Below are 464,805 nucleotides of genomic sequence, written 5' to 3'. Positions count from 1 at the left end.
TCGCGTGCTGCTCGGATTCGGGAGCTCCGCTACTTCCCGCGGGACCTCGGCTGCCGGCGCGCGCACGTGCCCGCCAACCCCACACGCCCAAGCACCCGCCCTCCGCTGTCACTAATTCCCTGGCCCTGGACGCGGCGGTAGGACCGCGGACTCCGCGCGCGCAGCCCCGCCCTCCCTGCAGCTATCTGTCCAACGCCACCCTGGAGCCAATCGTGGGACTCAGGGGGCGGGACCGGCCGCCAGAACTTAAATGCTACGTACTCGAGCTCCGCCCCGGCGCGTGGGCCGCTGTCAAGACTCCGGGCTCGGGCTCGGTGTCGGCTCTGTGCTGACAGTCGGCACGCTGGGGAGCAGTGCGGCTGTTTGCGCGGGTATTGTGGGATGCGCGGCCCTGGAGAGACCCGAGCTGATTATGGACCCTTACCTGGAGTCCAGCTTTATGGCTGGCATCTCTAGCTTTAAACGACCTATCACTGTCCTGGAAGCAGACTCCCAAATTCTGTGGCATCCGTAGCTATGGCTCCAGAAAGGCAGCGGCGCCGGGTGTTGCACCCGACCGCAAGCTTGACTCCCAGGAAGAGAGTGGGGTTCTTTTGTCCTAATGCTCTCCCATGGACGGATAAACAGCGACAAATAGCCCAAAGGAGGGGAATTGCTAGTAAAATATTCCTCTTGGGGCTTCTGGTGGTGAGATTCTTGACCCTCCAAGCCACGTCGCTCCTACCCTATTCTCCAAGCACTGCCTGAAGCCGGAGACTCACTGCCAGACCACGTGAGAACGTGCGCAGTGCGAGTGTGTAGTCTTCTCCCTGCGCCCTTCTGCCGCCCTAGGCAGTGACCCTGGAGTGGAGTGTTGAGCCAAGGGACACTTTGGCCTTCCCTGGGGTGCTATCTGAGAGAGGCTGGGAGTGCTGCACTCCTCACTTGTGTTCGGAGTCTAGTGCCCACTTTTCCAGAGTGTCTCCACCATCCCAGTCTTACCAGCGGGGAGATCCTAGCTTCGGCCCTGAGTTCTCTGGCACCCACCTAAATCGGCTCGTTCACCTCCCTTTGAATATCACTGTGGGCCTACCTAGTAGGGCACCGAGTATAGAACAGGTTCTCAATAAATATTTATCAAGTTTAACTTGAAGACACAGTTGGCCTTATTTTACTGAAATTTTGGTTTTGGTGGCTCCAAAATCCATATATCTTCCGCCTCTGGTTTTGCAGTTTCTGTCAAAGAATGTTATAGGATATATAGTTTATTATAGATATCTCCGTATTTCGTGTATATTATACAAAATACTTCAAGAGGTAGAGACTCTATGTTAAATGCTTTTAAAATACATGATTTTGTATAATGACACTGTAGACGACTAATTTCTGAGATTGTAAAAATTTTTTAATCTCTATTTAAAAATCATCAGGACAAAGACTGAGCCCTTTCAGCTACTAAATCTAATCACAATAGAATAAAACTTTGTACAGGGAAAGATATTTGTCTTAAGTAATTTAGTACAATAAATATTTACACATTAATTATAAGAAAATAATTTAGACAGACTTTAAATTTTATCTTTCACCAACAAAAGCTATAGAGTTTTCTAGGTTAGTGCACTTGTTTCCAAATATTTCTTGTCTGCTCTATAGTGACATAGAAACTTGTAAGGAAGATTATCCTCCTAGGTGCTCTAACTTAGCTTGTCTCTTCTTGCTACCCCAAAAAGTTTGAATTCAGTACCCATCAGGAAATAGATGCATTGGCTATGTGGGCAATCTCAGCAAAATATTTACACTGGCAATGACAAATACTATTTAAACTGAAATTGTTTAAACAGATTAAAACTACATAAGGAGAATAGTGGAAAGCCATCAGTTATCAAAAAAATTCCTAGACGCCCAGGGTTTGTCCTGGGGGAGGCAGAGAACACACATCTAAAACACCAAGAAGGCAAAACCAAATGATCATGTCAAATAGAGAAAAGTGAGGCCCTGGCCCGTGTGTCTCAGTTGGTTGGGCATAGTGCTGTGCACTGAAAGGTTGCTGGTTTGATTTCTAGTCAGGGCACATTCCCTGGAGCAGATCAATGTTGCTCTCACATCTAGGTTTCCATCTTCTTCTCCCTCCCTTTCTCTCTCTCTCTAAAAATCAATTAAAAACAAAAAAACTTTTAAAAAGTAGAGAAAAGTGAGGTGTCATTATTCTAGCCTTAAGTACATATTAATGTTATTGGTAATACGAATTTATGACTGAAGACTTGGTAAAACAACATCTTAGGTGATTAGGCAATAATGTTATTTTTCAAATCTACTTTTAGGGGGAGTCAGTTGACATTGGTACTTGCTGAACAAGATTTCTCCTTAAAACGAGCTTTTTTTTTTTTTTTTTTTTTTTGTATATATAATGTGTCATTAAACTGCCACATGGGGGCCTTATTTGATAAAGCTTATTTCTTAATTATCCTGAGCAATATGTCCTGGGTCATATTCTCTTTCTAGATTACTATTCTGGAGATACTTAATCAATTATATTCAGTACAAAGTATACTACTACTATAGAACCACATGAGTTTTCATACTACTTTTTGAACTTCTTTTGGAATCTGTTGCAAGTCTTCATTTTATTTATCTAAGCACGGCACATGTACATAGCTTATTCAGAGATGTAAAAAGAATCATTCAGAGATGTAATGAAAACTGTAGATGCCAAATTTAACCTATAAGAATTCTGTAGAACTGAATGGGGCAGACCATATTCATTTACCGTTTTCCCAACCTCCCCTTTCTCCTTATCAGAAAAGACAAAATTACAACTATAACATAAAATGTCCTCAAAACTAAAATGCTATAAACCATAGATATTATCAAACCATTGTTTACTGTTAAAGAAATGAACTTTCTAAGTATGCCCAAACCCAGCAGTCATACAGAAAAATTGATAAAACTAAAGACGCAAATTTTTTTTTAATTCACAAAATAAATTTCTCCATAAACAAAAGCTAAAGTAAAATGACAAGCTGAGAAAACTTACTTGAAACTCAATATCATGGACAAAAAGTTAATTGCCTTTATATACATGGATCAATAAGCGCTGTTTCAGTACAACAATGAAGGTGGAAGCTAAATAGGAGCCAGTAAAACATCAGTGGCAAGTAAGAATCACATAGCTCTTAAAAAGATGTGAATGAGGAGAAAAAAGAGGGAATGGCATTGGGGAAAGTTGAGTAGAGGGATTTTAGTATTTTATCCCTATTGTATTGTTATTTTTCATGGAAGTGACTTGATCACATTTTATAACTGGTGGAATGAATCCATTGGGAGGGAAAGGTTTAAAAAGCAAGAGAGAAAGAGAAATGATCAGAAGTGAGAATTCAGAAAAGCAAAGGCACAGATGGATGGTGTGAGCTTTGGTTCAAAGTACCAATTCTGAATTGCAATCAGAGAGAATGCTGGGAGTATAGGTGCAGATGTAAGTAGTTTTGATTTTTTATTATTGGAAAATTGTGATGTTCCCATCTGATAGCTTCTTCTTTAGCTAGAAAATAAAAGACAATGTCACAAGCTGAAAGTTTTAAATAGTCCTTCTTTAAAGTTTTAAATAGTCACTTTAAATAGTGAGCAGTAGAATAAGTTGACCAATAAAATTTAGGACTCCTGGTCAATATTTGAGAAACTATTTAAGATTGATAATGATTAATTTAAGAGACACATCCACTCTACTGTGTGACTTTTTTTGACATTGTCAGTGTCTTAGCTCAGGGTACCATTTTAAAAAATCATATTCTGGGTAGCTTAAACAATAGAGATTTATTTTTTCACAGTTCTACAGGGTGGGACGTCCAAGACCAAGGTGCCAGCTGATTTGGTTTCTGGTGAGGACTCTCTTTTGGCTTGTAGGTGGCCACCATCTCCCTGTGTACTTGCATGATCTCTTCTTTGTGTGCAGAGGATAAGGTAGGGAGGAGGTGAAGAGAGAGAACAAACTTTCTGGTACCTCTTAGAAGGTCACTAATCCCATTATTAGGGACTACTCTCATGATGTCATCTAATCCTAATCATCTCCCAAAGGTTCCATTTCCAAATAACATCACAGTGAGGGTTAAAGCCTCAATATATGAATGGAACACAAGCATTTGGTCCAGAACAATTAGACTACTAGCATGCAGATATTCAGGAAGATGTTGACTTCATACAGGACTGAAATGTTATAGAGGGTAAAAGGAAAAGTTATAAAAACAAGGAAGTTTGGGATATTAACAAGAGTGTGATTCCAATGCAATTTAAGTTGGATATAGAGAAAAAGAAGAGAGAGTGATAGGTTGGAGTAGAGAAGAGGGGTCAAAGGACTGGATGATCTGTTGAGTTCAAACAATAATCAAAATGGATATAGTTAAACAAACTGGAAGATGAGATTAGAGATCGTGGTTAAGGGGTGGTATACTTGAAGGAGCAATTTTGAAACTAGAGCAGTTATGGGTGATGACAAAATGCAAGGTTTGTAATCATGATAATGTGTGGCAGTGGAGGGGTATGTCTGGTGATGAAACGAGGTAAAAAAATTTTCAGAAGTCAGAGCATTGAATGGACATTTATGTTGTTATTACACCACCCAGAATTATGGCAGAATTTGGAATACACAATAGCAGCTGTGTTATCTTCAATAATTTAGGGGGAATAAGTGGGAGAGTAGTAAATAACAATACTGGCAAATAATATAAACCTCAAGGACTGAGAGCAAATTTTGTTGATTTGCTTGCTTTTAAAAAGAGGGTGGATGAAAAGCAATGACCAAAAACCAAGCTATCATTTAGAATCTATGGACGTATCAAGAGTTTCCCAGACAAGAAAAAGCTAAAGGATTTCACCACCACCAAACAAGTATTATATGAAATGTTGAAGGGTCTTCTTGAAGGAGGAAAAGAACAAAAATATGAACAGTAAAATGACAGTTAATACATATCTATCAACAATTAAAGCTACAAACAAAATGAGCAAGCAGAACAGAAAAAGACTCATAGATAACAGAATTTTTTGTTGTTTGCCAGATGGGTGGGGGCTGGGGTGGGTGGGTGAAAAAGATGGAGGAATTAAGGAGTAAAAATTGGTTGTTAGACTGATGAACCTCAAAGGGAAGGGGGGAGGGAGGGCAGGATGAGATAAACCAAAGAACTTCTGTGTATATATGCATAACCAATGGACACCTACAATAGTGTGGGGAAGGAAGGAGTGGGGTGAGATTGGGGAGGAAGGGGTCAATGGGGGAAAAAAGGAGGGACATCTGTAATACATTCAACAATAAAGATAAGTTTAAAAAATAAATAAATCAATAAAAGGAGGGTGGAGAAATAATGGTTTAGAATTGATGATAGAAACCAGGAAGAACACGAATTCTCTGGCCCTGAGGGATGAAAGGGATGAAAATATTTAAAAACAAAACAAAAACATCCATTTGAAAGTACAGGGGAAGTGGAGCCATCAGGGAGAACTGAGAAAGAGAGTGAAGGGACCACTCGGAAGAAGTGGAAACCATACATAGTATTGGTCACAAAGCAAAAGTTCCAGAGGGCATCATGAAAGGGGGTGGCCGAAAAGGTCAAAATCAAGGAAGCACAAAACATGTTGGTATAATAGGATATGGCTTGTGAGGCTGGCATTACAGGCTATTTGTGAGACAGGTTCACAAACCGTTCTTTGCAAAAAAAAAGCTTACTCTTTGAGTAAAGACTGATCAAAGCAAGGAGGATTTGATCTTACAATTTCTTTTTTTATTTTTAATGTTTTCGGGGGGGGGGTTGGGGTTTTTTGTTTTTTTTATATTTTGTTCAGATAGAGTGGGAGAGAGAGAGAGAGAAACATCGACGTGAAAGAGACACGTCGAGTGGTTGCCACCCTCACAACCCAACCAGGACCGAGGACAAACTGCAACCGAGGTACATGCCCTTAGCGGGAACCGAACCCGGGTCTCTCTGGACCCCAGGCTGATGCTCTAACCGCTGAGCCAAACCGGCCAGGGATGATCTTACAATTTCTTTTTTCTTTTTTTTTTTTTTATCCTCACCCGAAGACATTTTTCCATTTTTTGTTCAGGTAGAGTGGGAGGGAGAGAGAGGAACAGAGAGAGAGAGAGAAACATCGATGTGAAAGGAACACATCGAGTGGCTGCCACCCGCACAACCGACCAGGGCCGGGGACAAACTGCAACCGAGGTACGCGCCCTTAGCGGGAACCGAACCCGGGTCTCTCAGGACCGCAGGCCGACGCTCTAACCGACCAGGGCCGGGGACAAACTGCAACCGAGGTACGCGCCCTTAGCGGGAACCGAACCCGGGTCTCTCAGGACCGCAGGCCGACGCTCTAACCGCTGAACCAAACCGGCCAGGGCTGATCTTACAATTTCTTTAAGGAGAGCAATATAGGCCCTTATTTCAGAGGGCTTTTTCTCTCTCTCTCTTTTATTTTTTTTTTCTTTTTTTTTTTTTATCTTAGAGATGGGTGTTAACAAGCCAAAAATTACAGACTCCAGACCTTGCATGGAATATCACCAGATAATCTTCAGAGCCATTCTCTGAAGTAGGATCTATTATATTCTGTCATTTACAAACAAGAAAACAGACTTAGGTTGGGTAACTTGCAGAAAGTCACACAGTAAGTGACAAAGCCAAGAGTAAAATCTTGATCTATCATATGCAAAATGGATAAAATCTTTTTCTCAACATATTTTACTGCTTTATTGAGAAAGTAACTAAAGATAAGTTTTAAACATAATACCTCTGCTTTGCATACATAGTGCTTAAGAATAAAAAAGGTTGTATACAGTGACCAATAACATCACTTCTGAAATGTAGAGTCTCTAAGAGAGTTTAAAAGGCTTTCATAATGCTTCAATTTTTTAATCAAATTTATTGGGGTGACATTGGTTGATAGGATCATATAGTTTTCAAGTGTACATTTTTATGATACAAGATCTGTATATTGTACCGTGTGCCCGCCATTCAAAGTCAAATCATCTTCTTTCACCATATATTAGTCCCCTCTCACTTTCCCCCCACCCTTCCCTCTGGCAACCACTACACTGCTGTCTGTGTCCACCAGTTTCAGTTTCATATACCACATATGAATGAAATCATATAGTTCTTAGCTTTTTCTGACTGACCTATTTCACTTAGCATAATATTCTCAAGGTCCATCCATGTTGTCACAAATGGTAGTATTTCATTCTTTCTTATGGCTGAGTAGTATTCCACTGTGTATATGTACCACATCTTTATCCAGTTCTCTATTGCAGGATACTTTGGTTGTCTCCATGTCTTGGCCACCATGAATAATGCTACGATGAACATAGGGGTGCATATATCTTTGAGAATACATATTTTTTTTAGTTTATTGGGGTAGATACCCAGGAGAGGGATTGCTTGGTCATATGGTAACTCTATTCTTAATTTTTTTTTGAGGAATTGCCAGACTGTTTTTCCATAGTGATTGTACAGTCTACATTCCCACTGGCAGAAGAAACCTACAACAAAAGAAAGAGGCTGCTGACTGAATGGGAGATGATATAACAATAGCTCCAAAAAAGTTTAATATCCAAACTATATTAAGAACCCTTAAAAGTCAACACTAAACAATCCAATTAAAAAATTGGGCAGAGGACCGGTACAGACACCTCTCCCAAGAAGACATAAAAACAGCCAACAGATATATAAAAAGATGTTCAACCTCACTACAAATTACGGAAATTCAAATTAAAAATACAAAGAGCACGGCCAGTGTGGCTCAGTGGTTGAGTGTCGAGCCATGCATCCACAGGTTGCCAGTTTGATTTCTGGTCAGGGCACATACCCAGGTTGTGGGCCAAATCCCCAATAGGGGGAATGCAGGAGGCAGCCCATCGATGTTCTCTCTCATCGAAGTTTCTATCTCTCCCTCTCTCTCCCTTTCTCTCTCTCTAAAATCAATAAAGAAAAACAAACTTTTTTAAATACAAAGAGATAGCACATCACACCTATTAGAATGGCTATTATCAACAACACAAGCAATAATAAGTATTGGAGAGGTTGTGAAGAAAGGGATCCCCCATTATGCTTTATAAAAAATGTGAAAAGAGTTTCACCTTTGGAGCTAGTAAGACAATCACCTGATCAACTTAGAGAGTGTAGCAGTTCTTTCATTTTTTGCCTCCCTCTTACTCTTCTCTTTAGATTAGGATCTTAGTGTAGTATTGTACCAGATTGAATTATTTTACATCAAAGGTTTTATCAGCATTCTCCAGCACATGGGTTTTGTTTTCTACCAACTCCCCTCCTCTTCTGTGTTTCTATCACATGTCATTAGCATTTTTTTTGTCACCTTAACAATAAATACTATTCTACAACACAATAACAAAGTAATACTCCATAATGTAATTGTATTATTATTTACTTGATCAATCCTGCAATGTTGAACTTTTAGCATGTTTCCAATTATGTTGTTATAAAAAGCATTAGCACTGCATTATCTGCATATCCATGATTATCACTTTAAGATAAATTATTGTATATACTTTTGAATCAGAGAATATGCGTTGAGTCAAAAGTATGAGACATTTCAATGGATACAAATTAAATTTTTCTCTAGAGATATTTTATCAATTTACATTTCTATTAACAGTACATAAGTATATTTTTCTACACCCTTGCTCACTTACAGCTACCATTGTTTTTGCTATTTCTCCATATAAAAAGCAATATCTTTCTTTCTTTTTTTTTTACTTACAATTTTTTCAAATATATTTTAATTGATTTTTTTTTAGATAGAGAGAAAGGGAGAGGGGAAGAGAGATAGAAAAATCAGTGAGAGATCGATTGACTCCCTCCTGCATGCCCCACACTGGGGATCGAGCCTGCAACCCAGGCACGTGCCCTGACCAGAAATCAAACCAGTGACCTCTTGGTGCTTGGGACAGTCAATCCACTGAGCCACACTAGCCAAGTTTATTTATATTTTTTATAATCTTTTTTCAAATACAGTTGACATACAATATTATATTAATTTTAGTTGTACACTCCAGTGATTGGACATTATAGAACTTACTAAATGATCATCCTGAAAAATCTCATACCCATCTGACACCATACATAGTTGTTAGAATATTATTGACTCTATTCATCTGCTATACTTTACACCCCATGACTAGACTATAACCACTAATTTCTCTTTCTAAATCTCTTCACCTTTTTTTATCCATCCCCCCAACCCTCCTCCCATCTGGCTACCATCAAAATATGTTCTATATCCATGAGTTTCTGTTCTGCTTGCTCATTTATTTTTATATTTATTTTATTTTATTTTTATTTTATTTTATTTTTTATCATAGTGACTTTATTCAAGCTGCTTTCCCCCAACAATTTAAAAAGTTATCTTTTCCATTTTTCTCGTTAAAAAAAATATTTTTATTAATTAATTTTTGTCACAGGTGTCCCCCCCCCCCTTGCATGCACCCTCCTCCCTATCCAGCTCCCCCTCCCAAGCATTTATTTTTATTTTTAGATTCAACTGTTGATAGATATGTATTTGTTGCCATTTTAGTGTTCATATTTTTTATCTTTTTTCTTCTTCTTCTTCTTAAAGAAGTCCCTTTAACATTTCATGTACTACTGGCTTAGTAATGATAAACTCCTTTAGCTTTTCCTTGTCTGGGAAGCTCTTTACTTACCTTCAATCCCAAATAATAGCTTTGCTGGGCAGAATAATCTTGGTTGTTGGTCCTTGTTTTACATCACCTTGAATATTTCTTGCCACTCCCTTCTGGTGTACAAAGTTTCTGTTGAGAAATCAGCTGACAGTCTTATGGAAGCTCCCTCGTAGGTAACTAACTGCTTTTCTCTTGATGCTTTTAAGATTATTTCTTTGTCTTTAACCTTTGACATTTTAATTATGATGTGTCTTGGTGTGGGCCTCTTTGGGTTCATATTGTTTGGGACTCTCTGCACTTTCTGGTTTGTATGTCTGTTTCTTTCATCAGGTAAGGGAAGTTTTCTATCATAATTTTTTCAAATAACTTTTCAATTTCTTGCTCCCTCTCTTCTCCTTCCGGCACCCCCATAATGTAAATATTGGTATGCTTGAAGTTGTCCCAGAGACTCCTTATACTATCTTCATATTTTTAGATTCTTTTTTATTTTTGCTGTTCTGATGGGGTGTTTTTTGATTTCTCATATTTCAAATTGCAGATTTGATTCTCAGAGTTCTCTACTTTATTGTTGATTCCCTATAAATTATTCTTCACTTCAGTTAGTATATCCTTCTTTCCTGACTGATTCTTTTTTATGGTCCCTATGTCTTTTTTCATACTGTTGAAGTTCTCACTAAGTTCCTTGAAGTTCTCACTAAGATGCTTGAGCATCCTTATAACCATTGTTTTGAATTCTGTATCTGGTAGTTTGCTTGCTTCAATTTTATTTAGTTATTTTCATGAAGAGTTCTCCTCTTCTTTAACTTGCAACATATTTCTTTGTCTCTTTATTTTGGCTGCTTCCCTGTGTTTGTTTCTATGTATTAGGTAGAGCTGCTATGTCTCCGGGACTTGGCAGAGTACCTTGTGTATTAGGTGTCCTGTACAGCCCACTGGCACAGCCTCCCCAGCCAGCTGAGCTGGGTACTCCAGGGGCACCCCTGTGTGGGCTGTAGGCACTGTCCTGTTGTAGTTGAGTCTTGATTGCTATTGATGTCACTGGGTGGGATTGACCCTCAGGCCAATCAACTGTGAGGATCAGCTGCAACTACAGTGGAAGAGCTTCTCTGCAGGAGTTGACCCTATAAAGGAGGACTTGCTTCAGTGGGCTTGTGGTGCCCACCGAGTCCACGCCTTGAGTGTGTCCCTCACGGAGGTGGTAGGGTTGTAATCCAGCATGGTCTGAAGCTGTCCACCAGGGCCTCCCAGGAGGTGCAAGGTCAGCCACCACCTGTGCCTTGCCTGGAACCACCCAGCAGGAGCTATAGAGTGATTTGCAGATGGCTGCTTCTCGTGTTGGGCTTGGGGGTGTCCCAAGGGCTTGGAGGTGAGCCCTTGGTTCATGAGACCAAGCTGTGAACCAAGGAGGGTTTGTGAACCAAGGAGGGTTTTTAGGAGTGCTGGGTCTGGTGCCACTTAGCAAAAGGTATGGGGCATACTGAGGCCAGCTGCTACCTGTTTGAGAGATTTTAGGGAAGTCCAAAGCATGAGGCAAGAGAGGCCAGTTGTGCCATGACTGGTGTAACTCAGTGGATAGAGCATCGGCCCGTGCACTGAAGGGTTGTGGGTTCAATTTCCAGTCAAGGGTGTATAACTGGGTTGCAGGTTCAGTCCCCAATCCCAGTCAGGGTGTGTGCAGGAAGTAATCAACGTGTCTCTTTCACATTGATGTCTCTCTCTGTCTCTCTCTCTCTCTCTCCTCTTCCTCCTCCTCCTCCCTCCCTCCCTTCCACTCTCTTTAAATATCAATGGAAAAAATATCCTTGGTCAAAGATTAACAAAACAAAACCAAAATAAAAGGAGAGAAAAAGTCACTGAAAAGGCTTGGATAAGTCCTCAAGTTGAGGCCTCAAGGAATCACCAGGGCAGGGCTAACAACCTTAGCCAGGTTGATGGAGACTCAGGTATGGCACACATCTGCCAGCTCTGGTTGGGGGCAGGGCTCACTAAAGGAACAATGTTTCTGCCAGTACCTCTATCTAGCAGAAAGCTACCCCGCACCCCAGCTTTTGCCCTGATTCCAGACAATTAAGTTCCTCCTCATATGTCCCTGGTTCCTTTCAAGCTACTGTTCCAGTGCTGGAGCTCAGAGGGAGTGAGTCTGAGTAAGTCTGTGTGTAGCCCTTTAAGAGGAACTGACTTGTCTTGTCTCTCATCTTCCTCAGCCTCAATGCCCACTCGTTTTTACAGCCAGAACTTATGGGGACTTCTCTTCCCAGTACTGCCCTGGGCTGAGGGGTCTGGTGTGGGGCTGGGACCTCTTACTCTTCAAGGGGCCCTCTGCAGTGGAGATCTTCCTCCTGATTATAAACTGTGACGCATGGGTGTGGGCCCAGCACATTCCTTGCTTCCACCCCTCCTACCAGTCTCGATGTGGCTTCTTCTTTAATTTCCTAGTTGTAGGACTTCCACTCAGCTGGATTCCAGGTGGTTCTGAATGATGGTTGTTCTGAAGATTAGTTGTATTTCTGATGTGGTTGTGAGAATTAGTCTTTTTTATAGTGACTTATTTTCATATTGGTCTATTTTATGCTAGGTAAATACTTTTTCTAGTTTGTTTTTGCCATGTTGGTGGTGCCTGTAGAGCAGTGGTTCTCAACCTGTGGGTAGCGACCCCTTTAGGGTTTGAATGACCCTTTCATAGGGGTCACCCAAGACCATCGGAAAACACATATTTCCTATGGTCTTAGGAACCGAGACACCGCTCCTCTATCCATTTCCAGGCAGGTCCGCCCACATGCAGATATGCCCACATACAACATGAGGACCTGTATTAAAGGGTCACAGCATTAGGAAGGTTGAGAACCACTGCAATATAGTAATTGTACATAGAGATACTAAAAATGATTTCTATAATTTAAATTAATCAATCTTTTTTTTTTGTTTTGTTTTTTCCTTAGGTCATTTTAGAAAGGCCTTTGCCACCCCCAACATTATGCAAATGGTTTCTTTTTACATCAAAAACAGTTCCTCTATTCTTCTCATTTAAAAACATGTTTCTGTAAAAATTTATATGCACTATGGTTCCAGACAGACAAATATCATGTTCATTATGTTTAGCATCTGTCACATCATTGTTAGTATTCAATAAATATTTTTTGAACGAAAAAAATGTTCACCTACATTGAATACATGAAGGTGTAAAATTAGGAAATAAAGTAATTTTTTACAAATGATTAGCCACTTGTCCAATTCTGCTTTTTTTTTTTTTTTTATCCTCACCGGAGGACATTTTTTGATATTTTATTCAGATAGAGTGGGAGGGAGAGAGAGGAAGAGAGAGAGAGAAACATCAACGTGAAAGGAACACATCGAGTGGCCGCCACCCGCACAACCCGACCAGGGCCGGGGACAAACTGCAGCCGAAGTACATGCCCTTAGCGGGAACCGAACCCGGGTCTCTGTAGACCGCAGGCCAACCCTCTAACTGCTGAGCCAAACCGGCCAGGGCCAATTCTGCTTATTAAATGATCCATCTTTTCTACACTGATTTGAAATAGTAATGTATTATGTAATATTTTTTAAAAAGTAATTTTGTGTTTATAGTACAGATTTGTGCTCATAATAAATCCACAGAGACAACTAACATGTTTCACAACAACTTCTTTCCTGATATTTTTTCCAGACATATGATAGAGCTATATGTACTTAATTTACCCAGATGGACTCGTGCTACATACAGTTGATATATATTTTCATCATCTGTCACTGTTTGTGTTTATACTTTCTGCCTTACAAAAGTTTTGTATTTTTATGCTGTCAAATTATGTATTTTTATGGTTTCTGAGTTTTCATGCTTAGAAAAGCTTTTTGTATGCTTAGATTATAAAAGTGTTCACCTACATTTATGTGGTATATTTCCTTTTTTTTGCATTTGTATTTTTTGGTATGTTTTATTAATTTATTTTTGTTATAGATGGTATGCATTTGTATTTTTGATACTTATAGAACTTAATGTAAGAGTCAATTGGTGAAAAGCCTAATTTTTTCCAATGGCCAATAATTTTTCAATATTGGTATTAAATAATGCATCCTTTCTCACTGATATGAAATGCCACCTTTGTTAGGTACTACATATTTGTATATATTTGAGTCTAATGATGGATGGTCTATTCTGATCCACTGATTTATCATTTGTGAGCTAGTGGTAACAAAATCTACTAAGTGCTGGAGCCTTATAATACTTCTAAATATCTAGTGGGGATAAGTATCTCCCAAGTATTCTCTTTCAGAATATTCTTAGATAATTTTTGAATGTCTATTCTTCTTTATAAACATTAGGATCATTTTGACATAGTGTCCTCCAAAATGTCTATAGAGATTCTGATTAGAATTATATTGCATTTATAGATTAAGAAAAAAAATTAACATTTTTGCAATATTTGCGATGTTCTAAGATTATGGTATGTCTTTTTATTTCCTCACATATTCTGTTTGTGTGTGTGTGTGTGTGTGTGTGTGTGTGTGTGTGTGTGATTAAGTCTCTACTGGGGATCAGATATGGCTGAGCAGAAACCATGCTTGGGAAGTAGGCAACACTGGTCTTCAGGGCAGTGGTGGTAGTTCAGGGCTGGGCTCTCCAGACCAGGGGTCTGTGTCTGGCTCCTCAAACCAGAGCAATCACTGAAAGGAAGGTCAATCAGATTGTCTGGCTCCAATTTAGTGCAGTAAGGGAAACATTATGGGGAAGACTTCACTCAGAAAAGGGGTTGCTGGGCCCTGGCCAGTTTGGCTCAGCAGTTAGAGTGTTGGCCTTTAGAGTGAAGGGTTGCGGGTTCAATTCCCAGTCAAGGGCACATGCCTGAGTTGAAGGTTCAGTTCCTAGGCCCCTGAGCAGTCTCACATAAATGTATCTTTCTCTCTCTCTCTCCCACCTCCCCTCTCTTCCACTCTATTTAAAAAATCAATGGGGAAAAATTTCCTTGGGTGAGGGTTAACAAGAAAGAAAGAAAGAAAGAAAGAAAGAAAGAAAGAAAGAAAGAAAGAAAGAAAGAAAGAAAGAAAGAAAGAAAGAGAGAGAGAGAGAGAGAGAGAGAGAGAGAGAGAGAGAGAAAGAAAGAAAAGAAGAATAGGAGGTGCTAGAGAGCTAAACCTGGGTGAACTGGGATTGGCAAAGGGACAGGGGCCAAATAGGACCTGAATAGAGGTGAAGGAGAGGGAAGAAGAAAAGAACAAGATGGCTAGTACTGGGGGTTTAGGGAGATCCAGCTGCTTTCCAAGGCCCCTGTGTACTCCTCACTCCCAGTTCCTGCATTCACAGGCCCTATTTGTTGCCCCGCATGGCAATCTTTGAGTACTTGGGTATTGGGAGGAAGGGACTGGACTTCATGTAGGCGGAGATCTTCTTTAGGCCCTCAAAGCAGACCATGAAATCTCAGGTTCAAGAATACATCCAAACACTTGGCTCAAATATACGCAGCACATCTAGGAAGTCCTTATCCAGGAAATCCACATAGGTGAGCTTGTCTCCTGCACACCAAGATATCTTCCCCGGAAACTGTGAGAAGAGCTTCATCATTTCAGGAATCGAAAAACTTGGCTTCAGTTTCTCAAAGTCAAGGCTAAAGCAGACCCTGGTCATGTACATTCTGATGTCCATAATCTCGTTCTTCAAAATGTCCGTGCGAGTCATCTCTTCCTTCTTACCACAGAGGTTGTGCTTGCCAGCAATGTAGTGAAGGATGGAGTTGCTCTGGATGAGCCTGTGAGCTCCGTCAATTAAGTAGCCAGTTTGGGGAGTGCAGGCCCAGCTTGAATTTTCACTCATCTACTGGCTTCATAATCAGGAGCGACTCCCATGAGGTACTTATCATCATTTGAATCTATGTACTTCAGGAGCAGGCAATGAAGCCCCATGGATGCCCCAGTAACCCAAGGTCACAGTCAAGGTGTTGGGTTTTGCATTCTGAGTGGTGTGGGGCTTTTGTGGGGCTGGACTTGAAAATCATGTTCTCTCCTCATGTATTTTTATTTCATTTGGTGGAGTTTTATAGTTTTTGTCATCGAGTTAGACACTAATATTATCAATAGGGTTTTTTCTTTCATCATATTTCTAACTAGTTATCATTTTGACATAGGAAAGCCGTTCATTTTTGCACAGTTACCTTCTTAAATGTATTTATTGTTTTTAATAGGTTTTCAGTTGATTTTCTTAGTTTTACAAGTAAACAGTTATATCATCTGAGTTTATATAGCACTAACAATATTGAGAGGCACTTGGTAAGTACTGAATAAGCATTAGTTATAATTATTATGTTCTTATTTTTATTTATATTAGTAGATTATCAGAAAGACTAAACTTTCCATGATGAAGTATAAACATGCAAATATGACTAAGACTATTTGGTAAGACTAATAAAGAGAGATTTACTTTATCAGGTATTAAGATATATTGTAAAGTATATAAAAGCATATTATAAAACAGCAAGGCACCAGCTTAAAAACAGAAAGATTAATAGTGAGGTTATTAACAGTCAGGACTTACACACAAATCTTTTTAACATCAATAATTAATTTTTATGGCTAAAAATATGTGCATACTAATTCTACAAAGTAATATTTTATTGGTTATCTTGGGAGACTCATAAAAAATATTCATCTTAGGGGTATTTGGGTAAAGGCTAAACATTAGAAATGGGTTACTCACAAACTTTTTTTAAATGTATTTTTCAGTTACAGTTGACATATATATTAGTTTCAGGTGTACAACATAGTGATTAGACATTTATATACCTTATAAAGTGATTCCCTTGATGAGTCTAGTACCCATCTGACATCATTCATAGTTATTACAATATTACTGACCATATTGCCTATGCTGTACTTTACATCCCTGTGACTATTATTATAACTGACAACTTGTATTTATAATCCCTTTCACCTTTTCACCCACACAAATTTCTAAATAGGATTTAAGTCACAGTGTCAAGAATGTCAAAAATACTGCTTTAATTCTTCCTGCAAATATACTAAATGAGACTTGTTTATCTTAAAATAATTTTCAAGAAAATTCCTCTTGACTGATTCATAAAGTCAAGAGAATTAAAACACATTTTAGTGCCAACTTATGTCCACAGTGAATTTTGTTTATGCAAGCTTAAATTATATCAAAGTGACAATGATAGTAATGATAGCTCCCTTTATATTCAGGGTCAATTTAATCATATAGTGACATAGTTATTCAAAGGCCTGTTACTGTCCTTTGGAATCATAATGATATTTAATATCCTCTACTTGCTTGATCCTCATTTAAACCAAACTATTCTAAATGTTGTAGTAATTTTTTACTATTTGAAGTTAGCTCTCTACCAAAAAACAATTAAAAATAAGTTATAATGTGATGAGAGGATTAAAACCTGATTGATATTTATATACTGAAGCTTACAACTTTTCCCAGTTTAGACATTTCAAAGTTCATGCGTGACCTTGCGTTACAAAGCATCAGATCAAATAAAGATATGCTTCAAGGTGAAATATGTATTGAGTAAGAAGAGGGTTGCAATCTAAAATAAATTGAACTAAAATATGTTCAAAGGCAACCAGTTGAGGCATTTATAATAATTATTTTTAGTTTTGCCTTTTATTTGTATTACCTGTTTGGTCTTTTCTGCTACACTGTAAATTCACTAAGGAAGGAGCTCTATCTTGTCCACTTCTAATCCCCCAAAGCCTCTGCCCAGAGAGGAATTTAGTATATATTGGTTAAATCAATAAATTAATAAAGTTGAACTATGTGTTTATTTCACTGAGGGTTAACGAGGGGCTTAGAAATGAAGAAGGCAAAGTGGAGAATTACTCTAAAATAATCCACCTGCTCCTTGCCACTGATCTCAATCCCCTCCTATTCCAATTTGATATTGCCAGTAGAATGACCTTTCTAAAGTTGCTAGAAAAACAAATGTAACCATGATACTTTCCTGACTAAAACCTTTCAGTGTCTCTCAACTACCTAAGTGGTACAGTCCAAAGTCTTCTGAATTCTGGCTTCTATCACCCTTGTCAGCCTTCTTGCTCTCTTGCCACCTGTCCTACCTGACCAGTGCTGTATATCTTGATATTGCTATCTTAGCATTTTAAAGGCATCATTTTCTTCATATTTTTATACTTTTACAATAAAAATGAACTCATTAGTTGCTCATTATGTGCTAGGCTATTTTCATATATTATTTCATTTTACTCTTATAAATACTCTATAAGAGACTGCTTTATCTCTAGTTTACAGATGTGGAAATTGAGACCTAGTAGAGGAAAACATAAATTCTTTACATTAGTATGCTCACTGGTCAGTAAATATATTAACTTTTTGTCTTTTATGTCTGCTTCAAACATTTCCCTAGCCTGGTCTGCCTTTTAATTATTTTTACCAACAGATATTTTAGGTCTTTATGTGTAAAATCTGTCAAACCTTCCTTTAGTGATTTTCTTCCTCTATTCTAAATTTAGAAAGTCCTCTCTTTGGCAGCTTGATATATATCTAATATTCTTTTCTTGTTTGCCTTTGTTTTGTTTTTCTGTTTATTTTAGTGAAAATGTCCAGAATTATCTTGGTAGGTGGTATAAGGTAAAAAGAAAATCTAACTAGCTTTATTTTCACATAAATAGCCAATTGCTTAAATATAATTTATTGAAAAATCCCTTTCTTCATCATTACTTGTGATGCTTCTTTTACTACATATTTTCTAACATATAACAGAATTTATTTCTGAGTTCCCTGTTCTATTCCCTTGACCTGATTATCCAGTTTTGTGCTGCTACTACATTGCTTTAATTATACTAGAAAATGCTAATACTCCCTTAATATTTTGTCATTAGATTTAGATGTCTTCTATCTTTAAATTTTAGTATGTAAGTTTTGTGGGTAGAAACTAAGGGACATGTATGCATCTTTTAAACTAAATTATATTCTATAAATAAACACATTTCAAAGACCTATTGTATGGTGACTGAGAATTATTTCTTAGGTCAATGTTTAAAACAGATTGCTTTAGTATGTCCATAAACTGTAAGGTATCTAGAAGGCAAGATATTCATTGACAATCTGATTGTGTAAATTCAGTTATAAAGATAGTGTTATCATTTAATTAAATGTATGGTAGCTTATCATTAACTTTTTTCTTTTTTTAACTTTTACTTGTTAAATTTATTGGGGTGACATTGGTTAATAGAATCATATAGTTTTCAAGTGTACATTTCTATGATACATGATATGTATATTGCATTGTGTGCCCACCACCCAAAGTCAAATCATCTCTCACCATATATTTGGCTCCCTTTTTCCTTTACTACCACTCCACCCCCTTCCCTCTGGTAACCACCACACTGTTGTCTGTGTCTATGAGTTTCAGTTTTTTTCTTTTGATTGAATTTATTGGGGTGACACAGGTTAAGAAAATTATACAGGTTTCAGGTGCACAATTTTACAACACATCATCTGTACACTGTATTGTGTATTCACCACCCCAAGTCAAATCTCCATCTATCACCATTTATCCCCCTGCACTCTCCTCCAGCACACTGTTGTCCATGTTCATGAGTTTTTTCTCTTTCTTTAAAATGTTTTGTTCAATCCCTTCACCCCACCCCCCAGCACCCCTGAGCCCCCAACAGCTGTCAGCCCGATTTCTATTTTTTTTTAATTGATAGATTTTTTTTAGAGAGAGAGGAAGGGAAAGAGAGATAGAAACATCTATGTGAGAGATAAACACTGATCGACTGCCTCCTGCATGCCCCACACGGGGAATCAAGCCCTCAACCTGGCATGTGCCCTGACCGGGAATCGAACCAGGACATCTCAGTTGATGGGACAATGCTAAATCCACTGAGCCTCACTGGCTGGGAAGACTGCTCTCTATTTATGAGACTGTCACTATTTTGTTTGTTAGTTCATTTTGTTCATTAGATTCCCACATATGAGAGAAATCATATGGTATCTGTCTTTTTCTGACTAGCTTTTTTCACTTAGCATAATGTTCTCCAGATCCATCTATGCTGTCTCAAAGGGTAAGATTCCCTTCTTTTTTTTTACAACCTGGAAGGATTCCATTGTGTAAATGTGAATGAATTTTAGTTTTATATTCCACATATGAGTGAAATCATATGATTCTTAGCTTTTTCTGACTGACCTATAGCAAGGTCCGTCCATTTTGTCACAAATGGCAGTATTTCATCTTTTCTTATGACTAAGTAGTATTTTATAGCATATATGTAGCACATCTTCTTCATCCAGTCCTCCATCAAAAAACACTTGGGTTGGCTCCATGTCTTGGCCATCATAAATAATGCTGCAATAAACATAAGGATGCATATATCTTTTCAAGTACATGTTTTTGAGTTTTTCGGGTAGATACCCAGAAGAGGGATTATGAGGTCATATGGAAACTCTATTCTTAATATTTTGAGGAACCACCAAACTGTTTTCCATAGTGGCTGTACCAATTTACATTCCCACCAGCAGTGAATAAAATTTCCTTTTTCTCCACAACCTACTCAACAGTTGTTATTACCTGTCTGGTCAGTAATAGCCTTTCTATCAGGTGTGAGGTGATATCTAATTGTAGTTTTGATTTGCATTTCCCTAATAGCTAGTGAAATTGAACATCTTTTTATATATCTGTTGGCTGTATGTATGTCTTCTTGGGAGAGGTGTCTGTTCAAGTCCTCTGCCCATTTTTTAATTAGATTGTTTATTTGTTTGGTGTTGAGTTGCATGAACTCTAAATATTTTGGATATTAACCTCTTGTCAGAGCTGTTGCTTGCAAATCTATTCTCTCATTTGACTCATTGTCTTTTGTTGTTAGTGGTTTCTTTTGCTGTGCAGAAGCTTTATAGTTTAATATAGAACAAAGCCAGAGGTATTATACTACCTGATTTCAAGTTATACTACAGAGCTGTGATAATCAACGCAGCATGGTATTGGCAGAAAAACAGATATACAGACCAATGGGACAGAATTGAGGGCCCAGAAATAAAACCACATGTATATAGACAAATAATTTTTGACAAAGAAGTGAAAAACATACAATAGAGAAAAGAAAACCTTTTCAATAAATGGTGCTGGGAAAATTGGAAAACCACATGAAAAAGAATGAAACTAGATTACATTTTGCCCCCATGTAAAAAATTACTTCAAAATGGATCAAAGACCTAAATATAAGATCTGAAACATAAATTACATTGAAAAAAATATATAGGTACTAAACTATGGACCTTGGACATAGAGAACATCTTATGAATTTTACCCCAAAGGCAAGGGAGGTAAAGGCAAAAATAAATGAATAGGACTATCATTAACTTTTCTTTTAAAAATTGTAGTTCCTATTATCTTCCTTGTGAAAAGATCTACTCTTGGCTGAAGATTTTCTTCATACTATACACAATGTTTAGGACAGTGATAATATTCACTGAATATTTTAGTTGTAAAAACATTGTCTTCCATCAAGTCATTAGTAAAAATGATGGGCTTAAGTAATGTCAGAATGTTAGGGAAACAAAAAGAAGAGACCTTAATGTATAGTCATGCCTTCTCATTTAATGTCTTTTCACATTCTCTCCATTGCCCCTATTTTCCCAGACACTTCCTTCGCTTACTTTAAAGGAAATAGTCACGTAAATCCTATAACCTTATTGATGTAAAAGACTTATTTAGAAAGAATATGTATTATTTTCCTTTTAAAATGTCTACATTTATATCCTGGCTTGGATTGCCTCATCAGAACAGATAAAGCAACTTTGAATAAAGTTTAATTGTAAGATTGAATTCTTAGACTAGAATTTTCTCACTGCCACATTGGTTAACTTTTTCTTTCTTACAAATCCTGCCAAGAACCTCCAATTATAGATGAAGGACCCTAAGAAAGATACTCTAAGAAAACTGACACCTAGATCTACTAAGGTTTAACTCTCCAGAATTTCGTATCTGGTTTTTCTAAACTGTAGAACTTTACCATGAAGCCACTAAAGTAGGATACTGGTGTTCCTTCATGATCCTAGATTATAGAATAGGCATACAAGATACTCTCCTAGTTTAAATTAAAGAAAACATTAAGGAATTCTACAAGCCAGACATCTAGACTAAGTTTCTATGCCGTCACTCCCAGGATAATAGCAGTTCCTAAAAATTCTTCCCACACACTCTACCCATAGAGATCATGACAGTACTTTTCTGGATTTAATTGCCAATCTTCCCATGTCCCAAGGCTACCTTGAATGCCATGTCATCCAGCAATTAGCTCTGAAAACTGTTCATCAAATCATTCAAATATACTCCAGCTCATTTTTTTAAATCCTTACCCAAGGATATGTTTTTATTGATTTTGAGAGAGAGAGAGAGAGAGATCAATGTGAAAGAGAAACATCAATCAGTTGCCTCTTGCACATGCCCCAACTAGGGGTCAAACCCGAAACCTGGATACGTGTCCTGGTCAGGAATTGAACCTGTCTTCTTTTGGTATATGGGCTCCAGCTCATTATTTTCAACAAACTTAATTTAATGTTTAAGAAACTTTCAAAAATATATAACAATTGCTGATCTGGGTTGGTTTGAAGTCTTCATGAACTTGAATTGCTTTCCTTAACATATTGATGAAGACCATTTTAAGTTCCCTCTCAACAACAAAACAATGCACCTCAAACTCATATACAGCTGTATTTTGCATTAACTTATGTGATTTATTTAAGGGAAAAATTAAGTGTGGAAATATAGGCTCTCAAAAACAAAAAGATGCCCTTAAGTAGTATACTGGCTGTCTGAAAAATCTTAATTACACTTTGTGAACATATAATGTTGTTCTGAACCTGAGGGAGCATAAAGAAGTAGTTAAAGATATGGGTTCTAGAGTTAACATTTCTGTACAGGATCCTGGACTCAACTTTCTGTTCTGCCACTCACTGTCTGGTATTATACAGCCTTTTGACATCACTGAATCTTAGTTTCCTCTTCTTTAAAATGAATATAATCTCCCTTGTGTCAGGATTAAGTGAGAAAATATCTGTTTTAGAGCTCAATAAATATTAGTCATTATTTATATTTTCTTTCCTCAAATGCGTTAAGAGCTCCATTAAGGGCAAGGACTAAGTCATTTATATCTTGAGTGTTTGATGCAATTGCTCAATAAATGTTTGTTAAATATTGTCATGGAATCATTAGATCTGAGGGAACCGCCTGCAGCATGCTATAAAATTTTTTTTAAATGTGTTTCCTGTGGAGCAGGAGCAAGGAACTCCTTCCAATACTGGTCTCAAATCTTGATTATAACAGAGTCTCCAAAAAATTTCCAAATTATGTAGTATCTTTCTCTTTAGTAAAGGTGATTTGCATATCAAAATTAAATGTGATTAACTTACACCTTTGTAACATTTTTATATACAGAATATAAAAAATCAAAAATGATTTATTTGTGAAACCCCATGTCCTGATTCTTTCATTTACAACATATACCCAAAACCAAAAATCAAATCTGCATAGTTCAAAGCATTTCAGACATATTCTAAGCATTCAAAAAAAGATGAAAGCATTATTTTCTTCATAGTCTCAAAAGATGGGAATCTTTATGAGAATGTCAAATGAAGGTAGTAAACTTGTTTGCCAGATAAGACCTTGTAACATTATTCTACAGATGTGAAATAAGGGTTGAAAAAGAGGAGTGGATATAATGAGGGAAAAAGCAAGAGGATGAGAAATGATATTAATTTAGCCATTCCTTCATTCGGTAAATATTTACTGAATGCCTACTATGCTTCTTTTGCTGGACAACAGAACAAAGCAAAGATGGGCTGCCATTATAGAGCTCATATTTCAATGGGAAAGACACCATTTGTAATGAACAAAAATTATAATTATTATGTATAATAAGAGGGAAAAGTACAAGCTATTTTGTGAACTACTAACAAGGTGACCAAATCAGGAAGCATAGAGAACATTACCCTGAGAATAAATCCATGTCAACCAGGTGATGGTGTGTATGTGTCTATGAAAATGCATGCCGGAAAATTGGGATGAGTGAGGAAGGGTAGAGAAAGACTGCATTAGGAGGGCATACAGCAGGGACACAGTGCATACCAAAGCTGATAGAGATCAGTGTGGCTGGATCACAAAGGAGCAGGGAGAGAAATAGCCTAAAGCAAGAGAGGTCAGCCAAAGCAAGATCATGAAGGCATTTGGAACTGAACCTGAGAGTGATGTTAAGCCATTGCAAGTCTTACCTGGGGTATGACATGGTCATATGTGCATTTTTACAACTTTGGCTGCTGTGTGGGGAGTGAATTAGAAGGGGCATAGAATGGAGGTGGAGAAAGCAGTTAGGAAGCTCTGATAGTAGCCCAAATAGTGTTTTGGACAAGGTTTTTGTCACTGTTGAGAAGATAGATTTGGTTGGACATGGAGGTTCCAGGATGACTCCTTGCAACCCCAGGTTCCTGACACAAAGTAAATGGTGGTTCTGTGTAGTTATATGTGCACACTGAAAGGGAAGCCGATTTGGGAACAAAATCGAAAGTTCAGTGCTCAATGTAAGATGTGTTGAGCCACCCAGGTGGCAATTTCCACAGCATGATCTTTAGAATTTACTGTCTGTAACAGTAACAAAGATGACGAGGAATGAGGAAGACTTGACTATAGAATACTAAGACGGTTTGCCTTTGCTATATGATGAAATGGTAGGTACCATGGATAATAGACTTGGCTTACATAAGCACTATTTGATTGTAATGAATAATAATCAGTAAAATAAAAGGAATAATGCTAGTAATAATAGAAGAATATTTACTGCAAATTAAATGCCAGTTTCTACAAAAAAAAAAAAAACCGTGCAGTATGACTTGACAATTAGAAGGAACACAACAAAAGGTCATGGCATGCTATGTCAAGCAATAGAAACAATACAGGCAAATATTTGTCAGAGTCACAGATTACCTCACTGAGAAGGACTAATGCAAGAGAAACCAACGAAAGATAAGAAAAGGCATTTTTCAGTGTCTCATGAAAAGGTCACATAATAAAAGTTTTGCAATTTTTTTTAACATTATGTGGTTAGCATTATCCCCCCATTTTCAATGTGGTAATATCATTTAAGGCATTTTAATAGATAATTTTATTACTAGTCACAAAAAAATGCAATTTGTAATGAGCAGTATTTATTTCATCCCCCTTCAAGCATTGTGCAATAAAATAAACATCCGGCCTCAGTTGGCGAGCTTTAGAGTCCTACATAATTGGACCGCAGATACTACTAGGGCAAATAGAATGCACTGTAGAACCTATAACCGTTCTCCTGGGTGCTGAAGAGTGGTAGTTAAAACAGGTTAGTCTGCCCTGGCCAGTTTGGCTCAGCAGTTAGTGTCAGCCTGAGGACCAGAGTCGTGAGTTCAATTCTGGTCAAGGGCATGTACCTGGGTTGCAGGTTTGATCCCTTGCCCTGGTTGGGGTCATTCTCTCTCTCTCTCTCTCTCTCTCTCTCTCTCTCTCTCTCTCCCTTCCCCCCTTCCTCTCTTCCTTCCACTCTATCTGAAAATCAATGGGAAAATGTCCTCAGGTGAGGGTTAAAACAAAAACAGGATCGTCTGACTGATCAAGGGCAAAAATAAAATCAAGATGAGAGAAACTTCACAAAAAGGTAAAGTAAAACAGCTAGAGAATATGATTGCACTTGTTCCCCTAATGAGTATCCCACACTAGCCAATCTGAAATCCCCAGCATTAGAATCCCCTCTTAATATGATAGAAAGAACAGCAAACTCACTGAGAGAAAACCTACATTGTTAACTTTCTTACCGATTGTGTGGCTTTGGTCAAATTCCTTTGCATTTCAGAGACTTGGTGTAATGAAGGAACAATATAAAACATCCTCTAGATACTCTTTCAAGACTAAGCATCCACAAATCTAGAGAGAAACACTGGATCATGAGAGTTATCCTACAGAAAAATCATTTTACAGAAATAATTTGAAAGTATTAATATTCAAGAATTTTAAGGTCTTAACTGCACCATTCAAAACTTTCCGCTGCTCTATTCTATCTTGGCACAAATGAGGACATTCTACTTGAAATTGTAATCTTTCCCTGACTGGCACACCCAGTCTCCTTTCTCTACTGTTTTCCCCCATAGCACTTTCCATCTTTTACATAAGAAATCTCTTATTTTTTGTGCATTTTTCAATCTGCCTATCCTGACAGCCAAATGTAAGTTCTACCTGGACAGGGAGTTTTGGTTGTTTTGTTCACGGATGTATACCAAGCAGCTGGAATAGCACATAACATACAGTAGGTACTCAATTAATATTGTTGAATGGATGAATGAGTGACTTTCTAACACAAATTTAAAATGAAGCATTGCCAACTTAAGTAATAATTGTGAAAGCGTATCTAACAAACTATGCCTTGATCTATTAGCACAGTGTTTCTTTCATATGGAAGCACATTTTAAGTAGATTTGTCTTTTGAAATAACACAAACCTTTTTTTAAACAAAAACGTGTGAACATTGGTTCATTGAACTGATTTGACCTTGTTGCCAGGAGAGAGTTCATTTAAGATCACGAAAGTTCAAAGTCAATGAATCATAAAGCAACTAAAACACTAAAAAGGAAATGACAATTTTTTTTATGAACTCTGAAAATTCAAAACCATTTAGGGTAATATTATTATGTTAGAAATTCCTCAGAGCTGATGTCTTAGGGTGAAAGCTTTGGCTCTAAAGAGAATGATAAATAGATATATACTAGGATTGATCCAATCAAACATGTATTGAACTTCAAAGGAATTTTCCTTTAGGAATAATATTCAAACAAATTTACTAAGCACACAAGACAACTGGGCTCACTACTTTATAACCATATTTCACTTTTAACTGAAACTTCTCTCAAATAAGTCACTCACTAGCCTATTAGTAATAAAAAGAACGGCAGAAGTAAAAGCTCAGAACTTACACATGCAGGTAGTGAAAGATATATGCTCTACATTTACTCTCTCATTTTACAAATTAAAATTTTCAGGTGTGAGAATAAATAAATTCTTCAATGTCAAATGACCAGAAATTAAATTCAATCTGTTTAATTCTGAAGCTCATGTTCTTCACTGAAATGCTAGCTTGTCTAATTTCTAAAATTTAAATTTATCAGTAAAAGGCAAAATTTGATGCTATTGAGAACATTCAAAACATATTTCTGTATATTCTGAAGACAAATACAAAAAAGTTCGAACCACTCTATTTCTTAGCAGGCCTCCTTGAAATTGATTCATAGCTTCCTTCGGTATTTACTTTGAAGAGAATAGTGCTCATCTAAAAAAAATTATTTTAGAGAGAGGAAGAGAGAGAAACATAAATGTGAGAGAGAAACCTTGATCAGTTGCCTCCTGCACGAACCCTGAGCAGGGATCAAATCCGAAACCTGGGCACATGCCCTGACCAGGAATCAAATCCACCACCTCTCATATACAGGACGGGGCTCCAACCAACTGAGCCATAGAAGCCTTTAAATTTGAATTTATTCAAGATAATTTTTAGCTTTATTTAACATAATTATTTATAATCCTTTCCATATCATTATTTCTTTTCAACACTCATCATTTGCCCTTTCTAGGATTAAAAATCAAAATTCAAATGAATAAATTTGAAGATTTAATTGGCTTTATTGAGCGATTTATGAATCAGGCAGCATCCCATCTAGCAACTAGAAGGGCCCTCTGAGGAGTTGTTCAAATGGAAGGATTTTATAGGAAGAAGGGTGGGGCAAGTGATTTATAGGGATAGGGATGTAGGGAGAAAGAGTTATTTTGAGGCCTGGACATCTTTTCTTTTGCGGGAATAGAAGGAAAAGGAGTTTTATTATGTAGAGTGCCTCTTCTTTCTATGGGGGGTGGTGAGGGCCTATGCAACAGATTACTGGTGCTTGACAAGATTAAAATTATGGTTAAGATTATGATGAAATTACATAATTAGATCAGGTATTGAGTCTAGGTTTGGTATCATGGGCTTTTTTTTACAAACAATACCATTTTGGGCCCATGGTTTGTTTTATTTTTCTTTAACATTAGTCATTATGCTTTTATTTTTAAATTCTTAATTTTTATTCCTGTTGTAATATTCTACTGGTTATCTTTATTAGGATATCTGGGTAAAAATACTATTTACTCAATACCAAACACTTCTCAAGTCTTACCTGATTTACTTCTTACAAAAATCCTAGGTGGATTCTGTTATCATGTTCATTTTAATGATGCAGAAATGAAGTTATGAAAGGCTGAGTCACCTGTCCAAAACCACTCAACTAAGGGACAACGTTGGAATTCACACCCTCCTGAGCCCCACTTTATTCTCATTGTTTTCTTGATCATACTCCTTTGTCCTCTCTCCCATTAATTCTGTACCTCATTAAAAAATCTTCTTGTGCTACTAAGGTAGATTTATTTTAATAGAGGACAGTGATTTATTCAGAGGGGTGATTCTGTAATGAAGTTTTAAGGCCGAGATTATAGAACTTTCAAAGAGCCTTAATGATAACTTAGGCAGCTACCCTACTAGTCTAACTTCTATAAAGTTGTCTCTGATACCAGACTCTTGGCACTTAATATTTTCAACAAGTATTTATGGCATCTTTATTTTTTGTAAGTTGCTATACTGTTAAAATATAAAAAATAAATGCCTAATCATAAGAACATTAATAATAAATATCAAGTGAGAAGAACAGGTAATGAGCAGTAGGACTGGGGAGGTTAGAAATCACTTCTGATTAGTGTAGACAAAAGGGTTCACAGAGGAGTAAAATATAAGCTTTTATTTGCCATTGACTTGACATGGCAAAATTGCTTAATTTCAAATTAAGTCAATTTATTATCATCTGATTACTGTTTCAATGTTGCAGTTTGGGCTAAATAATATTAAGAGAAATAACTTCTTTGGAGTTGAGTAGTGTATTAGTTACATTGAGAGTGAGAGCCAGGTTTTTTGCTTTTGTTTTTTTTTCCTTAAGTGCACGTGTACATACGATCAATGTGATATAATCCAACGTGAGTTTAGATGCAATCATTGTCATCAAGACAGTCACACATCCTTTATACATAAAAACCAATTACACCTAAATGGGTGGAGAGTGTTTGGATCCTTTATTGGTGTTGCCACAAGTGAGTCATTTGTCTTGCTCTTTGGACTGAAAATCTCAGGCATGTTCTTTCTCTAACTCAGGTCAATTAAGTTCATCAAGGCCAACTTCTTTCAGAGTTTTGAATTTTTAATTCAGACTCAGATTGGCTAAACAGAGGAGATAGGAGAAGTAAGGGAAATTAATTACTGGAGTAACTAAGGAAAGAAACACATAGGATTTATAATAAAAGAAGCATGGGAAGACCCCCCTGAAGAATTAAAAATTCCCTTTTTAGGAGAAGTAGGAAAAGTAGGTGAAACACAATACGTAAGTTGTATATTTATGAACAACACATTTACAGAAATTAAAAAGGAAGAAATTGGAATTAAGGTTCATTTGTGCAATGTTTAATATGCCATAAGATAAAGAGAACTAATGAGTATAGCTAAAAACTGGTGGACCTTCCACATCTACTATCTAATATTTCAATGCACTGGGAGAAACTCACTGTTTATGAAGCTTATATGGCAAATACCATTTTACATTTAAGATTAAGTTGTTTGATAGATCTTTGCATACTAGATTTGCTTGAGGAAGGGTAAAAAGGTATGTTTCAGAAAAGGTTAATGTTATTTGAGTGGCAAACAGGTTCAAAGAAAATAAGGCAACTAGCCTTATTTAGAATTCCTATCATTGGAAAAACACTGTATTAACTGTCATACAAACAACTAAAAAAACACAATTTCAGTCTATCTTGGACAATAAATTACTACAAATAAAATAACGTACAATCTCCTGGAAGGCTTAATACAATGTTTAAATCATCTACCACTAAAATCAACACATTGTTTAGCATCTGGCAAGCACTTAGTAAATGTTTGTGGAATAAATATTGACTGGCAATGGAGGCATAAAATGGCATTGTATTTCTTTAGTTTCTTTACTATTTAGGTACTTGTTTCTCCCCTTCTATTTTCTATTAAATGTAATAGAGAATATATGTAATTACATCCATGAGAGCTGAAGAATGTGAAGGAAGACCAGAAATATATTAAGATGGGGGCATTATTACTGATATATAGAAATTGTTGATTGTTTAGAATGTTTCAGGCACTGTACAAGTCTTTTAAATACACAAATCACTTGATCTTGCAATAACACTATAAGGTACAGTAAGTCCTCACTTAACATTGTTGATAGGTTCTGTGACTTTATGCAAAATGACATATAAAGAAACCAGTTTTACCATAGGCTAATTGATATAAATAAGAGTTAAGTTTCTAGGGCATCTCATAAATGTTTTAACTAAACAATATTGAATGAAATGGTGTTGAACAAAACAATGTTATTTGAGAACCTGCTGTACCATTATTACCACCTCTTTACCAAAGAGATAACTTAGGGACAGAAAAGTTAAGTAACCTGGTGAAACTTACACAGTAAAAAAGCAGAAATGGTGCTGGAATCTAAGTTTGTCTGACTCTAAGTCCAAATTGTGTAGTACAGTCAGGTACTAAAGAAGACAATTGTAAATTAATTTAAAGATTTACACATGGAAAGGTAGAGTGGGGTAAAAAAAGAGTGAGTCATCTGAGATTCTGAAATGACTGAAATGGAATGAACATGTATGTATGTTTTGGAAGCAGGAAGAGAGTATAAAGAAGGGAGATGGATGAAGATGGTCAGTGGAAGTAATGTCTTGTCCTTAAAAGCTAAGTGGACACTCTTAGATCTCATATAGCTGGTGGTAGGGAGCCATTGCAGGCTTTCTAAGATGGAGTCATAAGATGAAAACATTTCATGGGGCTTGAAAAGACAGTGTAGTAGAGTGTACTATAATATATACATAGTGTAGGCTAATAGTTAAGAAGAGCTTTAAAGTTCTGGGTCAAGCTGCTTACCCACTATGTGACTTTAGGCAAATAAGGTAGACCTCAGCATATTCCACTGTAAAATGGGCATAAGAATAATAGCACCTACTTCATGGGGCTCTTGTGAGGATTAAATAAATTAATCTGTTTCAAGTGCCTGGGACAATTTCTGGTACATGGCCAGTGCTTAGTAAATGTTTATTATTATTATTCCCACAGATATGTATAGAATAGACTGCAGCAGGGATGAAAATCTCGAGTATTGGGAGAGTACATTCAAGTTCCTGAAAGGACTACATGCTGGTGGAGGACAGGAGGATGCAGAATTATGGAGCAAAAAGGAAAAATAGCTGCTTGAATGAAAATGAGTGTGAAGACTTGGAAAGGGGCTGCTTGGGTTTCTCTGAGGAACTACCAAGTGCAGCTGTAACGTATTACCAGCAGTGGTGGGCAGTAATGTGAGACAGGAGTCAGTCTTTAAATGTCAAGGACTGGCTTGGAAGTAGATAGAACTGTTCATTATTTTAGGTCCGTCATATTTTATATCCATATTTTCATGACAGTGGAGCAAAGAAAGAAAAAAATTTATAATAGAAAAATAGAGCTTTATTGAAAACTCTGGGCTATTTCAATCCTTAAACTATGTGTCCTTGATAGAGAATTTCACTTGAACCACAAGCCTGTTGACATAGTATAATCAGCAGAATATTATACTTTTTTAAATATCCTGCATTGTTTTAGGGAGTAATTAAGGCAGTTTACAAGTACACACAAAATATAACAAGATCACAAACTAAAAGCTGGACAAAGTAAAACAGAAGTGGAAATAGAGCAGAGGAATAAATCATTAAAAATCCACGTGCTGAAGAGGAAAGCTTTACACATTTGCTTCAGATGGACCACAGGGTTGGTGTTTAGTATTTAAGCTGTGAACTGATGCTGTACACATGTGTATCCAATTAGAACATAGCAAAAATTGGTGGCCTGTTAGGAAGTCAATTAACAGTTTGTAAAGAAAAAAATCTAATTGTATAGCTAAAAAAAAAAAATCAAGGCAAGGAAAATTTGAAGGAAAGGATGGAAAGAAAATTATGGCTTTGAAGTTCGACTTAAAGAAGCAGGAAACTACACTATGCAGTAAAAATAAAAGGGTTTTCTTTTAAACTTTTGCAGTGAGTTGAGAGACAACAGGTGTAAGACAGAATGTAGATTAAAGGTTACTAAAACATCTATTTCCCCTAGGTTTATAAGAAGTATGAAAAACTCTGATGTGAGTTAACATTGCTTTATGAATTTGAATTGTGAAGATTACATGTACTTTTATCAACTTGAGGAAGATAGTGGACAAGAAAAAATAGTAAAATGGTAACAGTAAATATGAAGTTAAATTACAACTGAAGTAATATGCTAAAATATACAGTACTTCAATAATCTGAATTAAAATGTAGGAGTTTTAAAACGCCTTGGGAAAAACAAAGGACATTGATTTGATGGCTAAAATTAGAAAATATTACATGCTGGAAGTACTATTTCTATCCTAAAATATTAGCTTTAATTTACATATTTAAAGGTGTTCCTATTTATTTCCTTCCCTTTATCTTCAAATAAAAGATGGATGAACAGATAACGTCAGAAACTGTCAAACATACTGAAGAAAGAATCTTGCAGAAAAATTTCGCCTGGCCCTTTCAAAGGTGCTGCTAGGAAGGAAAGTTTAACTCCTTTAAACTACAAAATGGGCGAGGTCAGAGATTGTTTTATTAACTGTAATAGATGCGATGCCAAAGAAAATTTCCCTTATCTACTCGAGACCCGGGGAGGCAAGTGTAACTATGGATATGGGGACTTTTCTGGACACGTAGAGACATAACTCTATAAACGTAAGCGCCCCAGTTGATTCACCTGGTAGGAGGTTCCCTAGTAGCCCTTTTGCGGAGGAGCAGTGGTAGCCAGGACATTCCTCCTGGGAATCCAACCCGTTTCATAACGAGTCGTGCAATCAGCATTCAATCGACCGGGGCGGGGAGCATTCCTAAATGGTCTGGTTGGTTGGCTGGACAGAAGAGCCCCAGGATACGGGCTGCGCGCTCCTAGTTCACTCCCTTGGCTGCAGGAAGCCGGGACGCAGTTGAGCTTAGGCTCCTCCTAGCTCGCAGAGGCTGGGGCTTCTGTTCGCATCCGCCCGGGCTCCTGGCTAAAGTCGGTCTCTTTTCTAAGAAAATTCACGTCGGTGTGGACGACCCGAGTAAAGCCCGAGGTAGGAGCGTGAGAAGTTGGGGACTGGATGGGGACAGTTCGCAGGAAAGGTAGGGCTCTCTAATTTCTTGAGTTCGGTCCCTGTGGAAGCAGGGCTTCCCAGGGGACGAAGGGAGTGATTCTAATTGGGAAGTCCATGCGCGCCATGTGGGGGTGAGACCTAGGATCACTCAGGGAGCTCCTGGAGCACTCCCCAACCCCAGGTTTTCGGTGCTAGCCACGCGTACTGGATTACGTTGTCCTGAGTGCGTAGAGCCAGCGCGGTACACAAGGCAGGTCTCTGAGCCCGAGCCGGGAGGATGGAAGAGGCATTGTCCGCGGCGACGAGGGGAACCAATTAGGACATCCTGCTAGGCGTCGGGCGAAGTCCAGGTCGCGCCCCTGTCCTCCAGCTCTGCTCGCGTGCAGAGGCTGGAAGCCCCGTGCGCAGGCAATTACCCTGCGGCCACCGTCAGGGCGGGAGCTGCTGGGGAGCACCGGCGCGAGCGCACTGCCCTACCGCGCGCCGGCCCCGCGCGCGTCCCGGCCTCACCTCCTTTGGCTCATCCGCTGTGGATTTCTCCCCAGGTCGCGATGGATCTTGAAGAGGGTCGCAATGGAGGAGCAGGGAAGAAATTCTGGAAAATGGACAATAAAAGGTAGCCAGTTTGTTTCACTTTCATACCTTCCATAGTCTGAGAGATTTGGGCGATTTGTTTCTAGTCTCCAGTACTGAAATAAATGCAGAGATGATGGTGATAGTGATTTTAATCTTAACCTGCAGAGCTAGCGATTGCTCTGTAGAAGTTCACTAGCAGAGTTGAGCACCGCGTTTGTCTTTTCCCCTCGGCCGGCCGGGGTGAGCTTCTTCCTCGCCTTTGGGGCATTAGGACAATACTCACATCCTTTTCTGTGTTTTTTAACTTCTGCTTTACAAACCTTGCTGATCAGCCATGTTGCTCATCCCAGTGCCTGAATCATGCGCTGCTTCTGCTCCGTGGTCCAGTCTCTTGCTTCTGGTAAAAGAGCCGCAAACTTTGCGTTGTTGGTGGTGGCACGGCAGGTGGGACAGAAGGCCAAAACCACGGTTAGGTGTTAATGTTTTTAAAAAGGCAATGAATATTGGACCCTCGTAAAAGAAATTGTGAAAAGAGAAGACCGCAGCACCAAAGAAGCTACTAACACGATGTGAAATTATCCTGATGTATATAGAATTAGTTATGTAACTACTCAGGGAAAATAATTAATTTAAGTAAATTTTGGTCAAAGTGCAGTGTCTACACAGGAAATGTTAAACCTCACACAATAGGTTCACTGTTAATAGTACATTGTAAAAGAAAACAAATTAGTAAACATATTATTAGAAACTGAGCTTTTTGGTGTAAGAGAAAAGAAATACAAATGTGGACATCAAATAAGTTTTTTTTAAAAGAATGTTAAATTTGAATTGGAGACTTCAATATGAACACATCGTTTTTTAATAGTTCAATTTCTGTCCAGTGAAAGGGACAATAGTAATGAGTACACTGAGTGTCAGATCTTGGTTTCTAAATATTATTCTTCACTGAAAGGACTGTGAACCCACAAACAAATGGCTAATTCCAACCAGGTCTGAGTAGGGAAAAAGGGGATCTGAGTACCTTGTACTATGCCAAAACAAGGAAGTGGAGTTTAAGTTGTCAAAAGACACAGGAGAGAACCTGAAGGGGCTTCCACTGGCCAAATATGAGAAACAAGAATAATGACTGAACTTGACTGTGAAATACTGAATAAAATTTATGAATCCTTAATAAAATTCTGAGAGGAGGAGGAAACCTAAAGGGTGAGAGAGGTAGGGAGAATAAAGGAACATTCTCTACAGAAAAATGCCAGCAATCATTTTTAAACTGCATTGTTATAATTGATTTCAGTTAGTACTTTAACCAAGTGATCAGACCTGGCATTACTCATGGTGGAATACACTGTGTTTAGTGACAAGACACCACCTAGGAAGCATATTAGCAAAAACATTTAGTCTGAGTCCAATAAAGCTTCTAGAGTGATGTTGTCCAATAGAAATGTAATGTGAGCCACATTTGTGACTATTAATTTTTAGTAGCCACATTAAGAAAAGTAAAAAGAAACAGGTAAAATTAATTTTGAAAATATATTTTAAGGAATCCAGTATATCCAAAATATTGTTTCTACCTATAATCAGAATTATTAATCAGATAGTTTACATTCTCTTTTTTATACACTAGTCCCCTCTGAACTATGGGGGATATGTTCCAAGACCCCTAGTGGATGCCTGAAACCAAAAATTGTACCTAACCATATATAGTTTGAGCTCCACAGGTCTACTTATACTCACTATTTTTTCTGTTGACCTACAATTGACCCATGCATTTAAAACCTGTGTTGTTCAAGGGTCAACTGGTGATTATATTCCAAATATGCAGAGGGCTGACTAAAGTTATATGCAGATTCTGCACAGGCGGTCAATGTCTTTAACCCTCCTGAGTTGTTTAATGGTCAACTGTATTCTGTTTTTTCCTATACATACCTATGATAAAGTCTAATTTATAAATTAGGCAAGTAAAATATTAATAACAATAACTAATACTAAAATAGAACAATTATAATAATATACTCTAATAAGAGTTATGTAAATGGCTTTGGAATCGTTATTAAATAAAATAAGGGTTACTTGAACATAAGCACTCTGCTACCATGACAGTAGATATGATAGACAGCTGCTAAGTATCTAACAGGCAGGTAACAATACAGCATGGGGACTCTGGACAAAGGAATGATTCATTTCTCCAGCATGTGGGCACTAAATTTCACCCCTCTTTTCAAAGTGGTGCACAATTTAGAACTTAAAATTGTTTATTTCTGAAATTTTCCATGTAATACTTTTGAACCACAGTTGACAGCAGGGGACTGAAACCATGGAATGCAAACAACTGATGGGGGGACTACTAAATCTTCAAATTTGCTGTGTATTTTATACTTACTGCTACTGCCCATCAATTTGAATTCAGTTTGAACAGACATATCCAAGATGTGGGACATTCTATAAGACAACTGTTCTTGTTCCTACAAAATGTCAATGGGGGTTGGGGTGAGGAGCAGAAAGACTTCCAGATTTAAAAAAAAAAAAGACTAAAGAGACAAAACCACCAAATATAATGCGTGGTCCTTGATTACTTTGGTTTCAAAATAGGAAAAATCAATAGAAAACCTGCTCTTAATTTTTTAGATATGACAATGATAGGAATGCATGTGAAGTGCCATGGTATTTTCAACTTACTTTAAAATGGTTTAAGCAGCCCTGGTCAGTGTTCACAGTGGTTAGAGCATTGGCACTCGCACAGAAGAGTCATGGGTTTGATTCCCGATCAGGGCATATACCTAGGTTTCAGGTTCCATCCCTGGTCCGGGAGTATGGGATGCAACCAATCAATGTTTCTCTCTCCCTTCCTCTCTCTCTAAAACATATCTTTTGGTGGGGATTAAAGAAAATTAACAATGATAATATATAATTTCTTATTTAGATCAAGAAAATATGGTCAAATGTTAACAATCATTGAATCTAGGTTAACGTATGGGTAATCATTATTACTACTGCAGTTTTTCTGCTTATTTAAAAATTTTTTAAATAAACAATAGTCATGGAAACAAAAGGAAGAAAGGTTCATAGAATGGAAAGTAGATAGTTTTCTTCTGTTTTTAACTTTAAAAAAAACTTGGTACTTTAAAGAACTTATGACACAAATAGGGGAGGGTATGTAGAAGGAAATGGCAAAGAAATTGGGTCAAGCCTGTACATACCTTTATTTTATTATTAACTCTTTTTATGGCCTACAGACTTTTTTCAAACTAGATATATTTTTTTGGTTAAATTGTGCTCATCATTTTTTATATTAATCTGTTCTTAATAAAACTATATTATTTTTTCCCAGTTTTATTGAAATATAATTGACAGTCCGCACTGTATAAATTTAAGGTATACAGCATAATGGTTTGACTTCCATAGAATATGAAATGATTACCATAATAAGTTTAGTTAACATCCATCATCTTATACAGATACAATAAAAAGAAAGAGAAAAACATTTTTTTTTTCTTTTCACAAGAACTATTAGGATCTACTTAACAACTTTTCTATATATCATTATGTTCACTATAGTCATCATGTTGTACATTATATATCCCTGGTACTTTATCTTATAACTGGAAGTTTGTATCTTTGGACCACCTTCCTAATCTCTGCCCCCACCCCCCACCCCCACCTCCCGCTCACCATAACCACAAATCTGATCTCTTTTTCTGTGAGTTTGGGTTGTTATCCTTTTTTTTAAATTAATTTATTTTTGTTACAGATGTTTCTCCCACGCCCCCAGACACCTTCCTCCCTATATTAAAACTATATATTCTAATTTATAATTAGAAAGAAACATGTGGCTCTGTTAATAGGTATAATGTTTGGATGATTGTAACATTTGGAATATCTGTATTTATGAAGATTCTTCATTAAAATGAGGTTTGATGAATGACTTGCCTTTCTTTCGTCAGCCCTGTGTTTCAAGCTGATAGGGTAGATGAGTTATCTGGTAGGGGTGAGAGTCATTGTGGAAGTGCACGTCCTTGCAGTGCAGTAACTCAGAAGACTGAGATTGCCCTGCGTATCTGGTGTTGAGGGGCTAGACTTTTCAGTTTAAATCTTGGCTTTGTTCTAGTGACCTAGGTAACTCCTCTCACCTGCAGTTTTCTTATCTCTAAAATAACAAAAATTTGCATGCCCCACAGAAATTGAAATTAAATGATGTTGGATGGTGAACACACAGTGTAGTATACAGATGATGTGTTATAAAATTGTATACTTGAAACTTATGTAATTTTATTAACCAGTTGTCACCCCAATAAATGTAATACAATTAAAAAATATTAAATGAGATTGTGTATGGGAAGAGTTTACTTAGCCAGCACCTCAGGAACATTATAACTTCTTCAAAATAGCAGCAGTTTTAGAGATGGAAAAAATAAATAAAAAGCTTAGAGCTAAAATCCAATTATGTATGACTATTCTCCCATCTCACCCTGGTTCCAGGGTTAGTGAAACCATGCCTTTACTGGGAATAGGGTGGGGCCACATTTGAAGAGTTATGTTTGTGTATTTTGTGTGTTTTTGTCCGACTAACATCACTCCAAAGCCAAATTAGGGGTGAACTCTGGATTTTTTTCTTTAGAAGTCTCTTCAACTCTTTGACCTCACTTAGTGTAAAGAACAAAGACAAAGATGAATTTACTCCTTGAACTTGGAAATCTGTGTAAAAAGAATGTGGTTCTTCTCTGAAATAGTCTTTCTTTTGTACATTTGAAAATATAGATGCAGAGGCTGGTAATGTGGGTTTACCTTCATGTCCTCAGCAGCAGCTATGTAGAGTGGAAAATGGTTTGCAGTTAGATTAATTTGAATCTAGGCTCAAAATAATTACTTTCTTCTTATGCCTGAGGACCACTTGTTTTTCAGTTTACAGACTATTTTCCTTGACCTTGACTATAGCTTTTCTAGGTTGCATTTATTGCCATAACAGTCCATTTAGGGCTCCAGACATCCTTTCAGAATTAGATTTGCTCATAGTGATTTAATTACTTTTCTTTTTAGGTTTATGCCCAGCATCTGATTGCCACTATGTATCTACTTCTAGAATTACTTAGATGATAATTAAGGGGATTAGTTTGGGAGAGAATGATTTTCTAATTAGAGTAGAAAACAGGAAGCTCTCTTTTTTTTAGTAATTTTTTTTTCTAGTTGTAAATGTTGTGGGTCTGTGTATGTGTTTATCATAGTAAATTAGGAAATACCAAAGGCACAAGGAAGAAAATGTATTGAGAAAAACCTCAACACCAGTGAAAATTACACATAGATTTCTAAGATACATGTAAACATGTTTAAACTTCATAAATGGGATCATACTATTAACCTGGTTTTTATTTTAACTGAATAATATATTGTAAACATGTTATAAGCTCTATGTTAATTTGGTAACTTTAAAATTTATATAATTTTAAAAGTTTTGTGTAATTCTATTGCTGTTTTTCAGTAAAAAAAAGGAGAAAAAAGAAAAGAAGCCAACTGTCAGCATATTTACAATGGTGAGTTTTGAATTTATTCACTATTCAGAATACTTAGGAAGTTGACTTCACCTTACCTGGAGAAGAGATATTTTACCTCATATAGTTATTTCTTGAAGAGTATTTTAATGGAGAGGTAAAATGTATTGGTTTAATTTAGCTTATTTTCAGGGTACTGCCGAACATAACTTGCCGTGTGAATTGAGCCTTCTTGTCCTAGATTTCAGTATTCTCCCTATTAGTTTTGTCACCAGTGATCTGATATCTATGACAAGCACAGGGAGAGGTGCTTGCCATAGAAAACAGATCTCTCAGCCACCTGGAGGAGACCAGCCACATGGAGTGTGGTTCAAACAGGACAAGGTTCTGAAATCCTGAAAGTTTGAGGTCAAAGTCCCAGGTACTCATATAATAAAAATTTACAATGGATTTTTTATTACTGTGACTTAGTACCTGTGATCATTCTTCTGTGCCGAATAGCTGACAATTCTAGAATTTGAAAATCTTAATATAATTCTTTACGTTCATTTTTGTTTCCACAGTGTTTGCTTAGAATTTCTTTAATCAATTGGGATAAGATGAATTTTATAGATGTTGCTGGTTGATGGTCTCTCTCTACCTGAACTGAAATTAAATTCATTTTGAGACCAAAACATTTATGTCTTTTGTAGTTTAGTTTTTATTATTTATAGCTTAAATTTTAGAACAAATCTTATATTTTAGAAAATTTAACAGACCTAATACACAGAGGTAACACTATCAATACAGTTCAAGCCACAAAAGAATAAAACTCTGGAATTTCAGTGTGAGGTAATAATAATAATACACATGTAGCTCTGTATGTTATGTATTGTTTGAAATACTTTATATGTAACTTCATTGTTTCCTTACGGAGATAGCTACCATTCCTTTGAGATAGTTGTTGTTATTCTAATGTTACAGATAAAGAAACTGAGACCAGAAATATTAACTTTCCCAAGGATACACAGTGGGGCCAGGATTCAGACCTGGGAAGTTCATATTCTAAAATGACAGTGCTCAGGATGGCACAGAAAGAATGTATTCTAAGCCTTTTGACAAAGTGCTATATTACTAATGTGACTTTTCCTTGTGTCTTTTTCCTAAAGAGTTGACATAAAAAACGTTGAACTTAACTTGTATGTAAAATCTGTAAACACAAAGGACACATTAAAAAAGTTTCACAGTAAAATGCTGATGTTATTGGCATTGCCTCTTAATAACAGTATTCAGCTAAGACAAAAACTCGTGTGTCAGGGGTTTCTAAGCACCCCAGGTTTGACGATTCACTAGAATAATTCAGGGGACTCAGTATATAATTACACGGATGGTTAAGGTTTACTACAGCAGGATACAAAGCAAAATCAGCCATGGGAAAAGGCACATAGACATCTAGGAGAAGCCAGGCACAAGCTCCCAGAGTCCTTTCCCAGGGGAGTCACACTTCATTCCCCCAGCAATGAGATGTGACAACACATGTGAAAGGCTGTCTATCAGAGAAACTCAGAGACAGCATGCAGGGTTTTTATTGGGGGCTGATCATGGAGGCACAGCACATAGCAAAATTCCAAGCTCACAGAAGGAAGGCAGGTTTTCAGGATACACCATCTTGTACAAATAGTTCTGGCCTCTTTATCAGTTAGGTTGATCATAACCATCCCAAATTCAAGTTCTAGATGCTAGCCAAGGGCTAGCCTTGTATGCAGGCCTTTCTAAAAGCTAATAGCTAGCAATATTAAATGCTTCCTGTCTGCCAAGCATTCGTTAAGAACTCCATATGTGTAATATAACTTAATCCTCACAGTAACTCATGATGTAGGCACTTGTGTTATCCTTATGCTCCAGATGATGAAACAGACTCAGAAGAGCTAAGCAATACATACAAAGTCACAAAGCTAGCAAGGGGAAGCCTACAATTTTGCCCAGATCTGCGTAGACTAGAGTCAGAGCTTTTAACAACTTTAATTATTTACGATAGTTTATACTGCGAAAACTTTCATCTGCCTGGCATTGATGAGTCCTTTGTTGATACTGTTATCTTCTGATCACTTAGTCATTTCTCAGTCATGGAAAACCATCTGGCACAGTATCTCCCTTTTTACCTCTGGTGCCCCTACTGTCTTGGGTGACCTCTATGGTGTTGTGGATAACCACTCCTTGACCTTCACAGCTGCAGTAATCTTTTCCTTCCCTTCACCCTAGCCATCCACTCATACTCACATCCTGGATTTTATCATTTGAAACTATTCTAACTACAAAGTCACCAGTGAAAGCAGCCAGCTGGAATTAGCCAGCCATCTCCTCTCTTTTCAATGTACTCACTATTCTCTCTGGATCTTGAGCCCACCGATCTATCAGTTTCTCTCAGTTCCTTCCTGTCTTCTTTCTCTTTCTTATTCAGCTTAAAGTAATGACTATCTCTTTAGTTATTCTCTTGCCCAAACTATAAACTTCCTTTTACCTGTTATTTGTCATGTATAGCCCAGGCGAACACAGCCATACACTTTCTTGGTGCTTGGACATCCTATTGGTGCTGGAGAAAATCTCACAACAAGGTGTACACTGCACAGACTGGGTACTGTTCTTCTGTTCTTTTCCCTCTGTCAGACCTCTACTCTTCAAATTTTCCATTTCTTCCTCCCTCGCCCTCAATCACTCCTCTTACTCTTGGTGGATAACCTCTTCTCTTTTTTTGTTTTTTTAATCCTCACCTGAGGACATTTTTTTCATTTTTTTGTTCAGATAGAGTGAGAGGGAGAAAGAGTGAGAGAGAGAAACATTGACATGAAAGGGACACATCGAGTGGCTGCCGCCCGCACAACCCAACCAGGGCCTGGGACAAACTGCAACCGAGGTACGTGCCCTCAGCGGGAACCAAACCCCGGTCTCTCCAGATGCTCTAACCGTTGAGCCAAACCAGCCAGGGCGATAACCTCTTCTTTTATTTCACAAACAGAATGGAAGGCACCTGACAGAAGTTTCTGAGCTCTTCCAATCCACAGACATACCTGCCTGTACTGGGATCAGTTCCTCTTCCTATCCCCCTGTTACAACAGAGGAAGCATCTGGTTCCTACAACTCACTTACATTTTGGCTCCTGTATCCTCTGCATTATCAAGAACTTTATATTTATTACTCTTTATTTCTTGGATCTTAAGTCTTTCCCTCTCAACTGGGTCTTTTCCATTGGAATTTACACATCAGGTGTCATTAATTTTATTAGTGCCCTTCTTGATTGATTTTTATTCTTTATTTTTATTGTTGACACTATTGCAGATGTTCCCATTCTCCCCACCTTTGGCTGCCTCCACCCAGCCCCCACCCCCTCCTTCCCTCTGGCTATCACTGAACTGTTGTCTGTGTCTATGGGTTATTCATATATGTTCTTTGGCTAATCTATTTACCTTCTTTCATTCAGTCCTTTCTCCGGCATCCCTGCTGACAGCTTGACATCGTCTGCCTCTATTTCTGTTTTGTTCATCAGGTTTATTTTTTTCATTTGACTCCATATAAGTGAGGTCATATGGTATTTATCTTTCCCTGAGTGGCTATTTCACTTGGCATAACAATCTCCAGTCCATTCATACTGTCACAAAGGTAAGATTTTTTTTTTTAACAGTCACGTAGTATTCTACTGTGTAAATGTACCACAGCTTTTTTATCCACTAATCTACTAATGGGTTTTTGGGCTGTTTCCAGATCTTATCTATAGCACTACTATGAACATAGGGATGCATATATTCTTTCTGATTGGTGTTTCGGGATTCTTAGAATATATTCTCAGAAGTGGGGTTGCTGGGTCAAATGGAAGTTCCATTTTTAATTTTTTTGAAGAAACTTCATGGTTTTCACAGTGGCTGCACCAATCTTCATTCCTACCAACGTGCACATTTTTGCCAGCACCTGTTTTCTGATTTATTGATGGCGGCCATTCTGGCAGGTGTGAGGTGATACCTCATTGTAGTTTTAATTTGCATCTCTCTGATGATTAGTAATGTTGAGCATTTTTTCATATGTCTATTTGCTATCTGTATATCCTCTTTGGAGAAATATCTATTCAGGTCATTTGCCCATTTTTAATTGGATTGTTTGTCTTCCTGGTGTTCAGTTGAATAAGTTCTTCGGAAATTAACTCTTTATCAGATGTATCATTGGCAATTATGTTCTCCCATACAGTGGGTTCCCTTTTCATTATGGGGAAGGGTTCCTTTGCTGTGAAGATGCTTTTTAGTTTGATGTAGTTCCATTTGTTTTTTTGTGGTTTTTTTTTCTTTGTTTCCCTTGCCCTAGGAGACATCAACAAAAAATTACTACAAGAGATGTCTGATATTTTGCTATCTGTGTTTTCTTCTAGGAGTTTTATGGTTTTCATGACTTACATTTAAGCCTATATTCATTTTGAATTTATTCTTATGTATGGTGTAAGTTGGTGGTCTAGTTTCTTTTTTTTTTTTTTTGCATTTAGCTGTCCAATTTTCCCAGCACCATTTATTGAAGAGACTGTCTTTACTCCATTGTATGGTCTTGCCTCCTTTGTCAAATATTAATTTACCATATAAGTTTGGGTTGATTTCTGGGCTCTCTGCTGTTTCATTGATCTGTATGCCTGTTCTTATGCCAGTACTAGGCTGTTTTGATTACAGTGGCCTTGTAGTATAATTTGATATTTAGTACTGTGATTCTTCCAACTTCATTCTTCTTTTTCAAGATTGCTGAGGCTATTCAGGGTCTTTTTTGGTTCCATATTAATTTTTGGAATATTTGTTCTACATCCATGAAATATGTCACTGGTATTTTTTAAAATATATTTTTATTGATTTTTATTTTTTTTTAGAGAAAGAGGAAGGGAGAGGAAGAGAGAGATAGAAACATCACTGAGAGAGAAACATTGATTGGCTGCCTCCTGCACATCTCCCACTGGGGATGGAGCCTGCAACCTGGGCATGTGCCCTGACTAGGAATTGAACTGGTGACCTCTATGTGCATGGGTCAATGCTCAACCACTGAGCCACACCAGCTGGGCTATGTCGTTGGTATTTTAATAGGAATTGTGTTAAATCTATAGATTGCTTTGGGTAGTATGGACGTCTTAATGTTAATTATTTTGATTCATGAACACGGTATATGCTTTCACTTATTTGTATCTCCCTCAGTTTCTTTCTTCAGTTCCCTGTAGTTTTCTGAGTACAGATCTTTTACCTCTTTGTTTAAATGTATTCCTAGGTACCTTATTATTAGTAGTAGCAGTATTTGCATTAGTACATGGGATTTTTAAAAAATTTATCTGTCTTTCAGCCCTGGCCAGTTTGGCTCAGCGGTTAGAGCGTCGGCCTGCGGTCCTGAGAGACCCGGGTTCGGTTCCTGCTAGGGGCGCGTACCTCGGTTGCAGTTTGTCCCTGGCCCTGGTCGGTCGTGCGGGTGGCAGCCACTCGATGTGTTCCTTTCACATCGATGTTTCTCTCTCTCTCGGTTCCTCTCTCTCCCTCCCACTCTGTCTGAACAAAAAATGGAAAAATGTCCTCGGGTGAGGATAAAAAAAAAAAATTTCTCTTTCTGATAGTTCATTATTGACATTTAGAAATGCCACTAATTTCTGAGTATTAATTTTGTATCCTGCTACTTTGCCAAATTCATTTATTAGATCTAATAGTTTTTTGGTGGAGTCTTTAGGGGTTTCTAGGTATAATATGTCATCTGTGAATAACGACAGTTTCACTTCTTCCTTTGCAATTTGGATGCCTTTTATTTTTTCTTGTCTAATTGCTGTGGCTGAGACTTCTAGTACTGTGTTGAATAAGAGTGGTGAAAGTGGACATCCCTTTCTTGTTCCTGATCTTAAGGAAAATTCTTTTAGTTTTTGCCTATTAAGTATGATGTTGGCTGTGGGTTTGTCATATGGCCTTTATTACGTTGAGGTATGTTCCCTCTATTCCCACTTTGCTGAGATATTTTATCATAAATGGATGATGGATTTTATCAAATTTTTTTATGCATTTATTGATGTGATCATGTGGTTTTTATCCTTCATTCTATTTATGTGATGTATGATATTTATTGATTTGCAGGTACTGTACCAACCTTGCATCCCTAGAATAAATCCCACTTGATCATGGTGTGTGATCTTTTTAATGTATCTCAATGGATTTTAATCATCTTTCCACTTCAGCTTGTTTTTCATACAACAGTTAGTTGCCTTTGCTTTCTGTTCAGTTTTACCTTGCAGTCACTTCTTAACATATAGTAATAATTTGGCTTCATCTCCACCATTCACCAGATTCCATTGACACATTTTGATTCTATGCTGACCTGTGAGCACTTGGCACTGTCCAACATGTTCTTTCATTGGTTTGCATCTGTAATGTTGCAGTCTGCTCATTTTCCTCTCAGATCCTCAGTTTTTTCTTGTGTAACCTTTGCCTGTCAAGTTAAGGTTTCTCAACCCCTTACACCAGGGGTCAGTGATGGTGCTGGTAGTTCACTATTTTCACACAGCTGTTTCCTAATTGTTTTTATGCAAAACTCCTGCATAATTATAGTATCTTCTATCTGTTTTCAGTGGAGTCCTACAGATCTCTAGTTATTTTTGCTCCTCCATGGAGGACATTGACAATTGATTGCCTCTACTTCTTCATTTACTTGTGCTATCATTAGTCTTCTGTTTTGGTAACCTTATTCATAACTCATAGACTTAATATTCTTTGACGTCTTCAGTTCCAACAACCTTCACCCCTACTCTTCTTTAGTAAGTTAGACTTGTAGACAAGACCATGCACTTATCATCTGGGCAGATTCCATTCTCTGAAGCTGTAAACTCAAATGGATGTCTTCACCCTCAACTTCTGATTCCTTCTAGCTTGGCCATTCCTCTTTATTATCCCTCTTCTCTTTGACATTGTGCATTTACTTCCTAGTGCTGCTGTAACAAAATACCACCAATTCAGTGACTTAAAACAACACAAATTTATTACCTTAGAGTTCTGGGGCCAGATGTCTCACTGGACAAAAGTCAAGGTGCCAGCAGAGCAGCATTCCTTCTGCAGGCTCTAAGAGATCATCAGTTTCCTTCACTTTTTCAGCTTCTAGAGGCTGTCTGCATTCCTAAACTCATGCTTCTTCCTTGGATCACTCCAACCTCTTACTTCAGTCATCATTCATTTCTCTTGACTTTGATCCCCGTGGCTCCCCCTTATAAGGACCCTTGTGATTGCATTAGTCCTACTTGGATATTCCAAGGTAATCTCCCCATTTCATGATCCTTAACGTCTGCAAAGTCCCTTTCACCATGTAAGGAAACTTATTCACAGGTTCCTAGGTTGAGGATGTGGACATGTTTGGGGGAAGGAGGGCATTATTCCACCCTCCACACCTGGTCAAGACTTTGCTCTCTTAACCACTGTCTTTTTTCTTTCTTTCTTTCTTGATTTGTTAGAGAGAGAATAAGGGAGAGAGAGAGAGAGATAGAAACATCTATGAGAGAGAACACTGATTGGCCGCTTCCTGCATGGTCCCCACTGGGGATTCGGCCCACAACCTGGGCATGTGCCCTGACCAGGAATCAAACCGGGGACCTCTTGGTGCATGGGTCGACGCTTACCCACTGAGCTATAATGGCCGGGCTTAACTGCTGTCTTTATTGCTAGCCTCCTCTCCTCCATTTGTGCTCTTCTAAAAACTATTTCCTCCATAGTAGCCACATCAAATCACCTCAGTTCCATCCTTGAAACGCTCTAATGCCTTTCCTTTACATTTAGATGGGAAGTTTAGAATAGAACTCAAACTCTCTCCTCTGGCTATAAAAGGCCCTTCATCTGACCTCTGTCTCATCTCTGACTTCACTATGGACTCTTCTCCTTCACTCTGCTCTTGCCACAGTGGTAATTCTGTTTGGTCCTTAAGACACACCAAACTTATATTCATTCCAGGACAAAGCTTTGCACTGCTCTTCCTGCCTGAAATGCTGTCTCCAGATTGTCACACGACAAACCATATCCTTCCTGTCACTGAGGTCTCAGCTCAGATGTTACCTTCTCAGAGAGGTGTTCCTGATCATCCGCTCTGACCTTGCCTGTCACTGTGGGCCAAGCTCCATGAGGGCAGGGATTTTGTCTGTGTTCTTCATTGATACACTCCAAGTGCCTAGAACAGTGCCTAGAACTTTAAATAGGTACTTGGACATTTTACTATTTGCACTAGAATGCAAGGTTTATGAGAGTAGGTATCTTGTCTTATTCACTGTGGTTGCTGGTACCTAGAACCAAACATGACTCTTATTAGGTGCTTAATAAATACATTTTCAATGTTAAATGAGTGAGTGAATGAATGAATGGATTCACACTCTCCAACCTAAGCACATGGTAAGGTCATATTCACCATTTAGGCTGCTGAATATTACCTAAACTACTCTCCTCCCAGTACTTCCTTTTTTTTGGTTTTGCCTTGGAAAGCCCAACTCTTGTCTTTCAGTACTAATCAACCTTCCTTCCCAATGGTTCTGGTTCAGTCCCTCTCTCTTTCTGATCATCATCTAACAACATTTTTCATTTCCTTGTATTTAAAGGGCTCTGATTATAATTAGATTATACATCTGTCTTAATTTTTACCTGATGTGTTAAATCTTTTTTGTCTACTGCTCCTTCACTGTAAGCTCCTGAAAAGTCTTATTAATTTTACATTTCTAAAACCAATAATAATACTTGCTTATATTGCATGTTATTATGTTATATGCCTAATTAAAGTTCCTTTTATTAAGTCCTATTTTTATCCTTATAACAACTATGTGAGGCTTACTGTGCATATAAATATTGTCCTCAAATGTAGAAACTGAGGCTGAAGGTTATTAAGAGTTTCTGGTTTTTTTCTTCAAAGTCTCCTTCACTGTAAGTGATAGAGCTAGTACATTCCACTGAGGCTTTTGTCCTACTTAGCATTATGTTACCACTTTCCTTAAATGTCACCACTTTCTCTCCAGAAACCAGTTTTGCCTCAAGTAACAAATAAATATGAGGTTTTGAAATCTTTTATCTTAGTTCAAAATTTCTAAAATTCTTGGAAACTTGTTTGTATCTGTGCTCCTTCTTAGCTTGTCCCTTCTGGCTTGAGATGAAGAGATACACCTTTGCCTGTTTGAGAACCATCCTCCCTTTACCAAGTCTTATTCTGAAAATTTCCAAACATATGGAAACTAGAGGAATAAATTACCGCTCATATGCCAATTGTGTACATCTAAAAATTGTTAACATTTCACCGGAATTTATAGATTTCATGATATTTCATATGTAACTACCTCAGTTTATAGCTCTAAAAAAATGTCATACAAGACATTTTCCTATAAAACATAATACAGTGATTATATTTAACAAAATAAATGTCTCTAGGACATTACTTCATCTCAGCTTCCTTTCTATATTTTCACCATCTCTTAGGTGATTTTTTACCTATAAATATAGTAATACTTAAATTAAACAGTTATCCTTGGACATTGCAGCTCCCTCTCGTAACTGTCCTCTTTCTTCTTTCTTTTTTCTCAAGATCATCAAAAGAACATTCATCATGCTCTCTCTCTTATTTCATCTACAAGTTACTCTTAATCCTGTTAACTCTTTTCTCTTCCTGGCTGATTTTGTCTACTCCCTTGCCGTCTGTTCCATACATGTGGTAGTGTCACAAAACTGCACCTCAAACTCTGAATTCTCCCCATCATCCTTGCAGGACAGAACTTCCAGGATAGACCATCAAACACAGCTAACTGAGATTTCTCTGCCTTCTTTCCCCCTAAACCCTGCCTCTTCTGATTTGTCCTAATTCTTGGTCAGCTTTTTCTTGCTGCTTCTACACCTTACACCCCAGGTTTGGGAGACCACAATCCTCTCTAAGCATGTTGTCATTGTTACTGCTCTGCTTGCTGTTCTTTCTGGCTGGAATGCCTTCCTTCTTGCTTTTACACACTTGCTAAACTTTCAGAGCTGGGAGGGAGTAACTTTTCCACAAAGGAGGAATGACCATTTGCTCAATTTTGTGTCTGCTCTGCTCGGTACACCATGCTGTCTGACCATGTGCAATATATATTGTGTTTACTTTTTTCTTTGCTTTCCTCCTTCTGTTTAAACTCCGAAGGCAAGAGTTCTATCTTTTCTATATTTATCTCTGGCTTTTGCTTAGTCATTGAGTAGGCATTTAGTAAATGTTTATATTCATAGCCTGCTTGTTTTTATTATAGATAGTGATTAGTTTTGGAGGTAAAATATCTTTTGGGGGTATTGATGAGAGAAATTCTTGCATGTCAACTATCTTCTGTTCCTCTACTGAAGTAATTTAGTATTTGTCCACTTTAATAAAGTCTTTGAGAGAAGATGAGTGATTTCTACCCATTTCTTCCCCCTTGTTTGTGTGTGTGTGTATGTATATTTTTTTTAGGAGGTGGATGAATGCTTAGTTAAGACAAAGTAAATAATGGTAAAATGTAGCCCATGTTTCAATGAAATATGGAAGACAAATGCCCAAAATAATCTCCCTTAAAAGGTTTAATTTGTAAATCAGATGATGTTTTTAGGTTATGTAGAGTATATGTTATTAACCCAAACTTAATCTCACTCAATTACATTTTTAAGAGCTAGAAGAATTTTAAATGTGAATACCTAAGTATATATTAGATATTCTTAGACTGGACTTCAATTTTCACTGATTTTATGTCTCAGTTTTGCTTTTTTTTTCTGCTTTGTGGACTGTCATTCACTACCTCCAAGAACTGTTCTGCTCTTTATTTCTCCACTTGTCACTTCAATACTTATTCCTATTTCTTGCTACTGTAAGTTCCTTGTTAGCTAACTTTAGGGTTGGTTTCTAGTTCTTTGTTTTTCTGTTCTAAAATTTTACTTTCTGCTGCTGTGTCTTTTATCTTGATCTTGATCTTTCTTTTGGTTTCTATGACCTGGTTAGACCTATGACCTCTTACCCAGTTTCCTCCCTACAAACTGCTGACTGTATCTACATCTTGCATGCATACAACAACCACCTACCACAAACACCCACAGCTGGCTTCATCTTGTTTCTGTTTTTGTTTTCTTTAGGTCCTTAACTAGTTTCTTAAATTATATGGGCAAAATATTGATTGTTTTGCAAGTGGGCCTTTCAAAGAGCCCCAAGCCCATTCCCTCTTTTTGTCACTCTTTTAGATCCAGAGCAGTCTGTCTGTCTGTCTGTCTTTCTTTCTTTCTTTCTTTCTTTCTTTCTTTCTTTCTTTCTTTCTTTCTTTCTTTCTTTCTTTCTTTTTTTGTGTCTGACCTACAATTAAAGAAATTGTGCAGTTCTACACTTGTCAGTCATTATGGCCATATTCTGTCTTCTCAGGAAATCTGTTTTTGACAAGCATGCATCTTAATTCATTAGTTTCCTCTTCCTTCTCAGTATTGAGGCCTAATTTATGTTACATATATGCTAATGCTATTATGCAGCAGATCTGTGACCCAACCCACTTTCTTAGAGCAACAAAACACGTTTGCTAAATGGGGTCCTCAGAGTGACCTTAGGCAATCAAGGTTTTTCTTGACTAAAAAATTTGGAGTTAAAACTGGCTTCTATTCTTGGAAATCAGAGCAACAAATACTATATTTCTATTACTGTACCATTGAATACTTTTACAACTCCCTAGAAGAATGTCTCATCCCTCTCATCAAACCTCATGCATAAGAAAAGAAGACATACTGCCCTGGCCGGTTTGGCTCAGCGGTTAGAGCGTCGGCCTGCGGTCCTGAGAGACCCGGGTTCGGTTCCCGCTAAGGGCATGTACCTCGGTTGCAGTTTGTCCCCGGCTCTGGTCAGTCGTGCGGGTGGTAGCCACTCGATGTGTCCCTTTCACGTCGATGTTTCTCTCTCTCTCTGTTCCTCTCTCACCCTCCCACTCTACCTGAACAAAAAAAAATGGAAAAAAAAAAAAAGAAAAGAAGACATACTGAATTCAATATGAAGAAGTAGGTCAGAACTCAATAGAAGAATCAAATGCCTATTTCTAATTAGGCTACTGCAATAGTTTGACTTGGACCAGGGTGGTAGCAGTCGTAGTATGAAAAAACATTTGGATTTGGGGTATTATGGAAAGTAAAGCAAACCATCATGAAACTGCTAATTGTCCCTATTCTTCAATTTTCTCTCTTTTTTAGTTTCGCTATTCAAATTGGCTTGATAGATTATATATGTTGCTGGGGACTGTGGCTGCTGTCATCCACGGAGCTGCACTCCCCCTCATGATGCTGATTTTTGGAAACATGACCGATAGCTTTGCAAATGCAGGAAATGTTGGAAATGTAACTATTGAAAACACAACTTTTGCAAACATAACTAATCAAAGTAAGTATTGTTTGTGGTACTGGTTTTATTGGAAGCTTGGAGAAAAATCTATCACTTGGAGTGATATTGCTAAATGTGCACTAGTGTGTTCAGTGTGTTTGGAGGTGATGGGGTCTGAGCTATACTTCATATTTATAATGATTTTGATAGATAATATTCACGAGCATTAGAATGCACATTGGAAGTGCTGGCAGAACTATGTAGAAAAAGAGAGAGTTCTATGAAGTCAGAAATATGCCAGGAAGTTTCAGAAAGAGGTATAGGAATCTATTCTGGACCTTGAATGATAATTAGAAAATCAGTCAAACTCGCTGACATATTGGATATGGATGTAAGAGACAGGAGTCCAGGATGATTATAAAGTTTAGAGCCTGAGAAACTGAATGTAGTTACCATCAACTAAGATGAAGAAGGTGGAGGGGAGAGTAGGTTTGGGCAGTAAATATCAGAACTTTAATTTTGAACATTGTCACAGGTTGGGGTCCTTGGAAACAGATGCTAAAATGAAGAAATGGGGCTAAAAGAAGGTGTGTGTGTGTGTGTGTGTGTGTGTGTGTGTGTGTGTGTGAGAGAGAGAGATGGGAGAGATAATAGCTTGTTTGTGTGCTAATGGAAATGATCCAAAAGAGAAGGTGATGCTTTGAGAGAGAAGGAAGAGGTTTGCTTGCTTTAGTTATATCCATAAAAAAGAATAGGATCTAATGCTCAAGAAGAAATATTTGCTTTAAATAGGAGCACAGATAGTTCATCTACAATAACAGGTAGGAAGAGAGAATATTTGAGTGCCAATGCCCAAAGCTGGGTAGGTGAGGAGGTGAGAATTTGCAAACATTTGCTTTTGATTACTTTACTTTGCTCATTGAAGTAGGAAGTAAGACATTTAGCTGATAAAGAAAGGAGATCTAAGACAATCCTCTAGGATAGTGATTTTCAGTCAGTGTCCCACAAGAATTTTTAAAACATGAAATACCTGATCTTTTAATCAGGGGAACTGACCTCTTTTTCCTTAGATTGTTAAATTAAAAAATGACAGCCTAGCAGTGTGGCTCAGTGGATTGGGTATTGGCCCTTGGACTGAGAGGTCCAGGTTTGATTCCTGGTCAGGGCACATGCTAGGGTTGTAGGCTCGATCCCCAGTAGGAGGAGGCAGCCGATCAATGTTTCTCTCTCATATCAATGTTTCTATCTCTCCTTTCCTGTCTCTCTTAAAAAAAAAAATCAATTAAAAAAAAATTACACCAGCCCTGGCCAGTTGGCTCAGTGGTTAGAGCATCAGCCTGCGGTCCAGAGAGACCCGGGTTCGGTTCCCGCTAAGGGCACGTACCTCTGTTGCAGTTTGACCCCGGCCCTGGTTGGGTCGTGCGGGTGGCAACCACTCGATGTGTTCCTTTCACGTCGATGTTTCTCTTTCTCCCTCCCTCCCTCCCACTCTATTTGAACAAAAACTGGAAAAGTGTCCTTGGGTGAGGATTAAAAAAAGAAAAATGACACTAGCCAACACAATAGCCATCTAGTGTGAATACCCTGAACTGTAAATATATAGGTCATATAACAGAGTTGCTTCTTATTGGTCACATCACATAATAAGGTTTCATCTGAGTGATTAATTCTTGGTACCAAAAATTCTTATATACAAGTATAGGCACCTGATTTTTTAAGATGTCACTTTTGAACAAAAGGGTAGGTAATTATTATTTCTTTTTTTGTAAATCAATCAAAATTATACCTTTTCTTGGGTCAGATTGGCAAAAGTATATTTTTTGATGTGCTTCAGAATTTTAATAGTTTGTGAGCAATTAGATGAAAAAGGTTGAAAATCGCTGCTCTCAGAGAATGGGAAAGTGAAAGGACTTCGAATACTTTGGGTGTCAACAGATACACTCTCTCACACTCACACTTGATTGAGGAGGGGCTGATAGATAGCTCTGGGCTTCTACATCAACTTTGGTCAAGTGTAGACTGATTTAGACTAAGCTACCCAAAGACTTAAAACCTGGTGTGCACTCAAGTGGTAGAAATGTTGAAAATGCCTGTTTGAAAATACACTTGAGAATACAGTGATACCATGTAGCTTTTACAATGACCCTTCAACTTTTCAGTCTCTAAGTCTCTGATGAATGCCATGAATCCTTTCCCCGGAAACAAGCACATAAATATTTTAAATAATTTGGGGTATTTATGGATCCTTTGATACCTGTCTGTGGATCCAAGAACCCCTTCTTTGTGATCCTGGAGAGCGCACTGTTTACCCTAAGGCAGGACTACTTCAATTCTGTGAATGAAGGTAATGAGTTAGGCCCCCACATTTTATTGTATGTTTGAGCTACGTAAAATCCTTATGCATTTATTACATCCCTTCATAGAAGTCAAAGGGACCTGCCAAAAGAGTTGTGCCACCTTTGAATTGGCACTTTTCTTTTATACCATTCACCAAAAGTGGGGTAGCATCAGAGATTTTGATACTGGTCCTAGGGATGAAGGCAAATGAATTCTCTGATGCTTCTGGAGGGAGAACCAGGCTACTGGGGTCCCAGACACTCTCAGACTCTTTTTCTTCTTGACCTTCCCCAGGTGGAATCTCATAACTTTTCCATGGGGGTAGACTAAGTACCAGAGCCTCCCTATTGGACAATAACTATTCCTTCCTTAAGGAGTTTTGCATTTGCTAAGGCTCGTGAAAGTCTGGGAGTTTTAAGTTAAACATAGGATTTAACTAGACAGCTCTAAAATCTTTTTGAGAATAGATCCTTTTCTGCTGTTCAGTGGACCCCTCCTTAGCTTTCTCTGATGTCTCACTCTGAATATTATATACCGGCCTTTTTGCTGCTCCTTTTGTTGTCGACCTGATTTTCTGATACTTGACTCCCAACTATCTCCATCTTGTTGCTACCATTTTCCTTGACCTTAAAATCTCTGATGACTTGGGTGAACAAAGATTGACTACTGCTGAATTTCTGTAGCATTCTCATTTTCTTCTTGAGACCATCCACTATCTGGAAATCAGCCAAGATAAAGGTGATTGTGATTTTAGGCATTTTGTGTTGAAGGTGACAGATTGGATATAAGTGTAAGTGGCATTCAGGCAGATGAAGAAATGAGACTGAATCTTGGTATAAAGAGCAGGACTAGAGCCCGGCCTGTGTGGCTCAGTGGACCGAGAGGTCCTGGTTCGATTCCCAGTTGGGGCACATGCCCAGGTGTAGGGGGCGTATAGGAGGTAGCCAATCGATGTTTCTCTATCACATCAGATGTTTCTGTCTCTCTCTAAAAAATCAATAAAAACATTTAAAAAAAAAAAGAGTAGGGTTAGAGATTTGGCAATATTTGAGTTGAAGGGATATTAAATCTCCTGGGATAGACTGTAGAGAAAAGTAGAAGGAATGGGAGCCCTAAGCCTTGAGGGAAAACTCAATTGTTAATGAGTCTTAAAGCTAACATTTTTTTTTTTTTTTTTTATCCTCACCTGAGGACATTTTTCCATTTTTTGTTCAGATAGAGCGGGAGGGAGAGAGAGGAAGAGAGAGAGAGAGAAACATCGACATGAAGGGACACATCGAGTGGCTGCCACCCGCACGACCAACCAGGGCCGGGGACAAACTGCAACCGAGGTACGTGCCCTTAGTAGGAACCGAACCCGGGTCTCTCTGGACCGCAGGCCGACGCTCCAACCGCTGAGCCAAACCGGCCAGGGCTTAAAGCTAACATTTACTGAGCATTAAATATGGGCTGAGCACTGTTCTTAGTGTTTTACATCTATTAATTCCTTTATTCTTTTCATGCACCTGAGTTTGATACTATTATCTATGCTGTATAGAGGAGGAAACCAGGCCCAGAGGGTTGAGTAAATTTAAATTGCCTGAGGTCACAAAGTTAGCAGTCAGTCAGTATTTGAACCCATGTAGACTGGCCCCAAGTCTGTACACTAAAGGAAACAGAGGGACATCCAGAAAGGAAGACACTGAAGATAACATGCTAACCCAGAAATAGATGTGGGGGAGATTTGCCAAGTCTCATTTTGGTTAGGTATCAGATACTCTTTATGTAAGTTCTTGATTATTTATTGTCTCTAATGATTCAATTTATGGTACATCCACATCAATGGCCTTTCTCTTTCTCCATAACTGTATTATAGTTGTTTCTGTTCAGTCTTCTATCAAACTGTGGGCTGAGGAAAGGAGAAAATGAGACACTCAAATTTTAATATGAGTTAATCATTCGGATAAAAAGGGAAAAAGTGGAAATAATTTAGTTTTATATTTATTATTATTCTTACATTTCCTACTCTTACTGGTCAACAACTTATATGAGGAACATGAATACTATTTGTAAAATGCCATTTCTTAAGATAGCATCAATATTTTGCTGCTTACACTATGAGTGCTTAGATCAAGTGTAGATCGCCAATGTGTATTTTAAGACTTTGTGTTGTAAACAAAGAAGACATCGGCATCTGTGCCCTCAAGGCCAGCATTACGAGTAGGCTCCAAACTAGAGTGCTAATATTTCAGTTCTAAGTACATCTTAAAATTTCCATGATGAATCTGTTTTCTTTTTCCTTGGTCAAGGCTTTCCTCTGCTGCTGGCCACTTCATTGGAAAAATTCTTAGAGATGGATCCCTGCAAGATTGAGTACCTGACAATAGCAGTAGACTTACAAGTATATTGTTTAGCATGGCAGTTTATTGTTGAAGTTTCAGTTACAACTTAAAATATGGCTAATTTTTCTAGAATTAGTGTAACATAGTAAGCTTTTTTTTTCCTGTTGCTTTTTCAGCCCAGAAGTAAATCAGTTACAATGTAATCTCTACAATATCTTACAAAAACATAAAATTAAAAATTTAAAAAAAGATAGGCAGCCAGTACCTGACCCATTCTAGGTGTTTAAAAGTGGGATGAATAATAAAAGTCTGAATTATAGAATTTTGTAGGTAAAAAAGAGCCTACAAATTATCTGGCCCAAATTCATAATTTTATAGATGTAGAAACCATTGCTTGGGGACATGAAACAATGTGGCCAGAATGGAATCGCTTGCTAGGTGACTGACCTGAGTTCCTGGGCCAGGAATCCTGCTCTACCAATGGTTTCAAACTCTGCCTAAAATTGTAGCAAACATCAGCATTTTCACTTGGTCTTTCCTCTCCCTGAGATGCCATCCTGGCTTAGGTAGATTTGCTTGTTAGTAGGTCAGGTAAGTGAGCCTTGGGGCACAGTTCTCTAGGCCAGAGTTGTGAAGCCACAGATGAGGAGATCGAGGCTGCTGCAGTCATCTTTGTCACCTGCAATAGGCCCAGCCCCATTGAGTGGCAGGCATTTTCCTGAGCAAAAGCCACAGTGATTGGTCATCTAGGCAGAAGGGCTAAATTCCCGCACAAGAACATGGAAAAATTGAAATCATGGTGTTACTGAGTTAGAACGGACCTTGTGGATCAAAAAGTCAGGGGTTTACTAACTCTTCCTTTTTTTTTTTTTTTTTTTTTTTTATCCTCACCCGAGGACATTTTTCCATTTTTTGTTCAGGTAGAGTAGGAGGAGGAGAGAGGAACAGAGAGAGAGAAACATCGACGTGAAGGGACACATCGAGTGGCTGCCACCCGCACGACTGACCAGAGCCGGGGACAAACTGCAGCCGAGTTACGCGCCCTTAGCGGGAACCGAACCCGGGTCTCTCGGGACCGCAGGCCGACGCTCTAACCGCTGAGCCAAACCGGCCAGGGTCTAACTCTTCCTTAATCAGAGAACCACTTTATGTAAATAACATCTGTCATGGAAGCTCACCAGGTAAAATAACTGAAAAGGAGGCTTCCTTGGTTGAAAGTGGTAGAGGGGAGCCCTGATAGTGTTCTCTCCTGCCACCTGGCAATGCCAAGGTTACTCCGCATCTAGGGACCACATGTATCCCCGCTACACCTGTGCCTAGGGCCATCTTCACATCTTGCCTACACAGCTCTAATTTCCTAACTCTCCTCTCTGCTTCCACTTTTGCAAACCTGTATCCAATTTTCCACACACTGTCCCACTGAGCATTTACAAACATAAGCCAGGTCATACTTCATAGTATGTAATCAGTACAAATTCCTTACTTTGGCCTGTGTGGCCCACATGATCTGGCCCCCTTCCTGTCCTGTCAATCTTATGGTTTAATACATACTCAGTACAGCCCACCCACACTGGCCTCCTTTCTATTCCATGAACACTCCCTTCTCCTTCCTATCTTGGGTCCATGCAGAACCTGCCCTGTCTCACAGTAATTAATGGCTTCTTATCATTCACTTCTTCCTCTGAAAGACCTTTTGCCCCCAAACTATCCCAGAGTCACTATAGCATTGATGCTTGATTTACTTATTAAGAGTTATTACTCTAAAATTGACTTGTTAATTAATTGGTTTACATGTTTATTAGTTTCTCACATGGGCAGAAAAGCATAAGGGGGTGGGGCAGAAGTTCCTGAGAAAAACTATTTTAGACATTTCAGCAATGGTACCTTGAGGTTTGGGGTCTGAAACCAATAATATTAGAAAAAATATTAAAAATATGTATCCCCACCATCCAGAACAGTTCTTAGTACAAAGGCTCCGTGGAAGATGATTTGAAAACCATCTTAATAATATAATCTTGTTTTACTAATTAGGAAATCAGTAAAATGATTGATTTAGTAGTTAAAACCACTATGCTGTACATGTGAAACCAACACAGAATAATATTGGATGTAAACTGCAAATGTAAAATAAGTAAATAAGTGGTGGTGAGAAAACTGGAGAGATACAGTTGGCCCTCATTTATCGCAGTTAATTAGTTCCAGACTCTACCGCAATAAATGAATTTCCACAAAGCAGGATTCTTTCTTTATATACAGTCATCCCTCACCACTTCATGCTTCAACTTTCACAGGTTCACTCTATCGTGGTTTTTTCAAATATTAGACTATACTACGCTACACTACGCTACACTATACTTGAAAAAAACCGCGATAGAGCAAAGTCGTGAAAGTCAAAGCGCGAAGTGGTGAGGGACGACTATACGTGTAAACAAAAAAAAGGAATTTGTATTGCTTTCTTACACCCTATACAAAAACAAATGCAAAATGGATTAAAGACTTAAATCTAAGACCTGAAACCATAAAACTCCTAGAAGAAAACATAGCAATAAACTCTTAGACATCACTCTTAGCAGTATCTTTTTAGATACGTCTCCTTGGGTAAGGGAAACAAAAAATAAACAAATGTGACTACATCAAACTAAATAGTTTTTTCACAGCAAAGGAAACCATCGACAATTAAAAAGACAACCTGCTGATTGGCAGAAAATATTCGCCAATGATACATTCAATGAAGGGTTGCTATCCAAAATATATTAGAAATTTATACAACTTAACACCAAAAAACCCCTAAACAATCCAATTAAATAAATGGGCAGAGAACCTTAACAAGCATTTCTCCAAGGAGAAAATATACAAAACCAACAGACATACGAAAAGATGCTCAACGTCACTAATCATCAGGGCAATGCAAATTAAAACCATAATGAGATATCACCTCAGACTTGTCAGAATAGTTGCCATCAATAAATCAACAAATAACAAGTGCTGACTTGGTAGTGATACACACTAGTGACAATTAATACCATTTAGAAACATTTCCTGGCTAGCTAGATAAGATAGAATATTTCTGCCCTGGCCAGTTTGGCTCAGCGGTTAGAGCATCGGCCTGCGGTCTGGAGAGACCCGGGTTCGGTTCCCGCTAAGGGCATGTACCTCGGTTGCAGTTTGTCCCCGGCCCTGGTTGGTCGTGCGGGTGGCAGCCACTCGATGTGTCCCTTTCACGTCGATGTTTCTCTCTCTCTCTCTTCCTCTCCCTCCCACTCTATCTGTACAAAAAATGGAAAAGTGTCCTCGGGTGAGGATAAAAAAAAGATAGAATATTTCTTTTCTTTTTTCTTTTTTTTTCAGATAGAGTGGGAGGGAGAGAGAGAGAGAGAAACAACAATGTGAGAGGGACACATCGAGTGGCTGCCTCCCGCACGACCCAACCAGGGCCGGCCAGGGACAAACTGCAACCGAGGTACATGTCCTTAGCAGGAACTGAACCCGAGTCTCTCTGGGCCACAGGGTGATGCTCTAACCACTGAGCAAAACCGGTCAGGGCAAGATAGAACATTTCTAATGAAAGATCTTTCAGGGCTGATTAAAAGAAAAATCCTTACCCAGCTACTTAACATCTTGTTTTATTTTTGGAGCAGAAGCAATCTTATAACTGATAAAGAAAAAAAAAAAATCAATCTGGACAGTTATTGCATTGACATAACATGAAGCAGTCAAGTTTCTTTGCCACGTTTGCTGTGTCTCTGCATCTCTATTACTTCCTTACTTTCTCTATTACCCCTAAGTGTAGTCTTCCCGAGGTTCTGTGCTTGGTTGCCCTTTTCTCCTAACCTGCCATTCTGTCCTCACAGGTAAGGAGAGATGTTTGTTTGTTTTTTTGTTTTGTTTTGTTTTTCTTTCCTGAATTTAGCTATGTGGCCACTAACACATGACTCCTAAGTCTTCAGACCTGAACTCTCTCCAGAGCTACAGTCTGAGTACTTATTGGCCATCTTCAATTGAATGTCCCAGGTACCACAGAATAAAAGTCTTCAAAACTGAACTAACATCTGACCAGACCTGCTCTTTGGACTGACTTCTTTCCCCCCAAGACACTACCACTCTCCAGATGCTCACACTTGAAGTCTTGACTGTTTTTCTTTTTACTCTCAACTTCTGTTCTATCAGGTGCTAGGACCTGTAACTTCTCCCTCTCTAAATCTTATGGATACTGTCTGTCTTTTCTAGTCTCACTTAAATTCTTTTTCCTTACATAATTGCAGTAGCTCAAGTCTCTCAGTCACTCCTTGTTTTAGTTCATCTTATACTTAGCTGGCAGCTCAGTCATCCTAAACCACACCTCTGGTTATGTGTTTTTTGTTTTTTTCTGCTCAACTGCTAAATGACTACTACTTTTTATACACCATATCTGTGGGGCCCAGATTATCTTTCTAGCTACCTATCCACCTCTTCCCATCCTCACAATACAAACACACCCAGCTGAACTGGCTTACTCATTCTTTAAACTTGCTGTGGATTAAGTTTTTCTTCCCTTTCCCACACCTGTCAAAATCAGGCTCATCGGAACTAGGCCTCTCATATTATACTATAACTTTTTAAATGGTTACAAGATTAAAGATGAGCCTTCCCAATGATCCAGAAATGTACATGTATTTGTTTACAGAAAAAACATGAAAAGATATACAACAAAATATAGTAATTATTGTGTGTATTGGTGGAGGAGGAGTATTAAAATTTTAATGTACTTTGTCCAATATTAACTTGCTAATATTATGTGATAGACTCACTGGTATTTATTACACTATTCTTTGAATTTATTTATTTTAAATAAAAAGAAAAACTGGAAAAATACAGTGTTAGATTTTAAATACTAAGTGCTTTAGGTCAGAGACCCTAGAAAAGATTTTTCTCTGTCATCTTTGAGTAATATTTCACAAAATATTTTAATTCAAGGATACTGATGCTCCTGCTGACAGACTGCTTCATAGTAAATGTGGGTTTCTTCTTACAAATAAGTTTCATTGAACTTCATGTGTGTGTAGTTGGCCGCCTAGGGCCAGCAGTGAAGGATTTGAAGGGGGAATGTTTATGTACAATTAAAACTGAATCAATTGGAGGTATTTTTGTGTAAATTGTTAAGTGAGACAAATGTGATTTATTTTTGTATACTTGTCTATAATGGAGAACAAAGAGACATAATGGTGTCTGTTTTTTGTGTGTGGTGATCTAGGTGCAATCATCGACATAAATCCCTACAAACTGCTGGAGGAGGAGATGACCACGTAATTTGACATTTTTCTTACTATTGTTAATCTTTTCTGTATCTAGATTGATTGTAACGATGTTTAAAATTTTGCACATAATAAAGATTTAAAGTTTTGAGGAGAACAATACCATCGTTAGTTTTCTAGGAGGATATTGTAAAGAAATTGTAGAAGAAAATTATAAAGAAAATAATTTGCCACATATGATGTACTTAAATTGGGTTAAGTCTAGATCAGATTTATGCATGTATTAGTAAATATCATATACAGGGAAACTGGATTTAAAAGTGGCCCTTTAAAAAATGTAGAATTAATTAAGAATCACATTATGTTCAATGGCTTTGTAATTATTAGTTTGCTTCCTGATGTTTTCAGTAATGATACGATAATGAGATTAGCCCTACAGAATTTTTTAAACACAGCATGTAGTTCTAAACAATGAAACAAAACATGCCAGAATAAATAGAATCACTCTAACCTTAACTCACCTCAGGGAAGCTTTCGTTAATGACTGACATATCTTGAAGTTTGTACCCAAGAACAGGTTATAAAAGATGTCCAAAGGTATGAATTGATGAATCACAAGATAATAATTCAGCATTATCCTATAAATGATCTGGTAGATTTAAAGATAATAGAGACACTTGATCATTTTTTGAAAGATGAGAAGCAAGTACTTCCAATATTCATTTAGAAATTCTTCTTTTAAATTTTAATATTGGGGAAAATAAGACTTCTATAATCATCTTGTAAATGCTTAAATAATATATTTTGTTTGAGTAATCATAGACTGAGGGTTAAAAATATGTTAATTGATTTTCAAAGCATGAATTCTACTTGTTAAACAGGATTTCTTTTTAGCTATGCCTTGCTAGATTGTTAACACTTGGATAATAATTAATTACTGAGTTATCTAGTAATTAAAATTTAATATTTGAATTACATCTTTCCCGATAAACATTGTAAATGACAAGGTGTAGCTCTAGGAAGATGTTTACTAGGATTTCTGCTGAGTCATGAATAGTAAGCTCAGAGACTATCTGGTTATTATCTAACCATTTTTATAGCTTTTGTATGGTTCATACAAACATATTTATTTGAAGATAGCAAGTAATGAACTTATAAAAAATGGGAATATTAATGTATTTAATTTTAGAATCTTTGTCTTTAACTTAAAAATTGTTTAATAATACCCAAGAGTTGTTTGCATTCTTAAAAAGGAACACTCAGAGTGAGGAAACATAAATTCAACATTTCTAGATGATCAAGGGTCTGGCTTTAGAATATAGATGCTCATGTTTTTTATTGTTAGAGTTTAAACTGGAAAGACTACCGTTTGATTCATTAAGCATGTTAGGATAACTCATGTTGGCCAGTTGGGCAAATGATATAAAAATGCTTCTTATGTTCAGTTGTCTCTTGGCATCCCAGCTCTGCAAGGTTAATAGTGAAAAGGTCAGGGGACCATTTACATGCCTTGGTTTCACTTTCTGGCAAGTTCTGTCACTTCTTTCTATTTTCCAGTGTGCAAAAAACACCACCTCAACATGCTCATCAAGTGACACTGAGGTAATACAAGCACACAGGACAACCACGGTAGAACTCATCCGATGTGGGATGCTCCAAGGCACCACAAGTTTTTCACAATAACTGGCATTCTCTTTATGCTTACTGTGTGCCTGGCTCTGGCCCAGGGGTATTACATGCATTACTGTGTTACTATTCTTATTTCCATTTTACCAGTTAGGATACTGAGGCTTAGAAAGGCTAAGCAGCTTGCCTAAGATGACATATTAGGTAAGTTGAAGAGCTGGAAATGGAGACAAAGCAGAAAGCACTCTCAACCAACCCACATTGTATTGGCACAGACATAGTTGGATGTCAGCCATCAACACTACTCATTATAGCCCCTTCTTATTTGTTAAGAACAGCAAGATAGCCAGATAGCTGAAAAAGTAAAAATGAGTGGTGTGTTTGGGGAAGATGCATGACTTAGAAAACAGTATATGCAGTATTGTTGTTGTTTTTCAGGTATGCCTATTATTACAGTGGAATCGGTGCTGGTGTGCTGGTTGCTGCATACATTCAAGTTTCATTCTGGTGCCTGGCAGCTGGAAGACAAATATTTAAAATTAGAAAACAATTTTTTCATGCTATAATGAGACAGGAGATAGGCTGGTTTGATATGCATGACGTTGGGGAGCTTAACACTCGGCTCACAGAGTAAGTACCTGGTTTTATGTTGAAATCGATGTGGTTCTTATTCAAGTTGAAAGTGATGCCATGAGATCTGTTAGGAGATATTAGTACATCACTTAGAAGTAATTAGGAGACTAAATTCCTTCTGAGCAGTGACCATGTCTTGTGTATCTTTTTTGTTCCCCGTATGTGAGGCAGAACGTGAGGGGACCTGCATGACTAGCACTGAATGAGGAACTGCACTTCCTGGACAAAAGTCCTCTGAGAGCGTGCAGTAGGGCAAAACATGATAGTTCCTGGGGATAGAGCTGAGCAAGATCCTAGATGTAAACTAGTGTACCCCACGTTCAAACAAACAAAAAAACCACTGGATTTGGGAGAAAAAATGTGTTCACAACTCTGATGTCTCTCTCTAACACTATCTGTTGTTTTAGTGATGTCTCCAAAATTAATGAAGGAATTGGTGACAAAATTGGAATATTCTTTCAGTCAATAGCAACGTTTTTCACTGGCTTTATAGTAGGATTTACACGTGGTTGGGAGCTAACCCTGGTGATTTTGGCCATCAGTCCTGTTCTTGGACTATCAGCTGCCATCTGGGCAAAGGTAGGTGAAACCTGTGAATCCAGAGTCTCTGCTGTTCCTCCCCCATCCCTGTGGAAGGCTGTTTTTTACCAAATGATGGCCCTGACTCTGTACCTGAGGCTTGGTTTTAAATCTTCTGTTCAAAGTCAGTGGGAATTAGCAGATGCCACCTCACTGAATTCTCCCCCTGCCAAGACACGCTGTCCTGGGCCATGGGGTTATTTGGGGAAGAGATGAGAGAAAGGAGTGGCTGTCATATCTCATCCTCTGCTTTCTTATAAAAGGCATGCTCAACTCCTGAAGAGCTGTGTTTCCTAGTTGACAATGCCATATTCACACAGCAAGCAGAGACTCAAGTTCAGTGAGCCTTTCATTTAGCCTGATTGGTTTTAATGTTTTTGGTGTAGATTTTGCTTAATTTGTAAATCAGCTCTACAGTTTTATCAACATTGTAAATAGTTCTATGTTGTTTGTGTATATAATTAAGTCCATTGGTATGAAAATAATTCAAAACAATACTTCCTAGTCCCAATTGTATGTATATCCTAAGTCTGTGGTTCTCTCTCACAATCACAGAGGCAGAGTAAAACTTATTTTCCCTTTTAAGGCAGAGAACAGATTCATGGTTTCTTGGAGTTGGGGATGATGGGGAAGGGAAGGGAAAGTAAGGGGTAGGGTAAGAGTGGCTATGGCTATAAAAACTAGCATAGGGGATCCTTGTAATGATGTTCTGTCATGACTGGATCTACACAGTCACATGAATCTACACAGGTGATAACATTGCTTAGATCTAAATATGCACACACATACACAAATGCATCTAAAACTGGTAAATCTGCATAATATATCAATGTTAAATTCCTAATTGGGACATTGTAGTTTTCCAGATGTTACTACTGGGGACACTAGATGAAGGGATCTTACTTTCTTGTTTCTTACTGCATGAGGTCTCAAAAGAAAAAAAAGTAAAAAAAAGTGTATAATTATCTCAAAACAAAAACCTTCATTGAGAAATGGAAAAATGGAACAAAGCTGAAGATCAAACTATCCCTAGTGGTAAAAAAAAATAGCCTGGCTGGTGTGGCTGACTAGTTGAGCGTTGACCCATGCACCAAGAGGTCGCTGGTTTGATTCCTGGTCAGGGCACATGTCCAGGTTGTGGGCCCGGTCCCCACTGGGGACAGCCAATCAATGTTTCCTCTCATCTATATCTCTATCCCTTTCCCTTTCCCTTCCTCTCTCTCTAAAATCAATAAAAAAATTATTTTAAAAAAATAATGCTTCCGAATATATTAGTTTGAATAACACAAAGTTGCATGTATTACAGTTTTTAACTTATAGAAATAACAATTTCATGTTTCAAACCAATACCAATCAAGCTTTGTTAAGAAATTGTCAGCCTTGGAAGAAGGGAAGAAGTGATTCTTCATACATTTCATGTGGGCAGTTGTAATAATGGAATTATCACTATTCTATTGCATTAGACTAACAGTGTAAGTTGCTTTTTCATATTCCTAAAAATATTTTGAGAGGTTTTTCTTTTAACAGACATGATCTCTTAAAAAATAAAAAATAAAAAAAAGACCCTGGCCAGTTTGGCTCCGCGGTTAGAGCGTCGGCCCACGGTCCAGAGAGACCTGGGATCGGTTCCCGCTAAGGGCACGTACCTCGGGTGCAGTTTGTCCCTGGCCCCGGTTGGGGTTGTGCGGAAAATGGCCACTCGATGTGTCCCTTTCACATCGATGTTTCTCTCTATCTCTCTCTCCCCCTCCCACTCTATCTGAACAAAAATGGAAAAATGTCTTCAGGTGAGGATTAAAAAAAAAAAAGGCAAAACAAAACACTTAAGATTCTACCACAGTTTTGCTTATGCATATGCTTATAATTATGGAAGGTCATAAAGGGGGAAAAGAGCCAGGTTTATTGAATTTGGTATGGTACTTGATATTTAATAGTAACTTAAAATAGCAAGTTTTGAAACTCCTAATTCAGAAATATTTCTGGTAATCTTCCTGTTGTTGGCTACCTCGGTGTGGGTGATTGTTGTGGGGTGATGTTTTAAGAGAAGCAGAGAAGAATAGCTGAAGCACATTGCATGTGCCTCATAATTGTGCAGACATGTTTGTTCAGGGACAGCAGTAAGCACCCTGGCTGAGACCCAGTGCTGTGAATGCTTCAGGCCGGGCTAGGAAGATTGCTGTGAGAAGTCAGGAATGTCTAATATCTTGGCAGGATGTTAGAGAGGTACATGCAACACAATATCTGCCCGTAGAACATAGTTAATACATGTTCATTTGCCTTCACTCACCCATTCCTACATCTACCATGGCTCTTTTTTACTTTGACACACAGCAAAGGAAGAAATGCATTGTTAAATGAAAACAACTTTGAGCTTTTTATGATAGGAAGGAATAGACTAGTAGTACTTATGCAAATGAGTCCATAAATGCCTGTAAATTATTTATGAAACTATGCAGTATGGTTAATCAGTATTGTATTATGAACAGCTTTTGTAATCTTTAGTTAGATGATTGACTACTTACGCATTCCAGTTATAAATAGTAACATGCCAGGTGATTCGGTTTTCATAATAGGGCTCTCTGGGACCGTGTCAGCGGCGGATTTCAGAGACAGAATTCCTCCAGTGGCTGTTAATTCAGGCTTTGAAGCCATATGGAGTCAGGCTTGAATCCTGGATATTTTATTTATTTGTAAAATTATGTAACCTCTTCATCCCTCTGTTTCCTCACATGTAAAGTGGGGGAAATAGTACCTGCTTCACTGTGCGATTGAGAAGAATAAATGAGATCCTGTGTGTATAAAGTACCCAGTACTGTTTCTTCTACAGAATAAATGCTCAGGAACCAAACTGAATGATCAAAGAATATCCATGAAACAAAGTTCTCCCTGGTGGCTGCATGTATTGTTTTGCTCAGAAGTGCCAGCTTCCTCTGGCTTGGGAAAGAGAAACATTGCACGCCCCCTACTGGGGATCAAGCCCAGAATCCTGGCATGACCTTTTGGTGCATAGGAAGGACTACGCTCAACCAACTGAGCCACAGTGGCCAGGAAGAGAAAATATAAGTTTTAACTGAATCTGTTATATAGCAGCTCAGTCCATAAGTAATATAAGTAGTTTACAGAGTGAATATATGTACTAAAAATTAGAATGTCATGACCAAAACCAAGTAAAAGACAGATTTTGTTCTATGCATATACACACAAACAGCATTTGTGTATATATTTATTTTTACTTTACAAATGATAAAATTAACTTGTTAAAAATTTACCTTGTCTGAAATTGCATTTTTAAACAGATACTATCTTCATTTACTGATAAAGAACTCTTTGCATATGCAAAAGCTGGAGCAGTAGCTGAGGAGGTCTTAGCAGCTATTCGAACTGTGATTGCTTTTGGAGGACAAAAGAAAGAACTTGAAAGGTTTGAATCTCTTTTTTTTTAAGTTGATAGAAATGTTAAATTCTATGCCATCTTCTATGTTCTTCAGATTGACAATGTTGATTATAAGGCTTTTCTCCAATAAATATATGTTTCTTAAAATAGCTTCATCCAGTCCAGCCTGTGTAGCTCAATGGTTGAGCATCGACTCATGCACCAAGATGTCGCTGGTTTGATTCCTGGTCAGGGCCCATGCCCAGGTTGTGGGCCTGATCCCCAGTGGGGGACATGCGGGAGGTGGCTAGTCGATGTTCTCTCTCATCCATGTTTCTATCTCTCTCTCCTTCTCACTTCCTTTCTCTAAAAATCAATAAATGAAAAAAAAAAAAATTAAAAAATAAATAAATTTAAAAAATAAATAGTTTCATCCATATTACAGAATGTCTAATATTCTGGAGAAGTTGTAATTCTAGTTGTACTCTTCTTTTTTAGTTAATGTTATGTACTTGGTTTTGTTTTCTGACCATTTAAAAAATTTTAGTTACAGTTTATATTCAGTATTATTCTGTATTAGTTTCAGGTATACATCATAGGGCTTAGACAATTATATACTTTACAAGATGTTCCCTGGGTATTTCAAGTACCCACCTAGCCCCATACATAGTTATTACAATATTATTTACTGTATTCTCTATGCTGTATTGTACATCCCTGGGACTACTCTGTAACTACCAATCTGTACTTCTTAATCCCTCCAGCTTTTTCACCCAGTCCTCAAAACCCCTTCCCTTCTGGCAACCATCAGTCTGTTCTCTGTATCTGTGAATCTCTTCTTATGTCTGCTAATTCAGAGCGTTTCCTAGAGTTTCCTAGGTAAGTAGTGACATAAAAATAGTTTCTTAGCACTGAAACAAATATTATATTCCTGATAATAATTGTTTCTATCAAGTAAATTCTTATTTATTTATTTATCTATTTATTTATTTATTTGATATAATTGATATATACCATCCTTGATCTATGGGGCATGTTAATCTGTGTTTCGTGTTCCCTCTTGCCCGGCCCCTAATCAGTAGTTATGCTCCATGATTTGGAAGATTAAAATGTAACTAAAAAGCACATATGTACAAAAGCTAAAAATCTTTTTTACAGTGTGTTGTCTAATATTTTCTGAGTATAGATGGTAATTTATTGAAATTTATAATATCAGACCTATTGATTACTGAGCAGCAACAGAATTTACTTAAAATAACATCTGAAATTATAGTATTTTAGTTATGAATATTTTTTTGAAAATAGGAAAAACTAAACTATATTGTTTGGGAGAGTATACATTGTTTGGTAGAGCCATAAAGAAAAACAGGGGAATTTTTATAAATCAGAGTAACGATCACCTCTTGAGGAGATGAGGAATTGTAGATTACCAGTGGGGGTTTTCTTTTTTAACCTCAGTTGTGGTCAAATGGGTGTTTGCTATATAATTATTCTTTAAACTATACATATGTCTTTGGAGTATTCTTTTTTTCTTTATTGATTTTAAAGAGAGACGAAGGAAGAGGGAGAGAGAGATAGAAACTTCGATGAGAGAAAACATCAATTGGCCACCTTCTGCATACCCCCGACTGGGGATTTGGCCCACAACCTGGGCATGTGTCCTGACTGAGAATTGAACCAGCGACCTCCTGGTGCATGGGTTGATGCTCAACCACTGAGCTGCACCAGCGGGGCTTGAGTACTTTTGTTCATATGATATATTTTACCCCACAAAGATGAGAATCATTTGTAAGGATGTAGTACCATAGTCCCAAGGAAAGACCTATCTTGACTTTTTGCTAAGGTTTTTACTCTTCCCTTAAAATATGTGTGACTACTAAACTGTGAAGCCTTTCTTAAAAACAAAGCAAACATCCAGTTAGATAGAGCCCCTCCTCTCCTGGAGCTTAAATTCTAACAGGCAGAGGACAAAAAAAAAAAAAAAAAAAACCACCAAAAACAAAATACTTAATATACTAGGTAGAGTATATATTATTGGGAAATAAAATACTTTTTTAGAGTCATAGGGGGTTCTATGTAGAGATATTATCCAGAAAGTCCTTTCTGATTAGTTCATGTGTCAGCAGGCACAGAATGAAGTTTTGAATTTGAGATTCTTTCTAGTTTTCCTCAATGGAAAGGTGGATCAGAAAAACATGTCCACCAGCATAGAAGCAAAGCTTATCTGCTTCTGCCTGGTTTCGGAGCTGGGAAAAGCATTGCCCCATAGAAATAACAATCTCAGGCCTATACCTCATGTGCAGTAAGGGTCTGAATTTCTAGTATTCTGCAGGCCAAGGAAACAGAGAGTAAGGATAATAAACAAAAATAAAAGAAATTAAAGCTATAATGGTTGGAAAATAAAAAGCAAAATTTTCATTATCCACAGATGATATGATTGTATGCATAGAAATTCCTGTAGAGTCTGCAGACTAATGGCATCAAGTAATATCTGAGTACCTGATCACGATTCAGAAAAAAAAAAAAAAAAAAATTGGCATTCCTGTGAGATAGCAGTGAACAATTACAAAATATATAGTATTGCATTAGTTCTAAGATGCACATTTTTCTGTCATAACTTATCATCTCTGGCATTGAGATAAATCCTACAGTCAGTGTCTTCTTACAGTTTCTATGGATCTGGATGGAGGCCCATTCTTCCTTGAGGGATTTGGGTCTGCACCATTCCCTGGGGGTACTATTAACCTGAGGCCACCTTACATTCTTTGTCTCCACCGGTAGTTTAATTCATACTTCAGACCTGCATGAGTACTGTCCTATGGTTCAAAGCCCCAGGGAAAGTTGTTTTTCCCTCCCTGCCTTTACCTGTTGCCAAGGTTGAAACACAGGTTCTCCTATTATCACTTTCTTTGTGGCATGTGCTTATTATACTGAGGCTCTAGCCCTTTGGGTCCCACCTGTATATGAAGTGTCCTATTAAACTCCTTTTTTGATGCTACGTAAAATAACAGAATATCAACACTTCTTACAATAAATGACATCCTATGTTTGAGAAATATGATACTTTAGAAAGATATTATTATTAGCAACAAAATTATAATGAGATATGGGATGTAAGTAACCTGGGTAGAAGGAAAAGTGCATTATGGGAGTCAAGTTCAATATCCAGAACTTAGATGAATCTGAACATTTTAGTTCACTAAAACTGTAAAGGAATTAAGATAACATGCCTCCTGCATGCCCCCTAATAAGGATGGAGCCTGAAATTTGGGCATGTGCCCTTACAGGAAATCAACCAGGGACTCTTAGTCCATGGCACGACACTCAATCCACTGAGCCACACTGGTCAGGTGGAATTAAGATATTTTTCAAATGGAGTGCTTTAATGAGTAGGTACAGAAAGATTTTTTTTCCTAGAGAAGATGGTGATCAACTTTTTATTATAAGAAAAAGCAAATGGGCCTACAAAGCTATATTCAAAGATTCATTTATATGTGGAATCATTTCTACAGAAAATAATAGCTACTGGGATGTGTCTTTGAAAAGACACCCTCCCTTGGAAAATTGGAAATTAGTTTTGCCTGGTGATTAAAGTTGATTTAGGACTATAGCCTGGAGGCCTAAGGTTCTTTCCAGCTTGGCCATTTCTTGAAAATTCATTTATTCAACAGATTTAGCCAGCATCTGCCACACGCAAGCACTGTGGTAGGGTCTGGGTTTTCAGTGAATCAGAAATAGAGGATATTTGTTTGCCCTTGTGTGATCCTTAGTCAAAATAATAAGGTAGAAACAAATGGAGGAAGGAAGGAAAGGAAGAAGGAATAGAAGAAAGAAATCAAAGAAATGAATTAAATTAAAGATTTTTAAAACATGCTATGAAAGAATCAAAGAGTGTGCTGATGAAGGGGAGGAGGACAAGTTTACTTTTTTTACCCTCACCCGAGAACATTTTTCCATTTTTTTGTTCAGGTAGAGTGGGAAGGAGAGAGAGAGAGAAACATTGATGTGAAAGGGACACATCGAGTGGCTGCCACCTGCATGACCAACCAGGGCCAGGGACAAACTGCAGATATATGCCCCTTAGCAGGAACCAAACCCGGGTCTCTGAACTGCAGTCCGACGCTCTGACTGCTGAGCCAAACCTGCCAGGACCAAGTTTACTTTAAATATGGTGGTCAGGAGGCATCTGTGAGGAGGTTTCATTAAGGCTGACACTTGAGGGATGAGAAATGGCCTTCCAGGGTGTGTTGGGGGTGGGGGTGGGGAACAGAAGAGTCTTCCAGATTTCCTGAGGTGGAATGACTTTGATCTGTTCTAGGAAATACAAGGTTTGTGTGACTGGAACTCAGCTGAGTAAGGGGAGATTGAGTGAAGAGAGGCTGTCGTAGGTGGGTCGGGCCATAACGGGAATTGCAGACTATGGTGAGGAGTTAGGATTTTATTCCAAGGGCATGGGGAAGGGATTGAGGATCTTAAATAAGGGAACAAGTGTCCATATTATGTTTAAGATTATTTCTCTGTCTGTAATTGGTCTGGTGAATAGATGAGAGCATTTAATTAGTAGAGACGGGTAGACCAGTGGGAAGGATACAGTAGTGGTCCAGGTGAGGGCTTATTTTGGCCTGGTCTAGACTGCTGGCAGGAGTTAGGTGACCAGTACATAGATTTGGGATATAATTTGGAAGTATAATTGATAAAACTATTCTGAGACCAAATATAACCCTTCAGTTTTCTTTCCAGTTCCTTTTCCCTTCTCTGCTTCTAAACAGATAAGTAACTACGGTCTACTTCAGTCTTTCTCTTCAGATTAGCAGGTGCAGGAGGAAACTAGCTCTCTTAAAATGAAAATTAACCAGAATTTTAAATGAATTTAATTAGTAGAAAATTGTTTTGTTCTCCTTAACTAAAAACTTTTTTTCTCTCTGTGTCTTGCAAATGTTTACCTATTGGTATTGATTTTTATTTCCTTAGTTAAAATTTTTCCTTGCTCTTAGAAGTGGCTATTGCATCACTGATAAATATTTTTATAATATTTAAGATTTTTTAAAAAAAAATCAATGTGTTTGCTATGTGACGTTAGTCCATTTTAGCTCCTATTTTAATTGTCATTTCATATTCATGCTTTTAGTGAATTTAAAGCTGATTTTGTATTGTGACATTTTTTATGGAAATGCTAATCAAAAAGTGAAAGAAGTATTATGTCTCCCTCCTCCTTCCCCCTTTCTTTTCTTCATTTATCTTTTCTGGTATCTAAATGATTTTCATCCTTGCTGTTGTTTCTTCCCGTGCAAACGTTTCCTCTGGCTGCACGCGACAACTTGTCAGTGAAATGATTTCTGCGTTAGTCCCGGTAAGCAAGAACTGAAGTGAAGGAGATAACAGGGCATGTCATGACTGTTGAGGTTCCTTAAATGTAATCATGGTAATTTATGCCTTGTAGCACTTTCCACCTCAGGTTAATTCATGAAGTGGGAGTTACTCAATATATATCACACGTTTCTCAAAACTCATTTTTTGTTCAAAGATTATAACTGGCAAGTTGGGGATTGACATTTTTTGGAGAAAGAAGCTGTAATAATATGTTATTATTTTATCACTGTTTAAATGTGATCTTCAATGAATGGGGGGGGGGGGTCATGTAAATTTTATTTGCCATACTTTTCTAACTGGTAAAGTTGCTAGTTAAAAAGTCATGCAGGCGAGACAGAAGGCATGTTCATATCTGAGGAGGGCTTGAACTCTGGTACATGCTAGTGGAACAAACTTCCAAAGAAAATAAATATAATATTTATATAGTCATGTTTTTGTGGATTAAAGAACTCAAAATATGAATTTTATGTGGAAATAAGTTCTTTTATCTCAACAGTTATGAACTCCTTTCAATAAGTCAGTGTTCTAAATTCTGCAGGGAGCTGTGATTACTAGAATAAAGAGAGATTTAATGTTTAATTATAATCTGTCCTGTTTCCCTAGTAATATTACCTTGATTCTGTATTTCCAAAGATCCTTCCTTTTCTTTAAATTTGGGCCCCATTATCTTATCTTCACATCTGTCTTTTTGAACAAAATAGTCTGCTGTGTTCCTTTCAAATGAAGATCAAGTTACAGACCCATCTCCTTTAATTCTAACATCAGAAATGAACTGTTCCCCAAAGGTTTAAAAAGTACCAGAATTAGCATTTGGGAGTGCACTTTAAGTCCTTAGAACTGGCAGGAGAAATTTGTCAGCAGACTCCATCGCTGTTTTTGTTTTTTGTTTGCTTCCTTGCTTTTGCCTATTTTGTGTATTTTGAAGTACTATGTAACACTTTCTACATTTAAATAACCTGTATAGTTTATCTTATTTTCATAGACGTTTGTTTTAAAGATCACTGAATTGAAATTGACTGAATTTGCTGTATGTTCTGTGAGGAGTATTAATGGGTATTCTCCAAGTTTGACTAATAAGAGTAGAGATTTTTGTGCTGTGGACAAGTTACAGGGTTCTAGATGTGCTGAGATGTTTATTTTCTCAGTTCTTGAGGCAGCCAGAAGGACTTGGGTGGCCCAAGCCCCTTCCTTCAGCAGTGGGCAGCCAGGACATGACCCAGTTGGAGGCACTGGCAGAGGAACAGGATGTCAGCAAGGTGTGGAGAGACTGAGGAAGGGGATGCTGATACATAATGAGGGATTATTATATATCTTTAAGCCTGATCATTTTTTCAGATCACTGATTTTTAAAATAAATGTCTGTGGTCCTGGCCGGTGTGGCTCAGTTGGTTGGAATGTCATCCCTTACACCAAAAGGTTGTGAGTTCAATTCCCAGTCAGGACATATACCCACGTTGTAGGTTCCATCCCCGATCGGGGTGTGTACAAGAGGCAACTCATCGATGTTTTTCTCTCACATTGATGTCCCTCTCCCCCCCCCCTTCCTCTCTCTCTAAAATCAATTTAAAAATTTTTAATTAAAATAACATAAATGACTATGGAAATAAGATAAACTATACAGTTTATTTAAATGTAAAATGTATTATATAGCAATTCACAACTCAGTGCTCTTGCACATGTGTTGAACAAACTCAAAAGAGTCTGGGAGACTTTGCTAGGAATAAATGACAAAAGATTTACTCAAGGGTCTTAGAGTATGCAAACTAGAAACACAGCTAGGCAAAAACCCAGAAGTCTTCCAAAGAGGAAAGAAAAGAGTTCTAAAGCTGGGGACAGGGTGGGGAGGGCGGAGGAGGGGGGAATCAGTGGGAGAAAAACGAGAAATATCTGTAACAAAAATAAATTAATTCATTAAAAAAAAAAAGAAAAAGAAAAGTTAAGAGTTTTTATGATAACTAAGTCACATCCTTGAGAATGATCAGTCCTGCATTGTTAGCCCTAGGATTGGTCCAGAACAGTTACCAGTCAGATGTCAGGTAGTCTGGATGACGGATGCTAGGTGGTATGGAGGATAGGCACCAGGGTGTCTGGTCATGTTCTTAGTTATTTAGAGGATGGTCAGAGGGTTGTGTACAGGTAAGTAAATGTCTGGGCATTGATGCAAGACTGAAAAGTTCAAAAGTTTAAGTTTCCTGGATGGTTAAAGCAAGAATAGAGATATTTCCTCATGCCTCAGCCAACTTGATTTGAAGAATTTAGCAACTTAACCATAGTGACACCATTTTATTTCTTCACCCTTTTCCTCACTTGTATTCTTTTAGTTGGTTTTTCTAGTAGTCCCAGAAGGATGGATGCAGGATGGGGCACCCTGTCTCCAAAGCTTCTGTGACATTCAGAGGTTTAAAGGACTTCCTTATGTCGAACACTTTTTAGCATCATATCTTCATTTTACTAATACATTTAACAAGCAGGCAGATTTTAAAGGGAAAGCACAGTGTTCACAGCATCTGTGTTGTCTTATGTATGAAACATTGCCAATTTCAGAAGTTTGCTAAATATTATTTCACTTATTTCACTATTGCTAAGGCCAGAGAAGAGGCTTTTAGAAGACTCCCCTACAAATTACTTAATCTTTGTAAGTGTCAGTTTACTCTTCTACAAGAAGAGATTAAATAACACTAATGTGATAGTGTCAATGTATGGACAAAAGGAGAAAATACATGTAAAACACCTACCTCAGGGCTGGGTACATTCTAAGTCCTCAGTAAGCATCATGCTGTACTGACCTATTTCATAAGCTTATGAGTATATGTGATCATTTTTGTTATTCCTCCCAGGTACAACAAAAATTTAGAAGAAGCTAAAAGAATTGGGATAAGGAAAGCTATTACGGCCAACATTTCTATAGGGGCTGCTTTCCTGCTGATCTATGCATCATATGCGCTGGCATTCTGGTATGGGACCACGTTGGTCCTCTCAGGACAGTATTCTATTGGAAAAGTACTCACTGTAAGTGATCTTATATTAAGAACAAAATCACTATTAAAAATGCCAATGAAATTGCAGTGTGGTATTGGCTTGACTGTTGGAGAATATATTTTGAAGGATGATTGAATAACTCAAAGAGACATGCACTACTAGGTTAAGAAGTGGTAAAGAAATTAGATGTATTCAACAAACAGTTTTGTCTTTTTTTAAAATCCTTTTGCATAGTTTATCCTGTGGCCTAAATAATGTTAACATCTCCAGTCTCTATAGCATGAACTTTTCTTTTTTACTTATTTTTTATTTTTATTTTTATCCTCACCCAAGGACATTTCTGCACCCATCTACAGATAGTACAGGAGCGAGAGAGGGAGGAAGAGAGAGAGAGAAACATAGATGTGAGAGAGAAACATCAACTGGTTGCCACCTGCACAACACCAACTAGAGCAGGGGACAAACTGCAACCGAGGTAGGTGCCCTTAGCGGGAACAGAACCCAGGACTCTCTGGTCCACGGGCCGACGCTCTAACCGCTGAGCCAAACTGGCCAGGTTAGCATGCACTTTTCATTAGTTGAGATTATTTCTTTGTGCCAGACACTGTGCTAAGCATTTTACTTTTATTTTCTGATTTACTATTTATAACAACAAATGGAAAAATACACTTTAATTTTCTTTCAAAAATCTTTTGAGTGACAGTTAGTACACCTCAGCAATATATGGAAGTATACATTGTTACTCTTCCTAAAAGAATGTGCTGTTTGGAGGTTCTCTAGAGACCTTATAGATCTTTGGACAAATTTAGAAGGCTTGCCATTTGGTGCCATCCTTTCGTATTTAAAGACAATGAAATAAATCGCTAACCAAGCTCAATCAGCATCTTGTGTAATAAAGTACATATTATTAGAAGTGTCACTTGGTTCATTTTTCATACCTCCTTTGCCAAATAGAAATAGCGCTACTGTTATAAGGACTAATTGATAAATTGAATGTAGAATCACTTAGCACAATTCCTTCTATGTAAATTATTGGGTACTGTAATTACTGTGTGATTTAGAAAGTAATGAATAGGGACATTAATTCTCTTTATCAATAAGAAACTGATTTGAGCAAAATGAAAAAAAACAAAAACCTGTTTATCAGTCTTCAAAGAGAACACAGTTTGGTAGAGGGAAGAAAAAAGAGACAACCTAATAATGCCTTAGGTATGTGTGCTTTATAATTTATAAAACATTTTTATAAATACTGTTTCATTTGATACACCAGCTCTAGGTTGCTGGGTAGGGAAAACAGCATCTTGCTTGTTTTTGCAAATAAAGAAATCAAAGCCCAGAAACTTGAGAATTGCGTGAAGACATATAGCCAGTTAGTGCTTAATCCAAGATTCAGACCTAGACTTCTCTGTCTCCTACTAGGGGTTAGTTCTACTATCCTTTGCTGATGATCTAAACTAAAATTCTTGGCTATTCAAGAAATATTAAAATATTCTATTATAATGTTCTGAACTGAAAAAAATTGTATCACACAAAACCTAAATAACTCAATGGTTTTTCTTCATATTCCTCAGGTCTTCTTCTCTGTATTAATTGGGGCTTTTAGTATTGGGCAGGCATCTCCAAGCATTGAGGCATTTGCAAATGCAAGAGGAGCAGCATATGAAATCTTCAAGATAATTGATAATGTAAGTCTAGGCTGGCTATTATTCTAGTTAAAAGTACATTTCTTTATCATTTGTTCCAGTTCTCTACAAATGCCACTAAAAGTAGTTGTAACCTAGTAATCTTCTGAAATTTTATTCTGTTTAGAAGCCAAGCATTGACAGCTATTCGAAGAATGGGCACAAACCAGATAATATTAAGGGAAATTTGGAATTCACAAATGTTCACTTCAGTTACCCATCTCGAAAAGAAGTTAAGGTACAATGATAAATGATTAATCAATGATTCAATGATGTATTGGACAAACAGTTTCTGATACTTTTCTTTAGCAATTGTAAAAGAATATGAATATCTAAACCTCGTTTTGAATTCAACTGTTAATTCATAGGCCCAGTATCTGTGTATTGCTTTTAAATTTGTTTCTTAATTGTCCTGGTAGATCTTGAAGGGCCTCAACCTGCAGGTGCAGAGTGGGCAGACGGTGGCCCTGGTTGGGAACAGTGGCTGTGGGAAAAGCACAACCGTCCAGCTGATGCAGCGGCTCTACGACCCCACAGAGGGCATGGTGAGGTGTCGTTTGCTGAACTAGGTGCTGCAGTGATCAGCAGTACCATTGCAGATCACACGCTACAATTCTGCTGTGTGTGAAAGTCACACTTATTTTTTATTTCAGGTCAGTATTGATGGACAGGACATTAGAACCATAAATGTAAGGTATCTGCGGGAAATAACCGGCGTGGTGAGTCAGGAACCCGTGTTGTTTGCCACCACAATAGCTGAAAACATTCGCTATGGCCGTGAAAATGTCACCATGGAGGAGATTGAGAAAGCTGTCAAGGAAGCCAATGCCTATGACTTTATCATGAAACTGCCTAATGTAAGTCCTTTTTGATCTTTGTCATGTTAGAGGTTCAAACAATAGAATGCTGACCTAATGCATAACAAGTTAGGAAACTATAAACTGAGGAACCTCCTAAGAGAGGAAATTCAGATTACTTCAGATTTTAAAGCTCTGGCAGCAGTCATATTTTTATTTATTTTCATTTTAATTTAATTTAATTTTATTGTTGACAGTATTACAGATGTCCCCCAATTTTCCCCCCCTTTACCTTCCACCTCCCAGCCCCTGCCCCACCCCAGGCCTTCACTACACTGTTATGTCCATTGGTTATGCATATATGTATATAAGTTCTTTGGTTAACCAAAGCAGTCATATTTTTTTTTAAATTAAGGTTGATTATTAAACCCTAAGTTTCAAGTAACTGGATCATATTACCTGTGAGGCTGGCATTGTTTAGGAGATTCCTTCCCATCTTAAAATGGGAGCTGAGGTACCTTGTTCTTTTGCTAAGTCCTCCATGTTTTCTGTTGTAGAAATTTGACACCCTGGTTGGGGAGAGAGGCGCACAGCTGAGTGGCGGACAGAAGCAGCGAATCGCCATCGCCCGAGCCCTGGTTCGCAACCCCAAGATCCTGCTGCTGGATGAGGCCACATCAGCCTTGGACACGGAAAGCGAAGCAGTGGTTCAGGTGGCCCTGGATAAGGTCTGTGAGCCTCAGCTCAAACCAACCTGATTTATAAGCATAAGAACATCTCACCATAAATTATTCTTAGTATTATTTTCATTTATTGATTTTTTTTTGAGAGAGAGCAATGGGGAGAGAGAGGTGGGGAATCAATTTGTTGTTCCACTTATTTATGCATTCATTGGTTGCTTCTTCTGTGTGCCTTGAACGGGGTTTGAACCCACAACCTTGGGTTCAAGACGATGCTCTAACCAACTAAGCTACCCAGCCAGGGCCTTAGTTTTATTTTTAAAAAAGGAAATTTTCAATCGCTTCTAAAGTGATTTCTTCCACTATCAAAATAAAATAACCAGACTTCTGGATCTGTTTGTTTAATTTCTGTTTATTTATTTATTTATTTTTTTTGAGTAGAGATAAATACATTTTCATTGAAAGGTACTTGAAAATTTTTTAAATTAAACAATGATAAATACAGACTCAGAGAAAAATTGGCCTTCATCGTAATCCTGAAAACATAGCTTTAGAGGTAACCTCGTAATTGAGGTTTGGTGAGTTTTAACTTTTGTCAAGAAGGCGAAAATATAATCTGAAGGGTCACATTTAATTTCCAAGATGTTAAATGTCCGATGAAGACTCTGTGAGAAATTAGAAACCTCTTATCCCCAGGAGAGGGGCACGGAATGCCCTTGACTATCAACTGGGTTTGACCTTCCTGTAATTCTTGAGTCCATGTGACTCATTCACCAAATTGGATATGAGTGGTGTTCTGTGCCAGGCACTGGGGGCGCGTCTCTGGCATATAGTGGCAACCAGGCCAGCTCTGTGAGGACGGGGAATGTGGAGACCTTTTAACCCGAAAGCGCTCTGAGTCGCAGTGTCACAGTAGAATTCAAAGATGAACTTGTATTTGTTCCAACTCTTCCTCTCTCTAATAATAAAACAACACTGTGTGTTCCTTTAAACATCCTGTCATTGTGCTTAATAGATTGTTGAGGGGGGAAAAAGGTTATAAAAATTGTGTGATCCAAAATTGTGGCGTTTTCCTCCTTCATTGTGCTTATCTGTAATTGCACATCTGTGTTTTCTTATTATTCTACAATAGAACTATGTATTAAATTATTTTTTTAAAAAAACTGTTTTAAAAGGTTGCATTTAAAAATAAGGTTTTATTATCCTTTTCTTGAAAACAACCAAAGATTTTTGAGCCATTGTCTTATCTACTTTCTAGTTGCCACTACCTACATGTTTGTTTGTTTTTTCCTTGGAGTTTTCTGCTTTGTTTCATATCGATCTGGATACCTTTCATTTTTTTTTTAGTTTGTTTTGAGAATTTTATTACTAGTTCCTGGAGAAAAATAGAGTGACAGAAATCATAAGCATTGAGAAAGTTACAAAGCCTAAAGAAATCTCAGACAAGTTCTGGTTATCTGGCTGCGTTTCATATTAAAATAGAAATGACATTGACAATTTAAAACATTTACATAGCTCTTCAGAGCTTCCGGTCAAGATGGTGGCATAGGAAAACGTAGTATCGCGTCCTCCCACAACCACATCAAAGTTACAACTAAACTACAGAACAGCCATCATTCAGAACTGCCTGAAATCGAACTGAATGAAGTCCTACAATGACAAAATTAAAGAAGCAGCCTCATTGGGACTGGTGGGAGGGGCTGAGGCAGACGGGCTGGTCCCACACCCACGTGTGGCAGATAAAAATCAGGAGGATACCTCGGCTGGGAAGGTCTTCCCTGAGGACTGAGGGGGGTCCCCATCCCATACCAGGTGTCCCACTCAGGGTTCCAGAAGAGAAGTCCCCATAACTTCTGGTTGGAAAACCAGCATGAACTGAGGCTCAGGGAACCTGAGGCGGCTGGAGCCCCAGGCAGCTGCTCTTAAAGGGCCTGTGCACAGACTTATCGGACTTACTCTCTCTCAGCTTGGAGGGGAGGCAGCTCGAGGGGCGCCAGAGACATACAGGGAAGAACTGAGCTGTTTGGCACTGGAGCGAGGGCTGGAGAGGGGGCTTTCTCCGGGACAGACGTGCTGTCAGAGGCCTTCGTTCTTTTGGTGAGCCCTTCCGTGGGGCGGCAGACAGCCGCCATATCTGGGAATCCAGCAACGTGACTCACACTGGTAGCCCCGCCCTGATGACTCCCTGAGACCCCGCCCCACACAACTTTGAGGCCCATTGAAGCTGTTGCCAGTTGCTTTACCATAGGATTGGCCTGTCTTGGATTCTGCTTCAGGTTTTCCTAAATTATTTCAAACAAGCAGCATCTGGTGTCAGATAGCACCATACCTCTCATGAAGCAACACAGGGAGGTAACCAAAATGAGGAGACAAAGAAACAGGTCCCAAATGAAAGAATAGAACAAAACCCCAGGAAAAGAACTAAGCAAAATGGAGATAAGCAACCTAACAGATGCTGAGTTTAAAACACTGCTTATAAGGATGCTCAGTGAACTTAGTGAGAACCTCAGTGAACTTAGTGAGGGCCTCAAGAGCATAAAATTAGACCAGTCAAAAATGAAGGAGGCACTAACTGAAATAAAGAATAATTTACACAGATTCAATAGTAGAGTAGGTAAAGCCAAGAAGCAAACCATCGATTTGGAATATAAGGAAGCAAAAAATACCCAATCAGAACAACAAAAAGAAAAAATAATCCAAATAAATGAGGATAGTATAAGGAGCCTCTGGGACAACTTCAAGCGTGCCAACACTCACATCTTGAGGGTGCCAGAAGGAGAAGAGAGAGAACAAGAAATCGAAAACCTATTTGAAACAATAATGGCAGAAAACTTCCCTAACTTGGTGAAGGCAACAAGCATACAAGTCCAGGAAGCACAGAGAGTCCCAAACAAGATGAACCCCAAGAGGCCCATACCAAGACACATCATCATCAAAATACAAAAGGTTCAAGACAAAGAGAGAATCTTAAAGGCAGCAAGAGAAAAGCAGTTAATTACCTACAAGGGAGGTCCCATAAGACTGTCAGCTGATTTCTCAAAAGAAACTTTGAAGGCCAGAAGGGAATAGCAAGAAATATTCAGAGTGATGAAACACAAGAACCTACAACCAAGATTACTCTATCCTGCAAAGCTGTCATTTAGAATTGATGGCCATATAAAGAGTTTCCAAGACAAGGAAAAACCAAAGGCGTTCATCACCACCAAGCCATTATTATATGAAATGTCAAAGGTTCTTTTTGAAGAAAAAGATAAAAAATTTGAACAAACAAAATGGCAATGAATATATATCTATCGACAATTGAATCTACAAACAAAATGAACAAGCAGAACAGAAACATTCTCATAGATACAGAGAACATTTTGTTGGTTGCCAGATGGGAGGGGGTTTGGGGGAATGGGTGAAGAAGGTGAAGGGATTAAGAAGTATAAATTGGTTGCTAGAGTGACAAACTTCAAAGGGATGGGGGATTGGGGGGTGGGAAGAAATAAACCAAAGAACTTATATGCATATATGCATAATCAATGGACACCGACAACAGTGTGGGGAAAGGCAGGATTGGGACAGGAGTGGGGAGGAGAAGGTCAATGGGGGAAAAATGAGGAATATCTGTAATACATTCAACAATAAAGATAAAAAAATGTAAAAAGGAAAAAAAATAAATAAAACATTTACATAGCTCTCCAGCGTTTCTACACTGCTTCACCTAGGCAGTGTATCCTTTATTTAGTACTTCTATATGTATGTCCTAATGCTTCATGTACATTATTTTATTTAGTCATCACAATTGAGTCTAAAAAATGAGTAGTATTATTATCCCCACTTTATATTTGAATAAATTGAGCCTCATGCCAGTTAAAGGAATTGGATAAAACCCTGGAATTCATAAATGGCAGAACTAAGATACGAGCTCAGATTAATGTGCTGTTGAAGTCCATCTCACTGACTTCTACTTATTGTTTGTATTGATCATCCAAATATCCTGTGAAATAGCTAGTGTGGCACACTGGCCTGTGCCTGCTCTGATTGGCCAATGCCTGGCTGTAGGGTTTTTTACTTTGTATAAACCCCTGATTATTACTGTAAACTTAGGCTGATAGAGGTTGAGTAAAATACTTAGAGGTGTAAATACTATTAATATGTGACTATCATATTTGTACTTATCTTTATTATAATAAAACACAATTTAAACCATTATCAATTGGTTGTACGTTTATTTATTTATTTATTTATTTATTTTTTTATCCTCATCCGAGGACATTTTTCCATTTTTTGTACAGACAGAGTGGGAGGGAGAGAGAGGAAGAAAGAGAGAAGGAAACATCGATGTGAAAGGGACACATCGAGTGGCTGCCACCCGCACGACCAACCAGGGCCGGGGACAAACTGCAACCGAGGTACATGCCCTTAGCGGGAACCGAACCCGGATCTCTCCGGACCGCAGGCCGACACTCTAACCGCTGAGCCAAACCGGCCAGGGCTGGTTGTATGTTTATTGAAGCCAGAGACTATATAGCATGGATGGTTTTACAATGTCTAAGGCATTGATAGTCAGTACAAATTGAATGAATAAATTTTTACATAAAATTGTCCTTGTGTTCAAAAGTCAAATTTTTCTGTCTTTAGGCCAGAAAAGGCCGGACCACCATTGTGATCGCCCACCGGTTGTCTACAGTTCGTAACGCCGATGTCATCGCTGGTTTTGATAATGGAGTCATCGTGGAGAAAGGAAATCACGATGAACTCATGAAAGAGAAGGGCATTTACTTCAGACTTGTCACAATGCAGGTATAGTATAACTCTAGATTTTCCTAAAGTATCAGGTATACGCTAATTTTGCTGTGTTTAGTGCTATAAGTAAATGAAAGTTGACTATCTTGAGAAGTGGAAAAAAAATACTTGAGGGCTTCAGGATTAAACCACTGTTTTAGACATTTTATTTTCTCTTTAAAGGAGGGAAAATAAAGAAGGATAATTAGAGAAAGTTAAAAGTCTGAAAAGGTTTAAAGGTGAGCTACACACTGTGGTAGCCACATGTGGCTCTTGTCCAGAACAGTGGTTATCTGAATCGAAGTGTTTGTAAGTAGAAAATGCATACCAGCTTCTGAAGACTTAGTGCAAGGAACGAATGCAAATATCTCGAATATTTGTATTTGTTACGTGTTAAAATGCTCCTGTCTTGGATACATTAGATTAAATACAATCTATAATTAAATTTGATTTTACTTCTCTCACACTTTTTATTTTTTAAATTAATTTATTTAAAAATTTTTTTTCTGTATTGATTTTTAGAGAGAGAGGAAGAAAGAGGGAGAGAGAGAAGCATCGATGAGAGAGAACATTGATTGGCTGCCTCTTGCATGCCCCCTACTTGGGTTTTGGTCCACAACCTGGGCATGTGCCCTGACCAGGAATCTAACTGGCGACCTCTTGGTGTATGGGTCTATGCTCAACCACTGAGTCACACTGGCCAGGCTCACACTTATTAATGTGGCTACTGAGAAAATGTTAAATGACAACTGTGGCTCACAGTATGGCTTGTACTGTGTTTCTGTTGACAGCACTGAACTAAATCAAACATGATTGAACCAAAAACACCCACAAAACAGAAATGACTAGCTCAGCTACGTGGAGTGGGTACAATCTTATTTTGGCATATTTAGTGGGAATCCTTATTTAGTGGTTTTAATTTTCAAATGTATTACAAAAAGAGAAATAGCAGTTTAACATTATACTTTCCTGTATCTTTACTCAGATTACCATTTTCCTTGATATCTGATATTCATTGATTAATTTTCATTGGTTAACTGAGCCTAACCAGTTTATGCATATATCTTGTTCATTTTAGACAACAGGAAATGAAATTGAAGTAGAAAATGAAATTAGTGAATCAAAAAGTGAAATGGATGCCCTGGAAATGTCTCCAAAAGATTCAGGATCCAGTCTAATAAGAAGAAGATCAACTCGCAAGAGTATTCATGCACCACAAAGCCAAGATGGAAAGCTTAGTGGAAAGGAGGCCTTGGTATGAGAAGGATTTCGAGCTAGGGCTAGGGTGGGACAAGAAAAGGTTACCCAGAACCCTCCTATTCTGTCCCCCAGAGCATTCCACAACTCAAAACCTCAACATTTTAGACTCGGGTTAGAATTGATGAATGATAATTTATGGGTCAAGAATTATAGAATTAAAATTTGTAATGTGAAGAGACAGATTATAGTGGGCCTTCAAATATAAACATTTCTGGTCTTTTATCCGTACTTGCAAATATTTTTGTTATGTTTCTGGAACTATCACTTATTTCTTTAAAAATAGAGGAGTAATATAATAGAATCTTTCAGTGCCTTTTTTTTTAATTCTCACCTGAGGATATTTTTTTTGGTTTATTTATCTTCAGATAGAGTGGAAGGGAGGGAGAAAGAGAGGGAATCATCGATTCAAGAGAAATATATCAAATGGTTGCCTTCTGCACAGCCCCGACCAGGGCTGGGGACCAAACCTCAACTGAGGTATGTGGGTATGTGCCCTTAACTGGAATCGAACCCGAGACTCCTTTTTTTTTTTTTTTTAAAAAAGAAGCTAAAGAGCCATCAATTGATAAGGAAATAATTAGATATATTCATTAAATTTTTTTTTTACATATGGAAGAACTGTTCATCATTTTATCAATTAAGTATCAATTCTTTTTCTAACCAGCCTGTTGTAATATTTTGTGTTTTTCAGGATGAAAATGTACCTCCAGTTAGCTTTTGGAGGATTCTGAAGCTGAATATCACCGAATGGCCTTATTTTGTGGTGGGTATATTTTGTGCCATCATAAACGGAGGCCTGCAACCAGCATTTTCTGTAATATTTTCAAAGATCATAGGGGTGAGTGTTTACATTTACTTTCTGGGTTTACTTGTGAGTCCTGACTAAAGAATGAACTGTTTGTATTTGTAACTGTATACAAATGTCATAAAAAACATGTACCTTTGCCCTGGCCGATTTGGCTTAGCGGTTAGAGCGTTGGCCTGTGGTCCAGAGAGACCCGGGCTCAGTTCCCGCTAAGGACATATACTTTGGTTGCAGTTTGTCCCTGGCCCTGGTTGGGTTGTGTGGGTGGCAGCCACTTGATGTGTTCCTTTCATGTCGATGTCTGTCTGTCTCTCTCTCTCTCTCTCTCTCTCCCCCTCCCACTCTATCTGAACAAAAAAATGAAAAGGTGTCCTTGGGTGAGGATTAAAAAAAAACATGTACCTTCATATGAAACTGAGCAGTGTGAAGATGTAAGAATAGAAGTCTGGTTAGTGATAGAAAGCTCATTTTTTGAAATTCCCTTTGTCCTGGCAGTCAGTTTCTACTAGGGTCCAGGAGACCAGATCCCCAAAGTAGTAGTCCATGAAACTGACGAGGTGACTGTCCCTTACTGCCATCACTAGGCTCTGAGTAAACCTCATGAAAGGTCATATCACCACTGTGCAGAGAGAGTGCCTCATATACTTGTCAGATGGGCTTGGAGGGAGCTCCGCTCCGGACCACATGCCGACGCTTTAACCGCTGAGCCAAACTGGCCAGGGCGGGAGCTCCTCTCTAACATACGCACTTGTCAAGACGTGAGCAGGCACCCCTGCTGCCTCCGGAAGATGTCCATCTCACGCGTGAAGGTGCAAACAGATGGACCGGCTTCCAAAAGATTGAGATTGACATACATTGGTTGCACCTGCTTTGAATGATGGCATTTTCAACAATACAGTTACAATCCAGGCAGGAGTGTTTTCTGCTTAGTGCAAATATTCAAGCCCCACGCTGAGGAAACCCCTGCCCTAACTTCTGGAAACACTGGGAAAGGAGATTGATTCCTACATAAAACACAGGCAAAGCACAAATGTTTGATTATATCAACAACGCCATAAATATTCATGTTTACTTGTGCCTGGATAACTTATTTCGGGTTGACATTCATATGTTTAATGTATTCATTCAAAAAATATTTTTTCAGTGTCTTTCTTGTGCCAGCTATAGTTCTAGGGACTGAAAGGGTAGAAAGAGGCAAGTGTCCAATTGCTTGGAGTGATGTTCTATACAGGACATTCTTTTTCTACACAGGATAAGATGGTAAATATTTTAGGCCTTGTAGGCTATGTCATCTCTATGGCAAATACTCACCCTTGCCATTGTAACGCTAAAGTCATGTTAAAACTTGACATAAGCATTTGGCTAGTGGAACATATTTTGCCAATTCCCCTACTAACATTTGTGTGGCAGGCAGAGAGACAGTGGTATCATTAGGAAAAAAATGAAATTGAAGTAGGAATGGGTTTAGCTGTGCGTAACAAAAGCTCAGCTTACAGATTTTTTGTTTCTATCATTTCCTTATGTAACAATAGGTCTGAAAGCAGGTGGTCCAGGATTGACTCATTAGCTGCTAAATATTAGGTAGGCAACCAGCCATCTGCCTCATTGAAGGTTTGTAACACAGAGTTTAAGGTTGTAGGCTCTGAGTTAGATTGCTTGGCTTTATATCCTTGGATCATCACTTACTTGGCTGTGTTACCTTGAACAAGTTAATTAACCTCTCTGTGATTCAGTTTTCCTCTGTATAAAATAGTGATGATAATAAAATAAACCTCAAGGGGTGCTGGGGAGGATAAAAGGAATAGTATACATGAATTTGCTTAGAATAGTGCCTGGCACAGAGTAAGAACTCACTGATTGGTAACTATTATTTTTGTTGTAATGACTAATCCAGAAAATATAATTTTTTTTTTCTAAAAAGCTTTTTTTCTTTACAAAGGATAAAGTCTGGGTTAAGAATGTGGCTCTGTTACAACACTGATTTGGGCTCACTACAGAGTGATGTTTGCTTTCTTTCCCTGTGGAGTGGGTAGCTCCTCTGACCATCCCTGGAAATGTCTCGACCTGTGGTGTTGGGCCAGCTGGCTGTAGTTCCCCACTGGCTTTCTAACTGTCCATCCTGCAAAGGCTGGGTCAAGGAAACACCTTATTTTGTGCTGAGTGAATGACCACCTCTCTCTGGTTCACCAAAATCACATCAGTGGACTTGTCATACCTTGGGACAATTGTCCAAACTGTAAAACAATGAATTGCCCTACAATGTAGTTTCCCACCAAAGGAGGAAGAGAGTGTGCATTCTCAGTTCCACTTTACATAGTAGGTGTGGCAGTCTACTCAGAGAGGGACTATGAGCAGAAAAAGTGTTGGGTCAATTTGGGAATGAAAGACCTGTTGTCAGCCTCTAAGGAAAGGAATATTCGGTACCTTTAAGTTTGGGATTGGGGAAGCCAGTACATTATACAAAGACTCTCTTGACACCTGAATACTGTGCTAGATGGAAAATGGGTCTGACCCTGAATGACTTCTTCAGTGATTGACTTGAAAACCATTTTTTTTCTTAACAGATTTTTACCAGAGATGATGATCCTGAAATACAACGACAGAACAGCAACTTGTTCTCACTCTTGTTTCTAGTCCTTGGAATTATTTCTTTTATTACATTTTTCCTTCAGGTAAATGTCTACATTTTCACTTTATTGATTTTGAGAAATGCATCACTATTCCATTGTAGGAATTTATAAGCATCTATGTAATTTGCTTTTTAGTAAAATTGTTCCTATATCAACTAGGCTATTAGAGCCAAGTTTCTTTAGGATATTAAAAAAAAAAAAAAAAGATGTTTTGCTTCCTCTGGCTCCCTTGCTTACTTGCTTACCTCCTCTCTTCACACTTGCCTGCCCCAGCTGAAATATTAATGAAGTCAGAGAGAACGGGGCAAAGGAATTGATGCCCTCAGAGATTAGTATGGTGAGGCAGCGTGGGTTTTGGTGTTAGACCTAGGTGGAGTACAAGTTGAACTAGTTTTTAATTTTGTATCCTTGGGCAAATGAGTAATTTAAACTAAGGATCCTTATCTGTAAAATAGGGATCAAGAACTACCTCTAGATGATTAAAGGAAATAATGTGACTAAGTGCCCAGACCTGTGTGAGGCAATTGCGATCACTTATTGAATGAAGAATTATTAGCCACATGTGATTTTTTAAGACAGACTTCTGAATAGGTCTCTTTATTTAACATAGTGTATGCATGTATTAATATTTTTTTAAGATTTCTTTATTGTGTTTGAGAGAGAGAGAGGGCAAGTGAGAGAGAGAAACATTGATGTGAAAGCAAAACATAGATCACTGCCTCCTGCAAGCCCCCTACCAAGGGTTGAGCCTGAAACCCAAGCATGTGCTCTGAATGGGAATAGAACTGTCAACCTTTCAGTGCACGGGACGACGCCCAACACACGGAGTCACACCAGCCAGAGCCATGTAGTAATATTTTTAATAGAACATCGTTCAACATTGTATAGGAGATACAAAAGGAAAAGACGGAACTCTTTCATTACGAAGTACTTCCTGTCTCATTGGGGAATTTGACCATACTATATAAATAGATGTGACATTCTAGCTATGTCAGGATTGCCATACTAAGTCTTAATGCCATAAGAGTTGGGAGAAGGTCAAGATTGCTGAGGGCGAAGTTGGTTAAGGAATTTGGAGGGAGGGAGGCTTTGAGCTGGTCTCTTCAACTTGAGAGATTGGGATTGGTGAAGCCAAGGCAGCTAAAGCAGTCCCATGATGATGCGTGGGGAGACTAGAGCCTGGCTTGCCTGGCAAACAAGGTAAGACTGAAAGCTGTGAATTATGGGGCCTCAGAAGTGTAGATATGGTCCCCAGCCTGATGCTAGAGCGCCCAGCCCCTCATTTAGAAACATGAGGGAGCTCAGTGGGTGACATCTCAGGCTCTGGTGAGGATTCTCAGAGCCCCCCATTCAGATTTCAGCTGTATGCCACCTGAGAACCATGGCCTCTGGCAACTTAGCAGCCTCTCTGAATCTCAGCTTCTATAAGGGGCTGATTATAGGGTTGTCATGAGGACTTAATGAGATGACATGTGTCTGGTGTCAGAGGAAGCACCTAACAACAGTTAGCTCTCATCGCGATACTGTCTCCAACATAAGAATAGTAACATTTCTGTTGTGGATGAGGTAGTTCACATTTCATTCAGCCTAATAGCAGAAACCTCCATCTGGTCATTTCTGAGTAAATGTAACCACTTTAGTAACTTCAGGCTTAAACTCAAAATATCTAATTCTCCCTGTGCTTCTTCTCCCTGGGTTGGCATCTGTTAGCAGAGGTGTTATGAAACATTACAGCCCAGAGTGGAGGGTGATGGTCTGCTTTATGCTGTGAACCAGAAGGGTGTGTGGCCCCATTGTGTGGCCCCATTCACCTTCAGTTACATGGTCCAGCCTGGCTGTCCCCTTTACCAGGACCACTTAGAAGAATTTATTTTTCTTCACTTGTGCTCTTTGCACCTATTTCTTCCCTCTCTCAGTAGTGTCCAACACGCTACTTGGGAGCACAGTGGAGATATGGTCGCCTTCCTCCACTTCTCTGATTCTACAGATGTGGGGCTGTTGGTAGGGCCTCTCCTCTCCTGATGCACCATCCAGCCATTTCTACTCTGCTTTTGCCATGCCATTGTGTGGCAGGTGTCATCTGTAACCTGCCACCTCCCAGCGCTCCAGAAAGAGAGCGGAGCACTGCTTCCTTTTAGTCCCGCACCCCCAAACTCATTGGGGCGAGAGTTCTGTTGTCCTCCCCCGACCCAGATGTGGCCCGACATGGCTGCACAATCACAGCTTCCTGGATTCCTTCCCAGGAACTTTCTTCCTTCCAGATACAGCAGGTTCCACCCTTGGGGAATGGAGAAGGGTAGTGTAGAAAATTCTCAGTAAGGCTTCTTTCCCGGCCTACTTTTCTCTAAGGCTTTGGCTTTTTCAAACTTAGAAACTAAGAATTTGAATTTAATACCTTTGTCTTCTGCATCCTTTCTGGCTGGAGTGACCGTATATTCCCAGTTCACACCTCAGGTCCTGGTGTAATTATTAATAGTACCCCTTTACGCTCCCAAAAGTATTCTGGTTTGGATGATACACTGTACAGCCGCCCTGTTTAGAGTGCCCCTGCCTTGGGAACAACTCCAGCTTCCTGAGTGATGGACCCTGGCTCATTGGGAGAGAGAAGCAGAGGTGGCCTGCCAGCTAGCTGGGGAGTGGCAGTGTCAATTTCAAAACTGGGCTTCCCTGGCTGTGCCACCGTAGTAAACAGTCACCAGAACACAACCACCTCTTAAAATCTGGCTCTCTGACTTTGTCTTATGTCCTCTTTAGCAATGACATTAAGTCCCCTCCTTTTGTGAACTTAGTGCCTGAGTCTTCGAATAGTCCCCTTATGGTGTGTTCTCATTCTTCACAGGGCTACACATTTGGCAAAGCCGGAGAGATCCTCACCAAGCGGCTTCGGTACATGGTTTTTAGATCCATGCTGAGACAGGTATTTCTATTGGGGATTGTGCCCTGGGATGTGCAGAACTGCTGGGTCCCATGGACTCAGGCAGTGGGAGCACCGCAGGTGACTCAGAGAAGCTCCTGCATTGCTCTACCCTGGGTCTCGTCTGGAAGATGAAACTGAATGCCACCGGGTGCAGGCTCAGAGGCCCTGCCGTCTGTCTGCTGTGGGCGGGCACAGGGTGGCTGCGAGACAGTCTCCAGAGCACATTCACCTCCAGCCTTTGTCTCAGCAGCCATACGCAGAGCAGGCGGAAGTGACCTTCAGTACCGTACATCCCTTTCCTCTCTTTCTTTCCTTCTTTCTCCTAGGAAACCCAGAGTACTTGTGTTTCTCCCCACCAGAGATGCCCTGTAACCCTTTCCACAAATGAAAATTCATCCTCAGCCCATTTCTTCATTGCCCAGTTTCTTTGCTGGGGCTAGACTGATAGACTAATTTAAGCTGCAGTGTTACGAGTTGATAATGACTTAATATAATGCCTGTCCCATTTTACACCTTCAAAACCCTAACAGACAGATGTGATGTTTTCCTGGGGAAAAGTGGACCAGAGATTCAGGGCATGTTGCCCAAGCCCAGTTCAAACAGCAAAGTTTCTTTAACAATCATGAAATTTTTGTATGTGACTTTGTAACATAGTTTTCTACTAATCTTTCACCAGTGAATAAAATGGTGCTCCAAAGGATGCCCCAGACACGCCAGGGCTCTTGAACCCTGACTGAGAAACATCAGTTTGCTGTGTTAGAATTTGTGGATGACATTCACATTTTCCCAGCTGTCTTGTTTCCTAGTCTTTTCCCACTCCTACCTCAGTGCCACTTAAAAAGAAGACAGTTATCAGAATTGCTAGCTAGTGACCGACAAAGCCAGGGCTGAATCTAATGAGTCACAGAGCACTATTTGACCAAGGGCCCTGACCTAGGACACTCAGTCAGATTTTTATTGCTGAGCTTCCTCTTAGGCTCGAGGCTGACCTTGGATTAGGGCCAAATGCCACCACCAGTCCCCAGTCCAACCCCCAAGTCCATTACACTTTGGAAGCTGAGCTGATGGTTTGTGCAATGCCCTCTCTGTAAATTATTAAGTCCAGTCATCATACATTTAAGTGCCATCTGCTTACAAGGCATAATACCTAGTATTATAAGTCATTCAAACGTGAATGAACCCTGTCTTCAAGGAAGTTATATTCCAGTTGAGGAGGCACTTAGGGGTCTTAAAAAGCAAATTGATACATGCTATAAGTTATAATGCTGTTTTTTTCTTAAATATGTTTGGGGAAGTAATAGATGCTGCTTTAATGCAAATCACTAGTTCAGATAACTTATTAGGACCATAGTTATTTTTGTAACAGACTTAAATTTATACCTCAAACAAACAGTCTTTTTAATATTTGTGTACTTAAAAACAAAAGTGATTTTACAAAGAAAATGTCATTTTATATTGAATGTGAAATTTTGATTGAGATTTCTTTGGTTGATTTTTTTAAAACCCAATTTATTTATTCTGCCCTGAACTACAATTACGTAGCTGAATAGCAATTCTGTATTTGTACAGGCAATAAACATTTCATATTTATTTGCAGAATTGAGCTCCAGACTCTCCCCTCCGCACAGGATCCATTCCTTACCTAGTCTTCCCTCATATTAGTGAATGGCAACTCTATTCCACAGTTGTCAGGCGAAGAAACTTAGAGACATCCTTGACTCCTTTCTTTCTGTTTAATGTTACAGAAGCCTCCTAACTGGTCTCACCACCTCCATTCTTATCTCAATCCAGTAGGTTCACCTCCTAAGTGCCGGAGTCAATCTTCTAAAATGAAAGTCAGATCACAGTCCTCTGCCCAAAACCTAATGAAAGCTACCCATATATCTCAGGGTAAAAATCTGGAATCTTTACAGTTGCCTCTAAGGTTGCACATGACGCCCCCCCCCCCCCCACTACGTCTCAGACCTCATCACCTGTTTTTCAATACATAGTCAATATATGCACTGACTCTCTGAATAAAGATATGAGAGTAGAGGAGTTTAGGGGTACTACAGTTTAGAAGGGAGGGAAGAAATGAGAAAGGAAATCTGTCTAGAGGAAGAATAAACTTTCACAAATTCACACAAAGGTGATTTTAAGACTAGTGGCAGCCCTTAAGACATTCTTGCTATTGCATGAACAGTTCAAGTATGCCTTTGCCACGGGGCCTTTGCATGTGCTATTTCTGTCTTTGCTGAGATATTCTCATTCTCCTCTTTATTCAGATCTCTTCTCAGTGTCACCTTAGAGAGGCCTTCTCTGTCACCTCCCTAGTCTATAAAATAGCACCTTTCCTCACTTTTTTTCTTCTTGTCCTGCTCTATTTTTCTTCATAGCATCATTACCACTTGGCATGGTAATAATATTTACCATAAATATTTATGTATTTATTTTCGGCTTTCTTCTCTAGAATCCAGGCTTCATGAAAGCAGCAACTTTGTCTTTTTTGTTCACTATTGTATAGGCTTAGCACTTAGAAATCATGTTTGGAACAAACTGGACATTCAAAAAAATTTGACCAATATATGTGTTTGTCTGTTAAGTCCCTTTTTGCCTCTATTGAGTGTCAAATCCTGATTGCTAAATGCAGGAGATATAAATGATAAGCAAAACTGACCCTCTCATGGTCTTTGGAGCTAAGAGTCTTATAAATAGGGCTTAAAGATAATAAAATCATTTTCTATGCACAGGATGTGAGCTGGTTTGACGACCCTAAAAATACCACTGGAGCATTGACGACCAGGCTTGCCAATGATGCTGCTCAAGTTAAAGGGGTGCGTGCCTCCTTTCTGTTGGTGTTTGTCTTAATTGGCCATTTTGAATCTCATTGTGAAACTAATTTTCTCATAACAGGTGTTAATTCCCATCATATTGAAGAAAATGTTAGATAAACATATAACCTACACATTATATCATGTGCCTCAGAAAAAATGTTAACTAAGTATCATAAACTGTTTAGTGTATAAATAACTTACAAGCTTTCTTTTGTTATCTGCTATCTTGTTTATGCTATTAACAATATACATGTGGAAAGATGATTATTTAGCAAAGGAAGTATTTATCAGCATATCACATAGGATCAGTCTATTTTAATGTTCAGTTAATCAACAATATTTTAATTGCCTCCAAAAAAGAAGAATATGTATAGTTGCTGTAAGAAAGTTTAGGGGTACTACAGTTTAGAAGGGAGGGAAGAAAACTTTAAAAAGTTTGAAAGAAATGAATGAGAAGCACATTAAAAAAATTAAAGCAAAGGTAGAAGAAACAACATTGTCAGACTGTAAAGCTTACATTTTGCTATGGTATGGATATCTTTCATTGATAAAACTAGAAACTTGAACCAGGATGAAGTGACAATTTCTTCTACCACTACAATTTTTCATAGCAGAAATCCAGAAGATGATATCGAATTTGAAAAAAAAGCAAGCATGTGGTCTCTGCCACCTTTTTCTCCCTTGAACCTTATCAGTCTTGAGCTTTCTGTAAAGTTTATTATAATAACATTTCTTCTATCTAATACATAGGGCTTCTGCAAGAATAAATTAGGTTATGAATATATGGAGCTTCTCTGTAAGAACAAATTAGCATACAGAGAGTTGTAAAATTGTAATATAAATCTTAGGAAATGTTTTAATACAGATTTCTTTGCTTAAAGGAAACAAATCAATAAAAAGTGAGGCTTAGCCCTGGCCAGTTTGGCTCAGAGGTTAGAGCGTCGGCCTGCGGTCCGGAGAGACCCGGGTTCGGTTCCCGCTAAGGGCGCGTACTTCGGTTGCAAGTTTGTCCCCGGCCCTGGTTGGTCATGCGGGTGGCAGCCACTCGATGTGTCCCTTCACGTCGATGTTTCTCTCTCTCTCTCCCTTTCTCTCCCTCCCTCCCACTCTATCTGTACAAAAAATGGAAAAATATCCTCGGGTGAGGATAAAAAAAATAAATAAAGTGAGGCTTAGATCACGTTGTATAGAACCTAGCAGCACAGAATGTACACTGCTTGAAATAACATTGAACTTATAAAATAGACAACAGCCCTGACCCTATGGAGTCTACTTGGCATGTCAGATCGTCATTGAGTGCTGTGGGAAAAATGGCAGCAGGGCATGGGGGTAGGAGATTACTAGTTGTCAGGGAAGGAAGGCCTGATATGTTGACATATGCAAGAGGTCTGAAGGAAGGAAAGGTGCCAACCCTGTAGGTGTTTAGAGGGGGGTGTTCTAAACAAAAGGACCAGCAAGTGCAAAGGCCCTGAGGCTGGAGCATTTCCATTACTGTTCCTAAAGCAGGAGGATAGTGTGGCTGGAGTACATCTGGATATATTTTGAAGGTACAGCCAACAGAATTTGTTGGTTGATTGGGATATGAGAGAAAGGGGATGTAAGAAAGACTCCAAAATTTTTGACCTGCACAATGGGAAAAATGTAGTTGCCCCTTTTTTTTTTGGTCAATCTTTATCCGAGGATATTTTGCCATTGATTTTTTCTTTTTAAGATAAAGAGGGAGGGAGGGAGGGAGGGCGGAGGGAGGGAGGGAGGGAGGGAGGGAGGGAGGAAGGGAGGAACATCAATGTAAATCAATGTGAGAGAGACACATCTATTGGCTGCCTCCCAAATGACCCTGCTTGGGGCAAGGGATCAAACCTATAACCCCGGTTTTCAGTCTAGGCTGATGCTCTAACCTCTGAAATTGGGAAGCCTGTTGGTAGAGCAGGCTTGGGGAGAGCATCAAGGGTTCTGTTTGGAACATGGTGAGTTTGAGATGCCAACATTAGATGTCCAAGTGGAGATATCAAGAAGGCAGGTGGATTTGTAAATATTGAGTTAAGCAGAGAAGTCTGGTCTAGAAATATACATTTGGGGATTTTTCATGCATTGTTCGTTTTTAAAGCCATAAGACTAGAGATAGCCAAGGAAATGTGTAGCTAGAGAAGATGACAAGGCCTGGGCCCTGAGCTCGGGCTGTGAGGATGAACTAGAGAGAAGAGCAAGGCGTGGCCAGGGAGGGAGAAGAACAGTATCCTAGAAACAGAAAGAAGAACGCATTTCCTGGAGGGAGCAGGCTAGGATATCAAATACTGTTGATGAGTTTGCAAGATGATCCGGACATTTCAGTGCTGTAGCCATGTGGGGGTGTTTATGGTTCTAGCAAGAACTGTTTCAGAGGTGTGGGAAAGTCTGATCGGAGTGGGTTCAGGAGAAAGGGGAAAACGAATAGGACACAGATGGACAGATTATTACAGGACTTTCTAGTAAATGGGATGTTAAGAGAAGAAAGAGGATGGAAAGTACTCATCTCTATTTTACTTTTTACTTGAATTGACACAAGAATCAATTAATCAGGTTGGGGTAAATCTATTTTGCTAGCTTCCTGGAAGAGCTATAGTTGAGGAATAGCAATCACTGTAAACATTGCTATCTTTGCATTTTCTAAATCCTGTATTCCTTAGCTCACTTAGGTGCCTTGACTGTAGTACACCTTTCACAGGGACTCTGTCACATGTGTTCATGCTTTCACAGACACATCCCATATCCCACTGTGTGCTGAGGACTCCATTCTCGGTACTGAACCTGAGCAGACGCAGTCTGGGCAGTCGGCTTCGGCATCCTTCCTTCCTCCTCGTAAATTCCTCTGGGTGATGGCCTGCTTTAGGCCACAGTGCTTTCCTGATAAAATTGGCTGTCGGTTCTTTCCCTTTCCAGTGTTGTTTGTGAGGCCTTCGGCTGTATCCAGGAACCCGCTGGTCCCTAATGGCCTGCTGGTGTTAGTGGTCTGCTGCTCACTGGTTTCCTCAAAGGCATCTCACACTTGCACGCTCACAGCCCCCCTAGCGGGACGCCTGCGGGCCCTGTGTCAACCACTGTGAGTCAGGACTGTTCTCCAGAACTTAAAATAGTTCTGGAAGAGAAAGACCAGGAAAGAGGAAGCAAGCAGATTGGTGAGTGTCATCTGAACCAGGAAAGCCCAGGACAGCTATTATCACAAGTTGGCTGAGAGAGGAGAGTTGTATCCACTTTATGCCCCTAGCTGACCTGTTTGGGATGGAGGATGTGAGTGTGTGTGTATACATCTATGCACATACAAATACATATATACCTACCACATGCACATGTACATATGTGTATCTGTCTATTCCACAGTGGGAGGTAATGTAAGTAATTTTTGATATGTAAAATTATCTGAGACGGGCAGAGCTATCAGAAATCATTGCCACCCGAGGCAGGGCTGACTCAGTTTGTGTATATATAATTAGTGATAGTGTTTATTTACGTTAAATTTTTTTCATATTTTACTTTGCCATCAGCGAAGCATTTTCTCAAATATATTTTTGAGTGAGTAGCTTAATTCCGCTAAATATAAATCAGAAGAAAATATAGCTCAGTATTTTTGCCTATGAAACAGTGGGCTTTTACATTTTATTTGTTTTTCTATTAATAAGTAAAATTCTTTTGCTAAGACTAGAATTCTGCAGAGAGAACAAGCAAAGGAGACCCATATAGAAATAAAAAACAGCCATGTATTTTTAAAATTTGGGGCAGGGGTTCGGTTCCCGCTAAGGACACATACCTCAGTTGCAGTTTGTCCCTGGGTCGTGCGGGTGGCAGCCACTCGATGTGTCCCTTTCACGTCCATGTTTCTCTCTCTCTCCCTCCTACTCTATCTGAACAAAATATTGAAAAATGTCCTTGGGTGAGGATAAAATAAATAAATAAATAAAATAAAATAAAATTTGGGGCAGGGGGAGAAGGTGGGTGAGGGAAAGATAATGTTAAATGTTTCTAATTTCAGAAGGAGGTCCAGGAAATACGCTTTTATTCAGTAAGCACAGATATTTAAAAACTGGATTTCAAGCAATATGGTGTTTTGAGGAGGAAATAAATAGTAGGAGAGGGACAAACAGGGAAGGGTGAGGAGAAAAATGAGTAGTAGAGGAAGTAAGATGCAAATACGTACAGTGGAGAGATTGGGAGGGGTCTTTGTGGATTCAAGTGGTAAAGCATTTCTGTCTTCCCATGTTTCATGCTTGGGGTGTGGTGTTCAGAGTGTTACCTCCTCTCAGCTCTACATTTTTCCCCCCATCTTTATTGTTTAAATTATTACAGATATCCCCCTTCCCCCCTGCATTGACCCCTCCTTCCCACTTCCACTCCCCTCCTGCTTCCCCAAACTATTGTCTGTGTCCATTGGTTATACATATATGCATTCAAACTCTCTGGTTTATCTCTTCCCACCTCCCAACCCCGCAACCCCCTTCCCTCTGAGGATTGTCAGTCTGTTCCTTACTTCCATGTCTCTGGATCTATTTTGGTCGACAGCTTATTTTGTTCATAATATTCCATAAATAAGTGAGATCATGTGGTACTTGTCTTTCTCTGTTTGGCTTATTTGACTTAGCATAATACTCTCCAGGTTCCTTCATGTCGTCTCAAAGAGTAAGAGATCTTTCTTACAGCTGCATAGTATCCATTGTGTAAATATACCACAGCTTTTTTATCCACTCATTTACTGATGAATACTTGGGCTGTTTTCAGATCTTAGCAATTGTAAATAGTGCTGCTATGAACATAGGGGTACATATATTCTTTCTGATTGGTGTTTCAGGCTTCTGAGGGTATATTCCTAGAAGCAAGATCACTGGGTCAAATGGCAGTTCCATTTTTAATTTTCTGAGGAAACACCATATTGTTTTCCATAGTGGCCGCACCAGTCTGCATTCCCACCAGCAGTGTACTAGAGTCCCCTTTTCTCCACACCCTCACCAGCACTTGCTGTTCGTCACCCCTACTTTTTGAAATTAAATTAAGCCAGGGGCTTAATTCCCACCCCCAGCTGAAGGTTCTAGACTTTTCATGTACACAAAAGAAGAATTTGTTGTCATCTTTGATTCATTTTACTTATTTCTGTGGCCTTGACTAACATCCAAAGCTAAATATTTATGTGTGGGAAAGGTTATGTGCCTGGGTAACTCATCAGCCCTGAACGTGGGGGAGTTCTGAGTGCTCCTCTCAGCCCGCTGCCGTGGGGAAGTTTTCTGAGGAGGACTTGTAGATGCTGAGAACAGGAGCAAGCTACATCCTCCCTGTGCTGCGGGTTCTCTCCAGGTTGTAACTTTGGACTTTCAAATTGAAAATGTGTAAATACAGAGAGCTGGCTTTGAAGGCCGCTCCACTTTTTGACGTATGTCTAATTTAGCTAAGCACCCCTTTGGCCGAAGCTCAATGACTACATCAAATAAAAATAAATGCTCTATTATTTATGCTGTCTCCTTTGGCCCTGGTGCAGTTCTCTGGTACAGAATCTAATTTATAGAGGCTCCTAGTCATTGTAGCTTCCTTTCCTTCTAATTACTGATCTATTGTTTAAATCACCTAAGTGGAATGAGTTTAGAGGGTCAATATTGGGGAAGGGGATGTTGTGGAGGATTCTGTCCTAGAACTCACAGCTGAGAGAAGCTTTATCTATTAATCAATGTACCGAAGTCACAGAGGTGGCAGTGACCACCCTGGACTGTACTCTACCATAACCTTTACTGGAGACCAGCCCCACTCAAGCAGGAAATTCTGGGACTGAAAAGAACATGGGCCATTTCCAGACAAAGCAGATCTGGGGGCCAGAGGAGGCATTTGGGATGGCTTGAGGGCATGGGGTGTTTCCAGGGTAGAGGAAGGAAGTATGGAGTGGTGGACTGAATTGCCTTTCTCGTTCGACCTCTGGTTTTAGAGTTGGAAATCACTGCTCACTCCTGAACATCATGCTTCAGGCGCCCTCTGGTCTGATGCCTGCTTAATGTTCTGAATTAAATCCCCTAAGTGTCAGCTCTCTGCATTCTTTTTAAAATCAAATGCAGATTAAATTGAACACAATACGTATCTCAGATATGCCAACATACATTTAAATATTCTTAATGACAAATATTAGACTTAAATTATAAGTATTTCTACATCTAACATTGGAAATTTCCCACATTCTCAGTTTAACATAATTGTCAAAACTCTTTTATCTTGTTAACTTGCAGAGATCACTTTAGTGATCGTGGATCGATTAATGGAAATTTTCTTGGTATTAAAAAATCAGAGATAGAAATATACAATTGAATTCTGCAATATTGACCTTGTACTTTCAGTATGTATTCTAAAGTCATGAACATCTTCATTTTATAAGCCAATAAACTTTTATTTTTTATGTTATTATTGAGAAGATAATAGGTTTCCATGAGGCTGAATTGTCACAATCCTAAAGAAAATGTAAGCATGGATTTTAAAGATAATGGAAAACTGTCCTCTAATCTGTTTTGTTTGTTTGTTTTGCAGGCAACAGGTTCCAGACTTGCTATAATTACCCAGAATGTAGCAAACCTTGGGACAGGCATTATTATATCCTTAATCTATGGCTGGCAGTTAACTCTGCTACTCTTAGCAATTGTACCCATCATTGCAATAGCAGGAGTTGTTGAAATGAAAATGCTGTCTGGACATGCATTAAAAGATAAGAAAGAGCTTGAAGGTTCTGGGAAGGTGAGTCAAACTAAGTCAATTGCTTACCTAAGTAGAGTAAAATATTCTAATCAGTGTTGTTCTGTTACTGTAACTTACTACTACTTATAAGCTCGAAGAATCTTTTTGTAACCATTCCTCATAGCAATCTTATAACTCTCAATAACAAAAAAGTAAACAATCCAATTTAAGAAATGGGCAGAGAGCCCTGATCTGGTGGCTCTGTTGATTGGAGTGTTGTCCCATATACCGTAAGCTTGCTGGTTCGATTTCCGGTCAGGGCACATACCTAGGTTGCAAGTTTGATCCCCAATTGGGGTTTGTCCAGGAGGCAATGGATCAATGTTTCTCTCTCTCTCTCTGTCTTTCTCTCTCTCTCTCCCTCTTCCCCCTTTCCCTATCTCTTCCTCCTGCTCTTCTCTCTCAAAATAAAAAATCAATAAAAGCATATCTTGGGTGAGGATTAAAAATTTTTTTTTTAAATATGGGCAGAGGACATGAAAAGAGAGTTCTCCAAAGAGGACATACAAATGGCAAATAGACAAATGAAAAGATGCTTAACATCACTAATCATCAGAGAGATGCAAATTAAAACCACCAGGAGCCCTGGCCAATTTGGCTCAGCGGTTAGAGCATCATCCTGTGGTCCAGAGAGACCTGGGTTCAGTTCCCGCTAAGGGCATGTACCTCAGTTGCAGTTTGTCCCCAGCCCTGGTTGGGACGTTCAGGTGGCAACCACTCGATGTGTCCCTTTCACATTGATGGTTATCTCTCTCTCTTCCTCCCACTCTACCTGAACAAAAAATGGACAAATGTCCTCGGGTGAGGATAAAAAAAAAAAACACCAGGAGATATCCCCTCACACCTGTGAGCCTCATGCACTGTTGGTGGGAATGTAAAGTGGTGCAGCCATTATGGAAAACAGTATGGCGGGTTCTCAACAAATAAAAAATAGAAATACTATATATGACCCAGTCATTCCACTTCTGGTATTTCTCCAAAGAAACTGAAAACACTAATTCAAAAAGATATATGCACCTCTATGTTCATTGCAGCATTATTTACAATAGCCAGGATATGGAAACACTTGTGTGTTCATCGATAGATGATTGAATAAAGAAGAGGTAGTACACAATGGAATATTACTCAGCCATAAAAAAGAATGAAATCTTGCCATTTGTGACAACATAGATGGACCTAGAGGGTATTATGCTAAGTGAAATAAGTCAGAAAATACATATGATTTCACTTATATGTGGAATCAAAGAAACAATAAATGAACAAACAAAAAAAGAAACAAAATCATAGATACAGAGAACAAACTGATGATTGCAGATGGGAGGGAGGTGGAGGAATGTGTGATAAAGGTGAAGGGATATGAAGTACAGATTGCCAGTTTTAAAAACAGTCATGGGGCCCTGGCCAGTTTGGCTCAGCGGTTAGAGCGTCGGCCTGCGGTCTGGAGAGACCCGGGTTCGGTTCCCGCTAAGGGCATGTACTTCAGTTGCAGTTTGTCCCCGGCCCTGGTTGGTCGTGCGGGTGGCAGCCACTCGATGTGTCCCTTCACGTCGATGTTTCTCTCTCTCCCTTCCTCTCTCTCCCTCCCACTCTATCTGTACAAAAAATGGAAAAATATCCTCGGGTGAGGATAAAAAAAAAAACAGTCATGGGGATGTAAAGTACAGCATAGGGAATATAGTCAATAATATTGTAATAACTATGAATGGTGCTAGGTGGATATTTAGTAAGTTATATAAATGTATAGTCACTTTGTTATATGCCTGAAACTAATACAATGTTGTATGTCAACTATAATTAAAAATTTAAAAAAAAAATTTTTTTTATTAAATGATAGCCCTGGCCAGTGTACTCAGTGGTGAGAGCATTGGCCCAAGCCCCAAAGGGTCGAAGGTTGGATTCCCAGTCAAGGGCATGTACCTGGGTTGCAGATTTGATCCCTGGCCCCAGTTGGAGTGTGTACAGGAGACAGCCAGTCAGTGTGTCTCTCTCACATCAGTGTTTCTCTCTCTGTTTCTCCCTTCTACTCTCTCTGGAAATCAATGAATGAAAAGTATCCTTGGGTGAGGATTAACCAAATAAGTAATTACAGAAATAATAGAAACTCTCTGGAAAGCAAATTGGTAATATGTGCCATGTTTCTTAAAAATTAGTTTATTCTCTTTGACCTAGGAATTTCACTTTGAAGAACTTCTCCTAAAAAAAATAATTCAACATGGACAAATGTTTATGCACAAAATGATTATCACAGCATTCTTTTTAATTAAAAGAAAAGAATGGAAAACCTTGTTTAATAATAAATGTTCAATAAGGAATGCTTGGGTGGCTGGGATACTAAGTGGCCCATTACAATTACATTATTAATGTATATTTAATGACCTGAGAAAGTGTTCTTGATATTTGGTAAGATAAATAAAGCCAAGTATGGAATTATATCCCAATTTTGTTAAATGTATGTGCTTAGGAAGAAAACATATAAGCTAATATGTAAAATACATCAATATGTAATTTTGTGTTACTTTCTGTACCTTTTTAATATTTTCCAAACAGTATTCAGTTGTCATGAATGATAGTTGTAAAGAGAAAAATATAAACATCACATTTAAAAATACATGAAATTACTATAAACTTCAAAGGTGACCATGATAGAAGAAATCGCACTGCAATAGATGGAAGTTGCTGAGTTCTCAGGTTAATTTTGCCACCATAAGGCTGTCAGTTTAAGCCTTAGCTTCTCTCTCCGTCGAGAGGAGATAGAATTAGCCAATCTTTTTTTCAGATCTAAAACTCAACTTGATAAATTACTCAGTATCCTTTCCCATAGCGAAGAAGCTCCTAGGTCAAAATCAGTGAATAATGTTAATTTTATTATTACATATTATTTATCTCTTGTATGGAATTCAAACGAATTGTCGTTTGTCTTTGTGCCTCTTGGTGACCGGGTGCTCTGTTACAGATTGCTACCGAGGCCATTGAAAACTTCCGAACTGTTGTTTCTTTGACTCGGGAGATGAAATTTGAATATATGTATGCACAGAGTTTGCAGGGACCATACAGGTAATAACCACTGAAGAGTTGGAGGGGAGTGGGAGGTTTTCAGTAATCAGATTTCAGGAGGATTACTTTGGTCAGAAGGTAGAGAACAAATGGAGAAGCTACTAGAAGGAACCATTTGGGAAGTACCTGTAACTACCAAGGAGAGAAATAACAAGACCCTGACCTTAGGCAGGGGCATCTCTGAGGCAGAACCTGTAAGAACCGTGACTGATGGGAAGGGGTGGGAGAGCATGATTCTCTGATGCCAAGTTTGATAATGACCTTAGCATTTACTGCGTTGGAAATTAGTTCTTTGTGGAACCTGAAATTTGAGGTATCTGTGGGACCTGAGCTGTGGTGCTTCATGTAGGATGCCTTTCTTCCTCTTTACCCTTTTCCAGGGGAAGGTCTTCCTGTAATGAACTTATTAGAGCTCTAAAAAGTGGTCTAATTATGAGTAAGCCCAACCTCTGAGTTTCAGTTTCTTCTGTGGTGAAAGGAAAGAGCTTGACCTTATCGATGGGGTTTCAGACTTTACTTTTACAATAGCAGAGCCCTTTGTTCTGGGAAAACATTTCATTGGAAATCCCAGTAAATGAAGTAGATAAAAGCAGAGTCGATCTGGTTGAAGCAGGAGTAGAAGCCCCAGAGGGCTGCCCAGTTGGCAGCCTGCTCTTAACCTTCCCATTGCTCAGTTCTAGATGCTTCAGAAAATGCATGAATGTTAACTCCTTTGTGAAACCTAAGTCCCCATAACATGTCACTCATCAGGTACATCCATTGCATAAACTCTAATTCAACTCCTGGGTCCCCAAGGGCAAGAACGTACCTGGTTCCTGTGTGCTGCACAGTGTGGTCCCTGCAGCTCGAGGTGTTGGATAAATGTGTGTTCATGAATGTTTACGATAGCATACATATGCTGTATGTCCAAGAGGGGGCAGGGGAATGGTCTTCCATTTATGAATCCCTAACAGGCTCTTCATGTTTTCCTTCCTTATTTTAACCTTACCTCAACACTTGCAAGTGTGGTTAATCCTTCATTAAAGATAAAGACACTGAGGCTCAGAGATTGGGTAGTTTTCTAAATTTTCACCAGTGGTAAAGTGAAGACCACAGTTAGTTTTTTTGGAAACAACTCATTTTTGCTTGCCATGGCTCCACGCCCCCTGCTAACCTATCAAGGTTAAGGACTGAGAAATGAAAGTCAAATAAGTTTCAAATGTCTTCTTTTCAGAAACTCTCTGAGGAAAGCACACATCTTTGGAATCACATTTTCCCTCACCCAGGCAATAATGTATTTTTCCTATGCTGCCTGTTTCCGGTTTGGTGCCTACTTGGTGGCAAATCAGTTGATGGAGTTTGAGGATGTTCTGTTGTAAGTATTGGATTCATATTTATACTTAAGCTCTGGAAATAAAACTAAGGTGAATATTCTTTATACCTGCATGAAAAACCTTTACTGTGAAGCTTCAGGAAGAGATTTCAGTGATTCAGAAGGTGACACTTTGCCTCCGAGTCTTCGTGTGTTGTCACCAAAACACCCTGTTTCATTTGGGAAATTAGTGACTTCCCCTCACCGCAGCTGACTCACACATTTGACCTTTCGGGTCTGTGGCTAGTTGGGGTGGTGATTCAGTAAAGGGTTTTCAGAAGGCCTTGGCAGTTGGGAAGAAACCTAACCCTGAACCAAGTATGTATCTGGCTCCTTTTAAAGGACTCTGAACAGGGCAGCTAAGGAACAGCTGCGGAGCACTGAGTTCTGCAAGCCCTGGCGGATTCCAGGGTAATCTTTCTGTCTTTGATAAAAGAATAGAAGTTAGAAGGTATGAGCTGGAGAATTTCAGGAATGACAAGGGAAAACTAGATTGGGATTTGTGATCTATCTCTCCGAAAGCAGAAAACTCTGCCTCAGCCAGGGGGACACAGCACTGAACTTCACCATACTTCTGAATTACTCAGCTATGCAATTGGTTTTGGAAAATGTGTTTCATTCTGAGTGTCTAGATTTGGTGATGGGTGAGATTCTGCCCTGTAATAACACTATCATTAGTAATGATAGAGTTTTACATTTAAACCGGAATCACCTAAGCCTGGCAACATAATGTGTTAGTATAATATTTTCATCCTACTTAGACATGGACATGCATTCATTTTCTCAGGATGGCCCCAACAGAAGATTTAAAACTTCCACTTAATATCTCTGACAAATGATATACAGGTGCTATTTATGAACACAACCAGGAGAGGTATATTTGGCATTGGGGCTTTGATTAGATAATCATTCGATATATCACTTTACTCCACAGTAAGGCATTGAACTGATGAAAGTTGCTGATACTTGGGCGTTTAGATTCAGAAAATCTGTCTCCCAAGTGAAACAAAGAGGTGAACTGTCTAATCAGAGGGCAGGCCATTTTGAAGAGATCCCCCAGGTCTAAATGAGAGCAAGCCCAAGATTAACCCTCTGTGTGATTTATTTAGAGCTATTTAAAATAAGATCCTTTGTGCTACATTAACACAGGTGGTGACTCTGGAGTCTGGAGGAGAGGAAGTGATGGACTCAGTATTAATCTGGGAGGGTTCCCAAGTTTTAGGTCAGTTTCAGGTACACGGTTGAAAAAGGCATGTTGGTAAAAGTGTCCAGAGGAAGGAGCTGGAATGTTGAGAGTGATCAGAGAAGCAAATTTTCTGCACTGTACCTGTGATGTAGCAGAAATCCCAGTCTAGCTTTCCCTTGTCATTTCTGAAATTCTCCAGCTCTTACCTTCTACTGCTCTTCTCTTCCACAACATTCCAGTACTTGAAGGACTGTCTTAAGCAAAAGGATATAGATTTTTCTTCAATTTGAAGAACTTTTTAACAGACTTCTTCCAACTTGCTACTTCCTGAAACACAGGATAGAAGTCAATGTAGAGGCAGTGCCTAGACACAAACATTGAACACTGGACTTGATATCCTGTACGGTCCTTCCAAACTTGAAGCTGTTATCATAGATGAATCTTGATGATTCTTGGGATACATCTTGGGAACAGCATAATATCTGGGTCTGTAAAGAACTCTTTCTTTTTTTTCTTCAGATAGAATGGGAGGGAGAGAGGGGGAAGAGAGAGAGAAACATCGATATGAGAGAGACACATTAAGTAGTTGCCACCCACACGACCCCAACCAGGGCCAGGGACAAATTGCAACTGAGGTACATGCTCTTAGCGGGAACCAAACCCCAGACTCTTAGGTCCATGGGCCAACACTCTAACACCTGAGCCAAACTGGCCAGGGCAGGAATTCTTTCTTTACTCTACAGCTCATAGGTGTTCTAAGACTCTGATGTAATTCCAGCATCACTGCCTATATCCATTATTGACTGCCATATGATGCTGTATAACGAGCAACCATTACAGTGGCAGACGATGATAATCATTTATTTTCTCCGAGTCTGTGGGTCAGCTGGGCAGTTCTGCTGATCTAGGTTGGGCATCACGGATCTCAGCCAGGCTCACTCATGCCTGCAGTGAGCTGTGAGCTAGTTGGCCAGGACCCACATGCTTCCCTCCATCTGTGTCTGTTCACCAGCCGGCAGCTGGGCTGGTGGTAGTGGCAGCATTTAGAGGGAAGGAGGGCGGGGGGGGAGAAGCATACAAGGCCCCCTGCGTCATAGGCTTGGAACTGGCAACAGTCACTTCCACCACATCCTGTTGACCAAAGCAAGTCACAAGCCCAACCCAGATTCAAAGGGTAGGAAAACAGATTCTACTGTTTAAATGGAGAAGTTGCAGAGTCACATTGCAAGAAGGTGAGGATACAGGGAGAGATGGAAAATGGGACCATTTAGTCGACCTGTTATACTTACATGAATTTACAAAGAAAAGTGGTCTTTTTAACTTCTGTTTTGTAATTGTTTGATGCAGTGCCAGCTTTCAAGCTTTGGGTTATAATTCTTTGCACACATTTTGTCTTTGTTTTTCGTAGGGTGTTTTCAGCTATTGTCTTTGGTGCCATGGCCGTGGGGCAGGTCAGTTCATTTGCTCCTGATTATGCCAAAGCCAAAGTGTCAGCAGCCCACATCATCATGATCATTGAAAAGACCCCTCTGATCGACATTGAGAGCACAGAAGGGCTAAAGCTTGTGAGTTTGATGTTTTGATTATATGATCTCCTCTTAACTGATGAATGAAAGTATTCTAAGAGGAACCCTGGCCAGTGTGGCTCAGTTGGTTGGCGTGTCATTCCCTACACCAAAAGGTTGTGGGTTTGATTCCCAGTCAGGACACACACCTAGGTTTGGGGTTCGATCCCCAGTCGGGGTGCATGACAGACAACCAGTCCACATTTCTGTCTCACATTGATTTTCTCTCTCTCTCTCTCTCTCTCTCTCTCTCTCTCTCTCTCTCTCTGCCTCCCTCCCTCTCTTTCTAAAATCAGTAAGTATGTCTTCGAGCAAGGATTAAAAAATAAGTACAGTCCTCCCTCGCCACTTTGCACTTCAACTTTCGAGGCTTCACTCTATCGCAGTTTTTTCAAATATAATCATTAAAAAGTTGATTAAGACAGTGAAAATGATACAGTGCGTGCTCAGTTGTCTGAGTCAATTATACACTTCTGTACTACAATTAAAATTAAAATTACTGTACGTATGGACTGTAGGCCTATGTATTCAAGCACCCCAGGACTTTTTCAACGCCAGGTGCAACCGCTAGAGCCTGGAACAGATTAACCGCGATAAACAAGGGATGACTGTATTCTAAGAGGAAATTTAATAAAGTTTGTGCCTTTTAAAATTTGCTGATGATAAAATTAAACTTTTTAGATCATGGGTTCATTTTAATAAATGTTAATAATATGTGTTAACAGCCATTACTTTTGTAACTTTTGACAAAGTTACAGGGAAATAAGAATACTGTCCATTTTATAAACAAATCCTGATAATCAAGTTTTATTATATGTAGACTATTCCTGGGGAACAGATTGAGTTACCACATTTGTATTGTATTAACAATACAGGATATAAAAACACTGACTCTTTGAAATTTTTTTTATTAAATTCTAGCAGTTACAAATTAAACCCAACTATAATGCAAGTTCACTTCCGTTGACACCTGTCACTAGAAGGTGTTGGCTATGTAATGGATTTCCAGGATTACAGCTGTCAGATTTATTGGTATTGTTCTGATTTTAGAATACGTTGGAAGGAAATGTGACATTTAATGAAGTCGTGTTCAACTACCCGACCCGGCCGGACGTGCCCGTGCTGCAGGGGCTGAGCCTGGAGGTGAAGAAGGGCCAGACGCTGGCCCTGGTGGGCAGCAGCGGCTGTGGGAAGAGCACGGTGGTCCAGCTCCTGGAGCGGTTCTACGACCCCTTGGCCGGAAGAGTGGTGAGCACACTTTCATATCCAGCTCACTTGAAGTTCTTCATCATCTGAAAGCCTGGATGTATTTAATTCTTCACTATAAGTCGTGGTTTTTCAAACCTTTAAGCAACAGTCCCACTTAAATTCTGACATTCCAGATATGGTCTCCAAGTTGGCATCTGCCCCAGCCAGTATCTCCAGCCTCTCTCTCAACACTGCCCCTCTCCCTTTCCTCAGTTAGGTTTCAGCTTACATGAGAAGATCCAGCAAAAATTTAACTAGCCTTAACGATAGAGGGAGGGCTGCTAGGAGAGAAAAGGTGGGAGCCAAGGAAGGGGAGTGTCTCAAGGAAGGGGACATTGTCAACAATGACAGTGTCTGTGGAGAGGTAGGGTAAGATGAAGACTGAAAAAGCATGATAGGATTTGGCGATTAATGAGCTACTTCCGGCAGTCTGTGGTATTCTCAGTGAAGGGGTGGTGCTAGAAAGCAGTTGAGCATAGCTGAGGCATGGTTGGGAGGGGGAACAGAGACTGGGTGTAGACTATCAAGAAGATCAAAGATGAAGGAAGGGCATAGGGACAGCAGCTTGAGTGGGGTGTTGGAATCCAGGGAAAATGGTGAGGGGGGGAATCGAGCCTTTTTATGGCTGAAGCTGAGATAAAGCTGTTGATGGAGAAAGGACATTGAAAATGTTTATAAGGAAAAAAAAAGATCAACAAATTTTGTAAGTGGATAAAGAATATGGAGGGATTACTTTTTGTTTTCTAAACTATAAGAATAAGTGAATAGTCACATTTATTTATTCAACATTTAACAAACCTTACTGAGTACCTGTCAGGAACTGTCTTAGGTACTGGGGATAAGATGGGAGTCTTGAAGGGAGTAGTAAAATTTTAAATTGTTATAACACAGAAAAGGAAAAGGATCAGATTAGGAAGCAATGGAATTTACAGGAAGAAATTTTTATTATGTAGGTATTTCATTACTGGATGCATTCAGAGATAATATTTAAAATATTTAACATCTGGCACGGCACAGGCACTGACCGACCAGAACAGACACCTGTTCCATGCAGTCAGATTGATGCCTGTCGGCTGAATAGGGGCCCTGCTTGCATGAATGACTGACGTGAAAATAGCATTTTCAACCTGTAGTCCAGGCTCTTCTCACTTCCCTGCAGTGTTCACGTTGACTCCATTGTGTGTTTTATTGTATTCAAAGATAGTTACACCTTTACTCAGTGTGTTCACAGCTACATAAGCTTCGTTTCTCATTTTTACTACCTTGTTTTATATTTTTGTGAATTCTGATTTCATGCTTCAACTTTGCAGCTAAAGGTTGAACAAAGGACTCTAAATGAAGACCTCACTGACAAATGGGGCGATCAGAGGAGGAAATGTTAGTTCTCGGACACTGATTATGGCCCGTAATTGATGTGTTATTAAGCAGTGTGTTCATTGTTGAGCTCTAATGAGTTGTAGGGTATGGTATCTGCCCACAACTGAAGAGATGGGGCATATACTTTCATGAGGTAGATTAAAGAAGGAGATAGGTTTGAACTGGTTGTTAAGTGGTAAGTGGAGCTGGTTGCATAAGGGTGTGAGGGTGACCAGTCAAGACACCATTTGATGCAAGAGATCATGTGAGCTGTGGTTGATAAGTGATTTGTTCCCAATAGCCATATAGGCCAGTTTGACTAAAACAGTGGATTTAACTAGAGTTGTGGTTTTCATACTTTTTTTTTTATTATAACCCATTTAGTAAGGAAAAGAAAAATTCTCATAGCCTCACTGCTGCACTTATAGTCACTTTAGTGGAAAAAGCACTCAATAACAGAGTTGAGTTGAAAACAACAATAATGGTAAACAGTATAATAATTAAACAAGAAGAAATGAATATTCTATACATACAGAAACAAAACGGAGGCATAATTAAAAACATGGACCATATCAATGATGATTCAGTGTAGGAAACAAAAACTAGATATTTCAAGTAAATCAGTATTTAATAAAGGGAATCAGATGCTTACAAAATCATTGGAAGGGCTGGAAGAGTGGAAGTAAAAAGTGAAAGAAAATAAATGCTCTAGGACAGTTAAATCACAGCACTGCATCTGGGATCCTGTGGCCAGGAAGTTACACAAATTAAGCCAATGTCACAACTACTCCAAACTTGAAGACATGAGATCAGAGTGTGGCTTTTGTAAAAACTTATGTCTGCTGGAACCCGTGTGTTAGCTTACCGCTGCTGCTAACGAGAATTGGTCTCTGCCTTCCAGATTTTACACAGGGCGCCTCACTGGTAGAACCTGTTACTTACAGAATGAGAAGAGAGTCTGGGAAACCATTTTAAGCCTTTCAGCCCCTTGATTTATGGAAAGGCAGACACAGAATAATATGGCAATGAATGCTCAGTGCATAGGAAAATAACCATCTCAAGACAACACTGATAATGCACCGGAAGCAGGGTGTCCTCATCTATTGTCTATTATCTGCTCCTGTGTATTTGCATAGAACTTTGAAATACTGCCAAGTAGTGCATAGGAGCCAGACCTAGTGGAAGTGTCACCAATAAACACTAGTAAATGTGCCAAGGTTTGTTTATGCATATCAATTAGTAACCCTTAATAACTCTGTAGGTTACTAGTGATTAGATCCCATTACCATGTAAAAATGAGTATGTGGATTTGAACATCATTTCATTGTAAGAACTGAAGAAAGGACTTGACCTTGAGCTCAGGAAATTCTCATGACCATCCGTGGGCATTGAATCATATTTTGAGAAATGACCTGAGCAGTGGTTCTCAAACTGGTGTACTGTATAGCAGAATGGTTTAGAGAGCTCATGAAGAACACCGCCTCCCTGGCTCATTCAAGTAGGTTAGGGCCTGGCTTGTTACTTTTTACAATTTTCCCAGGTGATTCTGGTGCCAATTATAGTTTGAGAACCACTAAACTGACACATTTAAAAGGTTTAGGTTAAATTGTCGAGAGGGTTGAAAAATGAACCTATGGAATTGTGCAGAGGGGAGGTTCCAAGTTTTGTGGAACCTGAAGGTTATATGATTTTATGGACTCTACTTAAAAGAATACAAAATTAGGTACAAAAGGGAATATTTGCTTTTGCAGAAACTTCCGTCTGCTGGAACCTGTGTTAGCTTACCGCTGCTGCTAACAAGAATTGGCCTCTGCCTTCCAGATTTTGAAAACAAGGATTCTAGTTCTTTCTTTAGCAAGTTATCATAAATACAAGTGCTTCCCTGGAAAAGCTTCCTGACTACAGCCTGGCCTTCCTCCCACCCAGAACTCTGCTCAAGACCCAGCATTTACCTGCAGTTGAGGCCTTTGAAGCTTAAGTTCATTAGCTTCACTGTGTAAATTGACTCTAGTTTGAGTCTTCCCCTGACCTTTTCTTTCTCCCCTCTCTGGTCCATCTCACACACCACCGTCTGCATCCTCTGTCCCTCGTAGGATACAGTTAGAAGCCTGTTGTCATTGTGTGGGTATTATCCAGTGAGTGGCTGGGCTAAGATAGGGGCATTCCTCTGTGTGTGTGTGTGTATGCATATATGTAGGTAGGTAGGTAGGTAGGTAGGTAGATAGATAGATAGATAGATAGATAGACAGACAGACAGACAGACTACCTCCTGCACGCCCCCACCAGGGATTTCGCCTGAAACCCAGGCATGTGCCCTGACTGGGAATCGAACCAGGACCTCTCAGTCCATAGGACAATTCTCAGTCCACTGAGCCACACTGGCCAGGCAGGGGCATTCCTCTTTTGAGGCTGGACAGAAAATATCTTTCAATTATTAGACACTTGTGTTACAAAACCCAACCTGTAGTAGTATGTACATCCAATCCTAGCTCCCCCAATTACTAACTGTGTGACCTTGCACAGGTCATGTAACTTTGCTCATTTCCTGGCCTATGAAATGGGGATTAAAATTACCCTTGCTTCACAAAGATTGGTGTGACGATCAAACAAGAATTCATAAGACTGCTCATCACAGGACCTATAATATAGTCAGTATTTTATCTGTAATTATTATTTCAGAGTAAATACAGATAGCAGAATAATACATATTTAAGATTTAATTATTTGTGCTAATGAAAGAAAGCTGTAGATTTTACAATCTAGAATAGAGATAGCTTGTCATTTTAATTTGGCCTTACATCATTATTACCACTGTGTTTAATTTCCTAGTTAACTTTTCACTGAGGCCCTTATCTTTTGAACAGTGCTTGCTGATTTCCCAGAGTTCCTTGGTCTTCCCTCAGGCCACCAGCAGAGACCCCAGGCAAAGAAGTTCTGCATTTGTTCATTTTACATTTGGGCTTCTAAACACGATTTCTCTAAAAAAGGATTCTTCAGCTAACACACATTTTAAATAGTTTGCAACTCTGCTGTATCGTGTGGGGATGAGGAGGCCCAAGAGTGTTATTGTATTCAGTGTGTTGGAGAAACTAATTTAAACTTGCTGGGATCATTCACATTTGTCTGATTGTAATAGGCAGTGTCTGTTTTCCTAACATGCAACTGAGAAAAAAAATTAAAAAACACATAACCACTCCTTCTTTCCTCAGATTTCCATTTCTCAAGCACAGTGTTCCATTTAACAAGGTCTGCTATTTCACCACACATTTGTATGGTTTTTCCTGCCTCTCTCCACCCTCTCCACCTTCACTTCACACTGGAAGGAAGCCTGGGGCATAGATGCTTGGAATAGTCTCCATGGCAACTGGGCTTGGTACCAATAAGGTCACAGCTGTTTTCCATTCTGCATCTGCAAGCTTTGCAAACAGAAGCTGTCTTCCTGCAGCAGAGCTTGTACCCTAGCCCTGGCCAGCTGTCTCCCAGAGGCGCCCAGCCAGGCACATAGGATACAGGGAGTATGTACGGCTCTCGGTATATACTCATCACTGCTATTAGAAAAGCTTGAAGCCGAATCGCTCATGTCTTCTTCTGAGAGGATGAATAGCTCTCCCTTGAATGCCAGAATTCTCCTGCAAAGTAGATCTTTTGAGCAGATATACTCACATCAGAGTGGAAGGATTTTTATCAGCAAGGCTCTAAGGGACACCACTCTGGGCTTCTGCGGCATAATTCAAGGAGCCAAGTGACTAGAGAAAGGCCAACCTCCCTTTCCTACTCCTTTGGCTCAACATTGTAGATGTCCATCCATTCTTTCCTCCATCAACCATCTACCCATCCTCTGTAGTTCCAGGTACAGCACACACACAGAGATACAAATTGCTGGCAGTCCTTCGGGTGCCTGCTCTGTCCAGCAACTACGCTAACTGAGGTGCATACATGATCTTGTTTAGTCCTTAATTCCATGAGTTTAGGAATGATTACAATTTCCATTTTACCCACAAGGAAACTCTCAAGAAATTAAATCACTTTTCCAGCATCAACAACTACTGAGTATAGCAGTCACCCTCCTCCCACACTCACTTCTGTTCCATCCAACTGCTGCAGCCCATTCCTCAAACACCTGCTCCTAACCAACTCAGGCAGAGCAGAGCCTGACCTGCAAACCTATTATGTAGTCATAGTAGTTATTTATTTCCAATCTGATCTCAGCTATATTTCCTATGAAAAATTGTTACAAAAGAACAAGGATGCCAGGAAACATTCCAGAAACATAATGTGTTGTGTTAGTTTCCTGTGGCTGCTGTATCAATTCAGCAAATTTGGTGGTGTAAAAGCAACATACATTCATCATCTTACAAATTCTGGAGGTCAGATGTCCAAAATGGGTCTCATGGGGCTAAGATCGAGTTGGTCAGCAGGGCTGGGTTCCTTCTGGAGGCTCTAAGTGAGAATCTGTTGCTGACCTTCTCTAGCTCCTGGCTCCTTTCTCCTTCAAAGCCAGCAGTGACTGATTGAGTCTGTCCTATTGGACCCCTCTGACACTCACTCTCCTGCCTCGTCTTCATATGTAAGGACCCTATGGTTGCATTGGGCCCACCTGGATAATACAGGGTAATCTCTTCATATTGAGATCAGCTGATGAGCAGCCTTCTACAATCCCCCTTTGACATGTAACATGACATTCACAGGTTTCATGGGTTAGAACATAAGTGTCTAGGGAGTGTGTGGGGAGCATTATTTTACTACCACATGCATATATCAAATTCTAGGGTTAAACGGAAGACACATGACAGTTCCTCAAAGTATATAATTATGACCTTATTATCCTTGATAATCCAAAACAACAAAAATGTAGTCTCATGGTAATTAGGCAATTTTAATGTGAAGTAATGATATTAATTTTGCTAAATTCAGAGTGTGCTGGTCATGAAGTTGATCTGTGAACTATGGTTTTCAGCTCATTGACAGCAAAGAAATAAAGCAGCTGAATGTCCAGTGGCTCCGAGCACAGCTGGGCATTGTGTCCCAGGAGCCCATCCTGTTTGACTGCAGCATCGGTGAGAACATTGCCTACGGAGACAACAGCCGGGTCGTGTCACAGGAAGAGATTGTGCGGGCCGCCCAGGAGGCCAACATACACAACTTCATTGAGACGTTGCCTGACGTAAGTCTCCCTGCAAAGTAGGAGTCCAGGAGCCTGTGGCAGCCTCCCAGACCTATAGTTTGATTTCCAGAGGGCTGGCTTCCCCAAGGTGAAGAAAAATATGCAACCATAACACACACACACGTGCACGCACACACACAGACACCTGTATACAAGCATCTGGCCATACTTGTTATCCTCATTTGATGTTACATTTACCAAATCACCCAACTGACTTTCCCTGTGAACAAGCCTGACAGTGCCTATGTCTGGGAGACCTTTCCCTTCAAGTCGTTAAGTGTGGGGCCTGCAGAACCAGGCATGACCCTCCCTCCCCATGCCTCTCCCAGCCTTCCCTCTCCCTCTTTGCAGCACTTCCCCAAGCCTCAAACCTCCCTGTTGAGTCAGGCCAGGGAATAGGACTCATGCCAGAAAGAAGACTCTCTGAATGGGCTGAACCATTGGGGCGACAGTGATGTTGTGTCATCCCTGCACATTTCACGAGCCCCAAGCTCTACTTATAGGGTTGCTTATTGCAACTTCCCCTGGGCTGTTGTTCCATGGCTGTCTTCTGAATTCCTCCTGGGAACTTAGATAAACAGAACTTCTCACCCTCTTTAAGCCCCATAAGTCCTGCATTTTAAAAGCGTATTTTGACGTAATTCATCTAACCCTCCTCTCTCAGTTATCACCAGTTACGTTCTTATTTTATTTATTTTTTTAAATCCTCACCCGAGGACATTTTTCCATTTTTTTGTTCAGATAGAGTAGGAGGGAGAGAGAGGAAGAAAGAAAGAGAGAAACACATCGAGTGGCTGCCACCCGCACAACCCAACCAGGGCCGGAGACAAACTGCAGCCGAGATATGTGCCCTTAGGGGGAATTGAACGCAGGTCTCTCTGGACCACAGGCTGATGCTCTAACCACTGAGCCAAAACAGCCAGGGCACCAGTTACATTCTTTATCATAAGGAAGTACCCCCTAAGAAGGAAAACTCAGTAGCCTCAAACTAGCAGGGAAGGCAGTCTCCTCATGGGGAAGGATGGCAATACCAGGTGGCCCTCTTTCCCGAGTTTTTCTTCTCCTGAGGCTCTTCTTTGGATACTTGCTGCCACATCATCGGCCCCAGGAGGGGACATTGTCCCCCTCCCAGCCTTTCACCTTCCAGCCCAACTGTGAATAATTGGCCCTTTCCAAGGCTAGTATATTTTATCCTCACCTAAGGACATTTTTGCATTTATTTTCAGATAGAGCTGGAAGGAGAGAGGGAGGAAGAGAGAGAGAGTAACATCGATGTGAGAGAGACACATCGAGTGGTTGCCACCTACACAACCCCAACCGGGGCTGGAGATAAACTGCACCCGAGGTACATGCCCTTAGTGGGAACCGAACCTGGGACTCTCTGGTCTGCAGGCCAACACCCGACACTCTAACCGCTGAGCCAAACCGGCCAGGGCAAGGCTAGCATATTTTAAAATATAGTTTCAGTCCCCCTTACTAATGACAAGAACAGTGTTCTCAACGTATGGGCATGGACCAACACCTCAGCATCCCTTGGGAACTTGTAAGAAACGCGGATTTTCAGACCCTACCCCAGACCTGCTGAATCAGAAACTTTGGAGGTGTAGTTCGGCATCCATGTTTTAGTAGTCCACATGATACTGACGCAGCTCAAGTTTGGGAACCACTGGGCAAGGGGTTGAAAAAGACAAACACAGAGAGTAACTATTACCTTGTTTATTAATATCCCTTGCCCCTCTGTCATTTGTCTGTCACCGGCACCCCATCTTTGTGGTCTAGTTACCTTCTTCCCGGTATCCATCTGTCACACAGAGCACGCCTGTAGACCTTTGACTCTTTTTCTCAGACAAGGAAGGAGAAGGCAGATCCTTAAGTCCTGTTTTCTGTCTAAGGAGCCACTTCTTCTCCTGAGTGATTTGTACTAGGATTTACCTCACCCTGCAGAAGGCTGGTCCTTCCTTCAGGGTGACAGCACTGCCTTTACCTGCCTCAGTGGGCTCATTACTTTATCAGTGCAGCCTGGTCACCCCACACTCACATGGGGCACCATGCTCCTGCCTCCCAGGCAGATCTAGCCCTGGGGTAGAGCCAGCCCCCAGCATCTGCTGGACCTCACCTGAAGTCTTCTTCTTCCAGCTGCAAGTGGAGTCCTTGGGGTCTCAGCGCCACAGAACTAGGGTTGCCAGTTACTGCAAATAAAAATTGGGAACGCTCTGTGGAACATGAACTTTATAAATTCTGGGTGTCAGAATCAGAGCCTACAGTCTGACTGAAATTTTAGCCTGGCAAGGGCCTGTCAATAATAAGATGGTATGTTTTCTAGGTTACACATGCTGTCACATCCCATTTGGGCTCTCCCTCCATCCCCTCCTAACTCCTGTCCTTATCATCATACTGAATAGTGACAGTTATCTAATGTGGACAACAAGTATGTGAAAATTTTGGGGAGAACTCTAGAAACAAAAATAAAAGGAGACTTCAGCTTTCAAAATTAGATATCAAAATAGAATTCCTAAGCATCCATTAGAATTGTTGAAACATTGGAGATAGTTTTATAAAAACAGATACCAAAAGGCTAACGTCCCATGAATGTCTTCCCTTCCTTACTTTTAAATAATGTGGAGAGTGTCACCTGCTGGTTATAAATAAAATGAGCTTCAATTATTTTATGCATAGCCTGTTCCAATCAAATTTCCCTCCTCCTACCAATCTGTGTCCCAAATATAATGAAATCAGGAGACTGGAAGAGAATAACATTGTGACAGTATTCTTCCTCCTAAACATGCTGGCTTGTTTATACTACAACGTAACTTTTAAGACACAATTTGTCTATTTTCAGGAAGAGAGATCAAACCTGCTCTTTAGAACTATGTCTGTGTTGAATTCTCTATGAACCCGTTCCTATTCTGAATCTAAATGTTATTTGTATATAGGGAAGTGGTTATCCTATTTTTTGTAAGCAAACTCTTTTCTAGAATCTTAGTTCTACTTTTCACAATAACTCAACCCTGTTTACAGAAATACAACACCAGAGTAGGAGACAAAGGAACTCAGCTCTCTGGTGGCCAGAAACAGCGCATCGCCATAGCACGTGCCCTCGTTAGACAGCCTCGTATTTTGCTTCTGGATGAAGCTACATCAGCTCTGGATACAGAAAGTGAAAAGGTAAGAATTAAATTGGATTTCTTCACACTTGAATCAGTTGTACTTAAGATATAATTTATGCTTCTAACTTCCACAGTAGAGAACAAAATTCAGCCACCTATGCTGCTGTTACTGATACCACCTTTCTGTACCTGTTATTAAAGAGAACTAAGATAAGACCTGGCAGATGAGTCTCATAGCACCCTGCTCTGCAAAACAGCCCTGCATCGCTTTGTATTGCCCTCAGAAGCTGCATTCAGGAGGCATGCTTCCATTTCTATGGCAGCATTTCCTCAGTAACTATGCAAAACAGTGGGGGGGGGCACTACAGTGTTGGAAACTGATGGTACCTTAAGATAAATATCTGATCATTTTCAGTTCTAGAAAAAGTTGAGCATTCAGGCATCTGAAAGACGAATTAATTCTGAGGTGTTTCCTACCTATCTTAAAACCACCAAAATTCAAGGAAGCTGTCTTTGTGCTCAGTCTTCCCAAATTTCCCGTAGAGCTGGACCAGGGCTGCTCTGAAGGACGGTGCGGGGCTAGGCACACCAGGAAATGTTTCTAAATGATTGGCAGGGGGGTATTTCTTGTCATAACTTGGATAATAGATAACTCATGCCTCAGCACTAATCCAAACTGAGATTCAGTTATCTTCCAATATGCCAAATTGTTTGCTTTGTGAAATCTGTTATACCATTGTTGAAGAAGGACCTGTTGTTGGACAAATTAATTTTGAGGATTATTATGGAAGAGCAATTAAAGGGAGAGGACTGTTTTCATCAGAATTAATTTATGTGATTATTGAATAGGTCGTCCAAGAAGCCCTGGACAAAGCCAGGGAAGGCCGCACCTGCATTGTGATTGCTCACCGCCTGTCCACCATCCAGAACGCAGACTTGATAGTGGTGGTTCAGAACGGCAAGGTCAGGGAGCACGGCACCCATCAACAGCTGCTTGCACAGAAAGGCGTCTACTTTTCCATGGTCAGCGTCCAGGCTGGGGCCAAGCGTTAGTGAACTGGGACCAGATATGCTGATAAATATTTTCTAATGTTTGTGTTAAAATATGGCATTTAATCAAAGTTAAAAAGTGAGCGCTTACTGGAAAAACTATGTAGAGTTACCTGTTTAATATTTTCTGACACAAGATCATTCCACCAAGTTAAGAGTCTTTGAGACTTATGATTAAAGGAGTTGGAAGAAACATCATCACATGGAATAAAATAATGTTTTTAATTGCATTAGAGATTTATGTAATAATTCAAAGTAGATTTTGTTAAAAAAAAATGTGTAACTTTTGTTTATATTTTCTTATTTGAACTGTAACTGACTGCCTTGCTAAAAGTATTATAACAAGCAAAAAGTACTGAATGTTTGCATAAAGTGCCTATAATAAAACTAAACTTTTATATGACTGGAGTCATCTTGTCTAAAATACCTGTAAACATATTCCTTCCAGTTGGAATATTGAAGACCCTATTTGCATTTTTAAAAAGGACTCCTTTAAGAACTCCCATTAATTTTTGTGAGAATGGTTAAATAGTGTAAATAATTTCTATTCTACATGTCTTTTCACATTGGGTCCTAAAGAACCATCTACCTCCACTCTTCTTGTAATTGGCCCTGCTGTTTCTTGCATTTCCACATAATGATGGCTCTCAAGCTAACCACACTGATCAGTACAAAAGATCTTGAGGCTTGGGGTGGAGCAGAGGATGCACAGTAGTGATGCATATACTCCGATGTACATTAAATAGTGTACATTACTCTTATGAAGGACTCTTACAGGATGTTAATATTTTTGTACTTTAAACAAATACAATTACTCTCTTTCTGTTTCAAGAATGAATCACTCTTCTTAGTAATTGGTCTCTCCTAAAGTTGGTCTTTTTAGTGGCAGATGTTTAAAATGTTGCATGAGCCCTGGCCAGTGTGGTTCAGTTAGTTGGAGTGTCGTCCTATGCACCAAAAGGTTGCTGGTTCAATTCCCAGTCTGGGCACATATCTAAGTTGCAAGTTTGATCTCTGTTGAGGGCACATACAGGAGGCAATCCAATCGATGTTTCTCTCCCCCCTCCCCCCCCGGAAAAAAAAATGAAAATGAAATAAAATAAAATGTCACATAAGTTTGAATACATTGTCACGCAAACATGATGAAAAAAAGAAAATATCACAAAGAATGATACTCTGACTACAAAAATATATATAGCCAAAAAGCATTATAAACAAGATTGAAGAGCAGAATCTGAGAGCAGTATTTGCCATATTTTATAAATAGTTGATATCCTTAATATATGAAGAATTTTTTTGTTAATCTTCACCCAAAGATATTTTTTCCATTGATTTTTAGAGAGAGTGAGGGAGGGGGGAAACATCGATGTGAGAGAGAGAGACTTCAATTGTTTGCCTTCTGCAAGCACCCTGCCTGGATTGGGAATCAAACCTGCAACCCAGGTATGTGCCCTTGACCAGGAATCGAACCTATTATCCTTTGGTGCTCTAACCACTAAGCAAAACCAGCCAGGGCTATATACACGAAGAATTCTAAAAGGAAAAAATGCTATCACTTCCAAGGAAAAATGGACAAAGAACATGGTCAAGTAATATCCAAAAAAGAAATACATGACAAAAAAATATGCACAATCTCAAAAAAATGCAGATTATAACAACATACCCTTTAGAAATAACATCAAACTAGTGATGGAATAAGACATCCCTTGTTTTTCCCTCAACAATAATTGGGCATCCTCCACAGACAAAAGTGCCTTCAGGGGAATTGTGGGATCCAGCATCATACGCAGAAGAACCTGAGAGGAGTCTTGCCCAATGTGTGTTAGGTATTTGGCATACAGACCTCGGTCCTGGCTGTGGACCCTGTAGTATCTTATGAACTCTCTTCAGCCCCTCTTGGCCCAGCTCTAGGAGCCTCTGGAATTCAGTCTTACAGAAACACCCATGGATGAAAGTGTTTGTAGAAGTCCAAATTTCAGAATAAGTTTCAGGATATCACTGGAGGGGAAAAAAAGAGAGAGAGAGCATTGATGCTCTGGAGAAGGTAAGAGGAACAGCTCGACGTCACTTGCACCACTCCTCCCCTAAGATGACACAGCTTAGAGCCAAGAGAATTCAGCCTGTGATTTCTTTCATGGGGGAAAGTGCTAGGGTATAAGTGAGCACTGGCCTCTCCGGCTATGGGAGACATTGCTAAAGAAGCTCATTTCTCTCTCACCCCATCTAGAGTACTGAATTGTGAGCTGTATGACTGGGAGGGGCAGGAAAAACCTGGGCGAGTGGCAGATAGGACTCTTAGGGCATTAAAGGTACGTGGCGCCTACTAACTCATTGTGGACTTTATCAGGAAGCCCACCCACAAGCTGCTGAGAACACCTCACCTGCAGATCTCCCCAATTGACCCATGGGGGTACCCCTACTGCTCAGTGTGCCTCACCCATACACATCTCTGACCCTGCGGCTGGATCTCTGTGTATGCTCCCAATGACAGTAGCAAGAGCAAGATCTGACAGATCTTGAGCAGTCACAGGAGGCTGTCCCAAGTCTGCAGGCCAAGGAGAGACCAAAAACTTCAGATTTAGTGCCACATTTGGCAAAATAAAAGGGAAACAGTCAGTATATGGCCTGGTGCATAGTGGGTCAAGAGAAGGCATACAAGCTTGAGGATTCTGCCACAAGAAGGAGCAAGAAGTGTAGACCAGGTGTATCCATAGGTCTGAGAAACCCTCATAATCATTAGTAGGATGATGGAAAATATTTCTCTCCTGAAGCCTGTTAATAATAACTGGAGGTGCCCTGGCTGGTTTGGCTTAGTGGTTAGAGCATTGGCTTGTGGTCTGGAGAGACCCGGGTTTGGTTCCCACTAAGGGCACGTACCTTGGTTGTGGTTTTTCCCCGGCCCTGATTGGGTCATGCAGGTAGTGATCACTCGATGTGCCCCTTTCACTTTAATATTTCTCTCTCTCTCCCTCCCACTCTGTCTGAACAAAATATCAAAAAATGTCCTTAGGTGAGGATAAAAATAATAAATAAATAAAATAAAATAACTGGAGGAGATGACTGTTACTTCAAATGGATCAACAAAAATGTAAAACTTTAAGGAATATAATAAATCAAGGACACATGATACCACCTAAGGATCACAGTAATCTTTCAGTATCCAACCTCAAGACATGGAGACATGTGATTTGTTTGATAAATAATTAAAAATAGCTATTTTAAGGAAACTCCATGAGGTACAACAAAAGGAAGATGATTCAGCAAAATCGGGAAAAAATGAGTTTAACAAAGAGAAAATATATATATTTTTAAAAACAGATATTGTAGAGCTGAGGAGCACAATGAATGAAATGAAAAATGTAATAGCATCAATAGCAGAAAAGATCAGTCAGAAGACAGAAACTTGAGAACAAAAGAAAAAGAATGGAAAATAGTCAAGAAAGCCTATGTGATTTATGGAATACCATCAAAAGAACCAATTTGTGAATTATTGGAGTTCCAGAAGGAGAAGAGCAGAAGAAGAGAGGGCAGAAAGGTGATTGTTTTTTATGTTTTGCTTTTTTTAATGGCTGACAATTTCCAAAACATGGCGGGAGATTTGGATATCCAAGTTCATGAAGCTCATAAGTCACCAAACAAAATCAACTTACAGAGCTCCTTTCCAGCACACATTATAATAAAACTGTTGAAAATTAAAGACAAGGAACCATAAAAGTGGCAAATGGGGGAAATGTGTATAACTTAACAAGACAACTCCCATAAAACTGTCAGTGGATTTCTCAGCAGAAAACTTAAAGGCCAGGAGATGGTGGGATGATATATTTAAAGTGCTGAGAGAAAGAAAAAAAAAAAAAAACACTGCCAACCAAGAAATTTCAGTTTGGCAAAGTTGTCCTTCAGAAATGAAAAGAGAAATAAAGAACAAAAGCTGAGGGTGTTCATCACCACTAGACCTGCCTTACAAGAAATAATGAAAGGAGTTCTGCAAGCTAAACTGGAAGGATGCTAATTAGTAACATTAGAACTTATGGAAATAGACAACTGGTAAAGCTAAGTATAAGGTCAGATTCAGAATACTCTAATACTGTAATAGAATGATGTGTTAATCATCTAACTCTAAAATTAAAGGACAAGAGTATTAAACATAAGTATAACAATAATAATATTTTAAAAACTACACAATATAAAAGGTAAATCATGACATCAAAATAAAAAAGGGGATATAAAAGGTTTTTGTATGAAACTGAAGTCGTTATCAGTGTAAAATACACTGTTATATCTGTAAAATGTTTTATGTAAGCCTCTTGGTAACCACAAAGCAAAAACCCACAGTAGCATCACAAAATGAAAAGAAGAGAATCAAAGTGTACCACTACAGAGTATCATCAGCTCACTAAGGAAGACAGCAAGAGAGAAAGAAAGGAACAAGGGAACTACAAAACAGCCAGAGAACAATGAGTAAGATGGCATTAGTAAGTTCTTACCTATCAATATTTACTCGAAATGTAAATTGATTCAATTCTTTAATCTAAAGATACAGGATGGATAACAAAGCAAGGGCCAACTATATGCTGCCTACAAGAGACTCACTTTATATTTAAGGACACACATAGGTTCAAAGTCAAGGAATGGAAAAAAGATATTCCATGCAAGGGGAAACCAAAACGGGGCAATACTTATATCAGACAAAATAGACTTTAAGTCAAATGTTTAAGAAGAGCCCTGGCCAGGTGGTTCAGTTGGTTGTAGCATCACCCTCTACATCAAAAGAATCCCAGTTTGATTCTCTGTCAGGACAAATACCTAGGTTGCAGTTTCAAACCTCATACAGGAGGCAACTGATCAATGTTTCTCTCTCACATTGATGTTTCTCTATCTCCTTTCCTCTCTCTCTAAAATCAATAGAAACATATCCTCAGGTGAAGGATTAAAAAAATGGTTAAGGAGTTAAAAAAAAGGTCATTATATAATTACAAATAAGATTACACATACACCATATCAAGACTGAATCATAAAGAAATATAAAATATCAATAGACCAAAGAATGACATAGTAGAAATAAAGAACACATTGGAAGGAATAACCAACAGAGTAGAGGAAGCTGAAGACCGGATCAGTGAATTAGAAGACGGGGTAGAAAAAAATCACCCAGCCCTGGCCAGTTTGGCTCAGCAGTTAGAGCGACGGCCTGCGGTCCGGAGAGACCCAGGTTCGGTTCCCGCTAAGGGCACGTACTTCGGTTGCAGTTTGTCCCCGGCCCTGGTTGGTCATGCGGGTGGCAGCCACTCGATGTGTCCCTTCACGTCGATGTCTCTCTCTCTCTCTCCCTTCCTCTCTCTCTCCCACTCTATCTGTACAAAAAATGGAAAAATATCCTCGGGTGAGGATAAAAAAAGAAAAAAAGAAAAAAAATCACCCTATCAGAAAACCAAAAAGAAAAAAACAATTAAAAAACAGGAAGACAGCTTAAAAGAACTGTAGGACAATATGAAACATAACAACATCCACATAATAGGATTTCCAGAAGTAGAAGAAAATTAGCAAGGGTTAGAGAATATATTTGAAAAAATAGCGACAGAAAACTTCCCTAACTTGCTGAAGGAAAAAGGCACTCAAGTTCAAGAAGCACAGAGAGCCCCAAGTAAGAAGAACCCAAACAAGCCCACACCAAGACACATAGTTATTAAAATGCCAAAAATTAAAGACAAAGAGAATCCTAAAGGCAGCAAGAGATAAGCACCAGGTGACCTCCAAAGGAACCGCCATAAGGCTCTCAGCTAACTTCTCAACAGAAACACTACGGGCCAGAAGGGAATGGCATGAAGTAATCAAGGTAATAAAAAACAAGAATCTGCTCGGGCCAGTTTGGCTCAGCGGTTAGAGCATCAACCTGTGAGCCAGAGAGACCCGGGTTCGGTTCCCACTAAGGGCATGTATCTCGGTTACAGTTTGTCCCCGGCCCTGGTTGGGTCATATGATGGCAACCACTTGATATATCCCTTTCATGGCGATGTCTCTCTCTCTCTCTCTCTCTCTCTCTCTCTCTCTCTCTCTCTCTCTCTCTCTCTCTCTCCTTCTCTCTCACCCCCACTCTATCTGAACAAAAAATGACAGAATGTCCTCAGGTGAGGATTAAAAAAAAAAACAACAAGAATCTGAATCCAAGACTACTCTACCCAGCAAGGCTATCATTCAAAATAGAAGGTTTCCAGACAAAAAAAAACAAAACAAAAGGCTAAGCGACTATATTAGCACCAAACCAGCACTGCAAGAAATGTTAAAAGGACTACTGTAATTAGTAGAAGAAATAGAAAAATAGAAAAACATTAAACAAAAATGGCAATAAATAAGTACATATCAATAATAACCTTAAAAGTAAATCGATTGAACACTCCAATCAAAATACACACATTGGATAAGAAAGCATGACTCTTATATATGTTGTTTACAAGAGACCCACCTCAAAACAAAAGACTCACATAGGTTGAAAATGAAGAGATGGAAAAAAATCTTCCAAGCAAAGAGAAAAGGAAAAAGAAAGCTGGGGTGGTAATACTCATATCCGATAAGATAGACTTTAAAATGAAGGCCACATCACATAAGGCAATAGAAACAAAGGAGAAAATGAACACATGGGATTACATCAAACTCAAAAGCTTCTGCACAGCGAAAGATACAATCATCAAAACGGAAAGGCTACCCACTGTATGGGAGAGCATAATTGCCAATGATATATCAGATAAGGGGTTAATTTCCAATATATATAGAGTGCTCATACAACTCCACAAAAGGAAGACAAAGAACCCAATTAAAAAATGGGCAGAGGAACTAAATAGACACCTCTCCAAACAGGACATACAAATGGCTAAGAGACATATGAAGAAATGCTCAACATCACTAATCATCAGAGAGATGCAAATTAAAACAACAATGAGCTATCAACTCACACCTGTCAGAATGGCCGCCATCAACAAATCATCAAACAACAAGTGTTGGCGAGGGTGTGGAGAAAAGGGGACTCTAGTACACTGCTGGTAGGAATGAAGACTGGTGCAGCCACTATGGAAAACAATATGGTGTTACCTGAGAAAATTAAAAATTGAACTTCCATTTGACCCAGTGATCCCACTTCTAGGAATATACCCTAAGAATCCTGAAACACCAATCAGAAAGAATATATGTACCCCCATGTTTGTAGCAGCACTATTTACAATAGCTAAGATCTGGAAACAGCCCAAGTGTCCATCAGTAGATGAATGGATAAAAAAGCAGTGGTACATATACACAATGGAGTACTATGCAGCTGTAAGAAAGAAAGACCTCTTATCCTTTGAGACTACATGGAGGGACCTGGAAAGTATCATCCTAAGTGAAACAAGCCAAACAGAGAAAGACAAGTATCATATGATCTCACTTATTTGTGGAGTATAATGAACATAACAGTCTGAAGAATGGGGTAGTTCCAAAGACGTGGAAGTGGGGTACAGACTGACAATCCCCAGAAGAGGGGGTGGTGGAGAAGAGATAAACCACAGAACTTATATACATGAACAATGGACATGGACAACAAAGCTGGGGACAGGGCAGGGAGGGAGAGGGAGGGAGGAATCAGTGGAGGAAAAAGGAGAAACATCTGTAACAAAAATTAATTAATAAAAATAAATAAATAAATAAAATGAAGGCCATAACTAGAGACAAAGAAGGTCACTACATAATATTAAAAGGATCTATGCAACAGGAAGATGTAATCTTGGTAAACATATATGCATCCAATATAGGATAACCAAAATATATTTTAAAGTTTCTGGAGGACTTCAAAGAAGAAATCAACAGCAATAAAATCATAGCAGAAGATTTCAACACTCTGCTGACATCATTGGGTTGATCCTGTAAACAAAAAAATTAACGAGGAAACATAAATTATGCACTAAACCCAATGGATTTAATAAATATCTTCAGAGAATTACACCCCAAAACTTCAGAATTCACATTCTTCTCAAGTGCATGTGGGACATTCTCAAACACAGACCACATGTTAGGACACAAACTAAGTCTCTACAAGTTCAAGAAGATTGAAATCATATCAAGCATCCTTCTCAGATCACAATGGCATGAAACTAGAAATCAATTACAACAAAAACAACCAAAGACATATAAACACATGGAGGCTAAATAGCATATTCTTAAAAAATGAATGGGTTACCAAAGATATCAAGACCAATGAAAATGAACACACAACAACACAAAATTTATGGGACACAGCAAAAGCAGTCCTGAGAGGGAAGTTCAAAGCACTACAGGCCTACTTCAAGAAACAAGAAACATTTCTAATGGACTATCTAACCTCACAACTTAAAGAACTGGAAAGTAAACAAACAAACAAAAAACCAGAGCAAGTAGCAGGAAAGAAATAGTAAAGATCAGAGCAGAAATAAACGACATAGAGACTAAAAAAGCAATTCTAAAGATCAAAGAAACAAAGAGCTGGTTTTTTTAAAAGGTAAACAAGATTGATGGACCCTTAGCTAGAGATTCACTAAGAAACAAAGAGAGAAGACTCAAATACACAAAATCAGAAATGAAAGAGGAAAAGTAACAACTGACACGACAGAAATACAAAGGATCATTAACAAATACTATGAACAAGTATAAGGCAACAAATTGGACAATCTAAGCAAAATGGACAAATTTTTAGAAACACATAGTCTCCTAAAACTGAACCAGGAAGAGATAGAAAACTTGAATGAACCATAACAACTAAGGACATTGAAGATGTCATCAAGAATCTCCCAGCAAAGAAAAGCCCAGGCCCGGATGGCTTCCAGGCGGAGTTTTACCAAACATTCAAAGAACTAAAACCTATTCTCCTCAAACTATTCCAAAAAATTCAAGAAGAAGGAAGATTTCTAAATGCGTTTTATGAAGTCAGCATAATTCTTTTTTTATTTCTTTATTCCTCACCTGAGCATATTTTTCCACTTATTATCAGATAGAGTGGGAGGAAGGGAAGGAGAGAGACAGAGAGAAACATCAATGTGATAGAGCCACATCGATTTGTTGCCTCCCACACAACCCAACCAGAGCCGGCGAAGAACCACAACCAAGGTACGTGCCCTTGACCAGAATCTAACCTGCGACTCATTGGTCTATGGGCCAACGTTCTAACCACTGAGCCTAACTGGCCAGGGCAAGGCCAGATAATTCTAATTCCAAAACCAGATAAAGACACTACAAAGAAAGAAAACTATAGGCCAATATCCCTGATGAACATAGATGCCAAAATCCTTAACAAAATATTACCAAATCGGATCCAGCAATACATTAAAAATTCACCATGACCAAGTGGGATTCATTCCAAGGTTGCAAAGCTGGTACAATATTTGCAAATCAATAATTATTATACACCAGATAAATAAAATAAAAGATAAAAACCATATGATCATATGAATGGATGCTGAAAAAGCATTTTACAAAATCCAACACCCATTGCTGATAAAAGCACTCAGCAATAGAGGGATCAGATCTCAACATAATAAAGGCCATATATGAAAAACCTACAGCCAACATCATACTCAATTGACAAAAACTAAAAGCATTTCCCTTAAGAACATGAACAAGACAGGGATGCCCACTTTTGCCACTCTTATTTAACATAGTTCTGGAAGTCTTAGCCACTGCAATTAGACATGAAGAAAAATAAAAGGGATCCAAATTGGAAAGGAGGAAGTGAAACTCATTATTTGCAGATGACATAATATTGTGCATAGAAAACCCTAAAAATTCCATAAAAAAATGTATAAGATTTAATAAATGAATTTGGCAAGTAGCAGGATACAAAATTAACATCAAGAAATCGACAGTATTCTCATACACCAACAATGAGCTCACAGAAAGAGAAACTAAGAAAAAAATCCCATTTACCATTGTGGCAAAAGAAATTAAGATGCCTAGGAAAAAACTTAACCAAAGAAGTAAAAGACCTATTTCCAGAAAACTACAGGATATTGAAAAAAGAAATAGAGGAAGATATAAAAAAAAGTGGAAGCACATACCTTGTTTATGGACTGGAAGAATTAACATCGTTAAAATGTTTATACTACCCAAAGCAATCCATAGATTCAATTCAATCCAATCCCCATTAAAATACCAATGACATGTTACACAGAACTAGAACAAATACTTCAAAAGTTTATATAGAGCCAAAAAAGACCCTTAATAGCCACAGCAATCTTGAAAAAGAAGAACAAAGTAGGAAGAATCACAATACTGGATATCAGGTTATATTACTAAGCCATTATAATCAAAACAGTCTGGTACTGGCACAAGAACAGGCATATAGATCAATGAAACAGAACAGAGAACCCGGAAATTGACCCAAAACATTATGCTCAATTAATATTTGACAAAGGTGTCAAGTGCATACAATTGATTAAGGACAGCCTCTTTAATAAATGGTGTTGGGAAAATTGGACAGCTACACAGCTACATGCAAAAAAGAAACTAGACCACCAACTTACACCATACACAAGAATAAACTCAAAATGGATAAAAGACTTAAATGTGACTCATAAAAATCCTAGAAGAAAATGCAGGCAACAAAATTTGAGACATCAGACGCAGCAGAATTTCTACTGATACAACGCCTAAGGCAAGAGAAACAAAGGGAAAAAAATTAATACATGGCACTACATCTAACTAAAAAGTTTCTGCACAGCAAAAGAAACAAGCGTCAAAATGGAAAGGGAACCCATTGTATGGGAAAGAATAATTGCCAATGATACATCCCTTAAGAGGTTAATTTCCAATATATATAGAGTGCTCATAAAACTCAACACAAGGAAGATAAAGAACCCAATTAAAAACTGGGCAGAGGACCTAAATAGACACCTCTGCAAAAAGGACAAATGGCCAAGAGACATGTGAAAAAATGCTGTGTCACTAATCATCAGAGAGATGCAAATTAAAACAACTATGAGGTATCACTTCACACCTGTCAGAATGTCTGCCATCAACAAATCATCAAACAACAAGTGCTGGTGAGGGTGTGGAGAAAAGGGGACTCTAGTACACTGGTGGTGGGAATGCAGACTGGTGCAGCCACTGTGAAAAACAATATGGTGTTTCCTCAAAAAATTAAAAATTGAATTGCCATTTGACCCAGTGATCCTACTTTTAGGAATATATCCCAAGAAGCCTGAAACACCAATCGGAAAGAATATATGTACCCCTATGTTCATAGCAGCACTATTTACAATAGCTAAGATCTGGAAACAGCCTAAGTGTCCATCAGTAGATGAGTGTATAAAAATGCTGTGGGACATATACACAATGGAGTACTATGCAGCTGTAAGAAAGTAAGACCTTTTATCCTTTGAGACAACATGGAGGGACCTGGAGAGCATTATGCTAAGTGAAATTAGCCAATCAGAGAAAGACAAATACCAAATGCTCTCACATGTTTGTGGAATATAATGAAAAAAATAAGCTGATGAACAAAATAGACCCAGAGAAATAGAATGGAATACAGTTCAGACTGCCAAACCTCAGAGGAGGGGGCCGGGGGAGAAGGGGGATGGATGAGATAAACCAAAGAACTTATATGCATGTATGCATAACCAATGGACATAGACAACAATGCTAGGGGTGGGGGGAGGCGGGATGGGGAAGTGGGTGTCTAGGGGGGAAAAGGAGAAACATCTGTAACAAAAATAAATTAATAAAAATTGCAAAAAAATGTAATAAAATATGAATAGACCAATAATGAGTAAGGAGATTGAATCAGTAATAAAAACCTCCTAATAAAGAAAAGCCCAGGACCAGATTGATTCACTGGTAAATTCTACCAAACATTTAAAGAAGGATTAATGCCAATCCTTCTCACACTCTTCCAAGAAACTGAAGAGGAGAGAACATTTCTGAACTCATTTGAAGAGGTCAGCATTGGCCCAGGCCTTTGTCACTCAGTGGATAGAGCGTCAGATGGCACATCCAAGGATCACTGGTTTAATTCCTGGTGAAGGGTATGTATCTGGATTGCAGGTTTGATCCCAGCCCCAATCTGGGCCCTGCAGGAAGCAGTCAATCAATGTGTCTCTCTCACATCGATGTTTCTCTCTCTTTCTCCCCCTTTCTCCCTCCCTTCCATTCTCTCTAAAAATCAATGAAAAAATACCCTAGAGTAAGGATTAACAAACAAAACAAACCAAATAAAAGAGGCCAGCATTGTCCTAATTCCCAAGCCAGATAAAGACACAACAAGAGCGCTGGCCAGTTTTGCTCAGCGGTTAGAGCATCGGCCTGTGGTCCAGGGAGACCCGCGTTCAGTTTCCGCTAAGGGCACTACCTTGGTTGCAGCTTGTCCCCAGCCCTGGTTGGGTCATGCAGGAGGCAGCCACTTGATGTGTTTCTTTCACATTGATGTTTCTCTCTCTCTCTTTTTCTCTCTCTCCCTCCCACTCTATCTGAACAAAAAAAAGTGGAAAAATGTACTCGTGTGAGGATAAAAAAAAAAAGACACAACAAGACTAATATCTCTGATGAATGTAAGTATAAAAATTCTCAACAAAATGCTAGGAAACTAAATGTAATAACACACTGTAAGTACCATACACTATAATCAAGGGGGATTTATCCCTGGAATATAAGAGTGGTTCAACATAGGCAGATCAACAAATGTGATATGCCATATTAATAGATTGAAAGATAAAAATCATATCAATAGATACAGAAAAAACAGTTGACAAAAATACGTCCTTTCATGATGAAAACTCTCAACGAGTTGGTTATAGAGGGAACATACTTCAACACAATACAGGCCATATAGACAAGCCCACAGCTAACATCACACTCAATGGAGACAGGCTGAAAGCTTTCCTTCTAAGTTCAGGAACAAAACAAGGGTCACTGCTCTCACCAGTCCTATTCAACCTAGTACTGGAAGTCCTAGCTGGAGCAATCAGACAAGAAAACAAAACAAAAGGCATTTCAATCAGAAAGGAAGAAGTAAAACTGTCTTTACAGATGCTATGAATGTGTGTTTGTATGTCACATTTTCTTTATGCATTCATAGGTCAATTCATAGGTTGTCTGCATATTTTGGCTATTGTGAGTAATGCTGCAATGAACATGGTGTTGCTAATTTAGTTTCCTTTGGATATATACCCAGAAATGGGATTGCTGTGTGGTATGGTAGTTCTATTTTTAAATGTTTTAGTAACTTCTATTCTGTTTTCCATAACGTTAAACCACCTGAGTTATGGTAATTTGTTACAGTAGCCTTGGAAAACTGACACAAGCCTCGATCAGGGAAGCTAACAAGATGCTTTTATTTTTTGTTAAGTTTAAGGGTAATGAGGCTCTGAGTTGGGCTGGTTAGAACAGAGAACAGGTGGCTGTGAGAAGCGTCTATAGCTTAGACATAAAAGGTGGAGGGATGATAAAAGTTGGCTAGGAAAAGGCTGATATTGGTGAAAATGAACTGTTTTAGGAGGAAGATGATTTGTTCATGTGGCTTGAAGGTGACATTGTAGCAAAAGGCATTTGAAAGTGTGGCCTCAGGTTCTAACTATACACAGATGGGTCCCAGTGTATAAGCAGCATACTGTACACAGTATGTTGTTTGCTTGAGCTTAACTCTCTTATTTTCCTAGTTCTACCCTAGGATTATCCGACTATATCCACCTCTAAACAATGATGGCCCTTCTCTTTGGTTCACCAGAATCAACTTCTGAATTTAGGCCAAAATGTATTTCAATCTGTTTCTTGACACATAAAACCGCCATTTGTTTCCAGGTTTCACTAATGTCCTTTTTTAATTCATTTTTCTTACTCTCATCTCCGTTTCAGATGGCTGCTCCCATCTGTGAACCATCTGAGGAGAGGACTGTGTCTTTGCATCACTTTGTTCTGGTGTTTGGCAAAGTCCTTAATATAGCAAAGGTTCATAAGTATTTACTTTTTTGCCACATTTTTTTATCTAGTATGTACCTTCCTCTGGCTCAGTTTTATTTGATCATAAGTCAACATCTGAAAAATCCTTTGTTAACATGATTCCATTAAAATGATTCCTATGGAAAGCCATATAATTTTATGTACCCATCATTACCAAAAGACCTGCGACCCAGCCTTACTGACTCAACAGAATAAAAGAGAAGGCCTTATGGGAATTGCATCCATAATTTCTTTTTATCCTCACTCGAGGACATGAGTTGATTCAACTGAGCCCCCATCTCACAACCAGCATCGAGTGCCAGCCATGTGGGTGGGTATCTCAGACATCCAGCCCAATCAAGCCTTCAGATTACTGCAGTTCCAGTCAGCATCTCACTGTACCCTCATCCCCCACCTGAGTCCATTGAATCCCTAGAACTGTACAGGATCCCAAAATCCACTGCTTTAAGGCTGTTGATAACTAAAACAAGCAGTGACCCTTCTTAGTTCTAAAGCCCATTAAGGACTTTCACTTCCCTTAACTCTCTTGATCTTTAAAAGTATTCCTTCAGGCGGCAGTATCTTGGTGGGCACCTGGTTCCCCATTGTACTCCAACACCTCCATCAATTCCTGGCACATTGAAAGTCCTCAGTAAAATATGTTATATGGAAAAAAAGAGAATTGTTGCTCTTGAAAAGAAAGAATAAATAAAAGATTTCAGGGAACGCCTTATGCAAATGTCTTCCTTTGTTTACTTGGAACTTCTAACACCAAAGTGAAAGATCTCTGCCCTTGGATTCTGGAGAAGTCAGAATATCAGAGAGAAAAGCAGGAATGCTTACGGGTATGTTCAAAAGGCAATGATATATGATAAAATATTTTCACCTGGATTCTTTCAGAAGAATCAGTGTGAGTCATAAGGAAAGTGACTTTACATTGGAAAGCGAATGTTTTCACTTTCTCCACTGGGTGGTTACATTTAAATGTAAAAAGCACCTAGGCTCTCCAGTCCCTAAGGCCTGGATTTCTCTTTTGGCTTTGGGTTTGTTAACATGTTGAATGCCTTCACTTCATGTTTTTCTTGCTCTTCTAGGCTACCAATTCTCTTGCACAAAGAGGAAGTTTTATTTTTGTATTTATTCATTTAACAATGATCTGAGGTGCCTACTGCCCTAGATACTGGGAGCATGATGATAAGACAAGCTCACAGTTTAGGAGACAAAAGATACCTTCAGTAATGTGCATTGGTGCCATGATGTGACACTTCTTGGGGAACCAAGAAGATGACCATCACTTCTGAGAGTAGTTTGAGGATTAAAAAAGATCCCTGGAGATCTGAGTGTCTACTTGTCAGATGGCCAACAGAGAAAGGGTATGGATGTGGGGAATAGTACAGAAAAGCCCAGAACGCTATAATTGTAAGTGACTCAGTGGTCAGAGTTTCAGGTAATGGTGTGGGGAGGATTGGGTAGTGGCCACCACAGGAATAAGCCTCAGGAGGTCAAGTAGGACCTGAACCTGAAAGGCCTGGTGTACCAGAATAGATTTATTTTTATTCTTGCAGTGGTTTATTTGAAATAGTGAGAGTGTTGAGATATACCTTACTTCAGAATGTTCACATTCCTAAAAATGTATATGTGCAGTGAGGTTTTATAAAATAACCACATTTAAATATTTTGACATTGATTAGAAAGGTAAAAATGCAACCGTTTTACAAACTCCGTAAGTAAAGGGAAAAAAGAACAGTTTGGAAACCTACCTTGCAACTCCCAAGGACGTGGGCAACTGCAGGAGTTTCAGTGGCTATAGCATCTCACCACAAGAGAGAGGCACGCTATCCTGCATCTTGGGCAGGAAATCACACTGTTTTATCTGGGGATGAGGGGGAAAGGCAAGGTGAGGAAAAGAGGATATATTTTTTTAGTCGAGAGATAGAAAGAGAAAACTAAACAATATTATCAAGGGCATAATTCTCATATTTTGTTTCTATAATCAAACCAATGTGCAGTTGAGGCTTTCTTACTCTATCAGAATTTGAGTATGACAACTTTTTCAGTTCCAAAAGAGTTCATTGTCCCTCTTTAATTCTCTCTTATGAAAGACATGTCTATCAGAGTGGGCTATGCGCTCAATCCTCCCGCTCTTTACTATTTAAATAGATGACTCAGACAGGATTTATCCATCAATTTTCTACATTGGAAAGTGCCAGTTCCAACCAAGCTATGGCTGAGACTACCTAACTTATTTGAAAAATCCTATGGCCACAATTGTCTACCTCCCCAGACAAAAATTAATATAAAATTCTTTGGGGTCAGGGAGCCCAGTCTGTCTGAAACATGTGCTTACAGACAAAACCTAAAGACAAATATGCCAAAATGGCAATGGTTGTGTTAAAGTGAAAAAAAAAATTATGGATTTCCTTTATGAGAACAAATACTTAAAAGAGTCTGTAAGAGTGTTGAAGGTAAATAGACATATGGAAAAATGCTCAAAGTCACATCATCAGAGAAATGCAAATTAAGACCACTGAAATATCACCTCACAACTGTCAGAATGGTTGTCATCAGTAAATCAGCAAACAAGTGTTGATGAGGATGTGGAGAAAAGGGAACCCTTGTCTACTGTTGGTGGGATTGCAAATTGGTGCAGCCACTGTGAAAAACAGTATGGAGGTTCCTAAAACAATTAAAGATAGAACTATCTTATGACCCAGCAATTCCACTTCTGGGTATTTTTACAAAGAAATCCAAAACACTAATGCAAAAAGGTATATGTATCTCTGTGTTCATTGCAGCATTATTTACAACCAAGATATGGAAGCAATCTAAGTGTCCATCAATGGATATGTATGTATATGTATATATTTATGTGTATATATGTATGTATATGTATATACACGCACACAATGGAATATTACTCAGTCATAAAAAAGAATAAAATCTTACCATTTGCAACAATATGGATGGACCTAGAAAGTATTATTCTAAGTGAAATAAATCAGACAGAAGAAGACAAATATTATATGATTTCACTCATAAGTGGAATATAAAAAAACAAAATAAAAAGAACAAAACAGAAACAGATTCATAGATACAGTGAACAAACTGATAGTTGCCATATGGGAAGGGGGCTGGGAGACTGGGGGACTGGGTGAAAAGGGTAAAAGGATTAAGAAGACAAATTGGCAGTTACAAAATAGTCACAAGTATATCAAGTACAGCATAGGGAATAGAGACAATAATATTGTAATAAATATATATGGTGTCAGATGGGTACTACATTTATGGGAGTGATTACTTTGTAAATTATATAAATGTTTAACCACAATGCCATACCCCTGAAACTAATATAATATTGAATTTCAACTGTAATTGAAAGAAAAAAAGTATAGCAAAGGGAATGTAGGCAATAATATTGTAATTTAATAAAAAGGAGTGTTGAAGGCTAAGTACGAAATACTGGATGTTTCGCAAAACTTAGTTCATAAGTTAGTCTTTTGCATATACTTCCATTCTGAAAGCAATATTTTTGGGCAGCTAAATTTTTTATTATGGCTTATTATTAGTTATTAATAAATGAAATTAAATTGCAAAGGCATTTTAAATTATCAACATATGCATTTATACCAGAAAGGCTACTTTAACTAACCACTTTACATATTAGCATTGCATATCAAGGCTAAGGTCATAAATTAGCTACTCAAATTCTTGCACCAAACTCCCATATGCTCTCTACACCTCTTCATGTTTATGGCTCACACTATATTTTACTTATCTGCTTATTTTTCTCTCTGTTTATAGCTATTTTGCATACCTGAAGGTTGAGTCACTATCATACTGTCTTTATGCAATATCTTGACATAGTAGGTGTTCTCTTCAAAAAGACCTAAATAGTTATACTACAAAGCGACTGTAACCAAAACAGCCTGGTACTGGCACAAGAACAGGCTTATAGACCAGTGGAACAGAACTGAAAACCCAGAAATGGACCCAAGGCAATACGCTCAATTAATATTTGACAAAGGTGGCCAGAGCATACAGTGGAGTAAAGACAGCCTCTTTAATAAATGGTGTTGGGAAAATTGGACAGCTACATGCAAAAAAATGAAACTAGACCATCAACTTACACCATACACAAAAATAAACTCAAAATGGATAAAAGACTTAAATGTGACCCGTGAATCCATAAAAATTCTAGAAGAAAATGTAGGCAACAAAATTTCGGACATCATACGGAGCAGAATTTTCATTGATACATCACCTAAGGCAACAGAAATAAAGGAGAAAATGAACACATGGGACTACATCAAACTAAAAAGCTTCTGCACAGCAAAAGAAACAATCATCAAAATGGAAAGGCAACCCACTGTATGGGAGAACATCATTGCCAATGATGTATCAGATAAGGGGTTAATTTCCAATATATATAGAGTGCTCATACAACTCCACAAAAGGAAGACAAAGAACCCAATTAAAAAATGGGCAGAGAAGCTGAATAGACACCTCTCCAAACAGGACATACAAATGGCCAAGAGACATATGAAGAAATGCTCAACATCACTAATCATCAGAGAGATGCAAATTAAAACAACAATGAGGTATCACCTCACACCTGCCAGAATGGCCGCCATCAACAAATCATCAAACAACAAGTGTTGGCGAGGGTGTGGAGAAAAGGGGACTCTAATACACTGCTGGTGGGAATGCAGACTGGTGCAGCTGCTATGGAAAACAATATGGTGCTACCTCAAAAAATTAAAAATTGAACTTCCATTTGACCCAGTGATCCCACTGCTGGGAATATACCCTAAGAAGCCTGAAACACCAATCAGGAAGAATATATGTACCCCCATGTTCATAGCAGCACTATTTACAATAGCTAAGATCTGGAAACAGCCCAAGTGTCCACCAGTAGACGAATGGATAAAAAAGCTGTGGTACATATACACAATGGAGTACTATGCAGCGGTAAGAAAGAAAGATCTCTTATCCTTTGAGACGACATGGAGGGACCTGGAAAGTATTATCCTAAGTGAAAGAAGCCAAGCAGAAAAAGACAAATACCACATGATCTCACTTATATACGGAATATAATGAACATAACAGTCTGAGGAATACAGTAGACCCAGACACATGGAAGTAGGGCACAGACTGACATCCCTCAGAAGAGGGGATGGGGGGTGGGGGGGTGGGAAGAGATAAACTACAGAACTTATATGCATGTATGCATGACCAATGGACATGGACAACTAAGCCTGGGACAGGGTGGAGGGGGGGTGGGGTGGGGGGTGCCAATGGGGTAAAAAGGTAAAATATCTGTAACAAAAAATAAAAAATTCATAAAAAAAAAAGACCTAAATAGACACCTCTCCAAAAAGGACATACAAATGGCCATGAAAAAATGCTCAGCATCACTAGTCATCGAAGAGATGCAAATTAAAACAACTATGAGGTATCACCTCACACCTGCCAGAATGGCTGCCATCAACAAATCATCAAACAACAAGTGCTGGTGAGGGTGTGGAGAAAAGGGGACTCTAGTACACTGGTGGTGGGAATGCAGACTGGTGCAGCCACTGTGGAAAACAATATGGTGTTACCTCAAAAAATTAAAAATTGAACTGCCATTTGACCCAGTGATCCCACTTCTAGGAATATATCCCAAGAAGCCTGAAACACCAATCGGAAAGAATATATGCACCCCTATGTTCATAGCAGCACTATTTACAACTGCTAAGATCTGGAAATAGCCCAAGCACCCATCAATAAATGAGTGGATAAAGCCCTGGCCGGTTTGGCTCAGCGGTTAGAGCATTGGCCTGTGGTCCAGAGAGACCCAGGTTCGGTTCCCGCTGAGGGCAAGTACCTTGGTCGCAGTTTGTCCCCGGCCCTGGTTGGGTTGTGCGGGTGGTGACCACTTGATGTGTCCCTTTCATGTCAATCTTTCTCTCTCTCTGTCTCCCTCTCTCTCCCTCCTGCTCTATCTGAACAAAAAAGAAAAAATGTTCTCGGGTGAGGATAAATAAATAAATGAGTGGATTAAAAAGCTGTGGCACATTTACACAATGGAACACTATGCAGCTGTAAGAAAGAGAGATCTCTCTCATCCTTTGAGGTGACATGGAGGGACCTGGAGAGTATTTTGCTAAGCAAAATAAGCCAATCAGAGAAAGACAAATACCACATGATCTCACTTATTTGTAGAATATAATGAACAAAATAAGCTGATGAATAAAATAGACTCACAGACATAGAAATGAATACGGTTCAGACTGACAAACCTCAGAGGAGGAGGGCGGGGGAGATGGATGAGATAAACCAAAGAACTGATATGCATGTACGCATAACCAATGGACATAGACAACAATGCTTGGTGGGGGTGGGGGCAGGTTCGGGAGGAGGGTGTCTCGGGGAAAAAGGAGAAACATCTGTAACAAAAATAAATTAATTTAAAAAATATAAAAATTAATAAATAAAAGCTAAAAAAAGTGTTACAGGAATCAGGAAAAGACACAGCGAGGCAGGAAATGGCAGCGTTAAAATATCTTTTGCCAGTTTCCAGATTTTTCCATCTTAAGTCAGGTGCCAGATATCTTCCCTCTGTCCTCCCATGTTTACTCATTCCCTTTCTCTCCATGCTACTGTGTGCTCTGGGAGGTTGATTTGTGTGGGTTCAGCTGAGGGGAGACTGCGAGATAGTTGGAGGGGATCACTACCCTTCTCAAAGCAATTTTCTCCACATGACACTCAGTGTGAGTTCTGCTAACTGCTCTCCCTGTTCACCATATGGGCCTAGGAAAGGCAAGGGCCCCACATTTTTGTGGCCCCAACACATTTCACTGTGTATTCCTATGCCCTATGTTCTGCCCATACTTTTGTATAAATCCTCTAGAATATCCTAAATTGAGTGTGCCATTTCTCTCCTCCTGGGACTTTGACTAACAAAAGACAGTTCAAATTATTTAAAAAAGAATCCACTGTTCTTGACAAGAGTAATGATTGCTTTCTAAAAACCTTCTCAATAACCTCTATAAGTCTAAATTCCTACTTAATGTTTATAACCTCTTATGTAACCCACCACATTCTTATCTGCCCTTTGCCTCAGTCAAATTAAGATCATACCTTTTGCTCTGGCCGGTTTTGCTCAGTGATTAGAGCGTCGGCCTGCGGTCCAGAGAGACCAGGGTTTGGTTCCCACTAAGGGCATGTACCTCGGTTGCAGTTTGTCCCGGCCCTGGTTGGGTCACGAGTGCGGGAGGCAACCACTTGATGTGTCCCTTTCACGTGGATGTTTCTCTCTCTGTGTCTTCCTCTCTCTCCCTCCCACTCTATCTGAACAAAAAATGGAAAAATGTCCTCAGGTGAAGATAAAAAATAAAAAAATAAAGAAAAAGATTATATCTTTCTTCTAGGGCTCCAGTCTTCACCCCCATCTGTTTTTGCATTATTTCCCTGCTCTTGGAAGTTTTAGAATTACTTCTCCTTTATGTGTAAGATTTATGTATAAGGTTAAAGAGAATACGAATATTGTGTTTTCAATGGGTATTGTGGGGCAGGAAGGGAACACAGGTAAGCACAGTTAAATGACTTTTTACTACAGAACTCTCAAAATGTGTGTTGCGCACTGTGACCCTCTGAGAAAACTGTGTGGTAACCAGCATTTCAAAAACTTGACCATGGAACCCTCGTTATCTTCCAGGCACCTGCTGGCATTCCTGACCTCACAGTTTGGAAAACTTTGCTCTGGGGTATACTTTTAACTCCATCCTTCTCTTCTCTCTCAAATAATTATTGAAAATGAACAAATATTGAAAACTTGGTCAGAACTCTAAGAGAAGGGAAGTAGAAGACAGGTTTCTACCACACCTTCCTTTTAATCCCTTGGTGACTGCTGTCTCAGCATCTTTAAAGATGTGTGGGGTGGCCTGGGGGCAGCCAGCACTTCCTGAAAGATCTAGTCTGAGGTACTGATTGATGGCACCTGGCTACTGATTCCAAGGTTTTCTCCAAGCCTTTAAACCTGGATTAATTGTAGGTGCAATTTCTCCTCTGGGCTTTCTGCCTGGATTCCTGAATTCGCTGCGGTGGAAAAGGAGTGGACTAGAAGGAGAGACTCATGTTTATCAGGTGCTTGCAAAGTGGCAGGTACTATATTCGGGTCATCCCCATTCCTGAAGGAGCTCACAGTCTAGTGGGTAGGAAAAGATGTAAAAATAAATATAATTAATGTAGTATAATATAATGTAACATAACAAAAAACATAAGGCTATATGAATAACTCACTTGTACCCTGGTTTCTTGAATGTTGTCTCATTCTCTTTTGTGGTCAGGTCTAAAATTAGTGGCATTCGACTTTGTATTTTATTATGGAGTAAGCTTAAGGCCAGATTGAGACAATGTCCACCTACCCTTGTGTTTTATGTAGAAAACTATAGAGATTTTTGTAAGTAGTCATAGTGGACTGGATGTTACTAAGAAGGTGAGAGAGTGTGGAGGAGGGAAATGAGCAAATAAGTCAGAGAAATATTTTTATCTTCTACTGATGAACAAAGATGGCTAATTTGATTTTAGAATCTTCTTCCTTTGCCTCTGCACCCTATTAGAGAAAATGGATATTAAACATCAAGCAGCAACTTCCAAGAAGATGGAATATATATATTTTTCCATTCCTCCTGCTACATACAACTAGAAACACTAAACATTGTATATATAACAAACATAAGAAGACTCTGAACAGTGGAGAGAGACAAACCAGTGAAGGACCTTGGAATCCAGAGAATGACTTGGTAGTGAGTCCCCCATTTCTGCTTTTGTTTTCTTTTTCTTTGCTTTATTCTTGCCTTGGACATCTCAGACTTGGAGTTATAGAAGGCAAAACCCCAGAAATGTCAACGTACACCGACCGAAAGGAGACCCAACCAAAGAAACAGGAAGGGACAGCCTAGCAAGATAGGGAATGTTTAGAAGATAGCTGCTCTATTCTAGCCAAACGTTACAGAAAAAAAACTGTGGCACCGCCCAGACCCATGTGCAAAAGGCTGAGGGACAAGTCTCGACTTCCACCATCGCTAGGCTGTAACAAGGCGCCCGCCTCATTGCCTGACTCCCACCACAGTGTGTCAGACGGGGCTCAGTAGGGGGCTGTCTTTTCATCCTCATCTGAGAGGAACGAGGCAGCTCTCCTCTCCCCTCTAGAATGGTGCAAGAGGGGGCCTAGTGGAGAATCAGGACTTTCAGCCCACATGGCAGCAGCAGGGCCACCTCCCCACCCTACGGTGTCAGTGGAGACTATGTGGAGAGCTGTAAGGACACACTCCTACTCCTCCCAGCCAGGTATCAGTGAGGGCTTGGTAGGGAGCCAGAACCCACCTCTGCTCAGCAGTAATAAGGACCTCCTCCTACCTCAGGTGTCACTAGAGACCAACTGGGGAACCTGGACTTCTACCCCCACTTGCAGAGATGAGTCAATAATGACACCCCTTTTCCTGCTAGAGCAATGTCCAAAAATCAAGGAAAACAAAGGTTTAAATAAGATCCAGAATCTCATGAAGTAATACTTCAAATGTTCAATTTTCCACTGAATATCACTCCACACACAAGAACTGGGAAGATCTCAAATTGAATGAAAAAAAAAAAAAAGCAATTAATAAATGCAGCACCAAAATGATAGGGATGTTAGAATTATCTGACAAAAATTCAAAAGCTACCATTGTAAAAACACTTCAAAAAGCAAATACAGCCTTGGCCAGTTTGGCTCAGCGATTAGAGCATTGGCCTGCGGTCCAGAGAGACCCGGGTTCGATTCCTGCTAAGGGCACGTGCCTCGGTTGCAGTTTGTCTCTGAACCCGGGTCTCTCTGGACCTCGGTTGCAGTTGGTCTCCGGCCCTGGTTGGTCATACGGGTGGCAGCCACTCGATATGTCCCTTCTGCATCAATGTTTCTCTCTCTCTCTCTCTCTCTCTCTCCCTCTCTCTCCCTCCCATACTATCTGAACAACAACAACAAGAAACAGAAAAAATGTCCTCGGGTGAGGATAAAAAAAAAAAAAAAAAAAGCATGCTTGAAAAAAAATGAAAGACAGAAAATATTAGCCAATAAATAGTACTTATGAAGATTAATCAAATGGAAAATTTTGAACTACAAAATACAATTACTGAAATGAACTCAATGAATCGGCTCAACAGCAGACACACAATCTGCGTAACAGTGAGGATAACAGACTAAAAAAAATATTAATAGAGCCTCAGGGATCTGTGGAACTACCACAAAGATTTAACACTAGCATCAGTAGAGTCCCATAACGAGAGAAGAGAGTGGATCTGAAAAAGTATTTGAAGAAATAATGGCTGAAAACATCCTAAATTTGGCAAAACACACAAAGCCACAGATTTAAGAAGATAAGCAAACCCCAAACAGAATAAACCTAAAATCCATGCCAAGACACATTAGAATCAGATTTCTAAAAACTAAATACAAAGAAATCAAATCAATAATTAATAACCTTCTACAACAGAAAGCACCAGGTCCAGTTGGGTTCACTGGTAAATTCTGTCAAAAAAGACAAAAAAACTATGTTAATTCTCTCCAATCTCTTTCAGAGAATAGAAGCACAGGGAATTCTTCCTAACTGATTCTGTAAGGGAAGCACTACCCTAAGACGCAAACCAGAGATATTGCAAGAAAAGAAGACTGCAGACAAATATGTCTCATGAAATGAATGCAAAAATCCTCAGTAAAATATTAGTAAATCAAAAACAACAATGTGGTAAAGAATTATACACCATGACCAAGTGAAATTTATCCCAGGTCTGTAAGGCCAGCTCAGCATTCAAAAATCAATGTGATCCATTACATCAACAGGATAAAAACAAAACAAAACAAAACAAATTGCATGATCAGATCAATGGATGCAGAAAGAGCATTTGACAAAATTCAACACCCATTCATGATAAAAACTCTCAGTAAACTGGCAATAGAAGGGACTATCCTCAGTTTGATAAAGAATAGCTACAACAAATAAAAACCCCTACAGCTAACATTATACTTAATAGTGAAGAACTCGTAGCCTTTAAATTTCAGGAACAAGGCAAAGACATCCCCTCTTACCACCCATTTTAACATTGTGCTGGAAGTCCTAGCAAATGAAATAAGTTAAGAAAAGGAAATAAAAGTTAGATAAATTTCAAAAAAATACACTGTTTTTATTCACAAATGATATAATGGTCTATGTAAAAACTCCTAAAGAAACAGCACGCACACACACACACACACACACACACACAGTCCACAAACTCCTGGAACTAATAAGCGATTATAACAAGGTTGCAGGATACAAGGTTAATATAGCAGAATGAAATGTGAAATTAAAAATACAATAACATATACATTAGCACTCCACAAAATGAAATATTAAGATATATGTCTAACAAAAAACATACAAGATCTATATGAGAAAAACTACAAAATTCTGATGAATGAAATCAAAGAAATAAATAAATGAAGAGAGATATTCCATGTCCATAATAGGAAGATTCAATATTGTCAAGATGTCAGTTCTTCCTAGCCTGACCTATAGATTCGAAGCAATCCCAATTAAAATCCCGGCAGTAACTACATGGCAGTAACAAATTATTTTGTAGATGTAGACAAACTGATTCTAAAGCTCATATGGAGAAGCAAAAGACCCAGAATTTAGACACAAATACAATATATTACCGTTGGAGAAACTAAGTCAAGGGTATAGGCAATCTCTCTGTATTACTCTTGCAACTGTATGTAAATTATAAGTGTCTCAAAATAAAACATTTAATTAGAAAAGAATAGACAGCAAAGAAGGGGGATAAAGCAAATAATGGGTTTTACCTGTATTAGTCGAGTTCCAAAACTGATGCACAGATGCTTGCAAGCCCAAGTTAATTTTGCTTCAATAGATTCCCCAACATTTCATAACACCCATTAAAGTGGTTGAAGAACCCTTAGGATGTCACAGCTTTAGAGCTAAAAAATAGTGTTGTGAGTAACTGAGAATTAACATCAAATGCAAACCTGATGTTACTGTTCTTTTTTGTTTATAGATACTTGGTTAGCAAATATTTAAATCTGTAGCAAAGTACAATATTTTGAAAAGTTACAATTTTAGAATATCCTTAAGGTGAAAAGATTAAGAAATACAAATTGGGGGGGGGGGCACAGATTGGTAGTTACAAAGTACAGGGACATAAGTAAAGCATAGAAAATATAGTCAATAATATTGCAGTAACTCTGTATGTTGCCAGTTAGGTACTGGGAATATTGAGGGGAACATTATATAAAGTATATGATTGCCTAACCACTAAGCTGTACACCCGAAACCAATACAAAATAAAACCGACAAAAAAAATATATATTCTTTGCATCATCCAAAGTTGAAAATTGAATAAAACTAATATTTAATTTGAAAAAAAAAAAAATAGGATAACCTTAAGAGTAAGTCAACATAAATGACCTAAAGCATAGTGACCCTAGCTCATGCTTATTCATTGAATCTCTGACCTTGGCACCCTACAGCCCTCCCTGTCCACCCAACAGTTACCATAACCCTCACAGAACACAGAAATTCCATTAGGCAATGTGACCTTTGAACTCTCAATGTGAACTCTATGCTGGTGGAAATGATATGAAACTGTGACTGGTAACAAACTCTTCCCGACTGGTTCTTTATATGTGGTCATGGCACCTTTGCCAGTCCACCCTGGTTTAAGAGATCGTAAGGAAGAGATGATGGGAAAAGATAGCAGTGAATCAGCACCACCCTCATCTTCAGTGTTTTATGAGTGCCTTCCAGTGCTGGTGCCAAATTAGTTACGTGAATTTCATAACGTGTGAAAGAGGGAGACCAAAAGGAAATGATTTGTTGTTGTTGTTGTTAACCCTCACCTGAGGACATTTTTCCATTTATTTTATTTTTTTTTTAAGCTAGAGTGGAAGGGAGGGAGGGGGAGAGAGAGACAGAGAGAGAGAGAGACATCAATGTGAGGGAGACACATTGATTGGTTGCCTCCCACATGGCCCAGTTGGTTGGGATGGACCTGCAACCCAGGTATGTACCCTTGACTGGAATCGAACCCATGACCCTTTGGTCCATAAGCCGATGCTCTTACCACTGAGCAAAACTGATCAAAGCCAAAAGGAAATTATATTTTAGGACAAAAGAGGTCAAAGGTAGAGAAAGATTTTTGTTTTGTTTTTCAAGCAGTGAGAAGCATTTTACAAAGAATACTAGGAGAGAAGTGTAAGAGATAACCTGATTTGAAGGAAGTAAAGACAGAAGAAATCAAGATTTATAAACTCTGAGAAGAATATGGGAGATTTAGGCAGAAGATGAAAAATATTGGTAGCAGAAAACTTGGAAACAGAATGTAGGTATGGCCATGCACAAATATAATTAAAAAGATAGCATCTAACCGCTTTTCTTCAGAAATAAAAAGTTGGAGAATTGTTAGCCACAAATACGATATAATTGGACAAGACCACAAAGCATATTATTTTCAAGCTAAAGATCAACTGGAGAGAGTTGAGTCCATTAAACTCTCTTCAGGGAAAACTGCTACAAATTAATTTATATTTAAATATAATATGATACATTAAATACATTACATATAATGTTAATAATTATATAATATATTAATGATAACTATTTTATTATATATAAAATATAATATAATATTTTATTATATACTATATTTTTAAATATGTTGGTAAATGGAGTTTGTTCTTCCCTTTGGCCCTTACTTACAGGAAACATTTTACAATATAAATTTTTTATGTTATAGATTGCAAATATCGATCTATTCAATATACATTTAATGAATCCTCTAGTGCTGTGGGACTAGAAATATAGACAGGCATGGCCTCTGCCTGGCAGGAGTCTTCCCCGGGGATATTGAAGGAGCATCCAGGAGTCACATAGCCAGGGTTAGATCACGATTTCCGTTATGTCTAGTTTTGTGGAAATTCACTGACTCTTCAGGAATCCCAGTTTCCATACTTTTCAACTGAGAATAATAGCTCTTTGCTTATTTACCTTAAACATGTTTCTTGTTTTGAAGATGGAATGGAATAGTAATTATGTGTGGTGGCCTCTGTAACTTTATAAAGCACTATATATTTCTGAATGATTTTTGTACTGGTTTATTCTTAGTCCACTGTGAGGCAGGAACTATACCCTGTTTTCTTTATATCCTCAAACCCTAACACAGGGTCTGGCACATAGGAAGTATAACAGCAAATGTTGAATATCTCAGTGAATAAAACAAAAAAATATCTTTGCTCTCATAGGTCTTACATGCCATAAATGCCTTTTATTGGGCTGGATCCAAATTAATTAAATTTTATGATGACCAAAGAAAAGACCAAAAGGAAATGGGTTTTTAGGAGAAATAAGGCAAAGGTGGAGGTGACAATAAACAAACATAACAAATTCACACATTATATAGTATACTAGAAGTTGATAAATGCTGTGGAAGTCAGGATTGGTCTTATTGAACAGATGGTAATTGCAAAGAGACTTTCAGGAGATAAGGGTTTTAGCCATGTGAATAATTGAGGGAAGAGAATTTAGGGCAGAAGGACAACTAGCTCTGCTTCTCTTGTTCGAGGAACACCCAAGGAGCTAGTGGCTGGTATGCAGCAAAGCAGGGAGAGAGTAGAAAATTAGGTCAGATTACCGAGAGGGCAAACCCTTGCAGGCCATGGCTCAGAATTCATTGGGGGGGAGGGGGTCACTGGGGAATGGTAAGGAGAGGAGTGAAATGGTCTGACTCACATTTCAAAAGAATCACTTTAGCTGCTGCTTTGAGAATGAACAATAACAGAAAAGGGGGCAAAGTCAGAACAGATAGACTGTTAAGAAGCTATTGTAGGAATTCAGGTGAGAGATGAAAATGACTTGTACTACAGTGGTAGGAGTGGAGAAAGAGAAGTGGTCAGATTCTGGATATATTTTGAAGGTAGAGTCAATGGGATTTCCTGACAGAGTAAGCACAGGGTGTGGAGGAAAAAGAAGAAGGATGATGACTGAACAACTGGAAGGCAGGAGCTGTCACCTGAGAAGGGACAACCTATTGAAGGGGCCATTTTGGGGAAAAGGTCAGGAGTCAATGTTGGGCATATTAAACATCCAAACAGATGTCAAAGATGCAATTGTACATATCTATCAGGAATTCAGGAAGAAGGTCTAGACTAGAAATAAAGATTTACAAATTGTTACATAGAGGTGGTATTTAAAGTCATGAGATTGGCTGAGGCTACAGAGCCAGTGAGAATAGACAAAAGAGTCCAAGTGAGCCTGGAGCATTCAAACATTAAGTTGAAAGAAGAGAAGGAACATCAAAAGAAACTGAGAAATAGTGACCAAGTATAAGAAAACCCAAGAAATGTGGTGTCCTGGCATCCAAGTAGAAAGTATATGAAAGGAAATAAACTTGTCAACCCCTTGAATTTGTCACAAATAATAAGGACAAAGAATAGACCTTTGGATTTAGCAATGTAGAGGTTATCGTGACCCTTACAAGAGCAGTTTTGGTGGTACAAAAGAGTCAAACTCCTGATTAGTGTGTGTGTGTGTGTGTGTGTGTGTGTGTGTGTTTTTATTGCTATTTAGAGACAGAGGAAGGGAGAGGGAGAGAGAAATAGAAATATCCATCAGCTGCCTCCTGCACGCCCCCTACAGGGGATCGAGCCCGAAACCCGGACATGTGCACTGTTAGGGAAACAAACCAGTGGCCTCTTGGTGCATGGGTCAACGTTCAACCACTGAGCCACACCAGCCTGGCTGATTAGAGTGTATTTAAAGGAGAACTGGAGGACAAGAAATGGAGATAACTTTTTAATGACATTTAGCTGCAAAGAGGAGGGAAATGGGATGGTAGCTGGAGGAAGAAGTGGGTCAAGAGAGGTGTTTTTTTGGTTAAGATGGAAGAAATAACAGCATGCATGTACACCAACAGGAGTGAACCAGCAGGTATAGAATTGATGAAGCAAAAGAGAGAAAGAATAACGGCTCCTTGAGAAGTATTCTTGAGGGGATGGGACCTGTAGTATAAAAGTACAAACAGAAGGACTGGCTGCAAATAGGGGCATGGATAGTTGATTTAGAGAAACAGGTGGGAAGGCAGAGTGCCGGTCACAGATGCTGCTAAAGTGGACAAATATCATGGTGGGAGACTATGGCAGTTCCCTTCTGCACACTTTTATTCTCTCAGTGAAATAAAAAGCACAATACGTTAACAGAATGTGAAGATAGGGAAAGAATGATCAAAGTTTGAGGAAAGAGAAGGTATACAGTAATTATCCAGGAAAGTGGAAGAGTGAATGAACTAAGGAAACATTTATGACTGCTGGGCAGCAAATATTGAGATGCACCAGAAAAAAAAAAATATTTATCCCCTTATGAATCTTGCATCTCACAGAATAGACAATAAATAATAAGCATACTTACTACATTAAGTATGTAGTCAAGGGCCATTTAAATTCATGGTAAGACCAGTTAGATTGTTCTGTGCTTTTCTTTAGCCATGTTCTGCTACATGGTGGAGGCTTTTGATAATTGGATAATTTAAATTAGGCAGGGTTATGGTTTTACCAAGTAAGCCTGATAGAGAGAGAGGGCAAGGGGGTTGCAGATGTTGCAAGATGGGTTGTGAAGGAAGAGAGCACAACAAGGAAGTGAAGAACAGTTAAAAGGTGGTAAGATCAATGGATTGGGGATGACTATATTTAGCCATCCAATATACTTGACCCACCTCCTCTCTCTCTACTTCCTGCCCTATTTAAGGTGGTGGCTGAGAATATTGCTTGCCATAGAATTCCAGGTCTGTCCATTTCAAGATCTCTATTATGTCCCACTTCAATTTTGTTTATCCCTGTCCAAAACACATTGCCTTAATTACTGTAGTTTCATAATAAAAGTCTTGATATCCACTAAAGCAAATTCCCAAATAATTTTTCAAAATAAAGTTTCAGGGGGGGAAAGCTGAGAAAATTAATCACCAACTAAAGGAAACACAGAAGAGTATTCCTCCTGTAAAAGGAAAATGATCCAAGATAGTGGCCCCAATATGTAGGAAAAAATAAAGGACAAGAAAAGGATAAACATAGAGATAAATCTAAATAAATATCGACTCTATAAAGTAATAATATTATTATAAGGGTCATAAATAGAGAAAATTAAAGCACTGTACATGACAACAATAGTATATAAGTCAGGTAGATAAATGAGGTTTGAGAGTTTTTAAATCCTTGCATTGTCCTGGAAGAGAAAAAAGTACCAATGATTAGTCAAAGATAAATGTCATAATCTCTAGAAAGGAGTTAACTATTAAATAGATAGTAAAAGAATGTATACTTAATAAATTAAGAGAAAGGAAACCTAAATAATAAAAAGATTTGATTGAGTCCCCAAAAAGGAAAAAGTTAAGATTAAAAAGGAAAGATAGAACTAATAGAAGAAATGGAAAAAGTAATATAACACAGCAGTAGAAGGGCATATCAATGAGAACAAAGAAGTATGTCAGTATCCCACCACAAAGAAAAAGTTAAGATTTCTTACAGTCTCAATGTTATCAAGAAATCCAGTGTGGCTTAAATATTGTTTTTGATGAAGGAATAACTGGCCAGATGCACCACATAGAGTTGTTTTATTGTTGTCAAACAGATCTAAAAGGAGCCCTTGATATGTCTCTAACACTGGGAAATGCACAGTTGTGTAGGCATGGCTCCTCTCTCTCCACAAACACCTACTGGTTGAACTCGCTTACTTCTGCCCTCAGACCAGAGAAAACAAGCACCTGTTAGACTCTAACAGTTAATGGGACAACTCTGTGAACTGACTTAGACAGATAGGCAAACATGTTCTATTTCTGGATGCTTTTTGTTTGTATTTAGTTCAGGAGCTCCCTACTTCCTCAAGTATCTGCCTTTTTACTCCCCCAAGATTTATTTAAAAAAAAAATTTTTTTTAACCCTCACTAAAGGATATTTTTCCATTTATCATCAGATAGAGTGGGAGGGGGAGAGAGAGAGGGAGCGAAAGAAACATCAACGTGAGAGGGACACATCAACTGGTTGCCTCCCGCATGACCCAGACCAGGGCCGGGGAGGTACTACAGCCAAAGTACCTGCCCTTGACTGGAATCAAACCCGCGACTCATTGGTCCACGTGCTGTAGCTCTAACTGTTGAGCCAAACCAGTCAGGGCCCCCCAAGATTTCTTTTATAGAAACTGTAGAGGTTGTCATCTCCTTATAGACTACCAAGGTTTATAATGTCCTCCACTCATCACCAAGCCTTCTTTCAAACTAAACAATTCCAATTGCTTTAGTTCCAGAGTAGCTTTAGTCCCTAGTGATCTGACCACCTGTTAAACTGGTGGAGAGAAGGAATTCCCATTGATCAAAGGAGAGAATCCTCATGGTTATAGTAGACTGAATAAGGAGAAAAACATTTTGAGGAAAAATACCTAGGTAAATTGATTTCTATCACATAGTTCCAGATCATGCCATAGATTCAGTAAACTCCCAGGATATTTTTCGAGTTAAGTTCTACCTAGCTCAAGGTAACAGGCAGAGCAGATGGAGATAAGTGACACATTTAAGAGTGAGTGGCAGGCCGTGGCCCATTTGGCTCAGTGGTAGAGCGTTGTCCCACAGATCAACGAGTCCCGGGTTTGATTTCAGCCAAGACCACATACCTCGGTTGTGGTGGGCCCTGGGCTGGAGGTAACCAGTGGATATGTCCCTCTCATGTCGATATTTCTCTCTCCCTTTCTCTACCTGAAGATAAATAGAAAAATATCCTCTGGTAAGGATTTTTAAAAAAAGATGTAAGTGGCAGAGCTGCTGGTTCCAATTCCAGTCTTTCTTCATCAGCCTCTTCTGATCTTTTAACTATAATTCTAGTTATCATTTATTAGGTACCTCCTATGTGCTGGGCACTTAACACATTATATGTAATCCTAATAACAATAACACCCCTGTTTTTCAAAGACTCAACCAAGAATGAAATAAATTGCCCAAATCCAGACAGCTAGTGAATGGCAGAGGTGAGATTCATACCAGGGTCTGCCTAACACCTGCTCTCATATCATGCTCTGCTTTAAGGTTCTCTGGAAACCTGAGGAAGCCTTGGGGTGACTTTTGTGTTAGTAAGGCATAGCAGGAGCAAGGACCAGCAAATAATCCTGCTACCCGATTAGGAAGGAAGCCATATTTGCTGAGTATCTACTATGTTTTAGGCACAGTACTAGGTCCTTTTACCTTAATTCATTTATTCCTCACAGTAACCTAATAAGGAAGATGTTTTTTATTCTGTTTACATATGAGGAAACTGAGGCCTTCAGTGGTGAGCTAATTGTCCAAGGTCACAAAACTAGTAAGATGTGAAAGTCTGAGTTTGAATCCCACTGGCTTCACAGCCTCCATAACTTACTGCAGGATGTTTCAGACCCTTCATTTTCACATAAGTCCAGATAAATTAACCAGCAGGGACAAGGAAGCCATACAGGGGACTCAAGTGGGCATTAGTTGTAAAGACAATGTAGTACAGGGAGAAGTCCAAGATCAGAGCAGGGGACCAGGGGAGGGCACTGGAGACTAGACCTTGGTCCCGCTGTTGCGGCATCAGGCAGGATTTAACTTCACTGGACATCAGTTTCTTCTTGTAAAAAAAAAAAAAAAAAAATTTGGGTTTTGAATTAGACAATATCTAAAGTCCCTTCCAACCCTAAAGTTCTGTCTCTCTAGGTATTAAGAGGGCACCCCCGCAAAGTCCTCTTCTCCAAGGAACATGACGTGATGCTTCGAGGCCCTGGTTAGCCCCACCTGGAGATGGTTGGGTTCAGTGCCAGCGGGACCAGACCTGGAGATGCAGAAATGAGAGGCCAGTCTAGTGCTCTGTCTTGGTCCTCGGCCCCTCACGATTGTCGAACCTCCTGGAAGTGTCCTCGCATGGGTTTCACAGGAAAACTGAGCTCCAGAGAGTGTGACAGTCACTTTTGGGGGCTCCGGTGGCCCGCAGGCGCGGCTCTCCGAGCATCCGGCGGCACAAGGCGGATCGCGGGCTTATCGCCCACAGCTGGCGCGGCCGGGCTCTGGCTGGCGGCTGGCCCAGGTGGGCGGCGGCCACGCCGGGCTCCCCTCGCAGCGAGAGCAGCACGCTGGGCCCCCTCACCCGCGCCTGGCAGGCAGAGCAAGCGCGGCGGGCGGCGAGAGCTGCTCCTGCGAGCCGGGGCCTTAGCCCCGGCGGCAGCTGGAGGCGTCGCTGGGCCCAGACGCGCGCGGGGGGCGGGGGCGAAGTCACGCGAACAAAGTCCAGGCCCCTGGGTTGCAGCGCCCCGCGCGCCCAGCGACTAGGCCAGAGACGCGTGAGGTCCGAGGTGAGGGAGACCTCGGCGCGCCGGGAACCGGGACAGTGGGCGCGAGGCGAAGACAGCCGGACCTCCACCCGGCGCCCCCGGGCCCCGCGACCCGTGCGCTCGGCTCGGATTCCTCCCGTGGGGGGCTGCGAGGAGGCTGGCTGTCCTCCCCGAGCTGGGGCGAGTGCACTTGGACCTGAAGCTGTGTTTCTCTCCAGGCTGCGATGGATCTTGAGGCGGGAAGGAATGGAACAGTCCGGCGCCCCAGGAGAGCAGAAGGCGACTTTGAACTGAGCAGCCGCAGGTACTCCACCGCGGACGCCGCTTTTCTGTTACGCGCGAATCAGCGGGGCCAAATTCGGCCCTGGAAAGAAGTTGAGCAAATCCGTTTGATGCCCCTGGCCTTTATTTTGGAGCTACTTTAGAGGGTCTTGTCTGAGGTTCTGACCTTTCTCAAGGAATGTCACTGAGGCTCCCTTTGCAACAGGCTCGGGAAGAAGAGGCTGTCTTTAAATGTGCCCGCTTCCCTTTGTGGAGGGTGATTCGATGACTATATGTGTTGTATAACATGCCTTGGGTTATACAATTAAAAACTTTTACAAACAACTTTCATAAACAATATCTGATTTTTCATGCTTATAGAGCATCAGACATTTGCTGTTGATGACTGTGCTTTTAGAACGAGGGCAGGGAAGCACAAATCTCCCTCCTCCCCCTCCTGATTCTTCTTCCTCCTAGTCTTACCTCCTCCCCCTCCCAACGCCAGGCGGTTCCGTATTTCTGTGCTCTGGGCCATGAGGTAGGGAGGGGAGCCTTCTTCTGTAACCTGCGCTTCCAAATCAGTTTTTGTTCCAATGCAAGGGAACGAAATACAAGTGCTTCCTTTGCTTGAGCGTCCTTCTCCCTAGCTGGCTCTTTAGCTCCTGGGGGTCCTTGTTAAGTGCACTTCACCGGCCTGGCCTTCGTAGGAGCAGAAGCGACCAGTCAATAAGGTACTGTCTTTGGGTCCTCTTTCACTGTGGGAATAGTGAATCATTTTCGCCTTACTCTAAAATGGCTTATAAGGCTGTTGTGGTCTCTGAGTTCACACCAGGCCATCCAGAACTAATTGACCAGTGTCTTAGAGTAATCATCCAGAGAGGCAAGTTTATCAGGTTCTGTAGTGTGTCCTCAAGCTGTAAGGGACTTGATTAGCCAACTGAAATATGTCTATCTGATGTTTAAACCGAAGCATTATTATAGTCTGTTAACTTCTTCTTACAGTGATGTTGCTCTGTTCCTTCTGAGTACCATGACACTCATCCAGAGAAAGTTGAGTTTGCCACATAGAATTGGAAAACCGATGTATGGTGGAATTGCTACCAGAAAGCTTTGGTACTCATTAGCTGGCAATTTAGTCTGAGATTGACTGTGAATCTATAAATAGATGGCATGTCACCGGAAGGCTATTTATGTATTTCCCTGGCTGAACATCTGATGTGTGTACAAAGGAGCTATCCCTTAAAAAAAAAAAAAAAAAAAAGCAGTAACATTCCAGAACCTAAGGAGGTTCCCAGAAGTGGAGCTCACAGCCTTGTGTTGGAAAGAAAACAGTTCAGAAGAAAAATACAGAAAGTCCAAGTACAGTAAGACTGTAAGATTATGAAATTAAATGTAAAGAGACTAATTTTTATACAAGGCAGACCAGAGCTTATACACTGAAAGTTAAGCTCACCTCGGTTATCTAGGGAAAATGGAAACTTAGTTATATGCTTATTCCAATCATGCTGCTATTGCTGTGGCACATTCTTTCAAACATATTTAGTGGCAAGTGTCTGTCCTTTAATTTTAGCAAATGTTCAAAATAATTTGGGATCCGGTGCTTTGAGTTGACTTCATCACCTACCTGGAAATTTAAGCTAAATTGAATTTGAGGTTACATGAATTTTGGGTTAAAAATATCTCTGCCCTCATAGAATGTACATTATTGTCTGGTGGATAGGCAGAAAATAATTACACATTCTAAATAAGTAAAATAAGTAAACAAATATTAGAAGGTAATAGGAAATATTAGAAGGTAATGGGAAGGCTGTGGGAAAACCTTAATCAAAGCTAAGGAAATCAGGAGTGCAAGAAGGAAGTAGTTTGGTATTTTAAGTAGGGTAGTTAAGGTAGGTCTTATTGAGAAGGCAATATCTGAGCTCAGATATGAAAGAACTGAGAGGAGAGAGCAGTGTGGGTGTCTGAAGAGAGCATTCCTGGCAGAGGGATCTGACAATGTAAAGACACTGCAATGGGAGGATGTTTGCTGTGTTCACAGAACAGCAGAGAGGCCAAGGTGCCTGGAGCAGAGAAAGCAAATGTAGAAGTGGAAAATGTGGTCAGAGAGGTAACAAGGAAACAGATCATGTAGAGGACAATATAAGGTTTTGAATTTTACACTTGAGAAAAATGGGAGCCATTGTAGGCTTTGAGCAGAGGAGCAGCATGGTAGAACTTGAGTTTTTATTTTTATTTTATTTTTATTTATTTATTTTTAATTAATTAATTTATTTTTGTTACAGATGTTTCTCCTTTTCCCCCCACTGATTCCCCTCTCCCTCTCCCTCCCCATCCTGTCCCCACCTTTGTTCTCCATATCCATTGCTTATACATACATGCATATAACTTCTGTGGTTTATCTCTCCCCAAACCCCCTCCTCAGGGGATTGTCAGTCTGTACCCCACTTCCACCCCTCTGGGACTACCCCATTCTTCAGACTGTTTTGTTCACTATATTCCACAAATAAGTGAGATCATGAGATATTTGTCTTTATCTGCTTGGCTTGTTTCGCTTAGGATAATACTTTCCAAGTCCCTCCATGTAATCTCAAAGGATAAGAGATCTTTCTTTCTTCCAGCTGCATAGTACTCCATTGTGTATATGTACCACTGCTTTTTTATCCATTCATCTACTGATGGCCACTTGGGCTGTTTCCAGATCTTAGCTATTGTAAATAGTGCTGCTACAAACATGGGGGTACATATATTCTTTCTGATTGGTGTTTCAGGATTCTTAGGGTATATTCCTAGAAGTGGGATCACTGGGTCAAATGGCAGTTCAATTTTTAATTCTTTGAGGTAACACCATATTGTTTTCCATACTGGCTGCACCAGTCTGCCTTCCCACCAGCAGTGTACTAGAGTTCCCTTTTCTCCACACCCTCGCCAACACTTGTTGTTTAATGATTTGTTGATGGCTGCCATTCTGACAGGTGTGAAGTGATACCTCATTGTTGTTTTAATTTGCATCTCTCTGATGATTAGTGATGTTGAGCATTTCTTCATATGTCTCTTGGCCATTTGTATGTCCTGTTTGGAGAGGTGTCTATTTAGTTCCTCTGCCCATTTTTTAATTGGGTACTTTGTCTTCCTTTTGTTGAGTTGTATGAGCAGTCTCTATATATTGAAGATTAATCCCTTAAAAGACCTCGAATAGCCACAGCAATCTTGAAAAAGAACAAAGTTGGAGGGATCACATTACCAGATTTCAGGTTATACTACAAAGCCACTGTAATAAAAATAGCCTGGTACTGGCACAAGAACAGACATATAGATCAGTGGAACAGAACAGAGAACCCGGAAATGGACCCAAGGCAATATGCTCAATTAATATTTGACAAAGGTGGCAAGAGCATACAGTGGAGTAATGACAGCCTCTTTAATAAATGGTGTTGGGAAAATTGGACAGCTACATGCAAAAAAAAAGAAAGAAAGAAACTAAACCATAAACTTACACCATACATAAGAATAAACTCAAAATAGAAAATACTTAAATGTGACTCATGAATTCATAAAAATCCTAGAAGAAACTGTAGGCAACACAATTTCAGACATCATACTCAGCAGAATTTTCACTGATACATCACCTAAGGCAATAGAAACAAAGGAGAAAATGAACACATGGGACTACATCAAACTCAAAAGCTTCTGCACAGCAAAAGATACAATCATCAAAATGGAAAGGCAACCCACTGTATGGGAGAGCATAATTGCCAAGGACTTGAGTTTTTAAGTGGTAACTCTGGCTGCTGTGCTGAGAATACACTAAAGTGTGCATAAATGAAAATAGAGAGAGCAGTCAGGCCTTCTCCTGGGCTAATGGGATAGCAGTGAAAGTGGAGAGCAGTGGTGGAATTCTAGATGTGTTTTGAATGCAGAGCAAACAAGATTTCCCGACACCACTTCTCACAACTCTGCAGAAGAGTGGCCTTTACTATTTTTAGATCAATATGTTTTTTAGCCAAAGAATTTACAGTAGCCCCCCTTTATCCACAAGGAATACGTTCTAAGACCCTTCAGTGAATTCCTGAAACCTCAGATAGTACTAAACCCTATATATATTATGTTTTTTTTCCTATACATACATACCTATGATAAAGCTTAATTTATAAATTAGGTACAGTAAGAGATTAACAATAATAATTTGTAATAAAATAGAACAATTATAACAATATACTATAATAAAAGTCATACAAGGTAAGGCAAAAGTAGGTTATTCATATGGAAAATAATGCAATAATTAATAAACAATACAAGAATAAACTCCATGTTTTGAGTACTCACAATTGTAAGCCTACTTTTGCCCCATACTGTATGAATGATCTCTGTCTCTCTGTCTCTCTGTCTTATTTTACTGTACTCACCTTTCCTCTTCTTATGATGATGTAAGATGCTAAAATGCCTAATTAAGTCAAGAACTTTCTCCTTTTTATTGAAAGGAAGCACTTTACAGCTTCTCTCAGGCATATCCAAATTTCCAGCATCACTACTCTTGCACTTGGGGCCATTTTTAAGTAAAATAAGGTTACTTGGACACAAGTAATATCACGACAGTCAATTTGATAACTGAGGTGGCTACTAAGTGACTCACAGGTGGGTGGCATCTACATCGTAGATGCACTGGACAGAGTGATGATTTACACCCTGGGCAGGATACAGCTCCACAGTGTGAGATTTCATCACATTACTTAGAACAGCATACAACTGAAAACTTATGAATTCTTTATTTCTGGAATTTTCCATTTAAGAGTTTTCAGTCCACAATCGGCTGTGAGTAACTGAAACTGTGGAAAGCAAAACTGTGGGTAGGGAAAGGTGGCTAATGTAATTGATTTGGCAGACATTGGTAGCATATTCATCTTCCCTCTGTGTGTGAGCTCTGTAAGGCAAGTGACCATTTCTTGCTTATCCAGAGATTCCTGTAGTACCTTGGACAGTTACCTTAGTTAAAAGGGGATTACCTTGAAGTATTTGTTAAACTGGATAATTTTGACAATTTGTGGACATCACTTTTATATTTGAAATATTATAATAGTTGAATTTGATAAATACTCAAATTTACATTCAATTGACTGTGAAACATTTTGTAACATTTTAAATTCAAACAATTTTTTTTTTCAGCAACCAAGACAGAAAAAAAATGAAGAAAGTGAATTTAATAGGACCACTAACACTGGTAAGCTGTGAAACAGTAAATATGATCATTCTTTCCTTTGTTCAGATTTGGTGTCTTGAATCGACTGCTACCCAGCCAGAACTTGAAGTCGTCTGCAGGTGGTGACCAATCTCCCCTGCTGCTTCTGCTTCTGCTCTGTCTTGGGTGGCTCATTGTGGTCAGGGCCCACATTCTCAAGGTGGAAGATGAAAGAAGCAGGGATAGGCTGACTAGGAAACAGAGCAGTTACCTGGTTCACAGGGAAATAGAAAAAAAAAGCCTTGTGTTTGTAGCACCAAACTAACCAATTTCAGAAAGGAAAAAAAAAATCTCTGCATTTGTTTCACAACTACCCACAAATGTAGCTTAAAATAAGCTTGCACATAGAGTGATGGTAAACCATAGAAAAGTAAAAATAATTAAGAAATCTGTGTTCACATTTGGTGTCCAAGAAAAACTGATTAAATTTAGAGTAACTATTAGGGATTTAGATTATATGTAACACAATTGTCAGTGGTTTTCTGTGGGCACAGGTCAAGCCAACATGTTTTTGGGAGAAGTCTAATATAGTTCTCATTTCCAGTATGTCTCAGAGAGGCGAGCCAAGAAAATGTTCGCCCACTTTTAGTAAATATGTGTTTCAAACTATGACAGCCATTATTCAGTAGCAATGAAGTTGGTATTAAGTGTCATCAGCTGAAATTTCCACCTTAATAAGTAAATGGGCAAAAAGACACCAAAACATCCTAGGTCTTGAGCCTCACTGCAGATTTCTCATATCACAAAGCCCCTATTCATTCTCCCCCTTATTCTCATGAGTTTGTTTTACAGTCTCAGTAAGAGTTTTTAAATTTTTTAATTTAGTGCTTTAGAGAATAAATTGTAAAACTAGATTTGGTTTTAATGTACAAGTTTTAGGTCTGCTCCCTACAGAAAATAAAGTACCCCAAACCTTAAAGTAGAAACATGGAAAATTTCATCTGAATTTAAAAGTTAAAATTTAAATTAAATTTAAATCTAATCTTTTTCAAACTCTGAATAGATATTTTTTAATCCTGAAAAAGGTTCAGGAAAGAATGGTACTTTGTTAATTTTCTATTGTTTTCCCTCTCTCTCTTTTATTTTTCAATTTACAGTTGACATACAATATTATATTAGTTTCAGGTGTCCAACATAGCGATTAGACATTTACAAAACTACTCTAACGGTGTTTGAAATGCATTGTTTTGTTAAAAATCACTGAAAAATATCTAGGTTTACTTAGGATATTGCTACAAAATTCATGTAATTTTAAATTTAAGCTTAAAGACAAAAAAATTTTATTTAGTAAATGTCCAGTAAAGAGAACATCACACCACCACCAGATCCTGTGTAACTGTAGCCCACAGACCCAAGTGCTCTATGTCCCTCCCCAGGAGTCACTAATTTGAACCTGGGGGACAGGGGTCCCTTTTGTAGCAATTTTAGGGACCCTTCTCCGTTTACTCTTGAATTGACCTCCTCCCCTTTTTTTCGGTCCAAGCTCCACCTGGCTCTGACCCTTTGCCTCTGTTGGCACTCTTGCTGGCCCCGTGTGTTTGATGATGGAATTTGGCCTGAGAACAGTTTGCACATATCCCCACTCCCCGCCATGTGTGTCTGACCTCAGCTTGCCTGTCGTAGTGACCCTGTCTGACTCATCTTTAGCTCTCAAGGACCCCATTCTGCCAAGTCTGACTCATTATCCATTCTCTCAATGACTGTTCCTTGTCCCCAGAAGGGGGGTGGGTGGGGTGAGGAAAATGGGTGGAAGGAAAAGATTTAAAATTGGGGGAGGGATACAAGGGACAGAAGGGAAGGTATAGAAATGCAAAAATAAGACAATGAAGTCTGGAAGGCAGAAGAGAAAAGAAGAATAAAGAAAGAGCCATAGAACTGTTGATCAAAAATGGGGAGATAAAGTGAGAAACTGGAGAGGACCAAAAGACAGTGAGGGAAAAGGCTCTGGATTTTATGACACTGACCAGCTGCTTAGTTCTTGGCTGTTGTGCACTTCACTGTGACAACTGGTTTCACCCCTCTAAGTGATAGTACTAAGTACATTGTACAAGGATAGTACTGAGACCAAGGTCCTTGCTGTGGCCTTTCTCCCTCTCTCTAATATCATCTGCCACACTTTGTACAGCTACCTGAGAACTTCATGCAGTTTCTAGTCACCTTGCTGTTCAAAACCTAAACATCCCCTATTTTCTTTATCTACCCACCCCCTTATCCTTCACAATCTTGGCAACGAGCATCATCTCCATGAGCAAGACTTTCCTAAAGTACACAAAAAGGCATTCCACAATGTTTGATGCACTTCACTACCGAGCTGCCTTTAAAAGCTAACTCAGGGACTTCCGGTCAAGATGGCGGCGTAGGTAAACACGGCATCGCATCCTCCCACAACCACATCAAAGTTACAACTAAACTACAGAACAACCATCATTCAAAACTGCCTGAAATCAAGCTGAATGGAAGTTCTACAACTATGAAATTAAAGAAGCAGCCACATCGAGACTGGTAGGAGGGGCAGAGGTAGACGGGCTGGTCCCACACCCACATGTGGCGGATAAAAATCAGGAGGACACCTCAGCTCGGAAGATCCTCCCTGAGGACGGAAGGGTCCCCATCCCACACCAGGCACCCCGCTCAGGGTTCCAGTGCCAGGAAGTCCCTATAACTTCTGGCTGGAAAACCAGCAGAAACTGAGGCTCAGGGAAGCTGAGGCGGCTGGAGCCCCAGGCAGCTCCTCTTAAAGGGCCTGTGCACGGACTTATTGGACTCTCTCCCTCTAAGCTTGGAGGGGAGGCAGCTCAAGGGGCGCCAAAGACATACAGGGAAGAACTGAGCTGTTTGGCATTGGAGCGAGGGCTGGAGAGGGGGCTTTCTCTGGGACAAATGTGCTGTCAGAGGCCTTTGTTCCTTTAGTGAGCCCTTCCATGGGGCAGCAGACAGCTGCCATATCTGGGACTCCAGTAACCTGGCTCACACTGGTAGCCCCGCCCTGGTGATTCCCTGAGGCCCCGCTCCATCCAACTTCCAGGCCCACCCAAGCTGTTGCCAGTTGCTTAACCATAGGATTGGCCTGTCTCGGATCCTGCCTCAGGTTTTCCTAAATTCTTTCAAACAAACAGCATCTGGTCTCAGAGAGCACCATACCTCTCGTGAAGCACCACAGGGAGGCAGCCAAAATGAGGAGACAAATAAACAGGTCCCAAATGAAAAAACAAAACAAAGCCCCAGGAAAAGAACTAAGCAAAATGGAGATAAGCAACCTAACAGATACTGAGTTTAAAGTACTGCTTTTAAGGATGTTCAATGAACTTAGTGAGAACCTCAGCGAACTTAGTAAGGGCCTCAGGAGCACAAAAAGGGACCAGTCAGAAATGAAGGAGGCACTAACTGAAATAAAGAATTTACACAGATTTAATAGTACAGTAGGTAAAGCCGAGAAGCAAACCATTGATTTGACATATAAGGAAGCAAAAAAACACCCAATCAGAACAGCAAAAAGAAAAAAGAATTTAAAAAAATGAGGATAGTATAAGGAGCCTCTGGGATAACTTCAAGTGTGCCAACATTTGCATCTTGAGGGTGCCAGAAGCAGAAGAGAGAGAACAAGAAATCGAAAACCTATTTGAAACAATAATGGCAGAAAACTTCCCTAACTTGGTGAAGGAAACAGACATACAAGTCCAGGAAGCACAGAGAGTCCCAAACAAGATGAACCCCAAGAGACCCACATCAAGACACATCGTCATCAAAATGCAAAAGGTTCAAGACAAAGAGAGAATCTTTTTGACATTTTTCTTCTTTTTTTGTTTAGACAGAGTGGGATGGAGAGAGAGGAAGAGAGAGAGAGAGAGAGAAACATCTATGTGAAAGGGACACATCGAATGGCTGCCACCCGCATGACCAACCAGGGCCGGGGACAAACTGCAACTAAGGTACATGCCCTTAGCAGGAACCGAACCCGGGTCTCTTTGGACCGCAGGCCAATGCTCTAACCGCTGAGCAAAACTGTCCAGGGCAAGAGAGAATCTTAAAAGCAGCAAAAGAAAAGCAGTTAGTTACCTACAAGGGAGTTCCCATAAGACTGTCAGTTGATTTCTCTAAAGAAACTTTGCAGGCCAGAAGGAAGTGGCCAGAAATATTCAGAGTGATGAAACACAAGAACCTACAACCAAGATTACTCTATCCTGCAAAGTTGTCATTTAGAATCCATGGCCGTATTAAGAGTTTCCCGACAAGGGAAAGCTAAAGGAGTTCATCACCACCATGCCATTATTATATGAAATGTTGAAGGGTCTTTTTGAAGAAAAAAAAAAAATGAACAAACAAAATGGCAATGAATACATATCTATCAACAATTGAATCTACAAACAAAATGAACAAGCAGAACAGAAACATTCTCATAGATATAGAGAACATTTTGTTGGTTGCCAGATGGGAAGGCGGTTGGGGAAATGAGTGAAAAAGGTAAAGGGATTAAGAAGTACAAATTAGTTGCTAGACTGACAAACCTCAAAGGGAAGGGGTGTTGGGGGGTGGGAAGAAATAAGCCAAAGAACTTATATGCATAACCAACGGACACAGACAACAGTATGGGAAAAGGCAGGAGGGGGGCAGGAGTGGGGAGGAGGAGGGCAATGGGGGAAAAATAAGGAACATCTGTAATACATTCTACAATAAAGATAAAAAAATAAAAAATTTTTTTTAAAAAAGCTAACTCAAACCTCGTAAAGGGATCTTATTTCCAAAATACAGAGGGTCTGTTTTCCCCGTTTGTAATTCTCCTTCTGAAATATTCTGAATGACTTTTTAAAGGATGTGATGTGTGTGTGTGTGTGTGTGTGTGCACTTAATGTCTACTCCTAAACTGTTCTTAATTCACTACCTCAAGAGCCCTAGAAGTAGAACCAAACCTTTATCTCTTCTAATTATATTGCAGTCATTTGACCAAATAAGATATTAATGAAATAGAGTCAGATTGATTTCTTCACATACTACAAAATAATCATGAAATTAATCTGTTAATGATTTGAATTGAAATTCTTCTTCTTCCCTATTACATTTATTTGCAACTATTACAAATATACTGACCTTAAATAAAAATTCGAAGAACATATGATTGTGGAAAAGAGAAATTCTATCCCACAAGGTAAGATAAGCATTATCTTTTTTTTTTTTTTTTCAGTTTCGATACTCAGATTGGCAGGATAAATTATTTATGTCCCTGGGTACAATAATGGCCATAGCTCATGGATCAGGTCTCCCCCTCATGATGATAGTGTTTGGAGAAATGACCGACAGATTTGTTAATACTGCAGGAAACTTCTCCTTTCCAGGTAAGCATTTCTCTACTTAAAAAAAAAAAATACATAGTACTCCTTTAGGTAGCTGAAGGATTAGAAATGGTTTTTGCTTATTCATTGTATACTTGTTTAATAATTTAGTCATCTGGGTGGCTTTAGATATCATGGAAGTTGTAAAGTTCTCAGAAAATTTCTCAAATACTCATTTGAAAGGATAAGGAATTATGCAGAAAGCTTTGCCTCTAAATAAAGTAGAGAAGTCACCTTATTTAAGGACAGTTGAGCTGTAGCAGAATATGTTTATGGGCACCCATCCCATTAGTGATCACAGATGAATTTCAGAATAACCCAGTAAGCATGGCAGTACTTCTTAGCTGTGCTCAGTTTGTAGACCTGTTTCTGCTTTTCTTTTTTTCTCTTCCCCACTCTTTTTGTTAAAATTATAGCCATGTTCTGGGTCTAATTTTTGGATCAAGCAGGCTGGCCGGAACTTGATCTAACACTTCACTAAAGAGTCAATGGATTCAACAGAAGAATGATGCAGACACACCCAAAACACTCTAATTACTGATGAGCTAGAGGAATCCCTAAGTAAATGTCATCTAAAGAGGGGCTGTGGCAACAGCACTGGAGGGTCCAATGGACATAGTTATTTTCATATTAGCCAAATTCCACATAGAAAGGAAGAGTTCCATGCTTTGTACCAAGCCTGGGAGTTATTTTCTCCCAAGAGACCTTGTGGGCAGTGGACTGGAGAAGACTGAATGAAGCTTTATTGGTACACAGATGGTAGACTACAAGGACAAAATACTGATAAAGTAAAGGTAGCATTCACAGCAAAGATACCTGAGAAAAAGTGGGCCCTATCACTTCGATAATGTAGAGTTTTCAGTGTTCACTGACTGAGCTCTACATATCTAGTTAGCACTGTGGGATGTAAGTATAATTACCTAAGAGAACATGATTGCTTGATTTGTATAATGGGATCTATTTACATAAATATTGATAAACATTAATGTCTTTTAGAAAGTAAAAGCATCCTTTAGATTAAAACAAAAACAAAAAAAAACAACCTCCCACAAAACCAGTGTATTTATTTATTTATTTTTATCCTCACCTGAGGACATTTTTCGTACAGATAGAGTGGGAGGGAGAGAGAGGAAGAGAGAGAGATGGAAACATCAATGTGAAAGGGACACATCGAGTGGCTGCCACCGCACAACCAACCAGGGCTGGGGACAAACTGCAACCGAGGTACGTGCCCTTAGCGGGAACTGAACCCGGGTCTCTCCGGACCGCAGGCGGATGCTCCAACTGCTGAGCCAAACCAGCCAGGGCAAAAACCAGTGTATTTATTCTCAAGTACTGTTGTCTTTGAGAAGAACCTCTTTATAATAAAAATAACAATAATAGCAATCTTTTATTGTATTTCTTATCTGCTAGGTCCTATTTCACTTAACCCTCACAACATTATCCTTCTGTGACATATGAGGAATCTGAGGCTTGGAGAGGATAATAAACTTGTCCAAAGTTACATAGCTCATGAACATTAGGACAAAATTCAAATCCAGGTCTTTCTGCCATCCAAACCATGCTCATGACCATGTAAATACATTTTACTGCCCATGTAAATAAGTTTGCTTTCTCTTTTAAAAAGAAATGTGTTTATGAAAGTTAAATGGATTACTTATGTGTAACCAGTGACCAGAATTTTAACATAAATACCAGAAAGATAAAATTGGAGTGATATAGGATAGTCTTAAAAGTCTGTAAGGAAATAAGAGGGTAGGAGTTGTCTATTTGTTTTCTTTTGACTTTTTAGAAATTTTATAGATATATTTTGCATATATATATATATATATATATATAGAGAGAGAGAGAGAGAGAGAGAGCACAGGATGATGCCCATATTTAGGCACATCAATCAAAAATTAGTTCAGGGTTTAAAAAAAATCAGACTAACAGATAAATGGATAAACAAAATGTAGTATACCATAATATTCAGCCTTTAACAGGAAGGAAATCCCGACACAGACTGCAACATGAATGACCCTTGAGGACACTATGCTGAGTGAAATAAGCCAGACACAAAAAGACAAATACTGTATAATTTCACTTTTTTAAAGTATGCAGAGTAATCAAATTCATTGAAACAAAAAGTAAAATAGTGGTAACCAGGCACTAGGCGGAGGAGCAAATGGAGAGTTGTTGTTTAACTCATGGAGTTTCAGTTTTGGAACACAAAAAGTTCTGGAGATTGGTTGTACAACACTCAATATACGTAACACTATTGCACTGTACACTTATAGATGGCTAAGATGGTTAATTTTATATTATATGTATTTTATCACAATTAAAGTTGTTAAAATCAGATTAAAACAATACAACACACTCATCACAGATAAATGAGCATTTGTGCCATTTTTTGGGGGGGGGGTTGTCTCATTTTTAGAATACCAGTATAATTCTACAACTCTCTTATTTGGAGCAGTTTGCTTGTTTTTCTCTTGCTTCTAATTGTGCAACTGAATTGCTTTGAAGTTGGACATGGCAGACTGGTGGCATGTGCTGTGCCTAGAGCCAAATTCAAGGTCTTTCTGGGCAATGTCACACGCAAGCCACTTACAGACATGTGATTGCTGGAGTGCTAAATGCACCAGAATTGCCTACTTATTTTCAGTAGCCTTCAAATGATATGATCCTCAGTCTCCTACAGCCATGTTTGTCATTAGGTCTAGTGGCCATCTTAGAGGATTTGAATGGGGAAGTCCCTCCATTTTTTTTATTTTCAAATAGCCACTCTTTTGTAGTTTAAAAGTCATATTCTCATACCTCTTTGGAGAAAATGCAATCTTTAAATTTCATATTCATTCTAAATCCAGAGAGATCACTGATATGTTTAAAGTTGTAAAGTTTAAGAGCAACCATGGAAGTTGAGACAAGATCAAGTCCTTAGCTGTACTTAGCTGAGCTCCCTAGCTCATCTCAGAGACCAAGTTTATTTAGGGTCCATTGTTTAGAACTGTTGGGTTCTTTGACAGCTAAATGAGAAGGGACTGTCAGAAGAAAAAAATAGTTTAAATTGCAAGAGGGTCTGACAATGATTTACTGTGAACAGAACCTGTCCTTGTCAACAGAATGAAACCACAAAGTCATTCCCTCACAATGACTCAGTTGTGCAGAAACTATGCATAAAACATTCTGCCTCCAAAACCTTAAGGAAAGAGTCAGAAGAAACGGTTTTTCTGCTGAGTATCAAGAACTTGATATATTTTATGCCAAGTCTCTGTGACTATAATAATCTAAGATATTCTGTGGGGAAATGGATATACCCTGCATGTCCTTGCATTGCCTTGGGATTGAGAGGAAACACATTTTTGAATTCCCTTTTTACCTTGATAAACTGCCCACATTGTCTAAGCTACCAGAACAAACACCACCTCTTTGTTGTGTGTTGAGTATTTCTATAAGACGAAAGAAATTTTAGCCAGAATTGAGGAAAACAGACATTGATTTACTCTGAGACTCAAAAGTGACAGTCAGGACTTCCCTATATAATGTCTCCTTAAGTAATCCTTCAAGTATACAGTTATTATTTAAGCCCTTCACTCACCAGTCAAATGACCTTGGGAAAGTTACTTAACTTCTATTATTCATACTGTTCTCATCTTGGAAGGTAACCATAGATTTACTGATAGAATTAAGTGATATGTTTTATGTCAAGTGTAAATGAGATGATTTATGTAAAGTGTCTGGAACATAGTAAATGATCAGTAAATACTGGGGAAAACTAGCTGTGAGAACTTGGAAATGAAACAACTACTCTAAAATTTTGTTTATTCGTCTTCAAAATGGATTAATTCTCCGGGAGCTCTCTAAAATAAATAGGCAGCTTCAAGAATTCCCCATTTCCACCCAGCTGGTGTGGCTCAGTGGTTGAGCACTGACTCATGCACCAAGAGGTCGCTGGTTCGATTCCTGGTCAGAGCACATGCCCAAGTTGTAGACCAAATCCACATTGGGGGCCATGCAGGAGGCAGCCAGTTGATGTTCTCTCTCATGGATGTTTCTCTCTCTTACTCTCTCTTCCTTTCTCTCTAAAATCAATTAATAAAAAAGGAAAGAAAAGAATTCCCTGTTTCCTTGTTGTGGGGGCATTCAGGAGGAGGAGTGAGAGTTCTCCATCTTGGTGCATTAGAATCAAGCAGAAGTATTTTTAGAAATATAATCTGTAGACTCAGTCAAAGGTTAATTCATGGTGTTGGGTGGAGCCTAGACATCTTTAATTTATTTCAAGCTCCCCCCTGTGATTGTAACAGGCAGATAGTTTTAAGAACTCTCCCAAACCATATAACTATTTGGAGATTGTTTATGAGATGAAAGCATAATAGGTAGCATCCGAGAAGACCAGATCCATGCCTTTTCAGATCTAGAATCCCACAAGATTTCTAGATCTAGAACACCAGATCTAAACCCTCTATTTCCAGATTCAAAATCCCACATTTCTTGATCTGGCACCCTATATTTCCAAATCTAGAACTCCAGATCTAGAATCCCATGACTTTTCTAGGAACACAGCAACACACATTTGTCTCACCTTTGTCCCCAGGCAGCAGAGACTCTTGGTTTCTTGAGGGTTCTGGAGCTCCTAGGGTACTAACCCAGAACTAGATTGCCATTCTTGGCCTGGGGCTCTGAGGAAGGAGCAGGTCAAATTTGGGAAGGCCATAAATTGTTATTTCCTAGGAGGGAGGATCAATCTGAATTATAAAATTCTCATTGAGAGAATTTGAAAATTTGAGGTAGGTGTTGGAGGAAAGTAAAACTCATTTAAGATTTCTAAGTTGAAGGAAAATACTAGCCCTGTACACATATACCTGGAGGTTTCCCAAGGTTTAGAACAATGATTTCTACAAATACCACAGCTTTAGCATGGCTTTTCTGCCTCCAATTCCAAGCATAGCTCTAATTTGGCATATCAAACGTACATATTTAAGAACTCAGAAGGAAATGAACACACAGAACAAAACTGATAAGAACAGAAGTAAAATAGGCTATGATTCCTCAAGGTTCTGATAGCTGATAAAGAGTTAGATTAAGCCCTGGCCGGTTTGGCTCAGCGGTTAGAGTGTCGACCTGCGGTCCGGAGAGACCCGGGTTCGGTTCCCGCTAAGGGCACATACCTCGGTTGCAGTTTGTCCCCGGCCCTGGTTGGGTCGTGTGGGTGGCAACCACTCGATGTGTCACTTTCACGTCGATGTTTCTCTCTCTCTCTCTCTTCCTCCCACTCTATCTGAACAAAATATCGAAAAAAATGTCCTCGGGTGAGGATTTAAAAAAAAAAAAGAGTTAGATTAATAAGTACTTCAGTGTGAACATCAGCAGAAATTATAATCCTGAGGAAAAAATTATACCTGGTAAATGATCCTTCTAGTAGTTTAAGTTTTAAATAAATTTCAACCTTATCTTCCTTTGGAAGAAGATAAGGAGATACAAAGCACCTAGAAAACATGACCTCTGGGTTATTTACACATGATAAAGGAACAAAGATTAACTAGTTTCTCTCCTAGCATCATGGTAAATGGGAAATACCTAACCTGGCCTGTTTTGTCACCAATACTGTGTTGATGATACTTTATCCTATTATTTCATGAATATAGTAGATCTGAGCTGTTTCATTTTATTTTTTCTTTGTGTTTTTAAAAAAGTGAAAATAAGCGATTACCACATGAATCAATCAGTATAGTATAGTGTTAGGAGCTATACAGTACAGTGTTGAGATTCTCAGCCTGTTGCTAGCTGTGTGACTTTGGGTAAGTTACTTTATCTCTCTGTGCCTCAGTTTCCTCGTCTGTGAAATGGGATTTCTAAAACTGTCCTACCTCATAGGGTTATTGTAAAAATTAAATAAATTAATATATGTGAAATGTTCTCAGCAATACTAACTATAATGAAAACCAGGGAAGGCACACTGACATTTTAATCAAATTAATAGATAATATATTCTCTTCCAATTAATACTGCTTTAAAAATACCAGAATACAGTTTTTCTAGTAAACGAGTCATGAAACACTGGACAATGACTCATTGCCAGTGATCCACTGACTTGCCTCTGAGCAGCTCAGTTATCTTCCTTTACAATGAATGAAATGCAGCCTTTCTGTTACTTAGGTCATAAGGAAGGAAGCATGTGAAGGAAAACATACATATATTAAAATAAAATTTATGGAAGCAAGTATCTGTCAAATGCTTCGAGCCATGAAGAAAAAAAGTGCTCCTTAAATCCTGTATTTTCTATTTGGACCATTTCTTTTTTCCTCCTCTGCCTTCTGTAGCTCTTTCTACTGCCTTAGGAAGCTGCTTTGCTGCAGGCCCCAGATCGATAGGATGGGGGAAGAACCTAGGAGGGCTTTTCTTCCCCCATCTGGACCCTAGATGTCCTACGCCTAGGGTCTTTACTCAAGTAAAGTGAAAAGAAAAAAGAATTTTAAACCTCGCATTATCTATTAATAGGTCAACCTTTCAAAAATGTCTTATTTTTGTTTTGTTTTGTTTTTATTTAGTGAATTTTTCATTGTCAATGTTAAATCCAGGCAGAATTCTGGAAGAAGAAATGACTAGGTAATTGGCTAATATATGTACTCTTTTCCTTTTGTTATACTCTTTAACCTATTATCATTTATACCACCCCCAACCCTGCCATTTGAAGTTGCATACATCTGGCCCTTCACAATAAATACTTCAGTGTGGTTCTTAAGAATAGGATATCAACTTAAGTAAATTTAATATTGATACACTACTTTGATCTAATCTACCACATGTATTCCAATTTTATCAGCCAATCCAATAATGTCATTGATGGCATTTGCCTCCTACTTTAGACATCTTAATGGAAATCTTAAAAGCTTGTCACATAATGTTTGTGTATTTACATATCAATTAATGTTCCTGATATAAATGACTACTATCTGTATGCTATAGCAGGCCTGAAAGAAGTTTGTAAAATTATATGAAAAGTATATTTGAAAGTATTGAAACTGAATTTTTTATTATTAGTATTAGTATTAGTATTAGCATCCTCACCGGATGACATTTTGCATTTATGTTCAGATAGTGTGGGAGGGAGGAAGAGAGAGAGAAACACGACCCCAACCAGGGCAGGGGACAAACTGCAACCGAGATACGGGCCCTTTAGCAGAAATTGAACCCGGGACTCTTGTCCACAGGCTGACGCACTAACTGCTGAGCCAAAACAGCCAGGGCTGAACTTATTATTTTTAAAGATACTAACTTTCCTGTACTTTAGTTAAGCCCTCACTTCAACTTAGTTTGAATTCATAAAATTTTAGCATACTATTAAAACATTTTTTTAATTCTGCCAAATTGGAACAGGGATTTTTAGGTTCCCTGTATAAACAATATGAAAACTTAATAAGAAACATTTAACATACTCAATTTGTTTATTCCTATATTTGCAATATGTCGAATAGTAGTAAACTTTTTCAGTACAAGATATGCAAGTCTAGAATATTAATTATAAAAGATGAATCAACTTGTATCTACAAATTGTCAATGTCAGTTTTCAAATGATTAATTATTAACAACACTATTTTTTTGCAGTTAGCCACAAAAGTTTATCTGTTTTCTTTGGCTGATAATTCAAATAATTTAATTTGCCATCATCTTCTAATTTAAGAAAAGAGAAAAAACTTTTTATTTTATTTTTTAATGTTTATTTATTTTTGTTACAGATGTTTCTCCTTTTTACCCCATTGACAGCCTCCTCCTAACCCCGCCTACCCCCCCCCCAGCATTATTGTCTATGTCCTTGTTTACACATACGTCCATATAAATTCTGTGGTTTATCTCTTCCCTTCCCCCATCCACCTATCTGAGGTTTGTCAGTCTACACCCCACTTCCATGTCTCTGGATCTGTTTTGTTCCTCAGCTTGTTTGGTTCGTCATATTCCAGAAATAAGTGAGATCATGTGATACTTGTCATTAAGAGAAAAACAACAACAACTTTTAATGTATATTTGTTATAATGCCCTACACAATCTTTGTGATCAGTTCAGTAAATGTATTTATTCCCAGTTCTGAAGATTACTCCTGAAAGAGATGAATAAAGAACACTATATAAAGAAACTTTCTAACTATTTTCCAGATATGCATATTATTACTCAGGATTAGGTGCCGGAGTCCTTGTTGCTGCCTATATACAAGTTTCATTTTGGACTTTGGCAGCCGGCCGACAGATTAGGAAAATTAGGAAAGAGTTTTTTCATGCTGTTCTCCGACAAGAAATAGGCTGGTTTGACATCAATGACACCACTGAACTCAACACACGGCTGACAGAGTAAGTGTATTGTTCATGTTACACTTGCGTAAAGAAGTTAACCACTAACTGAAAATTTGTCATGGGAAGATTTTAACTGAAAAAAGTTACTAGACCCAAGCATTTGATATGTATTGAGAATAGATGATCTGACAGCCATTTCTAGCACTTACAGCCTAGGCTACAGAATATTTTACTTATCTGTTAGTTTTTCTCCTCGGTTATATAGTAGGTTTATTTGGGGACTGAGCTCACATCTTATATACTTGTTTATCTCTCACAGAGCTTATTGCAGGGCCTGACAGATGTTATATACTCATTAAGATGGTTGAATGAATGAATCCCAAGATTGAATGAATTCACAAAGAGACTTGCCTTAGTTATTGCTGACTCTTCTCTTATTTATCAATTTGAGGATCTGTTACGTGCCAAGCACTGTGATATAGCAGTGACCCAGGCAAAGATCTCTAGCATCTTGTGGCTTATGTTCCAGCAGGAGGAGATAGACAAATGTTTTCTTACTGGCAGTCTTGGCAAGAGTGTAGTGAGAAAATGAGGTCCAAAAGGAGGGAAGGTCAAGGCATTTAGGACTTGGTTGCCCTCAGTAAGGACTTCATTGTTCACTCTGAGTGAAATGGGCAGTGACTGCACATTTTTTATCTGAGGAGTGGCCTGTTCAGACTTCCATTTTCAAAGGATCACACTGGCTGCTGTATTGAGGATAGAGTGGATTGAAGACAGTGCCAATGGTAGAAGGAAGGAGCACTTCCCTATTATCATTGTCATACCCTAGCTTCTGCTTTTAGACAAATTGACTCATCTTCACAATGTTAATGCTTCTCTTATAGGATTATCAGCTTGAATAGTAACAACTTTAATTATATTAAGTTCTTAGAAGCATGAACTAATCCTGAATTTCTTCCTTTGTACAGTATTTAGGTGGGGAAAATATCATTCAAGAGGCTAAGACTCTGAAAGAGGCTTGCAGTGTGTGAACAAGTCTTACCTGCCTACGTGTTTGTTAGATGTCTGCTTCACTTTTCTAACTGAAGACCTCCTGCCTGTAACCACTTAGGTGTGATCTTTTTTAGTGACATCTCCAAAATCAGTGAAGGAATTGGTGACAAGGTTGGAATGTTCTTTCAAGCAGTAGCCACGTTTTTTGCAGGATTCATAGTGGGGTTCATGAGAGGATGGAAGCTCACCCTTGTGATAATGGCCATCAGCCCTATCCTGGGACTCTCTGCAGCTGTTTGGGCAAAGGTATGTGAAACGTGGGCATTTTCATGTATGTTAACCCACATATACAGAGTTATTTTAAAGATGCAGGATTCTAGAACTTGTACTTGTGCAGATCAGTGTTAAATGTTAGTTGAAACCACATTCAGACGCATATATATATTAATATGGTGCTTTAATAAGGAAATTTATTTTAGATCTGATTCAAAATGTCACAGTTGTCCTGGCCAGGTGGCTCAGTTGGTTACAGAATCATCCCATACACCAAAGGTTGTGAGTTCAATTCCTGGTCAGAGCACGTACCTGGGTTTCGGGTTCCATCCCCAGTCAGGACACGTATAGAGGCAACCAATCAATGTTTCTCTCTTCATTGTTTCTCTCTCTCTCTACCTCCCTCCCTTCCTCTCTCTAAAAATCAGTAGTGCCATGTCCTCAGAGAGGATTAAAAAAAAGTCACAGTTATTACCTCAATTTCAGATTTTTTACACTGCTGTTATTTCTTTGGGTAAATCTTCTGGTATAATAGTTTAAATTATACATATGGTTATGTCCTTACTTAAGGAAACCCAATTTTAAAACACAACATTCCTCCAAACTATTGTGTGAATATAAAAAATTTTTTTTTGTTTGGTTTAATTCTATTTGTTTTTAATTATTACCTTGACGGTTGAGTGGCACTCTTTCAATTTTGCCTTACAGTAAAATACACACAACCTGTTCTACTTCGGCCAACACTGCAGAGTTGAGAAATTTTACTGGCAATTTTGCTCACTCCAGGGTTGATGACTTAGTTAATAAACTGCTTGTATCTTGTTTTGATTCTTCTTTACCTTTCTCCAGAAACATCTTGTTTAGCTGTCTTATTAATCAGTAGAATGCACAGGCGTAGATCTGGAACTATTCTTTCATAGTAATTAAAAATCACTACACTAAGGAAGGATGGGCCATCCTTTCAAAGCAGTAAGGTTTTATTTTGTTTTTGTTTTTTGGCAATCAACAGAGAACAAAACATACTAGATGTGGAACTTGAACTGTTCCCCAAAATGCTATTTAGAGAATTATGTGTGGATTTCCTTTTCCTGACTTCTCTTGAGGAACGTATCACAAAGGGGATCAGAGCCAGCTGTTGTAGAGGTGGAGGAAGCCACTGGAGCTGTTACATGGAGTGTCATCTGCTTCATGACTTCCATTGTTCAGTAAAGGATAGGGTTGGGGGAGAAAAAGTAACTTTGAGGGCTGACCCGACTGCCTTTTAACTTGTCTCCCTATACAAAAGTCATGAATGTTTCTCTTCTGTCCAGATACTCTCGGCTTTTAGTGACAAAGAACTAGCTGCATATGCGAAAGCAGGCGCTGTGGCAGAAGAGGCACTGGGGGCCATCCGGACTGTGATAGCTTTTGGGGGCCAGAAAAAAGAGCTGGAAAGGTCAGGAAGGTTCTTTGTCTACTGGTTCAAAGAACCCACTTTTATATTTTGTTGCTCGTTCTTTTGTGGTATGTGTTCACTACTTTTCTTTTCTTAATATTAAAATTCCCCCACAAGTTATAGGCACCCTTCACTGATGGCTAGAGTTTAACACCAGACTCTAAAACAGGCTTTTACCCTTTTATGTCCCATGGACTGCTTTGGCAGTCTGATGAAGCCCATGGATTCCCTCTTTAGAATAATGATTTCAAATGCATAAAACAAAATGCAGAGGATTACAAAGGAAACCAATTATATTGAAGTCCAATTATCAAAATGTGATATAGTAAATATGTGTCTATTTTGCTAACATATTAAATAATAAGAGCTAACTATGAGTCTCATAGCTACTGTAGTTCCAAAGTAGGGATGTGGGGAAAAGATACTTAAAGATCTTTGTAGCAATTGAAAATGATATGAAAATGATCTGGGATTTCTATTGGCAACAAAGTCACAGTTACTGCTAATACTACGTGGTTTGTTGCCTGCATTGATAATGAAAGGAAATGCTAAATTTCAGTTAGAGGTTAGTGAAAATAAATATGTAATTTTCCTCCCATTCAAGTTCCTTGACCTTGGATCCCAGGTCAAGTATCCCTGCTCTAAAGGAACTTAATATATAAAAATTCTAAAGGGCAGAACAAAGCCCACTGATGAAGGGTGCTCTCTCTACTTTACTTAAATGTGCCCAGCCAGTTTTCTCTAAATAATAACATCCCCTCATATAGCCAAAATGTAATTCTGTGTAAAGTATTTTCTTTTGCTGTTCTGTTCTGGGACTCCTGATACCCACAACTCTGAAGTAGAAATTCTTGGAAATTCTCTAGCATTAAAGGCCAAGTTTCCCTAATTTCCTCCATTTCGTTTTCTATTTTTCTATTCCTTAAGCCCTCTTCAAACCCACCATGTTTCTGGTTCTCTAACCTCTCCCTTTTTCTCTCTTACTGCTGCTTCCTGTACACAATAGCCCACACAGACCACACTAACCCTCAGGTGGACCTCAGGATGTGAGTGTAATCAGTGCCGCTCCATTAGCTGCAGTAAGCAAGCCGCCTAAGCGAAGGTAACTACAGCATGTCCACCACTGTCACCGGAGCTTTGCGTCACATTGCAGCGGATGTAAATCTCTGCACACGCCTCGAGGCCCACCCCAGGACTAATCTCCATTCTGGACCTGACCTGCTGGCTGTCTCCCCAGAGACAGCTCTGCTAAATGCGGTGCCCAGCACTGTGGAAAGAACACTGAAGAACTGGGCACTTCAAGGAATTAAAAAGACAAACACTTTTTGGTGGCAGCATACATTCTTTACATACTAATAAATTCTTAACATCTCATTTGGTTAAACTAAAAAAAAAATATGGTGTTTGTTTTTTGTTAGAAACAGAAACATCCTGTTTTATGTGATATTTCCCCAAAAGTCTCATTGTATATCCATTGGATTTTTTTCTGAATTTATGGAACCAAAATTTAAATTTATATACTCTCTGTGTCTAGCATGGAAAGGTAGATTTAATTTAAATTTTGATGTAAAAAAACAAAACAAAAACACTGCAATTTAACAGAGCCATTCTAGATATTTGTACCTTTGTATCAAATCTTAGATGCCAGTAATACTAATTTTAATTACTATCAAAAATATGATAATTGTAGAATAAGCAATATTCAGAAAGAGATGACCTTTGAGAGCAATGGTAGTAATAGTGGAAATAGGAATTGTTAGGTTTTGCCAACTTCATGCCAGCACTGTACTAACTACTTTCTATAAGTGTCTGTCAGCCTCACAATTATTTTGCAAGGTAGGCATTATTAACTTCATTTTATAGACAATGAAACTAAAATTCTGAACAATTGAGTAAGAACCCAAATCCCACACGTGGTGACCACTTAATAACCTTCTACCCTGGCTTGACAGTTGAAGATCAAGTGTTCAAAAAACAAAACAACAACAAAAAGGCAAAGGCCTACGTTTAAGTATAAGAACCTGTAAAATTCCTGTTTCTCACCCAATGGGGCAACAGAGGAAGGATTTTCTTTTCTCTAGAGAAGAGAAATTAAGCTGTGTTAAGAATCTATTTTAAGAGTCCTGAATATTATTTACATTTTGTGTCATTCTTGGTTGGCTTGGTTTCTCTCCCTCCACCTTTACCTTGACTTGTGATGCTGGTCATGAAGGTGATGATGAAGCTCTTCCATATCCCAGGGATGATAGTTCAGTTCTGGAACAGCTGCAGGAACATGGGTTGGACTGGTGAGGACCAAGGGAAAGGGTCCAGGCCAGTGAAAAGAAGGATCAGATGGGTTCCAGCCTTATGTGGCTGACCCTGAGTTGGTTCGGTTTTCAGGAAGCTGGGTCTCCCCAGCAATTTCTTACTTTGGTGGCTTTGGTACTTAAACCTCCAACTATATGGGAGGTGAGTATGGCTCAGATTATGGATTGTTTACTTATTATAATGTTTTCCCTCATTTTTCTGGTAGGTATCAGAAACATCTAGAAAATGCCAAAAAGATTGGAATTAAAAAAGCAATTTCAGCAAACATTTCCATGGGCATTGCCTTTCTGTTAATATATGCCTCGTATGCACTGGCCTTCTGGTATGGATCCACTCTAGTGATATCAAAGGAATATACTCTGGGAAATGCAATGACAGTAAGTAGTTTTCCTAATATTAATAAAGAATCTAAAAATATTGCTTATCCATCTACCTTTTCTTTATTTTCATAGTCCTCCTTTTTGAGAGATGAGCCATGATTATAGGTTTTTTTCTTTTGGTGAATCTTTGTTCTAACCTGTGGGCAGAGTTAACCTTCTAGAATACACAAGGCATAATTTTTTTTCTTAATTAATGTATTTATTTTTGTTACAGATGTTTCCCCTTTTTCACCCACTGATTCCCCCCTCACTCTCCCTCCCCACCCTGTCCCCACCTTTGTTGTCCATGTCCATTGTTCATGCATACATGCATATAAGTTCTGTGGTTTTTCTCCCCCCCACCACCCCCTCTTCAGGGGATTGTCAGTCTGTACCCCACTTCCACCTCTCTGGGACTACCCTGTTCCTCAGACTGTTATGTTCGTTATATTCCACAAATAAGTGAGATCATGTGATATTTGTCTTTCTCTGTTTGGCTTGTTTTGCTTAGGATAATACTTTCCAGGTCCCTCCATGTCGTCTCAAAGGATAAGAGATCTTTCTTTCTTCCAGCTGCATAGTACTCCATTGTGTATATGTACCACTGCTTTTTTATCCATTCGTCTACTGATGGACACTTGGGCTGTTTCCAGATCTTAGCTATTGTAAATAGTGCTGCTAGGAACATGGGGGTACACATATTCTTTCTGATTGGTGTTTCAGGATTCTTAGGGTATATTCCTAGAAGTGGGATCACTGGGTCAAATGGCAGTTCAATTTTTAATTTTTTGAGGTAACACCATAGTGTTTTCCATAGTGGCTGCACCAGTCTGCACTCCCACCAGCAGTGTACTAGAGTCCCCTTTTCTCTACACCCTCTCCAACACTTGTTGTTTGATGATTTGTTGATGGTGGGCATTCTGACAGGTGTGAGGTGATACCTCATTGTTGTTTTAATTTGCATCTCTCTGATGATTAGTGACGTTGAGTATTTCTTCATATGTCTCTTGGCCATTTGTATGTCCTGTTTGGAGAGGTGTCTATTTAGTTCCTCTGCCCATTTTTTAATTGGGTTATTTGTCTTCCTTTTGTTTGTCTTCCTTTTGTTGAGTTGTATGAGCACTCTCTATATATTGGAAATTAACCCGTTATGATATATCATTGGCAATTATGCTCTCCCATACAGTGGGTTGCCTTTCCATTTTGATGATTGTGTCTTTTGCTGGGCAGAAGCTTTTGAGTTTGATGTAGGCCCCTGTGTTTATTTTCTCCTTTGTTTCTGTTGTCTTAGGTGATGTATCAGTGAAAATTCTGTTGCGTATGATGTCTGAAATTTTGTTGCCTACATTTTCTTCCAGGATTTTTATGGATTCATGAGTCACATTTAAGTTTTACCCATTTTGAGATTATTCTTGTGTATGGTGTAAGTTGATGGTCTAGTTTCTTTTTTTTTTTTTATCCTCACCCGAGGATACTTTTCCATTTTTTTTGTACTGATAGAATGGGAGGGAGAGAGAAGAAGGGAGAGAGAGTGAGAAACATCGACGTGAAGGGACACATCGAGTGGCTGCCACCCACACGACCAACCAGGGCCGGGGATAAACTGCAACCTAAGTACATGCCCTTAGCGGGAACTGAACCCGGGTCTCTCCGGACCACAGGCCGACGCTCTAACCGCTGAGCCAAACTGGCCAGGGCTAGTTTCATTTTTTTTTTGCATGTAGCTGTCCAATTTTCCCAACACCAATTATTAAAGAGGCTGTCATTACTCCACTGTATGCTCTTGCCACCTTTGTCAAATATTAATTGAGCATATTGCCTTGGGTCTGTTTCCGAGTTCTCTGTTCTGTTCCGCTGTTCTATATGTCTGTTCTTGTGCCAGTACCAGGCTGTTTTGATTACAGTGGCTTTGTAGTATAACCTGAAATCTGGTAATGTGATCCTTCCAACTTCATTCTTCTTTTTCAAGATTGCTGTGGCTATTCAAGGTCTTTTTTGGTTTCATATGAACTTTTGAAGTATTTGTTCTAGTTCTGTGAACTATGTCTTTGGTATTTTGATGGGAATTGCATTGAATCTATAGATTGCTTTGGTGGTATGGACATTTTAGTGATGTTGATTCTTTCAATCTATGAACAAGGTATGTGCTTCCACTTTTTTTTTTTATATCTTTCTCTATTTCTTTTTTCAATGACCTGTGGTTTTCTGCAAATAGGTCTTTTATTTCTTTGGTTAAGTTTATTCCTAGGTATCTTAATTTTTTTGCTGCAATGGTAAATGGGATTGTTTTCTTAGTTTCTCTTTCTGTGAGTTCATTATTGTTGTATAAGAATGCCATCAATTTCTTGACGTTAATTTTGTATCCTGCTACCTTGCCAAATTCATTTATGAAGTGTAGTAAATTTTTTATGGAGTCTTTGGGGTTTTCTACATATTGTATCAAGTCATCTGCAAATAATGACAGTTTTACTTCCTCCTTTCCTATTTGGATTCCTTTTATTTTTTCCTCCTGTCTGATTGCTGTGGCTAAGACTTCCAGTACTAAGTTAAATAAGAGTGGCGAAAGTGGGCATCCTCACAAGGCATAATTTTGAGTGGGGACAAGAAAATAGCATGTATCAAGACCAACTGAGATACATACAACATGTAAAAAGAAATAAAAATTGAATAAATTTATGAGTGAACAAATATGGATTGGAGCCATCTTCAATATGCTCTTGATTTTTATTATATAATAAAGTAAACATTACTATAGATAGGTCATATAGTGAGGGAATGTTAAATTTATATAATATAGCCCTGACCGGTTTGGCTTAGCAGTTAGAGCATCAGCCCTTGGACCAAGGGGTCTTGAGTTTGATTCTTGGTCAAGGGCATGTACCTGGGTTGCGGTTGTGATCCCCAGCCCTGGTCAGGGTCATGCAGGAGGCAACCAATCAATGCATCTCTCTCACATTAATGTTTCTCTCTCCCTCCCTCCCTTCTACTCTGTCTAAAAATCGATAGACAGATATCCTTGGGTGAGGATTAACAACAACAAATTAATTTATATAATATAAAACATCAGCCATCTGAAATACGAGATGCAAAGTTACTTTAGTTTCTTTTTCTTTTTCAAAATGAAAATAGCCTTATTTTAGGATTATAAAAATAATATATGCTAGTTATTAAAAAGATTAGAATACATAACTTTGAAAAGTAGGAATTACTTAGAATTACTCATAATCTAATAATCCATGTACATTTAATGATAACTTTTGTTATATATCTTTCAGATCATTTTCTATATATACACATATTTTTTGTTATTTCAAAACTGGGATTTTATTATGGGTATCATTCTGTAACCTTTTTTTATGAACTAGAAATAATTTTGTGACCATCCTTTCATGTCAGTGACAACCAGAACAATGTGCAACCATTCAGTGATCTTCTGAAACCTGAACTTCCCTGTCTCTCTAGACAAAACATATTCAACACAGTTTGTCCCTTTGCTGATGACTCAGGGCCATCATGAAAATTAAGCACTTCAAAATGTTTTCAGTGTGGTATCTTCAGACTCTGCTGAGGTGCTGAGGGCTGTATGGCTGGGTGCGCTTTCATAATTGCTGTGTCCCCTGCCCCCCCCCCCCATTTGGTGTCGTCTCTGATTGATAGCGTAGAAGCTCTCTACCTTTCTCAGTTCCTTGCTTGCTAAATGTTATGAAGAAGGGAGACTGAATCCTGACTTTGCTATTCCCTTCTGTGATGAGTGTGTCCTCTGTGGCCTTGTCTCCTCTTTTGTAGTATGGGGATGGTGACAACTCCCCAATGGGGCTGGAGAGTTGTATCTGTCCATGGTGCAGAGAGCCCAGAAACATCCTCTGGGTAAAGGGCTCTAGTGCATTGACTTTGTAACATTTAGTTTGGTAGAAATGTTTTGCTTTCTTCCTGGTTCTGGACAGTGAGGAGTGAGGCATACTTTAGTTCTGGTTATGTGAAGTGTTATTGTTACTGTCATCTGAGAAAAGCCGAACTGTGATGAAGTTTTGCTCTGCCCAGAGAGAAAGAGCAATTCTCTTCATTTATGTTTTCTTCAGTTGAATTATGCTAATAATCTGGATTCCTGAAGCTACATTCCTCGCTTTTCTACATCAATTTATTTTCCTAGTAAAACAAATATAAAGGGAAATATGTTTTGTGTGGTATAGTGCAGAATGATTGTGTAAAGGAATTACTAATCAGTGCACACAGGTGTGATTTAGTGTTTTATAATGTGTGAACTAGTTCTTATATTAAAAATATTATTAAAATATGTATGTAAATTTATAAGGAAAATTCCATGGGGTCAAAATCTACCATGTTTCTTTTTGAACATTCGGTATATTATATATATAGTTAGAGAAAATCAGAATAATAATACTGATGGAATATGCTTCCCTCTGATGGTATAAGCTTCAGAATCAAGGAAATAGGTTTGAAAATTGTTTTGACTCTTTATAAGCTTAGAAGAACAATAGATAGTTTGACAAGCTAGACAACTATTTTGAGGTTGAAGAAACTCATTCATGCAATGAAATGCTATAGTTACCTTGTAAATTTTGCTCTTTTGCTAAAAAAAATTTTAGAGGATAAATCTAAACTCAACCCTTTGTAGAGTGTGTTTTCACACACATTATGTTTGAGATAATGGACCCCAGTCCATTATAACTGTTTCTCATGTTCTTTTGCTCAGGTCTTCTTTTCTATTCTGATTGGAGCTTTCAACATTGGACAGGCTGCTCCATGTATTGATTCTTTTGCCAATGCGAGAGGAGCCGCATCTGTGATCTTTGATATTATAGATAATGTGAGTCATTTATTATTTTGATGTTCAAAAATTCCTTGAGGCTTGGGTAATTAAATCTGGCTTTAGGTTAAATATCATGTGGAATATTAATTATGTGACATTAACAACCTCTTCTAGTAATGAATGAAGCAAAATGCCTCTTATTAGTATTTCTAAAAGTTTATCTTTAATTAATATAATAACCCTGATCTAATTTTGGAAAGGTACATCTGCAGTTGTGTTATTACTAGAGTTTAGAGCAAAGATGTTTGTCTTCTTAGTTTTTTTTTTCTTTTCTTTTCTTTTTCATTTTGTAGCCAGACTGAGAATATTATGATTTATATATAGGATGACTGGGTGGAAAAATTATTGGTAGGACCAAAATTGACAATATGTTTTGCTGGGTTGCCCCTCTTCAAAAAAGAAAAAAGATTATTGTATGTTAGATATAATTTTGTTGATATAACTATGTTGAATTAGTTGTATTGATTGCAGTGGAAAAAAGAAAATGGTTTTGACATATTAAACTGTGTCACTGTTTACGCACAGATAAAACGCAAAGATGATAACTGAAATTCGATCATTTGATCCAAGCAATTCCTCCTGTTTCACTAATCGAAGTCATGAGAAAATTGCTCAGCTTCCAAATGTATTGAAAGTTTACATTGTCCCTAAATAACTTGGCTCTAATCAATTGTTCAGTCAGTCTTCTCAACCCAACCCCTTACATTTATTATTTAGGAATAAGCTAATTTTCACTAAATGAAGAAATACCTGGCTATATCAATTATAGCAGGTTTTTGTTAATGCATTTGTATAAATTTGCATATGTGACCATTTAGAAAATTTATAAGGATATGCCAAAATCTTAAAGTTAAATATTGTACAAAATAAAATGAGTATATCCCTATATTCTTTTAAAGAAGTGCCTGTTTTCTGAGAATGAATATTTTCTTACACACACACACACACACACACACACACACACACACACAATTTTGGGTTCTGTCTCATGTGAGAAAGAGTGTGTCCTTCCAGGCCTTATTTTTGGAATTTGCTGAATTATATTTCTTTAAAATGCAATTGTTTATTGTATGATAGAATAGTCATTGAATTTTGTTTTATTTAGAATCCTAAAATTGACAGTTTTTCAGAGAGAGGACACAAACCAGACAACATCAAAGGGAATTTGGAGTTCAATGATGTTCATTTTTCTTATCCAGCTCGAGCTAATGTCAAGGTACTGTAAATAGTATCTACAGGAATTTCTAACACAGATTGATTATTTCATAATCTTAAAGAGTCTAAAGTCTCTAATATTTTGATATTTATGTGCTTTTTCTTTTGGGGGTTATATTCCTTTATTTGGTAGGTTTTTTTTTTTTAATGAAGTTGAAACTTTTATTAAACTCTTTCTTGTTTTCCTGCAAAGCTGTTGCTTCACTGTATAAAAATAGCACCAGCAAACCCAATATATTGCAAAATTAAGATAGTGTTGTTCATCATTTGACAATGTAGCAACTAATAAAAACTTTTCTCTGGTGCCAGTTATTTCCATGGAAAGATCATTAAGTATTTTGACCCAAATCCAGAGACAGATATACGCAAATTATAATACAGAGTGGGGCAAAAGTAAGTTTACAAATGTGAGTATACAAAACAGAGTTTATTCTTGTATTATTATTTATTAATTATTGTATGTTTCCATATGAACAACTGTAAACCTACTTTTGCCCCACCCTGTATTATATAAGGCTTAACATAACAATGTTATCTTTGAATTATGTAATTTTTATAGCTAGATTTCACCACAGATAATTTCAGGAATTCTGAATATTATAACTGGAGAGTAGCCTTATAGGTTATTGGAAAAAGGTGCATATTGTGTTTATCTGTACTTGTTAGAAAATGAAGAGGTATTTTCTTACAGTAACATTGTTGCAGTTGCTTTTTCCATTGATACTGCTAAAATTTGCTATTTTAAATCTTCTATACACCACCAATTTAAGCTAGATTAAGTTGTTTCATCATACTTTATTCAGGGGGGAGGGGATTCCATTTTCACTCCTCCATAGATTTTATGTATTTCTCACATGCTTCATAACTTATTAGTTCATCTAGCTCTGCAGGGTTACTCAGTGTCATCTTGGTCAGCCAGTCATCTTCGTGACAAGATTTGCTGACAAGTCTTGGATTTTCTGCAAGAGTTTCATTAATTTCAGTTACTTCTCCTGATAGAGGAGAAGAGTTCACGTTCACAATTTCTGAAGCACCAAACTCATCTTGTTTGTTCAATTTTGTCCCAATTTCAGGCAGACTACAGTAAACAACGTTCCCCCAAAGCTTCCTGTGCAAAACTGCTGATCTCCAGTGTTCCAATATCAGTTTCTATTGTTACCCATTCATGTTTCTCACCTGGAGCAGATTGGGGTGTGTGTGCAGCCTCCTGAGGGTGCCCACCCTCAGGCCCCCAGGCTGCAGTCTGCAGTGTCTGTGCTGCTCAGAGCACCACATTGGCAGGAGTGTGGGTACCTGGGTAGTGGCAGCCCAGCTCCCCAGCTACACTGGATCAGCAAGGGGTGGGGATGAGGCTATTTGATAACTTAAAAAAATTTAAATTGAATCAAATTACTCCCCTTTTAGGATTTTGTTGTGAAGTGCATTCTTTTTCTCTCTTTTCCTCAAAGATCTTGAAGGGCCTCAACCTGAAGGTCCAGAGTGGGCAGACGGTGGCCCTGGTTGGGAACAGTGGCTGTGGGAAAAGCACAACCGTCCAGCTGATACAGAGGCTCTATGACCCTGATGAGGGTATGGTAAGTGGGAAGAACCAAGTTCTCCAAAGTGGGAAGTTGGTTATCAAGTAGACCTCTGAAATTGATTTTTAGTAATAAATTTGCATGTAAATGCAATTTTGGTAAAAGGGCTATGGAACTGCAATGTATCTGGATAATGCATTCAAACCGCCGGGCTGGTTTAACACAAGTATTCAAGATGATAAAAGCCAAAGAAGCTAGACAGCATTCTTTTCTGTTCCAACTAAGCTCTTCATAATCTACTACATCACCAGAAACAGTCATCCAAGCCACTGAGAGAATTCTTTTCAATGAGTTATTGGGTTTGGTCAAAATTATTTCATATCTCAATTGTTAACAATTTGGTAATCAGGGTCACAAGAAATCTTTGGACAACGATTAAATTCATCAAAGACAGTTCAGTTTTTTTAAAGTTTGGAATATCTAAAGGGGAAAGTGGGATAATCTCTTACTTCTGGGGACATGAGGGACAGTAATAGCCTAGGGTATATATTTTTTTGCCTCTTAAAAATTGTGTTAATTTCAGCCCAGCCGGTATGACTCAGTGGACTGAGAGGTCCCATGGTTTGATTCCCGGTCAGGGCACATGCCCGGGTTTCAAACTTGATCCCCAGTAGGGAGCGTGTAGGAGGTAGCTGATTAATGTTTCTTTCTCACATCGATGTTTCTATCTCTCCCTTCCTTTCTCTAAAAAAATCAATAAGCATATACTTTTTAAAAACAAACTTTAAAAAAAATGTGTGTTAAATTCAGGCCCTGGCCAGGTGGCTCAGTTAATTGGAACATGGTCCTGTACACCGAAAGGTTGTGGGTTCGATTCCCAGTCAGAGCACACACCTAAGTTGTGGGTTTGATTCCCAGTTGGGGCACATATAGGAGGCAATCAATTGATGTTTCTCTCTCACACTGATGTTTCTTCTCTCTCTTTTTCTCTCTCTCAAATTAATAAACATGTCCTTGAGTGAGAATTTTAAAAATTATGTTAAATTCAAACTTACAAAACATTGTAAGCAGGGAACTCACTATACTCTTCACCCAGATTTACTAATTGTTTATATTTTGACCACTTGCTTGTGCATGTATGTAAAACACACACACACACAAACACATATGTACACATACACATGTGTATTTTTTCTGAATCATTGAAAGTAAGATAAGTACATCATGTTCCTTGACCCCTACATACTTCAGAATATGTTATATAAAAAGAAGGACATTATGTTACATAACCACAAAACAATTATCAAAATCAGCAATTTAACACTGATATAATACTAGCCCACAGTATATATTAAGATTTCCTCAATTGTACCTAGTTTTAGTACATTGGGTTTACCTAATTTTAAAGTATATTATTTTGAAAATGGAAGATTGCAAGTCACAAAGAAAAGTTTTAAAAAAATTAAAGTAGAACAGAGATTATAGGAATTAATACAGTTTCCTAGGATACACAAATTATTTATTTATTTAATAAAATTAATAAACATTCCTGGAAATATCTGATATTACTAAGGAGGAAAAAATATAGACTCATCCTCATTTACTAAAACAAAATAAGTTGGTTCAAGTGTAAACATTTTTCTTTATTTAAAAAAAAAAAGAAGCTAGCAGAATGTTAACCTTTGAGGGTAAGCATTTGAAAATATATTATTTTTAAAAATTATTCCTGGAGTATTACATATCTTTTTTGGAAAATATACATGTCAGTGGGAAAAAGCAGTCTTCAGAAATTCAATAACTCAGAAATATTCATAGTTCACATCATGATTTAACAATTTTCCATTAAAACAGTAGAAGAAATGCTCAGTGGTATAGTCCATTAATTCAATTTTTTCTTAATCCTCTTTCCAATAAAAATCTATTAAACAGCCCGGCTGGTGTGCCTCAGTGGATTGAGCATCATCCCATGGACTGAAAGGTCCCGGTTCAATTCCTAGTCAGGGCACATGCCTGGGTTGCAGCTTGATCCCCATTATGGGAGTGCAGGAGGCAGCCGATCCATGTTTCTCCCATTGATGTTTCTCTCTCTCTCACCCTTCCTCTCTCCAAAAAAAAAAAAAAAAAAAAAAATCAATAAAAACATTTTTAAAAATCCATAAAACTATAAAAAAAGAAAGCGATGAATCGGAACAATTGACTTATGATATATACCGGAACACTATTTTATTTACTATTTGACAAATTGCAACTGACCTTTGAACAACACAGGTATAAACTGTGCAGTTCCATTCATATACAGATAACTTTCAATAAATACTATAAATATATTTTCTCTTTCTTATGATTTTCCTAATAATGTATTTTCTCTAGCATACTTCATTGTAAGAATACAGTATGTAATGCAAATAACATACAAAATTGTGTTAACTGACTATGTTATAGGTAAGGCTTCTGGCAATGGTAGGCTCTTAGTAATTAAGGTTTTGGGAAGTCAAAAGTTATGGGTGAGTTTTTGACTTCCTGGGGGATCGGTTCCCCTAAGCCCCACATTATTCAAGGGTCAACTGTAATAAGAATCTAGAATATGTGAACATACAAGTCTTTCAAGAGTAAATTCAGATTTGTAAAAAGTTTCAAGAAATGGTCAGCCTTGCGTATAAATATATACAAATTTAAACAAATATAAGCTACCACTTCATTAATTAGAAAAAAACAGATTAAAGTTCTAAAACCTAGAGCTAGTAAATTATAATGAAACAGATATATTTGTATATTCCTGCTGATATTATAAATTATTAAAATATTTTTTCATATATTGTCAGCTTTATTGACGTACAAATGACAAATAAGAATTGCGTATATTTAGCCCTGGCCAGTTTGGCTCAGCGGTTAGAGCATTGGCCTGCGGTCCAGAGAGACCCGGGTTCAGTTCCCGCTAAGGGCACGTGCCTCGGTTGCAGTTTGTCCCCGGCCCTGGTTGGTCGTGCGGGTGGCAACCACTCGATGTGTCCCTTTCACTTCGATGTTTCTCTCTCTCTCTTCCTCTCTCTCCCTCACACTCTATCTGAACAAAAAAAAAAAAAAAAAAGAATTATGTATATTTAAACTCTACGGCATGATGATTTGATATTATAGATGTTGTGAAATGATTACCACAATAAAGTTCATTAACATATCTGCCACCTCACAATTTTTGTATGTGGTGAGAACACACGATCTACTCTCTTAGAAAATTTTAAATATGCAATACATATTAACTATAGTCAAAATGCTGAACATTACATCTTAAAAATTTATTCATCTTATAACCAGAAGTTTGTACCCTTTGACCAATGTATACCCACTTCCCCCTACACCAAAGCCCAGGCAAACACCATTCTACTCTCTGCTTCTGTGAGTTCGATGTCTTTAAATTCGAAATTAGGCCATACTTATTTCATTTGGCATAATGTCCTCCAGATTCATTCATGTTGTCCCAAATGGCAGCATTTTCCTTTTTAATCACTGAACAATATTTTTTTCTACATATATACCACATTATTAGTTCTTCCATTCATGGACACTTAGTTCATTTCAATATTTTGGCTACTATGACTAATACTGCAATAAACCTGAACGAAGGGAGTCGATGCAGATACCTCTTTGAGCTCCTGATTTCATTTACTTTAGATATTATTCAGAACGAGAATTGCTGGATCATATGGTCATTCTAATTTTTTGAGGAAACTTCATACTGCTTTTTATAATGGTTGTACCAATTTACATTCCAATCAACAGTGCACAAGAGTACCCATTTCTCCACTCCCTCACCAATACTTGCTATCTTGTCTTTTTCATAATAGCCATCCTAACAGATGGGAGGTGCTATCTCATTGTGATTTTGATTTGCATTTCCCTGATGATTAGCATGATATTGAGCACTTTTCTTTCTTTTTTTTTTAATCCTCACCCGAGGACATTTTTCCATTTTTTTGCACAGATAGAGTGGGAGGGAGAGAGCGGAAGAGAGAGAGAGAGGGAAACATTGATGTGAAAGGGACACATGGAGTGGCTGCCACCCGCACGACCAACCAGGGCCGGGGACAAACTGCAACCGAGGTACATGCCCTTAGCGGGAACCGAACCCGGGTCTCTCCGGACCGCAGGCGGATGCTCTAACTGCTGAGCCAAACCAGCCAGGGCTTGAGCACTTTTCATGTACCTTAAATCATTTGGATGTCTTCTTTGGGGGAAAAAAAAAAAGGATATTTAGTTCCTCAGTTGATTTTTCAATCAGATTGTGTGTTATTTTGCTATTGAATTGTATGAGTTCCATAAACATTTTAGATTTTAACTCCTTATCAATATATGAATTGCAGATATTTTCTTCTATTCCATAGGTTGTCTTTTTTTTTTATATTTTGATAGTTTCCTTTGCTGTGCAGAAACTTCATGGTTTGATATAGCCCTAGTTGTTTATTTTCCTTTTGTTGCCTGTTTTATTGGTGTCATATCCAAAAAAAAATTATTGCGAGGATCAGTATCAAGGAGATTTCTCCCAATGTTTTATTCTAGGAGTTGTATAGTTTCAGGAACTACATGTAAGTTTTCAATTCATTTCAAGTTAATTTTTTGTGTGTGGTGTCAGATAAGGATCCAACTTAATTCTTTTACACATGAATATGTAGTTTTTTTCCCCTCAAAACCATTTAATGAAAAGAATATCCTTTCCCCATTGTATGTTCTTGGCACCCTTATCAAATACTGGTTGAGCATGTATGTATGTGTTTATTTCTGGGATCTCTATCTGTTCCATTGGTCTTTGTGTCTGTTTTGGGGGTTGTTGTTTTCCAGTCTTATTGCTATGTGTGTATTTTTATACCAGTACTATATTGCTTTGATTACTACAGCTTTTTAATATACTTTCAGATCAGGAAATGTAATGCCTTCAGTTTTGCTTGTCCTTCTCAAGATTGCTTTGGCTACTCAGGGTCATTTACAATTCCATATAAATTTTAGGTTTTTTTTACTATTTTTGTGGAAAATGCCATTGGAATTTTGACAGGGGTTGCATTAAATCTGTAGATCATGTTGAATAGTATAAATATTTTAACAATATTAATTCCTCTAGGCCATGGACAAGAATATCTTTTCATTTATCTGTCTTCTTTAATTTCCTTCATTAAAGTGTTATATTGGGAAAGATATTTGTATTTATTTACCCCTTTTATACCAACAAATTAACAATTTGAACAAGGCAAGTTTTAGCAAACATTATTCCAGTATTTGAAAATATCTTTAACTGTAGCAACGTTGTCTAGCAAATGATATCTAGATAACAATAGAGATGGTAGTTCAGTTAATATTTGCTTTAGAATTTATTAGGCACTATAATCTTTATCCTACATTCACTAAACTTTCCTCTTTTTTAATTAAAAAGTTAGAGAATTATCAAGTTTAAATCAGGCTCATTGTTCCTGATTTCAAAAGCTATTCACAACTACCACATACCTGTTCTGTACTCAACTTCATTAGACGTTTTAGTAGATGGTCTTGTTTGCAAGTCTAGAGAATGAAGGTTCTGATTAGATTAGAAAAGTTCCCGTTGCTCTCAGCATGAACTGTTGCTCTGCTTGTTCATGTGGAGGCGGAGGGGCTGGTTCTGTTATCAGTTGCACGTGTGGTTTCAAATGCGGTCCCAGGGAAACTGCAAAAGCACCTGAGAAAGATTGACCTTCAGCTGCTAATACGCTGGGTTCCAGCGGAGGGAGGATGGAGCAGACCAGAGTCCTGTGAGGGGACACTGGGCCCCCAGCTCTGGGGAGACAGCCCAGGGACAGCGCTGGGACCCGTGTGCTGAGTCTCTCTCCCACACTGCAGACGCCATTCTTCTTCTAACATCTTTTATAGAGGCTTGCTTTTCTTTATTCAGCAAATAGTAAATGCCCAGCATACACTGCTAATTGTACAGGTAAGCAGTTGTTATTAGAGAAGAAAAAAATAAGTCACACTCTTCAGCCTGGTAGTTCTCTACTTCTACAATGATTATTCAGTGTTTCTTGAAGAAAATCAAATGTCCAGCAGGTGGGAAATGCGAAAGAAAAGTATAATGTATCACATATAGTAAAACACAATAATGCCATCTAAATGATATATAAACGGGGTAGGAAAGTGAACATTTTAATTCAAATTTAATCATGGTAGCCCTGGCCGGTTTGGCTCAGCGGTTAGAGCGTCGGCCTGCGGTCCACAGAGACCCGGGTTCGGTTCCCGCTAAGGGCATGTACCTTGGCTGCAGTTTGTCTCCGGCCCTGGTTGGGTCGTGTGGGTGGTGGCCACTCGATGTGTTCCTTTCACATCGATGTTTCTCTCTCTTCCTCTCTCTCCTTCCCGCTCTATCTGAGTAAAAAATGGAAAAATGTCCTCGGGTGAGGATAAAAAGAAAAAAAAAAAATTTAATCATGATAAGCAAAAATAATAGTATGCCAAAAATATATAACCCAAATAATTTATGGAGAATTATCCATGCATGAATAAACTGTATATGTAAGATGATAAATATCAAAAGAGATCATATACTTTATTTTTCTTCTTGTATATTACACTTTGTTTCTATTCTCATTTCTAACCACTAAAATAAGTTTGATATTAGCTAAGACTTTTTTCATAACAAATGAAAGAGACTTCATGCTTTAAATATCAGATGGTTCAAAATATTTAATGAAAATGTTCCTTTTTTTCCCCCCCAGATTAACATCGATGGGCAGGATATTAGGACCTTTAATGTAAGGTATCTAAGGGAAATAATTGGAGTGGTGAGTCAGGAGCCAGTGCTATTTTCTACCACAATTGCTGAAAATATTCGTTATGGCCGTGGAAATGTCACCATGGATGAGATAAAGAGAGCTGTCAAAGAAGCCAACGCCTATGAGTTTATCATGAAATTACCACAGGTAAAGGCTTTCTTCATGTGGTTGCCCTCAAAATTAGATTATTACCTCATGTGACTGAGTTCTTTCTTCAAAGGTTAAGCTAATAATGTTTGAGTACAGGATTATCCAACTTTGGTAGGTAAATCCCAGAAATTATTCAGTTGAAGGTTCAAGGAGGATAGCCTGGTACACAAATCATAAAATTTTTTTTATCCTCACCCGAGGACATTTTTGCATTTATCTTCAAACAGAGTGGAAGGGAGAGAAGGAGGAAGAGAGAAACATTGATGTGAGAGAGACACAGCGAGTGGTCGCCACCCACAGGACCCCAACCGGGGCCAGGGACAAACCATAACCGAAGTACCTGCCCTTAGCAGGAACCAAACTCGGGACTCTCTGGTCCACGGCCTGACACTCTAACCACTGAGCCAAACTGGCCAGGGCTATACAGAGTATTTATTAGTAGTTTTTAGGATTCAGTGTTCACTTATTTTATTATAATTTATGACTCATTGCAATAGTCAAAATGAAACTCCATGTTGTCTTTGTGAATTTCTAGACTCCATAGCCTTTTCTATTTAAAGTGCTTTGGGAAACATTTGAGATCTTGCTCCCCAGCACATGTCAGTTTGGTTCAAATAAACTCTTATAAAAATTATCTAAGCCCTGGCCGGTTTGGCTCAGCGGTTGGAGCGTCGGCCTGCGGTCCAGAGAGACCCAGGTTCGGTTCCCGCTAAGGGCATGTGCCTCGGTTGCACTTAGTCCCCGGCCCTGGTTGGTCGTGCGGGTGGCAGCCACTCTATGTGTCCCTTTCACATCGATGTTTCTCTCTCTCTCTCTTCCTCTCTCTCCCTCCCACTCTATCTGAACAAAAAATGGAAAAATGTCCTCGAGTGAGGATAAAAAAAAAAAAAAAAATTGTCTAAAAAAAAACCCAAAACTTCCACAGTTTCTCTTGTTTTCTGTTGTAGAAATTTGACACCCTTGTTGGAGACAGAGGCGCACAGCTGAGTGGTGGACAGAAGCAGCGAATCGCCATCGCCCGAGCCCTGGTTCGCAACCCCAAGATCCTGCTGCTGGATGAGGCCACATCAGCCTTGGACACAGAAAGTGAAGCTGAAGTACAGGCGGCCCTGGATAAGGTGGGTAGATACTAAACTCCTGAAGGACCAGCAAACTGAAACTTTTTGAAAATTCTTGCTAATGCTTTGCAAGTCCAGATTGAAAAACATGAGAGCAAATGAAGCTCTCTCACAGGGCTTGATTGATTTCTCCTTTCTGTCAGGTCACATAGCAGAGAAGTGGATGGCCCATTAACTGGCTTGCTTTGACCAAGGTAAAGTGAGCTGAATGAAATCCAGGCCTATGCAATGAGCTATTCATCTTGTTTTTTCCTTGCACATAGGTCATTGCTTTGATCCAAAGTAGTTGTATAAAAATCTACCAGAAAATCTGGTTAACTAATCACTGGTTCAGCTGAAAAGCAAAATCTTGCCTTATTTTGTAAGTAGTAACATCATCTTTATTCATGAAGGCAAGTGGATGATTTTCTGGAAATATAGTCCAACTTGTATTTGTCTAAGCAAAGAAATAAGCAACACATTTTAAGGATGCTGAGCTCATGTTCCTGGCTCAGCTATTGTAAATCTTTCACTATCAAATTTAAGCTGATGCTTCACAAGAACTTTATCTTAGGACACTTCTGACATCAGAGCTAGGTCACCTGTAATAACAATGCAGCATAAAAACCAGAGTCAGATTCATGTGACACCAACTTACTGCAGTTAGTTAGCTATTTATTTATATGCCTTCCCTCTTCCAGAAAGAACGAACCCCTTAAAAGGCAACATTGATAAATGGTTCATATTCTAATCTCTATAACAATCCAGTACCTTGCACATAGTACAGCCTAAATAAATATTACCATGGTCCAGCTCATTGAAATAATACATGTTTACAGTAAAAAAAAAAAATTAATAGCTATATCAACTTTTGATTCAATAGATAGCAACTGTCAAAACAAATAATAGGTTTTTCAATATAAGATCTTAAAGAATACAAAAGCAGATTTGACATTTTGATTATTTAAGGTAAGTCATTAACCACAAAGTTTTATACCTAATGCATTCTCCTAATCATAGTGTTGCCATACAGGAGGGGTAAGAAAAGAACTAAAAATTAATCTCCACGGTGATATTATGAAATTATTCCACAAGGTCTTATTTTATACTATTTTTATTTTCAGAAGTTCCAGAAAAGGCCAATGAATAATCCTCCCTTTGTGTGGGCCTGCCTTTCATGCCCACACATCCCAAACCAGTACAAATTCCAAATTTCTTAATAGTTGGTATCTTTGATCTAGGATGTTTATTTGCCAGTGTCTTGTCATTGTTGGTGTGTCTGAGAGGTCTGAAAAAAAAATCTCTTTTGTCAAATCTCTATTCTGGCCAAAATTTCTTGGTCAAGTGTTACAGTTGCTAACTTTTAAATTCACAAATATACACTTTGTTTCTCCTGCACACTAGTCAGTCACTTACAATTCTGATTCCAATTTCTCTGTTTTTTGGGTTTTTTTTTGTATTGACATTGCATCAACCTATTATTATCATAATGATAACATAGCCACTGTTAGAAGTTTATTCATCGCTATTAGTATCATGCATATCATTAGAATGGTCAAATTATTTCCTATACGCCTATCATGATGGAACAGGCCCCGCAACTTCCACATCAGTAAATCTTTATGAGTGCTTCTTTGGGACCTATGTAGTAAAAATCAAAGAATCATCTTAAAAACATTGTCCAATAGAGCTGTGCTCTAGTCTCTCTTTTTACGGTTTAACTCTTTTATATTTATTTAAACACAGTTGATCCATCTAGTTATTTTAGAGTAAGGATTGAAGGAGAAAGATCACACTGTTTTTCCAGGTGGCCGCACAATTAACTCAACACCGTTAATTATATAATCCATCTTTTCCCATTGATAGATAATGCCATATTAATCATATACTAATTCTTAAATGTTTTATATCTATTTCTGGACCCTATTATGTTCTATTGATCAAATTGCCTATTCAGCCCTTGCCGGTGTGGCTCAGTTGGTTGAGCGCCATCCCATGCACCAAGAGGTCGCTGGTTCAGTTCCCAGTCAGGGCCCTGGGTTGTGGGCTCGATCCCCAGTAGGAGGCTTGCAGGAGGCAGCTGATCAGTGTTTCGCTCTCACAGCAATGTTTCTCTCTTTCTCTCCCTCTCCCTTCCTCTAGGTCTAAAAATCAATCATAAAAAAAAAAAATTTTTTAAATTGCCTATTCATGTGATAGATTCCCCTGGATTTTACTATTTTAATTGCCGTAGCTTTTTATGTTTTACTATCTTGTAGAGATATTCCTTTCTCATGAATTTTCATGACTGTTCTTTTTGTTGTTGTCAATCCTTACCTGAGGATATTTTTCCATTGATTTTTTAGATAGGGTGGAAGGGAGGAAGAGAGAGAGAGAGAGGTAGAAACATCAATGTACGAGACACATCGGTTGGCTGCCCCTTGCACGCCCCCTACCAGGGACCGAGCTTGAAACCCAGGCATGTGTCCTGACCAGGAATCGAACCAGCAACCTTTCAGTGCACAGGACAACACCCAACCAACTGAGTCACACTGGCCAGGGCTCATGGCTGCTCATTTAAAAAAAATTGATATATAATTTGTACGCCATAAAGTTCACCCTCTTAATATCTACAATACATATTAAGTTTAAGTATAATCACTAAACTTATAAGACTTTGCAACCATCACCACTATCTAATTACAGATCATTTTCATCATCCCAAAAGGAAACCTTGTACCCATCAGCACTCACTCACCATTCCACACTCACCCTAGTCCTCGGCAACCACTAATCTATTTTCTGTCTCTATGGATTTGCTGACTCTGCACATTTCATATAAATGGAATCATATAATGTATGGTCTTTTTGACTGGCATTTTTCACTTATCATGTTTTCAAGGTCATCCATGTTGAAACATGCATCAGAGTATCATTCCTCCTTATGGTGCAATCATATTTTATTGTATGAATATACATATTTTATTTATCCTTTGATCAACTGATGAACATTTAGATTGTTCCCACTTTGGAGCTGTTATGAATCTAGCCTCTTGTTTTTAACTACTGAACTGAATTAGGCTATACTCTAATAACCATCGTAAGGAGGTTTTAGTCTCTTTGAGCAGAAGGGGTCACGGGTCACACCTGTCAGAATGGCCATCATCGATAAATCAACAAACAAGTGATAGTGAGGATGTGCAGGAAAGGGAATCCTTGTGCACTGTTGGTGAGAATACAGACTGGTGCAGCCACTGCGGGAAGCAGTATGGAGTTAACTCAGAAAATTAAAAATGCAACTGCCTTATGACCCAAGATTCCACTTTTGGGAATATATCCAAAGAAATCCGAAACACTAATTTGAAAGAATTTATGTACCCCCACATTCATTGCAGCGTTGTTTACAATAGCCAAGATTTGAAAGCAGCCCAAGTGCCTGTTGTACATTTACACAATGGAATACTACTCAGCTGTAAAAAAAAAAAAAAAGGATATCTTACCTTTTATAACAGCATGGATGGACCTGGAGAGTATTAGGCTAAATGAAATAAGCCAGTCAGAGAAAGACAAGTATCATATAATTTCACTTATATATGGAACTTAATAAACAGAATAAACTAACAAAATAGAAACAGACTCATAAATACAGAAAACAGACTGACAGCTGTCAGAGGGGTGGGGGTTTGGGGAGCTGGGTGAAAAAGCTGAAGGGACTAACCAAAAAAAAAAAAAAAACTATTAAAAATAAAATAAAATAAAATAAATTCCATAGGAAAAAGAGAAACTCTTAGCCTAATACTTGATATCCATTAGAGTATCAAGAAGAGTAAGCATTATTAATGACACAGCATGAATAATTTGATGAACATTTTTCGGGGTTTAAATGCCCGTGGATAAACCTACCAAGCCAACATGCTAATTCACTGAACTACTTAGAAGAATAATTAGTAGATTTCAGCATGTATTAAAAAATCACCTGAGGTACTTGTTAAAAATTGAAGTTACTAGCCACATTCTATAGATTGTGATTCAGATGGACTTTGAACCAGATTTTGAACCATCCAGACCCCAAGGCACCTTTTCACCTAAACTGCCTACATGTAGTCCGTCAGAACTACAGGTAAAATCAGGCACATTAAAAGTAGCCCTGAAAAGTGCTCTGGGGGAGGGTGTGTGGCAGCAACTCCCCTACCGCGTTTCCGCCAAAGTCTCTGCTCAGCCATATAACTCAGAACAAGGGCTCCTCGGGCAAGTGCGACTGCCCTTGAGAAGGCTCAAACCTTTTCTCGTGTTTCTTGGCTAAAGACTGACACTACTTAGGCTTCCAGAGTTACCCATCCTCATTCTGAAGGGATTGGCCTGTTGTCTAGTCCAGAACTCAAGTTTTACTTGAACCTTTCTTTCCTAAAGGAATGATGCCTGTGTGCTCTAATCACAGGGGAAGGAGGAGCTCCTGTCTCTTCAACCGCAGACATGTCCTTCCCAGGGCTTAACTGTGCATGTTCATTGACAGTGCGCACACATCACAAACTTGCTGCCCATGCATTTGTCCTTTCCCCCTTCAGGCCAGAGAAGGCCGGACCACGATTGTGATTGCACACCGGTTGTCTACAATCCGAAATGCAGATGTCATCGCTGGCTTTGAGGATGGAGTCATCGTGGAGCAAGGAAGCCACAGAGAACTAATGAAGAAGGAAGGATTATACTTCAAGCTTGTTACCATGCAGGTATCTGCTTCCTGGGAAGTGTTTCTGCTGTGTGCTCCCCAATGTAGTATTCTTTACATGATTAAAATATCACACAGCTAATGCCATACTGAGGAGTAAGAAGTATTCAGGAAGATACCTGAAAGAATACATTTGAGACTTTAATTCAGAATTAGTGAAATAGTCCTGAAATAGAGAAAGGGCCCCCCCCCCCAAAAAAAGGAAGATACTCAAAACATTTTGAACTTATTCCTTAGGATAGAGATTCTTAATTGCCTGGGGAATATGTTCAAACTAACAACAGGTCTTCTCTGCCATATGATTAGGGATGCTCAGAGTAGCGGTAGGGGTACAAGGGCAATGCCAGGATCTCTAGTGACTGGGGGGAGATTATTATGTGATTTTAAAATGCTTCCCAGATGATCCTAATAAAACCAATAGCAAGATTCATATCTCTAGGAAGTGAATACAGGCATACCTCAGAGATTTGAAGGTTTAGTTCTGAACCAATGAGATAAAGTATCACAAAGAAGCCATCATAATCTTTTTGCTGGTGGAGGGTCTTACCTTCAATTTGTGAACAGTTCAACATCTGTGAAGCACAATAAAGTTTGATGAAATGAGGTATGCCTATAGTTTGTTTTTGTTTAAAAAAATTGTTCTAATCAACAAAATAAGCTGATGATCAAAATAGATCCAGACATATGGAAGTAGGGAACAGACTGACAAACCTCAGAGGGAAAGGGTTGGGGGAGGGGGGGAAGGAGAAATAAACCAAGGAATTTAAGGCATATATGCATAAACAATGGGCACAGACAATAGTTTGGGGAAGGCAGGAGGAGGGTGGGAGTGGGGAGGAGGGGGTCACTGGGCGGAAAAGAGGAGCATCTGTAATACTTTCAACAATAAAAATAAATTTAAAATAAAGAGTAACTAACACTTGCATTTTGAGCTAAGAAAACTTTGTTCAAATGTCATAGCTAGTCAGTGTTAAACATCTTTTCCTGAAGATATTTATAAACCAGACTTTGGGGATAACTTATGATGGTTTATCCAAGAATAAAATTAACTATTTTATTTTATACACTCTCATATCCTGCCTCTATAAAAGGGTAATTCACTTGACCAACACATTGATAAAGATATCTTTTTCTAACTCATTTAAAGCTCTGAGCTTGTTATATGTCCCCTCCTCAAAAAAAAAGTATTCACTTTAATTCCTAAAACAGGAATATTGGTAATTATTGGTTTGTCTTATTGAACAAGACACTTTATTGTGCTTAATCACTTGAGTAACTTTGCAAAATACTCTATAAAATATTTTATCTTATAAACATGGTTCTTATATTTGTAGAAGTATAGGCATTTGCTTTGCTATAATTATGACTAGTATGTACATACATATTTTTGTCTCTTTTCCTTAACATTTCATATCTACATCATCTAAATACTATAATTTTAATGTATACTTAGCAGTCCATTATATTAATGTGTAATTAATTGCATAGTTGCTTCTCTAAAGCTGGATTCTTGACTCGTTTCCAGTATTTCTCTACTCTAAATATTGTCCTTGAAGCATGTGGGTCAAAAAAGTTAAGTCAAAAATTTGCTTCATTTTCTGACAAATTACTTAATTCCTCTGAGCCTCAGTTTTCACATTTGAAACATTAAGCCACCATGCAACATTGTTATAAAGTTAAGAAATAAGCATGTGAATATATTAAATAATAAAATAGAAACACTTTATTTATTTATTTATTTATTTATTTATTTATTCATTTATTTATTTTTGTTATAGATGTTTTTCCCTTTTCCCCATTGACACCCTCCTTTCCCTCCCTCCCTGCCCTGTCCCCAGCTTTGTTGTCCATGTCCATTGGTTATACGTACATGTATATGAGTTCTGTGGTTTATCACTCCCCCCCCACTCCACCCCCTTTTCTGGGGATTGTCAGTCTGTACCCTACTTCCACAAACTAACCCTGTTCTTCAGACTGTTATGTTGATTATATTCCACAAATAAGTGAGATCATTTTAAAAGGATACTTTCTCTGTTTGGCTTAGTTCACTTAGGATAATACTTTCCAGGTCCCTTCATGTCGTCTCAAAGGATAAGAGATCTTTCTTTCTTCCAGCTGCATAGTACTCCATTGTGTATATGTACCACAGCTTTTTTATTCATTCATCTACTGATGGACATTTGAGCTGTTTCCAGATCTTAGCAATTATAAATAGTGCTGCTACGAATATGGGAGTACAAATATTATTTCTGATTGGCGTTTCAGGCTTCTTAGGGTATATTCCTAGAAGTGGGATCACTGGGTCAAATGGCAATTCAATTTTTAATTTTTTGAAGTAACACCATAGTGTTTTCCGTAGTGGTTGCACCAGTCTACATTCCCACCAGCAATGTATTAGAGTCCCCTTTTCTCCACACCCTCGCCAACACTTGTTGTTTGATGATTTGTTGATGGTGGGCATTCTGACAGGTGTGAGGTGATACCTCATTATTGTTTTAATTTGCATCTCTCTAATGATTAGTGATGTTAAGCATTTCTTCATATGTCTCTTGGCCATTTGTATGTACTGTTTGGAGAGGTGTCTATTCAGCTCCTCTGCCCATTTTTCAATTGGGTTCTTTGTCTTCCTTTTGTTGAGTTGTATGAGCACTCTATGTATTTTGGAAATTAACCCCTTATCTGATGTATCATTGGCAATAATGCTCTCCGATAAAGGGGGTTGCTTTTCCATTTTGGTGGTTGTTTCTTTTGCTGTGCAGAAGCTTTTGAGTTTGATGTAGTCCCATGTGTTCATTTCTCCTTTATTTCTGTTGTCTTAGGTGATGTATCAGTGAAAATTCTGTTGCGTATGATGTCTGAAATTTTGTTGCCTACATTTTCTTCTAGGATTTTTATGGATTCATGAATCACATTTAAGTCTTTACCCATTTTGAGTTTATTCTTGTGTATGGTGTAAGTTGATGGTCTAGTTTCCTTTTTTTGCATGTAGCTGTCCAATTTTCCCAACACCATTTATTAGAGGCCATCTTTACTCCATTGTATGCCCTTGCCACCTTTGTCAAATATTAATTAAGCATAATGTTTTGGGTCCATTTCTGTATTCTCTGTTCTGTTCCATTGATCTATGTGCCTGTTCTTGTGCCAGTACCAGGCTGTTTTGACTACAATAGCTTTGTAGTACAACCTGATATCCAGTATTGTGATCCCGCCTACTTTGTTTTTCTTTTTCAAGACTGCTGTGGCTATTTGGGGTCTTTTTTGGTTCCATATGAATTTTTGAAGTATTTGTTCGAATTCTGTGAAGTATGTCGTTGGTATTTTGATGGGCATAAAATAAAAACACTTTAAAAGGATAATTTTATGGTATGTGAGTTATGTCTCAATAAGGCTGTTATTTAATTTTTAAAAGGATACTTGAGAAATGATAGTTATTGAAATTTACAAAATCCCCAAAGTGAAAATATCAAATGAAATGAAAGTTTTATAAATCTTGCTTCATTTTTCCAGAGAATGTTCTCCAGATGGAGGGGATTAATCATAGTGCCTTTCCTAATTACTGATGGGTCCTCAAATGAGGTAACCACTTTCTCCCTTGGCTGGCCTATTTCTGTGTCTCTGAAAGAATGACCTTCCACTCCCACCAGGATGTAGGTTGGGAGACTGCCAAGGGGATCGGATAGCTCTGGCCTTTCTATGTCACATTCCCTAAGCTTTCTTTCCTAGGAAAAGTTAAAGACTGAATAGTAACCTGGTGTGATTGCAAAGGCCTGCCACCAATTAAGCAATGGCTTGGGCAAGTCCTTGGGTTTTGGTGCCTACACCTTTCTCACTTCTGATTTGGGTTTGCTTTGCCTTCTAAGTGTTGATGCTTTTGGAGAAATGGAAGAAAGAGCCACAGGGAGTCTGAGGGTTTACTAAATGCTCCCTAATGCTGCTTTCTTTTCCTCAGACTTCAAAGACCAACCTAGTGTTAATAATCCATCCTTGTCTTGGTTTTGTTTCTAAGCAGAATGATCACTGTTTTTCCATTAGGCAGATTGTTGGTTCCTGGTTGTTTCTTTTAACAGTGCCTTAAGTTTTTTCACATCATAAATGTAATACATTCTTTTTTAAAAATATAAAAATATTCAGACATGAACTCTGGCCAGTTTGGCTCATCGGTTAGAGCATCAGCCCATGGACCAGGGAGTCCCAGATTCAGTTCCCGCTAAGGGCACGGACCTTGGTTGCAATTTGTCCCTGGCCTTGGTTGGGATCATGTGGGTGGCAGCCACTCGATGTGTCTCTCTCACATCAATGTTTCTCTCTCTCTCTCTTCCTCCCTCTCTCCCTCTCTATGTGAAGATGAACATAAAAATGTCCTCAGGTGAGGATAAAAAAAAAAAAGATATTCAGACATGAGTATCTTAGAAATTTGAAACTGCCCCCTAACCCAAACTTCTGCTGACTGCTATTTGTTATTTATTTTTCATCCTGGTAGCCTAAAAAAGATACATAGTAACTCTGCATTTCCTCAGTTATTCACAAGATTGAGCATGTTTTCACATGTTCATTGGCCATTTGTATTTTTTCCTCTGTGAAAGAATCTTTTCCTGAATTAGGCTGTTTTTTGGTTGGTTGTTTATAACATTCTTATTAATTTATAAGAGCACCTTGCATAAAAAGGAAATATACTTTTCTCTTGCATGTATTGAAAATATTTTTTACAACTTTGTGCTTCCTATTTTACTTTATTGTTTGTTTGGCTGCCAAGGTAAGTTTTTAATTGTATGTAATTTGATTTTTTTTCATCCATATCTTCAGGATTTGGAGTTATTCTTAGAAAGGATATTTATCCATATTTTATTTCAACATTTATTGTTTTACTTTTTTAAAATCCTCACCTGAGGAGATGTTTTTATTGATTTTTGAGAGAGGGGGAGAGGGAGAGGGAGAGGGAGAGAGAGAGAGAGAGAGAGAGAGAGAGAGAGAGAGAGAAACATTGATAGGTTGCCTCCCATATGTGCCCTGACCAGGGATTGAACCTGCAACCTAATTATGTGCCCTGACTAGGAATCGAACTGGCAACCTTTTGTTGTACAGGGCAATAGTCTAACTAACTGAGCCACCTGGCCAGGGCTATTGTTTTACTTTTTATAATTAAATGTTTAAGCCAGCTGAAGTATATTCAAGTGTAAGAAATGAGGGCTGCTGGTTTTAAATATACTTTTTATCACCTAGTAAAAGGACCATCTTGGCTTTGTAGCCAATGACCTCAGCACCCACTAAGTGAGAACTTTAGGTAAGGAACAGAAAAAATATTATAGGGTGGGTAATGTTCATTTGATCATAGGAGGAGGCTAAAATCAGAATGGGCTTAACGGAAGAACTATCCTTGATAGCATGGGCGAGATTGCAAAAGGAGGCCAAGATAAGGGGAGGCCTTCATGAGAGATGGCCCATTGTGAACGACCATGAACTGAATTTGGGAGGAGCCAGGTTGAGTATGTGGTGGAGAGCTGAGGATGATTTCTGAGCTGGGGTGCGATTCGAGCAGAGCTACCCTTTAGGATAATGAATCTGGTAGTAGTGTGAGTGGGTGGACGTGAGGATGCAGGGATCAGTTACAAGACTGCATCTTGAATGTAGGTTGGGTTTGGTTGGGAGATGGTATAGAACAGTTCCAGTTATAAGCAAGCAAGGAATCTACCAAGCAGAAATACTTTTGTTCAAGGCACACAGGCAATATTCTGTTAGGTGTTGAAAACACTAGTGGAAAACTAGGATCAGATAATAGGCAGAGATCAAGAAAGACAGGGTATTGTAGGTGCTGTAAGGCATTAGCCATAGGATTGGGTTGGGAACAAGCAAGAATAAGTTGGTACTACAGGGACTGAAGTCCCAGACAAACCAGTAAAATGTGCACTCAGACATGGAGGAAGCAAACAGGGAACCAGACCAGAGTTAGACTCTAGCAAGGTTGGCTTGATGTTCTCTCACCTGGCATTAAGCTAGCTAGAGATCCTTAAATTACCCCCTTCCCACCCCTTTAAGAAAAGAATTAATCCCAAAGCCTGCAGTGAGGCTGTGCCTGCAGGTTGGGTCACTGGAGCGAGGTGTGGTGCTTAGCAGGACTGTGAGGAAGGAAGCTGACTGCATTCAGCCGGTCAAGGAAAGTAGTTTAATTGCTTATGTGAGGGAGTGACCAGCTTTTCCTTGTCTGTAGCTTTAAAAGTGAGTCCTTGGTAATAGTTCTGTTTATTTTCTTCCCTTTTGTGGTGGTCATACCTTGTTCTCTGGATTCTTACATATTGAGGAAATTCCTACATACTTTCTGGGGGATAAAAAATTTGCCTTTTAGTTCTTAAAAAAATATTTCATACTCAAATGTTCATACTGGTCAAGTTGAATTTAACCTTTCTGTCCTTTTTAACCATTTTGCCTTCCGTGTGTTGGTACACTTCTTTATAGTTTTACAGATGACTATGATGTGGTTATGGAATCTGTCTTGACACATGTAATATGGAAAATGCATTTGTGGTTGTAAACGTGGAGGTAAGATAGGTCTGGACGCACACACGTACGCGCGCACACACAGTTTAACATTCTGTTCTTCTTTCAGACATCAGGAAACCAGATCCAGTCAGAAGAAGTTGAAGTTGAACATGCCACCGGTATGGCCCCAAATGGCTGGAAATCTGGCATATTTAGGAATTCTACTCATAAAAGCCTTAGGAATTCACGAAGGTATCAGAATGGCCTTGATGTGGAAACCAATGAACTTGTAAGTTGTTTTCTCCTAAATTAAATCTTTTGTTGTGCAGTTTTGCTGTTGAAATTCTTAGCCTTGCAAATATTACAGGTGATTCCTCCTATGTCATGCTCTTCTTGAAAAAAGGAAATCCCTGATGTTAAATGTATTTGACAATAAATTGAAATCAATTCCAATTAAAAATAAATTTCCAATGGAAAAAACTTAGAGTTTGTGCTTAGATGCTTAAAATTAAAATTGGATATCCCATTCATCTCAGAGATACAGAGATAAATACAGACGTACCTCAGAGATATTGCAGGTTTGGTTCAGATCATCACAATAAAACTAGTAGTAATCTTTTGGGGGTGGAGGATCTTGCTTTCACTTTGTACAAAAAAAACAACAACACAGCATTAGTGAAATGCAATAAAGCAAAGTACAATAAAATGAAGTATGACTGTAAGGCTAGTCTATAGTAAGAGGCCCTGGTAGTTGCAGGAAGCAGCTGATCAATGTTTCTCTCTCTCCCTCTCCCTTCCTTTCTCTGAAAGCAATAAATATATATTAAAAAAAAAAAAAAAGATTTTCCAGAAGTTCCATGTAATACTTTTGCTTACATGCCATTGGCAATAACTTAATTACATAGCCATACCTAACTACAAGGGAGGATAGAAAAATTGAGCCCTTTTGCTGTATGTATTGCCACTCTGAACTAGATTGGGTTTCTCTTAGTAAGAAAAAGGGGAGAATGGCCAGAAAAGCAAAATTGTGCATTCTTTAACATTTCTCACCTGAATACTCGGGATATTGTTAATTCAAGTTAACAGAAACTTTTATAATAGCAAGGGAATCTATTCCTACGAAGATAATTTCTTATTTCAGTCATTGGTTTGAGAATACATTCTGATGTTGCTTATTGATAAAGGATGAGTTTATTTTTACTCTTGTGTTGTCCTGAAGAAATTAAGCCTACTGGGAGCTCATTGCCTCTGATTTTCTTTGCCCATAATATTATTTACTGCAGAAATTATGAGGGTTCTCTAGAGGTCTTAATCTTGGTGTATTTATAAAAAGAAGAATAACAATTGTGCTATTGTAGAGCTGAATTATCACAAGTAAGATAAACAATTTCCCCCTTTTTGGCTATGGAAGTATTGACTTTCACTTCCTCATTTATCTTGAGAGTTATGCTAAGTCTCTAGAGACTGGTATTTTGTTTTTTTTACAATATTTTTTATTAATTTATTTTTGTTACAGGTTTTTCTCCTTTTCCCCCCCAGACACCCTCCTCCCGATCCACCCCCACCCAAGCATTGTTGTCTATGTCCATGGTTACACATACATTCATATAAGTTCTGTGATTTCTCTCTTCCCTTCCCCCATCCCCTTCCTCTGTGGTTTGTCAGTCTGTACCCTACTTCTCTGTCTCTGGGTCTATTTTGTTCATCAGCTTGTTTTGTTCATTATATTTCACAAATAAGTGAGATCATGTGATATTTGTCTTTCTCTGCTTGGCTTGTTTCACTTAGGATAATACTCTCCAGGTCCCTCCATGTCATCTCAAAGGATAAGAGATCTTTCTTTCTTACAGCTGGTATTTTAGACGAGTACTTCTCTTGGAGAAATGCACAAAGACAAAATGCCACCATCAACAAGATTTTCACAAGCACCATCATAGTGGCATAAACAGTGTGTCCAAGGGGAGGGAGAGATGAAGTCTGATTGGAGGGACCTCAGAAGACCTGTTTGTTTTGAATGGCAGCCTGTGAACATGGCTCCTTCATCAGGCTGGAGACAGACTTGAGGATAATGTTAACTAGAGAGAAAAACCAAACATTGAAGATGTGAAAATGGGTGGTTTGAAAAGGCAGGCTGAGTAGAACCTACTCCTACATTCTGTTTCATAGAGACAAACATTACCTATTTAAATGGTTGTTAAGGCTAAGCTGTGGTACATATACACAATGGAACACTGTGCAGCTATAAGAAAGAAAGATCTTTTATCCTTTGAGATGACATAGAGGGACCTGGAAAATATTATGCTAAGTGAAATAAACCAATCATAGAAAGACAAATACCACATGATCTCATTTATTTGTGGAATATATGAACAAAATAAGCTGATGAACAAAATAGACCTAGAGACATAGAAAGGAGCATGGTTCAGACTGACAAACCTCAGAGGTGGGAGGTGGAGGGAGGGATGAGATAAACCAAAGAATTTATATGTATGTATGTGTAACATATTGACATAGACAACAATACTTGGGGGGGGGGCAGGGGGACGAGCAGGATCAGGAGGAGGGTGTCTGGGAGGGGTAAGGAGAAACATCTGTAACAAAAATAAATTTTAAAAAATAAAATAAAATAAATGACTGTAAGGCTATGGAATTCCATAGGCAGCTTTAGTATCTAGTTTATTGGTAAACTACCTCTACAGTCAGAATATTCTCCTTTCTGTGACTTAAATCCTTCATGCTTGACCAGACAGTATCAATATTTACTGAGACTCCGAGAGGTGCCAGGCACAGGGCTAGTTTCTGGGGGATATGAAGACATAGTCTTCACCTTTAAAAGTTCACATAGAAAAGGAGGCATAAAACAAACAAAAGAAAAACAACCACAACAACAAAAAACAAGCTAATTTATGAGAAGAGCAGTCTGCACAGGGAACAGTGGTAAGATAAGAAGGGCACAATGAATTTGGTTTTGTGAATTGGAAACGTGTCCCAGAAAAGGCAGCCCTGGGCTTGGTTCTGGGGATGAGGAGACCAGGCCTGTATTCTCAAGTTCATCATGTATCCTGCATTTGTGTTGATGTTAATCCTTCTGTTCATGGATATTGTCTCATTTGGCCCCACATCACCTGAGTTGAGTTAGGACTTGAATTCCAGGACATTTTGTACACAGACCAATGGACTGATCCCGCCATAGAGATTGCTTCATATTCAGCTTATGCTGTGTAACCAGTGAACATTGTCAACATTTACGACACGCTGTCCTACTCTCTAGCACAGATTTGCTGTGGGTGTTCCTCCCCTGCACCTAGTTTGCAAGGTCCTTGAGGGCGATGCTGTGTCTTTTCTATGTCTACAAACTCTGGTAGCTGTTGTGTGATCACCAGGCTATCCTGATATATTCTAGGATGAAAATGTGCCACCAGTGTCTTTCCTGAAGGTCCTGAGACTGAATAAAACAGAATGGCCCTACTTTGTGGTGGGAACGGTATGCGCCATTGCTAATGGGGCACTTCAGCCGGCATTTTCAGTCATATTCTCGGAGATGATAGCAGTAAGTTTGAAAACGTCGCTGAATCACTTGAATTAAATCACTTCATCATTAAATCAGTTCTCATGCCAACCTTGCCACTGGGTCCATTTTGGAATAAAGGATCCTCAAGTTAAAGTAAGCCAAAGTTTTTGATTCCCTTTTGAGGAAAAATGGAAAGCCAAAGAAAAAGTATGAGCCTTTCCAAGTTAGGATATTAATGAAATTATAAGCTGTGAAATCAGGGAAGGAGGCACTGTAATGAGCTGTCTTCATTTGGGTCCAACTGGTGTCAGGCAGTGATCTCCGTCCGTCTGTGGAGAAGAGGTGCCAGCTCACAGGAAGGCTGGGATGAGGTGGAGGAGGGAAGGGTTCAAGTCCTAGCATTTAAGGGGCAGGCTCTGGGCACAGACTAGCCTCACCACATGATCGCTGTGCAAACTTGGGCAAGATGCTTTCCCTCTCTGTACTTCAGTTTCTTCATCCATAAAATAAATTCACTACATAGGATAGCTGAGGATGAAAGAAGATTGTATAGGTAACTATATGGAAAGCATTTAAGAGTGTCCACCTCATAGGGAGTTTTCAAAGTGATAGCCACCAGCCCTGGCCAGGTAGCTCAGTTGGTTAGAACATTATCCCATTATGCCAAAGTAGTGAGTTTGATCCTTGGTCAGGGCACATACAAGAATCAACCAATAAGTGCATGAATAAGTGAGACAACAAATTGAACTCTCTCTCTCTCTCAAATCAATTAAAAAGAAAAGGGATAGCCCCCATGTCATTATTTTAGCAATCCTTCCAAGGCTTGAGGGGTCTGAGACTAAGAAAGAAAACTCACATTACCCAATTGTTAATGTGACTGCGGGGATATTGAAAGGAAGTTGTCAGAAATATCTAAGGCACTGGCCCAGTGTTTATATTGTATAACCTTAGTCAACCAGTAACATTTTTGGAGAGTGTTTCTTGTTAAAGATGAATTATTCTCCATCATGTTTAATTCATTATGTTTGTGACATTAGACATTGGTCTATAATTAAGACCTCAAGCCAAAAAATAAATAAGTTAGAAAAGACCCTATAAATGTCTTTAAATTAAAAATAAAGCAATCCCCAACTCTCTTGCAATTCAAGAGCTCTGTGGACTGTATCTATATTTTTGGGTGTCTCCTATGTGCCAACCACCACCCTAGGCACTGGAGATATAGCAGGAAACAAAGTAAACCAAGCCCTGCTCTCAACAGTTTACCAAACACGCAAAACAAAACAAAGTACATGATGTGTCCAGGGAGGACGAGTGTCTTAAAAGCAGGATGGGGCAGTGGAGGGGCTGGAGACGGGGTTGCTGTTCCCCATAGGTTGGTCAGGAGAGGTCAGTCTTGCAGAGGCCCTGTGGAGAGAGGGGCGGAGGGTTGGGGTGGGGGCAGGGAGGAGTTTGGGTGGAAGAAGAACAAACGCCAAAACATGCAACCATACACAATCCATGTGCATTGTTTCAGCCCAGGTTAATAGCCACGTATTCCTCAAATTCATAGAGGCAGAAAGTAGAATAGTGGTTCATAGAGGGCTAGGGAGGGGACACTGTGGAGTTACTGTTTAATGGGTACAGTTTCCATTTGGGATGATGAAAAAGTTCTGGAGATGGATAGTGGAGGAGGTTGCCCAACACTGTGAATGTACTTAATGCCACAGAACTGTGCACTTAGAAATGGTTAGAATGGTAAAGTGTGCGATGCAGATTTTACCACAATAAAAAAAAAAAAAACATATTTTAAAGCCTAGTTTTAAAATGTGATGCTCCAGCCACTATTTATGGGAGGAATGGACAAGCTCTTATAATCCAGGTGGGTATTTTGAATGTTATTTTGTAGATTTTTGGACCAGGGGACGATGATGAGAAGCAGCGAAAATGCAACATGATCTCGTTGCTGTTCTTAGGTCTGGGAATTACTTCATTTTTTACTTTCTTCCTCCAGGTAGGCACCTATGATTTGGTCTTCTCATCGCGTCTAGATTCAATTAAAGGATATAGCTTAATAATTGGATTTTAGTTATTTATTAGTACAGATTGGTTAATTATCAATTAATCAAGACCTAATGGAGTTTCCAAACCTTAGACTGAAATGAATTGCAATTACAGTCGGTACAGGGTGTTTTCAGAGGACAGACTGTAGCAAAAGGAACTGTGACTTCCCTGTGTGCTAAATGATGTCATGTTCTAGGTTTGCTTCAGTGAACATTCATTGCCAAGGGAAAAAGAGACCGGAGTTCACAGGAGGACATAAGAACCTGTTCAACTCAACTAGTTAAAAACTGGGGGGAGCCCTGTTGGGGACATACTATAGCATTCTCTTTTTCGTTGTTACTCTTTACACAGTATCAAGTAACTTCTCTGAGTGTTTCCTCCTTAATGGATGACCTCTTTGGAAGAATATACATTATATTGCATTACACTACATTACACTGTAGATCTGGCCAGAATGAACTAGCAAACCTTACTCTGACTATACTTTTCTACCTAGATTTGTACCAAATATCTTTGTCTCTTTAACTCCACACAGGCCTTTCCAATTCAATCCATTAAGTCTGCAAAATGTTTCCTAGTCAGGCCCAGCATGCTTCTCTCTTTTCATTATTGAACCAATGGCAAAAGTAAGCCACGCTTTTTATCTAGAAATTGTTTATTTAGAAATCAACGATCCCACCCAGCCACTAGCCCTGGTGCGTTAGGGAGTGGAGCTAGTTACAGAAGTGTGTTTTGGGGGCTGCAGAACTGTGGGCTGATGGATAGAACTGTGGTGCCCATGCTGGTTTTGAGCAGTCTGCCAGCAAAGAAAGGAGGAGAGCAGTCTAGTCCTGGACACCACCCTCCTGGCTTCGTGTCCTTCAGGAGTGCCCTGCACACGCCTGCACCAATGCCTGGTGTGTCTGGAGGCTCCCGCCCACCCCGGGTGCCCAGGAAACAAGCCCAGCTGTGGGCATTTGGTCATGATATGCGTAGAAAGAGGGAGATTGTCTGGCAAGCATGCTTGGGGAGTAAGAACGGCCTGTTCCCCAATATGAGCAGGTGGGGCTGTGGTAGAGAACCAGCAAACTCTTCTGGAGATTCTCACCAAAGGCCTCCTCCCTCCCTCCACACTACACGAGCCAGAAGTGTTGCTGCATAGAATTGTATAACTTCTATGACTGTTTTGGATAAAGTATTAGGAACAAACTGAGAGTTGTTACTCGACACAGTATCATTCTCACTGAGATGCTGTTCTTGAAATTTTGGAAAGGAAACCTATTTAGAGTGGTTCAGAAGCTGGAACTAGACACTTTTAAGGTTTTTCATCTCAATTATATACTAATGGTTTAGCAGTACATGAATTTTAAGTTGGGATTTTGAATTAGTATTTGGTCATAGGCTTTTGTTAATTGAATCATTGACTAATATATAAGTAATGTAAAAATCAGTGGGCATTTACCCACTTGTGTCGGAATACTAGGGATGATCAAAAGGGACAGGAGCTTTTTTTTTTTTTCTTTCTCAACCAGGGCTTCACGTTTGGAAAAGCTGGCGAGATCCTCACAACCAGGCTGCGGTCAATGGCTTTCAAAGCAATGCTGAGACAGGTGGGCGCGCCCTGGAGAAGGGCTTCTGTGCAGGTTTCTTACGTTAAGCCTTTCTGTCCTTATTTCATGTTGTCCCTCTGCTCTCTCCGGGTGTTCATGCAAGGACTGGTCAGGCCCCGCTCATTGTCCTGGTCCTTCAATAGCCAAAGACCTCTCAGGGCTTTTGTTGGAGTAGGCTTAATTTAGGGAGCTTTTTTGGCTTATTTCGCAACTGTCTCTATTCTTATGGATCCTGTCATTTCAAGGACCTGTAGCTCTTCTCTGGGTTCTGCTCAAGCCCTGGTGAGACTCCAGGACACCTTTAAACAAAGGAAAAGGAAGTTGGTAGAATTCATGTACCCCAGTCCAACATACTAACCATATGTTTCCCCAAATGTTGGTAATTGATTTTGTTTCTGTCTTACTTGAGCTCTGTTTTCACATTAGTTCACTTGTTAATTCACTAAACTGTTACCTACTATGTCCCAGACAGGGACCAGATGCACTATCTGCCCTCTTGGGAAGGTCACAGGCTGGTGCAGGACCTGTGGGAAAATGTGAACACAAATTCTCTATTTTTATAAAGAAGTCTTAAGAGAGGGCCAGAATATTATTCATCCAATTGACAGGAATTGATTACCTTCCTGTTCGTAAGAGGGTACATAGCATGAATCGTATTTAAGCAAATCTCAGTTTACAAACCTTTTTTCAGTATCTTTTAAACTTTTGCTATGTAGGGAAAATTATATGAAACTAAAAGATGCTGCGGATGAGTAGCTTATAATTAAAATCATATCCAAGATACACTCTTTTGTGTTTAAAAACAAACATGGTGAGAAACCAGGGCTGATTTTCTCATGCCTAGAATTTATAAGAAAGCCGTGCCCAGCACAGCTCAGCATCACCGCCTTGGTGACAGACACCACCACCTCAGGAGGAAGTGGTGCTCGCTGTGAGCTTTGGGAGGTGGAACACCCTCATGCACCGTAACCTCAAGTGAAGCTGGCAGGGAGCGCAGCTGCCATCTGGATAGGTCCACACTCATGTGCCCCATCTGGGGTGCCGTCCCTGTCACAGCAGAGGAGCCTCGGGGCTTGGACCCTGATGGACTCTGAGGGTGTGTGCCAGGGCAGGAACCAGGGCTCTGCAAAATGTGAGGCTCTCCTGAACTCCAGTACCCAACTTAAGTGTGGATCTTCACTCAGCATTGAAGGGTTGCAAGATTTCATCTGATTTTCTGCCCTTGTTTTGATCTTGAACTGATTTAAAGGTGTATTTTTTGCCGTAGGACATGAGCTGGTTTGATGATCATAAAAACAGTACTGGAGCACTTTCAACAAGACTCGCAACTGATGCCTCCCAAGTGCAAGGAGTATGTAGACCGTCCTCTAAGACTACTTTTCTTTAACGTGGTTTTGAATAAGCATATGGCATAGCTGCATTTGTTAAGTTGCTTTCAGCTGAAAATAACAGGAAACTCGACTCACACAGGCCTAAACAATAAAGACGAAGGTTAGACTTCAGGGTTCATTGATCCACTGGCTCAAAAATGTCACGAAGAACCCAGGTTCCCTTTGTCTGAGTGGCTCTGAGTGGCTTTCAGTCCTCAGCATCGGCTTCATCTCAAGGCTCCGTCCCTCCGTGGCCGAGGATGGCTGCCAGTGGTAACCAGGCCGCCAAGCCTCCTTGTTTCCCGCCAGCATAAGAGTGCACACCTGCACCTCAACCACCCAATGAACACTCTTCCTTTAAACCTGATATGCCGGCCCCTGGACCTATAACTCTCTCTGGGAAGTGCCACGCCGTCCCTGGTTGGGGTCCCCACCCCTGGCGCTGAGGTCGGGTCCCTGTGAAGCTGTGTCCACTCGCATGGGAGAGCGGGAAGAGTCAACTGCAGTGTCCACTGCAACAGCCCTGTTTCTGAGCGGCACAAACAGTAATTTGTGGTAGTGTGTGCTCTACAGTGTGTGCACACTTTGTAACAGGTCATGGTCTCTTGTATGTAAATGTCCCTCTTACACATTTAAAGCAAATAGCCTTTAAAATGACCTGAGTACACCGGGGTGAGTTTCCGCTTTGAACGCTGCCTTCATGAAAAAGTGTGGGTGCCCCACAGACTAACCCAAAAGCAGAGCCGCTAATTACTCATTACTATAATGCTGAACTCATGTGGGCATGAGAGTTGAAAAGCATGAACAAGGACAGTCCTGCAGAGCCTCGTGAGTTAAGCACAGGTGTATTGGATTTATCGTAACGAGAGGGAGCACATATTAGCACAGGCACAGAACCCCATCATCATTCTGACCAAGAAGCCACAGGCTGCAGCTCATGGATTTACAACTTACAGCACAACCATCTCTCTTTCGCTCTTCCAGGCCACTGGGACCAGGCTGGCTTTAATTGCACAGAATATAGCCAACCTTGGAACTGGCATTATCATATCATTTATCTACGGTTGGCAATTAACTCTTTTGCTCTTATTGGTTGTTCCAATTATTGCTGTGTCAGGAATTGTTGAAATGAAAATGTTGGCTGGCAATGCCAAAAGAGATAAAAAGGAACTGGAAATTGCTGGAAAGGTAGGTCAAAGAAGGCTTCAGTTAGTATAAGTATTGTTTTTTGACATGTTTTATTTGAATTCTTTATTACAACAAGAATTTTTTTTTTAATCCTCGCCCTAGGATATTTTCCCCTTTATCTTCAGATAGAGTGGGAGGGAGAGAGAAACATCGATATGAGAAAGACACATCAACTGGTTGCCTCCCACATGACCCTGACCAGGGCCAAGGACCAAACCTCAACCAAGGTATGTGCCCTTGATTGGAGTTGAACCCAAGACTCTTTGGTCCTCAGGCTGACATTCTAACTGCTGAGCCAAGCTGGCCAGGGCTACAACATGAATGTTTTAATAATTAAACATTTGTTCTCACTACAACGAATAATTGTCTACACTTTGCATAAAATATTTTGCTGTATTAAAAATGCCTAGAACTTGAACACGGAATAATGGAAAACATTTAGCCTATAGAAAACACTTAACATGTGGGCATTATAAAGAATTTCTGAATTTTCAAAGTTCATTTTACCCTTTACTTCATATTCTGATGCTATTGTTAGGACAAATGTCACTCCTATTTTACAGATGAGGAGTCCTTAAAACAGAACGTAAGTGAATTGTTGAAGGTAGGGCACTTGCTGGTACTTAGACACTTCTTTTCTTCTTGGTTGTGATTTCTGTAATTGAGATGAGCCGCCACCAGATGGCAGTAATGCTTCGATTTGTGGTCCTAACTGTGATGGCAATTGGGCAAACACTGGGTCTTGACTATGTGCCAGTTATTGTTCTAACTGTTCTATTTATGTGCACCAACTCATTATATCCTCACAATAATCCTATAAGTAGGTACTAGTGTTATATATAGCCTATAGAAAACACTTAACGTGTGGTCAGTTTTACAGATGTGGAATCTGAGAATCAAACAAGTTAAAGGCATGGCTGGTATTCAAATCTGGCTCTAATTTTGAAGCTCCTTATTCCACAGCCCCTTTATATGAGTTTAAATGTGTCTAAATCTACATATAAACATTTTACTTACATGTACATGCATTTAAATATTTAAGTCTAGTTTACATCCAGGATATCTTTTAATCATATTATTTAAATCTTATCCTTCACTGAAACATTAGGAGGTGAAGCCGTTCATGAAAATAAGTTGTGATAGTTTCTATAGCATGACACTGTACAAAGCCCTTTCACTGACATGACTGCAACTGGCCTTTGCTCTGGTTATGTGAGGTGGGACAGATGGTGTCTCCACCTCACAGGGAAGAAAGCATTCAGAGGTCCAGTGACTTGCTCCAGATGTGTGGCATGTAAGGGGTGACAGTAGAATTCCAATTGCACATGCTTCCAATAAGCCAGTTAGAGCCAATGAAATTGTTGCTCCTTCTCTCTTAACCGGCATCAGCTGTGTTCAAAGCAGTGTTAGTCTCACCCCCAGGTTTCCATCAAAATGCTTCCTTCTCATGTTCATCCTGCATCCTCACCCAGAGTTAGATCTCTAGCACTGTGCATGTTTCCCAAACTTAGGAAGCCCTGTGTGTCTAAAGTTCTTGAAGATCCTCTTGGGTGCTGGCTGAGGTTAGAGCATCATTTCCTTGACTTCTGTTTGTCACAATGAACTACCAAAAAAACGCCCTGTATGTGGTTTCGTTTCCTTTCTCCTTCACCCTGCTTCCTTTCACATTTCAGAAGGGAAAATTGTCAGTATGTAGAATGAAGACACATTTTTCTTAGACGAGTTACGTGAAAGAAGACATCTTGAATCTAGTTAAGATAATAGAGTCTTGACTGTGTTATATATGGCCAGTAACACACTTGAAAACTGCCAGAATTTGGGCAGTAGGGCAGTTAGAATTGAGCATTATGGCAAATGAAACACACCACCTTGGGTTTGTAGTCTTGGCCTTACTCACAGAGTGTGATACTGGAAAAGGTCCCCAACTTGTCTGGTCCTCACTTTCCACTTTTATGAAATGAGAAATTATACCAGATAATGTCCCAAGTTCCTTTTGACTAGTAAATACTCTATCATTCTAGGGACCAGAGAATGAATAACTCAGACTGACCAGTCTGAAATTATTTTTAGCAGCTACTTTAACCTAATAAGGTTTTTTTTTTTTTAAAAAAAAAAGACAATATGAGAAATTAGACATTTTAAATGTTTATTATCAGAAATGTAATCATAGTTAATGTTGTTTACATAGTCAACTCTCAATTGACAGAGAATGAGGGTTAGAAAGAAGTCTCAGAAAACTTCCCACAGCACTGCTTTTACCAAATGAAAAGTTCTCACTTATCTGGGTGCGGATTATTCATGGTTAAAGTGCATTGGGATTTGGGATATCTTCCCATTTTCATTTTGTAAAAAGGGCTTGGTAATGAGGGTGTTGACTGCTGGTCTGGGAAGGGGAGCAGTGGGGCGGAATAGGAACCCTCTTGTCTCAGGTCCTGCCTAATTACTGAGTTTAAGGTCCTGCTGAATCAGAATTAACCCTCCAAGCAGTTGATCCATGATCAGGATATCAAGAGTTGAGTGTACCTGGTCATTAACAACTGGCTCCTCCTTGTGTGAGTAACACAGGGAGAGCAGAAGGGCACAATGGGTTCAGAACCTGGAACTGGCCCAGGTAGACTGATGAGGACCTTCGCTTGCCTGCTCCTCAACTGGAGAGCTTCAGGCAGGTCATTGAACTTCTCCGTGACTCAGTTCCCCGTCTGCGAAAACAGGAATAATAATATTTCCCTCACAGGGTTATCGTGAGACTAAACGAGGGCATTTTAGTTAAATGACGTAATAACCTGGCACATAGTAAAAGCTCAGTAAGGACTCTACTCTGGCTATTATTACTGTTAGTTTTTTTCATTTATAATAAAGATATAAGGTTGTTCAGCCTGAAGTATCAAATATCTTGCTTTCATCTGGTAACAGAAGCTGAGAACTGAGGTAAAAGTTGTAAAGCTGATAAAACCAAAACCTAAAATTAAAATCTTAAGTCCCTTGTGCTAATGGTTTAGATGGTAACTGTGGGTCTCTGATTTAGACTGGCAAGTTGTCAGACAGTGAACACTGCTCAAGGGCAGTTTGGCTGTCAGAATCTGAAAACTGCAGTGGCTGACTTGGGTAAAAGGGGTACAATGTAAGGACACACAGAAGTGCTGGACACACCCGTGGTTTATGTCACTGGAAAGTCACCAGGAGCTCCTCTTCTAGAGCCATAGGCTCTGTTGTCTTGGAGGCTCACATTTGTTCTGTCCTTTGTCAATTGCTCACATTTGTTCTGTCCTTCTGTCAATTGCTGTATATTCAGACCAGCTTCCTATGCATACCATGGAGACCTTAGTTCCCAAAGCCACAGGACTTAGTTCCAGCAGTTGCCTCTAAGCCCAGGAAACAGAACCTGATTGGCCTGTATCAGTCAGGAGTCTGTCCCTGGTTTAATCAGGGATTTACAACAGAGTCATGTTATTTACAGTTTGGATCCTCTTTCCAATTATGGGTGACAGGTCCTCTGTGAAGGGATGTGCTCCTGGAGGGAATGATGAACACCTCTAGTGAGCCCATAGAAATCACTTGCCTAACTCTCTAGGACTCCACCCTATGGAGAAAGCAAAGCCACAGAGGGGTGTGACTAAAGCCAGTCAAGTAACTTCCTGGTGGCAGGGCTGGGAATAGAATCAGGCTTCTGAATAGAATCAGGTCACCATTCTTGCCCTAAACCTGTCAGTTGTCCTGGGAATACAAACACTGGCCCACCATACTTGACACAACCAGAGGTGCTTTTGAAATTGCCAATCGTGCCAGCGAGGTTGTTTTAAAGAACACGTTGTTATACCTTTGCTTTCCAAATTGAAGGAATTTGCAACCTTTCAGGCTTCTTTTGAGAGTGTCGTAAGGGTTATTTTTTTCATTATTGCAGAAGGAAAAGCCACATTTCTAATCAAGATCTCTTCTCCATTACAGATTGCAGCAGAGGCAATAGAAAACATTAGGGCAGTTGTGTCCTTGACCCAGGAAAAAAAATTTGAATCAATGTATGTGGAAAAATTATATGGAGCTTACAGGTAATGAGCCTATGATTGCTACTGTGAACCTAGTGTTTTCTTGAGGCTGAGTTATTATCCCCAAAATATAATAAAGACTGCGGCTCCAAACAGTAATGTGACTAGAAGGATGACTTTTTTTTGGCTAATTATCTCATTGGAAATAAGTAGCTTTTTGATGCAACTGGGCCACAGGATTGAATTTTTATATCTCTTATAAAAACAATAGAGTGGGCCTCCAAGAACTGGAGGGTTCAGAGGACTGTGCAAGTGTTTTCCACCAGGTCCGGCAATGTAAACAACCCACGTGGGTGAGTTAGCATAAACTTTCTTTTAGGGCATTGCTCAAACCTTTATTTTCTTTGGATTGCGTAGACTGAACCAAAGTAGAGACTTGTTATTTAGTTCATTAAAGTACAGTAGTCCCCCCTTATGCACAGTTTCACCTTCCATAGTTTCAGTAATCCAGTCAACCATAGTTGAAATTTTATGTGGAAAATTCCAGAAATAAACAATTCATAAGTTTTATTTTATTTTTTTATTGAAGTATAATTGACCTAAAATATATGAATTTCAGGGATAAAACAGTAATTTGATATGTGTATATATTATGAAATGATCACCATAAAGTCATTACTTTCTCTCACCATCCAAAATTATTACAGTATTATTGATTCTATTTTACATGCTATTAGTTACATTCCCATAACCTATTTTATAACTGCAAATGTGTTCCCTTTGTCCCCTTCACTTGTCTCACCCAGCTCCCTACCCTTCTCCATTTCCCTCTGGCAACCACCACTTTGTTCTCCATATCGGAGTCTGTTCCTGGTCTGTTTGTTTGTTTTTTATATTCTACATGGGAGTGAAATAATATGGTATTTGTCTTTCTCTGACTTATTTCACTTAGCATAAATCCTCAAGTTTTATCCATGTTATTGTAAATAACAAGACTTCATTTTTTATAGCAAAGTAATATTCCAGTGTGTGTGTGTGTCACATCTTCTTTATCCATTCATCTATTGATAGACACTTAAGTTGCTTCCCCATCTTGGCTGTTGTAAATAATGCTTTAATAAATATAAGGACAATTATGCTTTTTGAACTAGTGTTGTTGTTTTCTTCAGATAAATACCCAGAAGTGGAATTGCTGGGTCACACGGTGGTTCTATTTTTAATTTTTTGAGGAACTTCATACTGCTTTCCATGGAGGCTGCACCAGTTTACAACCCTACTAGCAGTGCATGAGGGTTTCTTTTTCCTTACATCACCAACACTTCCTATTTTTTGTCTTTTTGATAAGTCATTCTGACAGGTGTGAGGTGATACCTCACTGTGATTTTGATTTGCATTTCACTGATGATTAGTAATGTTGAGCATCTTTTCATGTGCCTGTTGCCCATTGTATGTTTCTTGGAAAAAATGTCTATTTGGGTTCTCTACCCATTTTTTAACAGACTTTTTTTGTTATTCTGATAGTTAGTTGTATAAGTTATTTATATATTTGGATGTTAACCACTTACTGGATGAATCATTTGCAAATATCATCTACCATTTGGTAAGTTGCCTTTTCATTTTGTTGGTTTTCTTTGCTGTGCCAAAGCTTTTTAGTGTGATATAGTCCCAATTGTTTATTTTTGCTTTTGTTGCCCTTGCCTGAGGAGACATAGCCAAAAAGATATTGCTAAGAGTGATGTCAAAAGCGTATTCCAAATGTTTTCATCTAGGATTTTTATAAATTCAGATCTTATGTTTGTCTTTAATTCATTTTGAGTTTATTTTTGTATATGGTGTAAGATAGTGGTCCGGTTTCACTCTTTCACATATCCACTTTGACCAACATTATTTGTGAAGAGGCTGTCTTTTTCTCTTTGTGTACTCTTGCCTCCTTAGTTGTAAATTGACTATATATGTGTGGGTTTATTTCTGGATTCTCTACTTCATTCCATTGATCTATGTGTCTCTTTTTGTGCCAGTATCATACTGTTTTGATCATTGTGGTTTTGTAGTATAGTTTGAAATCAGAGAGCATGATACCTACAACTTTGTTCTTTTTCAGTATTGCTATGGCTATGCAGGGTTGTTGTTTTTTTTTGTTCTTTTTTTGGGGGGGGGGGTCAATACAGATTTTAGGATTATTTGTCCTAGTTTATTTGTTTAAAAAAATGCCATTGGTGTATTGATAAAGATTTCATTAAATTTTTTTATAGCTTTACGTGGAATAGTCATTTTGACAATATTCTTTCAATTCATGAGCATGGAATATCCTTTCATTTCTTCAGTGTCTTACAGTTTTCAGAGTATAGGACTTTTACTTCCTTGATTACATTTATTCTGAGGTATTTAGGTTTTGTTTTTTAATTTTTTTTTCTTTATTGATTTTAGAGAGAGAGAAAGGTAGAGGGAGAGAGAGATAGAAGAATTGATGAGAGAGGACATCAATGGGCTGCCTCCTGCATGCCCCCCACTGGGGATTGGGCCCACAACCTGGGCATGTGCCTTGATCAGGAATCAAACCAGCAACCTCTTGGTGCATGGGTCAACACTCAACCTCCAAGCCACACTGGCCAAGCAGGTTTTTTTTATTCAATTGTAAATGGGATTGTTTTCTTAATTTCTCTTTTTTAATTTGTAATTAATGTATAGAAATACAACATATTTATGTACATTAATTTTTATCCTGCAGTTTTACTTAATTCATTTATTAGTTCTAGGGATATTTTGATGGGGTCTTTAGGGTTGTCTATATACAGTATCATGTCATCTGCAAATAATGACAGTTTCACTTCTTTCTTTCCAATTTGGATGGCTTTTATTTCCTCTTCTTGCCTAATTTCTGTGGCTAGGACTTTCATATGCTGAATAAAAGTAGCAAGAGTGGGATACATGTCTTGTTCCTGATTTTATGGGAAAAGCTTTCAGCTTTTCACCTTTGAGTATGATTTTAGCTGTGGGTTGTCATATATAGCCTTTATTTTTTTATTTCATTTTTTGTCATATGTAGCCTTTAAAACGTTGAGGTATGGTCCCTCTAAACATACTTCGTTGAGTTTTTATCATTAATTGATGTTGAATTTTTGTCATAATTTTCCTTCAACTATTGAGATAATCACATAATTTTCATCCCTCATTTTGTTAATGTGGTATATCATGGTGATTGATTTATGGATGTTAAGCCATCCCTGAAATAAATCCCACTCGATCATGGTGAATAATTCTTTCATGTACATTTTAATTAGATTTGTAGTATTTTATTGAGGATTTTTATATCTATGTTCATCAGGAATATTGAACTGTAAACTTTTTTGCAGTGTCTTCATCTTGTTTTGGTATCAGGGTAATGCTGACTTTGTAAAATGAGTTTGAAAGTGTTTCTTCCTCCTTGATTTTTTGGGAATAATTTGAGAAGGGTAGATATTAACTCTTCTTTAAATGTTTGGTAGCATTCCTCTCTGAAGCCATATAGACCTGGACTTTTGTTTGTTGGGATTTTTATTTATTTATTACTGGTAATTGGTCTACTTATATATTCTATTTCTTCATAATTAAGTCTTGGAAGATTATATGTTTTTATAAATTAATTCACTTGTAGATTATTCCATATTTATTGCCATATAAATATTTATAGTATTTTCTTATGATCCTTTGCATTTCTGTATATTCGTTGTAATCTCTTCTTTTTCATTTGTGATTTAATTTAGTTAGGCCCTGTCTTATTTTTTATTATTATTTTTTTTAATGAGCCCTTCTAAGAGTTGATCAATTTTGTTTCTTTTTGAAGAATCGGCTCCTAGTTTTATTGATCTTTTCTTACGTGTTTTTTAGCCTCTAATTAATTTCTGCTCTGATCTTTATAATTCCCTTTCTTCTACTAATTTGGGACTTTGTTATTTTTCCTTTTTTCTAGGTCCTTTAGTTGTAACATTGGATTGTTTGTTTAATCTTTCTGGTTTCTTTAAGTAGACCTGTGTTGCTATGAAATTCTCTCTTACAGCTGCTTTTGCTGCATCCAAAAGATTTTGGAAAGTTGTTTCCACTTTCATTTGTCTCAAGCTATTTTAAAATTTTTTTCTTTGATTTCTTCATTATCCAATTGATTATTTAATAGCATGTTGTTTAGCCTCCATGGTTTGTATGTTTTCCAGTTTTCCTCTTATACATTAATTGATTTCTAATTTTACAACCATTTATTGTTATTGAAAAGGATGCTTGACATCATTTCATCTTCTTAAATTTATTGAGGCTTATTTTGTGGCCTAACATGATGTATCCTGGACAGTAGTCCATATGCACTTGAAAAGAGTATATCAGATGCTTTTGGATGGAATGGTCTGAATATATCAATTAAATACATGTGATCTACTGTGTTGTTTAAGGCCAGTGTTTTCTTACTTTATACACAGGGTGGGGCAAAAGTAGGTTTACAGTTGTTCTGTATGGAAAATAATACATTAATTGGTTATTGTTTGTATGGAAAATAATACATTAATTGGTTAATAACACAAGAATAAACTCTGTTTCACATACTCACAAACTGTAAATCTACATTTGCCACATCATGTATTTAGGTGTTTCTATGTGGGGTGAATAAATATTTACAGATGTTATATCATATTGTTGGATTCTATTTCCATTGTGTAACACTATTCTTTGTTTTATTGTCATTCTTTGTTTTAAAGTTTCTTTTTTCTGATAGTATTGCTACCCCAGCTTTCTCTTCACTTGTATTTTCATGAAATATCTTTTTCTTTTTTTTTGCCTTTGTATTTTTATTTTATTTTATTTTTGTTATAGATGTTTCTCCTTTTTTACCCCATTGACTCCCTCCTCCCAATCACCCTCACCCTGACCCCACCTTTGTTGTCCATGTCCATTGGTTAAGCGTACATGCATATAAGTTCTGTGGTTTATCTCTTCCCTCCTCCCAACACCCCCTCTTCTGGGGGTTGTCAGTCTGTACCCTACTTCCATGTTTCTGGATCTACCTTATTCCTCGGACTGTTATGTTTGTTATATTCCACAAATAAGTGATATCATGTGGTATTTGTCTTTCTCTGCTTGGCTTGTTTCACTTAGGATAATACATTCTAGGTCCCTGCATGTCGTCTCAAAGGATAAGAGCTCTTTCTTTCTTACAGCTGCATAGTACTCCATTGTGTATATGTACCACTGCTTTTTTATCCATTCTTCTACTGATGGACACTTGGGCTGTTTCCAGATCTTAGCAATTGTAAATAGTGCTGCTACGAATATGGGGGTACATATATTCTTTCTGATTGGTGTTTCAGGCTTCTTAGGGTATATTCCTAGAAGTGGGATCACTGGGTCAAATGGCAATTCAATTTTTAATTTTTTGAGGTAACACCATAGTGTTTTCCATAGTGGCTGCACCAATCTGCAGTCACACCAGCAGTGTACTAGAGTCCCTTTTCTCCAAACATCACCAATACTTCTTTGATGATTTGTTGATGGCGGCCATTCTGACAGATGTGAGGTGATACCTCATTATTGTTTTAATTTGCATCTCTCTAATGATTAGTGACGTTGAGCATTTCTTCATATGTCTCTTGGCCATTTGTATGTCCTGTTTGGAGAGGTGTCTATACAGCTCATCTACACATTTTTTAATTGGGTTCTTTGTCTTCCTTTTGTTGAGCTGTATGAGCACTCTATATATATTGGAAATTAACCCCTTATCTGATGTATCATTGGCAATTATGCTCTCCCATACAGTGGATTGCCTTTCCATTTTGATGGTTGTTTCTTTTGCTGTGCAGAAGCTTTTGAGTTTGATGTAGTCCCATGTGTTCATTTTCTCCTTTGTTTCTGTTGCCTTAGGTGATATATCAGTGAAACTTCTACTGCGTATAATGTCCAAAATTTTGTTGCCTACATTCTCTTCTAGAATTTTTATTTATTCACGGGTCATATTTAAGTCTTTTATCCCTTTTTACTTTATTTTTGTGTATGGTGTAAGTTGATGGTCTAGTTTCATTTTTTTTTTTTTTGCATGTAGCTGTCCAATTTTCCCAACACCATTTATTAAAGAGGCTGTCTCTACTCCATTGTATGCTCTTGCCACCTTGTCAAATATTAATTGAGCATAATGTCTTGGGTCCATCTCTGGGTTCTCTGTTCTGTTCCACTGGTCTATATGTCTGTTCTTGTGCCAGTACCAGGCTGTTTTGATTAGAGTAGCTTTGTACTATAACCTGATATCTGGTATTGTGATTCCCCCTACCTTGTCCTTCTATTTCAAGATTGCTGTGGCTATTCGGGGTTTTTTTTGTTCCATATGAACTTTTGAAGTATTTGTTCTAGTTCTGTGAAATATGTCATTGGTATTTTGATGGGGATTGCATTGAATCTATAGATTGCTTTGGGTAATAGGGACATTTTAATGATGTTAATTCTTCCAATCCATGAACAAGGTATGTGCTTCCACTTTTTTATATCTTCCTCTATTTCTTTTTTCAATGCCCTGTAGTTTTCTGCAAATAGGTCCTTTACTTCTTTGGTTAAGTTTTTTCCTAGGTACCTTAATTTGTTTGCCACAATGGTAAATGGGATTGTTTTTTCAGTTTCTCTTTCTGTGAGTTCATCATTGGTGTATAAGAATGCCATCAATTTCTTGATATTAATTTTGTATCCTGCTACTTTGCCAGATTCATTAAGTCTAGTAGATTTTTGATGGAGTCTTTAGGGTTTTCTATGTATAATATCATGTCATCTGCAAATAATGACAGTTTCACTCCCTCCTTTCCAATTTGGATCCCTTTTATTTTTTCTTCCTGTCTGATTGCTGTGGCTAAGACTTCCAGTACTATGTTAAATAAGAGTGGCGAAAGTGGGCATCCCTGTCTTCTTCCTGTTCTTAAGGGAAATGCTTTTAGCTTATGCCATCATAATGTTGGCTGTAGGTCTTTCATATATGGCCTTTATTATTTCGAGATATGATCCCTCTATTCCCACATTGCTGAGCGTTTTTATCAGAAGTGGATGCTGGATTTTGTCAAATGCTTTTTCAGCATCTATTGATATGATCATGTGGTTTTTATTCTTCATTTTATTTATGTGGTGTATCACATTTATTGATTTGCAAATATTGTACCAGCCTTGCATCCCAGGATGAATCCCACTTGGTCATGGTGAATAATTTTTTTGATGTATTGCTGGATCTGATTTGCTAGTATTTTGTTCAGGATTTTGGCGTCTATGTCCATCAGGGATATTGGCCTACAGTTTTCTTTCTTTGTAGCATCTTTCTCTGGTTTTGGAATTAGAGTTATGCTGGCTTCATAAGACAAGTTTGGAAGTCTTCCTTCTTCTTGAATTTTTTGAAACAGTTTGAGGAGAATGGGTGTCTGTTCTTTTTGAATGTTCGTAAAACACCCCCCACCCCACCCCACCCCACCCCCCACCCCCCATGAAGCCATTCAGCTGGGCTTTTGTTTGCTGGGAGAGTCTTGATTACCTCTTCCATTTCCTTAGTTGTTATTGATCTGTTCAAGTTTTCTATCTCTTCCTGGTCCAGTTTTGGGAGATTGTGTGTTTCTAGAAATTTGTCCATTTTGCTTAGTGACCCATCAGGCAGGTCGAGCAAGGAGGACTCTAGAGGGGGAATGAGGATGAGGAGGGACAAGAGACATGAGAAATGGAGACAAGACAGGGCTCTGATCAAGTCTGTTTATTCTGGGGAGATCCACACTATATATAGGGCAAGAAGCAGAAAAACAAGAACATTTGAGACAAGACAGGGCTCTGATCAAGTCTGTTTATTCTGGGGAGATCCACACTATATATAGGGCAAGAAGCAGAAAAACAAGAACATTTGTTGCCAAGCATGTTTGTGGTAACCACCCCAAGCAATTTCAGGTAAACTATATATAGGGCAAGAAGCAGAAAAACAAGAACATTTGTTGCCAAGCATGTTTGTGGTAACCACCCCAAGCAATTTCAGGTAAATATCACGTAAATATCCCCGGGTGGAACAAAAGATAAACAGAGCATAACTGGCTGAATAAATGGTTACTTAAAGGAATGCAGAAACATTGTATACAGAGATATCCTGCCTTGGGGCAGGAGATGGCAGAGCAGATTTTAACAAAATGGATGCCATGCAAATGGTCTCCCACAGCTTAGATTGTTGAATTTGTTGCCATATAATTGTTCATAGTAGTTGTTAATGATCTTTTGTATTTCTGTGGTGTCAGTTGTTACTTCTCTTTCATTTCTGATTTTGTGTATTTGTGTTTTCTCTCTTTGTTTCTTGGTGAGTCTAGCTAAGGGTCCATCAATCTTGTTTATCTTTTCAAAAAATCAGCTCTTTGTTTCATCCTTTGAATTGTGTTTTTTTCTTGTTTGTTTGTTTTTTGCTTTTGTTTTTTTTTTTTTTGGTCTCTATGTCGTTTATTTCTGCTCTGATCTTTACTATTTCCTTCCATCTACTTGCTCTGGGGTTTTCTTTTTGTTTGCTTTCTAGTTCTTTAAGTTGTGACGTTAGATAGTCTATTAGAAATATTTCTTGTTTCTTGAGGTAGGCCTGTGGTGCTATGAACTTCCCTCTCAGAATTGCTTTTGCTGCATCTCATAGATTTTGTGTTGTTGTGTGTTCATTTTTATTGGATTCCAGGAAGCTTTTAATTCCTTCCTTGATCTCCTTGGTAACCCATTCATTGTTTAATAACATGCTATTCAGCCTCCATGTGTTGAAATGTCTTTGCATGTTCTTGTTGCAATTAATTTTCTGGTTTCATGCTATTGTGATCTGAGAGGATGCTTGATATGATTTCAAACTTCTTGAACTTATAGAGATTTAGTTTGTGTCCTATCATGTGTTCTATCTTTGAGAATGTCCCATGTGCACTTGAGAAGAATGTGAATTCTCTAGTTTTGGGGTATAATTCTCTGTAGATATCTATTAAATCCATTTGGTCTAGTGTTTCATTTAGAGTCTCTGTTTCCTTGCTAATTTTTTGTCTAGAGGATCTATCCAGTGATGTCAGCGGGGTGTTGAAGTCCCCTGCTATGATTGTATTGCTGTTGATTTTTCCTTTGAAGTCCTCCAGAAGATTTTTAATATATTTTGGTGCTCCTATATTGGGTGCATATATGTTTCTCAAGGTTATATCTTCCTGTTGGATAGATCCTTTCAATATCATGTAATCTCCTTTATTATCTCTGGTTATGGCCTTCATTTTGAAATCTATTTTATCAGATATGAGTATTGCTACCCCAGCTTTTTTTTCCTTTCCGTTTGCTTGGAAGATTTTCCCCCCCTCCTTCACTTTCAACCTATGTGAGTTTTGTTGTGAGGTGAGTCTCTTGTTAACAACATATAGCTGAGTTATGCTTTCTTATCTAATCAGCTATTCTGTGTCTTTTTATCAGAGCATTCAATCCATTTACATTTAAGGTGATTATTGATATGTACTTATTTATTGCTATTTTTGTTAGTGTGGTTATATTTTTCTTCCTATTTCTTCTACTAATTACAGCAGTCTTTTTCACATTTCTTGCAGTGCTGGTTTGGTGCTAACTATTCCCTTAGCCTTTTATTTTTCTTGTCTGGGAAGCTCTTTATTTGACCTTCTATTTTGAATGATAGCCTTGCTGGGTTGGTGCTAAGTATTCCTTGATTATCTCATGCCACACCCTTCTGGCCTGTAGTGTTTCTGTTGAGAAGTAAGCTGAGAGCCTAATGGGATTTCCTTTGTAGGTAACCTGTTGCTTATCTCTTGCTGCTTTTAGGATTCTCTCTTTGTCTTTAATTTTTAGCATTTTAATTACTATGTGTCTTGGTGTGGGCCTGTTTGGGTTCTTCTTACTTGGGGCTCTCTGTGCTTCTTGAACTTGAATGCCTTCTTCCTTCACCAAATTAGGAAAGTTTTCTGTCACTATTTCTTCAAATATATTCTCTAACCTTTGCTCATTTTCTTCTTCTTTGGGAACTCCTATGATGTGAATATTGTTACATTTCCAGTTGTCCCACAGTTTTCTCAAGCTGTCATCCTGTTTCTTAATTGTTTTTTCCTTTTGGTCTTCTGATTGGTTGATTTTTTTTTTCTACACTGTCTTCTAATTCACTGATCCGGTCCTCCGCTTACTTTAGTCTCCTGTTTAGACCTTCCAGTGTGTTCTTTATTTCTGATATGTCATTCTTCATTTTTTCTTGGTGATTTTTAATTTGCAATTGGTTGATTTTCAATATTTCTATGTTTTTACTCATGGTGTTTATGTCCTTGAGCTTCCTCAAGATAATGGCTCTGAATTCTAGCTCTGTTAACTTGCTTAACTGCCCCTCATTTATCTCATCTTCAGTAGAGGTCTTTTGTTCCTTCATTTGGCATTCGTGTCTTTGTTTCACCATTTTGGCTGTCACAGTGGGCTTTGAAGCCTGCCAAATTATCCCTGTGGGTATTGGAATTCTGCTATTTGTGGCTCCCTCTCCTGGGTTTGGATGAGCATGGGAGGACCCATGTTAAATACCAATGTCAAGTCTTACTTTCTTAGGTAGATTTGCAAGCCCAGAAGTGGTTCAGTTATCCTCTAGCTTTTTGCCTGGAGGCTATTAGTCTGGGTTACTTGAAGAGCCTTGGGTTCTCATTTGAATGAAAAACTCCCTCAGGTGCTCAGAGTAATGGTTTTAGCAAGATAGTGAGATAGTACTCTGATCTCTCACCTACTAAATTAGCAGATTAGGTAAAGAGTACAATAATGGCATCTACCTGCTCCTCTGCTTCTGGGGAACTTTTCAACTGGCTGGAGAGTGAATGCTTTTAGGTTAGTAAATGAATCTCTTTCCCATGTAATCTGGGTGCTTTTTTTAACAGCTATGTTTTTGTTGTTGTTTTGTTTCTGCTGTGTCATGAATTCTTTAAGTGGGGAGTCTCAGTTTCCCATAGCACTTTGGGTCCCTTAGATGTCAACATCAGCCCCATTGGTTTACTAAGTCAGATGTTGTGGGAACTTGTGTCTTCAGTGCAGCTCCCAGGGGTTAGGGTACCACACGTGAGACATCAAGCCCTTGCTCCTCTAAGAGAAGCACCTGTGTGGTGAATTGCTTCCTGTTGTGTGTCATCACATCAGGGATGGTTTTTATGAGAACACACCTTTGCTTCTTATACTGACTTGATGTATAGTCCTTTTATCCTTTGTTGTGAAAAGCCCTAGTTTTATCATTGGCAAACATCTTCTCCCATTCAGTAGGTTGTCTTTTGGTTTTGTTGATGATTTCCTTTGCTCTGCAAAAACTTTTTAGTTTAATGTAGTCCCATTTGTTTATTTGTTTTTCTTTTGTTTTTATTTCATAGGGGGACATATCCATAGTGCAGTGTCAAAGAGTTTACTGCCAATGTTTTCTTCTAGGAGTTTTATGGTTTCACGTCTCACATTTAAGTATTTAATACATTTTTAGTTTATTCTTGTATATTCTGTAAGAAAGTGGCCATACATTTTTTTTCATGTGCCTCCAAGATTTGTGCCCTTGACCGGAATCAAACCTGAGACTCTGGACCATGGGCTGACACTCTAACTGCTGAGCCAAACTGGCCAGGACTGCGATAAATTTTAAATTGAATTCTGTTCTCAGCAGAGTGATAAAATCCCATGTCATCATTCTCTGTCCCAACTGGGATGTGAATCATGCCTGTGTCCAGTATATTTACACTGTGTACACTTCCTGCCCTTTAGTCATTTAATAGCCGTCTTGATTTTCAGATAGACTGTCATGGTATTGCAGTGCTGTACTCAAATAACCCTTAGTTTACTTATGATAACTCCATTGTGCAAGGGTATGCGATGCTGACAATTTGGACATGCCAAAGAGAAGCTGTGAGTGCTTCCTTTAAGTGAAAAGGTGAAATTTCTTGACTTAATAAGGCATTTTATCATCTTACATCATGATAAGAAGAAGGGAGAGACAACATTCACATAACTTTTATTACAGTGTAGTGTTATAATTGTTCTACTTTATTATTAGCTACTGTCAATCTCTTACTGTGCCTATTTTATAAGTTAAACTGTATCATAGGTATGTATCTGTAGGAGAAAACATAGTGTATATATAGGGTTTGGTACTGTCTGTGGTTTCAGGCATCCACTGGGAGTCTTGGAATGTATCCTCTGAGGATAAGGAAGGACTACTGTATTGCATTTGTTCTCTGGGTGAGGACCAGACCCAGCCTGCCCTGAACACAAAGACACACAGCCTGTTTCACCCATTTATACTTGTACAATTCAAGAAACTCCCTGTGACACTATTTGCCACTTGTTTTCAACCAGGGCCTGTTTCTATAAATGAATATATTTTAATGCTAACAAAATCAAATAGAACTTAGATTACAACTCTGTAGACTAGAATAGTTTGAATGCTTACAGATTTGAGAAGCGATCTTTGAAATTTTCAATGTATTTGATTTCCTCAGTTGTGTATCCTTCATGCAGCTACATTTTTCTGTTCATTTGATATTTATATATACATGTGCCATTATTTATGACCTTATGGTTTATTTTAAACTTCAAGAGAATTAAGAAATAATAGAAAGCTGGAGCTAATTTTGATTATAATTTAAAGATTCAATAGCATTGTAAAATGTTCAGTAATATTAAGTATTATAAGGCCATGCTCATAGCACATAAATAAGTCACCGAATCAGTAATACTTTGAATTTTCCCTCTTGGAAAATGCCTTTCTTCTAATCTAAAAGTTAATTGGTTTTTTGGAGGATTTAGAATAATAAAGTAGCTATATCAAGGATGGGATCTAATTAGAAATGGTACTAAAAAACTGTGTTGGGGCTAGTGGGATCTAGCTGAGGAAAGAATGTCTGATGTGTTTCTATATAAACCCCTGTGACCCTACTTTTCTGAATCTTAAATATGAATTTTGACATAAGAGATGCTAATTAGTCACAGAAGAGAAGATAATAATATTAAAGAAATCACATTCAGACAATTCAAACTTTAGTCCTAACTTTGACATCCTCAATATTTTTAACACAATAGTCATGTTTACATCACAGGAGTTATATATCTGAGTTATCAGATATTAACATGTAATAACAGTAACTGTCACTGGAGCAACCATTAAGAGCTCGGTTCTATGCTAGACATTTTATTGTTTATTTAGTTCTCAAAACAAGTCTGCATCCTATTGCTTATCTCCATTGTACAAATCCATAAACTGATACATAGAAAGGTTAAGTCACTTACTTAAACTAATGTAACTGGAGGCAGAATTTAAAACCCAAGTCAACTAGACTTAGAAGCTGTGCTCTTTCCACAACACAGTGCTAAGAGTGGTTGAAGAGATGGTTATGAATACACCAATTTGCTTTTCAGAAATTCTGTACGGAAGGCACACATCTATGGAATTACTTTTAGTATTTCACAAGCATTTATGTATTTTTCCTATGCTGGTTGTTTTCGATTTGGTGCCTATCTCATCGTGAATGGACATATGCTCTTCAGAGATGTTATTCTGTAAGTAACTCTTAAAATATTAAGATTATTCTATAATAAGGTTTTAATAGGTCTATGCAAAAGTTGAGAATAGGAAAAAAACTTTCTAAGATGAGATTGGAGAGTTGAATCAACTACAGAAATCTGATCTTATCAATACTACAAGGACAGTTTAATCATCGGAATGGTCAAAACCTAACCAAGCTCATGAAAATGATCATAAGCCAGAATTTTAGGAATACATAGAACTCCAGACAGGAGGATAGTACATTTTCTTATTGTATAATGTAGGCAGATAGAAATTATAATTAGGAACTTGCTGGTGACCATAGACTGAAAACAGAGGGTTAAATAACTTGCTCTTTGTCGACGACCAAAGAGGGCCTTGTCAAGGAGATAGGAGTGCTTGCCTGAAGTCTGGCAAAGGCCCTGTCCCCTAACCCACTTGGGATGACCCTGCCACATTTGTCTCTTGGCCTCTCTTCTATTTTCTTTGTTTCTAAGACTAACCAATGGTCTTTCTAATTGATGCATTCCTCTTTTCAAACTATTCTAAATACATTCAATTAGGCTGCAGTCTAGTCTTGCCAAAGGGAAGCCATTCTTTTTATTATCACTTGGCAGATTTCTGCTCTGCTGGGATGATTTTAAAGTACTAGTGAACAACATTTTTTTTTGAAAAAGGTTGAAACAAGGAAAGTAAAATTGTTTTAAAGCTGTTCTTTTATTTTCATCCAAAATTAAAATAATCATGAAAGAAAGTATATAATTTTCTATCAATCAGGATTCCAGCAGAAAACAAATGGCACTGCAAATGGGGTAATTAAGGACAGTTTGCTAAAGGGTCTATTTACAAGGTGTGAGAAGTGTTAAGGAAAGCAGAACCCAGGGGAGCTATTAACACCTCATTAGTTCCCAGCTTAAGACTGCTCCAACCCTAAACTTAAGGGGCAAGATGAGGGAAAGATCATCAGAACCCAGTGTAGGGGCCTTCTGTCATCTTTGGCAGAGGGTCACCACCAACACAACAATCCAGCAAGAAAGAAACAAACCAAATACCCTGACCTCACCCTCCTCCAGCCCTCCCATCCTCACTAGTCCCCTTCATTGCTCAACCCCATCCGAGTCCAAGACTAGAACACCTATGGGTGCAGTCCACGAAGCGTCAGCCTCTGACAAATGGGGATGGTACACAACAGAGATGAGTAGAAGGTAGAAGGTGGTTTTGGAAGGCCAAATGGAAATACTCTGGAATTTACAGCTTGGGCTATTTTTATAATCTAGAAAAATATCACTGAGAAAATTGGTCCTGCTTTTTTGTTGTTTTGTTTTTACCATCAAAATGTTAAATTTTGGGAGACCTCCGGTCAAGATGGCGTCAGAGGTAAACACGGTATCGCCTCCTCCCACAACCACATCAAAGTTACAACTAAACTACAGAAAAACCATCTAGAACCACCTGAAATTGAGCTGAATGGAAGTCCTACAACTATGAAATTAAAGAAGCAGCCACATCGAGACTGGTAGGAGGGGCGAAGGCTTGACCAGCTGGTCCCACACCCACATGTGGTGGATAAAAATAAGGAGGATACCTCAGCTGGGAAGTCCTCGCTGAGGACTGAGGGGTCCCCATCCCACACCAGGCACCCAGATCAGAGTTCCAGTCCCAGGAAGAGAAGGCCCATCACTTCTGGATGGGAAAACCAGCAAGAACTGAGGCTGAGGGAGTCTGAGGTGGCTGGAGCCCCAGGCAGCTCCTCTTTAAGGGCCCAGGCATGAGCTTACTCAGACTCACACCCTCCAGGCTCCAACGTGGGAGAGGCAGCGTAAAAGGCACCAGAGACATATGGAGAAAAACTGAGTTCAGCACTGGAGCGAGGGCTGGAGAGCTGGCTTTCTCCTGGACAGACTTGCTAGAAGAGGCCTTTATTCCTTTGGTGATCCCTTCCCTGGAGTGGCAGACAGCTGCCATATCTGGGACTCCAGCAACTTGGCTCACACTGTTTACCCTGCCCTGTGATTCCCTGAGGCCCTGCAGCAGGCAACTTTCAGGCCCACTCAAGCTGTTGCCAGTTGCATTACCATAGGATTGGCCTGTCTTAAAACCTGCTTCAGGTTTTCCTAAATTATTTCAAACAAGAAGCATCTGGTCTCAGCTTGCCCCATACCTCTCGTTAAGTAATACATAGAAACAAACACAGGGAGGCAACCAAAATGAGACAAAGAAACAGGTTCCAAATGAAAGAACAGCACAAAACTCCAGGAAAAGAACTAAGTGATATTAAAATAAGCAACCTAACAGATGCAGAGTTCAAAACACTGTTTATAAGGATGCTCAGTGAACTTAGTAAGAACTTCAAGAGCATAAAAAAGGAGCAGTCAGAAATGAAGGATGCACAGTCAAAAATGCAGGAGGCACTAGCTGAAATAAAGAATAATTTACACAGATTCAATAGTACAGTAGGTAAAGCCAAGAAGCAAACCATTGATTTGGGATATAAGGAAGCAAAAAACACCCAATCAGAACAGCAAAAAGAAAAAAATCCAAAAAAATGAGGATAGTGTAAGGAGCCTCTGGGACAACTTCAAACGTGCCAACATTTGCATCTTGGGGGTGCCAGAAGGAGAAGAGAGAGAACAAGACATCGAAAACCTATTTGAAACAATAATGGCAGAAAACTTCCCTAACTTGGTGAAGGAAACAGACATACAAGTCCAGGAAGCACAGAGAGTCCCAAATAAGATGAACCCCGAGAGGCCCACACCAAGACACATCATCATCAAAATGCAAAAGGTTCAAGACAGAATCTTAAAAGCAGCAAGAGAAAAGCAGTTACCTACAAGGAGTTCTCATAAGGCTGTCAGCTGTTTTCTCAAAATAAACTTTGCAGGCCAGAAAGGAGTGGCAAGAAATATTCAGAGTAATGAAAAGCAAGAACCTACAACCAAGATTACTCTATCCTGCAAAGCTGTCATTTAGAATCGGTGGTCATATAAAGAGTTTCCCAGACAAGAAAAAGCTAACAGAGTTCATCACCACCAAATCATTATTATATGAAACAGGGGTTTTTTTGTTTTTTATCCTCACTCGAGGACATTTTTTCATTTTTTGTTCAGATAGAGCAAAAGGGAGAGAGAGAGAAACATTAACATGAAAGGAACACATCGAGTGGCCGCCACCTGCACGACCCAACCAGGGCCAGGGACAAACTGCAACCAAGATACAATCCCTTAGCAGGAACTGATCGAGGTTTCTCTGGACCGCAGACCAATGCTCTAACCACTGAGCCAAATGGACCAGGGCTATGAAATGTTGAAGGGTTTTCTTGAAGAAAAAGATAAAAAATATGAACAAACAAAATGGCAATGAATACATATCTATCAACAATTAAATCTACAAACAAAATGAACAGGCAGAACAGAAGCATTCTCATAGATACAGAGAACATTTTGTTGGTTGCCAGATGGGAGGGGTGTTGGGGGAATGGGTGAAAAAGGTGAAGGGATTAAGAAGTACAAATTGGTTGCTAGACTGACAAACATCAAAGGGAAGGGGGGTGGAGGGTGGAAAGAGATAAACCAAAGAACTTATATGTATATATGCATAACCAATGGACACAGACAACAGTGTGGGGAAAGGCAGGAGGGGGAATGAGGACGTGGGGGTCAATAGGAGAAAAATGAGGAACATCTGTAATACATTCAACAATAAAGATAAATTTTTTTTAAAATGTTCAATTCTGGATAACTAGAAGACAGTGTTTTAATCTTTCATGCTAAAGCCAGATTACAGGTGTATAAGAAAGCTAGGCAACTACATGTGAGTTCATTACTATTTTAATATTTAATTTTTGGTAACCAAATTTACCAAGTATTTAAGGGAGAGTCTTCCTGTACCCACCATTCCTGTCCCCAATGATTTAATATCTTAGATTTAGAAGCTTGGTAGAAGAACAAAAATTTAAGTTCTCCGTTATTACTAGATAGAGAGCTCCCTGGAGGAGAGCTTCGTCAGAGTAAGTGGCTTTGTGGAGATGAAATCCTCAGAGTCTTGAGGCCTTCATAAATGTTGTTGTAATCCACATCCGCTCCTTAAAGACTGTTTAAGTAGAAAATAGACCTTTAGCTTAGGACAATTTTTTTCAAGGTAATGTCAATAATTATTTTAATCATAAGAGAAAAGCTATTTCTAGTAAAGGCTTATTTCCCCTAATACAAATTCCTTAACTCTAGTGATTATTGCAGTTCGTGTGGGTGTAGAGAAGAAACCACACTGGAAGTCGGGGCTGTAGATTCAATAGGAAGCATCACGTCTTGTCCAGAGCTGGTCGAGCCCCTTAAGGAGCACTCTGCTTCAGTTCCCTCAACTCTGAAAAGGGTATGACTAGTTATTAAAATTACTTGAGATCACAGATCAGATTCAGGTATAAGCCACTTCCAAAAAGAGAAGAACTTTGGAAAGGTACATTATCTCTTAGAAATTAGGGGCCCGTAAGGGGGAAAGAAACTAGGGGTCCTATAACTAGAATGTCAAGGGGATATATAGGGCGAGGTGGGGTGGGGTGGGGCATGCCTAAGGGAGTAGAAAATATCAGTACTGGTGTGCAGTATGCCTTTGGACTTTTGAACATCATGGAGCTAATTATACAGACTAATTTTTAAATTTCTCATCTTCTGGTCTAGGGTGTTTTCAGCAATTGTGTTCGGTGCAGTGGCTCTAGGACATGCTAGTTCCTTTGCTCCGGACTATGCCAAAGCCAAGCTGTCTGCTGCCCACTTGTTCATGCTGTTTGAAAGACAACCTTTGATTGACAGCTACAGTGAGGAAGGCTTGAGGCCTGTGAGTTCTCAGCTGCCCTAGGAATGCTCGGTTATTTTTTCCTAAAGGTTGCTGTCTGCTAGATTCTAAGTACAGGATCAACGTGTAGTGATTACACTGACGTTTAGTTATCTTGATGATATTTACAGAGCTAATATTTGGCCAGCTTTCTTGAAATTTTTAAATTTCACGGGGGCGGGGGTTGTTCAAGGATTGTAAAGTTTAGCACATCAAAAATAAAAAACAAAAAATCCAGATATACTGAAACTGGATACTTTTTATGAAAACCCTTAGTCATGTTAGTCATTTCTGCATGAGGGTATATGCCTCTAATTCTGTATGAAAATGAATTAGCAATTTGGCTTTAATCACATCTTGTAACAACTGCATTACAGTTGGTAAAAAGGTCCCTTTATCACAGTGAATAATCCTATACTATTTCCAAAGTTCGCTTACACTTAGATTGGAATCTTCTTTGCACAACACTCGCTGCTATAGTTGTAATGCTCAAGAAGCAGTGTGGGTGAACAGATACGGACTTGATCTTTCCAGGACTTTACCAGGTATTTCATGTTCTTAGAAAATTGTGTGTGGGGTGAGGGAGATAGAGTGAGAGAACGAGACTGCCGGGGCTTGAGGCAGGGCTGTGCACCGACACTGCAGGGAGAGACCGCCCTCGGTTCCCTCGCCTTTGAACCTTTAGCCGCTGCCTTGGCTCCAGCCTCCAAACCGCCCTTTAAGAATCTAAATGAACCTTAAATGAACTAGAAATCGAGTTTGTAATATGACTATTTAATGTATCCCGTACCCCCATCTCCCATCTTCATTTTATATAATAAGGTTCTATCAATATTAACGAGTGCTAACACTTGTACTAAATATGACTTTTATGTTTTTCTACTAAAGTCTTTGGTAAAGTTTCCCTGAAAGAATACTTTTCATTACAATAATCATCAGACCGATTATAATAGCAACATTAAAAACTTTCTTTTAGGATCAGTTTCAAGGAAATGTGACATTTAATGAAGTCGTGTTCAACTACCCAACCCGGCCGGACGTGCCCGTGCTGCAGGGGCTGAGCCTGGAGGTGAAGAAGGGCCAGACGCTGGCCCTGGTGGGCAGCAGCGGCTGTGGGAAGAGCACGGTGGTCCAGCTCCTGGAGCGGTTCTACGACCCAATGACTGGAAGAGTGGTGAGCACACTTTCTTAAATTGGTAACCTGATTTAAGGCAATAAACTAATATTCCCATAATAGAAAAAAAATTGGACAAAATCAAACTACCACCAACAAAACCATTCTCCCAAAGACACTGCCCTTTGAGCTTGTTCACTTTCCCTTAAACTTCTGTCTTTAGTGCCGTCAGAGAGAAAAGTTTAAGGCTGGTAGTTCTCAGGGGAAGGAGAAGTAGTAATAGTACAGGAGAGTCTGCTTTCTGTCTGGTATGCCTGCAGGGGGTCGTCAAGTTGAAAGGCTGGAGTCCTTCAGGGGACAGCAGATAGGAGTAGAACACTTAATTTCAGGCTTCCTACAGGCAGGGGAAGGTACACTTGCCTGGAGGAGGGCAGAAAAAGACAAAGAGAGGAATAAGAAAAGACAGGACCAAAAGTGCCACCATTTTGCCAGTTAGAGCAAAATGTTTTTATCATTATAAAAATCATTTTGTTGGCCATGTTGGCTCCCAACAGTGTGAGTACATAGGGCTGTGAGGCTTGGTATTCCACAAACTGCTCATGCCATGCTCCCAAGTCCTCCAAATGTTTTATCTAGTAACTTACTGCTTAGTCCTATTTTTTTCTTTTCAAGCCCTTCTTATGGTTTGTGGACTTTGGTTTTTAGCTCTTAGATGGTCAAGAAGCAAAGAAACTCAACCTCCAATGGCTCAGAGCCCAACTCGGAATTGTGTCCCAGGAGCCCACACTCTTTGACTATAGCATAGCTGAGAATATTGCTTATGGAGACAACAGCCGGGTTGTATCACAGGAGGAAATTGTGAGTGCAGCCAAAGCAGCCAACATACATCCTTTCATCGAGACCTTACCCCACGTAAGTAAACTGCTAACTTCTTAGGATGAAATCAGGATCAACTACAACACTGTTTTCCTCCTCAACAATTCCCAAAGTCATACTCCAACAGTCTTGTCATAAAATGTGTCTATTTACTAGCTCACTGAACTTGGACAAGACACTGAACTTAATGGTACCAAGTCTCCTTATGTCACGTCTACCTCATGCAAATGGAATGAGAAGCAAATACAGTGACATGAAGTTAATGAACTGTATCGCAGGTTACAAACTGGTAGGCTGCTTTCAGACTGCAGCCAAGTATCCCTTATGATGCTTTCTTTTTAATTAAACACTTTATTTTGATATAATTATAGATTCACATGCAGTTGTAAGAAATAGATCTTATGTACCTTTACCTAGTTTCCTCCGATGAGAACATGGCAAAATAGCCATATTGACATTGAGACAATCCACAGATCTTATTCAGACTTCCCTTTTACTTGTACACATTTATATATGTGTGTATTTAGTTCTGTGCAAATTTGTTGAATGTGTACGTTCATGTGTACACCACCATAGCCACGATACAGAACAATTCTATCACCACAAAGATCCCTCATGTTGTCCTGATAGCCCCACGTCCCTGCTTCCTGCCCTCACTCCCCACCAACTCTGGCAGCCGCTCACTGTTCTCCATTTCTGTAACTTTCTACTTTCAGAACATTATATAAACATACAGTATATAACCTTTTGAGATGAGCTTTTCTCACTCTGTCTAATTCCCTGAAGTTGTGTGTATCTATAGTTCATTTCTTTTTATTGCTGAGTAGTGTTCCATGGCATGGATGTGCCTTGTTTATCTATTCACTTGTTTTCAGTTTGGGGCTATTAAGAATACAGCTGCTACCCTGGCTGGTTTGGCTCAGTAGTTGGAGCATCAGCCCTTGGACCAATGAGTCGCAGGTTCCATTTCACTCAAGGGCATGTACCTCAGTTGTGGTTTGTCCCCAGCCCTGGTCGAGGTCATGCAGGAGGCAGCCAGTCGATGTGAGACACAACCATGTTTCTCTCTCTCCCCGCCCTCCCTCCCACTCTACCTGAAGATAAATGGAAAAATATCCTTGGGTGAGGATTAAAAAAAAGAATAAAGCTGCTATAAATATTTGTGTGCCAGTTTTAGTGTGAACCTAAGTTTTCATTTCTCTGGGAGCAATGCTTAGGAGTGCAGTTGTTAGGCCATATGGTAATGGCATGTTTAATTTTACAAGACACTGCCCAACTGTTTTCCAGAATGACTGTGCCATTTTACATTCCTACCAGCAAGTATGGGTAACAGTTTCTCTGTATTTTTGCCAGCATTTGCTACTGTTACTTTTTTTTTTTTTTTTTTTTTTTTTTTTTACCATTCTGATACTTGACTAGTGATACCTACCTCATTGTGGTTTTAATTTGCGTTTCCTAATGTCCAAGGATGTTGAACATCATTTTATGCACTTATTTGTCATCTGTATTTCCTTGTTGGTGAGATGTCTCATGTTCTTTGTCCATTTCTTAGTGGGTTTGTTTTTCTACTGTTGAGTTTTGACAGAGTTTTATATATTCTAGTTATTAGATAAGTAGTTTGAAAACATTTCCCCACAGTCTACTGCTTTTTTCCCCATCCTTTTAACACAGTCTTTTGTGGAGCCAACGTTTTACATTTTGATGAGGTGCAATTCATCAGTTCTTCCTTTTACAGACTGTGCTTTTGTTGTCAAGTCTAAGAATTCTTTGTCTACCTCCAGGTCCTAAAGATTTTCTCTGCCCTTCCCCCAAATGTTATGGCTTTACATTTTACATTTGAGTCCATGCTCCATTTTGAGTGTATTTTTGTATAAGGTAGTTTTTCTTCAGGGATTCATTTCATTCCTTGAGGGGACATATACTCTCCAGTTTCCATGGTCCCCCATGCTCTCTATGACCTATTATAGCTGCTGTGACTATAGCCAAAGTGCAGTGATGTCAGTATGGATTTGAAAAATATTGAAGGTAAGAATTCAGTGAAACAATTTTCAGAAACTAGTAAACACGAGTAGTCCTGGAACAATAACTTAAGATCCCTAAAACTGAGGGTCCAGTGGATAAAACTGAAATTCAGCTTATTTGTACTGTTCTACTTGGCTATGATTAGAAATCACATTCACAAACAAAATCCAAACCTCCATGTTGCTTAGCCTTACCAACTCTTAACACGTAGGCATTGACTTCAAGTACTGGATATGACTGAATAGAAAAATGTTAAGGCTTCAGTTTTTATTTAATTGACATGGGGCTTTAGGACATTAATTCACATGATGTATATTGAACTCAGTTCACCACAAACAGAACTGACTCGATCTGTAGTTTTATTCATTCTATGTTTTTGTTTTTTTGTTTTTGGCTTAGAATGTTCTCCCAATATCCAGCTTCCCAACTTCTCTACAGAGGCATCTTTAGTTTATCCCTCCTTTCTCGTCCCACCTTATATCCACAATTTCTGCTTCCCTCTGTGATGTTGCATATACTACTCATTTGGTACTCACTTGACCTTATATTGATGTTGAATATGTATTTTATTCTTTTTTTTTTTTCATTTAATTTATTTAATTAATTTTTGTTACAGATGTTTCTCCTTTCCTCCCCAGTGATTCCCCCCTCTCCCTCCCTCCCCGCCCTGTCCACAGCTTTGTTGTCCATGTCCATTGTTCATGCATACATGCATATAAGTTCTGTGGTTTATCTCTCCCCCACCACCCCCTCTTCTGGGGATTGTCGGTCTGTACCCCACTTCCACGTCTCTGGGACTACCCCATTCCTCAGACTGTTATGTTCATTATATTTCACAAATAAGTGAGATCATATGATACTTGTCTTTCTCTGTTTGGCTTGTTTCACTTAGGATAATACTTTCCAGGTCCCTCCATATCATCTCAAAGGATAAGAGATCTTTCTTTCTAACAGCTGCATAGTACTCCATTGTGTATATGTACCACAGCTTTTTTATCCACTCATCTACTGATGGATATTTGGGCTATTTCCAGATCTTAGCTATTGTAAATAGTGCTGCTACAAACATGGGGGTACATATATTCTGTATTTTTTTCTTTAGATTTTAATTCCTTCAGGGTAGGAATAAAGCTGAATTCATTTTACACTTCCCACAGCTCTGGGCATAACAGGTACTTTGTAAATGTTTAAGTGAATGAATGAACTTAAAAGTGAATAAACTGGGCTCCTTGTGAGTCATATGACTATCAAATTTTTAAAAAATTTTAATCTTAAATATTAACATTTAACCCTTTTTGGACTCCAGTGACATCAGCTGACATTAATAATGGTAGGAATTCGAGAATTTGTTGCAGAATACCACTGAGAACTAAAGTCACTAGCTTTCTATTTCGATTTTAAAAACATTGATAAGTGGAAGAAAAACGCTGAATAAACTATGTAGTTGTTACAAAAACTTTTTCTTGATTCCAAATATTTTTTCCTTATAAGTAGCACTGTCATAAGTTAAGAAGCAAAAGTTTATTCAATATAGCATTAATTTTTCTGGATTACAGACTTATTAATTTTATTAATGACTGCCTTACAGAAATATGACACGAGAGTGGGAGACAAGGGGACTCAGCTGTCGGGAGGTCAGAAACAGAGGATTGCTATCGCCCGTGCCCTTATCAGACAACCTCGAATCCTCCTGTTGGATGAAGCTACATCAGCTCTGGATACTGAAAGTGAAAAAGTATGAATCCCACCTCATGTCCCATTTAATTTGTAAAGCAAACGTTTTTGTGATATTAACCATGAAAAAATATGTAAGCACAGAAAAAGTAAATTTAGAAAGTGGTTATTTTGAGAAATTTAGACAGTGGCTATTTTGAGGGAGAATATTTTCTTATTCCTTTCAGCAATTTCCAATTTTTCTAAAATTATATATTACTTTTAGAAACACACTAAAAGAAAAGCATTCAAAAGAGAAGGCTGCATAAATAATTTTTAGCACATTAACTTTAATGGAAAATCTGAAAAATAGAATACTTAATAAAAGGGACCAGTTAGTTAAAATTTCTAACTAGTCAAAGTATATTTTACTTATTTGTGAAGACTATTTAGTGGGAGAATACATTTTTAAATTTAAAAGAAAACTATATATAATGTCAAATTATTAAATACCCACGCATAAGCCAAAGACTGAGATAAGAAAATTTCTTGTTTGGATGGTAAAATTCTTAAATTTCCTTTAATGCTAAAACCTATTTATACAGTTTTTAAGGTAAGGCTTCTGGTCTGATTCATCAATAGGTCGTCCAAGAAGCCCTGGACAAAGCCAGGGAAGGCCGCACCTGCATTGTGATTGCTCACCGCCTGTCCACCATCCAGAACGCAGACTTGATAGTGGTGGTTCAGAACGGCAAGGTCAGGGAGCACGGCACCCATCAACAGCTGCTTGCACAGAAAGGCGTCTACTTTTCCATGGTCAGCGTCCAGGCTGGGGCACACAACTTATGAACTCTTGTTATAGTATATCTTAAAAATAAACTCAAATCATTCTACAACTTTTGCTGACATGTAAAAGAAGTTTCTGAGTCATCGTAAAATATAGGTACATCTGACTGGCCAGTGTGGCTCAGTGGTTGAGCACCGACCATGCACCAAGAGGTCACCAGTTCGATTCCTGGTCAGGGCTCATGCCCAGGTTGTGGGCCAGATCCCCCTGTGTGGGGCGCAGGAGGCAGCCAGTCGATGTTCTTGCTCACCGATGTTTCTCTCTCCCCCTCTCTCTTCCTCTCTCTAAAATCAATAAAGAAAAAAAAAATTTTTTTTTTAATATAGGTACATCCAGTTTGGGAGTTGATATTACATTTGAAATTTCAGAGTTATAAATCAAGACATGTTCTTGATGAAATATGGAAACAGTTTAGTTCTTCCTGAGTTATCAGAAACATACAGAAAAACAGAGCAAAGTTCAGGTATATAAAGCTGTAGAATTAGTAGAAGCCACATAGGGACAATTCTTATGGTCCTGAATAGTTGAGTGTTTTGGAAAAAATTTTCCCAAGTACAAAGAAAATATAAATTGTTCAAAAGCCTATTCTCTCCCTTGGTGGATTTCCAAATCATTCTATTGGGGCATTAAGATTTAAAATAAATATATCCCCAGCTTTATGATACTCCAGGAGAAAATGAAATTTCCTTTAGACAAGGCAGTTACCAGTGGGCACACATTCGATCCACAAAGCAAAAAGATACCAAATATTTCTTTTAAAGAAATGTTTAAAACTCGTGAATAATTACTGTATATATTCTCAGTGCAATTTGGAACATTGGAAATATCAATAATAAAATGCTGTTTCTATAGCAAATGCATTACATTTTACAAATAATCCTAGTATTCCCAGAATGTGAATCCACTTCTAACAAGAAGAAAATATATTTAGAAGAAGAGCAAAAAGAGTATTCCAGGAAACCCTTGGAAGCTAACCACACTGAATTTTTTTCCCATAATTTACTGCAGCAATATCAATTTTCATTGCTGTGCCAAGTTGTTTGGGTCAGTGAAGTATTCAAACGAAGTTCTTCTACCTGTAATAAACCACATGCTGTATTACCAAAGATGTTTCAAATGTGACCATGTGTATAAGCAAACAATTTCAGATTAACCAAGAGAAGAATGGGGCAAGGGTAATGTTAACAGTGACTCAGTATGAGAATTCAATTTTCTTGTGTAATTCCCAAAGCTGCCTAATGAGGATCATAGGGCATGTGCCCCTGGAAATTCTGACTTAGTACATCTGGGTAGAAGCCAAAGTATCTCTGTAAAGTATGCCAGATGATTTTTAACCTAGGCAATGTAGGGAAACGTGTTCAAGCATGAGTAAAAAGAGGCTTCTCTCCAGGACGTGATAAGTTTCTGAAGTGCTCAACTCCTCAGATATTACATAAAAACAATCAACCAGCCCTGGCTGGTTTTCTCAGTGGTTAGTGTCAGCCTGCAGACTACAGGGTTGCAGGTTCGATTCCAGTGAAGGGCATGTACCTCCGTTGTGGGTTGGGGTTGTGTGGGAGGTAACCAGCTGATGTGTCTCTCACATGGATGTTTCTCTCGCTCTCTCCCTCCTACTCTACCTGAAGATAAATGGAAAAATATCCTTGGGTGAGGATTTAAAAAAAAAAACCAAGTAATTCTAAAATGCCTGGAAATTTAGTCCATAAAACTGTACTAGTGAGGAAAAGATTCATAGTTCAGGTATCAAATGCTATAGAAGCCCACTCTGAAATGTTTTCACAAGGAAATACACCAGCTTTAGCAAATTCAGAACATATGAAAATGTAAGAACAGGCCGGCCGGTGTGGCTCAGTGGTTGAGCATCGACCCAGGTATCAAGAGGTCGCCAGTTCAATTCCCAGTCAGGGCACATGCCCAGGTTGTGGGCCAAATCCCCAGTGGGGGGGCATGGAGCAGGTGGCCAGTTGACGTTCTCTCTCATCGTTTCTCTTTCCGTCTCCCTTCCTCTCTAAAATGAATAAAGAAAAAATATTTTTTTTAAAGAAAAAGGAGATCCAACCAATATACTAAATCTATCATCTTTATGTGATATTGCTGTGAAAAGGCCCCCAATCATGTCCCCTCTTGTGCTCACTCATTTAACCAAAAATGTGCTTGTCTTAAATTTGGACTGTCCTTGTAACTTGTTTTAACCAACAGAATGTAAAAGGTGTGACATCATGTGACTTCGATGTGACTTCAGGGCCTAGGCCTCAACAGGCCCTGCAGCATTTATCTCCCCTCTTAGAACCCCCACTGCCAAGTACAGAAATCCAAGTTAAATACTGAATGATCAGACTCCACGTGGAGAGAGAATGTCAGCCACTATGTCCCCAGACAGTGGGTGAAGCCATCTCAGACTTACGAGCCACAGTCCAAGAGTCTGGTGACTGCAGCTGCTTAAATGACTGAGGCAAGAGAGCAGCAGAATCTCCACATGGGCTCAGTCGACTGCCACAATCATGAGGAACGTTACATTGTGGGTAGGCTAAGTTTGGGGCAGTTTATTACACAATATATAACAGATCAGAAAGTATAAGGTCAAAAACCAATGAATCACTTATTCAAACAAAACAAGAAGCTGTATGACTTTGAGAGTTTTATTTATTTTTCTGAGGGTAGAAACTACATGATTGAACAGGAGGAAAAAACAAAAATCCTGAGAATGCGATTCAATATTTAATCCTTTTAAAGTCATTAATTCTGACAACTAATTTTAAATATAAGTACTTTAATTTTTTATTCACAAAACTAATGACAATATACTAAAATAAATTTTGTTAGTTGTTTTTTTTTTAAAATATATGTCAGAGGGTGTAAACCTCCCTACTACAATTTACTTCTTCTGTCCAATAAAACTTTGTTAGATCACCATTAAACTGTAGTGGTCTTTCCCAAACACAGTAAGCTTACATCCCTATGGTTAATGTGAAAAAGTGATTTAAGGGAAATTAGCATCCAATCATGGATATCATACCCTTTGGCAACTAGAAAATGTTAAAGTGCTTGAAAGACTCTATAACAGCAATTTTCAACCTGTGTGCAGCAAGAATTTTTAAAATATGGGATACCCGAACGTAGTCAGGGGCACTGACCTCTTTTCCCTTAGACTGTCAAATAAAAATATGACAACAGCCAACACAACAGTAGCTTTCCGGTGTGAATGAATAAAAATTATGCCTATTTTTTTTGTCAGATTAGCAAAAAATACATTTTTTGGTGTGCCACAGAATTTTAGTAATTCATTTGTGTTTGCCATGAAGTGAAAAAGGTTAAAAACTGCTGCTCTACAATGATGTTCAGGAAGAGAATTTATAACCTAAACAGTTACTAATAAAGATATTTTTAAAAAGACCTGCATTGTTAAAATGTGTACATTTGCATTTTTGAGGCTTATCTTAAACTTTGCATAGTTCTATTTATATTCACTATATCAAACTTTGTATAAATTTAGAGAGCATGATTCTAAGTTCTATGATTCCTTCCAGTCAACACTGCTTCCTATCTCACCTTGCTAACCCACTCGCAGCACCCAGTTTAAATGATTATTTTGGAATGTGCTTGATGAACCCTTAGTCTCTAGAGCTGAGCAAGTTTCATCAACTTCATCATATCACAGAAAGCTTGGAAAACCATCTGGACTAGCTTTTCTGCATCAGTCTCTGGACAGGAATTCCAGGCTGAACAGACCACAACAAACCTGTGAAGCACAAGAAGGAAATGATCAAGTTCTGTGCAAAAATCACAACACGAAAAAGCTCCAGCTGATGACGACCTTGCTGTATCCGGCTGTTCCTGTATGAAGTGTGATTCTGGCTGACACCAGATAACTGTCACCCGACGTATGTAAAGTAAAGGCACATTTATACATGATGCTGGGAACACCCAATTCACGATGTAACTGGAGACTGACTAAGGACAAAAGGGAACAAAACACAGGCCAGAGCTCAGAGTGCTCGGAGCAAGGTCTTACTGGATTAAAGAAACAAACCCACCTCTCCCTACAAATCTTTCTGAACGGTCTTTGAATGGAATGAAGTGGGATACAAATTCATGCCATTGTTTGCTATTAAACTTGAACTATTTTTAAAGAAGAATATATCACTTGAAGAGAGTAAAAAAAACAGTAACAGAAGAAAAAAGCTATTTTAGGAAAGCCAAGGAGAAACTCTCTTGGGACCATCTCCTACTACCTCCTGCTAGGTCCTCCTGATGAAGAAATGCCTGGTCTGGCAGGTGCTAAAAGTGGCCCTGGATATGGAAAGAAGCTGGGCTTCCTGTGGGCTCAGAGCAGAAACTGGGCTATTAACTCTCTTGGAACCAGCCTTCTCCTTTCCAGACACTCAAATTGTTTCATAGCAAAACATGCATTAAGCTCAAGTAAAAACCAAAATGTTGTGTAACGTAAAGCTGTGAACAATGCAATTTTCACATCATTAAAAAGACAGTATATTATATATCTTTGATTTTACATGAGCAGGACGAAGTAAAAACATGCTCTGGCACAGGATATAATGATGAAACTAATGTCTGAGTGGCTAATATATGCTGAAAGATACAGAGGAACCTACAAGAAATCCTGCCTTGTTTTCACCTAGTGATTTCATATACCTTGTCATTTTCTAGCTACATAACATATAATTCTCAAATACTTAGCAACATCTAAATATATTCCTTTGCAAAAATCAAAAATTCCTATTTAAGTGTCAAATTTTTAAAAAATTCAGTTATCCATGCCCTGGCTGGTTTGGGTCAGTGGTTAGAGTGTCAGCCTGTGGATCAAAGAGTTGAGGGTTCGATTCCGGCCAAGGGCACGTACCTTGGTTGCAGTTAGTCCCTGGCCCTGGTTGGGGTCATGCGGAAGGTAGTCAATTGATATGTCTCTCTCACATCGATGTTTTTTTCTCTCTCTCTCTCTTCCCCTCCCCTTCCGACTCTATCTGAAGATATCTGAGAAAATATCCTCAGGTGAGGATTAAAAAATAAAAAAATAAAAATTGTTATCTTTCTAAATTATAGAAAGAAATAACTATCTTCACAAAAGATGGTACAAAGATACCAGTAACAAAGAAAAAATATTTTGTTCATAGTAAAGAATTCAAGTTATATTATTTTCCCCTATAAATTGGTAAAGAATGTTTTATAATGCTTAGAGTTAGCAATGATGAGATGAAAAAAGAAAGGCCCTGGCTGGTTTGGCTCAGTGGCTAGAGCATCAGCCTACAGTCCAGAGAGACTCGGGTTCAGTTCCCACTAAGGGCATGTACCTTGGTTGCAGCTTGTCTCCGGTCCTGGGTGGGTTGTGCGGGTGGCAGCCACTTGATGTGTCCCTTTCATGTCGATGTTTCTCTCTCTTCCTCTCTCTCCCTCCCACTCTATCTGAACAACAACAACAACAACAAAAATGGAAAAATGTCCTTGGGTGAGGATTAAAAAAAAAAAAAAAGAAAGGATATGTTATCATTATTTGGGGACAAACTGCAACCAAGGCACACGTCCTCAGCGGGAACTGAACCTGGGACTCTCTGGTCCGTGGGCCGTCGCGCTAACCACTGAACAAAACAGGCCAGGGCCCCTACCAGGTCTTAATATTTTCTTTCTTACCCTTCCCACAAACTTAACTGAAACCCTATACAACCCAAATGAAATACATCTGAATTGATAAAGCTTGCTTTTTTTATTTATCTAGTCTCCGGTCTTGGTCTCATTGGTACTGTCTATGTCTACATGAACCACACCTGTTTGAAGGCTGTCACATTTTATCTGAACTTACTGTAACACGCCTTGGGTAGGACAACTAGGTTTATAAGTGTGCTAACTTTTGAGGATGATGATGATGATACGATCACTGAATCAAACTTAAACCGTATTCTGCACAAAACACCCAAAGGGCTGATTTGACAAGTGCCTCCAAAGCAGGACAGAGAAACAAATACACATGTAACACCTCAGTGGTAAAAATAATTACCCATTAGCAAGTGACAGATGACAACACAATCAGAATCAAAGTGTGGGAAAGATATCAAACAGCACAAGTGAGAGCTTTCTTACTCTACAGCACAGAGAATGAAAAGAGCGGCCTCACCTGTTGTTTCTGATATGGTAAAAAAACCCATAGCCATTGTGTACCATGGGAACCACCGCTCCCTGGACTCTTAAATAACCAGTCAGACTTGTTGAGAGAATAAAGTTTCCACCTCCTCCACTGCATGGCACAAAGAAAAGATATTACACTAAGCTTACATCGTTTCTGAAGAGCTTTTAACATTCAAGAAAAAATAAACTAATTGGTAAACTTACAAAATACTACATATTACCTTCTGGAGAAAAGTGGATCTGTAAAGATTTCTGGAACAGGGAGACCTTCCTCTTTTGCTATGAGTAAAAGACCTAAAAGATGACGGTCAAATCCTGCAATGAAACCCCAAATCCGAAGTTAGAAAAATGTTCAGCATTAGAGAATTTTTTAAAGTCAGAATAATTACAATGTAAGTACCTTTTCCAGATGAACAGTCTTTCATCATTTTATTATGTTTTGCAAAAGCTTGTAACATATTTTGCTGCTGCGTAAGGAGCTGTGTTAAAAATCAAGAGATACTTCAATAACAAACTGTACAGAACCCAAACAAACAAACAAACAAAAACCTGAGCTCGAAGTAATTAGAATGTGAGTAATTTGGGAGAGAAAAGGTTTTCTAGGAGGACCTCGAGACACATCTTTCCTCACTCCTTGCACTGCTTTTTCTTTCCTGTATGCCCTGCATCTTGATTATTTCCGTCCAGGACCAGGAAACAGGAACGTGGGCAGCACTGAAGACATTATCAGGTGTAAAGAAAGCAGCAACTGTGATTTCAAACTAAAGATTAGTTGTGCAAAAATGATAATGATGTAGTTCTATGAAGTTAAAATAAATTAATATATACTATGTCTATCAAAAGTAAAGAAATACAATACCAAAATAGCAGTGGGAAATAATTACCCTGTTCTCTAAATGCTTCCAAAAGAAAAGTATAAAACAAAACATAAAACTGTCCTGGTTCTAATATATGAAAACAAGAATCTGTGATTTCAAAAACGTTCAACCACATTAAGAAAAAAACTTCCTTGCCCTGGCCAGTTTGGCTCAGCGGTTAGAGCGTCGGCCTGCGGTCCCGAGAGACCCGGGTTCGGTTCCCGCTAAGGGCATGTGCCTCAGTTGCAGTTTGTCCCCGGCCCTGGTTGGTCGTGCGGGTGGCAGCCACTCGATGTGTCCCTTTCACATCGATGTTTCTCTCTCTCTTCCTCTCTCCCCCTCCCACTCTACCTGAACAAAAAATAGAAAAATGTCCTCAGGTGAGGATTAAAAAAAAAAGAAAAAAACTTCCTTTGGGAATGTCTGCATTTTGCTGGTGTCATTCTAAAGGTAGAGCAATAGTAGTAAAACACTCAAGGTAGTGAAGATACTTTGCCTAGAAAATGAAACCAATGGGCTTCTTTTCAGGGGTTCCCTATTTCCTATTCTTTCCAAGTACATACTTCACCAGAAAATGAACAAACAGATGTTTTGAAAACTTCAGGGAAAAGTCTGAAAGTATTTTACTTATCCAGGGGAATTGAGATAAAGAGGCTAGTTATTTAAGGGCTATGGTTCCCTTAGAACAAACAAATTCTGTTAATTTCTTTTGAAATACTCACACTGGCAGAAGGATCCTGCATGGATTGGCACCACCTGACTGCTTCTACTGTACAAGATCGCACGGTCTCTGTACGGCCATGATAGAAAAGTCTTGTGCTAGCCGTTTCATAGCAGCAAGCAGGGCTACAAGAAGAAAAAAATTAAAATAAGAAAATGTATCATGCCCTAGCTGGTTTGGCTCAGCGGTTAGAGCGTCGGCCTCCGGACCAGAGAGTCCCGGGTTCAGTTCTCACTAAGGGAACGTACCTCAGTTGCAGTTTGTCCCCTGGCCCTGGTTGGGATTGTGTGGGTGGCAACCAGTTGATGTGTCTCTCTCACATCAATGTTTCTCTCTCTTCCTCCCTCTCTCCCTCTTGCTCTTTCTGAAGATAAATGCAAAAATGTCCTTGGATAAGGATAAAAAAAGAATGTACCATAATAAAAAAAAATGCTCTAATGTTATTACAAAAAGAGATTACCTAATAAAGCTGGCTTTGGTCAGAGACTAAGTTCTATTGCAACAGACTACAGTTGAGACTTTCAACACCAAAGATAATATTTCCAATATCAAAGAACAAAAAATACTCTGGTACACAGGGCCTGGTATAACATGGAATGTTTCAAAGGTTGGTTGCTGTCAGGTCATACACACTGGAGTCTGTGGTGGATGCCTCTATGACGCCTGCCTCCCAGTGATCCTTACCTCTTGTTATTTATGTTCCTCACTTTGAATGTGAGATGGATTTAGTGACTTACTTCTAATGAAAAGTATTATGATAAGTAGTGGGATGTCACTTCTGAAATTAGGTTACAAAGAGAGCTCTCTTTTGCTCTCACTACCCTCCTCTGAGGAAAGCCACCTGCCATGCTGGGAGCTGCCCTATAGAGAGGCCCAAGTGGCAAGAAACCGAGGGAGGTCTCTGGACAACAGCTTGGGAGGAACAAAACCCCACTCATACCCATGTGAGTGAGCATGGAAGCAGATGCTGTCTGAAGAGTACCTTCAGATGAGATCACAGCCCTGGCTGACACCTTGACTACCACCTCGCAACAGACCTGAAGTAAGAGGCACCTAGCTAAGCTGCAACTGGATTCCTGACCAACAGAAATGTGAGATGATATGCCCTGGCCAATGGAACTCAATTGGAACATGGTCCCCTGCACTGAAAGGTCACTGGTTCAATTCTTGGTCAGGGCACACACCCAGGTTGAGGGCTTGATCCCTGGTTGGGGTACATGTGGAAGGCAGCCAATCAATGTTTCTCCCCCTCTCTCTCCCTTTCTCTCTCTGAAATCAATAAAAAAAAATTATTAAAAAAAGAACAAAGTAAATGTGAGATGATTAATCTATGTTGTTTTAAGCCACAAAATTGACAAACCTTTATCTCTATGACTAAGGAAAAAAAGGGAGAAGACCTCAATTACTAAAATTAGCTGTGAAAGAGAACATTACTACTGACTTTACAGAAATACAAAAGATTATAAGTTAACAGTATAAACAACTGTATACTAAAAAGTTGGATAACCTAGATGAAACAGATATATTCTGAAAAACCTGCAAACTTTCAAATATGACTCAAGAAAAACAGAAATCTGACTGGACCTATAAAAATTAAGGAGATGAATAAGTAATCAAAAACCTCCCAATAAAGAAATGTCCTGGACCAGATGATTTCACTGATAAATTCTAACACTTAAAGAATTAAAATCAGTTCTTCTTAAACTCTTCAGAAAAAAAAAAAAGCTGAAGAGGAGGGAATCCTTTCTAACTCATAATGAGGCCAATATTACTCTAATTCCAAAACCAGTCAAAGATACTACAAGAAAAGACACTATAAACCAAAATTCTTTATGAATACAGACTCAAAAATCCTCCACAAATTATTAGCAAACTGAATTCAGCAGCATATTTAAAAGGCTAATACAGCCTCACCAAGTGGGATTTATCCCAGAACTGCAACAGTGGTTCTACAAATGAAATCAATCAATGTAATATACCTCATTAACAGAATGAAGGAAAAGATCATGTGATAATCTCATCAGATGACCAAAAAACAAAAAACACTGTTCCATAATAAAAACACTTAATAAACTACAAAGAGAAGGGAACTTCCTCAACACATCAGAGGACATTTATGAAAAACCTACAGCTAATACCATAGTGAATGGTGAAAGATTAAAACTTTCCACCTAAGATGAATAAGAAGAGAGGATGCCTCTTTTTGTCACTTCTATTCAACATGGAACTGGTTGTTGTAGACAGACAAAGCCTACTGTGACAGCCAAAGTAGTGAAACAAAGACACAAATGCCAAATGAAGGAACAAGAGACCTCTACTGAAGATGAGATAAATGAGGGGCAATTAAGCAAGTTAACAGAGCTACAATTCAGAGCCATTATCTTGAGGAAGCTCAACAGCATGGGTAGGGACATCAATACCATGAGTAAAGACATAGAAATGTTGAAAATCAACCAATTGGAAATTAAAAACCACCAAGAAGAAATGAAGAAAGACATATCAGAAATGAAGAACACATTGGAAGGTCTAAACAGCAGACTAGAGGAAGCTGAGGACCGGATCAGTGAACTAGAAGACAGGGTAGAAAAAAAAAAATCAACCAATCAAAAAACCAAAAGAAAAAAACAATTTAAAAAAAGGAAGACAGCTTAAGAGAACTGTGAGATAACTGGAAACGTAATAATATTTGCATCATAGGAGTCACCGAAGAAGAAAATGAGCAAGGATTAGGGAATATATTTGAAGAAATAGTGACAGAAAACTTTCCTAATTTGGTGAAGGAAGAAGGCATTCATGTTCAAGAAGCACAGAAAGCCCCAAGTAAGAAGAACCCAAACAGGCCCACACCAAGACACATAGTAATTAAAATGCCAAAAATTAAAGACAAAGAGAAAATCCTAAAAGCAGCAAGAGATAAGCAACAGGTTACCTACAAAGGTATCCCCATAAGGCTCTCAGCTGACTTCTCAACAGAAACACTACAGGCCAGAAGGGAATGGCATGAAGTAATCAAGGTCATGAAAAACAAGGATCTGAATCCAAGACTACCCTACCCAACAAGGCTATAATTCAAAATAGAAGGTCAAATAAAGAGCTTCCCAGACAAAAAAAAAGGCTAAGAGAATACATTAGCACCAAACCAGCACTGCAAGAAACGTGAAAAAGACTGCTGTGATTAGTAGAAGAAATAGGAAGAAAAATATAACCACACTAACAAAAATAGCAATAAATAAGTACATATCAATAATCACCTTAAATGTAAATGGACTGAAAGCTCTGATAAAGACACAGAACAGCTGATTGGATAAGAAAGCATAACTCAGCTATATGTTGTTAACAAGAGACTCACCTCACAACAAAAGACTCACATAGGTTGAAAGTGAAGGGATGGAAAAAATCTTCCAAGCAAACGGAAAGGAAAAAAAAGCTGGGGTAGCAATACTCATATCTGATAAAACAGATTTCAAAATGAAGGCCATAACCAGAGACAATAAAGGTGATTACATAATATTGAAAGGATCTATCCAACAGAAAGATATAACCTTGAGAAACATATATGCACCCAATATAGGAGCACCAAAATATATTAAAAATCTTCTGGAGGCCCTGGCCGGTTTGGCTCAGCGGTTAGAGCGTCGGCCTGTGGTCCTGAGAGACCCGGGTTCGGTTCCCGCTAAGGGCACATACCTCGACTGCGGTCTGTCCCCGGCCCTGGTCGGTTGTGCGGGTGGCAGCCACTCGATGTGTTCCTTTCACATCGATGTTTCTCTCTCTCTCTCTCTCTGTTCCTCTCTCTCCCTCCCACTCTACCTGAACAAAAAATGGAAAAATGTCCTCGGGTGAGGATAAAAAATAAATAAATAAATAAATAAATAATCTTCTGGAGGACTTCAAAGGAGAAATCGACAGCAATACAATCATAGCAGGGGACTTCAACACCCCACTGACATCTCTGGATAGATCCTCTAGACAAAAAATTAGCAAGGAAACAGAGACTCTAAATGAAACACCAGACCAAATGGATTTAATAGATATCTACAGAGAATTGTACCCCAAAACTAGAGAATTCACATTCTTCTCAAGTGCACATGGGACATTCTCAAAGACAGACCACGTGTTAGGACACAAACTAAATCTCTATAAGTTCAAGAACACTGAAATCAGATCAAGCATCTTCTCAGATCACAATGGCATGAAACTAGAAATCAATTGCAACAAGAACATGCAAAGACATTTCAACACATGGAGGCTAAATAGCATATTATTGAACAATAAATGGGTTACCATGGAGATCAAGAAATTAAAAACTGGCCGCCATCAACAAATCATCAAACAAGTGTTGGCGAGGGTGTGGAGAAAAGGGGACTCTGGTACACTGCTGGTGGGAATGCAGACTGTTGCAGCCACTATGGAAAACACTATGGTGTTACCTCAAAAAATTAAAAATTAAACTTCCATTTGACCCAGTGATCCCACTTCTAGGAATATACCCTAAGAAGCCTGAAACACCAATCAGAAAGAATATATGTACCCCCATGTTCATAGCAGCACTATTTACAATAGCCAAGATCTGGAAACAGCCCAAGCATTCATCAGTAGATGAATAAATTTAAAAAGCTGTGGTACATATACACAATGGAGTACTATGCAGTTGTAAGAAAGAAAGAGCTCTTATCCTTTGAGACGACATGGAGGGACCTGGAAAGTATTATCCTAAATGAAACAAGCCAAACAGAGAAAGACAAATATCACATGATCTCACTTATTTGTGGAATATAATGAACACAGTCTGAGGAACAGGGTAGACCCAGAGACATAGAAGTAGGGTACTGACTGACAACCCTCAGAACAGGAGGTGGGGGGAGGGAAGAGATAAACCACAGAACTTATATGCATGTATGCATAACCAATGGACATGGACAACAAAGCCGAGGATGGGGTGGGGGGTTAGGGAGGAGGGTGTCAATGGGGTAAAAAAGGAGAAACATTTGTAACAAAAATAAAATAAAATAAATAAATAAAATAAAATATTTGGGATTAAATTTAACCAAGGAGCCCTGGCTGGTTTGGGTCATCAGTTAGAGCACTGGCCCTTGGACCAAAGGGTCTTGGGTTTTATTCTGGTCAAGGACACGTACCTGGGTTGCAGATTTGATCCTGGCCCCTGTTGGGGTGGTTGGGGTCATGTGGAAGGCAACCAATCAATGTGTGTCTCTCACATTGATGTTTCTTTCTCTCTCTCCCTCCCTCCCTCCGACTCTGTCTAAAAATCAATGGAAAAATATCCTCGGGTGAGGATAAAAAAATAAAAAATAAATAAAAATAAATTTAACCAAGGAGTTGAAAAGGCCTGTACACTGAAAACTGTAAACACTGCTAAAATAAATTTAAAACACATAAATAAATGGAAAGGGACACCCACCTTCATAGACTGAAATACTTAACATTGCCCAAAACAATCCCAGATTCAACTTAATTGCTATCAAAATCCTAATGACATTTTTGCAAAAATGGAAAAACCCATCCTAATATTCTTATGAAATTTCAAGGGACCCAGAATAGTTAAAACTATCTTGAAAAGAACAAAGGTGAAGGACTCACACTTCCAGTTTTCAAAACTTACCTAACTGAAATAAGCCACACAAAAGGACAAATACTATATAATTCCACTTATAGAAAACATCTAGAACAGGTAAATTCATAGAGCCAAAAAGTAGATTAGAGGTTAGCAGGGCCTGGGGCAGAAGGGGAAAGGGAAGCTACTGCTTAATGGGGTGATGAAAAATTTTAGAAACAGTGATGGTGGCACAACACTGTGAGTGTAGTTAATGCCATTGCATTATACACTTAAGAATGGTTAAAATGTTAAGTTTTATTTTATACACATTTTACCAAAATAAAAAAAATAATTACTTAAGGCAAAAATAGTAAAGTACATTGTGAGGTGTATAACATATGTAGAAGTATAATGCATGACAACCACACAGAGAATGGGAAAGGTGGCCCTGGCTGGGTAGCTCAGTTCAAGTGTGGCCCTGGTCAGGGCTCATACAAGAATCAGCAAATGAATGCATAAATGAGTGAAACAACATCTCTCTCTCTCCCCCTTCCTCTCTGTTTTCTAAAATCAATGGAGAAAAATAAAATAAATAAATAAGTAAATAAATAAAAGAATAGGAGTAGTGAAATAGTAAAAGCATTTTGTTTTAAGGTTCTTACATTGTACTTGAAGTGGAAAATTTTATGAAGGTAGAGTGCAATAAATTAAAGATGTGTTTTGTAAATCTTAGTGTAACTACTAATAAAAACCAGCACAGCTGACTATGGAGATAAAATTAGTAAAAAACCACTCTGGTCCTAGCCAGTGTGGCTCAGTTGGTTGGAGCATTGTCGTATGCACTGAAGGGTCACAGGTTCAATTCCCAGTCAGGGCACTTACCCAGGCGGCAGGTTTGATCCCTGGTTAGGATGCATATAGGGGGCAATTGATCAATTTTTCTCTCTCTCTCCCTCTCCCTTCCTCTCTCTCTAAAATCAATAAAATAAAAATTAAAAAAACACTCTATGAATTCAAAAGAAGATAAAAATAAATAAAAACAGATGAGATAAAGACAAAATATACAACGAGATGGTGAATATAAACCCAACCTTACTGATAATTAAATGCAAATGATTTAAACATCCCATTTAAAAACAATGGGAGTTAGCCCTGGCCGGTTTGGCTTAGTGGTTAGAGCCTTGGCCTGTGGTTCCCACTAAGGGCACGTACCTCGGTTGCAGTTTGTCCCCAGTCCTGGCTGGGTCGTGTGGGTGGCAACCACTCTGTCCCTTTCACGTCGATGTTTCTCTCTCTCTTTCCCTCCCATTCTATCTGAACAAAATATCAAAAAATGTCCTCGGGTGAGGATTAAAAATAAAAAAATAAATAAAAATAAAAACACTAGGAGTTAGAATGAAATAGCTATATTAAAGATATGCCCTTGGAGTTCAAGAGTCTGAAGATGGAAAATGAATAGTCCTCACCGTCCATAAAGTCTATAATAGGCCAGCTGAAGTGCAAGCTGAATAAATGTATCAGGGTGAAGCTTCTTCTCCTTGGTTAGCTTTTTGCCAAAAAGTGTAAAGGGACGTGCCACAATTTGCAGATCAGAGGCCTAATAAAAAAAATTAAATGAGAACAGTGAAAAGCACCTGAGGAGAATATCCCAAAGATAACCAGATTATCATTTGCATTGAAGTGATTATTATACATAATGAAAGGTATTAAAATTATGATTTAAGTGTTTCATGCTGTTCTGCTTTAGATGCTAGCAAAGTTTTTATACACAGTAGTTAAAAGAGAAGGCCAGGTGGTTCAGTTGGTTGGAGACATCATCCTGTACACCAAAAGGTTGCCGGTTCAATCCCTGGTCGGAGTGCATACAGGAGGCAACCAATAGAGGTTTCTCTCACATGAATGTTTCTTTCTCTCTCTCGCTCTAAAAAAGTTAATTAAAAAAATATCCTTGGCTCTCCCTCCTGGGAGCATGCCCGCTCCTTCTCCTTCCTCCTCCCTCTCACCATCCCCTGCAGGCATGTCACCTTTACCGCCCTCACTTCTAGGCTCCAAGGGCCCTTCCTTTACCTCTAGCCCATTTCTTCTACAAATTACTTCTACCTCTGTGATTTTCCAAATAAATGTTCTTTTAGAAAAAAAAATATATATATAGCCCGGCCAGTGTGGCTCCCTGGTTGAGTGTTAACCCATGCTCCAAGAGGTTGCCCGTTTGATTCCCAGTAAAGGCACATGCCCAGGTTGTGGGCCTGATCCCCAGTGGGGGGCATGCAGGAGGCAGCCAATCGATGTTCTCTCTCATCAATGTTTCTATCTCTCTCTCTCTCTCTCCCTTCCTCTCTCTAAAATCAATAAAGAAAAAATGTTTAAAAAATTTTATACACACACACACACACACACACACACACACACACACACATCCTCAGGTGAAGATAAGAGAGAGAGATGCCTGGCCAGGGTGGCTCAGTGGACTGAACATCATCCCATGGTCAGGGGTCCAAGTTTGATGTCAGAGCATAGGTTCAGGCTCGATCCCCAGTGGGGAGTGTGCAGGAGGCAGGCAATCGATGTTTCTCTCACCCATGTTTCTGTCTTTCTCTCCCGTCCTCTCTAGAAAATCAATAAAAACATATTTTAAGCCCTGGCCGGTTTTGCTCGGTGGTTAGAGCGTCGGCCTGAGGACCAACGAGTTACAGGTTTGATTCCAGTCAAGGGCAGGTACCTCGGTTGCAGTTAGTCCCTGGCCCTGGTCAGAGTCATTCGGGAGGCAACCAGTCAATGTGTCCCTCTCATGTTAATGTTTCTGTCTCTCTCTTCACCTTCCTCCCACTCTATCTGAAGATAAACAGAAAATATCCTCCGGTGAGGATTAAAAAATGAATGAATGAATGAATAAAAGAGAGAGAAAGCATTACTATCTAGGAGAAAGTAAAAAATCTACCTGCTTGAGATATTTGGCTTTAGCTTGGTTGACGTCATTTAATATTTTCTCATCCACAGTGAAAACAAGCTCCTCTGGAAGTGGTATATCCCGTACTTTTTCTGAACCCTGAAAATTAAGAATTAAGAATATTATGTTCATTAAAAAGTGAGGAGAAAAAGGATAAAAGGATAAAGTATTTGTTTTAACATACCTTCCATCTTCCTTCATTCTCAAAAATCTTCTCATCAACATAAGCGTTGAGGTTTACCATAACCATTGCATCATAAGGAGCATGCTAAAACAAAAATACACAATATTTTAAATACTTTATACCAAGTTGAAATTTGACCCAATATTTTTATTTTATTTTCACTTTTCTTCCATTCATATGACCAAGTGCAGAATTCTCAAATGCCCCTACCTCCTAATGATCAAGGTATGGATATTGTACAATATAGTAACTACTATATTTTATTTTCTGAGAAAGAACAAATATTTAAAGTTGGAAGCACCTAATTAGGGTTCTTGAAGTAATGGGGAGGGTATGAGGTGAACATGAACCATCTAGAGAAAATAGTTGCTATTTGTACTGGAAGTCAAGGCAGGTGTATCAATGCAATGCTAAGATGTTCTGGAATGTAAGAGCACTGTGCAAAAGCAAACGGGGAAGGCAGACTCTCTGAAGGCTAAACAGAGGATGGGTATGAACTTTAGGTAAGGACATAAGCCCACTAGATGAGCATTAAAAAGCGTAACAATTTTGTACACATATCTACAAGAGTGTTCAGAAGTGGCAGAAATAATTCTCAATATTTATGGAATGTAGGAAAGATGGGCAGGTTTGAAAGCTATATTTAGAGAAAGGAACTGCAGCTAGTGAATTTTTGCACCATTTATTTTGAAAAACAAACCTTTTGCCTTATTCATGTTCCTCTGATGACAATGACATCAGATGGCTTTTTTTTCTGTGTTACTGCTACCACTTTACATTTAACAGTTACCAGTCACGAACTGAATGTGTCACTGCTAGCCTTGGGGAGAAAGAAGGTAGGCTTGAAATATAAACCCAGCCCACTTGGGCCCAGGTTCAGAAGGAGGAAGTAGGTGTCTAAAATACCACCTCAACACTACACAGCCCTGCTGCCCGGTATCACAGTGTCCTGTTGTCACATAGGTAGCAGCCACAATATCAGAAAAGGCTCATGAAAGAGGTATTACAAGATGCCCGAGCAGCTGATCCCACCTGTCAGCAACAGCACATGTAAAAAGACTCACAGGTAACTAACAAACCCCTTTCCTAACCGCATCTCACAACTGTGTAGTGCTTTATAGCTTCACAAAGAATTTTCACAGGTATCACATACATTGTTTCATTTAAGCAATAGTATTAATCTCTAACTCTTACTAGAACCAGTTAGAAAGAGCAAGGTTGATGTATATAAATCTGTTCATCTTATAATTCTACCCATCCATCTCCTGATGGAAAGCTAGAAATCAACTTCAATAATTTAGAAAAATATGAAATATTCTAATGCTTTCCTGATGCTTTATTTGTTCACGTAAGTTAGACTATTTTTATTTCATTTATATGAAGGCAATATGTGTAACATACTGTTTAATAATGTGAACTTTGGGCCCTGGCTGGTTTTCTCAGTGGTTAGAGCATCAGCCTGCAGACCAGAGAGTCCCAGGTTCAGTTCCAGCTAAGGGCACATACCTCAGTTGCGGTTCATCCCCAGTCCCGGTTGGAGTCATGCGGGTGGCAATCAGTAGATGTGTCTCTCTCAGGTCTATGTTTCTCTCTCTTCCTCCCTCTCTCCCTCCCACTCTGTCTAAAGATAAATGCAAAAAAAAAGTGTGGACTTTGGTTCTGAGTCCAAACCCCACTATCTGCTAGCTGTGCAATTGTGAGAAAGTTACTTAATTCTTTAAGTAAACAGTCTCATCTATTAGTGAGGATAATACTACCTATTCTCATACAGCTGCTGTGTAAAATGATTTTAATAATGCTTATACAGTGCTTACTACAGAACCTGGCTCACAGCAATAATTAGTAACTACTATTATTATTTTAAAAATATTTCTCCTTTATTGATTTTTTAAAGAGGAAGGGGGAGAGAGAGAGAGAGAAACATTGATGAGAGAGAACATCAACTGGCTACCTCCTACATGTCCCCCACTGGGGATCGGGCCCACAACCTGGGCATGTGTCCTGACCGGGAATCGAACCAGCGACCTCTTGATGCATGGGTTGATGCTCAACAAGTGAGCCACACTGGCCGGGCACTATTATTAACAACTAATTTTTTATTACGTGCTTCTTATGTGCCCTTCACAAAGCCCCATAACAAAGCCTATGTAGAGAAAACAAACTCACTGACCCCAGGATTTTAAATCCCAAGAGGGAAATATGATAAATTAGCATAATCACAAAAGTACATATTCAAGCACCAATGGAAGAGAACAGCAACAGGGTTTTGAATTAAGAACAGCTTTACTTTAAGGATATATACTTTACTAATGATGTTTACGTAGTTTACTTGTATTTTCTGTAACATCTTAGGTTATAAGGGAAACTACGTGGAATTTTAAAAGCAGATTATCATGTAGAGATAATGAGATTGATTTTATAAATATATGGGTGTTAATGCATATATGTAAAACATGTCCATATACAGGAAATTATCTCAGTTGTGTTGAGATGTACACTCATAATGGGACCAATATTCTTTATTCAGAGATAGAAAAAATCATTAAAGTTATTTTCATTCTGAATTTGAGCAAACAGCAGGATATTGGTGCTATTAGTAAAATCAAAGTAGTGCAAGGTTTTTGGGGGGATTTCAGAATGAAGGAAAGCAAGATGATGAGTTCTTGATGACAGCAACTCAGCCCCATGTAACAATGTAACATCCAGTTTGAACAATTTAATATACAATGAAACAAAACTCTCAAAATGAGAATAGGTAAAAACTGGAAAAGTCTAACTATAAGTCATCTATATAAAAAATGGCCAATAAAAGTATTAGACCAAGGAAGACAACAGGCACAGGGGGAAAAGTATGACTAATATTAAGGTCAGTTTTAGAACAGACAGATAGGGGATAACTAATAAGAGCCATATGAGGAAGAGGTTGATTGACTGCAGCAGACAGATCAAAGAGAAATGGAGGGCAAAAGCCAGGCGGCAGTTAGCTACTTTACAAAGGATAGTTTCCAGGGACTAGTCAGGATATAAAACCAGACTGAGGTGAAGTAGAATCAAACGAGGAGCTAAAGAGAAGAAAACTGAAGCAATTAACAAGAAATATTTTGTCAACACTGGACTCCAAGAAGAGCAAAGACAGCAAAACTTCAAAATGACTCATGGCAACCCTTTACTCTGATGAACTACTATAACAGACATCTAGTTTCATGACCTGCTCATCAACCATTCCACCTTTTTATATGGTAACAATGTTATTTTTCTTTAGGCAACCACCACATATCTTTGAGGTGGTCTCAATAAGAGTGACTCTGCCCCTAGGTTCCAAGATTTGGCATATAACCCAGACCAGGTGAATCAGAGTACCTGATTCCCTGGAATAGGCATATGATTCACACTCACCAATGACAACCAATGATCATTATTCTTAGGACCTTTGCTGGAACCACTGGGGGGAAAAGCTGGCTATTTCCATAGGGAACATTAATCTATGAAGAGAGCTGTGAAGACATGCTATTGTGGATGTAACAATCACATGGGGTAGTCTACCTAAAATAAAGCCAAACATACAAAAGTAGTACCAAAAAATGTAAAGAGTAATTTTTAATGAAAGCATCTGGACACTGGAAGTCACCCTTACTCAAATTTAGCTGCCCCCCTACGTCAACAGATATGGTCTTAAGCAAATGCCAGTTTGATTTAGGTTTCTATCACCTAAAACTGAATAAATACTGATTAATACAACCATTGAACCCATATCAATGTAGTATATTACAGTTACTAAATGTTTTTAGAGGAAGGCCACCAAAAAGAAAATGGCAAAGTAGAGCTAATGAGGAAGACCATGGGAGAATAGAAGAGTAACAAGAAAAACATTTTTTGCTGTTGTTTTTTATAAAGAAGGTAAAAATAGTATTAAATACTAAACATTTTAATATCCATAGTGTAAATAATGTTCCATAAAGCATACGTCATTTTAGGAAAATTACTAAGTAAATCTAGAAATATATCCATATATATTTGTCTGTGCAAAGAATATATTTATATAATGTTCTATAAATATCTTTTAAAATAGGTTGTACTTCTCAACAGTGAATTTTTAAAAGCTTATACTACATGAAATTCCACTTTGCAAATACCCACCAAACTATTAGCTTTACTACAGATGAAAATAAATTGTCCTATACTCTACTTTCACTGAGAATTCATAACTAAACTTTTTATAATGCCATAAAACCAAAGAAGTATTTATTCATACTACCACATCACAGTATAAGTACTATAGCTTATTGTCATCAAATCAACCTAAAAGATTAAAAGGAAAAAATGACTTCAGTAATTTACTTACATCACAATTAGAGCCAAATACTCCATTAGAAAATGAAATCAAGTTAAAAGATTTATCACCCCAGCGTACTGTTGGATCTCCAGTGAGGCACATTTTCATCGCCTAAAATACATTTAATATTTCAAAATTAAAAGGATTTTAATATTGATGTATAAGTATTGTCATATGTGTGTGTATGTATACATATACATATACATATACATATACATATACATATACATATACGTATTTTTTTCCCCCCTCACTTTTCCCTTTCAGGTAAACCAAATTTAATAAATGGTAACAGTTATAACAAGAGATAGTAATTCTGGTCCTGACTTTAGATGTTTCTTAAAAATCTCAAGAAAATCTTCCATAAAAAAGAATGCTGGTACAATATTCATAAATGTTTAGAGAGCATATAATTGAAAGGACAAGGTTTTTGCAACTTGAATTGTGTTAAGAAGCCTTGATCAGTTCAGTCATTAGAATTTAGTTACAAGAAAAATATTTTCAGAATTCAGATTCCACTATACCTGTTCCTCAAATGGTAGGTTTTGGCTCATGAGTGAGTCATGAAATCAATTTAGTGCATCACAGTAAACATTCTTTACAAAAAGAAAGAATAAAATAAAACAAATATTCTAGTGCATCACCGACAGTAAAAGTAATTACTGTTCTGTGAAACTTCTCATATACATGTGATATATGTGTGTACACAAGTGTGTGTAGTGGGCTGCAATCTAAATGCATGTCTAACTGTAGATCGCAGTAAAAAATTTTGAACAATACTGCATTAAAACATATTCTTCCTCAAGAAGTTTGGAGATTCTTTTGCTAAAAAAATAAAATAAAAATAAAGAAGAGGAAAAGTTGATTTCTAGCTATAAAATTTTCAATTCCATATTATTTTATTGCTATGATTTAATATTGATGAATGCATTATGAAATAATTTAAGTGTTTTTAAAAGACTATGAGACTTTTAAAAATATGACTATTACCTTTTATTATTTTCCAGGAAATAATACTATTATCCCAGGGGGCGGAGGGAGAAGTAAGGCCATATTTACCCTTAAACTAACTATATTCAGTTTGTTCAATAAAACCAAATGATAAAATTAATTACTTATAGTTACTATGTGATATGAAAACAATAGTCATACTTCTTTAAATAACATACAAGTTTTATCTAAATGGACCCAAACAAAGTGGCAAGAATTAACAAAACATTCTTTATTATAAATTTCAAATTGGTATATGTATATATCATAGCTAAGAAAACATTTTAACAGCCTGCCTATAACAAAAAAAATCTTCTCATGCTCAATAGATACAAGAGTCCTCCAGAAAAATTTGTGGGAAGAAATAACAGAACAAGATAGTTAAGTACCTGTGAAAAATCTTCTGATGTTGCATATGGACTGCTATCCTCTAAGGAATATACCAGTAAACTGCTCTGAATTTTTTCCAACATAGTCAAGTTCTCTGGATTAAGACTAATCAAATATTCTCGTGCCTAAAGGGCAAGGAGACAATGATTAAATGTCACAAATTAGATATACTATATCTAGGAAGGAAAAGGTTCATTAAGAAAGTATATAATTAATAACAATGTATTGGATATTTGAAACTTGCTGGGGATAGATCTTAAAGTTTCTCATCACAAGAAAAGAAAACTGTAACTATGTGGAAACGTTAACTAGATATTGTGGTGATTATTCCACAATATATACAAATATCCAATCATTATGTTATACACCTGAAAACCATATGATATATGTCAATTGCAGCACAATAAAAAAAAAAAAGTGTAAATTATAACCTTTGCCCATTGAGTTCGCTCCTCGCTAGTTAATGCTGCTATCCCAGGTCCATCAGGTTCACTATGGCACTTCTTGTGGATGTATGTCAATTGCCTTATGGAAGATGAAAGAAAGAGGATTCAAAAAGAGCATAGGAAGGATCACCGGCTACTTTGGTCTTTAATAGGTCATAGTGTTTAAATGTTTTGATATGTTATCCAAAGAAAGGGATTATAATCTCAACAGCAATGAATTTCTTTCCAATACCACATCATTTTTTAAAAATGATTACAAGACAAATTAACACCAAAGTGTTATTTGACAATAACTTAAGTAAATAAATTAAGTTTGACTGACATAATTTATACTTTCAAAATGGACACGCACTTCCGGGATCTAAGTACCCCTTCCACAACGGAGAACTTGAGTAATAGTCTGGTAAATAATCTCACAAATATCATACACATTTATCTAACTGAAAACTGTGTATTTATATATATTTAAAAGAGGGCTGACTCTATACCCAATATTTGTGTTTAACCCAATAAACATTAAGTACCATGTAGTCACGTGTTGTTACTTAAAACCATTATATTTTAAAGACTCTATTAGCTAAGAATAAATTTTCTTCCCTCATAGCTTTCTATACTCCCAGTCTGGTGAGTTTCATATATTTTTAAACATATGGCAGGGAAATAACAGGGTTCCTCCATAAAGAAATAAATTTTTATCAGTCAAAAATCCACAGAGGTTTAGTTTCAGCCTTACTTCCTCACAGCACATGCTAAGAAGTTACTTCAATTAAAAGCTTCCAAGTGTTTCTCAGAAAGTGAGCTAATGTAGCTTAATAAATGGTCAAAAGGCACCATTAGTAGCTATCATTTATTTGTGGCTTTTTCATTCAAAACTAGAAATGAAATTTAATTTGCACATTTTCCTCTGTTCCTTAATTATTTCCATAATACTGAAGAAGAAATAAATTCCTCCCTCTTTATTTGAACACTAATGGAGGCCTGGGGAGCACAGGAGGGCTTCTTCTAACAATCTACATCTGAGTGGGAGCCACTGGCTTTGCCGCTCCCTGCTTACCTGTCTGCTAACTCTGATTTTGCTTTAATTACAAATGAAGTTTCTATATTTGGTAGTTATGTGGTGAGCACAGTAACTAGTATGACTTCTGAATGCTAAAGTAATAAAATCTACCTCAGTCTTTTTTTCCATGTGGTATAGGTTGCTGCTCTTCCTTTATCACCTCATATCACCAGTTTTGACTATGAAACTTTCTCCTGCTCCCTGATATGACCATTTTCATATTCAGTGGAAAATGACCACCTCATAAAAGGTAGTCATTATCACAGAGAAATCACCAGGGAAAATGTGTTAAACCCAAAATGACTTGTTAAGTTTGATCATAATAGATCAGATAACAACCGCCTAAATCTTCACCATTAAGAAGCCCAGCTCTGGCTTGTTTGGTTCAGTGGTTATAGCGTCAGTCCTCAGACGAAAGAGTCTTGGGTTCAATTCTCAGCCCTGATCAGAGTCATATAAGAAGCAACCAATCAATGTCTCTCTCTCTCTGTCTCTCTGTATTTCTCTCTCCCCTTCCTTCCCACTCTATAAAAAAAAAAAAAAATCAATGAAAAAATATTCTTGGGTAAAGATTTAAAAAAAAAAGAAGCCCAAAGCAATCTACTGATTCAATGCAATCCCTATAAAAATCCCAATGCCATTTTTCACAGAAATAGAAGGGAAAAAAATCCTAGAAATCACAAGAAACCACACACACACAAAAAAAAACAAAACCCAAAAACAAAAACAAAAAAACTATGACTAGCCAAAGCAATTCTGAACAAGAACAACAATGCTGGAGGTATCACACTTCCTGATTTCAAAATAAGTTTATTACAAAACTATAATAATCAAAACAGTATGGTATTGGCATAAAACTGGACACACCAGTGGAACAGAATAGCGAGCACCCAAATAAATCTACGTAGATATGGTCAACTGAGGTTGCCAACAGTGCCAAGAATACACAATAGAAAAAGGATAGTCTCTTAAATAAACGGTGTTGGGAAAGTTGGATTGCACATTCAAAAGAATGAAACTGGACCTCTATCTTATACCATACACAAAAATCAATTCAAAATGGGTTAAAGGGCCCTGGCCAGTTTGGTTCAGCGCTTAGAGAGTCAGCCCACAGACCGAGGTGTCTCAAGTTTGATTCCCAGTCAAGGGCATGTCTCTGGGCTGCAGGTTTGATCTCTGGCCTGGTCAGGGTCATGCAAGAGGTAGCCAACTGATGTGTCTCTCTCACGTTGATGACCGTCTGTCTCTCTGTCTCTCTCCTCCTCCTCCTCCTCCCTTCCATTCTATCTAAAAATCAATGAGAAAATATCCTCAGGTAAGGATTAACCCAAAACAAACAAACAAAATGGATTGAAGGTTTAAATGTAAGACCTCCAACAATAAAACTCCTAGAATGGAGGAAAAAGCTTCTGACATCAACCTTGGCAAGCATTTCTCGGATATGACAACAGAAGCACACACAACAAAAGTAAAAATAAATGAGATTAATATCAAACTAATAGCTTCTGTACAGTTAAACAACAAAAGGCAACCTACAGACTGAGATAATATTTGCAAACCATATATCTGATAAGAGGTTAATATCCAAATCATATAAGGAACTCCTACAATTCAACAGCAAAAAAACAAATACATAATCTGATTTTTAAAATGGGCAACTGAATAGACATTTTCCAAAAAAGATATATTCAGACACCTAGAAGCAGAGTAGAAGGGACTGGGGTAAGTAGGAGACTGGGGAGGTATTAGTCAAAGGATAAAAGTTTTAGTTATACAAGATGAGTGAGTCCTGAAATGCACTATACAGCACAGTGCCTAGAGTTAACAATACTGTATTGGATATCTAAAATCTGTTAATAGGGTAGCTTTTATGTTAAGTGGTCTTATCACAAAAAATTTTTTTTAATACTAAAGAGGGTGGAAAACTATTGGAAATGATGGATATGTTTATGGTTAAACAAAAAACTATAGTATGTCCATTTGATGGAATTTTATGCAACAGCTAGAAAAAAATAATTCTATTCAACAGTTAAAAAGAATATGACACTATTACTGTCATATAATGGACAAAAAAACAAACTGCAGGAAATGTCTAAAATAAAACTATTTTTTTAAATGTGTAAAACTACCCATTCCTCATGCCACAAACAAAAATCAATTCTAGGCAGACTGTTAATGTAAATGTGCAAGGCAAAACAATAAAACTCTAGAACACAATATAAGAAAATATCTTGACACTGGGTAAGGGAAATTTTTTTAAAACCAAGACACGAAAAGTATAATCCATATGGTAAGAGATTAATAAATTGGACTACCTTCAAATTAAGAACACTTGTTGGTTAGACATACCTTTAATAGAAAAGGGCAGTGATAAACATGTACTCTGTGATTTTCAACACATAAAGCCAACAAAAATGAATCAAGAACTCCTATAACACTCATATACTAGTGGAAGTGCTTATTAGTATAATTATTTTTGGAAAACTGGTATTGGCTACTTAAGAAAATGTACACATACCCTAATACTCAGCAAGTTCTCTCCTGGGTGTGCTGAGACAGAAATGCAGGCATCAAAATACTTATACAATAATTTCCACAGGCAGCAATTTTTTGTATAATAAAAACTGTAAGGCCCTAGCCGGTTCGGTTGAGTGGTTAGACCGCTGGCCTGCAGACCAAAGAATCACGGGTACGATTCCAGTCAAGGGCACATACCTCGGTTGCAGTTTGTCCCTGGCCCTGGTTGGGGTCATGCAGAAGGCAACCAGTCGATGTGTCCCCTCTCATGTTGATGTTTCTCTCTCCCCCCAACCTACCTCTACCACTCTATCTGAATATAAATGGAAAAATATCCTCAGATGAGGATTAAAAAAAAACACATTGTAAGAAACCTAAACAAGTACCCTTGGGAAGGAAGAAAAGCATAGTAACTGGGAAGTGTAACCAGGGGGATTTCTGGAATACTGGAAATGTTCTGTCTTGACCTGTATTTAGCTGTATACTTGTGTGTGCTTTTGTATACTTTTGAAATAACTTAATAAAAATAATTTTAAATATATGCAGATACAGCCTGTCTGGAGTGGCTCAGTAGATTGAGTGTCATCCCATGCACCAAGAGGTCCCAGTTTGATTCCCAGTCAGAGCACACGCCCGGGTTGTGGGCTCGATCCCCAGTAGGGGACATGCAGGAGGCAGCTGATCGGTGTTCTCTTACATCGATGTTTGATGTTTCCATCTCTCTCTCCCTCTTCCTTCCTCTCTCTCTAAAAATCAATAAAGAAAAAAAATATATATATATATACACAGATAGATATAGCTCAACATTTATAAGACAATCTATGACATTTGAACAACTGATTACACATTAATGATGTTAAAGAATTAAGTTCTTAGAAGCAGCAACTCATTCAGTGTGTTAATAGTAGTTTATGTGTAGATTTTTAAGAGTCTCTATATTTTAGAGATACATACTAAAATATTTATAGTGAAAGGATATTATGTTTGAGATTTTCTTTAAAATAATCCATGGGAGAATGGGGAGAGGGTCACAAGAAGGTAGAGCTGAAACAAGAAATGAATTTATCATTGTTGAAGCTAGAAGCTGGTTACTGTTGGAGCAGGGGAAGAGTACATGAAAGGGCTTCATTATATAATTCCCTCTACATTTTTAAATTTTCCATAACACACTTTAAAAATACAAACATACAAAATAATACTATAGTACATACTATATACTACTATATGTACAATCTATTAGAATGTATGTAATACATACTATACATGAAATACACATATATTTTTAAATCTGTATGTACATATAAGTAGATATGGAAGGCTAGAATACACCCGACTAGTAACGATGATTAATTCTAGGGCAGCAAATGAGATTGATAGTATCTGTAATGTTTTCCTTTTCTCCAAGTAGAATATGTTCATATATGCCTAGTAAAGTTAAAAATAAATTAATATAAAAAATGTTTTAATTCAGCATATATAAAATTATTTTTCTGTCACCTTATAAATAGGCAATTCTAAATATTTACTTTTTAATTCATGCAAAAGCTTAAGACCTAACAAGATTCAAGAAAGTCGTCTAAAAACCTGAGAATCTCTGGTGGAGTGATCAAACATCCTTCATGCATTGCATCAAAGACAAAAACTCGGCCTCGACACAGCACTGCAATGTGACTTGGGGAACACCCTTCACTCTCTGAAAAAAATACAGAAAACACAAAACCAAATCTCTCAAAGTTAACCAAGAGTAAAGTTGCATATTTAAATTCAATAGAAAAAAAACATTCCTCCAATATTTTACTTATCATGTATTCAATAGATCACATGAACAAAACATTTTAATGAGGTGATGGAATTCCAGTTATTATGATATAAATACATACTATCGAAACTTGTCCATGTGAAACATCTAGAAATCCATGGGAGTTTCAAATATTTATAGTAACTTGAGATTCATATAAATCCCAAACTACTGCAGGACTTTATAGTTTTATGTATGGATAGGAATGGGTGCAGAAAAGGGTAGTGGAGGGATCCTGGAAGAGAATTATTTAAATTAACAAGCTTCCTTTTGGATTAATGTTGAATGCTCATTTGATCATTTAATTGCAACAATATCTAGCTATGATTTCTCAATGAAATAGTTTTCAGTATAACAAGAGAAAGAGTTTTGCCCAGTGTGTAGTTTTATTGAAGGCTCTGATAATACCAATAAGCCACTGATTACACTGGTAACTGACTGTGTTTCCTTTGGCACACCTTAACACCCCAAGAACTGTTTGCTGTACACCTCAGACTATTCTGATTCAGCCCTATTTTTCAAGTACTAGTCCCTTTAGCAAGGGTCCTCCTGTATGACCCCTGCTCCTTCCCTCTAAGAAAGGGGGGGAAAGTGAAAGAAAAGTTAAAAAAGACAGGTACTGCCACTGGAAGGAAATGCAGTGGTTGATACTATGTACAAGAACTGTGCCAAAAATATTACACACGTCATTTCATGAAATCCATTCATTAAATATGAGGAAGGGCCATCTTCTGATAGGACTACTTATTTCCCTACATCCTGTTTCCTCAAGTTATAGGCGATGAGGAATGTGTTTTCCTGGTCCCTCATGACTACTCGCAAACCCATTTCAGACGGCAAGATCAGTTAGGAAGTAACTATAGTGGTCCAGGTGAAAATGATTTAAGGGGAAGGTGATGGTGGCTTTGACTGGGGTGTGACACTTGAAGGAGACAAGAGGTCAATTTTTTCTCTTTTGAGAAGATATTATAGATTGGAACAATCCAGTAAGACATGAAAACTGATAAGGCAGCACAGAGAGAAAGGATAATCCAGAGCAAGGTCCTTGATTAGGCAAGGGGGGGGGGGGGGGGCAGTATACCACACAAAAGGGTTGTCCTAAGGAGTCAGAATAGCTTGTCCATTTGTAAAAAGGGAAGGAAACATATATATGACTGCGCAATAGTGTATTGCAAAGGGTTGTAGGATGGGAAAATACTTAAATAAGGAAATTTTCTATGACTGCTGTAATAAATTCCCACTAACAACACAACTTATTATCATACAGGTCTGGAGACTAGATGTCAGAAATGTGTCTTATTGAGCTAAAATGAAGATGTCAGCAGGTCTGTGTTCTTTCCGGAGACTCTAAGGGAGAATGTTTCCCTCACTTTTCTAGCTTCTAGAGACTGCCCACATTCCTGGGTTCATGGCTCCCTTCCTCCATCTTCAAAGTCATCAAGGGGAAATCATGACTTTCTCCTGCTGCTATCTCTTCTGCCTTTTTCTTACACGTATAAGGCCTCTTGTGATTACTTTGGGCCCAACTGAATAATCCAGGATAATCTCTCCATTTCAAGGTCAATTTATTAGCAACCTTAATTCTTCTTTACCATGTAAGCTAACACATTCAACAGGTTCCAAGGACTAGAAGTGGACATCCTGTGTGTGTGTGGGGAGTGTAACTCTGCCTACCAGATAGGCTGGTAAATTTGGGAATGGAAAGATTGCTTTACATTTGTTGAGAACAAAAAAAGAGTTCAGAAGCTGAGAATAAGGAAGGAGAAAGGCATAAGTCTGGGAGTGAGAAGAACCTGGCAAAAGAATAAGGCAGAAAGGTAATTAATGTGGGTCCAGCTGACGTTTAACTGAGAAAATTAAGCAAAAAAGGAGAGAGAGAGAGAGAGAGAGGGAAGTAAGTGAGGTTTTGTGGTTTTCTCTGGCTAAGTACATTGCTACGGTAGGTATCTAGCATATGTAGAGGTAAAACAAAAGATTGAAATTTAAACAGTGTTATGGAGGGGGTGTGGTAGGGAGGAAGTAGGTGGGCAAAAATTTCAATGTGTATGCAAGGGAGTGATTACAGTGAGGAACCATAGAAAGAAGTGAAGTCTTGGGATGGAGGAGGATGGGATGAAACTGTGAAGAACTGCAGGACAACTGAATTGTAAGTCACAAAGTGGTCAAAGAAATAGCTGAGGTGGACTACTAAAGGAAGTAAGTTTTGAAGAGAAGGTGGGTATCTCACTGAGATGCTTATAATTACGATATCAGAGGTGATAGAGTTCTTGATAATAGCAAGGTTTAAAGCATGACTATGGGAGTGGGTAGCTGCTTGAGATAGAGTGAAGACACAGATTCTTAGAGGAAGAAAGTCAAGAAAAGGAGAAGGCACGAGTCATCTACAACTGGAAGCTCGAGTCATGAAGAATGTGACTTAAGTAATAAAGGAAAGACAATGAGACTGGTGCTAAAACAACCAAAGGAGGGGAATGAGCAAAAGGAAAGCCACTAAAACAATGACAAACAGTAGTGATATAACCTGAGAGCATTTTTTAAGAGCTTAAATGATAAGAAGGGGGAAAAAAAAAAAGTGCAATGGGAAATAGAGAGGACATGAAGATCTCCTACATACCCTCTAGTACCAAAGTATAAGAGAAAACAAAAAAAAATCCTCACTTGAGATGGTTATATGGAAAGCAGTAAGCTCAAAGGATAACCAGGTTTCAGTACCAGTACCTTTCAGAAGGAAACAGACTTTCTGAGAAAAGGTTGAGGATGTGATGAATTTTGCTCCCCGTGAGCTCCAGAAAGTACAGCGAAGGGCTTGGGGGTGGGTCACAGTAGTGGGGAATTTGGATCAAATTAGGCTATGCACAAACCCATGAATCCCTATGGCAAGACATGACATAGAAAGTCTGAACTTTTGGGGCAAAATGAGGTGAATAGGAAGACAGGTAAGACTGAATTAGTCTTAATGGTCTCTCAGGTAATAACTAAAAAAAAATCTAGTTCTAACTACTACCTCCTTACTGAGACTAGCCTCGTAGCCACAGCAGCTTGCTGCCCCCTCCCCCCCACTGACACACAATTTCTTCAACTTTCCCTTATTCAGGATAGATTCCAGCATCCAGCATTATAATTCTCCCCTTGTAAAAACCCTTAAATCCTTCACATCCTCTCTCCTCTGTACCTACCCTTGATTGTTGCTGAAGAAAAGAACCACAATAAATCATCTAGTCTAACTTTAAATTCATAAACACACATTTCAAATGGGCTCAGCTACTTTGCATTTTTATAGCATGTTTGCTTTTCCCAGTTTCCAAAGTGACTATTTCAAACCTCCTTTTCCCTTAAATCTTCCCCCAACCCCCAGGTGATGACCTCAGTTCTTATTTCACCAGGGAAAACACAAAAAATGCACAGGACCTCCTTATCTTCCTATGACAAAACTGTCCAATCCGCCTGCATATAGATGCACACTTTCAGCATTCCCGCTCAACCTGCTCTTGAAGACCGAAGACCAGCCCCTTCACCTTCTGCTCTTGACCTCCACAGCTCTTATATTCTCAAACTCTGGCTTCTTATCCCTTCCCCTGCAAGATTATCTTTCCTTCTCTCCTTGTGTCATTTCTATGATATAATATCATGCATCTTTTAAAAAATATTAAAAAAAAAATCTTCCACTGTACATCACAACTTTCTTCACAAGCATCATTTCTAGGTGTTGTCACCACTTGTTTGTTTTCATCTCCATGTGAGCTCCTTTCTCCAACTTCCACTAAGGCTGCTCTTGTCAAGGGCAGACTTTGTCCACATCACATTGACAAACTCGATGATTACTTTTCATTTTTCCCTTATTTGACCTCTCAAAGTGTTATATAAAATACTTCCTTCTCTTGGCTTCTGGGAAACCACTGCCCTTGTTTTCTTCCTACCTTCGTCTCTTTTGCTGGCTTCTACATCTTATAACCAAATATTAGATTTGACTGTGATAAGAATCAGTAGTGTATTCCAAAAGTAATCTCAGCTACTGTTATGGCTTTAAAACAATTTCTATGCCTGCTAATGATGACCCCTAAATCTTTATCTGCAGTCCTGAATTCTTCCCAGAACTCCAAACTTTGTATCCAATTGCCTACTTAACCTTTCTACTTAGAAGTTTAAAAGGCATCTTTTTTTTTTTTTTCCTTTTCTTTTTTTTTTAATCCTCTCCTGAGAACATTTTTCCATTTTTTGGATGGATAGAGTGGGAGGGGGAGAGAGGAAGAGAAACATCGAAGTGAAAGGGACACATCGAGTGGCTGCCACCCGCATGACCAACCAGGGCCGGGGACAAACTGCAACCGAGGTACGTGCCCTCAGCGGGAATCGAACCCGGGTCTCTCGAGACCGCAGGCCGACACTCTAACCGCTGAGCCAAACCGGCCAGGGCTAAAAGGCATCTTAAACATAACATAGTCTAAGGAAACTCTTGATTTCCCTCCCCTAATTATCTCCTCCCAGTTTTTCCCACCTCATGAACCAGCACACCTATCTACCCCATTAGTTGTACAAGCCAAACATCTTGAAGTAATCTTTAATTCCTGTCTTTTTCTTACATCCCATAAACAATCTATAAAGAATTTTGCTAAGCTTAAATTCAAGATATATCCAGAATCTAGTAACTTTTCACCACTCCATGCTACCACCCTAGTATAAATCATTATTATGGCCCATTTGAACTAGTAAAGCAGCTTTCGAACTGACCCTGCTTCTACACTTGTCTGTATCCTATCTTTTCTTCACATAGCAGGGAGAATGATCTTTAAAATATTAACCTGATCACATCACTCTTTCTCAAAACCTACTAATAGTATCTATTCACATTTAATTTAATTTTTTCTTTTTTTATACCATGTCTCCTTTGTGTGTAACCTGCAACAAATATACACATTTTAAATTAAGGCCAAAAATCTTAGTTGGCTTACAAAATTCTATATCTAGTCACCTTTCCAATTTGCCCCTCCCTACTGCCTACTCTGCTCCATCCACAATGCCCTTCAAACATGCCAAGTTTATTATTCCCAGGGGATTACCTCCCCAACACAAACAAAACATAACATTATTTTATTATCTTATAATTCAGATCCATCATCCCTGACTGCCTAGTCTAAAACAGCCACCCGGTCACTCACGTTATTTGAATTCTCTGTATTGTATTTGTCATCAACTCTCTCATATTTTTCATGTTTACTTATTACCTCAGCTTTATCCTTATCTAGATCTCTTCACACAGCCATAAGTTCAAGAATATACTCACCATGACTGCTTAAGCCACTGCATCAATGGGTACATTGTTAAATTAATGAATACCCATTTTACCTACCATAACTTAAAGAGGTCACGTTATCTAAGGACTTATCATCTACTAGGTGATAAAGACTGAATTCAAAACCAGGTCTACTGATAGTAGTTCTTAACTGATATACATATTATCTCTTTTTGCCACTGTTGTTCTCATATCAATTTTCTCCTATACACTTCTTCCATTCATATTTAGGCATTATGCCAGACATCACTTGCAACATCAAGGTAAATGTGTGTAGGCTTGAGGACATTATCTCAAGCATCTAAAGAGGTTTACAAAGAGGAGTTGAGTTGTATAAGAAAATAAACTGTCTCTCACAACTACAAGCAAAGTTAGCTATAGAAATTTTACTTTTAAATAAAATTGTAAGAAAAATATCCATTCATAATTATATTCCATAGTAATTATAAACTATGTCATTAAATTTATAAAAAATAAAAATTCCTGAAGTAACAAAATTAGCAATTACTGCAACAGAATTTTCCATTTGGAAATACGTTAGGACCAAGCAGAAACTGCCATTAAAATGAAAGTAAAAAAGACTTTGATGAATCAATCTGAACTCATGTGCCTTTAATAATATTGGTACCAGACTCTCACTTCACATAAGAGGAAGAAAAGCATATTCGTAATGAGAGGGGCACGATGAGCACATACAAGCAAACATTCAAAAAGAGACTTCAGATAAAAAGGAATGAGGGTAGAAACAGAAGGACCAATATTCCCCAAATTCCCTAATACTGATTCATAATTCTACTCTTTAACTAAAATTTAAACTTTCAAATGATGTAACATAAGCATGTAAGATACAATTTAGAAAATCCATTCCCATACATTACTTTCAGCTAATCAGAATGACTGAAAGATAAGGTTCATAGAAAACTTCTGAGTCAAAATCCAATAAGAAATATTCTTCAAAACAGTATGTTCCACAGTGTCATAGAAACTACCCAAATCCCAATGGCATTACCAAAGAAAGTACTCGAATTTTTTACTTACCAGTCCTAAAGTAATTCATAATTGAATCTCTAGAAATTCCTGGAACCTTGCAGGTAGAAAATAGCATTCGGAATTGACTCATATCTAGAGGAGTATTTCCAACTTTTTCAACAGGCACTTTTTCCCTATTAAAACAAAACAAAACAAAAAGTATTTTGATTAAGAAGTCATTATAAAACTTATAAACCAAATAGTCACAACTGTAATATTCATCCCCAAATTAGTAAATTAAGCTTCTCAATTTTACCTGAGACTTTGGGTAAATTTTCTACTAAATTCACATAAGTTATCCTTACTTTCTTAACAGCTGCCAGTAGTTCAAGTTATGCCAAAGATTTATACTTCCTCTTTCCAAATGCGTGCCTTCCTTTGCAGGCCAGAAGTGTTCAACATGGTTCGCAGGACCCCCGAAGTTGACATTCAGTTGTGATGGTGTACGGACATCCAAGTAGGCAACATTCAGCCACCACTCTTCCAGCTAGAACAAAGGACATCAGCCTAATGTTACTGATGATATGGGAATGTGTAAAAACAAAAAGTTACTGTCTATACGTGTTTTTTTCCTTTGGAATTATAGGGTCTTAAATACTATTAAGTTTAATTACATTATCAAAAACATGAAACAAAAAGCACTTTCAGACAAATCATATTGAAGTCACAAATACCCAACAGAGTACTTAGGTGTGTTTTCTCAGAGTACCTGGGGTACAATTGCTATTCAATAAATCCTCAAGTAAGGGACTTACAGTTTTCCTTTTCCAAGAAAAAACTGAAATACTAAACCAGAAATATAAAAACTTTTGAGGTTTTAAAAAACTAATTTAGTGTTTTCACAGACACGGTGTTCTACATGTCCCTCTTTTAACTATAGGCACTTTAATTTCATGCATAAGTAAGCAGATCTTACCAAGTTACCTAGAGTTATTTTTGAAGAAATTGATGTTCTCAATTATAATCAGTCATTCATAAAAAGATAGAAATAAAAAGGATACAGCAGAACAACATCATCTTACCTTTACCCTAATTAATTAAAATCATTCAAGGTTTTCCCTGGCCAGTGTGGCTCAGGTGATTGGAGCATCATCCTATACACAAGAAGGTAGCAGTTTGACTCCCAGTTAGGACACATACCCAGGTTGCTGGTTAAATCCCCAGTCCAGGTGCGTGCAGGAGGCAACTGATCAATGTTTCTCTCTCTCTTCTCCTCCCTTCCTCTGAGATCATTTTTTTAAAAAAATCATCAAGGCTCAAGAATGAGAATAAAGGAATCTGGAAGTATAAAATTTTATTATTCTATCATAGGTATCAATGGTTGATGAAAAGATAAGCTTGCTTTTTAATTTCTAAAACTAAAATAATTATAATCATTATTTCTAGACAAAAGTAATAATTTTTAATTAAGTCCTCTAGTTTATACTACAGAGGTAGTTAAGCTGAAGAAGCCAAAGAAGATTCCTTGTAGAAAATTGGTATCCTTAATAATTATTATAGCAATGTCTCATTAATCTAACTGAAACACAGAATACTCATAATCATTCCCCACTCCAATTTTGTAATGGTTCTTTTTCTCACACGCACTGTTTAAATATCTGTATACCACCTATGTGACACATCTATTTTAGTAGTGTTTTGAGGTTTTTTAGGCAATGATTACCTGGGCAAAATGTTTCTCTCAAGCTTGGTCTACAAACCACATAGAATAGTTGTTAAAATAAGGATTTCTGGGCTCCATTTCAGAGATACTGAATCAGAATGACTGGTTCCAGGAAATATGCATTTCACCAATTTTCTATATAAGAAAGCAGCCCACCCACAACACTCAAAACTCCAAAGGTAAGCAGTTCATTTTGAGTGATGATAATGACAATAATAACTGCAAGAATTTTTACAGTAATAATTTTTAAATGAAAGCATCATCAATTTTCTAATCTTAAGTACAATAACATAAATACCCAATTTCTTTTTCCTTTTGCCCTTTCAAGTAATTTCTGGTGCAATTTTTCTCCAATACCATTTTGAAATTTTTGGACAATTTCTTCAGTTTTCTTATATTCTTCTTCATTTGCAAATGGCTTTACTATAAAGAAAAAACATGCATTAAATTATTTAGACATCAAGTACCACAAACTCGCCTTAATTATTATTACTTACACAAACCTTGAAATTCAGTTATATAAAACAATTATGGAATATTAATTATTACAGCAGTCCCATAAATTAGAGTTTATGACATAAAATAGCTTAAGAGCAACAATACAAAATACTGTTTAAAAAAAAAAAAAAAAAAGGAAAACAGTGCAAATTATGTAATCTAATAACCATTTTTTGAAAAATTATTTAAAAATCATTCTGGAACAGCCCAAGTGTCCATAAGTAGAAGAATGGATAAAAAAGCTGTGGTACATATACACAATGGAGTACTACGCAGCTGTAAGAAAGAAAGATCTCTTATCCTTTGAGACGACATGGAGGGACCTGGAAAGTATTATCCTAAGTGAAATAAGCCAAGCAGAAAAAGATAAATACCACATGATCTCACTTATATACGGAATATAATGAACATAAAAGTCTGAGGAATACGGTAGACCCAGAAACATGGAAGTAGGGCACAGACTGACATTCGTCAGCAGAGGGGGTGCGGGGTGGGAAGAGATAAACCACAGAACTTATATGCATGTATACGTAACCAATAGACATGGACAACAAAGCCGGGGACGGGGCGGATGTGGGGTGGGGAGGGGGGTGCCAATGGGGTAAAAAAGAAGAAACATCTGTAACAAAAAAATAAATTAAAAAATTTTAAAAAAAAAGACCTGGCTGCTAGGAACTGTGTCATTGATGACACACTCCAGGTTAAGACAATGCCCTTTCCGGAGACTTGTTCCCCATGGACTATCACTGTCTGGGGGACAATGAGAATAGACCAGTTCGATGGATGGCTCTGGAAAGTCTGGTTAATAATGAGTTCTCCAGCGCTAGTGATGTGTGGGCTTTCAGAGTGATGCTGTGGGAGCTCAGGACTCTGGGCCAAACGCCCTACGTGGACATCGACCCCTTTGAGATGGCTGCATAACTGAAAGACAGTTACCGAATAGCCCAGCCTATCAACTGTCCTGATGAACTATTTGCTGTGATGGCTGGTTGCTGGGCCCTAGATACAGAGGAGAGGCCCAAGTGCCAGCAGCTGGTACAGTGTCGCACAGAGTTCCACCGAGCCCTGGGAGCCTATGTGTGGCTCTCCTCTCAAACCCCACAGCATCCAGGCAGAAAGTGCCCGTCGGGCTCATGTGGAGCCAGCCACGGACACTGCATCCATCCCACAACCCAGCAAAAGCACATTGTCTTCCAGAACACCGTGCCTTAGGAATGCTTTAGAATCTGAACTGTTTAAGACAGACTTAATAATGTGGAATATTTTCTAGATATCATTTTTACTAGATTGAACTGAAAAGGTTTTTGTAAATTTTTTGGCTAAAACATTTTTAAAACATAGTTACTTTGGACTAGGGGTACACTCTTACAAAATAAATAATTTTTGAAATTAAAAAAAAAGAACTTAGTCAGGAACTGAATCAGAATACCATTTGGCAATACCTTCATGTGTAATTCTCTAAGGCTAACAAAAAAGTTTTGATGAAATAGGTAATGAATTTGCATTTCCTATCTAGATAAAATTTTTTAAAAAAAATACTGGCCCAGCCAGTGTGGTTCAGTGGATTGAGGGTTGTCCCATGGACCAAGAGGTCCTGGTTCGATTCCCAGTCAGGGCACATGCCTGGGTTGTGGGTTCAGTCTCCAGTAGGGGGGGGTAGGAAGCAGCCAGTTGATGTTTCTCCCTCTCACATGGATGTTTCTATCTCTCTCTCCTTTCCTGTCTCTCTATTAAAAAAAAAAAAAAAAATCAATAAAAAATATACTTTAAAAAAAAAAATCATTCTGGAAAATGACAGTTAAAATGACAAAGACAGGACTATCATGGAAAGTAAATCCTGTTTAGTCATGAATAAGAGAAATTAAAGTGTCTTTCCACTAATGTTCAAGCAGAGCCCAGAACACTCTGTATGTAAATACAACATGTAAATGTAAAGTCTTCCCAGAGCAGTGTTGGGTGCCTTGTGGCCAATAATGGTTTCCTTCACACACACACACCAAAAAAACAAAAAGAAAAGGAAAAAAGAAAGGATACAGGGTTCTTAATCCTTCAAAACCAAGTGCTCTGAAATTTAAGCTACACATGGAATTCCACAGGCAGGGGGCGAAGTGAAGCTGAAATCAGGACTGCTGGAAAGTCTTTAGAAGCAGCAATCACCCAATCCACACTCGCTTCTGTATAGAAAGCCAGACAACTTCCTCCCAATACCAGTAGAAATGTGGAGGTTTCCTCTCAGGAGAAGTTGAACCAGACAAGCAGATAAAGTAAATTTTAGAAATTTTGGAACATTAATATCTACCTTTTGTTCTATTTTGCCTCTTCAAAATCTTATCTTAAAATCAATTTAAAGATCTATATTCATAGAGTACAAGTGAATAATCAAAAAGGGATCAGTGAATTTATTTTTAAAATACTATAATTCCAAGAAAAAAGATGAGAATAAAGAAGAGAGAAAAAGAATTTAAAAAACAAAATCAAGACAGAGGGCTTCCAGTTAAACAAAGTGAACTAAGTACACAGACTTACCTCTACTACATCTAGAAACTCACTAAAATGACAGTAAATTAAAAAGGTATAAATCCATAAGGACAAAAAAATGAAAACAGAGAGGACAACAGACAGGTCAAGGTAACATTTTACAAATTATAAAACACATGGGAAAACGGCAACTGACTTTGTAGAATGGAGAAAGTAAAGCCTGGAGAGTGGAAGGTAGTGGAAGTTAGGGCAGAGTTAGGTACAAACCAAGAAGCGAGCCAATCCTGCAGTATAATACCAGAAAGGTTCAAGAATTCAAGACACATGGAATTCCAAAGGCAGGGGGGTGAAGTGAAGCTGAAATCAGGACTGCTGGAAAGTCTTTAGAAGCAGCAATCACCCAATCCACACTCGCTTCTGTATAGAAAGCCAGACAACTTCCTCCCAATACCAGTAGAAATGTGGAGGTTTTCTCTCAGGAGAAGTTGAACCAGACAAGCAGAATACCTGGATTCTAGTTCAAAATGAAAAAAAAGGGGGATGGATTATAATCAAAGTGTATACTCCAGCCCCCTCCCTCTACTAAGCTCCCAGAACACCAGCAGTCAGGCTTATGCCTTTAAACAAATGATGAGAGGATTCTTCTTTGGTGAAACAGATCAGGGTAAGAAAAAGGAGTACTGGAATTTGGGTATGACCTAACAGAACTGCTAGTTCTCTGACCTATTATCCTAGAAGGCTCACTAGTAATCAAGCCCTTGAACCCAGGTACACAGAGCTCCTAGTCAGCTTTTTAGGGTCTGACTCAAATATGAGTGTCTAAGGATTACCAGATATTTGAAGAAAACCTCTCACAGGAATCAGAGAGCAGAACAAAGGATTGGTAATATCAAACAGTAAACAGACCAAAAAGGGGAAGGCATTAATAATGAATATGCATCACAATCTTCAAGAAAGAAGAGGCCAAAGTGTGTGGTAACTCTAAGAGCATTGCTCTAATTTCCCACAAAAGTAAAGTGATGTTTAAGATGATGCAACAAAGACTTTTACCTTCTAGAAAATGCTGGGTGTTCAAGCTGGATTCATAAAAAGAAAAGATACTCTAATTACAAGTATTTGTTGAATACTGGAGTGCTCCAAAGAATTTCAGAAGGTTAGTCTATGTAAAGACTTTGACTGCACCAATCAATATTGGCTGCTTTAAAAGAAATGGGCGTGCCTCAGCATTTGATCATCCTGACATGTAACCTGTAGTGTGTCAGGACAGAATATGGAGACAGAACAGTTTTCTATATGTAAAGGTGTCAGACTAGGGTGCATTTTATCTCTCTATCTGTTTAATCTATACACAGAACATATAATACGAAAAACTGGACTAGACTCAAAGGAAGGAGTGAAATTGGTGGAAGAACTATCAGTAATTTAAAATATGCAGATGATACCATCTTACTGGCAGAAAGTTACAATGATTTGAAAAGACTTCTGATGAAAGTGAAAGAAGAAAATGTCAAAGCAGGACTGCATTTGACCAGCAAGAAGACAAAAATCATGAGGATATATACAACTTTACCACAGACAATGAAGATAAGACTTTGCTTACCTTGGTTCAGTCTTCAGTTCAATGGAGACTGCAGTCAAGAAATCAAGAAAAGGCTGAGATTTGAAAGGGCAACAATGAAAGAATTATAAAAGATCACCAAGAGCAAAGTTGTGTTATTGGAGACCAAGGCTTAGATCATCCGCACTCTTGTATTTCCAGTAACTATACACAGATGCAAAAGTTGGACAGTGAAGAAGGCTGATAGGAAAAACATTTATTCATTTGAAACATTGTGTTGTAGGAGAGCTCTATGGATACCCCGGACCACCAGAAATTAGAACAAGTGGGTCCTAGAATTTGCCCGAAATATCACTGGGAGCAAAAAAAACAAAACTGAAGCTGTCCTACATTAGTCACATCATGAGAAGGCAGAATTCTTTGGAAAAAACAATAAAACTGGGTAAAATAGAAGACAAGAGGCCCAGCGGGTGTGGCTCAGTGGTTGAGCGCTGACCCATGCACCAAGAGTTTGCTGGTTCAGTTCCTAGTCAGGGCACATGCCCAGGCTGTGGGTCTGATCCCCAGTGGGGGGCATGCAGGAGGTGGCCAGTTGATGTTCTCTCTCATTGATATTTCAATCTCTCTCTCCCTCTTCCTTCCTCTCTCTGTAAAATCAATAAGAAAAAAAAAAGGCTTCTGATCTTTGATGAGGTGGGAGGTACCACACCAGCCCCCACATTTCTTTAAAAAAAAAAAAAAAGAACACAACAGGAAGAGGAAAAACCAGGTGGACTGACTGCATAAAAGAAGCCATAGGCATGAGACTACAGGAGATGAACAGGGCTGTTGAGGACAGGACATTGTGGATATAACTCACTCATAGAGTCGCCAGGAGTCAAAGATGACTCAACAATAATTAACACACTAATAACAAAAGGGAAACATTTTTAAATTAAAAGCTTAGCCCAGAAGGACCTAGGTCCAAGTAACAGTAGTTCCAGAAAGAGAAAGCAAAGAAGTGAGGAGAAAACTATCAAAGAAACAGTATTTCATAAGTTTCCCAGAACTAAAGAAACATGACTTTTTAAACTAAAAGAACCCACTGGGCATTTAGATAAATAAATAAATAAATAAATAAATAAATAAATAAATACCTACACACTAAGAGACATCACTGTGAAATTCAGAATGGTAGGGACTTAAAAAAAAAAAAAAAGAAGAAGAGGTTACCAAACACATCGAGAGAGTAAAAAACAATACAGAGCACATGTAAAGGACTGAATATCAGAACATATCATACTTCTCAGGAGGAACAATCAGTGCCTTCAAAAAACTCTTTTAAAGAGTTTAAAACCATTTCAACCCAGAATTCTATAGTCAGCCAAACCAGTATGAAGGTAGAATGTTTTTTAGGTCCTACATTATCTTCCTCCCAGATACTCTTTCTCAAGTGGTCACTGAAGATGTACTGCACCAAAATATGGAAAGAGAAAGAGGAAAAAAAGAGGAAGACAGAATCCAAGAACCAGGGAATCCAACACAGGAGGGGTGAAGAGAACTTCCAGGATGACGACCAAAGGAAAGCCCAGAACAACAGCTTCCCCATCAGCTCAATGCTGGTTGGAGCAAGAGGGTAGAAGGTGTTAGGAGGGATGAAATCAAAGAAGAAATGAAACTGAGAGAATATCTTATGTATTTAAATATATTCAGAGATTCTCAGTGTACTGAAGTGTTTGGGAATGAATCAGTTGTGAATACAAAGCAAGCTAAGCAAATGAAAAATGGGGTGGGGGGAGCGTGCAGCCAAAAAGTAATCAAAGTGCATCAAATGATTCTCTTGTGAACAACTGCAAAACCATAAACCCTAAATGGTCAGGTAAATACTGATTTATATCAGGTGAACCCCTAAATTAAATCAGGTGAATAATAATTTAATCCCAAATGCTGACTGGTACAACTATATAGAGAGAATGAGAGGGAAAATGTGGACATGTTGGGTTGCATATATGTTGGCAGACAAAGTTAGGGGGTGTAAGAGAGTTAAATCCACATATTTTTTTTGAACTAATTCATAATACCAACTGAAAAATCCAAGATTTAATAGCATAAGATGTTTAAATAGTTTAAGCCTGGAGATAACACAAGAAACAGATAAATTATTTGAAAATGCTTGAGAGAATGGGATTTGAAGGGGATGGAGGGATGAGGCAGAGGCCTACTACTTTTTATTGCAAGTCTAATAGTACTATGTGGCTTTTTAAACTATGGAAAAATTAACATAAGAGAAAATTTAGGACATTTTAAGGACATGTAATTGTCATTAGCCTAAAAGAAAAAGCAATTAGACCTTCACTGACTTCTAACAATTTCATAGTTTTCTAAGTTGCTAATAATAGTTATACTAAAAGATTACACACATACCTGATTCAAGGTATTTTTTTAATGATTCTTCAAGTGAAGGAACAGGCAGTGATGGAAGAGAATCCTGATACTGAAATGTTCGTTCTTCAGTTGACTTAGCCAATTGATTTTCCATGATGCAATCACAATAGAAAAACTAAAGAAAAAAGACAGTCCTCATAGCTTCAACCTCATAAATTTTTATATTTAGTAGGTCCAACCCACTAAATCAATTATTTAGGGACCCATTATGTCCAAGACTTGGTCCTAGTCCTTAATAATTCATAAATTTTTAAAAAGTATAGACTGAGGGGAATGAGAGTTTGCCACCCCCAAATATGCCCTTTTTTGGATATTGATTGTTTTTAAGCTCATTATTTTTTTTTTTATCCTCACCCGAAGCCATTTTTTTGTTCAGGTAGAGTGGGAGGGAGAGAGAGGAACAGAGAGAGAGAGAGAAACATTGATGTGAAAGGAACACATCGAGTGGCTGCCACCTGCACAACCGACCAGGGCCGGGAACAAACTGCAACCGAGGTACGCGCCCCCAGTGGGAACCGAACCCGGGTCTCTCAGGACCGTAGGCCGACACTCTAACCGCTGAACCAAACCGGCCAGGGCTAAGCTCATTATTTTTTTTTTTTTTTTGTACAGATAGAGTGGGAGGGAGAGAGAGGAAGGGAGAGAGAGTGAGAAACATCGACGTGAAGGGACACATCGAGTGGCTGCCACCCGCACGACCAACCAGGGCCCGGGACAAACTGCAACCGAAGTACGTGCCCTTAGCGGGCACCGAACCCGGGTCTCTCCGGACCGCAGGTCGACGCTCTAACCGCTGAGCCAAACTGGCCAGGGCTAAGCTCATTATTTTTAACAAACAAAAGACTCAGGAAAAATTCTGACCTTCCTTCAAACAGCCTAAAATAATTTAAATAGAGGACTCCTACGGGAAGAAAGCAATAGATAACGATGGCTTAATATGAACTAAGTGTGATATACAGGGAGGAAATAGCAAGGCACCTCATGGAAGTCCTCTCTGTTTCCATTAATGGCCCAGCAAACATTTGCTTCTCATCTCCATGTAAATTGAGTCGCTGCCCCTTGAAGTCCCAAACCACAGCCTCCTACTCTTTCTTAGCACATGATGGCACATAAGCCTTAACTACCAGATCTGCCCTCAGGGCCCATATTCTTACAGACCCTCCATATGTGTATAAGTAAAACATGGTTATTTTCTCCTGTTATTCTTTCTCATGTCAATTTGATTACTGGACCAACCAGAAAAATTTAGAAGGGTAGAAGGAAAAGTATTTTTCCTCCCCCATAACTCAAAGGGCTAGAAGTAAAGGAGTAATCGGTGGGACCAGGATAATTATCATTTACTGACCACCTCCTATTTGCCAAATACTTCAGTAGGTGTTACAGAAATTGTGTTATCTCCCTAATCTTCATATTATCTCTGAAAGGTGGCATTCACTGCTATTTTATAAATGAAGATACAAAACTCAGAGAGATTTGGTAACTTGCCTCAGATCAAACCAACTCAAAGCTAGATGTGTTCGACTACTATGGTCTTCCCCCTATACAAAGGCTACATAATAGTGGGGGAGGAGACCTGCCGTAGATCTAAATGGGTAGGCAGAATTCAGATGTATAGAAGAGGATAATGGCCCTGGCCGGTTCTGCTCAGCGGTTAGAGCATCGGCCTAAGGATAAAGAGTCTTGGGTTCAATTCTGGTCAAGGGCACGCACCTTGGTTCCCCAGGCCTGGTCTGGGTCATGCAGGAGGTAACCAATCGATGTGTCTCTTTCACATTGATGTTTCTTTCTTTCTCTCTCTCTTCCTCCCTCCCTGTCCCACACACTATTTGAAGATAAATGGAAAAATATCCTTGGGTGAGGATTTAAAAAACAAAAAGAAGAGGATAATGGGTTGAGACAGAGAACTCTGGAAGCAAATATATAAGAATATTACAGAATACATAAAATCACATGACAAGCTGCTGTAATCTAATTGTGCAGATGGTGTAAGATCTACACAGAATGGTTTCAAGTTTCCCAAAGCAATCCTGAACATTTCCCACAAATGTATTCATTTTCATCAGAAAATTCAAACTAACCCAAAATGTGAATGAGGTATAAAGATGCCAAATGAAAAATGAGATTTCTCAAAAAGTCTTTATAAAGTAAGTTATATATTAAAATAGCAACTGAGAACTCAAGGAACACTGATATTGAATACAAATTTCCTGTCCTTTCAAATAGTACTTTTTAAAACTAATAGAAAGACAAACAAGCCCAGCCGGTGTGACTCAGTGGTTGAGCATCACCTATACACCAAGAAGTTGCCAGTTTGATTCCCAGTCAGGGCACATGCCCAGGTTGTGGGCCAAAACTCCAGTGGGGGCATGCAGGAGGTGGCCAATCGATGTTCTCTCTCTCATAGATATTTCTGTTTCTTTCTCTCCTTTCCTCTCTCTCTGAAATCAATAAAGAAAAAAAAATTCTTTTTAAAAAAGAAACAAAATATTCCACTCATAGGTTACAGAATAAAACATTATCAAAAACAAGGGTGTGGCAGAGACTCTTTTAAGCCAATTACCCCCTTAACAAAATCTGAAGTTTTAGCTGGGCATATAGCTACACAGCTCTCTCTCCCCTACCCTCCCTTGGGGCTCAGTATGGCTTTGTGATGTATGTATCACCTTCAGGTGAGCCCCTATAAAGGACCACACGTGTTCTCCCTGTGTTTTCTCTCCTCACTGCCTTGAAGATAGTCTCAATTGGAACAGCACTTTGGACCCATTTATGGTAGTCATGTACAGGCACAATGCACAGGCATATCTCAGATTGTGGGTTCAGTTCCAGATCATTGCAATAAAGTGAATTGTAATCTTTTTGCTGGTGGAGGGTCTTGCCTTCAATTTGCAAGAAACAAATCTGTGAAATGAAGTAAAACGAGGGATGCCTAAATTGAGGTGATCAGAATCTTCCTACTAGCCCTGGATTCCTCCCTCTAAATTTATGAAAAAACAAAATAAATAGCTTTTATCTTATTTATACCATTGTATTTTGGGCTTCCTTTGTTAGGGTAGAAGAGCTTAGCCTGTATCATTCATATACAGAGATAATCCAAAAATGAGATACAACAAAGCTCTCACAGTTCCTCAGCACAGCTGACCTTAAAATAGGGAGATTATCCAGGTGGACCTAATTTGATCATTTGAGCCTTTAGGAGTACAAAGCTTTCTCCAGGTGGTGACAGAAGAGTCAGAGAGATTAAAACCATGAAAGGTGTTCTCTGGCTCTGAAAATGTAAATGGTCTTATGGAACTAAGAGAGGCCCTAGCTAACTATCAAGAAGGAAATGGGGACCTCAGTTCTACAACTGCATGGAAATGAATTCTGCCAATAACCTTAATGAGCTTCCTGGTGGTGGATTCTTCCCCAGAGTGCCCAGAAAAGAGCCCAGACCTACATGAACCTTTATTTCAGCTTTGTGAGATCCCAAGCAGAGTACCCAGCTAAACCTACCTGGACTTATGATCTATAGAAGCTGTGAGGTAATAAGTTTGTGTTTTTTAAATTAAGTTTGTGATAAATTGTTATGGCAGCAATAGAAAACGAATACACATATATTGAAAAGATAAGCTATTCTCTGTATACCTCCCTGCCATTTAACAGACTCTAGAAAACTGAGACCAACAGTACCAATTCCATACCCACTGCATTCTTAACTAACCAAGAGGCACACATTAAAATATAAATTATCAGATTCTTTCATGAAAGATTATTTGTTTTGAATTCTCAACCACAAAGATTAAATTAAATAACATAATTACAAAAGAACCTATATATGTATTCAGAAAATGATGACGCTGGATTTAATTACAGTGGGATTCCTGGTCGCAATAAGATGTAAACGCAAAGTGGAAAGGAGAATCAGGTTCAATAAGTTAAAAAAAAAAATTGCCACATACCAACACACCAAGATGAATTGTTTAGGAGTCTCAGGAGCCTGCTGCAACAATTCTGTTTGGAGATCACTAGGAAGTAGGCTGATGACTGTGGGAAGGAAGAAACAAGCTTAACGATTGCAGGGAGGGATATTAATAAAAACTATTGAAAGAGAGTGGAAGACAATCTGGTGGATGGGAGGCCCCAAGACTCAAACTTTTGGGAAAGCACAGCAAACACATGCAAAAAGTCCAACTGCTAGAAAACTGGATAAAAACTACCACAGGGTTCACTAGCTTACAAACAACCATATTTCCTTCCATTAGACACGGAATACAGCGAACCCCGGGTGCCCCGGTTCTAGAGCGCAAGGCAGAGGGAGACGAGAGCTCGGAAACTCTTCCCACCAAACCAAGGTCAGCTGCACACTCTAGAGGCCACCTGGTGAGAGAGACTCTAACCAAGCACCACCACGGACCAGCCCGGGGGCCCGACGTCAGGGGTACTTCTGCGACCCGGGCAGGCAAGATGCCTGCTGACGACTCCCTCGCCCAGTCCTGGCACTTCCGCCGTCCTACATTTCTCAACTCTGTTCCACACAACTTAACTTTCCCCGACCCCGGACGGGTGAGGGGTGGCAGGGGGGAGCACTGTCTCGGAAGGGCCTGCTCGTCCTCACCCCGCGCGCTTTGCCCACAGCCCATAGCCGCGCCAGCCCGCTCCCTTGAAGCCGCAAAGATGTGAGGCCCTGTGGCCACTGGGAACGGGGATTGGATGGAAAGTCGCGAGGGTCGGCCCCGCAGCCTCTGGGGAGCGGGGATTGGATAGAAATCGCGGAGGTCCCGCCCCTACCCAGGGGCAGGCCGGGCCTGCGCTCTGCTGGGACCCGGCCCCTCCCGCTGGTGTCTGGCTCCGGGCGGGATTCCAGGCTGCGGACCTGGGAAAGGCTCGGGGGATGCCGGATGAAAGGTCCAAACCCGGCCTGGCAGCAGTTAATTACTTGCTGCAGGCGGAGCACAGCGCCCAGGCCCGTCACGCTCCGCCCACACAGGTACCTAACTCTTAGGTGTGGGCGCAGGAAACGATGACCCAGACCCATTTTTACCCAACTTGTTAAAGACTCAGTGCCCAATTCCTTCCGATTCTAGCCCCTGCTCTGGTTTACCAGCCTCTCCCCTCCGTTCTCAGTGAGACCTTTTCTGCAACCTTTTCAGGCACATAAAGGATGTTGATAATAAGAATTTGTCCCAAGATTAAATATTGATTGAGTCTTTGATGTATAGGCAATATGAGATATATGGACAGTTTAGTTTACTGGCATTTCACTTTAAGTGTTAGATATAAAAGTATGCCTTTCAGTTTAGCCTAAAATTTTCCAGAAATTGTGTCAGACAATGATATATATTTTTTCTATTTAGTTGTGACCTACTTTTTCAGGGCCCCTCCAGAGTGTCTTCTGCCAAATCCACATTACCAAAAAGTCATGACTGCATCTGGAGGCAAAGCTTGGAAGATACAACTAAACCCTCTCTTATCAACATCATGACTGAGCTGCAAGCCATACGGAAAGCCCAGGTAAATGTGATTTTTTTGTGATGACAGAAAAGTGTTGTATCTGTGCTATCCAGTATTATAGTCACTAGCAATATGTAGCTGTGAGCATTTGAAATGTGACTAGTTAAAATAAGAAACTGAATTTTTGTTGGTTTTGTTGTTTTAAAAACTTTGTATTAAAGTATAGTTGGCGCCCTAGCTGGTTGTTCAGTGGTTAGAGCATCGGCCTATGGACCAGAGAGTCCTGGGTTTGGTTCCTGCTAAGGGCACGTATCTTGGTTGCAGTTTGTCCCCAGCCCCGGTTGGGGTCCTGTAGGTGGCAACCACTCTATGTGTCTCTGGTTTCCATTCCTTAATTACTTCATATTCAGAAGTCTGGCAACCTTGGTATAAATAATATGGATTTTTACAAATATAAACTAAGGTTTTTCTTAGGTGCAACTTCTCCAATATATTTAATAGAGTATTCTCTTAAGTGGCAATCTTTCCAGGGTATCAAATAACCATTCCATGTCATCACTACTTTTCAGGAAAATGAAAGGTACTAAAATATGCCTTTTCCTACATTTTGGAGAGTGAGTTTTTGAATGAGTTTGAATACTATGAATTTAATGCTTATGTTTATTACTTGATACAAAATATTTTTGAGGAAACATTCCATGTAATCAAGCACATAAGGGCTCTTCTTTAATAGCTTTTCTCCTGAGAAATAGAAATGGCAACTTCATGAAGTTTTTATGGAAAAATTTCAAATGACCTACTTTTAGATCAATAAAAATAAAATAGTATTAAAGTACTAAGATTTAAGACACACTATCTTATTAGTGTTTGCATAGTAATGTGTCAACTTTTATTCAACATTGTATTCTTGCTTTATTGAAGACAATATATTTTGTATAAAGTACTGAAAACGCCTGCTGGGTTTCCTGTGTCTCTTCTGGGTTCTGCGATTTATCTTATTACACAAAACCATTTATACTTTAGGGCTATCACTTTTGAAAATGAGAATATAGTATCCTTGAATAAACAATTAACCATTGTAAACAAATTTCAGAATAGCCCTGAAGTACGTCAAGATTTCATAGTAGGGCCACTGTAATTCAGAAAATGTAAGGATAGATAGGGTAGTATAGTCAGAGCACTCACGGTAAGTAAGTTCTAGAAACCTGTTTCTGCTTCTAACAGACGTGTGTTTTTGAGATAATCATTTAAACCCTAGGTAGGCCCAAGCATTTTTTGGAAAATAATTCTCTGAGCTCATGGTCCCTACCTTCTTTATAGTTCTGAGAAACTCCCAATGAGCTTTACAACATGACCCAAAGCAGAGCTCATTGTGACCATGTCTCTTGCTGGGCAGAAATCCCACCAGAAAGTGGATAGTCTTGGTGTAGTATGATTTGCAATCCACCACAGGGAACTTGTAGAATTCCTTAACAAAATGGATTCCACCATCTCTTAGGTCTACTAGTCACTCTTTCTTACACACAAACTCCTACAGGAAACCTTTCTTCATGATCTTTCTGCCCTCACCTCTTCACCCAGGCTGACTGCACATGTTTCTTCACAGATCTTTCTCAGTGTCTATTCTTTTGTAATTATGACCCATTCTCACCTGCAGTTAATTTCACCCTAAGGGCCTACTGGAGTTGGTTAACTGGGACAGTTACTGTGATTAGGCAATTGGTTTTTTTGTTTTTTTTTATCCTCACCCGAGGACATTTTTCCATTTTTTGTTCAGGTAGAGTGGGAAGGAGAGAGAGGAACAGAGAGAGAGAGAAACATCCATGTGAAAGGAACACATCGAGTGGCTGCCACCCGCACAACCGACAGGGCCGGGGACAAACTGCAACCGAGGTACGCGCCGTTAGCGGGAACCGAACCCGGGTCTCTCAGGACCGCAGGCCGACGCTCTAACCGCTGAACCAAACCGGCCAGGGCTGATTGGGCAATTGGATGCACTTGTTAACACTGGCTGCCTAATACAGTAGCTTTCCTGTTAGCATTGTGCTCTGCTCTGGTGTACATAAGATTTATTATTTTACCTTCTGTTTCACAGAGGCTGATATGTGATACCTAGAGAGGTAAAAGACTATACAAACAAGTATTTATTGAGCACTACTCGTTGCCCAGTATTATGTTGAATACAAATACAAAGCAACAAGTCAACTCTGTTATTTCCAGTTTTCTGTTTCCATAGATATGACAGCCCATAGGTGGAAGGCCTAAGGCATTCTTTGTTGTATTTTATGGTGGAGCATGTAGATTGTGAAAAATAATCATAGGCTGCCAAGTGTGTAACTTCTACAAAAATTATATTCAACGTTCTGCTTGGATAAATATATGTTGTATTTTTTTTTCTTTTCCTTACATAATTCTTTGATATAATGTTATCCTTTACCTTAACATTTGCTTTTAAATAAAAATTTGACATAGGGAATTTTATTAGACACACTGTGTTTCTCTAACGCAATGCCAAGCCAAAGTGAGTGCTGCTTGAATTCTTATGTGTGGAAAAAAGAACTGTTATTTCTGAGTTATACAAATCTAAATTATTTTAATTTTTTTATAGTCTTCTGTATTTTCCAGATGGCCTAACATACACACACACACACACACACATATATATCTATCTGTATATATATGCATGTCTATATATATCTGTATCCACATACATATTTTTACGGGACCTCAGGATATCATACAGTTCTGGGTCTTGCCTTTAGAAAGATTATGTGCTATTATCCTTATAAGAGGTTAATCATCAGAAACCCAGAAATATGAAGTTAAAATTAAATAAAATAATCTGTAATTATGCAAATAGGAAATGATGGAGGAAGGACCAGAACTTAAATTTTTCTAGCTACTAGTTTTGTATTTTTCCTGTTAAAATGCACATGACAGATGGAGGGGTAGAACTGCCCTTTCCTCCAACAGAATGTGTATATTAAATCTCTGGTATTCCAGAACTTAAAGTGTGCAATCCAGGGGGTCTTGTATATGTGTACACTGTCTTTAATCAATTTGAATTTTTTTATATCTAAAGATGTTTTATGCAGTAAAATGCATATGTTAGACTCTCAATAATAATACCTTTAAGAAAATATAGCAGAACATTAACAGTAATTGATTTGGGGTTGTGGGTTAATGTTTTCCTTTTCAGTATATTTTCCTATAATGACTTATTTTCTGTAATGACTACTTCATAGTTTACCATTAATCAAAACTAATTCTTTTTATAAAAAGCAGACTGATATTCCTGTGTTCATGTCTTATTTCTCAAAAAGGAGGAAATAATATTTTTTTCTTTTATTTTTTCCATCTTATTTATCCCTTCTATGCCCTCTCTCACCTCCACCCCCCACAATCACCACACTGTTGTCCATGTCCATGATTTCTCTTTTTTTCCCCCCTTTTTTGGTCCATCTCTCCACCCCACTCCCCCATATTTTTTTTTATTTAATAAGGACAAGACATATTCATTGTAAATAGTTAACATTATGATTCATTGCTTTTAAATTGTTTTCTTTAATAATCTGTTAGAAGTTATGAAACTTCCCCTTAGAAGAATACACATGTTGAAAAATATTTTCTGGAGGTTCACAGATCCACTGAAGCTCCTTTAAACTTTTCCAGTATTGCTCAAAGCATTGGCTACAATTATCATCAAAACACCTGGGATGCTTGTATGACTTGCAGATTCCCAGCCTTGCCTGAGACTCTGAATCAAAGGCAGAAGTGGGACCCAGGCACCTGCCTCTTTAACAAGACTGTCTGTCCCCACACTCCAAGGAAATGGAATGCACTGCAAGTGTGAGAATCTCAGGTGTCTTCAGATCTCATATTAAAAATCCTAAGTCAGAATAGCAAAAATTAAAAGGGTAGAGAACATCCAGTGGCAGGTCTTGAAATTAGAAATCTGACTGAGAGTTTGTCAGTTGCTGAGAGAGTAGATTTTAAGTGTCTCTCTCACACATAAAAGAAGTAATTGTGAGGCGATGGGTGTTTCAATTAATGTGATTGTGGAAATTATTCACAATGTATACTATTATTAAATCGTCACCTTGTACACCCTTAATATACACAATTTTTGGGTCAATTTTACCTCAATTAAGCTGGGGGGGGGGCACAATAAACAAGACTAGTAATTTATAACAGTTTTGCTGAACCTTTAGAGTCCATGTTGGAACAAATTTTCATCCCAAAGGGAAGCTTAAAAATAAAGGTGGTCAGGCCATTTTTCCAAAGATGCTTCTGAAAGAATATAGAAACCCTATTTTTATGGAAACTGAGAGCTAAATCTAAATTGACAAGGAGGGAAGAATGTGGTAAATTATAGACCCCAAGACTGGGCTAGCTGTCTGCTGGGTACTGAGATAGACCCTGCTGAGCTGCACTTGATAGTATGAATATTAATATTGTTGCAGCTCACTGTCCTTAGAATCCAATAAAGAAAAACAACTTGTCTTTGAGCTGCCCTAATTAACAACCTTAGGGACAGCAAGATGAACAGTGGGGAATGTTATAGACAGCTTTAGCCCCATAAAAATTAACCAGAGTTTGACCTTCACTGGGAATTTGAAAAGCAACATCCTTCAGGAAAAGGGAGGACAGAAACAGCCCCAAGGCCAGTGTCCTGCATGCTCTGTAAAGAAACTGATAGGGAGAAACTGAAGCTCCCTTTACCCCATAAAACTGTAACTGTTAAACATGTATGTATTGCACCTGACTAACCGCTGATATCCGTCTCGAATTTGTTAGTTTTTAAAACTTAGATAATAGAATGAATAGCAGAATAGATGTATGCTGACCCAGTTCACCCAGTTTCCTTTCGCCTCAGCTCCCTCCCACCTCCGTTCCCTCCTGCTTATCGCGAACTGCCTCCGCTTCTGTACATGCAGCTTGCTTGCTCTGCTAAACTCTTGAATGACCCCTGCCCTATATAAACAACCCTCCCCCTGAGCTCGGGGCTGCAGTGCTCCTCTGTGTAGGTTGGCTGCAGTCCCTGCGCAAGTAATAAAGCATCCCCAAAAACTGAAAAATTGAGTCTGAGTGTGGTCGATCTCCTGGGTTACAACAATATGAAAAATAGATCCCACTCATTAATACTTGATAGTATTAATGCTAATACAAACAGCAGCTACCTTGTGCCTTGTGTTGCTGGGTCTTTTACTTACATCATCTTGTATAAATCATACTCTCTACACTCCAAGGCAGAAGAAAGCATTATCGTCATTGTACAGATTTAGGGAGTAACTTGCTGAAAGTCATCCATCAGGATCAAAATCATTCTCTAATTTGCTTTGCCCCAAATCCCATGACATACAGCTTTGTCTACTGTCCCCACCTGTCAGGAAACTGATTGTGGAAACAGTGGCTACTGCTTCTTGGTAACTAGTCCAGCTTCAACAGGGGAGCACAAGCAAGTTCAGGGATTTAAATGAATATCTCTTCACCTAGGCTTGCGGCCCCTACTTCTAAAGAGGTTACCTGAGCAGAAACAGTCCCCACTCATCTTACCAGTTTCCAAAGTGCCCTACCCATTGGCATAAGCTCTGTATCTCTAGGGGGGGCCCAGGATGGATGAATAGGATCTCATTATTTGCATTGTTCTTCCGTGAGCAAACAAACACAATCTATTTTGGAGCAAGTGCTGCAGCTATTATAACTCTTTGGTAATTAAAGTACAAGATGAAACTTGTGTTCTGTCATGCTGAGGACTCCAGGAGGAGCCTATCTGAACCCCTGCCAAACCAGGAAATAAATGATCAACATTGGATTAAGAGTACAAAAGAATGTAATTAGAGTTACACACTTATATAAGAAGTTTGATACTTTTTATCCTAAGAGAGCCATGAAAGGATAGTGTTCACAGATAATTACTGATATAAACATAAAACTTCTTAAAATTTGTAACAGTGTATTTTAAGAAGGGTCTATGGATAACTTTATCAGTTTATGCATGTTTGCCCTTGTTTCTAATTTTAAAATGTCAGGGAACTCATATTAGAAAATGCTAGTCTAGATCCTTGTTACTCAACGTGTGGTCCTCAAACCAGTAGCACTTGTGTCTCCTGGGAGCTCATTAGACTCTCGGGCCCCACCCCAGAACTACTGAATCAGAATCTACAATTTCACAAGATCTCCAGGTGGTTTCTGTTTAAAAGCCCAGACATAAATGATAACAGCAACTTAGGTGGTGGTGGTCCTTCTCTGGGAATAGGGGGTGGGGTGAATGGCAGTAGTGGGTGGAGCCTAAAATGGTCCTCAGGTGGGAGGATTAATCCTGGAAGAAGTGATTGGGCAGTGAAAGCCAGCATGTGGACTTCCCATTGAGGATATGGTTACATAATATTACAATGTAAATACTTATTTTGCCCCAGCCAGGTATCTCAGTGGGTTAGAGTCTTGTTTGGATATAACATGGTTGTGGGTTTGATCCCCAGTCAGGGCACATACAAGAATCAACCAATTAATGCATAAATAAGTGGGACAACAAATCACTCTCTTTATCTCTCTCTCTCTCATTAATAAATAAAAAAAAATTTTTTTAAAATATTTATCACTTCAGTGATACTAGGGTTGTGAGAGAGCTGTCGATTAACTAGGAAAACAACAAAATCCTCCCTTAAATTCTTCAACCCCAAGTTTGATGCATTTTCAGAAACTAGATCTGTCTAAATTATAGAACCGATATTTTAAAAATTATTTCTATTAATTTATTTTTGTTACAGATGTTTCTCCTTTTCCCCCCATTGATACCCTCCTCCTAATCCTCCCTCCTGCCGCCCTGTCCCCAGCTTTGTTGTCTATGTCCATTGGTTATGCATACATGCATATAAGTTCTGTAGTTTATCTCTTCCCTCCCCCCGCCCTCTCTTCTGAGGTTTGTCAGTCTGTACCCTACTTCTATGTCTCTGGGTCTGTTTTGTAGAACTGATATTTTAATGAGCTTATAAATGAACTTCTGAATGAAAAATAGTGTAGAATTATGGAAAATGTGGGACCCTTTACTTAAATTTACTGTCCTCTTTGAACTGGGAATGATGCTACTTGTGGGTTGTAGTGATGTACATGGTATATATTTTAAATTATTAAAATAATTATTAGAAATAGTATTCATTTCACACCAACATAAACACAGCGGTAGCCTCACTGACTATCTATATACAAAGACAGTGAGAATCCAGACTCGTGACTCTACCCTGGCTGTTGAAAGCAGCGGAGCTTGACTTGGAACCTGCAGTTTTGGATTATGCTTCAACGCTAATTTGTAAACATACACGGGGAGAGTTAAAAGTGAATGATCATAAAAGGCCAAGGAGAACTCATTTATGAAAGGATCATTTGTCATCTGTCTTGCTGGGAATGACAAGGAAAGTTGGAAATTCTCATGAGCCTCACCAGTTACTGGACCCAGGACCAACTCAAGCCAATAACAACACTACAGTCTCCACATTTCCTGCCTATTAAAGAGGATATTTCGAGAAAAATTAGAGCAGAGTCCCGCCCAGGCCCATTTATCTTCAAAACTAGCTCATGTACCTCAAGAGATGGCTCTTCATTTCCCCACTCCACACCCCCTCAATTTCTCAATTACTTTTTGCTGCATAACAAACTACCCCGCACTTGGTGGCTCAGTATAACAAACAAGTCATTATTTCTCATGATTCTGTTGTTTGGCTGGGATCTTCTGGGAAGCCCATTCTCCAGATCATCTTTTTAGTAATAGAGCTGACAGTTGATCTCCAGTTGTCCTTGACTAGTGCTTTAATTCTCAGGTGTTCCAAATTTTAGAGACCAGGTAATATCACCAGCCAAAGACTGTACTCCTGTAACCGACTTGACTGAAGAGCCATGAGTGACTAGAGCAAACTTCCATGAAGGGGAAAATCTTAAAAATACATGCTAATTATAATTGTTCCCACATCGTAGATTTTGAAAAACATAGTTAAGCCCTTCTCTGGACACAATGCATTTGCCTGTCTTGGTGTCCACTCAGTTCTTCAGAAAGAGAGTTTCTTCAGTATTGCAAAATTGTACCCCATCCTTCAGGAAAACCTCTTAGCAGAGCTGAGGTTCGAGTCCCCATGTCTTCCCCAGTGGCATCTTGCAGACAGTAGTCTGCCATAGAACAAGTCTCCAAACCTTCACTTGGAGTGAGGGGAGGAGCTCTTCTCAGGTTGGCCCCACGCAGGCTTTGACCTTCCAAACCTTTTGTTATCCTTTGAGAATTCTCTACAGGTGACAATGAGGCTGTGCTTCTTCGTTCTTCCAGCAGGTTCCTAGTGGATTTCTCCCCTCACCCCCACATACGTACCTTTGAGGATAAACCATTGGAAACAGTGGTATCTAGATTCATATGAATGATGAGAACCTCTCCTCAAAGTGCAGCCTCATGAGAAGATCCCCTTCCTCGGTGGACAGAGTGCTTTGCTGGGCATAGCACCTGTTTCACTTCCTCTATGTGCTTCCAGACCTTGCCCAGGAACCTATTAATATTTTCATATTATATTTAAAAAAATCAGACCCATTATAGTGTCTTTCCAACTAAAAAGAGTGTAATCCTGGTGGCTAGCTTTTAGCTATACAAAGTCCAAACAGAAGCAGATTATCAGTTTGTTTTTACCTTGAACCAAACCAAGTTCTTGGACACTAGTCTCAATAGAGAGGATGAGCAGTTTAAAGATTACAGAATTCTTTCCCCCTGTCCAGAGCACACCCAGAGGGGCCAGGTTGAGAGGTCTATTCTCTTTTCTGCATATATAACCTCTGTAATTTATGAGGGCCATTCACTGTGACCATTTACGCCCAGGGGAAGATAATAATCTGAGGCAAAATGTGCCATGTACCTAGATGGTAGTCAGTACACCTTGAGAATCTGTTTTATGCCCACCTTTGTGCACAATTGCTTTCACCACATCAGACCACCTGGCAAATGTGGTCAGACCATGTGGCCCCAGTCTCCACAACTGTCCCTTTAATGCCAAGCATAGGCTTTACTTCTTAGCATTTTGATAGAATTATTCATTGAGACTAGAAACTCCTACAATGGCTTATTCCTGGAAGAAAGCAAAGCATACATTGTCTCCCACTTTTAAGAAAGCTCCTAGCACTTAAAACATCATTTACTGAGAATCTTAAAATATGTGATTTAAAAAAAAATTAATTTAAAAAGTACTTTAAAAAGTTAAAAGTAATCTAAAAACCCGATAATAATCTCTGTGTAATAACATGATGAAAATAATACACTTGGGCACAGCTTAGTAACTAAATAATTGGTTGTAGATGTAAAGAAATGGATTCAACCTGTTTGATTCTTCTGCAGGTGTTCTGTGCGATGGAGCGACACCTTTTGGCACATTTTGAGTACTGCATGCTAGCTGGCCCCCTTTGAAGAAGCCATCACTCTGGTTGGCCTTAGATCAAGAGTTCAATCAATTGATCAGGTTCAATCAACTGACCAAGTTCAGCCTCATCAACAGGGCCAAAGGTAGGTGAAAATGTTGGTTAGAGAGTTAATAATTTACACTGCTCTATTTTACAAGTCGTTACAGGCCACTGGACTTTTATTTTTTATTTATTTTGTTAATGCTCACCCAAGGATATTTTTTCCATTGATTTTTAGAGTGAGTGGAAGGGAGGGAGGGAAAGAGAGAGAGAGAGAGAGACATCAATTTGAGAGAGACACATTGATTGGTTGCCTCCTGCACACACCCCTACCCGGGCTGGGGATCGAACTTGCAACCCAGGTACATGCCCTTGACTGGAAATCAAACCCATGACCCTTTGGTCTATGGTTGACGCTCTAGCCACTGAGCAAAACCGGCCAGGGCTGGCCACTGGCCTTTTGGAGAGAAACAAAGCAGCCTCAAGTACTTAAGTTATCTAGAATTATGGGAAGTATTGGCCATATCCTCCACACCCTCTATTTCGTGTCCTACCCACAAGAAGACTTCATAAGAAAACAATTCAGTGGAGTCTTTATAACAGTCCAGAGCCCTTCCTGGGTGACACAGTTGTTAAAGGGCATTACACCTCATATTATTCTGGAAGGCAGTGGGGAAAAACCTCAACACAATAATGGGAACCTCAACACAATAATGGGGTTCCTAACTTCACAGGAGGAAAGCAATATATGGTTATATTCGTTTTCTAGGGCTGCTGTTACAAAGTACCACAAACTAGTGCTTTAAACAATAGATCTATATTGTCTCATAATTCTGAAGGCTAGAAGTCCCAGATAAGGTCTCAGCAGGGTTGGTTCCATCAAAGAATTGTACAGGAGAATGTGTTCTGTGCCTTTCTCCCAGTTTCTGGAAATTTTTAGTGTTTCTTGACTTGTATTCATATCAGCCCTTTTTTTTTTTCTTTTCTTTTTTTCTTTTTCTTTCTTTTTTTTTTCCTAGAGAGATAGGAGGTTTATGGGGAGAGAAATAGAGAGAGAGAAACATCGATGAGAGAGAAACATCGTTCAGCTCTCCCCTGCACACCCCACACTGGGGCTTGAGCTCACAACCCGGGTATGTGCCCTGACCGGGAATCAAACCAGTGACCTCTCGATGCATGGGATGATGCTCAATCCACTGAGCCACAAAAGCCGGGCATCGGCCCATTTTTAGGTTTCATGTTCAGATGGTATTCCTCCTGTGTACATGTATGTTTCATGTTCAGATGATATTCCTCCTGTGTACATGTATGTTTCATGTTCAGATGGTATTCCTGCTGTGTACGTGTATGTTTCTCCACATGGCACTCTGCCTTCCACCTTACAGAACACAATTCAGCTATATCCTCTGACCCTTTATAGAGTGGATCACTCTTCTCCAATTTCCAGTAACATGTATCTCATTTCTGTCTAAGACTTCACCAGAAGTCTGTTCACATTTCTACCAAGTTTCCTCAAGGCAGTCTAGGCTTGGCTAACAAGCACCTCAAAACTCTTCCAGTCTCCACCCATCACCCAGTTCCCAGGTCACCTCCACACTTTTGGTATGTTAGAGCAGCACCCGTTTCCCAGGGCCAGAATCTGTGCCAGTTCGCTGGGACTGCTGTATAAAGTGCTATTAACCAGATGGCTTAAACACCAGAAATGTCTTGTCCCACAGTTTGGAGGCTAAAAGTCTGAGATCAAAATGTCTGCAAGGTCGGTTTCTTCTAAGGGCTCAAAGTAGGATCTCTTCCGTGCCTTCATGTTCAGGTAGCATCTGCCCCATGTACATGTCTGTCTCTTTACATGGAGTTTTTATTTTTTCACAAGGACATCAGTCATATTGGATTAGGAACCCAACTTACTCCAGCACGTCCTCATATAAACCAATTATATCTGCAACAACCTTATTTCTGATAAGTTTACATTCAGAAGTACTTGGGGTTAAGACTTGACATATGAATTTTGGGGGAAACGCAGTTCAATCTATAACATTAAGGAAATATTTACTCTCTTAATCTCTTCTCCAAAAAGTAATAGTTATTCACGAGGGCTCTGCATGTGTGTATTCTAGTAGGTTTCATGCTTAAAGTGCAGGCATGCCAAGTGTCATAGTGGTGATGTTATATATGACAAGGATCTCAAGGTCTGGGCAATTCTTACTAAATGCTATTTTTGCTACATGTTAAAATGTAGCACAGTATTTTATAAGCGGCTGTAACCCAACCAGGTAAGTGTAGCCAACTGCAGAAAGAAATCAACATAATTAACCAAATACTGTACATAAGCAATTCCTAAGCTTCCTTCATGGTAACAGAGCTTTGGATGCAACTCCCCTGACTCCTTTACTTGGTACAAGTAAATAAAACTACCAAATGACAACCACATCTCATTCTTGAATAGAACACCCTGAGTGGTGAACCCCTTGATTTCGGTAACAACGAGACTATCACAAACCCTGACAGACCTCAATACCTGTAGCAGCAGCACTCCTGGTCTGCTCCCTGCAGTGTAATCTGAGTGCACCAGCACGGAGCCCAGCCAGCCCTCAGACTCCCCCAACAGAATGGCTTGGCCCTGTGAAATACACAGTGAGGATGAGAATGCACCCAGGACTTGTGACTATTCCCTCTGGGTGGGGGCTGGTTGCCTGAGGGAGATGGTTGAAACTGATCTGAGAAAAAATGATAGACCAGGCTCTTTGGGATGGGGCACACAGGAGGAGACACCCTCTGCCCTCTTGAAAGGCCCTCCATTCTTGAATGCTATTCCTGTGGGACTCTGGCAAAGGCCTAGTCAGCAAGCACTTCTGGTCTTATTTTGCAAATGTGGAAACAGACTCAAAGAGGAAAAGGATTTGGCCAAGGCTCTGTCTCTAAATGATGGCTTCCTTTAGTTTGTGCCTCTAGAACAGAGATTCTTAAATGTTAAGTGCATTGGGACCACTTGAAGGACTTGTTAAAAAACAGATCAATAGGCCCCACCCCTAGAATTTCTGGGGCTGGAAAATTTGCAGCCCAGGAGATGCTGATGCTGCAGGTCTGGAAGGCCCCAGTTTAAGAACCACTGGTCTAGAGATCAGAAATGAGAAGAAAAAAGAAAATGGAAGTGCAAAGAAATTAAAGCTTTATAATTTTTATCATGTTGGATGTGCTCTTTGGGTTATAAGGACAGCAACTAATACAAAGCAAAGCCACACCGGAAAAACAGGTACTGTGTCTCAGCCAGGCTTTAAGCAGCCAGAATGTACTTTAGGGCTGAAAGGTCATTCAGAATCCAGTGAATAACCTGGTTTGCACCTTGCCTCCTGCAGCTGAAGAAAATGTATTTGCCCTCAAACGAAGGTCATTCTGCGCAGCGCCATTTGCTCCAGTAAAATGATACTGAGTTTAGTGAAGCAGAGTAGACACTTCATCCTTTGATCAAGGAATGGAGAAGAGGGAGCTCCTGCTCTAATGTCACCTTCTCCCTGACTAGGAGGAGCCTCTGTGTTTACAGGCTGGGGCATGGAGTGATGAACTTTGTTTAGGCATAGTTATTCTTCTGTTGAGCTGGGCCCTTGACACATGGTCCTTTTCACACATGATGCCCCATCACCATCCTGGTTTTTGCACTTGGCACCTGGTCTTTGGGGTCAGGAATCATTTTCATTTGCTGTAAACAAGCATAGCTTGTAAAATCACTTAAATATTGATCAAGGTTTGTGTGATAGCCTGGTGACATAACTAAATATAAATTTGGTTGCACAATGGAACCAACTGGGGAGTTTTGAAAAGCAAACAAACCTCCCTGGCCAGTTTGGCTCAGCAGTAAGAGCATCAGCCTGTGGACCAAAGAGTCACCAGTTCAACTTCGGTCAAGGGAACATACCTTGGTTGTGGTTCAGCCCCTAGCCCTGGTTGGGGTCATGCGGGAGGCCACCAATCAATCTGTCTCACATCGATGTTTCTCTCTCTCTCTCTCTCTCTCCCCCTCTCCCTTTCTCCTTCCCTCCCTCCCTCCCTTTCTTTCTCTCTCTAGAGGTAGAATTGCTGGGTCCTTCTTTGTCTCATGTTACAGCCTTTGTTTTAAAGTCTATTTTGTCTGGTATAAATATTGCTACCTAGCTTTTGTATCGTTTGTTTCCATTTTCATGAAATATCTTTCTTCCATCTCTTTACTTTCAGTCTGTGTGTGTCTTTCAATGTGAAGTGAGTCTCTTGTAGACAGCATATGTAAGGGTCTTGTTTTGTTATCCATTCAGCCACCATATGTCTTTGGATTGGAGCATTTACTCCATTTGCATTTAAGCAATTGTTGATAGATATACATTTATTGACATTTTATTATTCATATTTTTATCTTTCTTCTTTTTCTTAAAGAAAACCCATTAACATTTATTATAATACTGGCTTGGTAGTGATGAACTCCTTTAACTTCTTGTCTGGTAAGCTTTTTATCTGTCCTTCGATTCTAAATGATAGCTTTGCTGGGTAATCTTGGTTGTGCATCCTTGGTTTTCTTTTTTTATTTTTATTTTTATTTTTATTTTTATTTTATTTTTTATTTTTCTTACAAACCAATGGGAAATGTTTAATTTTACTCTTTGAAATGGTAAAACCACGACTCTCATACAGATATACACACTTGTCAAAGATTTCTATTAAACTCATTATTAATCATTAAATGAGGGAACCAGGCAAGTGTTTCAACCCATTCAAAGGAGAAATTAAAGACCACAAATTTACATGGATGTAAATACATTTACAAATGGAAACAAAATTGGCCTTTTTCCTGGTACTGGGGATGGGGCAGGGGGATGGGTATCTCTCCACTGCACCGAAGTCTTTTGCAAGTAGGTAAGAATTAGTTGCATTTGCAATATTTTCTCAGTTATCTACAAACTGTAGAGTCAAAAAATCACCCAATCATAGCAAAGGTTCATATCCCTATAGCAGTGTTTTTCAATGTTTTTCATTATTACTTTCCAAAACAGACTTTTAAGACATGTTTACCTAATCCTCTCTCCACCCCAAATTAAATACCAAAGAATAAAATCTTGTTGAACAGAAGGGAACTTTGGAGAGCCACAAACCACTGTAATAGCTTAAGATTTTTTTCCCACCCCTAAAGAACCAATTTTTGCCTCCTGTTGGGTGACTGAGAATCCTAGTACAGATAACCCCCGGAGACTCCAGCATTCCATTGGAGGGATACCTAGTGATCCCTTTATGATGTCACATTTTATTTATTTATTTTTGTTTGTTTGTTTTTATCCTTGCCCGAGGACATTTTTCCATATTTTTGTTCAGGTAGAGTGGGAGGGAGAGAGAAGAACAGAGAGAGAGAGAGAAACATCGATGTGAAAGGAACACATCAAGTGGCTGCCACCCGCACAACCAACCAGGGCCGGGGACAAACTGCAACCAAGATACATGCCCTTAGCGGGAACCAAACCCGGGTCTCTCAGGACCGCAGGCCGACGCTCTAACCGCTGAGCCAAACCGGCCAGGGCTATGATGTCACATTTTAAAACCACTATACATATTGTTACATATTTTATATATATACACATCACATACGTATATATTACATATATAGGGGCTTAAAGGATAGTTTATACAGGAGTCAGCACACTATAGACTGCAGGCCCAATCCAACCTGCCTGTTTTTGTAAATAAAGTTCTATTGGGGTTCGGCCGTGTGGCTCAGTGGTTGTGCGTCGACCCATGCACCAAGAGGTCACCAGTTCCATTCCTGGTCAGGGCACATACCCAGTTGTGGGCCCGATCCCCAGTGGGGGACATGCAGGAGGCAGCCAATTAATGTTCTCTCTCATTGATGTTTCTCTCTCTCTCTCTAAAAATCAATAAAGAAAAAAATTAAGTTCTGTTGGAACTCAACAACACACATCGTTTATGGATTGTCTTGTCTATTGCCTACACACCACCACAGCAGAACTGAGTGGTTGCTAGAGAGAACACAAGGCCGAAGGGACGTCAAATATTTACTATTTCTCTGTTTACAGAAAAGTTGGCCAACCACTCTGGTTTATACTACACTGTTAATAGTAATTATCATTGGTTAATAGGATAATGAATTATTTATCTTTTTTAAAAAAATCTATTATTTTTCTATAAACATTTTACTAGTTAATGAGGAAAAGTTAAAAAGTATTTATTACACATTAATTGTGCACAAAGAACTTGAGTAGAGTAAGACCTTGTCCTGCCTTTTACAAAGCTTCTAACCTAATGTTACTGAAGTCAAGTGGCATGTTTGCTAAAGGAAGTTTCTTCCATACTTTTACTGACGTTAAGTGTAACACAGAAGTAGATAGGGACAGCTGGAGGGGGAAAGTAGTATTGGTAAATATGAGTTGGTCAATGCAAATTTTTATGGCAGATTTAATAGCTCATCATGACTAAAGTTTTACTTAAGTGTATCGCAAAAATAAACAAAAAGAATGTGCTTGCTATAAATCTTTAGAGAACAGTGGACATCCCTGTCTTGTTCCTGTTCTTAATGGAAATGTTTTTAGTTTCTGCCCATTGAGTATGATGTTGGCTGTAGGTCTTTCATATATGGCCTTTATTATGTCGAGATATGATCCCTCTATTCCCACATTGCTGAGCGTTTTTATCAGAAATGGATGCTGGATTTTGTCGAATGCTTTTTCAGCATCTATTGATATGATCATGTGGTTTTTATTCTTCATTTTGTTTATGTAGTGTATCACATTTATTGATTTGTGAATATTGTACCAGCCTTGCATCCCTGGAATGAATCCCACTTGGTCATGGTGAATAATTTTTTTGATGTATTGCTGGATCCGATTTGCTAGTATTTTGTTCAGGATTTTGGCATCTATGTTCATCAGGAATATTGGCCTGTAGTTTTCTTTCTTTGTAGTGTCTTTTACTGGTTTTGGAATTAGAATAATGCTGGCCTCATAGAACGTGTTTGGAAGTCTTCCTTCTTCTTGAATTTTTTGAAATAGTTTGTGGAGAATGGGTGTTAGTTCTTTTTTGAATGTTCAGTAAAACTCCCCCGTGAAGCCATCGGGGCCTGAGGTTTTGTTTGCTGGGAGAGTCTTGATTTCCTCTTCAATTTCCTTAGTTGTTATTGGTCTGTTCAAGTTTTCTATCTCTTCCAGGTCCAGTTTTGGGAGACTGTGTGTTTCTAGAAATTTGTTCATTTCGCTTAGATTGTCGAATTTGTTGCCATATAGTTGTTCATAGTAGCTGTTAACAATCTTTTGTATTTCTGTGGTGTCGGTTGTTACTTCTCCTCTTTCATTTCTGATTTTGTGTATTTGGGTTCTCTCTCTTTGTTTCTTGGTGAGTCTAGCTAAGGATCCATCAATCTTGTTTATCTTTTTGAAAAACCAACTCTTTGTTTCATTGATCCTTTGAATTGTTTTTTTGGTCTCTATGTCATTTATTTCTGCTCTGATCTTTACTATTTCCTTCCTTCTACTTGCTCTGGGGTTTTCTTTTTGTTTGCTTTCTAATTCTTTAAGTTGTGAAGTTAGACAGCCAATTAGAAATTTTTCTTGTTTTTTGAGGTAGGCTTGTAGTGCTATGAACTTCCCTCTCAGAACTGCTTTCCCTGCATCCCATAGATTTTGTGTTGTTGTGTGTTCATTTTCATTGGTTTCCAGGAAGTTTTTCATTTCTTCCTTGATCTCCTCAGTGACCCATTCATTGTTTAATAACATGCTATTTAGCCTCCATGTGTTGAAATGTCTTTGCATGTTCTTGTTGCAATTGATTTCTAGTTTCATGCCATTGTGATCTGAGAAGATGCTTGATATGATTTCAATCTTCTTGAACTTGTAGAGATTTAGTTGTCCCATCATGTGGTCTATCTTTGAGAATGTCCCATGTGCACTTGAGAAGAATGTGTATTCTGTAGTTTTGGGGTGTAATTCTCTGTAGATATCTATTAAATCCATTTGGTCTAGTGTTTCATTTAGAGTCTCTGTTTCCTTGCTAATTTTTTGCCTAGAGGATCTATCCAGTGCTGTCAACGGGGTGTTGAAGTCCCCTGCCATGATTGTATTGTTGTCGATTTCTCCTTGGAAGTCCTCCAGAAGATTTTTAATATATTTTGGTGCTCCTATATTGGGTGCATATATGTTTATCAAGGTTATATATTCCTGTTGGATAGTTCCTTTCAATATTATGTAGTGCCCTTCTTTGTCTCTAGTTATGGCCTTCATTTTGAAATCTATTTTATCAGATATTAGTATTGCTACCCCAGCTTTTTTTTTCCTTTCCATTTGCTTGGAAAGTTTTTTTCCATCCCTTCACTTTCAACCTATGTGAGTCTTTTGTTGTGAGGTGAGTCTCTTGTAAACAACATATAGATGAGTCATGCTTTCTTATCTAATAATCTATTCTGTATCTTTTTATGGGAGCATTCAATCCATTTACATTTAAGGTGATTATTGATATGTACTTATTTATTGCCATTTTTGTTTAGTGTGGTTCTATTTTTCTTCCCATTTCTCCTGCTAATTAGAGCAGTCCTTTTAACATTTCTTGCAGTGCTGGTTTGGTGCTAATGTATTCCCTTAGCCTTTTTTTTTGTCTTGGAAGCTCTTTATTTGACCTTCTATTTTGAATGATAGCCTTGCTGGGTAGAGTAGTCTTGGATTCAGATCCTTGACCTTTATTACTTCATGCCATTCATTCCCTTCTGGCCTGTAGTGTTTCTGTTGAGAAGTCAGCTGAGAGCTTTATGGGGTTTCCTTTGTAGGTAACCTGTTGCTTCTCTCTAGCTTTTAGGATTCTCTCTCTGTCTTTAATTTTTGGCATTTTAATTACTATGTGTCTTGGTGTGGGCCTGTTTGGGTTCTTCTTACTTGGGACTCTCTGTGCTTCTTGAACTTGAATGCCTTCTTCCTTCACCATATTAGGGAAGTTTTCTGTCACTATTTTTTTAAATATATTCTCTATCCCTTGCTCATTTTCTTCTTCTTTGGGGACTCCTATGATACGAATATTATTACGTTTCCAGTTGTCCCACAGTTCTCTTAAGCTGTCTTCCTGTTTTTTCCTTTTGGTTTTCTGATTGGTTGATTTTTTCTACCCTGTCTTCTAATTCACTGATCTGGTCCTCAGCTTCCTCTACTCTGCTTTTTAGATCTTCCAATGTGTTTTTCATTTCTGATATGTCATTTTTTATCTCTTCGTGATGGTTTTTAATTTCCAACTGGCTTATTTTCAGCGTCTCTATGTCCTTATTCATGTTGTTGAGCTTCCTCAAGATCATGGCTCTGAATTCTAGCTTTGTTAACATGCCTAACTGCTCCACATTGATCTCATCTTCGGTGGAGGTCTCTTGCTCTTTCATTTGGCTTCTGTTTCTGTATTTCACCATTTTGGCTATCACATTGGGCTTTGGAGCCTGTCAAGTTTTCCCTGTGGGTGTTAAACACCGCTGTCAAGTCTTACTTTCCTGGTTAAAGTTGCTAGCCCAGGAAAGGTATTGTTTTCCTCTTGCTTTTTGCCTGGAGACTAGCAGTCAATGTTACTTGAAGAGTTTGGGGTTGTCAGTTGATTGAGAAACTCCCTCAGGTGCTCAGCATTAAGGGGATTTCCTGAGGGTGGGGCAGATGCTGGTTGTTAATGAGCTTTAATTAGCATTTCAGTGGCCCACAGGGTGGGGTTGGATCTCTGAGGGAGGGGCTGCTGCCTCTCCCCAGAGCCCTGGGAAGGAGTAAGATGGCCACCATCCTGCATGGCTGCAACTCAGCAAAAGCTCTGAATGCCCACCAAATGCCGAGTGTCCCCACACAGTTCCAGTCCAGTCTGCCCTCCCTCTGCCAGAGCCCAAGGTGAGTGGCTGTGGCTTTTTTAGCCTCTGTCCCAGCTCTGTGCTGTGGAGCCACTTGGGAGTTTAACCCAAGGGCACTGCTCCCAGCTAAGGTCGCTGCTGTCTGTGCGCTCCCAGCCACAGTCTCCCACCTTCGCAATCCTACCGCAATCGAGTCAGTGTCCCTGGTCATATGATCCTTGCAAGGTGCTTTTCTGTTGCTTTTTCCTGTCGATTTGTCTGTGTTATAGTTGTAATTCCATTTTGGTTCTGGGAGACGTCTGTGTAGCTTCTGTTCACTCCGCCGTCATTTTGGAATCTCCGGGTTAACTCAATTTGTACTTCTTAATCCCTTTCCCTTTTCCACCCAGTCCCCCAACCCCCTCCCACCTGAAAACCATCAAAATGTTCTCTCTATGAGCTTGTTCATTTATTTTGTGTTTTAGATTACACAGGTAAGTTAAATCATATGGTATTTGTCTTTTTTTTTTTTTGTCATTTTACTCAGCATAATACCCTCTACATCTATCCATGTTGTTGCAGATGGCAAGATTTCATTCTTTTTTTATGGCTGAATCATATTTCATTGTATATATGAATCTCTTTTTTATTCACTCATTTACTGATGGACACTTAGGTTGCTTCCATATGCAGGCTATTGTAAATAATGCTGCAATGAACATGTGGATGCGTAGGTTTTTTTGAATTAGTGTTTTGGGTTTCTTCAAATAAATACCCAGAAGTGGAATTACAAATGTCTCTTCTTTCTCTTATTTGTCATTTTAACTGTTATATTGCTCCCTCAAAAAAAATAAGTAAAAATGAATGTCCCAGTATATCATGGAGAATCACAAATGAACTAATAGGGGAGAGCATTGGATATTAGAAAGTTTATTTTGTCCATTTTCATTTGGATGTGAAATTTTAACTCAGAAAGCAATTTACCATTATAACAATTTTAACTAATCCATTAAATTGTTCTGCATACTGCCATCATGGAAATATTTTATTAGTGAGAGCCATTAAATTACATTGGTAGCACTTGGATCATTCCATCCATTCAATACACTTTTCTACCTGAGATGTCCTTCAAAAGTGCACCTTGTCAAGGTTACTTGTCTTCTGTCTTGCTCTTATATGTTTGTTGTTAAAATACAGTAACATTTGTTAAACCTCCAGGTTTACCTTGCTTCATGCAACACACACTCCTAAAAAGTTGCACTTAAGTAGTATTTTTGGTAAATCGTTTCATATTTTATATTCTTGGAGGAAATAAAAACTAACACTAAATTCTTTTATATACATAAATTGAGATTCCCTATGCCAAGTTTGCTTGAACTGAAGCACACCTATAAGAATTATTTTTCAAATTACGTAAACACTGAACACACATATATTTGCTTACGAGTTCATCCAACAAATATTTATTGAATACCTATTATGTGCCAAGCACCGCTCTAAGGAGCTGGTAATTCAGCAGTAAACAAGCCAGAGTCCCTTCGCCTGTGGAGATCATAGTCCAGTGGGACTGTTAGACTAAACAAGTAAATAATTGTATAATATAACTTCAGGTAGCAAAAATGCTCTGACAGAAAATAATGCAGGGAAGAGGAATAGAGAAGGCTGGTAGAGAGTGTATTTTAGACATTAATATATTAGTTTTCTATTGCTGCATAACAAATCACCACACACTTAAAGCAACACAAATGTATTATCTCACATTATCCAAGGTCAGGAATCAAGGCCTACAGTTCACTGGGTTCTCTGCTTTAGTCTTACAAGTTTGTAGTCAAAGAGTCAGCCAGGGCTGGGTTGAATCTGAGGCTTGGGGTCCACTTCCAAACTCATGTGTGTTGACAGAATTCAGTTCCTGCAGCTGTAGAACGTGTGGAGACAGAAGGACAATGTCTGTAACTGCCTCTTCCTCTTCTAAGAGCTACTCTGATTGGGTCAGGCCCACCCAGGGTAACCTCCACTCAGAGTCAAGGATTGGTAAACTAATCATGGGAGTTAGTTAGATCCCACTAAATCACAGGTTTCACCTGCACAAGGACAGTATATCGAGGTGGAGATCATGGGGGCCACCTTAGATAATTTCCTATGAGAGACAGGATGGTCAGGGAAGGACTTTTCATGTTAATTACTTTTGAACAAAGGCTTGGGGGGAAAAATCAGAGTCCGAATTCTATAAAGATGACTAGTAGAAAATTTACAAGTACCTATGAGACAGCTTTTTTGACTTACGTTACATTTCTATTGGCCAGTACAATGATAGACACTGACCACATGTTTTATACCAATGCTGAAAATAAGGGCTATGTACATTCTTATTTTACCAATGAGAAAACAGGTTCTCAGAGGTTAACACCCTCAAGTTCACACAATCAAATGTGGTAAGACCAGGATGTGAGCCGAGGTGAGGAACGAAGCTGCAGAGCAGGTCACAGGAATACAACCTGTGCTGTCACTTACCGGATGTACTCAGGAGCACTCAGGGCTGGTTTAATACTCCACCATCACCATTTTGAGATTATTAATCCTTTTATCATAGAACTGACATTTATAAGTGAAGCCTAAGGAAACAATGGAGCATGCGCATGAGCAGCGGGGATGCCCGCAATGTGAGTACCTTCCTTTCCATTCACATACAGCATTTGCGGAGCCCCCTGGCACAGAATGTCGGGGGACCCATGTTGGTGAGAGTTCAGTGAGACTCAATATGAGTACAAGGTAAGCATGTTATGTCTACGACTAAGTAAATGGGGGTGCTGACAGCTCTGCAAGGCTGTACATCCTTTTCATATGAACCAGATGCCTTTTGGGTATCCTGAAAACAGCTGCACCCCTGTAGTCCAGCCCAGGGCTAGTGACCAGGATGGGAGTGAGAGAGCACTGAGGACTGTCCCTAGAAAATGAAAATGTATTTGAGTCCTAAACCAATGACTTGTCTCCAATGAGCCTCCTCAAATATCAGCACATTATTCTAGTAGAGCTTTTGGAAAATACTCTCCTTGGAGACAATATAACCAGTGCAGCCTGAAATCTGGGACCAGACTTCTCTATGGCAATGTACCTCAATTGGGAAGATATCATGGGGTTGAACGGAGATCTCATTGTGCCAAACATCTCCTTGGCCACCTCCATGGCTGCCTGAAATGTCCCAGGGAGAGCTTTATTACAAAACTTAGGAGTTAGATATAGGTAAAATATATAAGATGTATTCCTGGGAGGGACGATGTTTTAGATTTTTATTGTTCATGTATAACTTACTGAAAAAAAAAAACCTAAAAATTTCTATTTAACATTCACAAAACTAAGAAAGTCTAAAAGGCCTTGATGTTCTATATCTGGGTTTCTGTAAATTGTATTTGAGGACATATATGATCCTGAGTGTAAATGTCTGGGTACAAGCAAATTTCCAGTCAGTATTTTAGACTTGCAAGGTAGTGGACACAGTGAGACAGAAGTCATGGTCCCCAAACATTAAAGGAAAATCCAGGTAATATCTGGGTTACAGATGAAACAATCAGAGCATTTCTTAAGGTAATATACAACATGTTAAAAGCTGGATTGGAAAATAGGATAGCAGAATAGGCAGAAGGACCTGGAGGCTCAAGAGAGATGGAGAGAATCTGCTGGGCTGGTGGGGTTGGGGGGCTGTGGACACACCTTCTTGAAGGTGTTCCCTCCCCCACCCTCAGAAAGCCTTTGTGACTCCACAGTGCTCTGTGATGCAGGCCTGGCAATAAAGTTCAGTCTGAGTTCTAAGAGCTCAGTTGCCTCAAGCAGCTTTGGCATTGGGAAAATGGGACCCAGCCTATTTCTGAATAGCCTCCAAGAGCATTATCTGAGGCTCAGTATCTTTAGATAGTAACAGCAACCTAATTTACATCTGTGTGTTGTGGTTGCTCCTCCTCCTCTTCATTTTCCTTGTGGGAATTTCATCAACCCCAACCTTCTGGGAAAATGACCACACACAAAAGGTAAGGAACCCTGATCAAGCCCCTACAGAGTTCTTTGTTGTTGTTTCTATTTCGATTCCTACATTTCTAAATGAGTTTGGTTGAGTTATAGAGACACTGAAGACAGGACATCTGAGGAGACAATCGAACATTACTCTTCTAGGGGAAGAGACCAGGCAGGGCTAAGGATTCAAGGAGGACCACCCTGGTGTGGTGGCGGGTTTCTGGCCCCAAACACAGTGATTCTCAAGTTCTGGATTAAATAAATGAGTTAACTGTTGAGTAGTGATACCAAGCATAGGTTGAAGCCAACTGATGGCTCTCAGTAATTTTTATAATTCATTTAAAGTTGTCACTTTGAATAGAATGGTAAGTTTCTGGGGGCAATAGTTCTTGTCCCTAATATCCACCCTAAGTATTGCCAAGGTTCTAATTGCTGTACCTTATCTGGAGCAAATTGTCATCCTGCCTCTTTTAAAGTCTCCTGAAACAATACATAGGCCTGATTTGATTCTTTTGGGGTAGAGGCAGCTAATAAAATATCCATATAATGGTAAAAATAAACAGCAGGAAATAGTTTCCTTACTGGCTCAATAGCATGATGCACATAGTATTGAAAAACTGTTGGACTATTTATCATTCCATTAAAACCATTGCATAGGTTTACTATTGTTAATGGAGGGAACAGAAAAAACTAATTTCTCTCTATCTATAAGAACCAAAAGGATAGTGAAAAAGCATTCTTTAAGATCTATAACAATCACATGCCAACTTTCAGGAATCATTGTAGGATTGGGGGGCCCATGTTGTAATGCTCCCATGGGTTTTACAATAGCATTGATTGCCCTCAAATCATGTAGTAATCTCCATTTTTCACTCTATTTTGGAATTACAAAAATAGGAGTGTTCCAGGGACTGACTGAAGGTTATATATGACTTGCTTCTAATTGTTCTTATACTAAACTGTTTGCATGTAACAATTTTCCCCTTTTAAGGGCCACTAATCAACCCATACTGGCTCTGTTGTTTTCCAGGCCAATGAAAGGAGAATTTTACCAGTGAACCCTAGCCAAAAGGTTGGGTTTCAATAACCACTCCCTATTGAGAGAGAAAATCCCTTTCCCACAAATTTAGGGGAGACTCCATGACATAAGGTTGAATCCATCCTTTTTGTCTATCTGGAACCTGTACAGGAAAGGGAGCAAGTACTTTGTTGAGGTGCTTGAGTTCCTTCCACTCCTGTAATTAATAGGGGTACTGGGGTTTTAGGCCATTCCTTAGGCCATTCCCGTGTTATAACAGAAATGTCTGCCTCTGTATCCACTAATCCTGAAAATACTTGCCCTTGTATATTAATGGAGAGCAAGGGCTTTTTGGTGTTAATAGCCACAGTCCAGAGAACATCACACTGACCAGTGCTCCCAAACCCTGCATTCCCTCTTATTGTGGAGTTGGCTCCAGAAACCCAGTAGGGTAACAAAAGAAGTTGAGCTATTCGGGTTCTCAGTGTTAATACATGAAAGCCCACAGTTTTAAGCATTACTTAAATTTTTCCTTCAAAATCTGAGTCAATTACCCCTGGCATCACTTATAATCCTTTCATTATTAAATTAGATCTTCCAATCACTAAACCTACTTTCCCCTCTGGCAAGGGGCCATACACTCCTGTAGGAACTAAACAAATATCATCAGACTCCTTAAGGATTAATTCTGTGGTGTGATAAGATCCAGTCCAGCACTTCCTGCTGTGGAGACGTGGAGGTCTCCAACCCTTCGTTTGAACTTCCACATGGTGAATTAGGTGGGTGTCAACACTGTTTTTACTAGCGCAGTCCAATCCCAGGGAGTCATCAGATAACTACCAGCTATTCCCTCCAACATTCCTATAGTAAAGGAACTTTGCAAACCATTCTCCTTTGTGCTTTGCCTGAATTGTTTAAAAACCTGATAGGGGAAACATTCATGCACAGGTTGTTGACCATGACATATTATAGCTGGGAAAGCCCCAAGGTCACCTGCTTTCCTGGCCTCTATAAGACAGCCCTCCACTGCTGGGGTGGTGAGGTTAAGAAATCCTCCACAAAAGGTGGAGGAGGGGGAGGGCAACTTTCCTCCTTTGTCGACCATGCGGAGTGGTTGGCTCCGAAATTTCCTCTGAAGGGGAGGTTGGAGCCACCTTGATGCTGGGACTGATCTCCTGGGTCAGCTACTGTAATCCTGTAAATACCAACCCGATGCTGTTTTACTGAAAACCCCTTACGGCACTAGATATGCTGGCAGCTGTGCCAAGCCAGGCGCTGCTGGCTCGAGAAAACTCTTTCTCGAGTGAAGTTTAGTTTGGATCCAGATTGCTACTTCCCTTTCGCATACCATTACGTTGCTGGTCACGTCAAATCTCACCACTGCGTACCCGAATTATGTCGGGGGGTCACCACTTGCTGCCTCTCGGCCTGCTGGGATGGGTGCAATGCAGTGAACCTACAACCACACACTGGTTGGAGTGAGAGGGAGTTTTGCAAGAAAGCAAATGCTCCAGATCTCTGGACACAGTCCTATTTATTTGCAGATTGGTACCCCCAGGTTACAAGTGGATTTATGTAAATTATTTCCTTGAGATGGCATTACTGCAAACCATACACCCTAGCTTTGTCCCTTGATTTTTATGGGAAGAGACCTTGAAGCCAAAAGATTACAAACCCGTATTCACATGCAAATGAAGCACCCAGTACACCTGGGCAGGCCAGGTCCTTTCCCTCCCCAATCCCCCCCCCCCCAACCAGGATTCCGAGAATGCATTAACACAAGGTTGAGAGTGCTTAACACAAAGTTACAAAACATCCATCTTCCAACCACTTAACTCCACACCTAGACACCTCTTATTTCTTAGCCCTGATGAGCATGACTCAGTACAGCAATACTCATATCCTGAGAACTGGGAGGACCATTTAAAGAAAAAACATATCTAGATGGGGTCTTCCATCTCTACACAGTGAGTCCTTGTCCTCTGCTGTCCACATCTCAGGTGACTATTCCTCAATCTTTATTTTCAATAGCATCTTGAAAGCCTCCACAGAACAAGAATTCCCAGTACTTCCTTATTTTCTACCTCCAGCCTTAATTGAGATCCAACCTCAATCCTTGCCTCAAACCCTGACCCAATCCCAGCACTTACTTTTCACTCAGCTCCAACCCCTGGCCCACTTTCAATCTTCATTCCCAATCCCACCACCCAGTCCTATACCCCAGATTAGGGTCTGTGGAGTGTATTTCTGTAGACCCCAGAATGAATTAGAATGTCTTACCTCATCTGAAATTTAACACCTGGAATGGACTGTGTTGCAGAAGAAACAAGAAAGTTTGTGGGATTTACCCTCTGTGGTTCAGAGTTCTAAGGAAGACTTCTGTTCTTTGTCTCCCACCTCTCCTTACTGCTGGCCTTCTAAGACCCATGCTTCAATCTCCATCGCTCCTATAGTTTCCTCTCAGCAGTGAACTTCAAGAGAAATTTGTGCATCATCTTAGAAAGAGGCTCATCCAACACCGGTGGAACCTGCCCCCCAAGATCCATAAGTTTCTGTCACTGATGAAATTGCTCAGACATTCCTGAGTCAAAAAGCAGCTGTGGCCTCTATGCATCTGTGTATAAGGGCCAGAGTACCAAAAACATAAATGTTGAATTGAGCCAATCAGGAAGCTTCTATGAGAGGGGCTCATAAATGGTTCAGCTAGAGGAGGACAAGGGGAAGGACGAGGGACACAGCCAAGAGGATGATCCAAAAGATCCTCTGCTGAGTGACTCAGAGAGCTCTTCAGATAAGGATATGGGAAATGACTCCGAGAAAGAGTTATATGATGAGTCTGTCAGGAGAAAATTCAATGGTTTCAGGGCAGAAAGCTGAAAAAAGTCCTGATAGTATATCTGAGGAAGAAGTTTGAGGAAATCAGTGAGGGTCAGTTCCCTGGGACTGTGCATAGTTCATGGCATGCTATCAAGCAGACTCATTCTGTAAAATCCCACACCAAAATAAAACAGTGTGCCACCATAGGTGGTTGAGGACTACTGCCTGAACATGCCAGGAGCTTCCTTGAGTCCAGTACACAGCAGATGCTGGAAGCCCACATTAGCAAGTTTCATAAGAGGATGCTGTGGGGCCTTCCTGTCAAAGTCTTTGAATCCACAAAGATCTTTAAGAAAGACACTTCAGCCCAGCCAGTGTGGCTCAGTGGTTGAATGTCAATTCATGCACCAAGAGGTCACTGGTCCGATTTCTGGTCAGGAGGCATGCAAGAGGTGGCCAGTCAATGTTCTCTCTCATCAATATTTCTATCTCTCTCTCCCTCTCCCTTCCCCTCTAAAATCAATAAAGAAAAAATATTAAAAAAGAAAAGAAAGACGCTTCATTCCATTCCTTGTTCAATTCAAAATCTGGGGACTTCACGCCCCTGAGAGGAAGCTCTCAATCCCTTCATGGGGACAAAGTGTGAGCAGAAAATTCAGCCACCGTCTTGAATCTTCCTCTCCCTGCCACCTCTCTTGTGGGCAAGGAAGGACGGGACCCCGAAACAATCACCCTCTGATATTACACATGAACTTGCAGAGGAAGTTCGGGGAATTTGGAATTCCGAACAGACTCTTCTGCCTGTCGCAAACAGCATTATTGGCAAACTAAGTCAGAGACCCTCTGCAACAGCCATCATTCGACCCCCAAAGCTGCCTGCACAGCAAGCAGGGACCAGCCATGAGTCGAAGGACGAGCGTGAATGCCAGTGACAGGATAGAAATATGACAGGGCACAGATACGGAAACCTCAGAACCCATGCCCACTGTGTCCAGGGAGACATTTAGAGCCGAGGAGCTCGATGCTCTTCAATCCAGAACTGGTGACACCTTAACAACCAGCAAGCCGGGAGTCTCCCAAAGAATAAATGTGAATGAGAATAAAGGAGAAACTACTGTGACCACTAAAAACCGCCCAGCAAAGTTTGTTCTCCAAGATCCCAAATTATCAGACAAAGAGAGGCCACAACTGCTTTTTGACTCGTTGATGAGTGAAAATCTAAATTGGAGAAGAGAAAACATAGCTAGGCCCAAGTCTAACCCACTGACATGCTATGACTCAGACAGCCTGACTTGCAAAGCCTCCCAGACTCATGCTCATGGTGTCTCCAGTCCCCAGTGTGGACACAGGAGCTGTCCAGGTGCTGCATGTCCACTAGGAGGACAGGAGTCAGTATGGAGCAACGGCAGGAACTTGGGGTTCCTAAACACATCTTAAGGATGTGTGAGGATAAGAATTCCCCGCCAGCTGCAAAGAAAGCGAGCTCCACGGGCTCCAGAGAGTTTAGTGGAGGGGATGCAGGGTTGAGAACTTCCCAACCTAGAAGGAAGAGATTTCCTTCTTAGGACACAGCATTCAAGGAGATGCTTGGGAGAAAGTCTCCCCAGACCCTATCACAGAATGTGCAGTTCCTCCTGATAGCCTTTTTGTAAGCAAAATGAAGACCTTTCTTTAATGGCTTCATCCAGGGGAAAAAAAGCACAAAGCAAGGAAACTCCCTGGAAATGGGCAGCCCCATATCATCTGCACAGAAAAGAGGCCCAGTTAAAAGTAGAGCTGCCTTTACTGGGAGCATGGAAGTTCAGAGAGTCATGTCAGACACTGGGAAGTTCCCAGAAGAGAAACTGGGTCATTGGCATTGCAATAGATACCACCTGCCCTCAAGAGCCCCTTCTCCCTGCAGGAAAGTTTGGGAAATCTCACCAGAAGGCAGCAGTGTGGGCCCCAGCAGAGCCTCTCTAGGGGCAACGTTTCAACTCCAGGGCTCCCTTCTATAAAGTGACAAATACCAAGTACGGCCACCAAGCAGCTGACTTTGCTGGCCAGAGCTCTACAAGTAGTAGGCATACCAGAGTGAGGACAGACTCCCCCAGAAGGTTGTGGCATTAAAGGGCCAGCAGCTTTGTCAGAAGCACCCCCAATCTGTGCCCTGCAGGGGACTGTGTCCCATTCAAGTCCCACCTGCAGGCCTCAAGCTGCCCAGGGGCCTCCTGCTGCTCTCACCACTGCTGAAGGCACTGTGTTCAGAGATCAGTCTACCGTTTGGACCAAAAATGCTTCCCTAGAACTTCTAGGGGAAAAAAAATTCCCACCCCCAAATAATTCCTCCTTTGTGATGAATGTTAATTTGCCCTAATAAATATTTCTCTAATAATAGTGATGTCTTTGCTGTGTCCTGTGTTGGGAGCATGGGTTTGGGGTATCTCAGGGCTTATCCTTTAGGAAATGAAGGAGTTAGTTCAGCTCCTACTGACTGCTGCCTTTGGCTTCCAAAAGTGACCAATACTCTGGAGCTTGTTGACAAATAGAAATCATGTGCCCTCCCCCAAAAGCTCACTTCCTCCCTGATGAAGTTTGATCAGATGGGCTCTGTCTCCTACTTCACAGCTTCACCTTAATGAACGTGGGTATCGGCTCACACCTACCCACTCAGGGAATGCTTTATATCCTTTAAGGCAGTAGGGAAGACAGGCCTCTATATCTGAAGATCAAGGATGGGTATATTTTTCAGAAAATATCAGTGAAGAAGAGACAGTGGCTTAATCATTATTTAGAAGTCAGTGATCAGAGAATCCCACAGGTGGGTGAACCCTGAATGGGAGTGTTTGGAGGGATCTGCCACAGTGGGTCCTGGGCTGGTTGGGGTGGGGTCTAGGAACAGCATGGATGCTACTCAATGATCTTTCTTGTGGGTCACGTTAATGTGTTGGGGAAGCATACTTTAACCTTGACACTCAAGTGTGCCTACTGGAAAGTCACCTGGGGGTCATGGTTCCGATCTCCAGGAATTTCTTTAGGCTGAGAGATTGATATATATATATATATATTTTTGCTGAGCAAAAGCATCCCTCAGCTATTCATGGTAACAATGTTAACCGGGCAGCCACCTACCTCCCAGGTAAACTAAAGCTGAAAGTAAGAAAAGATGCCTTAGAGTGGATGAGAGAGTAAGAACAAAGAAAGAGGGGAAAGCATAACCTTGCTGGTGGAACAAAGGTTTATGCCTCATCGTCCCCACATTGGGACACTTCCTTACTCTCAGCTTCCTCAAACTGACCTTAGCTCCACCTGCCAAGGCGGACCCTCTAGAGCACTACACAGCATACCGATGCCTCACACCCAAAAGGCTGGACTGTTCCGTCAGTACTAAAACAATATTCGCGGGAATGTCATCAGGCATGGTATCCGTGTCTTTGGAAAGGTCATCTTGGTGCTTTCCTTCTATCCATGCTTGGTGGAAATAGATAGGATCTTTCCCATAGTGTGTACAGTTCACCTATCAGGGTGGGATGCCACCTTTGACATTCATGGCTTTGGTGGAGCTATAATATACCTCCCCAGAACACCTGCAGCTCACGAACCAGAGGTGCGTTCTAGACTATGCACCAGGGTTGCAGATATTTGAGGGCTCTCCATGGACCTCCATGGAATGCTTTATTTTTTTGGCCAAATCTGCCCAAAAGCCCACCCTTTCTATAGTGGTCTGGAGGGAAGGCAAATCCACTTGTACAGACTGAAACACAAAAATGAAATGAGTATCTTATGAGCACTTCAGGGAGCTTTCCTAGGAAGCCTTGTGAATCCTGAGTGTAAAGAGAAAAAACAAAAAACAAAAAACAATAGCAGATGTCACCACAGCCCTCTCTCACCACCACACTGTATCTTCTTGTGCAGAGTTAGGCCAATGAACTTATGATTTGTGAAGCTTGGGATCACAGAAAAAAATGCAGATTTGTCAACATGACAGACAAAAAGGTGGAATGGGGCCCAGGGCAAGGAAGTTGAAGAAGTGAGTAGGCAATGGAGGGCTCTCACATCCATGTGGACAAGCAGCCAATAACCCTGCCCCCCAGTTCCTACATCATCTCACCTCAAGGTCCTTTACTTCCACACCAGTGCAGTTACTGCCACACTGTAGAGCTTACTACCAGGAACACCTCTGCCATTAGGAATAATACAGTCTGACCTTCTACCCTTTTGCCTCATCCCCTATCCTTCCAGCACAGATGTCCCTTGTTACTATTTCAACTTCAGATAGAGTGGGAGGGAGAGAGAGGAAGGGAGAGAGAGTGAGAAACATCGACGTGAAGGGACACATCGAGTGGCTGCCACCCGCATGACCAACCAGGGCCGGGGACAAACTGCAACCGAAGTATGTGCCCTTAGCGGGAACCGAACCCGGGTCTCTCCGGACCGCAGGCCGACACTCTAACCGCTGAGCCAAACTGGCCAGGGCAATCTGCTAACATTTAAAAAGCTCCCCTACAATGGGCCCCTTCCAGTCCCCTTTAATCTTCCTGTCTGGCTAAATTTCAACTGCATTTTTCCAGAAATGTCTTCCTGTAAGTAACTGATCACTACTGGATGAAACCTCACAATTGATTCCACTAGTGCCCTGGAACTACCTGGAAATCCTTCATTCATTCCACCAACAATGATCCCATGCTTACTAACATGTGAACAAAACAAATGGAGCTTAGTCCCTGTTTCCTTAGTCTGTTCCCTCCCAAAGCTACTCAAATCTATTTCAAATCTCACTTTTCTCACTCGGAGGCCATCTGCACTCCAGAGATGTGCTGGACCACTGCTCACAGAGGAGTAGGAGCCATGCGATGGGAACCTTTCAACAACACACTTTGAAAAGAACTTTCAAGGTTTCAATGGGGGATGGAGGGGAAGGAGAAACATCTGTAACAAAAATAAATTAATTTAAAAAATAGTAATAAAAAAAATAAAAAGAACTTTCACATTCTTTCTTTCCTTTTACCGTCCTATTTTCCTATGGAAAGAGCTTTCCTTCCCAACCTCAAAGGAATGCCGCTCTCTGAAATCACTTTACTGAGAGAGAGCTGAATTCCCATCCGGATGGACTGGTGCATGCCTGCCAGGTGCACCTTTGCCTCCTCCGCCTTCTTATGAGGTACCCAACACCTTTTATTTTTTTAAAGCTTGTTAACACGGAAATGTTTAAACATGTGTAAGAGCAGAGAGAACAATATCTCTTCCCATGTACCCTCACGCAACTTACAGTTTTCACTTGGCATGTGTAATACATCCCATTTTTTTTTACAATAAAATTAAAAAGCCCATGAAACATTTTGTCATCTATCAGACTCGTGCTATGTGCCTATGCCCAAGCTCTCATTTTTCTTTGATATTTGTCACGTGTGGAACACACTTATTACCACTGATGTAAACAGCATTGAGCTCTGAAGGCTCTGGCAGTCAGTTTGACTTTTAGTCGACTGTGAGAAATCATCTAAGTGAATTCTTCTCTCAGTTCCATACAAGAAGTAATCTTGCAGAGTAAATCCCGTGCACAGTATTGCTGTTCCTTAGTCACACAGTAACTGTACTAACATGCTAAATGTACAGATGTAGAAAATGACAGAACTGGCAATGCTACATGTGTTTCTAAATATTTCAAAGAAATTTTGTTTCCTGTCACCCATGAAAATGACTTAAACACAGTAGATCAGACACACTTGCTTATCTTTTTCTTTCCAAAATGCCATTGAAAGTAAAATGTTAGATGAGAAGATGCTCAACATCACTAGTCATTAGAAATAAGGCAAATCGAAAATAATGTGAGATAGCAACAGACACACAACATGGCTAGAATAAAAAAGACAAGTGTCACTGAGAATTTGGAGAAAGTGGAACCCTCATACATAGCTGGTGGGAATAAAAAATGGTGCAACCACTTTAAAAAATAATCTGGCCTTTCCTCAAAATGTCAAGCAGAGTGACCATATGACCCAGTAATTCTACATCTAAGTATACACTCATGAGAAATGAACACACATGTCCACACCAAAACGTGTAAACAAATGTTCACAACAGTAGTATTCAGTATTCATAATACGTAAAAGGTGAAAACAACCCAAACGTCCATTAACTGATGAATGGTAAATAAAATGTGTATATCCATGCAATGTTGTAAGTTTTGGCAATAAAAACTATTAATGCATGCTACAACATGGATGAACCTTGAAAGCATTCTGTTAAGAGAATAAAGCCAGTCACAAATGATCATGTATGATTCCACTCATGAAATGTCCAAAATAGAGAAACAAAAAATATATTAGTGGTTGCTTAGGGCTGCGGGTAGGGAAGGGGAGAAGAGGGATGAGAACTAAAGATTATAACGTTTCTTTGTGAAGGTATAAAATGTTCTAAAATTGATTGTGGGAATGCATATATCTGTGAATATACTAAAATAATAAATTATACACTTTAAATGGGTGAAGTGTATGTATGTGAACTATATTTAAATAAAATAAAAACAAGTAAAGAATTTAAAAAGAATAAGTACAGTGATACCTCGGTTCTCGAACGCCTCGGTTTTCGACCAAATGAAGATTCGAGAAACTTTTGTCTCGGAATCCGAACAAATATTTGGAACTCGAACTTCCGAGATGAGCCGAACAAATATCTGGAACTCGAACTTCCGAGATGAGCCGAGTTGAGCCGAATGGCGTTCATTCGGCCCAGCGCGCCTTGCTTGCGTCATCAGTGTGAGTGCAGAGAGAGAGTCACGCTTTGTGGAGTCACGCTTTCCTATTGGTTTCATTGCTTCGGTTCTCGAACAATTCGGTTCTCGACCGTCCTCCTGGAACGAATTATGTTCGAGAACCGAGGTATCACTGTACTTGAGAAGGACAACTAGGGGAGAGGATAAGACAGAAAACGTCAACGCGCTTCTGGAAGACAGGCATCAGGGTGAGGAGTGCTCAGTGCCCCGCAGAGCTGAGGAAGTGCTGGGTTACCCAGTCACACCACAAAACCCCAGAAGACAAATGACCTGCTGCCACCAGACAAGAAATGAGGGGTTCACATGGTAAACATCTTGAATTTTTTTGTTCTTTTATTGTTTTTGTTTTATATTTTGTATAATTTTAAAAAATTGTTCATTCTTTTCAGGGAAGGCATGACCTTCTCCAGTAATGTGTACGATCCTTTTGAAAAGTTAGCATGCTTCACATGTGCACTGGGTGCCAGGTTTCTTGCCTGGAACAGAATCAGACAATTGATTTAAAGTTGGCATTGAGTCCAGCCGGTGTGGCTCAGTGGTTGAGCATCGACCCATGCACCAAGAGGTCACCGGTTCGATTCTTGGTCAGGACACATGCACGGGTTGTGGGCCTGATCCCCAATATGGGGCATGCAGGAGGCGGCCAATCAATGTTCTCTGTCATTGATGTTTCCATCTCTCTCTCTCCCTCTCACTTCCTCTCTCTCTAAAATCAATAAAGAAAAAACAAAATTAAGTTGGTATTGAGCACTTCTGGGGTCTGGGTGTGGTGGTGGTAGCTGTAGACATCAAAGCTAGAAATCTCAAAGGTCAGGTAAAATTCAGGAAAACAATCAATGGTCCATTTAGGAAATATATTTATTTGAAAATAAACTTGTGAAAGAGTTGCATGCATGGTAAAACCATAAACCCTTTATCTAGATTTACCTTTTAACATTTTGATACATTTGTGAATGGGAAAGACATTCTAACCAACTGAGCTACCCACAAGGGCTTTCTGTCTTTCTTTTCTTTTTTAAGAGAATTGTTCTCTTTAAATAGTGTACATTCATGTTTTTATTCTACCATTTTCTGCTTAGCATTATGGAGTATTTAATATTATATTACGTTGTCTTTATAAATACAAATGTTAATGACATCATAATTGTGCTATGTTAAATAGGGTTGTAAGGAGGTTGATAAGACTCCAGACACAAAGATTCTATACTAAGAAAAGATAGAGAACTTGAGTATTTGGCTACATAATGCAGGAGCTAAAACAGCATATCCCAGAAAGTGCAATGTCTTCCAAGTTCACCCAGGGAACCCCATGAAATTGCCAGCTGTGTATGATGTGAGTGAGAGCGAAGATTCTGCCAGGCATGAGAGACTTTCTCTGATGCTCTTATTGGTGTTGTTGTTGGCTCCCAATCCTTCCTGACTGGCATGGAGACCGTGCAACACTGCCTCTTCACATGTGGCAAATATCTCACAACAAACAACACTGACACCCACGTGAACATTTAGTGTGGGGCAAGGTAATGTTGAGATTTGCATCTAAAGAACATTCCCAAGTTCAGGTCAAAGTCTGGGTGTTTGATACCACTCCTGGAATGAGACTGCAATGAATGGATATAACACTGTATACCTAACAATTCCTCTATTATTTGCTATTCAGGTTATTTCCAAATTTTCCTACTATAGGTAGCATTATAAGGAACAAACTGTGCTAAAGCCTTAATCTCTATTTTGAAAATGGGAAGTAGGTTCTTGACTCTTAATTGATCATGGGTAAGTACAACATTAATCACTGGTGTGGGGCTAAAAAATCCTGAGATTGAGAGTTGACATGATCTTAGTGTGTTCACATCTGGTTCACAATTTTTAACCTATTGTAGGTAGGTGCTCTGACTACAGAGGGGTAGATGAGGGGGTTAAGCCATGGGCCAAAGAATTCCTAAGTTGGAACAACTTTTCTAAAATAAATTCTTTTTCTTTAGGCAGTGTTTGCTGATTATGACTCTACCTTATGTAGTATCAGTTAAATGACTGGAAGAATTTTGGAGCAAGACTTTTTTATTACATAGGTCTATTGGAGAGTACTTCATTTTATTAGACTGACTGAATCCTGGGGAAATCTGTCCTATTCTTAGTTCAACTTGAATATTACTTATGTAGCCATCCTTTTGACAACAGTTTATGATGTACATACAATGTTTACATTTACCCATTCTGCATCATCCTTACAAATTTTCTAACACTTTTAAAGTAGACTATTATATTTTAAAATAAACTATTCTCTCTCTCCTCTGACTACAGTATATAAAATAAATAAAGTGAACTAAATAATATTGCCAACCCTAAATATTTAGTTTTTCTTTACAAGGTTACTCAAAACATAGAAATTAGTTACTCATTACTTTAACTTATGATACTTGTCCATTATTTGTCTTCACTGGAAATATGAGAGAGTGAAAGACAGAGAGTGTGATTCACATAAACTGTAGACAGAAGGTGATACCACTTCAACAAGGTATACTGAGATTTTTTTTGAGAATAGAAGGGACTATAATCCTTCTATAATGTATTTTACTGCATTAAGTGACAGGTCTCACCACTAACTCTTTAGTAACAGTATATATGTTCACTAAGCATTCATTAGACTGTTTTCCACTTTAGCTTAGTACAAGGCTTCAGTTGTGGGAAAAGAGATTATTATGACAATATTTTACAACCTTTCTCTCAGACCTGTAGACATATACTTGAGACACAGGGAGAAAAGATGACATTGACCCGTGACTACAAACTATTAAAGGCAAATTGATCGATGAGATCAGGTATGAGAGAAGCAAAGAATGGGTGCGTATGTCTTTTTTAAATTACTTTGTATAAATATTCAGAAGTGGAATTGCTGGGTCCTTCTTTGTCTCTTGTTGTAGCCTTTGTTTTAAACACTATTTTGTCTGATATAAGTATTGCTACCCCAGCTCCCAGATTTTGGTTGTTTCCATATCATGAAATATCTTTATCCATCGCTTTACTTTCAGTCTCTGTGTGTTTTGTTTTGTTTTTATCTGAAGTGAGTCTCTTGTAGACAGCATTTTTAAGGGTCTGGTTTTCTTTTCTTTTTTTTCATTACATTTCTTTTATTTTTAATTTTTATTTTTCTCTATTGTTAAAAGTATTACAGATAAGGTCTTGTTTTCATATCCATTTTGCTACCATATGTATTTTTATTGGAGTATTTAACCCATTTACATTTAAAGCAATTGTTGTTGGATATGTAGTTATTACCATTTTTTATTAATATTTTTATTTTGTTTTTCTTCTTAAAGAAGTCCTTTTAACATTTATTATAATACTGATTTGGTGGTGATGAGCTCTTTTAGCTTTTTCTTGCCTGGGAAACTCTATATCAGCATCTTACATTAATGTGCACATAGTTTGAAAACAATTCTTTAAAAAAACAAAACAAAACAGTTCTAGAATAAAATCACCGTGCTTGTAATACTGAACATTCGATCATTTCCACAAGAGGGCACCACACTTCAGTGTAGAGTATTCTTACAGAAAACCCTTCCTTATTTTGCTGACCTAGCAGCAATTGAGTCTCTTCTGCTTATCCCCACAAAGGGGGCTAACTGGTTGCGGGAGGCAGGGATTCTTCTGGTCAAGATGGCAGCATTGCCTCCTCCCACAACCACAGCAAAATTACAACTAAACTACAGAACAACCATCATTCAAAACTGCCTTAAATCAAGCTGAATGAAAGTCTTACAACAAGAAAATTAAAGAAGCCACATTGAGACTGGTAGGAGGCCCTGGCCAGTTTGGCTCAGCAGTTAGAGCGTCGGCCTGCGGTCCGGAGAGACCCGGGTTCGGTCCCCACTAAGGGCACGTACCTCGGTTGCATTTTGTCCCTGGCCCTGGTTGGTCGTACGGGTGGCAGCCACTCGATGTGTCCCTTTCATGTCAATGTTTTTTTTTCTCTCTCTCTCTGTTCCTCTCTCTCTCTCTCTGTTCCTCTCTCTACCTGAACCAAAAATGGAAAAATGTCCTCGGGTGAAGATTAAAAAAAAAATGAGAGAGAGAGAATCTTTAAAGCAGCAAGAGAAAAGCAGTTAGTTACCTACAACAGAGCTCCCATAAGACTGTCAGCTGATTTCTCAAAAGAAATTGCAGATTAGAAGGGAATGGCAAGAAATATTCAAGTTGATGAAAAGCAAGGACCTACAACCAAGATTACTTTATCCTGCAAAACTATCATTTAGAACTCATGGACATATAAAGAGTTTCCCAGACAAGAAAAAGCTAAAGGAGTTCACCACCACCAAACCAGTATTATATGAACTATTAAAGGGTCTTCTTGAAGAAGAAAAAGATAAAAAATATGAACAATAAAATGGCAATAAATACATTATCTATCAACAATTGACTACAAACAAAATGAACAAGCAGAACAGAAACACACTGATAGTTACAGAGAACTTTTTGTTGGTTGCCAGATGGGAAGGGGGTTGGGGGTATGGGTGAACAAGGTGAAGGGATTAAGAAGTACAAATTAGCCCTGGCCGGTTTGGCTCAACGGTTAGAGCGTTAGCCTGCGGTCCATAGAGACCCGGGTTCGGTTTCCACTAATGGCACGTACCTTCGTTGCAGTTTGTCCCCGGCTGTGGCTGGGTTGTGTGGGTGGCAACCACATGATGTGTCCCTTTCACATCAATGTTTCTCTCTCTCTCTTCCTCTCACTCTATCTGAACAAAAAATGGAAGAATGTCCTCAGGTGAGGATAGGAAAAAAAAAAAAGTACAAATTAGTTGTTAGACTGGTGAACCTCAAAGGGAAAGGAGGAGGGGGGTGGGAAGAGATAAACCAGAGAACTTATATGCATATATGCATAACTAATGGACACAGACAATAGTGTGGGGAAGGCAGGAGGCAGGGAGGCTGGGAGCAGGAAGGAGGGTTCAATGGGGTATGGGGGGACATTCATAATACATTCAACAATAAGGATAAGTTTAAAAGAAAAAGATTTTCCCAGTATGTTAAGTTAAAAAAGGATATCACTTAATTATATTTCTTCACAATGTAATTTGTTTTAAAATGTGTGATATAATTAAAATCTGAAAGCATATACATTGTTACAGAACAGAAAGTGTTCATCCACTTGGTGCTAGCAGAGCAAGCTCCAGATACCAAGAACTGCAGTGGAGAAATATTGCCTATTTTATTTTGAATAACATCACCCAGGAGAATGAGAAGCTAATGCTCAAAAGCCTGGATTCCCTAATGGCACGTAGGTTACAAATTATATAGAGCAAAATCACAAAAGATTTTGTGATTTGGGTTAGGGATTTGGGGTTGTGCTAAGAGCTGTTTGGTTGGAGTTGAGGTAAGAGTAATGAGCATTTTCTTCAGGTCTTGAGGACAGCTCTGAGGTCAGTTCCAGAATCCCTCTGTCTGCTTTCATGGGAAAGTAGCAGGGGGGTCGTTCCACCTCAGGACTCAGGAGCTGAAACATAACTTAGGTCAATATATTATCTTTAACCTGCCAGAGGTCTGGACCCTATGACAAATAGTCAAGTTAGGGCTACTGTTTTCTGCTGCCTAGGGTGGGGGGTGCTGATTGTATGGGGGGAAAACTAGGTCTGAGAGGGAGATAGAGAGAAAGAGATGATTTCTAGAGAGCTAGGATTTAAAACTAAATTTAATCAAAGTCATAAGGATGCTTGGTTTTAACATTAAGATATTAACAGCAGTCATAGCTGAGTGATGATATCATGAGCATATTTTTATTTTACACCAGTATTTTTTTCCTAAAACAAGTATACAGTTTGTTTAATGTTTTAAGTGCAATTACCATTAAAAAGAAGGGAATAATTTTAAAAAGCAAGATAGTTTTAAAGAGAACTGTACAAGGTTGTAGAATGTTTCTAGGAGAATCATATGATTTGGGTTGGGCCCCAGAGGCCTTGCAAGGTACAGGTGTCCTAGTAACTTTCCTCATAGGAGCCACTCTGAGTGAAGTCCCAGAGGCTAGTGCCTTCAAGGAATACAGAGAAAAAGAAATGGGCTGCCCAGCTGGTGTGGCCCAGTGGACTGAGAGGTCCTGGTTCCATTGCAGGTTAGGGCATGTGCCTGGAGTTTCGGACTTGATTTCCAATAGGGGGTGTGCAGGAGGCAGCCAATCCATGTTTCTCTCTCACACCGATGTCTCTATCTCTCTATTTCTCTTTCTCTCTATAAAAAAAATCAATAAAAACATTTTTTTCTTTTTTTTTTAATCTTTATTGTTGAATGTAAAATGTATTACAGATGTTTCACATTTTTCCCCCATTGACCCCCTCCTCCCTACTCTCGCCCCCCTCCCACCTTTTCCCACACTATTGTCTGTGTCCATTGGTTATGCATATAAGTTCTTTGGTTTATTTCTTCCCACACCCCCAACCCCTTTCCCTTTGAGGTTTGTCAGTCTAGCAATGAATTTGTACTTCTTAATCTCTTCACCTTTTTCACCCATTCCCCCAAACCCCCTCCCATCTGGCAACCAACAAAATGGTCTCTGTGAGAATGTTTCTGTTCTACCTGTTCATTTTGTTTGTAGATCCCATTGTCGATAGATATTTATTCATTGCCATTTTGTTTGTTCATATATTTTATTTTTTTCTTCAAAAAGACCCTTCATCATTTCATATAATAACAGTTTGGTGGTGATAAACTCCTTTAACTTTTTCTTGTCTGGGAAAGTCTTTATATGGCCATCGATTCTAAATGACAGCTTTCCAGGATAGAGTCATCTTGGTTGTAGGTTCTTGGTTTTCATCACTCTGAATATTTCTTGCCACTCCCTTCTGGCCTGCAAAGTTTCTTTTGAGAAATCAGCTGACAGCCTTATGGGAATTCCCTTGTAGGTAACTAGCTGCCTTTCTCTTGCTGCTTTTAAGATTCTCTCTTTGTCTTGAACCTTTTGCATTTTGATGATGAAGTGTCTTGGTGTGAGCCTCTTGGGGTTCATCTTGTTTGGGACTCTCTGTACTTCCTGGATTTGTATGTCTGTTTCCTTCACCAAGTTAGGAAAGTTTTCTGCCATTATTGTTTCAAACAGGTTTTTTATTTCTGGCACCCCCAAGATGCGAATATTGGCACGCTTGAAGTTGTCCCAGAGGCTCTTTACACTATCCTCATTTTTTTGGATTATTTTTTCTTTTTGCTGTTCTGATTGGGGATTTTTTGCTTCCTTATATTCCAAATCAATGGTTTGCTTCTTGAATTTACGTATTCTACTATTGAATCTGTGTAAATTATTCTTTTTTTTTTTTTTATATCCTCACTCGAGGATATTTTTCCATTTTTTTGTACAGATAGAGTGGGAGGGAGAGAGAGGAAAGGAGAGAGAGAGAGAGAAACATCGACGTGAAGGGACACATCGAGTGGCTGCCACCTGCACAACCAACCAGGGCCAAGGACAAACTGCAACCGAAGTACGTGCCCTTAGCGGGAACAGAACCTGGGTCTCTCTGGACAGCAGGCTGACGCTCTAACCACTGAGCCAAACTGGCCAGGGCGAATCTGTGTAAATTATTCTTTATTTCAGTTAATGCCTCCTTCAATTCTGACTGTGCATCCATAATTTCTGACTGGTCCTTTTTTATGCTCTTGAGGCCCTCACTAAGTTCATTGAGCATCCTTATAAGCAGTATTTTGAACTCAGCATCTGTTAGGTTGCTTATCTCCATTTTGCTTAGTTCTTTTCTTGGGGTTTTGTTCTGTTCTTTCATTTGGGACCTGTTTCTTTGTCTCCTCATTTTGGCTGCCTCCCTGTGTTTGTTTCTGTGTATTACTTAATGAGAGGTATGGGGCTAGCTGAGACCAGATGCTGCTCGTTTGAAAGAATTTAGGAAAACCCTGAAGCAGGATCCGAGACAGGCCAATCCTATGGTGAAGCAAGTGGCAACAGCTTGGGTGGGCCTGAAAGTTGGGTGGGGCGGGGCCTCAGGGAATCCCCAGGGCGGGGCAACCAGTGTGAGCCAGGTTGCTGGAGTCCCAGACATGGCGACTGTCTGCCGCCCCAGGGAAGCGCTCACCAAAGGAACAAAGGCCCCTGACAGTACGTTTGTCCCGGAGAAAGCCCCCTCTCCAACCCTCGCTCCAGTGCCAAACAGCTCAGTTCTTCCCTGTATGTCTCTGGCGCCCCTTGAGCTGCCTCCCCTCCAAGCTTAGAGGGAGTGAGTCCGATAAGTTTGTGCACGGGCCCTTTAAGGAGCTGCCTGGGGCTCCAGCTGCTTCAACTTCCCTGAGCCTCAGTTCCTGCTGTTTTTTCCACCCAGAAGTTATGGGGACTTCTCTTCCTGGCACTGGAACCATGAGCGGGGCACCTGGTGTGGGCATAGACCCCTCAGTCCTCAGGAAGGACCTTCCCAGCCCAGGTATCCTCCTGATTTTTATCCACCCCACGTGGTTGTGGGACCAGCCTGTCTCGCCACGGGCCCTCGGGCCTCCGCCGCTCCTACCAGTCTGGATGTGGCTGCTGCTTTAATTCCATAGTTGTAGGACTTCCATTCAGCTTGATTTCAGGTGGTTTTGAATGATGGTTGTTTTGTAGTTTAGTTGTAACTTTGATGTGGTTGTGGGAGAACGTGATACCATGTTTACCTATGTCGCCATCTTGACCGGAAGTCAATAAAAACATTTTTAAAAAAGAAAAAGAAGTGGGCTGACTGTTGAATCAGAGGCCACCCTAAGATTATAAAGGACACAAAAAATTGAATATATTTGGTGGAGTTTATTTTATGTTTTTAAACTTGTAAAAATGATACACCATTTGATAGCTATTTTAAAAGATGTAATTTAGCCCTGGCCGGTTTGGCTCAGTGGTAGAGTGTTGGCCCGTGGTCCAGAGAGACCCAGGTTTGGTTCCCACTAAGGGCACATACCTCAGTTGCTGTTTGTCCCTGGCCCTGGTTGGGTTGTGCAGGTGGCAACTACTCGATGTGTCCCTTTCACATCGATGTTTCTCTCTCTCTCCCTCCCAACTCTATCTGAACAAAATATGGAAAAATGTCCTCGAGTGAGAATAAAAAATAAATAAAAAAGATGTAATTTATATATGTTATAAAGCATAATAATAAAACAAAAGTATATCCAAATTAAAAAATAGAACATGACTAATACCTTTGAGACCCTCACATATACCTCTCTGAACCCATCAAGCTCCTTCCCTTCCTAAAGGAACCACTCTTTTGAATTCTGTGTTTAACATTCCCATCATGGTTTTACTACAAATGTATACATCCCTAATAATAGTAATAGCTGACATTCTTTCTATGCTTGTTCCTTGTAATTCACTATTCTAAATCATTTACGTATTTTAACTCTAATCTTCACAACCATCAAAAGTAAATATTATCATCCCCATTCAGCTAATGGGGAAACTGAGGCACGGAGAATTTAAGTGACTTGCTGAAAGTCACAGAGCTAGTAACTGGCAGACCCTGGTTTCAAACCCAGGCAGTCCACTCTAGCTTCTCTACCCCAACTATCCACTGTACCTACTCTTAACAATATATTGCTATTCTACTTATTTTTGAATCTCATACAGAGAGAATACTACTGTCTTGATTTTGTTTACCTAGAAACACACTCTGAGATATGGATTCTAATAAAAGTGGTTTATAAGGAAGGTGAGCCACTGTATTAGTCAGTGTTCTCCAGAGAAATAGGACTAATAGGATTGATAGATGATAGATAGATAGATAGATAGATAGATAGATAGATAGATAGATAGATAGAGATATAGATGATATAGATATGGATATGGATATAGATATGGATATAGATATAGATATGAGATTTATATTTATTATAAGAATTCACTCACGCGGTTGCAGAGGCTTAAACGTCCCACTATCTGCTGTCTGCAAGCTGGAGACCCAGGAAAGCAGGTGGTGTAATTCAGCCCGAAGGCCTGAGAATCAGGGCCCAATGGTTTAAGTCCTAGTCTGGGTCTGAAAGCCTGAGAAGCAGAGTACCTGGTCTAAGGCAGGAAAAGATGGGTGGGTGTCTCAGCTCAAGCAGAGAGAGCAATTTGCCCTTTCTCAGCCTTTTTGTTGTATTTAGTTCCTCAGCAGATGGGATTAGGCCCACCTGCTTTGGTGAGAGCACTCTTCTTTACTCTCTCCATCCAATCAAGTGCTAATTTCTTCCCCAGAGGCCTCCCAGGCACACCCAGATACAGTGATACCTCGGTTCTCGAACGCCTTGACTTTCGACCAAATCGGTATTCGACCAGGAGATTCGAGAAACTTTTGTCTTGGAATCCAAACAAATATTTGGAACTCGAACTTCTGAGATGAGCCGAGTTGAGCCGAATGGCGTTCATTCGGCCCAGCACGCCTTGCTTGCGTCATCAGTGTGAGTGCAGAGAGAGAGTCACGCTTTACACTGAATTTAACCCTTAGACATGGGTCCAAAGAAAGCCAGAAGTGGTAATGCAGACAAAGGTAAGCGGAAAGCCGTGAGAACAACTATTGAGCTGAAGAAAGAAATCATTGCCAAATATGAACAGGGCACACGTGTTTCGGATCTGTCTGCTGAGTATGGCGTGCCAAAATCAACCATCTCTACTTTCCTTAAGAATAAAGCTGTTATTTTTTTTAATACATACTGTACACTTTTATTTCTTGTTGAGACTTATGTTTTTCTACATATTATATACAAATTAGGCCAGTAAATAGGCATTTTCTGGGGCTTGGAACGAATTAATCCAGTTTCCATTATTTCCTATTGGGTTTCATTGCTTCGGTTCTCGAACAATTTGGTTCTCGACCGTCCTCCTGGAACGAATTATGTTCAAGAACCGAGGTATCACTGTATATTTTACCAGCGATTTGGGCATCCTTTAGCTCAGTTAAATTGACACATAAAATTAACTGTCATAGCCATGAAAACCTAGTAAGGGAGTGGAGAACTAATGCTATTGTGGGGAGAAGTTCACATCCCCATCTGTTGATAGTGGGATTGGGCTTCTTGCAGTATCCCAAGAAAAAGAATTTTCTGAGACTCACAGAAGAGGATGCAATATTGTAGAAAGTTTTATTTCTGTGGAGTTACATCCCTGAGTTTCCAAGTTCCCCTTTTCCTCCTTGTTGCCATGGAAAAAGTGTAGCTGGGGCTTCACTAGGGCTAGAATCAGAACAAGTGTCCAGAGTTTCTGTTCCATGTTAGAGCATAGTTCAGTCCAACATCAAGCTAGCTTAGTTTGTGTCCCCAGATGCAGTCCGTCAGTCCATTTCATGTGGGGTCTGCATGGCCACATGACTTGGAGGGAACACAGGCAGAAAAAAGAAACAGGAACAAGAGAGCCCCACAAGCCAAGAGCCAAGAGAGCGAACTTCTTTGTTTGTGGCATTATGTATGCCCTAACTTTCATGGGTTTGCACTGGCTCCACTCATTCTGGCCAATGACCTCTGTTCCCAGGTTTGACTGACAAACACCTTCCCTAGTCACCCCAACTTCACTGTGCACATGTCTATCTCCCCTTTGTTGGACCACTTTCCCCAGTGACTTGTGGGGAATGGGCCGGTGGTTCACTGGGGATTGTAATGTTGCAGCTTCCTGATGAAGCTGCCCAAATGACATGCTTATAATGTCTGGCCTTCCCTTTGCTTCTTTCCTATTATTAATAACTAGCTAATTACAACAGTATCACTAAGACAGGGAAGGAAAAGTAGGCAACAAACAAGTTATCCCTGTGGGGAACTATGTCTTACTCACACTGAGGAGCCAGAGTAGAAGCTACAGTCTAGAATTATCCCACCCTAGGGGTGAGGGAGCCGTGTATTTACACATCAACTCCTGTCCACCATTGGTTGAGGGCTTGCTCCTAGAGGGCGTTAATTCCTGGGCACTTCTGGCCTGCCACATGGGCAGGCAGAGCGGGCTTCGCAAACAGAGAAACCCTCTGGCAAAGTGTTGAGATTACTGACAGCTGGGGTTGGTCTGGCCTGTGCCCCAATGCGTGGGCACTCCTGGTATCTGTGACATATGCTATGAACATTCCACAACTTGCTGTTCTTGGTTACTGTCGCTTTTGTTAAAGGACATTTTGGCTGTTTCCACTTTTTTGTTATCACACATAATGTTACCTTGAACCCTCTCACACAAGTCTCTTGCTACATTAGAGTTACTCCTACACACTTAGGTTTAGAATTATTGGGTAGGAAGTATTTGCATCTTAACCTTTACTACCCAATGAGTACAGTAGAAGAGCCAGTAGCAGAGTATGACATTTCCTAATGTTTCATATCTTCCCCAAAATGGTATTGTAAAACTTTTAACTTTTTGTCAATCTGGTAAGTATAAAATAAATATAAATAGAAAAAGTTCTTCATTTGGGGATATAATATGTTTAAATTTAAAAATCATGTAGATCATTCAAAAGAACATACACATCATAGTGTTCATTGAAGCATTATTTACAATAGCCAAGATATGGAAGCAACCTAAGTGCCCATCAATAGATGATAGGATGAAAAAATCTGTGTTACATATATACAAATGGAATATTACTCAGCCATAAAAAAGAATGAAATCTTACCATTTGTGATAGCATGGATGGACCTAGAAGGTGTTATGCTAGATGAAATAATTCAGTCAGAGAAAGACAAATATCATATGATTTCACTTATATGTGGAATCTAAAGAAAATAAGCACACAAAATTGAAAGAGTCTCATAAATACAGAGAACATACTGATGGTTGCCAGAGGGAATGGGTTTGGGGAAATGGGTGAAAAAGGTGAAGGAATTAAGAAGTAAAAAATGGTAGTTATAAAATAGTCATGAGGATATAAGGTACAGCATAGGGAATATAGTCAATAATTTTCTAATAACTATATATGATGCCTGTTGGGTACTTGGAAATATCGGGGGAACACCTTGTAAATTATATGATTGTCTAACCATTATGTTGTACACCTGGAACTAATACAAAATAATATTAAATGTAAACTGTAATATTAAGTGTAAACTAAAAAATAAAAATTAAAAAAATAATAAATGTCGTGGATTCTAGTGTAAATTGGTCATTTAAATTGTCTAAGAAAAAGGATTAGGTAATAACCCTTGGAGTTGTGACCATAAGTGAATAAAATTGTTTTGCTTGCCTAACTTGTATAATGGTTAATTTTATGTGTCACTTTGACAGGATCACAGGGTGCCTAGATATTTGGCTAACAATATTTCTGGGTGTGTCTGTGAGGTTATTTCTGGATAATATTGGTATTTGAATCAGTGGACTCAGTAAAGCAATTTACCCTCTCCACTGTGGGTGGGTATCATCTAATTTGTTGAGGGCCTGAATAAAACAAAAAGAGGAGGAAGAAAGAATTCAGCCATTTCTGTCTGATTGCTTGAGCTGTAACACCTACCTTCTTCCCTTGACACTCCTGGTTCTCAGCCCTTCAGATTTAGACTGAATAGTACCACAGGATTTACTGGGTCTCCAATTTGCAGCAGCCAGATTATGGGACTTCTCAATCTCCTTAATTGCATGAGCCCACTTTTTAAAAAACATTTATTTTTGTAACAGATGTTTCTCCTTTTTCCCAGCAGACACCCTCTTCCTTATCCCTTCCCCCAACCAAGCATTGTTGTCTATGTCCATTGGTTATGCATACGGGCATATAAACTCTTTGGTTTATCTCATCTCTCCTCCTCGCCCCTCTTCTCTGAGGTTTGTCAGTCTGAACCATACTCTTTTCTCTCTCTCCAGGTCTGTTTTGTTCATCAGCTTATTTTGTTCATTATATTCCACAAGTAAGTAAGATCATGTGGTATTTGTCTTTCTCTGATTGGCTTATTTCACTTAGCATAATACTCTCCAGGTCCCTCCATGTTGTCTCAAAGGATACAAGATCTTTCTTTCTTACAGCTGAATAGTGTTCCATTGTGTATATGTACCACAGCTTTTTTATCCACTTGTCTATTGATGGACACTTGGGTTGTTTCCAGATCTTAGCAATTGTAAATACTGCTGCTATGAACATGGAGGTACATATATTCTTTCTGATTGGTATTTCAGGCTTCTTAGGATATTTTCCTAGAAGGGGGATCACTGGGTCAAATGGCAGTTCAATTCTTAATTTTTTGAGGAAACACCATATTGTTTTCCATAGTGGCTGCACCAGTCTACATTCCCACCAGCAGTGTACTAGAGTCCCCTTTGCTCCATACCCTTACCAGCACTTATTGTTTGATGATTTGTTGATGGCTGCCATTCTGGCAGGTGTGAGGTGATACCTTATAGTTGTTTTAATTTGCATCTCTCTGATAATTAGTGACATTGAACATTTTTTCATATGTCTCTTGGCCATTTGTATGTCCTGTTTGGAGAGGTATCTATTTAAGTCCTCTCCCCATTTTTTAATTGGGTTCTTTGTCTTCCTTTTGTTGAGTTGTATGAGTATATATTTTGGAAATTAATCCATTATCTGATGTATTGTTGGCAATTATGCTCTGCCATATAGTGGGTTCCCTTTCCATTTTGATAGTTGTTTCTTTCACTCTGCAGATTTTTAGTTTGATGAAGTCCCATACATTCATTTTTTTCTATGTGTCTCTTGCCTTAGGTGTTGTATCAGTGAAAATTCTGCTGCGTGTGATGTCTGAAATTTTGTTGCCTACATTTTCTTCTAGGATTGTTATGGATTCATGAGTCACATTTAAGTCTTTTATTCATTTTGAGTTTATTCTTGTGTATAGTGTAAGTCAGTGGTCTAGTTTCATTTTTTTGCATGTAGCTGTCCAATTTTCCCAATACCATTTATTAAAGAGGCTGTCTTTACTCCACTGTATGCTCTTGCCACCTTTGTCAAATATTAATTGAGCATATTGTCTTGGTCTATTTTCAGATTCTCTGTTTTTATATTGATCTATATGCCTGTTCTTGTGCCAGTACCAGGCTATTTTGATTACAGTGGCTTTGTAGTGTAGCCTGATATCTGGTATTGTGATCCCTCCTACTTTTTTCTTTTTTTCCAAGATTGCTGTGGATATTCCGGGGCCTTTTTTGTTTCCATATGAACTTTTTTTTTAAATCCTCACCAGAGAACATTTTTGCATTTATCCTCAGACAGAGCAGGAGGGAGAGAGGGAGCAAAAGAGAGAGAAACATTGATGCAAGAGAGACACATCGACTGACTGCCGCCCACACGACCACAACTGGGGCCAGGGCAAACCACAACTGAGGTATGCGCCCTTAGCAGGAACCGAACCTAGAACTCTCTGGTCTGTGGGCTGACACTCTAACCACTGAGCAAACTGGCCAGGACCCATATGAACTTTTGAAGTATTTGTTCTAGTTCTGTGAAATATGTTGTTGGTATTTTAATGGGGATTGCATTGATTCTATAGATTGCTTTGGGTAATATGGACATTTTAATGATGTTAATTCTTCCAATCTATAAACAAGGTATGTGCTTCCACTTTTCATATCTTCCTCTATTTCTTTTTTTAATGTCCTGTAGTTTCCTGCAAATAGATCTTTTACTTGTTTGGTTAAGTTTATTCCTAGGTATCTTAATTTTTTTTGCTGTGATGGTAAATGGGATTTTTTTTTAGTTTCTCTTTCTGAGTTCATCATTGGTGTGTAAGAATGCCATCAATTTCTTGATGTTAAATTGTATCCTGCTACCTTGACAAATTCATTTATTAAGTCTAGTAGATTTTTGATGGAGTCTTTAGAGTATTCTTTGCACAATATCATGTCATCTGCAAATGACAGTTTCACTTCCTCCTTTCCAATTTGGATCCCTTTTATTTTTTCTTCATGTGTAATTGCTGTAGTTAAGACTTCCAGTACTATATTAATTAAGAGTGGCGAGAGTGGGCATCCCTGTCTATTTCATGTTCTTAAGGAAAATGCTTGTAGTTTTTGCCCATTGAGTATGATGTTGGCTGTACGTTTTTCATATATGGCCTTTATTATGTCAAGATGTGATCCCTTTTCTCTATTCCCACATTACTGAGCGTTTTTATCAGAAACAGGTGCTAAATTTGTTGAATGCTTTTTCAGTGTTTATTGATATGATCATATGGTTTTTATCTTTCATTTTGTTTATATGGTACATTACTTTTATTGATTTGAAAATATCATACCAGCCTTACATCCCTGGGATGAATCCCACTTGATCATGGTGAATAATTTTTTTGATGTATTGCTGGATCTGATTTGCTAGTATATTGTTGAGGATTTTGGCATCTATGTTCATCAGGGATATTGGCCTGTAGTTTTCTTTCTTTGTAGTGTCTTTTTCTGGTTTTGGAATTAGAATTATGCTGGCCTCATAAAATGAGTTTGGAAGTCTTCCTTCTTGAATTTTTTTTTGAAATAGTTTGAGGAGAATGGGTGTTAGTTCTTCTTTGAATATTTGGTAAAACTCCCCCATGAAGCTGTCAGATCCCAGGCTTTTGTTTGCTGGGAGATTCTTGATTACATCTTCGATTTCCTTAATTGTTATTGGTCTGTTCCAGTTTTCTCTCTCTTCCTGGTTCAGTTTTGGGAGACTATATGTTTCTAGAAATTTTCCATTTCACTTAGATTGTCTAATTTGTTGCCATAAAGTTGTTCATAGTATTTGTTAATGATCCTTTGTATTTCTGTGGTGTCAGTTGTTACTTCTCTTTTGTTTCTGATTTTGTTTATTTTGGTCCTCTCTGTTTCTCATGAGTTTATTTTATTTTATTTATTTTTTTATCCTCACCTGAGGACATTTTTCTATTTTTTGTTCAGGTAGAGTGGGAGGGGGAGAGAGGAAGAGAGAGAGAAACATCGATGTGAAAGGGACACATCGAGTGGCTGCTACCCGCACGACCAACCAGGGCCGGGGACAAACTGCACCTGAGGTACATGCCCTTAGCGGGAACCGAACCCGGGTCTCTCGGGACCGCAGGCCAACGCTCTAACCGCTGAGCCAAACCGGCCAGGGCTGTTTCTCGTGAGTTTAGCTAATGGTTCATCAAACTTGTTTATCTTATAAAAAACAAAAAAAAAAACAAAAAAAACCCAGCTCTTTGTTTCACTGATCTTTTGAAATGTGTTTTTTTTTGTTTGTTTGTTTGTTTTTTTAGTCTCTATGTCATTTATTTCTGCTCTGATCTTTACTATATATAGTGTCTTTTACACTGTATTGTGTCTTGTGATATATATATACACACACACACACACACACACACACACACACAGAGTACTTGCTCTGGGTTTTTCTTTTTGTTTGCTTTCTAGTTCTTTAAGTTGTGAGGTTAGATAGTCAATTAGAAATTTTTCTTGTTTCCTGAGGTAGGCTTGTAGTACTATGAACCTCCCCCTCAGGACTGCTTTTGCTGCGCCCCATAGATTTTGTGTTGTTGTGTGTTCATTTTCATTGGTTTCCAGGAAGTTTTTAATTTCTTTCTCGATTTTCTTGGTAACCCATTCATTGTTTAATAACATACTATTTAGCCTCCATGTGTTTAAATGTTTTTGTGTGTTTTTGTTGTAATTGATTTCTAGTTTTATGCCATTGTGATCTGAGAAGATGCTTGATATGATTTTAATCTTCCTGAACTTGTAGAGACTTAGTTTTTGTCCTAATGTGTAGTTTATCTTTAAGAATGTTCCCATGTGCACTTGAGAAGAATGTGAATTTTGAAGTTTTGGGTTGTAATTCTCTGTAGATAACTATTAAATCCATTTGATCTAGTGCATCATTTAGAGTCTCTGTATCTTTGTTAATTTTTTTTCTAGAGGACCTATCCAGTGATGTCAGTGGGGTGTTGAAGTCCCCTGCTATGATTGTATTGCTATCGATTTCTCCTTTGAAGTCCTCCAGATATTTTAAATATTTTGGTGCTCCTATATTTGGTGCAAATATGTTTACCAAGATTATATCTTCCTGTTGGATAGATCATTTCAATATTATGTAGTGGCCTTTTTTGTCTCTTGATATGGTCTTCATTTTGAAGTCTATTTTATCGGATATGAGTATTGCTACCCCAGCTTTTTCTTTCTTTCCATTTGCTTAAAAGAGTCTTTTCCATCCCTTCTCTTTTAACCTATGTGAGTCTTTTTTGTGAGGTGAGTCTTCTTTTGTGAGTCTTCTTGTAAACTATATATATGTAAGTTTTTTATCCAATTAGCTACTCTGTGTCTTTTGATCTGATTGTTTCATCAATTTACAGTTAAGGTTATTATGGATATGTACTTATTTATTGCCATTTTTGTTTATTGTGGTTATATTTTTCTTTTTATTTCTTCTACTAATTACAGTAGTCCTTTTCATGTTTCTTGCAATGCCGGTTTGGTGCTAATATATTCCCTCAGTCTTTTATTGTCTGGGAAGATCTTTATTTCACCTCCTATTTTGAATGATAGCCTCGTTGGATAGAGTAGTCTTGGATTCAGATCCTTGCTTCTCAGTACCTTGATTACTTCATGCCATTCCCTTCGGGCCCATAGTGTTGCTGTTGAGAAGTCAGCTGAAAGCCTTATGGGGTTCCTTTGTAGGTATCCCATTGCTTATTTTTTGCTGTCTTTAGGATTCTCTTTGTGTTTAATTTTTGGCATTTTAATTTTTATGTGTCCTGGTGTGGGCCTGCTTGGGTTCTTTTTACTGGGGCTCTCTGTGTTTCTTGTACTTACATGCTTTTTTCCTTCACCAAGTTAGGGAAGTTTTCTGTCACCATTTCTTCAAATATATTCTCTAACTCTTGCTCATTTTCTTCTTTTTCTGGAAATCCCATGATGTGGATGTTGTTATGTATGTTTCATATTGTCCCAGAATTCTCTTAGGTTGTCTTCCTGTTTTTTCTTTTTGATTCTCTGATTGGGCGATTTTTTCTACCCTGTCTTCTAATTCACTGATCTGATCCTCAGCCTCCTCTATTCTGCTGGTTATTCCTCCCAATGTGTTCTTTATTTCTGCTATGTCATTCTTCATTTCCATTTGGCTGGTTTTTAATGCTTCTATATCTTTACTCATGCTTTTGAGCTTCCTCATGATTATTACTTTAACTCGCCCTCTGATATCTTGCTCAATTGCCTTTCATTTATTTCATCTTCTGTCCAATTATCTTGTTCTTTCATTTGGGATTTGTTTCTTTGTTTCACCATTTTGGCTGTCTCAATGGGTTTTAGAGCCTGCTGAATTTTCCCTGTGGGTGTTGGTGTTCCCCTGGTTGTGGCTCCCTCTACTGGATTTGGATGAGTGTGGCAGGACCTACGTTAAACACCACTTACAAGTCTTACTTTCCTGGGTAGATTTGCAAGCCTGGGATTTCCAGAAGGAAGGTTCAGTTACCCTCTAGCTTTTTGCCTGGAGGCTATTAGTCTCAGTTACTTGATGAGCCTTGAGTTGTAGCCCTCAACTAAATGAAAAAAATCCCTCAGGTGTTCAGGGTGGGGCAGGTGCTTGATAGCTGTTAATGAGCCTCAATTTGCATTTCTTTGGCCTGGCTGGGTGGTGTTAAATTCCTGAAGGAGGGGCTGTTGTTTCTCCCAGAGCTCTGGGAAGGGGCTCTTTGAACAAGATGACTACTGTCCCATGAGGGAGTGTTTCAGCATAAAAACTCCCACTGCTGCCCCAGGTCTCCCAGTTCTCCAAATTCCTGAGTCTCTCCACACAGTTCTAAACCAGTTGGCCCTCCCTCTGCTGGAGCCCAAGATGAGTAGCTGTGGCTAATTTAGTGCTTTGTTCCAGCCCTCTGTGCTGTGGAGCCTGCTTGGAATTGTAACCCCCAGGGAGTTGCTCACAGCTAAAACAGCTGCTGTCTGTAGGCTCCCAGCCTGCCCTCTCACCTCTTGTGCCTTCACAGTTCCTACCAGGCTTGATTGTGTGTCCTCTTTCTGACCATGGTTATATGGGTCCTCTTCAGCTGCTTTTCTGTTGTTTTAATCTGATAATTTGTCTTTATTTCAATTGTAATTCCAGTTTGGTCCTGGGAGATGGTCTGTGTAGCTTCCATTCATTCCACCGCCATTTTGGACATTTTTTGAGCCCATTCTTTTTATTTTTAAAAAAATTTTTTATTGTTATATTTTTTAAACCCTCACCCGAGGACATTTTTCCATATTTTGTTCGGACAGAGTGGGAGGGAGAGAGAGAGAGAGAGAAACATCAATGCAAAAGGGACACATCAAGTGGTTGCCACCCACATGACCCAACCAGGGCCGGGGAAAAACTGCAACTGAGGTACATGCCCTTAGTGGGAACTGAACCCAGGTCTCTCTGGACCGCAAGCCGATGCTCCAACTGCTAAGCCAAACCGGCCAGGGCAAGCCCATTCTTTTTAATCAATCTCTGTTTCTCTTATTTTTCATTTCTCTAGAGAACTGGTTCTGTTTCTCTAGAGAACCTTGACTAATACAACTTGCCAATATGTTCTAAGGTCAATTATAAAACAAGACTTTCAAAAGTATGAGTGAAGGCAGCAACTTGAGTTAGGTGTAGCATCTAAGGATGACTGTAGGATGACACTCAAGTTCTGTGTCTATTAACATTCAGTGTCCTTATTTTATAGGTAGATCTCAAACTATACAGGTTTCCTTCTCTGTACTGTTACTCTATGGTTCTATCAGGATTCTTTTCACTTTGGGACAAGTGGTTCTTCCAGAGTACTTATCACAGGAGAAAGCTTTGTCAACATTAATAAATTCTTGCAACATCTCCAGTGAAGGAGGAAGTGGTTCCCTGTAGAAGTTCCCAGTATTTGTTTCACAGGACTGTTGTAACAAATGATCACAAATTGGGTGGGCTAAAACAACAGAAATTTATTCTCTCACAGTTGTGGAGGTCAGTAGTCCAAAATCAAGGTGTCAGCAGGGTTGTTTTGCTCCAGAGGCTATGAGGGAGAATCTTTTCCCTGCCTCTCTCTTAGCTTCTGGTAGCTGCCAGCCACCCTTGGTGTTCGTTGGCTGTGTAATTCCAATCACTGACTCTGTCTTCACATGGGCCTTAGTCTGTGTATTTCTACTTGGCCTTTTCTTAAACGTGTACTTGGGATTGGATTTAGGGTCCACCCTAATCCAGGATGATCTCATCTTGAGAGTCTTACCTCAATTACACCTGCAAAGACCATTTTTCCAAATAAAGTCACAGTCACAGGTTTGGGGGTAGACACATCTTTTGGGAGTCCACAATTCAACCCACTACAGGAGGCAATAAAAGACAGTGTTGACAGGAGAAGCTAATTATATTTGACAGTCTGAGGTTCTGCTCATATCTATCTCTCTTTTAGTTCATGGGGTGAAAAACCACCATGCTGGGTGTTACACATGAGATTTCTTATTTTGTGTATTCTGAGGGTTAATATCTTTTCCCTAAATAGAGACTCAGTAACAGATGTCTGCTCTCACCAGATGGATTGTCAGGAAACTGGCTAAGGGGAAGTGGTGCTAATATTTTTCTGGGGAGAATATAAATGACTCTTTAAGGAGGAAGAATATGTGTGCTGTTGGATGCACAGATTGCAAGATAATTTATCTTAATTGTTATTTATTTAATTTTTCTTCCCGAGATTTTAATGTCCTTCCTAATACAAAAAACAAACAAAAACTTTCCCAAGCCCCATTCTGTTGTATTCTATTTGTTTATTTAAAAAGTCAAAAGTAAGAATGACAAATATTAACTTGTTCATTCTTTTTATATATATATATTTTTTATTTTTATTTTTATTTATTTATTTATTTTATTTTTGTTACAGATGTTTCTCCTTTTTTTATCCCATTGACACCCTCCTCCCCATCACTCCCACCCTGTCCCCGGCTTTGTTGTCCATGTCCATTGGTTATGCATACATGCATATTAAGTCTGTGGTTTATCTCTTCCCTCCCCCCACCACCCCCTCTTCTGAGGGTTGTCAGTCTGTACCCTACTTTCATGTTTCTGGGTCTACCCTATTCCTCAGACTGTTATGTTCATTATATTCCATAAATAAGTGAGATCATGTGGTATTTGCTTTTTTTGCTTGGCTTGTTTCACTTAAGATAATACTTTCCAGGTCCCCCCATGTTGTCTCAAAGGATAAGAGATCTTCTTTCTTACAGCTGCATAGTACTCCATTGTGTATATGTACCACTGCTTTTTCTTTTTTTTTTTTTATCCTCACCCGAGGACATTTTTCAATATTTTGTTCAGATAGAGTGAGAGGGAGGGAGAGAGAGAGAAACATCGACGTGAAAGCGACACATCAAGTGGTTGCCACCCACACGACCCAACCAGGGCTGGGGACAAACTGCAACCAAGTGTACCACTGCTTTTTCATCCATTCGTCTACTGATGGACATTTGGGCTCTTTCCAGATCTTAGCTACTGTAAATAGTGCTGCTATGAACATGGAGGTACATATATTCTTTCAGATTGGTGTTTCAGGCTTCTTAGGGTATATTCCTAGAAGTGGGATCACTGGGTCAAATGGCAATTCAATTTTTAATTTTTTGAGGTAACACCATAGTGTTTTCCATAGTGGCTGCACCAATCTGCATTCACACCAGCAGTGAACTAAAGTCTCCTTTTCTCTACACCCTGGCCAACACTTCTTTGATGATTTGCGAATGGCGGCCATTCTGGCAAGTGTGAGGTGATACCTCATTATTGTTTTAATTTGCATCTCTCTGATGATTAGTGATGTTGAGCATTTCTTCATATGTCTCTTAGCCATTTGTATGTCCTGTTTGGAGAGGTGTTTATTCAGCTCCTCTCCCCATTTTTTAATTGGGTTCTTTGTCTTTCTTTTGTTAAGTTGTATGAGTATATATTTTGGAAATTAACTCATTATCTGATGTATCATTGGCAATGATGTTCTCCCATACAGTGGGTTGCCTTTCCATTTTGATGGTTGTTTCTTTTGCTGTGCAGAAGCTTTTGAGTTTGATGGAGTCCCATGGGTTCATTTTTTCCTTTGTTTCTGTTGCCTTAGGTGATGTGTCAGTGAAAATTCTGCTGCGTATGATGTCCAAAATTTTGTTGCCTACATTTACTTCTAGAATTTTTGTGGATTCATGGGTCACATTTAAGTCTTTTATCCATTTTGAGTTTATTTTTGTGTCTTGTGTAAGTTGATGGTCTAGTTTTACTTTTTTGCATGTAGCTGTCCAATTTTCCCAACACCATTTATTAAAGAGGCTGTCTTTACTCCACTGTATGCTCTTGCCACCTTTGTCAAATATTAATTGAGCATATTGCCTTGGGTCCATTTCTGGGTTCTCTATTCTGTTCCACTGGTCTATATGTCTGTTCTTGTGCCAGTACCAGGCTGTTTTGATTACAGTGGCTTTGTAGTATAACCTGATATCTGGTATTGTGATCTCACCTGCTTTGTCCTTCTTTTTCAAGATTGCTGTGGCTATTCGGGGACTTTTTTGGTTCCATGTGAACTTTTGAAGTATTTGTTCTAGTTCTGTGAAATATGTCATTGGTATTTTGATGGGGATTGCATTGAATTTATAGATTGCTTTGGGTAGCATGGACATTTTAATTATGTTAATTTTTCTAATTCATGAACAAGGTATGTGCTTCCACTTTTTTATATCGTTCTCTATTTCTTTTTTCAATGTCCTGCAGTTTTCTGCAAATATGACCTTCTGTCTCGAGTCTGCTGAGTAAGGCTGTGAGGGTCACACTTAGCCCAGAATTGTGAAGATGTGTGCTTCTCCCGCCCCCGTCCTTTGAAAGATATCCCAGTTTCTTAATACTCATGCACAGATTACCTGGTGTGCTTACCTCTCATCCTTGAGCTCTGGGACCAGGAAGAAGCACATTTCTTCAAAATTCTGCTCTGTGTCTCTCCCTAAATTCAGTTACATGATATAATTCTATACACCAGTAAAGGCTGCATGTGGATAATTACTTCAATCCTGTTGTAAGCCACCTCAGTGATGGGTATTGGATTCTGATTTTTTTCCCAGTTCTCACTTCCCGGACTGTCTTTGAATGCTGGTTCTCTCCTCACCCAGTCCTGACCTCTAGTTTCAGTTTCTGAAAATTGCTGCCCTTGGATCTGAAGGATCATGTGATGCCACTGTTGTTCTGAGCATTATTAAGGGAAAGAAAGAAAAAGAAAGAGGCACACATGCATTATTATTGCCAGTTTCCTGTCTTCTCCCAAAGACATGGGATTTTAAAACCATTCAGGAAGAGAGAGAAAGTCAATTTTAAAAACCTATTTTTATATTTTACATGTTCCCTTCCAGTCTTGGTTCACATGAATAGACATCTTTCACAGTTACACTGTAGATATTCCACATTATATCTTGTTTTCCCCTTTAACATTAAATCATATTTTTCCATTTTGCTACAGTTTTCATTATGTTCATTTTAGTAGATTCATAATATTTACAGTGTTAACTATGTGTCGGGTGTTTATTTCATTCCCACTAAACCCTGTAGATGAGGTATTGTTTTGCTCATTTCATAAGTCAAAACTGGGGCTAAGGAGAGTAAAGTAACTTGCCCCAAATCACACATCCTAGCTATAATTCAAACCAAGTTTTGCCTATTCCAAAGTCTATGCTACTGACTTGCCAGAGAATGAACAGGGGACCCACAAACCTAGGCCCAGATTTCTAGCCCAATACTCTCCCCACAAACCAGTGGTTTTCTGCTTGGCTGCATACCAGGATCACTGAAAAGCTTTACAAAATACCACTGCCTGAGTCTCATCTAAGAGATTCTAAGAGAATTGATCCCAGGCATCAGGGTATTAAAAAATCTCCCCAAGTATTTTAATGTCCAGGAAGAACTGAGACTACTGGTTTCTCTGACAGCTTTACTATAGAGACAACAAAAGAGGAGAAACACAGTTAAATCCTACTCAAAATGAATGAGCATTATTTAACTAAAAAAATGGCTTCTTTCATAACTTATATGCCTGCTGCCAAATCGTGGAAGCCTATGCACATAGGTTTGGGAGTCATTAGCACAGAGCAACAATTTTCAACCAGTGAGCTGCAAGAATTTTTAAAACATGTAATACCTGACTATGTAGTCAGGGGCACTAATCTCTTTTCCCATAGGCTGTCAAATAAAAATATGATAACAGCCAAGACAACAATAGCCATCTGGTGTGAATGAATCATAATTATATCATTTTTTTGTCAGATTGGGAAAAAAATATAACATTTTTTGGTGTGCACAGAATTTTAGTAATTAGTTTATGTGTGCCATGAGATGCAAAAGGTTAAAAATTGCTGGCATAGAGGTATAAATGGATGCCACGGAGGAAGAAGATGAGCTGGCCTTGGCTAAACATGTAGTGAGAAGGAAGAAAGGCTAAGAACAGAGCCCCCGGAGATCATATTGAAGAGATGTGCAGAGAAGCAGCAGAGCTATAGGAAAAGATTTTTCTGAGATTTTAAAATACTAAGTGCTACGGAGAGACCATGTAGGAGCAAATCTGAAATCGTCCAGTGGATTCAGCATTTAGTCCTCACCGGGACCCTCACGGGAAAACATGGTGGAGCAGTGTGTTTTGGGTAACCCAGATTTCAGTGACTGAAGCAAGTGTGGGAGGTAAGGAAGTGGATACAACCTATATGGACCTTTTTAATAGAAATTTTGGCTTTAAAAATGTATCAATGTCTTTTCAGCTATAAGCATGGGAATACCCAAATAAAAGTGACTTACACAATAGAGGCCCTCCCATTCAAAACACACACACACACACACACACACACACACACACACACACACACACACACATCTATTTCTCCCCTCATTAAACTTTGTTTTAATGTGTCTCAACATTCTGTGTCAGATTTTTTGTCAAGTTGTTTCCATTAAAAAGTACTGAGTTTAAAAACTAACTTAAAAACTGACACACACAAAAACCAAATGGTCCACAAAACATTCTCCTTTCCTTCTGAAGGTTTTATGGTGCATTATAAGCATTAACCAGCCTTTTACTATTAAACTTAAATGGCCAACTGAGACAAACCGTTCTCAGAAGGTTCTTTCACCACTGATTAAGACTGGGGTGACAGGTATTAGGGATAATATTCATTTAGCCTTGTGAGCTTTCTGGGCAGACTTGGTGACTTTGCCAGCTCCAGCTGCCTTTTGCCCACTGCTTTGATGATACTCACAGCAACGGTCTGTCTTGTTACGAACAGCAAAGAGACCCAGAAGAGGATAGTCAGAGAAGGTCTCAACACACACGGGCTTGTCCGGACAGTGTGGCTCAGTGGTTGAAAATCGACCCATGCACCAAGAGGTCACTGGTTCAATTCTTGGGCAGGGCACATGCCCAAGTTGTGGGCCCGATCTCCAGTGGGGAGCATGCAGGAGGTGGCTAACTGATGTCCTCTCTCATAGATGTTTCTATCTCTCTCTCCCTCTCATTACCTCTCTCTCTAAAATCAATAAAGGAAAAACAAACAAACAAACAAAGACACACACACAGGCTTGCCAGAAACCATATTGACGATGGCAGCATCACCAGATTTTAAAAACTTAGGGCCATCTACCAGCTTTTTCCCAGAACAATGATCAATCTTCTTCAGCTCAGCAAATTTGCAAGCAATATGAGCTGTGTGACAATCCAGCACAGGTGCATATCCAGCACTGATTTGGCCTGGATGGTTCAGGATACTCACCTGAGCTGTGAAGCCAGCTGCTTCCACTGGTGGGTCATTTTAGCTGTCACCAGCCTCACTACCACACCAAACATTTTTTATTTTATTTTTTTAATCCTCACCCAAGGACACTTTTTCCATTTTTTGTTCATATAAAGTGAGAAGGAGGGAGAGGAAGAGAGAGAGATAAAGAGATAAAGAGAGAGAGAGAGAGAGAGAGAGAGAGAGAGAGAGAGAGAAACATCGATGTGAAAGGGACGCATCGAGTTGTCGCCACCCACACGACCCAACCAGGGCCGGGGACAAACTGCAACCGAGGCACGTGCCCTTAGGGGGAACTGAACCCAGGTCTCTCTAGACCACAGGCTGACACTCTAACCACTGAGCAAAACTGGCAAGGGCCAAACATCTTTGACAGACACATTCTTGACATTGAAGCCCACATGGTCCCCAGAAAGAGCTTCACTCAAAGCTTCATGGTGCATTTCAACAGACTTTATTTCAGTTGTAACATTGACTAGAGCAAAGGTTACCACCCTGCTGGGTTTGAGAACTCCAGTCTCCATTCTGCCTACAGGGACAGTACCAATGCCACTAATTTTGTAGACATCCTGAAGGGGCAGACACAGGGGCTTGTCAGTTGGACGAGTTGGTGGTAGGATGCAATCCAGAGCTTCAAGCAGTGTGGTTCCACTGGCATTGGCATCTTTACGGGTGACTCTTCATCCCTCGAACCAAGGCCTATTAGCACTTGGCTCCAGCATACTGTCACCATTCCAACCAGAAATAGGCACAAATGCTACTGTGTCAGGGTTGTAGCAAATTTTCTTAATATAGGTGCTGACTTCTTTAATGATTTCCTCGTATCTCTTCTGGCTGTAGGCTCAGTGGTATCCATTTTGTTAACACCAATAATCAGTTGTTTTACACCCAGTGTGTAGTGTGAGCCAGAAGGGCATGCTCACAGGTCTGCCCATTCTTGGAGATGCCTGCTTCAAATTCACCAACACCAGCAGCAACTATCAGGACAGCACAGTCAGCCTGAGAAGTGTTTGATGAGGTCTCTGTGTCCTTGGGCATCACTGATGATCACATAATACTTGCTGGTCTCGAATTTCCACAGGGAGATATCAATGGTGATACCGCACTCACATTCAGCTTTCAGTTTATCCAAAACCCAGGCATACTTGAAGGAACCTCCCCATCTCAGCAGCCTCCTTTTCAAATGTTTCAATGGTTCTTTTGTCGATCCTACCACATTTGTAGATCAGATGGCCAGTAAGGGTAGGCTTGCCGGATTCTACGTGTCCAATGATGATCATGTTGATATGAGTCTTTTTTCTCATTTTGGGTTTGATTTAGTGGTGGTTTTCATGACACCTATGTTCTTAAATATACATATTTAAGAAACAGCCCAGAAACAGGTGGTTCATAGGTTTAGACTTTAGTTGGCTTCTCTGGGGATGCACTTGGGTGCCCTTTGTGGTCATAAAATGGTAAAAGCATCCCCAAATATCCCGTCCTCATGACAACGTCCAGAGAGATAGATCTCCTCATGTGCCTCTATCCTTGTTATTAGGAAGCAAACCTTCCTGAAAGGATCCAACAGACATGCCTTAATGACTCCTTGGCTTTAACACTCACACCCCCTCCCCCAACTACAAGGAGTTTCAGCAAGTGAACATCTGGCATTTCCCCCCTTTATACTGGGAGGTAGGCTCTGCTTTCAAGGAAAGAGGAGAGGAGAAAGATGTCTATGTAGACAACCAAGAGTTCCACAGAAGACAGGGAGAAAGAGAGGGTGGTAACCAGAGGGAGACATGAACTTAATGCAAGTTTTTTACTTTTGTTTTTTTAACTGAGCATGTTTAAATGCTTTCTATAGAAAAAAATATAATCATAATAGTGAGACCCCTGTGATAGTGGGATGCAATGGGATGAAAACATGAGAGATGGGCAAGCATCTTTCCCATTCTAATTGGAGGGAAAGAGAAATGAATGAGGGTGGGCATGGGTGAATATGTAGGTTTGCTGGGGAGGTGAGGGAATTCCCATCTGGTGGTTTGGTTTCTTCCCTGTGAAGTAGGTGACTGAGTCACCTGCTGAGGGTAAGGGAGTGTTGCCCAGGCAACACAAAATTTCCAGCTGGTTTTAAGGCACAGTTGAGGTTGGCTGCCCTGAATTTAAAATTACTCTAATCAGGGACATGAATGATTTTCTTCCCTCCAGTTGCACTAGACACCTGGTGACAGGTGTTGAGGAAACAGATTAATATCTTAGTGGACTTTGTGCAAAAGTATGATAAAATAAAGAAAACAAGGGAAGAGGATATTGTCACAAAAGCAATTGCAGTGCTAGAGCACAGGGTCTAAGTTGGAAGAAAGTGAAAGTGGGAGTAGATCCATGGGGAGAAAGTAAAGACACCAAAGAAGCAGAGACATTGAAGTTGTCAAAGGATTGATAAGAGTGAGAGGGTGAGTAAACTGGAAGGATTGGAGGACAAGGCATACCAAATGGTCTCTCTGGACAAATTTCCAGCATGGTGCAATTCTGGATAATGAGAAAGTCTAGAATGTTGCAATGAGTGGCTGAAGAAAAAAAAAAAAATAGAGCTATGGTATTTGGAAGGGTCATCCATATGACCTGTTGCCCAATTTGTAAAAATAGAGATGTATGAAACAAGTGCTTTTCAAACTTCAAAGTGCATACAAATCCCCTGGGGATCATACTAAAATGCAGATTATGATTCAGCAGATCTGGGGTGAAGACTGAAGCTCTGCATTTCTAACAAGTTACCAGGCAATGCCAGTTTGGTGATCTGGGAACCATACTTTGAATGGCAGGACACTAGATAACCCTATCATTGACTTCCACACATACTCTGTCCTTTATTTAAATGTCCTCTCTACTCTACTCTGCTGAAAGGGGTAGACTTTAGAAGAGATACATTTTATCTGGTCCCATCTGTTGGCTGGTTGGGGTTGGAGGACCTGATACAAGTAGAAACCAATCCATAATCTGGATTTAGATGATCAACATTTCTCATGTAAATCTGAACTAAAATATAGAAACAGAATCTCCAAAGCAATGGTGGGCAGTGGAGCTTCAAGATTCATTTTCCCTGTTTAGCACCTAAAACGAGCTAAAGCCTAATGTAAGTTGAAGTTTTGGGGAGCAGTAATCATGATGAAACTGGTTCTAAGGAAAAAGAATGGAGCAGAGGCACAAAACTGATATAAGACAAGAGACTAAGCAGCTCTAGAATAAGAGGGTAATTATCCCTGACACAATCTTTCTCTTTAAATACACCCTACATAAACATTTGGCCTCTGGACAGCCTTCCTGACTTTCCTCCTTACCTTGGCTAAATCACACTCTTTTTTGGGGGTGGGGTGGGGACGGTCTTGATTTAGAAGGCTCCTACAGGAAGTTTCCCTTGCTACCTGAAGCTGTGAGTACCCTCCCACGTATACCTATAGCATCCCACGGTGTCCAGATCATAGCATTCATTACCAGTTAGGACAACTACTATTTGGATACTTATTTGCCAAGTGTCATTCTCTACTATATACGAGTATTCAGAGTGGCCCAAAATGTATACACAATTTGCATGATTATAAAATCAGTGTTTATTAACATCCAGTTATTTTTCAAAATTTAAAAGAACCTACAGAAATAAATAAATTATTTTGTCAATGCCTGTTTTCAAGCTGATGGCCATTCTGATCCAGGCACTGTTGATAATGAGAAGCGATGGAATCGCAAACATCAAGAAATATTTCAGTTAGCATTTGTGTGCATTTTCTTTCAACATCTGCCTTCAATTCCTCCACTGTTTTGCACTGTAAACTTTATCTTTTATGTATCTCCATAAAAAAGTTTAGTGGCTAGCCCTGGCCGATTTGGCTCAGCGGTTGGAGCATCGGCCTGCGGTCCAGAGAGACCCGGGTTCAGTTTCTGCTAGGGGCATGTACCTCGTTTGCAGTTTGTCCCTAGCCCTGGTTGGTTGTGTGGGTGGCAGTCACTCAATGTGTCCCTTTCATGTTGATGTTTCTCTCTCTCTCTCTTCCCCTCTCTCCCTCCCACTCTGTTTGAACAAAAAATGGAAAAATGTCCTCGGGTGAGGATACAAAAAAAAAAAAAGTTTAGTGGCTAAATTTTCTTTGTTAAAAGCTTAGTATAGCTTCACCTATTGTTTCAAATCAGTTAAACCTGAAAAGGAGTGAAAATTAAGTGAGTTATCAGCTGTTAAAGTGTGTATACATATCATGGGCCTGACAGCTGTTAATAGGATTAAATGGTTTCATTTATTGTTGTCAATCTTCCCTTTTTACATAAGAAGGAGCTCAAGAGAGGGTACATAACTTACCCAAGATTGCATAGCTTGTGGCACTGAAGTTTGAGGACATATATGATCAACTTCAAAGCTTGTGCACTTAGGCACTGTACCTGCTCCTTTCCGTAGACTGTAATCAGGTGTCTCTATCTTCCACTCCAGCCTCAACACTATGATCTCGCCTGTCTTGATCAATGTATTACTCTGTTTGGTGGTTGCCTGTCTTAAAAGTGTTTGTTCTCAAAAGTATTGTTGTATAAATGTGGCTCAATATGAGTAAAAAAAGTTATTTGTTGGGCCAACCAACTTTCTAACAGAACTGGGTAAATGATTCTGGGTAAAAATTCCTGTTATAACAAAAAGTTCTGAACAAAGAGATCATTTATAAAATCTCTAATTGGTAGATGAGATATGCACAATACCTGATTCTACTCCGTGTTGCAAATTCCAAAACTATAGCTATGTGGTTCTTAGTCCATCCCTTGTCTGAAACGGTTAAGGGCCCACCTGGAATCAATCTTTGCTTGGACTTTTAAGTGTTATGAAGCTACACGTGCCAACATTGGCTCTCTGTGAACATCAACATTGTTAGAGCTCTCTTCAATCTAGGATCTGTGGTGTCCAGGGAAGCTGGCTGCATTTGTTTCATATGCTTATCAATGACTCCAAATGCAGAGAGACACTATGTTGTCTATGAGGCCTGTCCACCTCCAGTTCTCTGTACTCTAAGAAGTGAAGAGGTTGACAGGCGTTCTCTGTGGCAGCGAACACGCATAGTCAGCACCAGCAGTATAAGGATGAGTGGACAAGTTGAAGAAGCACCTGGCACGCATTACCTCCCGACTGTTTCTGTAAAAGATATAGGATCCCTGTCACAGGTAAAACAAGACATCCATATCCTCATCCAAATTTATCAATGACCCCATTGCGTCCTATTGGCAAAGACTGCTGTGGTGAAAGCAGGCTCGTTATTTTTAAGATGCTGTTAGCCAAATGCAAAGCTATCTTCAGAAATGTTCTTTGCGCATGTGGCTCGTGCAGATGCTAACTGCTAAGAGGCTAAGAAACATGCAGCGGGGGAGACTGGCCGTCCCACGGGGAATAAACTGGCACCTCTAGAAATAAAGCTCTGCAGCCAATGCGTCGTCTTGGCACCTGGGATTGGAAGCCTCGGCCGTGACGTGGCCTGGGCGGGCCAAGTCGGTTTGCGACAGTGGCCGCGGGTCCTGGCTGGAGGATCCAAGGGGGACCCTGCAGCGCAGCGCGGGGACCAAGTGCCGGCTCTCTGCCAGCTGGATAGATCTCTTTCTTGACCGCCCCCGGGGCCTGGGCACCGAATCCCTGCACGGGTGTGGACCTGGGACCCTTGGTCCCCAGCTCGGCCAGGACTCTCCAGCGTGCAGGCGGCTGGGGACGCCGAGGTTTGGCCTGCGGGCGCGGGAGCGGCGCGGGGTTTTCCGGAGGCGACCAATCCGTGCGGGGCTGAGGCGGCTTCTGTCCTGTCCGCTTCGGCCGGAGAGCCCGAGGAGAGCAGCGGCAGGCGCCCGGCCCGCGGGTAATGCAACAAAGAGGGGGGTCCAAGTTGCTGGGCCTGCACCCGCAGCGCTGCGGGCGGGGTCCGGGCTCCGCTCGGGCAACTAACTTCACTTCTCCCGCCGCTGGGGAGGTGGGGGTGGGGCGGGGTGAAAAGGCGCACAGGGCTTGGAGAGGGGCTTGTAATGAATTCTCCCAGGAAAACTTTTCCCCCGGAGCCCGGAGGTCTGCGCGCTCGCGGGGCTCGGGGTGGGCCGGGGAGAGGGGTGGGGGTCACGTGTGGCGGCCGAGGGGAAGCCGCTGCGCTCGGCTAGCTCTCTGCCCCGCGGCTGAGCGCCGAGATTTGGGGAAGTGGGAGCTGCCCGGGCGGGGGCGTCCTGCGGGGAGTCGGCCAAAGGTGTTTCCTTTCACTTCCTTCGGCAGCTGCTCAAGATGAGGAGGAGAGCGGGGCTGGGGCGGAGCTGTCTGGTCCCCCGGATCTGAGCGCCCCCACGGGGACTTCCGCACGCACCTGGGGTTCGGCTATGTGTGCCCGGTGACCAGGCGGCGTGGGAGCCCCGACCCGAGACTGCGGGAGGGAATGCTGGCTTGGTTTTGAGTGACTTTGGGGAGAGTGAAGAAACCCCAACATGGAGGACTTTACCACAAGGACCTACGGCACCAGTGGTCTGGACAACAGACCTCTGTTCGGAGAGACGTCGGCCAAGGTGAGTGCGGACCCGGGCTCCAGGCCGAGGGGTGTGTGTCCCTGTGTCCGCCCGCCCAGGGGCCTGGCTGGTGCCTGGCGCGGCTCCTGAAGGTACTTCAGGAAGAAAGAGCTGCTGCTTCAACCCCGCTTCCCTCTCAGGATGTTTGCCCTGCCACTCGGCTCCTTCTTTGGGACCAGGTTGGCCAAGAGCCTTGAAGGCGGGGGTGGGGGGGTGGGGGCGGGTGGAGAAAGTTCAGAAAGTTCTGGCCTGTTAGGAGCCCTTTGGTGGAGTGCGGAAGCCCCTCTGGGGCGGTGGGGCAGGTGTTTGCACTCCCGCACGAGGGCTAACCTTCCAGAGGCTTCGGGCTTCCGTCCTCGCGGTGCTTCTGATGACTGTTGACCTAGTCGAGAGCCATTAACGGTTTACTGCCCAGGCAGCCAAGCAAAGACTCGTGGAGGCGAGAAGCGCGAGATTCTTGTTGGCATCCATTCCAGAAAAGGAGCAAGGGTCTTGGGGCGCAAAAGAGCCATGGTACGCTGTTTGAGGCTTTTAAAAAGTATGTTTTCCTACAAGCCTAATCATGGAATGTCCTAGGCTTGTAATGGAAGAGGGCTCCTTTTCCTGTCCTTAGCATGTTCTTCTGAGTCGTTTGGGCAAGATTAGCTTGGTTTTTTGTTTTGTTGTTGTTTTGTTTGATCCCTGCCAGATTGCTTTCCGTCTCTCACAAAGTAGGGCCCATATGAGTCCAGAGCTTCTTGGGTTTCTCGGCTTTGGCAGGGACCTGTAGCAGTAAGGATAGGACAAGTGTACATCCAGCAGTCTGGGGCAGAGCCTTGAATTTGGAAGTTGCCAGCCTGTTACAAGACTACTACTTTATTATTTGAAAACTCCATGTGAATTTTGTTTTTCCTTCAAGTGTCTTAAGAAAATGTTTTAAGCTTGAACTTTAGGAAAAATCCACCTTGTTTATCTTGCGATTTTGCATTATCCCAGCTCACAGTGCACCGTGGTTTGAGAAGGTATGGCTCTAGCCCAGTAGAGGTTTCTATTTCTACTCACATTGTTGAGCATTAAGTGATAGGCCCTGGGGGTCCAAGGAATCCAGCTATGTGGAGGAAATAAACAGATGTGATACTGGTTTGATCTGTGCTATGATGGGGCATAGAGGGGGCATGTTGGGGTCAGAAGAGAAACTGGTCACTTTTATTTGGGAAGCCAGGGGAAGACCCTGGGATCGTTTCTCCATTCCTTCTCTGGTAGCCTTGGGCTTTAAGATATGAATGCCTCTAAATTGGGGTTTGACTGGAAGAGGATTTGGGGTCTGGAGAGTGGATGCAGCTTGTTGCTTTCAGGGATTGGACCCAAGGCATCTTGCTGCCCAGCTGTTTCAGGAGCTAAGAGGTTCAGTGTCTCCCCCATGGGCCTTGGCTTACAGATTGGGGTTTGGAAGGATGCAGATTCTGACCTCATTTAGCTCCATAGCCCCTGAGTACTGAGGTAGATGACTTGGTAATGGACTTGTTGATTTATATAGACATTTAGAAATATTGATGTTTTCTGACTTGCCTGGGCCGAAATAGTCAACGACTATAAGTTTCCTAATGCCTGTGATCCATTTGAAACCCATCCAAAAACTTTGCCATTCCAAATATGTCTCTGTTTGTTGCATCCTTTTTTAGTCCAAGAGTATGTAGCCCTGACACTACTTAGGCAGCTTTAGGCATTTTAACAGTAGATTCAGCTTCTCAGAGCTCCCTTGAGCTCCCTCTGTGGGGTTGACAGAATGATTGGATATAGAGAAATTGTACAGAATGGAGAAAGGAGAGAGGCCTCTGGTCTAAGGATGGAGAAGACATCATGTTTCTTATAAGTTGAGGTGCCAGACCTGAAGAAGGAGAGGAATCCATCATTAAAGACAGCAAATGATTTTATTTGAGGACCTGAAGTGGGCAAGGCACAGGAATTGAGCCTCAATAATGAAAGGCTAGGACATATTACAGTGGTGCCATTCCCAGGGAGGACAGTCGCTGCCAGAGCATGTTGGATTCCGGGGGACCCTGAGAAACCCTTTGCTGGCACTCACATTCAGGCGTTCCCAGTCTGCTGTCTTTCAGGTGCCAGGAAACTGGACACAACAGCCACTTTACAGTGGACACTTAATACTAGTGAACTACTACTTCTGAGAAGAAAAGTCCAGAAAGGGGAAAACCCACTTCTTGTCATAGTGTGACAGATCTCCTGAGCTCTTATATTCGCCTTACAACAACTGACCATACATATGGCTTCTCAGTGTTGTTATCTTTTATTTTTAAATTTTATTTTTCAATTACAGTTCACATTAGATATTATTCTGTATTAGTTTTAGATGTAGAACAAAGTGGTTAGAAAATCATATATTTTATAGAGTGGTCCCCCCACTTCTTCAAGTACCACCTGGCCCCACACCTTTTCATCTTGATATTATTGACTATATTCCCTGTGTTGTAATCTACATTTCTGTGGCTATTCTGCAGCTACCAATTTGTACTACTTAATTCCTCAATTTTAAATCTAGAAAGGACTAGACTTTTAGGTCCAGTCCCAAACTTTAAGGCAAAGATGACTGAAACCTGGAGTAGAGAAGGGTCTGGAGAGAAATTGTGTTTGCTTAAGTGCCAGCAACATGCTAGGCATTCAGTTTTCCCTTGATCCTCAGATTCCTTTGTAAGATGGGCATTGTTATTCCTGTTAGAACGTAGGAAGCTGAACCACAAAGCAGGTGACTTGTTTGGTCGCACAACCAGTTCTCCAGTAAGTTTTCACCAACCCCATTTCATGAGTTGACTGGGATAGTAAATTATGTGGCCTGTGCCACAGACTTCTGAAAGCACTGCAGATGCTCATCTACCTATTGCCCTTTCACAGGAAGGAGGTGAAGTGGTCACCCAAAGTCATGGAGTGAGTGTGAAAGACAGTGGAATCTACTATAGAATAATAAATGAATAACCCAGTGGGCCTTGAGCAGCACCCTCCTGGACAGTCCCTGAGGGAACCTCTGTCTTCCTCTGTAGTCCCTGCACATAATGATTTTAGTCACTAAACTCCAATTTTATTCAGTCTTTAGCATGATATTTAGCATGATAACTTTACAGATAGAGTCATGGAACAGAAGGCAAAGGGAGCTAGTTCTCTCTCATTACACAAAAGGAAAGATGTTCGGTTTTTCTAAGAAATATCTCCCTCATTCCTTGATACCTTTGGGGTTACATATTACTAGATGGGCTGTCTTTTTTCTTTATTGATTTTTAGCGAAAGAGGAAGAGAGAGGGAGAGAGAGATAGAAACATCGATGAGAAAGAACATTGACTGGCCACCTCCTGTTTGCCCCCCACTGGGGATTGGGCCTACAACCTGGGTGTGTGCCCTGACCTGGAATCGAACTGGCGACCTCTTGGTGCATGGGTCGACCCTCAACCACTTAGCCACACTAGCCAGGGATAGATGGGCTGTGATATACATCCTAGTCCAAATGTCCAGATGCTTTTTTCACCTGTCCCAAGTTCTGGGGTATACTGGCTCTCTTTCAGGAGAAAAATGAATGTGGCACAAATGCCACAATAATATAGAATAGCTGAGGTGTTGAAGCCTGTGCAATAGCCTAGCATTTTCTAAAGAAGCACTCTCCGATAGAAATATAATGTGAGCCACATACCTGATTTTAAATGTCCTAGTAGCCATATTAAAAAGTATAAACAGATGAAATTAATTTTAACCCCATACACCCCAAATATTGTTATTTTAATATAGAATTAAAATACAGTGATTTCATTATATATAATCAGTATAAAAAATGGAGATATTTTTACAGTTTTTTTCATGCCAGGCCTTTGAAATCCAGTGTATATTTTCCCACTTATATCCTGTTTCCATTTGGAGTGGCCACATTTCAGGTGCTCAGTAACCACATGTAGCTAGAGTACTATTGTACTGGACAGCGCAGTTGTAAAGCAGGTGAATTATTACTTATGGTTGTTCCATAGTCATGTTCTTCTTTACTGTGGGACTTCTCAGAACTTTAGTATGCTAATTTTCACTGGGACTGTAGTTGGAGAGGGTGGGAAAGGAGTGCTTTTTGTACCATTTTGGTGGCAAAGTCTTTTAGGACTGGCATAATGCCCTACCCAGCCCTAATCTACCCGACTCCTCCCCAGGAGCATTCATGAAATAAGTTTCTACAGACCACCTTTTGAGAAATGTTACTCAAGGGATCTCCATCCGCTGTTCCTCCCTTCCCTGCTCTACTGTGAACTAAAACCTGGAGCTATTCCCCCTCTCTTGCCCAGGGCTACCTTTAAAAGTTTGCTTTAGGACAACACACACTTGGGGTCATCTTTCTGTCTATGTAATGGATGGACATTAAGTTATCCTCAGGGCTTGTGAGGCAGTTTTGATTTCTTAAATTGTTAGCTGACTGCCCAGTCATCAGAAATCAGCTTCAGCCAGTCTAGGCTGGCAGGGGAGGGAGAGGATGGTTCTCACTGAGGGAGATGGCAAACCTGTATCTCATACCTAGTGCAGTTGGGAGAAGGAAGGTGGGAGGTAGTGTAAACCGGTTTCCAGACCAGCCTATTGATTTTCACTGATTACCAAATAAGTGATTCATCCTTAAGAAGGGTGGTGACAGTTCTTGTCCCTTTATTCCTACTTGGATGCGATATAAGAACAATGAGTGACTTTGGAGTAAGGTACATCACTGAACTCAGGTAATTCTGGGGTGGGAATCTCTGTGTAGGGGGCAAGGTAGTGGGCCCTGATTCTCACATCTTTGGTTCCGTGTACTAAAGTATTTTTTGTGCACCCTCCCTTCTTCTTCCTGTTTAAAGAAAAAAAGTGTAAAACAAAGTCTTTTTCTGACTTTGTAGTCCAATTGAAGCTGCTGCTTGCCTTTTGCGGGGGGAGGAATGTAGAGGTTTCTGCTTTATTAAGAACAAAGCTGTACTCAGCCGGTGCGGCTCAGTGGTTGAGCGTCGACCCATGCACCAAGAGGTCAGCAGTTCAATTCCCGGTCAGGGCACATGCCCAGCTTGTGGGCTCAATCCCCAGTGGGGAACAGCAGGAGATGACCAATTGATGTTCTCTCTCATTGATGTTTCTATCTCTCCCTCTCCTTTCATCTCTCTCTCTAAAATTTAAAAAAAAAAAAAAAAAAAAAAAAAGCTGTAGTTCAGATTGTTGGGTCTGCCAGCTGCCTATCCCCTTGCCCAGGGCCCCAAAGGCTGTCTCCCAGGTGTGTGGGTTTCTAGCTTTCCTTTGACAGAGCTTCTGGGGGATCAGTCACCCAAGGGACCAGATCAGTTGTCTCCTTGCCTCTCACCTAGCCTACCAAACCACTTTAGTTGTTTGTGGCTTCTTGGGCTGGAGAAACAGTTCAGGCTGATAGTTGCCATGACTTGTTTCTTTCCTGCTCTAATAGTGTTCTCTCCCCACCCCCATAACCAGAGGACTGGGAATCTCGTGGGTTGGGCTCAGGCATTTGCATTTTTAGAAAGCTCCTCAGAAGGTGATGGTGCATAAGGAGGGCTGACATCCCCTTATCTCACCCAGGCTCCCTGGAAGCCCAGTCCAGGCTGGCACCTTTCCAGGGACCCTTTTTCTCCTTTCCGTAGCACCCTGCCTTCTCCAAACATCTGTATTCTGCTCAGTCTATGTCCCTGCCTTAGAACCTTATAACCCAGCCTGAAGCCATATTTTCCTCCTATGAAGCTGGTGATCAGAGGTGCCCCCGCACTTGCTCCTTGTGCTGTGAGGGACTTATATAGGTTGTCTCTGAACCAGAGTATAAACTCCTTGCAGGGAGGAGGCTGGGGCCTCATTTCTTTATGGCACTAGGCACATTGCCTTGCCTAGTTCTGGATTTCGTTATTAAATTTACAGCAAAGTGATAATTTAGCATCACCAAAAAGTAACCTGCATTATTGGGAGAGGCTGAACCAACAGTAATAGGCGGCAGAGGCTGGTGTTCAGAAACCTGCAGTGCTGGTACCAAGACAAGAAGTGGTGCTTCAGACTCTCCTGCAGTCAGAGTCCTCACTCTCCCCTCTCCCTGCTGAGCTTCAGCACAAAGGCCAGCCATAAACATAACACTGTATTGTATAAAGACACCTAAACTGAGGCTTGGCCTTTCATAAGTGGATGGTCAGCTGAGTTTTCTTCTCTGTAGATGTGGTTTTTTCAGGTCTGTGGTAATAGGCTGGGTCTACTGACTTGAGCCATTTTTTTTCCTGAGCATCACTCCGTAGGCCATGGACAAGCATAGTGAACATGTTTTCTGAGCTGCCACAGGGACACATTTCTGTGGGGATGATGGAATGCACTTGAAATTGGGGCTGCCCTAGAAATTGGGGCCAGGGCATAGGGCCCACTCATCTCTGAGGAGCCTCGTCTTTCATTGGTAAGCTGCCCTTTAGACATGGTAGAAATAACACTAATACCATATTAGCAACTATTTACCAATCCTCTGTTAATGTCAGTTACTCTGTTCTAGGCAATTTATGTGTGTGATCACCCAATCCTTACAGCAACCCTGCATATTCAACCACTGAACAAATATGAAAATTTAGGCCTAAAAGTTGTGACTTTTGCAAGGCCACAGGCAGGCAAATTATAGGAGAATAACCCAGGTCTGTCATGCTCCTAACCTCACAGTCCTTTCCTGTGCCTCTCATCCTGAAGGTCGGCACATAAAAATCCGGCACTTCTGTGGGTACCAACCAACTGTCGGGACCATTTGCCGCTTAAACATGTGGAGTAGGTTTGTTTCCTATTGTTACTGTGATCTGATTTCCATAAGTGGTGCTTCAGTGAAAAGAATATATTTCAAGTGCATGTATCTGTGAGAAAGAGAATCTGGCAGAATGGTATACAAAAACACAATGGAAAGGTTCTTTGAAATGTGAATCTGTGGTATAAGGGAAACATTTGAAAATGTCTGTGCACTTACTTTGTCTAGAGAGAAGTGAGGGAAAAGTTGATGGTCAGGGCCACATGTAGCAGTGGAGGACATGGTGCGCTGGAAAGAGTTCAGAGTGTGAGATTGTCAGGTGTGGGTGTGCCCACGTTCTCATAAATGCTTTCTCATGCGTCCTCTGGCACCGCTCAGTCTGGTGTTTCTTTGGCACATCTCAGAACAGTAGAACCTCTGATCAGAGTAAAGGGATCCCCTCTCCACCCAGTGGATGCTGTCCCTAGGGTTGTCCCTGGAAGCTCCTGCTTAGTCAGAGCCAGGTACCTCTGGGGGACCTAGGTTAAACCCACTGGCAAGGCCTGAGGTTCTTGCTTCAGCTGGGCCCAAACCAACCTTCTCCCGCATTTCACATCCTCTCAGTAGGTTTATTCCCAGAGGGCTGCCCCTTAGGCATCTGACCAAGCTATTTCCAGAGCTTTCCTGACAAGTTATCCACTGTGATTTGGAAGAAAAAAAAGGAAAATCATTTCCAAGAACTGGCTTTTTATTTATGGTATTAGAAATGTAGAACTTTGGATGCAAAATTGTTTGTTTGAATCATTCCTTCTACGTTAACAGTGGTGGGAAATTCATGCCCTTTGGACATGTCAAACATGCTGAATAGAGAAGATGTCATTGTCTTCAATGACCTGAAGAGCAGCATGGGCTAGGGTTAATAAGTGCTGAATTTAAAAGGGATGAGCCCTTTGGGAGGAGGTTAGTAGGGGGGGAAAAAAAGGGACATCTGTAATACTTTCAACAATAAAGATAAATAAAAAAAGGGGGGGGGGTGAGCCCTTTAATAAAAGGATGAGTCAAGTGCCAGGGAGCATGAGGAACAGAATAATTCTCCTGGGGACATCAGATTAGAGGGCTTTTTGAATCTTAGACCTAGAAGCAGGACAGGACTTTTAACAAGAGGAAGTGACTGGGAATCCCAAGCAGGAGGTCCAGCTTCTGTCAGTGGGGTAGGAGCAGGAAAGTACAGGAAGTGGCGAGGGAATGTGATGTCCCATTGTTACTGGACTCTTGAACTTGGGCACCCCGGTTGGAGGAAAGGCAGGGCTGGCTGAAGAACTGTGCTAAGGAGTATGATTTCTTTCTGGAGACTGTAGGGTGTTGAGTGTGCATGTATATATTTTTTTATTCAATTATTAATCATGTGCATACTGCATCCCAGCAAATGTGCTATATGCTGGATAGTGTATCTTTTCTAATGGAGCATATATGTACTGTATGGAAGATAGAAAGGCATTAAACAAATCTTTGTTCTTCTCTCTCTCTTCCTTATGAAGCTTCAGTTATCCTGGCTGCCTTTTTTTCTTTCTAATTCCCAAGGTCACTTCTGCCTCAGGGCCTTTGCACTTGCTGTACTGGCTTGTTTTCAGAACCTTTCTCCCAGATCCTTGCATGTCTCATTTTTTATTCTTATAAGGACTCCTGTTCAAATGTCACATCCCCAGAGGGGATTCATTTGACTAAAACTAAGCCCCCATGTCTACCCTGGTTACTCTTCTTTTACCCTGTATTACTTTCTTCCTAACCACCTAACACTAAGCATGTGAAAAAGAGTGGAGAATTAATGCTTAACCTCAAAGTTGGAAGCAGGATGGATGGGAGGCTCTTCTAATGTTAGAAGGAGTTGAGATTTTTTTGAGCTGTAAAAACTCCATGAGGGAGAAATTCAACAAAGAGTTGAGGACAGAGATAATTAATTGAGCCAGGGATGAGCAGAAAAGCTGATCACCTTCTGGCTCTCTTAAGCTAGAAGGAATGAAAATGGGGTCAGAGTTTTCCTCTTTTTCATGGCTTTTTTTTTTTTTTTTGACAAGAATTTCTGCTGTTGTACAGTCTTCAAGAATGGGAATGGGAACCTAACTTGAGGTGGAGCTTCTAACCACTTTCTGGAGAGAGACAGAAACAGTCAACCCAAAATCAGAGGTCATGGAAATATAGTGAAAGCCCAGCTGAAAACATGACTTTATGGTAAACTCAGTTAGTTTGTTCTTTCAGTGATATTTGAGCATCTAGCCTATGCTGGGTACTGTGATCGGCAGAGGGAAATGATCAGTGCAACTCCCCACCAGTGAAATGTATCTCATTCTGGGTAGTGGCAGCTCTCTCAGTCACATGGCTTGGCTTTGTCTGGGTTAGGAAAGGATGCTCCTGCCTCTGGGTGGATGCAGGCCTGTGCCAGGGTGCACAGCGTGGAGAGTGTAGCATTGGGCTGGATTATAGCTGGATAGCCATATGCAGTGGCCGAGATCCAACAGTGAACAAGGCAGACATGGCCCTTAGCTTCCAAGACCTTATCGTGCAGAGGAGGAGATTGATGAGTAAACTGGCAGTTAAGTTAGAACAGTTTAAAGGCTTCACCACAAGGCTTAGCGCCTGAGCATAGAAGCAGTTGAGGGTTGAGGGTGACTTGGGGCTGGGTTTTCAAAGCATCAAGAGCAGATGAACATCTCCACCAGGAAGTCTTCCATGCCTTGCTGAAACTGCCTCCTCTATGGTCAGAGATTGGGATAATGTAGTTAGTGGATGTGGGTGAAGACCAGATTCAGGGCAGTAGAGGAGAGGGTTCAAAGAGGGATTTGGCAAAGCAAGTGCTAAAATAATTGAGTTAACTTGGAAGAAGTTGGCACAAGACTGCCTGGGGACATACGTTTCAGAAACTGAAGATATCTTGTTCTGTTCTGGCTGCTTGAACAAAGTACCACAGACTGGCTGACTTATAAACAACAAACATTTCTTTCTCATGGTTCTGGATGCTGGAAGTCTGAGATCAGGGTGCAGCATGGTTGGGTGAGGGCCCTCTTCTTGGTTGGAGACTTTTGTTAGTATCCACACATGGTGAAAGGGGCTAGGGAGCTCTCTGGAGCCTTTTTGAAAAAATAAGGGCAGTAATCTCATTTATGAAACCTCCACCCTCATGAGCTAAGCACCTTCCAAGGCCCATACCTCCTAATACTGTCATGTTGAGCTTTAGGATTTCAACATAGGAATATGGGGGATAGGGCACACAAACATTCAAACCATAGCAAAGGATATTACTGAAATTGTCCTGTCAATCTGGCCTGGCAAGCAGGGAATGGCTTGCCCCTCACTCCAGGCCCATTGAGTGTGGGATGAGCTGTGGATAGCAGGGGCTCTTCCGGGCAGAATATTCAGAGACAGCTGCAGCCAGAAAATCTATGGCATGGGAGAGCTGTGTGTGGTGTGTTCACACGGGGCTGGTTTTCGGGGTGGGGGTGGCTGCCAGGACTTGCAGGTGTCGGGTATGAAGACTGACCCTATAGGACAGAACACCTGGGGAGAGATGTGGGTCTATAGGGCTACCTGTGATGTCTGAGGAGAAGGACTTTTATGGAGTCACTGAGAAAGGTAAAATTGCCATAAAACTTCTATATAATGGATTAATTCGGGTGAGGGGGTGTCTGTTAAAGCCGAAAGTCCATCTTATAATGAAGTAGGTTTCTGAATGCATACATTAAAAATGGACAAATTAGCCCTGGCTGGTTTGGCTCAGTGGTTGGAGCATTGGCCCGTGGACCAGAGTCTCGGGTTCAATTCCAGTTGAGGGCATGTACCTTGGTTGCGGTTCATCCCCGGTCCTGGTTGGGGTCGTGTGGGAGGCAACCAACCTTTCTCACACTGATGTTCCCCCCACAACACACACACACTCTATCTGAAGATAATTGGAAAAATATCCCCAGTGAGGATTAAAAAAAAAAGGCTAAGTTAGTTGACCTGTTTTTACTTATGTAGACATGTTTGTGTAATTAAAATTAAGTATGTGTGAATGGTTTAATTTCACAGGAAAGTTTGCTGTATGTATTGTAGTAATATTAAATTTACACTGAATATTTCTAGTAAACGCGTGCATTCACCAGTCACTGAGAGTAAACAAATGCACACGCCTTGGGCGTGGCTTAGCACCTATGGGAACAGGGGCCGGCTGGCTTTCAAACTACTGCTGAAACAACCAGTGACCGAGAGTAACACGGTGTGATCACATGCTAATCACCCCTAAGCATGGTTTACAAGTGGTAACTCTTGGATTTAAATATGTAGACTGTAGCTGTTTATATGTAATATTTATTTATGTGGGCAAAATTACTACAGTATTTTTTCTAACATGGCCTATTTGCTAAAATTTGTTAAAAATAACAGTGAATTAATAACAAAAATATAAACTGTTAGTTAAAAGCAAATCTAGGTTAAAAGCATTTTAAAATTGACAAGGTGTTAATTTTCACATATAATATATGGGCCGGAAATTTTGTTCATTAAATCTGAAGTCTGTTAAGTCAAGGTCCACAAAATCAAGGGTTTACTGTAATACCAAAAATAGAATTCTCATTGTCATCCTCTCCCTCCCCTTCTCTCCAGAGTGGGGAGGGGAATGTCTTCATGGCTTGTCCATGCAGGGTTTTTTTCTGTTTTGCTCAGCTTCTCCTTGGGAGTGAGGGCCGAGTTCCACAGCAGGCGTTGCTGTCGCCTCTGAAACCACACTTCGTCCTGCTCTAGCGGAACAAGGTAACAGGGCTTGGACTCAGGCTTGTTTACTAATGGTATCTCCATGGAGTCAGTGGAGCCTAGCCTGGAGCCTCCATTAGAATGTTGGGCCTTCGTGGCTGGCAAAAACCATGGCCTTTTGGGTGGCAGGACCAGGCCCAAGCCTCTGTGCTGTTGGGTGTCCCGCACGGAGCAGCAAGGCCACACACTGTTCTGACTGGAAGGTGAGAGTTCTGAAAAGCCAGGCCCCAGGTGAAGGACGAGAGTAGCCTGTATTGGTGAGAAGCATTGTAAGGAAGATGCTATTTACGATTCTCTCATTTCATCAGCCTTCACAGAACGAGCACCAGTGGTGTGCCAGTCTCTAGGAAGGAAAACAAGCAGCTGTTGTCCCCACCCTCAATGACCTGCCAGTCCTAACTGAAGAGACAGGCAATCCATTTTATTTTGGTGCAGGAAGTGTAATATAGGCGATGTGATCCTGGAACCCTGAGACAGGAACGTCTCACATCCAGCCGGAGATAGTGTCCAGAAAGAATTTACCAAAGAGGTGATGTTTGAGTTGAGCTCTGAATGATGAGCAGTCATATTGGGAGTGTGGTATGACAGCTCTCCTACGAGACCTCACTCTTTTGGGAGCAGTAGCCCTTCAGGTTATTTATGGGTCAGTATGAGAAATGACTGTATGAAGTAGCTGCCATTTTCCGTCTCTGTATTTGCATAGACTCAGGCAACAAACTGTTCTTAAACCCAGGGGAAATTACTTTGTTAGTGAGAACTTGTAAACCCCCTTGTACTTCCTGCTTGGCTGCCAGGAGTCTTTGTACTAATATTTGAACTTAAAGCAGAAAAGTTTTCTTTAGTGAATTTTTTTTTCCCTGTAAATCCGCCTTTCCATTCTCCAAACCCATTTAGAATTCATTTCTTGCTCTTTTTATTATTGCTTAAGTGGGTTAGGGTTTTACTATAGTAGCACAAGTCTAAGTCAATTTGGAAGTAGGCAAAACATAAATCGCTGTGGAAATAGAGGGTCAAACGTGATATTACTCTTCTTAGCTTTTCAAACTGTCTACAACCAGGATGTTTCCAGGTTGCTGAGGACAAATGCCAGCTGTCGGTTATTTGGGCTGTTAGTGCCAATTTCCTCCCAGAGCCATCATTAAACACCTGGGCAGCAGAAATCAGCCTGGGGTTCTCTGTCTTGTAGCAAGATTCTGGCTAATGACTGACCAAGCAAGATTGGAGGCTCCTCTGCTTTATGATGGTGGGAGTAGGCCTTCTACTCAGGCCCAAGTGGTGATGATCCAGAGCCATAAATCAAAACAGGAAAAGACCAGATATCATTTGATTTGATAGACCCAAATGGATTAAGGGATTCTTTTAAAGTTACATAGCTAGCTAGCCAGTGGCAGAACTCGGAGAATACCTTGGTCTTTTAACTCTAATTTCAGGGACTGTTTGTATTGGTGTAAGGATTTTTAGACCTTTGAACTGCTCACTAGACTTGCATTTTGCATACAACATTGGATAGGAGACTTTACCATTACATGTCTCATTGAACCTAGTTACTCGTTAGGAAATAGAGATAAGGTGTTCCTTATTTGCTTCACAAGGTGACCTCCCATCCCAAGTACAAGCCATTTGCATGTATATCCATTTCTTTCTCCTTCCCCATTTCAAAGAAAGATGAAGATGTGACTCCTACTCCTTTTTCAGGGTTGACTTTCTGTGCTATTCTCTCCCCGTTAGCCCAAGGAACCTCGCTTCCTTTCTCCTAAGTACCGTCTTGCACTCTGGGGAGTGTAAACTTCTGGAAGGTAGAGGCAGTTTTATTTGTTATTGCATTTATTTGCATCTGGAATATAGTAGATGATTTTTTATTTTATTGAAATATAATTGAGATAACATTTAAATGAACAAATAACTTACGAGGTAATATATCAGAATCCTTCTCAAAACGATACTATACGTGTATATATATTTTTATGGTCATGTGCTCATATATGCATATATATGAGTTAAGACCATCTCTCAACCTGTTGCCGAGTATTTGTCTCTGGGAAGGACACCCTAACTCCCTGCCGCGTCCTCTCTGCAGGTAAGCAGCAGTATAAAGTTTAAGGCTCTGGGAGGGAGAATAGTTTCAGTAAATGGACAAGGGTAATAATAAAACTGGGGAGGAGACAACAGTAGTTTCTGTGAGAAATTAAAATAACTGAGTTAATAGGCACAGACTATACAAGTGGAAAGAACCTCAGTTTCAGTTCATTCCATAAACGGCAAAGATTAAATTCACTGGTCTATTTCCCTCAAGTACTCTATTTCTGATTTGGAGCCTATGAGTTCTAAAACTCTCCTCTGAAATGCTAATTCACTGGTTACTTAATTTTTCTCTATTCTTTTATCTTTGCGTTTAGGAGCTAGGAGAGCTTCTGAAGCCCTGAAAAATAATCTCTGGGCCCAGATAAGGGTCTCTAACCTATGATTTGAACTTAATCAGTATTCAAAATGGTTTAGTTTAGAATCTAAACTTTAGAGCAGTGTGTTAAAATTTTAAATGTGCATATGTGTCACCTGAGGATCTTGTTCCACGTCAGATTCTGGCCCTGGCCAGTTTGGCTCAGTTGTTGGAGCATTGGCCCACAGACCAGTGAGTCGCGGGTTCGATTTCTGTCAAGGGCACGTACCTTGGTTGTGGTTCGTCCCAGACCCTGGTCGGGTCATGCAGGAGGCAATCAGTCGATGTGTCTCTATCACATCAATGTTTCTCTCTCTCCCTCCCACTCTAATGATAAATGGAAAAATATCCTTGGGTGAGGAATAAAAAAAAAAAAATGGGAAAGAGTAAAAGTCAGATTCTGATTCAGTAGGTCTAGAGTGAGGCCCAGTGTTCTCATTTCTCACAGGCTTTCCACTGAGGCCAGTGTTGCTGGCCCACAGATCTGACTTTGGGTAGCAAGCATTTAGAAGAGAGAGCTTAAGAGTGGGAGGTCTTCCAAAGTTAACTGCTGTTTCTTTGGCCTGGATCTGTGGTTACTTGGATAGCAGGTCTGAATCCAAGGCCTTGGCTTGGAGAAAGAAAACCCTGTGAGAAATCCTTCTACTGTTTCCCAAATAGTGCATCACATCTTGGGAGTCCTAGAGAGAATGCATTATAACAGTAGAGTAACCAATATTTGTGCAGATGTCTTGGCGTTCCATTTGGTGATCTTTCTAGAAGGCAAGCAGGATAGTAGTCATTAAAGTTTAGATATATTTTCATGAGTGATTAAAACCAGTTAGGCTTACATGGATAAGTCCAAAAATCTGAAAAAAATCACTTATGAGGAAATCTTCATTCCTGGAAGATAAACACTTCACTGCAGTACCTTGTGAATAGGTTTTTTGAGCTATCATCTGCCACTTGGTATCTTTGGCTCAACCAGCAGTAGCATTCCAGGTTGCTCTACCAGTGAGGAGGATACATGGAATCTGCTGTTGTCATTGAATCCTGTCTCCATCACTTACTGGTATCGAGAACTTCGGCAAGTTTTCAATTTCCCTGTGCCTGTTTTGTTATCTGTAAAATAGTCATAATGCCATTTCATCCCAGGATTTTTAGAAAAGATAGGCAAAAACTTTTGGCATAGTTACTATCCTTTCACCGCTATTAGTTCCACCCCCTGCTTTGATTCTGGGTGGCTACTTGCTGTTTGGCTACCTCTCGCCTGAACATCTTTGCTGGCTTCTTTCTGTTGGTAAGAGCCATTGGGAGGTATTCAGATTTTCGTACACTTTTGTAATTTACTGGAGCTTATAAAGGGATGGGAGCAGATATTCTTGACTTCTCAGAATAGATCAGAAGAGTTTAGTTGAAGCTTTTTCACAAGGCAAAAACAGTGGTAATAGATTAGTCTATATACACATTTATGTTAAAAACACACACATTTAAAATTTGTGTGGGAATAATAGTGATCAGTGATTTGCCCCTGGGTCTCCTGTCTAAAAATGGTCGTAATTTTAGACTACTGTGTGCTGTTGGGTAGGCTCCTTTGGCTGAGGCAGTGATAAGATTTGGTCTGAGCCTTCCCAGTTTAGTAAGGGTGTGGCTGGTGTTCAGTTTCCTTTGTCCCCAGTAACAGTAGAATTGCAATGGCCTTGGTCTGGAGAGTGTGGTTTGTCCTTGGTTAGATCAGACACACCCATATAATACTTGGCTTTTCTTCACTCTTGCTTCCCAGCTCTGCCTACCTCCTAACTCTGGATATTTATTTTTAAATGCAGTTTTTGGAAATGAGTGTTCAGTTGCTGCTCTTTACTTGTTCCTGTACGCTTCCCATCTCTGAGCTTTTGTTTATTCCCTAGCCTGCTGTTCTCTGCTAAAACTTTATCAAGACAATCTGCAAGACTACTGATTCATTACTCAGCTTTGACTTCTCAGAAATAAGACTGCTTGGTATTTATGGGCCTTACAGTGTTTGCTACTCAGGTCTTAAACTCTTTGACCTTGTTCTGTAAGCTCTGAAAATAACATATGCTATATAAAACTAATAGTAACATATTCATATGTAGTATTACTTTAACTTTTTAGTCCCCATAACTGAAGCTAAATCTAACCAGTGACCCTGATTTAGGAGTTCCGTTTCCAAGTTGCTGCTAACTTGCTGGGTTTCTTTAGGCAATATTTAACCACACTCCCTAGGCCTAAATTTACCTTAACCTGTAAAATTAGGATTGAATTAGATAAGAGCTTTTCAAACCATTGTGGTTTGTTGGGGTGGGATGGGAATGACAAGGAAGCTCACTGGGTTGGACTCCAGGCTCATTCAATCAGTTGATCCTACTTTTGTTTATATATTAAACTTTTTGCTATTAAAGTTGGAAAACCACTGAATAAGATGGTCTGAGATTCGCCGCAGCCTTGGCATTCTGTGCTCTCTCAAGCAATAGCATTTACTTTTCGATTACATTAGACGAGGACACTTAAGCTGTTTCACAAATAGGTCCAAACTCATGATGGCACTCAACATCTTCTGCAGTCTGGTTCAGGTTCTTCTCACCAGAAATTGGGGCTGGCCTCCCAGTGCTCCTGTCTGCTTCTGCTTCTACTTTTCACAGCAGCACACCTATTTTTTTGTAGGCCTCCTTTCCCCATTCAGTCCTTCTCAATCTTCAAAAGACTAGTGTTTACAAATGTCCTATCCTATCAAGAAACCTTGTTAGTTTGTCTGACCCTGTGGACGAAAAGGGATCATGTAGTAAACCTAGCAAGCTGAGGGGAGGCCTGTGTATTACAGACTTGGGGACTTAAAATAACCACAAAGGATGGTCTGAAATGAAAACTTTAATTAAAAGCAGTTTATGGTGGGTAGTCATGTCCTAGGCTAAAAAAAAAAAAATCTTCCCTGACAAAGGTCAATTTTCACCTTAACTAAGCCTGAATGTTGTCTTTTTGCATCTACAATTGCATCCCTTTGGATTGTCAAAGTAATTTCCTTTTTCCGGTCCCATCAAAGCACAAGACACCATTTTGTGGAGACAGCAAATCCCCTCACGTTAACTATCCTGTACTGCCCACCTATGTAAAATGGCTATCATTTTATCCAATCCCAGAGGTTTCCCCGCTTTGCTTCTCCTGCCTCCCTAATCGACCACCAGTGGATTTCATGAAACTCACTTATGAGACTCCTCTTTGTAACATGTAAAGGTGCAAAACTGCCCTTCTCTGGAGCAGTTTTTCTCAGTCCATTGCTATTTTGTTTCCTGGCAGCTGTCAGTTTGGCTCAAATAAACTCACAAAAGTTCTGTACAGGTTTGAATGTATCTTACATCGACATCCCTGTCATCCCAAAGGACTTTCATTCCACTTCGGTGGCTGAATACTTTGCCTTTCTTACATTTGTTGTATGTATGTGTAAAGAGGGGCAGGATCTGTCTCTTCCTTCTAATCACGCAGTGCCTAGCCTTGTAGTTTTCTGATAGTGCCATGGATCCATCGAAAGGCTCAAAAACTCTTTTCTCTTTCAGGATCGAATCATCAATTTAGTTGTTGGCAGCTTAACATCCTTATTGATTCTAGTAAGTATCTTTATTTTGTGTTTCACCCAGGCTCTCAGCCAGTGTTGAAAACTTTAGGATTATGGTTCAATTAACTCTCAAAAAAAAAAAAACTTAAGAGGCCAGTGTATCAGCATGTGAAGTATTCTAGTCATAATTACATTAAGGCTTTCAATTGTATTACCAGTTAAAATTGCAGTGGATAACTGGAGTAGCTAAATTGATTCCCACCCTCATCCTCAGTTGAATACATGAAACAGTACCAAGTCCAATAACTTACTTTCTGAGTTTGCCTAGTCAGTAACATGTCAGTGGCTACCAGCAACTCCCTTCTGTACATAACCTACAACTCCCCATTTTCCCTAATACCTTCAGTTTATTTTGTTCCTTAAGGCACATTCATCATACTTTGGTTTAAAATGATTTGGTCAGCTTATAGTAATTTTTCATCCTGTATAATATAGGTTGGTGCAATCACAATAAAATTTAAAAAATGGAACTCTATTTCACATAGTCTGAGAATGACATTTCTGTGGCATATTTTCATTAAATGTAAGAAAATGTTAGGGAAGTTTGTTCCCGTGACTTAACATAAAAGAATGGGTACATTGCTGTAGTTGTGTTAGAAAAAGAACTCTGTAGGACCTTAGAAACCTCTTTCAATGTTTTTCAAAATTTTAAGCAAAAACAGTTTGGTTTTATTTTTTTGTTGGAGTATTCAAAGTGACAAAACAGAACTTTTCCCAATGTAATTATTCATTCTGGGAATGAGGCTGAAATGCTTTTTAATCTTTGTTAATGAAGAGGTTAGCTAGTTTTACTGCTCTATGGTTTGTCTCCTTTCATAAAGGAGGAAAAGGTTAGAAAGAAAGAGGTACTAAAAGAAGTAACACAGTCAAGCATATTTACAAATATTTTATTAACCATTACATTACATTAAATTAACATTCCATAAGGCAAATCTGGTGGTAAATACCATTTTACAACGTGAAGCATTTGATAATATTACATTGCCTTGACTCCAGTCTAAGCAAGTCTTGGAATTACTCCTAAGTCCTGACAATTTCTCTTCATACAGGTAACGCTGATCAGTGCTTTTGTTTTCCCTCAACCACCTCCAAAACCATTGAATATATTTTTTGCTGTCTGCATCTCTTTGAGTAGTATTACTGCCTGCATACTTGTGAGTACTGTTTAGAATTTAAATTGAATGTCCTCGAGGGCTGAAGGCTGCAGTGCCTAGGACGGATTCTCAGCCCTGGGTCTATGTGAAAGGGCGTCTCTAATTACAACCCCCAAACCCCCAAGGATGTCAGAATTCTCAATATTAATTGTAGGGTTTTCTTTTTAAACCTGAGTTTCTTTTTTCTTAAATCCCAAGTTGTAACCCTGAAGGGGAACTCCCCTTGATAGCTAAAAAAAAAATGGAAGGAAAGAAATAGTTAAAAAGACTTAGGTGGCCAAAGATTTGTTGTAATTTACTTAATTCATCTTCCATACATACAGGACCCAACAGGCTTTGGGGGAATGTCATGACTACTCTGACGGGAAAAGATACAGCACTAACACTCTGGATTTATTTCTAATCATCACAAAATTAGTCTGTTTAATCTCTGTGCTTATCTCCCCAAGTGAAAGTGCCATGGGTGTAATTCTTCACGGGAACCTAAAGCTGCAGTGATATCCTTGTCACAACAATGTTCCATTTTACTACAAAGACACTTTTCTTTTAGGTCAACAAAGATATGGTGGTAGATCTCAGCTGGGTATTTGCCAAGTGTTCAGTCATTCATTAGTTGGTTACTGTTTTATTTCCTTTGATGAGAGGCAGAATCAGAACGGAGTAAACCCCTTAATAAGCAATTGTTTTGATTTACATAGGGCTTGACTCATGAATAGCAATGTGCTTATTTAAGTTAAAATTAAACAGGATCTCCAAGCTTCTAATGCACTGAGTCTGTTATACCTGTGACCTGAGGGAAGAATCGGGCCATCCTACTTTAGGAGACTTTGGAACAAAGTACCACAGATGCTCTTATCCTACACCCAGCCTGAGGCCAGAGTGACTAACAAGTGATCTAGTTTAAACCAAATACATGCATATGTAAGTCCAATTTGGTACTGGCAGTCTTAATGTTATATGAATTAAAAAGCTGTGGTCCCTTCCAGTACCTAAAAGAATTCTATCTTTTACTCTGATATTACAGGGGTTGGCAAAAGTAGGGTTACACTTGTTTGTATTGGGGGGGGGGGAGAATAAACACTGTTTCACATCTTCACAGCTGTAGACCTACTTCTGCCCACCCTGCATTTAAAAATATATCCAAAAGGTACATATTTTTTTGGATGGCTTGCCAAATGATAGGTGGATGCTGTTGATTTGAACACAGAACACAAATTAACTCAGCAAGCAGGAATAGTATGGTTTTAGATGTGGAAACTCAGTGGTACTACTTGAATTATAAAGTGTAAGGATGAAATTCTGGCCGCATTAAGTCTCAGGAATGTAGACTAATATAAGACTGTCAATTAGGGGAAAAATAATTAGTTGTATTTTAAATAACTTTAATTTTAAACAATGGCTATTACTTAAATTTTTATTTAATTCTTCTTCTTTTAGATCTACTGGTATCGACAAGGAGACTTAGAACCGAAATTTAGAAATCTAATTTACTATATCTTATTTTCTATCATCATGTTATGTATATGTGCGAACCTGTACTTCCATGATGTGGGAAAGTGAGGCTGCCAAGGAGAAAATACTTACCAGGTCTCTTCAAAGCTATACATTAGGACTGTGAATAAAGCTGGATAAAGTATGCTGAAGAATCTCCTGCAGAAGTCTGATACATGATTTTCATGTTAATTGTAAATCTAAATTCCCTCTTGCAGGGGAGACATATCATAGATCACTCTGCTTTTTTCTTTAAGGAGCTGATGTTGCACTTCAACATTCCAATCCTTAAAGCTCCAACAGCACAAGTAATTTTCACTTTTGAAACTGAAAATTTTTATAATGTAATTGCATGGCGAAAGGCTATGTTAACAAACAATCTTACATTTTAAGACAAATATTCTTTTATTTCTGTTAAACTGAATATACAATTATTGTTCCCTAGGCCACCAACTCTTGCTTATAACTACAATTTAATTTCACATTAACAAAACACAGATGGTGAAGACAATTTGATTGTGAAGATCTAATTACAATAATAAATAAAATAATTTATACAAGGTTGTTTTTTTTTTTTTGTTTTTTTTTTAACTTTTCCATAGGAGTCATATGTGTTAAAGCTTTAAGAGGCTAGTTTTGGTTTGACCTTCTCTAGTATAGGAATGACTCGATTTGTTTCATTTCATAACAGAAGCAAATTTTGTTTTGTAAAATTGCCCGAGAGGGAGAAATTTTATCATACCCTCACCAGCTAATGCACTAAGTGAACAGCAAACTCTGTACCCTTCTTAATTATTTTCTGGGTAATTTATATCGCAAAACACAGAAGAAACGGTCACGGTATAGGACAGGGAAGTTTACTTTTTTCCCATTTAGTTTTACTTAAAAGTGCTAATTTTGTAAACTGATGACAATGGGTTCTAAAGGAGTAAAAACTCTGTGAGTTTTGATACTACCCTCATCATAGTCCCTTTAAAAGTAATAATAAAAAAAAAAAATGTAGTGAATATTTTTAACTCTTAATGCTTTCCTCTCTACCCAGCTTGAATCACATCCCACTGCCAGCAATCAGTAACCAAAGGTAACTGCCATACAATCACCTCTAGGTCTGTATCCTTATATGCTGGTCAAGTCTCAAACTAATGATAATCTTTTGAAGGTTACTGGTAAGCACCACACCATGTAGATGTGACCTGCGAAATATAAACAGGCCTACCTGGGACTGAATAGAGACTCATATCTGATCTTCAGAGATGAATATTACCACTTTTAAAACAGATTAAACTTTGGTGATTTTAAACTTTGCTCAGTGGCTGATGTGAATGAAATTCCCTGCTAGGAGATAGCACTTATCACAGGGATCTATGTAGTTAAGACCCCCTCATACTCCACTCAAATATACTTCCATAAAACTAGACCTCAGATGAATAAAGGAGGTAAAAAGTCATAGCAGCAACACTGTACGTGGCTTAAGCACTGTAGCTATTTAAAAGCCAGAGGAATGGTAAGTTAAGCCTCTTGGGGGTTCCTCCTATTTCTTTGGGGATGTAATTAACAGTGTGGCTTCTTTGCCTGAACTACCTGTTTCTAAGAATTACCTAATGACAGTTTACCAAATCTTCAGCATCCTTTGAATCTTCTGAAATAGGACTGCCCAAAGAGGACCCAATGATATTTGATTCTTCTCGATGATGTTGGAGTATGGGATCTGTAATGAGTAAGTTTCAAGTTAGTCTTAAATGTATATAATGTATGTAATTCCCTAATTCATGTCCAGAATTTTAGAGTATTCTACCAAAGTGCAAAATTTAACAAGAAGACTAATCTTTATCGTTGGATACAGAAAGACGAAAACAACTCAATTACATATGTGACTGATTTTTCTCAAGAGATGGAGTTGTATTATAGTACCTGTTAGTGTTGTCAAAGGCAAGACAGATTCCGTATCTATAACATCAGATGCCTGGATAAAGCCATGTGGTGAAGGAACAATAAGTATTGTTTCATCATCAATTGTTGTTTGGGCAACTTGTTCTTCTATAGTAGGAGACTCTAAATCCTAAATAATAATTTAAAAAAATGAGATTCCGACTCATAGTCCTTTTTCGTATTCCTTAAGATCCCAAATATGTTTAGGTTTTAATTCTAAAATACCTCATTTTAAAATTAAAATATAAAGTAATGCAAGTTAAGGTCTTAAAATGGACAAAAGTAGTAACTTCATATTCTTAATGTACTAAATATTAACAAAAAAGAACATAAAAGAACCAATTCAATTAAGGGTCCCTGAATATAGAACAATGCTGTTCTGTGGCATGAGGTTCCTAAACTAAACCACAAAGATCTATTTAACCACCCTCAGGAAAATGCTTCCATGGGTTCCAACAAACATTTTCAAGAGGAAGCTTTTAGTGAGGAATGGGGCAAGACAGATCACCACTACTGGGTGACTGATACCTGTGAGGTTAGAGGTGGGGGTTTGCACTTATTTTGTGTCTAAAGAAAAAAGGTACTACAGAATATCACCCCATAAATTATTTCTAGGTTCTTTCCAAACTGCAGGTTTGAAGCTCAGGCAAGAACCAATAGGCTGTTCACATAAGTGCAACTTACCTCAGTAACATAAGCACAGGCTAAATGAGAGGGTGATTCCTCCTCTTGTTTAAGGTCTTCTTCTGTTCTGACCATAACACTATTCATCAGTTCTGTGCTATTTTGGTCACTGAATTTGGATACACGAGCATCATTAAATGATGGCTCTACAGTCACCTTAGGTTGATGAATTTCATCTGGAAAAGTATCTGCTTCTAGGGCATCTGGAGGCTCAGGAAAATCAGATGAGTGAATATCACTGTCTACTGTCAGTTCTGCTTGGGATATGGAAGAAGTGATGTCCTCTGTGGCAACTGTCTGAATGATGACTCTTGGTGTGTGACACTGCACTGTAACATTGTCACTTGTGTTCAACAAATGCTCTGGCTATAAAATGTTAAAAAAAAAGTCAATGGCAAAATGAAAAAGTACCTATCATATTCAAGTTACAGGCAACAAATGACATTTACAGATGCTAATATAGGCTACGGTTCCCCCACCTCACCTCTGGAACTGCAGTGTTCTTATCACAATTTTTCTAGAAACACTATTTTTTGCCTACACATGCCTTTTCTTTCCTAATGTCCCTATTTGCCTAATGTAATTCCACCACATGTAAGGAGACATAGAAAGTGAAGAATTTAGCCCAGTGAAGGCAGAATGAAAATGTAAAACATTGCTTCTGGGACAACAGCAAGTAGGAAGAATTGTTTAAATAACGGACTGTATTAATTTTGGCTCTTAGATTTCATATCAACTAATATCTTCGTCCCCAAAAGGTATTCAAATATTTGAACTGAGCTCAAAATAGAACAGACCTCCCCACCCCAAGATCTTGTTATTGAAGGCACATGGGTTCTATCGTAGCATTAAAAACTAGAAAGACATGGTGACACTTGTCAGCCAGTCTTCTCTACAAAAATTAGAAAAATCAAAGAAGTTATGTAAGGTAACATACAGATAAAGCATGAACAATGATCTGTTCAGGAGAAGCAGGAGCAGCAGCCGTCAGGGTTACTGTGGGACTAGCAGTCAGAGTGAGGGGAAGGCCTTGGCTTGAGCTTGTTTGAAGCAGGTAGGTACCTGGAGTCCCAGTGGGCTGTAAATGGAAAGACTAAAAGAAAATGAAAAATAAGATCAAGATAGGTGCAACAGATTATTGAGTTACAGAAGTAGACTTTTTAACTCATTAAGTCCAAGTTTATATCCAGAATGGGGATTGACTTTACTACCTACAAATGTACTTACCAATTGTGTAGGTGTAAACAAATAATAAAAATGAAGGATATATCCTTTACTATTTATTTATCCATCTTAAATCATTACTTGGCCTGAAGTTAAAAAAAAGAGAGGTGAGGCCTTTATCCTGTTCTTCACTTTCTGTATTTCTATGGTCTGGTCTTGTTCCATGGAATGAAACTACTGTTTCCAGTGCACAGTAACCAGCACACTCAATCTTCCTTTGTTTTCCTTCCTCTGTTGCACATAAAAGCTGGTGTTCTCCCAGTTTAGACAGCTTCATATTTTTGAAAAGACACTGCAGCAGTGTTACTACTTGAAAATACTTTTTTCATAGTATGAGTTAGCAAATATTTTTTATATTAAGAGGAAATAACAGAAATAGCAATAGCAGTGTTCTGCTAAAGGAAAAAGAAAATTCCTATTTGAAAAGATGGTAAACAGGCAATACATTACTTTGAGATTACAGAAGTGTAACAGAACTATTCAACACCCATACACCTTTCACAGCCATAAGCTTCAGTATAATAATTTGAGTTCAATTTATCCTAACACTCTAAAGAAAAAGTATTTGGATTTACAATAGAGCTGGAATCATAGAGCCTGTTTAGTTGGGTGCAGTCTTGTGGATCTGAGCCACAACTGCTCTCCTGGGCACAAATTCACTGAATCTAGTTGTCCTTACTGCTAACCTGAGGATAATAACTACGTACTTGCTCATGGAGAGGGTTGTAATGATTACAATGGTGCCTGACACACAAATTGAGGGGAACTCAATTTCTTCTGTCTCCATAAAAGTGAAAGCTGTTTTCCTAATGGTTTGTATTTATTAATCACATTTGGTTAAGCACTAAATATTTTATATGTACATGTATATTTTAATACATGTGCTTTATTTAATATACATTCAATGCTCATAATTTTTGAAGCTGAGGCACTATCATCATCCTCTATTAATAAATTAGAACAGACACTTCTAAATAGTTGATTCTAATCCATTAAGAAAAACCTGAACACATACCCAAAATATATTGTGTACACTTTATTTAGTGAGGGGGAGGGGAAGGTAGCAAAAAAGAAAAATAAAGTTCTATTTTTTACCTATGAAAAAATGTTTATCTTATACATCCCTATTTTGTAGATCACTGGATTAGGTAACTTTGGAGGCTTAAGTAAACTAGTAGAAGTTCCAAGGTGGTTCTCAAAAAGAACTTTTTTGCTGTGTCGGCCATCCTTGTGAGATTTGACTATGGAGAGGATAAATTCTTGTACCAATACTCCTTATGTTCTTCACAGCAAATCTTGACATTATTTAAATAAAATCTACTTTATACATGAAAATCAAGCTAATTCTGGCATTACCCTATTTTTAGAAAGCAGGGCAAGTGGGACAAAAAAATTTCCATCACCCCAAAAAGCAACTCTTTCAAATTAGCAGTCATGCCCCATTTCTCCCCCAAACCTTTTGTCTACATAGGTTTGCCTATTTTGGATGGTTTAATAAATGGTAGTCAAACACTATGGTATTTTACATGTCTAGTTTATTTCACTTAGTATGTTTTCAAGGTTCATCCTGCTTGTAGCATGTATATAAGTACTTCATTCTCTTTTATTGCCAAACTGCCGTTTGTATGGCTGAAGGACATCTTATTTACCCATTTATGAGTGGATGGATGTTTGAGTTGTTTCCATTTTTTGGTTATTATGAAAATAACCAAATATTATGAAAATATTATGAAAATATTCATGTTTAGGTTTTTATGTGGACACATTTCTTAAAGGCATACCTGGGATTAGAATTGAATCATATGGTAACTATATTTTTAACGTTTTCAGAGACTGCGTCTTTTCCAAAGTGGTTATGCCATTTAGGACTGGGACTTTTAAATTCTGTATCCCCAATGGCTAGTACGGTGTTTACTGAATGAATGTTAAATGATTTATTCCACAAGGTTTTTCTCAAAAAGCTATTATGAACCTTTTGATTATATCTTCACTTATGACTCAATAAAGTTACAGCATGCATGTGCCCTACTCATTAGCACTGTCATTTTCATATATAAAAAGAACATATTATTAGTTTATATACAAAAGGAGAAAAAGACTAAAATTAATTATAAAAGTGGAAGTCTGATTTATGTTATGTCGTCTTCTAACTACCTGGCCTCCAAACCATGGACATAGTTGTGCTTAATGCCAGTCATATTTTTATATTTCATTTGCTTACATGTAGCATTTCTAAAACTGACACCAACTGACCCTTCTTATAAAAATGGCCAGTATCTACTGTGGGAAGCATTACTCACTGGAAGAATCTCAAACGTTTGTAGTGTTCCACTGTTTAGTGTTATTGTTTCCGAGTCAACAGTAGCAGCAGGGGGGTCTGTTGAAGCTGTGATAAGAACAAGGACAACAATCAAATACTTTGTAAATTTAAATTTTCCTAGTGTACTTAATTATTATGAAGGCAAACTCATAATGAATAATTTGCCTGGAAACCTGAATTCATTTAAATTTCTTATGAGATATTAAGAAATCTAATGGATTTGTATGGGATGGCATAGGTCAGGGATCTGCCCACAGCCAAATCCAGCTCACTGCAAGTTTTTGTAAATCAAATATTACAGGAACACAGCCTTTGTTTATTTTCTATGGTTGCTTTTGCACTACAACGGCAGTGTGAGAAGCTGTGACAGAAACAATATTTGCTAACCCTTGATATGGATCAGAAAATATTTCTAAAGTTAGGAAGAGGAATATACCCTAAGGCTAACTTATGAAGAGACAGAAACTTGGTAAAAAAAAAAAGTTTCTGCCCTGGTTGGTGTGGCTGAGTTGGCTGAAGCATTGTCCAGTACACTGAAAGGTCCTGGGTTTGATTCCTGATCAGGGCACATAACCCAGGTTGCGGGTTTGATCCCAGGTTGGGGTGAGTACATGAGGCAACCGATCACAGTTTCTCACATCAGTGTTTCCCTCCCTCCCTCTCTCTAAAAATAAAAAATATCCTGGATGAGGATTTTTAAAAATTATTTTTAAAAAAAATAGAAAAAAAAGATTTCCTGGACATTCTTGGTAAGCAGTACAGATGACTAGAATGGAAGTCCCCAAACACTAGGTTTTAGTTCTAGTGGCATCACTTCCTAGCAATGTAAACCTGGGCAAATAACCTCAAACTAAAGTCCAGAGACTTTATCTGTCTTGCCTACCTAATATAGTTGTGAGGATCAAAAACATGAAATGTAAGTATTATTTCAGAACAATTACATTTGGGAGACTGAACAAACAGCACTTTATTAGAGATCACATAATCCTTTTTATATAGGTGTGTCAACTGAGACTCAGACTTCATCAGGTCTGCTGAAGGTTAATACTTACTAGAAGAAATGTGATCTCTTCTGGTGCTTTCAGTTACACTTGTAGGTAAATCCATCTGTAAAATGATTTGGAATTGACTTTCCTTGTATAATGTTTATTATTAGTTTATTACATTCTGACTGTAACACTTTTCAGTATGAAAGAAATGCACTTCATTTATGTTCTCTTACTATTTGATTTATTCTTAAGATCATACCTAGAATAATTTGAAGTGATTCCAGATGAATAACCTAAACCAAAGGTTGGCAAACTATGGCTGCAGACTAATGTGGCTCGAGACTAAGCTATGCTGTGAATACATTTTAAGTATCATTTATAAAAGGCTTGCTGTTTTCCAAAAATTATTGCCAATCCAATAGTCAATGAAAATTTTAACAACCTCCATGCACAATAGCCAACAGTAGCTCTCATAATTATGGTGGACTAGTAATTTCAGTTGCTTTGCAATTTTCAAGAGTATAAAAACAAGCAGTGCCAAAGAAAAATTCTTCATGCTTTATTACACTGGTGGAAAGCTAAAGCAAATACCCAATTAAAATTAGAACTTTAAGACAAGTGTGATTAATTAAAAAAAATTTTTTTTTATTGATTTTTTTTAGAGAGAAAGAGAAACATTGATATGAAAGGGGAACATCGAATGGTTGCCTCCTGCATGCCCACCACCAGGGATTGAGCCTGCAACCCAGGGAATCTGCCCTGAATGGGAATCAATCCAGCAACCTTTAAAAAAAAATGTTTTTTAATCCTCACCCGAAGATATTTTTACATTTATTTTCAGATAGAGTGGAAGGGAGGGGGAGAGGGAGACAGAACGAGAGAGAAAGGGAGAGAAACATTGATGTGAGAGAGACAGCAATTGGCTGCCTCCTACCTGACCCTATCAGGGCCAGGGACTGAACCGCAACCTAGGTACATGCCCCTGACTGAAGTCAAACCCAAGACTCTTTGGTCTGTGGACTGCTGAGCCAAACCGGCCAGGGCCAAACCAGCAACCTTTTGGTGCATGTGATGACACCCAACCAACTGAGCCACACTGGCCAGGCCCAGGAAGGATTAATTTTAGTGTCTGTAAGGTAACTTTGACAGTCATCGCACATATACAGTATATAGTGTTAATTACATAGACGGCCCAGTGGTTTTCAAACAGGATCATAAGGTACATCTGAAAATCTGCACAGTGGTTTGTTTTTTTCCCCCCATAATGACTGGAAAGTACTATTTGCATTTTGTGGGTTAGGTCAAGGAACACTGAGCATCCTGCAATGTGTGGGTGAGTCCTGCCAACAACTCTGTCCCACTCAAAATGCCAATAATCCCCTGGTTGAGAATGACACACAGTGACTGGTATACTCTGGGCAGTAACCTTTCCATAGGCAAGTAGCATTATGTAGGGGAAAAAAAAGTGACAAAAGTAAGTGAAATAATGTGAAAATAATTTATGTTCATTGCTTTTCTGTCACTCTAATGGGAAGAAGGTAGAAAGATCAACTTGGCTTAGATCTTAGGAAATAAATTTTCCCTTTGTACAATTGTTAGGAGTTTTCATGATCTCATTAAGCACACACACAAAAAGGAGCTAAGGAAAAGAGGAGTGAATAAATAGTTCCCATAAGGAAACTGGCTTTTTATTTCCTGAAAAAAATCTTTTTCGACCTCATCAAAACCCCTTTCTTTTACATACCACTTCAAATCCATTCCTAATTTATGTCTTCTGGAGAATTACTACAAACGCTGTGCCACCTTATGAACTCTATTTCCTCGCTCAATTGACTATATGAGGTAGTGTTCTATTAATCATTAATTTATTTATAACATCTTTCTAGAAAGATGATTTAATACTATCTATAATGGCTGGCCAGCTGGTTATCAGTACTTCCTGTCATACATTCATCTTTTGTGCAAATATTGAGCTAAAAAAACAAAATGCCTTAGATCTCCTTTAGTTCATCAACTTGGATAAATTTCTATCAACATTCTAGAAGACTAAAAGGTGTCAAAGCCATTAACCAAATTATACAGGTCACACAGCAAGGAGTCTTGAGGTCCAAACACTTACAGACATGGGTGATCTGGACTGGAATCTGCAAGGCTGCCATGGGGCTTGGAGAGATGGCTGTATTGTCTTCCAAGCGGGCGACTCTGATCTGAACATGCTGTACACTGGAATTGGAATTACCGTTTGGAACTCCAGATCCTGATTTATTCTCCAGAAGCGTTGGGTTGTTTTTTTGATTCTCATGTAACTGTTTAAGACCTTTTATTAAGACTGAAGGGAGATGGGTAGACAAAAAGAACATTGATTCTCCGACAGATCACCATCTAAGCAGCAAGGGAGGTGGGGGTAAGGAGGGAAAGTATTTGGAATAAATAATTGTATGATGGATGTGAAATCTTACCAAAAAAATAAAAATATTTTAAAACTACAACCTGTCTGGAAACTTTTGGAAATGTTCTCCATTGCAACAGATTTTTAAAAAGTTCATAACATAACATTGTTCTTGCCATCTAAGATGCATAAAAAAATAAAAAGCCATTGCAAAGAACATGAAAATAGGACATTTTCTGTGTCCTAAGGCTTCTTCATAAAATTATTATTAAGGAGAAAAACATTGGTAATGCTAAATAGCTTATTTTCATTTTAAATAAAAAATGCACTCTCTCCACCAAGGACTCAAGGGTACTTGACCGTTTTAGGCACTGCAAGAGCATAATTAGTTGGCTCTGAGTCTAACTCACAACTTTAGAACAGCAGCAGCTGATCTTTTCCAAATAGTAATATGCAACCACCTTGAGTTCTTGTACAGGAATGCTAACTCCAGACTTGCCCTCCTCTGCTAGTCATGACAAACTACATCAACCCCCCAGGTGATGGTGGAATCTGGCTGGATTCATTCACTGTTCGGGATTTATCATCAGATTTATAAATTTATAATGGGGTATTTAATTAACAAAAACAAAAACCCATTTTTATCAAGCCAAAGTTTCCCAGAATTTAATTTTCCTCTAAAAAAATGGTTGTTGGAGAACCATATTAAGGGCAATAAATTTGATTACCTAAATTAAGCAGACTGTACAACTTAGTGCCGAAGTGCACAGCAAGCAATGAAACAAAAAGTATGCTATGCCTCACTTTTTAAGCAATCCCAACTTAATATTTCTAGATTTACATAACAAAGGGTATTAGAAGTTTACAGAGCCTTTATTCTACAAAATAAATTAGCATAGAATTTCTCTACATAACAAAAAATATTGAAATTATTTAACTCATGAAAGTTGATTAAACTTCAGTTTTCAAAAATTCATCTTTGTACACAATGAAAACAAGGTATGTAAAACTTAGTTCCTCTTCATAGTATATGTGAGAACAAGAATGTGTATATTTTTATCTTTGGTGACTTGAAAAGTACAAATCACATAAACTCTTGTTTTCTAAAACAGGGCAGAGGTTTAAGTGAAAATCTATGACTCATATATCTGAGACAAAGAACTTCTAACCTCTAATTCCTCAGGAGTAAATATGGTTAAGACAAGGGGCTTAAGCAAGTAATACATTACCAGGGAATGAAACATCTTTATGGTTTGCAATTTGCCTTTTGATGGTCCACCATTTACTTCGAAGCCACTGTGGGGAACGGACACTGCTCCATCCCTCTGCTAACAGATCCCAGTTTATGTCATTTTCATCAGCTACATCAAGCTCTGCTATCCTACAGGTTACAAAATAAGCATCTGTTAGATATTAGTTTATTTCTCCCTAAGAACCCTCCTCTGCACTGGTGACAACAGGAATGGCAGGCTATGTCACTGAGATGCTACTGTTCAGTTACATGGGAAATGGTTCCAGCAGTACAGACCTGCCTTCAGAGCTAACAGTTATTAAATATCACCAGCAACAGTCTTTTGTTAATGGTTATGATACAACCAATGGGCTGAATTGTAAATTAACCAGATGAAACAGTATGAAGGACTGGGAGTAGCTAACAGAATAGGATAACAACAGGTTTAGTTGTATAGCATTCTGCAATGTTTTATAATGTGTTACAGTAGTTATTTCCAGGATCTGAGCTTTTCCATTTGTAAAATTTTAAAAAATGTTTAAAAATGAGCTATTTATAAAGAAAGACTAGTTTAAAAAAAACAAAATGACAAGACAAAAACAATACTCCAGCAGCAACCCCAAAACCCCCAAAACAAAACAAAAATAACTAAATTTGGGGTTTTAATGGCTTGTTTTCTAGCTCTAACTGTTATGCTGATTTTGATTTTCAGCAGAGAGCAGCCACGATAGTTTCTGTTAATTACTTCAGTGTCTCAAATACTTTCTTGTTGGTATTTCTGACCATTTGAGTCACTGAGTCTTAATGGTTAAACCAACTGATTTAAAAAATAAGCTTGGAATTATTATCCTATAGCTATTTTTTGATATGTATGAAACAGAAGTGCATGATCTGGTCCAGTTTGAAGGTGTGGGTAACTGTAGACTGGGCCCTCTTCTTGGCACTCCTAGCAAGCAGCCAAAGATTGAGGGCATGGAGACTGGGTAATGCCCTCACCTGCAGCATGGCCCCCGAGGACAGGAAGGAGGCACATTGGTAAGACAGTGGAAAAGCTGCACTTGCCGCTGCCTGTGCCATACCTGATCTGTGGATATAGAGAAATTCAGTCTCCACACCTTCATCTGGTACTTTGCACAAGTACTAAAACCACTAAAAATGAACAAACATAAAACAAAACAAAAAAAGAGCTCAATACGAAATACTTAGGATCTTAAACAGTGACTCTCTATGGAAAGGATGCTCTTTAGACAAGCATCTAGGGAAACCAAGAGGATAATCAAGATGCCCACGGCAATTAAGTAGCTTTTGTCATTAGAAGACTTATTTAGGACACAAACCTGAGGATGAGATTGATTTCATCTTCCTTGGTCCACTCAGTACCTCCACTCTGTTTCCAGTTCAGGTAGTTGAGCCATTTAGAACGACACTGCTTTTCTGAGCGGGTGCCCACTCGTTCTGCCACAGCTGCCCAAGACACACCCTGTGTGACGATGTCACCTGGCTCAGTGCTTGTTAATTCATGAACCACCTCTGCAAGTCTCTTTTCTTCTTCTTCTGTCCACTTTCCTGAAAAAAGGAAATCATCCAGAATACTACTGCTACCTTCTTTTTCCCCTCAAGGACTGATGGGAAGTGGGCAGTAGTACTAAAAGTATTTCCAAATGACCCCCAGATGGGAAACTGCATGTAATACCTACTAAGACAGCTGTACTTTACTAACCCAGTCAGATTCTTAGTATAAGAGAAAAAACTATAGAATACTAACAGAAAGCACAAAGACTCTTTTAAAAAAACTATTCAAAACACAACTAGAAACAATTATGTACTCGCAAGTTATATTAAGTCCTAAGTTGGAAAAGCTTCACGGACAGCTTGATGGATACAGAATATTTGAGGCTCGCCTAAGCTTCCCTGCTCTGCAATAGTAGTGTAAGCTCAGTAGAGACCTTACTTATAGGAACAAATGGTGAAGGCAAGGGAAAAATATGTATGGCCTCCCACCCATTTTAGTAAAAATAAATATAGTTTTATACCATGTCCCTTCTCCACTATCCCAACTCAAAGCTACTGTGATGAATGCCTGAGACTGGTATTCTTGCATATTTTTATGCCAGGTTTTTCTGAACTCATAAACCCACTAATCACATGTAATGTTCCTCCTGGTCTTTTCTTAAGGAGCTTGAGTTAGAAAAACAGAAAGGGAAAAAGGTCTGTTTCCATTTTGTTACTAGTAGCTAAAATTTACTGAAAAATTCAGAAAGGTTATGTATGTGCATGCTTCCAGGATCCATTTAATCAACAAATATTTATTGCCCATTATGTGCTAGGTAGGCACAGCCTGGATACCATGGATTCAAGACAACATCCAGCTCTAGTATTTTAGCATGGTAGGAAAGGAAGGGGAAACCCAGACTGCTGTCTCATGGTACAAAAGAGAACTTTGGATCAGAAACAGTATGTGACAACATGAAAAGATAACATGCAGATCAACCCCTCAGGTTGGCAATCAAGGAATGGCATGGTGTTTGTCCAAATGTTGCTAACAAAGGGGGTCTTGCACTTACAGGATCTTACATGAACCTCTGGGGTCCATCCTAGATCTAAAGCTCCCATTTTTGCTTCATTCATTAAGTTGTCATTCACCAGAGAATGAGCTGGTGGGATTTATGTCTTCATCATCTTGCAGGTAATACTGCTGGTAGAGTGGTAAGCAGGAAACATTACTGATTCCACTTTAGCAGGTTAGGGAGGTGAGAAAAGAAAATGTATTTCCTGGAAGCTCAAGCTTAACTTGAGAACTATTTTTCTTATTATGACTGATCAGCCAGAGTGGCTCAGTTGGTTGAGAATCATCCCATGCACCAAACGGTTGCTGGTCCAATCATCAGGGCACATACCTGGGTTGTGGGTTCAATTTCTGCTCAGGGCACATACAGAAGGCAACATACAGAATTGATGTTTCTCACATTGATGTCTCTCTCTCTCCCTTCCTCTAAGCACATCCTAGGGTGAGGATTAAAAAAGATAAATAAAGACTGATCAGAGACTGTGGATCCTTCAGAGAACATGAGGGCTAAAAGGAAACTAGGATACCACTTAACTTTTTCATTTTACAGAGGAAACTGAAGCTCAAGCAGGTTAATTTTCTTCTCTTTATTGATGTCAGAGAAAGAGAGAGCGGAAGGGGGAGAGAGAAACATCGATGAGAGAGAACATCAATAGGCTGCCTCCTGCTTGCCCCTCATTGGGGATCAGGCCCACAACCTGGGCATGTGCCCTGACCAGTAATCAAACCGGCAACCTCTTGGTGCATGGGTCAATGCTCAACCACTGAGCCACACCGGCCGGGCTCAAATAGGTTAAAAATGAAGAGTTTAGTGGCAGAGCCTAAATATTGTTGTTTGGGCACAAAATTTAGGGTTAACAGTACCATATGTATATGTGTATACATTAAGAATTAAATTGTGGTCTGGCCTAAGGACTGAAACACTAATCACAAGTTTTTTCCTATGGAAAAAAAAGCAAAATACATACAAACTGTTGGAACACAGCTTCTTCCTAAGTTGGGACCTACCTGGAACTAAAGTTTTTCACAAACATGAATTGATAAAGCTGTTGTTAACAAAAGTACAACAGTTAGATGAGCTTACATTAAAATTATTTCCTGTATATATGCCTTAAAAATACCTGTATATACTCTACAATAAGTACTTTCCCAACTGGAGCAGTTTTAAATTGATCCAAAATGGAAACATGCTACACCTAAAACCTATGAAACTGAGATGTGTCTCTGTAAACAATGTCACTTTTACACAAAAGCACAAAAAGAAAGAATTAGTTGGCTCTATTAAGCTTGAAGAAAAAGGAAGACTAGAAAATAAAATCTTAACTAAAATGAATGACAAATTTATTTCCAGAACAAAAGGGAAAGTGGTATCAGATATCACTTTCCTGGCAGGAAGCTCAAATGTAACCAGAAAACCCCCCAACCAGTAGCACTCACAGTACCTGTGTTGCAAGTATCCTTCATCAGTCGGCACCGATCTTTGACGGAAGATGCACTTCTTCCTAGCGCCGCCCCTATTGTTGCCCAGTCATTGCCATGCTTTATCCGGAGCCTAAAACAAGAGTCTGCCAATCAGCATTTGGTTCAACTGTTTTCTCCCTTTTAATTTCATCATTTATTCTTCATTCTTCTTCTTCCCATTTGACTGGTTTGGAAGTTGTGGGCAGCAATACTTTGAGAGCCAAAGTTTGAAAGTGTGGCCTTTTTTGGGGTCCACAGTTGTCTGTGGGTGAAAAAAAAACAGGCAGCAATTGCCTTTTTCCTGGGTCAGAGAAGAAATAAGTAACTTGGATATGTGTTCAAAAAAGACCAAATTTCCCCTCAGGTTACTGACATAATCTCCTATGCAATCAATCCCCAGATTTTTCCCTTTTGAATACTCCTAACTCTTCTCAGATATCTTAAAATTTTTTATAAGTCCTTATCATCATAAGCAGGACCAACCTTCAAGTTTTTCCATGATCCACATAATACATTAATCCATGCTTTATGGCCCTTACTCAATCAAGCAAAATTATGTTTCCTGTGAAATAGCCTTTATAAGGTATATATTAAGTAAAACACTGCCAAGTCACATTCTAAACTAAGCCATGTAGCACAACCTTGGTTTTGATCCTGGTATATAAGTTCCCCAGATTTAGAGTTCAGGCCACCAAGAATGGCCATCTGATCTCTTCTGTAACCTCTAACAGTGGTCTAAGGATGCACTGCATTTATTAACTGACAACAGGAGAAAACTACATTTATGGGCATGGCTACTCTGTGCAGGTATAGATCTGATAAGTCTTTATGGTTAATCACACTTAACAGCAGGATTCAATTAGACCAGTGTACCAAAAATCTCTTGATATTTCGAAGTAAAACTTTTAAAACACAAGACATAAAATAATAAAAAACCAACTATCAGAATTAATGAATTAAAAATTTTTAAACTTACTCCTTGAGCTTTTCAATTTCTTCAGGTGTATATCTAGAAATTTAAAGAAATTTTTTTAAAAAGATCAATTAAAATAAAGAATGCTAAAAACCTTAATAAAATTCAGAATTTCACTTGAGTCCAATGTTAAGCCACTTAACATATTGATAATATTTTCAAAATAACCAATTTCAAAGTAGTTTAATAAAAATTAATGCTGCTTTCTTTTAAAAAACAACACATATGTTTAGCTATAATAAAAGTGACAGCATTTTACAATTTTCTCTAGAAGAAAATTCAACATTTAAAACAAATTTGCTCTTATGCTGCTAACTCTTCCTTTAATAGTTCAGTTCAAGCACTAAAATATATGGTAAATTCTCACAAGGCACTAAATTTTTTTTAATTTTCTTCATTTCCTCTACCCATTCACGGACATCTGACATACTCTAGCTCAAATGTAAAGGCTTTTTTATTTTTTAGTGGGCAAGTATGCAATACAGTCAATGCAATGCTCTTTTTAAAAACAGTATCTAACCTTGGCTGGGCTCAGTTGGTTGGAATATCATCCCTTACACCAAAAGGTTGAAGGTTTGATTCCAGTCAGGGCATATGCCTAAACTGCGGTTCAATCCCTGGTCAGGGTGTATACTAGAGGCAACTGATAGTTGTTTCTCTCACCTCAATGTCCCCCCACCCCCATAACCAATATATAAATTTTCAGGCGAGGATTTAAAAAAAAAAAAAAAAAAAGACAAACAAAAAAATCCCCTAACATCCCCCCAATTCCCAAAGAGAAATAAAAACTATGTCAAAACACCATAAAACTATGTCAAAACACCACTGAAATATGATGTCTTCTCCCTTGTTACCTATAACAGAAATCCATGCATTGTACCCAGAAATTTAGTTATTTAAAAAAACAAGTCACTGAACTAGGAAATGCTTTACTATAAAAGTGAATAGGAAAAATATGTTAGCAATAAATTTAGAGTCTCTTCACACTTCCTAAATCTTTAACTACCATTATAGTTTCCATGTTACTACAAAGTAGACTTTGATGTATTAAGCCAGCCAAGTCTTAAATCAAACCTATGTAATTAAGATTCTAATTTCTAAGAGGCCTTAATTATAATGAGGTTTCACCATATTCACAAGATGGACCTGGAAAAACATAACCCAACAGTAATTCATAGTATAGCTGCCTCCAATTAAGGCTATGATCATAATCTCACTACTAATAATTAAAGAAAAAAAGGCAGTTCCTTAAATATTTCCCCATATTACATGAAATCATGCAGCATTACAATTTTTCATACTTTCCCACATGGTTTCTGTCATCATACATGCGAAGCACTCTTCTATAAACTGCAAACAAAGGCCGGTTCAGACCCCATGCTATAGTCCTGTAGAAATCTTTTCTTTCGTCTTTTGACATCTCAAAGATGATTTCTGTAGCATCTTTTATTCCGCGTGCCTAAATGGGTTACATTTCTTTGATTTAGGGATTTCTGATAAAATGCATATCGATATACTATACTTTTTAAAAAGATCATCATTGGCATTTAGAAAAATTGCTTAATTCATTAATAAGTATAAATTTCAAAATGCTGCAAGATAATAGTGATACCTGAATGTTCCAAAAATAAATTGTATAAAATTCAGTAAAGTCAAGTTCTGTCAACCTCTTTTAAAATGATAAAAAATTAAGATATAAGGAAAGTAGAAGGAAGAAAATCAGAAGACCAAAATTAATAGAAATCAACTGAAAATAGAAAGGATAAGCAATGCTAAAAAGTGGTTCTTTGAAAAGATCCATTGAGACCAATAAAATACAAAGAGATAAACTTATGGCAAAAGTATGGAAAAAAAGACAAGGCAATTATCAGAAATTAAAAATGAGGCCTATAGAGATTAAGATAATTGAACATTATGAACATTTTATGGCAATAAATTTGAAAACTTACATAAAATAAATAAATTCCTTAAAAAACTTATCAAAACTGACTCAGGAAGAGATAAAATAACTAATAAACGCAGACCATCAAGAAAATTTAATCGGTTATCAATAATAAAAACTATAATGAAATAATGAAAATCCCAGGCCCAGTTGAGTTTATGGTAAATCCTATCAAACAATTAAGAGAAACATAATTCTGATTTTAAATCATTTCAGATTAAAGCAAAAAAGGGGGAACACTTCCCTGTTCATTTTATTAGGCTAGCAGAGACAAGGACAGTTTCAGAAAATAATTTTCAGGCCAAGCTCATTCATTAACACAGATCCCCCAAATCCTTAAAACAGTTTAGCATGCTGAATCTAGCAATGTATATAAAAAGGTCAGTCATCAGTGCAAAGGTGGGCTCATTCCAGGAATGCAAGTTTGTGTTAACTTCAGAAAAAATTATTCATGTAATTGATCACACGAGTAGATTTATGGAAAAGAATGCAAAATTCACTAAGTGTGGACAGAGCATTCATAGTATTCAATATTCTATGATAACACTCCTAGCAAGGTAGAATTTGCTGATAGTCTGATAAAAGAAAAATACATAAAAGTATGAAGATTAGAAGTCATTTGCAGATGTTTTATATATATAAACCCAAATATCTATGAAAAAAGTATTTGATTTGCCCTGGCCGGTTTGGCTCAGCGGTTAGAGCGTCGGCCTGCGGAGAGACCCGGGTTCGGTTCCCGCTAAGGGCATGTACTTCGGTTGCAGTTTGTCCCCTGCCCTGGTTGGTCATGCGGGTGGCAGCCACTCGATGTGTCCCTTCACGTCGATGTTTCTCTCTCTCCCTTCCTCTCTCTCCCTCCCACTCTATCTGTACAAGAAATGGAAAAATATCCTCGGGTGAGGATAAAAAAAAAAAAAAAAGTATTTGATTTAAAACAGTATTTAGCAAGGCTAGTGGTTACAAAGTCACTGTACAGTAATTTGCATTTCTATACTAAGTTCATAAAAATCTTAAAAAGTTCTCATTTACAAGAGCATCAAAATGCAAAGAATTAGGACTAAGTCTTAGGGCAAGTTATGCAAGTCTTTTATAAAAGCAAATATAAAAGTATCAGAAGATTAAAGAAGAACTAAAATGGAGAGCTATGTAATGTTCAATAGAAGATGGGGTTTTGTAACTGTTAATTCCCATGAAATTGATGCATAGATTCAGCGCAGTCCCAATAAAAATTCCAGAAGCTTTCCATTCTCTGCAAGCTGATTCTAAATTTATAATGAAAGAACAAAGGGCCAAGAACAGTCATGAGGAGACTCTGCCCCATCAGATAATAGGCCTTTCGAAGACAGTGCTGTACTGGTCCAGGTATGAACAAACAGAACCTGGGAACAAATTAGAAAACCTAGAAACAAATCTATAAAAGCTTGATCTAGGACAGAATGGACAATAGGAAAAAACTAACATTTTAAAATGATGCTGGGACAACTGTCTACCATAACGTAACATAACATAATGTAATGTAACACAACACAGTAGAACACAAACAACACTGAAACCCTATCTCACCTATTGGGAAAAAAAAATCACAGTGAAAGGCAAAACTCTAAAACTTGTATAAAATAATATATGAGAATATCTTCATGCCCTTGAAGCATGGGAGGATTTCTTAAACAGCATGCAAAATATAAAAATAAAAAGATGATAATTTTGATATTGAAATGAAGACTTTTTTTCACCAAATGACACCTAGGGAAAAGGAAAAGACAGGCCACTAAATCAGACAAGATATCTGTAACACAATAAAAAACCCCATTAGGATCTGGTATACATTAAGTACATCTAGAAAAAGAAAAACCCCATAGAAAATCTGATGAAAGACAATTAGGAATTTCAAAGAGAAAACACAAGCCCTGGCAAATTTGGCTCAGAGGTTAGAGCATTGGCCTCGGGACCAGAGTGGCGGGTTCGATTTCGGTCAAGAACAGGTACCTCGGTTTGGGTTTGGTCCCCAGCCCTGCAGAAGGCAAACCAATCTATGTGTCTCTCTCACATTAATGTTCAATCCGTGTGTCTCTCTCACATTAACGTTGCTCCCTCTCTTTCTCTTCCTCCCTCCCACTCTATCTGAAGATAAATGGAAAAAGATCATCGGGTGAGGATTTAAAAAAGAAAAAACCACGAATGTCCAATAAGCATATAAAAACTAGAAAAAATACAAATGAAAGTCATAATAAAATACCATCCACACCCACCAGATTTCTACAAATTAATAGCAAAAAAACCCAAAAGAACCTGTTGAGGGGAGTAAAAAAGATGAAGGAATTAAAAAGTACAAGTTGGTAGTTACAGAACAGGCACAGGAATATGAAATACAGCATAGGGAATATAGTCAATAATGTTGCAATAACTATGTATGGTGCCAGGTGGGTACTGGAAGCATTGGGGGGAGGAGGGGAGGACTTTGTGAAGTGTATGATGACTGTGCTGTACTCATGAAACTAATACAAAATAATACTGAATGCAAACTGTAATAAAAAAATAAATAAAAAGAACCCAAATTACCATTAACTATGAAATGGGTAACTTATAATACATATATTTTGCACAATAAAATACAACTAAAAAAAATCAACAGGGCATTGATTTCAAAAATCCTAACACCTAACAAAAGAAATTACATAATAACAATACCCAGAGAATGAATGTATATAAACCTCTAAAACACTTAAATTACACTGATACACATTTTATACACTCTGAAAAATACAAAATTTGTAACAACAGCAAAAAGTTTCTAAATTTTAGAATCTTCTAAAATTCTTTTGTTTATGCAATTTCAATTCTATAAATGATTAAGCCTAAATATATACTGATCACCTACCTATATGCAAGGCACTGTGTTACATAGGATAACCATATGGCAAGATAAAAAGATTCTTCTGCTTTTTTTCATTTGTTTTTGCTTGTGGCAGTTATTTTCATTTATCCTTTTACCCAAAATATGGAATATGTGACACCTAACTAATGGGTTTTAAAATGGCTCTACAAGGTTCTTAGAAGAGTACCCCATAGTAAAAGCCAGAATCAAATAAATTATCTCTTTCCACAATCAGTACATCTTTTTAGACATTTCTTGTTCCTGCCAATCCTATCATTCTCCCAATCAAAAATGAAAGTTCTCTTTAGTTATTCCAACTCTTCATTTTCCTTCTTCTTCAACATCCAGTCATCAGGCTTCCTTAGAGACTATTTGCTTATCTGCCCTTTCCTTGCCAACTCTATTTCTACCACTGTAGTTTAAAGTCCTTACTACTCTCACCTGGTCAACTGAAATGGCCATCTAAAAATAGTCTCAAATTTTAGTCATGTTCCTTCCCTTTAATCATAAAGCTGGAGAGGTCCTTGGAGATCATCTTTTCCAAACTACTCGAAAAGCCGCCAGCTGCTTAGTTTGGTGTTTTTGCCACTCATTACTATCTTATCTAAACCCATGCATTTTTTCCCAGTCTAAACTAAAGTGTATGTGACCAGTGGCCAACTTAATATACTTCTGAATACATTTTTAATGGTCTTTATATTTCTCTTTCTTTTGAAACATTTAGCTTGATGGGACTTTATCCATTAAGAAAGAATTAAAGCCCTGGCCAGCATAGCTCAGCAGTTAGAGCATTGGCCCAAGGACCAAAGAGTTTCAGGTTTGATTTTGGTCAAGGGCACACAGTACCTCAGTTGTGGTTCAATCCCCAGCCCTGGTTGGGATCATGCAAGAGGCAAACAATCAATGTTTCTCTCTTTCTCCCCCCATCCTTCCCTCCCACTGTATTTGAAAATATATGGAAAAATATCCACGGGTGAGGATTTAAAAAAAAAGAAAGAGAGAATTAAAGTTTTTAACTCTGTATTATTTTTTTTTTTATCCTCACCCAAGGATATTTTTTCATTTTTTTTGTTCAGGTGTGTGTGTGTGGGGGGGAGACATTGACGTAAAAGGGACACATCAAGTGGTTGCCACCCGCACAACCCGACCAGGGCCAGGGACAAACTGCAACCAAGGTACGTGCCCTTAGTGGGAACCGCCCTTAGTGGGAACCGGGTCTCTCTGGACTGCAGGCCGACGCTCTAACCACTCTAACCGCTGAGCCAAACCGGCCAAGGCAAGTTTTTAACTCTTTATAGTTTACAAAGCTTAGCTTGGGAAGGATGCAACTTAAAATTAAGTTAAGAATGTGGACATTCTAGGCAGCATTCTTCACCTATATGCAACATTCCCAAAGGGACTGCTGGTTTTTAAAAATTACCTGTTAAGGCAATTCATATCTCCAGTGCCTCAAAAACTCTGTGTTCAAGGGACATTTAACAGAGAGGATAACTAAACAAACAGAGCCTGAATAGGAAAATGAATTAATTTTTTAATTTTTTTAAAAAAGGAAAACACTAGTATAATTTCATAAATTCATTCAAGGAGGATGCATATCTTAAGCTTTAGACAATATAAACTTGCTTTAAAAACCATGGCTTTAAGATCGTGAGAGGCTATTAAGATTTTGTCTAAACTTCAGGGTGTTAAGTAATAAAGCTATTTCAAACTGAGAATTCAAAATCTGTTTAAAAATATACTATAATCATAACACCTTAAAATTAAGTTACAATATTACCTAGTCATCCATTACACAAATTATTGAAAAGCTACTAAGTATGTATAATATGCTGCTTTGATATTTTCTCAATTGGCAGTGAACAAATTAGTGAAACAAAAATATATGCCAGAAGATACCTTCAGATAGCGTTCAATATTGTTCATCAAAATATCAATTTCTTCCTTGGACCACATCCCCTGCTTCCATTTATGTCCTTTAAAAGAAAACAAGTAATATTATAGAAAATGTTATTCCTTGAGAGAAGATTTGCTTTCTGATTAAAATATATTATCTATGAGAATAAAATGTAGCTAATTTAATTTCTCATTCACTGAAACATGAAAGATCCCTAGGTAACGTTACGTTGCTTTTGAAACTTCTGTTTTGTTTTTTTTTTTTGGTACGTGCCCCTAGTGGGAACCGAACCCAGGACTCTCTGGTCCATAGGCTGACACTCCAACCACTGAGCCAAACCAGCCAGGGCGAAACTTCTGGTTTTTAAGAAAGAATACTTTAAGTTTTTTTAAAATCCTCACCTGAGGATATTTTTCTATCTATCTTCAGACACAGTGGGAAGGAGGGAGGGAGGGAGGGAGAGAGAGAGAGAGAGAAACATCAACGTGAGAGGGACACGTCGACTGGTTGCCTCCCGTGCAACCCCAACCAGGGTTGGGGACCAACCGTAACTGAGGTACTAGCCCTTCACCAGAATCAAACCCGGAAGGAACTCTTTGGCCCTTAGACCGATGCTCTAACCACTGAGAAAAACAGGCCAGGGCAAGAAAGAATACTTTTTTTTTATCCTCACCTGAAGACATTTTTCCATTTTTTGTCCACATAGAGAGGGAGGGAGAGAGAGGAGGAAGAGAGAGAGAGAGAGAGAAACAGCAACATGAAAGGGACATATCGAGTGGCTGCCACCCGCACCACCAACCAGGGCCGGGGACAAACTGCAACCGAGGTACGCGCGCGCCCTTAGCGGGAACCGAACCCAGGTCTCTCTGGACCACAGGCCGATGCTCTAACAGCTGAGCCAAACCGGCCAGGGCAAGAAAAAATACTTTTGAGACCCTACTAAATAAAGACAATGGTAAATAAAAGATTAAAAAATTGTTACTTCCTCTCAGTTACTTTTCTTACTCTTTCACTAGTGTAGAACAGCTAAAATGACTTATGAGTATTTTAAAAGCCCAACTGTGTTAAAAACTTTCTGAAAAATTTCTCCAATAAAAAGTAAATTTTATGGGCAAAATAACATATACAAAAGATTCTAGGGCAAGGTAAACATAATACAGTGGACACCAAGTGAACAATATATTCTAAATGAGTCTTTACAGTGGTTAAAAAACATTTACTAATTTTTGCTTTCTTTCCATACTTCAGAGTGGCATGCTCACAACCCCTACTTTCTTATAGCAGCTTCCTAGCAATCCTTATGAGCATAACACTACTATAAACATCATGTGACAGTAAGCCTCTAAGCTACCTATCAGACCGAAGTAAGTAAATCTTTGAAAGTACTTGACTTCCTGTTCCCATAAGCAGTAACTGTACTGTCTTTCTTTTTAAATCCTCACCTGAGGGTATTTTTCTATTTATCTTCAAATAGAGTGGGAGGGAGAGGGACAGAATCATCAATGTGAGAGAGACACATCAACTGGCTACCTCCTGCAGGACCCTGACCAGGGCCAAGGATGAACCGCAACCAAGGTACATGCCGTTGACTGGAATAGAACCCGTAACTGCTGAGCCAAACCAGCCAGGGCTGTACTGTCTTTTAAATGTCACCGCTATCCATTTGTTTAAAAATTAACAGGACAAAATCTACTTCATGCCGGAAAAATAATCAATAACTAAAAAACAAATGTTGGTTTCACTGTTTCATTCAGTCATTTAGACTCTATTGTAGAGCCATATTTAATTCAATTAGAAAAGCTCACAATTAATTCAATTAGAAATAAGTCAGTCTGCCCTGGCCGGTTTGGCTCAGCGGTTAGAGCATGCGCCTGCGGTCCGGAGAGACCTGGGTTCGGTTCCCGCTAAGGGCATGTACCTCGGTTGCAGTTTGTCCCCGGCCCTGGTTGGTCATGCGGGTGGCAGCCACTCGATGTGTCCCTTTCACATCGATGTTTCCCTCTCTCTCTTCCTCTCTCTCCCTCCCACTCTATCTGTACAAAAAATGGAAAAATGTCCTCAGGTGAGGGAAAAAAAAAAAAGAAATAAGTCAGTCTCAAAGGGCTAAGAACCATGATTTCACTCATATGTGGGATATAAAACTGAAATTCACAGCCACAAACAATAGAATGGTGGCTACCAGAGGGAAGAGGGTGAGGGTAGGTAGGGCAGGAAAGAGGAAAGGGGGCCAAATATATGGTGATGGAAAAAAATTTGAGGCACACAATGCAATATACAGAGCACGAATCACAGAAATGTATACTTGAAACCTGTATGATCTTATTAACTAATGTCAACCCAATAAATTTAATAAAAATAAATAGAAAAGCTCAATTACTAAAACTACTTAATCATAATTATGAAGGTCCAAATCAGAATCCTAGTAACTATAAGTTCTTTTTATCTCCATTTTTTTCCCAGTGGACACAAATTCACAGTATGTCTTACCTTTGTTAGTCAGAGAATCCTTATCTTCCTTAGTTGTAAACCATGCTTGGCTAACTGCTGAAACTTCCTCATTACCCAAGGGAGATATTTCATCTAATTGCTCATTCTGTAGAATCTTGAAAAGGTAAAAATATACATTTGTATATTTATATATTTAAATCAGCTCATACATAACAATAAAATGGAAATGCTGGGGTTGAGTTATGATTGTTGTGTTTTTTTTTTTATGAATTTTTATTTATTTTTTTGTTACAGATATTTTACCTTTTTACCCCACTGGCACCCCCCACCCTACCCCCCCTAGAGTTATGATTGTTAATGTCCTCACAGATAGTTTGCTGTCTAAATATATAGTAATCTGTAATGTAACCTCTTGATAAATTTAAAGGATTAACAGGCTAAATCAAAAGGCATTACTGCAAAATTATGGTCTGTTCACTGACAACTTTATTTTAGCCAACCTCTTAAGTGCCATGACTCCTACCCTCATTTGCATACTTTCTTCCCAAAGAATTATATAGTACTACTTTTTATTATTATTGCAACTAAAGCAATCTTTATTGAGAAATGGGTAGTTAAAAAATAGGCTTTACTGAGATAATTCACACGTCATAAAATTCCCCCTTTAAAGAATACAATTCAGTGGTTTTTAGTATATTTATGTAATTATCACTGGGACATTTTCAATTACATACATACCTAAAATCTAGCAAATTCTGCAGGAACAAAGCGACTTTTAAGAGTTGGCCTTGGGCTAAGGAGAGCTAATAGTATAAGTGAGGAAAATCTGACAATAGTTCTGCCATATGAGGTATAACATTATCATAGGTAGACTAGGATAAGGGGAGAGTCACCTGCCTAGTGATCACTCAATCACTCTATTGCAGTCGCTCTACTGAATCAACTACTAAAGTAGGTCACTGGCTGGAGGTAAGTCCTAACTAAGATTGGACTATTTCTTGAATAAGCAAAAAATAAATTTCTAACTCCTAGAGGACATGAAACCCATCTCAATTGGAAAGAGAGAAGCTATCATTGAACCACCAAAGCACAATAAGGGGAAAAGCCACAGCTCTATCATTACCTACTTTATTTTTGTATCTGGTGATAATGTGATTATATTCATAAAAGGATTTTTGTGTTTTTTTTGTTTTTTTTTTTTAAATCTATGGGCAAAAAGCTAGAAGTCACTGAACAAGTATCAAGAGTTTTATGACTCTATATTTATGTAGCATACTCTTCAGACTTTTTCTTTTAAAGACCAAGAGGCCTTTATAAAGCTGAGAACTGAGACAGACTAGATAAATGGTTGTCTAAGGCCTCTTGTATTCTGAAGATCAGTTAAATGATAAAATCACCATTTTCCAAAGTGAGTCTAAATATACAGCAAAGTCCCCTCTATGAACCTTAGGAATGAACCGGTCATTCTGATTAATTACCATCTTCTGGCAAATACTTAATGCCTATGGCTTAATTTTTCCTGATGAAGAATTAGAATCATTACTTAAGTCATATAATGTTAAACATGTAAATAGCTATCTAAAGAAGCAAACAGTGATTAAATTTTAATAGGAATATTCAACACTATCAATAATAAACGAGTTGAGTATAGCAAGAGATTCAGGTATCTAATAGGTACCTTTTATTTAGTATATAGGTATTATATAAGTTCTACAGTATTTTATTTGCATTTTTCACTACTTTATGCATATCTTTTTTTTTTTTTTTAAATCCTCACCCGAGGGCATTCTTGCATTTATCTTCAGATAGAACAGGAGCGAGAGAGGGAGGAAGATAAAGAGAGAAACATCGATGTGAGAGAGACACATCAACTGGTTCCACACGACCCCAACTGGGGCCGGGAACAAACTACAAGAGAGGTACATGCCCTTAGCAGGGAACTGAACCTAGGACTCTCTGGTCTACGGGCTGACACTCTAACTGCTAAGCCAAACCAGCCAGGGCATGCATATATCTTTTAAAAGTACTCAGTCTTTATTTAGTATGCTGTTGCTTTTCAAATGAAGGCTTTGTGAGATATTTGTAGGGTTTCGTGTTTATAATATATACAGGCTTAGGAAATCTAAAAATAAGTATCTCACCCCATAAATACCTCTTGCAATCACATAGTACTGTATATATTTGGAAAATTTTTAGTTTCTAATTATTTTTCAAGCTAGTCTCATCAATGAAATGAGACACGTACATTAACTACTGAACTATGTGAAATAGCTACACCTGATTTGACACAAAAGGACACAGCAAAAAGCAGACTGTTCCTGAACTTTTAACTATGCTGACTTTCACTAACACCTAATGTTAAACTTATTAAACATATTAGAAATTATTAAAAGTTTTTCATCCATTAAAATGGTAATAACAAACCAAGAAGGTTAAATAACATCTCATTAACTCTTTAGAAATAATCCAAACAAAGCAATCCTATAACTTGTCTAACACTGCCACTGCTCAATCTTCCAATCAGGTTGTAAACCACATCATATGTATGTATAACTATTTTCACTGTGCTGAAAACAGAATGGAAGTGAAGACTACATAGTCTTTGAACCTGAAATGAATTTGACAAGCATCATTTTGAAGAAAGGATGTGCTCTATTGCTTCAGAGAGCCTGGAAAAAATTCCTGTCCAAACCACTCACTGACACCCAAGGGCAGATTATGAGGATCTCCAGCCTGTTTCAAAACCATCTGAAGCATATCACAGACTCTCCCTGCTCTGGAGAGCTGTCATTCAGAAACCACTTTGAAGCTCTCTATAGCAAAAGGTTCACAGCGCACCTACATTAGATGTCCTTGATTTTAACTATCAATGTATAACTACTATACTTAACAAGGGTCACTGTGATACTTCACATTAGAAAAATCATGGTATAATGTCTCTACTGTCTACTTCAAAAATATTTTATGAAGTGAAGAAATAAAACAAGGACAAGCTACTAAAAAGACAGAGACAATCAGCCAGAGATAAATTTATAAGTAAAACAGATTTAAGCTTTAGGCTAAGAGAGAAAATAATTCTGATTACTTTTGGCAGAAATAACTTATATGAGACAATTAAAGAAAGTCACATAAGAGAAAAACAGTAAGGCTGATTATTACCCAACCTCTAAACACATGGCAAAATGTATGTAGTCCTAAAGCCATCAAAAGGAACTATTGTAACTACAACTACCATAACTAAAGCCTATTTGAAAGAACTAGTTTCTACTGACATAGAATAGAGAACACATGTAGCCTTTCTAAATGAGTCACTAGAGATAACTGCTAGGTAAAACTACCTCAAAAAGCTTTATATCCAAATCAATATCTTCTATAACTGGTAAGATAAAATTTAAAGCTATTTAACAGCTCAAGTGAGATCACTCCATGTAAATAATGCACATGCATCATCTGTTTCAAAAGAGTAAACCACTCTACAGGGAATGAATTTTAAAATTCTGTCTTTGCTTACAAATCTGAGACTCATTATGTAGGGACTTGGAAACCTGAATGAAGTAATAAATCTTACCCTCAATTTTGGGGTTGATACTTTGTCAGACAAAATAAGTTCGCACTATTTTATCACCTAAGGTATATGTAAAGGATGATCCTCTTGCAGCCAGTAAAAAGACTTGGCCCTGGCCAGGTTGCTCAGTTGGTTAGAGTGTTGTCCCAACACACCAAGGTTGTAGGTTCAATCCCCGGTCAGGGCACATACAAAAATCAACCAATGAATGCATAAATAAGTGGAACAACAAATCAATGTTTCTCTCTGCCTTCTCTCTCTTTCAAATCCATTAAAAAAAAAGACTTACTATACCTGGATCTGTGTCACAGTTCCCTCAGTAATTTCATCATCTGCCACCTCTGTGGTTGCAGTCATGGTCACCTCAAAGCTCTGATCATTTTCTGAAACTTCAAGAAAGAGAACAGTTCAACTCTAGAATAATAAAGGCAGGTTCTAATTATTTTTAAAAATCCATGGAAAAAAATGTGACCATCTAATTTCCTAACACATTTCTTGCTCTCTCTCTCTCACACACACACACACACACACACACACATGCATTTAACCAATATTTATTATGCACCTAATATATACTAGGTATTGCTGAGTTATATGGAGATAGCAGTGAGCAAAAGAAACAAAAATCCTGCCTTTATGGTGGTTATATTCTAGTTGGTTAAACAGAAAATGAACACCATATTATGTCAGATGGTGTGAGTGGTAAGAAGAAAAAATAAAGCAGGAAAGGGAATGTACTGGAAGTGAGGAAGGGTATTTGAAATTTTAGACAGGAGGCCAAGAAAAGTAATTATGACTTGGGACAAAGTGAGGAAGGGAGGTAGTCGTGTAGGTGTCTTGAGAAAGTGCACTTTAGGCAGAAGGAGAGCCGGATACAAAGGCTCTGAGATGGGGGTATGCCTGGATTTTCCCAGAAATAGCAAGGAGGGCAGTGTAGCCAAAGCAGACTGAACAAGAACTGTAAGATATTGTGTGAGAACTTATAAGCCACTATGAAGACTTTGACTTTAATTCTCAGACAGGAAACCAATGGAAAATTTAGAGGAGTGATAGAATTTTTTATTTTAACAGGACCATTCTGGCTGCTATAGGGAAAATAGCCTGAAGGGCAGCAAGGGCTAGAGTGAGATCAGTGAAGAATTCAATAATCATGATAACAGGCCAGTGGCTTGGACTAGAATGAAAGCAAGAGAGGGTACTGAGAACTGGTTCAAATTGTGGATATTTTGATGATAGAGCCAATAGAATTTGTAGATAAACAGGTAAAAAAACTGAAAAGTCAAAGGATGATATATATATTTTTTTAATCTTAGCAAATGAAAAAAATGTACCTGCCATGAATGAGATGGGAAGACTGTAGAAGCAATTTCAGAATTTAAGAGTTGCAGGAACTCAGTTTTAAACATATTAGTCTGAGATACCTACTAAACATCTAGAGTTAAAAGGAAAAGTCTGGACTGGAATAAATCTGGGAGAGATCACCAGAGACAGGACTTAAAATCATGAATTCTAGGGAGAGAAAATAGAAGCAGTCTAAGAACTGAGTCCTGGGCAATACACATTTAGATGTTGGGGAGATGTGCACAAGTCAGGCCAAGAGACTGAGAAGAAAATGGACAGAAAGGTAGAAGAAAACTAGAGAAATGTGTTTGCTGGAACCCACATGACACAATGTTTCAGGGAGGTGGGAGTGATAAATATTGTCAGAAACTGAACAGATCAAGACAAAGACTGAAAAAAAAAAAATCACCATTGGAATTAGCAAAAAAAGGTCCCTGGAGCCCTGGCCAGTTTGGCTCAGCAGTTAGAGCACAGCATCAGCCTGCGGATCAGAGAGACCTGGGTTCAGTTCCCACTAAGGGCACATATCTTAATTGCCGTTTGTCCCTGGCCCCGGATGGGATCATGTGGGTGGCAACCAGACCATGTGTCTCTCTCGTGTTGATGTCTCCCCCTCCCCCAACTGAAGATAAATGCAAAAATGTCTCGGGTAAGGATTAAAAATGAAGGTCCCTGGAGACCTGGGAAAAACAACTGGTGAACTAATAGAGGTGAAAGCCTGACTGGAGTGGGTTTAAGAAAGAATGAAAGAAGAAATGGAGGCAATTCTTTCAAGATACTCTTTTCTTAAGGGAAGGAGAAAGACCGGATGGGAGCCAAGAGTGGGCTAATGAGACTTTTTATTTTAAAGAAGAAATTATAGTTGTTTATAATGCTAATGGAAACAATCTGGTAAAGGAAATATTGCTGATTCAGAAGAGAAAAGAATTGCTATAATGTCTGTGAGCAGGCAAAGGGATAGGATGTAATAAATCGAAGGGCTGGCTGGCCTTAGGTAGGAGAAAAGATAGACTATATGGACATAGATAAATGTAAGGTGTATTTGTGGTTGTGAAAACCTACAGAAATTATTTTCTGGCTACTTCAATTGTTTCAGTAAAGTAGGAAGCAAAGTTAGCAACTTAGAGTAAAAATGATGGACAAAAGCCTGGCAGGTGTGGCTCAGTGGTTGATGTTCATCCCATGCACCAAGAGGTCGCTGGTTTGATTCCCGGTCAAGGTACATGGCTGGGTTGTGGGCTTGATCCCCAGTGAGGGGTTTGCAGGAGGCAGCCAATCGATGTGTCTCTCTCACACTGATATTTCTCTCCCTCTCCCTGCCTCTCTCTCTCTCAAAAAAAAAAAAAAAAAAAGAAATCAATAAAAACATAACAAAAAAAGAAGTATTAGAGGTTTGCAGACATAAGAGACAGTCATCTTGGAGAGAAAGAAAGTATATATGGTGTAACTGGCAGGCAACATCATGAGCCTGCTTCAAGGTAATGGTCATCAATTTAAAGTGAGACCAGTCAGTTTGTGCTATTTTTCTCCCATCAGGTACAGACATAATTAGGCAGATAGATTTAATCAAGGTTGTGGTTTCACCAAAAAACAAAAAAGGGAAGAAAAAAAGGACTTGATGGTAAATTCAAGACAGTGATTATAATGATTAGCCATGAAACTGAAACTAGGTAAGGAAGAAACAGGATAAAGTGGAGAAGGAACAGAAAAGTTTTAAGATCAATGGGTGCCAGTTGGGTAAAGGATCACAGGGGTTTAAGAGTATTAGAGGAAGTAAGCTGGAAAAAGGAAGTAGTGGTAGGAAAACAAAACAAATGGACTCCGGTTAATAGGTAATAACAAAAGTGGTAACAGTAGTGATGAAGCAGTGTGAAGGACAAAGGAATAAGAGACTAAGGTATTGCAACAATAATCTAAATGAGTAATCACCAAGAGTTATAACTATGATAAGGAATGGAGTGAACATCATGTCATGGTTGAGAACTGCAAAAACAAGTGGTGTGATCTAGACTGATAACCATGAGAGTTAAGAGGATTTTTAAGGCTCAGATAAAAAATTTTTATCAGTTTTATAAAGCATGTAAAGAAAATCTGAATATTAAAGTTAAATTTTAAGTTAAATCTTTAAAAACAAAGTCCAGCAAATGACTTGCTCATTCAACCAGTCCCAGATGACGGTGACATGATACAGGACTTTATATGACTTTTTTAAAATGTAGAAACTTTCCTAAGTAGATTTTATCAATATACTTTTTACAAATCCAAGGAACATGGAAATACCTCAAGCCTGCTTTTCATGAATTCAGTCTTATTGTAAATATTAGCCTCCAGAATGCCCTTAACACATGATATGCTATGATCCAACATCAAGCAGCTCATGAATTTCTATAACACATCCTTATTATCTTAGCAAGTTATGTGAATGAGGGTGTGATGAATTCAGACTAACACCATAAAATGGAACAAAATATCAAGTATAGTTTGAACCTACAGTCATGATTAAGGCACTCTACAAATGAATTAACCAGTCAAAATAATCACTCAAAAATTCTGGTTTAATAAAATAAATAAGTCCTGGGGATGTAATATACAGCATGGTGACTATAGTTAATAATACTGTATTGTATATTTGAAAGTTGTTAAAAGAGTAGATCTTAAAAGTTATCATCACAAGAAAATATTTCCTAACTATGTGTGGTGATGTTAATTAGACTTACTGTGGTGATCATTTCACAATATGTAAGTATACCGAATCATTATGTTTTACACTTGAAACTAATATAATGTTACATATCAATTATAGCTAAGTAAAATTGTAGTTTAGAAAATATTCATAAAGGATTGCACCTGTACAGATAAGCCAATCAAGTTTTAAAACTGAATCACAACATATTGACAGTCAAATTAGGAGTTTAAAAATTATATGAATCATTAGGAGGAAAGATCATTTAATTTAATTATAAATAGATTGTTTTTATAGTCAAAACTGGAAGAATATTAGCAATATGAATATTAATAGTCTTTTGATGAAGTCTCATAGTAAACTGATATAAAAGGGTTTCTTTTCCATAAACGTAAAAAGCAAGTAAACTCTAAATACGGAGTACATATCTACCCATGAAAACATGGTTTTCCACAATGAAAACCTAGTTTGTTTTTTTCCAGTGGATGAAGATGTGATTTTGCTCAATTCTGACTGCAAAATGAAAAGTTCTCAGGTATGGCAAGACTCTCCTTTATGAAGAGAGTGCCATCAAGAGCCTTGTGCTCCAACCCCATTGCTATGGACTAAGACATCTCCTCCAGCTTTATGGGGACACCACAGTTCAACAAGATTCCATATATTTTGCTAAACAAATCAGAAACATAACATTACAGTTGTTGTGTTGTAGTCTTTTGCCAACAGTATCTGAAATGTAATTACCTCCTTAGAACCCAGTCTATTCTAAAGATCTTGAAATATAAACATGTCAAAAACTTTCTTAGTGAGAGAAACTAATCAGACTTCTACATAACTTCCCTTTAGCTATTTACCACATGGAGAGGCAGTATAGCATTGAGATTAAGAGCATCAATTACAACAACCAGAATGGCTGGGTATGACCTTTGACAAGTTACTATACCTTTCTGTTCCTCAGTTTCATTATTTATAAAATAAGAGATAATAACCCCTACTCTAGAGCATGCTTTCTCAATGAGGGTGGATGTGCTTCCTGGGTGTGTGTGTGTGTGTGTGTGTGTGTGTGTGTGTGTGTGAAAAAAAACGTATTATCTTTATTAACAAAAAACACATAGATAGTACACACTAACACAAAGTATACCCGTGGTATTGGGGGAGAGCTTCGTTAGGGAAAAAAAAGTGTTTAAAAAGGCTCCTGGGTAAGGGTGGGAGTGAGGAGGCAATGATAAAAAAAAAAAGTTGAGAAGAATTAAATTAGACAATATATGTAAAAGTATTTAGAACCACACCTAGCACATATATATGCACTCATTACAAGTTAGTTAAAAAGAGGTTTTGATGAAAGAGAAAAATAATGGGTTTAAGTCTACCTTCAAATGCCAACTAAATCTCTTACAAACTAAAATTTGATTTTTAAAAGAAAATTCTGTTCTTAACACACAGTAACTTACGTGGAAGTGCAACAACTGATATGCAAGGAGTAGAATCATCAATACTCTGATCATCCTCAGATGACAAACAAAGCCTTTTATGTGGTGGTTCAGTGCTATCTTCTGAGTCTATTTCATCAGCTTCTGATGAAAGAAAACAAAAACAAACAAAAATCTCAAAACATTCAAAACAATGAGGAAAACACAAAATTTTCAAATAATGACTGTAAAACAACCTTACTGATTTGCTCAGTTAACTAAACCCAGCTGTGCAAGTGGTACTCCACACAATATTGCCTTCTCTTGTCTAGTACAGTACCTCCGCTCCTATTCTTATGACAAGGAACTATGACAAAGGTGCCACTTTTTGAACATCACACTTTTGTGCTGTCAACTATCTGGCTTTCCAAATATTTTACATTGTAAAGACAAGGGCTCATTATTTAATTCATTCAAAAATATTTACCGAGTGTCTACTATACGCTAAGTGCTGGGAAAAGAACAAAGAGAGACACCCTGACAAGCAAGGAGCTCACAGTGTAGTGGAGGAGATGACTAAACTAACAATTTCAAAATAGTGTAATAAGAGCAATGAAGGTGGAATGAAGAAGCTTTTATATGAGCAGAGAGGAGAGGCATTTAATTTAGACTGGAGGTGAAGGGAGGTTACCTGGATATGTCTTCAACTTGAAAGGGAAACAGAGCAAGGGGAAATGATTATTATTGAAGATAGGAGTAATATGTGCAGTGATACTGATGTATGAAAAGCTTAGGGTATGTTAGGAAAGTAAAAACAGCACGAACGGCTGGAACATAGATATGTGAAATGTGGCAGAAGTGAGGCTGGAAGGAAAGCCGAGGTGATGGGAGGCTATGTGCCAAATTAAAGAACCTGAATTATATTCCAAAAACCATGGTGAGCTTTAAAAACCTTGTTACATTGTTGAGTAGCATGACCAATGTCTTCGCAATTTGAAAGATCAGTAGAGGTGGGAGACTGGTTAAAAGGGTATCAGAGCTCCCAGGTAAGAAAGTAAACTAAGAAAGGAGCACCTGAGAAAGAGAGGAAGGAATTAACTCAAGAAACATAATTCTGTCAACAAATCTTCATAATGGAATGAATGTAAAAAATAAGAGAAGGATTAGTCCTACCTGTATTTATGATATTGGATACCAAAAGTAATGAAATTGATTGAGAAAGGATAGACTAGACTTGGGAATTTTGTGAAAGAATTCAGATGGGGATACATGACATTAAAGGCACCTCTGAGAAACAGAGAATTCAGAATAAAGACAGAAGTTTCAATTATTTTAATATGTAGGCAGTAGTTAAAACCACAAGTTTGAATGAAATAACCAAGAGATTAAGTATGTAGTGAAAAGAGAAAACAAACCTAGGTTGAGCAAAGATAAAGTTAAAGCAAAATGAACAATAAATTACAAGTAAGGAATAGGCAGAGAAATAAAATCACATGCCCCAATGATGTTGAATCTTAATTACATATGATCATATTAAATCTTTCAGATAGTCACATAAAATTCTCTAACACAGGTTCTAGCAAAAAATGTTCATTTATTCATATTGGCACAACTACCTCTACATTTTCTAATGTGCTACATTTACTACAGTGAGAAAATGTATTGTAGTTAATCTATCATCATCTTAGGAGGCTCAATAGATTCTACTAATAAAATAGCTACTCATAAAAGGTTAAAATTTATGGTAAATTAAAAAATATACCAAAGTGTATTTTAAAATTATAAAAATACAAATACAAATTAAGGTTATTAATTCATGATCCAAAGAGAATACTTCCTTTTCTACTGTCTTAGCCTAAACTGTTCAAATGGAGAATAGAGATCAAAGGTGACAGAAAACAGAAATCCAAAAAGATTCACAATTATGCCTGCAAGTTTTCCTACCATTCTGAGGGCAATGAAGAATGAGGTTCCCGTCTGTGTCCCGAGTCAAAGTTACAGAGTTCACAGTTTCTACTGTTACTGTGTCAGAATCCTCTTCAACTGTGCTCATACTCAAATCTGTACAAGAACAGATTTCAGATTAGAATTTAACATTTTATTTCCAAACATGAACATAAAGTAGCCCTCTAATTTCCCACCTCCCCCAGCAAAACCCCCACAATTCATATCTGCCTACAGTGTTCTTTATGTGAAACTGCAATGACAGTTCAGATTTCAAAGACTGTTTTACAAAAGTTTATACCCATTATTTAGAATTAGATATAGCCCTGGCTGGTGTGGTTCACTTGGTTGGGCATCGTCCCGTGCACCGAAAGGTTGATGGTTTGATTCCTGGTCAGGCTTGATTTCTGGTAGGGGGCATGCAGAAAGCAGCCAATTGATGTTTTGCTCTCAAATTGATATTTCTATCTCTCTCTCCCCTCCTCTCTCTCGAAACAAAAATCAATTAAAAAATAGAATTAGACATAATAATTATAATTGACTGCTATGATTAAAAACCTGAACCATTAACTTTTTTAAAGACATGTTTTTACCACATGCAATAAAAGTTGTCTGTCATGTCAGCAAAAGTCTCACTACTTTTTAGCTATTTTTTATTGGCAGCTTTGTGATATAATATATATATAGAATAATATATATATATATAGAATATATATATAGAGAATATATATTACACATACATACATACATATTTTTTATCCTCATCCAAGGACATTTTTGCATTAATCTTCAGATAGAGAGAGGAGAGAGAGAAGAGAGAAAAACATCGATGTGAGGCACATCGACTGGCTGCCACCCACACAACCCCAACCGGGGCCGGGGACAAACTGCAACCGAGGTAAGTACTCTTAATGGGAACCAAACCTGGGTCTCTCTGGACCGCAGGCCGACGCTCTAACCAGTGAGCCAAACCAGCCAAGGCCCTTTGTGATATATTTAAATGTGTTTAACTTCTGACCCCTTAGGAGAAGATTCATCAAAGATTTTATAGTAATCTAAAAATCATTTCTCCAAAACACTCTTTATAAATATGTAAGCTCTGTTATTATCTGACAAGTAGAAACACTAAATAATAATTCTTAAAAAATTTTTCATTAACATTAGACAAGTGTATACATCCATCATTGATGAAATTGCTTTTCTTTTTCTTTTTTTTTTTTTTATCCTCATCCGAGGACATTTTTTCCATTTTTTGTTCAGGTAGAGTGGGAGGGAGAGAGAGGAACAGAGAGAGAGAGAGAAACACCGATGCGAAAGGAACACATCGAGTAGCTGCCACCACACAACCGACCAGGGCCGGGGACAAACTGCAACCGAGGTACGCACCCTCAGTGGGAACCGAACCCGGGTCTCTCAGGACCGCAGGCCGACACTCTAACCGCTGAGCCAAACTGGCCAGGGCTGAAATTGCTTTTCTAACAGGGATGGAGCTAGGCCTTCTTCTGAAATAGAGAACTGTTTTTGTTTAAACTGTTATTTTACACATATAATATTTTCCTTTTGTTCAGACTGATCAATCTTAGAATATAGCATTCATGGTTGATAGGGGAAATTTTATTGGATTATAATCAATGGCCTGGTTGAGGTCTTCAGGCTTACCTTATAATGTTCAATGAAGTTCTTGCCTCAATACTCAATTTTGGTCTTGTCCACATATTTTTTACCAATTACCACAATAAAGAGGACATAAGCCTTGATGTATATTAAATTATTCATTCATATTTATTTGGCTCCTACACACAAGATATTACTATGTTTGCATTATTTACCACTTACATAAATGCATTTTCCCTAGGCAGAAAAACTTAGGATCTTTAATTTACATGGTGAAGACTCAGTGATTCACTAAAGTTTTATTATACAAATTACTGTTTTAAAAGGATATCATTCATTTTACAATGGTAAAGATGCCATACCCAAATTAAAGATAAATGGAAATCATGATCTAATTATGATTAAAATGTGCAAATCATGAGGTGAGGTCCTTAGAACAAAGGCAGGCTTACCTAGAAAACAGATGGATCAGCTATATCCCTTCCCACAGAATCAAGTCGCCTTCCCTTAGCCACCAGCATCACTTTCATGTTATCCAGACTGTTTCTCCCCCACGCTCCTACCACTGCAACACTGAAAAAGTAACAGCATTACACAATAAGACTTGTAAGAACACTTGTGTGCTAGCACTATGCTGATGATACTGTAGCCTCTGTAATGTCAACTAGTAAAATGACAAAACCAGTATTCTTAGGTAGACCTTTAGGAAATCAGCCTCTAAAAGTAGTCTCAATGAAGGGCAGAAATGATGAGATTCAGATACCCAATGAGTTAATTCAAAGGCAGTTTCTCAACCCAATTGTTCCTCATCAGGCAGTCAAACATTCTTGGAAAAAATAGATTGAACTATGCTAGTGATTCTATGAACTACAGACCTAGGTATATGTAACATGGCTCAGGGTATACATCAACCAATTCAGCACCATAAATATTTCCAGTATCTTTTCTTTATAATAATTAACACTGGGGAGCATTTGAGATCTTGCTCCGCGGCATGTCACCAGTTTGGCTGAAATAAAGTCTTATAAAAACTTAAAAATAGTAATAACACCACTCTTTACATAATACCGTATTTCATCTTAAAGTGTTAAAAATATATTATATCTGTGAACAACCCTGCCTAGGGATCTGTGGGGAAAAAAAATCCTAAACAATCAGACTAGAAAAGGTATATTACAAGCAAGCTTTGAATGCAATATCAAACTTACAAAACCTGAAATAATTTTTTTTTTTTTTTAATTTTTAGAGTCTACAAAGACATGTATTTGTTTATAAGAGCCATGATTTGAAACATTAAAAATTTCTTCTGGGAATATGATTTGGGGGAAATATGGTGAGAGGGCGAGACTCAGCAATCAGTGAGTATGTTACAAGATGTGCACAGACACTCTTGGGTGCACTCTGTTCTGACATCAGGCCAAGGTATTTGCCTGACAGCACCCTGATATCTTGAGTGGTTGGATGGCCCTGCTAAAGAGAATTTATTTGGAACCTTTCTTCTTTTCCACTGGTGTTTCATTTAACATGGCATCCACAGCTGCCTCAACTTGCTTTCATAGCTTTTTCTTTTCTCTCTTTTTTTTGGGTGCTTTGGTGGTTAAGACTTGGTCATCAAGTGGCCACACACAATCCTCTCCATCCTCAGCAGAAGGGTTAGAATTCTCATCCCAATGAGGGCCTCTGAGCTGCTGCTCAACTTGGTCTTGGGTTGGGTGTAATTCTCCACATTTTAACCTTTTACCACTTTCTTTCCTTTCCCCCTTTCCTTTCCATTGGGTCTGTGGAAGATCAGCCCTGCAGACGTGACCTGTGGCTTGTTCTTCAGCTCTGCCATCTGCTTGGCAAAGTACTCCTGGATGGTGAAGGCACTTGTCATGGTGGAAGTTTCTTTTCCATCTGGAGTAGTGGGACTCCTCAGGAATTTTCTTAGTCTGTCTTTTTCCAAAAATGCAGTCAAGATCTGTTTTGCTCTGAGATAACAGATCCTTCCCTTTTGTGATTTCATAATGAACATGGTTTTTGAGATTTTGTACTTTTCTTCAAGGCTGAAAGATTACATTTCCTTGTTGTCTGAGGAGTCGTCTGCTGTTTCCAGTCCATGGCAAGTGTTCAGTTCAGCCAGTAGCTGGTTAAAATCATCCTGATGAACAATCCAGTTGTATTCATTATTGATCATAGGTCCAAGTACCAGGTATTTTTTATTTAAAAATTTTTTGGTTAATGTTTTCATTGATTTTTTAGAGGGAGAGGGAAGATAGAAACATTGATGAGAGAAACATCAAACGGCTGCCTCCTACTTGCTCTCTACTAAGGATCGAGTCCCAAACCTGGGCATATGCCTTATCTGGGAATTAAACCGGCGACCTCTTGGTGCATGGGTCGGAGCTCAATCCACTGAGCATCTTGGCCCATGTGGTTATTTTTAACTTGAACTTTAATATGATCTGTAGCTCCTTGTTCTTGGGTCCCTAAACCCTTTCCTTCAGATCATACCATCTTCTCCAGCATCCTCTGGCCGAACCTGGAATCATCACTACTCTATGTGGCATTTCTTGGATCCACAGCCCATTTCTGCTTCCACTGATGCTCAGCCAATATCGACGTGTTGCACAACCTGTAACATGCGGACCTCTGGACCTGAGCAAAAGGAGCTACAGGGCAGACAGTAGCAGAGGAATTCGTAAAATGACTGGTTTTTAAAGGTTTCTTTCAATAGGATTCTCATCTTCATCTCAAAGAGTCAACCAAAAACTCAAAAGGAAAGTGTAGGGTTTGAAGTTCAAGGGGGTTATTTCAGGAAAACTAAGAATTAAAATTCCAATTTCTGCAGTATTCTTATAAGAACTCCTCTCCAAATGCTTATATTTGAGAACTGCTGTACATAAATAAGTCACGCTGTTCTTATTTCTGAATCCATTAAATATTTTTAAAAGCTGGTTTGTTAATACCTACTGCAGAAGCTGGAAAAATGAAATGTTAAAAAAGCTAAAATAATCTAAAAATTTACCAAGATCAGTGTTCACTGTCTTGGGTGGGTGTGAGAGAGACAGAGACTATGGTGGATAAGTAATTTTACATTCCACTTTTTAGCGTTCATTCATATTGAAAAGTGTGAAGGAAACCAAGGTTGGTATTTTATTGAAGTTTTCTGTACTGTTTAAAACTTGACACTGTATAAAAAAATGTGACATTATTTAATAATTATCCTATCACTGGACAATTATGTTCTCAATTTTTCATTTCCTTAAACAATATTAATTAGTAAAAATTATTAGGTCAAAGAATATGAAAATAAATGAACTCTTAAGTCATACTACAATGTATTTTCCAGAAAGGCTGTACAAATTCATATCCCAATCATTGAGGTGTAAACTCTACTCCTGGTAACCTTGTCAGTATTTTTATTTAAAAAGAAACTGCAAAGCAAAAAAAGCACAGCTGATCATTTGATAGGTGCAAAATGGTTACTGGTTTAGCATTTAATGAGTGTCATCTTGGGACCCAAGTTAACCTAAAATTTTTTGGGAAAAAAAGGTAGATTAGGGAAGACATGGTGAAAAAGCAGTACAAGGAAAAAGGATTATGAACTAGCTAGATGAAAGAAAGTAGTTACACTCCTGCTATTGGGAAGTAGAGAGTTCCTATAAAACCTATAGTAAGCTGAAGTGCTGTACAGCAAAGCAATTAATTTACATGAAAAAATATTTGAATATTCCCAGACCCCCAAAAGTAACTTACCAAATCATACCAAATACATGTATAGCTTGTTTTCTTCTCCTTCAGATACTGCATTTTTTAAAAAACAAAACAGTTGAAGGTTTGTGTCAACTGTGTTGAGCAATTTGGTGCCATTTTTTCCAACAGTATTTGCTCACTTCGTGTTGGTGTCACATTTTGTAATTCTTGCAATATTTCAAACCTTTTCATTATATTTATTATGGTGATCTGTAATCAGTGATCTCTAACATTGTTTTGGAGTATCATCAACTGCACCCATATAAGAGAGCAAATTTAATTGATAAATGTGTGTTCTGAATGACCCACTAACTGGCTGTTTTCCCACCTCTCCTTCTCCTTGGGCCTCCCTATTCCGACACAATATTGAAATAAGGCCAATTAATAACCCTACAATGGCCTCTAAGTGTTCAAATGAAAGAAGGGTCACATCTCCCACTTTAAATCAAAACCTAGAAATGATTAGGGTTTGTGAGGATGACATGCTGAAAGCCGAGATAGGCCAAAAGCTGGCCTCTTATGCCCAAGTTAGCCAAGTTGGGAATATAATGGCAAAGTTCCTCAAAGAAATCTGATTGCTACTCCAGTGAACACACACATTTTAAAAAAGCAAAACAGCCTTATTGCCAATATGGACAAGTTTTACTGGTGTGAACAGAAGATCCAGCCACAGCATTGTCTTAAGCCAAAGTTTAATTCAGAGCAAGGCCCTAGTTCTCTTCAATTCTAGGAAGTCTGAGAGAGTGAGGAAGTTAGAGAATAAGAGTTTGAAGCTAGCAGAGGTTGGTTCATGAGGTTTCAGGAAAGGGTGAGGTAAAGCAGCAAAATGCTTACGTAGAAGCTGCAGCAAGTTATCCAGAAGTTCTAAGATAATTAATAAAGGTGGCTACACTAAACTACATATTTTCAGTGTAGATAAAAACCTTATATTGGAAGACACCATCTAGAACTTTCATAGCTAGAGAGAAGTCAATTCTTGGCTTCAAAGAATAGGCTGACTCTCCTGTTAGGGGCTGGTGACTTCAAGTTGAAGCCAATATTCATTAAATTTTTTTTCTCTTTATTGATTTTAGAGAGAGGGAGGGAGAGGGAGAGAGCGAGAAACATCGATGAGAGAAAACATTGACTGGCCACCTCCAGCATGCCCCTAACTGGGGATTTGGCCCACAACTTGGGCACGTGCCCTGACCGGGAATCAAACTGGTGACCTTTTAGTGCATGTGTTGACTCTCAACCACTGAGCCACATCAGCCAGGCAAGCCAGTGCTCATTTAGATCATTCTGAAAATCCTAGGCCCTTCAGAATTATGCTCAAGCTACTCTGCCTGTGCTCTATAAATCAAACAACAAATCCTGGATGACAGCGAATCTGTTTACAACCTGGTATATTAAATATTTTAAGCCCACTGTTGGGACCCACTGCTCAGAAAAGATTCAAAATATTCACTGCTCACTGACGATGCACTGGGTCATCCAAGAGCTCTGAGGGAGATATACAATGAGACTGATTAGTTTTCATGCCTACAAACAATAATACAACCTCCATTCTGCAGCTCAGGGATCAAGGAGTAATTTTCACTTTCATGTGCTATTATTTAAAAAATATATTTTGTGCCCTGGCTGGTTTGGCTCAATGGTTGAGTGTCAGCCCACAGAGAGAAGGGCCTTGGGTTTGATTCCCAGTCAAGGGCATGTACCTGGATTGCAGGTTCAATCCCTGGCCCATCCATGTTTCTTTCTCTCTCTCTCTCTCTCTCCCCCCACCCCCCCTTCCCTCCCTTCCACTCTATCTAAAAATAAATGTAAAAATATCCTTGGGTGAGGATTAACAAAAAACAAAAAAAACATTTTGTAGGGCTATAGTGGGATTCCTCCGATCAGTTTGGCCAGTCAACTGACAATCTCCTGGAAAGGATTCACCATTTTAGATGCCATTATGAACACTTGAGATTCATTGGAAGTAAAAATAACATTAATAGGAGTTTGGAAAAAGTTGATTCCTAGCCTCATGGATGACTTTGAGAGGTTCAAGATTTCAGTGGAGAATGGGAGAACATATTCACCAATGAGACATCTGATAAGAGGTTAATATCCAAAATTTACAAAGAACTTACACAACTCAACACCAAAAAAATAAACAATTAAAAAATGGGCAAAGGACCTAGACACTTCTCCAAAGAGGACATAAAGGTGGCTAAGGCATATGAAAAGATGCTCAACATCACTAATCATCAACAAATGCAAATTAAAATCACAATGAAATATCACCTTACACCTGTCAGACTGGCCATCATCAATAAATCTAAAAGTGTTGGCGAGGACATGGGGAAAACAGAACCCTCGTGCACGACTGATAGGAATGCAGATTGGTGCAGCCATTGTGGAATACAATGGAGATTCCTCAACAGGAGAAACTCAAAATACTAATCCGAAAGAATTTATATACCACTATGTTCATTGCAGCATTATTTACAATAGCCAAGCTATGAAAGCAACCCAAGTGCCTATCAATAGATGAGTGGATAAAGATGTGGTGTATGAGTGTGTGTGTGTGTATGTATATATAAAATATTACTTGGCCATAAAAAAGACCGAAATATTACCATTCATGACAGCATGGATGGATCTAGAGGCATTATGCTCAATGGAATAAGTCTGAGAAAGACAAATAGCATACACTTTCACTTATATGTGGAATCTAAAGAACAATATAAGCCAACAGAGAACAGACTAATGGTTGCCAGAGGAGGGGGTTGGGGGACTGCGTACTGCGTGAAAAAGGTGAAGGGATTGAGAAGTACAGATTGGTAGTTGCAAAACAGTCCCAGGGATATAAAGTACAACATAGGAAATAGTAATATTGCAATAACTACATATGGTGCCAGGTGAGTACTGAAAATATCAGGGGGATCACTCTGTCAAGTATATAACTGTCTAACCACTGTGCTGTACACCAGAAACACAAAATAATATTGAATGTAAACTGTAACTGGAAAAAAAAAAAAAATATATATATATATATATATATAAAACTTCATTGGGGGAAGTAACTGCAGATGTGGTAAAAATGGCAACAGATCTAGGATTAGAAGTGGAGCCTATGGAGGTGACTGAATTGCTGCAATCTCATGATAAAACTTGAATGGATAGGATTTACTTCTTATGGCATGAGCAAAGAAAGTGTTTTTGAGATGGAATCTACTGGTGAAGATGCTGTAAAGATTGTTGAAATGACAAAAAAGGACTTAGAATATTAAGAATATTATATAAACTTAGCTGATAAAGCAGCAATGGCAGAGTGTGAGAGGACTGACTCCAATTATCAAAGTTCTACTGTGGGTAAACTGTTTTCAAACAGCATCACATAATAGAGAAATCGTTCATGAAGGGAAAAGTCAATCAATGTGGCAAACTCTATTGCTGTCTTATTTTAAGAAATTGCCACAGCCACCACCCTGATCAGTCAGTACCCATCAACATAAGGCAAGACCCTCCATCAGCCAAAAGATTGACTTGCTGAAGGTTCAGATGATCGTTAGTACCTTTTAGCAATAAAGTATTATGGTGTGTACACTTTTTTTCAACATAATGCAATTGCACACTTTGTATAGTATAGTGTAAGCATAACTTTTATACACACTGGGAAAATAAAATCTGTGTGACTTGCTTTACTGCAGTGGTCTGGAATTAAACCTGCAATACTTCCAAGGTATGCTTGTATGCTTAATTACACCCATTTTTAAGTTAAGCATTAACAGCCTAACCAGCTCTTGGGCTTTTCTAACAGTTTAGGACACATTTTGCAAATGGATGCACAAAATAAATTGATGCCCAGTTTAAAGTTTGTTGCTGAGACCCTACATTGCCTCAAATGCAAGATGAAGAGACATCACTGCAAGTATGTGACAGCAAGCCCATCAACTGATTGATAACAACGAAGTCCTTAAGATGGGACCTGATTTGGTAGAAGTAAGAAGAGAGTCTGGACAGAAGATTTGGAGTCACTGTTGACAGAATTTGCTGAATGAAGATAAAGAAAAGGTGAGCTATCTCAAGATCATTCTTAGGCTTTTGGCTTCAATAGCTGAGTGAGTTTTGGGGTACTAAAAATAAGTATCATTAAATATTTTCATTACAATTAGTATTAAAAATGAGGCATCCAAATGAAGATGTCAAGTTGACAGATGAAAGCTGGAATTCAACAGGTATAAATAGATCTCTAAATGAGTTCGTGGCATCCAGATTGTTTTTAAAGATAAGATCACCAAGAGAGGTTAGAGAAGACAGCCTAGATTTCAGTTCTGGAGCACTCTGTAACAGCTGGAAGTCAAGTAATACAAAAACAAGCAAAGGAGAAGAAAAGGACCAACCAGTAGTATAGGATGAAAACTAATAGGTGTGTCACCATGGCCGATGTGGCTCAGTTGGTTGGGCGTCATCCAGTGCACCAAAAGGATGCAGGTTTGATTCATGGTGAGGGCACATGCTCAGGCTGCGGGCTCGATCCCCCGTTGGGGGCATGCAGGATGCAGCTGCTCTCACATAGTTTCTCCCTCTCCCTTACTCTCTAAAAAATATTAATAAAATTCTTAAAAAACAACTAACAGGTGTTAACTAAGAGGCACAAGAAATGTTTTCCAAGGAGCATCAAGTAGTGAAATGTGCTAAATAGGACTGCTTGGAGGATAAGATGAGATAAGTGACTTATCTGATCTAGAATATGAACATTTGGTGACCTTAACATAAGTAGTTTCATAGTAGTGGGGTATACAGAGAATTGGAAGTAGGGAAGACAATACAAACAGGTCTTTTGTGAGGTTTAGCTTTTAAGTAGGGACAGAGATTACTAGCTACCAGTGTCAAGACAGATGTTATTTAGAAGAGCATATCTGTATTCTGATATGACTATAGTGACTAAGAAATGGTGAATAAATTGCCTTAGATAGTAAGGTACCAAGTTGAGTATTTTAATGCCTTGTATTCTAATTCATTATACATGCAACTATGCTTACTTAACTTGTGGACCACTTCCCCATTTATTAGGGAAATATGTCAGGAAGATCTCCAATTCTATGATCAGTTTTTTGGTCCTCTTTGGGGCAAGTACACACCACCAGCCTATTTAGATCTTCCTGTCTCTGTAATGAGTTAGTTATACCACATGTACTATTTTACACTAACTAGAAATAAAAGAGAAAAAAATTTAACAGCCATTATAACTGATGAAATGGTACTTTGGCCATGTTCCATCTTTGGTGGTTATAATAAACAAAAAATACCCCCAATAAAATCAAGAAAATGCCTGAAATATGGCACATTTACAATAGAGTACTTATATATACTCACATTTAGATGAGAAATATAATTTTCATTTACAGTGCCCAATAAACAAGATGACACTATTTACTGGAGAACAAAGAGAACTCTTGGATTTGTTACTTAACACAAATTTAATTAAATGAATCCCTCATCCTACTCCAACCCAGTATTGATGTAAAGCTTTTATTCAATATTATCACCACCTACATTAATTGTTCTTTCTAGGCAATTGACAAATACATATCTACTAAAGACTAGAACCAAGAAAAGTGACATTTCCTGCTAGTTTTGTGACTAGTTCCATAGATGATTTTGTCTGTTTCCAAGCACAATACTACCAGTACAAGGGTAGACTCTTATTAGTAAAAATCATGAGAAGCACATGAACTTTTACTAACCACAGGTGCTTGGAACTGATTCTACATTGAAAGATGGGATGAGACTACATGGTATGAAAAACATTTATTATTATAAGACACTTCTATAAGGGAAAATCAAGCAAGCTACAGAACATATAGCCCCAGAATTTTATTTATTTAATTTTTTTTTTTTATCCTCACTCAAGAACATTTTTCCATTTTTTGTTCAGATAGAGTGGGAGGGAGAGAGGAAGAGAGAGAGAGAGAAACATCGACGTGAAGGGACACATCGAGTGGCTGCCACCCGCACGACCAGCCAGGGCCGGGGGCAAACTGCAACCGGTACATGCCCTTAGCGGGAACCGAACCCGGGTCTCTCTGTACCGCAGGTCGACGCTCCAATCACTGAGCCAAACCGGCCAGGGCTAGCCCCAGAATTTTATTGGATGAGTTAAGTCTTAAGAATCACTAGTAAAGAGTCAGTTTCTGGCATAGTTCAACTAATAAGACAGTAAGGACACGTTTAGTTTTCAGATGTTTTTCTTCCCCAATATATTATCAGAAAATTACTCATTCCTCTGCAACTGTTTTTGTGATGATTGCCCAAGTCTTTAATCCATGTATTAACACGCCTATTTAATTTTTTTTTTTACAAGATCCTATTGTCCCATCTTTTTTTTTTTTTTTTTTTTTGCACTTATTAGAAGCATCTTCCAATATTAGTTACTTTCCCACAGCATTTTTTTTTTACCCTCACCTGAGGACATTTTTCCATTTTTTGCTCAGGTAGAGTGGGAGGGAGAGAGAGGAACAGAGAAAGAGAGAAACATTGACGTGAAAGGAACACATCGAGTGGCTGCCACCCGCACGACCGACCAGGGCCGGGGACAAACTGCAACGGAGGTACGCGCCCTTAGCGGGAACCGAACCCGGGTCTCTCAGGACCGCAGGTCGACGCTCTAACCACTGAGCCAAACCGGCCAGGGCTCCCACAGCATTTTTAATGGATACATAGTACCTAAATTTACCTAACCATTAACCCATTACTGAACATTTTTATTTGAGGTCTTGCTATTACCAAGGCTCTATACCAACCATAATCATACCTTTCATTGCATATAACAAATTCCTTAGGAAATGGTTGTAAGGGGATTCTTAGCAATGTATAATAAAGAATCTAAAAGCTGTGTTTCAAGATATTTTTATTTTCAAAGAGAACAGATAACAAATTCCTACATCCAAACATGGGTTATATAGGGGGATATAAAAGAAAAAACAAAACCACAAAATAAATCTTGAATATTAATTTTATTCAAGATAGGAATGGGGGACACATCATACTTGAATTTGAATGCTTTGGACTATGGTCCCAGGCCCCAGGGGATTTGCTCTTCTGTATATTTTGTGGAAGTTTGAGAAGCAGAACTATAAATGAACATAAAACATACTGAATTAAGGTACCTAATTAATGCTCATTATGGCTTGGTTTTAAGATGGTAAAATATGACTGTACACCATAAAAAAATCAATAAAGCTGTTAATGGAGTTAATTACAATGGACTTTAATTGCGAAAGATGTTGATTTCAATTATCAATGACTCAAAACAATATCATTAATGAAGACAACTACTTGGTAATATTACAAGGTATCACATTTTATGTCTGGTTTGGCAATAAAATCATATTGCTTATTTAAACCAAAAATGTTATTTTTTACCGGTGCATGATTTAAGAGCTTATAACGTGTACTTGGCTACATTTTAAGATTTCATCCACCTAAACTGAGTACTTTATGCAAAGCAGCATCAGAAGATCTTTAAAGTTAATACACCAAAATTATCACTATAGTCCTGATTTACACGGAAGTTGATTTTTAAAGTGCATTTCTTCAATAGACACTAAAATACTCATATGGCAGTAGTACATAAATCTAATGGGCATTTTGTTGTTGTTGTTGTTACATAACACCTAATAGTAAATAAGGATTAGCTTTGACAACCTGGTGCTTGGAAAAATGGCCAAACACAACAATGTAATGTACATAATCAAAATAACAGGAAAAAGGGGGGGGGGGGCGGTGGAGGTTAACATTTCAAACAAAAACAAATCATTCATAAAGGGCTCTTCAGTGTACTTTTTCCTGACAACTTCTTTCTGGTACCCAGTCACACAATGGGGTATCTATCCACAAACTTAAAAAGAAAGCAGACTTGATAAATAGGTTCTTTATTTAAATTTATTGTTTACCTTTATGGCATCAAAGCAAAAACAAAACCTATTTGTAATTTCTATTACAAGAATTCTCTTCATAAAAGGAAAAAACATGAAAGAGAGAAACGATATGAAAGCAAACAAATGCCACATACATTTAATAACTCTTATTTTACATTTAACACACTTAGCAATAGATTCATCACTTTTTCAGGTCATTTCATATCATTTGAAGACAGAAAAAGATTTGAAGCTGAAATTGCAAAGCATTCAAAATTAGGGAATCCTTTTGGTGGGAAAATGAAGTGCTAAAAGTGATGATGATAAGAAAAAACTGATTAAAAGACAACTCCATTTTGAGAAGGCAGGCTAATATCCCTCCATGTTAAATAGGCAGCCTCTATATATAATATTTAAAAGTGGAACTCTTTCTAAACTTGCTGTTTTAATGGTTTGATGTCTTTGCAACACAAACTTTCAAAACACTTCCCAATCCCCTCAGTATTTTAACATTTATGTGCCAGACTGTGAATCCCTAAGAACACTTGTTTCACATTGTCATATTCATCTTCACAAGTGTTACTTAAGCCAATGTACTTAAAGGAGCATGACAAAAAGCAACTGTTCAAAATAATAAGATGTTATTTTCGGGACAAATTTATTACAACATTAATAAAAATTAGTAGTATTTGCAGACATTGGAGAGATAAATGAAGTGAGCAGAAAGATAAGTATGATGTCCTTTTAAGGAAAGGATGAATTTTGCTGTTCTTATTTCAATACTAATACTAAGTAGTAACATTTAACTAACCTTACAAATATAGTTCTCTCTCCTGCTGCCTTGAAATGAAATGAAGTAACCTTTCTCCATCTTTAAAAAAAAAAAGTTCTAAGTAAGTATGCAATGCCCAGTACTTACTGATTAACTGTTGATGAAGACAGGGCAATAGCATTTTGGCTCCACCATCTAGCTCAACTGCAATCAATTAATGAGATTCACGATGAATATGCAGGTCTAGATCAGTCCCAAAAATCACATTTTGGGGTGAGCCTATCAACTAAAATAGTGAAAAAATAATTAGTTTGGTGGCAAATAAAAGCACTCAGTATATGGGAGTTAAAATAATGATAAAATCATCACAAAGCATGAATTGTACTTTTCCCCCAAAACTGAAAAAGTAATGTCTTTTTCAGAAAGAGCAGTTTTTTTGTCCCTTGTAAATAAAGGGAAAAGTTTATTCTCACACCAGACAGCCTATTTCTTATTTTTATTTCTAAATCCGATCTGACAATTTTTGTAACATTAAAAAATGTAACTTTAATTTTTCCTAGTTCTTAACTAAATTTCTAAATGTTAACTTGAAAGACTCTCAAGTAATGAAAATCCTTAATTGAAAAAGAAAGATGGATTTTGTTTGTAAAACTTGCAACACAATGGAGTTTTTCACTTGGACTGGAGCTTAAAAGCTGTAAGTGGTTAATTGTTTCTCAAGAACTAAAGGTATAATTACTAGCAAAAGATTTTTTAAAATTCCAAATAGTATTATTCTATGTTTAAAACAGTGATTAGAAAGTAATGCTACAGAACATGCACTCTGTCAGATGTCCCAACACGAAGCATCACCTACTGTCAGAACGGACGATGAACCGAGTTAGGAAAACCACCAAACACTGAATTTGAATTCCCAAGGAAAGGGAAAGGGAGGCCTGACGTACGTTTCATAAAATTACCACCCTCTCCTTATCTACACCGAATATTTTTATTATAAAAACACATGCTGTATCATCCAACTGCACAGAAAGGCACTTGGACACTTCTCTCGAATGTACGCCGGAGATTGGGCTAAAACCAGTCTACGTCCCCGAAGAGACACTCAAAGTCTATTTTAAAGGACAGGAGTTTTAAAAAATTAAAAACTTCCCCAGAACGTGGCAAATTTTGACAATTCCTGTTAGCCGGCGCGTTTTGCTGTTCTCCGGGCGGCCAGGACCGTCTTCCCTAACCAGTCCGTGTCCCTCCTTTTAAAGAGCCTCGGGCTGACACCGGCAGAGTTCGGCCAGCACCCCGATTCCCTTTGCCTGGGCCATGAACAGCCGAGCGAAGCGAGTCCAAAAAGATGGGGAAAGAATCTAAGACGCAAACAAGGTTTAAAAAAAAAAATCGAGGGTTGGGAGGTTGGGGTGGGGCGAGACCCACCTCTCCTTCATTGAACCAGATAATAAAAACGAAAGGATAACAACCCAAAATAAAAAAACTGAAGAGAACACCACAGAAACGTAAAGCTCCCTGACTCTCGGCATTCCCCGGCCCAATTCTCTACCGAAGCTCCCGGCCCACCCCACCCCCAGGGGTCCCGGCGCCATTTAGCTCCTCCGAAGCCGCCGCCATTTTCCGCCCCCGCCGGATCGCTGCTATGCCTCGGCGGCCGCTCGTTACCCTACTCTGCAGCCCGAGCCACCGCCACAGGCCCGGCCCCGAGAGGGAGGCCCTGGCCTGAGCGTGCGGGGACGGCAGCTCAGCGTCACAGAGGCCCAGCTCCGACCCCGCCCGCGGTGCCCGGGGGCCGGCTGCTTGCGCCGGCCGGCAAGAGCAGGCGGGCAGCGAGGGGGCCGGACAGGCTCCACTGGGCGGAGCGGCACTGGCGGCGGTTGGGACCTGAAGGTTCCATCGCACTTACTTCCTGTTTTGGGTCCGGGCACTTTGGAAGAACCAGGATGAAGGCTCCAAAAAATACCAGGATGGAGGAAGCAGCCACGGACAAGAGTGGCTGCAGCTGGAGTAAGCGAGCGCGACGAGCCACCGGAAACGGAGCTACGGCCGCACCCCGCCCCCAAGCCCCCGCACGCTCCCCCACCCGCTCTCCTCTCCCTTGGGGTGGCTCTGCGCGCCAGATGCTACGTCACTTCCGGCCAAGTTGGAGCGCGAAAAAAGGTTCTAGGTTTATTGGAGCTTCAGACCAGGTGTATGGGGTTGGTGTTAATGGTTCCCTGTGCTGTTCTCCTCATATTGGGAGATTTCGGTACGGATTATCCCTCTGCTGATATAATGGTGACTTTTTATTTTTGGCGCAACTGCGGTCCTTCTGGCTTTGGAGAAAGTTGGGCCCCGCGCGCGGTTCGAATTTCATTATTCTCCAGGGCTCGGAGCGCAAGAAACTGCGAGTTGGAACGGCTTGAAAGTGGGATCTGAATGCCGAAGAAAGCCTGGGATTGTGTGTGTGGCCCTTCACACTTGGTCGGCTTTGCGTTGACGCTGAAAGTTAGCTGTTAACCTGTTTGGGCGTATGTTGCAATTCTTGGGGAAATGCATCCTGTTTGAGTTTAGGAAGATGCTACTCTGGAGTGCACAGCCGTCTTAAAGCACTGCTTTTCTGCGCTGATTGTCTGTCTGGGAAGATCTTAGAGAAGACCAATACTCGTCCCTCCCCCGACCTGTCTTTAATAGGCTTCGTGAGACCCTGGCAAAGATTCTGTTTTTAGAATTCCAAGGCTTTGAAAATCAGAAGATTGTGTAGTCTGAACCCTGTTACAACTCTTACGATTCTGACCTAATTTTACTTGTATATAAAACTAGATTTATTGCACTCTGCTTTCCTTTATCAACTGGGATTACAGGAGTATAAAAGTTAGAATTCGCTAATATAATTGCATCCAACAATAATGTGTAGACTCACTATATTGTCACAATGGGAATATAGTCACTATCAGTTGTAAAAGTCAAATGAAGGCTATCAAAAATAACAGTTTGGCCGTTTCTTATGAAACTAAACATGTTCTTATATAGTTCAGCAATCATGCTTCTTGCTATTTACGCAAATGAGTTGAAAAGGTATGTCCACATAAAAACCTGCTCACGGATATTTATAGCAACTTTATTCATAATTGCCAAACCTTTGAAACAACCAAGTTGTGCTTCAGTAGGTAAATGGATAAATTGTAATACATTTGTACTATGGAATATTATCCAATACTTTTTTAAAAAGAGCTATCAAGCCTTGAAAAGACATGGAGGAACCTTAAATGAATATCACTAAGTGAAAGAAGTCAATTTGAAAAAATTGCATACTGTATAATTCCAACTATATGACATTTTGGAAAGGGCAAAACTATGGCGATAGTAAAAAGATCAATAGTTGCCAGGGATTGGAACTGAACAGAGAGCAGCAGGTGAAGCACAGAGGATTTTTAAGGTAGTGAAATGATTCTGCATGATCTATAATGGTAGGTACATATCATAGACATTTATCAAAAACTCATAGAATATACCATACCAATAACAAACCCTAATGTAAACAATGGACTTGGCTGTTAATGATGTGTCAATGTTGGTTCATCATTTGTAACAAATGTACCACTTCTGTGAGGAATGTTGATAATGGAGGAGGCTATGCATGTGTCTGCTGGCAGAGTGGGGGTAAGTATATAGAAAACATCTATATACTTATTCCCCTCAATTTTGTAGTGGATCTTAAGCTACTCTAAAAAAATTCTATTTTAAAAAGAAGGAAAGTATGAAGGAACGTAAAAAGCACTTTGAATTTGGACATGGTGAGTCAACATGTTTTGAAAACTATGTACCAATTAAATAAATCCTTTACATGTATTAAACTCATTTAGTGTTTACAAGTGCCAAATGCATGAGTACAAGTACTCATTAGTAAATGAATCATTGTATAGATAGGAACTAAAAAGAAGTGAAGGAATGTGTCCAAGGGAACACAGCAAGTAGTGGAAGAGTCAGAATGGAAGCCTCAGCTCTAGAGACTATGTTCTGAACTACCCTTCTGAAGGTAACAGTTTTTAAATAATGAAAACAGTATTACAGCCAGTTTCCAGAGTCTAAACTGAAATGGAAGATAGACATGTATGACCAATTTTCAAAACTAAATTCCAGAAGCAGCATTTTTTCTTTGCATTTAATTTTATTACCAATTTGTGGTGCTTTCTGCATCCTATTATGGTTATGACATATATCATTCAATTTTTTAAATGAATACATAAGTAATATGTAAGCAAAACCATAAGGCAGGGTAGTGTTGTGGTATAGACATTGTAGTCAGACCTGAGTGTGAATCTTTTCTTCATTACTTAGTAATTCGGTATGGTACTTCACTTCTCTAAAGCTTCATTTGCTTTTCAAAAATGGAATAATAAAGTTTATCTCCTAGAATAATGAATTCAACATGCTTTGCATAGAGCCTGACATATATTAAACACTTAAAAATGGAAACTAATACATTTCTGAGCCAGAAAAGCAATCAAGCTACTCAAAGAGCAGTTGTAATGAAATAATAATCATGTATAAAATTATTAACATTTTTGAGGAAGTGGTTCCTAATTAGCCATATTTTCCATAGAGCATACACATACAGGATTCTTTTTATGGCATAAGAGAGTGATACCTAAATTATAGTCTGGCTGCCCATTCTCTTCTGCAAAATCTTAGGTCAGCCTGCACTCTGCTAATAATTCCCTAAAAAAGTCAAGTACATCCTTATAATTCTCTCTTTCTGGTGAGTTTCATAACTGTCTTTTCCCAAGGTCAGTTGGTAACTCTTTGGGGAGGACAGGTGTATTTTAATATTGATTTAATACATAATTTAAAAAGTAAATTCAACATCCCTTTAAGATAAAAACTCGACAGGTGGGTAGAGAGGAAATGTATCTCTACTTACTAAAGGCCATATGTGACAAGCACACAGCTAACATCGTACTCAATGTTGAAAAGCTAAAAGCTTTTCCTCTGAGATCAGGAACATGACAAGGATGCCCACTTTCACCACTTTTATTCACCATAGTATTTGAAGTCCTAGCCAAAGAGCAGCTAGGAAAGAAAAAGAAATAAAGGGAAGAAGTAAAATGCATTATTTACAGGTGACATGAAAAAATATGTATATATATATTTGCTATAAAGACTCCATCAAAAAACTTTAAACAATAACAAGTTCAGTAATGTTGTAGACTACAAAATCAATACGTAAAAATCTGTTGCATTTTTATACACTAATACAAACTATGAGAAAAGAAAACAATCCCATTTACAATTGTATTAAAAAGCATAAAAATACCTAGGAATAAATTTAACCAAGGAGGTGAAAGACTTATATATTGAAAACTATAAGACAGTAATATAAGAAATCACAAATATATGGAAAGATATTCTGCGCTCAAGAAGTGGAAGAATTATTATTGTTAAATTGCCCTTTCTACCCAAACAATATACAAATTAAATGTAATCCCTATAAAAATTCTAATGGCATTTTTCACAGGAATAGAACAAAAAATTCTAAAATTTGTATAGAACCACAAAAGATCCCAGATAGCCAAAGTAATCTTTAGAAAAATGAACAAAGCTGAAGGCATCATACTCTCTGATTTCAAACTATATTACAGAGCTATAGCAAATCAAACAGCATGGTATTTGCATAAAAGCATACATATAGATTTATGGAACAGAACAGAAGCCCTTAAATAAACCCATCATATGTAGTCAACTAACTTATTACAAAATAGCCAAGAATATACAATCGGGAAAGGACAGTATTTTCAATAAATGGTATTGGGAAAATTGGACAGTCACATGCAAAAGAATGAAACTGGACCACTGCCTTAAACCATACACACAAAATTCAAAATGAACTCAAAGTGGATTAAAAACCTGAACATAAGACTTGAAATCATAAAACTGGGAAGAAAATGTAGGGAGTAATCTCCTTGATATAGGTCTTGATGATAATTTTCTGACACCAAAAGCAAGCAAAATTAACAAGTGGGACTACCTCAAACTGAAAAAAAAAAGAAAAACAACTTCTGTACAGCAAAAGAAAACCATTAAAATTAACAGGCAGTCTACTGAATGGGAGAAAATATTTGCAAATTGTATCTGATAAGGTGCTAATATCCAAAATATATAAATAATTCATTCAACTCAGCAGCAAAAAAAGCCCCAAACAATGTGATTTAAAAATGGGTAGAAGATCTGAAGAGACATTTTTTTTTCCATGCAAGACATACAGATGGCCAAACAGGTATGTGAAAAAAGACTCAAAATCATTCATCATCAGGGAAATGCAAATCAAAGCTACAATGAAATATCAGCTCTCACACCTATTAGAATGGCATATATAAGAGAAAATTGGTGCAGACACTGGAAAACAGCATGGCCCATGACTAACGTGGCTCAGTTGGTTGGGTGTCGTTCTGTGCACCAAAAGGTAGCCAGTTTGATTCCTGGTCAAGGCATATGCCTGGGTTTCAGGCTTAGTCCCCAGTAGTGGGCATGCAGGAGGCAGCTGATTGATGTTTCTCAGTCACATCTCTCTCTCTCTGTCTCTCTCTCTCTCTCTCTCTCTCTCTCTCCCCCCTTTCTTTCTCTCTAAAAAATCAATAATAATAATTTTAAAAAAACAAAAACAGTATGGAGGTTCTTTAAGAATTTAAAAATAGAATTACCATAGGATCTAGCAATTCCACTTCTGGGTATTTATGCAAAGAATACAAAAACACTAACTTGAAAAGATATATGCACTCATATATTCATTGCATCATTATTTACAATAGCCAACATACTGAAATTTTATCAATGGATGAAAATCAAGAGGATGTGGTATATATGTGGTATAAATTCGGCCATAAAAAAGAATGAAATCTTGCCATTTGCTACAGTATGGATGGACTTAGAGGGTATTATAATAAATGAAGTAAATCAGACAGAGAGAGACATATACACTATGATCTCTCTTATAGATGAAATAAAAATTTTAACAAACCAAGCTCATATATAGAACAGATTAGTGTTTGCCAGGGTGAAAAAAAATTTTTTTTAACAATAAAAAAGAAAAGTAAATCTATTTTAATGACACCTGCATATCTTTAACTTGCATATCAATATAAGATTATCCATAACATTATTTGAATTCTAGAGCAACTTTCTGCAGTTAGACTTCTAAGTTATTCCTACCTCACTACTTAGTGTGTACCTAGGGAATGCATGAGATTTTTAATATTATTCTAGAATTTACTTAATTAGAAATTAAATACTTTGTATAAAAATCATGAGAACTCATTCTATCCCAAATAGAAGTTATTATATTAAAGTATTTACAGCACAGTCCTGGTACTTGCTGTATTTGCTGGTTATAATTAACTGTTAGATTCCAGATTTTTTTACAATGCTTTTATTACCTTCATCAGTGATAGAATATTAATGCAATTACCTTCTTTTTATAAAAGGACAATATATTAATATAAACGTATTTCAGATACTGAGAGGCAGGTTCTATTGTTTTATGATTGACTCATATCCTGGATGGTATGATTTAGAAAAAAGAGATGTTTGTAAGGGCTTTTGTTCATAGTAAATGAAAAATACAGTTGCTGAGTAGTCCATTTTCTTTCTACACAGTCTCTGTGTTCTGTTAATACAGCTGATGGGCATCACTGGACACCTTTCCAGAACTTCCAGAAAGCTGATGAGGATTCCTATGCTAATAGAGGAATGAATAAACTATCCCTAGTTAGGGCCACACATCAGGCTCTTCCAGGTCCTCTTCTGTCTCAGATTCCTCCTCTAGACTTTTCTCTGGGGATATAACCCTCTTCCTGCCCTCCATTTTGTGTCCGTGTCTCATATCTACACTTCCTTACATTTCTTGACCTGGTCACTACCTCTCCATACTCTCTTCACTTCTTTTTCTTTTGCAAAGGATCTTTACTGAGACTTATTAATGGATCATTATCAAAAATTGGTTTATCTTCCAGTTAAAAGGAGTGGAGAGCTAAAATCAGGTAATTCCAGCAAAGGAGGGTAAAAGTTTTCATTCTGTCCTTGAAATATTTGTGTTGCAAAACAAAACAATTAAATAACTTTACTAAAATTGGAAGAATGTCTGAATCTGGATTTAAAGACCTTTTCCTTTATAGTCTGGCATAGAAGGGAGACAGTATATTAGTAAATCAATAAGTAATTGTCAAGTTTTGTAAATTCCAAGGGTACAAATTGGGTGCTATGAAACTGAGCTTTACATAGGGAGTTCAGAACAGGGCTTTCTGAGAAGACATTTGAACACAGACTGGAAAGGTGAGAAGAAATCTCCACAGTAATGGGGAAGGTGTGGTAGGGCATTTGTTCAGCTAATGTGGGAGTGTATTTGTAGAAAACAGCTGGCCTATATACTGTTTATAAAATGGTAAGGACACAGTGTTGGTAAATGGTAGGCTTAGTCTCTCACACACATTGAGTTTAAGGTTGGAGATTAGCACATGCCAGAGATGGCTGGACCACCTGCCACCTCTGCCTTTTTTCATAGCTTCAGTTTGCCAGCATATAGCACAGTACCTTAACTTAGTAGACACTTAACTATCTATTGAGCTCAAAGATAGTTAAGTGTCTTAAATCAGAAGATCAGGAAGCTAGCCATTTCTATTCTTTGGCAATAGTTATTGACTATAGGAGAGCTTAATTATTTCATTTATTTATTAAAAAAAAATTTTTTTTAATCCTCACCTGAGGACATTTTTGCATTTATCCTCAGATAGAGCAGGAGGAAGAGAGAGAGAGAAAAATCGATGTGAGAGAGACACATCAAGTGGCTGCCACCCGCATGACCCCACTGGGGCTGGGGACAGACTGCAACCATGGTACGTACCCTAGCGGGAACTGAACCCGGGACACTCTGGTCTGTTGGCCAACACTCTTAACCGTTGAGCCAAACCGGCCAGGGCAATTTTTTCAGATAGTGCCACTACTTGGGCAACTCTGGAATAAAACAAACAAATGTCACCTTTTATTACTACTCTAGTGGAAAGAGGTTATTTTAACACAATGTCACATGGTCTCACTATTACTGTAAACTTTATTGCCCAAATCTCTTTGTTCATCTAGATGCAGTATTTTAAGGCTAGAAACACTATATTTTAACCAGCAGATGTCCCTACTCAGCAAGGTTTTTTTCTTTTCTTTTTTCTTTCCAGAGTAGGAGCATCAACAGCAGATGGGAATTCGGTGGCTTGAATTTGTTAGTAATATGCTATGATAGACCAATGACAAACTTCAACAAAAATAAAACTAAAGAGATTATGCTTTGAAATCCAAATCTGAAAGGTCTGCTAGCATTTAAATACTGTCTGGTTAATCTCTTTTATGCAATGTACCTCTAATGCCCTTGAGATGAATATGCAGCTACAAAGAAACAGGAAACCTGTCTAAACTTTATTGCTTTCAGAAGTTTGCACGTTTATGATACTCATTCATTCCTTTCATTCAGCAGATCTTCCTGAGCACATACTTTGTGCTGATCACTATTCTAGACATAGGGAATATGGTAGAGATCAAGAGAAACAAGGCCCCTGCCCTCAAGACACACATATACTAGTGGAGGAGCTGGAGAAGATTACATTAGTGTTTCTCACTGTCTTTGTACAAGAGTCTTGGTTAAAGTACCAATTTACTAAATTATTGCAATTGTCCTTAAAACTTGCTTATGCTTAACAATTTAACAAGGGATTAAGACAAAATATGAATCAAGTCATTATAATCAGATTAATCTAAATTGTAAATATTAGGAATGATGGATCAATGTTCATTAGTCTTGCTTAATCAAAGCACTTTGAACAATATCTGACAAGTGGTAAGTGCTCAAAATGTCAGATATTATTATTTGTCTTTATCCATTATAACTACAAAGAATGAAAAGCAGGAAAAGAGAATTTTCTGGGCAAAGTGTTTTATGCTATAGAAAATTATGTTGCCTTACTTGAGGAATCCCATTTTACTGGGGTTCACTAGATAGATATCCTTAATCTACATGCAGCAGATGCATGTAAACAAAAACACACAAGGTCTTTTTGTTGTTGTTAATCCTCACCCAAGGATATTTTTTCATTGACTATTAGAGCAGAAGGGAGAGAGAAAGAGAGAGAAACATCGATGTGAAAGAAACACAATCGATTGGTTACCTCCCACACAACCCTGAATGGAGCTAGGGATCGAACCTGCAACCCAGGTATGTGCCCTTGACTGGAATTGAACCCATGATCCTTTGGTCCTTGGGCTGATGCTCTAACCAATGAGCAAAACTGGGCAGAACACAAGGTCTTTCTTTTCTTTTAAAAATTCTTTTCTTTTTATTTTGTATTGTTGAAAGTATTACAGATGTCCCCCTTTTTCCCCATTGACACCCTCTTTCCCGCTCCCACCCCTCTTCGGCCTTCCCCAGCCTAGTGTCTGTGTGGATTGGTTGTGCATATAAGTTCTTTGGTTTATACCCCCCGCCCCTCTAAAGTTTGTCAGTCTGTTCCCTACTTCATGATTCTGGATCTCTTTTGGTCGACAGTTTATTGTGTTCATTATGTTCCACAAATAAGTGAGGTCATGTAGTACTTGTCTTTCTCTGACTGGCTTATTTTGCTTAGCATAATACTCTCCAGGTCCCTCCATACCGTCTCAAAGGGTAAGAGATCTTGAATGCATTTTCAGCATCTATTGATATGATCATATGGTTTTTATCTTTCATTTTATTTATGTGGTATACCACATTTATTGATTTGCAAATAATTGTACCAGTCTTGCATCCCTGGGATGAATCCTACTTGCTCATGGTGAATACTTTTTCTTATGTATTGCTGGATCTGATTTGCTAATATTTTGTTAAGGATTTTGGCATCTATATTCATCAGGGATATTGGTCTGTAGTTTTCTTTCTTTGTAGTATCTTTATTTAGTTTTGGAATTAGAATTATGCTCACCTCACAAAAAAAGTTTAGAAGACTTCCTTCTTCTTGGATTTTTTGGAATAGTTTGAGGAGAATGGGTGTTAGTTCTTCTTAAGATATTCGGTAAAACTCCCCTGTGAAACCATCCAGGCCTGGGCTTTTGTTTGCTGGGAGTTTATTCATTATATCTTCAATTTCCTTTGTTGATATTGATCTGTTCAAGTTTTCTGTTTCTTCCTGGTTCAGTTTTGGGAGACTGTGTGATATTAGAAATTTGTCCATTTCACCTAGATTGCCCAATTCGTACAAGGTCTTTCTTGACCTAAAATTGTTAGAGTTAAAATCCAAGCTAAACGGAAAGCACTCTTGGTCAAGCAAGCTATTCCTTCCTCCAAATTACCTGAAATAGCAACCTAGTCTTTTTTTTAACCCTCATCCAAAGATATTTTTCTATTTATCGAGAGAGAGAGAGAGAGAGAGAGAGAGAGAGAGAGAGAGAGAGACATTGATGTGAAAGAGACATATCGACCGATTGCATCCTGCATGACCTGGACCAGGGCCAGGGATGAACCACAACCAAGGTTTGTGCCCTTGACCAGAATCCAACCCGCTAATCTTTGGTCCATGGGCTGATGTTCTAACCGCTGAGCCAAACCAGCCAGGGCAACAACCTAGTCTTTTAACAACAACCTAATTAAAATATTTCTACATTATATTACATATCACCATATTAAATTAAATTTTAGAGCTTAATAACTTTGTTATAATGACTATCTTAAGTAGGCAGATCGAATAAAGATGTGGTATATGATTTTTAATTTAATGAAATTGAGAAAAACAGCATTAGAAAAACACAGTTTCTATGAGCCATCTGTTCAGACTTGAGAATAATATTATATATAAAATTATATTTTAGCCCTGGCCGGTTTGGCTCAGCGGTTAGAGCGTCGGCCTGCGGTCCGGAGAGACCCGGGTTGAGTTCCCACTAAGGGCATGTACTTCGGTTGCAGTTTGTCCCCGGCCCTGGTTGGTCGTGTGGGTGGCAGCCACTGGATGTGTCCCTTCACATCGATGTTTCTCTCTCTCTCTCTCTCTTCCTCTCTCTCCCTCCCACTCTATCTGTACAAAAAATGGAAAAATATCCTCGGGTGAGGATAAAAAAAATAAATAAATAAAAATAAAATTATATTTTATAATTGTAGCTATTGAAACAGTATTATATTGATATTAGAAAACCCACAGTTATGGAAATATGTATCTCCAGTGGTCACAGGATCACTAATGTCTTTTTTTATGTTTGTTTATGTTTCCTACTAGGAGTTTACATTTATGCTGAATTTTAATCTGTGTTGGTTCAACCTGGTGTATTAGGACATAGGTGAAACTCCTTACTCTGTTTCTATTATAACTGGATAAGCTCTATTTCTGTTGAATAGGAGTCCATTTTCACATGATGCTTTAGTCTATTCTTTCTTTCCTTTGCCAAAGAGCCATCTGCTATGGAATCATTCTATATTGAGAACACTCTTGATCTTGAGCCTGTAATAAATTTTCACAATAATTTCCTCTGAGAAGGAACCCATGCTGTTTTACCATTGTTGACCATTGCAGGAAAAATGTAGGATACATATATCATACATAATGTTGTAAATAACTATGTTATTTGAAAAGTTCATAGTAAACATAGTACTCTAAGCATCTGTCACTTGCAATGGGTAAAAACAAAATGAAATCTGAAGCCTTTTGCCTTTAGGCCTTTCCCCTTTCTCTCACTAACTACATTTTGATAAAGTAATAAATTGAATGAAGGATTTGAAAATTGTATTTCCCAAGATAGGTGACTTATAACTGATAGTAGAGTGCAAAAAGTGACCAGGGTTTTCCTACCATCCCCATATTCACCTGGTAGTAACATCTGATATTATTAGATGTTTTATTTTTATAAAATTTTAAATGGAAAGAAAATGGTTGGTTTTACTTTTTTATTGTTGTTTACATAAATAAATGGTAAAATTCAATCCCAGTGACATTTTCAAAGTCACAGATCATACCATACAGATTTACAAAAATAAATCTGTCATTTCTTCGATAACAAGCCTTCAGAGTGCTCTTCAGTCCCTGATAGCTATTTATTCTACCTCTCTCTCAACAAATGACCTTTACAGAGACTTTTTGTTGTTGTTAATCCTCATCCAAGGATATTTTTTCTATTGAATTTTAGAGAGTAGAAGGGAGGAAGGGGGAGAGAGAGAGGAAAAACATTCATTGGTTGCCTCCCACATGCACCCCAACCAGGGCTGGGGATAGAACCTGCAACCCAGGTATTTGTCCTTGACCAGGAATCAAACCTGTGACCCTTAAGTGTGTAGGCCGTCGCTCCAATCACTGATCCACACTGGCCTGGGTGTACAGAGATTTTTAAGCATTAACTCCCTCAATTAGCCTCCCCATTTCCCCACTTATATGCTTATCAGTGCTCATCCTAAACTTCCCTCCTGCCCTAGAGATATTTCTTCTCTTATTCAAGGATAATTCCTTCTTATGTGCTTTTAAACTCATCTCCCTCCAAGGACTATTCTTATTCCCTCTCCAATGTTTTCTCCAACATTCCACTGAAGATCATTAACAGCCTCCACATTGCTAAATTCAATCTATCCCTTCTTTCTTTGATTATTCTTTTTTATCTCTTAATTTTGAGATTGAATACTCTGGAATTTCTCTTACTTATCTAAACACTGTAGCTGAGGTGCCCCCTTTTTAAAAAAACAACAACAAACTTTTCCCCCTTGCTTGATTTTTAGAGAGAGAAAGGGAGAGGGAGAGAGAGATAGAAACATTAATGAGTAAGAACATCCATTGGCCACCTCCAGCATGCCCCCATTGGGGATCAGGCCCACAACCTGGGCATGTGCCCTGACCTGGAACTGAACTGGCAACCTCTTGGTGCATGGGTCAACATTCAACCACTGAGCCACACCGACCAGGCTAGCTGACCTGTCTGTAAATATTGTGACCTCCTAGCCTGCATCTCTTCCTCATTCTATCCTCTCTTTCTAAGTGATATCACCCACTCTAATGGATTTAATTGCTCTCTATACACTGATGACTCCTAAATTTGTAACTCTGCTAATCTATTCAAATCCCTTGTTGGTTGTGGCAACTGACTTAAATGTGGAAGACTGGCAATGTAGAAATTTTGTTTTCTAAAGATGGCTGCATCAGTATTTTCCATCCAATATGCTTTTTATACAATACAATGTTGACACTCCTTCCATCGGGAGGTAGAGGTGTATGACTCCTCCTCCTAAACTGACAGTTTTGTGCCTATTTTAACCAATACAGCTTGCAGGAAGTGGTGTCACATGACTTTGGAAAATAGGTCATAGAAGGCCTATCAGACACCAAGTAAGCAACCATCATCCGGGATGGGGAACATCGGGCCCATGGGCCAAGAAATCAATACCTGCTAACATCACATGCCTCACCAAATTAGCTTGACCAAACATAGCAGGCTAATTTTTAAGTTGATAATTTTGTATGGCCCTCGAATGATATTATAAATCAAAACGGCCCTTTGCAGAAAAAAAATTCCCCACCCCCTGGCTGCATTACTTTGAGGAAACCCAAACTAGCCCACTCAAAAAACCACATGGAAAGGCCATATGGAAAGAGAAGGATGATTGGAGAGCCAGCCTCTAGCTGCTTCAGCCTCCTCTCCAGATTAGCTATCTATTCCTATAGAACAAATTACTTCAACATACAATGGCTTAAAACAGCAAATATTTATTACCTCACAGTTTCTGTGGCTTAAGAATTCAGGAGCAGCTTAGCTGGGGGACGGCTTAGGGACTCTCATGAAGTTGCAATCAAGATATCAGCTGAGGCTTCATCATCTGAAGGATTGACGGAGACGGGAAGATCTAGTTCCTTTACCTAGAACTCACTCACATGGCTATTGGCAAGAGGCTCCATCCCTTGCTATTGGCTGGAGGTCCCAATTCCTACCATGTGGGACTTTTCATAGGGCTGCTTGAGTGTCTTCACAGAGCAAGTGATCCAAGAGTAAGAGCAAAGAGGAAGCAGGGATGTCCTTTGTGACCTAGTTTCAGAGGTTACACATTGTCACTTTTATTTATTTATTTTTTCTTAAGTAATTTATTTTTGTTACAGATGTTTCTTTTTCCCCCACTGATTCCCCCTCCCCCTCTTTTTCTGCCCTCTCCCTAGCTTTGTTGTCCCTGTTCATTGTTCATGCATACATGCATATAAGTTCTGTGGTTTATCTCCCTCCCACCCCCTCTTCTAGGACTAGTCAGTCTGTACCCCACTTCCACGTCTCTGGGACTACCCCATTTCTCAGACTGTTATGTTCATTATATTACACAAATACGTGAGATCATATGACACTTGTCTTTTTCTGTTTGGTTTGTTTCGCTTAGGATGACACTTTCCAGGTTCCACCATGTCTTCTCAAAGGATAAGAGATCTTTCTTTCTTACAGCTGCATAGTACTCCATTGTGTATATGCACCACTGTTTTTTTATCCATTCGTCTGCTGATGGGCATTTGGGCTGTTTCCACATCTTAGCTATTATAAATAGTGCTGCTACAAAAATGGGGGATAAATGCTACATATATTCTTTTGGATGGGTGTTTCAGGCTTCTTAGGGTATATTCCTAGAAGTGGGATCACTGGTCAAACGGAAGTTCAATTTTTAATTTTTTGCAGTAACACCATATTGTTTTCCATAGTGGCTACACCAGTCTGCATTCCCACCAACAGTGTACTAGAGTTCCTTTTCTCCACACCCTCGCCAACACTTGTTGCGTGATGATTTGTTGATGGCTGCCATTCTGACAGGTGTGAGGTGATACCTCATTGTTGTTTTAATTTGCATATCTCTGATGATTAGTGATGTTGAGCATTTCTTCATATGTCTCTTAGCCATTTGTATGTCCTGTTTGGAGAGGTATCCATTTAGTTCCTCTGCCCATTTTTTAATTGGGTTCTTTGTCTTCCTTTTGTTGAGCTGTATAAGCACTCTCTATATATTGGAAATTAACCCCTTATCTGATATATCATTGGCAATTATGCTCTCCCCTACAGTGGGTAGTCTTTCCATTTTCATGATTGTATCTTTTGCTGCACAGAAGCTTTTGAGTTTGATGTAGTCCCATGTATTCATTTTCTCCTTTGTTTCTGTTGCCTTAGGTGATGTGTCAGTGAAAATTCTGCTGCGTATGATGTCTGAAATTGTGTTGCCTACATTTTCTTCTAGGATTTTTATGTTCATGAGTCACATTTAAGTCTTTTATACATTTTGGGTTTATTCTTGTGTAGGTGTAAGTTGATGGTCTAGTTTCATTTTTTTTGCATGTAGCTGTCCAATTTTCCCAACACCATTTATTAAAGAGGCTGTCTTTACTCCACTGTATGCTCTTGCCACCTTTGTCAAATATTAATTGAGCATATTGTCTTGGGTCCATTTCTGGGTTTTCTGTTGTGTTCCAGTGGTCTATATGCCTGTTTTTGTGCCAGGCTGTTTTTATTACAATGGCTTTGCGGTATAACCTGAAATCTGGTAATGTGATCCCTCCTACTTTGTTCTTTTTTTTCAAGAGTGCTGTGGCTATTTGAGGTATTTTTGGTTCCATATGAATTTTTGAAGTATTTGTTCTAGTTCTGTGAAGTATGTGGTTGGTATTTATATGGAGATTGCATTGAATCTATAGATTTCTTTGGGTAGTATGCACATTTTAATGATGTTAATTCTTCCAATCCATGAACAGGGTATGTGCTTCCACTTTTCATTCATATCGTTCTCTATTTCTTTTTTCAATGACTTGTAGTTTTTTGTGAATAGGTCCTTTATTTCTTTGGTTAAGTTTATTCCTAGGTTATCTTAATTTCTTTGCCGCAATGGAAAATGGGATTGTTTTCTTAGTTTCTCTTTCTATGAGTTCATCCTTGTTGTATAAGAATGCCATCGATTTCTTGACGTTAATTTTGTATCCTGTACTTTGCCAAACTCATTTATTATGTCTAGTAAATTTTTTGATGGAGTCTTTGGGGTTTTCTACGTATAGTATCATGTCATCTGTGAATAATGACAGTTTCACTTCCTCCTTTCCAATTTGGATCCCTTTTATTTTTTCTTCCTGTCTTATTGCAATGGCTAAGACTTCCAATACTATGTTAAATAAGAGTGGCGAAAGTGGGCATCCCTGTCTTTTTCCTGTTCTTAAGGGAAATGCTTTCAGTTTCTGCCCATTGAGTATGATGTTGGCTGTAGGTCTTTCACATATGGCCTTTATTATGTTTAGATATGATTCCTCTATTCCCACACTGCTGAACATTTTTATCAGAAATGGATGCTGGATTTTGTCGAAGGCTTTTTCACCATCTATTGATACGATCATATGGTTTTTATTCTTCATTTTGTTTATGTGGTGTATCACGTTTATTGATTTGTGACTATTGTACCAGCCTTGCATCCCTGAGATGAATCCCACTTGGTCATGGTGAATAATTTTTTTGATGTGTTGCTGGATCCGATTTACATGTATTTTGTTCAGGATTTTGGCATCTATGTTCATCAGGAATATTGGCCTGTAGTTTTCTTTCTTTGTAATGTCTTTTCCTGGTTTTGGAATTAGAATTATGCTGGCCTCATAAAACGAGTTTGGAAGTCTTTGTTCTTCTTCAATTTTTTGAAATGGTTTGAGGAGAATGGGTGTCAGTTCTTCTTTGAATGTTCGGTAAAACTCCCTCATGAAGCCATCCGGGCCTGGGCTTTTGTTTGCTGCGAGAATCTTGCTTATATCTTCAATTTCTTCTGTTGTTATTGGTCTGTTCAAGTTTTTTTTATCTCTTCCTGGTCCAGTTTTGAGAGACTATGTGTTTCTAGAAATTTGTCCATTTTGCTGATTGTCAAATTTGTTGCCATATAATTGTTCATAGTAGTTGTTGATGATCTTTTGTATTTCTGTGGTGTCAGTTGTTACTTCTCCTCTTTCATTTCTGATTTTGTGTATTTGGGTTCTCTCTCTTTGTTTTTTGGTGAGTCTAGCTAATGGTCCATCAATCTTGTTTATCTTTTCGAAAAACCAGCTTTTTGTTTCATTGATCCTTTGAATTGTTTTTTTTTTTTTTTTTGGACTCTATGTCATTTATTTCTGCTCTGAACTTTACTATTTCCTTCCTTCTACTTGCTTTAGGGTTTCCTTTTTGTTTGCTTTCTAGTTCTTTAAGTTATGAGGTTAGGTGGTCTATTAGAGATTTTTCTTGCTTCTTGAGGTAGGCCTGTAGTGCTATGAACTTCCCTCTCAGAACTATTTTCGCTGTATCCCAATAGGTTTTGTGTTGTTGTGTGTTCATTTTCATTGGATTCCAGAAAGTTTTTAATTCCTTCCTTGATCTCCTCATTGACCCATTCATTATGTAATAAAATGCTATTTAGCTTCCATGTATTCAAATGTCTTTGCATGTTCTTGTTGCAATTGATTTCTAGTGTCATGCCACTGTGATCTGAGAAGATGCTTGATATGATTTCAATCTTCTTGAACTTGTAGAGACTTAGTTTGTGTCCTAACATGTGGTCTCTCTTTGAGAATGTCCCATGTGCACTTGAGAAAAATGTGAATTCTGTAGTTTTGGGGTGTAATTCTTTGTAGATATCTATTAAATTTATTTGGTCTAGTGCTTCATTTAGAGTGTCTGTTTCCTTGCTAATTTTTTGTCTAGCGGCTCTATCCAGTGATGTCAGCAGGGTGTTGAAGTCCCCTGCTATGATTGTATTGCTATCAATTTCTCCTTTGAAGTCTTCCAGAAAAATTTTGATATCTTTTGGTGCTCTTATATTGGGTGCATATATATTTATCAAAGTTATATCTTCCTGTTGGATAGATCCTTTTAATATTATGTAGTTACCTTTGTCTCTAGTTATGGTCTTCATTTTGAAATTTTCTTTATCAGATATGAGTATTGCTACCCCAGCTATTTTTTTCCTTTCCATTTGCTTGGAAGATTTTTTTCCATCCCTTCACTTTCAACCTATGTCTTTTGTTGTGAGGTGGGTCTCTTGTAAACAACATATAGATGAGTCATGCTTTCTTATCCAATCAGCTACTCTGTGTCTTTTTATTGGAGCATTCAATCCATTTACATTTAAGGTGATTATTGATATGTATTTATTAATTGCCTTTTTTGTTTAGTGTGGTTCTATTTTTCTTCCGTCCTTTTAATATTTCTTGCAGTGCTGTTTGGTGCTAATGTATTCCCTTAGCCTTTTTTTTTTTTGCCTGGGAAGCTCTTTATTTGACCTTCTATTTTGAATGATAGCCTTGCTGGGTAGAGTAGTCTTGGATTCAGATCCTTGTTTTTCATGACCTTGATTACTTCATGCCATTCCCTTCTGGCCTGTAGTGTTTCTGTTGAGAAGTCAGCTGTGAGCCTTATGGGGTTTCCTTTGTCAGTAACCTGTTGCTTCTCTCTTGCTGCTTTTAGGATTCTTTCTTTGTCTTTAATTTTTGGCACTTTGATTACTATGTGTCTTGTTGTGGGCCTGTTTGGGTTCTTCTTACTTCGAGCTCTCTGTGCTTCTTGAACTTGAATGCCTTCTTCCTTCACCAAATTAGGAAAGTTTTCTGTCACTATTTCTTCAAATATATTCTCTAACCCTTGCTCATTTTCTTCTCCTTCGGGGACTCCTATGATGCAAATGTTATTACATTTCAAGCTGTCCCACAATTCTCTTAAGCTGTCTTCCTGTTTTTTAATTGTTTTTTTCCTTTTGGTTTTCTAATTGGTTGATTTTTTCTACCCTATCTTCTAATTCACTGATCTGGTCCTAAGCTTCCTCCACTCTGCTATTTAGACCTTCCAATGTGTTCTTTATTTCTGATATGTCATTCTTTGGTGGTTTTTAATTTCCAACTGGTTGATTTTCAACATTTCTATGTCTTTGCTCATGGTGCTCATGTCCTTACACATGCTGTTGAGCTTCCTCAAGATCATGGCTCTTAATTCTAGTTGTGTTAACTTGCTTAACTCCACCTCATTTATCTCATCTTTGGTAGAGGTATCTTGTTCTTTCATTTGGCTTTTGTTTCTGTTTTTCACCATTTTGTCTATCACAGTGGGCTTTGGAGCCTGCCAAATTTTCCCTGTGTGTGTTGGTGTTCTGCTGTTTGTGGCTCCCTTTCCTGGGTTTGGATGAGGCGGGGAGAACCCACTTTAAACACCACTGTCATGTCTTAACTTTCCTGGTTACAGTTGCTAGCCCAGGGGATGGTAGTTATCCTGTAGCTTTTTTTGCCTGGAGGCTATTAGTAGAGGTCACCTGGAGAACCTTGGTTTCTGAGTAGAATGAAAAACTCCCTCAGGTGCTCAGTGTAAGAGGATTTCCTGGGGGTAGGGCAGATGCTGGTTGTAAATGGGCCTCTATTAGCATTTCAGTGGCCACCAGGTGGGGTTGAATCTCCGAGGGAGGGGCTGCTGCCTCTTCCCAGGGCCCTGGGAAGGAGTAAGATGACCACCATCCGGCGTGGCTGCAACTCAGCAAAAGCTCTGAGCGCCCTCCTAATCCCAAGTGTCCCCACACAGTTCCAATCCAGTCTGCCTTCCCTCTGCTGGAGCCCAAGGTGAGTGGCTGCTGCTATTTTAGCCTCTGTCCCGGCTCTCCACTGTGGAGCCGGTCCCAGCTAATCCAAGGGCGCCGGTCCCAGCTATGGCCATCACTTCAGGCCAAGGCCACTGCCGCTCCCAGCTGAGGCCGCCGCTGTTTCCAGCTGAAGCTGCAGCTCCCAGCTGAGGTCACTGCAGCTCCTAGCTGAGGCTGCAGCTGAGGCCGCTGCCAACCGTGGGCTCCCAGCCCCTTCTCGCTTCTCCGCAAGCCTACCAGGATTGAGTCAGTGTCCCTGGTATGTGGTCCTCCAAGCTGCCCTTCGGTTGTCTTTTCCTGACGATTTGTCTTTATTTTTGTTGCAATTCCAGTTTGGTCCTGGGAGATGGTCTGTGTAGCTTCCATTCACTCTACTGCCATTTTTTCAGCCCCACATTGTCACTTTTATTCTATTCATTAGAAGTGAGATACTAAGGTGAGCCCACACTTAGGAGGATAGGCTCCACATTTTAAGAGGACTTTTTGTCTTAAACCACCATGTTTTGTAGTAGTTATTTTCTTGGCACTAGCTAACCAGAACATGGAGACTTTGGGAATAAACCCCAGAAATAAAATGCTCTCTTTTTTCTCTGGGATCCCCACACATGTATCTGGGGTTTCTATTCCTTTCTCTCCTCTGACCTAGGCTTTTGATGCTGAAGTGGTAATTGAGCCTTTTTCAGATACCTACTAGCACTTGTTAGCTTGTCAAAATTTTGTTCCTGTTGGTTGTAAAACCTGCTCTTATATTATCAGTATTCTTCCTGTGCTCTGGTTCATCATACAAACTGTGATCTAAATGGTTGAGGCCTTTTTCTTAGATTTTAAATGAACAGTTTTAGAATCCCCCAAACCTTTTTTTTCCCCTCCATAGTTGCTGGTTCTTAAAGATCAAAAGCTCTGGATTTCAATATTATCATATATAAACTTATAAAAATCCATTAAAACATTTAATCTACTTTTTTGTTCTGTCCTTGTGTGTGTTCTTCCTCTGAGGCAGTATATAAAAAACTATCAAAGCTGCCTTTATGGTGGGGTGAATATCAGGTCTGAAAAAGTGCTGGAAGGAATAGTAACCCATTAATAGTTCAAAAATATTAATATACTAACGGAATTATAAACATATACCATTTATATTATACTAAGTGGCATTTGATTTTCTGTAATTAGTAAAAGTTTGCACAAACTATGTATACATTTTATAGTTCATTATCTTTCTCTTTTTGTGTGTACAATAGATTTTGGAATTTTGGAGATATGGAATGGATAGCCAGGACTGGAATTCCAATATACAACATTGTACCATAGGTAATGGAAATTGGAGGAAACATGTATCTGGAAATTACCACTATTTCTAGAAAACAAGCACTCAGCAGAGTGCATTCCAAGACTGCAGAGATGCCTGAGGGTCCCCAAAGGCTGGAAGGGGAGTATCCATCTGAGTTCTTTTCAGCAATGGAGAGATTAGGCTGTGGTAATAGGGCACTGAAGTGGTAATTGGCACAATTCAGAGACTTTGCATCCTCTCACAGGAGATAAAGGGATTAAAATATTATGATTTTTGAAAACTTTTTAGAAGCTGAAAAAATCTGTTACATTTTACTTTCAACATATTTAAAATATAACTGACAGAAACACTTGCAAGTCATGGTGTGTGTAGAAAATGGATGTTGCCTTGGCTGGTTTGGCTCAGGGGTTAGAGTATCGGCCTGCGGTCCAGAAAGACCTGGGTTTGGTTCCCGCTAAGGGCACGTATCTTGGTTGCAGTTTGTCCACAGCCCTGCTTGGGTTGTGCAGGTGGCAGCCACTCGATGTGTCCCTTTCACGTCAATGTCTCTCTCTCTCTCTCCCTCCTACTGTATCTTAACTAAAAATGAAAAAATGTCCTCAAGTGAGGATAAAAAAAAAAAAAAGAAAAGAAAAGAAAATGGGTGTTGTCTAAACATAACAGATATTCTCATATTTATTATATTACTAATAATGTGAAACATTCATAGAAATTATCTGAATTCTACATGCTGGTAATAATTTACAGTGTTTGCCTGAACATCTGGGCAGAAAATTAAAGTACCCACCACCTAGTTCAAATAGGACAGAGTTGTGGTCTGCATTTCTTAGCTGATCAGACATTTTCAACTTTTGTTCTCCCACATGGGCAGGGCAGAACTAACTTGTTCCAGAAGGAATGTTTTCTAAGAATGCCTCCTTGAGTTGTACCTGATTAACATCTGAAAAATCACTTTCTGTGAAAAGTGACATCTGGATGCTTACACAAGTTTCTCTCAATGACTATTGGTTTAGGTTTATCTGGTTCTAAATAAACTTTCTCCATGAGGGCTTCTACTAGGGATGAGGCCTCTTCAGCAATGAATTATTTTGTAATCAGGCACATTGCAGTCTATCAGAAGTGCACCGTTGTCTGTCTGCTCTGTCATTGCAACTAACATTATAAACTATAGTCCATTTGGATGCTCTGGAAAAGACAGAAATTGGCCAATTTATCCTGTTTTCTTCACTGAGGTCTCAGTGTCAGTACACAAAATGTGATTGAGAAGAAATTTAGGTGAAATTCTTAAAATCTGTGATGGTTACATTTAGCCTACATTTCAGTTAAGAAAATGAATCATACTTCGTGTCTATTTTCAGTTGCTAAAACTAACACTATGTTAAGCCTAACTAAAAGCTTTCTCAAATTGCTAATTTTATAGTTGCTATAAGTAGCATAATTAGGAACTCTACACTGACTTTAAAAAAAAGAAGCCATGTTTTTTAACTGTATAATCCTGCTTCTAGCACCCTTGTTTTTTTTAAATTTTAATTACAAAGCCAGTGTTTATTAAAATATGGTTCATTTTCAAAATGCAATAGAACCTACAGACATTGTTAAATTGTTTTGCCAACGCCTGTTTTCACACTGATGTCTGTCCTGGTTCAGGCAGTGCTGATAACACAATGCAATGGAATCGCAAACATCGAGAAACATTTCATTTGGTATTTGAGTGCATTCTTGTTCAACGGCTACTCTCAATTCAGTGACTAGTCGTTGCCAGTTTTGTAGTGTAGACTCTATCATCATGATGGTAGGAGTCCTGTCAAGTCCCACATGGGAGTGCAGAGCGTGGGCCACTGGAGGGAAGGAAGCATAGGGACTCGGGTCACCGAGTCAATTCCCTGGGTCCTAGCATCCATAGACTTCTCCCCTGGGCATGATGCAGGCTCTGATTAGTGGAGTGGGCTTCCTGGTACTGTGCACGGGACAGATGGGACGCCTTGGGCTCTGGGAGAGGAACGGTGGACTGGACTGGAACTGTGTGGGGACACTCAGGATTTGGAGGGTGCTGAAAGTTTTTGCTGAGTCACACCCTCACAGGACAGGAGCCATCTTGCTCAGGGAGCCTCTTCCCCAAGCCCTGGGGAGCTGTTGTTGTTTTTCTAACTTGTGGATTTAAAAAGGAACTGTGGGGGTACTCACATGTGAGTACTGCCCCTATCTCCTATCTCATGAAATCAATATAAGATTACCTCAAAGGCCCAATTCCGAAGTCCAGTTATGTTCAAAACTTTTGATAGTCTTCCTCAAGTTCTCAGGGTTTTATACTATCATAACTCTCTTACTCTAATTCTTGAGTCCAGGCATATATTTATTTTGCCTTAAAGTATTATATATATATATATTTATTTTGTTTTAAATTTTGAATTAGTGTTTCAGGCTTATTTATTTTATTTATTTTTTATTTTATTTTTGTTACAGATGTTTCTCCTTTTTTACCCCATTGACACCCTCCGCCCCATCCCTCCCCCCGCCCCGTCCCTGGCTTTGTTGTCCATGTCCATTGGTTATGCATACATGCATATAAGTTCTGTGGTTTATCTCTTCCACCCCCACCACCCCCTCATCTGAGGGTTGTCAGTCTGTACTCTACTTCGTGTTTCTAGCCTGAAACATCAATCAGAAAGAATATATGTACCCTCATGTTCATAGCAGCACTATTTACAATAAGATCTGGAAACAGCTAAGATCTGGAAACAGCCCAAGTGTCCATCAGCAGATGAATGGATAAAAAAGCAGTGGTACATATACACAATGGAGTACTATGCAGCTGTAAGAAAGAAAGAGCTCTTATCCTTTGAGACGACATGGAGGGACCTGGAAAATATTATCCTAAGTGAAACAAGCCAAGCAGAAAAAGACAAATACCACATGATCTCACTTATATTTGGAATATAATGAATATAACAGTCTGAGGAATAAAGAAGTATTTTTATTTGTTTGTTTTTACAGAGCTTCACATTCTAAGAATTTAGGGGCTTTATAAGAGCATTACAGGTTTCAGAAAGGAGTCAAAGCCTTCCACCATTTTCCTGGCTTCTTTCTTTTCTCTCCTGTTCTCTCTCCCTCAGGAACAAAGCCAGTTCCTTTCATTGCCTTATAAATAGTGTTTTTGCTAATGTACTTAATCTTACATGTGATAGAGACAACTGTTTCTCACCCCACCCCCCTTCTTCTATAGTAATAGTAGAATTTTTTTTTTAATCCTCACCCAAGGACATTTTTCCATTTTTTTTTTCTGTTCAGATAGAGTGGGAGGGAGAGACAGAGAGAGAGAGAAACATCGATGTAAAAGGGACACATCGAGTGGTTGCCACCCGCACAACCCAACCAGGGCCAGGGACAAACTGCAACTGAGGCACGTGCCCTTAGCGGGAACTGAACCTGGGTCTCTGGACTGCAGACCGATGCTCTAACCACTGAGCCAAACTGACCAGGGCATAATAGTACAATATTTGAGTGCCAAGATGACATTCCATTCTAGTGGCATCCGGTGCAGCCAGGTGTAATTGTATAACTATTACTCTGGCCAATGTGGTGTAAGCAGAACTTATGTGTACAACATGTGGGTGTTTTTCTAAAGGAATGAGCCTGCCCTCCTTTTTACTTTCCTTCTTCCTTCTGGCTGGAATGTGGATGTGGTGGTAATAAGTAATCTTGAACTTTGCAGATAAGGGCAAAAGAAACAGTGGAGCAGCATGATGGGCTGATACGATGCAGTCCCTATGCTTCTCCTTGACTGATTATGCCCTAAAGTTTACATGCAAAAGAGGAAAACTTGTATCTTTCTTATTGCATTTATACTTAGGGTTTCTGTTTCTGCAGCTGAGCCTATATCCTAATCCATGCAATGCCCTTGAGACTCTCACCCCTCACACCAAGACATTTCTTAAGAACACTGTGCACTTCCTGAGAGGAACTGTGGTGAAGCAACTGTTAGCCCCTGTTTATATTTATAGATGACACTTTCCGTACGAGGGGAGGATGAGTGACATTTCCTTAAGTAGCGATGTGAGAGTAAAGGCACTTTAGATGGAGGAAAATTTCATGAGGAAATAGGAAGATGCAAAAAATTTCTGGGGAATAAAAAACAAAAACAAAACACCACGCAATTTAGGTGGCACATAGGAGAATTCCAGAAAACAAAGTTGGAAATGTGACTTGGGTGGAGCAAGGTGATGGAGGGGTATATCAGTTAGTCTTTGTTGCTTTGTTGTACAGCAAAACACCCTAGCCTTCAGCATCTTAAAACAGTTATTGGTTCACTACTTAATGGTTTGGCAGTTGGGGCTGGCAGCAGTTGGTCAGTTCTTCTGTTTCACCTGGGTTTACTTACACAGCTGGTCAGCTGGAAGACCAACTGGGGTTGGATGGCCTCATTCGCAGGTCTAGCTGATAGGTTGATGGCTGGTGTGGCTCAGTTCTCCGTTAGTTTTCACTTCAGCTGTCTGGCTCTGGCTTGTTCATGTGGCAGCAGTGTTCTAAGTACAGTCAAGAAGTCAAGGCTCAGTGCTCAAGTACTTTTTAAACTTGTAGTTATTTCACATTAGCAAGTCACTGACCAAGTCCATATCTGAGCTGGAAGAAGACGTCGCCTCTTGATAGGAAGAATTGCAAATGATCAGGGGAGAACATTTTGCAATCTGTTAGGTCCTTGGATACTAAGCTAAGAAATTTATACTATTTTTTTAAAGAGCAGACTTAAAAATTTTTTTTTCTTTATTGGTTTTTAGAGAGAGGATTGGAGAGGGAGAGATAGAAACATCGATGAGAGAGAACATCGACTGTTTGCTTCCTGCATGCCCCCAACTGGGGATCAGGCCCACAACCCAGGCATGTGCCCTGACTAGGAATCAAACCGGTGATCTCTTGGTGTATGGGTCGACACTCAACCACTGAGCCACACTAGCCAGGCCAAAAGAATACTTTTAGAAAAGTTTGAGGGTGCAGAGAGTTTTTATAATTGAACAGAGATGCAATAGGATGCATGAAAGAAGCTAGTAAAGTGTTCAGCAGAGATAGAGGACTGTGGAAGAGGCAGGGAGAAAGGTGGAGATTTAACCTCATGAATCAAAAGTGACTTATGTTACAATATCTCAGTATAAGCCCCAGACTGGAGACTTGGTAGTTAAATAAATGAATACAAATAAGTTATGACAAATAGCAAATTAGTAACTAATAATCGCTTTCTCAAATGATTATTTGGAACAAGAATGAATGAAGAGCATATGCTGCTTGTTTGAGCTGTCAGTACTTAGATGAGCTGTTGACAAAAATGGAAAGATTTTAAACTAGAACCAGCATCTTGTATTCAGGGACTACTGGAAGCACCGACACTTTAAATATACACAAGAAAAAGTCATAATGAAAATGACTTTTTACAATATGTGAAAAAATTATATAATGATATATGGGCTATGTCATTTATATACTCTTAGGTTGGAGAGAAGGAAATATAATGGTTCTCTTTTTTCTCCTACAATACTCTTTACATTCCCCAAACATTTGGTACCCATCCCTTACTTTGGGTTTTAATTTGGAGAGAAATGGAAGGTGGGGGAAATCTTCTGAAAAGCAGAAGCATTTAAATTGAGGAACAAGAATACTCTCACTTCTCATCTCTCACCTCCCCACCCTGCCTCCTCCAGCTCTTCCTACCATTACTGGAGAACTGGACTTGAACAGTCTAAACCCAAAGAGATCAAAGATCTCTACAAACCTGCTCTGAGTAACATAAAGAGAATAGAATCAGAAACTAGGTTTAAGATCAACTTTGAAGAGAGAAACATCTGAAATTTTTGAGGTGAAGAACTAGACAATTTAAAATGACCCAACTTAACGTAACAGAATTGTCTCCTATAGGGAAAAACCTTTATAAATCTGGGTCAGAAGTTTTTATCTGTTATTTAATGTTACCTTCTGTTACTTACTAGTTACCTGTCTTTGGGAAGATTAATTCACACTAGAAAGTTTCTTTACTCATAGGATTCTGGAGACTTGAATATACTATGTACAAAGGTTTTTTTGTTTTTAATCTCACCTGAGGTTATGTTTTTATTGATTTTAGAGAGAGAGAGAAAGAAGCATCAATCAGTTGCCCCCACATGCACCCAGACCAGGGCCAGGGATTGAACCAGCAACATAAGTATGTGCCCTGACTGGAAATCAGACCCGCAACCCTTTTGGTGCATGGTACAATGCTCAACCAACTAAGCCACCCAGCCAGGGATAGTTTTGTTTTATTTTTATTCAAAATAGAATCAAATTTAAATTTTGAGAAAAATTGCAAGTAGAATATAATTAACTTGTTTTTGGTAAACCATTTGAGAGTAAGTTGCTGATATGGTTGCACCATTACCTATAAATATTCTTTTGTGTATTTCCTACATAATCATAACTAATATATTAATATCTAATCTTCAGGTCTCATTTAAATTTCATCAGTTGTCTCAATATGTCCTTTACAGAAAAAGAATCTAGTGCAGAATCAAATGTTGCATTTAATTGCCATCTCTCTTTAGTCTTCTTCAATATGGAAGAGTTCCTTGGAGTTAACTTGACTTTTATGACCTTGATAAAAATGAAGATTACAGATTGCTTTACAAAATGTCCCACCATTTGTGTTTGTCTAATGTGTCCTTTTGACTTAGTGTAGGTGTGTGCCTTTGTCAGAAATACCAGACACAATACCAGGTTCCTCGTATTGCATCCTATCAGGTGAGACAAGATTGTGATTAATCTTATTGTATTACCACAAATTTTGTGCATTCCAACCACACAAATTCATTTTACATTTCTGGAGATCAGAGCCTGAAATGGGTTCAAAAGGTTAAAATGAAAACAGGGTTGCATCCCTTCTCTAGGCTGTTGGGGAGATTTGGTTAGCTTCTCTTTTTTTTAGCTTCTAGAGGCTGCCTAAATTCCTCAGCTTGTAGTCTCCTTTCATCTTCAGAACCAGTATTCACATCACTCTGAACTCTGCTTGCATCATGTTTCCTTCTCTGACTTCTCTCCTCCCTCCCTTTTTCACTTTTAAGGATCCTTGTAATTAGTGGGACCCACCTGGATAATCCAGGGTACTAACCCCATCTCAAGATCCTTAACCACTTCTGCAAAGTCCCCTTTCCTTTCTAAGGTAACATATTCATAAGTTTGGGGAATTAAGATGTGGAAACCTTGTATGGGGGACATTAGTTTACCTACCATACCAGTTTTTGGTAATGTTCACTTTAATCACTTGAAGGTGGTTCCTGCCAGTTTTTACTTTGTAAAGTTTCTTTTTCTCTCACTATAACTAATAACTTTTATAGGGAAAATTCATTGGGACTGTGTAAATACCCATTTTCATCAATTCATTCTTTCTTTCTTGACTTATGGATTACAAAATAAATTTAAAAAATTTTATTTATAAAGCAAGTAAACAAGCGAACAAACCTCTTATTCCAGGCTCGTTTTGTACTTTCTTGACCCCACCCCTTGAATCAGTCATTTCCCCCAAGAAGCTCTGGTTCCCTTTTAGTGGACAGCAGTATTTACAAATCAAGAATTGGTTAATCTCTTCCTGCTCCTCCCCCATTCCCTCTGAGACTCCTCAGTCTGTTCCATGCTTCCAAGCATAACCAATGGATCTAGACAGTAGTGTTGTGAAGGCCTGGGGGAAGGCGGGAGCCACGTGGAGGGGGTCAATGGTGATTAAAAGGGGGGGAGCATCTGTAATACTTTAAACAATAAAGATAAATTTTTTAAAAAGAAAGAAACCAAGAATTGGGCACTAGGTGTGGAATGTTGCTGTTTCCAGTCTGCTCAGTGGACAGAAATTTATACATCTTCACAAAGAAGCTTGTACAAGAATAGTTATGCAGCTTCATTTATAAAAGCTCAAAGCTGGAAATATCACAGGAGAGTGAGTGAACATCGTGGTATATTCATATGTTGGAGTACTGCTTAGCAAAAAAAAAAAAGAGAGATATAGAACAAAAAATAATATATGCTATCACATGGCTAAACCTCAAAATCACTGAGATAAAAATATCCAGACAGACACTCATATGAATTTTAAGAACAGGTAAAACTAAACTATAGAAATTGATCAGAACAGTGGCTTCCTCTGAGGAATGAAACTGAGCGGAAGGAGACAAAGTGGTTTGCTATCATTATGCAAATATTTTCTCTCTTAATTGGGCTTGGTTATAGAGTATACCCATCGAATTTCACATGTAAGATTTGTACATTTCACCATATGTCAGTTTTAACTCGGTTTAAAAAAATAATCTCGGCAGAGAGGCTTTTGAGCCCCGTCTTGCCCTTTCGTCCTGGCAGCCATTGTGTAACTGAGTAGGGATGCCATGAAATAAGGGTGGCGGAATAAAGAGGTAGAGCAGCCCTGGCCGGTTTGGCTCAGCGGTTAGAGCATCGGCCTGTGGTCCAGAGAGACCCGGGTTTGGTTCCCGCTAAGGGTGCGTACCTCTGTTGCAGTTTGTCCCCGGCCCTGGTTGGTCTTGAGGGTGGCAGCCACTTGATGTGTCCCTTTCACGTGGATGTTTCTCTCTCTCTCTTCCTCTCTCTCCCTCCCACTCTACCTGTACAAAAAATGGAAAAATGTCCTCGGGTGAGGATAAAGAAAAAAAAAAAAGAGGTAGAGCATAAGTTCCTCATGACTTTGTAGGATCACATGTTATTCCTGAAACTGCATGCCTCTAGAAGTGTGTGTGTGTGTGTTGGGGGGAGGGGAGAGAGAGGAGATCCTGGAGAAAGAGGCTGAAATCCTAATGGGTTTAAGTCATTACAGCTGAGCCTTAGTTCCAGCAGCCCAAACCATTTCCCAACTGATACACTTACTCTGATCTCTTTTTCTTTCATCTTGTTTGGTTAGGAGCACAGTATTTCTAAACCTAAATGTTTAGAAAAATTCGCAGTCCTGAAGGAGAATTAAGTACTTCACATGACAGTAATCTGCATGTCCCTAAAGCGCATTCCATGGAATATTAATGTTATAAACTAATTTTATCTTTAAGTAAACTAGGTTAGCTTTTTATGTATGACTAATTATCAAGTATTGAGAATTATAAATTCCCACTAGGGGAATACAGTCTACTCATTTCTCAACTATTCTTGGCCACTGAAGCTTTTTTTCAATGGTGAATCAGGTTGAATCTGAATATAATTTTGGAGACATCATCCTAGATAAAGTGTGAAACTTGAAATGAAATCTGAACTGTGATGCTTCCCAGGTCCTATTGGGATTTGTCATCTGCCCCACCCAGCTCTCCTCACTGCAGCAAGGTATGTAACTTGCTTCAATTTGCTGTCATAAACCAGGCATGTGTTTTGTATCTTGGCAGAACTATAGAAAAGCTCCCTAAGACAGAATATTTGGATTTTTAGAGTCCTTTTTGTTTATTTATTTATTTATGTACTTAATTATTTTTGGCATCTTTTTTCTTTTTAATTAATTTATTTCGTTAAAGATGTTTCTCTTTTTTCCCCTTTAGTGCAGTGGCCTCACATCTCTGTCCTGCCAGGTTTGCCCTTTCCTTCTCAATCCCTTATTCTTGAAGATCTGGGCTTCTGATGTTCCTCTGATGTCCAGGGCTTCTGTAAATACAGAGCGTGCACATCAGACCCCAGCAGGCATCGTTTGTCTATACAGTGATATGAAAAGTGCCTCCTGGAATGTCCCATAGTCGTCCCCAGCCCTATTCTGACTCTTTTGGTTCCGGCTTACAGCTGGCCCTCGGCCCTCATTTATCGTGGTTAATCAGTTCTAGACTCCTCTGGGATAAATTAATTTCCAGAATTTTCAGGATTTTTATACAGTCGTCCCTCGCCACTTCCCGCTTTGACTTTCGGGGCTTCACTCTATCGTGGTTATTGGAAAAAACCGCGACAGAGTGAAGCCGCGAAAGTCAAAGCGAGAAGCAAAGTGGCGAGGGATGACTGTATACCTGTTTTCTGACAGGTTCTATGTTCTAGGTTTCACAATTCATGAATTGTGATTTCTTTCACTTTTCTAGTTTCTGACTCTTCTTGATTTTCTTATCCTTACTTCATTTTACGTATGTTTTTGAGCTTCTGACATATTGTTCTGGGAACTGACTATGGCTAAAATAAACTGGTATGCACCGGGCCAGTGTTGCTCAGTGGATTGAGCATCGTCCCAGGGACTGAGAGGTCCCGGTTCGACTCCTGCTCAGGGCACATGCACGGGTTGCGGGCTCAATCCCCAGTAGGGGGTGTGCAGGAGGCAGCCAATTGATGTTTCTCTCTCATGTCAATGTTTCTCTCTCTCCTTTCCTCTCTCTCAAAACTCAATGAAAACATATTTTTATTAAAAATCCTGGTATCTTTTGCTTAGTTTCTCTTTCTGTGAGTTCATCATTAGTGTATAAGAATGCCATCGATTTCTTGACGTTAATTTTGTATCCTGCTACTTTGCCAAATTCATTTATTAAGTCTAGTAAATTTTTGATGGAGTCTTTGGGTCTTCTATGTACAGTATCATGTCATCTGCAAACAATGACAATTTCACTTCCTCCTTTCCAATTTGTATCCCTTTTATTTTTTCTTCCTGTCTGATTGCTGTGGCTAAGACTTCCAGTACTGTGTTAAATAGGAGTGGCGAAAGTGGGCATCCTTGCTTTGTTCCTGTTCTTAAGGGAAATGCTTTTAGTTTTTGCCTATTGAGTATGATGTTGGCTGTAGGTCTTTCATATATGGCCTTTATTATGTCTAGATATGATCCCTCTATTCCCACACTGCTGAGCGTTTTTATCAGAAATGGATGCTGGATTTTGTCGAAGGCTTTTTCAGCATCTATTGATATTATCATGTGGTTTTTATTCTTCATTTTATTTATGTGGTGTATCACGTTTATGGATTTGCGAATATTGTATCAGCCTTGCATCCCTGGGATGAATCCCACTTGGTCATGGTGGATAATTTGTTTGGTGTATTGCTGGATCCGATTTGCTAGTATTTTGTTTGGGATTTTGGCATCTATGTTCATCAGGGATATTGGCCTGTAGTTTTCTTTCTTTGTTGTGTCTTTTTCTGGTTTTGGAATTAGAATTATGCTGGCTTCATAAAAGGAGTTTGGAACTAAGCAAAAAATCCCATTTACCATTGCGGCAAAAAAATTAAGATACCTAGGAATAAACTTAACCAAAGAAATAAAGGACCTATTCGCAGAAAACTACAGGTCATTGAAAAAAGAAATAGAGGAATATATAAAAAAGTGGAAGCACATACCTTGTTCATGGATTGGGAGAATTAACATCATTAAAGTGTCCATATTACCCAAAGCAATCTATAGATTCAACGCAATCCCCATCAAAATACCAACAGCATACTTCACAGAATTAGAACAATTATTTCAAAAGTTCATATGGAATCAAAAAAGGCCTCGAATAGCCACAGCAATCTTGAAAAGGAAGAACAAAGTTGGAGGGATCACAATACCAGATTTCAGGTTATACTACAAAGCCACTGTAATCAAAATAGCCTGGTACTGGCACAAGAACAGGCATACAGACCAGTGGAACAGAACAGAAAACCCAGAAAAGGACCCAAGGCAATATGCTCAATTAATATTTGACAAAGGTGGCAAGAGCATACAGTGGAGTAAGGACAGCCTCTTTAATAAATGGTGCTGGGAAAATTGGACAGCTACTTGCAAAAAAAATGAAACTAGACCATCAACTTACACCCTACACGAGAATAAACTCAAAATGGATAAAAGACTTAAATGTAACTCATGAATCCATAAAAATCCTAGAAGAGACTGTAGGCAACAAAATTTCAGACATCATACAGCAGAATTTTTACTGACACATCACCTAAGGCAATAGAAACAAAGGAGAAAATGAACACATGGGACTACATCAAACTCAAAAGCTTCTGCACAGCAAAAGATACAATCATCAAAACGGAAAGGCTGCCCACTGTATGGGAGAACATAATTGCCAATGATATATCAGACAAGGGGTTAATTTCCAATACATATAGAGTGCTCATACAACTCCACAAAAGGAAGACAAAGAACCCAATTAAAAAATGGGCAGAGGAACTGAATAGACACCTCTCTAAACAGGACATACAAATGGCTAAGAAACATATGAAGAAATGCTCATCATCACTAATCATCAGAGAGATGCAAATTAAAACAACAATGAGGTATCACCTCACACCTGTCAGAATGGCCCCCATCAATAAATCATCAAACAACAAGTGTTGGCGAGGGTGTGGAGAAAAGGGGACGCTAGTACACTGCTGGTGGGAATGCAGACTGGTGCAGCCACTATGGAAAACAATATGGTGCTACCTCAAAAAATTAAAAATTGAACTTCCATTTGACCCAGTGATCCCACTTCTAGGAATATATCCTAAGAAGCCTGAAACACCAACCAGAAAGAATACATGTACCCCCATGTTTGTAGCAGCACTATTTACAATAGCTAAGATCTGGAAACAGCCCAAGTGTCCATCAGTAGGCAAATGGATAAAAAAGCAGTGGTACATATACACAATGGAGTACTACGCAGCTGTAAGAAAGAAAGACCTCTTATCATTTGAGACTACATGGAGGGACCTGGAAAGTATCATCCGAAGTGAAACAAGCCAAACAGAGAAGGACAAGTTTCATATGATCTCATTTATTTGTAGAATATAATGAACATAACAGTCTGAGGAATGGGGTAGTCCCAGAGACGTGGAAGTGGGATACAGACTGACAATCCCCTAAATAGAGGGGTGGTGGGGAAGAGATAAACCACAGAATTTATATGCATGTATGCATGAACAGTGGACATGGACAACAAACTGGGGAAAGGGCAGGGAGGGAAAGGGAGGGGGGAATCAGTGGGGGGAAAAGGAGAAACATCTGTAACAAAAATTAATTAATAAAAAATAAATTAATTAAAAAAAAAATCCTGGTATCCCATATCCAAGTACTAACACTTCTCAATTATCTCCCTTGCCTTAGAAATGCTCTTCTGTTTAACAGTCTTTTGCCCAGATTATACTTTGGAGACAGGTGAGGGAAGGCTAAAGAAGGAGGAATGCTTGATATTCATGATTATTGTGTGTTGTGAATATTTGGGAGTGAAGGTGAGCTCCCTTTCTTCTCAGTACTTTAGATTGCCTTTGAGAATTAACATTTAAAAAGGATTATAGGACAAAATAGCAAAATCTTCTTTGAAGAGGAAGAATGGTTGCCCAGCAGGTAACATTGAACTGTACAACCCGACTAAATATATTTAGTAGCTGAAGAACACATCAGTCAGATGGTGTGGAGGCTTGGCTGGCCCTGAAATTCCAGAAAAAGAAAGACCTCAAAGATTCACTGTGTCTAGGGAAAGGAGACCCTGGCCTAGAGAGAGCATGCAATGGACACCAATCATTCTAATGTTATAATCCCCAAGAAAACTTTCAATTACAAGTTAACTTTCCATAGTGTTCTTATGGGGAAAGAATGTGTGAGCCATAGCAATGAGTGGCAGTAAACACTTTCTTTTGCAAATTAATATACTTGAATTTG

General features: G+C 39.0%; 4 protein-coding genes and 3 pseudogenes across 23 annotated transcripts; 2 read left to right on the top strand and 5 right to left on the bottom strand.

Moving 5' to 3' along the window:
• Positions 1-14,954: 14,954 nt before the first annotated feature.
• LOC118619620 lies at positions 14,955-17,108 on the bottom strand (annotated as a pseudogene).
• A 21,854-nt stretch (positions 17,109-38,962) lies between these two features.
• Positions 38,963-244,188, top strand: LOC118619596 (phosphatidylcholine translocator ABCB4). 20 transcript variants are annotated; one of them, XM_036246272.1, is made up of 30 exons: positions 38,963-39,010; positions 51,163-51,349; positions 61,178-61,229; positions 63,243-63,434; positions 63,845-64,016; positions 67,313-67,437; positions 75,597-75,768; positions 77,310-77,423; positions 77,548-77,658; positions 77,840-77,965; positions 78,074-78,277; positions 78,775-78,945; positions 83,524-83,685; positions 84,746-84,922; positions 85,619-85,765; positions 88,297-88,404; positions 91,202-91,279; positions 94,009-94,092; positions 100,621-100,824; positions 103,778-103,878; positions 105,092-105,232; positions 107,824-107,980; positions 109,031-109,228; positions 115,542-115,748; positions 118,767-118,913; positions 119,705-119,878; positions 238,457-238,654; positions 239,300-239,506; positions 243,081-243,227; positions 243,788-244,188. In XM_036246272.1, exons 1-30 carry the CDS (start codon positions 39,008-39,010, stop codon positions 243,992-243,994), a joined length of 4,473 nt encoding a protein of 1,490 aa, XP_036102165.1. In that variant the 5' UTR covers positions 38,963-39,007; the 3' UTR covers positions 243,995-244,188. The 20 variants fall into 20 exon arrangements, 14 of the variants coding, with proteins under 14 accessions (XP_036102165.1, XP_036102166.1, XP_036102167.1 ...); XM_036246273.1 differs by lacking the exons at positions 38,963-39,010; positions 51,163-51,349; positions 61,178-61,229; ... (21 more) ...; positions 118,767-118,913; positions 119,705-119,878 and adding exons at positions 154,157-154,245; positions 154,443-154,528; positions 159,646-159,700; ... (19 more) ...; positions 232,524-232,664; positions 237,327-237,483 and having other exon boundaries at positions 243,788-244,107; XM_036246274.1 differs by lacking the exons at positions 38,963-39,010; positions 51,163-51,349; positions 61,178-61,229; ... (21 more) ...; positions 118,767-118,913; positions 119,705-119,878 and adding exons at positions 154,157-154,245; positions 154,443-154,528; positions 159,646-159,700; ... (18 more) ...; positions 232,524-232,664; positions 237,327-237,483 and having other exon boundaries at positions 243,788-244,106.
• Positions 244,189-247,210: 3,022 nt separating this feature from the next.
• CROT (carnitine O-octanoyltransferase) lies at positions 247,211-291,505 on the bottom strand. The gene is made up of 18 exons (XM_036247441.1): positions 291,459-291,505; positions 290,803-290,887; positions 286,844-286,979; positions 280,205-280,329; positions 278,549-278,730; positions 278,253-278,377; positions 271,711-271,819; positions 266,538-266,631; positions 266,106-266,231; positions 264,736-264,837; positions 260,394-260,477; positions 260,201-260,308; positions 258,729-258,859; positions 251,707-251,830; positions 250,528-250,606; positions 250,349-250,442; positions 250,117-250,236; positions 247,211-247,731 (listed from the first exon to the last, which is right to left on the bottom strand). Exons 3-18 carry the CDS (start codon positions 286,956-286,958, stop codon positions 247,611-247,613), a joined length of 1,839 nt encoding a protein of 612 aa, XP_036103334.1. The 5' UTR covers positions 286,959-286,979; positions 290,803-290,887; positions 291,459-291,505; the 3' UTR covers positions 247,211-247,610.
• A 60,617-nt stretch (positions 291,506-352,122) lies between these two features.
• LOC118619619 lies at positions 352,123-354,043 on the bottom strand (annotated as a pseudogene).
• A 4,219-nt stretch (positions 354,044-358,262) lies between these two features.
• On the top strand, positions 358,263-380,025 carry TMEM243 (transmembrane protein 243). The gene is made up of 5 exons (XM_036246160.1): positions 358,263-358,588; positions 358,990-359,273; positions 376,762-376,812; positions 377,870-377,974; positions 379,412-380,025. Exons 2-5 carry the CDS (start codon positions 359,196-359,198, stop codon positions 379,532-379,534), a joined length of 357 nt encoding a protein of 118 aa, XP_036102053.1. The 5' UTR covers positions 358,263-358,588; positions 358,990-359,195; the 3' UTR covers positions 379,535-380,025.
• Positions 380,026-380,096: 71 nt separating this feature from the next.
• Positions 380,097-431,370, bottom strand: DMTF1 (cyclin D binding myb like transcription factor 1). Its single transcript, XM_036246159.1, has 18 exons — positions 431,246-431,370; positions 417,396-417,516; positions 415,330-415,446; positions 413,428-413,550; positions 408,250-408,344; positions 404,430-404,544; positions 401,945-402,021; positions 396,533-396,690; positions 395,235-395,267; positions 394,240-394,349; positions 391,569-391,797; positions 390,230-390,381; positions 388,731-388,940; positions 385,603-385,688; positions 383,016-383,171; positions 382,079-382,444; positions 381,377-381,524; positions 380,097-381,173 (listed from the first exon to the last, which is right to left on the bottom strand). Exons 3-18 carry the CDS (start codon positions 415,436-415,438, stop codon positions 381,064-381,066), a joined length of 2,277 nt encoding a protein of 758 aa, XP_036102052.1. The 5' UTR covers positions 415,439-415,446; positions 417,396-417,516; positions 431,246-431,370; the 3' UTR covers positions 380,097-381,063.
• LOC118619618 lies at positions 418,228-431,236 on the bottom strand (annotated as a pseudogene).
• Positions 431,371-464,805: the final 33,435 nt, after the last annotated feature.

The sequence above is a fragment of the Molossus molossus genome, unplaced genomic scaffold, assembly GCF_014108415.1.
Source record: "Molossus molossus isolate mMolMol1 unplaced genomic scaffold, mMolMol1.p scaffold_m16_p_7, whole genome shotgun sequence".
NCBI lineage: Eukaryota > Metazoa > Chordata > Mammalia > Chiroptera > Molossidae > Molossus > Molossus molossus.
This window is presented reverse-complemented; position numbering and strand designations above follow the sequence as displayed.

Bases quoted from the DNA above. Each gene is read 5' to 3' on its own strand.
- CROT (XM_036247441.1), bottom strand. From the start codon at position 286,958: ATGGAAAATCAATTGGCTAAGTCAACTGAAGAACGAACATTTCAGTAT. The intron at 250,237-250,348 runs GTAATATGTAGT...TGTGCCATGCAG, and splicing joins GATCCACTTTTCTCCAGAAG to TGGAGGAGGTGGAAACTTTA. The intron at 247,732-250,116 runs GTGAGGCCGCTC...TGTGCTTCACAG, and splicing joins TACCATATCAGAAACAACAG to GTTTGTTGTGGTCTGTTCAG.
- DMTF1 (XM_036246159.1), bottom strand. From the start codon at position 415,438: ATGAGCACAGTTGAAGAGGATTCTGACACAGTAACAGTAGAAACTGTG. The intron at 388,941-390,229 runs GTAATGTATTAC...ATCTCCCTTCAG, and splicing joins TAAAGATGTTTCATTCCCTG to TCTTAATAAAAGGTCTTAAA. The intron at 383,172-385,602 runs GTGAGTAATGCT...ATTTTCTTTTAG, and splicing joins AAACGTTTGAGATTCTTCCA to TCTTTCCATTTACAGCCCAC.
- TMEM243 (XM_036246160.1), top strand. From the start codon at position 359,196: ATGGAGGACTTTACCACAAGGACCTACGGCACCAGTGGTCTGGACAAC. The intron at 359,274-376,761 runs GTGAGTGCGGAC...TTTCTCTTTCAG, and splicing joins TCGGAGAGACGTCGGCCAAG to GATCGAATCATCAATTTAGT. The intron at 376,813-377,869 runs GTAAGTATCTTT...CTCTTCATACAG, and splicing joins TAACATCCTTATTGATTCTA to GTAACGCTGATCAGTGCTTT.
- LOC118619596 (XM_036246272.1), top strand. The intron at 238,655-239,299 runs GTGAGCACACTT...TTTGGTTTTTAG, and splicing joins ACCCAATGACTGGAAGAGTG to CTCTTAGATGGTCAAGAAGC. The intron at 243,228-243,787 runs GTATGAATCCCA...ATTCATCAATAG, and splicing joins TGGATACTGAAAGTGAAAAA to GTCGTCCAAGAAGCCCTGGA.